Source organism: Xiphophorus couchianus, chromosome 23 (genome assembly GCF_001444195.1).
Source record: "Xiphophorus couchianus chromosome 23, X_couchianus-1.0, whole genome shotgun sequence".
Taxonomy (NCBI): Eukaryota; Metazoa; Chordata; class Actinopteri; order Cyprinodontiformes; family Poeciliidae; genus Xiphophorus; species Xiphophorus couchianus.
In genome coordinates, this window is record NC_040250.1 from 18705225 (window position 1) to 19276695 (window position 571471).

The window sequence follows — 571471 nt, forward strand, 5'->3', positions numbered from 1 at the left end:
CTAGCAAAATAGTAACGGCCTTTTAATCAAAACATTTGCCCGTGTGTGCAGAAGTAAAACACAAACAGCCCGGTATCAGCAGGTTGAGGCAGACTCCTCGGGCTAGGAAGGTGTGTGCGAGGGGAGCAGATCGTGCTGGAAGTGCATTCCTTGCCGCCGTGGTGGCAGTCAACATAAACAGGCAGCCGGAGCTGGAGAGGAGCCCGTTTGGGGAGAAGTCGAGCGTGGCGGCTGGAGAGTGCGAAAGGATCAGGGTGTACAATGAGCCGCCACGCAGGATGGGGTGGAAAGAGGCGCACAATGGTCCAGTCCAGTGTTTTATTGCTTGTTGTTAAACCTTGAAGATGAAGTGGCACCTCGAGTGTGCGTTTCATTTGTTTCCCCCCCCTCCGCCCCCTCCCCTCCATTCCCCTCCGGGGACCCTCGTGTCAGGCAGCTGTGCTGTGCAGGCACGAGTGATGCCGTGGACGATGACATGATTCATTTGGGAGCTTGTGTTTCCGTGTGTATTGTCAGGGAAGGAAGATCAACAGTGTAATTGTTTGTTTTGCCTGCCTCAGTGAGTTGATGCAGTAAGTTTGATAGGATTTCCATTTCATTCCCTGCATGCTTGTGCGTCTGGACGGGGAATTCACCCTGCGTGCATCCGTTTGAAGTTAATCTAGAGCACATATTGGAAAGTCTGTACTCATCGTGGCATATTGTCATTGGCAGGGCTGGCCCATGAAAAAAAAACAAAGCAAAAAAAAAAAAAAAAAAACAGGACTTGATAAGGGGCCCCACTAATAGGTCTTTTAATGCTCGATCATTAAATCTTTGACGTTATCAAGCAAATGTTAAGACAAGCTGAGCAAATACAAAGAAGTGATTTTGAATGATGGGTTTGTTTATTAAGGGGAAAATTATTATTGTTGAAACAGGCAAAATTAAGTAAAGTTAATTTTTTATAGCACATTTCAACAAGGCAATTCAAAGCGCTCACTATGATAAAAACATGGGTCCAAAATCATAACTTCACTTTTTTTGTTTAAGAAACAGAAGAGACAATTATTTTAAATGTGCAGTTGCTTCTCTTTTTTTGGTTTGCTTTGCTGCAAATCACAAGTTAATAATTAATTTTTTTTTTGATTATTTTCAATGTTTTTGTGGTTGCTTTATAGTGACACCTGAAATGCCTAAAGATCCTCACACCTCTACTGAATGTCAGGTTTTGTGAAGTAAAAATCTGAGACGACTATAAATTATTTCTGAATCTTTTGCCACATTTTTTGACCTGTAACCACTATAATGCAACAACAACAACAACAACAAAATAACCAGATATCCGATGCGCACTACTGATTTTGCACAAAACATGCCATTCAGAAACACAACCAAAAAGTTGAGCCTTTATTTCATCAATCCATAGTGCTTTTGACAACATGCATTTTTGGGAGAATTTTAATCTGGTCTTGCTCAAATCAAGTGGAGTAATAAGTTGAGCATGGCCTCCGTCTTTCGCCTCTGCGCCGCTGCCCAGATTTATAAGGACTATAAGAGATTGTTGTAACTTACGTCACACAGCCAGTATTTGCCTGAAATTCCTGCTGCTCCGGTACGTCTCCTGGCATCGCCCTACACCACTTCTTTCATCAAGGACATTAAGTTGTGCCATATTTTGACCCCTTGATGATGATTGTCTTCACTCTCCACTGTGCTATATTTATTACCCTAGATATTCTTTATTTTCCTTCTCCTGACTTTAAAACAGCTCTGTAAACAATCACTTTTTTTTTAGATGTGACAAAAAAAAATGGTCAGGAAAAACTTTGTAGAGCTTCTTAACTGGATTTAATTAGAGGCATGAATGTTGAACGGCGGTAGTAGACAATTGGACTCATTTTTATGGCTAATTGTGAACACAGCTACATCCTCAGCAGAAAGTTTGCACACTTTTCTGCTAGACTCAAAACGAGAACCTCCATCAATGAACATCAAGAGGAAGTCATTAGAATGAAACAAATAAATCAAAATGGGTTAAAATCAGAAACAGCAGCTCAGACCGCAACGTAAACAACAAATAGGGGGCATCAATTTGAACACAACATGGCCATTAAACTCTAAAGAGTATTCTTGCAAATTTCTCATCAAGTTTTTATATCACATAAATGTAACTTTTCAATAAAAAAAGAAAAGAGCACGTAAAAGTGGATTGCTTTTAAATACCTGCAGAAAAATATAAAGTTTTGACTATTTAGCTGTGTGAGAAGTGGGGGAGTCCTGGAGACGACCTTTAGTTTTCCTATATGCCTCAGGTTTAGATCAAAGAGCTGCTGTTTTTAGTAGCACACATTCAGACGAAAACGTGTGTGTGCAAAACTCAGACGTAAGCAATAAGGTGCAATTAGAAAAGCAGACCAGTACGAGAAAACACAGCTATGAATTCACAGATTACAGTCACACACATCATATGCAATTAACCTGAACACAGCACAGAAAAAGATTACTTCAGCTCTAAATTTACCTTAATAACACCAGTGCATTTCAGGGAAAAATGGCTTGTTTTGCCGCCTTATGCATGTATGGATATGTCAGGGAGAATAATATGCACCGCTTCTGGATTTTACGTCACACGGCCACATGTTCCGACTCTGACAGCGGCTGCGGAGCCTCAGGGGTCTGATGGACACAGTGGGCTCGGGGCGTCTGGAAAACCGCGGAGCTGCTGTGACATCAGCAAACGGCCCTCGGCGGAGCGGGGAGAAGCCCGTTAACAGGGTTAATTTCTGCAGAGCCTCTGCTCATATTCACACTCAGCAGCAGAACAAACAATGACAGGGCAGGGAGGAATTGCAGACACCTCACCCAGCATGTGTGAAAATAAATCTGCTCAAGGGTGGAGACGTGTTTGTGTCTTCGGCAATCATGGAAACTTCAATGGCCACGCCACATAGGAGGACTATATGCGTTTTAATAAAGGAATTTCATTACACTGCAGACACGTCAGGCACTCATGGGCAGTTTCTGTGTGTTCCTGAAGCCCTCTGTGGAGCTCTTTTAATGGCTTTGATGGAGACGAGATTTGAAGTGAAAATTCATTTCACCGCTATCATCGTTTGTCTTCCCTGTGCTTGTCATCAGACAGCTGAGCTATACTTTGCCTCATGATATAGCAACACAATGTATTTAGCCACTTGGTAATATTCAGAGTAGAACTTTGAAGGAGAAACGTAGGCACTCTGGTGCATTCAAGGACCTTCTTGAAAGCCGGAAAACTGCCGCTGCCTGTCTAAACTCAACTACCTCATCGGTGCTGGAAACAACTTATGGAAAAAGTGGATTAGCGATAACCCTTTTCTCCACAAACACAAGGAGAACAAAAGGCGGCCCACTTATTCAGACCTACTTTCATCACCTTCAGATGGCTTTCCATGAGTACAATTCACGGGAGCAGTATATGCTATTTGACTGAGTAAATAGGAAGTGGTTGTTAAGTGGCACCAGTGAGATACAAACAGAGCAGCACTGAACACATATAGCAGCTGGAAAATCTATCATCCCTTAGGTTTAGATGCTGTTTGCTTTGGTATTGTACATCTGCCTTGAGTCACCGTCAAGGACACAGAGTGTCTCTTTGGCAGAGGATTCTTTCCATTGAACATAGAGGCAATACACAGCCATGTTTATCCAAAAATGTCATAGCTTTTTCTAGAATTTGCCTACAAGATTCGTTTTCCATTCAGGCATTTTTCCTGCTCACACCAGGAGCCCATCCCAGCTGCACTTAGGAGAGAGGTAAGGTTCAGTCTGAAACACATCGGCTGTCAGTCTCAGGCCAAGACAGAGACACGAAACCATTCATGCACACGCTTCCTCCTTCGGTCAATTACAGATCACCAATCATGCATGTTTTTGGACTGTGAGAGGTAGCTGGAGAACCTGAAAAAAACATGCAGGTACAAGTTGAACATCCAAATAACACACGCAGTCATAACTCAGAGAAATCTTCCCTTCATGTTAATGTAACCCCAGAACTAGCACATCAAAGAGTTGAGGTGAGTTATCTTTGCACAAAATGAGAGATTACTTTCAGTTTAATACCAGCAACATCATCTTTATATGCACGTTTAGGCATATTAATGTATGCAAAAGAGATTGGCTAACCTTCCTAAAATATTTTCCATGCTCAGAAAAGAGACAGAACCTTTCCCCCAGGTGCCTATACTGCAGAGGAATATTGATTACTGAGTGATCTAGCAGTGAACAAACGGAGGTAAAGTAGGAAGGCCTCAGTAAGTTCTGCTGATCCCGTGTTGATCAACGGACAGTACATCAAGTTCACCTGAGACCAAATCAGCCTTATTGCACTACCAGTATCTGTCACTCATTCTAGTGAATAAACACTGGTCTGCCCCACATATATCAGTCAGCTGTTTTAAGGACTAATTTGACTGAATTATTGGAATATGCAAATTAACATATTATGCCGACAATACATATAATATTCACAAAACTTGAATGTTTTCATCTCTAGTCACATTTCAACTACAAAGTGCAATGTATTTCACTGAGGTGTGATGTGACACAAAGTGGTCCATAATTGTAAAGGGAAAGGAAAACGGTGTATGATTTTCAACATTTTTACAAATAAAAACCTGAAATGTTTGATGCGCGTTTGAATTCGGTCCCATTGAGTTAATCAAACAGATGATGAACAGCAGGAACCAATTACAGGGGAAAGATGACACAAATAATCAAAAATACAAACTAAAAAACCCCAAGATAACCCAGAACCATGACAGGTTTTTGTTTCACCTGTTTTCTCATGTACACCAACCAGGTTACTATTTCATTTCTTCTTGACACTAATTAAAAGGCCTGATTTGTAGCTTCCATTGACTAATAGTGTTCCTGCCATTAAATTTTCCCACCTAAGCTCTTGTTTAATAATTTTCTCCAAAAGTCTTCTGAGGAACATGGAAGAGCTTGATTTGTAATGTGAATAAATCACACACAAGCGCTGCAATTCTGCCTTGCAGGTAATTGGTTAAACTGGATCTTATTTAGGAAAATCAAAGTGAAGGGGACTGAATGCTTGACACATTGTTCAGGTTGTCCTTTGTTAAAAAAGAAAAGGAAAATATATAATTTTCCCTCCACCTAACAGCAATGCACTTCTTTATACTGGTCTATCACATAAAACCCTAATAAGATTGCAAGTTTGTGGTTGTTGTGACTAAAAATGTGGAAAAAGTTCAAAAGATATGAAAAATTAGCAAGGCACTCCAAAACAGTAAGTAATGAAAAGGTCAGATAAAGAAAAATCAAATCAAACATAATAATCTCCAACTGTTTAATCAGCATCACATGCATGTTGCAGACTCCACAGCTTTCCAAAGTTGTTCATGCTTTTGCATGAAGACAAGAAGGTTAACTCAGTCAGCAGCTGAATTTTTCCAGATGTCCATGACTCCATTATAGCTTGGTCATGCAACAAACCGAGCTCCGCCAGACCAGTAATGTACCATAAAGAAATCCAAGTGACAACAGCTCATCTGTCTTTTGCTGCAGCAGTGAACAGCTATTCATGAGTAGCTCTTTTTTAGCCACATATAAATGAATGCTGTCCAAGATTGCATGCTCATAAAAATCACAATGAGTGCTTTGAGTAAAAGGATATTTAAATTTGTAATTTTACATTTTCGATTAATTTTTTTATTTTTTATTTTTCCTTCCTCAATATAGACGACCGGCTGGAAAGCTTCCCTGCACGGAAAGTGTCTGGAGTTATCGTTGTACATGAGTTTTCAGAGCAAGTACTTGGGGGAATCAGTATCTGTTCTGCAGCTTAACAGTGCAATAGAGAAAGAGTGAAGAAAAGGACAAAGATGAATGTGGGAGGAAGGGAAAAAATGACTGAGGAGTAATGAGGGAGAGGTGTAGACAGGAGGGTAAACAAAGCACAGGTAAAGAAGATTAAGATGCAAGAATGTAGGGCTGCCGCCAAAGAAATACCCAGATAGAAATTGAAAGCATATGGGGGTTGAAAGGCATTTATTGATGTGGCGTTGCAGTCAGAGCTCCCGGCACAGAGCGAGAAGGCAGCCAGAGGTGGCACAGTTACTGAGCTGGAAATGATATTAAGTAATCCCAAACTTTGCATTTAAAGCCTTGTGATGTGAGCACTGCTGTACTTCCTGCCCCAGGTTACCAAAACAAACTGGGTGACCGTGTTTTGCTGTGTTTGGCGAAGAATGCAACAGATGCAGTCTGGAGCCGCAGGAGGGCTGGCTGGAGAATATGTTGTTGACCTCGTGTGCACCCCTGAGAAACCTGGACCGGTTTGCTGCATCTGACACACGCCTTTGAAGTGCAAAACGACAGACAGACAGGAAAGCGTACACCCAAGACGACGCTTATGCCAGCAGGAACACTTCATTAGCTGACGTTGCTTGCAAAAATAGAACCGATTCATTATCCATGTGTCGTGCAGGTCGATACTCATTCCAAAGAAATTTTATGTCATGTCAACCTCCTCGTGTCGGAGGACTTGGGCTGCGTAACCAGTTGTGAGGACAGAGACGTTTCTGACAGAAAAGAGACAGTTTCTTTCCTCCGCCCCCTTTCTTAAATATTTCAGAGTTTTACAAAAGCTTTTACATCAGACAAAGACAATCTGGGTAAATTCAAGAAGCAGCTTTAAAATGCTGGTTTCATATGTTAATAAGTGCTATCCAAATCAACCTCTCCCCATGTCAAAGAAATTTGTGATAATTGTTGATGAGTCTTTTCTATCGACATGAAAGATGTTTGGCAGACCCTTCTTTGCAGAATCATTTTAATTATGCCATATTAAAGGGGAACACCATCTGAGACATTGGCAACTCCAAAATCTTGATTTTGTGTTTTTTTAACCATTCAGAAGAGGAATTACTGGTGTGCTTCAGACCATTGTTCTGCTGCATAGCATAAGTGTACATAATGTTGAAGGCCGGACAAAATTTACCTTCAGACATCAGAATTTATACTTTCATCAATTGTGGCAAGACATCGAACTATCGGTAGGATGTTCCGTTTCTGAACATGCTGTGCTATGTATTAGCTGCTGAATTTGTGGCCACAAAAATGTTTTATTTAGTAAAAGTGAAGGAAAAAGTGTTCTTTGGTTTGTAAGGATTGCTTAATATTGCAATAAACACTGTCTAAAACTGGGGCAGATGAAAAGTGATGAACATATTTATTAGACATGACAGGACTTGGAATTTCCAGAAAATATGCTTCAATTCTAAGAGTAAAGCTCCATAAGACATATGTTTTCGCATAAGCCTAAAAGTGTGACAGCAGTTTTTGTCCAGGGCTGCATGCTGGTGAGATGGTTTGTGCTGTAATTAAGCAGAGAGACGCAGACTTTGCATGTTCCCTTGCTCCGACCACGTGTTTTAACCCGTTGCCCTGATACCGATTCGGACTGTAAGTAGAAATGTGCTTTGACTATTTATGGTTGCTTGCACTGAGATTGACGGCTGACCTTTTCCTGGTGAATGGACGTCTTACTTCAGGTCAACAGCACCTTTTATCAGTTCATGATGGAAAGTTGTTTTCACTGAGGATCTTTCCACTGATGCATTTTAATTGGCCCCATCTTTCCATTGGCAGAGCCATGCAAAGCCTGGCAGCTGACTTTGTTCCCCTTGCAGTGGTAGAGTCCCGCTACAGTCAGGAGCCACCAGCCAGACAGACCAGCAGCTGTCTGGAGAGATATTCTCATGTGTTGAAACCTATCTCAGTCAGGGTACTATTGGATCTCAGCAATGACAGCGAATCCTCGTTCCGTTTATGATGTCTGAGCAGACAAGCTCGCTCCTACTGACTACAGACTGTACCCACCGTAACCTGAACACCAGCTATGGCATGCTATTCCAAACAGTATTATAAATTTGACAACATAAGTAATTACTGTCAAAAGAGTGCAAACATAAATTTCTCTTAATGTGTGTATGATTCATTGATGGGAAACAGCAACTGAACGGGCAGAAACATGTTTCTCTTGGATGGTCTTGTAGGTTCAATATTATGAGCAAATGTTGTACATCTGGCTTGGATTGACTTCAGACCATGAACAATGCCACTGCTGCTGTTACGATTTAGTTCATGTTCGGTCAAATTTTGTGCTATATTTGGCAACTGATGCATGCGAAATGCAAGAAGTTGTGTAAAAATAAATCAGCAATAGTTTTTGTTGATTTTTTGCTTCCTCGCGGCCACAGATATGAACTGTGTACATGACGGTGTTTCCATCTCCATGACAATAAATTCAAGTTGCCCCCATGCCATCAGGTGGCTGATAATGGATTTGTATCGCAGTGATGATGTCACTGTCTCCATACAAAACAGAGCTGCAGCATTAAAGAGAGTGTGGAAGAGACTTCTCATTCGCAAAAGAGCTCTGTGTTGAGTTAGGGGATTAGAGGGCGAATTAAAGTACCGATGTCACCTCCAAACAGTTCCCCCATCTTTTAAAGTCACATAAAAACTTAAATCTATGCACACAGGCAGCAACGAGAACTTTGTTACATTGGATTTTCCATTTGGGTCCAAAAGCCAAGAAAAATATGGCAGAGCCAGCAGTACTACATCAAAGTCAGGAAATTTCAAAAAGGAAGAGAGGGAAAATGAAAGCAGCTACAAGAGAGGAGGGCACTGTTCATGCTGGTACTGTGAAATTCACTCTTCCAGACTTCTGGGAAGTGAACAGGGATGTTCTCTAAATGTACCAGTGTTGCTCCAGTAACGCGCCCCATCACATCAACACTTCTCTCCACAATCTCTTAGCATACAGCCCAACAAACACTCCACCTGTGGTCATTCTGGGATTTTCTGCTTAAAGGATTGACATTGAAAGGACAGAATCCATGAATTGGGCATTACAGGTGCAATGACACATTCAGATCACAAGCCGAGACAGCAGATGATACTGAGTTAATGAGTACAGACAAGATACTGTTTTTGTTTCACAAGTGAAGTAAGGGTTAAACAAATCAGAAAACCAGCAATTAATTTAAGCTTTGAACAGTACTTCGGCTTTTCTGCATGTGTAACTTTATGACCGCCTTTAAGCCAAAAAAAACCCCCCAAAAACATTCAAATTCAAGTTTCTTATAGCGATGTATTTTGATAAAAGTGTATAAATATTCAGTACATGCTTCAATAGGCAAAGCGCTTTTGGATTTTGAGCTAGCAAGGAACGAATACAGTCCAAATGACCAAAAGACAAACAGTAAAACTGGTGGGAAGCTGTGAAGCAGATGCTAACTTTAGCTTTTTTAGCTATTTGCAGAATTCACACAGTGTTTACACACTAGTTGCATGTTTCTCTTCCTCTGAGGAAGTTTCTTTTTTTTCTAACAGATACCCAATTACTGTCAAACAGACAAATTAAAAATTAAGATAGTGTTTAATCAGGAATGGCTGACTTTGACCAAAAAATATCACGTTGTTTCAGTATTGTGAGATCTTGTGTCAAGAAATCTCGTCTCCTTCTAAACTTGAGTAACCTCAAGATCTACCAAACACCTCAAGACTTCAATCTATCAATCAAGTTTATTTGCGTAGCACATTTCAGCAACAAGGCAGTTCAAAGTGCTTTACATCATAAAAACACAAAAATACAAAGTCATGGAACACACAGTCAACTGCAATTCATATTAAGTGACTCAGAAGAGTGGTAGATTGGCAAAACAAGTTGAACTTCAAGGAAAGATCATTCAGAAGACCAACCAGAAGACCACCCATGCTGAAGAGAAAACAGAGATGATTCAAGAAGGCCAAATGTAGTCATGTGCTTGTTCATGCTTTGATGAGATTTTTCTGCCAGTGGTGGATGTTAGAAGAACCCAAACACAGGCTTAGCAACAGGAGACAGGTTAAAGCTTTATCAACAAAGGAAAGCTAAAGGCCTTGCTCAAATTAGTGAATCCACAAACATATATCCAAAAACAAACAGTGTTAAGTGATGACACACAACGAAGGCATAGAACAGCTACCACACACAATGATCTGGCAATAAGTAAAGAAAATACGGCGACTAAGTAAGCTCTAGAAGGAAATGACTACTGGGTGTAGCTGTGGCAGTCACAAGTTGAGGCCTTCCCAAAAACAGGAAGCAAAGGTGATAAATCAGGACTAACTCAAAACAGGAGCACAACTAAACCCCAGATCAACGCGACGGCAGCAGCAACAAAAACTGTGAACAAAAAAAAAAGAAAAAAAAGACGGTCTGCACAGCCTGGCAGCAAGTCACTGAGGACCTTTGCTCAAATCTTCTAGCTTGGTCTCCCAGATTCAGATTTTAATAATACTGATGAATCACATTTTTCTTCATAATGCTGGTCATGCTGCAGTGAAACAACCCCAAACCATAACACTCCCACCACCACATTTCACAGTCTGAGGAGAGTTCTTTGTATAACATCAATTTTAAATCTTCCTAACATGAAAATGTTTCTCTGATTTAAAAAGGCTGTCAATTATCCATGTCAATGGAGTTCTTCCCAATAGAAATAGACAGTTCAAATAATCATAGTGAGTGACTCTTTAGTTTGAAGATTAGACGTATTAATGTCAGTGTTTGTTGACAAAGATGTGAAGGACACTGACTGATTTTGTGATTTTAATATCCAATAACAACCACCAAATGAAATGAAACACTATGAGAACTGGCAGAAGAAAACATCTGCTGTAGATAGGGAGAGGTTTTTGAGCAAGACTTTATCAGTACAGCTGTCAGAACAAAGACACCTTTCATGTAAGTGGACTAAGGACATCTAGCCCACAATCCTGTATTACATAGCGTGAAAAAGACACATTAGGATTTTTTTTCCCCATCACACACACAGGAACTTTTCAAATTTCTTTCTCAGAAGATCAAACTTCTGAGCCGTTAATGAACATTAACGGCTCTGTTTTTAAGTCACTGGAAATCTCTTTTGTTCGTGCCATGATGCACTTTAACAAATATGTGTTGAGCAGATTAGGGTTTGATAGATCCTTGTTCTTTAAATAAAAGTTGTTGTTCACTTGCAACAACTAATTCATGTACCGCTGATCAAAAACACCTGACTTGGTTTTACCTCCACAAAACAACTAATTTTAGAGTTTTGCATACCTCAGCGTTATTTCACCTATAAACATAAAATACACATAAGAGTAAAATATATATTTTTGCTTATTTCTTTTATTTTAAAACTTGTGGAATATTCCCAGAAATACAAAACATGTAAAAATCCAACAACTTGCAATTTAGGGTTTTGTTGATCAAATATTCATATCCATTCAACTTCTTAAAATGTTGCCACATTACAGATGCAAAATCTACTGTATTTTTATTTGGCTTGCATGTGGGGGAAACACACAAAGATGTGCACAATGGTAAAGCAGGAGGATCATGGTTTAAGGTTTAATATTTTCTTGCAAATAAAAATCTCAAAACATGTGGTGTGCGTTTGTTTCAGCCCCTTCGACAGTGATGCCCTGAAGCAAAGTCAAATGCCTTTGGAAAAAAGATCTAATTGGTAAATAGAGTCCAGCTGTGTGTGATTTAATCTCAGTGTAAATCCCGTTGTTCTGTGAAGGCCTCAGACGTTTGAGAACATAAGTGAACAAACAGCATCATGAAGACAAAGGAATACAAAAAACAGCTAAGCAAGAAAGTTATTGAGAAGTTTAAAGTGGTGTTAGGTTAATGTGTTACAGGCTTTAAAGATGTCACAAAGAACTGTTCAATTTATTATCTAAAGACAGAAAGAGCGTGACACAACCTACCAACCCAAGTTTGTCCATCTAAACCACAGGTGTCAAACTCCAGTCCTCAAGGGCCGGTGTCCTGCAGTTTTTAGATGTGCCACAGGTACAAAACACTAGAATGAAATGGCTTAAATACCTCCTTGTGTAGCTCAGTTCTCCCAGCCTTGCTAATGACCTAATTATTCTATTCAGCTGTGGTGCAGCAGAGGCACATCTAAAAGTTGCAGGACTGCGGCCCTTGAGGACTGGAGTTTGACACCCCTGATCTAAACTGACATGCAACGCAGGAAAAGCATTGATCAAAGGAAAATGGTAACTCTGGAGGAGCTGCAGAAATCCAGAGAAGAGTTGGGAAATCTACTAGTCCGAGACTCTACAAACCTGGATTTCATGATTAGTGCAGGCCACACTAATTATGACTTCAATTATAAATACAGATTTAAAAACCATGTATCTTATTCGCTTCCCACTTATGGTACTACTTTCCATCGGTCCACCACATACACTCTGAATAAAATACTTTAAGGTTTGTGACTTTAATGTGTCAAACTGTGAAATCCTTTATGTGTTATTAACACTTTTTCAAGGCACCATGCATCATCAACATGACTGATAAAATACTGAGACTGTTTGCAAATATCTTCATGCTGTTCAGTCTAAACATGTCAGTTTGGTTTTTAGTTCCCTCCAGAAGCTGACAAAAACAGTAAACGCATGTTTTCGTTGTCTTGTACAAGTTGTTGTTGTTGTTGTGACTAAGCGTGATGAATTATTTTGTCCTCACAGACAATCTACGTAAGAGTTAGGAAGAGAGACACGCAACACCCACAGCTGTCAGGACAGCCTTGCTCAGAGGATGAATGTTTTCAGTCTGAAAGACTTGTATAATAACGCTTCAAAGCCAAATCTGCTGTGTCTGTGTAAAAAGTGGAGACGACACACACACAGCTCTGCACACACATCCACACTGTACTTTTAATGTGCGTTGTCACTTCCACTCCATCCTCCACAGATAGCGATGAAGCTGCTGGTGTCTTGTATCGAGTTGAACTCGGATGCCTGGCCACGCAGAGGACAGCCGGGGTCACGGCACCGGTCAGACAATCCCCATGCCTGACGTCTGCATTCTGCTCCTGATAGAAAACAGACATCATTAATAGCAGATTCCTGTCTGTGATTGATGATATTGATTCAATTTTCCCTAGGCTGTGTTTTCTCCTTTTCTCCTCCTGAAATATTTCAGCAGCATTGCCATGGACAATTAGCCTGATTGCTCTGCTCTGGCATCAAAGCCGGCTGGAAGAATATAACTGATGGGTGTTTAACATCCAAAGAGCCTGGAAAACAAGTGCAGAGTCCCTTATCTGATGTTTTCTCACATAATCAAAGAAGCCTCAGCGAAAATGTCAGCTATTCGAGCTATGTCCTTATGTTTAACATGCATGAACCACTACACAGACTGTGCTCTTCATTAAATGGCCACCAGGGGGATGAGACAAGAGTCCTCTGTGACAAGAATCACCTTTTATTATGCAAATTCAAACGTGTTCAAGTTGAATATTATCGGTCAAGAGATTAAAGGCGAAAGCAGACATCCTTTTTATTTCAGAGATGAATCAACCACAAGGAAATGTCATTTATGTGGGGATTTCCAACTGCAGCGACCAAAGGACAAAAAGAAACAATCAGATGTGAACCAGGAAGGGAATTGACCAATGAACCATAAACACCTACAGTTTTTACATTGTGCTGAGCCACTGGACCATGCACAGCTGATACATGTTAGCCAGGGTCAAAAAGCACCCAGGGGACAAATGTCATAAAGCAATCTTTGTACAATGATAATCTAAATGCAAATGTGGTTCTAATTCTGAACATGTTTACTTGATGCCCTTGGAAATAAAAAAAAAAATACATTCAGTTGGGCAGTTGCATCAATTTTTATGTTTTTCAAATTGTCATAATTTTGCAACACCACACCAAGATGTATTAATTTAGGATTTTATATGATTAACGAGGGGTTTACTACTCCACTTCTCAAGGGCCGGTGTTATACATTTAGATGTGCCACTGATCCAACACACCTGAATCAAATGATTGACTCACCTCCTCAGTACAATCAAGTTTTCCAGAGTCCTGCTAATGACTTTATAATTTGAGTCAGGTGTGTTGAAGCAAAGACGCGTTTAAAAGTTTGCTTTGTAAGATGTTTTAAAGCTAATAAAATTGTTTTGTAACATAATTGGATTTTAAACTGCTTCGCTATTTTACCTGAGTGTTCCTTGTTCTTCATGCTGCTTGTTCACTAATGTTCTGTAACAAAGCTCTGAGGCCTTCAAACAACAGCTGGATTTATAACTCTTGAAATCCTAGAAAATTCCCATCTTAATGTAATCATCCATAAAAAGACCAGCTTACATGCTCAATAAATTTATATCAAGGTGAAATCTAATTACACAATCTAAAAATCACAGGGTTCTTTACTGCAATAAACTTCCAGGGAGTGAACACATATTACTCTGCAGGAATTGTCATTGCTTTATTTTACTAAATCTGCGCACATATCAGCAGAGGCTAATTACTGCCGACTACTGAGCTGACATGTCTTCTTTTGTCAAAACAACAAACTCGACATTTGGACTTCAAGTAAGGACACAATAAATTCTCATTACTGTCATGAGATTTTTTTTCAAATGATTTGTTTTGGTATATTTGCAAAATGTTTGGTGGAATTAGGGCAATGTAGAAAAAAAGGTAGGCATTATTAAAAAGTAAAATAATAGTTATACCTTATGGTTGCTTTTACTTTTTGTCTCGCTTGTAAATATTCCTGTTGGATGCATACTTACACATTTGTTGAAACTCTCTCTATGTCATGACAGTGTAATATGCGAAAGATAGTCTGAAAAAAAATTGACCTCCTCTCCCTTTGACCAGTTCTTCCAGTGCTGACTAACAACCAATCAGAGGCAGGAGGAGGGTCTTAGTGCTGACAATCATCCCATCCGGGTGTGGCTCACCTCCCACCTCACTGCAGCTTTAACAGATATAAACATTAATGTCACGCTGCTTTGAAAATGCACAATATGCTGAAGAGCAAGTTTGCATTGAAGAAGTGATGCGAGTTCAAATACAAATGTATGGTTATTTCTGTGTAACTTGAAAACATGTTTTAACTGGACCGGAATTCATGGCCAAAAACTTTACCAGTCATGTTGCATTTTGTGACTTCAGCATTTACAGACTGGTTTTACATGTTTTCATTATATACTGCAGAGCAAATCCAATATTTCCAAAGTGCCAAATGATTTGATTAGCCAAATGCATGGAATTTATATAAAACTTGATCTTTACTATGCTGAGCCTCTTATTCTTGGTTTCTATATTATTAATTATTATTATTATTATTAATAATAATTATTATTACAGGTAAACCTTTTATGGATGCAAACTCGACTAAAAACCCACCTGTTTAGGATAGTATTTGAAACGTAATCAATTACAAATTTATTGATGGAACCTGACTTAATGTTGTGTTTTGATTGTTGATTCTATGTTGCATTGTGTTTCTGTGTTTGATGTGATGTAAAGCACTTTGAAATGCCTTGCTGCTGAAATGTGCTATACAAATAAAATTTAATTGATTGATTGATTATTATTATTATTTATCAGATTATTGGCCAAATCCTGACGGATGGTGATCCATTCTTGCTTCATAAAAACTTGGAGTTGACCAAGTTTATTTGCCTAGTCCAACAAACTTGGGAATTTACAACAGATTCTTAATCTTGAGTTTTTAGTCTTAAATTACAGATTATCAGCAAACCATTCAATTAAACAGCAAAGAATAGAAATAACTCTTAACTCCGATGGATTCTGACATAACAAGCACCATTTTTTTGTATGTTTTATGCAAAACAATAATTTTCCATGGAAATAACCGTTGACTTTTATGTAAATAACCATTCATTTACATTTCTACTTACAGTTTCTTCCTCTAGGCTGTCTCTCAGATAAACACAATTAACTCCTTACAGTTAGAGTGTAACAAAATAAGCATATGTGCACTACCACAACCTGCCTTTCTATTTTTTTTATTGGATATACATACACATGCATGTATATACTATTACTTTTATATTTTATTTCCTGTAGAGTTTATATATTTATACTTAACATCCGCTGTGAGCGCTTGAAACCAAAGTCAAATCCCTTGTTTGTACACACAAACTTGCCAATAAAGCTGATTGTGGTTGCGGAACAGATATTTCTTACCTCCAAATAAATGGCATTTGTACACAGGAAAACCCAGCCATGTGTTGTTTCCTTTTATAAGAAACGACTTCATAGAAACTTTCATCACAGGTTTGACCTATGTAATGTGCTGTCGATTAAAAAAAAAGTTACCTCACAACACAATGTGCAGCTTGCGGCTCAGGAGAACATATGCATATGGATGGCAAGAGAAGAGTTGATGTTCATGGAGCTTATTGTGTTCAGACTCCTAGCATAAGTTATGGTGTCTTTGTCATCTTGGTTATGAAAGTGGGATGATCCAGCCCAAATGGCAACGTACAGATCTTCACTGGTGGTGAAACATGTTTCCCAAAGTAATGTCCCTAAATGAGGATCAGGTTGCAGGAGAGAAGGAGAGACATGGTTCTCTCTTAAGCCAAATGATGCATTGTCATGTTGCAGTGGCCTTACCTAAACAGAGAGAATCAATGTTTCTGAGAACTGCACATTTGTTGCAAAAAGCTTTATCGATTTGGTTATGACACTCTGATTCACTCTATCTCCAAAGGGTGCCACACCCTAACTCGATCCAGATGAGCTCCATCATGTCATAGTTGGAGGGGAACCAATCTTACATGACAGAAATGGGTGGGTATTTCTATACTTCTGATAAAAATGACTAGAGTAGGAAAGAACATTTCTTAGGGGACCCTCTATTAAAGAACAGACATGAGGCCTTTTCCACAGCTGTTTTGCACATTGGCCTGAGCTAAACAGCTCGACTGGTAATGGAGTGATAGGCTGTGTGAAGGCTTGCTCCACTGAGGGCCATTTTATGATTTTCAGGGTGTTTAAGGAGTATGCTAGCAGGACCGCACACAATCTGAGCATTCTCTGTTTGTTTCTCACGGAAATACAGCTGGATATCCAATTTATTCACATTTCAAGTCAATTTAAGTCAAATAAACAAGACAAGAAAGAGAAGATAATTTCAATCCTTCAGTGGCTGCAATTGAAAGCTGGACACGTGTCACCGCTGTTTGTGACTGCACAGACCAAAAGAAAACCCTGTGAATACAGAAGCAGCTGACAGCCAAGTCACAGCTGGGAACAACGTGATCCCAAGAAAAAGAAGAAGAAGAAAAAAAAAACTCCAGAAAATGCAACCAGCAAGTTCCAGAAAGTGTACTCATGAATTATAATTTTACATTTATTCATCTGAATGCCAGATCAAAAATGTATTTTTATGTTTCCCTTGAAAGGTGTACCAAGAAAAGAAAAGTGAACTCCTGAAACTAAAACATGGGAAAGTAGATGGACTGAAAAGTCCCCTATAATCTCGTAGGCTTTGTTGTCCATGGTATAAATTATTACATCAAAATGTATTCATCCAAGAATTATTTGATATTGTTTTACACATTAAATCTTGAATTCATCATTGTTTAGAACTCCACACTGCCTCATAAATCCTTGAACCTAATTCTTTGTGGAGTCCAATTTGCAGAATATACTGACATCTAGGGACTCAAGTTGCAAACTGCAACCAAAGGTATATCTTCTTCTAAATCCCAAAAGCATTTTTTCCCCTTGGTCTATTCCAGTTACATGACAGCACATCATACTGGACAGGGGATAAATAAAGCCTATGGCAATTTTTTTTTTAAACTTAAGCAAAAGGTCAAGTATAACCACAACAACCACATATTATTTACTCTTAACACCGGTTACCTAGAGAGCCAGCTACTGTTACTGTCATGAGTGTTTGGGGATCAGGGACACACTTTACTTTTCCATTACTGTTCTGGTTCCAGTTTAACCAGTCCACACAGCAACAGTGAGGACTGTGCAGTCACAGGCCTAAAACATCTCAGACTTTCTCTGTCCACAAATTCCCTAAATTTAACAGCCTGGCACATAAAGGAGACGTATTCTAACTGTGCACTTCAATGTTCATTTCAGTTTTTGCACACACACTGATTGCCTCACCCCTACTTTAAAGTCAAGAGCAATACTAAAACAGGCTGTAAAATTAAATTTTCACTGAAATGTTTAACACAGCCTGAGATATCTGCTGTGCACCAGCACACTTTACACATCCCCGTTTCATTGTCAAGCCTTGTATCAATGCTGGCTACAGCAAAAACTTTACATTTACACTCTGCTGCCTTTAATGTTAGGAGTTTCGCATACTAAGGATCAGCTGTGTCGCATATGATCAGGAGAAAATGGCCGACACCACCATAGGATCAAAGACCTCAGCCTTCCCTGTGCGTAGAGTCTGCTCAACCCTTCCTAGCAAGTGTTTTCAAACTTAGAATCACACATCTCATTCCTCTTGCTGTGAATGATAGAAAAAACTTCTAGACCAACAAAATAAAAATTTAATCAACAAAAAGAATATTTAATTGTGAAGCATATGTCTTTCTTTTAGCAAAGGAAATAAATGCAAACCTCTTTCTTATATTTTCAATTCACAATGATTTAGTTAACTTCTTGGAAAAAAGTCTGACAAGTTGTTGAGTAAGTCAAGATAAAGAAAAATCATTTAAAAATCTGCTTTTGGGATTTTCAACACACAAAAAAAACAACTGTTCTACAAAATATTAGAATAATAGTGCATTGCTTGCAGTACTTGTGCAGCTTTGACAAAATTCCCACATCTGACTTCCAAATCAAATCAGGATAACACTGACTGGAAATCTGTGTTACTGTGCTTTCTTTTGATCGTAACCTTTCTTTCTATGTTGGTATGTCTTGGTTTAAGTTGTGCTTTAAAATTGTTGTTTACGATCTAAGCACAGTCAAAAAGATGTGTTTCTCAAGTACAACAATCATCATAAAATTCTCAAAAGGGAATTTTATGAAATTTTCTCAGTGGAGAAAATTTCAAGAATACTAGTGATTATTACCCTGCTATTTTTCTAAGCTTTCTAATACATTATTGAAATCAGATATTTTCATACCCAACTGTTGTTGTTTTTTCCTTTACTGCTTAACATTAAATCAAAATAAACCTTTTCTGGTTTAGGTCAGCTGGGAATAACAGAAAAAAAAGAAAAACATGCCATTAAACAGTCAAGAGAGCTTTTATAGAGCTCAAAGTTCATAGAATTTCAAACAAAGAAGTTAAAGTATAAATGTACCATTGCTAATTAATTGATTAGCACAATTCTTTCAATTTCACCAGCCATGCCTGGGTCTAATTACTGCTACATACTTAAAATCCAAAAATTACCTCAAATAACCTGTTTGACGACAATAAGTAGGCTAAAAGATCTCAAAAATAACACAAAATGTCTCAATCTGAAAGAATCAAGAACAGATGAGAATCAAAGTGATGGACGTCCATCAGTCTGGGAAGAATTGCAATAATGGTTTGAAAGCTTTGGGAGTGTAGGAAACTACAGTGAGATTATCCACTAATGGAGGAAACATGGAACAGTGGTGAAACTTCCCAGGAGTGGCTGGCCTACCAACAAATTTCAAGAGCAGACTGATTACATATCCAGGAGGTCACAAGAGAACCCAGGAAAAGCATCTAATGCACTGCAGACCTCACTTGCCTCAGTTATGGTCAGAGTTCATGATTCAACAGTTAGAAAGAAATGGGGCAAAAATGGCATCCGTGCAGGAAATCCAAGAGAAAACTACTGCTGAGCAAAAAGAGCAAATATGGCCGTCTCGGGTTTGGCAAAAAAAAAGAAAAGAAAAAAAACCTTGATGATCCTGATATTCTATGGGCTGAGATAAGGGTTTAACTTTAATAAAAAATTACATCTTATGTTAAATGGACACCTACATTTCATAGAAAAAACATAATCAAAATTTGGACTTCAAATCAACTGTGATTGACCCTAATAAAACTTGTGTGATTTCAATCCAGTGAAGTTTGCATAATATGTACATTTGTTTCAGTGAGAGTAAAAAAGCACAATTTGGGTGAAAATCTCATCTTGGTTCAATACAGTAGAAAAGATCACACTGGGATTTTAGAGAACAACCTTGAGGCATCTGCATGGACCTTTTTTGAACTGTAGATATACCTAATGCCAACTTACTGCTAGACTTAAAAATAACTTAAACAATGTTAAAATGTTAAAATATCTGCAATGTTATTGCAGTTGAAAACTACAGTAACATTTAAAGGTTTAAATAGTTTCTGTGTTTTTGGTTTCGATAAAACAGCAGATTTGCTGAAACCCAAAAGGGAAGCAAACATCGGAGGTTGCCTTGTATTTCTATTTATTTTCAGATGGATGATTGATGCAAGTACAGCTGCTTATTTTAACTATATAGCTCCTGTGGGGACCCTTAAAGTCAATTAATTTACTGAGCCATAAACACCTTCACACATGTTTCCTGAAAGTGCTACTACATTCATTCATTTAGCACTACAGTGCCTAAAACAAGTCTCAGTAATCAGCAAGGTCTCTTTTATATGAAAGCCCAGTAAGAGACAGTTTTCAACTGTGGTTAAGGTCCAAGGATTCACTCTGATTTGTTCTTGCTGTCAGTCTCCAAGACTCTATTACTTCACACCTTGTAGTGCTTTGAAACATGCTTGTGTTGGTTTTACAGGTTTTGGCTACTGCTCTGTGTCCACACTGACCAGTAAAAAATCTCAGAGTGCACAGTGGAAAGTCAAGGTAGTTGGCCCATGTGTGCAATCAGACAAAGACAGTCAGGATGGGCGAGATACAGGGCCTCACAGTGCACACAATAATGTCACAGAGTGGAACAATGAATCCATGGAAAAGACACATAATCTTCATTACAAAAGGTTTGGCATCCGTCTTTATGACACATGTGACTGGCGAGCAATTATGTATTCTCTAATCCCGTCCAGCAGCCAGCCTTCTGGAGGCTTAATGTTTGCAGAGTCCACCCGAAAACAAGGACATATCAGGTTCAACGCTCCTGCTTCCACTTTCACATTTGCTGTTCTCATTATGTTGCTCGATAATTTTGCAAATGTGTGAACCAGTAAAGTCTGTATGCACTTAAGATTGTAGTTGGTAAGTGCTGTACATCTTGTACAGTAGCTTTTATTATTGGTATTTTCATGTTCATTTTCATTGTTCTGATTGTTGGACACAGCTGGCACATCCAGTGCCTTGTTAAGTAATTCATTTTGTCAGATTACATCACTTTCAAAAGACCAACACAAATTGTCTTTGGGGTGCAAATAGTAGAAAAGAGGCAAAAAGGGGGGATTGTATATGTATTCCACCCTCTTTTCCTTGTTACTTCTAACTAAAACCTAATGCAACCAACTGCCTCAAGTCACTTAATTAATAAAGAAAGTCAAACTGTGCTTAATATAATGACAATATAAATCTAGCTGTTCTACAAAGACCTGGGAGTTTTATTTGCAAAGATTAGTGAACAAACAGTTTCTCCAGATAAAGTTGTTTGGTAGTTTAAAGCAACCGTTGGCTTTAAAACAATATCCCGGGCTTTAAAAATCTCAGAGCTTTATTCAATCCATCATCTGAAAGTGGCATGAGTAAGGCACAATTACAAACCTAGGAAAGGTTAGTGAGGCTACTAGGTGGTAGATGGTAGTGACAGGGATGGGGATAGACCTGATGTACCCAAATGAGCTTAAATGTGTGGCTGGGGATCCCCTTCCTAAGATCTTCACTTTACAACTTCAGAATTTTTATCATAATCTGCAAGACATTAGGAACATGCAATTGTAATGGGCCATGTTCAGGGCCTCCATTGCAGACACTGATCATAGGAGCTGTGTGTTGAAGCTAATTGGGTCCCATTGGTGAGGCAGATGAATGATTGCATCAAGCCTTGGTTATATCTGCAGATACCATAAGGATAGCTCAAATGTTGCCTCTGTGGTTGAAGATGCAAAAATAACCTGTCATCCGAGGAGTCACGAGAAGCTTTTTGGAGTAAAATTTGGTTATGGTTGATGCATCTATTCAGTGTATCAACTGAATAGTTAATACATTGCACTATACAATACATGATGTATGATATAGATGTACCAATACATCTATACATACATGTATACATCTATACATTCTGAATAGATGTATTGACTGGTCTGCTAGTCCACTGATTTCAGTGGACTAGCAGACCAGAGTGGTAATCCCAATTTTTTAAAAAAAGGGACCAGAGATTGTTTTCCTACTATCAAGATTTCTCAGCCTTCCTAGGGAAGTTTGTTCTAGAGTGTTGGAAAGAAGACTCCAAATAATTGAAGTACCTTGTATTTAGGAGGAGCAATGAGGCTACCACCCTGGCTATAGAGCTGTGGATCAGATCATTACACCCATATAGCTAATGAGTGGTTTCATTCATTGTGAATCTTGTGGTATTTTGTGAAACTTCTGCAGAGTGTTGGGCTTTCCTCCTTATTTCCAATTCTGTGGTGTTCAAAGACAAGACCTTAAGGCTTTGATGTGAAGAGGAGGATGTCTGGTTTGGGAGCCATCATGCTCTGATCTTTACTTTTAGTACATGATGTGTTTCTATTGCTGCCTTGCTTGGTTTGCAGCCAAATGCAGAATTAGTCAGCTCCTATAAGTCTGAAGCCATATAAAATGTTCTCAGCGTCTTCCTAATGAGGAGAATTTCAAGCGTCTTGGTGTTTTGTTCATGACTGATGGTTTAATGGAGCAAAAGTGGCTAGATAGGACACTTGTTTGCAGCAATGCTGTTGCTGCTGTTGTCTGTCCGGTTATAAAAAGAACTGAGCCAAAAAGTTAAGTCCACCCATGTTGCTAACCAACTTTTAGGTGGTGATCAGTTGATAGTTCTAGTAAATACCTTGAAATACCAACGAAATAGACTAACATTTGTTATCGTAATGTGACAAAATGAGAAAAGAACTGTAGGGTTTGAACACTTTTTGCAAGTGAATTAGGTGCAGTAGAGTTGTAGGTGATGTGGTTCACTTGTTGACCCTGCATAGGGCTCCTCCAAAAGCTTGACAGGGTTGGCGACTCTGTTTCTGGGACCACTGGCTCTGTTATCCAAATTGCAGTCGAGCTTTAAAAATAAAGAGCCCCTGAGACTCATTCGCCTGAGCAGGCGAACCCTTCACCGACAATGCGTCACACTGTCCACACCGACACTTTCATGGCTGATCCTTTCTTCTCTTTGTTCATTTTTCTTTTACATATTCACACAAATGTTGAATATTTTCACAACAATTTCCTTCTTCACTGCGTTTTCTTCAATGTTCCCCCCATTGCATTTTGCCCCCTCGCCTCCACGTCTGTTGTGTTGTTTCTGTTTTTCTTTTTTGATTGCTATGGTGACAGTGCACTTCCCAGGAATAAAAGAGGCTGGGGGATTAGGAGGCGTGAAGGCGGATGGATGGCTTTCTCATAAATAGGTAGGAAACTCCAGGACCTGGGTGGATGGGATCAGCAGATGTGCGACATGAGCTCCGGCTCTAATTGGTGAATTTTTCGATCAGTTTGAGTTTCCAGGAGAACATTTGTACGGGATAAAGGCAGACACCTTCTTTATATTATCTCATAGAAACAGAGGGGCTGCTCTGTATAAAGCACAAATGCAAAAAAACCCATCACTTCCCTCCTACATGTAATGACATCATCACATGGCGATTGCAGGCTTCATCGCAGAAAGCCTCTACGCTTGACATGAACCCGTTTGGAGCAGCTCCAAATGGCATGGGAACTACGCGAGCAGTAAAAAAGCCTCAAGTCACAACACATCAAAAATCTCTAGCAGAACAGGGGGCCGAGCAGAAACAAGCCCAGCGTGTTTACAGTCTGATGTAGCTTGTTTGGAACATGAGCGTTGGCTGTACATGGGTTCACAGCCATGTTTTGCTGTCATTCTACCACAGCGTAATGAGGGAGTTGAATTTCGACAAGTGTTTATGTCGAAGGAAATGCCATCCTCTGCAGTGCAGCACTCCAGGCCTTTGGAGAGTGAGAAATTAGTTCCTGGCTGTGTGTCTGTGTGAGTCTGGGTGTGTGAGTGTTTCTTTGGGAGCTTAAAACATCCAGTGGCTGCAGTGCTCCATATTTGCCCGACCGCTGTAACCACAGGCAAACCACAGCTAGGCCTCCAAAGCAAATTAAAATGGTCTGAAGTGGAGTTTGCCTTATTTATTTATTCATCCCGCAGCCACACAGTAAATGTAACCACAGAAAACTGCCAGCAGGTGTTGAGTTGGTTCCTTTTTCTCCTTAAATGTGAGAAACGTACAATTGGTGGGCCCTCTGAGATCTGGCAGGACAAACAAATGCACAGAAACAGAACGAGTGAGAAGTATACATAGTCATTTTGGGCTACTAATGATTCATTTGAAGAGTTCTAGATTTGGGTCACAAGATAGAATTGATTGTCAAGCCAGAATAAACTGAGTTAATACAAAAGAACACTTTCCAAGTGACGGTTTATTTTTTTGAACAAAAAAGTTATCCAAGCCAACCAAGCACTATGTATAAAAGTAAAAGCACCACAACGCTGAGTTCAGTGACTGTAGCTACACCCCAGGCTTTATTACAGCCTGCCACTCAACTAGTGAGTAACTTAAATGGGACCCATCTGATAACATGAAGTAGGCTAAAATATCTCCAATAGCAACACCTCATGCCTAAAGAAATTCAAGAATAAATGGGAAACAAACATCTTTCCGTTCAGAAAGAGTTAGAGACATTTCTTAGGCTACTGGATTCCAATAAACCACAGAGAGTCATTATCCACAAATGGAGAATCATACAACAGAGGTGAACCTTCCAACAAGGTTCAATACAAAAAGCACATAAAGAACAGATTGACCACTCAAACAGGAGGTCACTAATGAGATCAGAACATCAGGAGCTCTGCAGGCGTAAAGGTCAGTGTTCATGAATGAGCAGTAAGAAAGAGATTGGACAAGCACTGTTGATCAATAAGAAGACAAAGACCTGTCTCATGTTTCCAAAAAAATCTTAATATGATGTGGACATCATTGGAGCCTTCTAGAAGGTATGTTTCACAGACATTTTGGAAAAAAGGACTTTACACTGCCTGTCACACATGAGTGTAGAAGTGGTCTGAGACTTCTGAACCTGGGCAAGTTGATGAAACCTCAGGATGTTAGCTAAAGAAGAATGTCTGGCCCTCGTGATCTGGTCAAATAAAACTCATGTGCAATGGGTTTGTCAAGCTTTACAATGATCTGAATCATACCAGAAATGTCACTTGTGAATGATTAAATCACACTTTTTGTTGCCACGAGTATCCTTCTGGCATACACAACTTGTCAAGCTGCATTTATTCAAATATTACAGAGGCATGTAAATATATTTGAGCCTATCTGAATGATTTTTGCCCTGCATGAATTGGAGAAAATATTGTTCACAAAAACAGAAAGGGCAACAGTAATAAATGCAGTGATAACAAACAGGGACAAAATGTAGAAGAAGCAACGATATGGGCTTTGAGTCCAGGAGTTGATAGTGAAGAAGAAGAGGTACACAAGCTCCCAGACATCAGACAGGGGCTACAGGAAAGGCTTGGTCCCAGCTCACTCTCTGCATACCGAACATATTGTAGTGACGCAGACTCCACTGACCACATGACCCTGCATCGTCAGACCCTGTAAACACCTGCGCATGAGTGGATTATGCAGACGGGGATCGCCTCCCTTATAAAAACATCCTGTACGTCCAGCTGAACATACACACAGCCCCCCAGCAGCTCTCAGTAAAACACACTTCTTCAAGTCTCACATACAACCCCTTCCTCATGCCCCAGCTTCCTCCGAGAGGAGAACTGCAAAGCTTGCTGTTCCCAGACTGCACTCGGAGCGTGCACCGCAGGTGTTTCGGCACTCAAACAGAGCAGAAGCTGATGCAGACGTGAGGCAACTTGCCATCACCTTGGTAACATGTTTATTTATTTGCTGTTTTAGCCTTTGCCCTGACAAATTGCCTCTCGCCGGAGATCAACCCATAAGTCCATGTACAATACCAACACCCGGCGGATGACAAGGCTACACCTGAAGCAATACCTGATGTCATCCACCTGGACTTTTTCTGCAGCAAAAACATACTTCTGTAGCTTGTGTTAGGGAGCCGAAGCTCAGTCCGATTGGATAAGAAGTGTGTGTGCATAGTTTTCAACTTTTGCTACCTATTCTCAGTTATATTCAGACCAGGACTTTGACTTGACCATTCCAACACATTAGTGTGCTATATTATCATTTTTTTGTTATATCTCTAGAGATATGCTTACTATTTCTAGTCTGCAGAAAACGGAACCGCCATTCAGTTCTAGTGCTTTGCAGCCTCTAACAGATTTTCTTACAGAATTGCATGTTATTTATCGCCATCCATCCTGCTGAAGAAAAGCATCCCCCCAGCATGATGCTGCCACCAACTTGTTTCGCAGTGAGCCTGAAGTGTTGAGGGTTATGTGAGAAGAAGTGATTGCACACAGGTGGATTCCAGAAGTTTAGGCAACTTCTAGAAGCACTGGATTTTATTCAGTAGTATCAGAGTAAAGAGGATGGAATAAGATAGATTTTCTTAGATTTTCTTTCGAGTTCACATTATGCATCACTCTATGTTGGTCTGTCACATAAAAACCCAGTAGAACCTGATGCAACACAGATTGGAGGTTTATCAAACAGCATTTGATTAAACTGCTGATTTTTTTTTTAGATTAGTTATTTAAAGTCCAATTTGCTCTTGATCCCTCTGATACGAGCCTCCATCAGCTAGCAGCTAGTCTAGATTTATGCTAAATGATGACACCAAGGGAGTCAATTTCTAAAACTCAAAACTTATGAACTATCCCTATAGAAGTTGGGGAAAAAAGAAATGTTTTACTAAACTGAATTCTGAAAAGTGTGGCACACATTTGTATTTTATGTTTTAACAATAGCATTTAATAAATCAGCTATCTTAATAGGGTGAGTTGAGTTTTTATTTATGTAAACATGCCCCCCTGAGTCAATACTTGTTAGAACCACTATTAGCTCCAATTACAGCTAATAGCAGTTAGCTGTAATTGCTAAGCACTATTAGCAATTACAGATAAGAGTAATTGCTAATAGCTGTTAAAACCTAAAACTGCAGGTGTTTTAGAGTTTATGTCTATCAGCTTTGAACATCAAGAGACTATGTTTCTTTCAAATTCTTACCAAAAAGGTTTAATCTCAGTCATATTGCCTGATACTCTCTGTTACTGTATTTCCAATCTTGCTACATATCTCTCTGTTATATTAAGTTTTGGCTTTGAGTTAAGCTCTAGTATATTAATATGTTATGATCTCAAACACTTTCTTGTGGGTCTGCGTGTACATTTGGGAGAACCTGACATATCTATATTTGTTAAAGCCCTTTTCCTTAAACTTTACAGTTATGCTCAACTCTATTTTAATGAGTCCCAGTACATCACTTTGACTTCTATGGTAGTAATTTTAAAAAATTGAGAAAAAAAAGAAAGTTTAGCATATTTTTGCAAGGCAGTTTATACATTCAAGTCTTGAAAGATAGTATTATCTAGCTCATGAACATGCAAAAAAAATCTAATGTGTTTATAATCTGTCATTGTAAACTAATCTTTGCATCCAAACTTTGAACTGCTGAACATTTATAAACAAAACACCCTTGTAAACCAGATGGAACAGTTTATATTTCTTCCTAATTATCAAAGCAGGCTCCAGACTGCAGTGTCTGGGAACAAGACTGTGACTTATTTCAAAGTAATGCATGCACACTGTCTTGTATCAAACGACCTCCTGATCTTCTTGGGTAAACAAAGAAATTTTCCTTTTTCTTTACTTGAGAAAAAACAAACATGGGCATTCTTTCCAATCAAGCCTAGTGTATGTGCAGACACGTATTTGTTTTGCTTTTCCTCGCCGTCCCAATCAGTTTCTGGTGAAATTACAGCATTATTCCATGGAAACTGCCAAGCACGAGCAGGTGTTACAGGCTCTCCAGCTGACCACCAGACAGAGCCGGCTGGGGTGCAGATGACTGTTTGAGCTGATGTGAAGCGATGGGGCCTCTGAGGCTGCCGAAGAATAGAGGGGGTCTACTTTCCAGAGCTATCAGGTTAAGCAAAACCTTCTTGGCCAAATAGGTTAAAAACTTGACATCATGTGAATCTAAAATAGATGAGTTCATTTTCTTGAAGTAAGAAGTGATATGCGTCACTTTTGAATAGTTTCTTAATCATGCTATAGTTAGTGGTGGTTATCATCCTTTCTTTGTGTCATATGTATCTCTATAATAGATTTGAATCATACCAAAAGCCATCTTTCATTTTCCGTACTTTTCTCTTATTTTTTGCTTTGGCTTGTCCTCAGCCTGAGCAATGAGAAGATGTATTTTGATTTGACATCCCTTTGCAGCAGGTGTTTTCATTCCATAAATCCAATGAAAGACATGTTCACAGGCAAACAAAATGTCATCGGCCCGACTCCGACCCACTACCAGGACTTCAATGGAAAACAGAAACCAGCAGGAAGCTTGCTCACATCTGTTTCTTGTGATGGCGATGGACAAAAGTCATGAAATCACTCGGCATGGCAAGGTGAAGAAGGGAAAAAAAGAGGGAGGGAAAGAATCAAGCGTCAATGTGGTTCCAATAAGAGGACTATAGATAAACCTTCATCCATCCCAGTCTTGGCCTTGGAGAACAAAATGTTAAATTCACACCACAAGTGGAGTCTTCTTTGATGAAAACAGATACCTCCATCAGACCTGGACACCATCATCTGCTGGCTGATTTTAGCCAGAATCCAGCCATGTTGTCAACAAGTAAACACTGAGGAGGGCGCACGCGAAGCCCCCGACCCGTAATAACTGAACTGCTGCCACGGCAGCCTGAACAGGGAACAGAGACAGGACCACATCTGCTTGTCTCATGACTGGACTGACCCATGTTGAGGACAGGCTCCGTCTCAACCATCCTCACACTTCTTCTACACCTCCATTCAGAGATATTCACAAAAACACAGCATCCCCATCCAAGAGGCTGTATTTGATTTTTAATTGGGCCACAACGTTTAATAGAGCTGTCGTCAAATCAATCAAAACATTTTATGGATATTGATAATATGTTGATATTACATTTAAAAAATGTCTAATTCCAATCACTGCACAGAGACAGCATTGCTTAAGATTGTTTATGACCTCAGGATCTAAACAAACCCTTGTCAGCCACAATATTTTACTTAGTAGACTGAAAGTGATAAACATCTTCAGAAATGTTCTTAAATGGTCCAAATCATATCTGACAGACAGTAAATTCATTGTAAGCAATGGGAGCTCCACAGCTAAACATTTAAAAGGTACATGTGGAGTTCCACCAAGCTCAGTTTTTGCTCTTACACTTTTTAACTTAACATTCTGCTGCTTGGAAAAAACACCAGGAGACACAGATATTTTCAAAGATATGACCTCTGATGTATTTTCTGATGACCCACGGTCAATTGATGCCATTTCTAAATACGTTTTAGACATTATGTCATAAATGTCAAGACAAAATATGCATTTTAATAACTGATAATGAACTCAAGACAAAGAAAGTTCAGATTATATTAAAGCTTTCAGCATTATATTTTACTCTAGTTTATGTTTTGTCACATTTAAAAACATTTTATCACCTGAAAAACCTTACTAAAGTTTGTCTGTGTCACTTTTGCTCCAGTGCAAAGGCTGTAGTACTTTCATTTAGAACTAAAAGAAACACTTTAATGCTCTTTACTAAATATAAAAACAACCTCTTAGTTTGATCAATTACTAGAAAATTTCAGCTGTACAAATGTTGAATGCTGTCAGCAAATCTGCACAAGTTAAAGTTTGTCTCAAACTTTCAATTAATTTTAGTCACTAATCATCTTAGTCTCAAATATTTATCAGATCTACTTGCCTTGCATCATATCAATCACCCAGATTCTTCAGGTCTTTCAAAAAAAAATACTGTGTTAAGACCAAATGTTAATAAAACCCCAGAGTAAATCTGACATTTCCAATCAGTCAAATTTTGCACAAATATGCAATTTATTTCTAATGTAACTTTGTCTTAGGATGAGACAAAATGTTTTTGTACCTTAAGTTAGTTTGGTTTCATAACTACTTAAAACAAATTGGTCCTATTTTGTTTATTTATTGTGATTAATAAAGTTTTACACTTGTAGTAACTTATTCCTTTTCCTGTTTCCTCCCTATCAGTGATTCAATTGCAAATTCATGTACATTTTAGTTGTTTAACATGAAAACAACAATGCATAAAGACCGAATTGAAAATTGAAAAAGAAGGCAGCTCTTTATAGTCCAATGAAGAAGACATGTGAGTGAAGCCCAAGGAGCCAGGTGCATCCGCAAAAAACATCAACGTCTGAGAGCAGCAAGAGAAGAGACAGACACAAGACAGACTTTGTAAGAACAATGATAAAGCCACATGTCTTAGAGTAGCTCCACATGCCAGGGCCAGAATGTAAAGCTTCAACAGTGCAGTGATCTCTGGACAAAACCTAAACAAGCCTGTGATTTTTTAACATCGCCACTTTCCATTTTCTCTGGAAAATGGCTCGCGTCTGGAGCTCTGGAATGTGTTTACGGACAGCTGTCCACCTGTCAAAACTATCACCAGATATATGAACTTCTGTTGCAGCTCACTTCAAAGGTCAGGCTCATTTCTTCCGAAGAAGCTGCCCCCGTGTGTTCTGCCTCCATCATCCTGATAATAAAACTGACAGAAGGAAATTAACTTATTACTACAAGAGGAAACTGACAAATCTGTTGCCACAGATCCTTTTTTCAGCCAAACCCACAGAAAGTAAGATTCAGCAATACCTTATTGTCGTCAGTGTCAATGTGCTAAAGATGATTATTGACTCTGCTCTTTAGTTCCTTACAAAGGTATTCACACTTTTTAAAGTTTTTCACATTTTGTTACTTTTTAAGCTATGATTTCAATATTTTTATTGAGCATTTCATGTGACTGGTCTTGTGAGGGACTGGTGACCTGATGCCCTTCTCTGATATGAGGCCATTCACATACTGGAAATCTTACTGAGAAAAACAAGTTCTCCTCATTCTTTAATATCCTATATTTGGAAGAAATTGGAGGTGCAATTAAGTCCGTAGGTGAACCTATTCCTTGACCTTTTCTTTCACAACCATGGGAGACATCTTCTCTGCTTGACATGATTTTGCTAGCTATGTCTGACCTGACGCTGCCCTGGGTGGTGAGCCATATTGCCCATATCAATATATCCCTGACCAATACTGTCACGGATCTGGAAACAGCAGAGTGATCAGTTTAGCTTGCTTAAACTGAGTCCTAAGTCAACAGCTTGAATATGTAGCAACATGGTCTATTTCATATGTAATTAAGTGAAGTAGAAAATGGTTCAAAACCTGTCCCTGGAGAGCAGCTTCTAAATGAAGCTGAAACATGACAGAAAGCCAAGAACTTGAAAAGCGTTAAAAAACTTTGATTGCACTGTACCTGTGCACCTGGATTTATTTGGGAGGCTTTTCATCTTAATATATCTTAACGAGAAAGGGGAATGATGCAAAACCAGTCCTTTAACATAACAACCGTTTCAGAGCTCCACTTCTCTCTGATCCACAAAGGTCTATTTCTGTCCATCTCATTAACTACAAAGCTGCCTTCGAGTCATCTATTAAATGCAGCTGTTGCCTTTACAAGAGCTTAGAGACCATGATAATTAATAACTTAATTTGTGCCTCACACGCAATACCTGATACAGGCAAGGCTAGATTCAAAATACACCTAATGCTATGATTAATTTCTCAAATTCTCATCTGTGCTGTTGCTATTTTGATCCACAAAGGTCAGCCAACTCTGATAATAGCTCAAGCTGCCTTGGTCCATTCAGTGTTTTTTTATTGCTAAGTCTTTAGAGGCATCAACCCCTTCAATAACATCATGTACATTTTAGGAGGGATCATATTAGAAATCAGAATACAAAGTTGAGATATATTAAACCGCCAGGTTTACGGGGGGAAATCTGATTTCTGTTCGCTGATATGACCAACAGATCAAAGAGCTAGATGTGTGGAAAAAAAACATCTGATTAGAAAGTCTGGTAAAATGTTTTCTCTTTTTAGTCTTAGAATGCAAAATAAAGCACACAGTATATCAATATGAGATTTCCAAGTAGGCATCCTCATTTAAAACAGACCATATTCTTGTAAAAAATGCTTGTCTTCAATCATCCTAATTTTAATTGGCAAAATCAATAAAATAACTCTGTAATATACCAAGTATACTACAGCTGTTGCCCCATTTCCCTGCTCAATTTCGCATAGTTAAGCTAGTGACAATAATTTGGCTAAACATTACAATAATATATGTTGTGCATCTTGATGATGTGTTTTTATTACTTTTGAAACAAAACCGGTCTAACCTGAGAAATGAGGAATAGGCACATGAAGGAAGAGAGCACATGTGGTCTGAGGATCAGATGGAAGAGTAGTTTTCAGTTCAGAAGTTGTAGGTTCAATTCCAGCTTACTGCCATCATGTCTAGGTGCACTTGGACCAGTTTCCGTTCTGCCTGTTGGTATCAGTGGTACTTACCATGTACTCTGATCACATTTAGTCAAACCAGTCATAAGACGAACTGCTGTTTTCTAACAGTAACTAAATTACTGAGCACACATATCAATACTGGTCATAATGTCTTTTTCAGCATTTTAGACAAAAACTGGTCTCTATCTTTTCCCAATGAAGACCAACATTCTGCTTCAGAGTAATTTCAGTTTCTGTCAAGCAGGTTTTGAGCAGGCTGTAATAGTTGCCAAGTGAGAAGCACTGGTTGAAGCATCTTGTCTATAAAACTGATTGTCATCAGCGTAGTGGTGGAGCTTGTCACTTCACTCTTTCCTCAGTTCATAAATTTCCAGTTTTGGTCTCTATATTCCAAGACTTTCAGAAGGATGAACCTCAGATGGCTGCGTTGAGGAATAATAACCTCCAGATAGGTTGTGGCCTGTCTACCCCTACACCACACATCTCCTGAGAGGTTTTACTTAATAAAAAGGTATCCCTCCCTTACAGATTTTCTTTGGTTTTGCTGTTTTGTCAGACTTAAACCTTTCTGATCGTGTAACGTTTTTTATTAGCCGGAGATAAGGTAAACTATTTTCTGCCAAAGCTGTACAAACAGAAAATAATGTGAACAGAACCCATCTAACAACTTGAAGTAGACCAAAGCTATTTCAACATCACCATCGGGCCTTGATGTGAAAAATTTAAGTACAAATGAGAGAAAGGCATTGATAACATGGAGCAGTAGAGAACCTACCAAAGATTGCATCAACTCAATTCAACTGAGAGGCTGAGTCCTACTCCACTACAATTGAGAAGATTGGGATAAATTTCTCCCACAGTGACTCATTGCTGGTCATCACAAATATTTGGTGGGAGTTGTTGCAGCTAAGGGTGAAATAAAAACAGTAGTCAGAGATAGGAGAGAGTTACTTTTTCACATAAGGTTAGGTTGACTTGAATAGCTTTTTTATTTAATATGTTAAAAATCATATCTTCAAAACTGCATCTGTTGGACTTTTAGCATGACAGTCATGGGTGACGTATTTTACAGATATATTTCAGTTTGGGGCACTCTTCAGTGCTAGATACATTTTGTACTTAATTACCTCTGTTAAAATGTTTACACTTTCTAGTTTAAATCTGTGTAATTTCCTGTTTAACTGAATTAGATGTGAGAAGCAGAGATGCTGCTCAAATTGAAATGGAAAATCAGAATAAACCAGAGTCTTTGTTCCATCACTGCGTTTGATAACTTCTTTTTATCTCTGCCCACATTTTTCCCCACTTCTAATCCCCTGCACATCCACTCAAACAAGGAAATGAAAACTTCTATTTGATTCCATAAATCCGTTTGGCACATAAACAAAGCCTCCTCTCAGTGTGTGATCCCAAGGAGAGGCAGTACCTCATCAAATTACCGCTGCTATTCATATCTGCCACCGCTCTAATGGAAGGACTTAGGTAAAAAAGCAATCCCATCTTTCCTCAACAGTCTTCAGCCTTTCTTAATTGTTCCCTGTTTGATGAGTGGATTAAATAGCCTCAAACATTTATCTCACAATGTGAGCAAGATTTAGCTCTCCTAGTCTAAACTAAACATGGCACAAATGGCAAAATTGTCTAAACAACTTAATGCTCCACCTTTGTGTCTTTGTCTTCATTTCTATGTTACTATCCACATATTATTGGAGTTATTGTATGAGACGTGTTTGCATCAGCAGTCAGAGGGAAAAACATGATGTCATCGCAGGGTTCAGCTGTGGATCACAACCTTGTAATCTTATTGCAGATACTTTGACAAACTCGTAGTTTTCATATAATTAAGGTGGTTTAACGCAAACGTTTAATGAACAAGAATTCAGTTTGCAGTGGAGAAGGATATGTCTACCTACCAAGTCCATCTAAACTGACGAGCCGGATAAGGAGCTCTGGAGGAGCTGCAGAGATCTGGAGCTCAGCTGGGAGACTCTGTCAACAGGAAAAGTATCAAACATGAGGATTAGTATAGAGGAGTGACAAAGAAGAAAGTCATTTCTAATATAACTGCAGTTACATTGTATACTATATATAAACACAATTGGAGAAAACAAACAAAAAAAGCCACATCCCCTTGATGAAACATCATGTTACGTTGCCTTTTTTCAGCAGGGACAAAAAAGCTGATCAGGCTTAATATGAATATGGATGACACTAAATACAGGGCAGTTCTGGAAGAAAACCTTTTATAGGCTGAAAAAGGTTGGAGAGGAGATTCAGCTTTCAGACTCTTAATAGACCGAACGACAACAGAATATATCAGATGCTCATTCATGTTTTTTAATGGCCTAGTAAAGAGCCAAAACTAAATCAAATCAAACATCTTAAGGATTGTTGTTGCTAGATAAATCTCCTAATGAGAATGTCCTGCAGACATTAAAAAATGATGTTCACAAATGCTCCGCATTCAAACCAACAGTTGAGCTATTTTGCAAAGAAAAATTGGAAGATCTTCCGTTTCTATATGTGCAAAGTTGGCAACATACAGAACACTTCAAGCACAACTTGGTTTCACAAAGTTTTGATTTAGGGTTATAAAGAGAAATAAAGCACTTTTTCGTTTTTTGAAGGGGACAAAATCTTAAAATATCAATGGGTGTAAATACTTTTGCAAGACACTGAAATCACTCAACATTTTTTTATAAAAAATCACAATTTCTCTGGACAAACAACCAACATAAATCATTTGAGCTGATTTTCTGTTTCTACCAACACTCGTTAATCTGAATGATAATGTTCAGTACAAATAAATAATAAATACATTTGTATCACATCAATAAAATCTCCCATAGCTTCACAGTATGTCAGATCACAAGGCCTTACAGACTGACCCAACCATCTTAAAGAGGTTTTAACAAAGTGTTTAAGCGTATTTAGACTTTTATTTCATGTACAATTTTTCATACTGAGCACAAAATGGCATTTGTATTTGTTTGGCTACAAACACCTAGATTGATTAAGCCTTTGTGTGGGAGCCGAACAACAGGTGTCTTTGTGCATACAAGGCTGCAGCGGGCAGAAAGCGGCCAGCGCTTTGGGTTTCATTCTTTGAAAGTGATACGGGTGAGCCGCTTTTCTCAGGCCTGGGCCCAGATCTGCTGTTGACGGACAGACCACCCAACTCTCAGTTCTTTTAGGCACAGAGTGGGGCCGCTCGCAGCAAAGGTCTCCCTGTCGTTGTCCTTTGGGAGGGAAATGGATGTCAGGGTCTCCCTTCAAAATCAAAATACCCCGGCCTCGCACAAATGGATAACATTGGAATACATTCAGAGCTTTACAAGCCTCCAACATTTGTCTCTCAAAACATGACAGCAGCACCAACAGGGTAAAAGTTAATCCCTGCTCTTTGTTGCAGTACAGAGAATCTTGTAGGGAAAATAGGACAGTGCGATTGAGTCACCTCCCCAAAGATAAACGACATTTTTATGGTGATGGGTCCCCCTTCGCCTCCACACCAAAGTCCAGGGTGTCTCTGTTTCATTTTATTGTGGGAAATTTTATAGCAGGTTTCTGCCCCTAACTCTGATCACAATAAAAAATCCCCCCGGAGTGTAGCTGTGCCAGAGAAGAGAATGCCAGAGACTTTGTACATAGGTGGAGGACCAGCACTTAGACTCAACCGACAGCAAGTTTTCGCCAAGAGTGGACTCTGCTCGAGACTAACGATCACACCCATCCTCTCCCTAACTAGAAAGATCTACATGTGACCATTTAGAGGGAGAACCAAGCCAGCAAACATGATCTCTCTGCATTTGCCCATTTACTTCTTTTTATTGCTCTTTTGATCACATTTGAATGTTTCGGATCAAACGCTTCTAATATTAGACAAACAGGCTGATTTTAAGATGGTGATTTCATTTATTAAAGTGGAGACATTATATAAACCAACACACCCTCATGTGAAAAACGTATTGCACAATAAGTTTTTCCCTTGATAAATCATGAATACACTGTGCTTAATCAGAATGTCTGGAAAGCCAAGTTCAATTTGACCAGCTGTACTCAGGTCTGATGTCTCCCTGAGCCAAATAAAACCAGTTTGGCAGCTTGAAGTAGGTTAAAAGACCTCAAATATAACACACTCATCTAAAGAGGATTATAGAACCTTTTGTAAAGCTTTAAGACTGCAGCAAACTACTGTAAAAAGCCAATTTCTATCAATGGAGAAAACACAGAACCATTTAAGTAATTTGTTGGAATTAACTAAAAAGGACAATCACCATCAACAAGTAGACCTTAAAACAACTTAAAAGACAACTACAAAAAAAGTTGTCTTTTGGAGAGGCATAGTCAAAGCCTGAACTTGCTGGAAAAACTTCTACTGTACCTGAATGCAATCGTGTTTGCTTTATATATTTTTATTTAACTCGGAAAAATCCATTGAAATAAAAAAAATATATATAATTTACAAGAACGTCCTGGTCAAGATGACAGCACCTCAAAGCAGAACTGTGGTGAAAATTTTACATTAATAACTATCAAAGGCCACCAACTATAAGCAAAACCAAAGTAACTCCAATGACATGCAAAACCAAATCAAACTTTGTTTAAAATGTAACCAGCTATTAGGTTAAAATAGAAACGTTTCCACAATTGGCCATCTTGGTTTGGATAGACTATTTTTCTCTTAGTGAATTGAATAATAATTTGAAAACTGTTGTAGTATGCTCGTTTCAGATTTTTAAAAAATGTTCTAACGATCTACAGTGTGGCAAAGCCAAAACAGAAGAAACCTGTTAAGGACCAAATACCTTTTCATAGCACTGTATTGGTATTTGTGCATGGGTTGGATATGTAGATTTTTCTAGAAGTGCCAAGAGCTGCTCGAACGGGTCCAATCGAGCGGCTCCACCTCTTGTCTTGGCACATTAAGCTTTCCGTCTTCTTCCAGGAAACTCCACCATCTATCTGTATCAGAGATCTTTTTCTTTCTTTTCAGATGACATTTTGATAAATCCACAGTCACACCAGCACCCAGTTAGCACAATGATACAAGTGAAGTTTGTCTGGTAGAAAGGGGTGGGGGGCAAACCCTGTAAGTCCAAATCCTAAACACATGTTCCCCCTCGATGCATGAGATATGAGATACTGATAATTACTTTCATGGCTGTTCTGAGGTGAGCTCTTATAAAACAACCCTCCCTGGGTTGAACCTGAGCCTCGTTTGTCTCTGATTGAACAGTTCAGCCAAGAAACAGCACAACTTGACCTCCACAAATTAAAACCTACCTTTGCAAAGGAGGAGAAAATGACAGTTGGCCTCCGTTTTAATGAAGTTTATGTCAGCCTAAGCATTTAATCCACGTGCCTATAAAAGCCCGAGATGTTGTCTTTGAATCGGGGTAATCCGGCTTCCTCCCACTGATGTAAATCTATAAATCCATTGCCACATACAGCATAACAACAGGGCTAAGAAAAAATCAAGGCTGTGATTAATTTTTCCTCCGAACATTTTTGTCAAAAATGCTTACTTCATACTACATTTTATTCATTACTCAAACACATCTGGCCAACAGGTGCTGCATCTGTTAAACATTGACTGATTTTGTTCCAGCAAGGAGGACCAAATGGAGAGCAGCGGAGGGTAAGGCACTCTATCTTCTATCTGTGATGACATCAAGGCTCGGAGGGCTGCGTCGGCGTTGCTTGGTTTCTATAGACACAGCTCCAGCGCGTAGCTGTCAGTGCCCTTCCAACGCACTGATTACCCCATTTCCAAGGGCCTAATCTCTGTAAACAATCTCTGTTTTCATTATCTTCTAAACTGATTACCCAGATGAATGTAACTTTCCAGCACTGGGGCTCAGACAGAAAAAAATAAAAATAAAGGCCCCCCGACATATTGATGCCAGCTGTAGCTGTGCGACCTTACAGGAGGAATGAAGCTGATAGAGGAAAGTGTACTGGGGAGGAACATGTGTGACTAAGACATGCTTGAAAAGTATGACAGAAACTGGATCAGAAAAGATGTCATGTGGGGAAACCTTTCAACCCGTTTGTGGTTTTGCACATTTTGCAGCTGCAGATTTAACTCATTTTATTACGTCATCATCACAGTGGCTTGCAAAACTCTTTACAGTTTTTACAACAAGAAAAACTGAAAGTCCTTTTTTGGAGTGTGGGAGAGGGGTTGTTATGACTAAAAAGGTAGGGCATAATTGTGAAGTGAAAGAAAATTATTCATAGTATTCTGTATTTTCTTGTTTACAAAAAAATATATAAAATGTAGCATGCATTTGCATGAATCTCTGTTTTGCCCCGATACCCCTAAATAAAATTGAGCATGTCCAATCGCCTTCCCCAGATTAGTAAATATAGTAATTTAACCTTAGTATAAACATAAATCCAACTGTTCGGTGAAGGCCTGAGAGCTTTTAGAGAACAAACGGCATCATGATGACCAAAGGACACCGCAAACAGGTCTGGGAGAATGCTATGCAGAAGTTTAAAAGCAGGGCTAGGGTAAAAAATAATTTATCAAGCTTTGACTTGAGCAATCTTCAATCCATCATCTGAAGATAGAAAGAGCATGGCACAACTGCATGTCCGTGCCATTCCTATGACAAACTGGACCAGGAGCGCATTAATCAGAAGCCCATAGTAGCTGTGGACGATCTGCAGAGGTTGGGAGAATCTATCAAAACAACATTGTCTTGCACAAGGATGGAAAGCAAGAAGAAAGTCACTGTTGGCAGAAGTCCTGTTTGGAGGTTACCTCAAGCCATCTGGACCCAAAAACATGTCTGTTCAGATGAGACCAAAACTGAACCTATTGACCTTTATATAAATTCAAGCAACAGTTTGTGTTCATACTGACTTTGAAACACTTTTTTCAGTAATGAGTAATCTAACGCGTTGCCATTTCAAATCCAGTAGTCAGACTACAGTTACTTATCGAAATCACTTTGCGTTACTGTGCGTTATTTTCTTTTGGAATTTAATTGTAATTCCTCTACGCGTCTTGTCGAGTGATCACCGTTTCTATGCGACAGCATCAGCAGCGACAGAAATGTAAACAATGGAGGGAAGAGGGAGATGCGTATTTTGTTGCTAGAAAAACAGGAACTATTTTGAGTTTCTTTCGCCAAGTCCAATTATTATAAGCAGCTTTGGGCTTGTTTTTTTCTAAAGTCGCTTGCAGATTTAATGAGTCGCGGGTTGCGGTTTTTGGCCTTGCAAATAAGCAGACATAAACCCCTGACATCCAGTTAGTTTTAGTCAGGCTCTCCCTGGCCATCATTTCCCGGATGATCCGTCCCGCTGTGTCTTTGTTATTGTCAAGTTAATATATTTGCTGTGAATGACGTCGAGCTTACTATTATAAAATAACTTACAATTAAGTTTTGGCAAAGATCAATGTAATTTTCACAGCGTTGTTGTTAGCAGCTGTTGAAAGTAACTAAAAAAAGTCACTTTTAATGTAACTTAGTTACTTTCCACATCAAGTAATCAGTAATCTAACTAAGTTACTTTTTCAAGGAGTGATCAGTAATCTGATTACAGTTACTTTGTCAAAGTAACTATGCCATCACTGGTTTTCATGCAAGAGGATTTAATCTGCTAGAAAGTAACTTGATGCAGTCAAGTCTCCTAAGATGGAAAACATTTGATCACTTTTAATAACAAAAAGAACTTCTCTGCATTGATTGAACTAGGATCAAATTGAATTGTACACACGTTTGTGTGACTGGACTGAATTCACTTTAATTTTTGTAAGATTGAATTGAAAACTGATGCCAGCTGTAAAATTTGAGGAAATCGAATATTGCGATTTCCTCCAATACCATCCACTGTGAAATATTATGCTGGCAGCATCATGCTATCTGAATGTTATTCACTGCTTATGGTTGGTTTATCACTCACAATCCTGATAACATAAATTGAAGTTTGTAGTTGTAACTTGACAAAAGATGAAAAAGTCCAGGAGGTGTTAATACTTTTGCAAGGCCCTCTAAACCCTGGACATGCACACGATAAAATTGATTGATTTATGTCTTATCTCCCTCCCTCCTCTTTCTCTGTCTGAGTCATTCGTGCCATTTGAAATTAAACGTTCCTTTCCACCCGTTCTCCTCTCCCTTCTTCCCTCGTTTTTGGCCAAAGTTAGGGAACGTTTGCCAGCACAAGTCTCCATCTGTTAACAAACGTTTCCAATATGTCGAGAAGGACATTTTGGCCCTCGGATTCCTCCATCAGGATGTGATGAACGCCGTGCACCTGTCTCTGCCTCCAGCCTCGGTTCTGGCAGCGAAGGCAGAAACTGTCTCAACCCAACAACTATTTTCCCCGACATCAAAGTTGAAGATGCTAAATTGACTTGGAGGAGGACTATGAGTTTCTTCTGCTTTGTTTCCACTTTAACCCTAAAAATGCAAATCTTCTACTATGAATCCACTGACGCTTTTGGTTCCCTTCTGTATTTTCATTTATGACAAATTGGTTTAAGCCACTGAATGTTTCTGAACTGCATAATGTCCAGGGATTTCATTTGTTTAGGTGCAGGCCTATACAAACCTACACTATTAATCTTTTCAGACAATAAATTATCTCCGTGAACATATTAAATGAGTCTCCACTTAAGTCAACAACCAACCTGGGAAAAGCAGGGAGAAAAAACCCGAAGAAGAAGAAAAAAAAACGACGTCAGATGCTGTGGCGGCCTTGATTACAGAGACGGGAAAAATAAGTCGACCAATCACGCCAGGAGAGTCAGAGCTGGACCTGGCTCTGCTTTTACATCGTGACTCTGAGGAATGTGGGGCGGGAAGAAAAATGACAACCTGCGTCACCCCGTTTTGAACTCCCCATTTTAATTAACTAATGTATCTCCATTTGTCATGGCGTGACATCGCATGATTCTGAGGCAATCTGAGATGTTGGCTGAAGCTCTATAAGGGGAAAACACATCAGCACCCTCTACTGACGAGCCGGCCAGCTTCAGGGCCCCAGTGGACTTTGATTTCATTTCCTTTCATTTGCATGAAGGTTGCTTGTCTAATTATCTTCTTATGATGATGCAGCCACTGAGCTGCGTCTTAATAAGGAACAGATCCATAGCAGAGTGAGAAGACCGTGTTCTTCTGGATCGTAAAACTCAATATGGCTGTTTTTCCAGGGCTTATAAAACTTTCATAAATCAGTTAATAAATAGCATCTATGCCTAGTATTCTTACCGTTTTCTGCCAGCATAACTCTGCTGTTCAATATGTGCTAGAGAACATATGAGACGAGGTCATAAATTGTTTACTGTGACTTTCTAGAAGCAGTTCTTTATTTTATTTGACACTTGTGAGATTGTCCTACAAATTAAGCTTTTAAAGTTCACTCCACAACCTGACAACGCTTCTGTCAACAGATTATCTACTGGCACAGATCACAGGAAGCCTGATAAATCACAGACAAATGAGGCTGAGTGTCAGCATGCTTGAGCTGTGCTCTGGTTCACAGAGTATGGCATGGTGACCACTATTTAAGGCAGGTAAAATTTTGCATTTTCCCCATTTTGGCACAGAAACTTCAGTCTATTTTCTTGGGATTTTATTTGAAGGCAGCACATTTTTGTAAGGTTGCAGGAAAACTCGGGAGTCTCATGGTATCTCAGGAGGAGCTGCAGAGATCCACGGCTCAGGTGGGAGAATCTGTAGACAGAACAACTACTAGTTGTTCACTCAACAAATATGGCCATTATGGAAGAGTGACAAGAAGAAAGAGATTGATGAAAGAAAGCCGGTTCGATGCTAGGACCTGGTAAACATGTAGAAGAAGAAACACTGTTTCTGAGATTTGGGGCAATTAGGGAAGGATCTGAGAATTGCAACCAATTTGACAAGTTATTAAATGATTGAGTTAGCTTTTTCTAAATTCTTGTACATTAATTTTACTAGAAGAAAGAAAAATCAATCCATCGAGGGCTGGCATCTATCTCCAGTGATCATTGGGCGACAGGAGGCATTCACCTTGGGCAGGTTGCTGGTCCATCACAGGGCAACAGATAATAAACAACCATGCACACACACTCACACAATCTGATGGCAATGAGGAGTAACTATTAAATCTAACAGTCATAGCTTTGGAGTATGGGAGGAACAAGGAGTACCCAGGGAGAACCCATGCATGCACAGGAAGAACATGCAAACTCCAGGAACGCAGAACCTTCTTGCTGCAAGGCAATAGTGCTGCATAAGCAGCTAGTGAAGTATTTAAATGTCATTAGTCAGTCTTTACTGCTGAGAACCCTTTACCTCTGCCGTAAACCCTTTAATACCCCTGTTCGTAAGCAAGCAAATATAAATCCTCATTCCTGGAATCGGTCTAATTATAAATCCCTCTCTCCAACATCTGTTTGAACTACATCTGACAATAAATCAAATTAGCGAGGCTAAAATATTTTGGATATATTTGTCTCTTCTGCAGAAAGAAACCAGCTAAATATAAAAAGTGTGGGGTAAAAGTTTGCGTCAGCCCCCGAGATATTCTCAGATACGGGAAGCCTGGCCTTTTTCTTCTGTGAGTAACCAAACCTGCACCAGTATGTCACTGTCTCGCCGGCTAAACAAATTACTGCCTTTGATTGATCAAAGTTTATATAAGAGCAGGTATTTGATTTCAAAAGGCGAGGTTTGGGGCAGGGGTAGGCGGTGGGGGGGTTAAAGGCACAGGCAGAGCGAGCAGAGAAGGGTGGAGGGAAGAGTAAAAAGGCTGAGCAGCTGGATTGCCATGTAAATAGCTGTGCAGATAGGTAGAGTTGGGCTCCATGCCAAAGCCTCTACAAAGGGCTCCTAACATCTGTTTGAGGGTAGATTCCTGCTCTGTGTTGTAGTAAGAAAAATAGTCTTGCTCTGCGGGCCTGTTCCCTCATCAGACGGGATCATGATCACGCATATACACTCTGAAACTTCAGACTGCAGCCCTGCAGAGCTGAGAAAGTTGAGCTGTCGTTGCACCAGTGGGCAGACAGGTGGAACGTCACTCCGACCGCTCATCTGTGACCTCTCGTTCAAAATTCACGAACCGGTGAGAGTCATACGGCAGGATCACACCCCGTACAGCCTTACAGATGTGCATTCGCCACTCGAAATGTGGCTTCCATAAAAGGAAAAGCGTCTTAAAAAAAGAGGAAAAAAAAGAAACACCGGAGGGGGAAGTTCAAGCTAAAAAATATGACTTGTAATGCTTCAGTTCAAGTCAGCTGTCTGATGAGAAGAGCAAAACTGCAAAACTGGAGTACGGATAATTAGCTGCTAAACCAAAATCTTCGAGACAGAGTTCAAATGTTCCTGCTACGGTTTTCCCTTTGAGTTAAAAAAAAGAGAACATCTCTGTTGGTGTCATGACAAGGAGTCCCCTCCACCCCCTACTCCAAAGACACATGCAAGCAATTTGTACAACAAATGTTGGTTTTAGACGCTGTTTTTTGCATACAAGTGGCTTCGCTAAACCTGGAGGGCTCCATTTGTTGGTGCTTGAAAGCAAAGCAAACAAATTAATTAACACTATCTTTACATGGGCCGGCCAAGTTAAGCAAGCGCTGAAATGTAACACCATTACCTAAATTCGCATGCATCTGTCTGTGTCTCCCCTCTCCCAGCCCCCGCCCCAACGCACACGGCGCCCTTGAACAAGGCCGGAGGACCACCTGCGTGAAAGTAGAGACCCTCTCTGTTATGTCTCTGCTTGGGAATGAAATAACACGGAATCCAGCTCTGCAAATAACTCACAGCGAAGATCATTTTCCACATGCTGCTTGACAAAAGGTAAAATAAGAACAGATGATATCCTCCCTTTCCCACTGGTCTGCAGCTAACTGTCTTAATGTAAAGTGGTGCAGCTCTGCTGGCCGGCGGATATGGAGGGTGGAGCGGAGGGGCTCTGACCCCTTTAGTAGCCTTGTTAACCTGGTGGTAGCCGCTAATACTGAGTCAGCCCTTTTTCTGCTCTCTGCCTTCTTAAGGCTGAGGTTAAGAGGGGTTCGAGGACCTGATCCCAGAATTGATGATTAGAAGAGACGGATTAGGAAACGCAGGGGTTTGTCTTCTAAACTGGGCATTCATTAAAGATTAATGGCAAACACTGACTCTTCTGTTGCTATTAAGGCAGATGTTGGAATCTGGAAATATTTCACCTGTTTGGAGCAAATCAGAAGGAAAATTGAGCGTCTAAACCATAAAGACTTTTGTAAACTCCAACAGCTGCAGTCATTCTGGATGTTTTGTTCTGTATCTTGACATGAAAAGTTGAACTTTAACCTCTCAATTTACCCCTCATAGTTACCTTATGTCATGCGCTTTGATAAAGTTTAAGAGAGCATTCACTATACATAAATTTTTCCACATTTTGTCAAGTTACAACGAACTTCATTGCATTTTACTGGGATTTTATGAAACGGATCAACACAAGGTAGTGAATATGTCATCAAGAAATTGAGAGAAAATGATATAAGATTTCTACACGTATACCAAAGAAATATCTGAACGCTGTCTGTATTTGTACCCAGCCCCATTTACACCAAGGGTTGATACACTACCACCGACTGTCCTCATAAATCACTGGGAATAGAGCACTGTGTATAATTAAGACTCAGTATTAACAAATGTCCTGTGAAAACTCTGGAGTTGTTTTTTTAGGGAATACTAGCGAATAAAAAAAATAGAGTCAAATATTTAATATTTATGGGGGGAAAAGTAAAAGAAATTAAAAAAGACTGTACCGCCATGTACAGTAGTGGAAGAAACATGATAAATGACCTGTATGTGTATAGCACTTTATATAGTCTACTCAAAAGTGCTGAAAAAGAGCAGGGGGTTGTTTACAGGTACAAATATTGTCCTATATGTTGTGGGAATAGTTTTGTATTGCAAAACTAAAAGGACACATGGTTTTTAAAATCTACTAGAGGTACACATTTGAAAAAATGGCATGCATTTTTATTCAACCCCTGTGAATAAATACTTTTGTTGAACCACCTTTAATTGCAAATTCATTCACAAGTCTTTCAGGGTGCGTCTCTTCCTGCTATGTCCTTCTAGAAACTGCATTTTTTCTTTTGCTCACTCTTGACCAAAACATTTATGAGATTAGTTGGAAAGTGAACATCTTTCACATGTTGCCACATACTTTTAGTTTGGATTTAGCTTTGCACTTTGACTGGACCAGTCATGCTTTTTGGACAAAACATTTTCCCCTGTAGTTCTGGCTGCACGTTTAGCGTAGTTGTCCTGTTGGGAAGCGAACCTTCATCCAGTTTAAAGTATTTTGTTTCCAAATCAACCCTGACCAGCTTCCTCGTCTCTGCTGAAGAAAAGCATCTCCGCAGCATCCTGCTGCCAATGTCATGTTTCAAATGAAGGTGTGGTTTAGCTTAACATGCAAAGTTAGTTAAATAAATTGTAGGTCAGAAAGTTACATTTTGACTATATCTGACAAGAGCACCTTGTTCCACGTTTGGTGCATCTCGTTAGTGACAAACTGAAAAACCAAAGATCTTGTGGTTTTGTCTCCATTCAGCCCAGAGAGTAAATTAAACACAGACGGACTCTCTTTACTCATTATGTGGCTTCTAAAGGAAGCATAAAAGGGTTAAATATAAATGCAAACAGACATTTCTCCAATTTTTGTTCTTAAAATATTTGAATGCTTGAATCCATTTTTTTTTTACCCTCCACGCTTCTAGACACTGAGTTGGAACATCCTAATAAATTACATCAAAGTTTGACAAAAGAAAAACCAAAAATGAGGAAGGGGTGTGCTAACTTTTAAAGGCACTGCCACAGCTGCTTAGGTTTTGTTCCCAACCTGCTGAGAAGTTTCTTTACCTCAGTAACCAACTCCTACCCAAGGCTTCATAATTGAGTCAACTGAATCCTGGCTCGGTTTCTCCAGGCAGACCTTGGCTCCCCTCTCTGAGGAGGACACATGTGAAGTTTGACTAATCCAAACAAACAGGTGAGGCTCCTATTAGTCCCCAGTTCCCAATGCAAGTGTAACTTCATTTTCAGTGTGAACTCACTCTCAGCGACTCATGAGAGAGCAACTTCAAAGCCGCGGCCATGCGCTTGAGGTTATTCTCTTCTTCTCAGTATCCTCTGCAGGTTCTCAGCATATGGGAACATTTTAACCCTTGGTTGCTTTTTTTTTTTTTTTTTTAATTTGCAGTTATATATCTGCCATGTCATCTATGAAATATGACTGACCCGTAACAGACGTAGTTATAATAGCCACAATGATAAAGAAATTAAAATTCAGCATGCCACTGTGAGGTGGGTTTTAAGTTTTGCATGAACTTGATGGACAGTGAGCAAAAATCAGAAGGAAGACGGGTTTCCTTCCCCCCATTTTTGTTTCACTTTGCTCTTTCTTTGCCCCTCTCATCTGCTTTCTCTAATCCTCCCAACCTACAGCTGAGACGAATCCTCCTTTCATCCTCCTCAGCAGCGAGGGCCCTGGTGTCTTTTCGCACAAAGCCTGACCATCGGTGACTCCTCGTCAACCCCTTGCCCAATTCATCAAGCGTGAGGCCCACGGGGCATCCATCACCCCCACCACCTTTCATATACTGCACCAGCTGAAAGCCACCGTCACTCCTCTGACTTCAATGCAGCCGTGACACACCCCTAAGATTTATAGTGGCATAATTAGTAGTAGTGAAAAAAGGCCTGCGTGCTTTGGAGGGTCCATCACCGTGTATTCCACTCTGAGCCACTAACATCTGCTTGAGAATAGACTGCAGCACCTCCACAAAAGTTGATAAATTAGCCCTAAACAAGAAGTCAGGAAATTCATCTAAATCCTGACGGTGACATCAAAACAATCACACACACACACACACACACACACACTTAAAGCTCGCGATTTGTCAGCCTTCTCAGGCGGCGAGGCTCCGTCATAAATCCACGTTTCTCTGCAGGGAAGCCGCAGCAGCCCGCGATGAGCAGCCCCGAGGTGGGAACTCCCCCTCAGGACGGGGGTTTCAGAAAGCAGCTCGAAGGAGGTCTGAAATAACACGCCATAGTTAAATGGTGCTGTTGATGTAATCACGCCCTCCTCCCATCAGGACCCGCTGTCACTGATATCCAAGGAGCGGCGAACTAATTAAAACACTCCTGGAGTTTGTTTTCGTTTGGATCATCACACAGAAATAAAGGCCTCGACAAAACAGCTGTGTTTTTCTTCTTCTTCTTCTTTTTTTTTTTTGAAACTTCACAAACACAAGTTGGAACTTGTTGTCCCATTGTGTACAGAAGAAGTGCAAAAATCCCCAATCAGTCATAAATTATGATTATTATATTAATCCTGTTATGGGTTTCTTAGTGCTCCCTTTCATGTGCATGAAGGCACAGATCAAACATTCTTATCCAATAACACAAACTCTCATTTTCTAAAAAAAAAAAAACCAAACTTGTGTTCTCAATTTTCACGTGTTTGACCCTTTTTCAAAGCTCATTTAAAATCTGTGCTCTAAATTCCATCTTAAAAGCATTCAAGAACATTTTGCCATGTTATAAACACACATTTGAATGTATTTCGTGAGCCAGCTTTTCTCCAATATCCCAAATAAGTGCAATAAAATTAAATAATAGTCCACCTGTTTATAGTTTAATCTCGGGATGATTACAGCTGTTTTGTTAAAGCATTGGAGTTTTGAGCATTAGTGAACCTTGGCATCCTGGAGCCCCCCCCCCCCAAAAAAAAAAAAAAAAAAAAAACAAAAACACAGCAGACAGGTCAGGGAGGAAGAAATCTAAGAGAAGCCATGTTAGTAGTTTGTCACAAACTAGGGGCCACAAGCAAACATGAGGATCAATTAGACCAAAGCTGAACTTTCTGGCAGAAAACTGACACTACATCTCACTCTGACAACACAATGTTCGCTGTGAAACATGGTGGTGGCAGTATTAGACTGTGGATATGCACTTATTTTTTGTCCAGCAGGGACAGAAAATGTGATGAAAGTTAAAGATAGATGGAGGTCAGTCTATGCCAATCATAGAAAAACATCTTTTATTATTATTATTCGAAAATTAATTAGAGAAATCTTTGTACAGTCGGACTAAATTCCGCACATCATCAGAATCTGGATTTTCCTCGCCTCCCCACACCTCCTCGCAGAAGTCAGTGGTTTAAGCTGCTGGCTTGCTGGAGCTTTACTGCAAACTGCGTGCAGAGAGGGTAAGAAAGCACCTGCTTCCAGCGAAGAGGTGGGGAAAATGCTCCCGTGAAAAGCTCCAACTTGCAGTGCTTGGTCCCTCAAAAGTGTGTGCGGGAGGTTGGATTACTGTGAGCGTGTGCACAGGTTACTTTGATAATCCTTTCATGTAAATGTTTCTTTTGCGGTTTTCCTTCCCCCCCTCCATTAAGCCAGGATTCTGACCCAAAAGCCGACATAAAGAAGGCTTGGTTTCAGTGGTTGAAGGGGCTGATGGGGTTAGCGGCTAAATAGACGCAGTCAGTTGATATGTGTGCGTTTTCATCATGATAGTTTCCACTTCTGCATCTGCGCTGCAGTTTAATGGACCGCCGCGTGTTGCCAGGTTTTTCTGCCACTGGATGAGCGCTGCGGTTTTAACAGACAGCGGAAAACCGCAAAGAGAGAAGAGGATACATTCTGGAGACATTTCTGCACATGGATTGAAGTGATCGGATCATTAAAAAAAAAAAAAGAACTTTCTATAAGAAGAGCGTTCAACTCATTTGTGTCATGAGTTGCAAAAAGTTGGTCTGAAAGTGAAGATTAAGTAAAGCAAACTGATGCGCGTAAGAAGGGATGCCAGCCAGGCGTGGCTTGAATCTGAGTGTCCAATGTGAGAATGCGTGGGGAGTATGTATATATTAGAGTCTTTCCATTTGATAAACACAGATATCAAACTCATGATTAAAGCAAAGGACTATCAATAAACTGAGAGGACTTTCCTGACTTTGGAGGAGCACGGCGCGCCGGGGACGCTCTTTTTTTCCTGCGTACATGGACCGGACTTGTGTGTAAACTTTTCTCCCTCCGCAAGTCGCTGCACATACGTCTCAAATGCCTTCGCTTAATGTGACAGCTGTGCAAACGATGGCAGAGGTCGGGAGTTTTCTGGGGACGCTCGACTTGGATTTACAGAGCTTCCCTGCGCTGGCAAGCGCGCCCTTGTCGGAGTCTCCGGCGGGGCTGAGCGAGCGGCTGGGGCAGATCGAAGGCAGGCTGCAGCAGGGGTCGCCCACAGACTTCGGCCACCTTAAGGGGATCCTGAGGCGGCGTCAGCTCTACTGCAGGACAGGCTTTCAGCTGGAGATATTCCCCAACGGCACCGTGCATGGGACACGGCAGGACCACAGCAGATTTGGTGAGTTTCTTTGGCATTTAGGGTATCTGTAGAAGTTTCATTTCATTTAATGTTTTAAATGTTCCCTCCCCCTTAGTTAAAGTCTCGCCGTTCGGAAGCTCGTTTCTGTTTTGGCGTGTTTATAGTTTTAGTTATACGTTTATTGATTTCCTTAACTTTAGGCACTTTTACTATTGCATTTTTACACACTTGAATGTGGTTCTAAACGTGTCTGAGTTTAAGCAGACACGGATTTATTAGTTTCATCTTGTAAAACAATCCCATGTTCTGGATATTAGTTTGTTTTTCCACCCGCGGCGCATCCTCCTCGGTGAACTCGCTCGTGCTGAACAGCCGCGCGGGTTTTTTTTTTTCTTTTTTCTAGAAATCTCTGCGCTCGCGGGCACCCGGGAGCAGGTGTCCCGACGCTTTAAATAAAGTGTGCGCGTGCGCGTCTCCGTGACAACCAGCTTCAACACGTGCGCGTGCCAGTCCCCACTCTCTGATAAGCCCGTTCCGTTAATAGGCAGACTATCTATCTCACATGTTTTGAGCCTCAGCTGTTGTTTTCTCGCGGGGCCAAAGCCCGGGTGTCACCTGTGAAATAAAAGTCTGTCTCGGGTGCTGGGGGGTCAGAGGGCAGAGACGCGCACATGTCCAGGCGCCGCATGTGTCACAGGTGCGGGCCGGGCGGCTCGCTCGCTGCGGGACAGAATAACTCCGAATTAAAGCGTGACCACCGCGGAATCCAAGCTACGGTTTAATGTTCATGCTTGAGCCAAAAAATAAGTCGGTGTTTTACAGGGGATGGGTGGTCCGCGTGTTTGTCTCTGTCTGGCTTCACTTAAAGTTAAAGAGAGAGAGAGAGAGAGGAAAAAAAAGGAAGAAAGAAGGGAGGAAAGAATGAAAGAAAATGCAAGGTCGTCTTCGCTGCGCCAAGCAAGAGGAGACTTTGATTAGAGGATATGAAACACACTCTCTTAAAAAAAAAAATTAGAGGGATGCTCTCTGTCATCTGATGAGGTCAGGGAGATGGAGGCCAGGTGGCTGGAAGAGCTGGCCTCTGCCAGTCACAGCAGCCAGCTGGATCCTCTCTGAGTAACCTCTGCATCACAACACCCAGTGGCTTTTAATTTTACCACTTGTCTCGCTGCCTTTGAAGTTGCCTTCACTGTAACCATCTACCAGCTTCATTAAAGTGTCTTCCTAGGCTGTGCTAGAAGTCCCTGGGGAACATTGGACTTTACAGAAAACCTCATGTCATTATGATAGACTAGAAAGAAGTTAGTCATAGCAGTTAAGGGAAAGACCCTGCAATCAATGAAAAACAAGTTACATATTTATAGTATTACTAGTTTAAATGTGACAGTCTTACTTATTCACCATAGTGTTTTTCCAGCTTATTTTTCACTTATTTACTCAATCATGACATTTAAACCTGGTGATTATCACATTATAAGCTGTTCTGCTTCTGATGAGTCTGAATTTTGAAAATAGGTTCATCATTTCCTCTGAACACTATTATTCAGTTCACACTGATGACAGGAACTGTTATTGGGGGTCAAAATTTAGTCAGTAACATGATTGTAACAATTTGAACATCTGTTTTGCTGAGGTAGATTTTTAGCAGTATTTGTGAGTGGAAAGTTTATCTTCTGAAGACACCTAACAAATTCAAACCAGTATTTAAAGTCTATTTCCCAAACAAAGTTAGTCAAATTTGATCACATTTTAATATTGTCTAATAAATTAGTTAGTTTCTAAATATTTAGTTCTAAATACATTTATGCTTTACAAATGGGCAATATTCGTCAAGTTATGCTTTACTACCTAAAATAGAACAAACAATTAATGAAACAGTAGCTCCATAGTAAGAAAGTTCAGAGACTCTTCCTTGATTTTCAAAGAGGCCGTTTGGTTTGTCTTCCAAGTTAACAGAAAACAAAAAATAAGAACTGATTTGGTATTAAAGCATGTAACATGAAATCTATTCCAATAAAGCTGAATGTAAAACATTCTTGTTTTAGTTGACAATAACTCTTCTTTGGCAAAGTCTGCCTTTAGTTTGAAAAGCCAACTTGGTAAGTTTGACTTTACCGTTAACACTGACACTAAACCACTCTAAACACAATGCCACTGAAATAGCACTCATGCTTTTTAAATGTACTTCAAAACACTGCATTTAAGCATATCCTCTGACAATGACAGCCAAGATGTGCCGTTCATCATCAATACATCTGGCTCAGAGTTAAGAGTTAGTAAGTTTGCCTGTTCATTAGCAACAGCTGCCTGAAGTTTTGACTTCAGCATTAGTGCCGTCACTAAACCTTCGAAAGCTGAATATAATCTTAAATTCTTTCAACACAGAAGCTCAACCAAAACTGTAATTGTAGTTCATAACTTTTACTAAGTTGATGTTGATATACTGCATTAACTCACACTACACCCATAAACATGTCGATATTATAGTTGTCTGGTGGAATGGTGGTTGACTGAACCAACAAATGCAGTTAAATTCTACTAAAATTGTTGCAATAGGATTAGCTTCCAAAAATATAGCTAACTTTGTAACAGTTTAGCCATTTTCTACCAAGCTAATGTCCTCAATTAAACTTAAATAACCAGTGTTATAGTGTACCAGACAGAAACAACTTGTAGTAACAGGAGGAGATTCCTAAAATTATTACATTGCTTCTGTTGGCTTCTGTTGACATCTCAGTGTGTGTTTTTGACCTCAGGTATCCTGGAGTTCATCAGCCTGGCAGTGGGGCTGGTCAGCATCAGAGGGGTGGATGCTGGACTCTACCTGGGCATGAATGAGAAAGGAGAGCTCTATGGATCGGTGAGTTTCTACTGATAAAAAACGGAATCTCACTCTACTGTATACCAGTGGTTCCCAAAGTGTGGGGCGCACCCCCTAGCGGGGGCGCAGTGTCATTGCAGGGGGGGGGGGGGGAGTATGGATGAATAATAATAAAAACAAAAACAGCTACACAAAAGTGTTTCACTGTAAAGATGGTTTGTAGTGTGTTTTGTTGCAATCTGAAGTGTGAAATAAACTTCAGTGGAGTTTGAAAACAAAATATGTGTATAGGTTTGTGTCTGGTTGAACGATGTGTGTGCCCAGTTGATTTTTTTTTTTTCTTTTTTGGGGGAGATTTTATTGTAATCCATAGGGGGGGCCAGAAAATCTTTGGGAACCACTGGGGGGGCCCAGAAGAAAATCTTTGGGAACCACTGCTCTATACAAACCAAAACCTCCAGCTGGGTTGCTGAACATTTTTCTACGACATAATTTCATACTATTCCGTACAAATTTCCATTTATTGGTACTTGTAAAGCAGTTTTAAGGCACAAATATTATGTTTTAAATTATGTAAACTGGATGGATGATACAATGGGAGATAGAAAAAAGCCTGAAAATTGTTTCCATTTTCTATTTTGTTTTTCCATTCTTTTCCAAGATACTTTCAAGGCTGTCTAGGAGCCGTGTGGTGTTAAATACACCATGTTCTTGTCATGCTTTGAAAATGTCCTTTTCTTCATTTCTTGGGCCTATTTTTCTAAACAGAACCATAGCTTATTTGTATCTTAATCAAAGCTCTCAGGTGGCTAATGGTAAAACCACAGCGAGACAAAACAAGCGTGTGTTCCTTTCTCTTCATGCTTGTTCTTTGTCTGCAAGGGTTCAAGGAGGATACAGACCGTGTCTTCCTATAGTTTTTAAATATGCCACAAAAAGGAGAGAGAATGGGCCAGAATTACTTTGGATGTAAATGTGGTCAAGCTTCCTCCTCTGGTCGGTGTACATCCTCAGTTCTCACACACCTTGAGACAGGGAGATATGGGAGGGAAGAGATAAAAGCAGTGGAAGGGGAAGTATGCTAGGGCAATCCTGTATCAGGTGTCCCGGGGCATTACCTGGGGGCCTCTCGTGGGCCGGCCCCGGCTCTCATCGTTTTTGAAAAGAGGCTACCTTTAAGTAGGCCATTATGCTGGAAGTGCAGATATTGTTACTGCACGTTATCGGAGTCTGGCATCCTGGGGGGTTGGCCCTGAGAGGAGGGTGTGGGTGGAGGTCGGAGGTGGTGGTTTGGAGGGGAAATTGCACACCTGACTGAGTCACCTGACTGACAGAAGGGGAGATGTCGACATGTCTGTCTGGATGTGAGAGTCCAGGAGGTGAGGAGGGGAAGCTGAACAGGTAAAGGGGTGCTTCCATCCCACAAGCAGCAGACCTTGACGAGCTTTTGATCCGATGAGGTGTGTGTGCATGAGGATGTGTGTCAGCATGGAGCTGGCCCAGTCATGTGCCCTTTAGGCTGTGTTTACAGACAACAGCCTTTCTGCACAAAGCAGCCAAGCACAGCCTGAAAGCCAATCATCGAGGTTGCTTCAGCAGTTTTGTAGAAGTGAAGAGTCGTAAAAGCAGCACAAGCAAACCTGAGGGGAAAGAGAGGGCCGCAAAGACAGGCAGCTCTGATGTCCGTCATGTTTCTCATGCTTTAAATTCAGCCTGCTCCCTCTCGCCTGCTGAAATCTGCAGCCATTGCTCATATTGCTCTGTCAGTGAAGACTAAAGCTTTTAGTGTGTTGGAATGCCGACTGTTCTCGTTGCATCACAGGGAGGGAAATGATTCTCCATGCACAGCAAGAGGTCAGCAGGTCTGAGGAGTGAGAGTGGAGCGTAAAGTGAAAAGCTGCATGTAATGATTTCCCCTCTTTTTTCATAATGAGCTCCAGCCCAAATGAGCTTGTACTGCTTTGTTTTAGCTTTTCAATGAGTTCATGTCAGGAGTGGAAACTGTGGGGATCTCACACACCTTGAATCTTCTCATCTTAATTTATTACTACAAACTTCACTGCATGTCAGTGATTTAGAAGAAAAACTCTACATGGATTTTGACTATTTTTATGAACAAAAATCTGTAAATGCAGCACATGTTTAGAGCAACTCTTTTTTTCCTCCAATAGCCTTTTGCAAACGACAAACAATTTAATACTCAGTATGAAACTATCTGGTCTGTGAAGGCCTCAGAAAAAACAGGGAACAAACAGCATCATGAAGACCAAGGAGCACAGCAGAGATGTTCAAGGCAGGATTAAGTTATAAATCAATATTCTGAGGTTTGACTATTTCACAGTACCCTGCTCCATCAATTGTCTGGAAATCTCAAGATAATGGTACAAATCTTGAGATAATTGTATGCTGAAGATGTGGCCATACAAAGGAAAGGAATAATCAGTAAACGGATAAGTGGCCCATGGTAACTTAAAAAGTTACTCAAGTTGAAGTGTCTGTAAACCAAACAGCCTTTAGCTTTTATAAAAGAAAGGCATAAGAAGTCTGGTTGGCAGTTATCTACAACCATAAATGAGGCTTAGTTTGAAGATTTTGGTAGAATTCATTGTGTGACTTAAAACCACATGTTAGTTTTTAGTGCCATGGGGACACCATCTCCTCGGTAACAGTTGGTGTTGGAAGCATCATGCTGTGGGGAAGCGTTTCTTCAGCTAAGACAGAGTTAATATATAGATGAATGCAGTTAAATACATTGACATTTGAGGTGAAAATCTTTTAGAGGTTGCAAAATACTTGAGACCAAGGCAAAGGTTCACCATCTAGCAGAACAATGTCTAAACATTTAGTAAGGGCTAATATTAAATGGTTTAAATCAGGGGGCTTCAAATCCAGAACTCTCTGATTTTTAATCCTTGGTTCAACTCACCTGAAGCAAATGACTGAATTACCTCCTCAGTCTTTATTTAAGCTCTCCATATCTTGCTAAAATCCTTCTAATAACTTGATTATTTGACTCGGGTGTGATGAAGCAAAGACGGGTCTATAAGTTGCAGGACATTGGCTCTCGAGACATGGATTGAAGACCCCGGTTTTATACCAAAGCATATTTATGTGTTACAATGGCCCAGTTAAAGTAAAGGAAATGCACAACTTTTTTCTCAGTTATGCTCCACTGTGCGTTGTTGCTCTGACACGTAAAATCCCAATGAAATACATTTAACCTAGTGACTGCAAGGTGAAGAAGTGAAAACTGTGAACATCATTTCTGTCTGTTCTCCTGGGCTAACATCGTGTTTCCTGTTCTGCAGAGTAAGCTTACAGCAGAGTGCGTGTTCAGGGAGCATTTTGAGGAGAACTGGTACAACACCTACGCTTCGACGCTGTACAAGCACACGGACACGGGACGCTTCTACTACGTGGCGTTAAACAAGGACGGATCGCCCAGGGAGGGTGGCAGGACTAAGAAACACCAGAAACTCACCCACTTCTTGCCACGGTCGGTGTAGATGGGGAAGATGCCTCAGGCGTACAGAGATCTGCTCCAGGACAGGTGACCAACGCTCACACTGGGAGAACTGGTTACATCTGGAGCCCCAGAGATAAACAAAGTCGAAGAGGCGGAAGACTAGAGAGTGGGGGTGTTGTGGATATTCTGGATCTTGTGGAGAACTGTTTACTCCTGAGCTCTCACGGAGGTCACATGTGACCAGGACATAAACATTCAGCTCGATCCTGGATGTCTTTCGTCTGCCTCGGCTTTGGACTTCAGCGAAGAGGAGACTGCTTCCTCTGTGGAGGACTGAGCAGCTGGGGGTGAATCAGGAAAACCAAACCAAGATGCCAGGGTTTTTGTTTTTTTTTCCTCGCATAGACACTTGAGTGACATGCAACAGCACATGGAGTGGGGGCTTCTTGTGTGTAAAAGCACAAACCTGAAAAACTAAATCTGGTGGCTAGAAAAGCTCCAGGAAGTTCCCTTTTTAGGAGTGCTACAGACATTTCTGGTATGACATGCAAGAAGGGTTTGGCTTGCCAAGTTTGGTATAATCAGGTACTTCACAATCTGTACGCAGATTAAAAACTACCACAAGGCGAACGTCTCAGATGGAAAAAAGAGGGCAACATCTTTGCAATGACTGTAGGACTGATGAAGCACTTACCTAAACATCCAAAGTCCCAGCTGTGGGTTTGGTTTGAACCTAAACATCACATTCATCACATTTAAATGAAAGCGTAAATTCAGTAGGCTCGGGACGTAAGCACTTCACCGACTGCGGTTTAAAGGAATAACAGATACGTTTGGTTAAATAGTGGCGACTTGTAATGTTCAGAGTGCGGCGAACATTATTAAAAGGAAAAAAAAAACATGCAAGCGTCTTGAGGTGTACATATGGGTGTTCCTATTTATGAGATGTACAATATATTTATTTTCTACATATAAAGTATAAATGTAAATCTATATATTTATTTATTGCAAAGAGTTTATTTTGTAATGAACGTGAAGATATTTGGACTGCAGATTCTACTGAAATGAGGCAAAAAAAAAAAAAAGGAGTGAAGAACTGCAACAGACATGACAATAAAATTGTCCTGCTATCGAGAACTTACTGTGAGAGACCATTTTTGCTTGGATTAAAGTGTGATGTACTAATTAAAATCAGATATATTATGTATGAATTAGTGTTTTTCATTGCATTTTCAAACAGTGCTAATAACCTTAGGGTTTTCATCCATTATGTTTTTTTTAAAGTCAGTTTCTCTATTTTTGGTCACTTTTCCCAACATAAGTGCAAAAATTCAATTTACACCAAATGCTTCTAATCTGCTCAGGTTTCAAATATGTAAGTGGAAATCCACAGACTACAGCTCTGTGGTTTCTTTAACACTTAAATGTTTTAGATCATGAAACAAATTATGATAACCGAACAGAATGCGAGAAAATCTGAAAAGCCGTTCTCAAATCATTTCATTTTTCGCTGACCCCCTAAGATCTGTAAAGTTATGAAATCACTTAAAAAGAACCCAACAAAATTAGTAAGGTTTAATGATATCAAAAAGTAATGCATCATGTCATCCTACTGGCCTATAAAAATTAAACATCCATCAGCCTGGAAAGCCATTTCCAAAGCCTCAATAAAGCCACAGTAAGACCCATTCTCCACAAATGGAGAAAACATGGGACAGCGGTAAACCCTCTTAGGTGCGGCCAGCATATCAAAATTCACGATTCAACAAGAAGAAGAAAAGAAAGAAAAGAGTGGGCTAAAATGGCCTCCATGGGAAAGTTTCCAGGTAAAAAATACTGCTGACTGCAAAGAACACAAAGGTCCAACCAACATTTGGTAAAAAGCATATTGATGGTCTCTAAGAACTGAGGAAATGCTTTTTCTGTTAACTGAGGAGACAAAATATGGTCTGACTGGATGTTGCAGTCTTGTTACATCTGGACATCATAAAGACTCAGGCATGGTGGTGGTGGTGTGATGGTCTGGGGCTGCTTTGCTACTTCAAGATCGGGATGATGTGCAGTCATTAACAGAACCATGAATTATGCTTTTCAACATAAAACGATGCAGGAGAATGTCTGGCCACCTTAGGACCTTAAAAGTCAGGCACACTTTGGTTATGCTGCAGGACAATGATCCAAAGTAAATCTGTGGCACAAAATAAAAGAAAACGTAAGTTTTAGAAAGGCCTACTCCAAGTCTGAACTTAAAACCAATTAATATGTTGCAGAACAAGCTTGAACAGGCCATTCATGCTGGGAAAACCTGCAATATGGCTGAATTGACAGTTTGTCAAAAGAATGGGGGCCTCTACATCACTCCATTGAGACAAATATTTACGTATTACCGGTAATCACAAATAATCAATAGCAGTGGTTGCCAGCAGCGGTAGTACAACTTAAGCTTAGAGGGAAATTACTTTGTCACTTATGGCTTAGGAAAAATGTTCACTTTAATAAATAAAATCATATTTTGAAAACTGCATTTTGCACTAACTTTTAAAAAAAAAAATTTTTACACAGCAAAAAAGTCAAATGGGAAGAAATCCCAAAACATTTGTAAAGGGGCAAATATATTTTCACAGCCCTATTTGTAAGAAACGTAAAAGAGGAATTAATACTTGTCCCTCATTTTCATCTCTCTCTGTAACATCGGTCAGTGACCATCTACAGGTCAAATGTATGGTTTCCAAGATGGCTAAGCCTCTTAAATTCAAGATTTAATTTGGTACATGAAGAACGCTGACATTAGGATAATTATGTCCAAAGTAAACGTAAACGTCTCGGACAACCAGTTTTGTTGCACCAATTCTTTCAGGGACTTATTTATCTGGGAGGAAAACCCAAATTATTTTCTGATGTGATTGAAATTTTCATTCTTATCTGGAGCATAAAAATACTGAAATGAAATGTTGCACATTTCCAAGCCTTTCAAGACTGCATATGAACCCTGTTATCTGGTGTTATGGACAACATCTGGTTGTTGTGTTCCTGTTTAAAAACATCAAACTAAGTGTTGCTAAAAGCCAAAAAACATGCACTAGTTTCCCAGGGGCGAAAACCACTGCAATGCTAGTTTGCCCTCATAAACCCCTTAAAAAGTCAGATTCTTATTGTGAAGCGATACACACAGGCTCCTTCTGTCTCCACAGGCTTTGGCCCAGATACATCCACCGTACAAAATCAGATTCCTTTTGCAACTGGATCCCAGCTTCTAATTGGCTTTACACATCAGGGTGGATTAGGCGAAGTGATTGGCTGTTCACTGCAAGGGCCTCTGCTGCAGAGATTTTCTTTTTTTTTTTTATTCTGAATGGACAGAAGCAGCTGCCCGCTGCGCCGACAGCCAGCAGGGATGTGCCACAGACCTGAGCTGGTGGTGGTGATCTGGGGCTTGCGATAGGATGGGATCAACATTTCAACATCTGCAATAGTTGTAATGTTTCTCTTTACTGGCAGATATGAGTACACTGTGAGAGCAAGCTGTCCCAGGGGGAGTTGGGGGGGGGGGTTGGAATGGAAAAGTCAAAGACATGCAGGGGGAAAACCCTGGCAGAGTCAGAAATGAAAACAATACCGGGCGAGGGGAAAAATAGATGAAAGATGGACAGGAGAGAGTGGGACAGAAAGGTTTGAGTATGAAATGTAAAATAAGTGGACAGTGTGTTAGGATGTAGGGTGTGTCTAATAAAACAGGCTTACATGATGCAGTATTTCAAAATACATGTCTCATCAATTTCCGCCTCAAACCTTATTTAATCTCTTTAAGACTCTTTGCTCTAATTGGAAGAGTACAAGAAACAGCTGGTGATTCGATCTCTGAGGCAGGGCCAGTCCAAGGCATAAGCGAACTAAACAGCTGCCCATAATGTGTCAGACAGGTGTTTCTCACTCCTGGCCTCCCTTTCATGCAGGCTTTAGATGCATCTCTGTTTCAGCACACCTGATTCCACTGACTGACTGACCTCCTCTGTATGCTGTCTAGTGTTGCTGGAGCAGGGTAATCACTCATTATTTACATCAGGTGTGCGGCAACAAGGAGACAACTTGTTGCCGCACACCTTGTTGCTAACTAATTCAAAAATTAGTTATATAACCAATTTACTTTCATGTTATGCTTGATGTGCATTTCCTACATGTTTGGTGAAGCACTTTGTGATTTTATCTGTGAAAGGTGCTTTACAAATAAAACTTTACTTCCCAAAATATGCAGGAAAGGGGACCTTGAGAACCAGGGTTGACCAACATAATTGTGCGCCACGTAGTGCATATTAAAGGATATATAGTCCAATTTTGTGTTGGGGGAGAGGGGGATTCGCACCAACTCTATTTAATCCACTTTAATCAAACTCATTTGTTTGCCTACAAAGACTGAATGTGTGAATGTGCAATAGAACTCCGAAGATAACCAAAACCATATGAACGCCAAGTGGACCAGACACCGCAGAAAGCGGGCATTCTGGATAAAAAACAACCAAAACAAACACGCTAATGGGAGAAACCGCACGTGGACAATAGAGAAATATTAGAACCGCAAAATCCACTCCATTTTTGTTTACACGAAGAAGGAAGCTGTGCTCATGTCTTCGGAGGTTTTCATGTCGTTCGCTTTGATTGTTCTTGGTGCAGGTCTTTCAAAGGGTTTGGATCGTTTGACAGTGCAGTGCGAAGTCAAACTGCACCAGCTGAAAATGTAAAACAAGTCGCAATTTTGGTCCCCAATTAAACCGAGTCTACCGGATATCAGGTGTGAAAACACCCCAGTTCATCTCAGTATGACTACACCCTGAATCAAAGCTTCTTCTTCTTGAGATTTATTGGCGGTTGCTAAAACGTTAGGTTACCATTACCGCCACCAACCGGAATTGCTCACAGGACAAAAGCTATGTCCTGTTATATAACTTGCACTCTTTCAAAACATAAAATATAGCCTGAATCAAATGGCTGAATTCACTCACCAGTAGTCAATCAGTTTTGCTTAGGCCTGGTAATTAGTTTTTCATTTGATTCAAGTGTGTTGGAGGACAGAAGGTCTTCAGAGACGGGGAACCGAGGCCAAAATAGGCTGGGCAAGGAAAATATCAATCAGAAGTCGTAACTCTGAAGGAGCTAAAGATCCATAGAAAAAACTGTTAGTGGCTTCAGAAGATGAGCTTAAAGTGGATTTAAGAAAAGGAAAAAAGGTAGCCATTTGGGTTTTTTATTTGTGTGCTCTATAAAGCTTGTTACAAGAGGATGCCAGGAATGGCTTCCGATCCAGCAGTATGGTATAATGGTACTGGTTTTTATGCTTTCTGGCACGGTAACATAACCTTTAAAATCACCAACACATTTGTCAAATATGGAATGAATAATAGCGCACTAAATTTCAATTCGGTAATGCGGACCAGACTCTGACACCGGTCATACAGGGACCTGACAGCCCGTATCAAAGGGCCCGGTACCCCATACTCCCGGAGAACCTCCCACAGGGCTCCCCGAGGGACACGGTCGAACGCCTTCTCCAAGTCCACAAAACACATGTAGACTGGCTGGGCGAACTCCCATGCACCCTCCAGGACCCTGCCGAGGGTGTAGAGCTGGTCCAGCGTTCCACGACCAGGACGAAAACCACACTGCTCTTCCTGAATCCGAGGTTCAACTATCCAACGGACCCTCCTCTCCAGGACCCCTGAATAGACCTTGCCAGGGAGGTTTAAGAGTGTGACCCCTCTATAATTGGAGCACACCCTCTGGTCCCCCGTTTTGAACCGGGGGACCACCACCCCAGTCTGCCAATCCAGGGTAACTGCCCCCGATGTCCATGCGATATTGCAGAGTAGCGTCAGTCAACACAACCCTACAACATCCAGAGCCTTAAGAAACTCCGGGCGGATCTCATCCACTCCCGGGGCCTTGCCACCGAGGAGCTTTTTAACCACCTCGGCGACCTCGTGCCCAGAGATTGGAGAGCCCAACCCAGAGTCCCCAGGCTCAGCTTCCTCGTTTCCAGTGAGAGTTGGACTCCGCCAGGGCTGCCCTTTGTCACCGATTCTGTTCATTACTTTCATGGACAGAATTTCTAGGCGCAGCCAAGGTGTTGAGGGGATCCGTTTTGGTGGCCTTAGGATCTCATCTCTGCTTTTTGCGGACGATGTGGTCCTTTTGGCTTCATCAGATCGTGATCTGCAGCTCTCGCTGGAGCGGTTTGCAGCAGAGTGTGAAGCGGCCGGGATGAGGATCAGTGCCTCCAAATCTGAGGCCATGGTCTTGAGCCGGAAAAGGGTAGAGTGCCTTCTCCGGGTCAGGGGGGGTGTCCTGCCCCAAGTGGAGGAGTTCAAGTATCTCGGGATCTTGTTCACGAATGAGGGAAGAAGGGAGCGGGAGATCGACAGACTGATTGGCGCAGCGTCTGCCGTCAAGCGGGCACTGTACCGATCCGTCGTGGTGAAGAGAGAGCTAAGCCAAAAAGCGAGGCTCTCGAATTACCGGTCGATCTACATTCCCACCCTCATCTATGGTCATGAGCTTTGGGTCATGACCAAAAGAATGAGATTGCGGATACAAGCGGCCGAAATGGGTTTTCACAGTAGGGTGGCTGGGCTCTCCCTTAGAGATAGGGTGAGAAGCTCAGTCATCCGGGAGGGACTCAGAGTAGAGCCGCTGCTCCTTCACATCGAGAGGAGCCAGTTGAGGTGGCTCGGACATCTGGTCAGGATGCCTCCTGGACGCCTCCCTGGTGAGGTGTTCCGGGTACGTCCCACTGGGAGGAGGCCCCGGGGAAGACCCAGGACACGCTGGAGGGACTATGTCTCTCGGCTGGCCTGGGAACGCCTTGGGATTCCCCCGGATGAGCTGGAAGAAGATGGATGGATGGATAAATTTCAATTCCTTAACGCAACCTTTGTGAATTTTCGATATCTTGTTCTGTTCATAAAACTACACAATCTTAGTGCTTTGTTTGAAATCTAAACCAGACCCAGTTTCAAAACCACATTTGGCTCCAAACCAAAACTCCAATCTAAGGTCAAAACGACAAAGCAAAAAATTGCATCTTTACTGTTTTAACAAATGTTTGTTTAAATGTGGCATTTCAAAGACAAAGATGTAAATTTAAGTTGTGAAAGACTGTTTAATTTTTTAAATCTTTTAGATAACAGAATCATAAGTCTCGATTTTTTTTTTCTTTCCCACATTCCATACTGATGCAGACTTTGAAAATAATGAAAGCAAAAAGTTGACATTTAAAGATTGGGAATGCACCCTTGAAGTTTCCTTATTGATTTTTTTTGCCCACCTCCACCTGAAACATTTTTTCCCCCATTTGAAATGAATGAATAAATGGAAGAGCAGAAATGACAGAGGAGTAACTCAAACTACAACTCCAACATTCCTCCAGGGGAACTGCAGACAGCTGTCTATAAGCAGGACTCCCACACTCGCTGTTCATTGTTTTGGTCACTTTATTAAATGTTATATTAAATACTTATGAAGATTATAGCAGTTCGTTAATGGCAAAACACATCGATGTATCTGCTAACGCAAGAACATTCTTCGATAATGGGCGAAGTAACTTATTCTACATTTAAAAAACACAGCTTGTGCAAACATAGAAGTCGACTCTTGGTGAGAACAGTCCACCTTCCTTTTTACTAAATGGCGACACCGGTTTAAGCTCTTAGAAGAAAGAATGTGCCAAAGTAGAATACAAGTCGTCCGGGGACCCTGCCTGGTGAAACTTCAGCGTCCAGGAGAGCATTACTCACAAAGCACCGGACGAAATCAGCCGCGTATAATAAGAATTCCAGTCGATCGCTCCTCCTGTCCAGTCCATTCTGAAAGGGATATTTCGAAATGTCAAAGACAGATTCGGAGCAAAGTTTGGGCCCTGTGACACCCAGCTGAAGAGGCCTGAGCTTCGCAACGCCCTGCAAACCCACCCAACTGGGGGAAATCAACACAAGTGAAGCAAATGAAAAGAAAAAAAAAAAAAGTAAATGAATGAGCAGGAACACGCAGTGCTATGCTAGGCAACACGCAACAATAAGAATGATGTTACAAAAAGATCGAAGCCAGCAGGCAGTTCTGGACGACACAAGCATTCCATTAACATTTTCAGCCACAACTAATGTAAACACTTAAAAGCAGAATAGAAAATATTCACAACAAATCTCAAGTTTTTACAGAGATTCTTTTTTTAGGAAATTATATAAGGCCATTTTTTCTTCTTTTTGTTGATGTTTTTAGCTTCTTCTACCTCCTGAAATAAGCAGGACTTTTGCAGCATCAACAGCTGTTCTAGTTTGTTAGATATCTGACGAGGAATCACTAATAATCAGAGCTTATCTTGTCCTGTAGTTCTGTAACCAATGGTTGTGGTCCCACTCGGATGTTGGTAGGCATTTAAAACCGTATAAAAAACTGAGTTTAAATAACAAGGAAACCCTTTTTGAAGGGGAAAACAATACAATGCTAAAAAGCATTGGGGGTAAAACAGGTTTGTTTTGTTAAATACATGAAAAGTGATTCTACAGATCTTGAATAACATAAAGGTGGTATATACAGTTTTTTTTTTCCTGTCAACCTTCTGGACAAACCTTTAACACAGTCATGTATACATTATATTTACTGTCTCTCAGTGAATCACAGCACAACACTATTCAATCAGAGGCCCCAGCAGACAGCAGTCTCTGCTTGGTTACATTTGAGCTCTGAGTGGTCTCACAGCGAGTTTGTCACAGACAGCAGGGGGGGCTGCTGGGAACCAAATTGTCCACTAGTGGGATGAAAGAGGGTCCGAGCTGACCCTACATGCCCTGTGAGGGGCCCGGGTTCTTGCCGCCGCCTTGATTGCCGCCCATGCCATGGAGGCGCTGGTAAAGCCCGAGCAAATTCATTTGGTTCATCCCGCCTGCCATCATGCCGTTCTGCAGGGCCAGCTGGTTCAGGTAGGTGGCCTGGTTGGCCATGGCCAGCTGCTGCTCCTGTACCTTCCTGTTGGTGATCAGCTTCTGAACATACACCATCAGCTGGGGAGACACAGACGGAGACATCAGTGTTTACAACAACAATATGTGAAGATGATCGTAAGTCAGACACACAAACATAAAATGTATAACAGAGAGTAAAAGTATTACAATTTGTTTGGTGGGTTTTTGTGTGCGACAACTATACAAAGTGGTGCATGATCGTAAAGTAGAAATAAAATACATCAATATTTTAGCCTATGTTATATATATATATATATATATATATATATATATATATACACTGCTCAAAAAAATAAAGGGAACACTCAAGTAACACATCCTAGATCTGAATGAAAGAAATATTCTCATTGAATACTTTGTTCTGTACAAAGTTCCATTTGCACAACAGCAGGTGAAATTGATTGTCAATCAGTGTTGCTTCCTAAGTGGACAGTTTGATTTCACAGAAGTTTGATTTACTTGGGAGTTATATTGTGTTGTTTAAGTGTTCCCTTTATTTTTTTGAGCAGTGTATATATATATATATATATATATATATATATATATATAGTCAGCACCATGAATAAATATTTTGCTGTCATTGCATCTCCAAGTCTTTTGAAGTAAGCATCTCAGCTTTACACAGCTAGAGAGGGAGCGTCCAGGCTGTTTGTTTAGGGTTGTTATAATCCAGAACAAGGTGATCCATGGACAAGGAGAATTCAGTTTCTACACACCACAAACCTGGAAAACACTTCCAGAAAACTGCAAAGATCCTGAAACACTGAGTACCTATCTGTATAGAGTCGAATTACATCAGTGTGATAATATGTTCAATATTATTTAATTTTAAGAAGTACAAATTCATTGCAGAGAAAGCTATAATATTTTAACAGTTTAATAGGTTAATAGTTTTATCTATACATTCTGCCACAACCAACATTTGTGATCTTGATGTGGCCTGAATTGAAAGAGTTTGACACACTAGATTTAAGGGAGTCTGAGTGAAGGATGCAAAATATAACAGCAAAACATTTGATTTTTTAAAAATCTTTGCTTAAAAAAATACAATTATGAAATAATTCAAATAGGTCTATCACATAAAATTCAAATAAAATGTGCTTAAGTTTCTATTTTTAATATGACAAACTACATGGTTACCACTGTGACCTTGTAATGGTTGCAGTATTGTTAAATGGTTACTACTGTAACCATGTCATTCTGAAGTGTTCTTAGCCTGTCATCTATTTTGAATGGCATTGTAATGCTGGGGAATATAATGATTACTAAACTATGTTTTAAAGAACATGTGAAAGAGCCCAACCTACAGCTTTGTTTAGATCTACACAATTGTGTACAATAATTTGTGAGAGTTAAAAAGTGTTATTATTCCAAGGTAAAATGGATTCAGATCAATCTACAAATGTAAAAATGCAAAAGTATGAGATTCAAAACTACAACACAGTATTTTCTCAGCCGTTCTCTCACCGTTTGCTGCCTGTTCAGGACCTCTCTGTAAATGCCTTCCCTGCGCTTGAGCTCCATCTCCACGGTGGCTTGGTGCCTCAGCGTGAGCGCCTGGACCTGGCTCTCTGTGAGCGTTGGGTTGTCCTTCCACTGCAGGGAGAAGGTTTATTAAAGATTAGGAGGCATGATCTGCACTGATTTAAAGCCCGGCTTGGGCAGCTTTTAAAACTCACTATTCTGGCAATGACGTCTTCCATCGACTCCCGAGCTAAGGCTTTCAAAGCGTTTGTTGCTTCAATGACTTTCTGCCGTCCCTGGTTTATGAGGTCCTGGATGAAATGTAGAAGAGAAATGAAACATTCAATTAGAAACAGGTGAGATTTTCACTGCAGCAAAGAGTGGACGTCTCAGGGGGTGAAGACAATCATGGAGTCCATAGATTTTTTTTTTTTATACAGTAAATAAAAATAGTAGAAAGGCTCCATGCAGTGACAAACTAAAAGTAAATGTCTCCCATGGAGATCTGTATTTTCATTGTGCAACACTTCCAGCAATTCCAAATAAAAAGAGCTTCTATAAACATGAAAATTGGTTGAAGTTTGAAGTATTTTTGACCCGCATTAAACACCAAGCTGCCTCTTACAGTGTGCATCTCTCCTCCCTCAGTGACTGTGTATTAATAGCAGCCCCAGACATTATGAACTGGTCAGCCGCTGCTAGACTGGTGTCACGATTACGAGTGAGAGGGGGTGGCGGAGGGGAGGGATGAGGAATGTGGGGCGCCGTGCTGTGGGGGAGGCATATGGGGCTCATTACTTACCTCCAGCTGCTGGTTGGACATGGTGGCCAAAGCTGCCATATTGAGGGAGAAGTAGTTAGATGTGCCCATGTCTGGCTGAGCGTAGTTCGAAGGGTAGTTGGTCCTCATCGACAGGCCCTGAGAAAAACAAGGCAGAGAAACAGGCGGGGGAGGGGAGTGGAGGAGGTAATTATCAATTAGACTGAGCTTTAGAGGCACCAAGAGAACAACTGTTTATCGAGCCCTGTGGTTGACGAGAGACTAGGTTTCTCACAAAATATTAAAAATCTGATCAGATTTGAGATGCCTGATTAGGGCTTTCTGGTCTCCATGGCGTCTGTTGGAGACCAGGCTTAGTGGTCAGCCTTATTAGCTGACCTCTAATAAGGCTTTGTATTAGCACTGATGATATCAATACCTGAGTCTAGGATGAAACTCCCCTCCTCATACTTGTTTTAGATCTTTGACTTTTTTTTTACATCTGCACCCTGTGTGATGCCTTTTCCAACTTCTCATTAAAGTTACAAGACGTTTCTGAATGGCTTTGATTTGCATAGTTGACAGACAAATGACATTGTGGGAGATCTAAATATTAATCTAAATGTGTTGAGAACTATGAATGTGGTTTCATCTGCCAATTCAAACCCTTCACCTGTATTCAGGCTTGAATACAGATGAAGTGGCTGTAAAAGTGGCTGAAAACCAACCTTACAGCAGTATTGAAGGTATTTAATAACCGTTTTGTTATACATTTGAATTTCCATCAGTGTAATTTAGCTGTTAACTTTATGGACCACTTCAGAGCTAACAAGCAGTCATTTTAAACATCGTTTTCTTTTTACAATCTACAATAAAAACCTGGGCACGTTTAGAAGACAATGGAAATAGTGAATGATTTTTGGGAAAAAGTTACGTTTCTGTTGCGCAGTCTACACATGGCGTGCTGCTTTGTGATCATGGGGTCAAGTGTGAGGGATTTAGAAATGGGGTTTGGCTCACAGCTGGACAAAAGTTAGGATGAAAAAAAGTTAGCGCCGGTCTCCAAATGTCTCCAGTAGCACCAAAGCAAACGTCAACAGATTTGTTGCTTTATTGAATAAGTGGCTATTAATCAAAGACATAGTGTTTTCATGGCCAATTTTTGTGTGCACAAATACTAAAATTATAAGTTTTCCCCAACAATCCAAGTGTTTTCCACCCTTCGAAATCACATTCACAGTGAAAGAGACCGTATAGGCTGCCGCAGCCTCTGGTCTCCATGTCATGTGACCTCTTCTGCCTGTGCTTAAACAGGCAGAATGCCAAGAGAAAACATTAAGGTTTGTTTACACACAATTAACTAAAACTTGTGGAATATGTTATCAATAAGTCATATCAAAACAGAGCAATAAAAACAGCAGGTTTACTCTAGAAGTTCAGCAAACTGCTTCGTATAAAAAGACATCAGCACGGCTTTGCTGAAGACTGAAGCTGTATCTGTCGAGGTACGTCTCAAAAAAGCTATTTACAACAGCCTATAAAAGCAGTGGGATAAAATCACTACTTCAACCATGTAATTCTGATTAGATGCAGAATGCTATTTATTTTATTGCTAGCAGATCAGAAAGAAAAACAAATCATGGTTAAGATAACCTTAATGACTAGGATACAGAATCTCAGGTGAGATTTAAAGGACACAGCTCTGCTCCTTGCCTTAAACTAAATATAACAAAAAGATCCGAGTTCATGTTTTTCTCACATCTTTCAAAGCTTTTCTAAAATCCATCTGGAGACAAAATATGTTACAGCATAAAATTCTGAACATTCATTTGGTGAGAGCAACAAGTTTCCCAGTATCAAGCAGCTCCTGCTGTATTAAATGTGTGTGTGTGTGTGTAATGACCTGAAGTAAACAGTCTTGTCTCAGTAAAGGCCAGCAGAATGCCGATGTTTGTATGTAATTGAGTCTCAGCTGCAGATGGTTTCCCCATGCCCTGTAATCTGGCCATCCGGTATGTAGAAGGATGCGTGTGTGTGTTTGAGTGTCTGCGTGTGTGTGTGAAGGGGGGTGGATAACGGGGGCCTTTGGACCTGGTCAGAGACAGGTGTGCAAATCTAAACAGTACAAACCCTCCAAACAACCACAATACACACTCTTCACTTTTAACACGCAGCCATACTGGAGGTTTAGGATGGAGATCACTCCAATGAAGTGAAAAATAATCCAGACTCAATTTTCAAATTGGGCTCAGGTTATTTTAAAATCATCTTTGGTGTGTGCATTAGAGGAACAAAGAACTTATAGCTTCAATTTTATTTCAAGAGCTAGATCACATTCTTGGTTTCTCCCCCTTCTGTTCATATTGTAAATCCGATCTTATACATGTGGCTTTTTCTCACCAGCACCAGTCAAACGTTACACTGAGAAGACATTATAACAGAGGTTGGGTTTCTTTACAGTTGTCGCTCTCGTAAATTCAAAACCAAAAACTGAATGAACCTCTGATGAACAGCCTGCAGTGGATGAGAAGCAAACACTTCAGGGCTTCTACACTTCCTAGTTCAAAATGTCACTCTTCCAGTTACAAATTCCTACGTTTTCGCTAAGTTTTTACAACATTCTGGAAATGCAATAAGAAAATATTTACCTAGCAGGGCTTTATTAGCTATATGTTTCACAGGTCATAAAAACAACATGATGCTTAATTTGGCATTTGATTCAGTAAAGTGGTAAAGGGCTGTTACATGGTTCCTTTTTTAAGCATCTGGACCAACTCAGATCATCTACGTTTTAATATTTATAGAACCACGACTTGGCAAACCTGGACTGAATTACCCTATACTAAAAGCAGATTCATTAAGCACAAGTTGGGATCAGAGATGGCTTTATTCCAGGATTTCTTCAAGAAACTACTCAATAATTTAAATAAATTAAATATTACAAGTTAATCTTCTTTCATCTAATGCCTTTATCCCTATGCTAAGCTTCGACACCATCCTACAATGTTACAGTGAACGACAGCAAAATAGTCAAATAAGAGTCCTGTTTTCAAATCAGCACTCATCAAGCATATTCTTTCCTATGACAGAGGAACTACTTGTGAATAGCTGTACAATTTGATTTTAGCTGCCTAAACATACAATAAGCAGGTTTCCACAGCATAAACGTGATTAGTTTTTGCAGGAACCAATATATGGATCTTTACTGTGAGAGAGATGGTAGAGGTGTGAACAGTAATGATTTGACCCCAGAATCCATGTTCTTCCAGCAGATGGGAACTCTTCAGTTTACTGACAAGCATAAAAACTCTGAGGGAAAAGCTGCTTTACACACAGGACAGGAGAGAGAGAACAGCGTGTTGGAAAAATAATCATTAGGGTGAATTAGAATCTAGGATTACGAGGAGAGGGAAGAGTTGTCCTTGTACAACATTATCCCCTTTCTGCACTTCTCCAAATATACCCCGCTAATTGCCCCACAGGAGAGGAGAAGAGAACAATGGAGACAGAGAGCGAGGAGTTTCTAACCTTCTATGAACCGACATCCTCACTTTGACAAGCTTTGGCACTGCTTAGCCAACTTTAGAGATTTAAAAAGCTGAACCCAAACCAGCAGCAGCAGTTCCTGTCGTCTGTTTGATCTAGGTGATGATAGATCTAGCAATCCAACATTCACAAACAAAAACAGGTTCTCCATGGCTCCACTTCACGCTTTGACGTCAGGGTTTTCAACAATGGAGGAGATGACGACTGTGGCTTTAAAATTACACATTTGTTTGCAGAGTTCTGTCCTTCCTAGACAATTTATCAAGTAAAAAATAAAAATCTACAGAGTTTTGGAGCATGGAAAGAGTTACTGTATATTATTTCTCCAGACCAGGAAAACACCAAACAAATTTAATTCTTGACCATGCTATGTGTGAGCTGATGTTTCTCACCTTCTTCTCTGCTTCGTACTCGGCCCAAGCCGCCTTGCGGTCCTCCTCGCTGAGGGCTTCCTCCTCCTTGTGGTCCAGCAGGGAGTCATGTTCGTGATAACACACGAGCTGGTCCTTGTTGTTCTGCAGCATCTCAGCGAGGATCGGATCCTAGAGAGGACACAGAAGCAGAATCGGCGTGTCCAATGTCAGATAATCCAAATGAGTTCATTATAAAGCAAAACAATCTGTTCAGTCAGTCAATTCCAGACACAAATTGGATTGTAGTTTTCTGGTTTCCATGCCTGCCTTGTTATTGAAAACAACAGCAGAGTGAAATTAAGACAACATGGTTTAAATTACGCTCTCTGCTGCATTCCCGTCGCTCAAGGTAGCTTTGCTTTAATCTGAAACTCCGTCAATGTCAGGTTGGCTTATTTACCAGAGCATTCAAACAGGGCTTCAGCACTCGTTCACCACCCTTCCTTGAATAGAATGCGTGTGAACTTAGTTTAAAAAACAAAAGCCATAAATGCTATTGGCATTAGGTAAAACTGAAACATCAAGCCATGAAATTAAGCAGTGATTGCAAACCTGTGGTGAATAAATTTTAAATAAACACCAGACTAGACGGAGTGAAACCGGACCCTCCGAAGCGCAGAGGGGGACGGGAGAGCTGGGCGATCGGCAGGACGACTTCACAAGAGCTATCTTTTGGGGCTCCGTGAAGAGCTTCTCACCCACACGCGCTGCGGCTACTCGTGGACTTAGATCTTGAACCCACCGGTGTTTCTTAGCGACGTGTGTTTATGTTTCCTGGCCATCGCTCTCAATCAGGACAAAACTGGGCCACCCTTAAACAACCAAACATTTGGAAGCGGCATGCAGCGAGCGACTCCACTGCAGCTTTACCCTCTAATTAGGACATAAAAGCACAGAGGGGTTTGATGGCCCGATTAGGATAAAAGGCCAGGCTTGTTTTCTCAAAGAAAGGGGAAGAAAAGGTCAAATAAAATGCAGCCAGTGCCACCAGCAGTGGGAGTGATGGAACACTGAGCAGGTAGTGGGGCCCAATTTAACCCCCTGAGAATAAGGCCAACACACTACATAATTAAGAAAATATTCACACCCTATGAACTATAGCATATTTTATCACTTTGCAACCAGCTTCAATTGATTTTAGTGAGAGTCTAGATAATTAAACCATAGATGTTCAACCTGCGGCTCCGTAACCACAAATTGGTTCTTTGGACGTTCTACAACAGCTCTTAGTAACTTTGGCTAAAAATGACAAAGAACCAACTAATGTTTTTAAATCCAGATGTAATAAATTTAGGTTTTAGCAGTAAGCAATAATTGTATTTAATTTTTGCAAAGAATCAAAAGTACCAATAATATGTTTTAAGATCAGTTTTTTTCTTGTCAGATTGGGATCTATACATTTTCTATCCAACATAAAAAAAATTCCATCCTTTTCTTGCAAAATTCAATTTTTCGTCTTTAATTTAAATCCTAATATACATAAAATGGTGGTTCTTTAAAAATGACACCAAATTTCCTGGAGTGACTAATCCATCTAAAAATTGTAAGCTGTCATGTGACTGTAGTGGCTCTAAACTAGTTATATTTAACTGGCCTGAAAGCAAAGATGGCTTTTTAGGTTTTAAAAGGTTGCAGACCTCTATGACAGACCAACAAGTCTGTGTCTAACAGTGGAGTGGAAAAAACGTACGTTATTAAGAAGAAAATTAAAAAGAAAAACTGGAAAGTGTGGCAATACTTCATAGAACCAGCTATGACTGCGACTCCAGCTGCAAATCTTTTGGGACTCCAACTCTGCAAATCTAGAGACTGAACATTTTGCCCATTCTTTGAAAATTAAGTAAATAAAACTCAAACTCAGTCAAATTGGATGGAAAATGTCCAAACAATTTACAAGTTCCGCCACAGATTTGGATCCGCTTTGGTCTCATCTGACCAGACCATCTGTTTCCACATGCATGCATGTCCATCTCCAACAAGGCTTGTAGCAAACCCCAAACAGAACATATTCTGGCTTTCTTCAACAATGGCTGTCATCATCACTCTTCCATAAAGTCCAGATTGATGTACAGAACTATTGGGTGATCTCTACAGTTAAACCAAAGTTAACCACCTTGATTAATGACCTGTCAAGTTCAGGTGGCTGCCATTACTTTCTAGGTTCGCAGTTTGGGCCGTACTCTTAACTTTCAGATTATGCCTGAACATTTCTCTATGAGATGTGCAAAGCTTGGGATGTTTTATAACCACACCTTGCTTTAAACCTCTCCATATATTTTACCCCAACCTGTCTGCTTTGCTCCTCAGGATGCTGTTTGTTCACTAATCTTTCTGAATAAACCTCCACCTTTACAGCACAACTGCATGTTTCCATAGGTAGTAACATTACACACATTTCCATTAATAAACATACAATGTCTGAAGGTAATTTGTTGCAGTAGATTTAGTTTAGGAGTATGGAGGTGAATGAGATGAAAACATAAACCTTTCAACTGGTATTTGGTGTCCAGATTTCTTTAAGTGCAGTATTTTGACCAAGGGGACATTGAAATCTACACTTAAACCAGACAGGAAACGCAACTACTTTTTAAATCGCTAAAACAAAAAACGTTTTCCTCCAAAGTCGTGAAAGAGAAGAGTTTCTGACTGTTAATGGGTCAGTGGAGCTGCAGGTCAAATGACAGTACAGACGCTCCTGCTGGTAAACAGTGCATTCTGGGATACTCAAGTAATCCCCACCGGCAATGGCTCTGGGGTGGTCCGGTCCATCTTCTCTCCTGGAGCGCTCGGTGTGTGTGTCCTGAGGCAGAACTAATGATGTAGGTAACCTGACCTGCACCATTGTCATCTTCATGAACATGCAAAGGGAAGCCTATCAATTTGCTGTGTGTGTGTGGGGTGGGGGTGCACAGACAGTGGGTGGGCAAATGCATAGAGAGGAGGCACTGAGACCTCACACTCAAGTCAACTTTCACCTGCTTTTCCATGACGTCACTTCAAAAGCCACATTTGGCAACAGAAGATATCCTGGTTCATATAAAGTGATGCAGCCCATGGATTCAGTTTATTTATTTAGTACGTTCTGTCGAATTTATACCAATTTTAGATTTTAATGCAATAAACAAACCAGGTTGTTAGGCAGCAGACCATGCAGCTTCACTTGTTTGAGCTAATTTTTGTCCATATGACTTGCTAAACACTACAGGAGTTATTTGGAAACTCCCCACACTCCCCAAAAACAGGATTTTTGAACATGAAACTGATTTCCCAATAGAAGGCATTTCTCTTGGGGGAATCCTGCAAGCCCCCCTATAAAAGATATAAACTGTTGATCTAAACACAACAGCTCTCACATCACAAAGACAAAATCTTGCAAATAAACATAAGTGAGCCTCATGTAGACTTTATAGCCTGGCACAGGCATCTGACGAGTACTTTAGCAGAACGTACGTCCCTCTTTACTGAAAAATACATGATACAGATAAAAAAAAACTGGCATTTTTTTCTCTCCATTATTAAGCATTTTGTCTAAAACATGTTGACTCCATTAATACAAAAATAACTATTTAATGTATAATAAATGAAGACATCAGGCATTATGTAGGTAACCTGACATGCATCATGTCAGGTACACCACCCATTACAACAACTATAAAGTTCAGCTTAAAATGGAGACGTTTTACAGAGGAGCTTTTAAATGAACAATCCAACATGAAGAGGGCAGTAATGGAGGCAAACCTGACGTAAAACTAACTGTGGATAGCAACGACTTCATCCGTTTTCTTTGAGTTGCTTTGAAGTTTGTATTCAACAGCCTGTCTGCACTTTTTTTTAATTTCTTAAACATTTTTCACTCTTGACTAAAGTCACTCTTGAAAGTAAGCTTAATAATAATCGTGTTTAGACCATAATGAAAGTCTTTAAATTTGTTTTATATATCAAGGAGTGAAGACTAGACAGGTTTAATAAAAATGTCCATCATCTGTAGCAACCAGTCAAATGCCGTTCAACAGCAGCAAACCAGTAATATGTGCAGTCTCTATATGGCTGCTGCTAATATTTTCTCCCTGAAAATCCTCTGATGCTTTAGGTCTGTTTGGAACTTCAGGACAACCCTCAACTCAAAGCCACAATGTTTTCACACCCTCCAGGCCCAAGGTACAAGTCCACCGGTTTATCCACCTGTCAGTCAGTTAACAAAGACACAAAATCATGCATTTCGCAATCCCTTAAAAACGACAAAACACATACCACTTTTTCATGAAACAAGCCTCGGCTAGCAGCATTATGGGGGTCTACTTCTCTAAAAGCTCATCACAACAGCCAGTCAGATGGAGTAACTGGTAGGTCAGGAGGGACTCAGAAAGGATTTAACAAGGCTGGGTGGTAATTTTTTACAAAAGCATGTTTTTTAGACACCACTAGAGGTTAACTAAATGTTATTTTATGATAATTGATGTTTATAACTTAATGCAAAGTTGTTAAATACTGAAAGCTTCATAAGCATATTCCCAGTGTTTTTCTTGCTTGTGGAAAAAAAAGGTTTTGCCACAAAAAGGATAAAGACAAAGGTGGACACGAACATTCATTTAGCACAAATCAATTTTAATCTATACAAATTAAAGACACAGGGAGAAAGGTGCTCATGTTTAGCTTTGTGCACCGATTACCTGACAATCAATCGTGATTAAAAGTGAGCCTAAGAAAATGTGATCTTTTGCTATTCTGGAATTACCCCATCTTTGTTTTAAAATACTACAACTAAATATAACTTTACCTTTGCTCCTCGGACAAACAATCAATGACCACTTGCAGCAAGAAGGCTAGATAATATTTCAAATGATTTCCTCAACTTCAGCTTGCCCACAGCATTTTATATCAAAAGTGCACACCTGTACAATCAGAAAAGATTGCCCAAATGCAAAAAAATACCAAAGAATTCTCTGAGAATACCATGAGGAAGAACTGCAGATTTGATTTAAGCCCAAACTCAGAACAAGAACCAGCATCAAATCTGTGGAGCCACACCAGTGTCTCCACAGATCTTCCCAAGAGACCAGAAAACTGAAAATGAGCCAACCCCCCCCCTAGGTTTTTCTCACCCACAACAGCTCTGGTTTTGGCTCTTGCCATCATTAGTTCGTTCTTTCCACCGGCAACCGGGCAAGATTAGGCATGTCTTTTCAGAGGTGACAAAATGCAGTTAAGAAGAAACAACGGTCGAGTAGATTTAAAAGTAATTTCTAATACTGTCATCATAAAAAAAAAAACTCCCATGAACCACTGATGAATGGTATATAATGAGATTTTTCCAACCAATGATGGCTTCCTACATACAATGAGCCAAGTACGGCGTGGTTTATTGCTCCAGTCTGCACCGCTGCTCGACTTCAGCTTGCCCACAGCATTTAAGTGTTCCTGTCACAGCCTAATGACCACTGCAGCCATTACCTGCTGAGAGCAGGACATGGGCATGCTCCGAGCGTCCTGACGGCATGCGACGCAGCAACATCTGCAGAGGCTGGGAGATCTGGATTAAAATTCTCAGAAGGCCGCCTCCTGCACCTTCTCACTGTGCATGTGGCGGCACGTCAGATGAGAAAAGACAAGTACGACGAACACGAAGAGGTGGAATATAATCTCAGAGAGGGTGGGCAGAGATTGTCAAACTCATGTCTGGGCTACGAGTACCTTCTTTGTCATTAAGGGGAAGTGCGTTTGCTTCCTCCAATTAGATTTTTTGGAGGAGCACACAGACATGTTTAAGAGGGGGTTTAAAATAATGACCCTTCATCATGCAGGGAAGGCCAGAGGCAGATAGTGTTCAAAGTGAGTGCTGTAAAGTGCAAAGTCATAACAACAGATGCTCTTGAAGATGGCGGGGAAACGATGCCGTGGGGTACTGGCAGAGCGAGAGAGGCAACATGAGTAAAGAGGAGGCGGCGTGGAGAAGTGGGATAACAGGTGCTAAAATAAGCACAGCAGCAAACGAACAGCGACAGAGAGGAAATATTAGCCTTTAGTGAGGTTTTCTGTCCGATTTAAGATGGAATAAAACCAAAAAATGTGGCAAAAAAAAGAGAAAAATAAAAATCTGGTTGTGAGAAATGTTTGCGGTCTGTGTGGTGGGATTGTTAATGAAATCTGTATTTTCTGTGGAAAGGGCAAAACTGTTGTGGCTCAAACCGTTTCTCCTTCTGAACTTTGTTGGCTCAAAGTGAAGAAGAGTGTTTGACTCATCTTCACATCATCCCAAATAGCAAATTCCTTCCATTGTACTGTAGTCCTGCTGCCACACTACACTGACAACAACAGGTCAGTCTGTTAATGGACTCTCTAGCCTGTGTCTTCAATATAACTGCACATAAAGATCAACTGGCTCATTAAGGACTACAAGCTTCCAGCATGCAGTAGTTTAATGAACTCTTAGCAACTGTGTGAACACACCTGCCTCCTACAATAATAGACATCATGTTTAAATGCAGTCAAATTGGTGACATTTTTATGGATTACATTACAATTAAACCTTTGTATCCAGGATCTTTCTGTTTCAGTAGTGATGGCAGAGGGTAAAGAATCAAGAGCTTCACTTTTTGGCTTAATTCATTGTTTACCATAACGGACCAGAGAACCAAACCCATTACTGCAGATGAAGCTACAACCCGACTATGCCTTTTATGTAACATTTGCCCTTTTTTTTGTAAAAAGCATTTCAGTATGTTCTACAGGATTTGCTTGTACTGTGCAAACAGTTCATGTTAACTTGAATGACCAATATGAAAATCTTCTTTTGCACTTTGACAGCTCCTCAGTACATGAATTTATTTGTATGAAAGAGTGCCATTTCAAGAAGTTGCTTGAAAATGAATGAAAAATTAAAATGTGAATTATGTTAAAATCATTTTTCGGAAGGTTATCTGCAGAAATACAATTTTTTTTGTAAAGCCATGTTACGTCAAAAACAAAAAAAATCAACTTTCTGAAAAGGTAAAATCTGTAATTTTACACCCCAACAATTACATGAAAACACTTTAGCATCCTGGATAGACAACAATGTACTCCTACTTCTCTTCTTGAAGAAAAGGCTGACTCTGTAGAAAGTAATTTACTTTTTCATTAGCAAGTTTAATGAACAACAAAGAGGCAAATATTTCAGGAAATTTCACAAATTGGTTCCTCTGTACTCCATGTTTCACCAGCTGTTGAAAACTGAATTGAACAGTTCAGGAAACCGTTACAGATAAATGTATAACTGAGAAGCAACGTGTAAACTGTTATGAGTGTGTTGACACCGTGATGGAGTAGCTTTGATGTGGAACCTTAAAACAACATTTAGTCCAAATATGAAACTGGCCTATTTAAAGGAATGAAATAAATGACCCTGGCTTCTATGACAGGTTCAAATATGGTCATCTGGACCTTTGAGAAGACAGTAGAACACAGGTTGGGTAACTCAGCAGATCTAGTAAAAGGCCCCAGCAAAAATCTTTTGATCATCTAAATGAAAAACAAATTTACTGTAAAGACTGACCGTTTTACAATCCATTTAAAATGCCACCAAGCCGGATATAGTGTTTCTTTTATCCGATCGGTTTACAGATTTCAGAGGTAAAACCACTTCAAAAACAGACCTGAATAAACCACAGACTGAGAAAGGTAGTGGGTGGAAATAGATGGAACCCACTCAAGGATCAACGGAAGGTAAAGACCTCAAGGAATGAATAAAAAGATTTTAAAAAAAGATTTTAAAAAATAGAGAGGACTGCAAGTTTATAGCAGGGAAGCAGCTGTGTTGCAATGAGACGACTATTTAGTAAATAACAGTAAACACACAGATCTATGCAGCTGTGCTGGCCTGGATGACCCATGTTAGATTTGTGTGTTCCTATTAAAGACCTAAGTAGTGTCACAGCACCTGCGCTACAACGAGAGGAGGCGAGTGCCGGGGTGTGAAAGGAAACAAAAAAAGGAGCAGAAATCTCTAGAAAGGTTGATTACTATACAAGCTGGCAGAGTTTAAGTAGTAGTTTAGTTTATAACTTAAATGCTCAACTTCAAAAGAGAAACCATGCCATTAGCTGCGGGTCTGAAAAAACTTCCGTCTCGTGGTAAAAAAAAATAAAATAAAATAAACTCGTTTTGTTCTTGGACAAGCTGGAAAGAAATCTTATACCTTATAAAAGCTGATCTAATTAAAAATTTGATGTTTGCCTAAAATGTGAAGTGTAAAGTTAGAGCATGCTAACCTTTGGAAGCATCGGAGTTGCTCTCTTGCTCTTCTTCTCTGAAGGACCATCCAGCATGTCCGGTTCAAAGGTGTAGAGCTCAGCCAGCTCGTTCATCGTAAAGTGTCTCTCGATCTGTTGCTGATCCACAACTCGGTACGACAGAGACTGCTTGGTCACTTGCCGCTCATAAATCTTCTCCTCCATTGTGCCCTGAAAGAGGGGAATAAAAGCAGGGAGAACAAATATATCAGACACAATATTGGTGACAGTTGTGAAAATATCTATTTTGGCAAAACTGATGGAAAATTTACTGGACAACTAAAGAAAACAATGGTAATGTCAGAAATTTATTTTTTTTTTCTACCTATTAATTTCAATTAATTTCTTTATACATCATCATTAGGCAGTCAGACTTTCTTGTACTTTTTTAGAGTGGACCATATGAGAACATCATGTGATTAGAAAATACAAATGTATTTTCCTACAGCTGATTGTCTGCTGTGTGCAAACTTTGCTGGAGGTAAATGACATTTTGTGCTAAGAATGCACAACAAGCATATCATAAACAACTTCCTGGACTGTCATGAGTGTTAGCTAATTAAGCAAAATGCATTCAGGATCTCAATGACTAATATATTTGGTGGTATACATTTTTTAAGAAGAGTTTGAGATGGCAATGTCAGGAACTACAAATAATTTGTTCTGATCAGAAAACAGTCTAAATGAAACCTTTTTATGAAGGTTAGAGGTAATACTTTATTTTTGCATTTGTCACAATCCGCTGTTATCGCAGCATTTACCAATTTTATTGCATTTTGCATGTTTTCCTTGTATTGTGCAGTTCTTTGTAATGCATTAAAAAAAATGTAACTAAAGAAATGGAAACAGTCTTTGAGAAAAACTGCTGGAAACAAAGTTTCCTCTTTCTTGGTCTACGCCATCCGTAGACACCCCCAGATTTGTCCTTTGGGTTAAGGAGTCTTTTTATGGCTGAATGACTCGTTAACCAGAAACAAGTGGCTAAAACGTTTAAAAGACCTTTCAATCAAGAGCCCTTATGGCCAAATTTTATTTCATCCTTGCAATTTCTTCCCCTTAACACTGCACTGCTAACAAGGACATAGAACAATGTTTCTCAATTCCAGTCCTTGGGCCCCCCTGCTCAGGGTATTTTAGATGCGTCTCTGTTTCAGAACACCTGATTCAAATGATGACCTCCTCCGCATGCCATCAAGTGGTGCAGAAGCTTGTTAATCACCCACTTACTCAAGTCAGGTGTGTGGCAGAAGGGAAACACCTAAAACATGCAGGGCAGTGGTCCAAGAGGATCAGAAATGAGAAACATTGACAGAAAAAAAGACATCAATAGGCGGTCAGATTTTCTTATTATTATTGGCAACTTGAAAGAGTGTCAGAAACAGGGGTGGGCATTTATCCTAATGTTTGTCATTTATCTTGATCATTTTTTCGTGAGAGTTTTGAACCATCCATTCAATTGTTTTTAAAACCCCCTAAAACTGTCCTTATCTTCACTGTTTATCAATGAAGGCATCAATAAATACCATGAATGTTTCTCCAAAGCAGTATTTATGTTTGTGGGTTTATATATACTGTGACACACAGTCATAAATCTAGATAATAAAGATCCAATAAAAAGTTCTTATTGTCACTTTTAATGATATAACAATAATGCCCGATATCGTGATAAAACGAAGTCCATATCACACACCTAGTCGGAACAGTCAGGAAAAAAAAGCTCACCTGCGCAAGGAACCTGTAGACGTAGACAGGTTTGACCTGGCCAAAGCGATACACCCTGAAGATACTCTGGATGTCGTACGAGGGATTCCAGGAGGCATCAAAAATGATGACCCTGTTGGCGGCCACCAGGTTGATGCCAAGAGAACCGGCTCGGGTGGATATAAGAAACAAACGCCCCCTGAGTGAGGCAGAGAGAATATTACAGTAACATGATATTTTGTGTTTTAGTGTTTATTAAAGATCAACAAAGCACCACACCTTACGTTACTGGTGTCATTAAAGTCCTCTGCCCACTTCTTCCTGGTGGGGGCGTTGGTGGAGCCATCGAGGCGGTAATAGTCGATGTTCCTGAACCATTTTCCTTCACCTTAACAACCAAACATATTATTAGAAATTAAGCTTTTCTTTTGCAAGCATGCACAACTTAATACTGACATCAACTTTGGCTTTTCCTTGTCCAAATAAATAAAAATCTTATGGATTGTAAGAGTGCAGAGAGATGGCTACGTTGGTTAAATGCAATGTTTTGTCTTGAAGATGGCCTACTCCGCCCACCAGCCTTAATAACCAACGTTTCGGCATGTTTTTAATTACGGCACTCTGATCTTTTCATTACAAAATTACAAACCCTTGAGCAAACATTTTTTCGTGGAATAAAAAAAAGGCGAGCTCTAATCATTTTCAAAATGAAAGCAAAAACAGCTGCTGAAGTTTAATTAGAAACATGACCTTAAAACAACAGCAGCAATGTGCATGTGTGTGTATCTGAGTGGGTTTAAGGGCAAACCACAACCAGCAAAATACATGCTGGAGAGCTTCAGCATCCTCTGACGTTTGCTTTATTTTTCTAAGTCTAATGCACTATTTTAAACCAAAGTCAGTAGCAGTTTACTATCAGGTAGCCATAGAGAAACATACAGTCAGTTATTAAAACTCAACAGGAATACAAGTGGAAGGTAACCTTTGTATGGAGAAAGTTTTTCATCCTCCTCTGTTCTGCAGGAAAGTTCTAGAAAATCTTCTATCAGGTCCAGAGAGATGAGCGACTGACTGAACACCAACCTGACGACAAAAGCGGCCTCAATGTTAATTTAAAACATCCACAAACACTGGGATTCAATAAAGCTATACTTTTTATGTTCCACATAGCATGAACATTCTTACACTTTATCTTCTACTTCCTCAGCCATGCGCAGGATCTCAAAGAGCAGCATCATCTTTCCTGAGTGCTCCAGGATTTCAGAGTCAGCTTCTGTCACAAACTCCTTGTACCAGTCGGCAGAGCAGGGACTCCCTGGCGTAGAGTTTGCTGCCCGGGCTGCTTGGGGTAGAAACACAGATTAAGGCTCGGTTACATCGCTATACATCAGACGTCTTAAAAGAATTCAGACATAAAGTACTTCTTACTGAAGTTTATGTCTTTGCTAGACGTGCAGGACATTTCCTGCAGATAAAATAATCCTATATTCAACAACTGACAGCAAAAGTATCTGGCGAGGAAGAGCATTCCTAAAAAAAACAACTCCGGCTTGTATTTGTGAAATATTTTCTGTCTTTTTTGAAGTGTGAGCGTAACATTTTGCAGCAATTAATCCCTCAATTCAACTATGCATTTGCTTGGAAACAAAATGTTTGCTTCCTTTTTGGTGAGTGCCACCTGTGCCGCACGTGGAAAGTGTTATAAATGGGAATGTGGATGACTGGCCAAAACGACAAAAACCAGGTGTAGCTTAAGTATTTTAGATGGTAAACAAGACATTATCAAAAGCAGTCCAGAATCCTTCAAACAAAAACATAAAAAACACTCTGAATTAGCCCTTTTAGTTTAGTGCCGAATCACAAACTGCAAATCAGACATTAACATCTGTGTTATTAGACAGCTGCAGTGTATAACAGTTTTTCTTTATGAAGCTCTCGTCTCATCTGCCCGAATAGTCAGCTCAGGAACACAAATGATTAAAAAATGATGGTGGACATCTTTGTTATTAGTTTCAGACAAGGCCATGCACTTTGTACCTCAATAATCGCATTATTTCATTACACTCTGGGTCTAATCTCACAGCAAGGATGAACAAAAACAAACTTACGTTCTTCAACAGGCTCGGGTTGGCTTCGACCTTCTCCATTCCTGCCACGAGAGCTGCTGTTCCACTCCTTGATGACCTCCACCTCGTCACTGTCTGAGTCGTCAGAGCCCTTCTTCCTCCCTTTTCCCTGCTTCTTTTTCCTGTTGGAAATGGAGAGCAGTGGAAGACACAAACATCAGGTTGAGTTACTGATCTAAGATATGAGAAAGTTAAGAAAGATGAGAGAGGTCAAAACGGTTTACAATCAAGAGAAAAAAAAGTACACCTTTTCTTTTTCTGTGGTTCTAAAAGCACTCAAATCTAAATCAAGTGCTTGAAAAGACACAATGGGTACCTCTATGTAAAATTGTAATAGGCAAAAAATAACTTTGTAGAAAACTCAATCAATTTTTCTCGAGTCAAATGTGAGCTACCGTGTCATAAATCTTTTTGGGAAGCAGAAAAATGATCCCAAACAGCAGGAAATCTAGAACAGAATGGCTTGGGGGAAAAAAAGAATCAAATCAAGTCTAGATATCAACCTTACTGAAATTTTATTCTGGGACCTGAAAAGTGCTGTGCAGAAACAAAAGCCCATAACCGTCAATAAACAAAGAGGGACTAATAAAGTCATACAGAAAACAGCTGGCATACAGCCATGATGGGGGGGCGGGGTATTCCAACTTTACTTTTTCGCCTTCTCATCCTCTGAGGTCAGACTCATGGAGGATTCCTCAGTTTCTGAAGCGATGAATTCATCCATACTGTCTTCATCGAAGTAACCCTGCACCAAAACAAGACTTGTGTCAAACGTTTATATGTACTGGTGTAAAAGAATACATGGGCAATTTGATCCGTCAGTAAAACATTTTCAACAACTTCCCCACTGTCCATGTGTAATTTGTACCCAGTTTTTAATATAAAATTTAATGTTTTTCTTTCCCAGCCGTACCCTGTTTTCTTTACTGATGTAGTCCAGCTGAAGGCACCAGGGATGGGTCCAGATCCTGCTGAGCATCTGGAAATCCTGGAAGAGTTTGGTTCCCGCTCGGCCCCGGCCCCCTTCCAGAGCATTCCCCACACCTGCACGCAAGGGGGGAAAAGGAAAAAAAATAAAAAGAAAAGCACAAGCAGGAAGATGAATGTGTGTTCACCTCACATGCAGCATGATCTCAATCTGCTCACAAACAAACCAAAATCATTCTTTTATTTCCAGCCTAAAACTATAAACTAATTTCTTGTTCTGATTTTTCCCATTTCTTCTACGTCACAAGATGGCCTGCAGTGCCTCCAGGAAGCAAAAGGTTACCGTTTACAGCTGAAATTGGCCTGAAGACCCCACTGTGAAGGGTCCACAGCCACAACATCAGCACTGTGGACATCTCAGCCTAACGAGCCAGGGCGCATACCACCAATCCCCCCCGCACATACCAAGCTCTCCTGTTCTTTGTTTTTGGTGTAAAACCTCTGGCCCCTACTTCAGCTAGATTTCTCTCCTTTTTATGCTTCCACATCTCCCCCCTTCCTCTGTTCCCCCTCTCTCTCCCAGAGCTCTTCATTAGGGAGAAACGTGGGAAAGTGGGCTTAAAACCTGCCTGCGGCACAGTGCCAGCTGCCACTTCAACTCTAATACATATATACACACACATACATGTGCTGGGCCACATCTGACAGGGAAGTCCACTAAACTACTTAATGCATGACAAAACAGAGAGCGTCCAGAAGGGCTTTGTATTCGTCTGAAATCCCTCTCTGTGGAACTGACATCAGGTAAAGAGAACTTTTATTGGAAACACGACGCCCTGCAGGACCCTGCTGCAAAAGATTAAAAAGATTCCCAAACATTCTCACCTGTGAAGTGCTCCAGGTAATGTCTGTAGAGTTTGCACTGGAGTGGGGTTATTCTGATCGACAGCACATACTCGTATTTGGGAGGCAGGAACTTGGTGAGCGCCGAGTAATCTTTTCTCTGAGCGGGAGAAGGAACAAAATGTTATTCTAAGAGGTGAAAAGGAGAAAGGTCAAGCAGAGGCCGAGTCCGTTGGTTGAGAGTCTCTTACCTGAACGCAGCCGGCCAGCATCTCGTAGAGGATGTGCGCCCTCTTCTTCATAATCCGGACGTCATGCAGCGTCGAGTCGGCACACTGGCCATTCTGAATGGGGTTAATGAAGCGGTTTCTGAACTCCTTGACCGACCCGAGCAAGTTTTCCTTGATAAAGTTCACCATGCAGTGGTCTGAAGAAGACACATTACATCTTAAATTAATTAAAATGCATTAGTATTGAGCAAGCATGAGGGGATAGTGGTGAAGAAATTTATAGAAACATCCGGTTCAGTCACCTGCAGCAACAGATTTGAACTTTTAATCCTCATGCAAAATGCTGAGAAAAATGTTTTTAAATCTCAATTTTGGTTTCAAAGAAACAAAAATGTCTCACATTCAATGAGGTTGTTTTGCAGAGGTGTTCCAGTCAGGACAATCCTCCTCCTCGTCCTGATGGAGTTCATTGCTTTGGAGACGGCAGAAGCCTCGTTCTTCAGAATGTGGCCTTCATCACATATCACCAAGTCTGGACCTAAAATTATGACAATTATACATCATCAGCTTCACACATGTTTAAAGAGACCTCTTTTTAAGCTACAGTAAAACAGAAAATCCTCAAATCCTGAAAGCTGACCCAGATCAAACTTATTTCTAAGCCACAAAACAAACTATGTCATTGGGCACAAAATCACTGTAAAATATGGAATCATGGGCGTGCCATAGAGGATAGCGCGACCCATGCTTGGAGGCCTTGAGTCCTCGACGCGGCCGTCGCGGGTTCGACTCCCGGACCCGGCGACATTTGCCGCATGTCTTCCCCCCTCTCCTGTCAGCCTACTTCCAAAAAAATAAGGGACACTAGAGCCCACAAAAAGACCCCCTGGCCGGGTACAAAAAAAGAATGGAATCATGCAGAATTAAGAAATTTGTTAAAAAAGACTTCTACACTTTGCAAAGAAAATTCCTACATAACCTCTGCATGCATCTAATTATCAATGGGTCATGTCAAAACAGAGAGGAAGCAAATCAATGTTAGCCACAATTGCAGATGATTTAGTAGTGATTAATATGTTCATTTTAATTATCTAAAGAGGTTTTTTTTAACTTTATACTCATAAATAAAGGAAAAAATACTAACAAGTTTATTTTACAAAAACATTCAATTATTCTCAGTAAATATCTAAAAATGTATACATTAACAAAATTTAGATTTTTCTCCTAAAACAATGTGTTAAGTACATTCTAAAAAAGTGACGTTACACCATCTTGTTGCACATTAAATTCAGCTTCTTTTGCATAAATAAATTAGTTTATTTAGCCATGAAAAGTAATTAAGTTGAATCAAATTTAGGTAAAAATTCCTTTAAAAATTCCAAGTGCTTTACTGTCAAAAGATTTTAACAGATTATGGTCCAGAGTACGGCCCATGGTCCATCAATTCTGATGGCACTTTTCATGTAATTTTAAATCAAAGGAATTTGCTTTGACCTTATTGTTAAATCCAATCTGGACCTTAGAGAACCTCAGATTTAGATGACCTCACACCTCCATCCCAACCACCAACCTTCCAGCCATAATAAAGTCACAAGGGATCTTGGGAAATTGTACCTGGATCCACAAGCGTTTTCTGAAATGTCTCTTTTAGCTTCTTGCTCTTGATGTTTCGTCCCTGCGTCAGATTTCTGTACATCTCATAACCTATGATCATAACGCCACCCGACTCCTGCCACTGCTGGAGAGCATAGGCTCGCTCCTGAGGCCTCTTAACTGTGGCTAGCTCTGTTACCTGTGGGTGAGAAATACATAATCATCAACTATAGACATGTTTTTTGCAAGGCTGACAACAAGAGCAAATAATAAATAAACGGGAGCATTTCTTACCTCGAGGCTCTCCTCATCCTTCAGTCCCACCTGCCATTTCTCAAACTCATTGAGCCAGTTAAGAACAGTGTTGAGGGGACAAACCACTAGAGCTGTGCTAAAGTCGAGCTTTTCACAAAGCAGCAGGGTGTGGAGGAACGTCACCACCTACAGGCCAAGATGGGAACAGTTAAAAACGGCCACATCACACAGCTTTGGAGATAAAAAAAAAAGCACCTAGCAGAGCTATTCTGTCTTGCGTATTTGCAATATGTAGCAGTGTTGTAAGAAAAATGCAACTCTGAGAATTACTTGGAGAAGTTTCTGTGCAGCAACTGAATCCAGTGTGACATTAACAACAAAGTCTCTAGCAATCTCATGCAGTGAAGATCGCATTTAATGTTGGAGGAACAAATTAAGACAAATGTAATTTTCTTTATGTAAACAAACATCTTAAACGATACAAATTTGAATGTGCTGTAGATGTAGCTTTTAACATCAGTGCAGTTTCGGTAAAATGTAAAATCCAGACAAATGAATCCATTTCTTACTTGTAGAGTTTTTCCTAGACCCATGCAATGAGCCAGGATGCAGCCAGAGCCTGCAGACTTCTGAATCTTTTTCACAGACTCGCAGCAGCAGTCCCATATAAACTGAACACCTGAAACCAAGCACAAAACACTGAGTGGGAATCATTTCAGACTGGCCTGAAACTCAAATTTTTATCCCAACGCCATTTACTCACCATCCACCTGATGAGGCTTGAGCTTTGTGACGAGGCTCTTGTGCACCTGAACCAGCGGCTCCTTGGTCTCTTCATCTTCATCCAGGACCAGCTTGGTGGTGATGGGGCAGGCCACCTGGGAGGCTTCTTCTACTACAACAACCTATAGGCAGATTACAGGAAGATAATCTAATAATTAGAAAAAAAGGTTTTCTAAGCCATTTTAAAAGGCAAATTAAACCATTCTGAGAAATTGACAGAACATGACTGGATTTTTTCCAAGACAGGTTCCGTGATGTTATCACTAATGGCTCCCCTACCTGCAAAAGAAAAAAAACTACAGGACTCAATCAGCTGATCGGGCAGATTGATACAGCTAGGAACATTAGCTTAGCTCGAGCGTCGAGCTGAAACTGATGACAATTGGCTAACAGCACCAAATATAACTTCCTCTTGTGAAAGTGAGAATGGTGCTTTTAAAACATTTTTCTATTAAAAGGTAAAGTGCAGAGGCCAGTAGTTCATGGGTGACAACATTAACCATGTTCCAAGTTAAAATAAAACTCCAAAGTTTATGTACCAGTTGTTGTACCCACAGATTAGGTTAATTGCTATTAAAAGTAGTCCATAGCGTCCGGTCCTACTGAATTTTACCCAGAGACAGTCTCACAAACATATGTTTTTTCATGTTGGATTTTTTGGTCATATTGGTGAGAAATTATCGTATTCACCGCCGGTGGATGTTCTTGTAAATTTTCCCCACTTGTAAACTGTTCCTTAAAGCATGTTGTGCAAATTGATGAAAATGATTAAAATAAAAAAAAGAACATGAAAAAAATCTAATTCTTACTCCGGTAGCATTTTAAAGCTGTTTTGACAGTACAGTCGTACTTTCAGGAGTTGTATTTGGTGAGGTTTTATTTATAAATGTTTAACCACTCAGTTCTCCCACTGCCGCCACCTTGTGGTAGCAGTATTGCACTATATTTACAACGATCTTCTCCCAATAATTGATGCCCACAAGAAACAGATAATTGACCTGTTAAAGTTTGAGCTTTCCTCATTAAGATTACAGCACAAATTTTATTCTGTGAAACATTTCTTTTTGTAAAAATCCTAATAAATCAGAGTTTCATTTCCCACTGGGCCCAGTTTAAAAACCTTGATCTAAATCAGGGGTGCCCAAAGTCGGTCCTCGAGGGCCGGCATCCTGCATGTTTTAGTTCTCTCCCTGGTGGCACCAACAACCTTTTCAGCTGACTGAACCTCTCTGTCAATGTTCTTCTTAGACCTCCTAACGAGCCATCATTTGATCCAGGTGCATTAAACCAGGGAGAGAACTAAAACATGCAGGATGCCTGGAGGACTGACTTTGGGCACCCCTGATCTAAAAGGATCAAGAGGCCAAAAAAAAATAAAACAGCATTTTTATTTATTTTTGCATGAGCATAAAGTTACACACAAACAAACATAAAAATGTAAAAAGCCCTTTTTTTTTTACTTTTCAAAAAATAAATAATTTTAAAACTTAAAAATTTTTCCATATTAATTTCTATGCTTCCCCCAGAGTTTTGAGTTTAGTTGTAATATTCAAAGACAGTACACCTTACCATTACAGGTTTAAGTGGGTTTTTGACCATGTTATCTTGCCATTGTAAATGCCACAGCACACACCTTATGTGTAAGGTTTGTTTTTCCCAAAACAGCAGAAATGTCCATGCTTACCTCTCTGAGTTTCTCCCTGAGCGCCTCCCTCTCAGCGATACGTTTCCTCCTCTCCTCTTCCTCCTTCAGAGCGTCTCTCGTCTCTGTCCTCAAGTTGTCGTCCTTGAGGATTTTGCGGATCTTTTTCCGGCCTTTGCGCCCCTCTCCATCTTGATCCTCACTGTCTTCCTCTCCACTCTGTGAAAAAGGACATTAAGTTCAGCTCTTTGATCTTTAGCCCTCTGGTGCAAAGAGCTAGTCCTTGTTATCAGTGAGCGAGCAACCCCCAAGATCCATTTATGGGTCCAATAACTCTCAAAACACACTGCAGGGCAAGTTTAATAACGTTTAGAAGCTCTGCATGACTTGACTAGTAAACTTTAGTTGAGTTTGCCTCCACCACAAGGTAATCCTTCCAGAAATAAGAAATTTTATGAGACTGCATCTAGAACACCTTCTCATTATTGCTGGAGGAGTCGTCCTGAACTTTGATTCTACGTCGCTTCTTTTTCTGCTGCTTGTAGCTCCTCTGATTCTCATCTTCTTTCTTTTTTGCTGATCTACAGAAATAAAAACAGGAAGCATGTTCTTTTCTTTTATGTCCACCAAGAGAAAACGGGTCTAATCAACAGAAAGTAAATGATTGCTTGGACTAGATCCCGCTTTCTCACCTGGTCTTTCGACGCTTGCTATCCACCTCTGAGTCACTGACCTCCTCACTCATTGCCGACGCAGAACCAGATGCTGACTTCTCAAAGTCTGAGTCTTCAGAGTCGTCGCTGCCAACTGATATAAAACACCACAACAAAGTCACTTACCGGTTTCTCAGTTGGGGAGTCCTGTTAATAAAAGCCAGAATGTACCTTTACGTGAAGACTTTTTCTTGCTGCCCTTGCTCTTCTTCTCCTTGCTCGAGTCTCCAGATTCACCCTCACTCAAGGAGAGCTTATGACGGAGCAATTTGTGCCGACCACCGCGCTTCTTCACATCAACATCAGACTCAGAGTCTTCTGTAAATTCATCATCTTTCAGGACAGAAACAAAGATTATTAAAGGATAGGAGGCAATTGGTCTTCTTTAATATTTCTGCACTTGTATATTTCAGTTTGGACTCTACCTCGCTCCTCTTCGTCGTCCTCTTTTCCTTTTCTAACTTTCTTGGAGGATTTCTTTTTCGTGTCTTCCTCTTCGTTGTCAGAGGAGCTTTCTGCTCCTGAAGAGTAACTGGACTTTATTTGTGCAAGAAGCATTTTCTTTGCAATCCTTTGAGAAAAGGGAAAAATAGAAACAAAAGTTCCATGAAGATGTCATGCATTTTAACAATCAAAAACAAGCACAAAGTGTTGTTTTTAGATCCACAAACTATCAAAGTCCAAAGTTGAAACATAGTTAATTGGTTGGTTTAAAGTAAGTTAGAACAACAACTAAATACACTTTTAATGAGCAAACATTTCCCTAAATGTAGAGATTACTTGTAGACAAATTAGTCTGAGCACCTAGGTGTCATTCCACTTAGTTATTTGTTGATAAAAATGTAAAATAAAAAAATAACTTCACTTACTGAAATATTAAGATTACAACATTCTGCAGCAGAGAAACTGCTTGGGTCCAACCAGTTAAAGCTGCCTAACTGAATTAGTCCAGGGAAATAAAACAACTTTATTCTTCAGCATGTGAGTGTTTAAGGTTAAATAAATCAATAAGCCATCTGAAGCAGGAGTACCCAACTAATAGGTTTAACATTTCTACTCAACAACTTGTTGCCTCAATTAGAACCAGCACTGCCTTGCTGTTTTCATTCCTCTGATTTTGTCACAGTACATCTAGAAACTTCAAAACATTTTATTTCTATTTTATACAACAGACTGACACAAACTGGTGCATAATTATGAAATGGAAAGAAAAATGATAAATTACTTTCAACACAGGTAGAAAACATCTACATGGTTTGAACATTTAGGGTATCCTAAGTGTGTAGAAAAAGACATACCCCATTACTTTGATACCCGTAAATAAAACCCAGTGCAACTAATTCCTTCCCAATTTACGCAATTAGTAAATGGAGGTCACCTGTGTGTAATTATTACATATCTTCTCTATGCATTTCCCCAGTACCTGTTTTCAGGGTCGTCGTCGTCGTCTTCAAAAACCTGAGAAACACCTTTAGGGTCTACCTCGTCTCCTAGCAACAAAACAAAAAACAGCATTATTTCCCAATGAACCCAAACACTTTTATTATGAAGTTATATAATAGTAAAATGTACTTCAGCTCACTGTCAATGAAATTTTGTAATTACATGAAATTGTGTGGGGAAAAACTAAAATCATGGCATCTCTGTAAAAAATGAAAAGTTTAAGTGTAAACCGGAGAGGCTCTATGAGACTGAAAGAAACTGTGAAAGCAGCGATAAGGAAAAGCTTCGTCTTTGCATAAAAGGAGAAACCAAATGTAAACATTTCTACACTGAACAACTTTACCTGAGGACTGATTGAAGACTCCACTGCCTCCAAGTACATTATCCTCCACAATGGGCTTGATCTTTTGCTGGTCACTATCCTCTCCAGAGTCGCCTCCAGCCTCCTCCTCCTCCTCCTCTTCCTCTTCCTCAGATGAAGACTGTAGCTTGGAGGCAGCTTTTGGGCTCTTTCCCTTCCGCTTCTTTTCATAAGATCGCTTCTGCTTCTTATCAGACAAGTCTTTTTCATTGCCCTTGGAGTTCTCCTGTTTCTTGACACGGCTAGACCTCCTTCTAGCTGTGACTGCTTTGCTCTTACTCTCCACATCTGAGTCGGAGTCTGAGTTGTCCGAGCCGGCTTGTTTCTTCTTGGATGTCTTCTTGTTTTTACTCTCTCCATCTGAATCAGAGTCTGAGTTGTCCGAACCGGCTTGCTTCTTCTTCTTGGACGTCTTCTTGTCTTTACTCTCTGCATCTGAACCTGAGCTTTCGGACTTACGTTTGCGTTTGGTTAGCTTCTCGGTGTCCTTTGAAGACATGTCTGATTTGAAGAGACGCTTTTTAGCCATTGTGCTTTCCTGTTCCTCGTCTGTGCTGCTGTTGCCTGTTGCAGCTTTCTCCAGTAGAGCAAGAGGAACTTCGTCTGAGTCAGAGTCTTCTGATGTTTTCTCTGAACTTTTGGTCTCTTTTTTAGTGTTACTGGATTTCTTTGATGGCTTGGCCTTGCCGTCTCCTTCAGACTCTGACTCAGAGGAGTCCTTCTTGCCTTTATTTTCCCCTTGCTTCCTTAAAGGAGTGGTCTTCACCCTACTGGAGCGGCGGGTTCGTGGTGGGCTGTCGGCTTCTTCTGCTCGACTAGAATCGGAGTCTTTCTTACCCTCATCTTTTTCCTTACTCTTGCTCGGCTGTTCTGCATCCTTTTCTTTGTCCTTTGACCTAGAAGACCTAGAACTGCTGCTTTTGATAACTGGTACAGGAGTCAGTTTGACTATCAGGTTCTTAACTCTGGGTTGGGGGCATTGGGTTTCTGGAGGTTGCTCATTTGACTTTGTATCCACCTCTTTCACTGAACTGGTATCGGTCTGTGAGAGCATGGAGGAATCAGCGAGGCTCTCCACCATCTGGAAAAGCTCCTCAGGGACTGAAGGAGGAACAGACATAATGTCATGATCTAGGGATGTTTCAGCAGTAGACACTGGCTCACTGTCAAAGACCTCGCTTTTAATTATCTTTTCGGGGACGCTTGTTTCTGTTTGGTGCTCTTCCATTTCAGGCTTATTGGACACTTCGTCTTCTGACTTCATGTCCTGCTGGTTATCCAACTCTTTCACCCCTTCGTCCATCGATTCTGCTTCATCTACTGGATCTGTTTCAATAGACGGCTTTTTGAGTGACTCTTTTGTTGAAACCTCTATTTCATTAGGCGGCTCTTCAACCGTCTCCCCCGTTTCCGTTTTACAAACTAAATCTGCTATACTATCCTGGTCCTTTGAAACCTTTTTGGTTTTGCCAGATTTACAAACTAAATCATTCTCATCAGGCGGCTGCTTGGTCTCCTTCATTTCTTCTGTGTCACAAATTGGCTTGACTTCATTATACCGCTCCCCATCCTCATCAGGAAGTAAATCTGCAGAACAATCCATCTCGTTTTCTGCAGGTTCCACAACACTGCCAGTCTTTCTCGCATGTTGCCCTTCAGTACCATTCTGCAGCTCCATGTTTCTGAACTCGGGCTTCAAAGCCTCCTCCAAGGCATTGTGGGCTTTCCTCAGATCTGAGAGCACAGCCTTGAAGGCTTTCAAATGTCGATACCTGATGGAGGTGTCTGCCTGGTCGTCGGTCGCCTGTTGGATGAACTGAATAAAAGTGTTATTTAACCCGGTTGTAGTTTCAACAAGCTTCTTTGTCTTCTTGATTAGATCTTTGGGTATCTGCAGATTTTTATAGGAGAAAGTCATGGTCCCCAAGCCTTCATTGTGTTCTTTTCCATTTGCAATTGCTTTCTGATCCTTGGAGGATTTCTTCTTCTCTTTCTTGCCTTCACGCTCCTCAGCTTTATCCGTTTTTCGTTGCTTAATTTCCACTTCCTCTTTCCTCTGCATGATGCTGTGGCAGTTAGAGACCAGATCCCGGAGGGGCTCGGACCGGCACACGTAGCAGTGCCACTTGGAGTCTTCATCCGTGATGCTGGACAGTTCCTTCCTGCCCAGGTTGCGCAGTATGCACTTTTTGCAGAAAGCGTTGTTGCAGTAGTCACAGCAGATTAGCTTTCCACCCTCAGCACACCATCTGAGGGCAAAGTTTAAACAATATTTCAAGGTAAATAGTGAATACTTTTCTACATGTTGCTTTTAAAACATTTTTGAAAGCTCTAGATACACTAAACCTGACATCAATCGCATGACAACCAATACAGGGAAGAGAATCGACCATGACTTCAACCTCCCATTACAGAAATTAATATTTCTAAAACTTCCCAATGTAGTATTGTGCAAAAGTTCTTATACCTCTTAAACTTTGTGACATTTCCTTGCCTGCCACTAAAACTTCAATGCATTTTATTGGGTTATAAGACAAGCCAACACAAGCAGTGTATAATAGTAGAGTTAATGAAAAGTTGTTTTTTTTAACAACAATCTGGAAGACTTGGCACACGTTGGTATTCAGTCTACTTTACTCTGATACTCCCAAAATAAATTTTCAACACTTAAAAATCATACAATTAATTCACCTCTGAGCAATTTTGCAACACTCAAATTAAGATAAATATTAATTGCCCGTTTCAATACTAGTTTTAAGGCATGGGGTTCTTTCTAATGAAAAGAAAAAACATATTTTTAAAATCCAGTATAAAAATATTTTGATCGTCTTCATTTGAGCATTATTAGGGGGCAAGTACCTAACTTAAAGGTGTTAATATTTATATACCTTTGTAATATTAAATTGTGCAATAATGTTTCGTTATTACATATTTCAGTGTGCATCAATGACTTGACTACAAATAGCACACTCACCTCCTCTCCCATTTGATTCGGAAGTAGCCGAAGGACTATTCCATTCTAAAACATTTTTTTTTTTTTTTTTTCTTTTTACACACAGACAAGGATTTGGCTCATGCAAATATGTTCAGCAGCAGTTGTGTTCAATGTTTTTGTTTCTGGTCATCTTGAATCACATTATATTGCTACAGTTGTAATATTATTAGCCAAGGCTTGTGTACTGATCATTTCTTCACTATCCAGTAGCCGATGGAGCTCTCAGCAGATGCAAATTTTTCTGAGTTAATTTGCACACTACCTTATACTATCCAGGAGGCCTATTACTTCACTGCTGCAGATACAGATATTTTCTCAAACAGAGTGTCGTTTTCAGTGCTACCAACTTTAGCATCTATATAGTGTGTCTCGCAGGCAAAACAGGTTTGCCAAAACGCTGCAGAAATATGAAGACAAAACAATTGACAGGTCAGGGACAAAGTGGTGGAAACGTTTAAAGCAGTATTGGGGAAAAAAAGACAGAAAACTTTGTATTATTTTACTTCCACTTCACAAGTAGGCACTGCTTTATGTTGGTCTATCAAATCAAACTCCCAATTAAATACACTGAAGTTTGTGGTTGAAATTAAAAGGTCAAGGGGTGCAGATTCTTTCGCAAGGCATTGTAACGCATCTGTTTAATTCTGTGTAAGAGAAATTTTAGAAAGTATATTTAATTGCTTGTACAAAGGTTATTGTATTTTTACTCTGCTGGAATTTAGGGAGCGTATAGAGATAAGGAGAAAGCTCCCGTCTATTTTCAAGGTCTTGAAGGTTGTCTAATAGTTACATTGCTGCTGATCTGAGCCAGAAATGTTGGTTATCAAAATCCTTTTAAGAAGCCTCAAGTATTAGATGGTAGTTACTGTCTAGTTAGAACAGAATGGACTGAACAAACATAGAGCTGGTCACATAATTTTTGCTGTTCTCATTCTTGCATTTACCGATCTCTGCTTGGTAACCAATAGTGACAGTTAATTAGATGAAAGTCCTTTTTATTTATTTATTCTTTCTGTTAACATTCTGATATATTTTTTACTTCAGCATATCACAAAACGGTGTTCTTTCGATTGTCTCCACCTGCATTGCTCATCCATCCCATCAGAATCCCGGCCGATGTCATCGCTTGTGTAGTACTTAAAACATGACTACAGAAATAGAAATGAATATGATCAGCAATCCGTAAACAGTACAAATATTTAAGAAGGTCATTGAGATAAAGTTAAATTTGAATACCTTGCAAATGAGTACTTTAAGCATAGGATGCTCGTACACAGAGTTACGCTGAAACTGGTTTACTTGTTTTCCGCAGGCTGTGCAGTTGACTTTCTTCTCCAGGGTATCGTCTGTGATCAACAAATTAAGTGGTTACTTATTTTTCTAATATCAATGTATCAGACTTATGCTCAAACATTTGAATAAAAGCAGAATATCACCTGTTTTTTTCTGTTTGAAATCCACTCTGAGCTTCATGGCACCTTTGCTTTCATTCCCACTCGGTTTCATCACTAAAGTGCCTGAGAAAATAAAACGGCAGAAACACAAAGATCCCACTTCATTCCAGCTACAGCACAACTTACAATGAGTCTAACTCACACTGCACAACTCTTACCTTTAGATCCGCTGCCTGTGTTACTGTCAGAAGTGGCACCTTCGTTTTCGCTGCTAGTCGAGGCGTCAGAGTCTTTCTGTTCTGTGTGCTTTGTTACATTGGTGGGCTTCCTAAATTGTATGTAGACATGCATCTTTAGTATTTTAAGCAGTATCTGCGCCATCAAAATACAACAGCAAAATAAAAGCCATATTCATAAATTAAAAGTGAGTTTCTAACCTTCTGCTTCGAGAAGAAGATGGTTTCATGCTTTCTGATGAGCTCCCAGGCTGCACAGAAACCAGGATTTATTTTAAGTTTATAAACAATGGAAAATATGTTTACAGCACGTGTTCAAACGGCACACTCACCTCCTCTCCTTTCTCTCCCATTTGATCTAGGTTTGATTCAGAAGAAGCCAGACTCATTTTACCTGGAGAGACATCAAACTTTTTTTTCTGTGTGTGCAGTGATAACACATAATGCAGTCAAGTCACCAAAAACAATGTAGCCATTTTATATTCTTCATCAGATGCAACAAATCTAAACTTTGCAGCACACTCTTCACTTTAATGACAAAATGAAAGAAAACTGGATAAAAGTTGGACAACTTCAGAATTGGTAGGTCCAGCTTTTAAGAAAACTGATATCAGTATATATTAGAAATGGCATGATCAGTGAATTCTGTTTTTTTTTGTGCTTGTTTTAGACTTTCCCTAGCCTGGTTAAAGAAAAACAAAAACTGCCCCCTTGAGCAACGCTTTGAATTGGGAGATGAGAATTGATCAGAATTCTGTAAGAAGGCAATAGCCAGACTACACTTTCCCAAATTTAGCAAAGAAACATCCATTTCCAACATGAAATCAGCAGCAAGCAAAGATATTTGTTTTATGTGACCAATTAAAGTTATTAAAAAAAACAATAAATTAAAAAATGACAATGAACTCGAAGTTACAGGGACCACGTTCGTGTCAATTCTTATAAAAACTAAAAATCAAAAACTATAATTTTTAACTATAATTTGACTATAATCAAAAAAAAAATTATTATATTCTACATATAGGTCAAGTTTCTATCCAGTGTCTTACAGTAGAAAGTACTTGAGATGGAGGCACATCACATTTTGTTTACCATCAACCTACTTTGCATGGCATTAGATGAGGGTAACTATCGCTCAGTTTCGAGATCAAAATTTTTATTGTTATGATTAAAATTTAAGTTCAGGCCTGGTTTTCTGTTCTTCCGTCGTTTGCAGCTTATTTATCTAGAACTAAAACATCTCCCAGTTTTGACAGCCCAGAAACTCATGACCATCGTGACGTCGAGTCAATTTGCGTGTTTAGCATTTGGTTAAGACTGAAAACAGAATTTCCTTGGCTCATTTGAGACTGATCCTATTGCACTGGTGGTTCTGCATGCAAAGTCCTCTGCATGGGCATGCATTCAGGCCTTAATTTCCTTTATGTGGACATAACATGGTACGAACCCGCGTCCTGCAGCCTGGAACTACCGTGTAGCATCCACACTTATTAGCTATGCTGCATTAAGCTGTCGACATTGCAACACAAAGCCAGACATTTCATTAATAATTTATGTTAAAACGTTATTTGCTGTATTGCGCTACATTTCTGGTGTATGCATGTAAGCATTCAACCCTGCATGTCTGTGGACTTCAATGTTGCCGGCTGCGCAGCTAACGGTTAGCACACAGTTAGCCTAGCGTGCTAACTAGCATCAAGGCTGCCATGGCCCGGCTTTCTGCTAACGAAGCCAACACACTAATCAATGCAAAGATGGCTCGTCTAAAACAAACAGTATAAACAACCTTCATACCTGCTTTCAGCAGTCGTCATTTCCTGACGTACGGCAGCGAGGTGTTGTTTTACTTCAGCAAACCCCGCTCCGCCCAATGTACTAAATGTCGATGGTGGTGAAGCTAAAATTTAGGGCTAAAAGCCGAAATAACTCCGCTGAGAAGAAACAAAGCAAGGGACCATCTTGCCGGATGACTGTGGACGCAGTAAAATGGCGCATCCAGTCTCAACCGCGCGAGTATTCCTATTGGCTGGCCGCGTCAGGGGCTCCGAGGATGTGATTGGCTGAGTCCAAAGGAAGCAAAAGCTTCCACTGAAAGTAGAGCAAAGATGATAGTGTTGTTTGGATAAGGAAAGTCCATTTATCACACAAACTCTGACAATAGACTAGTGAATCAAGCCGGGCTTCGCAGTAGTCCTCTTCTCAGTCATTCAGACTTAACGGGATTCTTTCATGGACATGTCGTGCCCAGTGTTTGTCTATTTTTCTATATTGTTTTTAGACTTAAACCCAGTGATCTGAGATCCTCAAAGTGCTGGAAGTCCCATTCAATCTGAGAAACCCATGGCTAAGACACCAGCTAAACTATTATTAGTAAATCATGTATTTTCACCTTGTTGATGGAGAACTGAAAAATGACTCACTTTTCCTGAAGGTCATGTTTTACGCAGATACAAGCCACATTAAATCGAATCTTTACTGTTAAAGAAAAACCTAGAGTAATTAATTGTGTGTAACTTTTAATCAGTGGCAACATACCATACCTTATCCACACACTCACTTTACATTGCAATGTTTTTTACTACTAATCAGCTACAGAAATAGATGCTGCAAAATGAATAAAATATCTTCATAGGTGAAATTCTATTCTATCCTGTTATATTACTGATTATTCATAGGCTCATAGAATCCCTCACACTCCTGTCAAAATATTCAATTTCTGGGATGTAACATGATAAACATTTCAAAACATACAATGCGACATTTATCATGTGCAATTCTACTGGAAAACAGAAATTTATTAGATTGAAAATAAATTAAAAAGTGAAATACCTTTGTAGCATGATTATAGACACACACACACACACACACACACACACACACACTGTGTCTCGCATCTCAACCTCTTTTCTTATTCACAACTCTCTTCAGAGAAAATTTGTGAACCTCCCTTGTTTTTTTGTTGTTGAATGTGGCTGGCCAGAAACTTCATTAAGCCATTTTTCAATGTATTTTTGAAGCAGGGACTCACAGACATGCTGAAAATGAGATGTTTTTTTACCTTCACATTTCAAGCTCATTCCCACAGGTATATGTCAAAACTGTTTTGCATTTTAACCTGCTCCATCTGAAGAAAAATATCCCTAAATCAATCTGTCCCCACCTATGGGTATGGTATTTTTTGGTGATGTTCAGTGTCATTTCTATGCCGAACTCAAAGTTTGGAGATGGTGCCCAGACGTTCAGCTTGTTTCCCTCTCTCAACATAAAACATTCTACATGCATGCACACAAGCTTTTGATCCTTTCTGCTAAATTTCTGCTAACTTTATGAAACGGGTTACTGCAGCTATTTTATTTTTAACATTTGTTCTTTTAACATGTTTATTAGTCAGCTTGAACAGGAAAAATGTCAAAAAAAGGTGGAAATATATTAATCATGGTCTATTTGTTTGATGGCATGTTATCAGAGGTATGTCCACCCATTTCAGCATAACTGTAACTTTCCCATTTTATTTTGTTACTTTTTATTTGTGTCAACTAAATCATGGTGGTTTTAGGTCTCGCTGAGTGACAGAAAGATCACTGATGAAGCTTGTAAACTGTAGGAGCAATTTGGAAACAAAAATGCAAGGAAGAAAAACCTTCATGTCACCCATACAAACAATCTTCTAAATATCTTTTTGGAAACGTCTGAAAAACAAAGAGAAATTCATCTCAGCTCTTCATTTTCCAACCTTTTATGGAACCAAAGACAGACATTGTTAAATTAATTAATGAATAATTATTTAACACATACCCTTTTTTCTTTGAAATAGCAAAAAAAAAAAAAAAGCTGTTTCAGGCCAAGAATTTGGGATGACCGTCTAAAAATGTTGATGGTCCCAAACATCACCTGATTTGACCAAATTTGACTGGAAATCTATGCCTACATGCAGTGTTTGGTGCCTAATTTTTAGAACGTCTCTGTCTTCTTAGAAGTTCAATAATATTGAAAGTCCTCGAAAGACCATTTAGATAAAAGATCATTTTAACCCTTTCTAAAGGGTCTAAAACAAAATCCAGAGGAATCCCACAAATAAAGTGCATTAAATCCTAAATTCATCATCTTAGAAAATTTGATTATATAACACTAAATTTTAAAATAAGCTTTTTTTTAATGTACAAAAATATGTAATTGCCATATTACAGCTTATACAATTGTAGGGACTTGATCAATGTCTAGAACAGCGTTTCCCAACCCTGGTCCTCAAGGCTCACTGCCCTGCATGTTTTAGGCATTTCCTTGCTTCAGTCCTGGTGATTTCAATTGATGACTGATTAACCGGCATTTGTTGAACTGCGATCAGTTGAATCAGGCACATTAAAGCAGCGAAACCTCTAAAACATGTAGGACAGTGTGCCTTGAGGACCAGGGTTGGGAAACACTGGTCTAGAAGATCACAACTGACATTTCAGACAAGAAAGGAAGGCCACTAGAGGACATTGCTAAAAGAAAAGCTGTTTTTTCACTCAGTGATGTATCCAAACATATTCATGTAAAGTCGATAACCACAAGAAGGAATATCAATGAACATCCACTCAAGTATTTTGTAAAGTTCTCCAGGAGTGCACTGGGATTGGGGTCAGCATATCAAGAGCTACAGCGTACAGATGATCCTACAAAAAGGCTGAAAATGTCACATTCCTTGTGTCAAGCTACTCCTAAAACAGAGACAATGCTAGCAGTGTTTTACCTGGGTTGCTGTCCAAGACAAGAGAGGGAAAATGATGGCATTCATCCAAGGAAGAAGGACTTTGAGGTATCTGAAATTCAGAGGACAACTCTTCTGGATATCCAAAACCCTCATTTTGATGAAAGAAAATTTCAGTTATGGAAATGTACAACAAAAGTTGAAGCAAAAACGACACTACCCCCAAGTTAATTCATGACTTAAAAAGGGAAGGAAGTGAACACCTGTTAAGGCCCGTGGCCTCCAGAGGCTGTGCAGTATCTTTTTGTTTTTGCAGATTCAGTTGTGGTAGCACACGGCTGCTGGAGGCTAAAGAGAAGCAACCCCATTGGACCAGCTGAAGATCACCAACCCAACCAGACGATGATGAGGCCCACCTGCACCCTATAAAATGCTCATCAAATCAGCTTTTAGAAGAGGTTTTGTGCAGCTGACTGTGACTTTGTTAGCTTTTTTGAAGACTGTTTAGGGCAGCTTTTGAGTATGTGGTAATGCACATCAGTAAGTTGCTTGCCAACCGCCATAAAAAAAAGAAGAGGAAGCTTTTGAGTATTTTGTTCTGCTGACCCACTTTTCTTTGTTTAGCAGACTGATTCTGAAACTGACTCACTCTAATTCAATCTAGAAGCTTGTTTTTGGAAAGTTTGGTGCCGCGTTAGTGTTTTCCTTTGGGTTGTTTTTAGTTTTAGAGTGATTTGTTTGGTTATTTAATTGCTGAAGCTACACTTGACCGCTCCCTTACGTCCCCCATTAGTTTTACAATCCTGTTTTTGAGTATTAATTGGGTTAAAATATACTGTTTGAAACATTTCTTTGTTTCATTTTAAATTCCACCTTTTATTTTTCTCTGTAAACATTTTTACGTTGCCAACCCCTGAAGTCCTAGACCTTCTCCCTTAATAAATGATCCTATTTACTCAGATTATACTGGTCTGGAATTAAAAATTGCTTGATCAGAAATATTTAAGTTTGAAAAAAAAAAGTACATGTACTGTATTTCACAGCCTCCGGTCACTAAATGTTTAGAGGGCTTTTTCGTCCTGTCCTGTGTCATAGTTTTAAATAACCTATAGTAGATCTTGATTCATTTAACATTCGCCTCCAGATGGAGCTCATACTGTTGTCACTTGGTGCTGCAAAAGTGCACGTACTCTTTATCACAAGTGGTGGAGTGTGGTAAGGTGAATGTTAGATTTTGCAAAGATATCAGTCTTTATAGTTTCAGGTCATAGTCTCAAGCTCCAGTCAGACCGATTGGCCCCTTTGCTTTCGATGCCAATCAGTTCAGGCTGACTTCTATTTCCAGCTTAACGAAAAAAGCAATGAAGTGTTGAAACTTCATCTGGGTAATAATCATATTAGTAGAAGACTTGTACTTGTCTTTATGTTCTCTTTGATTTCTGGATATTTTTCATCTACTAATATTGTGTGCACAGCATAAAGTAATAACGTTTCTGCACTCTAACAAAAGGCGGTTCCCCAGGTGCAGAAGTGTGCATAAACTGTCACCAACAGGAATTTTTTTCTTCTGTCACATTTTCCCTTTACTAATGTGTGGGTTAAGTTAAAAGCTCGCCTCTAATTATTTCCCATGAACCCACACAGCAGTCATTTTATCATGTCACAGGAAAAGAATCTTACTTTAGTAATAAACTAATAATATCTCTTCAATAAGGTTACTCTTGAATAATTGTCACATGATTAGTTTGCTTCATGATGTGTGTTCTGGCTTTAGTAGATTAGTGTTAAAAGCTTCAAGAGGATCTTCATTTAATTTCTCATACTAGCAGTGAGTTTTAAGTCATTTTGCACATCTAAATGAAGGCGGTCAATCGTTCCTGAGCACCAGAAATTGGAGGCGTCAATTTCTTAGTAAATATAAAAGTCTATAGTGGAAAGTAAGTAAGCCAGATAAGACTTCTTCATCATCCTGTCCCAATTTGGTGTTTCCCTTTCTGACGTTATCAACCACAGTGACGTGAACCGATATAAGCAGCAGTATTGAGAGTTTGCAGGAGAATCGAGTTCTTCTGCTGAACCTGACAGAGCTGACTCAATAGCTTCTTTAGAGGCAGACATGAACACCTCTGCGTTTCAGTGCTCTGTATTTATTAGTGTGATGATGGTCGTGGTGGTGTATTCAGCGTCAGTGCACAACTGTCCATTAAACAAAAAACAGTGTGTGCTTTATCTGCGCCACATTAAGAATGCAACTGAAGATCTGTTAAAAGAGGTAAGAATACTACAAATCATTTATTAAGAGCTTTTTTCCAGGTCTGATTGACAATAAGCAATCATGTTTTTATTTTAGAACCTACACGGAAGGGTGCCAAGGGTTTATAAAGATACATGTGCGGTATGTGGAAAATGTTAATTTTTTTAAATGGCTGTATTTGTGTCACAGTGATCTTTGACATCTTTAAACTTTTATCCATTTAGTCATGATGGAACATATAGATTAATGGTACCTAGTACCTTATTTTTACGTTTCCCAAAAAATTCTACAATCCTTTTCTTTTGATCTCAATGAGTTAAGATGTAAAGACCATGAATGATTCTCCAAGTCTGAACTCTGTTGGCTACTTTTAATTGTGATTTTTATACTTTATAGGACAAATTCTTCTGTTTGGCGGAGAAGGCTCTTTCTAACATTACTGAGGCAATGAATCACCCTCAACACGGCAAGTTTGAAAAGCTACGGAGGGCCCTGCATCAATACAACAACATGGTACAGAATAATTTGCATGCGATCTAAACAAATTCGACTTTCTAGTGTATTTAATGGATTTAATATATCTGCTGAACGAAATATTAAGGGCCTTTTCCTAAAATATTGTGCACATTAATTCTGGTTTGAGATAAATTGAATGTGTGTTTTTTTGTTGCTTTTTTTGGGAGCTAAAGTTGTCAAATTGATTTTGTTTCAGACAAACGACACCCACTGCACACTGGAATGCAAGAGTAGATATCAACTACATGAATTTCTTAAGAATGTGAGCAAGTGCACAGACCGTGTCCTACATCCTCCCAAGTATATAAGATGAAGGGACCCCATGAAGTATTATGCTCCTTGTCTAAGTTATTTATAATAATGTAATATTTATTTTTTTATATTTATTTTGCGTTTCTATTGTAGATGAAATGCCTTTAAAAAAATAAATTGAAATGTGACAATGAAGGTGTTATGCAAGCTTTTTTTTAAATCTTCAGATCAACCCACAGTAGGATCTTTAAATTAACAGGTATAATTTCGTAGGGAAGCTGGATGCAATGCATTGCTTCGTGACATCACTACACAACGAGAACCTGAGATCAGACATGAATAATTTATTAAATAAAATCCAGATGTTTGTTGGTGTAAACATTTGACATACACTATAACAACAACAAAAAAAGCTAGCTTACATCCACTAAAAACCAAAACATTAAAAAAAAGGTCATACAAGTGCATAAGGGATACAGATACATACATTTATGGTGCATCACAACAAGTGTTGAAAATAAAGTTGACTGAAGTGGAGGAAATGGTGCAGACGTAAGAGCTAAACGGCATGCATGCCCTTAATGCTTCTGACCTATTAAAGAAAACAGATTAGGAAGTTTTATGCGCTTCAGTTGAATTTAAAGCCTTTTCTTGCTTCTGCAATAGAATAATTTGACTAACTAGAATCCGATTAGAATGTATTCAGTTTTTCATTGAACAGAAATATGTTAATTTATGAGAAGCAAAACAGTCAAAGTTTGATTTCTGAGATAAATGTGTTAACAGGACACTTGTGAAGGTGTTGCTGTTTGTAGGACAGCATTGTAATTTCATTTTAAACAATCTGACTCAAGTGCCTTGCAAAAGTCCCAACTCCCCTTGTACCAGTTCTCATTTTGTCCCGATATAACAAAAACTTTCAATTATTTATAGACAATCCAAAACTGCTGAATATTAAAAATGGAAAGGAAATGATACAGTTTCTAAAAAGTGTGGCGTGCATTTGTTTTCAGCCCATTTTATTCTGATATCCCTAGATAAAATGCAACATAACTTCAGAAGTCACCACAGTATAAAACAAAGCCCATCTATACGTGACTTAATCTCAGTATAAAGGTGCTTTCTGAAGGAAGAATGTTAACAATTCAGTCTCATGTAGCTCTGCAGGAGCTGCAAAGCTCCACAGCTCAGTTGGAAGACCCTGTTGTCAGATCAACTACTATTTGCACACTTCACAGATCTGGTCTTTGAATGCCACTGCTGAAATAAAGCCCTGCTGCAGTTTGTTGCAAACCAATTAGAGGATCCAGCTAACAAAAAGATATGGAGAGAGCTATATGGCCTCCCTGGAAATTGCTAATTTATGTGAAAAACTAATACTGCACATCATCTTAAACACACCATTCACAATGTTGCACAAGGTGAGTGGTGTCTGTCCATACAAAGCCAGTAGAGACGTAACCCTGAAAGCTCTGAATACAAATGCACACCACACTTTCAGGTTTGTATTTGTGAGGAATGTTAGAAGCAATGCGTCATTTCCATTACGCTTCCCAGTTATGCACTTGTCTCTGTTGGTGTATCACATAAAATCCAAACAACATTCATTGAAGTTTGTGGTTCCAATGTGGCAAAATGTGGAAAAAGCAGAAGAGGCCTGAATAGTTGCAAGGCACTGCTTCAAGCAGATTGTCTTTCGTTGTGTCCTATTTTCAAGTGGTTGTTCTCCTAATAAAGGTGCCGCCTGATCACATTTAAAACCTTACCGTCTTATGCAGTGTGCGATCAAAATCTATTACTGTTCGACCATAAGCAGGACTAAATACTTCTTTTACGTTACATCAAAGCTGAAGTCAAGGTAAAGCTGTAGTGAAATGTTGACCACCACATCATCACTGCAGAAGGGAATCGATCACTGTGTCTGGTTTTGCGGATCTTTTCCTGTGGGGAGATAGGTGCATGATTATTGTTATCGAACATCATTGGGTAGCTTTAAGTTTCCTGATTTCTGAGAACAGCGCCGTATCAGCTATTTCGATCAGGCTTTTGCGCAATTTTAAAAACACACACAAAAAAATGTAATGATGTATAGGCCTCCGAAACAGTTGCACAAAAAATTCTTATGCAGCTTTGTTAAATAGCAAAGAAAGAAAAAGTTGAAATTTACATTAGTAAAATGCAAGTAAAAATGACATGCGAGGCATCAGCAACAATAATAATATTTAGCAGCGTTTTGTTTGAAACAGAACATAAAAATGCAAAACTCAAAACGTAAAATGGTGAAAAAACAAAACCAAAAAAAAAAAACACAGGAAGAGTTGCAACAGAGTTTGAAATGAGGTGGGTAAAATTCTGGTAACACCACTGAGGACTGATGCAACATATGCATATTATTATCTATTATCAGATATGATGGGTTGCATCACTTTAAAAAAACAACCAGTAAATCAGTTGGGCAGTTAATCACTTAATCAAGCAAGCAAGCATATAAACATCACCTCAAGCAAAGGTTTCACCCCTGTAATTAGTTTAATTTTATTACAACATAGTTTTTACTATGCAGACATGGGAGAATTTATTGAACAGTTGTTTTTTTTTTTTTTTAATGAACGTGCTTGGGTTTATAAAGGCTTGGGATTAAACTGGTTCGGTCTCCGCATGAGGTGAAAAGGTCAAACCGAATGGATTCAGCTGTTTAAGATGCTCTAAAAAGAATTTTGCACAAGATGCTCAAGTGCAAAAAAAAAGTGAAGCAGAAACTGCAATCATGTCAGGAAATGTCTTTCTGATTTGATGAGAAACGGCAGGAAAAAAAAGCTTCATATTCTAAGTCAGTGTTAAAACAGAAGGTTGATTCTTGTGGAGAGAAAAGTTTTGAACATACACGCTGGGTTATCCTTTTCTAATTTTTGTACTGTGTAAGTTATTATTTGTGTATTTTTGTCAATATCCTAAAGATTAAACATTTATTTTAAAACAACGAGCCTAGAGACATACAAATTGCAAAGGTTGCCGAAGAGTAGAGTCTAGTGGTGCATGAAACATAAGATCTGCTTTGGAGCAAATTTACCTTCGGCCGGTCTTCGGTCTGCCACTTTTACTGCCTTTAGAGGCTTTGGGCCTCTCTAGTTTCATCAGTGATTGCCGCATGCTCTCCTCTGTATATGCTAGGTACACGTGGGACAGATCCACCTCAAATGGCTAGAAGTGGTGAAGACAAACATGAAAAGGGTAAATATTGCCCCTCAATGACAACTAAACATCCAGATGATTAGTCATTGGTGACAAACTTCTGAAACTCACATCTTTTTCTTTTTTGTCTGGAACTGGGGTTTGTTTTCTCATATTATTGCCAGTGTAAGCCACACATTTCTGAAAAAAGAAATCACAAACAAAGGTTAAGTCAAAATTTTAATTTTAACGGCACAACTTTGCAATCTCAACTCACCAGCTGCCATTCTCCAATATCTTCATTCCAGTGGACATAATTTTCTATCATCGCCTACAAAAAAAAGAGAACATTTTTAGGAAGTAGAAACTAGGTCAGATTTTCACTCAAACTAAAATACCAGTCTGCCTAGCATAGTGTAGCAAACAATACATCATTTTAGTTTCTGATTTTTTAAAAATTATTATTTATTTATTTTTTTTTACATTTTCTTGAACTAACAAACTTCAAGGTTGCTCTGATTCAAGCCCACTGTGCATGAGAAGTGTCCTCTAGCTGCAGGTCGCAGCGTATTCATGTGTGTGTGCCGGCATACGTCAGTCAGGCTTGACTTCAGTCAGGGGCTGGGATTAAAACATCCCTCTCTAATCGAATTTAAAGGTGTAAAACATGCTAATATAAAAACTGTTAAAACTATAACACAAGTTTTTAAATAACATTTGTAAATATCCTTTCTTTTTGTCTGGCTCAGGATGAGATTATATATATTTCACACTTTAAATGGCAGATTATGGATTACATATTAATTTGTGGTATGCAAACTATGCAAAATTTGTGGCTGCACAGTGGCGCAGTTGGTAGCACTGTTGCCTTGCAGCAAGAAGGTCCTGGGTTCGATTCCCGGCCGGGGTCTTTCTGCATGGAGTTTGCATGTTCTCCCTGTGCATGCGTGGGTTCTCTCCGGGTACTCCGGCTTCCTCCCACAGTCCAAAAACATGACTGTTAGGTTAATTGGTCTATCTAAATTCTCCCTAGGTGTGTGTTTGTGTGTGAATGGTTGTTTGTCCTGTATGTCTTTGTGTTGCCCTGCGACAGACTGGCGACCTGTCCAGGGTGTACCCCGCCTCCCGCCTGGAACGTAGCTGGAGATGGGCACCAGCAACCCTCCCGACCCCATTAGGGACAAGGGTGCACAGAAAATGGATGGATGGATGGATGGTATGCAAACATTTTTAAGTTGAAGAACAGGAATATGTAACATTTTTGCAGTATGTATAAAACAATAACCTTATAAAAAACAACAACATAGACCTGATACTCCTGGGGAATAAAGTTATCTATGATGAGCATCTGGAGCCTCAGTTCTCGACTCAGCTGGCGGATGTTTTCCAGGAGGCCCTCAATCTCTCTGTTGTGCTCTTGTTGCAGATCTGCCATCTGATAAATACATCAGGAAAAAAAAAATATTACTGTGAGAAAATGTTCCGTTATCGCTGACAGTAAAATGAACTCGTGGTGAGACCTTGCGAAATGAATTACTGGATTTTATATTATTTATGGTTATATGCAAGTCAAGTCTTTGAAAGAAACACTCGTTCCTATCATATTTCAAGATAGCATATTTCAAATAATAAGGGTCACAATAAATAGAAATAATTAATAACTAACCAAAGATATTTCTTGAATTAACTTTAAGATCTCATAAAATATTGACACATCAATTCACAATGATGTGCTTCAAAAACAGAAGAGCTAATAGTGAATAATGAATGAATAATAAAGCAAAAAGAACAGCAAACAAGGCAGCAGCTTATTAATGCCATATCTAAGTTTCATGGGTTTCTATCAGTACATTTCCATCCTGGTTAAAATTCCCTCTTAATGAGTCTATACCAGCTCAGAGAAACTAAGTTGCAAAGTGACCAAATCAGAGGCCTGTCAATAATTTGGATCAGAATCTGTCATTTTTTAAAAAACTTAAACCATTTCAAAGATCCTAAAGAACAGTCAGCCAATGGAACAGAACTCTGTGTGCCACGGGATGAATGGTATCTTTATGAACAAAGTTCAAGTGGCAGCAGGCCTGAGATGATAGCATCTCGGTCATCATCTCTATGGAGGTATCCTGCTACTTCAGAGGCAGGGGAGATCAGTAACCAAGGTATATGTGAATAATGTCAAATGTATCAACCTCCAGATCACAGGAGGCATGAAAAGGGGAAAAACATCTGCCCTCAGCAAGCTCATTTCAAGTCACTTCAAAGATGTTTCTGCACAACGAATTTGACATTCTTGTAATCCCAAGTGGAAAAAAAAGCAACTAAAAAAAGGATCTAGTGTAAATTAACTAAGGATAGGAGCTAAAGTCTAACATTGGAAGGAAGTGTGAATAATTAATTGAAATTATTCCAACGCAGACAATTCAATTCACTCCCCGATGATTTTTATTTATTGGACTTACTTCTGATTTGGCAGCCATTAGCATGGTCCACACTTTCTTCAGCTTTTTGGTCTTTCCTTGAGCTTCCTCCTGCAGACTTGTGTACTTCTCTTCTATATCTAAACGTTCTTGCTGTTTATGGAGGGAGAAAGGTCATTTGTCATACATATAGTACAATATAGAACACATTGTAACATAGAGTGAGTATGAAAAGTATTCAGACCCCTTTAAATGTTTCACTCTGCAGCCATTTGATAAAATCAAAAAAGTTCATATTATTTATCATTAATGTACACTCAGCACTCCATCTTGACAAGATAAAAATGTGAATATAGAAATTTTTGCAAATTTATTAATGAAGTAAAACCGAAATAGCGCATGGTCATAAGTATAGAGGCCCTTTTCTCAGTATTGAGTAGAATTACCCTTTCGAGCGAGTACAGCCATGAATCTTCTTGGAGATGATGCAACAAGTTTTTCACTTCTGGATTTGGTGATCCTCTGCCATTCTTCCTGGCAGATCCTCGAAGTTCAATCTCCGTCTCATCAACCCAGAGAATCTTACTTCTAATAGTCTGGGAGACTTTCATGTGTTTTTTTGCCAAACTATGCAGGCTTTCTTATGTCTTGCACTGAGGAGAGGCTTCCATCGAGCCACTCTGCCATAAAGCCCCGACTGGTGGAGAGCGGCAGTGATAGTTGACTTTGAGGACCTTTCTACTGCATCTCTGGAGCTCATTCACAGTGATCTTTGGGTTCTTCTCCTCCTCTCTCTCACCACAATTGCTCAGTTTAGCTGGACGGCCAAGTCTAGGAAGAGTTCTGGTCGTCCCATACTTCCTCCATTTAAGGTTCTTTTGAGACCTTTTGAAATTCTTTTGTAACCTTGGCCTGATCTGTGCCTTGCCACGTTTCTGTCTCTGAGCTTCTTGGCCAGTTTCTTCATCCTCATGATTCTCATTTGTGCCGACATACACTATGTGGTCTTATATGGACAGATGTGTGCCTTTCCTAATCAAGTCCAATCTGTTTAATTAAACACAGCTGGACTCCAATGAAGGAGTAGAACCATCTCAAGGAAGATCAGAAGAAATGGACAACATGCGAATTAAATATGAGTATCACAGCAAAGGGTCCGAATATTTATCACCAAGTGATATTTTAGTTTTTCTTTATTAATAAATTTGCAAAAATTTCTACATTTCTGGGTTTTTTTCTGCCAAGATGGGACGCTGGGTGTACATTAATGAGAAATAATATGAACTTTTTGATTTCAGCAAACGCCTACAATGCAAAAAAGAGTGAAAAATCTAAAAGGATCTGAATACTTTCCGTACCCACAGTACAGCTGATGACATAATGCCAACACGGAATGCAAGTCCAATAAGGATGTGAGAATCTGAGTCTGAGAGGTAACTTTATTTACACCACAATGAGTCAGCTTTTCAGTTTGCAGTAAGCACTGTGGTCTCATATCCGGTACAGCTTCCACTTGGTGACCGACAGCAGATTTTAGGTAAAAGCTGCAAGAATTTTGTTCGGCTACTTGTCGCTCATAACATACAAAATCAGATTGTTCTTATCGCTCCATCAGGCTAGAAGCTGTATACCACCAATTATTCATAAATGCCATAATTGTATCAGATAGAGAAAAACTGAGTCACAATGAAAATTATCTATCAATCAAAGTGGTTTGGTACCAGGGACCTGATTTGCAGCAGATCATACCTCTTTCTCTTCCAGCTCCTTGCGTAGCTGTTCTGCTCGCTTGCGACGCTCCTCAAGCTCATTATTCGATTCATCCAGGAGCCTCTCCTGCTCCTCAGCCTTAGCGAGAAGATCCACTCCACCTACAATCACCTTCTTCTCTAAAGCCGACAATTTCTCTAGCAGGAGGTGATGCTCCTGTCTAAAATATATTAAAAATGGTTCACTCGAGATGTCCAATTTTGACCTTAATAACCATGTATGATTTTTAAGTTTTATGACTCACTGGGCTTTAAGAAGATCCTTCTCCCTTTTCTCCAGCTCTGCTCTTGCCTTGTTCCTCTCCTCCTCCTCCATGTCCAGCTTGGCCTCCAGGGCCTTTCTTTCCTCCTCAATCTTTGCCTGCATCTCCACCATCTTGTCTGGAGAAACCTTCTTCCTTCCTAAAATGAGAACAGAGAATATGATCAAAGTCTGTCAGATACTTCTTAGAAAGTATGAGTAGTAATTCATAGTGTGCACAGTTAATTACACCACTGTCGAGGAATGATGGTGGTGTAATGGATGCTAAAGGATCGATTTGTTGTTATTTTAAGGGAATGATAAATGATAATGCACAATAATAAATTCTTAATATGTATCCAACAAAATCTAGACAGTGTCTTTAAAATGTTGCACATTATGTCATTTTACAACCACAAACTTTCATAGATTCGGACATTGGGATTTTATGTTATAAAACAAAGGGAAGAATTGTGAAGCAGAAGGAAAATCATGCTTGATTTTCAAAATATTTTACAAAGGAATAAATCTGAGGTGTGCATTTTGCTGCTCACCTTTCATTACAGTTACAACTAAAAGTCTTTTGCATGTATAACTGAATATACACAATGAATGTATATCCATTCTTTTGTCCCAATATTCACACATGCTGACCTTTAGCATCTGCACAACTAAAAGACATACATTAACTGTGGGAATCAAGGAAAGAGAAAGTGTACACAATAGGTTCAAAATGTTATTGGGAGGCAGAATTTGCATGCATCGCACTTAAAATATAACCTCCTGCTGAATATTGCATCCATGGAGTCCTGCACAACTGCAACATTGCTCACACTAATACTTTAATGACAATTGTGAATCAACATATTGTGTAGCTCTAAACAATTCCTTCAACCTCAGAGTGCTGCACTACTTCATGTTGGTCTACCACATAAAATCTCAATAAACTACATCAAAGTTTAAGTTAATAATGTGGGAAAATTTGTAATGTCTTTTTTCCCCAAAGAACTGTATCAAATGAGAGATTCAACACCGTGATTGTCATGAAGATGAAAATGAAAACCGTCCTTGAAAGCCAGACGTAAAAATGTTACCAGTAATCGTCTCTTGTTCAGTAATTCCATCGGAGTGAGCTGCAGTATTAGCTGAATCTCCTTTAATTGTAATGTAATTGTTTGCTACATGACTTAGAACCATCTGGGGTTTAATTTTTAACACCAACCTCTTTGGCCTTGAATAAAAAGGTACAAAGCAAGTCAAACAGGCATCATTTGCAACAGGAGGACAGAGAGAGAGAGAGAAAAAAATGCATTACAAAGTGATTTAGAAAGTTGTGTACGGGGAGGGCACCAAATAAGAGGTCAAACAGTGAAACGAATACTAACGAAAACTTTCAGCAAGACCAATCATATGCCAGTCAAGAGAGATGAATTTAACTATATATAACAAAACAAGACATGGGCAAACTGCATCTTTGAGGTTAGGGGCAAACATTTCACATAATAAGGCAAGTTAGAGATGAAAGCCAACAATCTGGTTAGACAATGCTCATGCTGAAGCTCTTTATGATGTCAAAGGAGCAACCAGTTAGGTAAAATGTGAAGTATTCATTCTTAGAAAGATTTACTGCTACTGAGCAGACAAGTCAGACAGAAATCTGCAAAGTGGGTCACACCAGGAACCTGGGAGACACTTTTAATATCCGTGTAATAAAAATGAAAGAAAGGTAAGGAGCTGTGCTGTGATAATACAGGAGTGATAAAGACAGGAAGAAAAGACAAAGCCCTTTTTACACATGTTCTTAACTCTGGAAAGGATTTTGAAAATGTTCTCTGATAGACTGCCTACAAAGGACAGAAATTATTTTTATGTTCAATACTCAAAGATATTAAGTCTTAGCTGCCCAATTCTTTAATATGAGTTTTATAAACTTCTGCATTTTTAGTAACAGCAGAAATGGTCTGGCATTTATCTGGATTTGTACCGGGCCTAAGGCCGCCAATAATCATTAGTTTAGATTATTCTAGGATTAGGATAAATCCTAAAAGTTTTCCACAAAAATAATTTTAATGAACGTTTTAAATCATTAAATTAGACTTTTACATAGTCACATAGTTTTATTGTGCAGTCACAATAAAAAGTCCTTTAAAGATGGAATCCCTTACTTTTTATTATTTAAGAAATAAAGTATTTGTTCAGATACTTTATTTGATATTGTGAATATTCAGGATACTAAACACAATAAGGTTCAACTAAAACTTACAACTGACCTCTATTAATGAACTAATATTGTAATATTTATTAATTCCTGTGATTTTATCTTCTTAGTCTAGGTAAATAAATGTGATTAAAACAAGTTGTTTTACAACTAATTTGGCTGCAGAACGTCTGCACATAATCACAGGCGCAAAGTTATCAACGCATCTGACATCATAGACTGCACTAACTAGATGAAGAAAACCCTGTTGAGCTTCTTTGTCTTTACTGTTGGCACATCAGTGCCCTCTGCATGTCATCTCTGCAGCAGCTAATACTGTGCTGCTTGGGTTAAAATTGTATGCAGGAAAACCCCGAAGGGTGTCCGAGCCCCCCATTTCCTGGTGCCCATAATGTATGGACACCAAACTACTAAACCCACAACACTTTGCAAATGGCCCAAATAACCAGACAGTTGAGGTACTTGGCAAACATAAAATATAATCAGCTCATTTGTGTGCATAGTCTGTGGATTAAAAGAGACAAAAGTCAATTAAAACACAACTGTATTGAAAATATTTTATAGAAATCTAAGTCAAAGATCTCTTGGAAACATTAAAACCTGACAATCTGACGACAGTCTGATAATTAAACATTCATTTCTTATTGTAATTTAGTTATATTTTTAGATTTGATTATTTTTTGTCATTGATTTTTCTTTTTTTTAGTATTATGTTGAAGAACGGTATACTGATAAATTTTTTGCGTTTGTATTTGATATAATATCCTACATTTCAACACTTACTTTATTGAAACATATTATTGAAGAGCAGCTGCTGCATTGTTTTTCTAACCTCAAAAAACAATTATTTAATTGTGACAGTATTCGTTAACCATTATTATGATTATTACTTCCATAAGTAAGGAATACATGGAACAATGTGGAACAAGAACGCTGCTCTTTCAATAAAATACTTGGAATCAATCAAAATAAATTATTTTTAGGTCAGATTAAAATTTTCTGTCTGCATCAGAACCTAATCACATCGATTTGGTTGAAGTGTCCTTGGCAAATTCCCAGTGACTAAATATGACTAAGATCAACCGTCAGTCACTCAATTTAAAAGGTCTTTGAAGAAAACTCTGTGACACTCCAACATTTTGTACCACTGCTCACAGTTTTATATATTATCTCACATCTATGGCAAGAGAAAAAATACTTTCTCTGACTCAGCTTGTAGACTTGACATCAAGGCAACAGGAAACCCCCTAAGGAAAACCACCTCCTATACAAACCATTTCAGCTATTTACAGAGTGTTACTAAAAATCTTACAGAAAGATCTTGAAAAGCACGCATTAATAACGTAGGAGTATAGGTCACATATATGACAACTTTGACTGGATCTAAGGGATTGTTATCTACCGATTTAAAGGATTGAAGATACTAAACTTCCCCAAAAGATCTTTATGCAGCTGCCATGCTACAAAACTCAGCTTTCTAGACATTTTTACTCCAAGAATATATTAATATATTTATATTTTGTTCTCTTCTACTTGAGAATACAGCCATATAAGTCAAGAAACGTAATAGGCACCAAGAAAAAGAAATAAAGTAAAACATTCAAATGAATGCATAGTCACAGCAGCAAAAATATCACATTGGATTTAATATATTAAAAAGCTTAAAATTCCTGTGCTCATGTGTGAAAAGGGCTATAATATGTGGGCAGGCTGGTTGGTGAGCAGAGGGTTACTCCAACTCACTATCCCGCAGGTCGGCGTCAGTGGGCGGTGTCACTGAGGAAGTGTTGGTAAATTCTGAACTATTACTTCTGCTGATATCACAACTGTCTGAAAAAGAAGCAGAAGGAGTCCCAAAGCCCAAAGACAGAAACATGAAAGAAAGATAAACCATAAACAGTTGTAGGAAAATGTGATTATAAGTTTAAGAACAAAAAATAAGGCAAAAATCATTTGCAAGTGAAAAAGCTGGAGGTACAGACATGCAAACTGCTAACTCAGCAGACCAGATAAGCTCAGAGAAACAACTTAAAACTAAAATCACAAAGAAATCTAAAAAAAACAAACAAATAAACTAACTAAATGGAATTCTATTGTGATGACAAAATAATCCTTGTTCATTTTTCACACCACTCACAGTAGGTGCATCTTGAGACTACCGGGGGAACTCCTAAATGAGCAAACTACGAGGTTAATTGCAGCTTTAGTCATGCTATGCATCAAACCTCAAAACAACTTTGACTTGATTCAGATCTTAGAAACTGAATACTTGCTTAGCATTAAAACACTGTCGACGGATCAAACAAGTTACATGCAAATCATGTAGATGGTTATCTATTCTTGTGCTAAAACCGCACACTAAACTGCAAGAACAGATTTTGTTTTAGTCACACAAAAATGTGGGTCTAACTTTTTCCACAATCTGTGCTCATTAATGATCAACTCTTACCCCTCCTCCTCCGTCGGCCTTCTCCTGCTTCTCCTGCCTCATCGTCCCCTTCATCCATCTCCTCTGATCCACTGCCGTCTGAGCCAGAAATCTCTTCACCTAGTGTTGCACAAACAACATTTTAGTCTCTGAAGAAAACACGCACATTATATGTTATATTTTTTATTATTATTTAGCTCCTTACCCTCTTCCAGTTTCTTTTTGAGCTCCTCGATCTCTTTCTGAAACTGCCGTAGAAGGGCGTCCTTGGGATCTTCGTTGATTCTGGCTTTGTTTTTGATGTTTTTAGCCCTGTTAGCATAGCGCAAGGTACTGATGGTCTCGTCATAATTGTAGTCTGCAGGACCTATATTTGCACACTGGTAGGGAAAGGTATGGTGTGTAAAATTTTAAGGCAGACACAGGTATAACGACTTTCCTCAGACAACTATTGAAAACAATACATCTAAAATTAGAAGATCACATCAGACCAATAAAAAAATACAATACAGAAATGTGCCTTGAATATCTGTAAAACAACAACTTGCCTAAAGGGTTTTTTTTGTTGTTTTTTTTTTTCAAATAGGAATACCGTAACACAGCCTTACAATTAATCCATGTGAGATATGACATTTAAAAAGGGCTCCTAATATTGTGTTCAAACTGAAGCTGTACCATCATGGTCTTGGAGTTTCCCCCCAGCGAATCCTGAAGCAAACGGGTCAGTTTGGAGTTTCTGTAGGGGACGTGAGTGCTCTTGCCGTCCACCAGGGCGGAGATAACGTTACCCAGGGTGGAGAGGGACAGATTGATCTTCGTTGCTTCCTTCAAACGCTGACCTGTGGCTCCAGTTTTGCCCTGTCTTTCTGAACCCTGTGTTTGTTGAGAACAAGCGGTAGTTGGTGAAGATTATGCAGAACATGTGCAGTGAGGCATATGTAGAAGTACCGTATATAAGCCTCACTGCTTATATACTTAATAAACGTTTTAAATCATTTATTACTTCATACTTACTGCCAGATCTACGAGATGAAGCTTTCCCATGCGCACATGCTGGTTACCATCCACACCCTTCTCACTGCACTCGATGGTGATGGTGAAGATGGCATGAGAGCGGGAGCTGTGCTCATTCATGTTTGTAGCACCGACGGATCCTGCACCAAAAAAAAAGAAAAAAAAGATCAATTTAAACTTGACATTTAAAATTTAAAGTACTGCTCCTCCAATATCTCAACCTTTTTGTTTTGTGCAATTCATTAGTACCACTGGTAGCAAAGCAGAACCTCAGCATGATGCATCCACCACTATTATTGACAATGGCACAGTGTTCATAAATTTGAAAGCCTCACCTGACTTCACCAAAACATATATGTGATGACTGGTGATGTCTATTATATTCCAAGATCATGAATTCATAATTTCAATACAAAAACATATAAAGTGTGTTGGATTAAAACTGACTGCAAAGTGCTTAATAAACTACAGAGCATTGGAAGCATCACTCTACCATAAAAAAGAGACGGGTGAGAAAAATAGAGATTTATCATGAGTAGTATTGTTGCAACATCCAACAAAAATATCACATTTTATCGTTATTTTTTTCCATTTCCTGAGCAGATGTGACATATGGTTAAAAAATAGTCATCATTATGTTGCAACTGATCGTGGTGTGGAAAATGTCTTGAGAATATCCCAAAACTATCATTATAAACTGAGGTTCCTGTACAAAGTATGGCATTGATACACTATTTTCTAATTGACACAGAAAGTCTGCATTAGCATATGTGTAATTTAAAAAAATAACTGCAATACTTCCTGGATGAGCCAAATTCACATATTTTATGACAGAGGCAGTAAGTTCTCTGCAAAATGACAACAACAAAGTAATGTGTGCAAAACAGGATTTTTTTGTTACAGCGGGGGAAAATTACAAAGAATTCCACGTATTATGCACATTAACTTAACAAACAGAAGCCTGTGTCTGCAGTGCATTTCACATAATGCCGCCTTACCATTTTTCACTACAAGCAACAGACTTTCATTTTGATGACAGTCAGAAGAATAAACATACAATCCCTCCTGCACCACGACTGCTGTGTGCAAGAAGAGAAAATCATGGAGGCTATTTTCAATGAGCTTTGAAATAATTGAAGTCATAGTAACGGTTTAAAGAAAATTATGTGCCGGAGCATAGCATGAAATTCTGAACCTCATGCTCGTTTAGTATGGGTCACTCCTGTCCCCCACATGTTATAAAATTCCTAAGTTTTGCCTGAAGCAATTCAATAACTGGATGTGTCAACACAGCAAATAAAAAAATAATATTTTTAACATGATATCATACTACTATAGGTTAAACTATCACTAATACTAATTAAAAATGTTGATGGCTTCACTGTTAGTGAATTACTTTTAGTCTGTAATAATGTTTTACATATGTTTAACATATTTAAACAAAATTAAAATAATATTGATAATCTTGATGGATTTGCACAATAATCATTGTATTGGCCAGAAGAATGCCAGAATACTTCAGGCAAAAAAGTCAAGCTATTAATAAGTAAGTGAAACAGGCAAACAAACCCAAAAACCAAATAGACACTGCTAAAAGTTAACAGACTTAGCATTCGCTGCAGGGAGAGTTAGTCTGAACAAAAGTCTCTACATTCATTCGTGTCTTTGCAAAAACATGTGAAATGTTAGCCACAACAGTGTGAACAAGAAGAAAAAAAAATTCCAAATTCGACATATCATTGGTCAAATTCTGGAGCTAACGTATGAGGGTAACAGTTTGGATGTTATGGTTAAAACGTGAATACTGCTAGGTGCTAGAACACATTAATCACACCTTGAAACTGGTCTTGGCATGGATGAAGCTGCCTAACTTTACATTTTTGGAATAGCCTTACCGGAACCAGGCTTTAACTGTATAGAAAATACAAGAACTAGGCTTGAAAGCAGGGTCGGTTTCAGCAAACAAACCAATTCAATGGAACTCTATCAATTTTATCAGGAAAAATGTTCCAATATTCAGCCAGATATAATCATTGAGACTTTATGCAGTTGCATTATCCCACCCGAGAAAAATAATTCAAATAATCCATTCAAAACCCAAATGTATTATGACATCAATGCCCAGGCTGGGTGCATATGAACCTCAGACCACAGCAGAATTTCTCATAGAAAAAGAGTTGACAGTTATATGCGTTTTGTGTTTGATCTGTTACTGTCATGATTTTTTATCAATTCAGTGGTTGTGCTTACGGTTTTTGTGACCGAGTGTCATAATTCTGTCCATATCGTCAGCATTATTTACAACATAACCAGAGAGATCTTTGATGTACACGCCAACATCGGGTCTTTCTTTGACCTACAAAAAAAAAAAAAAGAAAAGATCCTTATCATTGAAAGCTGCAACAATTGCAAATCCAAATTTAGAGTTCAGCAAAGACAAATGACAACTGTGCCTTTTAAGACAAGTCATTGTGCAATACATTTCTAATCAGTCGCTAAATTTATATACCCTGTTACCTCAAGCCTTTGCAACTGGTCCTTGCCCAGCAAATCCCGCACTTCCTCGTTGTAAATCTCCAGGTATGAAACACGAACTAAAAACCTGTCAAAGACAAACAGAGAAAAAAAATTACATTTTAAAAAGGCTGATGCTGGAATATACACATTTGAAACCTTTCAAAAAGCCCTGTGTATATGAATGCTTTCACTTTGTTCCCACAATCTCGATGAGGGGGAAAAAAAGCTAGCCCATAACAAGAATATATAAAGGAAGTCGATCACCCAATTAACTTCTATGAGGACAAGTCATTGTATATTTCTTTAGTGGGATTTAATAAGTATGTGGGAAAAATCTTTACTTTTCCTGAGCTCATCCAGACAATGACATGTTTAACTATAATTAGTAAGTAGGATAAATTATGTTCAGAGCTTAGCAACAGGAGAGCTTTATGGTTATGCTCTGCTTGCACAACACGACTGTTCAGAAACAAAACCACGTCACATACTTTACAACTTTAAGTGCAGTTACGAGAAATAGATTCAATTCCACGGTATTAGTTAGAAAAACTTGCCAGCCACTTAATTGTGTCATATTTCTAAAATGACTGTCAAAGCTGTTAATCTACCAGTGAAAAATTCTGTGTTTATCAGACGCAATCTAAAAAAAGGGTAGACCACAATAAGGATATGAAATGTTCACCTAGGTAAAAAAAAAAAAGAAATCCTAGCTCAGTTCAATCATGTAGTTTGTGTGAACCAGTGTTCACAAGAAATGGCACCAATGCCTATCCTAGTTTCTGCAAGCAACATTTCCTGTTTCCTGTTCATGCTTATATTATGCTCTAAGGTTTGTTTCCCAAGAGTATCTGGCAGAAGCATTAATATGCTTTCAACATCCTTACTTTAGCATCATGTTAAGTAAAACGTCACTGTATTTTGCATGTGATAGACCATCACAAAACAGTGTATAAAAAAGTGGAAATACTTTTTTTATACACTGCACTACTACTTCTTAGTAGTGCAGCAAGTAGTGCAGCAAGTTAGGTTTATTATTTTTTATTTATTTATTTTTACAAACAAATATAAGAGTGTATTGTATATTTTGTAGACTGCAGTCATCACTCTCAGATTTACCTCATTGGTAAATAGTCAATGAGGTAAGTAGTCTCTCAATTTACATTCTGTGGGACAACAAAAACTGAAGTTAACAGATGCTCTCTGGTCAATGTGACTGAGCCTGGGCTAATTTGGAATGAGGAAAGTGTAATAAAGTTGGTCTTCATGTGAAAACCTTTCACTACTAAAACGTTTTTGAAGGTCATCCGTCCATCGTCTATACCTGCTTATTATTGCAGGGGTGCTGCTGCCTATCTCCAGCAGTCACCGGGCAGAAGGTGTGGAACAAGCTTGAAAACCCATGTTTCTTTTTTTTGAAGTTTGATAATTATGCAGAACTTTATCAGATAAAATATGAGCATGTTTGTGATTGTAATGTTATAGAATGCATAAAGGGATATAATAAAATGTTGTCTGCAGTCTGATTTCATACCTTGTGTCGCCCTCTGCCTTGGCAATGTGTCCAAAAACATGAGCAAAAGAATTTGGAATAATCCCTCGAAGTTCTGGTACCGCCCTTACCCCCTCCATGGTGAAGGTTTTTCCTGTGCCAGTTTGCCCATATGCAAAAATTGTGCCTGGATTGGGGATCAAATAATATAATTCCATCATTCCTAATAATATGGATTGTGAAAATTGAAAATGACAAAATATCAAGTACAAGTTACTTTAGAAGAACTGTTATGTGCTTGTTATAAGCCACACTACAGTAATCCCTGCAACGATTGAAAGTTAACTATTTCAATGCTTTAACAGAGCTTGTTAAACAAATCGTTTCTATAAGGACAACAACTGTACCGTTATATCCCTCTAAAACGGAGTCGATGATTGGGCGGGCTGTGAGGTTGTAGACATCTAGCTGCTTGCTGTCAGGCCCAAACACAGTGTCAAAGGTGAATGTCTTAGGAGGTTCGTGGGGGATCTCCAGTTTGTTCACCGTTATGGTGCCACGGATCTCGTCCACAATGACGGCCTGCTTGTGGGCCATCATCTTCTCCTTCTGGTTGAGGGGACGACATCTTACCACAACTTTGACATTATCACTGACTTCCTGTTTCTCAGCCTTACTGCTCTGAAATGGATAAAAATAAGAAACACATGGACTTATGGGCATAGCTGACAAATAGCATGGGATACATATATGCATACACAGGAACATTTTGGCATTCATAATGAAGATATGCAGAAAAAGTATTGTGGAAAAACAGTGGTGAGAAAAAGTGTTTGCCCATCTTGATTTCCTTTTTTTTTTCATGTTTGCCACACTTAAATGCTTCAGAACATCAAGCTAATTAAAATATTAGTCAATCCTCTCTCATGGACAAACAAAAGGGAACAGTGGAAGATTTTCAGATCCTTGATACAAAACATAAAGCTAAATTAACACAATATAGCAATATCAGTCCATATACTTAAATCCTACATAAAACCCAATGGTTTAGCTAAGTGAAAGAGAGTCAAGAGACTCAAGAGAGTCAAGGGATTCTGGACAGTCTAGACCAGGCCAGGGGTCTCCATCATCGGTCTTAGTTGCTTTCCTGCAACTTTCAGATGGCTCTGCTACCAAATACGTGAATCAAATGGAAAGGATAAACCTCAACAAATTACGCAGAGGCCTGGTAATTAATCATTCATTTGATTAATGTGTGCTAGAACAGACTCCAAGGAGAAATGATGAAAAATCCCTCTCTCTGTATGCTCCAGTCCTGTGAAGTGCTGCTCCATTGGCAAATGATTGTTGCATTGACAATAACTGTGCACTGATTTTGTTACAATTATTCTTAGCATGTGATTTTAGTCCGCAAATAAATTGTACATTTAATTTAAAGGCTGGATTACTAAAATTTCCACTGCGATATTCTGCTAAAATATATTTTTACAGCTTTTTACGCGTTTTTATCAGTGTTGCAATTGCATCTGTATGTACAGACGGAATTTACCGTCTCACAAACACCCCATAAGAGAACACGCAATCTAAAGCAGACACAATAAATGCATAAATCAATCAGAGCTGAGAGGTTTTAATTATCCCTTTATGAGTCAAAATGTTACAAGATGTTGCTAGGTAACGACGTTAAGGTCTTTGCTTTGACCGCAGCTGGTTTCCTAATCATAACCGCAATGTTCACTTACATGGAAGAAGCGAACGTAAAGTAAAAGCTATTATGACAAAAAATAAACCCAATAGTACATAAAACATTAAAAAGAAACAGACAGAGTTGTCAGAGGCCTTTGCCATATCTCTGTATCCTGCAACAGCTACGATAACTGATATGCTAATGCTAAGCGGGGTTAGCATCACATCAACGGAGGAAGGGAGGAACCCTACTTACGAACAAAACAAAACAAAAAAAAACATACAAAAAGGCGTGGCGACTTACCGGCATAGTGAGGAGGTGGAATGTGCTATATATGGAGGCTTCTAGACGCTTGGAGTGTTCTGTTCATTTGATTTTGGGGTTACTGCTCGCTGAATTTGTGCACCAGCGATGTTGTCATTCTCATCAGCAGCTCATGGCCGTTGGCTTGTCAGCTCCAGTCTGAGTCGGTGTGCGCATGCGTATCCACTGGTTTCGACTGGACAGTTTGCATACAGTAATATACTGTATATTAGCACTATTTTGCAGAAGTTAATTTGGTAACTCTGCAATTTATTAAACCATAGAACTGTTATTTTAATAACATAAACGAGGACTCTGAGCAATTAGTCAGCAAAATATCTGACTAATAGATATTTTACTATACTTTTTTTTTTAATCGTAGAAGCCAATGTAAAAAAATTATTGGCTCATTACACTGTATCCCTTAGATGACACGGTACTGGACACAGTACTGTATCCATAGCCTATATGTAAAATGCTATAAATTAATTTCTCATTATCTACCTCTCAAAAACTAAGACTAGACTTTTTTTATTTGGACTATTTGGACAGACAAAAAAAAAATCCTTTTGTTTAATATTTCAGAAAAACCCTACCTTTAATATGAATATTGATAGGTACTATTGATAACTCCATGCTAAGAACAAACAAAATAACAAGAGACGCAATTATTAGTGCTGCTGCTGTAATCTGCTTAAAGAATCGATCTTTGTTCTGACTAATGGAGCTGAAGTTAGTCTTCTCCAAAGTTGCTGCACATGGACTGTGGTGATTCGGCTCCTTGATTGTTGCTGAGCTTTGACTTCAAACATTGCAATTTTATGGTACTTAAAATAATAACTTCTGCCTTTCCTGAATTAAGCAGTGGGAAATTTAGAACAACTTTGTCATGGATGGATGCACTGTTTAAGAATCTATGGTAGGCTGATGTCATGTGCTTACAGTAATAAAAAGTTGTCATCAACAAATACGTTATTAAATATAATAGTACTTTAAAGTTTTCTCAAGATTTATAATCACAAAATGACAAATTAGTCCTTTCCTACCAGCTTAGATCGGAACTTGTTGAGCATGGTCCAACATCTATTTATTATTCACTATATTATGATTAATTGATTAAAAACTAAGATGTTTTTGATGCATCAATGTGTGTGCTGTGATTGAAATCCTGACTAAACAGCAAGGGACTGTCTTTTCTTTCTGAAAAAGGAGTAAACAGATTCACTTTTAAATTAGATTTGCAAAAATGCTTGGTTGGATTACAGAGGCTTCTGATTTCCTTAAAATATATTAATTATCTTTGAAATATGCAATATTTCAGAGGCAAATCAAATGAATAGGTAAAAAAAAAAAACGAAAAAGAACTTGTGGGCACCATGTCTAGTCAGCAAGTTGCAGTTTTTAAGCCATGATTAGTTTCTATGAAACTGAGATGAAATGCATAGTTCAATGGCTCAATTGATCTATGTGAACAAATTATTACCGAGGTCACAAAAGTCTTACTCTTAGAATTTTGTCTATGAAATAATCAGCAGGATTTATTGGTGAAGAGTCCAGGCAACAGCCTGCCAGAAACAGTCAAAAAGGTCTGGGGATTGTTACAGTTTTTCTCAATAATGTTACCCTTTGTAAATCTTGTATATAGGTATGATAACTCACTTTAAAAATGTTCTAGTTTAGGAATTTAGTTTTCTTGACCAGTGTTTGGTTCTTCTACACTTTTTTTCTTCTGACTATCATAGCTGTCTGTGCAATGTAACATTTTCCTTTCATTTTAGTCTCAATTGAGGCAAATTCAGTCATAGCTTCCCAGCCGTAATACTGCAATGAAAAACACTTACAGGTTCATTAAAGTGGCCTGAAGAAAGGTTGGGCTATAGAAGAAAGAAGCCAAACTGTTAGAGGTTCTGGAACTATACTTTATTAACACAAAAGCAGTACAGATAATTTACCTAATCTCTCTAAATATGTACAAATATAATATGTTTTCTTGGTGGGTTTTGACAAAGGCACTCACCATTGTGTAACAGATGAAGCAAGGAACCTGAAGTGGGTTTTTAGTGCAAAACTTGAATAATATCACGTGTTACAAACATGCGCACACATTATAGGACACAAAATACATCTGTGAAGACTTTACCCACGCTCTCACATCCACTCAGGTCCAAAGTAAAAACCTGTTATTTGATTGTCGTGCGGCAGGATTCGTTTTTGGACATAAACACTCGTTTTGTTCAGTTGATCTATTAAGTTATTTGGCAGTCAGGATAAAAATTAGGGGTGCACCAGTTTATCGGCCAGCCAATTTATCTGCGCCAATTTCCTTATTTTTGGGAGATTGGTGATTGGCTGGTACTTACATGTGAAACACATCTTATCCCCCAATCTTATCTACGTCAGCAAATATTTAAAAATCAGCCACTGTTCTCTTCTGCTCTGCTGTCAGAGAGGTTTGACTGATAGACCGGCCCACCAGGTTATGTCTGCACATTTGCAGTTAACAATAGTCACCCCACTGTTGCCAACTCAGCGACTTTCATGCTATATTTAGCAACATATCAGACAAAAGAAATTGGTGTCAGCCATAATTGGACTTTTTAAAGATCATAATCGGCAAGAAAACTGCAATCGGTGCATCCCTAATAGAAGTATCCATTAATTTAGCAGTAATACACAGTCAGCTGAGCCTCTCAAGGGCTTGGACAATAGTGTTGTGGAAAATGCCTGTTTGTCCGCTGCTCTCCTGCGTCAGGAGGACCCGTCCGTCAGGCCGAGGTCTGTGGACAAGGACCACCTCTCCTTGCAGCAGACTGAGCTCTGAGTCTGTCTGGGCTAAATGTGTTGTGGTCACTCTGTGCCTGGAAAACAAAACATTTCAAATAAAATAGATAAGTAATTGTTCAGGTCTGCCTCTACTTGGGTGAGTGAGGACTCCAAAGTGAAGTTTACCTGACGGGGCTGAACTGAGCGGACAAGGCTGACAGCGACGGCTGTGAGTTGAATGGTTTCTGCGGGTTAGAATTTGGATCAGAAACGGCCGTTTCAAAGCCCTTCCTAAGAACTGGACCTTTCCCGTCTTTGAGGAGGATCCCCGGTCCGTCTCTCCCCATGGTGAGAGAAGGGGCCCACACTTCTAAAGGCAGGGCCCCAGGACGACAGTTTGGGTGAACCTGAGACCCAGATGACCAAGAGGAGGTCCGATGTCTTGGAGGAGGAGACTCTTCATCCGTCAGGAACCGAACTGATTTTGGAGGCTTTGGAAATGCAAAGAAACATTTAACCTTCCCAAAAGCCTGAGAACTTGAAAACGAAGGCAAACATGAATCTGACATTACCTTGTCTATGCTGTTTTTCTGTGCGTCAGGTCTGACTAAAATCGACTGAGGTGCATTTGCAGCAGGCTGCCTGTGATGCTGAAATACTGCTTCATGTGAGGCACCACAGTCCCTGTCCTTCACAACCGCACCAGCAGAGAGCGCTGCTGGCTCAGTCATCCAGCCATAAGGTTTGGAGTTGGAGAATGGGAAGCTGCTGTTTCTCTTTCTCTGAAGAGCAGGTGAGTAGCCCGACGCTTGAACTTGTGCGAAAGGTTGCGAGTTGGACGGGATGTTATAAGAGGACACATGAGAGGGACGGTTTGAGGCTGAAATAAAATATAAAGAGTGCATTTTTGTTTAACAACTGCTTGACCAAGATAAAGCAGCCCATTATTAGAAACTGATTTCTCACTGACCTCTGGGGTTGAAAACACGTCTCACAGTGTCCCAACCTTGAGACGTCCCATAAAAGGACGGCTTAGCAGCTCCACTGGAGGACGCGGCGTGCTGTGCTCCATTTGGCACAGTTGACACCGGTCCTGTTGAGAATTTCGTTCCATCGCCACCCACCTTGTCGAGAGCAAGGACCACAGTGGGACTTTTTGCAGCGGTGGGTTTCTTCCCAGATACTGTGTTGTAATGCGATGATGCGTTAGCTGCTTTGGTCTCCAAAAGTCTGGCTGAGGTTCTGTAACAAAAACGCATGTCATTTTAAAAACAGTACTTTACCTTACAAGAGTATTCTCACATTTTTTCACACTTTAACCACAAACACAACTGTGTCTTATTGTGATTTTAAAGTGATGTGGTGGACCAGGGAACACGGGCCTTAAATAAATTGCAAAGAATGGTTTAGATCAAATCAAATCACATTCATGTTTTGAAACGGCCCAGTCAAAGTCCAGAACTAATGCCAACCAAGATGCCACAGTAAGAGTTGAAACGTGATATTCACAGAGCCTCTGCATCCAATTTGACCGAGCTGGGACACACCCTGATAGGTATGTAGCAGTAATTGCAGTGGAAGTTGGTTCTACAAAGCACTGACTCATGAGAACAAATGACCAAACAACTTATTTGAAAAATATTTTGCAAACCATGAATTCTTTTTCTCTCATGTCACAATTTGGCATTACTTTCTTAGTTCTTCAAGAGAGGTGTTTGGTTCTAATAAGCTGTGTATGAAGTTCTTCAATAATAAATTAGAGAGAGATCTTAAAATTGTTTCTTTTATTTATTTGGGTATTGAGTTCCATTGAGTTTGACCACATTTCTGAAATGTATGCATGACTGAAAGCCTCCTAGCTCGTATATAGATGCAGCCTCTCACCTGAGCACAGGGGTGATGTAGTTGCTAGGAAGAATGCCCACTTTCCCCGTTCGGAGCGACAGCCCACGCAGCCAGCCATCTTTGAACTTCCCGTACACGCCCACCATCTCTCCTTTCCTCAGCTCCAGTTCCTCCGGTCGTCGAGGTTTGTAGGAGTACAGGACAGCGCACCTGGAGGGGCACACCCATGGTTTGCTTAAGTTGTTACCACATTTTCATAGCCCATAAAATTTCACTCAAGCTTTTCTTATTATACCCTTAATACTTTCATTCTTGCACACACGATCATACATTATCATCTTAATAATGTTATGTTTTACAGATGACTCACACGCTGATCGAGAGCTGCTGCGTGGAGGAGTTTCTGCCGTCTGCAGAGGAGGAGGCCATTTGGGGGTTCATCAGAGCCATGGAGATTGTGGACGGGGTCTCACTGGTCATTTTCTTCTCACTCTGAAAGGCAATCCGATTTGAAATTATAATAAGAAACTGAAAGCATGATGCACAGCGCATTATGAAAGTACACATGTATAAGAGATGAGGGCACAGCTGCATTTCTGGGAATGTAATGTCTTTTTTTTTTTTAACAACATGAGTCAACAAGAGACCTGATGGTGGGTACGAATGGCGTCATTAAACCTCATCCTACATGCACTGTGACTTATACTGGGTGTAGCTTAATGGTAATTCATGCACCAGAACAGAAAAGAACAAAGTGGAAAATTTCTGTGCAAAACCTATTAGTACAGCTGATATTCGTTTGATCTGTCCGACGTAGACAGCTGATGTCTCATTGTGTCTCTCGGGGTATTTTAACAAATTCAGTACAGCTCTTATGATTGGGAAATTATGATTGCCAAGTTGTGAAGTTATTTTTACCCAGTAAGTCCTAGGATTTTATTTATTATGCACATAAATAAATAAAATAAATAAATACAGGAGCATGTATTTCTGTACCATGAGAAGCTGATGATATTATCTGAAAGGAAGTTCAAAAACTGACGCAAATGACTTTTGTGCTACACTGTTTTAAAGTAGGGGACTTTAAGCTTCATATTTCAAAATCGAGGTCTTAAACGGTAGCACAAAAATAAGCATTTATTCTAGATCAGAAGGGAAAATTATTCAAATATACCCAACGTTTCCAAATCACACAGCAGATTCTGAACTTTCATTACTCACCAAACAGAAATAACTACAAAATAAAAAAGCAGCATGCAAAGTACACCATGACTGCTTCCATTGGATTTAGAAAGAAAAGTAGTCGTCAGGTATTGCTACTTAAATCCATCAAACTGGGATGGGCTTTAAAAGCAAAATCACCCAAAGCCAGAAGAGGGTCATGCTTAAAAAGATGCACAAAATCTGACTCTGCAAGCCTCAGTTAGCAAGTTTATTGTTACAGTTCTTGACTGTAAAATTAAAGAGAGACAAAAGCAGTCTAGTTTGTCTGAAGAGCTGGTAACATGGTGGTGGAGAGATGAAGGTTTGGGTTTGTTTTGTAGCCACAGAATCTGGGCAACTTGCAGTCACTGAAACAACCATGAAACTCCTCTGTAGGCTTCAGCCTGAGCAAAACTGGTTGATGAAGAAGGAAAATCACAGATCTAAAGTATAAAAACTTTAGATCTCAAGCTGATTTGGTAACTGGAAGAATTTACTCTGTTTTTCTGTGAATGTAAATATGAAGCTTAGGGGAAACATTCACTCAAGAAGTTACGCATAAAACAGAAACTTTGAAAAATAATCCAATAATATTTGTCTTTCTTTTCCACCACGCAGCAACAAACTTAGCTTAATTGAACTTTAGTCAAACCAGCATTTAAGACATATAATTAAAAATTTTTTGCCATGTTGTCAACCAAAATGGTTGTAATGGTTAATCTGTTTCCTCTCTGGCACAGACTTTATAAAAAAGCTTTAACGACACAGCACAAGATATAAAAGTGTCTGGTGCAAACAAACAATATTTATTTTGCATAATAACAGAAGTACTTACTTAGCTAGAAAAAAGCTTTTGTAGAGAAAATTTGTTTATGACTTTAAACAAGAAATAAGATTGCGAGACTTCTCATAAAGTCTAAAAATGACAATAAAAAGCATAGTTTTTCTGCTATCCTAATGAGGTTTTGTTCATCATCTCTCCTCAATCTTTTACAGCTGCACAAGCCTGTGATCAGACACTTTGAAAGCAACAGCACATAACTTTTAAGTGGACAAAAATAAGCTGTGTTGCGAACAGCTAGCATCATAATCGCTCTGCTCCTTTACTTTCTCATCTGTCTGCGTAGCGTTTACGATTTGATGATTTACTCTTTGAAGTGCTTAAAGCCTTTTACTTTCAAATTGCTGATGCAACAACGATGCACATGCATAAAGCTATGTAGAATACACCATGAAATATAAATGAACGAAAGCTTGTTCAGAATAGTTAGTCTATGAACATAGTTTCTCTGTGTAAGGCTGAGAAGCTGGGAAACTTTTTCCAGGCTAGATGTCAGCCAGCTGTGAGTCAGCCATGGCGTTGTCGGTGAATGACAGGGAGTGACACGGCGGCGAGCCAGCCAACCGTTAAAGATCCAGTTCAGAGCTTAATCCCTCTTGTTAGAAGACTGATGATGGTTTTAACAAGGCTTTGACTAGACCTGTTTCTGCTTTTCCTTCCGCCACTGTCTCCTGCTCACATTATTTTAATACAGTCGCTACAAAGTGGGTGGAGAAACTTTCGTGCTGCCCTTTATCTTTTGTCATAACAGATATTTGGTACTATTTATAGCTTACCCCCACTCATCTTCTACTTAAAGCATTACTGCTGGCCTGTGGGCATTTTGTTTCCTAAATGCAGCTCGCATCAGGCTCTCAATTCACATTAAATCCTAAAAGCACAAAGTCCAAAATTATTAAGCTGTAGCGCAAGTTTCCAGGACTGGACACTTAAACAATTAAAATAATTTAATTAAATAATGTTAATTAAAATAGTAATGAGAAATGGCTGAGCTGTGAGAGAAAGTTAAGATACATAGTTTGTTCTACGTCATCCATCGTTCAGAGGAAAATGTTTTATATTTCTTCTTTCACATCCGTTACTCCATACACACAATTATACCCAAAACAATCATAACCATTATCGTATATGTAAACTCACAAGTTTGAGTTTACATATCCTTTCTAAGGCAGCAGAATCATTTCACAGTTTCTTACAATTATGCAAAACTCCTGTGCAAAAATTCTTCTGCAACATTATGCAACAACAACAACAAAAAAATACTTTTATCACCTCTTGAATTATTTAAATTCCTTCCAAATTGTTCAGTTTTTTTTCCCTCTGTGCTTAAAGTCTTACGCAAACATGAGGCGCTTTGAGTGTGAGGATATCAATATTCATCCTGTTCACACTAAAACTTTGGATAGAGTCACCATCGGCATAAATGTTTTACTGATTTGGGTCTTTAAGTGAATCATGCAAAATTATACATGCATGTTCAGATGTGTGGATATGTGGTTAAATGAACCTTAAGAAATTGTTCAGCAACCACAAGCTCACTGTAGTGGCAATTAAACCTAGGCATAAATCTGACTGTTTATTCAACCACAACTAGAACTGGTCATATTTATTCAAACTGGTTGATTCCTGAGTATTAACCAGGCTTTTAAGAGCAGCGCCCAAGTTTTCAACTGTGAGAAGGTCTGGGCTATTCCAAAATCTTACCAACTGCAGGCCTGACTCAAATGACAACTTTTCAGATGACATTTAAATGAGTCCGTAGAAACGTTTGGCCAGAACTACATGGGATTAAGGTTTGTTAAATGATATAATGTTTATTGTATGTGAAGGTAACACTTTAATAAAAACTAGACCTGAATTACATTCAACATAAAAATAGTAAATTCTGTTATTTTAATTCAGTATCAGGAGAAGGGTCAAGATGATCTGTTAGCTTATCGTATGTTACTGTTAGTTCTATTATTAACTTGGTTGGTTTAATTGGTTTAAAGTTACTTGTGGAATGAAACAGAGCATGTTTATCAAAGGTTTAATTAAATCAATGTAATCAAAATTGGCAATAATGGTTATATAATTAATTTGACAAACACAAAAAAAATGATCTGACCCAGCCCAGCAAAAAAGAAAAATATATATATATATATATGGATCAGCCCAGAGCCACCAAGTTTTAACATTGATATCTTAATTCTTTATTACATGACATATAACAAGCATTAATCAATTTATCCTTTGGAGCACCTATTTAGATTAAGTTTTAACTCAGATTAAGCTGGAAGGATGTTATGGTAAGGGCTACATGGGGTTAAGGTTATCCTTCAGGATGTTTATTTCTGAAACTCATGTCACCATCTTCTCTAAAATTGCTTCAAATCGTACTGTGTTTCACTTTGGCAGAGCAAAATCAAAGCTGTTTTGAATTTGCTGAACCCTCGGCTGCTCATGGTTGAAATAATAAATCTTTCTGAGGGTGCGTCACCAGGATAGATTTGTAATAAGGGTTTGTTCAAGATGTTCTGTGAGAACTTAAGCTGAACAGAGCGGCCTTTTGTCTTTGGCTCATCCTAACAAACTGCCATTAAGACACATGCTGTACTAATAAGTGAATAATGCTATACCAGTACTTTGTTTAAAGTCTTCAATTGTCAGAACTTTAATTTCTAATCGCCTCCAAGTTTACTGCCAGCTTGAATGTGGAAATGTATTTTATATTTTGTCAAGGGATAAATATTTTTCTTAAATGTGTCCCCTCATAAATGTAGCATGATATTTTGAACCCGACAACAAAGACATCAAAACTAGAAGCCTTAATGGTGAAAGAATCACTGCATGGCTGATCCCTATTGCTCCCATCTTGCATTTTATTTTCTGTTAATTTGTTGCAGAGTTTGTACTAACATATTGTAAACTTGTGTGGCAGTTCAAAACCGATTGCTCTTGAAAATGAGACCACATGTCTCAATGAGACGAGGGAGAAATAAAAGGCCAAAAAAAGCCTAAAAATGTTAATCTAAAAACAGGAACCAGACTGCACACTTATAAACTGAATGCAGCAAGCATTTTAAAAGAGATGTAGAAGAGAATACAACATGAACCAAGTTGTCATAAGATCCGCTTTTACAGAAACACAAATTAATAGTGAATGTTCAGCAATTATTAAGGACAAAACCAACTGTTCTCAAAACTATTTCATCCCAATTTCTATTTGAGACCCCTCAAAACAAACTGTCTCTTATCCACATATCTAAACCACACAATAAAGGTTTGACTTATCGTCTAAAAGACACGATCACCATAGTGACGCACGGTGGCAGTAGCATCATGCTGTGGGGATGCCTTTTTCCAGCAGGAACAAGGCCCATTTTTCCCCAATACTAGCTGTCACAACACAGTAACATTGTATGAATGAGCTTCCCATAATAACTAAACTAACTATAGCTCATCTGCTAATGAGCTAAAGGTGAGTACTTCAAATGCAGTATAGATAATGGGTATAATGTGCATCTATAATAAAATCACAGGAAATTGTAAAACCAATCCCAAAATAGACACACCCTGCTCAGTCTAAACAAAACTGGATTAGTGTAATCCATGGAGACAGTGTAACCCAGTCTGTGACTGAATGGAGACAGTCACAGACAGACATTTCAATAAAGAGAAAACAAATCCATAATATGATTCAGACTATAACTGCTGTCACTTGGTGCAGAGGAGGTGATGAAAAGTTGGGGGTGACATCAAATGTTGTCAGGGATGACTGAAACCTCTATGGTTTGCATGAGAGAGTAATGAGGAGTCCAGCTTTTTAGTGCTAACAAGTGGTTTGTGAGGTGTGATGCAGATACTTTCATTGAATGAGTGATAATACTCTGACTCATTTACATTAATGTGAAGGGACTCTGTGCAGAATTGTTTCAATTCAGCCACAACGTGCATGCTTAGTCTTTTACGGGTCATGACAAAACATTTCCATTGAACGTAAGTTCATCTTTAACAAAGTCCCCTCGAATCCCTCAACTCAAATAATTTTTAAGTCATTCACTTGCTGTCTTGCTGGTGAATGCAAGACAGCATTCACCAGCAATGCTGTCTTGCATTAGTTTCCATTGCTTTGGAACGGAAACTAGTGGCTGAATGACCTCCATCAGGATTTCCTGCTAGAAAGCAAAATATATGGCTTCATCAACTACAGCAAATCAAATGGGCCTTAAAAGTAACCAAGCAGTCTCATCCCATCACACTACCACCACTGACAGAGTGATGTTTTCTGAAATGTTGTCAGAATATCTAAATATTATCTGAACACAAGAACCAGTATTTGTGAAAACACGTCTGACAATAATGAAGTATTTTTAAGATGTCAGACAAAAAAACTTACAATCGTTTGACACGCTGACTGACCTGCTGTGCAGTTCGACAAAACAGTCACATATGCGATGAAAAAAACTGTCTGTGCGACAAATGTTGCATGTGTTAGACAACTCTTTGACCAAAGTCTGCATCTGCTTTGTAAGTCCAAGCATAGAGACTTTTAGTGACAGATGAGCACTAGACCATTTAGGATTTAAGCCTGTTTCCATGGTATTGCTTTCATCAACATGTCTCTGTGTTTCTATCAGCTGAGCAACTTCACGACACGGCACATTGCGCCACATCCAAGCTGACAGGATTGTGGCGATGAAGTGGGAGCAAAGCTCTGTTTGCTTAGCTGAACCAGCAATTACTGATCCGCACATAATGAAATGCAAATGAACATATTTCAGAGCTCCGTGCAGCAGAAGGTTCATAATAAGTCAAACAATATCCATATAAGACTACATTTTTAACTTTCCAAACTTACATTTGGAGAGTCATTTTAATTTGTGGGAGTTTTTGATAATGTAGGGATCCTAATTCAAAACAGAAGGTGCTGCTCCAAAAAGCAGAGACAGATTAAGATTACAGACATCATATAACATTTTGACTGATTTTTAAATATTATCTAAAACTCTAGGCTGTAATAAATAGTGTGCATCTGCATTTAAAGAGAATTAGTTGGACAAATTTAAGTAGCAAATATCTGAGGACCTACATGTTTGTTAAATATTTAGGACTGTCCCCAGTCCTAGTGCAAACTTGAATACACCCACTATTAAATAGATACAAATTGAGTACATTGTCATGCATGTTTCAGAAATGTCCTGCCTGACACACACCCACATATACCATTTTGGCAGCGGTTGTTCAAAAGTTTTTACAAACGCTGATAAGAACTGGAAAAACTGAGTTGGAGCACATGTCTCATCAGAAAATAAAAGTCCCTTCCTCAGATAATTTTGTTGTAAGAAACTGAAATTCCCCTGTTATAAATACATATGACATTAGAAACCAAAAGTCCCATTGAGAAAAGAAAATTCTAATTTGAAAAGGAATTCCATACCAGGTGAATAAGTACATCTGATATGGACTAAAATAGTTTGTGCTAAATGTAAGGCGTGATTCTGCTGTAAAACGGGAAGCCTGATCTTATATTGATTTTGTTTTACCTTTTCTATCTCCATCCTAAATTCTGCTCTTACGCAACCATGTTGATATTCACAATGATGAACGTCATTTCCCTGACAGTGGGAGGGATGCTGCCGCTCTCTCAGAAAGCAGAACCTGAGGTAAGAGGAGCCTGTCAGCTTTTCGGAGAAACCCCATCTCACCCCATCCCCAAGCTGGGCTCGGTCGCCTGGGCGGACCCAGCCTCGGCTTCAGGGACCCGGCCCTGACCGAGAGGCTAATGCCTGTCTGATGCCGACTGATGTAAAGGTGTTACCTGCTTCGTGAAGAGGAAGGAGGATAGTGTGGTCTGTTATGTAACCAACTTCACAAGTGACTCATCATCATCCTCATCATCATCAGTAGCAGCAGCATGAGCAAAATAAGCAGAGACACTGAGGGACACTCTAAGCCTCCCACTCTCCACATCATTCTCTCATTTGTCCACCTCCTTCCTTCTCCCTCTTGTGGATTGCCTTTTTGTGGGCTGCTTCTCTTCCCAGCTCAAAAACATTTTTCTTTACAAGTATTTTCTCTCACATTTTTTTCCCCTCTTCCTGCCTTACTTGTCCCATTTCCTCTATTTCTTATCACTCTTCTCAGGTATCCTCCACTTCCTTCCCCTCCTGGTTTCTTCAGCACAAATGAGATTTTTTTCCCCCTACTTTTTTTTATGCGCTGACACATGTAATTGCAGGTTAGAGCTCTGAAATCTGAGGTAATTCAAGGGAAACTATTATGTGAGGGGGTGGACCAGCAGATTATATTATCAAGGGTTTTCAGGTTTCAGTGCGACCGCTGCAGTCGGTGTAAACGCCTTGATGATCTACCATCTGGATATTCTGCTGTATTATTCCTTAAGATTGTAAAAACTTAAATGCAGCCTTTCATTTGAAATGCTAGTATTTATTTGAAATTTTGTAAACAAATAAAACTTAAACAGTAACTGTAACTTGTGTGGACGTTGTTATTTAAAGAACAAGACTCAGGATGGCAGAAGCCACTACTTAAATAGAATGGGACATATCAGCAAATAGCAGGAAACTAAAACAGTAATTTTACTCTGTTTTATTCTCTTGAAAAATTTGGTCATTAAGCAGGGTGGATTAGAAAAATACTGAAATCTCATAATTAAAGAAAGAGCCTGCTGTTAACTACACTAATCATGGCAAACATCTATATAAAGATGCTAAAGAGTCTAAATATGAACTCTGTTATGAGGTCAAGTTTTTAAGTATTATCGAAACCCTGTTTATGTGTAAACCTGTGTGACACTGAATGGTTTATAGGAGGTGATGTTGCTTCTGCTGCTACTCTGAATAATTAATGATTGATTATGACAGAAAGGCTGTTTGAAGTCGACAATGAAAATACATTTCTAACATGAACAATTAACATTCAATTAAGAGTTTTTTGTCTTCTGAAATATTAAGTTGGAAAATGTTAAATTCATTTTAAAATTTACGTCGGAGAAAAAAAATATTGTATTTCACTTTTTCCTATGCATACTCTGATTGTTAACTCATGAACTCTGACCTTAACTGAGCCAAGTGATGTCTGCAGTATTTGTTGTCTAGGTGATTCTGTGACTTCCTGGTTGAGTCACTAATGTAGTCTTTTGAGTATTTTTGGTAGGTCACAAACTTTAGAAGGTCAACAAGGTTAAGGTTTACAAATGACTTCGAAACCGTTCTCAAATTGAATCAGCTTTTTGTTTCTAATCTGGTCATAAACTCCTTCAAATCAGTTGCTTTTTGACAACTTTTAGTCAACGTCATGTTGTCAGACACATTCTGCCAAATTTAACTCAGTTATTTAGAGAAATGTAGTTTTCATTTTAAAATGAAATGAGAAGCATAACTGACTGTGGGAGATTTGGAATGTTTTTTTTTCTTTTATACAATTTTGGAAACAAAATTAAGGAAAACATATAGTTCCTTAATTGTCCTAATTTTCAGCATTGTACATTCTGAAGTATTCAAAAATAATTGTGTGAGCTTTAATATTTTCTGCAAATAACAAGCAGTAACTATTTTTAGTTAGTATGTATTTCTACAGGTACCTCAGTCAAATGTCTTTGAATACATTACTGTATTTACAGATTTTCAGTGATGCAAAAAGTCTGAACTTTTAGCTTTAAGCTACTGTTTTATTTTACTAGAAAACATTTTATTATAAAGATAGTCACATTTTCAGTTGATTCAGAAATTATTTCAAAAGCAATTGAAATTCTTAGTAAGAAATTGGTCAGAGCTTCATAAAATTGTTGACCAGAATTCAAACAAACCTCTGATCAGTCAATCTCTAACCTTTCTGTTGTATGATGCAGTTACATATTTAACACAAGACAGGTATTTTAAAAACATTTTTTCTTATCCTGTATCAAATGTCTCAATTTGTGCAAGACTCTGCTTGAGTTGATGGCAGAAAAAAGGACACAAGCTTACATATTCCCTGTTTGGCTGGAATTCAGCCTGGACTCTCCCCCTAGACTCAGATGATTAAATACCTTTTCAATGTTACAACCCACTCTCATCTTTCTTATCTTGCTCTTTTCCACATCTGTGTTCTCTTAAGAGCCTCTTAATCAAACCCTGCACGGGCAAACGCCCCTTTGTTATCCGCTCCTTGAGATCAGTGTTATTATTTCCCTCCCTGCATTCCTGAGGTCAACTTGATCTTTTTTATGACTCAAGCAAAACATCTCCATTATCCCATTGAAAATCGTCCGCACGCTTTTTGCCAACCACATGTTTTCTGTTCGGATAAATCCCTGACAAGAAAACAAAGTCAAACATGACTTAGCTCAGCAGTGATGCAAGTACAGCAGAAAGAAAAGGTGAAGAGCTTGCAGAGTTCGACTCACCTGTAACAGGTGTCTGTGGGAGTCAGAGCGCCGGCTGTTTCGCCGAGAGTTCACTCTGCGAGGGTAGGACTGGCTACGTGTTGCGGAGGGCACAGAGAAATGCTGCGGCTGACCCTGAGGGATGAAGCTGATGTTGGCGGGCGGCTGGAAGGAGCTGGCTGTGGGCTGCTTCCGCAAAGCATTGATGACGGGGGTCTTGGTTTGGACCTGAGGGACTCCGTAATGGGCAGAGCGGCTGGATGCGTCAGCGGCCTTGTCTTTGCCCCCGCTGCCGGACTGATGGTGAGGTTCTGCTGAGTCACTCCCGCTCCGGCCCTTTCCTTTAAGCAGCTTGGCAGATGCAGAGTTTGGCTGGAATAGTCAGAGAAGCGTAACTAAAAATCAGGATGAATTCATGCAACATCCTCTCCTACACGCTGCTAGTGCCTGACAACCTTCTGCTCCCACTGATCGGCAAAGCGGCTGTTTAAACACACCTACTTATCAAAAACTAGGTTCTCCCTTACAACTTGTTGTGCAGGCTGGCAGGCAGACAGGGTAAGTACGAGCCAATCAGCCAAGAAGGGCTGAGCGATGCTGAGAAAGGAGCAGACAGACAGACAGGCATAGCGGGGTTGATGCTGCTCCCTCGGCACTGTGATGTGCTGTTATGTCACCCAGGAAAGAGAAAGCATTACCGTGTCTTCATGCCTGGCTGCACGACGAGAGGAGAGACAGGCTAGGAGAGGAATAAAGTACAAGCAGAGGCTAAGATGGATGAAAGAGGAGGAGGCGAGGACGTGGGGACAAAAGCAGGTGCATGCGGAGATGTCTTAGTGACAAGAGGAGACTTTTGGAGAAAATCTAACCAGGAGCAGTGAACACACTGTAGGAGCAAATGCACTTTTCTCCAGCGTGGATGAAGTTAATTCCTTAAGACAGAAAGCACAGAGGAAAACAAATGACAGCCAGCAAGCTAAGCAAGCCCAGCAAACCCGAGTAAAGCACACAGTCACACACTAATGAGCAGCTGCAGACACAGCACAGCTTCACAGACGAGCCCTCTGCCTCAGCGCTTTGCAGCATAACAGTGACCTTTACTGATGAATCAACCATTTAACTGAAAAATAAGGCAGCATCCAGCCGCTGAGCTGTGTCCAGTCACATCTGGGACATGTTTTTTTTCACCGTCGAGGGCCGAGCATCTTAAAGCAGAACTAGTTGAAAAGTAGAGCGAGAAAAAAAAAAGAAGAAAAGAAGCTCACCTCTACAAACTGTCTGGGACAAATCCCAACTTTCTCCCCCAACTTTGCCTCGATCCAGTGTTCGTCCACTCGCCTGATGGCGGTCAGGATGTCTCCCTGCAAAGATCGGAAGTAAGTGAGAGACACATAGAGAGCAGAAGGAAAACATCAGGTGGTTGATAACAAGATGGAGCTCATCCCAGAGACTGAGCACTCTGCCCAGAAACTCTCAGAGTCCTGTGTTTCTGCTGCCGTATGTGACATCAGCTCGCTTTGTGTCTGCAGGCCTGGTGCTTTCTGTGGCCAACCACTTAAAAAAAAGGAAAAAGCCATTTGACCACCTCCATTAAAGAGAAAGGCCAGCTCAAGTGTGCTTTAGTGGAGAGCGCACAAGAAACCGAGGCCCTTATATAACAGCCTCAGAGATGCTTCAGGGTAAGTAACGACCAGTGCAGCAGAGGTCGGTGCCCTCAGCTCCATAAGTCTCAGTTTTGCCTATGTGAAAAACAGGCGAGCGAACAAAACGCAGTGACCATTATATAATGGTGCCACCGTGAACTTACTGTGCAGTACATTCATGATCGCACGTTGTTAGAGAGACTAATATGCTGAGGTCGTGAGTCAGCTATTTTCAAAACTGCTGACTCTTTATAAGTTTTCTAGAAAATCGTCATTATTACTAACATTGAGTAAAAAATTAAAGAGGCGCGAATGAATTAGTTGCTGATGTGGAGAGGACAATTTTCACCCTGATCGGCGCCGACAGCTGACCGCCCGGTTAGAAGCTCAAAGATCCGATCTGTATTTGACCAGCGGATACTCCACATCTGGCTATTTTTAGAATCAGCAATGTGTTCAAGTAAAGTCAAATGAGAAGAAGTTTTTAAAAAAAAGGGTTTACTAGGTCCATTCTGTCCTCTTTTTCTCTAATTGTGAAGACCTACTTAAAAGTAAGAAAACAAAAGCCAATCAATAATAATAATAAAGAAATGGCATCCAAATATAGATAACATCTACCAAAAAAACAAGAAAAATCAACCTCTAATAAGCTTCCTTCACAGCTCATGGCCTATTTTCATTCATCATTAGGAAAAGGATTTATTCAAGTTTCAACTCAATTAAACTTGTCTCAACACCAAGCAGCTGTGATTTACTTTAAGCATCAACCTATCAGTCCAAGTACCTAAAAAAAGATGCTTTAATACGGGATGAAGATTAATTTAAAGTCCGAACAAAGCACAAAACCTCTAAGGAAGGTGAAAACCTCCATTTCACCGCAAAGGGATTTGAAAGGTTCAGCAGGTTTTAGAGGGATCCTTCCAGACCTGCTAAACAGGTCTGCAGAACAAAAATACAGCACTAATGAAAAAACTGATATTTTCCTGCAATGAATGGGAGTGCTTGAAAATAAAGGCTACAAAATATCTTACTTCACTATGAAAGCAACGGCGTCAAAAGGGGGAAAAATGCTTAATCATAACTGTAAGATAAGCAAGAGATTAATAAAAATAAGGGACTGGAAAAATAACAAACTCTTAAAATTGTCCAAAGTTTTTTTTTTTTTTTTTTAGTGAAATCTACCGTAAGTTAGCCTAGCATCAACTTACATGACCACTGAAGCTCAGAGAACGGATGTTAAGATTTTCCTAAACGTGAACTGAAAATAAACTCCTCAAAAACTGTAAAAAGACAAATATAAAAGACTTTAAAATCTACTATTTGTGCAGTCTTTTACATTTGTGAGTGAGTGTATATTTCCCCTATTTGGTGATGCTGCACATTGGGTGACAAAAGTGTTTTGAATGCTGGTGGCAGGCTGGTCGAATGAAAACAGGAAAACTCCACTCTACGCACACTGACAACCGAAGGCGATGAACATGAGCTTTCCCTGCTGTGTTTGTGTTGCATTGAGTGGCAGACCTTAAGGAAGCTGAGATAATATTTGCTGTTTTCCACATCCATCTCTTCTGGGTTGAAGTCACAGAGCGCCCTGCAGAGAGGCTGCGGCAGGGCCTGCTGCAGGGGCTGCAGCTGAGGCGTCTGGCTGCCAGCCTGCAGCACGCTGAGAGACGCTCTGCTGCTGTCGCTGCTGTTTTCATAGTACCGCTTGTCCTCTGCTTTGTGGCTGGGAGGGACACTGCTAGCAGGTGTGAAGACCAGCTCCCCCGATACATCAGCCCGATGGTTGCTTGCTGACGATCTGAAGGCCGCCTGAGCAGTAGGAGAGAGTCAGACATCAGCGGATTCCTGTGACAACATTGCTTTTAAAGACCACGCACACTGAATTTGTCTGTAGGAAAAGTGTTCTGTCTTTTTAGGAGCTTGTTCATAAATGACATGAAACCACAAAATAAATTAGCTGTGTTGTCGTGACTCTGTCATGATCAAAGATTGCTGAATTGCGTTTCCCTTACGCAAACTTAAAGCCGTTTTTAAAATTCTACAAACCTGTAATTAATTTATTAAAATGCTTATTTAAAATTAAATGACAAAATAACCATGCATTTTACCAAATATATTATGAGATATGCAGAGCTTTAATGAAGTACATAGCTGTCTTAGAAAAACAGGTCAGGAAAAAGTTAATTAAGAAAAAAAATAGCAAGGGAGAGGGAAATAGCTCAGTTATGCTAGGTTGAAGTATTACAAGTATTAATAATTATTACTAAATCAGCAGTAATAATTAATATTTATATATTAATAATAGCTAAATATTATATATATATATAAGTCCCCAGTTGGGGACGAATGCTTCCCAGTCGGGGAAGGATTGAAAAGAAAAGTGTCAAAAAGATCGTACCCAGAAAAAGTGCTCTCGTCCTGAGAGCTACTGATGTCTGAATCGCTACCAGGAAGTAGATTGTTAAAAACTTTCTTCATACCTGTGGTAACCAAATATCCAAGGCCAAAACCCAGGGGAAAAACACGCCGACCAACATCTCTGGCATACTGAAAATGCTTGCAGGACACAGTGTTGAGGTTCGAAAAGCTGCTTGGACATGAACTGATGTTTTGAAGCACAAGCATTCATAACCTCATGAATAGAAGAGCTATGACCTCTTCTATGCATGTCATAGAAGAGGTCATAGGGTCAATGAACTACAATCCTTCACTGTAGTTCTGGGGGAATGTCTTGCTTCTGCTCGTTGCTATGGAAATGATTAGATCAGTTCTGCATGACCCAAACTATTGACCCTTTCCAACGAGTCACTTACTCATTTCGAGGCACCATGACGGACGTTGGAAGTGAGGAACAGGAGTATTGAACTGAGGGACTAAAATTGTTTTCCAAAGTTGTTTGGAGTCAGCGTGTTTTTTTTTATTTAAAAAAATATATATATTATTTTTTTTTTTTAAGAAGCAGGACTGCAAGCGTCTCTTCTGTGGTGAGCACTTTACTGGCAGGACAGAATTATTCCTGTAAGAAAGATGGTTTATAGTTTTTATAGTTGATGCACCGAACAGGGAACGCCAAAAATCAGACCGCTGGCTACAATGAGCCAGCAGTCTGTATTATAAGTGAATTATAAGCCTGGTGGCCCGCCAGGCTTATAATACACTGTGGGAAACTTTGCTGTATGTGTATACATATACATATATATATAAAAAGCCATGTAATTTTATTAAAAAATATGTTTGTATCGTGACAATATAATAAGAGACTGAAACTCTGTGAAAAAAAAAGAATGGAGTTTCTCTGCCTTCTCTCTATGTACCTGCTGTCATCTGCACAAAAAACAACCAATCAAAGCCAGGAGGAAGGTCTTAGTGCTGTCAAGCATCCCTATGTTCACGCTGCTCAGACTCTCACCCTTTCTTTCTGCTACACTACAGCTGGTTCACCACAAAGGAGTCTATCATAACTACTCAGACTAGTTAGCAGGCCACCGATGATAACGAATAAGCATTTTTTTTGAAACAGTGAGTTTTTTCTCCGCCTTTAGCACACTGAGCAGCACGCACATGAGGATGATTAACAGCGTTAAGACCTTTTTGATGAGGAGCAGTGCATTTATTAAGATGGATAAAGTAGCACTGAAAGGTCATGGAGGAGCTCAACCTTTTTACAGATTGTCTATCTCATATTATACTGTCCCGACAGGGACACTTTTAACAGATATGTAAAAAACATATTTTTGTAAATAATTACATACTGCAACTTTAAGGTCAAATATCCAGCAGGTTTAGAAATCAGTTAGTTTTTGAAATGCACTAAAAGCTACCAGTTACTGTTTATGCTATTTTTGTTTCTTTATTTAATCATGAATGTCAAGATAATAAAGATTAGTGTGTATGATTACTACTCAACCCCTTTTAGCCCGAGACTGCTATTAAAAATAAGTCACCTACTTAGTGAATAGTTTACTAGAGTGTAAGTCTTTAAGTATAAGTCCAGTGAAGGTCCCAGAGTGTGTTACAAAAACAAATCTTCTCACAATGTCATAATGTTCTGCAGATTAGACTCAGAAAAATTATGTTCACAGATGTTCTCTATCCAATGTGCTGAGCTTGAGCTAGTCTCTAAATATTTGCAGCTTTGACAAATTCTCAAATGCTCGCTACTCTTTTACACTTTTTATATACAAAAAACTTCAAATTTTCCAGTTATAAAATCTCAATAAAACACAAAGAAGTCTCTAGCTTTAACAAAGCGAAATGTGAAAAAAGCTTAGTATGTATGAATACTTCTGCACTGCACAGTAGTACTTACTTCATTCCAGAATGAAAAATTGAAGTTAAACAACTTCATGTAAAATGATACCTTCATGTCTAATCTGTAAAATGACCTGAGGTTCAATAACCTGAACTGAGCAGTGCCTTTTGAACTCTGCTTGAACTCATGATGGGGATTTTAAGTAAACCCTCAATTCCTAGGCAGAGCAAATGGAAGAAAGTAAGTCTTTTTCCCCCTTTAAGACAATACTTTTTCACAATAAGGTGGATGTCAAGCAAAAATGCATCTCAATTACCAACCTGCTTAGTATGTTCACAGAATGCCAGGTATAAATAATGTGGAAATTTGAAATGAGTTTCAAATAGATTAATAATTCTAAAATGTTTAATAATTTATTCTTTTTAAAAGCATAAAAAAAACAGAAAGTGTTGATTGTGAGAAAGTGCTCCGGCAGGAGTGAAATTTGAAACTTCATGACTGAATCACAGTTTATCTGACCCAGTCTTGCTGTTTCAATGCATTCCTTTTAGAGTTTTTCAATAACTTATGAGCACTTTGAGCCTGTGCACTGCACTGGCTTTCTCAGTGGAGACTTGTGTTTGAGAACAGGACTCAGGGGACGTGCAGGGGTTTGTGTTCGGCTCTTTGTCATGAGGGAAGTGAACCCTCAGCTCTGAGTTTACATGCACCTGAGAAACAGCAGCAGCATCCACACACAGGTCTGAGCGGACCGCCTTGCTCCAGGCCAAACGGAGCAGGGAATGCCATTTTAATGAGTTGGATTATGCTCTAGTGTGACTATTACAGAATTAATTCAACCGTTTCAGGCTGTAATGTGCATAAAAGACAAAAGACACCATAAAAATACCGTCACTGGAACCAAGTCACTGGGCAAGTAGCAACAACCGCCAGGAGATTTTTTTTGCTGTGTGCACTGAAACCTGTGTGCACTGAAACAGCATCATTGTTTCAAAATGCATCATTGTACTGTGAGAAATATTACCAATTAAACTGCAGCACTGCATTATCATTAAAAATGTGACAGTTTTTTCCCATGCTATCAGGCCAAACTCAACTTTTATGTTTTATTAAATGTCTTTTTACTGAAACTATCGAGAGCTCCGCAACCAAATGTGGATCTTTTGTGCCAAAGTAATTAGTTGGTCCTAATATCTTTGGAAGAAAAAATGTATTAAAACTAAGTGGCAATTTAAAGAGGAAAGGTAATAAAATATGTGACTTTAACAGCTTTTTTTAATCCGTTAAAAGACGTTAAAGTCACATATTTAACGCAATATTACGTTGTTCGAATTCTGTGTTCTTACAAACTACATGACTTGTTTCTCAGTTTTTCAAAAAACAAAAAAGGAAATTTCCATTGACAAATATGTTTTGCTCTGTGTCCTTAAAATAAGGATTACATTTTGGTTTTACAATAACACCAACTTATTTTACATTGTTTTATATAGTAGGAGTAATAGCACAAAGTTGTTGAGCCATGTTTTGCTTTCTTATTGTAGGCTATATGTCCGTATTTCGTTAGTTTTACCATTTTTCAAAGACATTTAATAAATAAATCTTACTTTAAATGTCCAATTCCTGTTTCAATACTGTTTTAAATTTGTCAGTATATTTACAAAACTTTGTAGTTACTAAGGTGGTACTTGTAATTAAAATGTTTGAGAACCTTTGCTCCGGACGGATCATTCCAGACATGATTTTGAAGATGATGAACGAAGGTAATGTAGTTTTTACTCACAGTAGAAAACAACCACAACAGGCACAGCCACTAATGTGTGTATCCTACCACCAAGCCACACCTAAAAATTTGCACAATGTTGTTCAAGTTTCTGCAGTTGTGAACATTATGGTCCACATACTTTCTGTAACACCTCATCTTTTAATGACATAATTGTTAAAAATAAAATAAAACCCCCAAAAGAAATGTAGAGCATATTGACTGGGGTCATGCACTGACCTCACTGTAACCTTGCCACTCTCTGCGTTGACCCTCCTGCTGCTGATCCTCAAACCTGCCCTTATCCACTGGCAATGCATAAAGGACCCTGTTTGGGCTTTTTCCAGGTCCTGACAGGCCCCGAAGCCCCTCCAGGAGCCGGACCAGCAGCAGGTTTTCCGGAAGCTCCTCCACTGTCCTGACAGGGACAGGAGCTCCACACTCCGGGCAGAACAGCTGGGACTGGGCCACCCCATGCCTCTGCAGACAGGACAAGCAGAAGGTGTGCTGGCAGGGCAACACCTTGGCAGAAGCATCCAGCCGCTCAAAACACAAGGGGCATTCCAGGAGGGATATCAGAGCCAGGTCCTCTGGTTCAAATGAGAACACGGATCCAGGTCCATTTGAAACACTGTAATCCACCATGCTGGAGAAACAGAAGTGACAGGAGACACGATAAACTACTTCAAATATTTCCATTACATAACATTAAGTTTTGAAGTTTAAATATATCACATGGTTGAGTTTAACAAGGCGGTTTCACTACATTAGGAGTTTACATCGTGTCAACACTGCGTGTGCACAGGTGTCCTATCGCCGCACCTGGCTGCACAGGTGAGACAACAACAGGAAATATACGAAAATATCCGTATTCCTCCAAACCAAAATGAAAAACAAACAACAACAAAAACAACCTTTAACTCTTACTTACACGCTCATCTACGGCCTGTCACGGTGATTTCCCCCCTGAACTCCGCTTTTAAAAAAGGCGTAAGTTTTTCCGCGGCGGTCGACATGTGTGAACCCGGACGAGGAGGAGGCGGCGACGGCGGTGGAGCGGCTCTCTGCCCCGGGGAGGGAAGGAGGAGCACCCCCGCGTCACATAAACACCGACAGCTCACCTCCTGTCTACAGTTTGGTTATACGTGTCAACACGAAACCCACCTGTGGAGCTTCTGGCCGAAACGAGCCGGCGAAGAGAGAAATGTCTCTACAGGCAGACTCATTCTTCAGGAACTGTGTCGGATTTCAGTCATGACGAGCTCAGTTAACCCTTGCACTGTAAAAAGAAATTGTACAGGGTTTAAAATATTAGCCATTTAAACGGTCTAAACTCGAACCACGAAAACTGAATGAAAACTCTAGATTATAAATTTTATTTCTCAAGCATGAACTCAAAGACTTTGAACCAGCTTACTAGAGGAAGGTATACCTGTACCTTTAAATTTAATTGAGGAACCTTCTAGAGATGAAATGCGTCTAGGATCATTTTTGTTGGCCCATACTTTTTTTTACTTTTGTGTGACTGACTTTTTTTTTTTAAAGGAAACTACTCTCACTTTTTCAGCTACTCTATTATTATGTTGACTGATGTGAGCCAAACATGCACACACCCTCACCCACATATTATGCTAAAATTATATTGGCCGTTTGAACAAAGCCTACCTGGTTGCATTTTTATTTCCTATCTGCTGAGTCTGCAGTGGCATTTGAAGGTCAAGGTCGTGGACAACATGCAGTAAATTGTCCCTGGAAGTGCAGCCAAGACCAAAAACATGATGATTTATCTTTGGTATTTAAGATTGGAAAGCATCCTTATCATCACCCTAATCTTTGGCTCCTTCCACAAATTCTCAATCAGATTGAAGTCAAAACCCTACCGTTTCTATTCAAAATAAACATGTTGGAAAAATAAAACAACCTTAATCTGGGCATCAGGCGTACGAATTATATAAAGCATAATTAGTTTGCTATGTTCAAAACTTACATATGTTACCTAAAGCAGCTATTAATTTGGACAGCTTTATGCTTCAAGTGATAAGCAGCTTTGTGCGCCTTGCGCAACAATTGTTTGTTTTATTGTTTGTTTCTTCCTTGCAAAATGTTATTTATTTTTACTCATCTTTATAAATTTATCATAATCTTTATAAATTTATAATTAATTTATAATGTAATGATGTTACAATAAATCAGGCACTCAGTACTAGATCAGCTTTTACATAAAACACTTTTCCTCTTGGTCATTTTTTTTTTTGATGACTGCTCTTGTGCAGCACCTGGACACATACTGGCAAAACAAAGGTCAGAGGTCAGAGGCTGCGGTCGCCTTGCACATTGGAAAATTAAAATTTGCGGGGCATTCAAGTGCCATTCCCATTCAGGAAAAATGATACTTAAATGTGTTCATGTTAAGAAACTGCACTGTTTGAAAACAGTAACGTTCAGCAATGGTTACATTGTAAAAACATTCTCCATTTCCTTTGGTAAGAGATACTATCAGAATATTTTTATATATTTACTGAAAACATTGGTTTTGTCAACGTTATTCTCAGTTGTCCTGAGTTGTGTCTAGAGCAGGGGTGGGCAACTCCAGGCCTCGAGGGCCGGACTCCTGCAACTTTTAGATGCATCTCTACTTCAACACACCTGAGTCAAATAATGAGGTCATTAGCAGGACTCTGGAGAACCTGACTGCACTTGGGAGGTGATTCAGCTGCTGGATTCAAGTGTGTTGGACCAGGGAGACTTGCAAGAGTTGCAGGACACCGGCCCTCGAGGACCAGGATTGCCCACCCCTGGTCTAGAGTGATTGCTGCATTTATATTTTGTGGTGTTTAGTAAAGGTTAAGAAGTGTCATAAGTCTTGAAGCTGTTAAGGTGTCTGTGGTGAGGCAAGAATTTCAATTTGTACCTCAGTTTTGCCCACACTGATCAAATAAACTGTTTCTTACCATAATTAACCAATTTAATTGGTATAACACATTCCATTTGGCTAGATTTTGAATAATATTATCAAGTAGATATGATGTAAAGCTTAACGGCTGTAAATTAGTTAAATAGCAATGACTTGCAAAAACGATGCTGGCAACTCCTAAGATGATGTTATTGGTTTAATTTATGAAACAAATTAGTTACATTCTTACTATCATGGTCTTATATTGGCTCAGACTGTAGACATTCATCAAAGTATTATTTTATTAATAAATTGGAAATGAAAACAACTGAAAAATCTGTTTTTAAGAAAGTATGCAGTCAAAATTTCTCAATGAAGAATATGTTTCCACAACATAAGCTTACATCAGTCATTACTAAACACACTTAATTGATAAAGTGTACTTTTATAACTATTATTGATTGTTTTTGTGTGGTTTGGACTTTGAGTTTATGTATCTATACAGTTTCACAGTTACAGTGACTAATGCACACAAAATGTCAGTTCTCAGACAATGACATGCAAACCTTCTCCCTGACAACAGAAGCTAAAATGGTGCTCACTGGCAACCACTGCTTCAAGTTCAGCTTGGTAGCAAGTTTGCTACCAATGACTTAAACATCAATGTTGTTGCTACGGTAGCTGAAGCATGAAATGCTGCTGAAATAGTAACAAAATGTTGAAATCAAATCAATCAAGACGGCATGGGAACTGTTTTCCTAACAACCACTGTTTCTTAGCAAAGAATCGTAGCTGCCAGGAAGTTATGTTCAAAGTTTTAGGAATCGAGGAGGGCAAAGTTTTTAATGCATACTTTTTCTGTTTTCTAACATGGATTTTGTTGTTGCAGCATAATCTTAGTAAGTTGTGGGTGTTGCTGTTGTATTATTTGATGTATAAATGAACCATTCCTGTCTAGACTGAGCAAACCATCTGGATGGAGCAGCAGAGGGGAGGATCCCTACCCTCCTCAGGGGAGGCTAACTACCAGGTTGGGAGCAGCGGGAGGCCAGCACCACAGGAGAGCTGGAGGCTCTGAAAGAGTCAGAAGGAAGAGGCAAGTGAAAGCAGAGCATGTAGCAGCAGAAGAAGAAAGGCAGCAGTAGTGATGCCAATCTTGGCTGGGAGAAATGAAAGATCTCAGGGAGCAAGCAGAGTCCAGATTCAGAAATGGCCGCCGTGTATTTTCCACCCTCCCTTGGACCAAGCGGACCTGGACTCCTTGAATGCTAAGAATGTTTAACCTAAATCATGATTTTAATTTTTTAAATAACTTTTTGTGGGTTTTAGTTTCTTTCTTTCTTACAGTGATAAATCTTTTAATTTATCACTTTGAATTTAATACAGTACCTTTTCACCCCATTCTTAAAAGAACTGGGTCACACCATTGCTAAGCTAAAGGTGGATATAAACAGAAATTTTTGCTCCAACACAGTCATGAAGCAGCTCTTAACTTGTACTAAGTTGATATATTTATTCATAATACAGCCTTTGATATTGTCTGGAGTCTGGACACAGCACACAGTAATCGAGACCAATGCTTAACCAGTGAACTAACAGCTTGGTTTAAATTATTAGAAAAATGTTCAGGCCAGACTTGTTACAAAAAAAATGTAGCTAATGTTGTTAGAATTTAATCATGACTAAAGTTACATTTAAACACTAATACATTTGAATACAATGGGTATTATTTTAATGACTAGTATTTAATACCATCCAGATACATTTATAGTAAAGAGCGAGGCTGAATTTGAGCTAGATGCAAGGATTTTAGTTTAAGTTCAGTGACACTTTCAGTGCGAATGTCAAATTGACCAAAAAGTCAAGTCAAGTTTATTTGTGCAGCACATTTCAGCAAAAAGCAGTTTGAGTGCTTTACATGATAAAAACATAATACAGTCATCAAATTTTAAACAAGCAAAAAGCATAAAATTTTGTCAAACGTCATCATCAAATATACTGATTCATGTTCAAGGCAGTATTAATCACAGACAGTTTTAAGCAGGTGGGGTTTTAGGCCTTGATTTAAAGGAATGTTCAGTGTTTCAGCTGTTTTGGAGGTTTCTGGAAGTTTGTTCCAGATTTGTAGAGCATGAAAACTGAATTCTGCTTGGTTTTGGTTCTGGGGAGGCAGAGTAGACTCTATGCCATAAAATCACTTTAAAGTCTATTTTTTGAGCTAATGGGCACCCCAGTGTAAAGACTTTAGAACTGGGGTAATGTGCTCAGTTTTTATGGATCTTTTGAGCGTTCTGGATCAGATGCAGCTGACTGACCTTAAGGAAACTCAATCAGAAATAGAGTAAATTGATTGAATTTATTTTATTGACTTTTTAGTTGTTAAATTTATACAACACCTGCTGAATACAATCTAAACCATTCAAAAGTGTAAAATGCAGTTGCACTGGTTTTGCTAGTTAAATTCCAACAGTTTGTTTTGTGAGTGCAGCAGCTCCTTGAAATGATTGCGACATGATGTTGATAAGAAAACTTTCACTGTCCAGTAACTCTGACAGTACAAGACAAATTTTTTCGTTATCCTGGAGGAATTTATCAGTTATAATTCAAAGAAGTAGAAGAGACATTCAAATTTTGTGTTTAATTTACTTAAAAAGTAAATGATGTTGCTTAGAGTAGTTTGATAGTTGTTTTATTCAAATGATCATTAAAGCCATCTTTACATCATTACAGACTTTAAAAAAATAAAAAAGATAAAAGTTACCCAATGACAGCACTCACATGTGACACATTGGCGCCCTCTACTGGGGCATTCACTGATCTGCCGCTTTCCAAACAAATCTCAAGTGGAGAGTCAGAAATCAAAGCTGACCTCTTCCAGCACTTCTTTATCCTCTAACACCGTATTTAAGTTTTAGTTTCACTTGAAGACAGTTCACAAAGACAGAGGGACGTCCACTACTTTTAGTCCTTTGTTTGAATTCAGCTGTTTTTATTGTTTTCCTTTGGATTTCCGGTTGCACACTTCAAACCCCAAAACGGCAGTCTTGAGTCCCAGGGTTAAATAATTTATCCGTGCCGGCTAGGCACCGTAGTTTCAGAACATCGGCTTGAATTTTTCAAACAAACATGAATCTTTCATGTTTTTCTTCACGTCAGCAGAACTGGGGGAATTCTAAAAATGTACATATGGCTTTTACATCAAGTCTGAGAGCAACAGAGATGACTTATTCAAATGTTCACATCAGCTCTGGAACAGGACATTCCTCCTCCTCCGTCCAGGCCTCCCTCAGCGACTGCTGATTTAAGCTTTTAAAATATTTTTCCACACTGAAACTCAGTATAATGTCTTCCTGTGGAGCGAATTGATTCTCTGTCTTCCTTTCAGCGGTAAAGAGGGGGCAGAAAATGGTCTTTCAGAGGAGGTGTGTGAATAAGTGCTTATCAGCTCCTCACAGTCCGACGGTCAGGCTGGCCTCCGCAGGGAAAGCCCTGTGTGCCGTTGGGTGAAGAAACAGGTCTGATGTCTCTGATATGATGCCTATATGGTGCAGAGGGAAGGCTGTCCCCTGGTGTACATCTAAGCAGGTTGCACAATTTCAGAATATTATGACTTGCCACAAGTTTCTTTTATATTTGGCTTATAGAAGAGAGACTCCTCCTGCTTTCATGTTTTATTTAAAGTGCTGTCTTACTTAGAGAGAGATGCCAAGTCACCGCCTTTCCCTCTTTTTCGTCAGGCAAGGAGACTCTTTCTACCCCCTCACTCTGCTGCCATATTTGATCATTAGGTGTTTTTTTTTTTCTTCAAATGCTTTGGTGTGTATGAGGAATGGCGCCTCCCGAAAGCTTTCCCATTTTGATGCTGCAAAACCACAAACCTTACTCTGCATTGTCAGAGGAAATGAATGAACGATTTTCAAGGTTTTCTTTTCAAATATGAAATCTGAAAAGTGTGGCTTGGACTTGTATTCACTGCCCCCCGAGTCAATAATTCATAGAACCTGCTTAGTTGGACTTACAGCTTCAACTGTTTGTGGGTATGCCTCGACATGGTTTGCACAGCTAGAGACCGATGTTTTTGCACAAAGTAACTCAAGCCCAGTCTAACTGGACGGAGAATGTCTGTGAACATCAATTTTCAGGAATCAGGAAAAAAAATCAGGAAAGGTCTTAAGGCTATTAGAGCTTGAATTTACTTATTGATATGTTGACTAAAGCTAATTTATCTTTCAAGTACAAAGCCTTTAAGTTCTTATCACTAGAATTAGATTATTTGCTTTGGGTTGTTTATCTTTGTTAGTTTGGTGTGTTGCAAATGTTTGTTACCATAGAATATTTTAAAATTTAGATTAGTTTGATTAGTGGTGAATTTTTTCTTTGATTTATGCAGTTGTTTCCTGGATTATCTTCGTCTTGGGTGAGATGTCCTGAACTGTGGAAGAAGTCAAATATAGTGCTAACGACTAGGCTTTTTGAAATGTAATAATGGTAAAATAATCAACTTCAGGCTGATAGTTAGGTTGTCTGCTTAATTGTAAAACACATAAACTGATTTAAATATTATATAATAATGTAATCTAAAGTAGTTCTAAGCTGTGCTACATCATTGGATGGCTCCCAAGTACCGACACCTCAGCTGCTGTTTTAAAACTGCAAAAAGTCGGGTGTGCCGTGGTGGCGTAGTGGTTAGCGCAACCCGTATTTGGAGGCTTTGAGTCCTCGATGCGGCCGTCGCGGGTTCAACTCCCGGACCCGGCGACGTTTGCCGCATGTCTTCCCCCCTCTCCTTCACCGTTTCCTGTCAGCCTACTGTCATATAAGGGACACTAGAGCCCACAAAAGACCCCCTGGAGGGGTAAAAAATAAATAAATTTTTAAAAAAAACTGCAAAAAGTCTAATCTACTCCAATTTGTTATTTCCCAGCCCAGTGGTACAGTTGGATCTCTGTCAACAACTCAGATCTCAAGATCCAATATGGCTGCTGATACCTGCAGTAAAAAGCTGTTTATTTATTCTTATTGCGGGCTTATCGCATCCGGTCACTCAAAATACATGATGGTTCACAACTTCTGATGTTGCTAATCAGACCAGTTTGCCTGAACACTGGGCACAAAATTTACCAAAAGATATTATTTACAGATGGAAATTTCTGTTACGCTGTTATCAACTTTAGTTTCAGAAAGGTCTTCCTAAATAAATCCATAAAGAGTTGTTGAAATTGAAGGAAAAAAATAATAAAAAGTTAAATGTGCTTAAATAATTAATCTTTTGGCTGTGTAAGTTGGTTGGCTTGACTTCACCGTTCATCTTTCACTGGTTAAGTGCCAAAATACATCCAGTGGTACTTGTACCTCAGAGAACTTTAAATCCCAACCTGCCTAAGAAAATACCAGAAGTAAAAATGAAATCTTAATTGATTTACAAAAATGTCAAAAAGAGAAGAAATAAACCCCTCAATGAATAAATAATTAAAACAATTTGGAACCCAAATAGTAGCTGATCAGACCACTGATGATACAAAAGTAACAAACAAACAAGAATGAAGTGGTACTATAAAAAATATACACAATTGAATCAGGATTGTCTGCCCAAAATAGAAGACAAACTGAACAAGTAAACACCAAACATCCCATCCCTTTACAATCAGAAGGTGGTTTGACTCACTTGAGTATTTATGCTATTCAAGAAGAACTGCTGCAGCTCCAAATGTGACTCCAAGAACAACAAAAAAACTCAAAATAGACTCATTAATCTGTTATCACCAGTAAATAGCAGACTGACAAAGTTCACTTAATGTGTACAATCCAATAGTAAACTAAAAAGTCATATTAATAATATAAAAACCTATTTTAAGAATGAAAAATAAACAGTAACTAAAACATAAGCATTTCCATTCAGTCATTTATGTGTTCAGCTGTCTCCATCCCAGACTCCAGTCTTGTGTGGCCTGCAATGCATTCCCAACAACTCTGACTCACTTCCATGTTCCTGCTGAAGAGAACCACGGCATGATGCTGCCACCACCATGTTTCACCCTAAGGCAGGTGTGTCCCGGGTGATTAGTTTTTGATCTCACATGGCGTTTTGCATTTTGCCGAGAGAGTTCAGTTTTAATCTGCTCTGACTGAAACCGCTTTCCTTTCACGACCTGGCTTGTCCCAAACTGGAAAGAGAACTTCTTCTTGCTTCGTTTTTTCCTCCACATCACAATTTAGAGCTACTTTATGTTGGTCTATCACATGAAATTCTTCTAAAATACCTTGAAGTTTGTGGTTGTAACATGGAAAAAAAAAGAGAAGAACTTCAAGGGATATGAACTCGGCAGCTCAATTTGAACTCATAATCCTCGCGCTGCAATGCCTTGGTGAGGATTAGTCACAATCAACTAACGTGACGACGAGTCACATTAGGTGTGTCAGAGAAACCTAATTAGCTTCTCTCTTTCAGGAGGAACTAATCCTCCACCTAAAGGTAAGAGGGTCATATGGCTGCTGCGGTTCCCAGGTGACTCATTTGCATTGTTTCTCTGCAAAAAAAAAAAGCAGCAGCATAAATAGTTTTGTTTGTTTGTTTGTTTAGAGTGAATGTCTGCGGGAAGGAGTCAGCTTGTGTTTGCAGGAGGACCGCAGTATTCCAGTCAAACCAGCTCAACTGGAGCATCTGCTGGGTTTTTTTTTTTCTTTGGCCCAACACTGTTTATACCTCACCTTGTATCCAGGTGAATTTTTCCACTCTTGCTGCATGAGAAAGTCCAGCTGACAACAGAGTGGAAGGATAATGGCCCTCAGTGTGTTGTCACTGTGGGTCCACTGACTCAGTCATGACTGCCTGTGAGTTTGAGAATGTCATTTCGGACTAAAATATACACAGAGCAGCAGGCAGTCTGCCATCAGATGTCTTTTTTCCCTTTTTTTAAGCTTCCATTTAAAGCAGCTTGACCATGTCTTGTCTCTCCCACTGTTTGCTCTCCCTGGCTCCTCTGCCTGCACATTGAATCCTGTAAATATTTTAGAGTCGATAAATAAATCAAACAACCTCTTTTCTTACTCCGAGGCAGCACGCTGAGATGCTCCCCTACCTACGTCTGCAGCAGCTTATTATCGCAGCTCTTACTTTGTTTCAGCCGGAGCCCAAATGAGGCTCCGCTCAGGGACATTTTCATTTATTTTTCAAAAAGGCATCAAATGCATCCTCTCTGCTGCCAGAAACAGAAAAAGGTTGTTTTTTCACAGAAACTGTGCTGGAAAACCTCCTTTTAGAAGGTTTTTTTTGTTTGTTTTAGATCTACCAAAGCATTTGATGTATTATATATTTTCTGACTTTAAAGGACCAGAGCATTTTTTGTTGTTGTTAAAAACAGCAGACATGCTTGTCAAGCCTTTCGAGAGAAAACCAGTGACATCTGAGCTCTCCATGTCATTAATGACCTACTTTGACTGCTCTACGGCTGTCATCTCCCTCTATACATTAAATGTACCATAGCTGCAGCAATCTGACTTATCAGGCTGCAGGCGTTGTGCATCAGCAGCGAGGGGGTCATGTGACCTGTGTTTCTGTTCATGTGCAAAAGGAACCCTCCCCGTCTGAATATGTAACCAGAGCAGGGCGAGGCGAGAGAGGCGGCTGGGGTTTGAGCTGAAGTCACCTGTGCTGGAGTAAACTTTAAGTCTCCCTCCTCCCTGGATGTCTGTCTGCAGTGACAGCGCGCTGAAGACTTTTTTTTTTAGCTTGCAAATGTTCCAGCAGCTGTTTGAGCCTGAGATGTGCATGAGGGAAACCAAAAATAGGAAGCACACACCTCAGAGCCAGCTGTCGTTCACTGCCTGCGGGACTGCCTTTTGCACCCCTCCTCCCACCGCTTCTCGCTCTCCTCCGTCTTACACCCCCCCCCTGCTCTCATACTTTTCTTAATCCCAGAATCCAGCCTGGTGCTGGGATGAACTGCGCTTTTCCTCGCAGTGGTTCATTATGCAAAGTCATGAAAAACTAAAGGATGAAATCTTTGTCTCATGAGTTCCAGATGCAAGTTTATTGGGAGGCACACAGCAGTTTCTGTCCTTTCTAAGTGAAGAGGATGAGTGGGTGGAAATAAAAATTACTTAGATTAATCCATCCATCCCAGCCCAGACATCCCCAGCCACTTGGGTCAGCTCCTCCAGGTGAATCCCAAAGTGTCTCCAGGCTTATGGCCGTCAAGGCGACTGGGGATATTGGTGTCCCAAAAGCCAGATTAAGGTGCCCTTATGGTTACCTCCCACCTGACACAGATGTCCCCCCCAGGTTGTAGGCTCATATGGTGGGGGCTCCCAAACACCAGAACCTGGCGAGCCTCAGGAGCCGAGACTGGACCCCACAGGCACCAGAGCTCACACATTTTAAAGATAAAAATTCTGTACTTTCCCAGAGTCAGCTTCTTAGATATGGTTTTCAGTCTTTATTGTATGACGTACCAGACATTTGGGTACAAAGGTTGCTGTGGAGCTGGCTTAATAAAACCTAATTATAAAAGAAACAGAAACAGTAAGAGCGATTGGAAGCAAAGGTTTAAAAATATGCTTCACAACAACTTGTTTCTGTATTTTGTGATCAAATTAAAATTCTGTCTTCAAATGAAGGCAGTGTGTAAATGACTAAAAACATCAAAAGCAAGAAAATCAATGAATAAACATTCAATGAAAGATTGAAGGAAAAACGAAAAATAAAAGTGTTCGTCTGTCAGAACTCCTTTATTTCAATGGCTCCTGGCTGTGTAGCTGTAGCTCATTCTGAAGTCCATAATGCCGGAAACATCTTCTCAGTTTTAAAACTGATTTGCATAAAGCTTTCCCCCTCAGCTCTTAAGCCCATCAACTCCATTTCAAAGCAAGACAAGAGCACCTGAAACGAGGATGGACACAGTATTCTAAGTAGCTGTTTGGTGTTATTTTGATGTTTTTATCTTTCACCGCACCTTTTAAGATGCTTTTAAGATTCAAAATGTGCATCAGTTCATAACCTGCTGCTGCTTGTATAAACAGCAGAAAGTGAAGAAGGATCGAAGTAGGTTAAGGCTGAGCACCGCTCGAAGCTCCACTTGGAGTGAGCTGAAGGCTTTTCTAGCCTCCACTGGGTTCTGCTAGAATATTGTGGTTCTGAAAGTATCAAATCTTTCACTCAAGCAACCGTTAAACTTTACAGAAATGTGTCCAATATTATGATCCCTTTGCGGACCATCCTAAGATTTATTTACCCCTCGGTTTGTACATTAATCTCCAGTATTATTGACGTTAAGCTAAGCATTCGGAGGGAAAGCAGACTCCCAGGTGCACTAGTATCAAATGCAGGTGTAATTTGTGATAATGCTGTCTCTGCTCTGATGTTTTCTGCAGTATATTGATGCAGACGTATAGTAATGTTTACTGAAAACTGCACTCCCAACGTGTTTTTACATCTTCAGCCTGAACAAATGGCCTCGGGGTAAGACAAGGTAGAGAAGACGGAAAGTACTCAGAGGAGGACGAACATGCTGAGGGTTTTTGTTGAAACAAAAGGAAAAGAAAAATGATTGAAGGTGAGTTACGAGACCCAAATTATTAATAACCCAAATTGGGTGTATTATTAATACACTCAAGGAAGCAGATTTAGATTTAAAGCAGTGCTTTAATTTTTGCCTATGGATGTTTTTCCTGACTGGAAGTAATATTAATATTTGAAGTTCAGATGTGAATCTCATAGAGAATCTCTGGAAAAAAAGTTAAAGATTTGGGCAATTGCATGGAGATCTTCTCTAACTTCAAAGTCTTGGAGCTCATCTCCACAAATAGGTTGTCAAAATACTAGTGCAACTAGTGCAAAGCTTATCAAGCAATTAGAAGCAAGATTTGATTAACCGCAATAACAAGGCAACAAAAAAAAAAAATAACTGGAAAAGACAGTCCAAATACAGAGTAGACTTTGGAGTAGTAGATCCGTCAGAATCCCTGATCACAGGGCTGGTGGATTTGTAAGATCAAACAGAGAGAGACTCACAGTCTAAAAAAAAAAAGTAAAGCATTGATCTCTGTTTGTGATCCTTGAAGACCCCACAAACACAAATGTTCCCCTTCCCAAAGTAAACGCAGTTCCATGGTTATAATGGCTCGCCATCTGTGTGCAGATGATGAAAGTCATTCACATCTCAGTTTTTCACTCATCTCATCTGGAACAAACTCCCTCAATCACATCCTTTGATGTGCTCTAGTCTGTTTCTAATTCCCATTCAGCAGGCAGATACACATGACACACAGTTTGCTTGGTCTCAGTTTCAGAGAAAGACTCAGAATAGATTATGCAAACTTCCCTCTCTTCCTTTGGCTCATCGTTATTCATGCTCATTCTCTGCAAACATCCATACAGCGTTAAAACTTGATTGTTTCATCCAGCAGGGAACAAATCAGCTGCGCATTCAAGGCAATATGACAGTTGAAGCCATCAGACAGGTGAGTTTATGGCAACACACAAAAAAAGAGAATCAAGTGGGAAACATTAGCACATTGTCTGACAAACACTTCCCAATACTTTTATCAATGCTGACCTGTTACTTCAGTCATAAAAAGTGTGTCAGCGGTGATTAACGTGACACCGAATCACATGTAGAGGCCGGATCACGACTCCTGTTAAACCATGGATACAATTTGTATGGCGCACAAAACTGAGAAATGTCACCAGTGCCCCGAAGGGGTTTAAGCATTCGCTCAAGGCTCCGTCTCACGCATACACATACACGGCACACACAGATACACCAGCTGAATGTTGTTATGTCACATTGATTTCTTCTCACAGTCAGAGTGTTTTTCGCCATGTTTCGGCAACAGCGCTGAACAAGACTGAATCAGGATTTTCTAAACTCAGCGTGTGTTTTTTTTTTTTTTCAAAAAAATACACTGAAATACATTAAAATTTGTTGCTGTAATGGGAAAATATTTTAAACAATGATTTAGATTGGAATGCAGTGTACAGCAACTCCACAATAGGTTTACAAAAGGGACAAAAAGAGATTGTTGCATTTCTTTTTACATTTGGAGATACCAAGGAACGTTTACAGAGATGGATAAAAATATCACACACAATTAAAAAAAAAAACTGCACTTTTAATTTCTCCATAGGATAAGTTAACATGTCAGAGCAGCTATTTAAAACTCCCATGAGTCCTTGCATTAAAAGTTGCAAGATAATTTATAGTGTTTCATATTTTCCCTTCAGGAACCCATGACAGCTAATCATTGTGGTGATTTCCTCAAATATGTCTAATAATGCTCAGGATGTTGCACTGGTGATCATTAGCAACAGTGTTCATCACGCAGAAGTGTTTTTTAAACACTTTAAGATTTAAAATTTGCAGTATTTCTGTTGCAGAAAACTTTATTATGGGGGTCTCTACACTGCATCATTGTTTCTATTTCCTGGAGTTGCTTCGCCTCATCTCCTCCTGTGGTCTCCTTTATCTAAAGTTAATCACAGAGTCGACCTTTCCTAACATCCAAACTGTGGATTTATCTCCCAAACATACACACTCTCACAGCTGATCAATTTGCCGTCACCCTGCCCTTAATGCATCTATCTTGTTTCTATTTTCACCTTCATTTTGCTGTCTGAAACCGGACCTCCTGTGGCCTAATAAATGACCGGCCAGATGTTGACTCTTCAGCTGGTAAAAAATGAAAACAAAGAAAGCCAGGACCGTTGAACCGATTCAATCAGAGTTATTTCTAAGGCTAATCCGTGGTTCAGCTGTGTAAGAGCTTGCAGGTTAAAACCAGAAGACAGCTTCCCCTGATTGTGGACTTTGATAGCCTGCAGAATGGGTCTCTTTATGGAGCTTAATAATTAACTGCATCTTTATTTAAATGCCAGTCATTTTTTGGAGTAGTCGCACGGCTCCCATTTAAAACTCATCATCAAAAATCAAACCCAATTACTCTCCGTCTTAGAGGCTGCTGGATTACTTTTCTGTTTGTTGCCATGGCAGTCACCCCACAGTAGCATTTCCAAAGTGTGGTGAAGGATTACAGACTGGAGTCAGACATCTGTGTCAAATCCTTCTCCAGCTCATTTCGGCTGGTTGTCATGTACTTGGATGACAGACGACAGCCCGACACTTTGCAGAGGAGATCAGAGCTGTGCAACTCCATGATGAGCTTCAGACTGATGCTTATACCCTACTTCCTCCTCCCGCCTCACGGCGTCTCCCTGCGTCCTGTGCCCTGAGGTAATATGGCCTTTGAGGTAAATACCATTTGTTTTGTGGCTTTTCTATGATGGCTGAATAATGGCCTGGAGTTTGTGGCTAAATGAGAGTCTGAGGCCAGGATGGGAGTAATCTCGCCTTTGTTTCTGAGCCCTGACACAGGGCAATAGAGATTAATGAGAGCGCAAGGGTCTAAACACTTTCAAGGGGAGAAACATCTGCTCAGCTTTGTGGTGTTTACACTCTTGCTTGCAGCAGGCGGCCATTTTATGGCCAACGGGTGAATATATACCAACAGAACAAATAAATGAGTAGGTAAGAAAGAACAAAGCATGTCACTAGTATGCATAAATTACCTTCAAGTTCTCGACCAAGTGAAATATTTAAAATATTCGATTTTCATTGTAATTATTTTTTTCTCTTTGCTACTAATTTATGAGGCCTGAGGATATGATGTATTTGGTCTACGAACAGTGGAGGTGTTTCATAAATGGTATTCTGAGTAAGAGCCTCCTTCTGCTGTTCCACAACCACTGAATTTCAGAAAAACATTTAAATTCTGTAGCAGAGATAACATGCAGTACAAGTTGACACAAAACACTTGAAAATAATCTTTCTGCTCTTAGTATCAAACAGGGGACATCGACTCTCCAATGACTGCACAAGCAAAAAGGCAATAAAAGATTTGTGAAGGCTACAGATAATTTGTAACTTTTTGTATCTGAAGCCTGTGCCCCTTTTTTAATGCTCACCCACACGGTCCACATAAAAAACCCCATTGTCTGTGAAATTCTTATTGAATGGTTAGATTATTACAACTTGAAGCTATATGCAAAACTCAGGAAATATGCCTGTTTTTTTACTCACACTATATTAACTCTTGAAAGATAAAATAATGGATGTACATACATATGTACATATTATTCGATTAGTTCTTTATCTCCTTTAACATATTTTGAGGATGTGAAACCAAATTCCAATTGTTGTGTCCACAAACTTGGTCAATATATCATGTCTGTTAAGAAAAGTACTCTTGAGCTGGCAATAATTACAGGCATAAATGTTAAATAAAGTTTGAAACAATTGGACAAGCATTTGGTTCTTCTTCTTACATGGTGGGCCTCAAGGTTTGCAACTGAGGAGGAGAGGTTTGTGGTTCAAATCTAAGGCTTCAAATTAGGAAATATGTTGAAACACTGTCTGTGAAACCTTCCTGTTCCAGGAGGCGATGGAGGTCCAATGGGAGCTGTGTACACCCACAGAGTCTGAGGCTGACAGGTGGTGCTGAAGGGCTCAGAGTTGGGAGTCTGGGGAACATTGGCAGGTGGACAGGCAGGTGAACAAGCAAGTTGTCAGGGTGATCAGGACAGCTGATATCAGGAGGGATGACCTTAGGAGCAATGAGGAGATTCAAGGAGGGAGTCCTGAGAAGGTTTTTCCAAAAATCACCAGGTGCGAGGAAGCAGAGCACTGGAACATGAGAACTGAACACGAACCTGGGAACTGGCTCAGGTAGAAACGAAGACAGCAAAGGTAAGTGTTAAGATACAGAAGAAGAAAATACACTTGATTACCTCACATTGGAGCAAAACAATAAGGCAGGTGGATTGGAAAGTCTGCTCCTCCTTATGCTCCTTTTGATTAGTCCTACAGCTGTGAGGACACACCTGCCAGTAACACCCTGCAATGAGAGGAGGAGAGACAGACACACACCAACCTGCACACAGCTCTATTGTCTTTATTGTCTGTGGACAATAAATCTGAAACTGCTAAAGCCACATATGAATGAACTCTATTGCGTAATACCCTCCTAACCCAGAAAAAAACTTGTGCTCTACCACAAGTTTTTTCTGCTTTCCCTTATTATAATTGACATCATTTAACTTAGAAATAAGCAGTAAAAATCTTACAAATTTGAAGATAGTGACATTTTCCGGGTAAAGGCTCAGCAAACAACATTTTGGGTCTAGGGTCACTTGTCCAGATCTCTTTTGCAAAGACATAAATCTGCATTCTGTGTAAGTTTAAAGCAGGCATCAGAAGATCGGGATCAAAGTGATGAAACTCGTAATAATTTACAGTCCACCAAACTACGCATTTGTATTGTATTAGTTTAAAATTTGTGGTCATGGTTGGGTTTTAAATGCGTCCTGTTACATCCACCTGCTGGCTTAGCATAGATGAGTAGTTACTAATTACATTTAGCCAGTCACATTTACTTAAGTAACTTTTTAGAAAAGTATCACTTTTAGAAGTAGTTTTACTTTTTACTTTTATTTGATTATTACTACTATAAAACATTGCTACTCCTACTTCAGTAAAATATCTGGGTATTCTGCCTAACGTAACTAAATGAAGAAAAAACACATTTTAACACATTTGTTTGCAAACAATTCAAGCAATATAAAAACGTGGAGAATGTAACTCTCAGTTTTTCTCCCTCTGCCTCTCTCTATCTTGTCGGCCAAAGAACCATTGCAGAGTATGCAGACCACTTTGATGCCCTCATAACTGTCATCTGGGTCCACCGCTTCAAGATTTGGCAATAAATAATGTGTCTTAGCTCTGTCACCTCTTCAGATTCTTGTCTATGGTTCAAATCTTGCATTGCTACTGGGCCATAAGTGCTGGTAATGGGCCAGCTGCAAGCCTCTCTTCAGGTCCCTGGTGAACATTTCACTGAAGTCTCGCTGCAACTCTGTGACACATCAGGATCGATGAGGATCTGCTTAACTGAACTCAAATAGAAAATCAACAACATAAGAAGTTATTCTAGTTTCTTAAATATGCTCAAATGCTATGAATCTATTTGTGTATCTGTGTGCTGTTTAGCATTACCATACAGAGTCAGTGGCTGCCAGCAAAAGTATCTCAAGAACTTTGGGCTCAGAGTTTCTTGAGGGTAATGTTGCTTCCTAAATAAGTTCCTTCAGCTATGTCTAAAAGGTTGTGATCTGAAGCAGGTGCAGATGACAAATAGGTATGATAGATATTTATGCATTTTGTGTCTGGTGTACCACTTCTATGTTGAATAATAATCCTGGTGAGGATGGATTTTCCAAATTCTGGCATATATTTATTTCAAATAAATTATGATGCCATGCACTTTGAATAGATGTCCAAGGTCTTTAAAGGAGAAACGGGCCCACTGCATCACAGATCCTTCATCATTCGCAACAGTGGGCTTGAAGTGCTTCAATATACAGTACAGACCAAAAGTTTGGACACACCTTCTAATTCAATGGGTTTTCTTTATTTTCATGACTATTTATAAGGCAAGAAATCCCACTTATTAACCTGACAGGGCTCACCTATGAAGTGAAAACCATTTCAGGTGACTACCTCTTGAAGCTCATCAAGAAAATGCAAAGTGTGTGCAAAGCAGTAATCACAGCAAAATTTTGCTACTTTGAAGAAACTAGAATATAAGGGGTATTTTCAGTTGTTTTACACTTTTTTGTTTAGTGCATATTTCCACATGTGTTATTCATAGTTTTGATGCCTTCAGTGTGAATCTACAATGTCAATAGTCATGAAAATAAAGGAAACTCATTGAATTAAAAGGTGTGTCCAAACATTTGGTCTGTACTGTATATCAAATCTTTGTTTCGCTTCAGACCCACCTGAAGGTTTTTGTTGACAAAAGCTCAGTGTTATTCTCATTTCAGCAAAACATTTGATTCCACTTAAAGTCTCAACAGACTGGATATGTTTGTGATGGTAGGACAGACTGGTTTTTCAAGTAGTTGCTATGGAAACTTGTTTTCTAAGAGAGAGCTGTGTAGATTTTGTGCAACCTCCCCACGTCATAAATATGACTCCCACACTCATGGAGGAATATGTGAATCACATGGTAAGATAAGCCGACTATTTTACTCCAAACCTTTACAAAAAAAAAAAAAAAAAACACTCACATATCAATTGCGCATATTATTTCTATTTTTAGTTCCGTGCTGGGTGTAATCTTGGTGGAAATATTTATTGCACTGTTCATAATCGTAGAGCAACTGATGCATATGCAGCATGCCCACCATCTGCGCGAGTTTAATCCACGGAGGGATTAAACAGGCGCGCTTCTGGTAATGTGAGTGGTTTCTAGCATGCATAATACTCTCAAATTGGTAAAACCACAGTGTAATATCACACATCCTCACCTGCCCCCCGCTGAACCTCAAAATGAGATCATAATCATAGCAGAATAAAAGATTTTTAATGAGTGGAGCACAAAAAATGAAGGCATGATAACACAGCTCCTCATAGAAAGTGCTGCAATACCTATTCTTTAAACACAACACATTTCCACTTTAAATAAACTGGATTGCCCTTAAAGAATGGTGACACACTGCAGTGGAAAATAACATTTCCCACTGTGGGTTTGTTCGCCACTTAATTGCCACCGTCCAGCTATGAATCATTTCTTTACTTATAAAACTTAAATATTTAATTGCAGAGAATCTAGACCACCAATTATCCAACATTATTTTTTAAACTCTCACATCTAATTGTTAATAAACTATTTTAATCTATAAAGATGTATGTAGGTGATCAATATCATAACAAGTCTGATATTTGATCAAACCTTTGTCTGAAGGGTGGATTCTTACTCCCCAGTGAACGATCTTATAGAAACAAGGAGATTCTTTCTGTGTCTCATATCTTCAAGATTCTGAAAAACATTGTGTCTTCATTATTAGTAATTTCTTTTCCCCTATGAAAATCAAACCTATTGATCATCATTCACATCTGTCTAGCGTTTCATTGATACATTTGCAGATAAAAGCATCAAGCATAATTTACTTCAAACAGACAGTAAAAATTTAAATTTAGAAGCAAAAAGTTATTTTTTATTTTTGACATCAGTCTCTGTGTAGCTCTTTCTCATCTTTGTTTCTACTGTGAAAATATTGTCTTTCTAGTGGACCAGCGGTTTCTCATCTTGTGTCGTTCCCTCATTTGGAACCTGTTTAGTTTTAAAGGGTACATCAAAGAGACAGTTGTCCCTTCATCACAACCTTTGCAGGTGGTAACAAAGTGCCACATGACTGGTGAAAGGACAGATCATCCTCTTTTCCCATGAACTGATCATATGCATTCAAAATCGGGCATAGATTATCCCTGTCTAGCCACCACTACCAAAATCAGTAAGGATTCCATCTTTTTCATAACTACATTGTTGTATTCTTTGTCTGGCCATCACTAAGTCCAATAGATCAAGAACCACACTCAAAATTAATCTTAAAAAGGAAGAAGTTTGAAGAAGTTTGGAATCGGAAGAATATGGTCTGTATTTAAATAAGTGTACCTAGGTCAAATGTATTGTCCCACCGGTCACTATTGTGACCGTCAACATGTTTGCACATCCTGCTCACACAGCAAAACAAGTTTTGTAAATGCAAAGGTGGATATCATAACTAGACACTTTAAAGATGATGTGCAATAAAAATCTTTGTTGTATGTTTATTTAAACATACTGTACATTGCTAGCCTCTTCTTTGGGAGGTTTGTGGCAGTCTTCCTCTCATCAAGGTGCAACCAAGATATAAACAGCTCTGGTCATGTGATAATTTACTCTAAACATGTGATGCTGCATCAGTATTATCTAAACACTCTAAACTTTCAATATTTGCTGAACATTAACTGAAAATTTAATCAGTAAGCTTTTTGGAGTCCTTGAAAGTGAAATAAATTTCTTGGTCACTATTGTGACCGATGGGTTTAAATGGGTTAAAAGGAGAAATTGCTAAAAGGTGTCATGTTTGTGGTTGTGGTGAACCCAAATGCAGAAAGGACTTGGGAAGAAGAGTGGCAGATTGTAACAAAACACAGGAACTTACAGATGCAGCATAATGAAAACAGAAGAACCCAGTAATGGCTCCTTCAGCAGCTCCACCGGGCCCAGATAGGGTAGCAGGGGAAACCATTCCCACTGCAGTAATTTGCAATCTGCTGCCACGCTTAATCGTCTCCATGGTGAACAGACTTGAGTCACGGTGTCCTTGTACACTCTCACTACTTGTTTATGTTGTTGTAGTTGTCAGTGGTGAGAGTGATGCTTCTGTCATGTATTGACAGACGCATCAATACAACACAGAGAAACCATCAGAGGAGGCGGTTTCTAATGTCAGTCCATCAAGGATATGCTGAAGAGACTTGAAGAGAGTTTCTCAAAAGGTTTGATCATAACTAGCTTCATTATGGTAACTATAAAACTGAGATTTTTTTGTATGTACAGTGAGAGCTTGGTAATGAATACAGAAAAGGATTTCCCCCCTAAGCTCTCCTTAAAAGGCATGAGAGAAATTAGCCGCCATCAGGGTCTTTATCTTGATTATACAGTAAAGCAGGGGAGAAAGAAGGAAAAGTGCTCTACAGCTATTTGAGAGTGTTTTATAAAGCAACGACACCTCAGGCTCCGGTTGGTGCGTGCAAAGATAATTGGGCAGCGTTGGTAAGAATTAAGACACTGTTCCCCTGCTGATTATTTAATAAAGCAACACAGTAGCTGAGAACAGCAAATTTTCACTGAAATTGATGCTAAATAGGCGCCTCTTGCTTCATAAAATCAGCCGAAACCTATCAAGAAGCTGTGTGTAAATACTCTTTTCTATTATTTAATGATTCCTAGCGGATTGGCTATATATTGCTGTCTCGTTTCCCATAATGTCGTTGCTGTTTACCTGTCCCGCTGCGTTCACTGTCTGATATCACTGCTACTCAGACAATCACTGTTTATTTTCCATATTTATGATGCAGTGTCCTCCAGTATTTCATCACCTGAGCTATACTCTGCACTCCTCTTTTGATTTATATTACCCCACGGCCCCGCAGTGCACACCACAGTGCTTCAGTGTAGCTGAGCAGTAGCCCTTGGAGGTGATTTATGAGCAATGGCATTTCCGGTCAGAACATCTTAATTGAGCCTGGATATTGTTCAGTGCAGTCCTTGAGAAAGGGATAAGGTAATGAGGGGGGAAAGTGACAAGAAGGAAGACAATTTGGCCCTCTTGCATCTCCCAAGAGGACACATTTTATTTTAAAAGAAAAAGCACGCCATGTACATTTTTGCCAATGCTGTGGAGCTTCAGCTGAAAACTGGCTTCTCTTCATTATTTTGTGCAGCTCATAATCCACTGGTGGGTTGTTTGCCACAGAGGGAGCTCAGGTAAGTCTGAGTAAGCAGCACTTCGATTGCTCTTGCTCTGCCCTCCAACAGCCTCTGCCTACTCTGGCTCGGTAAAAGCTCTGCAGCTGGATCTGAAAGGTTCGCTGACTGCACGCTACAAGGTATGAATGAGGTAGCTAAGCTGTATTGAACGGCGCTGGTAACACAAACAGCAGCTGTGATGCTGACAGCGGCTGTCTAAAGAGCTTAATGATGGCGCGTACGTCGTTGGACCTCGGTACTTGCGCCAGAGCAAAGAGCCGAGGGAGAAAATACAACTGGCGCCGTAGAACTGCCTAAGTAGACTCACAATGGACTCGTTGCCTGCTGCAGTCAGCATTATTGACTGGCATCTGTCATTGCAGAGAGTGCGAGAAATTGGTGCGTGCATGTGCGCCTCTAATAATGGGAACAATACAGCGTAAAGGCCAGTGGAAACATCAGGCTCTTATTGAGTCTCGCACAAACGTTTTGCTACCTTTTGCATACGGCCAAAAATCTTAATGAACTATCCACTTTAGGCCTTTAAACAACGTTAAGTATCGTTTGTAGGTTTGTTTTACTTGCAGATCATAACATGCACTGGTAGGTCATCAAGCAGAGAGACTACTGTAGGATATCTTTTTTATGTTTCTTTTCTGGGTTTCACCTCCAGAGTTTTACAGGGGTTATAAAGCTGACTTTCACCCTCGTTTTGTCACTTCTGTGCTTCGTTGCATTTAAAATATGCTCCCCTGGTAGTTTCCCACACTTGACATGGCAGAATAAGGCCAGAATGAGACCCTAAAAGTGCTCCTAAGTCGCCTATTTTTGTCACTGTAGGCTCTGCAGGCATGTGTAGCAGGAATGTGGGTTTAACTTAGCCGCAGCAGAGCGTCGCACGGAAAGAAAAGCTGGAGATGTAGCTGTTTTAGTTGGTATCAAATGTTAATTGACAGAACATCAATTGGCAAACATAGCCCAAGAGGGGTGACGATATAGAGTAAATGCTGTATTTCTTTTTTTGCAGTCAGCTCAATGAGCTGCTGAATATGTAGGGAGAACAACAGCGTTTGATCGTTGATCCTTTTTTTAGACAACACTGTGGCACAATCAGGGGAATTCCTTTTTTCTTTCTCCCCCTTTACCCCTGTGGAGAAATATGTGAATCACAAACATGCAAATGAAAGACTTTAAACATTCGAGGTGTCTTTAAATATTTTTCACTCTCTTCCTGTGAGCTTCTGAATCTTTCTGTGAGATGTCATTCATCTAAAATTAGAAGAGCGAGCAGAGAGATATGTTGGCTCCGGATATTTTTGTATACATGCAACAGGACCTGTCCCAGTAAACACTTCAGAAGAACGAGTTAAATTACATAATTTGAGTTCTTTATACCGCCCTGCGACAGACTGGCGACCTGTCCGGGGTGTACCCCGCCTCTCGCCCGGAACGTAGCTGGAGATGGGCACCAGCAACCCTCCCGACCCCATTAGGGACAAGGGTGAACAGAAAATGGATGGATGGATGGATGGAGTTCTTTATACCACATATCAGTGCTGTCAGAAACCATCGCCTGCCTACCGATGTGCGGAGTTCAGCTGTGTGAAAACAACTAGGACATTCACACATTGATCTCGGATTTCAGTTTTCATTTGTCTCAGCAAGAATGTGATCTAATTCTTCCTAAGCAACAGAAATAAACGTTATTTTAGTCATTACACGAAATATGTAACAGATATTTTTCTTGTACGTACATTTCTCACCCCTTAGCGTAACACCTTCAGTCACCCTCCAGTCCCTGACAATGGGGATAGTTTCCCTTACTGATCACTTTCAACTCTAAGATGTTGGAGGGATTTCAATTCGCCTCACAGCATATGAACCGGATTATGATCTGCACTTTAACTCAGGCCAGGACTTTCCACTTCTTTATTTTTAACACAGCATCCAAGATTTTCCTCAAAGTCTCACATGGCAGAACTCTACAGTGGAGAGCTGGATGGCTTCTGCTGCAGCAAAAACACGCCCAAACCATGACACATCCACCTCTGTGCTTCATAGTGAGGGTTATTTCATCAAATTCTCTATATATTGTGCCACATGTATCTTCTGTTCTGGTCTCCGAACAATTACTCATAGAACAAAGTTTTTTTCCTGCATACATTCGCCTTGTATTTTGACTTCAGAAATAGCCTTAACTTCAGTTACTTATATCACTTACAGCAGTGGTTCCCAAAGATTTTCTGGGCCCCCCTATGAATTACAATAAAATCCCCCGCACCCCCAAATAGAAAAAAAAAAGAATCAACTGGACACACACATCGTTCAACCAGACATAAACCTACACACATCTTTTGTTTTCAAACTTCACTGAAGTTTATTTCACACTTCAGGTTGCAACAAAACACACTACAAACCATCTTTACAGTGAAACACTTTTATGTAACTGTTTTTCTTTAGCATCCATACCGCTTCCCGCGCCGCCCCTGCAATGGCACTGCGCACCCCACCCCAACCCCCAGGGGGCGCACCCTACACTTTGGAAACCACGGACTTACAGTGACTCACAGTGTTTCTTTTAAAATACTTATAGTCTGGTCTGAAGGTTACCTTGCTTGGATGGACAAGCCTGGGCATGCTGGCAATTACTTTGACCTTCCTCCACTTTTATACTGTTTTCCATGCAGTGAAATAGCTGATATTAAACCCCCACAGATACAGAAATGCTTAAATCTTCTTTCTGAAGAACCCAGACAGCTCACCAACACTCAGCAAATTACAGCAAACCAAGATGATTCTCTGACAAAATGCAGCCAATGTGATGCAGCTTCGTTTTAAGACAGATGCCCAAGTGTGATAACCATGCTTCTTTGACAGAATTTTTTGTTTTTATTGTTGATTTATAGTACATGAATTTCTCAGTATTGTTAAAACGGATTTTAGATATTGTTCTGCATTGACATGTTAACCTCCAGTCTAGGGTGTCCTCATTTTTTTCACAACATTCTTTCAGGTTGAAGAAATGGCAGTCCCCTTTGTCTCAGATTGAGGAGTCAAAAGAATAATAAAGGATAATTTCTGCTAAGCCTTCTTTAATGCAGAGCTTAATCTCCTAATAAATCCTATTTGTTTGGGCTTACACCATACTTCTATGATATCAGGTCTGAATGACAATCCTGTTTTAATTGCCTAATATCAAATAAACAGGAATACTTTCACTTCTGTAAGGTAGGTTTCTATTAGAGGGGCTGTCATTGTCCAAACAGCTGCTGTGTGTTGCTCGGCCTTCAGTCAGAGAGTTGAGGCCAATAAACAGCGACGGTGAAGCTTTTCCATGGCAGATTTTCCGTTGCTTTGCATCCTCAAGGAGGATGTCGGTAATCGACCGCGTATAAAGACTGCAGCGCCCGTGCCAGGATCTGAGGAAATTGATCTGAAGGGAAGGCAGAGTGCCCAAATGGATAAGTAAGTTCTGGTGGTTCTGTGCTACGGGTCAGCAAGGTCGTGTGAGTCAGGCCGCACAACGCCCGGGCTGCTCCGAGATGCTGTTAAAATTTGATATGTTAATCTAAATGAATTGATTTTCAGCACTGGTCGCAGCATTGGATGTCAGCGGATACGCGTCCAGGTGCAGAGAGACTCTGAATTTGTTCCTGGACTGAGAGAAAAAGGACAAGAACTGTTTTTCAGAAACGACTCTGTAATTTAAGATTCTGCTCAAATATCTAGCCGAATTTTACTGTTTTACTTCATTGCTGCCTCACTGAACCTTACAATGGAGCCTGTTAATCACAATACTAAAGGGAACTTTTAAATTATAAAAAATAGTGACATTAATAACAGAAATAAGTTATAATCTGCATTTGTATGTTTTTTAATGCGTACAAAAAACTGTTAAACCCTTTTTGACACAGTTGGAGCCTCTGGAGGCAGTCCTTCATTAAACTCAATCTGTGTTAAAACACACTGGCTCTCAAAAGTGCACTCACCTTTTAAACAGCAGATTTCTGTGATGTGAAACCACAAACTGTTTTAAGACTTTTTCTGCACTTGATGCGACTAACATTCTGTCAAATTCAGCAGGAAAATGGAAAAATAAAGATGCTGCAACAATGGACAATGGTAACTTTGTTGCAGAACATTTTGATTCATTTTTCGGGAGGAGTCAGTCAGTGTCTTCCATCTTGCCTCGTCAATGTATGGTAGATTTCACTTGCCAAAGTTCTGCATTTCTTTCTGTGAGGACATCTGTTGTCCACAACCCTCTTCGGGCAACTTTACTAATTTCTGTCAAATTTAGTGCAGCTGTTTTCTCATGAAGCCAATTTGTTGCATGCTTGGACTCCCTGTGTTGCAAAAAATAAAAAATTAACTTTCACTTGATCTCTGTCTTTGCTTCCAACCCCTGAAATTTTAAAGATCTTCAGTTTTGATTTTTTTGCTGTTGTTAAACGTACCTTTTGGTCTCACTGGACCAAAATACTTTATCCCACAAGGTTTTTGGAAATCTTAGCCCGACCAAAATCCAAGAGGATTTCCAAAAACCTGAGAAATAGTGTTGGTTATTTCCAAGTTGGAAAACAAATGAAAGAGGACTAAAAGCTTTAATTTTTGCTTCTTTGTACAACTTTTGTTGTACATGTCTTGTTATTCTGCTCATAGTAATTAGTCTGGTTAACTACAACCTCAAACAGATTTTTTTTATTTTATTTTATTTTATTTTGTTTTATTTACAGTAGGAAACCAGAAGCTTTTCTCTCAGGTACAGACTGATTCGGTTTGCAGGTATGCCTCATAATAACAGAAATGCTGAATATGCGCTACATTTTCTCTTAAAACCAGATTATTATTTTCTGCCTTTAGAACAAAAACCATACGCCCTGACACAGCTTCTTTTTCCTTGGAACTTGTGCTGGAGGACACTTGAGCCCCCATGAGAGAAGCAGGTCTTCATCTATCATCTCAGGAGCTGTTTTTGGGGTTGCAGTGATGCAGCGCCCAATCGGAGCTTCTCACGGATGCAATGTGGGAACACTGCAGAAATCTGTTGGCTAAAAATAGTGCTCTCTGTGTGCAATGGTTTTTCTTCCTCTTTCCTTGAGGTCCTCTTGAGAGGATGGAGTGCATGTTTAAAATGTCAACAAGAGCAGATCTATTTCGCTACTTAAATGGAGTGAAGGGTTTGCTGGCGACTGGGCAGGAAGCCTGGATTAATGTTCAGACAAATTTCTTGCTTGCAGAAAACACTGAAGTCATATTGAATCAAAAATGTATTTTGACAATGTGTGCTTTCATATTTTCATTAGCACACATCTAATAATTAAGCACTTGCACTAAGCAGGCATTAAGAAATTTACATGTGAGCAGGAAAATATAAAGTACTTTGGTGAAAACTAAACCGCTGCATGGCCGAAATAAACCAGTGTGTGACAGCGACACTAAAAAAGACGACAATTTTATCCATGACAAAAAAAGAAAAAATAGTCTGGCAACCAACGGATTATCCTGCATCATCAAGTTCAGAAGCAGGCAGAAATTTCACAGCTGGCAGGTCCCTCCATGCGTGCTGTCAAAATGCTTCTGCAGAGGCACGAAGAAATAAAAGAGACGGAGTTCTGGGAACAGAGCAGTACGAGCTAGGAAAACTTCACATGCAGAAAAAGAAAGGCTGAAATGTTCAGCAGTGCTATTAGCCGGAGCAGAGATCTGAAAGGAGGCAGCAGGTGCTCCGGGCTGACGAGCACAAAAATTACAATATTTGAATCTGATAGAAGGCAATCTACGGCGGAGAGGCTGAAGGAGCTGTGAAAAAATGAAGGGAATGGAGGTGGCAGTTTCACACAGACATGTTTCTGGTTTCCAACAAATGCAGCAGGGCGCTGGGTCTTCAGATCTCAGAAGCACAAGCTGATACTTGTCTGTCAAGCTGCAAATAATAGGTCATCATTGTGCAGTGGTACAAAGAGCGAAATGTAAAGCGGGAGTGATGGAAAGCAATTTTCTGACACGCAGAACAAAAAGAAGTACATCTTGAGATGATGGAGTCAGTCTGACATTAAACACAGACACACAGGAAAATTCGATTCGTCCACATTAGTTTCATTTTTGTTTTTTCATCATTTTACTTTTCACATCCAGCACTTGTTATTTCACATTTGCTGTCATATCTAAGCAAATAAATCTCTTCTGTAGAAATACAATCACTTTAAATGCTGTAAATAAAGTATCTTCTCTTTACAGATTTATTCTAATTTAACTTTTTTGTCACACTTAAATCCTTCAGATATTCAAGCAAATACCAACTCCTCTTCTCTCTTCAAATCACTCAAATTTAACCTTTCCAGTTACACAAAGACTTTAGTGACTTCATTTGAATGCTGCTTTTGTATTTACTTGGATTATCTTGTTCTTTTACTTATGATTGTAGACATATGTGTGATAGAAAAGTGACAGATAAATAGCAAAAAAAAAAATTCTGTAAAGGAATATGTACTTTTCAAAGCATAGATTTTTTGTAGTTTTTCTCATTTCTTAACCTCTCCTATTTTATTCTTTTGAGACATGCACAGCATCTTACAACAGTACCCTTTTGCATTTGAGCGTTTCCAAATTTTGTGATGTTACAATCACAAAATGCAATATATTTTATTGGGAAATTATGTGAAACCAACACAAAGCAGCGAATAAACGTAAAGTGAAAAAAAGCGATGGATCATTTTAGAAATTTGAATCTCCCTTCATTTACTCTGATACCATCATTCATTATTTAATACGCATTTGGGTTCTTCTGAAATGTGAGAGATTACAGATAATGATCAAATCAAAATAACTCAGAGTGCTCACCTGCTCACAGACATTAGTACTAAGTTCGAAGGTTACAGTAGATGGCTACATTTCATATCCTGAAAAGTCAGGTTATGACAAAATTATTCATATCTCTGGCAAATCTGGTTGAACAACCCTTCCATTCAGTCAACATATTTATTTGAAAATGGAAGCAATTAATTTCTTTTCTTGACAGAACTAATAAGAGTTCTGACTTTAATCTAGTAGAAAATCTGTAGAGCAAGCTAAAAATTAGATTTGGAGATAATCACCAAACAATAAATCCTCAAAACATCAGTGGAAACATTCAAAAAGCCAGACAGAAATTATAAGAAGAGCTTGAGAAAGTGCAAATAAAGATTTTTGCATCTGTTGTTGAGAAGGTTGTAAATCCTTCTACCGTGCCCCATCAGAAACAAACTCCTTGGTAAATTGAAAATAAATTTAGATCAGAATCTTTCAGGGGTATAAATAATTGTGGGAATAAACAAGGCATGAAATTGCATAATTAGCACCTACTGAATGGCTGTGACAAAACAAAAATGAAGGGATCATAAACCATCCTGCAACTTGCAAGATTTAGTGGTAGAAGCAGCCGCTTTTCTGATTTCCAGTAGCCAATAGCTGTGCTGTAGATCTAACTTTTTAAACAGAAACAACATCAAAATAACTTTTGATGCCATGCTTGGTGTATAGTTACAGCAGAATTAAGTTGCTAAAACCTGCAGCCATCGCACCTCCCCTGCAGACCCTTATACCTCAAGTTTCTGTGCTGGATCAAAGCTTAATAAACCTCTTTTACAAAGACCAAGAAGGTTCACATTTTTACATAGAATTCTAACCCATTTATTTAGTCTTTTAGCACATTTACAGTCAGCGAACCCACAAATCTCATTGCCATTTGCTCTACATACATACAATCTTCTCACCAAGACAACATCAGACAAAAAGTAATACAAACAGATCAAGGCAGTGCTTCCCTCAGTACATTAGTCTCACCCACCAACACTCTTTTCACCCATCAGACAAAAACAGTGAATTGAGATTTTGTTTGATATTGCATAATTATGCTAAGGGTGAGATGACATGCAGTGTTGTTGCCGAAGCATACTTAACATGTTTGTGTGTGTGTGTGTGTGAGAGAGAGGGAGAGAGAGAGAGAGAGTGAGGGAGAGAGAGAGCTCGGTGAAGTATAGTGATAATGTGTTGCTAGCTCACAGCACCATCTGGGTACATCCGCTTTAAAAACAGCCATTGTGGGCGACTGCGCATGCAGAATGTGGTAGGTTGGTGAACTGAAACGATGTTTCCCCTGAGGTCGCTTGTTGTGAGTGATGCTATGACCTGGAGTATACCTTTCTTTCTCGTCTCTACACGGAGAGAGCGGGACGTTTTGTATAAGTCTCAGTCTGATTTACACGTGTGCATGTCATTCACAACACTGTGCAAAGGTTACAGATAAATAACTCACACTGCTTTGTATTTTTGTGTGCTTTGCAATCCATCCTGGCAGGATAGTTGTATTCTCTGGTGCAACATGTGCCTTAGAGTGTGCAGTGTATCGATAATGCATTGTAATACTCTTTAATGGCGGTGATATGACTCTATAGCACCATCTTGCTGTCTTTACTCCCCCCTGTCTTGTTCATTTTTAGAGTCTGTACTTTCTTAAGAGCTCGGATTGCCACATGTACTTCCTCTCCGGGAAGTGATCGGGAATCCTAATGCGCCGGAAGTCCTGAATGCATTTCTGCAGCTCCTGCTCCGGAGTCATCTTCTCTTTGTGTGCTTTCCTCTTGGCGGCGTCTCGCTCCCGCACGCCGAAGGTCCTCACGCGCAGCATGTCCGTCTTGCGGCGCATCTCGGCCTGCTGCTGCAGCATGAGGGCTGGCCCTTTGGGAACAGGTCGATCCAGGGTCTGGATTTTGGACTGACGGCTCACGGGCGCGTGGATCACGGTTCCCTGGGGGGTGCTGGCCTCCGACTGGGTCTCGGAGCAGGACGTGGAGAGGTCGTTGAAAGAGGTGCCACTCTCACCCTCGCGCTCACTTTTGTGGCTCTTGCAGCAGCAGTCACAGTGAGAGGACGACCACCGCGAGGGCCCACCTAGGACAAAACACGCAAAACATTTGTTCATTTGATTGCTGGCGAATAGATATATTTAAAGCCATTTCACATTTTGAGGCTATACAACCACAATTTCTAATGCATTTTATTGTTATTTTAGGTGATAAACCAACACAAAGTAAGGCAGTAGAAAAAATATAAAAGGCTGGACAGAGTATTAAACTGCAAGTCTGTCAAGATATAGTCATCTACCTAAACCTGGAGGAGCTGCAAAGAGCCACAGCTCAGGTGAATGAATCTGCTAGGCGAGCCACTGACTCCACATATCTGGCTGCTATGAATATGTAACAAGACAGAAAAGCAAGAAAAATCCTGTTTGCAATCAGCTTCATGCCAGATAGTCAGCAGTCAGCTATTTGATTCAGGTGTGTTGGAGAAACGACGCATTAACACGTTCAAGGACATCTCAAGGACTTGGCTTGGGCCTCCCTGATTTAGATCAAGGCCTATTTGGTATAAATAAATGTTTTGCAAACTCTACGCGCTGCTGCTCATCTTGGCCGGGATTCTCTTGCAAAAGAGATTTTTAATCTCAGTGGGATTTTCCTAGAGATATAAAGATTAATACTAAATTATGAGTTTGTCCCAAGGTTCAGACCTTGATCCAACTCAGAATCCCTTTGACTGCACTGAAAATCTGGCACAAAAGTCAACACATCCTTCAAGACATGCAGCTGTAATTGCAGCAAATAAATGCTCTACAGACTGCTTTTGTGTTGATTCCCTAGAATACAAATGCAGAGCAAACGTCTCCAATTTTGAAATTATGAAATTAGTATTTTCTTTCCCCTTCACAGTTATGCACTTTTCTTGTTGGTCTATGACACTGAATAGCAATACAGTTAATTTAAATGTGAGGTTTCATTGTACAAAAAGAAAATGCCAAAGGCATCGTCTGATATTTATGGAACAACAATGTCAGATGATTGTATGTGCAGATATTTAAGGGGTTCAGCAGTTTGAACATCTGATTTCTTGTGTGATATTCGGTGATTAATTCCCCCCTAAAAGCTAGTGAGCTGTGCATATTGCTCCATGTGATAAGTCGACCCCTCCAGAGCTCAAACAGCTCAGCACGACTTGCTGAAAGATCTTTCCCATTTCCCACGGCAAACCTCGCCTCAGATCCAGCGCAATCTGCTCTGCCGTCACAGTTTCTAATTAGGCCTGTAGCCGCACCGCCAAGGCAGAGGCACGTTAGTTTAGTCACCTGAACCAAAAGTAAGGTGCTTTCTACCTTTAGGGAGGCACAGGGTAAAAAAAAAACAACAAAAAAACAGGCTAACAACTTGCAGGCTCGAGAGAAAGCGAATGCATTCAGTAGCTGACCCTGAGGGTCTCCTGCTCTCTTTGAGTTTGGATAAATCGGTACAAGCAGAAGATTCCAGCTGCATTTTTTTCTCTCTTTTCTTGTACCTTCCTTTCGTCTCATCTCACTTCCTCCTACACAGCTAATTGCGGGACAGAAATACTGTACAGTACAGTGCTGCCTGCTGGCTTGAGAAGTGCTAGAGTAAAGTCACTGGCACTGTCTTTCTTTTTCCCAAAATAACCAAGATCGCTTAGATCCGCTTGCAGTTAGAGATGTGCTGTGGAAGTAGTAGATCTGCTAACTGTATGTAAACAGAAAACACAAACTCTGAAGACCTCTTAATAGCTTTTTTTTTCCTAATGGGATGACTCAAATTTGATAGCAGAGACATCTCAGGGGTGGAGGAATGATTCGTCCATTGCCTCCCTCCAGCACATGCACAAATTTAAAACGGCCAGAGTTCAAGGGGGATTTTAACCTCTTTGCGCAGACTATAATAACGACCTTATCTCTGCTGTGATGATTGCATTGAGCTGATATAGTCGGAGAGTCGCTAACAGCTTTTTAATGGCTAATCCATGAGTAAAGAGGCCAATCAGAGCACCAATTTCCCCCCACAGAAAATGAATCTGGCTGAATCCAGCAGCAGACGAGCAGCTCGAATGGGAAATGGATGCAGGCGCTTCAGTAAAGGAGGATCAGGAGCAGGAGGAAGCGGAGGCACAGCATTGTTTCTAAATGGATGGATGCTGTAGTCCAGAGGGGCAGCCCGATTAGGAAACGAGCCAACACCCAATAATAGCAACTGAAAAAATTTCCAGGCCATGCAAGAGAATGAGTAATTAGCAAGGCAGTGAGAGAAAAGTACCTGGAGGTTTTATTTTAGTGATGGAAAATCACATATTAAAACACAAAGTTTTGTGTTATGTAATTTCAACGGGGGGGAAAAAAAAGAGTCCCAAGAGCAATCACTTTGGCTGTAATCTCAGATCTTAATGAGATTTTTACGGCTATTAGAGGCTGTTTTCTGCAAGTCATTGTTAGGAAAAACCCAAATGAGGCAATTTTTATAAGATCTGACATCTCTTTTGGTCCCTGCAATCATCAGCAATCAGAGGCGCTTAGCAGCTGCCAAACTCCCTGAATATTCAAACGAGTGATTCAAAGCAAGAAATGAGAAGAGCTGATACGTAGAGAGCAAACTGCAGTTCAGTCGACACGTCCCGTATTTTTAAGGAAGACCAAGTGATTGTGACTTAAAACATTTAAGTAAAGCTTTTATTCCTGGTCCAGAAGGCAGCATGAAGAACTAAAAGAGCTTCAAATCAGAACATCAGCAGAACCAAAATAATGAAAAAAGCAAATACGGATACAAATAGATCTGGTTTTGCTTTTGAAAGCCATGCCAACAAAAATCTGACGCAATTCATTTCCAGTGAAGGGCTAAATGAAACAATTAAATATTTCTTTCTGTCAGAACAGTCATAGTAAAACCCTTAAAATAATAAAGAAATCAGTGATATTTTGACGCTTATTCCACAGATGTGAAGCAAAAATTTAAAAATGTTTTACCGACTGGAAACTTTTGCAGGTTATGACAAAATAAACCTATCAATTTACCCACATTTTTTTTATTTAGACCAACTAAATAATGAAGCAACACAAGCTTAATAAAAATATTTTTTTAGAATAACAAGGTATTTCTCTGATTTAAAGAGATACATCCAAAAAGTACAAAGTCTGAGAGCCTGCAGTTATTACAAAGCGAATACGCTTTGTTGCGGCCACTTGCAAATATTGGGTTTGACCTCCGTTTCTCTTCAGAATTGCAATAATTTTCTGTAGCATAGATATAACAATAGTATTAATATTCCTCAGATGCACATCCATGATGTTGATCCCCCTCTTACACCACATCCCAAAGGTGATCTATTGGATTAAGATCTGGTGACTGGAAGCCGCCATGGTGAAGTCACTGTCATGTTCAAGAAACCAAAGTGACATCACTCAGGATTAGTGATGTGTTGTATTTTCTTGTTAGTAGGGTTGGATAGGCACACTGTGATTAGCAATAAACATAATCAGCAATGATATAGCAACGTGTTGCTTAATTTGTACAAATAGGCCCAAAGAGTACAAAGAACAAATTCCCAACAACGTCAAACCACAACTGTGATCCTGAACCATTGATACACAACAAATTGGATTCATGCTTTCCTGTTGTTTACACCAAATTCTGACCCAACAAACTGAAGGTTGCAGTTCAAATTGAGAAGAGGCAACCACTTTCCAATTTATCATTGTTCAGTACTGGTCAGCCTGTGCGAATTCTAGCCTCAGTTTCCCATTCATAGCTGAGAGAAATTGCCCACAGAGTGGTTTTCACTGCTGTAGTTTATATACTTCAAAGTTCACAATGTTTTGCATTACAGATAATATGTTGTTGACATGCTGCTACTTTTATATCATTTTGGAAGCAGTCCTCCCATTGACACACTGTATGACCAAGGTTCAACAACACAACTGCTGCACTGTGGATATTTTCTGTTTTTATGCACCACCCCTCTTTTAATAAAAGAAATATTTATACCTGAAAATCCCAATAGATCAACAGATTCCTCTGAAATGTTGAGAACAGCCTGTCTGCTACCAATAAATATATTGATTTTGTTATTATTTATTGGTTTGAAGATGTAAAGGCAACTGTATGACCTGGAATTTTACAAATGAGCTGCACATCAGAACTAAAAATGTTGTCAGAGTTTAGTGTGATAATGCAAGGACTGAACTTTTCACATGATAACATAAGAAAGTCATTTACCCAACTCATTTTGTAAAAATAGGAAATAATATCAGGCCTACGACACTTCCTTAGTGAACACTTTTAGATATTGCAAGGCAGTGTTCTCCTTTTTAAGATAACACACCAGGTTGTGTAGGACAATTTCTAAATCGGTTCAGAACCAATTTCCTGAGTGAAAAAAATATTGTCAGTGATTTGTATTTCTAATTTACAGAATCAAAAGCTTTAGCCAAAGAATGCTGTACAGTGCTGTTTATTTTTTAATGACTTCATGATAACATTTGTAGCCACCATTGCTGATGTAAATCTAAAGCCCAAGCAAGAAGGAGAAGAATATAGGAAAGCTTATTATATCCAACTTGAGTAAATAAATCCCAAAACATCCAGAATTTGAATCCGTGGCTGAATAAAAGATGAAGAGTTGCATTCTTCTCTTTAAACAAATGGGTGTGTTCACTTTACTATCTTTTCAGGGAAGCTATTGATTGAAATGTGTTTTTCTCAGCTCCGTGCAGCCTGTCTGAGAGATCTGATTTCCTCCACATTAACAGACTGAGGCTGTGTGTCTGAACTCCTTATATATAACACAGATGGAGTTGAGCTCAGCACAGAGCATGTCTCACGGGGTGTCCCCCAAAACTATCCCCCACCCTCTCCACCCAACAATGACGGCGGCGATGTTTGTCCTCATCATGCCCGAGAGAGATCAGTTTTGTAGAGATGTGAGTGCTTGTAGATCTTAGAGGCTCTAATTGGCAGAAAAGTAGGACATGATGTGGACTGAAGGCAGAGTTCTCTGACAAATTCAGATGTAAAATGTCACTGAGTTTATTTCCCAGCATCCATTTTTCTGTATAATTTGAGCTTCTTAACTGACTCATTCGAGGCACCTCTGCACATTATTTTGATAATCTCAGAGGGAGTTTTAACACTTGAAGCTGAAACCAGATATTTACATACATAAGCTGTACAAAACATTCATAATCTGTTAATTCTCACTGTCTGACATTAAATCAGTATACAGTCTTCAGTTAGGAATACTAACATTTTATCTCTAGAATTACTAGAGATAATATTTGAGAATGCATTTATTATTTTTTCCAAATTGAGAAGTTGACATTAAATTACTGTGCCTTTCATCTATTTAGAAAAGACTAGACAGTGGCACAAAAGCTTTGTACGATTTTGACTCTGAACATTTAAGATAATTGGAGGCACACCTGCGGATACATTTCAAGGCGACGCCTCTAGCAAACTGCTTTCTCATCTTACATGGAAAATCTTAAAGAAATCAGTCGAGGCATCAAGAAGGGATTTGTGAGTCTGTAAAAGTATTTGGACACAATTTCAATCTGCTGATGGAAATTTATAATTTTGCGTGCCAAAGACAAACAAAAACAGAAGATGTTGTTTGAAACTGGTAGATGGGCGTCATTATTACTGGTTAAATGAGTCCTGTTTCCTCATGGACTGAATGTCACAAAGAGGCCATTACTCCAACATCAACATAAAAAGTGAAGACACAGTTTACAAAGGCTCTCTTTTTATGGAGACATGCACTGTGGTCTGACAAAATTAAAATTGAAGTGTAAGACAATAAAGAATACTATTATACTTGGTATAAATAGGGAGAAGCTTGTAAAGCTGTAAATAAAAAGAACAGCAAGGATATGTAATGTATTATTTTTTTTGTTTTTTTGCTACAGCATAGGCTTATACACAGAATAGACAACGAAAGATGATTATGCAGAAATATTGAAGCAGTTCCTCAAGGCATCAGCCAGGAAACTGAAACTTAGACAGTGACCCAAAGCATACTGTAAGATGAGTTAAAAAAGTGACTTGAGGGCATCAAAGTTATTGTTTTGGTTTGGCCATCACTTGTTCTCAGTCTAATAGAAATGTGGATGGCAGCACTGCAAAGCTGTGTAAGAAAGATGACCTAAAAAACGTACTCTGTCAGGAGGAATGGGCCAAAGTTTCAGTAAACTATTGTTCTGGAAGGATAATCAAAGTTTAAAGGCAATGTTACCAAATACCAAGAAAATTTATGTAAAACGTCAAAGGAAGTTTAAATATATTCATATTCTGACATTTACTAAATATGATAAACTGAATTGACCTAAAACATTAAACATGCAGTCTGACTTATTGTCTGACAGGGAGAAAGAAGAGTTATGCTTATTTTAGAAAGTGAACGTCATTATCTAGTTTCAGCTGTAAGGTTTTATTTTGTTATAGACTCAAGTGACCAAAGCTGCCTCCTTCCTAAATATGATTTTAGTCGAAGTGTGAACTGTAACCCGAGTCAAAATTCATGAGAATAACTTTTAAACTAAAAAAGAGAGCATTTTACAGCTATGCTGTCTGAGTGTAACAAAAAACAACATCTAAGCGACATGTCTTTTCATTACTGTCTGTTTGCCTGTAACTCAGCCTGACCCAGTGAGACTGAGCAGTTTGAATTATCTTGAAGTACTTCAGGTGCTGCCTGGCTCAGGTGCAATATCATTTTCTGGCCAAGACTTTGTGAAATAAACAAAACACAGGGAAAGCTCCTGACCTTATTTGGGAAGGGGGAGTAATCTACATGTGCAATACATCAAGGCTAAATGCAAGTTGATTGAAAATACATGCAGCGTGTCAGCGAGTACATTCTGATGCTGCTGACCAAATATTCCTTAATCTTCCGCCGCCTCGAGGGAAGAATAGCTTACATGCTTGTTAACTCACAAATGAGGCCAGTGTGCCCTTGCAGCACAAAAAGGGCTTGTCTTGCAAACGCAGCGACTGTCCCTACAGCGAGAGGGAAATCCATTTCACAGAGACTCGCTTCATCACCCGATGTCCAGCCTGACTGATGACTACAGCTGTTTTCTTGCCATGCAAAATAATGCGTTTTTGAATTTGCCAATAATGATTGCTTCCATGAACAGCTTCAATGTGAAGGAGCTGGGGGAAAATTAAGTTAAGTGCTGTGGTGCCCCCGCGAAAATCACGCGATCTAACTCAAGGTTACCAGTCTTGTACGCTCCAGGGTACGTCTTGCGTTGGCTGTTACCCGTGAGGAGAGTGACAGCTCCACCGGCTGAGTATTAATGACACGAGAACGTTGTCAAGAGGGTGCCGATCTGATGAGTGTCACCCTGACCGAGAGACGAACAAGCAACGCAGGCAGATTGAAGCGTCCATATCAGCTCCTCTCTCTCTCTCCTGACCCTGAGCCACACCTCTCCCCTGTACAAGGCCGGATTAAGATGGAAAGAAAGGTGTTCTTATCATCCTCTAAATTATGCCTCAAGAGGATCATCTGGAGGGAAGGAGTAATCGTTCTTAGAGCTGTCGTTATAGGGAAACTTCTATGTTACACTACCCCACAATAGTATTTACCTCAGGAAGCACAAAACTTTGGGGAACAGACAAACACAAAGTGTTTGGACAACAAATCAATAAGATAATGCAATAGACACATGTATGGATAATTCATCTGAAAGAATATTCAATAATTTCACTGAACTCAGATGCAGCATTCTGGTTGATGTAGCGAGAGGAAAGGCTTTAGCCGCCAAGAAAGGTGGGTGGCGTCACCTAACTCACTCTCTCTCCAGTCACCTAGCAACGTCTTGTTGAATAATTTTCACAGCAGTAGTTTAAGGTTTTGCCACCATTAATAAAACTTTTATTTTAAGGCCTCAGATACTTTTGTTAGAGCACATTAGAGAACAAACAGCATCATGAAGACCAGGGCGCACAGTACAAAGATCAGAGATACTGCAGTGAAGAAATTTAAATGTTCAGTCTGTCATGTGAAATGGGTAAGGGTACGGTTCAAAAGCAATACTACTAAGTTATGCCAATCCACCAAAGCTGACAGGCATGTTGTAGGACTAAATCTAGTTGAGAATTTGTGGCAAGACGTGTTCTCAGTACATTCTGGAGACATTTTAATAAGAATAATAACAATGCATTTTATTTAAAAAGAGGATGATGTTTAACAGAATCGACAGAAAAAAAATAATGTTGGTAACAATTTCAGTCTTTTGACATTAAAATCTGGTAGAGGTCATTCCTTCTGCTTGCTATTGAGAAGAATAAGTAAAACAATTATCTAGGTAGTCACTTGGAGACAACTCAGTCATTCAGAGGGAGCTCTAAACAAAGAGCGAGGTGATCTGGATTTATGACAAGACATATTCTCCATATTCTGACTGAGCTGGAGCTATTTTACAGAAAAACTACGGTACTGTAGGTACCGATTTCAATTTATTGACCTGCTAGGGGAATACCCTAAAGACTTTCCACTATAATTGATTTATTCATTTCTGCTTGTGGCTGTAATGTGACAAAATGAGACAAAGATCTGGGTATTTGAATACTTTTGCAAAGCACTATATAGATGTTCTGTTAATTACCCATTTAATGCAGTTCCCCCCCAAAAAAGCCCCAATCTACAAAAATCTCCTTCTGCAAACCAACACTTTGAATGCCGCTGTCTTCAGAAAACACTCAGCATGTAAGACGATTCTCATCCAAGCAGCCATTAAGTGCATCTGGAGTGATTACTGTGGTATTGTCCAGGAAGAATACCTGCCTCTGATTTCTTCAGGGTACAAAAGTAGCAGAAGAAGGGACAATAATACTAAGTGGGAGGCATGCTGGAGACTTTAATTGGTGGAAGGTTGAAATTAAGTGAGAATTTAACCTCTTATTCCCTTTCATATTTGAAATGTTGCTTTTTAAAAGTCTTACTTTGTTAATCTGTCAAAACTGCACTTTTAATTAAGAGTCAACTGTCTTGCAGGACGCAAAGAAGACAAGAGGCAATTAAAAATAGTTTAAAAGGATAGCTTTTTCTAAGGTGGTGGAATATTTAATCTTTAGTTCCTGTAACTGCACTTATGAATTAATCATTAAATATTTCAAGAAAAAAAAACAGCTGATTACATTTCAATTAATGTGCTAATTGTTTAGGGTTATGCAAATGTGAATATGCAACAGTAAAACCATGTGTGTATTTCATTGGATAGCTTCAAGAACTAGATTTTTAATATCAGTTTCTTTCTAATAAATTGATTTCTTTCCAGAGTTGGGCCAGATTGCCTGCTTTAGATTGATGAGGTGCAAAGACATCGACACACATTTCTCCTCCTACTGCCAACCATTCCTCTGCAAAGGTGCTATTACAGACATAAATGAGTTATTCACAGGAACATCATTCGTCTCTTGTAGGTATTGCCAATCCGCACTCCAACCAGGCTCTGTGAGAGCTCAGCAATGGGCCAATCTCTTCCTCTTTTGGACCCAAGCAGTAGATTACTCTCCCTGTCCCTCCCTGTTGTCTTGTTATCACTGTTCAGAAGCAATTATGGCCACACATCACCGGATTGTGGACCAAACTGAAGGCTCTGGATTTATTTTAACAAGCACATCCAGGAACCATTCTCTATCCAACAGTACATTTCTCCCATTCTGACTGCGACTGACTCTGTCAGAGTCTGAGATGATTTTGCCTCTGGAGTTACAGGTTTTCGGGGTCTAACAATGATTTCTGTACTTTGACAAGGAGTCTGTAAGTTCAGACGAGGTTATGGACTTATTTCATGCAAGATGACAGCTAGTTGTAAACCAATGAACCAAATTAAAGTTCTCCTTTTGTTCGAGACGGTTTTCAGTTTCAAATCATTGAGAAGAAATAGGTTCAACACTCTGCTGTGTCTCAGTGAGTGCAGGAGAAGGGGAGGGAAACTTTGGAGCTGAATATTGCCTTCATCTTTTCTCAGAAATGGCTTTCAACCACAACTAAATACCAGCTGGAATCTTTAATGCGTTAATAACAACAATAAAGATGGGCTTTTTAACTCTAAAAACATGTAAAGCATTGTTTTGGAATACATTTTTTTTGTAAGTACTGCAAATATTCATTCCTGACTGTTTCAGCTAAATACAGATGATTAAGCCACATTAATGACAAGGTCTCGACAAGAATTTAGTTTTATCTCAGTTTGGAATTTCTTTGGACAGTTAATGTTGTGTTAAAACCACAAAATGTTTTTTTGAGCCGGGCTGCAGAGCCTGGCCTGAAGAGTTTGCATGTTCCTCCTTTGCATGTGTGGATTGTCTTAGGTACCCTAGCTTCATGTCACAGTCCAAACACGTGACTTTTAAGTTACTGTAAATCACCATGAGATATGAGTGTGAGCTTGGATGGTTGTTTTTCCTGTGTGTCTCTGTGTTGCCCTGGCGACCTGTTCAAGGTATACCCTGCCTCTTCCCCATTGACAGCAGGAAATAGATAATGGTCCCCCATGGCACTGTATGGACCAGCATATATGGAAAAATTTATGTTTTTTGAGCAGATCCTTATTTCAATCTTCTCTCATATGAGCCTGAATATGGTGTTATTCAAATAGCACCTTAGTGCACTATCTGGATTTTTTCGTTTTAGTTTTGCTGCCATTGTGAAATGTGCTCTTCAATCTGTTCAATACTTTCTTTCATGTAACACAAACAGCTCAAGTCAATCATGAGCTGTTTCACTTCCATAAAGCATGTTTATTGGTAACTATGACGATGTACCATCTACTGGGTGTATTTGTTATTGATTTATCAGAAAAATGTAAAACACAAGCAGCTACCCTTATGAATTGCTCAATGTGCAGATATGTTTTACTTCTGTTTTTAGTAATAACATATAACATGGGCAAATACACATTTATGGCACTGAATGTTTAATTTATCTAACTGAAAAAAAAACCTACTTGTTGGTAAAGTATGCTGAGGAGATTATAGAAAATCACTTTAAACTTTTGCTTATCTAAAAAGTTATAAAGATCCAGCTGTTAAGTACAGGTTGAAGCATGGCCAGTTTCATATGAACCACAGACAGTCAGTTTTGAACCAACCAACAAGCAGAAAAAACAAAATGATCTTTTTATATTTACTTAGCCTCCTGTGCTGTTTTATTTTCTGGAGTGTGCTAAGAGCTCAGTTACCAGGCCTTTGTTCTCTCTTCATTCACTAATCATCTCGCCTCTGTTCCTCACTTTTTTTCTGCTCTATCAGTGCACATATCCCCTGGTTTCATTTGTCCCATGCTATGTCTGTCTTGTATTGTCACGCCTCACACTCCTGGAACATACAAGGTTTTACACAGACAGCATTGATTCCACTTACATAGTTTGATATTTTAATTACTGATGTTGTTTTAAAGTGTCTTCATTTTGATTGTACTGTATTAAATTGTAGATCTATAATGCCTCAACACCACTGAAAATGAGAGTTCTCTCTATTTGGGCTCGCTGAGTAATAAGTAATAAATAACTAAGAGAAAAAACATAAATAGACATCTTTGTGTTTGTGCATCTCTGAGTCCAGTCGATTTATTTTTCTTCTTCTTTGGTTCTGAATCTGCCCTTAGTATCCGTTGGATAGCCCTGCCTTGGTGCCCCTTGTCCACAACAAATCTCCAACCTAGATAACTACCATATTTTCTATTCATGATAGGCTGAGCTTCCGTGATACTATAATTATATATTCTTCTATTTTCTATGCCGTCTATTCAGTTCATTCTAATTTGGTCTGAGTACTTGCTTAAATTATTATAATTCATCTTGCCCATCAGTTGAAAAGGCTCCTAAATTATGATGCTCCTGTGACCCCTTGATGAGAATGCCCTTTTGTTCAAATTCTCCCTTTATTTCTCTTTGTCTGAAACAAAAGAATACTTTCAACAGGGTTTGATAAATGAACCAAAACCTTGAAAGTGAAGACCTGAAGACAGAGAACACACCAGGAAGAAAAGGACATTTGCAGTACAGCTTTATGCAAAATGTCCACGGTAATGTGGAGAATCTGTGGAGCTGTGGTAAACTACTGATGCATTTAGCAAGAAGAGCAACATGAATGATGCAAAGGAACCGGCAGGCTGGAAGAAAACTCTCTCACTTAGCTCATTTTAGAGTATCATTTTCCATCCATATGAGTTGGTGTTTGGATGTTTGCATAGGTAAGGGGGGTTAAGCAAAAAGGAGTTCAATGTTCTGCCAAAAGAAAACAACAAAACAATGATGTGGCTTGTGATCTGGTTCGTCCCCCTCCTCCTAATATTTCTGTTTGTCTGCTTGCATTTTTTCATCAGGACTACCTGCTCTAGGCCTTCCAGTGTCCCACATTCACCATGAGTTTACGGTATTAGTTCTGATGGTGGATTCAGGCCGCGGTGATGCTATGAAGCAAGGTCCTCTCACGCCTGCCTGCTTTTGATGTGTCTATCCATCATGTTGACAAGGTCTCCGTTTTCGTAAACATGCATGTTTTCTCTAACTGTAATGAAAACAATTCTCTCCTCTCTTGAGTCTGTCTTATCACCTAAAATATTCTCCTCCCACCACTTCCTTACACTCGACGAACCTTCCTGTCTCATCCTTACTTTTATCTATTTTTGTTCCCTCTCCCTCTTGCTTCTTTCTGCCTCAGTTCCCTCTCCACATGGCCAAGTCTCATGCAACTTTTACTCCCTCATCCAGCCATCCACTCCCTCTACAGCCTTTTCCCTTCTTCTCCTCGGTTCCTCACAACTTCTTTGGCTCTCGTCTCCTCTTCGTCCCGCTTTGCTTGTCGTGCTGGACTTTAGCGCTCTCTCATCCTCCCCCTGACTTCATCCCAGAGCAATGTTTGACAATAGAGAAAGAGGAGAACACCTACACTCTGTGCTCTGCTTGAGAATAATGAATGACTCAGGAAATCCCATACAGAGTGGGTTATTTCAAAAAGTCAAAGCAAAGCACTTAGTGAAAAAAACTGCACAGTTTGAAAGACAGTCCTACCCTGCGACTGTAGCCTCTACAAATTGTTCATATCAAAAAGTTATGCATTTTGTCACAAGCTTAAATGTTTTTATTAGGATTTTATGATAGACAAACACTGTAAAGCATAAAGAAGCCCACACAAGAAGAAAGTCGACTCAATCTCAAGTCTTCTTCATCCTCTTATAGGTTATCTTCCAGGAGTGCCCTGCATTTAGCTCCACCCATCCTCCCATCATCAATCTTCCGAATAAAAACAACCCCACAGCATAATATTGCCACCACCATGTTTAACCGTAGGGATAGTGTTTTCAGTGAGATGTGCGGTGTGCGGTGCACAGCTTTCTCACATTTGTTGGACTGGATTCTCTAGGAGTATCACAGCAAAGAACATATAACTATAAGTTTAATCCACACTTACTAGATTTAATTAGTCAAAAATGTCTTCCTACGCCACAGTAATACACTACTTTGTGAAATATATTTAATTGCAAAACCTCTCTGCAATTTTAATGTGTGCTACTTTACAATAGCGTAGGACATTTTTAATGCAATATTTGGCAGTAGCCTATATCATTTTTAACTAACATGCATGCAAAGATGTATGGACTGACTTCTTCTACATACTTAATGTATAATTTTAATGGCCACAATTAGGGGCAAGGGTAATGTGATAAAGGAAAAGAAAGAAAAGTGTCAGAATAAAGTGAGTTAATCATAATTGCAAGATTCAATAATGGTTTCACAAATACATGTTTGTTTGTTTGTTTTTATGTCGGCAGCAGAAAATCCCAGAACACATGAAAGTTTGTGGTGCCAATGTGACAAAATGTGAGCATACACTTTTTCAAGGCTTTTCTAAAGGGAGCCATTCAGAACAATTCAGATTGATGAACAAATTGCTTTTTAATTGCCCATATGTCTCTCTTCTCTTCAAAGGAACGGGCCAGATTTGCCTCTAATTAAGATATTAGCTGATCCACAGTCTTTGTTTCCAAGTAAAACTGACTCAGAACCATGCATGTTATATCTCTTTCTCCTCTTTTTTGCTGCCCACTAGCACTATATTATTCATAACCCAGAGGCTGTCAGGACCCGAGCAGTAAGCTGTATTTACGCATGACACATGTGTACTTAAAGTGTGGTGGCATTGTGACTCAACTTCCTTGGGGGGCCGTGAACAAGTCTGCCTCTAATCTCGGACTTTGGACAGAAGTTTGCAGGAAGCCGCTGAAAGGGATTTAAACATTTACAGGGAATGGGTTTAGGGAGGAGGAGTTTGCTTTTTTTCTTTCTTCTTTTTCCACCCCATAGTTGTGTTTTTGTATGGCTGATTTTTCAATTTATTGCAAATTGACTCACAGGTTGTCATCAACCTGTCAGGGAAGGGAAGGACAAATTAATTTATCAATTATGTCAGTAAACTTTTTACACATTGATTTTGTTTGCTAAACATAGGACAGGAAACAGGATTAATAGAAATAGTGTAACATGTTTCTATTAGATAACTTATTCTAGGCTCACATTATTAGGTCAAATTTTTTTTAAAAATATAGATTTTTAAAATTATGGACACTAAATTTGTGTGAGTTAAAAGTATGTTCCAACATATCTAATGTAAGTACTTTAAATTATGAAACTACAGACTACAAGAATATATATTTTCTAAAATCCCTTATTTTTTTCTTATCAGTGCAAAATTTCCACCTAATTAAATTACAGAAATTCTGCTATGGCTTAGCTTTTGATGTGCCATCACAAAACCTCAGGCACATTTCAGAAAATTAGAATATCATTGAAAAGTTAATTTATTTCAGTGATACTAAAAACAAAATTCATATACTTTATTGCACTCAGAGCAATATGTCACATATATTTCTATCTGATTTTACATAAATACCTGAAGGGTAACAGAAATCCACATTTCAGTTCTTTAGAAAAGTAGAAGATTAATAGAAACGGATTTTTAAAACAAAAATGATATGTTGCAGCCTACGCCATCTTTGGTAAGACTGCTGACTTGACAGTTGTGCAGCAGACACTCATTGACACCCTCCACAAGAAGGTCAGACCACAAAAAGCCATTGCAAAAGGAGCTGGTTGTTCAGAATGTGTTGTATCCCAGGCTTTTAATGGAACGCTTAGTGGAAGGAAAACATGTGGTGGGAAAGAAAATGGACAAGCAAAGCCCTCAGAAGCAGAATGAACCAATATAGATTCAAGAGTCTGGGTTGATTCACTATTTGTGAATTGCGGTTGTATTAAGAGCTTCAATATCCACCTGAAATTAGCATGATGTGAACTGAAACAATTTGATTCCTTTTATTAATTTACTCCTGAATCAGAGACATTGCCAAAAGCATCTTAACTGGGATAAAGATTTCAGTTCACTTATGAAACTGACTCCTTGTCTTGAACAAGAACAAAAAGGTCCAAAACCCAGGTTCCTTGTGCTGGTCCACTCACTTTTTTTTTCCACAAATCTAAAGTGAACGCAGTTATCTATCAGGAAGTGATAAACCAGGAAACAGTACTTCAAGCAGTGTGGGCAGGTGAGACAATTTGATGAAAAATGAAATCAGCATCTCCATAAAGCTAGTCAGAAGAGGGAAGCATGCTCTAAATTTTTCTGGTCGATGGCTGACTAATGCCTACAGAGTATCTTTTGGAGTATTGCCAAGACGTAGATGAGACACTAGAATCAAGATGAAGGCCCCTCCTTAACACCCCAGCAGAACCACAGGCTGATCACCTTCTTACCATGATGCAAAATGAACCCCAACCGAGTATCTAGTGCATTGTACAAGTACATACTTGTCAGTAGTCTTATGTAATATAAAAATGTTCAAGTGAAACTTAATTTATCAGCTAAATGGGAATAAATAAGTGCTTTACCCACATTATGTAATGTTAATAATATGTGAGTTTCATTTTTTTATTTTTAATGGATTACTGAAATAAATGCCCTGCGATGAACTGAGTGTGCCCCGCCTTGCGCTGCTGGAGTTAGGCACCAGCCCCCTGCAACCTTGCAAGGAGGTATGGACAGCGGCTGGATGGATGGACTGAAATAAATTAACCTTTTTGACAGTATTCCAATTAATTATAATGCACTTGTATAGCTCCATCTGGCCACCTCTTACAGAACCTTCTGGTCACCTCACATCACTTAAACAGAATGGAGAATCAGATATTCACTCACGGTAAAAGATGTACTGTGTATAGTTGGACCAGACCCTGTCGTCCGCGTAATGACCCGTTGAGGATGCAGTCAGCGAGGTGTTACAGGCCACAATGTGAAAGCCAGTCTCTGACAGCATGTCAAAAGCCCTCTCCAGGTGCTTGAACTTGAGGTAAAACCTGCAGGTGTATCGGTCCCGGGGTCTGTCCAGATCCCCGTTCTCATTCAGGGCGTCTCCAAACACCTCCTTGGCCAGTCCAATCCGGCTGCTGATGAAGATTCTGGGTAACCTTTTGGCCTTGGGGTCAGTGTGGTACTCTCTGCCTCTGAAGGCGACAGTAATGTAACCATACCTCCTGTCCAGGGAGTAAGACGGGTACAGCCTGTGATCGCTGCTCTGTGACTCCTCATCCCAGTCACTGTCATCCTGAAACAGCTTAGGCTCCTCACCTGACAGAAGTTTGGTCAGTTCTGGCAGCTGGAAGTACTCGGCCTCTCTTTTCAGCCTCCCTCTCTCTGGAAAGTGGTCAGGGAGGACAACCTGCTTGTCTCTGAGGTAATCCAACACATATCGGAACAAAAATCCATCTCTGTCAATAAAATACCGCCCTCTGAAATCCCGTGATAAGTCATTCGAAGACCCCTTCTTGTTAGAAAACAGCTTCCCAAGTAAGGAATTCGGGAAGCTCGTCAGGGTGGCGTGACGGGTATAATAAACCTGCCCACCCACGTTCAGCTCAACCACGTCTGACGGCGGGTTTTGCACCGAGCCCTGGTCTTTGGCGGGCTGCGTTTTGCAGTTTTCGCTCAGTGCCATTTCGCTTGCACGAAACGTCCCAGAAGTTCAGGGTGTGGGGTGCAGCTGCATGGAGCTGAGGCGCTCAAACCCAAAGCGGAGTCCCGATTCCAGACACAGTCCGGGCATCCAGCGCTTTTATGGCAGAACAATCCCAAATGTACGTCTGCGGTGCATCCTTCAAGTGCGTGCGTAAAAGTCAGGCATCGATTATCATAACCAGCATCATGTTACGGGGCAGCCACTGCGATTTGGTCGCGGAAGTGACTTCAAATGAATAAAAGCGAACTTTCAACAAAGAAAAATACAATTTTAAAAAACTTTCAGTAAACCTGGATCTTAGTGCAGCCTTCTTAAATGCAGGATTAAATGAAAGAGAAATTGTGAGAGCATCCTATCGCTCTCCTCCTAACTGCCGGGATGCTGAAACGCGCTCATTGGGAGGAGGATGGCGAGGAGGAGGAGGAGGCAAGAAGCGGGACTCCTTTGCGCACCAGTCTCTCCAAACTGCTGAGTGCGGAAGCAGCCAAACCGGCTGAAGATTTAAGATAATGTTGTTCCAAGCTGTGACATGGAGGAGGGGAAACAAATCCACCAGTGAAGCACAGTCTTACATCATCTTAAAGGAAAATGTCACTTGCAGTCCATCAACACGAAACGGGCTGATAGATGGGGGTGAGCATCTGTGCCGTTCTGCTGTGGCCACCGGCGGCGCGGTGCGCAGCTGGCGATGAGGATTCAGGGTTGTAATAACGCGGCTCCAACATCCCAGCGGCGCGGATTTTAATCCAAGCGTTTGGTTCTTCGCGGCGCATTCATATTTAAAACCTTTAGCTGACGTGCTTATCCCGAGAGAGGTTAGGTGTCACCGTCTGCGACTCCAAAACTCATCCGCTGTGACAAGTACAAGCTGCAGATCCACCGGACAGCTTTACCCTCTTCTGCGAGCAATGCAGCAGTTATAAATAGGCTAAAACGAAAAATAAATCTGACAGGTGCACTCTTGTGATGGAACCTTTGACCATAGGTGTCACTGAAAATTGACCCCGTCATTATGGATTTGATTTACAAAAAGTAGATTTTTGATTCATCACGGCGTACAGATTGGGAACATCTCTGCTTCATGATGCTCCTCTGATAACTGCAAAGAAATAAATATAGTGATATACTCGTTCCACATTTTGTCACATTATAGCCACAGACTTCAACGTATTTCGGGAGGGATTTTGCATAAAGTGAAAGCAAAATTATACAGGTCAACACATTGTCCAGCCTGAGCTGTGGATATCTGCAGCTCCTCCAGAGCCACCTTTGTCCTCTTTCCTCCAATCTTTTCATTTTTAGATTAGGAACAGAGCAGTGTTCTGAGAGATGTTCAAGACTTTTGGTATTTTTAAAAGTCTAACCTTGTTTTAAACTTCTCCACAACTTTATCTCTGACCTAACCTGTTCCTTGGTCTTCATGAGGTTGTTGTTCTCTATTAGTCCTTCACAAAACATCTGGATTTATGATGAGGGTGACTTGTTTAGCACTATTGTACAGGGGCTGATAATATCGGTATGCCAGGATTTTCATATTTTTGTTTTATTTTGTTTGGAAAATCATGTGTATTTTTCCTTTCTCCTCCAAAGTACGCACTGTTTTGAGTTGGCTTATTTATTGGTCCTAATAAAATAAATCCTTATAAAATAACACTGAAGTTTGCTGACAAAAATTCAAAGGGATAGTAAAACTTTGCAAGGCACTGTGTGAGTCCCATTCTTTCACCCATGCTGCGTATCTTTACAGGCAAAACCTCCTTAATAAGCCTCATTACTGAAACACTTTGCTCTAGAATATACCCAGTAAAGCAGGCAGAGGTGTGGGACTGATTGCACAGCAACTGTTAAACGAATATGTCACAGAGTCAGCAGTGCAAATCTGAAGCCAAGTGCCTCTGGGTGCAAAATCCACTTCGGATAAAAGTGAAACGCTGCACAGCTGAAGTAAAAGATTGACAATCATTTGCATACATTTTTATGTGGGTCACAAATGTGTGCAGGCACAAAATGAACACATTTAGGTGCATGACTCAATTTTCACAATCATCTGAATGCTGGGGACTTCTTTTTTTTTTGTTTGTTTATTCTTTTTTTGATGGATGGATGGATGTTTTGTTTTATGAATTTTTCTAAACCACCAGGGGGGGGAAAAAACTCTCAATGCTTCAACGAATTCACTGTTTGCAGCTGGTTTGATTTTTATGTGTGTGTTTGTTTGAAGTTATAATAAAATCATATTGTTGCTGTGCTAAGAGAAGGCATCAATGGTGGGAGAGCCCCTTTGACTCGTGGTTTGAGAGGAGGCAGCGGTCACGCTTTACCCTGTTAATTCACTGTATATTGTGCTGGAGAGGGGTTGCTAAGCAGCCGCAGGGGACTGAGTGGGATTTAAACAGTAGGGATTTAGAGCTACAGCAAGCTCTCTGATCTCTTTTCTCCAGTGATGTGATGTTTTGCTTCTGACATTGTCTCTCTGGTACAGTAATGTTTTGACTATTTAGTGATTGTAATATCATAGCAGACGTGATATGAAGTGTACCTCCATTACATCTGCGGCTTGTTTAAAATGCAGGACAGCTGTGACAGACGAGGATTTCATGTCCTAGATTTGGCTTCTAAATGATTCTCCTCCCAGATGTCCTATAAATCCTGTGACTTACTTATCTCACTCATCCTCCTATTAGAAACATCCTCCTGTCGTTGCTTATTTCTTTGCTCATCGCAAAGCGATGCAGGTTGGTTTCTGTATTTTGGAAGGAGTTGAATTTCATGCATGAATAATGTAAGACAATATGGCTCCCAACTGAGCGTGAAGTAAGAAATCTGTATTTGCTGGAACATTAAAATGGCAGCTTTGGACTTGCAGCCCCTTGCATAAAGTTGTCTATGGTGCAGCTTTGAAGAAACATTTAAAAGCTTGTCCTTTCGCATGTTTACAATATGCAAAATCTGCATCCTTTCTGATCAACGTCAGTACTCTAAGCTGTACTCCATTGAGAAATATATTGTCAGATGAGTGAATGTCTCGTGGAAAGCTACTGCACTACTTCAAATGCTCCAAATAATCCAAACAGGGTCCTCCTCTCTGCAGAGTTATTCTTCATATTCACACACAGCATCTCTCATCCTATTTCCTCCTCTCCCACTCACTTTTTATTCCATTCATATTTTCACACAAAAGAGACTAAGGTGCGAACTGGCATGTTTAGAGAAACACAGTGACTCTTGCCGTTTTCAGATAGACTTTAGTTTCTGATAGAAGACAAAGTTTAAACTGACTGAAAGGGACCTTTAACTACATTTTCTGCTAAGTTATGGATTATATAATGCTATGTTAGTCATAAATTTACTTATTATTGCGCTTTCAATTTTATGTGTTGCTTGGTGCCCCTAGAGGGCAGTGTGGTCAGTATGTAAACAGATGACTCAATCTTTGACGAATATTAAAGTACAAGGAAACTCATACTTTAAAAAAATTGTTTTATTTGAACAGATTTTCAGCTTGTCTTCAATAAAATGTTTTGTCTTAAGTCAACTTTAACATGCACAGGGCATTTAAGATACATTTTGTGACTTGCAGTAGTATTGACTTTGCACATTTTACTACATTACAACTACAAAGATTTTATTTATTTTAGAGTTACCAACAATTGCAAACCAGAGGAGAAATTATAATTGGCATTCAAATAAAAATCTTAAAGGTTGGTGTGCATTTATATTCAGCCCCCTTACTCTGACGCCCTAAAAATTAGATCTCGTTCAACCGATCCAATTTACAGGATAAATTAATCCGCTTGTAATACAACCTCAGTATGAATATAGCTGTTTTTCAGAAGGCCTCAGAGGTTTAGAGAACATTAGTGAACAAACATATTCATGAAGACAAAGGAACACAGTGGGCAGGACTGACATAAAGTCTTGGAGAAGCTTAAAACAGGTTTTGGTTTACAAAATAATATCACATGTTTTGCTATTTTTTATTGAACACTGTTTAAAACCATACATGTTTGGGTCATGTTTGCTCTCTGTTCCAAGCCATGCGGGGCCACAGTAATCAAGTATTTCCAATCAAAACTTTTGACTTATAAATAGAAGATTTACACTGTTCATCACCTCCAACAACCACACAAGCATATTACCCCCATGGTGAAACATGGTGGTGACAGCATCATGCTGTTGAGCTGTTTTTCTTCAGCACAGCACAGGGGTTCCAGATAGATAAATCCTTGTAGAAACATGATAGAGGCCCAACAATGCTGAGACTGAGAGTGGACATTCCCCTTTCAGGCAGACTTGCACTAGTTCAGACGAAGACATAATCATGTGTGAGAATGGACCAGTCAAGGCCTTGGCCTAATTCCAACTGGCAATCTGCTTCACAAAGAAGACCTGGCAAACGTTTTAGTCTGCAGATATGGAAAGCCAGTTAGAGACACAACTCAACAAACTTGCAGATGTAATTCTAGTATTGAAGGTTGACAATTATGCTCTACTTTGTGTAGTTATATATGTGTTATATATATGTGTAGGCTACTACAATCCTAATAACTTATGTGTAAATTTGTAATTTTAACATTATCAACTGTGCAAAAAGGTTTTTGAGATATGGATGCATTTGTGAGCTGTTCATTGGGTGTCAGTCTTTGGGTATTGCCAAACAACAAAAAGCTAGTTTAATGTTTTGAGTTCTAATTTTACTGTTGTTGTCTGCTTCTAGAGTGCTACTTGGAGATATGCTATTATTAATCGGTTCGTTTTGGCATTATTGTTCTGTCTCTGTCCATTATCGTTGTGTTTGGTGTTTTTTGCTTGGATTATTACCTCTAATTTCCATTTCTAGCTCTGACCCTGAATCGATCTTTCTCGCGCAGTTCCAGTCCCCGACCAGCAGGTGGCGGAGCTGCTCCCTGAAAGCTGGTCAGCGCTGGAGATTGCCTTGCCTTGATCTCCATTTTGTATGTTTTTCCTGGAGGTTAGCACCTACTTCCCCAACGGCTAGCAGCGCAGCTCAGGCAGTGTGACATTTTTTGCATGACTACTCACTGCAAAATCGGACCCGGGAAACTGAAAAGCAGACAGAACACACCCAGATTCACGAGTCCTGCCGTTTGGTGTAGTCATGTAGCGACGATACGACGAGTGGGGAGTAACAGAATCAGTCAGCGTGTTGTGAACTGCCACTTTCAACCAAAACAATGTTGACTGATGACCTGTGGACTCTTATTAGCAGCCTGTCATATCAAGGGTAAATATGATAGTTTTTTATTATATTTATTGCATACGGTTAAAGACACTAACATAACTCAATAATAGCTAGACGTGCACCTACAATGCCTGTGGTAGCCTTTAGCCCCTCGAAATGTAGCCAATTTAACTCTTAGCCACTCTGCAGCCTAGCATGCTAGCAGTTCGCAAAATGCTAACAGTAACTCATCTCGGATTTCGGTGACATTTAATTATCTTTGCGTTAAACTGGTAGCCGAATCCCTATTGCTTAGGTTTGTTATGAAAAGTGTGTAATGCATGGGGATGGGTGCCCGGACGTTTGTAATTATTTTTGCAAACTAACGTCAAATAGCCTAAGCTAACTGTCAAACGCCATGGGACGGGGGGGGGGGCTGTCTCCGCTGTTCACCCAGCCATTCAGCCATGCTGCTGTAAGGACCGCTGAATATGCATAGTGGGATGAGGGTCCAAAAGGATCCAGAGGCCCCGGGCCTTGCTCCAGTGTTTGGTGCGATTAACGGCTCCTGCTGGGACGTTGTTTGGAGGAAATACATTTACAAAGAGATGGGATCTGGCGCAGAGTTGATGTTTTACATAGATTACATTTTGTAGTTGAAAAAAAAAAAAATTAAAGGTTTAATAGCTGTAAAATAAATGAAACGGAGTCCAATTCCGTCTAAGAGGTGAAAGAAATCCTAAACTATGAAAGGTAAAAACGTGAACAAGAAATATCACTACACGGTAATCCACATTGTTTACTAGGAGGCTCCTGCACAGCCAGGAAATGCAAATTAACCAACGAGCTGCTAATATAGTACATCCGCAAAACTGTAGTCGACCAAACACACGTAATGAAGCAGATGATGGTTAACCATTAGGTCTCTGGCTTATAACATAATTAACAATGTTTTATGACCATGCATATGGCTCTATAAAGTGTCTAAGCAAAGCTAATAAGCCAAGGGCAAAATAACACAAACAGCTCATACGTTACTACAAGCGCTATTTTTAGTCTCTTTTTGACTCTTGTAACAAATATTTTAAATATTATTTTAAAAAATGCTGTAACAAAGTTGTAATAGAGTGAAATTGACCTATTTCCTCATTATTGGTTTTGATTAGTGATCAAGTCAGTTATGGATCCTATTGCTTTTTTCTACTGATTGATGATTGATTTATGTAACACACACATGGTCCACAAAGACATAAAAATTAATACACATTAAAAAAAAGTAATTGAATGAATCAAAATTAAGAACTCCCATATTTCTTAGTTTATCAATATGTCAACCACATCATTTTTCCAGTTTAAGAAATATCCTAATCATCTCAAGACCCCCATGACCCAGAATGGGGGGTCCTGACTTCTGCCACAGATCAAATGTACAAGATCTGATATGCATTGCTCAAAGGTTACGCCCACAGAATGGTTAACAAGATCCCTTCAAACTGCTTAAGTCGCTTGAAAACACAGCAGAGGCAGTTGTTGGGAGACCTTGCTCTGCAGCCTATCCACAGATGCTTTTGTTAGGCTTTAGTTGCTGATTATTATTTTTTTTACCCCCAAAAGCTATGGAAATATTGGGAAATCTGATAACTGGAGGGATTTTAATGTTTATAGGTCTCCTGCTACCTGGTAGGTAAAAACAAAATTGTTTTGTGGCAACCTGTCAGTGATACTAAAATTTTAAACAAAAATGTTTATTGCAATCTATTTATTGTAGCAAAGAAAAAAAACTCATGGGTTGTTATTACAGTCATATTAATGCTACCTAAACCATTTAGTTTCATGTGACTTTGTAAAGGTTTGTAAATGTTATACCTGAATGTAGAATAAACACCCATTCCATCAAAATATATTTTCAGGTGACCATTCTTATTATGCAGAATATCACCTGTTTTTTCTATTCTGCTTTTTATATAGTAGCAACAGTATAACAGACCAATATAGCTGTTCAGTCAGTCAGGCTATCTGCTCAGGTGCCCAGCCTGCAGGCAGCTGCTTATGGGACATGGCAAGTTTAGTTTCTTACCTTCTACAAAGGCGTCACCTTAATACGATCGATGTTGCTCCTTTAGTTCCCACACCATGGCTGTCCTTGTTTTAGTGATAAGAAATATTTTTAAACAGGAGCGACGTGGGAGAAATGTAGGAATGTTTTTTAATACAAGCTGACCAACAATTGGCAGCAACATGTGAGGGAGGGGAAAGCTGTATTGCTTCATGTTCTGTATAGCCGGTGAATAAATATAGTTTCTCTGGCATCTCTGTGAAAAATCCCAATATATCTTGATGCCTGGGACCAAAAGCAACTTAAAAAATATCATATTTTAAAGATAGATAAAAGGAATTATGTAGCCTGTAAAATGCTGACCTATGTAAAATCTGTGCCCTTGTAGGCTGCACAGTGGATTATAATACAGTTTGAATCATGTCCAAACCTTCAGCAAACAGCATAATCTGTCTGTAGGAACTTGTTTGTTTATTCTTGGCATGTCCACACATGTTCTTGTTACCCTTAAATTAGCTGACAGACCATACTTTTGACTCCAGCAAGGCATCTAAGCCTTCAGGTTTTGCCTTTGATTTTTTTTTCTCAGATAGCAAACAGAAGGAGCTTACAGATTCATTTCAGAAAACTTGATTTCTGAGCAGATTTTGATGTTTATAGCTTGCCTTTGTTTTGTAGAATCTCTGTGAGATTAATGTTATCATATATAGAGTTATTGTTTGTATATTTTCCAGCTATCTGGACAGTTAAATTCTCAAATTACTGTAAAGTGGGATTCTAACAATGTCTTTTCTTCCCCAAATCAAAAGATGGATCAAGGTGGAGTGAAGAAGATAGCGTACAGAAGAAATGACCATCTAAGCAAACTGGTCTACACTGAAAGCCCTGAGGAGGGAGGTCTTCTAAAGGTGGCTCCTCACAGTGCCATGTCCATCACCTCTCCTCCTTCTGTTGTTCTTCCATCCAGCCCATTAATGCAGCCTGGACAGGTGACCAACGGCCTCAGCAACAGCCCACTTCCAGAGGAGCTTGCTTCAGCCCCTGCCACGATCGGTTCCTCGGTTGACAGTTCAGAAACCAGGGGCCTGACCAAAGATCAGAGGCCTGAAGAGCTACAGTTGTTCCAAACGCAGACTTTCAATACTTTTGGGCATCAGGTCCTGCCCCAGTTGGATGCCAGCATGGCAGACATTACCCAGTCCTCCATGGACTCCCTCATCGGGGGGTCGGATCCCAACCTATTTGCTGTGAAAACGGAGGATTTCTCCATGGATAAAAGCGAGCAGGACCCCAACGATCTGGACCATGCCTTTGACCACATTGGCAAAGATGTGGACATGAACCAGAAACTGTTCAACGAAACCAGTCTGGATCTCCTTCAAGAGTTTGACCTCACCGCATCCCCCTCCGATTTTTACGTTGGGGACGATGATGCCTTTTTGTCCACGCTGGCAGACGATTCTTTGCTCGCAGACGGGGAAATGAGAGGGACGACTGAGAGGGACGTGAAACCCTCCGTGGTTGAGAGCGTCGGCACCACCAGAGTCTGCGACAGCAGCAAGGCATCAAGCCCACTTGAATCCAAGTCCAAGACTCCTTCTTTGACCCCTACAACCACTTTTCCCGCCGTGGTGAAGAAAGAAAAAGATACCGGCTTCATTCAGCTCTGCACACCAGGCGTGATTAAGAAGGAGAAGACGTCTTCGGGGTATTGTCAGATGAGCGGCTCAAGCCCCATCTCTATCTGCGGGGTGAGCACTTCAGGGGGCCAGAGCTTCCACTTTGGAATCAACGCCAGAAACAACGACGCTCTGCAGGAGAAGGACCAGAAACCCGTGTCTGGCTTGTTCCTCCCAGTAACGACCATCAGTGGAGCCTGGAACCGGAACCAGGGCGACAACTCAGCAATCCGCAGGGCCAGTGAGATTTTCTCAAGCTCTCCTTCCTTCTCCTCCAGCTTTGCCAGGTAAATAAATGTTCGATTTAATCCTCCATAACCTTTAGAAGATAAAATAGTGATAATATTAGTGTTTAACAGCAAGTCATTACAGTACATTGGAAGCCATGTTTTTTAACGGAAATTTTAGTTCTTCTAATAAAGGAACTAAAAGTCATTTTAGTCACTTTTGATGATAGTGACTAAAATGAGGCCCCGTTGTGTCAAAGCATGGGCCAGTATGAGAATGTCGTTGTATAATTACGTTGAGTAAAGAGTTTATGCAAACTCTTAAAACATCTTTCCATACAAGGTCTTAAATTGCCTTCACAGTCTTACATTTGTAAAATGATTCATTCATTGTTTCTTCTGTTGACTTTTCTGTTTTTAATTAGTTTTTGAAGAAAATATTTTGTTCTTTATGCTTTAGCTCTTGACTAGTAATATGGATTGACAACAAATTATATTTAGCCTTTTTTGTGTGTGCAAATTTCTGGAAAAAAAATAGACATAAAGGGACTTCTTGTTGTTTAAGTAATTGAAATCAAAATGTTTGTCTTAGTTCCAGCTCCTTTGTCATCAAAATGTGCATATAAGAAGAGTTTGGCCTTAATCCAGGGATTTCATATGTTGTGAGGCTTGCTGTGCTTTAAGGAGTTAAATTGAGGTAACTCATAGATATGAAATGACTGGAGTCATGCTAGAGCTGAAAAACACAAAGATAAGAGGACAAAGTGCTGCTAAAATAAGGCAACCTATTGATCATTAGACATTGATAGTGACACAAAGGCTTTAGCAAAAATTTTAAAAAATAACTTGTAAAAATTAGGGTTAGGTTTTAAGTGCCTATTAAGTAGATAATATTTGAAATTGGTTGATTGGTCCAGTTTAAGTTAGTCAGGCTGTTGTCGATAGTATATTGAGCCCTATTGGAACTATGTAACTTTTCTTTTGTGAACATGGAAAAAGTCTAGCAGCTTTCTTTCAGCCAACTGACTGGCAGTGCACAGTAGTATCCTGGGTGAAGAAGTAGTTCTGCGTCTCTCAATCTCTGGTCTCTGAAACTTTCTCAGCACAAACAGTGGGAGTGGAACGATGGAAAATTTCAACTTGAGATTTTAAAACCGGTTAGTGGTTATCAGCCCCTTCCTGAACTGGACAGTCGAGCTTATGTTGGGGTTGGTACCACTAAATATTTAAGTGGAAGTGAAATAACTTGATAAATTGTTAATAAAGCTGCAAAAAGGTGGTTTAAGAAACATTTAGCTGTCAAGTCAAACTTTATCCGCAGTAGCCCTCATCTGCGAAGTTGTACCGACTTCTTTTACTCTGTTTTCTAAACCCGCCACTACTTTTTATGAGAGAAGATTCTTGCAGTATTTCAATAATCTTTTTGTCCTGACACGCATGATACCAGCTTTTTCATTCTCCTAATTTTTATAGAAAGACGGATGACACCTGGAATGATCTGTTGCATGCTTCTAGACGGGTGTTGTCATGCTTTGCAAACGCTGGCTGCTGATTGTTTGCTTGGCTTACATAACCTCTGTGCAGTGAAATGGTTTATGTGTCATAATTGCTTGTTGCTGTTGTAGTGTTTGTGCTGCTTTGAAATGAAAAACGAAGGCAGGAAAAGTAAAATGGTTCTTCCCATTATAAGAAGCTCTTACAAAAATAGAAGTGTTTAAAACAACTGTTAGTTGTGATGGTAGTCATGCTATTTATAGTTCAGACCAGACAGAGCTGAATAACCAGACTCACAATGTGATTATCAAATGCATGTTATTTGTTTGTCCATTTTGTCTTATATTCTTTCTCTATCTTTTTTTTTTTTTTTAAACCCTTTACTATTCTTAAGTTTGAGAAACGCACAAGAATTAAAATGTGCTTATGCTATAATATATCTGGAAAATAAATTATATTCTGTTAGTGAATGGCTTAATTTCCAGTCAAATATCACTTAAAAACAGATGTTTGTTTTATCATGTTTATAGAAACATGTTTGGAATAAATTTGGTGTGGTAAACTGAAGAGGAAATGATAAAAAAAAATAAGCTCGTGACAGTAATTTATCCGACTCAGAAGAGTCCTTGTCCCAGCCAGCTAATGCACCTTGCCGAAGCACCACCATGCTGCAGCAACAACAATTTTCAGTGCTAATAGTGTCACCGAGGGAAATTTAAGTAGCCTGTCACAAATGCTAAGGCTATCTAGCGTGGCTAACCGACGACAGCGGATAAGATGTTTTCCTGGAACGGTAAGTTATTTCTCCGCCATTAGCACATTGAGTAGCAATACACAAAGTTGAAAAGACAGTGTTTAAAACTTCCTCCTTGCTCTGATTGGTTGTTTTTGATCGGGAGCGGTGCATTTTTGCAGACGACCATATTAGATCAGGGGGGAGATAGAGGAGCTGTCGCATACTATACTGTCAACCTAGTGACCATTTTAACAAATATAAAAAAATCAAAGAAAACATATTGTTGTAAAAGTTACATAACTTTAAGGGAAGTTAGCATATTTAACTAGCCAAATATAGAAATGTAAATGTATTATTCTCCCAAATATTTCATCCAAGCAATCCTTTGCAGTAATAATATTCCGCACACTGACATTGCTATGACAAATCAAACTCACTATAACTTTAAAGATTTTTTTTTTTTTTTAGGAAACCTGGAGATAGAAAATAGGCCTCTAAATTCTGTGCATTCCTACTAGAAATTGTTTATTTTGTAACATTTGTTGAATGTGATGTGAAAGCTTGCTGTATTTATGTTATGTTTTGGAGTTTCAACTTGATGCCAGATAAAGCCGTCGTCACAGAGAAAAGAACCTGCGTAAATAAGATAATGAACCGACTGAACTTGCTTAGTGAGAGGTTCCTTACAAGCAATTAGGAGAAAGATTAACTTTTTTAAAGGGGGAGTTCTACTTTGATCTGAGTGACGTTGTTAACTTTTGCAGGAGCCTAAAGGGTCGTCTGCTTGTTTATGATGTGTCTCTGTTCCACTATGCAGTCATCTGTTGTCGCAGTAATTTATTGTTAGTTGCAAGCTAAAAAAATATATCTTTTTTTTTTCTTTGTTTTTCCTGAGTTTTTCTACAGATTTGATCCCTGTGTCATCACAAAAGCATGTGCAATAGCCACACTTGGTTTAACAAGTAGAACGAACAAATTATGACCTTCAAAGATCACTCATGCATCTCCTATAAGATTAAAATTCTTTGGATGTATTGAAGGATGAAGGGGCCTCATTGTTCCTGTACTTGTTTCAAAAGCGTTGCATTGACATTTCTGCTGTAATTTTTTCATATAGCCAGTATTTAGACCCCCTCCCCCCACCCCCCCAACAATGCATCTTTCATAGCTTTATTACTTTGTTGCCCTTTAAAGTGTTAGGAAGGAGGCATCATGTGGAAACGACCAGTTCTCGTGTTTGTGTCGCTCTCACATTCACGCCTGTCTGGTTTAGTATCTGACAGGGAGCGATCAACTTAGCGTTTGCACGCCACAGTGTTGACATTGTGGTTTACTTTGCTTATTCTCGGTTCCACCTTCACTATTCGCTGACATCTGTATGATTGGAAGGTGACCAGGAACAGATGGGTGGAGACATAATATACACCTCATCTTCTCCTAACATGCAGCTCAGATCACCCTGTCTTTGTGTTCTGAGTAGGTGTGTGTTTGTGTTTAAGCTTAGGCTTACTCCTGTGTGTGGCGTGTGGCTGTTTGCCCTGTCAAACATGTCAGGGTGTAAGTTCAACATTTATGTGTGTGGAATGAGGGGAAATGTGTTTTTCTTGGGACGTTTTTGTTCATCCTGAGGCTTGAAGGCTGGAATGGTTTGAGGGTTGTCAGGGGGTTTCTATCAGGTTTTCCTCTTCAGTTTCACAAGCAGTGCTGCACCTTCTTCCTACTAAATATGTCCTTGCCTGGTACTGAATAACCGACCTGCCATAACCTCATACTCTGACATGGTTTCTCTGTGAAGGAGTGACTCAAAGTTACCCCAGTAAATAATTATTTCTCTCATAGTTATTATTTTTTTTCTTGTTTGTTTTAGCAGTATGACTTCCAGAGCTCTTATTTACCTATGATAAAGAATAATTTGCTCTGGGAAATGTCAGCTTTGTTACTATTCTGGTGGAATACACACCCTGACTGGTTTGACTATGTGAGGTGACCTGATTGAATCTGAGTTGTTGTGAAAAGAAATACCTGCAAGGAATTGCGAAAACACGCCGAAACCGAATTCCTTTGGAAGATCCCGGCTCTTTATTAGGCCTGTGTTTGCTAACCGTTGTTTGTGAGGAAGGCATTTCCTCCCTAGGCCCTGCAGACCTGTTTTGAATATTTATTAAAGAAGACAAAGCGTCGCAGGCTATTTGGTCTGTAAATTCAGGCTTGATCACTACCATGAGTCTTTAGGAAGTCTTGGGGGCTTTTTTTAATTTTTTATTAATTAAGTGTTTTATATTGGTGAGCTCTTATAAAGCTGGCTTCCTGCACGTGCAGACAAAAGCAGCATGGTGTTGCCCCAGCATCCTGTTGCACCAGCATGCAAAGCTTTACACAAACTTTACACGGCTCTGTTAAAATACCAGCTTTTTGAGCCTCAAAAAAATGTAGTCCATGAAGAATTATTTACAAACATTTACAACTTTATGTGGGTGTTACAAGGTTTAAAAAGAATACAAATAAACTCGCTGTACAAAGCTATCACTGAAGAGAAATTGCAAAAGAATTGCATAGCATGGACATTATCAATAATTGGAGAAAATTTGAGACATTAACTCGACAAGGAGGGCTGATCACAACACAGGTAGTTGTAACAGGTTAAAAATGCTAATTGTTTTGATAGGACAAAATCTGTTGTAATCTCTGCTTTTGTTTTCTTCTAAAACAAGAACCTCTACACCAGGAAGAGTTCTCCCAGAACCTTTTGGGGAAACTGGGATAGGGTTAGAGCCAGGCTCCGAAACTAGACGTTTTGTCTCGGTGGGTAGAATAATTTGCAAGTCGAAATGCCAGTAGCTTTTCACGCCAAACGTTCATATGTCTGCAAGTAACCTGAGTATAAAGAGGGATTTTTGCTTACAGAATCACTGAGAATGCAAATATGGAACCAACTCAACAACAAATTGACTTAAGAAGAAAATTAAGGTTTTGCAATGGCCAGGCTGAATCCAGAGGTAAAACTAACACAAAAATTTGAGGAATCACCTGATAAAAGCTGTGGGTAGAAATGTCTTCATTTGGTAGATTTGGAGAACCTTGCAGTAGGGAAATGTCACTAAGTCAGGCTGCGGGACACAGACAAACCCCTATCAAATGAAGCTGAAAATGAATCATAATGTGCTTCTACAATGTGTCAAAGGGTGTCACCATGCAACCAATTTCTTTCACCAAAACTTTATTTTTACATTAGACAACCACTGTATGTTTTTCATGCGCATACATGTGGACGTCCTGATTCCAGAGTTTTCCGTTCATCTTGTATTTCCAGCATCAGTTCAGTTTTAGGGCCAATACCTCTAAATATTTAAGTGGAGCTGAAACAACGTGATAAATTGTTTATGAAGCGGAGAACAGCTGGTTAAAACTTAACAAAGAACAACCTCATCTGTAAGGATGTGATGTCCTGTGGGTGGGGGTAGCAGTAGCTAAATGGCGTAGTTTTAGCCTAGCTGCTCGTGGTTTCATCGAATTTCATGAAGCAGTAGCTGTTTTATTTGTTTAGCTGTTTTTATTGGTGTAATTAGGACAACAACCTCTATGTTACTGCTACATGAATAGACAGTCTGTATAGTGCGTTAGTGTGGTAGCTCATTCAGTGCAGTTCACAAGAGTTTTCACTTCACAATGCTTGTTGCCTCAGGTTTTTTACACAACAAGATCAAGTAACTGAAGCACATCCCCTACCAACCTGTCTGCTATTGTCTAAGTTATATTATGCATTATACAAGCCTACAGCAGTCTTTAAAAGGTAAACAACACCAGCTGCATTTACTTGATAATACAAGACCCCATCTTGAATTAGTCTGGAGGACATTTTCTGCTTCAACAAGCTGTTGCTTTAAAAGTATTGGTTTGACTTTTTGTACTAATAAAACTAACAAACACATCTACAAATTTTGTCTATTGTTTACACAAAATGAAATAATGGTTGCATTTTAAAAGGGCTATAAGTACTTTAGCTGGACTTTGTCTGGTAAAATTATGAAAGCAGAGTGCATTCACACCAGTTTTTTTTATGCTACAGAGAATAATGTTGTCCAAAAGCTTCTTTAAATGCTTTAAAGCATTTAAAAAGATCAACATTTAAAGTGAGTTTAGTGATTGTATCAAACAGGGTCATGACTTTGTGCTTATATCTATTGATCTATAAACTGTAAATGTATCCTCAGCATTTTCTTAATGTCCTTCTGTAGCAGAAGGTCATGGATTGAGTCTATTCCTCCCTCTGTTGATCTTTTTATTAATTACATGGAATAACACTGTCTCTCTCCTGTATTGATGGGATGAGTGACGAAAATGAAAAATTTAATAAATGCACATAACTTCAGACTTAAATAATATTATTACCTATTATTTATTTGCAATTTAGCTTCTGCTTCTATACATAGTATTTTTTATTATGTATTTATTGGAAACAATATTGGTTTATCCCCCCCCAACTGCACCTTTTGATCACATTACTGATCAGGTATATCTAACAGGGCCTTCTATGAATTCAGATATTTCCTTTTTAACAAAACTACTGACAGAAAACAGCAGATGGTTGAGAAGTGTCTGAAAGGCGGCAATGCAGAAGCAGAGAGTCGCAGTAAGTGAGATCCTGCTGCCGTCTGGAATTAGGCTGCCTGACGAGGTGCCTGGACAAGTCAGAGATCTCACTGTGGTGGGAGAACTCCAGGGTGTTTCTCACACGGGAACTCTGAGTATGCTCTGAAAAACTGACTGACTCACTGTTTAATAAAGCTTCAAAGAGGGGAAAAAAAGCATATTCAAGTGGATTACACCCCGACCAGATGCTGAAGTATTGCGCTTTGTCTCAACTTCTGCTATTGAGTTTCTGTAATCAATAAACCCCTGCATGAACACGCAGAAGTTACATAAGTTTTTAAAACAAACACACACAAAAAAAGAAATCTTAAAAACTGTTTTTGTTGCTGTAATTTCTATGTGGGTATGCTTGTTGGCCCGGCGGCTGTTTTTCACAGCTGTAGCGTTTCCAGGACTTTGCAGTAACTTGAACTTACATGCTTCATAGCGGCTAACCGAGCCGAATACTGTAGTAGAGCTGGTAATTATCTGGTAATTATTTTTGTCTTCGAATGAAAGGTAGCGTTGTAGAAAAATTTGTGAATGAAGCAGTTAATGTGATTTAAGCAGCACTCTGATGCGATCCAGTTTGATTGAGCTGTTTCTGGACTGTAGGAGTTTCATAAATAGCTGTATGTTTTCATATAAAGCCCACATCGTGCGTGAGAGTGTTGGTCGTTCTCAGCTTTCGCTATCTGCTGATCGCTTGGTCAGAGGAGCAAATGTTGCTGCGCCACACCCCTCGTCTCCTGTCTGTCTGTCTCTCCTCTCCCTCTCTTACTGTTTTACTGCTGCTGTACTACGCTCAGAACTGGTTCAGGTCCACTCAGCTGGTTTGATTTTTCCACACTCCCAGAACTTCCCCTGAGCCACATCAATACCTCTCTTTGAACGGTTCTTCTAGTAAATATTTGAATGCTTTATACGTTACCGTCTACAAAATGCTGCTATCTGAAATGATCACATTCTACTTGTTTTTTTTTTTTAAGCAAAACTGTGTTTTTGAGCATCGGCGTCTAATATTCCAGGCCTCCTTAAACAGGATTTGTGCATGCTTTCTTTCTGGACACTTTCTTGTTGCTAAAACTCCATTTCACTTGCAGTGTTGTAACATGAAACCGCACATAAATGAATAAAGGTATGAGCTAATAGTTGCTCACTGCTGCTGATTCAACGTTGAAGTCCTGTTGAATCAACAAACAGAAACATTGCGCTGGAGCTGGATGCTTAAATGTTCTTCATGCATTTTAACCAGTTAAGTCGGACTCCATTAGCCCCCCTCCTGCCCCCTCTGACATAAGCCAACTCTTGTTAGTAAAAATTGAAAACACTGGAGCTCTGTGACGGCCTCTCTGTGTCTGTCCATCTTCCCTCCCTGCAACCAAGGGCAGAGAGCTTGTCTGTCAGCAGAAACTCTGAGCTGCTGTAAATCACCTTCATGCTTCAGCCTGCGTGTTTGTGTGTGTGTGTGTGTGTGTGTGTGTGTGAGATGCTCGCTTGTTGGCTTTGTGCATTCGTGTGTAGGTGTGCACGTGTGGGCGTGTCATTAGGGCCGCTGATGGCAGGAGCGCCCGCGCGTCTGCACGAAGCGCTCGCTCTTCTGACCTACTTTTCTTCCCGCCTCCCCACATCTGGCGCCGAGTGAATGCACCGGATCAAATGCCAGCCATTCCAGCTGCTTTCACACTAGTGCAGCATTCCGCTGCAGCCACTGCTTTCATTTTTCTGTTTACTTCTTGATCTGGTTTAGCATAAGCAAGGAAATTTGCTGTGTTGAGGTTTGGGAGAGGCAGCAAACTGTCTGTTGGTTTTGCCTCTCTTCCTTGTTTTTTTTTTCCCCATCATTGTTGAGTCAGCAGAGTGAAACTCGGGAAAGAGGGGAGCTAAAGACGATAAGTTTCCACTCAGTAGACAGCCTTCAATTAATTTCACAGACCAGGAAGCAGGTTCCCATCTACACTGTTACTAACAGCTCCCTTTAGGAAATCTAATATGGAAACTCGGATCCTTTGGGGTTGTTTTTCTTTCGCTTCATCATGTTCCGTTTACTCCTGTGGTTGTGAAGCCAAAGCTGCTGCTTTGGGAAAAAAAAATAAAAAATTTAATCGAAACAAGGTTGTAAATACAGCCGGGCTGATGTGGATAGAGCAGAATTTTTTAATATGAAGGTGATTATTTATCACATAGATATTTGTGAATAACAGTTCAATAGTCTCCGGCCCTTTTTATGTCACTTTAAAAGCAAAAAAAACTTAAAATATTGTAATATTTCACTCATTTCTTCTTTTATGGTAGGAATAGCATGGCTTTGTTAAGTTGTATTGTCATTTTTATTAGAACTGAAATAATTAATTTTGATGAATTGATTTGGCAACTAATTTAGTTTTAATCTCTCAAAAAAAAAGGAAATTTGCAGAAAGAACAACATACTCAGAACAATAATTAAGCTAAAACGGTACTAATGTGTATATATTTTGCATTAAGATTAAAGAAAACTTATGTCTGTAAATATTTTCTATTGTTTAGCTGCCGATGTATCTGTCGCTACAAATGTTCAAGCGAACACTAAAGGACTGCTATGTTATTGCATTTTGGACAATGAAATGTTTTTTTTCCTTCTTTTAAAACGGATTGAATTATTTGTTTATTTGCATATTTTAATATATTTCTTGTATTGTACAAAAAAGACTTAAGTGGTTTAGTGAAAAATCAGCAGAACATGCCAATGGTAAATTACTTAAATAGTTATTAGTTCTTTTGATATATGGACTAAATATAGAATAAACACGTGCAAAGTTCAGTGGCTATTTAATTGTTTTCACAGCAGCTTTGATCATTTCCAGTCAGTTCATCGCCTTTGTGTGCTGAGAAAACAGAAAAATGACATAATTTCATTCAGCCTCACCCAGCTCTCTTCAAACAAGTAAATGCTGACAAATATGACTTGCATGCAGCCTTGCTCTCACACAATAGAGTTGAGGAATATATTAATAGTGACAATGCATAACTACTGCATGAAGTCTCTAAACACAATGGCTCTTTGGAGTGTCAGCGTGTCGCATGCTTCCCTCCTAATGGCCCTGTGTCGTTAGCTGACGCAGCGACCATAAAACATTTGACATCTTAAGAGCCTCACAAAGGTGAACACTGTATTTACGTTTGCCATTTGGCACAACGAGGTCCTTGCATGCAAAGCATGAACCGTCGCATTTCTTTTGGCATTTGTTAGCACACGCTGCAGATGTTTCTGGAGTGGAACACAGTCAGACTGTCTCCTCTCGCCCTCCCTGCAGCTGTGTTGTTATTCTGCGTGTGAGAATGATTCAGAGCGTGCAGACCAATTCCTGCCTTACTATTTTGGTTGGTCTGACCTCGGGAAAGAAGCACTTCCTTAAGCTTGTCTCCTGCCTTCCTCCGTTTGCTCACAGAGGTTTGAGGGAGAGACGTTTGGGTCGCCTTTGCATAAAAAGCCATTGCACTTAAAACATGTACGGTTGAAAGCGTGAGCTTTGGAAAATCATTCATTAGAGTTAGGTTACAGTTTTTTCACATCTTCAATAGATTATTATGTGGTAGACCAGTATAAGGTTTTGTGTGATTGTGATGCAGAGGGAAGGATTGTACATGGTTCTCTAAGTAATTTACTAATAAAAATTCAAAATGTGTGGCATTTATTTGTGTGCATGCTTATATTTGAGCTTGAGACATTTTACAAAGAAAAAAAAATTCTCCCAAAATGGGAAAACATGTAGAGACATACCCCAAAACACGGAGGTCAAGTTTATTTGGATAGCACATTTCAGCAATACAGATCAAAGTGCTTTTTTTTTTAAAGGAATAAATATTGTATTTTGTAAAATACTATAATGAAAAATCATCTAATAAATACACCTGAAGTATTCTGAACAACGTTTCCCTTATTACTAACCAAAGGCAGCTCTAAACAGATGGGATTTTGAATTTGATTTAAAATAATTCAGTGTTTCAGCATCTTTGCAGAATTTTGCTGATGTAGCAAAAGGTGGTTCTACACATTACCTCAGAGCGGAGGGAGGCACGCCACACTTTTTAGATCTAGATTTCTTAGAAAATATGAAAAATATTAATCCTTTTGTTACCAGTTTACCACTACTTTATTTTTCTATCCTGAAAAATTCAAGCACATGTCCAAGTTTGTGGTTGTAAAAGTCTCGAGACAGCTCCAGGAATGAATGAGTGAAGGAACAAATGTGTTTTGTGTTTGCTGGTGACCCTTCGGGCTAAAAGGTGATCATGAACTGGTAAGCGGGGCACTGGGACACTGGGATTATTGTTGGTGAACCTTTCCCCCATATATACCTGTCATCGATCTCCCTGCTGTAAACTGCAGCAGTCACATTTCTGTGTGGTAATCTTGACAAATTCGACGCCCATCTCAGAGTGGCTGTAATCTTCTGGCCGATAGTAAACTCTCAGGGAATGCGAGAGCTTCCTGTTGACAGCGAGCATTAACTCATACAGATGGTTTCTGAAAGAGGAAATTCGGTCTCACCACAGAGCTCTGCAGCTTCAAGCGGTTTGTCTCCGACGGTCCACAAAGACAGATTTGTAGTTCTGTGTCTGATGGTATAGTTGGACGTAAGCTGCTTAATTTGAGGTTTGCTCGCGCGCTGGACGGCAGTGACTTCATTTAGTGCGCACTTGTTGTTGTTGTTGTTGTTGGGAGCGTATTGTGAGTGAGGTAATAGGATCTGAAAGCCCTGCAGCAAAGCCGACACCACCTCACTGACTGAGAGGACAAACTGGTTCCCCCTTTATTTCTTCCACCGTCATTATCTTCATCTCTGTGAAGCGGATCACTGGCCAGGGCAGCTAAAAGCTAAAAGGGCTTTGAATGCGCTTGCAGTTTCTCTCTTTGATTGTAAACAATTAATTAATTCAGTTCCATGCTAAGATAAAGCCGTAGATTATACCTCATTCATTTGCGTGGCTGACCCCTGGACCCCTCTCTCCCTCATGGTTTTTCTCCCACTGACCACTTTGTTCAGGCTGACCCGACAGAGGTGGGTCTGTGCCAGCCTGTGCTCACAGTTTGCCATCTATGACTCCCCCTGCACACAGATGTTGGTTTGTGTCTGATAACTGTCCTCACTGTCGGCCCAGACGATGCACCAGCTTGCTGCTCCTAACTTGTCTCTGCGCTCGCGTATCAACAATTTTGACGAGCAACAAGTCCAGAGTGAAAGTGGATCGAGAACTAACTTCTCCGACTAGAAAAACAAAAGAGGCTTACGATTAGCTCTCCAGCCTCCGTTCAGCCGTTACCTTTTGAATTACAATCCACCAAAGGAGCTGGGTTTCCCTGAATTCTTGGAGCTGCAAACCTTTTCAGTGCCTCTCTTTGTTTTGATACGCTGGATGTGTATTTGACTTTGGTTATTAGCTGCTTCTGTTGTCTGTTTTCGTTTCAGTCATGCATAGATAAACCACAGGGCAACATTTTAGGCTGTAAATGGTTTAATAAATTTAAATTCTGTTTAATATCTTTGCAGCTAATTCAGCATAGCTGATTTTATTCCACCTAGAAAGTGTCATATCTAATGATATGACTCGTGCAACATTTCAAACGTTCAGACTACATTTTACAAATATAAACAAATTGTAATTAAAAGGAAAACAGTGCTTTGAAAAAAAAATCAAGATGTTTGCGAGGTTGTGCTTAAAAATGTACCGCACAATTAAAAACAAGATTTCAAATATGTTTAATCTTTAATTTCAGCAACAGCTGGAAACTCTTGAATGTGATAGAATAACTAAACATTAGGGTGATGGCAAGGAGGCTTCCTGACCTCAAACCCTTGGAGCTCAAAGATAAAGTGAACAGTGAAGACATGCAAAGAGTTATAATGCTAGTAAAGATTTTTAGTTATTGCAAAGAGCATGAATCATTTTCAACATGTCAATTTTCTTGACTGTTTTTTCTCTTTTTAACTTACAAAAGTGCATATTATGAAGCTGAGCTCTCCTTTTGGTGTTCATGACTGAGGCCAGAACTTTGTTCTGAGCAGATAACTTCAGACCAGAAGCTGCAGTAGGCAAGACAGTCTTCCTCTATGGCTGTCCTCTCATAGTAAACGTCCTGGTAAAGGCTGGCAACCTGCTTTGTTTGGAAAAACTGTACTCGTTGTGTCACAAACACATATAGAGAAATGTAAATTTTAAGTTTTAAAGTGGTGAAGTAACTTAAATAATACAATATTTTTCCAGTTGCCTTTTTGTAAATGTTTGATAAAAGATCTTTTTAAATAAAGCTAAGATAAATAAAAGAAAAGATAACTGAATAAAAGTGAATTTTATATAACAGTGTATGGAAGGAGTGAGTTGTGAACAATGTCCTGAAATCTACTAAAAAAATTGTCTGAAGAGAGGAGGGATTGAGCGCTGAAGTTGGACCCATTTCAGTGATGACTAGAAAAAATATAGACTTTTATATATATAACTGGGGAAAAAAACACATTTACTCACAAAATAAAATGTTTGAAAGTACAACTTTTACAGCTGCACCATTTAGATTTAGATTATTCATCCAATTTATTACAGTGTGCTCTTGGCTTCATTAACTTTTAAGTGTACACAACACAGTCAGATATTGTTTGGTAAGCTGAGTAAACAATGTTTTGCACAAGTATTATGGAAGACCTATTGACCGCTGTGTGTTGTCAGCGAAGCTCAGAAAGCTTTTTATTCTTCCTGTCTTGATGTTTTCCTGCTTCATACCTTCTTTTTGCATTACAAAGTGAATATAACGTCCCTGATTCAAACCCTGCAGAAGTTTGTTGGTGTGTAGGGCCTCTACTGGGAGACATTTATCATTTAAACCCGTTCACTGAGGTAGCATGCACACCCACCCAGACATGCACAGTATTGTATGTCAGAGACTCCATATCCTTTCAGTGTGGTTGTTTTTACTGTGGCCACTGGGCTTGAAAGGGGTGTTGACATTTGGCGCATGGTTGCAGCAAAGCCTGACATCTCCTAGTGGTGGTGTGGAAGAATGCATCCCCAACCAGAGTGGACTGGAGCTGGAAATGCTTGTGGTTCAATCAAAGGAGGGCGGGCTGGTTTATAGAAACCGCTGGATTTAAATGGTACCACAAATCTTAATATATTACAGTTATATAAACAAAAAGTATCCTGGGACTTTGTCTCTGCAAGTAAAAGTTTGTCTTTTTTATTGAAGCGTTTAGTGCTGCAAGTGGAGACTAAACGAAGTTTCCTTTGAGATCTTTGCTTTCAGTCGCTAAATTTCTTCATCTTTGTTTTCCTTCTCGTGTTTCAGTTCCATCTCCAGACAGGAAGGGGGCACTCCAACATCCACGACCCAGGGAAAGAGCGGGACTCATAAAATCTGTCTGGTGTGCTCTGATGAGGCCTCGGGGTGCCATTATGGAGTCCTCACATGTGGCAGCTGCAAGGTCTTCTTCAAGAGAGCAGTGGAAGGTACAACGACATCACTGATGATTATTAGCATTTGTGATTTGCTGTATATGTTGACCGAAACGCTGTTGCTGTTGAGATACAAATATATTTAACAGGTTGATCTTATTTTGTGTGCCTCAGGCCAGCATAATTACCTGTGTGCTGGGAGGAACGACTGCATCATTGACAAAATCAGGCGAAAGAACTGCCCGGCCTGCCGCTTCCGCAAATGCCTGATGGCAGGCATGAACCTGGAAGGTACAAGCAAGCAAACAGCCTCCGAAGCAGGTTGTTCTTTTTTTTAGTGCATAACCTAATGTCTTTCTGCATCTCTCTCCCCGTTTTCTGTCCGAAAGCTCGCAAAACAAAGAAGTTGAATCGCTTAAAGGGCAACCAGAACAGCAACCCGCCAGAGATGATGCCTTCGCCGCCGGTCGAGGCTCGCTCGCTGGTGCCCAAGTGCATGCCTCAACTCGTCCCCACCATGCTGTCCCTGCTGAAGGCCATAGAGCCGGACACCATCTACGCCGGCTACGATGGCACGCTCCCCGACACGTCCACGCGCCTCATGACCACGCTGAACAGGCTGGGTGGGCGACAGGTCATCTCTGCCGTGAAGTGGGCCAAAGCTCTGCCAGGTTAGCGATGGGTGTAGCTGCTCAGGATAAAACGGCTGTCTGCTGCGGTTTGACTGAAATAGTATTCCACACGCATCAAATTTGTTGCTAGAACTTTAACATCGAGACTGAACCCGGGTTAATGGTGCGTATTTTTTTTTCCGACTCGCCAGGTTTCAGGAACCTGCACCTGGATGATCAGATGACCCTGCTGCAGTGCTCCTGGCTCTTCCTCATGTCTTTCGGCCTGGGCTGGAGGTCTTACCAGCAGTGCAACGGCAACATGCTCTGCTTCGCACCAGACCTCGTCATCAATGAGTAAGCACTGCACCCTTATTTGATATTTTAAATGCTAATAATGAGAACCGGAGGGAGGTGAGTGTATGTCCACAGGATGCTTTCTTTCTTTTCTTCCATAAACGAGCTAATCAATAACCTTGGTCTGTTATAAATGTCCAGAGTTGAGTTGTTTGTAGCAGCAAGTTGAGGACTTTGGCTTATTCTGTCGAGGTTCAGGAATCTCTGAAAAGATTATTATTTTTTTTTTATCCTTCCTGACTCCAACAGTGTTTTCTTAACATAACATTTCACTGACATAGAATCAATTTGCATGTAGGAGGTCTCCTCACAGATAACCTAACCTGGAAATGTTAAAATTTCACTTAATTTATGATGTAAAAAGTAAGTTGGTGTTGTTAAAATTTAACTAAGTTTCCTCCGGAAAATGTTTTAAATCTGAGTGTAGAGATCCTCAGAGCCACCACATGGTTCTGTCTGTGGGTGGCTCTAGTTCAGGCCGTCATGTAAAGTTGATCCAATTAACTTGTGGTTTCCAGTTTATGCACGATGATGCAGGATGATGTTGCTTCAGTAACAAACCATGATTACGTCCATGTGTAAAGCCGTTTCAAATACTAGAAACGCATCCGTATACGAAGTTAGTTCTGACGTACTCTGTTGAGCTAGTTTATTGTGACGTAGATGTGCCAAAGTCTCAGTATTAGATTCATTTTTGTTGAGGCAGAAACACAACAGTAGCAGGAATCTGGTCTGTAGACACTGTGCACTTCTCTTTTTTATTACCAATGTTTGACTTCCAACAAGTTGCCTTCTGTTTTGCTCCACCACACCAGATTTAAAGCATGTGCAAAGGCAGTGCTCAATTATATAACATAATTGAAGCATCGATTCAGTTTTTTCCTTTTTTTTTTTTTTTTTTTATGATTGAGTCATTAAAGGAACCAAATAAATGTAGCTTTTTAGTGTGGTTCTTCCAACATTTAGGCGTCATGTTTTTGTTTTGGTCCATGCAACTTTCAGCTGTCTCTCCATGTTGAAACACTCAGAAAGCACTTAGTTGTACTCAAAGGCTACATCAAGTGTCGTCCTTTATTTTTACAGTACACGAAAGTTGCAGTGCTTATTATTAATGTCTGATTTTGTTATATTCTGTTTATTCCCTGTTTCTTTTAAGTTTGAATTGGTCACCCAGATTCAGGTCCGATGGGGCCAGCAAGCCCCTGAATCAATCACGAGTGATGTTTGTGTGTTTTTACCCGTTTGTGTTTGAACTCACCAGGGAGCGGATGAAGCTGCCCTACATGGCCGAGCAGTTTGAGCAGATGCTGAAGATTTCCAGCGAGTTCGTCCGGCTGCAGGTTTCCCATGATGAGTACCTGTGCATGAAGGTCCTGCTGCTGCTCAGCACAGGTCAGACTTTTGCTGATAATAAATGCAAACAGTAATACAAAGTACATTTAGCATTTATACCCTTTTTAATACTTTGAAATCTTATGAGCACAAACTTCAGCATGTTTTATTTTTCGTTATGAAGCAAACACAACGTAATGTAAAATTGTGATGAAAAAATTGTTTTTGAATTTTTTTTTTTTTTTGATTCAACATAAATTACATCAATTTCAGTTTTCTGACTAGAAAAGGTTTCATCTTTCTTTTTAACTTGTCTTATCTAGTAAAACTGGAGCTACACCAAAAGTGGTTTGATTTGAATATTTTCCTGCGTGTTCACCTTGAGTGTCCCCTCTCCCGCAGTGCCCAAGGACGGCCTGAAGAGCCAGGCGGTGTTCGACGAGATCCGCATGTCGTACATCAAAGAGCTGGGAAAAGCCATAGTGAAGCGCGAGGAGAACTCCAGCCAGAACTGGCAGCGTTTCTACCAGCTCACCAAGTTGTTGGACTCCATGCATGAGGTACGGCATGCAACACACACACACGCCCGCGTGCGCACCCCCACACACATAGAATATTTGGATTCACATCAGCTGTAGAAAAAAGCAGCAAATGGTCATTAGCTCCTTGTTTGATGACAGAGATTTTATCCTTGAGTCAGCCATTTTTAATTATTGTTGAACAGGCTTTGTTCAAGGACGGAAAATCTTTCTAAAATAATTTTTAGTAAATAATTCCTGAGTTTAGGAAGAAATTACTGGTATCACTGGCAGATTATTTCACTAATATCGTGACATGAAATAATCTTCCAGTGGAAGTAGTACTTTTTCATTAATATTAGGGAATATTGACTTTAAACAATCTCCTTTATGTTTTAAGCTTCATTCCAAAGTGCCTGTAAAAGGGATTAAGAGGCAAACTTACAGAAATAATGACTGAACAGATTGAAGGTTTACCCAGTACAACCATTAATATTATATTATCTTTATTTTTTTATGCTACAACAACCATTTTTTATTTAAATTATCTATTTTTATTTTTAGGACTTAACAATTGGGTGACTTATGTTTGCAAATTGAGGCATTTGATTTTATTTGGGGATATCAGAGTAAAAGGCGCAGTGCACAATTTTTAAAAAATAATTTTATTTGTAAGATACAATATTGGAAACCATGTATATTTTCTTTCTCACGACAATAATGCACTACTTTGTGTTGGTCAGTTCCATAAAGTCCCAGAAAATACATTGAAGTTTGCGACTTTAGCTTGACAAAACAGTGACAACAGTTCAATACATGCGCAAAACCCTTGCGCGTGTCCAGTGTGACCCGCACTGGTTGACGGCCTTTTGTGGTGTCTCCACAGATGGGCAGCGGACTGCTCAGCTTCTGCTTCTACACCTTTGTGAATAAATTCCTGAGCGTGGAGTTCCCCGAGATGCTGGCCGAGATCATCAGCAATCAGCTACCAAAATTCAAGGCTGGAAGCGTCAAACCTCTCCTCTTCCACCAGAAGTGACTGTTTCCCGTAGCAGCAACAATGCCTTAAACTCCCACCACGTCACCTCACCAGCCCGACAAAACCTCCCCACCCCTTCGCCACCTCGGGAAAGAGCAACAACAAAAGGATTTTACACCAGTAGGGAGCGGTGTTTTCTAGCAGCAAGTGAGCATCTCTGTGCAGCAGGCTGACGGGTCTGTTGGGGTCAGGGGGGGAAAAGCAATGTTTGTGTAGGAACCAGACCGTGAGCACAAGACGTTTCGCTGTGTTGAGTAGTCTAAGATGTAGTGTCTAATAACGAATAGGAAATGTTTGTAAAGCTAATGGCAAAGAGAAATAGGCTAACATTCATGTTGTCTCAGGTGTCTTACCTTGAAATTCAGAGCGATATCTGAAATAGATAAAACAAAATATCTATGTAAAGGTTCTGATAGTATTTTCTACATTTTCAAAGTAACAGTTTATACACTTTTCCAGGTCATCGTTGCCCAACGAGGCAACAAATCGGAATAACACGCTCTTATTACGTAGGCTTTTTATGTTCCACTTTTAGTTTTTATAGGAGGTTGTAACAAAATGTTTTTCAGTCGCACAGATACAACAATGAAAAAAAACCAACAACAACAGTTTTCTAGTGATTTTCAAAAGCATATTTTATTTGCTTTGATTAACATATAAAGTTGTGTGGGCCGGTATCTAATGGAGTCCTCCCACAAGCAGACCTCTTCCAGGTTTACATGTCAACTACAAAAGGGAAAAAAATGTGCCTTTTTTGCTTCGAATATCATCTAAGCCATTTTTTTCCTGCTATACGTGAACCTCTCATCATCTACCTTCATTATAAGTTGATTGTACTTTTTTATATTACACGCAGTTGCAGCTTTTCTCTTTTCTAGTGGCTGTTTATCTTTACAAATGGCAGCTCGCTCCATCCTTTGTGTGTAGAAGTGTTGTTCTCGCTAAGAAATGATATTTAGCCTGCTTCCCTTCCCCTCGATCCGACGCGCACGTCGGTGCAACGCGAGCACTTGGCGCTCTGCGAAAGGCTTTAAAAGACTGTGAAGAGAGGCTTGGTGTTGTGTATCGGTCTTTCGAGAAAGACGTAAAGATGGAAAGTGTGGACTTTTTATCTTGCCCCAGTAGTCTAATCTTAGAAGATATGTGATGGATATGTGCGTTTCTCAATCACAAGTGAAAGGGCATGTATTGTTGTGCTTGCAAGTTTGTCGTTTTTGATAATCGGACGTACTAATATCTGTAGATTTATTACTGCTAAAAGTGATTAGAAAATAACCGTCCTGCACCCTTTCTCGTTTTTTGATTTTTAACAATCGTTTTGGTATAAATAGTCAAAACGAAGACTTTTCCTCTGAAGAGTCCTCTGAAGACTTTTCCTCTGCAGTACAAACTTTGCTCTTTGTAAGAATTGGCTATTGGTACCTTTTAATCTTGAAACTGCATTTGTTTTCTTTAAGGAATAGTTACATTTTTTGGGAAAACGGTGTTTTGCAAAGATATAGATTGGTATTACTGTCATGTCTCTGCTATAAGCCCAAGTTAAGAACGTGAAAAAGTGAACTCCGTCTGAAAGAAAGAAAGCTCTTACCTCTGTTATCGACCATCTGTTTACTGAGATGAGAGACCTGGTCTCCATCAGCTGATCGTCCTTCTCTGTCTGGCACAATAGCAGGCTAGAGAGCTACTTCATTGTAAATAAAAAAAAAAACACATTAATATTCAGAGATAGATATAATCAATTAATACTCAAGTTGTGCCTGATTTGATATAGTTATATAAATAAGTCTTTTTTTTTGTTAAGAAAATTCTAAATTAAGTATTGCACTTATAATAAAATATGAATTTGAATATGATGCAGATGTAATGGCAATTTGGAATCAAAGTAATCCATAAACCTTCACAGTCACAGTAGATTATTGTACTGCTAAACTTTGCTTTGAAATGATAAAATAGGGTTCGGTGCCATCCATTCTGGTGTTTCGTCGACCGCAGGATATAAAATACTGTAAAATCTCAAAAACTCTGAGCAGCATGTAGTGCAAAGGGCTTCCAGTACCATGCTGCTTTTGTGTCAAATATGCATCCAGAATTCCGCATTACTGTAGAGACATGATATGTATTAATCTCAGGTCTTAGCAAGAACACAACATATGATGGTTTTCCCCAGAAATCAATATAATCCTTTTCAACAGAATAAGTAATGGCTTAATAAATAAGCAGCACTTTTGTTCAGGCGTTGGTCGATCACGTAAACCTCCCACAGATGCTGATAGCTGATAAATATCTCCCTGTGTTCCCTCTGCAGCGAAACTTGACCTAAGGTTTGTGTGTATGTATGCTGCACCCTTTGCATGTGTTCTGATTGTCTGCTACGTAGCCGTGCCCCGACGCCCCGCCCCTTCCCTGCTGCGTTTTTACAGCACTTTGCATCAGTTACCACATTGCAGTGAGAAAGAGTCCCATTACTGACCGCAGAGGCAGGCAGGACTGATTCTTTTTATTCTCTGGGAACTGTTTTTGTTTTTTGTTTGCTCTCTTTTTTTTTCCAGTGCCAAACTCCTGTTTTTGTCTATTTTCAGGGATGCTAAAAGTTGGTCAGTATTTGTATTGTTTTTGGGGTTTTTTTTTAAATTTTCAGACAAATCCAAGCATTATAGCGTAAACACTTGTCTGATGAAAGGAGTAAGAAGCCCAGAGCTGCCTGACCTTCAGTCCCACGCAGTAAAGGGGGAGTGTCTGTCGGTGTTTCTGATTGATGCGTTGCAACATCTTTCTTCTAATCTGCGCAGCTTGTCGTCTGTTTGTCTCCTAACTCCCAATCTGTCTTTTACTTTAAGATTTTAATATGAATGTGATATTTAGAGAGTTATTAATAAATTAGATATGAACTGTTATTTGTAGATATGTCGTGAGCTGTCAGAAAGAAACAAAATATGTCAAGTGAACAACTTCAAAGTGCTCACTTTTATATATATACATATATATATAAATATAAAACATGGCAAAGCGAACTGTTTTTAAATGTTTATCCCAAATACATAAAAAGTACCTATATATGTTTTACTCTGCTCCAGAGCTCAGGTTTTAAAAACAGATGATCTGATTCACACTTATGTTGATATCCACCTTCTGCTCCGATGTGAAGAACCAAAAGCGTCCGACAGCTTCACACATGTGTGGCTACTTCTGTGTGTTTTGACGTTTTATTATTGTTAAAAGTCAGTCGACAGATGTGCAAAGTTGTAAGGAATCTGCCTCCGCCGCTCATACCGTCTGTAGACTCTAACAAACGTTCTGTTTTCCTCTGAGGTTTAACCAGAACAGATGAAAAACATTCTTGCTACCTACCTGTTTGAGGGTTACTTTCACATTCAGTGTATCCAAATCTCTGCTGCTGCTCTTCATCTTTACAAGTATATATATATAGAGAGAGAAAGAAAGAGATAGATATATGTATATACATATAAATATATATGTAAGAAATCGCACACTTGCCTCATCTTGCCCAAAAATGTATCCTGTTTACATTTTTGTGCACAACTGAATATGCAATAGAAAAGACAGATAATCTATCACCTTCACCTTGTTTTTGTTTTCCATCCTTTTTAACACAGTATAAGCTACTTTCATACAGGGAATCTCACTTCTAACTTGTCTCTGCAGGCCAGATTTTCTTGGGGGGAGGGGGGGAATATTCAGAAAATTGTAATCACTCACACAAACGACCTATTTAATGTTTGAGTACAAGGTGACCAAAGGCGACACATTACACATAATGTCAGTGTAAACTCCAGAGCTCTCAGATGACAAATGTACAGCTCTCTTCAGCGGGTCCCGCAAACCCATTTTTTGTTTTTTTCTTTTTTTTTTAAACAAGTCTTTGGTCAAATTGTGTGATACTGTGAATAGGATAGGACTTGGGCTTTTTCATACACAAACTGTTTGTGAAAGTAATCAACCAGCTTGAATCTAAGAAATTGCACTACCCAAATATTGTTTGAAAGTCTATTTTGTATAAAACATATGCAGACAGAAACTATGAGACTAACAAAGGGCGGATCACATTTCACTGGTGTATGTTTTCTCAGAAAAAAATGAGCTTTTTTTTTTTGTTTGTTTGTTTTGCCTAAAACAAGTTTAATATGTACATATAATCCATTGTAAAGAACATGTGGTGTATTTGTCTTCAGATGGTTTTTCAGTACCTACCCCTCTGTATTATTTCTCCTCTGTAGCGTGACTCTTGTTGATCTTTCTCCTCCACCGATTAAAGGTCAAACCGTACGTGTTTGTGTGGTACTTCTCCAGTAAAAGCGTCTGTATGCTGACGTTGGCCCCATTCTGAACATTGGACATGGTAAGCTTGTTGTAAGCCCCCTCACCCCCCCTTTTCTTTTTTGGGTAACAGCACTTGTTCAAAAAATAAATTTCTTTTTCTCCATCTGACACCTGGTTTATTGACTGTTGAGATGCCCTGAAACTGAACCTCAGCACTTTTAAAGATGCAAAGCAGAAACACTGTAAAGGTGCTCACACCTGATGAGGGAGCCAGTGGGAATCACGTCTGTTTTTAAATACATTTTAAACACATAAAATAGCAATTAATCGGTGGGATACTCAGCATACTGTTTTATCAAACATCTTTATAAAGAAGGTATCCTTGAGGTGAGAAAAGCAACACAATTTTGTCATGTTAAACCACAGAATTAAATGTACTCCTTTAGTTTTCAGACTGAAATTAAGCAGTGGACTATTGCGAAATGGAAGGAAAACAATTCATGAATTTCCAACAATTTTACAAACGAAAATTTGGAACGTTTGGCATTCCTTTGTTCATTAATCCTCTTTTAAATAAAAAATAAAGAACGGCAAATATATTTGTCCAACTGATCCCATTTTATGTAATTTAATCTCTCAAAATATAGGTGTTCTGGGAAGGCCTGAGACCATGCACCACGTCCCTGCTATGAGATGTGGTGGCAGCATCATGCTCTGGGGAGGTCACAGTTCTCTTGTGATCAAATTTCGCCTGTATTACTTTTCAGAGTCCTGTGAAAAGAAGGTTGCTTTAGGGTGGAAACATACGACTGATAAACTTGTTTTGTCATCAATTTTATTTGAATAGCACACTCGGCAAATAAACATAATTGTGAAAATAAAGAATTAACATTACACTGCAGCTGCAAAATATAGAGAAGTAATGAAAAAAACGAATGTCCTTTGAAACTCACTGATTATAATGAAAACATCTGGATTAAACATCTGCTACAGGTATATTTCACCTAACTAGGAACAATGTGAAACTAAGCTTCACGTTATCGTTATATCGAAATAAAACTGGAGCATTAAAATGCAACATGTTTGTACAGGTGTTCCAGTTATGAACCATTTTAGGGAGTTTTAATCCCAGTTGATTCATGACGGAAGGTGCAGGTTGAGGCAGGAATCGGGAGCGCGCTTCGCTCGTTCTCGACGACACAAACAGTAGACCACCGCAGGACGCAGACCATCCCCCCCCCCCGCCCCCTACCTGTGACCCACCTGCTGAGCCCCGCTGTCCCGTGAGGATGATGGCGGATGAAGACGCGTTCGCGGACGAAGAGCGAGCTTTTGACGGCGGCCCCACGCTGCGCGACTACCGGCGGTCGACGCGGCTGTACTGCATGAACGGCGGATACCACCTCCAGATCCTGGCCGATGGGACGGTGCGGGGCGAGCGGGATGAGCGGGATGATCACAGTGAGTGAGGCTGCCGCAGCACACTGCGCATTTTCCATCCAGGTCAGGCCTGCAGCATGATGCCTTTACTTCCTCTGGTGGTGCATCAAACTGCGCCCACAAACCAGTGAAGCTCGGAAATGATTGTGCTCTTCTCTAAAGTCACAAGCACACAGCTTTAAGGAGCTTTGCGGTTTTATTCAGAGGTGGGTATAGTACCCCGAAAATTGTACTCAAGTGAGAGTAGCATTACTTCAACATAGTTTTACTCAAGTAACAGTGAAAAGTAGCGAGGAATTTATGAATTTACTCAAGTAAGAGTAAAAAAAAAAAAAAAAGTATTTGGTGATTCAAGTAGTAAATCATCAAAAGATGAATCTTTTAATATTTAAAAATTATATCATCAGACAAACTAAAATATGGTGTTATTTTTTTAAGAAAAATTGGTATTTTAAAGACCAAAAATGAAAGTAATTTATATAATTGCACAAAAAAAAATTCCAAATTTTAATTCTTTCAGTATAAAACTTTAACAAAAGCTGCAGGTGTGGGTCTGTGTCTGGTGAATATTTGGTTAAAGTGAAGTTACTCTCAGTGGGACGAGTATCCAGCTATTTTACTCAAGTAATAAAAGTACTCAAAAAGTACAGCTTAGTGAAAATACTCCTAGTAGTCTTCTTTTCCCCCAAAACATGACTCATGTAAAAGCAACAGAGTAAATGTAAGACGTTACCATCTTACTCCACTTTTGTAGCTTTCAGTCCTTTTTGATGCGAAGAGACACTGGAAAAACATTCGTGTGTTGATTAGAAAGACTTAGAAAATACTTAGTGACCACCCATTTGTAGCTACATGGTAGAAAAGGATTATCTTTAAAATGTGCCATAAGGTTCCCAAGGCCTTTGGAAGAGGAACAGACCCACAGCATCATATAACCTCCATCATGCTTAACAGAAGACATGAGTCACTTTGTCATCCATTGTTTCACAACAGACCCATGTGGAGCGTTTCTCTGCGTTTAGGAAGCTCCACAAGTTTGTTGTTGATGGCTGAACATAAAAGTTGTTTTTTTTTATAACCAGCTGGCGTGTAGCTACTATAGTTTCTAAAGGTTGTTATGGAAACTTTGTGATACCATTGTGCAATTTTGTGCTGCTGATCTCACAGATTTTTTAACCGTCTTGCTCACTGCGCCCAGAGGTAAGATAAATATGGGACTTCACCAAAGAAAATGGATAAAAGAAATGTTTTGCATTGCTGTTATACCCAATAAACCATAGCTTACTCATTGATCACATGCTCTGATTAACAGAAAAAAACTCAAATGAAGGATAAACACATTTATCTTTAAAGGGCTTCTTTGGCGTACCAGTGCTGAGGAAGTTTTAGTTTAAGACAGTTTTTTTATGTTGTCACTGAATAAATGCATTCAAATTACATCTATTGGAAAGAGACATTTGAAAGTATAATGTCTCTCTCATTTATTGAGGAGGAGACCTGATCTGGCTCTTTACCGTAGTTGCTTTATTTGAAGTTCATAAGTGAAACAGTGGAAAATAAAGCAATGTTTCAAAGGACAGAAGGAATGCTTTGTAATATGAGGTGCAATGCCTGGCAAGAGCTCAGAGCTCTTAAACATTTTCACATTTTGTTACATTTCAACCACAGATGTTACTGAATTTTTGTAAGTTTTTCTTTATGGAGTAGACTGACAGAAAGTACTTCATCGTGGAGAACTGGAAGGAAAGTGGTGTGTGGGTTTGAATTTTCTTTAATCTAATAATTGGGGCTTGAAAAGGAGACTTTTGTGGATGCAGGGCAGGACAAAAGAGCAGAGAGAGAAGGACAAAGTTCAAACCATCTCTTGTGATGTGGGCAACGTTGCTGTGCCCACATCACAACAGTTCATATCACAACAGCAGCTCTGGGAAGGTTTTCTGACATCCTGCAAAGAAATTCAAGCAGAAACTCCACAAACTCACAAGTTCAATGGATGCAAGAATTGTGCTGTGATATCAAAGAAGGGCTCCTATGTTAACATGTAACTCTGTTAAGATGTTTTTGATTGAAATAGCTTTTGATTTTAGTGCATGTGACCACTTAATGCTGCACATTCAAAGAATGACCGTTTGCAGTTCTTTATAATCCATAAAATGTTTAGAAAATCTGCTGTGCATAATAATTTGGAGCAGTGCATTTTGAGTTTTTTATTTTTGAAAAAAAATACTGCTCTCATGAAGAGCTTTGTTCAGTAAAATTTGATTTATACTGTAATAGTTCAGAACTATAAAATTATACTGACCATCATTTGCATTGACCATTTAAGAAAATCTGAGAAAACATCACTTGCATAGTAATTTGGAACCCAGAGTATTAACAAAAATGCTTTAATTCTGTAAGTGTCATTCTGAGTATGTGGGAGTTTTCTTATTTTCTAGATTAAATTGCGGACAGAACCTTTCCGCTTTCTCGACATGGGGTATTGTGCGTAAGGCTTTGAGGGGAGAACTCTTGTTAAGTTATTGTGGGGTTTTGGAGGCTGTAACGCAGCGTGGAGAAAGTGAAGCGCTCGCTGTGAATTGCTCCCCAGCTGTGCTGAAGATGTTTGCATGGATCAGATCTGCAGGAAATGTTTTCCTGTTGTCAAACCAACACAACAAACAGGAATCAACACGTGTTTCCTTTCCTCTCAGAGTGTGTCGACACTTTTTTTTTTCTTTCATCAAAAGCACATTTAAACGAGCTGAAAATGAAAACACTCTCCTAAATGTTTACATAAATACGATTAACTGATCATATCCGTTTCTGAAGCTCTGCGGTGTGGGTCAAAGGTTAAATCTGTCAGATAAGTTATTTATTTGGCTTCTAAAATAACAACAGTGGCTTTCTGAATAGAACCAGCTGCAGTGGAGCTCCTGTAGGTTTGAGTGCGTCTTTAAGGGTTTGTATCTAGTTTGATTTCTCGCCTGTCTTCCTGTCAGCTGTGCTGAAGCTCAAAGCCGTGGGCAGAGGCGTCGTTGTCATCCGGGGAACGGCGGCAGAGCGATATCTGGCCATGAGCGCCGAAGGCCGTCTGTACGGCTCAGTGAGTATCCACAGCTACTTTTAACGGTCTGGAGGTCTATTCAGCTTCACGCAATCATTCCTTAAACCTTTTGTCTCCGTCAGTCCACAGTAACAGAGGAGTGCTACTTTGTGGAGAACCTGGAGGAGAACTACTACAACACGTACAAGTCTCAGAAATACCAGGACAGCAGCTGGTACGTCGGCCTGAAGAAGAACGGCAGAACTAAACTAGGTCCAAGAACCCACATCGGACAGAAGGCCATCTTCTTCATCCCCAGACAGCTGGAGGATTCCTGGGATTAGTGAGCCACTCTGATGACAGGATGTGAGGAATGTGGAGCTCTGATGCATGAGTAGTTTACCTCTAGAGTTTTATCTTCCGTATAAATGAAGCTGCATCTTTCCTATCAACTAACAACTATCTGAGCAACCTTTACTTAGCAGCAATTTTACTCAGCTAATCGAAACACAATCCTGACTGTATTGATATGCAGCACCAGTAGGTGGTGATGCAAGAAGATTAAAGAGAAGTGGACACGAAGAAGCCACAGACCGGAGCGGGTAGAAACCTGAGGGTATAATGACTGATGCTGTTAGTTAATAAACCAGATAACTTTAAAAGACTTGGTTTCCTTTATGTACTGCTGTACAAACATTACACTGACTTCACCAAAATTTGAATATCAGATAAGACCAATTATAAGTGGACTTTAAGAAGTGTTTCGTTTTATCTGAGCATACTAGAGGGAGCATACTAATCTTCCCTCTAATATGCTCAGAGGGAAGACTGCTGACTTGGCAATTATCCAGCAGAAAGTCTTAGACTCCCTCCACAAGGGCATAAACTACAAAACACTATTCCAAATTAAGCCGGCTGTTCATTTTGGTGGAAAGTTGAGTGGAAGGAAAAAGTGTGGGAGAAAAAAAAAAAAAAACAGGAATAACCAAAGCCATCAGAAGGGCTAACCACTTCCTTTTAAGAGTGTAGAGATACAAAAGATGTGAGTCAGTGCCTCAAGAGCCATCAGTACCAAGACATGAACGACAACCCCATCAGTCCTTAGCACCGCAACACATTAAAGATCTGCTGTTGTTGCATCAACCTTCCAGACCACTCAGGCCTTCTGGTTCTGGATCCCCAGAAAACATGCATCTCTAAACATGGAGCTTCTATGCACCAGAAATCTAGAACAAACTTCCTGAAAATTGTAAAACAGCCGAGTTCCTTTAAATCTAGACTAGAAACCGACCTGCTCAGACTTGCTTTTGCACCATAATAAATGAAACACTAACCAACATTTTGATGTTTAATGACACTTGAAAAAATTTACTGTTTCAATTGTTGATTTTTGTGTTTTTACGATGTAAAGCACTTTGAACTGCCTTATTGCTGAAATGTGCTATACAAATAAAATTTAATTCTGTTCAGCAACTTCTGAAGCAGAAAATGCTCTTCTGTGATATTTTGATTTACATTACATGCAAGCTGATAGTCAGAGCCAACAGAAACTAATACTTGAATTTTATCCATGTGCAATAAATCTATGAAACATATAAATGTCCCTTGTTGTATTTAACGAAATGAATCACTTGGTTCTTAGAGACGTGCCCGAATGTAGAAAGGAAGAACCAGAGAAAATGTATCTCTAACCAGGTTCCAAGCACTCTGCTGAGTTTCTCTTAACTTCCCCTGTGAATTTATGAGTAAGAACCAGAACTCTGATGTTTACAGGAACATAAAACTATTCTTGTAAATTCAAAATGTTGTAGATTCAGTGATTTAGTGACATTTAAGTTTCTGCTGATAAAAAAACTCTATAGAGTTTTATGTCTTTCTTGACTTGAAGCTTTATACTTTGAGAAAAGTTGTATTAATGGGTGGGCGAAAACTAGAAAAATAAAAACAAGACAACTCAGACGACCCATTGAAAGTGACATTTATTTAACACTACATGATTTCTGTACAGTTACATAACATAACCCCAAAGTTTAGCTCTACGTCACATAGAAACAAGCATAACTGGCGTGTAATCAAAGCCATGGCAGAAGTACGAAGTTAATGATTCAAACTGTTCAGTGTGGACTGGGAATAACATCATCTGGGTTTTACCGCTAACACTTCTACAAGTGCAGCTGAAAAGCAACGTTCTGGATTTAATTGATACCAACTTCTGACGCAGTGTGAAGAAAGTTGAGAGGGAAAAAAGAAACACATCTGTCAATTAAATCTTAAGGCAAAAATCCCACCTGGAAGAGGAATTTCAGCTATTTTTGTGCTCATTATTGTGACGCAGCTGCTCAAACTGGATCATTAACAGCTGAAATCCAGACAGCTTTTCTTTTTTTTTTTTCTTTAAATCTCTGAGCTTTTCCTCCAGCAGAGATTCTCCCTGACTCACAGCGGAGTCATCGGCAGGTCAGACTGCAACATTCAAATGAGACCTTCTCAGACAAACACCAAAATTCAGCAGCGCCACGGCAGCAGCTCAGAGATTTAGATGCTTGTCTGGGGGAAATGAAAACAAGAGGCTGGATTTCTTTCAAGAGCAATCTCAGTAAGTTGAATTCTTCTTCCAGGTTTCGATTGTTTCACCTGATTTAACCCGCAGTAATTATTAAAAGACACCTCTAACAAGCAGAGGTCGATCTGGTATGTTTGGACTGCAAATTACAAGCAGGCTCTCTTGTTTGTCTCTCACGAAAACCTCTGGAAATGTGCAGACCACGCTGCCCCCTAGTGGTTGAAGAAGGAACAGCACAGCTTAAAGCCAATGGCTGATTGAAATACAAACGTCTAATTGGATATTAGACCGATGAAGTGAATGTTACAGAGTGTGCTGCATGCTGTGGTCAATCTTCAGTGTTGCGCGAATTAGAAAACCAAACAAGAACTCGGCTCTAATTAATAACCTGGCGGCAGATGCATGCTCTTACGCGACCATCAAATCATATAAGGCAATACTCTTACATTACAACAGATGTAAATAGCACTTAACATTAGCCACTAATGAATAGCTAAAGGGACTATTACTGCTTACCATGTTCCATTAATGAAATGTCTAAACAAAAGAAAAACACATGTTTTATATATTTCCTGAATATGTTACCATCTTGAGGTTGTCTTCGTCTAGAACTTGTCTGGCTGATTTCCGGTGAAGTCTCTTCATGCGACTCTCGAACATTGTTTTGCTTCATCTCCTCTCACCGCCTTTCATCTGCTCGACGTGACAAGAGAAGGCCGGACAGAGATCAAAGGTCTGTTTCTGCACCAGATGTTGAGTTACAGATGTGGCCGTATTTAGTTTGGCTTACATATTAATGGCTACTCTGGTGAATGTGTAAAAAAAAAACCTTAAAAAAAAAAAAAAAGAAGAAGAAGAATCTCGTCACAGTAAAGGAATTTCCCACTGAAACATCCCACCTTTCATTTGACTTTGGAAAATGAAGTGGAGGGAAGACATGTGTAATAAAGTGTGTAATAAATTCTGAGATGCATTTTTTGGGGAGATGTAGAGTTTGTTTAACTCTACTGGGACTTTATCTAGAACTGTTTGGTTTAATCTGTAGACATCTTCCCACACCAAAACGTGACGACCAAAAATGGTTTTAAAACCGGTCTTTTCTTTAGGAGAATTCACGCGGAAAAAGATAAAGTCAGCCTCAGTCCAACAACATAAATCGAGGAAAAAACCTGGACTATGGACGATCTAGAGCTAATCGATAGACCTGAAAGAGTATAAGAGTGTAAAAACTACTAACAGATGGACTGATAACAATTGTGGCACCAATGATTTTATAGAGAAGAAAATAACAGAAACTTTCAGTGTTTAAAATTATGTTCCTGCCATAAAAAAGTATTTATTTTAAGTTTTTTTTTTTTAAACACATTTACCAGATGTGCCTGTAACTCTAGCAACCAGAGTAAACAATCATCTCAGCTAGGCTAAGTGCACTCACCTCTAATAGATGAAAAGCACTCTTGTTCTGGGTAGGTTGGCGTAAGCGGGATCAACCAGTTTGCGCACTCTGGAGTAGTTAACGAAGCCTCTGATGAACAGCATGAAACCTGAAATCCACAAATGATGACATAACAGACAATCTCAGAAATATAGTCGTAAAAGAAACAAATAAAGTTTGTTTTAACTAGAATAAAACGACTTTTATGAATACAAAATCCCTCTCACTCACCCAGAGCCAGAAACACCCACCACAACCAGTACTGTCCGTCAAAGTATCCGGGGAAATAAGTGGAAAACTAAGAACAGAAAGAGATGCGGTGTAAGGAGCTGCACACGTGACGCGCCCTGAACGGTAAGACTCCTTCCTGCTGAGCGCAGAGACGGAAACACGCTCTCACCCTGACGATGAGAACCCATTTGATGAGGGACAGGCCGAAGCCGGAAATGGCTCCGTACCGACCGGCCGCTGACGTGGTCAAACAGAACGACAGAAAGAAGCCGATCCAGTTGAAGAGGAATGCCACTGGGGACAGAAAAATGTTCTAAATGATGTCAAGCAGGAGAAATGTTTGTCCACATGTATGAATACAGAAAGGAACGAAGGAGGAATGTCATACGTTGTAGTGGCGAAAACAAAAAAAAGGGCATTTAAAATATGATAACTGACAAAATCTGGAATGATGCACACTTGCTAATAAAAATAACTAATTAACTTTGAGTGATTGTAAGGTTCCCACTTTATGTAGTTGGAGGTTTAGCATGTTGAACTTAGTAACAATGCAATCATACAATCTTCCAGATGTATGGTATATAAAGTGCTGTGAAAACATATTTGCCCTCTTGCAGATTTTTCTAATCAAACCAATTTTAACACACAGCATAAATAAATACAACATGCTGACTTCAAATAACGATTTCATTCATTAAGCAAATGCAGCTACCCACCCAAAAAAAACAAACTGTAAAAATCAGAGTCAGAAACATCACAAAGCTCAAAGCACAAAGACTCAATCTGCTCCTGGTCCATTTCTGTCAAAAACGCCTCACATGTCTGCCATCAAAACCGACCTGCTCTAGATGTACAATGTCTGCTCTCTCTACACCAGTTTACCAGCGAACACTTAAAATGTCTAGACCACGTCTTACTGAAGAAAGTGAGCATGAAGATGCCGTCGTTTCCTATCCGCAGCTGGTCGGAGTCTTCGAAGTCGTCTCTGGCCACAAAGTCGTCTTCCTGCAACGACAGCGGGACATGCGTTCCAATGACTCCTGCTTCCTTCTGCTGCCTCCTAACACGGCAAAGAGAAGAGGAGACGTACCGAGACCCTTCCGGTGACCAGGGGGACGGCGGCCTCGGCTTTGCTCCGCTCGGCCTCGTCGTAGGAGGGTAAAGTGGTGGCGACGTTGTACGGCGGAGGGTTGGGAAATATCCCTCCTTCTTCCTTGTATTCAAAGAACGCTGCGGATGGAACGAGTGAAGAGGGTTTTTGATCAGCCTGATGCTTGCAGGAAGAGCAGAAAAAATATTGAATTTGCAGTGTAAAATTTAGTTTTCTGCTTTCTGCTATTATTTGTGCCTGTTATGATGGATTTTTACGCAAACATAAATAAAACATCTTTAAAGGAAGAAAATGTTGTTTTTTTTGGTGAAAGTTCATAAGTAAAATTTATTTTCCCTTTTGTCACCATTACTATGTCAATATTTAAATGTTGTTTAGGGTAGACCTATTTATGCACTGTCCTAGTTCAAAGAAACAAATAACAAGTACTTCAGATGGTTTATAGAAGCACAAATTAGAAATGACTAATCCTTCAGTGTTAAACTGCTATATGTACGGTCAGAGGCTGGTGAGAAAAGACTACATTTTTAATAAGTACCAGCCAAATAAATCTTGAATCTTGAATCTCTCGCAGGCCATAAGCATGAGGGGAACTTTGAGACGTAAATGCAGGCATATCAGCGCTCAAATCCTGAAGGTTTTGGAACATCATATCTTGGATAGGAAGTTAATTTGACAAGATTTAAGGTCATGGTGGAGATATTTTCAAACTAGCGGTTAAATGTGTGTGAAAGCTCAGACCTGAGGTGCCATGCACTACATACACTAACAGTCTGGATGGCAATTTTAAATTATTTAAATCTAAATCTGGGGGGTGCTGTGGTGGCACAGGGGCAAAGCACAACCCACGTATTGAGGCCTTAGTCCTAGTGGCAGTGGTCACAGGTTTGATTCCCGGCCTGGCAACATTTGCCACATGTCTTCCCCCTCTCTCATTACCCTGTTTATTGTCAAACTACTTTCAAATAAAGGCCACTAGAGCCAACAAAACCTTTAAAAAATCTAAATCTGCTTTTGGGGACAAAAGCAGATTTTGTCCCCAAAATCAGTAGTTCTTAGCTTTCATTTGGGGACAAATGAAAGCTAAGAACTACTGATTACCCCACTATGGTTAAGGACCGACTGTTGACATGCGCAGAAGTCTTCTCTCACTTCTCTCTAAAAACGAAAGCAGCAGCTGAGAATTCCAGACCCTGGACTGGGTGGAATCAGTTACAGCAGGAAGAACAGTATTAGCGGCGGACATGTCCATTAATGCTCACGTTCTCCCCATAAAAGCCAAGACTTTTATCTGGGTCGTCTGGCTCTCCTCCAGGAGTGCTCCTTTCAAACACTGACAACACCAGTTCAGATCAATGAACTCATCCAGGAAGAGCTCCAGGCTGCGCCCACTTACGCAACACACTGGTTGACCTATAACCTCTAAAGATGCAAGATTAGAAACATGACACTCGCTCCACTCAGCCTACCCATCCTTAGGTAATACATAATCTAGGGCCAAGAAGAACATTCATTGTCATTTTCCATTCATACACATTTTAATACTCAGATCATAGTAGTAGTATTTACTAACTTTATGGAATACATTTTATTTAAACTATTGATTGCTGGTCACAGAACGACTTCAATAAAATACTCTTGACTTCCAGATGTAGTTGGGTTTTATGCACTTTGCGAGAATAATTGCTCTTAGAAAAAGATTCATTTTAAAGATTAATGCCGTTTGCTTTTAAAGACACTTTCGCTTTAGATGGCGAGTTGTCATACAGTGGTATCAATAGGACAGAGTCAATAAAAAAGGGTGTTGCCTGACAGGTGGAGGTGAAGCAGAAACTTTCTTAACCTGCATTGGCTGCAGCAACGCTGCTGTAGGGAGGTGGTGCATCCTGTCCAGAGCTCTCCTGGGAGGGCTGGGCGGGCTCCTCCTCATTCACCAGCTGTTGAAATAAAAGCACACAACAATATAGCTTTTTGTCTGAACAAAACGCACTATGATGCTGAATGACAAAGAATTATGGAGAAATTCTGAAAGAACACATCTTCACTATTGCTGTCTGTAATGTGACATTTAATGTAAATAGGATGATTCATTTTACTGAACATTGTAGCTATCCAGAGAAGATATGTTTACTTTATGCAGCAAAGGACAAATATTTATTTATAAGTCAGGATCACTTCCTGGTTCCTTCATCTTGAGAAAAATTGCAAAACAAAAAGTAATTTAAACTTGAAACACTTTCTCTTAATAAGCTATCGTTACCAAAAACAAATGCACACTTGTAACTATATTTACTTAATATACCAATTAGTGTGGAGGTATATGGACTGAGAATTTGGTAGCAATATTGTGTGGTGTTTATTGTAATTGTTAAAACTGCATTAGCAGAAATTTTCAGCAATGGGCTAGTTGTGAATGCAAAGTGCAGGGACTCAACAGACAAAAAAATAATTAAATAAATGCAAAAATAATCTCAACACTGCTTTTAAGTTTAGGTATTTGCAGATATCTTCAGGTAGAGTTCGATGTCATAATTCAGCAGATTAATGCATGACTCATGTTTTGTTTTCTCTCAATGTTTACCTAACCAGAGAAGTCTATTCTATCATAACTATTTACTTAAGCACTTACTACATAACATTAGTTCAATGCTATTGAATGACATACATTATCAATGATTTCAAAAGGATCCTAAAATAAACATATCAATATTAATTTACAGAATTGTGATGGCTCTGTCTGATGAAATTACTGGGTTTGTTATTATCTACATTATTACATTCTGAATAAAATGCAAGCGCTCTCTCCTGGCCTGAAAGCTAAGATCGCTTATGCCTCAGGCAGGCCTATTTTTAAAACATACACGCAGTACGCAACTCCACAGGATGTAATTTCTTCTTTGTATTACAGTTTAAAAAAAAAAAAAAAAAAAAAAAAAAACAAGATTCGCATTGACATGCATGTAGATCTAAAATTATTAATTTCTTATAGACTTACAACCTCTACATTTTAGCGATAACTTTTATCTTCTGATTAGCTTTATTGTCGCATTTCTACACCACAGTTACGAGGTTTTCCTGAAGTTAACGTTGCAATCAGGTCTGCACTAGTTTTCAGGCCATCTAACGGTCTAACCGATTAGCTTAAAACAAACATGCTGCCTTTATTTGGCAGCAACAATCATATCACCCGAGCCTGACTGGATGTAGTTTTGTTTAAAATACAGATAAAATTATTTTTCTTCAGATGGGGCCTCCGCCCGTAAACAAACAGCTAGCTGACAGCTAGCTGTTAGCAGCGTTTCAGCGAGCCAGCAACCTGTTACCTACCTCCTGATATCTGACATTGCTGTTTTGTTCTGTCATCATGGAAAAGGGGCTAAATGTTTTTAAACGTCCCCCTCCGGTTCCAGAATGTGAAAAATAACCGTGAACAAAACGAATCTGTCCGACGAAGAAGCAGAAATGTGATATTTTCCTTCTACTAGTCGGCCATCTCCTTCCTTCTTTCTCTGAGCCGAAATCGGTTTTGAAGCTGCGTTCAAGGGCTGTCGGTAACTGTAGTTCTTCACATATCCCTAAAATACGATTCGTGACAATTATTACAGAATAAAGCTAAATAGTATTAAAAAGATACACATATGTAAAAAAAAAAAAAAAGAAAGAAAAAAGCACTATATAACGTTCTTGTAAATAAAAACCTAACTCAACAGCGAACTTGCATTTTGAGCAAATTTAGCAAATTCCCCACACATATGGACGAAGAGCACCGAAAGGCATCATTTAGTCATGTGATCTAAGTGGAGCTGGGGAAATCAACCAAGCCACACAAGGTATATAAATCACGCATTTTATTACAAAGAACAAAAATGACACGAGGCTGACAATCATTTGAAACCTGACCGCCCGCACTGCGCCATTAAAAACAGAAGAGTAGATGTTCACCATCATCTCTAGCTGGAGTTAAAATTGTAAGAGAAATGATTGGAGTGTATTTTTGTGATATTTTGTCCCATGTAAGAGGTATCTTCACTTCTTCTGTTGGGATGGAAGTGTTTCCACTAGCCTGTTGTGCACATGCATCATCCCTGAAAAAACAAGCAAAATTCAGCAGATTTTGTGATAAAACCTTTGAAAAACATTTAGTCACATTACAACTAAAATCTGTATTTTTTGGAATGTTACATTATAGACCAACACAAAGTATCGGGATATCTAAAGTTCATCCAGTGAGTCTCTTTTTTTCCCAATGCAACCGATTTCACGATTTCTGCTAATCTAAATACAAACCGTTTATGCATGACAAGCGAAATATGCATTGTGGTTTTGGCGTACCTTTGAAGTACTTGACAGTCTTAACCCGCAGCTCCAAGGTGGCATCTTCGTCACATACGAAAACAGTCTGCGGGTGCTGCTGGAAGGCCGACACCGTCCACATGTGATTGACACCTTCTTCTATCGCTTTGTACAAAGCAAATGCTTTGTGTCCTCCAGTGATAAGGATCATGACCTGACCGGAAAGAAAATGTGACCACAGAAACCACGGCATTCAGTCACTGATCATCAGGAAGACCCCAAACAGCATGACGAATATATGTGCTGTTGAAATTAGCTCTATACCTCTTTTGCATCCATGACGGTGCCTACTCCCACTGTCAGGGCCATGGTGGGAACTTTAGAGAGATCTCCATCAAAGAATCGAGCGTTAGCCATGATTGTGTCCTTTGCTAGCGTCTTCACTCTGGTCCTGGAAACCAAACTTGACCCAGGCTCATTAAAGGCAATGTGGCCATCAGGTCCAATCCCTGCAACAAAATGTCAGGATTTATCTTAGTTTCATCTTTCTTCAACCATGACACCATTAAACAAGGGATTAAAGTGTTTTGCTATCAAGGCTGACCTCCAACAAACAACTCGATCCCTCCGGCCTCTTTTATCTTTTCCTCAAAGGACTTGCACTCTGCTTGAAGGTCAGCTGCATTTCCATCAAGAATGTGGGCGTTTTCTGCTCTTATGTCGATGTGCTTGAAGAAGTTGTTCCACATGAAGGAGTGATAGCTCTCAGGGTGATTTCTGGGAAGACCTGTGACATGGGTTCATGAAAATGTCCTCAACAAAATCACACAAAGAAGCCCTCGAAGCTGAGGTAAACGGAGATCAGCACTTACCAACGTATTCGTCCATGTTGAAGGTTTTCACAAACTCGAAGGAGATTTCTCCATTTTTGTAGTATTCGATCAGCTTCTTGTAACATCCTAAAGGAGTGCTTCCTGAGGAGAGGAGAGGAGAGGAGAGGAGAGAATTTGTTAAATTGACAATGGAAAGCAAAATAAAAGGAAGTCCATAACTGTATTTAAGTCTTTAAAAGTTGTGATGCTTTCCAACAAACAGCATTCTGTAGAAGAAGAGGTCAGGAAAACCATTGTTGATCCTTTGTCTTTGTCTTCCGGCAAAACACTAAGTGTGTGGGGGGAGCAATACTCCATATCCTAAATACACCAGTCCCATACTGAAGTATAGTGATGGCAGCATCATACTATGGGTACCACTATTTGGATCATAATTTCTTCCTTTAATTATTTTATTTCTCCTTCTACCACCAAATTCTCCCAATAAATCCCAACAAGTTTGTGGTTGATAAAAATTGGGGAAAATTAGCGCAGTATGAATATATTAGCGAGGCTGAAATGCAGAGCGCATCTAATTTACATGTAATGGCTTCAAAACTGTGTCAACAAGGAAAATCACATCTCCTTTCAATATAATAACCACCCTATTAATCTCTGAGCGTTAGTGTGTGACTATATCAAATACAAAATAGATGCTTTAATACTTTTTAAAATTATTGCTGTGACCTACATATTTTCAGTGCTGCTGAATTATCTTTGTATCATCCTATCTTACTGAAACCATTATGCAAGTGGGTGTTAACTGGATATTTTGTCCAATGGAAAATACAAATTGCAGCGGATTTCGTTTCTTCTTCCCCCCCCCTGCCATGTTCGCATTTTTATAAAGACCAACTAAATCCCTGTATCTGACTCTGAGTCAGCAGATATGTGTTGGTTAAAAAAAAAAGCAACTACAGTACTCTGGCTGATTCAGTGCTTCATATCGGGATTTTAATAAGGAAAAGAAAGAAAAAAAAAAGACCAGAACATGGACGCTTTCTGTTTCCGCGTACCTGTGGGAAGTCCTAATGTGAAGAACTTATTGGGTCCAGGTTGGAAATGTAAAATCTTGTTTCTGATGTACTTTGCAGCCCACTCGCTTGCCTGGTCGTAGTCATTTAGGATGATCAGCTTCATCGTCCTGCAGGAGAAAACAGCGACAATTTCACCATTAAGACGAAAACTTCAACAACGAGGCAGCTCTGCACACACTCCTAAATTAGACTTTAGACTCATCAAAATAACCCCATCATTCAGCAGAACTGCTTCATTTATCACTGTGTGTCTCTTTAAGGGTGGGGGGCAGGGGAGGAAGTATCGCCACGACTTTATCGCATTCGTTTGCGCAAATCTGTGTTAACGTCCAGACATAAATTAGTTATTAGAGTTAAAATAGTCCACATTACTTACAGCCTTCAGATGTCAGTCGGAACAACAGCAGAGTGCGGGTGGGTCACATGACTTCCTCGGCGTGAGCGTCGGCGCTGCCTACTCCAAAACCAACAGCCTCTTAAAGCTGAAGCGTCGTGATTTAATTTGAAAAGTGTCATTTTTTGGCACTTTTATAAAATGATTTGAATGATTGTGTAAAACGGACCAAAAGCCATTCTCTCCTCACAGCCCTTTGTTGCAAATTTGTCACACTCCACAAGTTCTGGGATTTAATGAGGTAGCTTTGCTGTACGGTCTTGATATTTCAGGCTTTCTTCTTTTTAAAATAAGCTTAACCTCAGTCAGATTGGATGGAGAGCATCTGTGAAAATCATTTTTTAAGTCTGTGCTTTGATCCAGATCCTTTTATTTTGTCTCTGCATGGATGATTGCGGTCGTTGTCCTACTGGAGAGTGAAGCTCTGCCCCGGTGTTAGAGCCTCCTAACAGGTTTTCTCCTTTCCCACCAACTTTGACCAGTTTTTAAAAATATTTCCACTGCATGATTCTCCCACCACTATGCTTCACTGTGGCGAGGATGATTCAATGGTGATGTTTCTTTAATCTGATTTTATTTTATAGTGTTATATTAATTATTTTCATTTTGTCCTTTAAAATTCAGAACATTACACATACAATTTTGGTCTGTCTGATTTTATAATTTTTAGATATGAAATTATATCAAAAACGTTACTTTTGAGTAATTTTTTGGATGGCTAGTTTTTACATTTGAGTGGAACTATGATGAGTACTAATGTTTGGGTGCAGTATCCACCTCTGGGTGCAAAGACCATTTGCAGTATATGTATTAGTTCACATTCATATTCTTTCTTCATTCAGTATCAGATTAAAGATGGGAGGTATCTTCCACCCACCTATGCCACACTGACTTGCAGTTCTCAACAGAAACAATAATTCTCTTGGCATCAACCAAAATCAGAACATTTTTCTGTCTTAAGCATGACAGGGCTAATGTTGGGAGAGATTTTCAACCACTTTATTAAAACCAGGTTGTGACACAGACCAGAACAGTTACAGAGCACACAACAGAAATAAATACCATCATGTGTACAGCGCTCATTATCAAACAGAGTAATTGCAGCTGGCTTTTGATTTAGGTCATCCAGAAGAAGAGAGGGCATGCTATGTCAGATAGATGTGCCACCATGAGCTGGGCTCGGTGTGCTCACCGCCCTGCCTGCTTTTTCACTGTCCAAGTGCAGTTCCTGAAACACGTCACCAGCTCTGATAAACGCCGCCAGGCCGCATCTCAGTCTGACTCAACCGGCCCCTGTTCAGCGTAGCTTCAGGAGGCGTTTGGGCTGTTTTAGTCGAGGTCCATGTCAGGCTTGGTCTCTGTAGGTTCTGAGGTTGGGTTGCCTGTGTTCTCAGCTGCTCCCTTGTCTGTAGTTTCCTCCTGGGCCTTCTCCTGGCCGTCGACGGGACCGTTCTGCTCTGCAGGTGTTTCCTCCTTGGGGACCTCCACCTTTGGTTTGGGCTTCGTCACAACCGGGTTACAAGCAGAGAACAGCTCCTATAAACCAAGAGAGGGGTGTTAGAGAGAGGATGGATTCTCACATGAATATAATAAAGGGCACAGCAAAGACTCACCCTTGTTTTTGCTTTAATGTCTTTCACTTTAACAATGGGATCTACAGCTAGGCTCTGCTTGCTTTGCTGGTTCATGCTGCTGTTCATCCAGATCATTGCTTCGTTGTTCAGTTTGTCCACTTTGGTGACGTCTGCCTCATCTAAATGGTCGTACTGCTCGTCCTGGAAGCACAAAACAAGAATGAAGTTACTCACTAGTGTGTAATCAATCTCCAAATAATTAGAGCTGTCACTATTCATTATAATCATTCATACTTGCTGTAATAATTTAGACACATCTGCATATTTAGATGTCATATTCATAAAATGTATCTTTTTCTATTTGTTAATCTTTTTCTAAAAGTAAAGCTTGTTTTCCTTCAGACTTTTTTGTAGCTGCTCTCATTGTGTGGACTTATTTGTTTCTGAACAAACTTGTCAGACAAATGTGCAAGTTTTTTGTGCACTACAACAACTAGAGCGGGGCATAATATGCAGAAAAGACAACATCCAGGAGCTACTGATGAGGCGACAGAAACAACAAAATCAGCAAAAGATTTTTTAAGCTCCTAAATGCTCAGAATGAAGTTAAACAAATGGTCGACAGCTGCGTTTTCCACTGAATACAGCTGTTCAGGTTAAAAGGCAAATCAGAAAGCCTAAATAAGAGTAAGATAAAATTAAATGAAGCAGACTGCTGTTTCTTAAAGAAATGGAACACCTTACAAACTGAAAGTGCAATAAGGACCTAGCACTTAAAGTAAAATAAAAACTAAATAAAAAACAAAAATGCATGTAAAACTCAATTAAAAGCTATGCTAAGGAAATATGTTTTGAGTTTTTCTTTCTGAATTGCCTCTAAAAATTCAAAGCAGAGCATTAATAGTTTTTTTGTTTTGTCTCAACTTTTAGGTAAAATAAAAAATTAAAAGCAAAAGGAACTTAGAAGGTGCATACTCATTGATCTCACACTGCAAACAGCATTCATTTGTTTAGATGGTAATGTATAAAAACCTAACTTTTTTGTATCATTTTTATTTTTAGAAAATTTGTTAAAGCCTACGGTTTAATTTAAAAGTAGTGTAAGTCTTGATAAGTAGTAATTAAATGTCCTATTTAAGTCTTTCCAAGACTAAATAGATTTATAGTGAAAAGCTGAGAAGAGAAGAGAAATAAGTCTTAAAAATCCTTCTGTCATTACCTTCATTTTGAAGGCCTCCACAAATTTCATGTACATCTGAATTTGTTTCCCCAACTCTTCAAAAGCTTTGGGTCTCTCTTCAGCCTCCATAAAGCGGTCCATGATGGGCTGCCCAAGTGTCTGCAGAAAACAAATCAGTTTAAAACAATAAGTATATATTTCAACAAGATCCTCGATGTGAACGGACGCTAACCTAATCGTAATTACCTTCAGCTCTGCGAGCTTGTCAATGTAAACTTGTTTGGGTTGGTCCTCTCCGTCTTCATAAAGCCAGTTTTCAGTGTCCTCCAGCTTTAATGACAAAGCGTCTCGATCCTAAACAAATAAAAATATAATTACTAAGAATCTTTGCAGGACAATAAGGCACATCCTGAAACAAATTGTGCTATGCTGTGGAAAAAAGTGGTGGTGATGATTTACTCACAGACTCGCTGACGAACTTCTCCAGCATGCCGTGCAGCTTGTCCCTCATGTCGTACACGTACTCCTCCACGTTATTCTTTGCATCGTTCCTCTCCTTCTCCAACTTGTCTTGCATGATCATCTTTCCCTGAAAACACAGAACCACCAGATTTAAAAGCTGAACATGGCTGCGCTCTCCCATCTAGCAGCTGAAGATGTAGTTACCTCGTTCTCCACAAACAGGTTGAGCATGTCGTTTGCTAGCTGCCACTGTGGACTGTTCTCAATGGGAAGCTCCAGCACTTTTGTTTTGACTTTGGCCTTTTTGGCTTGTGGTGGCTGGTCTGACTTTTTCTCACCTTTGTTCTCTTCTGTGCTCGTCTAAAAACAGAGAAAGAAGAAGAAAGTAGATTTAAAACATCACATATCCCTGCAGATATTTACAGGCTAATTAGGTGTTTGTAAAAATTAATATAGAAAAACTAGAAACATGATGAAACAAACTGATAGATCTTTAAATATGAGGCTCTTATGCATCATTTCATCTTCTAAAATACAAAGTAGGGGATGCAAAAGTCACCTATTTTAATAAATTTGTATTGCATAGAAAAAGAGCATCTTACCTCCATTTCTTCGCTTTCATTTGGCGTCTTGTCATCTGTTTGTTTCTGAGCATCGCCCTGGGCCGACTGTGTTTCCTGATCAGTCTGCATCTTAGTCTGAAGACACAAACATGCAACATTACTTCTCAAAAGAAGGCGGCACAGCAAAGATGAAATGAGTCAAAGTTTTCATATCAAGCTTATCGTTGGGCCCTTCGTTCAGTCAGTGCCTCGTTAATTCAAAAAGCAACCCAAACCACTTTTTAAAACACATGTTTTTAATTTGTAATCTCTTTTATAGACCTGCTGCTCAGTCTGAGAGTTAGTCATGTAAAATATGGCTAAACATTTCAAATTCCTACATGAATATCACCCAAACATTCTGAAACTCAAAAAATGTCATGGAAAATGGTTCATTTGTTGAGGATTTTGCAAGCTCAATGTTGCCCCCTGCTGATCGTAATGTTTAAGGTTTCAAATGACAATAAACTGTCCAAAATTATTTGTACCTGTGGCAGATTTAGGCTTCATTAATCAACTAAACTTACTATTAGAATTTATTCTTCTCACTGAAAAGGATATAGTCGTTTATCAAAATATGATGCAATGATAACAAAAAGAGAAACTTTTTTGTTTTAATTCAGTTAAAATTGTAAGAGTCTATGGGAAAATTCAAGCTTCCTTTCTTCAGTTGCTCTAGTCGACCCGTGGTCACGGGACGTTGGTATTCACCCGCACTTTTTATACAATGGAGCAGACCACCAGGCCACATCTCTCCCGTTTTAGAGCACATACCCACCGGGGTCTCCATTACCTCCATGGATTACATGTTTTGTTAAATTAAGCGGTCACAGAACTAGCACCACCCTTTTTTAGCATGGCCTCTTTTGTGAACAACAAGGTTGCAATTTCCATCTAGGAGTTTTAGGCATCTGACAATCTTTGAAGTTACTCAGTGAAGAATCATAAAAATGTACACAATTCCTTGCCATGTCTGATAAACGTTCCTCAAAGTATTCACGTCATCTACAAAGACAGGATAGTGGAAGCGGACTAGTTGAAGTCTAATATCAAAATTGGTTTTGTTGTGTTTTATGCATTTCTGTGTTTTATGCATTTCTGCATAAAACACAACACTTTGCCCAGAGGTTTGTCGAAATAGTAAGACTCGGGCCGGATGTTGAGAGAAGGAGAGGAAGATTCCACCCTCCGGAAACAATGGCGCAATTTTCGTCACGCGACTACATCAAGAGTACATTTCGACACTTTGGCTGAAGTACGGGAGAGCCTTAAGCCACACAAGCCTGCCTGGCCTTTGCAAAATCCCATCTGGGGAAAGAGACAACTTTTGGGCCTGTCAGATAATAACAGTGCTTTTGCCACAATGATGTAGCCTTCATCTATAATAAGACAAAAGAGGCATTAAACCCCTAGAAAGCCATCTGTTACTACCTTGGCTGCTGTTATAGCTAATAAAGGTTTTTCCATTGAATCCAGACAAGGATGTGAATTATTTTGGATATTTAGACAAGAGTAGCTTTAAGATTTAAAGAAAATTTCAACTACTTCTGAGCAACACCAGTTCTTTAATTGCAGTACCTCTCCATCTTTGTCGGACACCTGCTCAGTTTCCATGGGCTCCTCTGTCTCATCAGACTTCTGCACTTCAACCAGGGAGGCGCTGGAGACGCTGAAGATGCCGTGGATATTCACCCGGACCTTGACCTTCACCTTTGAGCTCTCACCTGTTGCCTGTGGGACAACCTTCTGGATCACAAACTGACCTGGAAGAGAAAATAAAAAAAGTTTTCACGCTTGATAAAAAAAAAAAAATGTGAGTGAAAAATAGGAAATGTAATGTTTCTACAATTTTCTTTTTTTTTTACCCCTCCAGGGGGTCTTTTTGTGGGCTCTAGTGTCCCTTATATGACAGTAGACTGACAGGAAAGGGGGAAGGAGAGGAGGGAAGACATGTGGCAAATGTCGTCGGGTCCGGGAGTCGAACCCGCGACGGCGGCGTCGAGGACTCAAGGCCTCCAAATACGGGTCGCGCTAACCACTACGCCACCACGGCACGCCCCATGTTTCTACAATATTTTATGTTTTCATGGAAAATATTACTACAACAATCAGGTTTTAAATATGGAATTTTCAGAAATACCAGACAGAAAAAAACAGAAGAATTGATTCAATGAGTGAAGAAAACACAAAGAAGAACTTAAGCAAGGAAATAAGGAATGAACAAAGAAAACTTTTAGACAATGTGATAGGGAGTTTGGGAAAACTTTCAGTCTGCATGACAGAATGTAGGACTTTATCTCAAAGTCTTTCAAAAGTCTGGGTTTCTCACCAATGGTAGGATTAGGATATGGCAGCTCATTAGGACTGCAGTAATAGGCCTCCAAGGAGAAAGGCTCCTTCCGGTAGAAGGTGAGTACTTTGGAGAACGGTGCTGCATGGTTCTTAGGAAACACCTCGCAATCACTGAAATAACAAATACAGTCTACGTTAAACAGGAAACTCAAGCAGAAGAAATCAACTTAGGCCGATACTAGTCGTTTTTATCTCACCTTAGACCTTCCTCCGCAGCCGAATGCCACTTCAGAGAGATTGGATAAGGGACGACGTCTGTGATGGAAAATTCCCTGACTTTGAAGGCAGGAGACAGTATTGCACACTGTGGGGAATAAAGATTACCTCATTAGTTTCTCTGGTGACACACTGCACTCAAACAGAAACAGGTCGAGACCAGCTGCGAATGCTGGGCGTAATGTACCTGCAGGGCACATCCTCTGGCCACTGCTTCATCAGCATTCAGGGTGGTGTTCAACTCCTTCCCAAAGAATTTGCTGATCCTTTCTTTGACGGCTGGAATTCTGGACGCTCCACCAACTATCTCTACTGCATAGATGTCTTCCTTTTTCAGCTCTTATCAAAGAAAAGGAAACAGTTTCAAAGTCATTGTCCTGAAGCTAGTCAGGCAGGTCAGCGAGGGAGTTAAAGTCAGTGAAATTTTACTCACTGGCTTGTTCCAACAGGCTATGCAGAGGAGGTTCGACTCGGGCCAAAATATCAACACACATCTCTTCGAACTGACCCCTTTGGCAAGAAAACGGGAACATTACATAAGCGGTGAAGACACAAACAATGAGCACAAGCAGGAGGAAGCGTCTGTTGTTGGTCTACCTGTTCATGCGTGCCGATACGTCGATGTCGTTCATGAAGCACTCAATGTTCAAGGGCAGGTCAGAGGAGTTGGCGCTCATCAGTTTCTTCAGTTTCTCACACTCCTGGTAGAGCCGGACCAGAGCCCTGGGCTTGGTCTTCACATCCAGTTTGTACTTCTTCCCAAATTCTTCGCAGAAATGCTTCACCAAGACTTCGTCGAAGTCCTTTCCTCCCAGCAGCTGATCGCAGGCCGTGGCGAGGACCTGAGAGGCGGTGAGATGTTTGTGAGAATAAATTAAGCAGGTAGTGAAGAACCGATCAGAATTTCACAGGCTTGGTTTTTGTAAAGCGTCAATATAAATAGTAATGTAAGATGATATCGAAACAGCATTGAAATGAGTTCTTTCTCATCTTCCAGTGGTTAGAGGTTATTAATTATTCATACTAGGAGGAGATGCAACATCTCACTCTGTATGAGAGAGCAGTTGCTGTAAAACAGGTTTTTATTAGTATATAAAAAAAGATCTTTATTACAGAGTTGGCATTAAAATATAACATTAGGAGTCATTTTGCCGAGCATTGGATATGCACCAGTTTTGTGTAATTGATGTGTATTATTGATGTGCATTATGGATCCAGCAGGGTCCATAATATAAAAGGTTTGGAAGGTCAAACAATAAATAGAGCAACTCTACTGTTCTCCATTGTGCTGAAAGTCTTGATCTCTCTCACTCTCTCTCAGCCTGACCAGTTGATATGTCTCAACAATGCAGGTTCTTTTTAAAGAGTCGCGCATCTTGGTGCAACTTTATATTAAATACCTCACAGATACTAAAAACTTTATAATTCAGCATCAGCTTCCAAACTAAAGAGTGGCATCCTCGGTGTGACCTGGGAGTGTGTGGTACATTCACTGACCAGTAAAAGAAAAGATTTCTTTAAGCAGCCAATCTTCCAGTTAAGAGTGACGGCTGATCTGATTATGGTCAACTAATTGAGAGCTAAATATAAAGAAGTCACAATGGGTGTTTTGTAGAATCCGTACCTTGAGCTTGCCCTTATTAAAAGCACACACTGATGTCTGATATCCAGAGTGGCCCAGGTCCACGAACACAACATTCCTGGCTTTCTCCTCGGGAGCAGGGAGATCCTGTTTATAAATCCCATACGCCAATGCAACTGCAGGAATAAGAAAATGGTAGGTGAATTACAGAAAATAAAGGCTGAAATTATAATAGTGGATCAACTCTACTAATACAGGAGATAACTACCTGACCTAAAGTCTTATTACAAACCTGCAGTGGTTTCATTCATAAGCCTCAGGCAGTTTAGTCCAGCAATCTGAGCTGCATCTATCACCGATCTCCTCTCAGCATCGGTGTAGTAGCAGGGAACCTAAACCCAACAAAAGAGCATTTAAAGTTGCATAATGCTGGTAAATTAACCAAATCTAACATTTGCATTATTTTGACTAAAAACAGCCTACAGACTGGCTTGTATCAACCAGTCAAGTGTGAATCACTATAATTCAACATCTGATTATAATTAGACTTAATTTCTTCCATGCAAAGCTGCCTTTATTTTTGTTGTGTTTGTTTGAACAGGTTGCTCTAAAATCATATTTCCTTCATCACACATCAGCTCCAAGAACTTTATTGTTGCTCTCTTTTTAAGTTTTAAAAAAAATAAGTTTTACTGTTGGGATTAGTTTTAAATATGAAGTTATTTTCATGACAAAAATAGATTATCATTGTAATAGAGATACTTTATTTCCCTTTGCGATTAATGAAGTATTTCAATTTATTCATTCATTCATACTACCTAGAAATCATAAGCCCTTTACCATTGACATAACCAATCTAAAAATTCTCATGAGAGCTTACCACTAAGACCCGAACAAAACAGGACAACAGACCAGACTGTGGTAAAAGTGAAAACCTCCAGACAAGTCAAATCAAGTGGAAGAGCTGAAGTGGAGTAATGGGTGTGTCAGTGGAAACTTACAGAGACAACGCAGTCTGCCACGGGCTTCTTCAGCGCACCCTCAGCCGTCTCCTTCAGCTTGGTCAGCAGCATGGCAGTGACCTGCTCAATGCTGAACACCTTCTCCTCCTCCATGTACATCACCTGTGGTAACAGAAGTACAACCGCATGACATTTCTTTATGCAACTCCGATTAAAGTAAAGAGTGAGTGATTCCAGCTGAAGATGTGCCATGAAAGAAAACTTCAATTAAAACAGTAATCAATTTGTCCAAATGCACTCCTTAGTTTTTGGTTTTTACAGCAATAATGTTTATATAATACACCACTGTGAGCTGAGCAAAGGTGAGCCTGTTGTGGCACTAATGTGTCACAACTCCACACAGTACAGGTGCCGTAAGCAATTTCCACGTCTAAGAGCCGCTGAAATCATCAGCGTTATTGCAATATTTACTGTCTACAATATCCACATCACAAAGGAATGCTTACATGTAATCTCTGGTGGGATACTGTATTTTAACTGTCAAGCTTCAAACAGCCCTTAATGTCTACACATGATGCATATTTTTAGTGGTGAGAGTGAAAAAGTGGTCAGGACAGGGTTTAATGATAAAGAAAGAAATGAGTCAGCAAACTGTGGGTTGTTCACAGTTTTCAGCACCAATATCCCATTTTCCTGATATCATGCAGCCCAACAGAACCCAAATGAATCACTTGTATAAACACATTGGTCAGAAGAAAAATCACCTTTTCATCACTTTCCTCTCTAATGCTGTAACCTGTTCTGCATGTGACAATAATCTCCTGTATTCTGTGAAAATCTTTTAAAAAGAAAAGAGAGCAAAAAGAGAAGTCTTTTCTTCCAGAGAAAACATCTAGGCCGAGCTTTTCCCAAAATTCTGTGGAAGAATGTGTTATGGTCTAATGAAAACAAACTTGAACCTTTTGTCATAATTGTGGTAATCTATGCCCAAAAATCACATCATTAAAAAAAAATATTTATATGTATATAATAACTGACCTGAAGGAAAACACTTGTGAAATGGAATAGTCAGTGTTTAGAACGTCTATAACGTCGCAGGAAGAGGACAGAAAAGCTTTTAAATGATTTACTACGGTTTCATTTTTGACTAACAGGAGTGCAAATACTTTCTATTGCCACTGCAGCTGAGGCTCAATAAATAGTCATCTGCTCACAATTATTCACGTCATGAAAGTTAACTAGATTTGGAAATGACCAGAAAGTCTCTCAATCATTCAGTGAAGTATTTGTCCCTCTATTCAAGATTTACTACTTTGAAAACAAAATGTGCCGATACTGCAGAAAACTCAGAGAGACTGCGAAGTGGAATTTGATGAAGAAATATAAATAAAAGTAGACGTGGCTGCCTCTAGGTTTTCTCTTACCTTGATGCCTGTTGTTCCTGTTGGCATTTGTGCAATGTCATAGACCAAGCTATTTTTGAGGGACTGCACATATGGGTCTGAAAAGGCTCTGCCGTGAAACCTCTTGAATCCTTGGACTGTATTCTTGCAGTTTGTGACGACCTATCACACAGAAACAGTAACCCGCCGTTAGCCCTCAGAAAATACCGAGCTAGGACATTTTTAGCTTTACTGTTATTCTTTGTCTGTGCTGGATAGCGTGTCTACTGTACCCATGTCCAGTATCGTTCTCAGTCCCCTATAGAAAAACTAACTTTTTTGTCACTTGAACAATCATGTGCCGACCGTCTCCAGAGTTTAGTAAAACATACCTGACTTTTCGCAGCTGCACCAATAGATCGATTCCGGGGTCCAAATGAAACACATGCTCTACAATGGAAAAAGAAGACATTTAATTTCCCCTAAAAACCTTTATTTTTATGTTAAAAATACTAAGCATGGGCTGGTTATTTATAAAAATTTTGAAAGTTGTGTTGGGTAAACTTGCTAAAAAAAATCTATGATGCCATTCCTATGATGTGAAGTCCTGGTAAAATGACAGAAGAAAGAGCCAGAGCGCCCCGAGTTATTTTTTCTGAACGTATTGATTAAAGAGTAACGCAGTACAGCCCCCACCCCTGTCTTGTTGCTTTACAAATTCAGCAATTTGTAAATTATTCTTGTGATACACATTGGATCAAAGAGTAAAAAATAAAGAACAGGGGAAGGAGTTTGTGTGCATCAAATACTTGAAAACAACTATCTTACTTGACATAGTCAGATCTTGATGACCCCAAAGTGTTTTTCCTCATTAAAAATTATTTTTTTTACAACTTTCTTCTGGTAATATTGTCTTTATTCTACTACTATGACTATATTCTTATTGTCACTTTGTTCTCATAATGTAATGACTATATTCTCGTAATTAAAAAAACATTCATTACATAAATTTTCTCAGTCTGGTCCTAAGCAGTTAGAGTATTTTTTTGTTCCAACGGAACAAAAAATTAATTGTTGAGACAATTCAGACTGTAGCAAAACCCAAAAAAAACAATTACCACTAAAGGAGGCAAGAGATTTTAGGCAAAACACCCAGGCTTCAAGATTACTATAAAAATTTATTGGCTTGTGTGTGTTGTGTCTTATAATTGTGCAGTAAATTTTTTTTAAACGACTCATGTTCATGATTTAATTATTTGCAGTCAAATCCTGCAAAAAAAATATTGTTCACTCGTAATTTTCCCTGTGCAAACTGGACGGGTCTGAATAAAAAACACAACGGACTGAAAGCGGGGTTTGAGAGACGGATGCAACCGGCCTCCTCTCATCATGTGCTTTATGCCTGCATCATCTGATTGGGCCTGTCAATTACATACCAATCTTTTATCAAGAACATACGCATTACTTTAAGAGTCATAGATAATATTTTAATAAAGGTAAGAAAAGAAAACCACTTCTTTATAGGCCAATACATTCGAATTAGCTAGCGTTAGCTTTAGCACTCACATGCCTCAACATTTCCTGTTGTGAAATCGGTTAGCATGCTAACTAGCCATGTAGCAACATTAGCTGCATACATTGTTATTAACTTAAAAAAATATCCAATTCATTTATGTTTAGGACGTATACACGTTTAAGCAGCACGACTAAAACCCATAAATAAATGTTCAAGTACTTGTACTTACGGTGTACACCGGTCGCTGTATTCATTAGCGACAGTTTCAATCCCTCCGGCTCTGGCTACTGCTACATAGCAGTTCATAAACCCGACGTCAAAACCCACAACGGACATATTTTCGTTAACTAGCTAAACCAGTTCAGAGAGATAAGGAGGAATTACAAACAAAATCAATAGTGCTAATAGTAAAAGTAGCAGCTCTGGTGGCTTTCAGTCAACAGATGTAGATCCACCCTTGCTCTTGTTCCATGAAACTAAGCAGCAGCAGCATGCGGTGCGCCCGGCGGATCTGAGTGAGAGCATTCAGGAATTTTCTGACAGTTCGTCGACCAATGACGTTTCACTGCAGAGCCGCACTAGAGTCCGCCAGGGTGCGCCACCTACTGGCCAGAAATGTTACTATTACTTGGGAGGCAAATTATTTATGTTGAAGTAATCCAAAAAGTGATCATATTATCTTCTGCAACTTAACGTAAGTTATTATATTGTATTCAGTTTGTGCTTACTGTGTTTTTTTAAATAACTTGCAACATTTACTTTTTATTCAAATGGACTTAATATCTTATTTAATTTGTGCAGTTTGTGGCTTTTTGCCTATTTTAAGCAATAAAATATTGAAATTGTCTGCGTTTTTATTATGTTTTATGTGAATTTCCTGTTGATTTTTTACATTTAAGGCATCATGGTCTGAATGCTCACAATTTATTTAAAACATCCGGCAATTAATAGTTATCAAATGTGTTTCTAAACATAAATATAATAAACATTTCAAAATTGGGAGTTATTTTAAATTCAAGTATTGCTTTTATTGTACAATAGTTTAAAAAAAATCTAGTTCATTTGAGTTGTCTTGCTTTTTTAGTAACATAGGTCATAACATGTGGTATTATATTCATAAGGAATCTGGTCTCTAAAGATAAAACAAAAACTCAAAAGTAGAAATCAAATGTTATATACACCACCAGACCTGAAAGTCCCACTACTTCAAGAATCAACTCCGAAAGTGGTTCTAGATATTTCAAAAAATTTAAGCCTATGCCTTTTGCCTGTTCAAACCCAATCAGATATTTTTCAAATAATTATAGATTAATTTCTAATAAGTTCAGTTTTGTGTTATAACACAAACTAATGTGAAACAGTGAAAAAACTATTCAAACAAACAGAACTGATTTCACACAAACATTTTAAATTTTTATTGGTTACACAGAGTTAAAGTTAACAGAGCAGCTTTTCAGAAGATGGAAAACGTTCATTCGTCATTGGCGTAGTCAGCAGGATTCTTTCTCTTGCTTTCCTCATAGACACTGTTGCCCCAGCTGTAGGTCAGATACATCAGGATCATGGCTGCAAAAGAAAGCAAAAATTAGCAAAGGTTAAGCCCATTTGCTGAATTTTACACAGGCAGCTAATTTCTGCTAAAACTATACATGGAGACAGCAAAGCACACCTGAGCAGACTTTACAAAATATACACAAGACATGTTTTGTCACAGAATAGTAATGACCATTGACCTGTAAAGACTTACAATTAAAGTCAACATTGAACCAAGAACGTGTAAAATGTATTTCTTCCTTCAAATTAAGGTATATTGTTTTAGGTCCACTTTGCTGTAAATTACAATATCCTTTCAAAATGTATATTCCATCAATCTTAGATTGACTATCCAGAGTAAAAAAATTCTGGCTTAAAAATCCACACACATTTACATTCTGTTTGGCAAAACTATTCACACCAACTCTTGTGGAAAATCAAATGCATACAAATTGGAAAAAAAAAGTTACTATTTTGAGTGACATTGGCATTACTAACATAGATCTGTGAGTGATCAGTCTATGAAAAACAAAAAAAAAGTAAAATATCAACAAGGCATATTCAACACACACCGTTCACCTACAGTCAGTGGCAAAACGTAAAACAAAATATACCATAATCATGTAAACTCACGGGGGGCAACTTTAAAGAAAGAACTTGTGAATCTTCTCCACACGTTGGGAATACCCTTTGAGAAGTAGTTGGCGAAAGCCCTCTGCTCAAAGGGCGACAGGCTGTACGTGATCACATGCCTGACCCTGGCTAAATCTCCAAAGTGGCGGCCCATGTTCACCAGAGAGCTGATCTGAAAACACAGATGAATGACTGTTATGAACACACAACCATTGACACACAAACTAAAATGTGTTCAGAATGTAAATAGTTGAATCAAATAAGACTAGGTTTAGGAAAAATACTTTACTGAAAAGAATTTCATTTGTATGCACAACTGTAGTTAACCAAAGCAAACCATTACTAAAATCGTGGCTCCAAAATCTCTCGGTGGAGGGCTAGTTTATAATCATCTTGTATTTTTTTCTGGTTACATATGTGGTTTGAAGAAGACTGTTTGCATTAAATTTCAGTAAATTTCAACAACATGGAAAAAAAATTGCTTAAAGCAAAGCTTGTGTAGGCCACACAGGAAAGTAAACTAAAAAAAACAAAGACTTTATGATTTCATTACATATCACACCTCCCATCCTCACGTAGGCACTGGCTACTTGGCCATCAGTGACGTTAACAGCTTTTGCTATTCTGATTTAAAACACAAACAAAATCCTGTTACTCGGTTCCAAAACACTTCATTATAAACTTTACAGATGGCCGACCATTACCTGACTCGGTGTCATGAAAACTACGTGGTAATATGGCAAACTATTTAAAGCTATTTTCTCTTTCAAACGTGAGAAATAAAGCTTTAATAGGTAAATATTCTTGACGAACATATATCCTTAAACACTTATTTAATAAGCATAATGCGAATATCAAGAAGCTACTGCTGCCAAGTTAAGTGTTAGCAACAACACTTAGCACCAACCGCTAATGTATAAACATCTTTATAACATTTGAAATCTTCACGCGGAAATAGCTGCCATATCATAGGAGAGTAAATTGGCCTAGTCAAATGAAAGCGCTCGTATTTAAAACCTAACATGGAAAGAATATAGTAAAGAAAAAAAGCGAATTTAAAACGTTGACATTGAGACGCACCGTTCGGCCTCTTCACAGACGGGACATCTAAGAACCTTCCGGGTCAGCGTCTTCTTCTTCTGCCGCTTTAAATCACTGAGGGCATTGGCGCCACCAAGTGGAGTGGAGTCTCCATAGGCAAGAGTTTCCTAAATGGATCAAATTGAGTTATTGGAGTCTTAATGAAAATACAAGCGTGGAGAAAAGAAAATATGCTATAATTTCTTAAGATGATGGTTTTCAATGTACTTATAAGTAAACAGACATGGATTTCAGTCATGAATGTGACCATATTCCACAGTTCATTCAGAAATGTTACAATATTTTTAAAATATTTCATAACATTTTTTTTTAAATCCTTACCTTTGAGTTGCAATAGTTTTGATGGAGCATAAGAAGATACAAACATATGTACATCTGCAAAAAAAAAAAAGAATGTAGAGAAAAGCTAAATATTTGTTACATTTTCAGAAAGTGAAACATTGAAAATTTCAAGCTTTCATTTCTTGTAATTTTGATGATTTGGACTCACTGTCATGCACTTGATTTGGACACAGTTTGGAATTATTACTGCATTAGTGCAACATGACATGGTGGAAATTGGACAGTGGCTCTGTTGAGGTGGAAAGTAAGCCAAGATTGCTTTTTTAATGACCTTCAGGTCATCTGCATTATTGGCTCTGGTGTCTCATCATCCTTTTGTACTCTGTAGATTCTCTATTTGGTGCAGTTCAGGCCAGTTTGCAGGCCAATCAAATATAGCAACACCAAAGTCATTGAATCAGTTTTCAATATTGGCCAAAAAATAAACATTTCATAATTAAATTATTTTAGACGGATACTTGTGAATCCTACCAATATGGACAGACCCAGGGTTCACACTCAATACAAGGCAGATGGATCACATACCTCTTGAAGCCTTCAAATGTCTTTGAATCCTTACCGGGATGAGATGGTGGCCTTTGTTGGGTTAGATGAATGTCAAGCGTTTAGCCCTTGGATCTCTGAGCACACAATTGAGTCTCAGACTGGCCAAGGACAACGGATGAGTAGCAGAATATACAGAGCAAAGACTAACAAAAAAGCAAATACTGACAAAAATTTAAAACTATTAGGCACCCGGGGGGATGCTCAACCAGCTAGAAGCATGCAATTTAATTGACATGCATTCTATAAACTAGCATTTAAAGGCTTTCAAAAAGCTTGAAAATCTAGGATTGGCACCCAGAGGAATACGTGATGCCATCACAAATAGAAAAATAGATTATCATACTGCCCTGCGACAGACTGGCGACCTGTCCAGGGCGTACCCCGCCTCCCGCCTGGAACGTAGCTGGAGATGGGCACCAGCAACCCTCCCGACCCCATTAGGGACAAAGGGTGAACAGAAAATGGATGGATGGATGGATGGATTATCATACAGTTATCAGAGCATCAGCCAGTCAAAAACGGCAACTAAAGGTCATGAAAAACACAAAGCTGTTCAAGTGAATTTGACAGTTTCATGGGGGATGTAACCTAGATCCCTAGCTTAGGGATCTACAAACTTTTCCAATCCAAAGAGTCATTTTTGCACTCATCCCAGCTAAATAAAACTTTAGAGCCACAGGTATTACATTAACGTTTAGAAAAATAAACGCATTTATGGAAAGTGTCAAAAAGCAAGACAGTTTGTTCTTTATAATTTTTGAGCCAAAGGTAATAACCATAATGCAGGGTCCAAAGAGCCACTTGCAGAACCCCTGGACTTGGTGGTAGGAGTGCAATGTCCAGCATTGGGAGCAGACAGATCTACATTTACACAAAACACGGCCTCATTTAGGCTTAAAATGCGACTCATATCACTTTTTCTAATGTTTCCATAAGAAATTCCATGCATTCTTTCATCATCATTAGCCAGACTAGATGCATGCATTTTCCAGTTCTCTGGTACCAGCAAGAATCAAGCAGATTTAAAAACATTTGATTAATGGACTCGTACAGAGAGGTCAATACATATTTTTTTATTTTCCACTTTTCAGAGTATATCAACTCATTTCACTCCTTTTGGACATCCATAAACCGAGCACAGACAGTCAATTCATCCAGATTGCATAAATAGTCATGATATATTAGTCACATTTAACCAGTATAAATACAAGCGTAGTCAGTTCGCACAGGCACTTTTTGACAAATATACACTGAAACCCTGACAACTTTCACTCTGCAAATTATGAAGACAGTGACTTGTAGTAATCACAGGAATAAAAGTATATGTAAAAAGGTTGATAAGAGTTACTGGTGGTGTGATTTTTTTCTTTTTTTCAGAAGAGGACTACTTAAAAGAAAATTACTGTATTAAATTAAATAAAGACAGACAACTCACACAAAATTAGCAAAAGAGAAAAATAAAAAAGGACACTTTTTTTGCAAGTGATCAACTCAACTATATTAACCGCATGTTGAACAGGATGCATTTGCACCACATTTTAACAAAAAGGAAAACAAAACACCACAGTCCCCTTTCAGATAATAAAATACTTTTACACCCCTGAAAATTTTTTTAAATGTTACTATTTTTTTAACAGCTTTATGAATTCATTTAGTTTTGATGTACAGTGGTCAGTTGCAGATAAATGGAGATGGTCCAGAAGAACTAGCATTGGAGCAGTCATGATGGTTCAGCGACACGTACACCTGGTAGCAACCATGTCCTTAAACTCCTTGTAGGCGTAGGAGCCATCTTCTTCAAAAATCATGACGCTGAGGGGGCTGTATTGGGACGGAACGCACGACGGTCTGGGAACAGAGAAGTCCAGCTTCTCGTAGATGATGTTTTGCACCATGGTGTGGACGGGGGAACCGTAGATGAAGCCCATGGTTCTTGGGCAGATGCCTCTGCAGTACCTAGGGTTATACTTTGGTGGGAAAACAATCCAGTGATCCAGTTTGAGCTGACTGAATCGCACCCTGAAGTCATACAAGGCACAGTCTGTGGTTGGGAATTCAGAGCTGGATTTAAGCTCAGGCAGCTGCATGTCTAAGCTTTTATCTCCACGCTTGCTCTTCGGAGATGCCCTCCTCCACCTCCTCTTCTGTCCATGCCTTTGTGCCGATTTGAAAACTTGCTTCTGAAACGTGTCTAACGCAGTGGGTGACCTTAGATCTGCACTGGAACTCACCAGGGACCTCTGGTGGACGACTTTGCTTGTGTCATTGAGATATAGAATCAGAGAAGGAGACCTCAGGGTGAACCCAAAAGGAGATCTGAAACCATTGCTCCCAGCTCTTTGCTCCTCAGGACAGGAGATGTTAACAAGAAGGTCTACACTCCTCTTTTGTACAGGTTGAAGAAACAAGGTAACATCCACTTCCACCCAGTTTCTGCGCCGCCTCTTCTGCGTGCTGTCTGTGAGGTTCAGGGTATGAGAAATCCCAGCACACAGCTGGCACTGGTTGGCCTGCTCATGCTTCTTTATGCTCAGGTAACACACAGAGCTGACAGCTGCCAGGTTGTTGAGGTTGAAACTGTACAGCAGGGATGACTTCAGGAGCTGCTCTTTTCTTCTTACTTGTTCAAGGCTGTAGGACAAATCCTGTGTAAAACTTTCTGAAAGAGAAGACAAGATCCAGGTACTGCACAAGACTAGATTCACCAACTTATTTACACACTGAAAAAGTATTCATCACATTACAGCCAGAAACTATTATTTATTTAATCGAAATAGAAGTGTCTGAAAGCAGTACATCATTTTGTTTGTTGCTATTTTGACCATTTCTCATTTTCTGCAAACAAATACTAGATTTATGTTTGGAATTTCAGAGACATATTGTCAGTAGTTCATAGAATAATAGAACAATGTTCATTTTACCTATAAAAAGTAAAATCAGACAATTTCAAATTGTCTCTTAATTTTTCCAGAGCTGTACATTTCAAAGTGAAATTGATATTTGCATGGAGCCCCTGCAGTGATAAGTCTAAAAACAGCCATTTAGGACCAGTATCTGACATTTTAGATGCTTTCCCAGTTCAAGAAACTTGAATAAATCATTACCAGGCCTCAGCAGATACTGACATGGTCCCTCCAGATTGCTTTCATCTGATCATTTCATACATTTTAGGCTTAATTTTCCATAGTTTTCAGTCAGTCACATACAGTTTCGGGAGGGAAGGAAGGAAAGACACAAGAAATGAACATGAAGGACCAAACAATGAAGGACAATAAAAGAAACCAGTAAGAACACAAGGAGGGAAAGAAGGACAAGAGAAAAAGTATGGGGAGGGAGACAAAATATGAAAATGAGAAAGGAAGCAAGAACAAAGAAATGGAGGTAGGCGAAAAACTTTGTATGCTATACTTTAACAGTTTAAACAGTACTATAGTATTAATTATAAAAATGTTAGAGAACCTCTGATCTATAGCAAAAGATCAGGGGTTCTCAAATATTTCAGACCATTTTTCTTTAAGCAATTATCTTAATGAGTTTTCACTTAAGGTCTCCAGGCCCAAACCATAACTGTAAAAATCTTATGCCCTAAGCTGAAACCTACAATCAACACTTCGCTGCTCACCTTTATTGCTTTGTGCAGGACATTCATCTTGGGGCTTGATCAGCCTGATGGTGTTGTAAACCTCACCTCCATCAACGCTCCTCTGCATCCTGGTTGACTTCTTGTAAACCTCCGTCAGATATTTCACGTATCTGTGCTCGGGTTTCACCTTTTTCCTCACGTCCAAGCTCCACCTGCTCCCTCCGTGCTCTGAAAGGGCTTTGAGCAGCGGGGAGAGGATGCTGCTGTACGGGTAGGTCAGGGCGCTCAGGTTGTGCAGCGCATCGGAGGGGCTAACCAGCGGGGGGCTGCAGCACACCAGAATCAGGAGCAACAGAGCACGGAAACAACCAACAGCCGCTGACAACAGCATTTGTTTTTCCATCATAAAAACAGAAAACCGGTCTGACGAAAGCAAGAGAGACTCTCTGCGGGGAGAGAGCTCGAGGAAAGCGGAGCAAGTGTCGCCGCAGATCAGCGCGCTCAGGTGTTGCCAATTACCTGCGTCAATCAGAAGCGTTTCCCTTTTCAAGAAAAAGAAGAAGCGAGCCCGCGGGATTTCAAATATGCATGTACAAACAAATTAATAATAACTGTAATAGGTAGGCATAAAAAAGACAATAGTTGAGTGGATATTTTATTTCCTAATACTGTTCGATGAATATGCTACTGTTTTGTCATGCTGCTCTTTCTCTTGAATATTAAACCCCTCCTTCCACCGCGTCATGTTGATCTGTTCATTCTAACACGAATTATTACTGCAGAAATGACAGAAATTTTCTTTATGGCACTAGAAAAGGGGAAATTATGGGCATTATTTCCAGCAATGCTGGATATTCCTTTCCAGCAATACTGAAAACATATTTTCAGTAAAGCTTTACGTCCACTTTAATGAACTGATGAATAATCGCAATTACATAAAATTAATACATCACCGCTTTTGTTGATTTTACTTTAACCTGGCCAATAGGGCTGAATTCTCTTTGTGGTGCAGTTACACAAGCTTCCCAGCAGGTGGCAGTGCATTGAGTGTTACATCAAAGTTCATTGAAGTGCCTTTTTTGATACTGTTTGGATTGTACATTTTATTTTGAAGGGGGAAAATAATGAATAAATAGAATCAGCTTTTAGGTTAATTTTTATATTTTCCTGTAATCAGAAGGGCTTCAGCACAGTTTCAGCATTTTTATCTGTAAAATAAGTTTAGAGCCATAATCACAAATATACACTGTTTTAATGTATCACATTAAACCCAAACAGAAGGTTTATCACTGTAATAAAATATGGAAAAGTTTAAAGGGTATGAATACCTTTTCTGATTTGCTGCACTTTCCTTTTGTAGCAGGGAAAGCAAGTCAAAATTGAACCAATTTTTGTCACAAGTACATTAAGAATAAATAAATAATTTAAGAACCTTAAAATTTCCTAAACTTTGGTTGCCTAAAACGTGTAATCTGTTGCTGAGACCAAAGGTTGTGCCACTGTCCTCCATTATATAGTCAGTCAAGATAAACTGTGATTTATTTGCTGTTGTTTCTGAACTGAGAGGATCTCCTGATAGAGACTTCGTGGTCAGCTATTCTGTTTAGACAGCTGGAGCTTTTCTCCTGATGTATGCTAAAGCATTCCTTACGTCGGGAAATATGAAGAATCTGCAGCTGTGTTGTCTCCACTGATTAGCATTACACCAGATAAGAAAATATTTGGTTCGTCATCAAGGCCGTGACATATTCAGAAACACTACAATTTTAAAGTTTTACCTTAGTCACAGAATCTTGTAACACATTTGTAAATAGTACATCTCATGAAAAGGTACTTCTAAACGTAGTCTTTTTTTGTCAGTTAGTTTTATCGTTTAGTTTTGTTAAATAATTGACCAGTTGGCTTTGGACAAGTTTTTATTATCTAATCCGTCATAGATGTTACAACCTGCAGAGAGTATTAACCCTGTTTTACAAATCCGTCAAAAGAGCATTGAGTTTTGCCTTGCTTTAGAGCTTTGATCTACGACTGAATGACCATCTTTTCTAATCATTTAGTCCTTTGACAAAGTCAAAGAAAACTTTGTTAAAACTAATCACTTAGTTCATATAATATGGTGAACAATTTATATGAGTGCAAACATCTTTTGTCCATGCAGAAAAGGCTTTGTTTCTTACTAACTACAAAGAGGACATTGTTCTGCTTCTGTTTTGATTGTGACGACATCACCCGTGTCTCTTTTCATGTCTTCTGAGACTTGTTTTCTGGGTCAGCAAAAGAGAAACATTTGACTTTTTCAGTGCACAAAACATAACACATACTCGCACAAACAAGAAGCAGAAAATCCCTGCTGTAATGGATGTTTGGTCTGACAGTAAAGGAAGGCTCGGTCATTAGAAGAGGACCAATTGTATTTATTCAAATAAAATTAGAAGAGGACCAATTGTATTTATTCAAATAAAGTGTAAAAATCTAAGAATGTTACACTTTAGACAAATTCTTAACTAGAAAATAAGAAGAAGCACTTTTTAAAGTGTATCACACTAAACTAAAAAACATATCAACAACTGTTATAAAATACATACAGAATGTGTCTATACATATTTTTAGTTTGTTAAGAAATAGATGTGAATTTCTATTTCACAATTAAAATTGGTTACTCTGTGATGTAGACTAATAATATTACCTATATTATTATATTAGTATAGAATTTAAAGCTACTTGCTAGACATTTCTGTAAAATCAACCCGTATTATTTTAGATATTCTTTGCCACCAATACATAAGTCAGTTTCTAATAGTTTTGCTGTTTTATGTAAATTGTTATTTAATATTGACAACTGGATGCTCCCAAAAGCAAGCTTGATCACACATGCCTCTGATGACATCACATAAGGCATAAGCTTAGGAATTAAAGGCTTAGGTAAAATCTCTCCATAACATCACATAGTCTGGTCGCTGCTTTGCATTAGAATGGTTTTCAAGTCCAAGTGATGATTTCTGCAGAAAAGCTGAATCACCATCAACTTGAGCCAGTTGACTTACTTATATAGAGCACAGCCCTGTTATCGCCTCCTGCCCTACACCTGCAGTACAATCCATTACTGCGTTACTAAAGTCAACGCGCCAGGGAAGAAGTTAGAAAAATATTATCTCTCCTGTGTGAGAAAGAGAGACGTTGCTGAGTCAAACTCAAACATGTGAGGTTGAACCCCTCGTCATCTCAGATGCTCCAGAAGATAAAACAGAGCAGAATCAGCAGGTTTTTAATCCACTGTGCTTTCTAAAAATGTTGTATTTTGGAAGTCCGTGTTTCATTAGCCTGCTGTGTTTTTATGGTCAGTGTTCGTTAGTCAATAAATACAACAACAACAAAAATTGCTACAAAATCAAGAATCACATCTACAAATATTTTACACATTAGGTTAAAAAACGTAATGTAATTTGTTGAAAATTAGTCATTAATACTAATAAACCAAAATTATATACTATGCATAAATAGCATGCTTATCAAACCAGTGATACACTGTACAAAGCTGTACAAGACAGTACGCAGTTGTAGTCCAGGCATAAATATGAACACTAGCTCTGAGTTGGCTGTATCAAGGTACACAAAGGTTTGAAATCCACCAAATTCTTTTAGATTGCTGAAATCTAAAAGGGTTTAAAGTCATGTAAACGATATACCAGACATATATCTGAAATAAACACAGTTTTGCAGTATAAGTCAAAGAGTAATCCAGCCCTTCGCCCCTGCACTTTTTCCAACAACATGAAAGCTGCTTGTGCCATGTCTGTCCAGCTCACTGGAGACCAGCTACAGAAGTAGACAGCCAGACAAATTAGTTTGAGTTAATCTATATAGGACATAAGAATAAATAACTTAACTTGAAAGAATGGTAACTTCAAAACCACAACTAAATAAAGAAGGAGACTATTTGACATATTTGCTGAAATCTAAATCAAAATAATGATAATTCTGGTACAGGTACATTTATAATGTAGCATGTTGATTAGAACATTTATAATCCATATATTAGTTTTCCATCAGCAGAATGAATTGTTAATTTTTGGTTAAAATAAAATCGAATCGTGTTTTTGTTTTACTAGCTGTCCATATCTGACATCCCTAGATTCACTTGTGGCCTCTCTTACCACTCATGAGCAAACCTGCAAGTCTTATGTTTCTTCCCTAAGTGAGGGTGGAACAGTTTGCTGATAGTGTTGAAGCCTCTCGTGTGCTCCTTGTATTCCTCGCCCTCCATCTTCTCTTTACTCTGCTGCTGTCCTCCCAGCAGGGCCCTGACCTCAGCCGATGCACCTTTCCCCAGGTAGTGAAGCGCCTTCTTGCCGTCATGGTCTCTTTCGTTCACACTGGCTCCATAGAGCTGCACGAGAGCAACCATGACCTCAGAGTGACCATGCATGGCTGCGATGTGCAAAGGCGTGTATCCTCCGTGTGCTTTGCTGTTGACATTCACGTAGGTGCCTCTTTGGCTGGAAACATCAATGAGTTTGTGTATGATGTCACAGCTGCCGTCCTTGGCAGCCCAGTGCAAGGCTGTGAAACCTGACATGAAATCCTTCCTCTGTGCCAAGCGTGTGTCCTGCAGCAGTAAAGCATATATTTGTCCCCACAGTCCAGCAGCACACTTAACAAGCCACACATGCGCTATTGGCTCCAAGGGCACAGACTCATCATCAGCCTGTCTGAGGGTCTTGTTTTGGGGCCTCACCAGGGGAGAACCTGGGGCCTGCTTGGCTTCTGTCTGCTTGGATTTCCAACACTGAAGCTCTTTTATTAACTCCCTCTGATGAGACGGGGAGTTAGAAGTTAGAGCTGGGAGTGATGGAACTCTGATGACTGCTTTGTCAGGGTTTCCATGCTGCTGATGCACCTGGGAGCGTGATCCGTCTCTTGCTCCCGCTGCGGAGTCTCTCTCTGGGGATCTGACTGCTATGACAGCGAACACAGCCCCAGATTTACTCGCTCCGCACGGCTGATCTCCGGCGATATTCAGGACTTTAACAGTGGCCGAATCCGCCGTGGATACAGCAGGCCCGCTTCCCTGCAAACCCTCCACGCAGCTTTTATCATCACTGTAGTAATTGCTCACGCTTGACGAGCGCCGCGCGTTACTGTTCGCGGTTTGACGGAACAAGCTCTGATCCATCTCCTCTTTCACAAAGTCCTGGTACCTCTTCCTCACCACCACAAACTTCACCTCGTCGATCTGTCTGACCACAGCGACGCTGTTCACCAGCTTCTTGAACAGCTCTCTATTGTGCTGCTTTCCCGCGGGATCGCCGCTGTTGATGAGGCTCTTGAAATGGTTCACCAGCTCAGAGTTTTTCACTTTGCCTCCGCGCTCCAGCAGAAAACACAACACGGCTTCCTGGGTCAGAGCCATGGCTCTGCTTTTCCTACGTGAAAACAAACAACAGCTACAGGTGAGAGATGAGGAGGATAACTGCGCTGCGTGTCCCGCTCCTTCCTCTCTGTTGTCCTCCACCACAACCTGCTGCTTCCGGCGCCTCGCCAAATCAGTCCAGCCCGTTTAATATGCAGACACTCCCCGTCCAAAGGCTGTCCAGGGGCTCCTGCAGGGGGTCAATGTTACTATTAAAGAAAAAGTAATAATAACTACATTGGAGTTCAAACTGTCTAGTAGAGTAATCATGCATTTTCTCTAATTATTTACATTGTTTTGTTGACTTTTTATATAACCTGTTTATGTTTTAAAATGCACGAGTAACACACTGTCCCCTCCCCCCATGTTTACATTCTATTGGACTCGCATTTTGCATTACACAATTTAAACATGCGAAAATGACTTTGAATAGATCCCGTCTTAGTTTGAATAAACCAGCAATAAAATAGTGTAACACTCTTTTGCATCCTTTTTGACTTTTGATAAAGCTAACTGACAGTAAAAGTCTAGATTAAAACCACGATGTCTTAATGTTGGAAAGGGAACTAATATCCGTATTTCAGCAACATTATTAACTGTGACCTGTAGAGTTAAGATGAAAAAACAAATAAACAAAAACACAAACTATTTGGTCCTACTGCTTTTGTTAAATGCCAAAATATTACAGAGCAAACAATTCGACGTACTAACAAACTAACAAGCTTACGGTAGTTACAAAAGCGGAAAAGAATTTTTTTTAAAAATCAAAGAATAATCATGAAAAATTTAAATAACAAATTTAAATTGAAATGAAAATAAAAAACGAGTGATTCGTCAAATATATTTTGTTTCAGGTCATTGCTGATTCACAATTAAAATAAGGTCTAAATAAACTTGAAATAAAGAAACTGTTAAAACTTAATGGACCCCTATAAAGATGGGGTGCTAAAAAAATCAAGATGTGATCAAGATGTGTGCGTGTTTTATTTTTAAGTTTATTTTAGTGCCCTCCATACAAAAGCCCACACAACACGCAGTCATCGTTTCGTGGGGATAAATTAGTGTTAGACAAGTGAATAATAGATCATTCATTTATGTGTGTTGATGTTCATTTTTGCCCTTAGCTCCCATTTTCGGTCCCATCATCTTTATTAAAGAACAGCTTTACAAAACTCCTGAAATCCTCTCTGCCTTTGGTTTTGGTGTTGTGTGTGTCCCTCCCATCTGGTCACCCTTTCGAAACGCGAAGCGCCCCCGAAGACAAATAACAACGTAATCATTTTAGAAACCCCAAAATAAAACAAAGACCCAATTCTATCACAAAGGATTAAACACATCTAAGTATTGCACATGGTGTGAGGAAGACTCTGAGAGAAGTGAAGCAGGCGGGCAGTGTGCTGTAATGCCGCCCTCCTGCACAGAGGGCGTGTTGCCTTGAATCAGCCGCACTGAGCGGGGAGCGTGAGGGGAGCAGGTCTGGATGAAGGCTGATTATTATTCCTGGACTCAGACACTTGTGATGATGGCGGCCGATGAGGTAAGATGTTTTTTTTCCCGCTCTCTTTAAGTGCGATGTCTGCAGTGACTGCTGATTAGAAATACTGAAAGGCTACGCAGTGACGGGATGCTGCTGCCTGCATGATGCTGAGAAAGCTCGGTGGTTAATGAATCAGGATGAAGACGTCATTACACGGCTGGACATGCTTCTTTTTTTGGAGCAGTCTCTCGAGTCGTTCGGGTGAGGGGGGAAAAAAAGCCTACCTAAGCACCAAAATGTGCTGCTTGCATTAAAGCAGCTCCCAGAATGAGGATCTAATACTTCTGACAGGTGCTAAATGACCAGGGCAGAGGGTTAGTTTGAATGAAACAGGACAGTGGGCTGTAAGAGGCTGAGTTAAGAGGATAAAGATAAGCATAAGCCTCTTTGCGTAGTGATGTTAACTACCTCATTGGGACTTATGGCGTTGCTTTGCAAAAACAATTCTACCAGCCAACTTTGAGCACATGCATGCAATGTTTAGGAATATAATATGCATATTGTTATCATAACATCGTGCAATTCTAATTTTGTTTTCTGTCAAAAAAAGTTGCGTTGTGAATATTGGCAGTAGTTTGGTTTTAATGTCATTTGGGGTTGTGGGTGCCAGGGTAGCCATCAGCTCGGATGCCCTCTGTGGAACAACCTCCAGATAAAGAGCTCTTTGTCTCTCTATGAGAGAGGGAGGCTGAAACGGAAGGCTGCTGTGTTTAACACATATTGCTCCTCATGTTGAGCCTTTTGCAAGATGCCAAGATCCCTGCGGGTGGATTCAGTGTTGAAGGAGAAACTTCTGAGCATAGTAAAACAACAGATATCAAGGTTTTAAAAGCAGGAATTTCTAAAGTATTTCTTCACGCCGTTTTACAGTTTAAAGTCCTTTTACAGAGATACCAGGATAAGTGCTTGACTGTTTCTGGCTGTCGAGTAACACAGTGCACCTCCCCGCCCCCACTTGTTGCTGGTCATCTGGCTGAAAGATAGCCACTCCATTCTCCTCTTACTAACAGAAAATTCTACTTAAAGGGTTTTGGAAATAGTTGCAATCACACAACAAACCCAGAACTCGGAGTAGGAACTTGGTCTGGAGAAGCCTTGGTGTTCACCACAATAAGCTGGAGAGGATGGCTTTTGTGGGTGTCTAGGTTTTCAGGAGGAACACGTAGACCTCTGTTACCCCCAAAACTCAGATAAGTGTAAGACAGTGGCCTGATTAATGAAAAATAACAATTTATTAAATATGAAGTAGATTTTAGTTGTTGATTCCTAGAAATATAATCAGATACTAACCTAGAAATTATTCTCCTTCTTGTTTTTAGCTGACAACTTTAATTTGACAGATATAACCTTGTAATTGCGTTGGTCCATTCAGTGGGTCTAGCTTTTAAAATTGTAAATCTGCATTCGGGGAGGAGATTTGGGACAAACAGTACTATACTGACTTATTTTGTTTCTCCGCATATGGTTATTAAGAATGAAGAAATGCGAAGCCTGGAGCTCAGTGGCCAAGTGGGGTTCAACAGCCTTCCTCATCAAGTGGTCAGGAAGTTAGTTTCTCAGGGATTTTGCTTCAACATCCTCTGTGTAGGTACGTCTCAACACAGCATGAGTTCACTATGAGTTCATATGAGTTCATGACGTCGACTACTTGGATGAAGTTTTCATAGTTTGCTCTTTGTGTATAAGGTGAAACAGGAATAGGCAAATCAACCCTGATCAACACGCTTTTCAACACAACATTTGAAAACGAGGAAGCTGATCACTACGAGCCAGAAGTGAAGCTGCGTTCGCAGACGTACGAGCTGCAGGAGCACACTGTCAAACTGAAGCTGACTATTGTGCACACTGTAGGCTTTGGAGACCAGATCAACAAGGATGAAAGGTGAAGAACGGCGGTGCATGCTGTGGCTTTTGTTTCCCAAAGCTGCTGTTTAGGTGATAAAATAGCAAACTAAACAAACAAAACACCTGACTTTGCACCAGATTTGGAGCTTTTTCTTATCCAGATTAATTTTGTTGACATGCACAATAACACAATAGATAAAATATTTGAATATCTTGACTTCGGTAGAAGTCACTGCCCCACACATCGGCTGTGACTCAGTAAAAAGATTGTTTTCCTTCAACATGCATCACACAGGACCTCACATGGCTACAGAAACACAATAGCAACTGTTTTATCTTTAAATCATAAAATGACTTACAGAACTTAACAAAGTAGATGCTTGTTTTATTTTACATGTGCCTTGTTGAAAGTATTATCACCAATATTATAAACCATTATTAGCTCCCTTATTTTTGCTTCTTTGTCACACCGGCACATTTTTCTTATGGCCCATGAGTTAAAGTGTCCCACAACTGCATGGTGTAATTTTTTGCAGAAAAAGAAATAAAGACTTATTCGGTTTTCTCAAGTCCTTAAAAACCCATGCTTGGAGATTCAAAAACAGTTTCCATCCAAATGCTGTCACTCTAAGAAACCTTTTAATGTACATTGTATCCTGTTTAAATTACTGACTACCACATATTTATATGTTTTCCTACAAATATTTAAGTTTATTTAAAAGGTTTTCCTGATGTCTTTTGATCCCGTATGTCATGTTTTTAATGCTTCTCAGACATCATAGTAGTACATTGAATGATGACAGTAAAATAGTTGGATAATGTTGAAGTTCTGTGAAAGAAATTACTAGAAATGCCTCATGGTGAGATCAGTGTCTGCCACTAATCCCTCCCCTTCATGCTGTCCAGTAGATCTTTAGATTAAGGAGGTTGTGTTGGCATGTAAGCTGGGGAGAAAATATGGCACAGATTCGGTCCCTGTCTGACAGATCAGACAGCAGGAGGTAGAAAAGCCTGACATTTTTGGCAGACAACAGAGTTTTTACCCTGGAAACTAATATATCAATAAGAAAACATAAGAAATCTGCTTAAAACTTACAAAATATCTAGTTGATGTTTTTATATCTGGTTTCGCAGCTGCAAACCCATTCTTGACTACATCGAAGCCCAGTTTGAGAAATATCTGGAAGAGGAGCTAAAAATAAAACGTTCCCTCTCCAACTATGATGACACCAGAATCCACATCTGCCTGTATTTCATTGCTCCCACCGGGCATACCCTTAAATCTCTTGATCTGGTTATGATGAAGAAGCTGGACAGCAAGGTGAGACGACGAAAGCCCATGTCAGAATGTTTCCTCAGCTCCTTTTTGAGGCTCTTCTTGTGGTTTCTCTGATCAGGTCAACATCATTCCCATTATTGCAAAGGCAGACATCATGTCAAAGACCGACCTGGGAAACTTAAAGAAGAAGATCATGACTGAGCTGCAGAGCTACGGCGTGCAGATATATCAGTTTCCGAACAAGGATGAGGAAGTTGGAGAGATAAACTCTTCCTTAAATGTGAGTCTTAGAAACATGGACTCACATGGTACAGTACATGTGACTTGTTTAATTTTAGGGAAATATTTGCACAATGAACAATATTTTTCACTTTTCAGTCTTATTTTGGATATTTAGTAAAATGAGTGAACACATTTTTACTAAGAACTGATTATGCAGTAGCTTTAGTTAACCTAATAATCTATTATTTTTGGATGCTGGAAAAAAAGGATGTTTCCTAAGACTTGTCCTGATTTTTGTGATGTTTAGAGCCTTGTTAAACATTGGATATGATTTGGCTAAAATATGTTGCCTCTATCTTTTGGTCCATAAATTAAAGTGCCTGTCTTCCATATATGCTTCAATTCTGATGACATTATTTTTAAGCTTTTAACAGGCACAAATGAGACTAAATAATTAAATGCACAAATGTCACGATGCTGCATTTGACTAACATTACAAACATTAAAAAACAAATTCTAAAGACAAGCTTACTCAGCAGTACAAAGCTTATGTTGCCTTGCAAAAGTACTCAACTTATTGAAGTTTAACCCAAACGTAACAACGTAACAGTGGAAACAAAAAACTTTTATACTTAAAAAAAAAGCCTGTCGTCACTGCAAGAGCTGCACAAAGTTCAGCTTTTTCTTTTCGTTAATTCAGTATACTCTGAAGGTCTCATTTTGCTGCAAATATTCTCTGAATTTAGATTTTAAATATTTGTTGCTTATTTTTATATTTTTGTAGTCCACTCCAGAGCAAATTTTTATGACCACCAGCAACAGCTTTACAATTTTGAGGAGCCCATCAAACAGACTATTCCATGTTTTCCTAACACTGTCTTCATGTGGGACCAACAGTGAATGACATACCTTTTTACAATGCACTGTGTTTGCCTTAAGAACATCTCTACAATTTATCTGGTCTGTAGCATAAATTCAGAGATTCGTTTCTTAATGTACAGCTTAGTCAATAGTAGCGTACGAGTGGAACTGTGTTAACACTTAGCCAACTACATTAGACTGTTTGTGCCTAGCGTATTTTCAGCATCACACCAACTCTACTGTGATAAATATTTACAGATTTTAAAAGTCTTCTCTTTCTCTCTGTGTGTTACAGGCTCGCCTTCCCTTTGCTGTCGTTGGAAGCACGGAGGATGTTAAAATAGGGAACAGAATGGTGAAAGCAAGGTCGTACCCCTGGGGAGCTGTTCAGGGTGATTCTGCAGTTATTATACAACAAAATCTTGTCACAATCTGTGTACCAGATAGAGGAATGTTTGCCGCTTTTAAAAATTGAGCAGCCAGCACGGTTCTTTCTTGTTTGTGCAGTGGAAAACGAAGAGCACTGTGACTTTGTTCATCTGAGAGAGATGCTTCTGCGCGTTAACATGGATGATCTCCGGGAGCAAACACACTCTCGTCACTACGAACTCTATCGCCGCTGCAAGCTACAAGAGATGGGCTTCAAGGACACTGACCCTGACAGCCAGTCGTTCAGGTGAAATGAGGGAACTTCAGAGCATTTTACTGAGGGGAATGTGTTCGAAAATAGCATCAGATTTATTCCACATCATGGAAATCCATCCGTATGCTGCATAATCTATTGAGCGCATCCCAATGAATTATCACTATAAATCTCACAAACAAAATATTAATGCCATGTTAGGCATACATGTTTTAAAGTTCGTCATTTAGATTTGTTGCCATTTTAGACAAAAAAGCATTGTGCCTCCACATCTTTGTTTTCAATCACAACTCGACGCGAGGCTGCATTGGTTGAACCCTCAGTAAATTCATGAAAGGATTCTGTGAAATAAGTATTTGCCCTTCTTCAGATTTCTTTGGTTTTTGCTTTTTATTTGTCAAATTCAAATATTTAGATCATCAAAGCAAAATGTTAATTTCAGACTAAAATAAGGCTTTATTAAAAGGCTGTGCAAACCAGCCTCCAAAAGTAGCAGTACATGAAATCACTGTCACTAACTGCATTTTGTTTTTACTCAGGTATTTGTGTGCTACTAAGATTAGTTTGATCACCTGAAAATTGCCAGGGTGGGGCATAAAAACAACAAAAGCAGAAGAAATTACTTTTTACATTACTGTAAATGACTTCTTTCATTACAATGAGCTAACTAAGCTGAGTATGAAATCAGAAACTGCTGCTACAGCTGCTTCACAGCGTCACATCTTGTTCATAGACTGTGTTTGTGTTCTCCAGCCTGCAGGAGATGTATGAGGCCAAAAGAAGGGAGTTCTTCAAAGAGCTGCAGCACAGAGAGGAATCAATGAGACAGATGTTTGTTAACAAAGTGAAGGAAACAGAAGCTGAGCTGAAAGAAAAAGAAAAAGAGGTGAGGAACGAACATGTAACAAGACACGTCACAAATAAACGAAGGAGCTGGGTGTGTCTCATATTGAGCTTTCTGTTTTTCTGTTCTTCAGCTTCACGAGAGATTCGAAGTGCTGAAGCGCATGCACCAGGAAGAAAAGAGGAATCTGGAGGAGAAAAGGCGAGAACTGGAAGAAGAGATGAATGCTTTCAACAGGAGGAAGGTGGCAGCTGAAACGCTGATGGGACAAGCGCTGCAGGGATGTTCACAACAGCCGCTCAAAAAGGAAAAGGACAAAAAGAAGTGAGTCTGTTTATATTTAGTACAAATTACAATAGGAATATCTGTTAAAAGTCCTGATTCATTACTCATCTTTATGATTTGCTTCCAATGAATCGGATACTTTGTGTGATCTTTAAAGATGATATTTTAGCTTAGTTCAGTTCTAGCTACAATCCATCCATCCATAAATCCATTTTCTGTTCACCCTTGTCCCTGAGAGGGGTCGGGAGGTGCTGGTGCCTATCTCCAGCTAACGTTCGGGGCAAAAGGCGGGGTCACCCTGGACAGGTCGCCAGTCTGTCGCAGTCTAGTTACAATAGAAAATAAAATTTTTTGCACAGTGCTGTATGTTATGACTTTTAGCGTGTCACTTGATGCCATCATACTGTGATGTTAACACAGTTCCTTAAGCTGTTTGCTGAATTTCACATAACTATTTTTGCAAGGCATACATACATTGCATACTGGCTAGGCTCGTCTACACTGACCTAATTGGATGGGGGGGGGGAATAAAGCTACCATGCTATCCTCCTGGAGGCCATTTTGACTCATAAAGTGATCCAGGGACATAATTAGACTGACACGGTATGCAGACACCATAGGAAGGGTCACAGCTTGCATGACACAGCCTGATGCTTCTGTCTCCGCAGGCCGACCTGCCAGACTGTCTCTCAGGCAAGGGCACTTGTGTTTACATTTGACTTGTCTCAGCAGTGCTCATGCCATGTGCAACACAGATGATACCCAGACATCCTACATGGAGCTGGCATCATTTTTTCAGGTGAAAACATGACGTGCCAGGGTGAATTATCAATGCACAAACCGCAGATACTAGAGACTGGAATGAGCCAAACAACAACAACAACAACAAAATATATCAAAAAGGTTTGTAAACAGAAGCAGTGGGTGGAAATGAAATGAAAACAAAATGTCCAAGATTCAGATTTTTCACAAGCCAGATTAATAAGTCAATATTTTATGAAAATTATTCATTAGCTTCTTGAAATTAATAAATTTATGTTTTCTAAGACTACCATGCCTTATTGCTCAACGATGGTGTTATGACTATAAGATTTTTCAAGGTGATAAACTTCAACAGCAAACTCTTAGCCTGAAAAAAACACACAGAAAATCCAGAATACTTCTGTTTGATGTTACATGTCTGTAATGACAGCTGAGATATTTTAAAGCTTTTCCCATATTTTTAGATGAAACATGAGTGACTATGGAAAACATTGTATATGGTAAGTATATTAATAATTCAGCAGAAAATCTGGAAATGTTTAAGCCTAAGCATTGCTGCTCTTCAGTTTGATTAATGCTGTTATAGATTTTTATTTTTAATTAGTGCTAAACATAATATTTTTCTTTTGGGATTTTTTCCTCTTTGTTCTTTTTTCCTTTTAGTTGACATAAAGGTGAGAACATTCAAGCAAAATTCAGCTACCATCAGTGTAGGGAAAACAGACTTTTTTCTATCTGCAATAATAATAATAATAATAATAATAATAATAATATAAAATGTGAGCTAGAAGCTGTAGTATTGTTGTTTATCAAAATGTTGCTCAGTGTAACTGACTGGTACCTAATGTTTACTCTAATACAACAAGCATGGATGATTTTTATAACATATAACATATTTTTTTATATTCTTACTATGACTGTGTGTTTACCTCCAGCTCTGTTATTAATCTCTTGTTCTCAGTGAGAAACCTGCAGAACTTTGAAAGAAGACTTAATTCCTGCTTCTGTCACTTTTCTAAAAATATTTAGAGCCACTTTATGCTCCCTTTCTGACTCCTGTTTTCACTGAACGTAATAACAAAGAACTGTTTTTTTTTATCTGTTACTAAAAACTCAGAAAGAATGTTGTTTTCTAATTTAAAATAAATAATGTTGTTTTTGTCTTCCCATTTGTAGCTTCTTCAGTCTCCCCTCTGCGTGCTCCTTAAGCTCAGGAAGGAACCTGAATTAGAAGACTTTTTAGCGCATGAGAACATCAGACTAACAATCAAGTGTTTTTATTTTTACAATGTTTAATAAAGATTTTATAGAACTAAAACAAGCTTCAAGGTGAGTCAACCTGATGTCTTCAACGTCATCTACAACTTTATCTGCACACTTTTAAACAACGTGCTGTGGCATTGTCTCTGCATGGCTCCTGAACTTGATTCCTGCAAGTACTAAGATGTCCGCTTCGCCAAAATGTGTTTTGTACTACAGTGCCTTGCAAAAGTGTTCATACTTCTTGAAGTTTTCCAAAAATTGTTTATGTTACAGCCACTAACTTCTGTATCTTTATCATGCTATTATATTATATAAGAGCAATGCAAAGTAGAACATGTTGTGATGTGGAACGGAAATTAGACATGGTTTTCAAATTTTGTTTCTTTTGCAAATAAATATCTGTGGTGTGCATCTGTATTTAGCCCTTTTAAGGTCAATATGTTCTAAAGTAGCTTTGTGTTGCTGGTATGGCTTCTTTGCAGATCTAAAATTCAAAAATTTAAACCTGTTCAAACTCAATCAGATTGGATGTGCCTGCTGTGTTCCTTTGTCTGCAAAAGGATCTTTGTTATTAACTAATGTTTTCTAAAAAACTAAGCATCGGAGCACCATGCTTGAGACGGTGTTAGCCATGGGTCGGACTCTTTGGATAATCAGGACTTCTGAAGGAACTGGCTGCAGTGAATTTTATTAAGAAATTCTAGAGTAAAGAAACACATGCAACACTTTTTATTTTTTATGAAACGCTGAAACCATGCATCATTTTCCTTAAACTTTAGAATCATGTGATATTTTGTGTTGATCTATCACATAAAATCCCATTTAAGTTTGTGGTTGTAACATAACATATTGAAAACTGAATACTTTTGCAAGACAAATTTAATGTGTAATCATCCTGTTCTTGCCTTGTATTGCTTGTAAATGGAATGTTAAAAAATTCACTGTGAGATATATAATACCCTCATGTGCTAATGCTGTCAAATGACTTCTTGTTTGTAGTCATGTTATGATTTAGAAGCACTTTAAATGAACTGTAGTTCAGAAACTATATTGATATATATTTAAAACAATGAATGGTGTCTTGCTATTCAAACATTTATATTCTTATATAATTTCTTAAAGATGTATATGTAATATGTAAGACTTTAAACTAGAAATGTTGAGTATGCTGTTATAACATAAAAAGACTGGATTTGAATAAATGCAGGATTAAAATCTCCTAAATCCTGATGCCAGATTTGTGTTGACTTGATCACTTCCAGATTAGAAGTGTGATTTAATAAAAATTTTTCTTTTGAAATGCATTCGCTTCTTCAAATAGTTGTGATTTCTGATTAAAAAGAGAAGTGAAAAGAACAAAATCTGGTTTCTCCTGGCTCCTTCCAGTTTGTTCTGGAAACCGCAGTAGCCTATATATTTCCGGGTAAATGGGAAAAATAAATAAATCAATAAATAATCGTTCTTTTAAGGTTGGCCAATTATGAATGTTTTATACAATATACTTCCAGGCGCTTCCAGAAATAAATTCTCCTTAATTTGTGTTTTTGAATACTTTTTAATCTTTAAAAAAAATTTTGTTTACGTATGTGCAGGAACTTCAGAAACTTTGATAGTCTTAATAAATTAAAATACAAAAAAAGACCAATTCATACTATAAATGTTTTGTCGCTTCTTTATTGATAAAGTTCGCATTAATCTCGTAAATATTAGTCCTTAGCCTAATAAGTACAAAATAGAGCTCGGTTCTTTCCGTCAGGCTTCATCCAACTGTGATTGGTAATGAAGTCAATAAGGGGCGGGGCTTGGTTTCGAGTGACTGGTAACCTGTCCAATCAAAACAAATGACATTAGTAACCAGCCAATGAAACCTCAAGATGTCTGGGCATGGTGTGGATTTATTCCTCCTTATTTACCTAAACTGTCCTTTTCCCCGTCGCCTTACGCCAAGGGTAGGGGGTGTGCATAGGCAGAAATTTACCTATGCTTAAAACTTTCTTTCTTGAAAGTTCATACTTACACTTTTTTGCGTTTTGTAACTTTTTTAGACTCGCTTTCTAAGAGCGTGTGAAGATTTTTTTTTTGTTTTAGTTCAAGATAATAAAAACAACTACTCAAGGTAAGTAAACTAACATTTTCTTTTTTATGTATATTATTGAAATTATACCTGCTAAGCTTTAGTCACAAACCGTTAAAACCCTTTTCTTATTTTAGAAGTCCGAATAATAAACAACGCAACCAAACATGATTCGTAGCTAGCTTAGCTGTGGTAGCCAACAATCGGTTCCGTATGATTTCTAGTTCACCATTTTCCCTGCTTTAAAGTTTGTAATATCCACCTCAGTAATGTTGTTGGTGCTTTATATTTAAGTTTGGACTTGTATTTAGTGTTTTGAGCTGTGTTGCCTTGAACTGGATCTGTAACGGCATTCAGTCTCCGTTGATGTGTGCGGCAGGGACATGTCCTGACATGACGCAGGAGCTGCCCGGACAAGGCCCGATCCCTGTCCAAATAATCAAAATGTGTGAAAACTATGGGGGTAATGCAGGTTTAGATACTTATAAGGACGTGGGTTCAACTAAAGCCTTATTGAAAAATCTGTTTTCACACATCACAGATATTTATCCGTGTAATATTACCTATATTCTAGTCCTGTTAAGTCCAGTTCAGGTGGAGACTTGCTACTGGATTACTTACAAATATGGAAGCTGTCCCCCTTTAGGTGTCCTGTGTCAGACCAAATCTCTAATTTGGTTTATTTGTATTCATTAACGTTATTTGGTAGGGGTTTCTTTTAACGGTAATTGTTGTAATTACTGCTATTTTTAAAAAAAATCAATTCTCTTGAAAAAGTTAAATCTGTCTGAATTGTTTATATATTTTAATATATGAGCCTAAGTTCCTAAACTGTCTGTAAAAGTGGAACCTTATCTGGATGCAATCTGCAGGGTTTAAAAACTTTTTTTAAAATCAGTATTAATAATAAACAGAAGTTGAATGCATTGTTTAAGTAAGATCAATTGGATTTTATGTATCATTGAATTGACTTTAGTTGTAAAGTGCCAATAAATAAACTGAATCTTGTCATTACATTATCTAAAGGACATAAGAGAATCAACAGACTGTCACATTGATGTATATTTTACCTTTTGACACAGAAAAAAGGTATCTGAAATTGTTTGGTCCATTTTAAAATAAAAACTTTTAGTAGTGTTTAGTGTCAGGATTCAGAGTTAATTTTTGTCTTCATCATTCAGTTTTGTTTTACTTTTTTTTTTTTTTGTCTAGATGATTGACACAGTAACTGGAGCACAGGCCTTTGCAGTAAAAGTAAAAGGCCTGATGGATCTGGAGGGCCGATGCCAACCCAAGATCACTGGCTTGAGGCTCATAGAGACTGCCCAGGACAACGGCCTCAGGATGACCACCCGGCTGAGAGAGCTGGAGGTGAAGGACCTGCTTTATCTCTGCAGGTTCTTTGGCTTCAGCTCAGAGACGTTCTCGCTGGCGGTCAGCTTGCTCGATCGATTCCTCTCTGTAATGAAGGTTTGTGAATACATCAACACTGTTGTGGCACGTCATGTTACTAGTAGAGATACACCTATTGGAATTTTGTAGTAAGTATTGTTTTCGTAAGGTAAAAATGGTCAGATTCTGCTTTCAAGACAATTTCTTGAGGCATTTCTAATTATTAGTCCAATTAAATCCACTAAGTAGTTTTGTACTAAAGAGGTCTCTGCTTGTTACCTACAGATTCAACCAAAGCACCTGTCATGTGTTGGCCTGTGCTGCTTCTACATAGCTGTGAAGTCCTCAGAAGACGAGAAGACCGTGCCCCTGGCCAGCGATCTAATCCGCATTAGTCAGAATCGCTTTACGGTGTCTGACATGATGAGGATGGAGAAGATCATCATGGAAAAGCTCTACTGGAAAGTGAAGGCCCCCACGGCGCTGCACTTCCTCCGTCTGTTTCACAGCCACATCCAGGAGCAGCTCGACGCCGAGAGGTTAGAACAAATACTCGTGTTATCCTTAATAGCTTGTTGTGTAATGAAAGAGCATTAAATTTGACAGTGATTGAAATTGAACCTTTTTAAAAATTTTTGTTCACTCAAATACTTGAAAGTCAGATTTTCATTTCATTAAATGCATCAAAACTTATAAGTGACTATTCAAAGTATAGATGGCATCAAAGCAATTTGTCTGAGTTTAGTAAAAATCATCTGAAGGCTTTGAACATATGCTTTGCATAAATCTGGGTAAAAATCTTGTAATGCTTTAAATTTCTGTTGGACTCAAAACTACTTTTATGGCGACTGTTTGTAACATATAGATCTAAATTTAAACCAGTTTTCACCATAAGTTTGCATGTGTTATAGCTCGAACAAAGGGAACCAGAAAGAAGCTTTTAAAACATTTTATTTATGTAAATTTGTTTTGGTAAATCCTTGTCACTGGTAATTATGTATTTGAATCATAATATTCACATTTGGCAGCTTACATAATTTAGGTAACCCAGATTCACTCTTGGCAAGCACTTTGTTTTATTGCCATATTTATTTTTAATCCCCTCATTCAATTGACAAAGTTTGTTCTTGCATGTGGGTTTTTAATGTGTTTTAATGCTGATTTATTTTCTCAGCAGGGAGATACTGAGCATTGAGACACTGGAGGCGCAGCTCAAAGCTTGTCACTGCTCCTTCATCTTCTCCAAAATCAAGGTTGGCTCAAAATGGATGTCCACATTTCCTGGTCTCAATTATTTACAGCATTATAAAGGAAGTTCTATTGTTAGCAAGTAGCTTCCTATAGTAATATCTTTATGTGGCTTGTTTGTAGAATTAACAAAAAAAAAATCTACAATTGCTGCCGTTGACAAACGGATTACACATTAATCATGTTTCACTCTTTAAGTTTTTAGGTTTGAGAGTTGGTTAAATGTTGGCTTTGGTTCTGTTTGAACAGACTGAATAGTCGCTGCTATTTTTATCCAACTTTGTTTTTTTTATTATTAGCAGTTCTTTGAACATTAGGTCCTGTCTGAAAAAATCTAGAATTTGATTTCTGTGTTTTTCACATCTGTTTAAGTATGAATGTAAATAAGAGTAGGGAAAATATTTGCATTTTCCAGACTTTGTTGGATAATCAAGTGTCTAAACAATGTACCCATCGCTCCATCGTGATTTTCTTTCATTTATTTTTGTCCATCCAGTCTCCAGTTTTTCTCTGGTACCAAATGCAAACCCTGCCCTCTGAACAGACATCTCTAATAAATACACATAATGTTTATATTTTAAAACAGATGTAAAGGACTAAGAAGTCTTAATTCTTGGAATTAGAACTTCGGGGTAGGGGTGGAAGCGTGTAGCAACCCTGTGAAAACATCTCCATTTATTTATATTTTTTCTCCACAGCCGTCTCTTCTTGCTCTGGCTCTGCTGTGCTTTGAGGCCCAGGAAGAACACGACCCTGAGCACATGAACCAAATATCTGAGGCCCTGAAAAATCTGCAGCACCTGCTGAATGTGAGTTCTACTGGAAACGATAAATCCAGTGTTGCTCAGTAATACAGTATGCCCTCATGTGTACCGATTTCTGGTGTGTGTAGGTGAGAGACGGAGACCTGGTGTGTGTTAGAGAGCTGGTCGGGAAATGCCTGGCTGAATACGCCAACACCAAATGCTCCAGACCGAACAGCCAGAGACTCCGCTGGACCATCTCGGGAAGAACCGCGCGCCAGCTGAAGCACAGCTACTACAAGATCACTCATCTTCCCACCATACCTGAGTCAGCCTGTTGAAAAGCAGGTGCATGGATGGCCTTGCATGCAGGGAGAAATTCCTGCTGTGTGGTCGTCCACTTAATTTTCCTTGCAGATCTTCATTATTGATAATGAATTTCTTTAAGGAAAATATGAAACCTTTAGGAAATCTTTTTTTTTCTTTCCCAATAACAAGGAGTACTACTTTTGTCAGAACAGCCAATCCACCCCCCATCCTGTTAAGTTATACTTTCCTGGTTGAGTTGCCTGCATGGGTGTACAGTATGTTCTTGTTTTAATCCATACCTCAATGATTGTTGGTATGGGTTGCTGGTTTTAAGCTAAAAGTATTGAACCACCTAGGTCCTCAGTCCACCATGTGGAAGAGGAGGGAGAAGGATTTTGTGATCAGCAAAAATGGAACCAAGAAATCGGGCCCAAAATCCTTAACTCTCATCCTAGGTTGCTAAGCTGTCCTGAATGCACACTCCTACCCAAGGTGATGACTTTTTTGTTTTGTTTTTTTTGGCACGGGAAGTCTGGTTTTTAACCAGCAAAGTGAAGCTGGCGGCAATCCTGTCAGTTATGTGGACACACTAAGCTTCCACAGTATCACTCGATTGGTATTAGTTGAAGAAAAGTGGGCGCTGCCGTGGAAATGTAGGTCGGAACTCGTTTTGCATTTTCTTTACCAATTTCCCAGTGTAGTACATTTTATTAGTGAGGAGAAATAAAATGTGTTCTGGAGTTCAAAACGGTCAAAGAGACACACAATCTGATCTTATGTTTGTGCACCTTTCAATAAAGATTTATTGAAAAGCTACACTTGAGTGCATTCTCCTTATTAAAAGGCAACAACACAGTTTTTACAAGTAGCCTCGATTCTTCATCTTGCATAATGAGCAGCACAACTTGTCAAACAAGGTCTACAAAAAGTTCCCTGTGACGGAGGCAATCCAGAAGGAGACGCTGCTGTGAAGAGACTAAACTTTTCCACATTATGGTCAATCTGTCTGGCTGGAACCAATTTCCTGTTCTCAAAGGAAAAAAAAAGTACATCCACTGCTGGAAGTCAGGAGAGAGGAGACTGTCATTGTTGTAAGCTGGAAAAATCTGGACCTCCGCCAGCAAAGTTTCCAGAAATCTCTGCCCCGCTGAAGTCAAATCCAGGATTCTAGACAAATTAAAATAAGCAAATCACATACAGTTGATGCCTTAAGGGAATACATTTTAAACCATTAACAATTTATATAGTGTATATAGAGAGTTTCAATGTTGATGTCGGACTTAAAATTCAAAAAGTAAAAGTGATTTTGCTCTTTCCTAAAAAAATATCTCAGAATCATACGATTGTTGGCAACAACTTAGCTTTTTCAATAAACAAACCCGGTGTCAATTAAAATTTACAATGGGTTGCAATATAAAATGCTGTAACCCATTGAACCTGTGAAAATCTTCGTCCATCTAGCCTTTTCGTTATTAAAGCATTGTGGTTAACATGGATGTACAGTACAGACCAAAAGGTTTGGACACACCTTTTAATTCAATGAGTTTCCTTTATTTTCATGACTATTGACATTGTAGATTCACACTGAAGGCATCAAAACTATGAATAACACATGTGGAAATATGCACTAAACAAAAAAGTGTAAAACAACTGAAAATACCCCTTATATTCTAGTTTCTTCAAAGTAGCAACCTTTTGCTGTGATTACTGCTTTGCACACACTCTGCATTTTCTTGATGAGCTTCAAGAGGTCGTCACCTGAAATGGTTTTCACTTCATAGGTCAACCTGCCCTGTCAGGTTAATAAGTGGGATTTCTTGCCTTATAGTCATGAAAATAAAGAAAACCCATTGAATTAGAAGGTGTGTCCAAACTTTTGGTCTGTACTGTATATACAGCATGGTTATTTTTGGCAACTTTTTTTTGCTTGAATTTAAACAAAAAATGCATGATCCTAAAATCTTTTTTTACTTTAAGGTTATTTCTGACGGGCTGCACAGTGGCGCAGTTGGTAGCACTGTTGCCTTGCAGCAAGAAGGTCCTGGGTTCGATTCCCGGCCGGGGTCTTTCTGCATGGAGTTTGCATGTTCTCCCTGTGCATGCGTGGGTTCTCTCCGGGTACTCCGGCTTCCTCCCACAGTCCAAAAACATGGTTTCTCTAAATTCTCCCTAGGTGTGAGTGTGTGTGTGCATGGTTGTTTGTCCTGTATGTCTCTGTGTTGCCCTGCGACAGACTGGCGACCTGTCCAGGGTGTACCCCGCCTCTCGCCCGGAACGTAGCTGGAGATGGGCACCAGCAACCCTCCCGACCCCTTAGGGACAAGGGTGAACAGAAAATGGATGGATGGATGGTTATTTCTGACGACAATTTTTCCAGTTATATGCTTTTCTTAAGATACAGTCTTAAAAAAAATATTGTGTGTAATCTGTAACTTACAAATCTAAAAATTGTTTCACCATGTTTATTCCACATATTGTCACTTTAGAACCACAAAATCCAACATATTTCTATTGGATTTCTTGTGATAGACCAGGTTAAAGTTAGAATCTATGAATTGGAAAGAAACTTTTAGAGGATTATTAAAGTTTTTACAGATGCACTGATACCACATAAGATCTCAGTGAGACTTGAGGAAAAAAGTACAAATACCTTTGCAAGACACTGTTATTCATTGCAATAATCTTGTATAATAACTGTGTAGTTAATCTTTAGTATTATGTTACGATTCAAGTGTTTTCTTTCTTTCATTTATGAAAAAAAAAGCTTTACTAAAAGATGCGTCTCCCCTTTACACTGTCCTGGAAGCACCCTGTGTGTGTGTCTCAGCCGTTCTGGGTCTAACTGACCTCTCGCTGGAACCGCTCCAGCGTGAGTTTCCTCTGCATCTGGTCCTGGACCCAGGCATTTGCACAGTACTCGCCCTCCAGCAGCGAGGTCCAGCAGTTACCTGCTTCTCTGTTCGTCTTCATCAGGACAATCCGAATTAGACATTTGTCCTCTGAAAAGAAAAGAAAAAAAAAAAAATCAGGATGGACAGGTGTTTTTAAACATTAACTTCAGGTGGAGTTGGTGAATATTTTAAGGCGCTTGCAGCTCACCCAGCGTCCAGGTGGCCTCGTCAGACACGGTCATGTCAAACAACCTTCCCTGGTAGGAGGCAGAAAAACATACATTATGTTTTCATGCAGCAATCAAAGCTAATATGACACTAACGGATGGTTGTAGCAAGTTACCACAAGAATACATAGAAAAGTGTAAACTGTTTATATAAATCATGTGAAACATGTAGATAAAGGGATAACAAAAAATAGAAAACTATTTGCCTATCCTTATTTCTGAAAGTCAAACTCATATTGATACAATGCTCATAAAATGATTTTTTTTTATTTGCTGTAATTTTGACAGCCATAGGCTTAGAGATAATACAAATTTAAAGTCGGTATTTCAGAAAATTTGAATATTTTAAAAAGTTCAATAAAGGGTGTTTTAAACAGAAATGTCAGACATCTTAAAAGTAATTCCCCTTCTTGTGAAACTCCCAGAAATCCTTGAATGGATTTTACTTGACAAGCTTTTCAAGGTTACGGCCATCGCTGTTGCTGGTCCACCTTTCACTACCACACTTTTTCCTCCCACTCAACTTTCTATTAGTATGCTATAACCTTTTCACGACATTAAAATTTTCTGAGAGGGTACAATGGATCTTCATCATCTGTAGGCAATAATCATCAAAATTAAAAGTAACAAAGACTTGAAATAATTCACTCTATGCGAAATGAATCTACGAATTTCAGTTTCTGAAATGAGTGATAAAAAACATTTAACTTTTTCCACACCGTTCAGATTTTTTATTTTTGCTGTACTTGAAGTCACTGGGGTCAGTTTGATCACTCTGCTCCCCTTACTGGCATGTGTCTAAGGATTTCTTTTTGCTTGAACTTAAACTAGAAATGCAGGGCCCTGAAAGTTTAATTCATTTTAAAGTTATTTTTTGACATTTGTTTTAAGTTACATTGTTTTCTTTTTGTATTATTGCCATTTTTTTAACACTTATTTATGGTTCATTTTTTGTACTTCTGTATCTTCAGTCCCAAATGTGTATTAGGATGGTTCTAAACTTGTCTGTATGATGCAATTGAAGAAGATAATTACTCTCTGAGACAAATACCTCGCTTCTTACCTTGAATATTTCCTTCCCTCTGACCTGCAGCTCGATGTCTCTGCTTCCTAAGCGGCACTTCACCTCTTTAGCAGAAGTCCCTGCAGGCACATGGACTTCGATGAAGACCTCCTCCATGGTCTGGTACCAGGACCCCCACGGTGTCTTACACGGTACAACCCCGCTCCTCTCCTCAAAGTGGACTGACATACTGCCGCTTCACAGCGCCTGACAACGCTTACTGGTTATACTGGTCACCAGTGCGGGTTTTTTTTATTTATTTATCCGGAATCACAACAAACTTCAACTTCTTCCTCTCCATCTGTTTCCGGTTGAGTGTATTTATGTATTTATTTATGTTACCTGCAGTGCCACCTGCTGTCCGACCTCACGAACTGCAAGTACGTTTGTGTTTCCCGATGCATCATACACACAACCTTTGAACTTTGTTAGTTAGACTTGAATTGAGGTGTTTATTTCTTATTTTAATGATGCTGTAATTTACTCTCAGCAGTTATAAAGCGAATCCACAGTTTGTCTAAAAATGGAGTGGATTTACTAATCTGTTAATTAGATTACTGTTCTCGCCTCACTGCTTACTATTCTTAAGAAGACGCTGTAGCAACACAGAAAAGAAAACCTCTCTTACACTTATTTTATTGTTGGTTAGAAAATTACAGAAAAAAACTGGTAACTGTTACTGAAGATGGCTGCTGACCCTTTATCTGTGGCTGCTCTAATCTGCTTGATTAGGTGAGTCTTGAATATAAAATTGTTACAAGGGAATTTAAGTCTTAATGTGTAACTATCTCTATGTCTATGCAGTGTAGCTAATGCACAAGGAGGTGAAAAAGTATACTCAGACAACATCACTCTCATTTTGGATAGACTTTTGGATGGTTATGACAACAGACTGCGACCCGGTTCAGGAGGTAATTACAAAACTTGTTTTTGTAATCTGAACAATATAACATATACCCCAGCTACTGTGTTGTGCCTTTTATGCATAATACATTGGTGGTTTGTCTGTCTTTGTTGTAGGTGGTATTACAGAGGTGAAAACAGACATCTTTGTCACCAGTTTTGGGCCTGTTTCAGATGTTGAGATGGTAAGATATGCCTCGCAAAAATATTCTTTTTGAATACTACATGTTGTATTTTTCTAGTACGACTTATAATACAAAGCGGATCACTCAAAGATATTTCCTGTAGCTACAGCAATTATGAACAAATTCAAAGTTTGTCTAAGGAATTTATTCAGTGGTGATGGGGGTGGTTAGAGTATATTTTCCAAAATAACTATACTATTATAAATAACTATGTTTAATTAAAACTCTACAGTGATTATGTGAGTTAGACTTTGTATGTAGTATTTTTTTTTAAAGCTGTAAAGATAGAAAGGTCCAATTGATTCTTACTTTTGTGGAATTTGTACACACAACATGAGTTTCACAGATGAAAACATTCCTGTAACAATGTTCAGGTTTAAATAAAATGGTCAAAGTCCCAAGCAAACCCTAAAAAGACCTTCAGAACGTCTGGATAGATACCCATCCACACAACTTTATTAGATCACAAGACGTGTTGTTTTCTCTGAAGCAAAATCTAAATAAATGAATGATGACTCAAGACGTCTGCTCAGTACTGAATATGTGCAGACTGTTAGGGAGCTTCAGTGACCATCTGCCATGTGACCATCTAATAAGCTTTAATTTGTCTGACTAGCCCCATAACTCCATTATTGATGGCCTTGAAATCAATATGACAACATGTCAGACAGCGAGAATGGCCGAATGGATTGATTCATGATTATGTGGGATGAGTGGCATCCATCATCGCTCATTATCTCCCCTCACCTTTCACTGCATATTGAAAGCTCTCTCTGGCGTTAAATATGCACATTATAGAATAAAGCCATGGTTTAGGGGTCATTAAAAAATATCTATTTTTTGTCCACTAATGTGTTTTTGTTCAGGAATTCACCATGGACATGTTCTTCCGTCAGATGTGGGTCGATGAGCGGCTGAAGTTTGAGGGCCCCATTGAAATCTTACGTCTTAACAACCGCATGGTGGACAAGATTTGGACACCAGACGCCTTTTTTAGAAATTCAAAGAAGTCCATTTCCCATAATATGACCACACCCAACAAGCTCTTCCGTATAATGCAGAATGGGACTGTCCTCTACACCATGAGGTGTTATTTTGTTTTCAAGATAGCTGTACTTGAGGTTGAATTAAATATATTGCAACAAAGTAGCAGCATATTTCAGTAGAAAACAATAGGAATTGAATCCGCGTTTGTATTCTGCTTGTAGACTAACAATCAGTGCAGAGTGTCCAATGAACCTCATGGATTTCCCCATGGATGGCCACGCCTGTCCTCTCAGGTTTGGGAGCTGTGAGTACAGCAGATGTTCTCAACAGAGCAAACATCATTTAGTTGCCACAGTTTTAGACATTGCACTTGATTGAATGAACATGTTTTTCTTTTAGATGCGTACACCAACAGTGAAATTATTTTCACCTGGAGGAAAGGATTAGCAGGCTCTGTCGAATGTCCCAAAGAGTCAATAAGTCTTCTGCAGTACGATCTGGTTGGACAGATCTTGTCCAGTGAGATAATGAGGTTAAACACAGGTAACACGTCCTGTCAGTGAGGAGATTACTCTTCTTCTTTCACACTTCATACAAGATGCAAGACCTTTGAATAAGAGACCAAATGAGTCTTCAAGTTTTATTAAATATAACAAGGATTTAAGGTTCAGAAGATTCATTTTTACAAGAGAACAGAGTTGAGTGCTTTCAGTCTGCATCCATACTGTGTGAATGAACATTTAACATGTACTACTCTGCTCTTTATTGAGCACTTCTAACTTCACTTGTCCCGTTTATTTTCCAGGTCAGTATTCTGTGCAGGTGGTCCATTTCCTTCTCCAGAGAAAGCTCGGCTACTACCTCATACAGACCTACATCCCCCTAATCATGGTAGTCGTGCTGTCACAGGTTTCCTTTTGGATCAACAAAGAGTCTGTTCCAGCACGTACAGTCGCTGGTATGCACCCTTCCTGTCAGCATCATTATGCAATTAATGTCTGCTAATCACTGTGGCCAATAAAGTTTCATGCATGCTTGATTAACAAATATCTGCCTCTCCTTTAGGCATCACCACGGTGCTGACCATGACCACCTTGAGCATCAGTGCTCGGCAGTCTTTGCCCAAAGTGGCTTATGCTACAGCCATGGACTGGTTCATCGCTGTGTGTTTCGCCTTCGTGGCCTCTGCCCTCGTTGAGTTTGCAGCAGTGAACTACTTTGCCACCTTGCAGGCAAACCGCCTGAAGAAGCAGAGAGCCAGACAAGACAGGCTGGAGGTGCTGGCCACTGGCAGTGACGATGACGACACAATATCTGTTAGTAGTTGAATTTCATGACATTAAAAGATGGATGACTTTGTTTAGTTTTCAGTGAGGCTTAAAAGCGACATATATCTTAAAGATGAATCCAAAAACACAGAAGACAATGACGGCAGGAACCCGTAGCTCCTTCTGTCACTAATTGAAGCATTCATCCTTCAAAAATACACAATTTATTTACATACGGTGTATTAAAAGAGAGAAAACTGTTTTTCTTACTGTCCGATACTAAATACAATCTTTTCCTGTTTTAAGTAATTTAGAATGGCCAACATTATTTATGTTTACTAGTAATTACTGGATTTGGGATTACTAATAATTCTATTAAGATTTAAACTTATTAATGTCTTTAAATTCAGAAGTTAGCATACACCAACATTTTGTTGTTGGGAAAGCCAATGTGATGTCAATGATTATTATTTCACAGCATTTAAGTTAACTGGAGGTTCAAACCTTGGATGTATTTTTTTTTTGTTTGTTTTATGATTTGGATTGGATAGCCGTATGTTATTCCTTAATAAATTGTTTTAAAGTTCCTTTTTACATTTCCTCAAGTTATATTTAATAGTCAAAAATCCTTAAGTTTGTCAAGAAAGAAAAATAGTATAAATTTGTAAGATTGCAGACTGAACTTTCTGTAAATTCATTTAAAATATTTGTGTTATACTTATTCTTGGTATATATCTGCAGAGTAACAAAAGGTGGAAAGTGTGCAGTTTTTTTTTTTTTTTTTTATTCCACAAGCGGTTAAAAACAAGGCATAGAATACAAATCAGAACACAAATAAGTACTTTTGGGCATTTCCAAATCACACCAATTCCGCTATTGCACAACATAAATTTGCTGTTTTGTGCTTTCATGTGGAGCTATAGGTTTCATGCTAATACAGTAAGCAACCACAGCGTCCTCCTGGGATCTGTCTCACATGTAAAGCTCATGGTTGGATGTCTTAAAAATAGCTTTAGTGTGAGAACAGAGTACAAATCCAAATACTCCTTGTATTGTTTTGAAACCAGCCAATGAATTTCTAGAAAACTACCTGCTGTGCTCTATAGAGATGCTTGAATATTATTAACACACATGAATTTAACTAGCAGAATTCAACTCATGTTGAGTGCATTTTTTTCTACTTTTTTTCTCTTATTGCTATCCAAAAATGTAACTTTTCACCAATTTAATCTTCCTGTCTCCTTCCTCTCAGACGGACAGCAGCCACCAAGAAGGCCTGAAGAGGAGAAACCACTCAGTGAGCTGCAGCGAGGTTGGATATACCCCCCCAGTGCCCATTTTCCTCCAGCAAGGCTCGGCTTTTCCTCAAATCCCTCAGCTTGCTGGAACAAGTCCGATTGACCTCTACGCCCGCATCCTCTTTCCCCTGACCTTTGCCCTTTTCAACTTAGGGTATTGGTACATATATCTGACCAAAGAAACCATTGAGTCGGCTACGTGAGTCATTCTTTTCTTTATGATACTGTTTGGATAATTTAGATTTTCACAGTTGGATTGTGTGTTTATTTGATTTAGCCAAAGAAGTTATGATCAAGAAGATTATTTACAAGAGGCAAGGCGGATAATGGAAATTAGCTTTAATATTTTAAATAAGAAGACATTCTCAATTCTTTCTCTCACATTTCATAACATTGTAGTGTGTTGTTACCCCTTACATTTTGTCACATTACATTCCCAAGTTTCAGTGTTTTTTTATGTATTTTGCATGACAGACCATCAAAAAATCACATTGCTGGAAAGTGAAAAGGAATGGAAAGTTTAAATATGTGAATTTAAACTTTTTACAAATGAAAATTTAAAAAGTGTGGAATGCAGATATACTGAGACTCTGTATTTTGTTATGGTTATTGATATCTATAAGGCTTAGGTTTAGTGGTGGAAAAATCTTCTTGGGATTTTAAGTCAGTCTTAAATTGGTTATTCAATTTGACCTTATTTCTAACACTGAAACACCAACACTAGTCGGAGCTATATAAAGGAGAATGATGTTAGGTTGCACCGACACTGCAAATGCGTTTTTTTATTATTATTATTATTATTATCTAAGGGGGATGGAGCTTGCAGCTAATTTAAGAAGGAAGCAATGCATCATATTTGCAGGCTGGCAAACCCCCTTTTTAATAACACTGTTTCTCTGTGGGGAATAAGACCAACCAGAGCTCACTTTGTAGTTTATTACACAATGAACCAACTTTTTGTGCTCATAAGTGAGCCACTTCCGAAGCATAAAGCTCCATGGCCAAGAAGGAAAATGGGAGCTAGAGTGTAAAAAAGACCGCAAGAAAAAGAGAGAGAGAGAAAAAAGAGACAGGGTGGTGGGGGAGAGATCTGTTATGTAACGCAGAGGAGTGCAGATCTGCTCATCATGCTTCTCATGTTGCTGTCAGAGAATATTTATGGCTGTTTTGTTTGTTTAATGTGAGAGAGAGACAACATGGAGAGCCTGGCAGCAGCTGTGGCACGTCCATTCCCTGGTATGCTCTGTTTCTACGCTGCTACTTTTGAAGGGTGTGAGGATGAAGAGTGCAGAAGCAGGGCTGGCTGTGCAGCACACTGCAGAGAGAGCTTCTCTGAATGTGGAATAACGTGAGCTCATGTTTCTGATGTGCCTTGTTCTGGTCTTGCAGGGCCATGGATCTGAAAAACTGAGAAGACTTTAAGGGAGGGGGAAGCACACATGCAGCTTGAGAGACCTTCTGGATCCATCCATCCCTCCATCCATCCATCCATCCATCCCTCCATCCATCCATCCATCCACCCATCCATCCATCCAGGCTCACTTCATCCTCCCCTCACTTGTCCTCTCATCTGACTGAGGAAATGAATCAGAAACTCATTTATCCTTGTGCTGCACATCTCTACACTACACCACCTGTGAGCCCTGACCACTTGTCTGTTTGATCTGCACCTGATGAGATGCCCTTTAACAAAGGCTCCCAGTCACTTTCAACCCCACCATGCACGGCAACCCCTCAATCCAAGACAGATGCTCCTCGCGCAAGCAGGACGCACGATGCGCACAGAACGAGGAACGCATCAAAAAGGCTGGCATGATATAATCTGCGGTGGCTGTAACTGGTGGTGATGCAACAGTGAACCAATGCCTTCAGAGGCCTGCCCTGTACAGAAGCACAGCTCTGTCTCTGCAAGAAGATCAAAGGCAGTTTAGAAGAGGCTCACATCCCCCTCCCTCACTGCTTCAAAAAAAAAAAAAAAAAACTCAAATCTGGAAAAATGAATTGTGGGACCATGTTTTCCACCCCACCTTTCCTCCCTGGAGCTTCGCCGCTCCCCTCACACTTTGTGATGTGCTGCATTGTCTCACTAAATGTTACGGAAACGAGTTGGAAACATTGGTGGATTTTGGTATGGAGGGCATGGCACACTGCCCAGGGTGGCATTTCGTGGAGGGCAGCATGAGTGTAAAGGCTGTAATAAGATTTTTCTATACATCATACCACTGTAGTTGGTTCATACTGATGCTGATCAAACCAGAACTGGCTGTTCTACAGTGAACACAGTCTTTTATGTCCCAGACTGCACAGACCTTCATATTTTTTCAAAACCCTTTTCTGTTTGTTTCTAATATTCAGGTGCAAATATTTGTTGGTCGTAAAAGTAGAAATATTTTAAAAGAACATCAATAAGTGGAAATTTTCTAAAACCCTTTTTGTGTTGTATATGTCTGTTCTGGATTTCCAGGGATTATTAAAATCAGTGGCCTGATTTTAAAATACCAAATTTGTTGTACTTTATCATTAAATTTCAAATATAAGCTGAGAAGGTTGAAGACTGAGATCAGAGTGTGTACAAGAAAACACGAGCTGGAACTCTTTTGGGAGAATCGTTAGCCTAGTGCTGCTTTAGCCATGCAAATTATTTTCTTTTGATTTTTTTATGCGGAATTTGTCTCAGAACTTAGAGGTGGCAGTGATGTCTGACCCATTTGGAAACAATTTACAGTAAAGTCATGAAGCAGTGAGATTTGCTAATTATTATGGTTACTTGGTGGTACAAACTGATAATAGTGCATTTGTCCTAATTTTTTTTTTGTTAAAAACAGAAGACAAATATGTTCAGGAACTGTCCAAACTCCTTGTAATGACTTAGAAATATTTTATACCTGCCATCTTCAGTACATTTTATATGCAAACAGTCATATTAGATACCAGGCTGCTTCACAAACTTTCCCAGTTGGAATGCTGATTTCCTGTTGTTTTTCTGACTGGGAATCCTGAAAACCCAACTTTCAAAGACAAATGGATCACACCATGCCGTTATCACCACAAGCTGCCAGAACAAATGTACTACAGCGCTTTTGGTTGGAATCCAGCAGACATAATAATGGAGGACAGAATGTAATTTCAGCAGGAAACTAAAATACTGCCACTTATGAAAGCGACAATCTGCTCGTGATACTCGGAAGATGAACATTTTATTTATTTGGCATTTGTACCATCTCAGGTGTCTGGTATGAAAAGTTGAATATATAGACTGGTACAGACAGGACTAGTCACTAGGGGTTTCCCAGTGGCGCTATTCTTGTAAGAAGATCGACTGAATGGATAAGATCCCCTTGAGTCTTAGTTGGATTCATTTTCTGTTTTTGTTGTTACATGAAAAAATTGTTGGAACTGGTGTCTGTAAATATCCTTTTTAACAAATTTTGTCAAATGAATCAGAAGGAACAAACTTATTCTAGTTGATCCCTGAAATGCTTCACCTTGTCAGTGGACAAAACCATCTCCTTTGTAATAAACAAGCAGAGTACAACACAGATATACGTGCGTTCTTGTTCTTTCTAAACATTAATGCCCGCGTCTTCATTACGCACATCCAGTAGTCCCTTTAATATTTTCCTCTGCAATGGAAACGGCTCATCCACCATCATCTCTCTCCACTCTTTGATCTTGGACTCGCTGCACGCATGCGCCCCTCATTGGCTCCTCTGCACCGTCTGGAGTAAGTTGGATGTGCGCTCTCCTCACTCGCATCCAGAAGCCATCAGAAAAACTGTTGCGATGGGGAGGATCAGGGAAAACCACTTTGGGATTTTGACTTTTTCCTTATTGTTGACCTTCATCTGGGCTCAAAGGTAAATCCCGATGAAGCTTCGTTTTTACGTTTGATTTTGCATGAGTCGTTTTGCATGTCCTGTTTGATATTTATCAGCTCGTGTTTTTTTTTCTTCTTCACCTTTTTCGTTTCTCCTCCTCAGCGTCAAGGATATTAAGGATCCGAGCAATATGCCTCTTGTGAAGGAAACAGTGGACCGGCTGATGAAAGGATACGACATTCGGTTGAGGCCGGATTTTGGAGGTAACGAAATTTTTTTTTTCTTTTCGCGCCCCTCCCGACGTGCGATACATGCTTAATGAATCGCAAAATCCGCTTTAATCATCCCTTCACAGTCAAATGGGCCTTGCCAATTAGGCGAAGAGAAATGATGAGCGTATTCCGCTTTGATGAGAGGCTTTTTAACGTGATCGATCCCGCTCATCAATGTTTGATTACCCCGCTAAATAAATGAAATTAACAGCATTTCAATTAAAGTGGGTGTCAGACGTGACGGCTGCTGCCCGGCCCGATGATGCACAGCTCTCCTGCAGCGTCACGGAGCTGTTAAATTTACATGATGGCAGAATTATTCATATCTCGTCCTGTATTAACGCCTTCTCTCCTCCGCAGGTGCTCCTGTGGCGGTGGGGATGAATATTGACATTGCAAGCATAGATATGGTATCTGAAGTAAATATGGTAGGTGGATTTTTTCTGCAATCATTCCGCTATTTTGTTTTTCTTCTTCTCCCTTTTTCTTTCTTTCTCTTTAATCTGGCACGGATCGCCTTTTATCACCTTTTTGAAGTGGGCTACTTATCACGGCTCAGTTGGAGCCAACCTGAGGACATTCTTCCCATTTTCCTCAAACACATCACCTCCTTCCCTCTTCCCAGATTCCGCATTTGCTGCTCTGGTGTGCTGCTGCATTTGAATTCAAAACACACACTCACTGGCGCACTCGGACGCACAGCGCAGCCGTGTGTATTTGGTGTGTGTTTGATACGCGCGCGCGTGTGTGTGTGCGTGTGTGGGTGTGTGCGAGAGTGTCCCAGCTTCGGTGGTGTAGGATAGACCTTGGTTGGTTGTGTCACTTTGCACTCTTGCATGAATTGTTCATTATTGAAACGTCATTTATTAGCTATTCCCTCATTAAAACAAAAGATATTATTTGCAGTGAAATAATTTGGCAACAATGACACTCTGACACTTTGTTCCGGTTAACGCCCAGGGTGGCATACAGTTGCGGGCGGCAGGACCGCAAGTGCTAAAAAAATATATAGCTGTGTTTCATATTTGGCTAAAGATGCTGTAACTGATATCAGATGTGAATCTTATAATCTGACATTAAAGAAAAGAGCAATTTCAAAGTGTCTTCTTTAAATAATCTGTACTTCATTTGATCATGTGTCTAAAATATTTAGCCTGGTCAAAATTACATTATTCTACATGTCTTCAAAACACTGTTTGAGAATTATCAAGCTGTTATATAGATCTACCCCCGACCCATTTTTTATTTTTTTTTGCTGTTTGTACAACCTGAGATTTTAATTAGGGTTTGCAAAATTTCCAATTTTAAAAGTTGGAAATTTTCAATGGAATAAACAGGAGTAAAACTGGGATGGCATTGGTGCTGTGGACTTTGGGCGGGAGTAGAGCTGCCAGGGCGGCACAGAGGTCCACAAACCAAATGATCACACACAGTCACAACGAAGGGAAATTTAGAGAGACCAATTAACCTAGCAGTCATGTTTTTAGATTACGTGAGGAAGACAGAGTACCTGTAGGGAACATGCAGGTTACATGCAGAAAGGCCCCAGGATGGGGGCTCAAACCTTGGATCTTTGCAAAATGCTAATATTATTATTATTATTTTTATTATAACTGTGAATAAATTCAGGCAACAACAGATCAAAATATGTTTTAAAAGATTTTGTGTTTGCATATATTGACTAAACAAGATTTCACACTGGAGCATATCTATAGTATTAATCAATCACATGCATGTTGCATTGCTGATTACAGGTGCATAAGCCCCCCCTTCCCCTCTCCTACATGCATGTTGCATTCCTCCATCTGCAAATGATTCCTAGAATGCTGAGGCTGCATTTCTGGGAGATGATCTTGTTGATGTTCAGGATGTGGACATTACCTAAATGGGTTCGAAGCTGTAGGCTTCCTAAATTTGAGAAAATATAGTTTTTGGTCTACATGCTGAATGGCTCTGTTTCAGATTGAAAAGAGGCTCTGTTCATGTTAACATTTGAAGCTGCCTTTTTTTAAGTTATGGAGTTGGGATGACATTTTACAATTTTTGTTAAGTGGTTGGGTCAGGAATGAGAAATGTTTTATTCAACACTCATGTTTTGTTATTTGATGGAAAGGTTGGTTGTTGTAGCCTCGCAGTGTTTATGCTAAAGTGAAGCTAGTTATCAATAGGGTACCATCTATTGGACTCGCATTTTAAAAATAATTTTAATTTGATATTAATTTGATCAGTTACTGTGAAATGTATGATTAAATCAGGGGAATACTTATAATCCACAAGACTTCAATAATGGATTTTTTTTAAAGTAAAGCCACAAAAAACACAGTGAAGATATTCCTAATTTGACGACATTAAGCTAATTTTCTTGTGGCCACTGTAAAATGCAGACTCTTAGGTGTAATGTGTAATGTCAAGAAAAATCCACAGCTCAGTATCGAGCAATGTGACAACCATTCGCAGTCCAGCCTGAGTAAAAACAAAATACACTGATAGAACAAGCTGTTAGAAATGAACCAGCAAAATTGTTCTAGATCAGTTAATTCAGTCCAATTTTAGCTAAATATCAAGGCAATTTTCCTTGAGTGGCTTTATCTTACATGTTAAAAGTAATAAAGAAATATAAACTGATGTGTTAGTGACATATAAAATGAGGACCACAGTTAATGTGACAATCACTGTCTGGTGTCTTTCAGACCAGGAGAAAAAAAATCAACATTCTATGAATGCAAGAGCACCGTCTATTGACTGGTGTCATAGTCAGGCCAGTCCACCACTGCCTGCAATACGTCTAAACAGCTGCAACTTTACTTGGGCCAGAATACACCTAATCCACCCTGCTGCAGGTGTAACATTTAGATTTTTTTTAACGACTAAAAACACTTAAAAACATGTTTTTTGTCTAAAGAAGTAAGGGGAAACATCAAGTAACATAATTGAAATGTAAGATGTTATTTCTAAATAGTCTATTCCAACAATTTATTTGAAATCAGTCTACAGATAAAATAAAATAAAAAAAACCCTTCAGAATATAATTTTTTCTCCTTGTCAAACATTTTCTAAACCTTGTGTATCATTTTCTAAAATCCATTCCATGGTTAATATGTTTTTATCTGTGAAAATGTGATGTTATCATTTAAGTCCATCTTTTTAAAGAATTCAGAGAAAACATTGTGAGCAATCCCCTAACTGGAACAGAATGATAAAAGCATATTATAAGACTTAAAGTAATTGAAAATCAAAAAATGCCTCCTACATTGTTTATTTGAAAATTTTACTGAAGTTTTCTTTTAATTTTTATTGTTTTGTATTGTCTTCTTGTCAGTTTGTATTGTAGCATTCAGCCATATGGGTTTGATGAGATGATAGACATCAAAACCAAAGGGAACAGAGATTAGTGTAGTCTGCAATTTCTCCACTTGATGACCAATTTTTTTTATGGTCCTCATATTATCTCAACCTAAAATAAATAGTATAGCACTCTTTGATAGTCTTTTACAGTCAAGCATTAAAGTTATTCAACCCTTGAGATGTGCATTTTTTTAAAAACAAGATTTTTTCCCCGCATTTTTTCAACATTAGATAATTTAAATATATGCTTCATACATATTTGTTAATGATTCAGCTTATTTCATATTTCAAAAATATTTATACATAATTCATGGGAAAATTCTCAGCAATCTTAACATAAACCTAAAATAATAGAAATGTAATATCTGACTTCTATCTCCTCTTATCTACATGTGTCAAACTCAAGGCTCTGGGGCCAAATCTGGCCCATCATATCTTTTTCTGTGGCCTTCTAGACACATGAGTAGAACATTGAAGATAACAGTTGTATGAATAAATAATACTTTATCAATAAGATAAAGGTAGTTTTCATTTGTATGGTGCCAAATTACATCAATGTGAAAAGATGTTCAATATTATAAACCATTAAAAAGTACTTATCAAGTGCAGAGAAAGCTATTTATTCATATTTTAATAGTTTCTCAATGGGTTTTATCAATGCATTCTCAATTAGCCATTTTACAACATTGAAAATCTTGACATGAGCCAAAATGAAAATTAGTTTTACACCACTATTTGCCTTCAACCTCTTCAGGAGCCAAAATGCCAATAATGCTTTTTTACACATAGAATCATGTTTTACATCTTCCTTTGCTGTCATGTTGCTGTCAGAATTATGCGAAATTATTCCTAACTTCACAAATTTATTTTATATACTATATTGCCACTTGGGGTCAAAGATGAACCTATTTATCTTTATGTTTTATTTGGATTTTGCATCATGTCAACTCTTCACAATGGTCATTTTTAGTTCTTATGTTCAATTATTAAATCTAATATCTCATACAGCTAAATGGACTGTGCTACTTTTTATGTAGAGGCCCAGAAATTGCAAAGGTACTCTTGGTCAATTAGCATTTTAAAAGCCTGGAATGTACTTCCTATAGTTAGATGATAGGAATTAAAGGGAAATGTTCATGTTTTTATGTAATTGTAGTCTGTGACTATGCCAATAGATGGCACTATGTCAGCTGATGCTTCAAACTTTGATAAAAAATTGTCCCAGGCTGTGTGACCAGATTCAATATGTTTTACATCTTTTAAAAAAAACATGGCAATGTCATTATTTTTGAATAATTCAGAGGCAACAGTCACAGCCTGAACATATAGAAAAGCACAAAAAAGAAGTTATTTAATTTTCCAAGCTTTCAAAATGGAGTGCCTGTCAGCCATTTATCGCTTTTAGCAGGAAAACATGGCGGCTTATTTAGGTGAGTACGGAGTAATCAGAGCGTCTCCTTCGATGGAAGTGATTTATTATTAGTGGAGGAGGCTGCCAGAACGGAAGTGACTTGGTGGGAGAAGAGGGGGTGTCCATGGAGAGTTGAAATCTTCTCCTCCCGTCTCCAACCGTCTCTCCCGCTCTTCTGACTGGATCCCTGGCTGTAACGCTGAGCTCAACAGCCATGTAATCCACCCCTGCCTTGCTCCAAAGGGTTATCTCACTCAAGAACTAGGCATCTAGGCGGGCATTCATCTGGAAAAAACAAAACAAAACAAAAAAAAAACACTGCTTCATACATCCGCTTGTGTCTGCAGCAAAACACAAAACTGTGCACACAGAGTGAAAGGCAGCTGACGTCACAGCTCCCAGTGGCTATGCAAGAACCTTCATCCCTCTCATTTCTCAGGAAAGCTCTTTCTGCCAGATCCACTTCGACAGATTTAGACAGAAAGTGAAAGATAAAACACTGTAACCACAAACCTCTAGCTCCTAGTGGACTCCTGCTCCACATGTTGTTACCTTGTGAAGAATCCCTGTAAATTGCATAACAGGTTGGAATCTCCTCCCCTCTTCTTCTGCTCTTCATGTCTAGCTCCTTTCAGCTGGAATAAAGGGTAAGCAGTTGACGAGATTGATCCCGGAGAAATCAATAATATCACCGTGATCACGAGGACGCAGCCGGTGACCTGTGCTCGGTGCGGCGCTGCTTTGATCCTCCTCATCACGGCCAGCTGCTTTTAAGATTAAAGTGCTGATGGGAAAACAAGCAGGAGAGGAGAGACTGAAACAGGCAAAGACAGAGAAGAGGAAGGTTTTAATAGAGATGAAGCTGGCTGTGATTGCACCTTGATTATCGGCACAACGGTGGGAAATGTTGCTGTTGTTTTTGTCTTACCATGCAACATCTGGAGAAGCCATGTGTTGTACTGAGATGAGAGAAAAGCATAAAAGCATTTTTATTTAGCGAGCTAACTAGCAGTGCAGCAACAAGTGGGGAATAGGGCAGAATTGTACTACTATTCTTCATATAGACAGATAAAAACACAGATTCTTTCTCTCTTGCATTCTAGTGGCAGGATTTTAGGTATAGGTGTAATCTGGAGTTTGTACTTCCCACTGTCAGGGTTGGGGTGCTTGCTTATAGAAAAAAAAGGTTTTAGTCAAATTGATAAATAAATACAGATAGACACATGTCCTAATGTCTGATGAAATAAGAAGGGCTTTGGTGAAATGACTTGGAAGTTACAGAGAAAACACCGTTATGTACATGGGGTACATCACGGGGTGGCAGCATCATTTTCTATTTTGCAGTGGAAAGGACTGGTGCGCTTCACAAAAAGAAGCATAATGACAAAATATTAAATTAACAATCCCAGACATCAACAATGATTCTGATGCGTGCAGCTTCGACACAAATCTTTCAAAAGAGTGAAGCCAAATTAGTCGCAATGTGGCATAAGGACAACAAAGTCGAAGGTCTGGAGTGATCATCACAAAACTCCGATCAGAAAATTTGTATGAATTGTCAAGTCCAGTTTATTTGTAAAGCGCATTTTAGCGACAACACAGTTTAAAGTGCTTCAAATGATAAAAACATAACACAATAACCAAAAATTATTACACTGCAGAGGCAAAAAAACAGAGAAATAATGAAAAGTGGCAATTCAGACTAGGATTAATCTATGTTCCACTTATTATTAATCAAAGGTAACTCTAACAGATAGAGTTGCAAGAGGATGTGAGCAATGTTGCCTACAAAGCTGACTCAGTTCTACCTGTTTGGTCAGGAGGAACAGGCCAAAGTTTCTGCTACTTTTCTGAGAAGCTTGTAGAAAAATTCCCAAAACGTTTTGACTCCAGTTCTGCAGCTTAAAGAAAATGCAACCAAATTTGTTGGATATCTGTGTACTGCTGAGTTTCTAAGTATTATCCTGGCAATTTGCAAACATACATTATTTTGGTGATTTTCTGAAAAACAAAGACTTACAGTTTTTATACAGTTTATTTAAAAACATCTGGATTCAAATGAATCTGGTTGGGACCACGTAAACAACAGACAATGTAAATGTAATGTAAATGATGTTGCAGATTTGATCATTTTGGAGGCTTATACAATTTGACATTTAATTCTAATTCATGCCTCTGCGGGCTCTAAATTCAACCCAGGAAATGTAGCTAGATGGCTCCAGTAAATAATATCTATGAGCAAGGGGTAATATGATTATCAGCATACTTTATGAAAATATTTAACTGTAATGAAAAATAAAGTGAGATACGACAGCCAAAATAAAACTAGAAGATGACAAAATGCTACCAATTAGGGGTACAAAGTGTCACGGTGGAGATCTAACCTAGAGCTATATTCTGCAGTCAAAAAAAATGCAGATGTTTATTGTTGTGATCACCAGTCAGATATGAGCAGTAACATTGGTGAAATCCAACTTTATTTCTACTTCTAATCCTACAAGGACCTGCTTATAAGTCATAAAGATTTGAACCAAATGTTGTTCGCTGATGATCACTTGAAGACTGCTAAATGTGAAAACATAAGGTGATAGTGAGAGTCACATACTGTAGCCTCACCCCATCCCAAAATCAAGACTTCTGCTTTTGCTGTGATAAAACTCTAAATGTTTGTTTTTGTTGCCATAACTGGCAATGGTGATTTACTCGCCATTTTATTAAAATAATATGTCTGCTTTGTACGAAAGAATCACTAAAGAAATTATTACCCATGTAAATACAAACAGTAGCAAAGAGAAAAACAGTCTCTTCCTTTAGGATCACAATTAATTAGAATAAGTAAGTTGAGTGGGGAAATCCTAAGTTGAAAAGCAGATTGGTTTTGATCGTGTCAGGTTGAAACATGCAAATCTAACCATGTGAGTATGAAGGAAGATGGAGGACTGAATGAAGTGGAAAGAATAATAGTGGATCTGAAATCTGTGTGTGTTGGTCTGCCATGGTGAAGTTAGCAGGACTTTGTTGTCGACAGCTGCTCGCTGCTCTAATTAAAGACAAAACAGCCTTTGGTGAGGAATGAACTCTCCGTTTTGGTTGAAGCTTGACATCTGTATTCTCTGATAACATGAAGGGCGCCACCGTCGCTGCAGCTGAGGATTTTTGTTGCCTCTCCTTCTTTTGTCAGGCTCACGTAACAAGCCTTTTTTTTCCTTTTTTTTTTTTTGGTGCTTTATTGTGTGACCCAGCACGCTGGCCTGCTGAGGCTGAAAGGTCAGCCATGTTGTCGGGCAATAAAAGCATGCAGCCCAGTCAACACCGTGGTCGCAGCTTCGCCTGCGTGACATTACAAATGTGCTATTCTGAGAGGGAAGTGTCCTCCGAGTCCGAGGTGTGACCACACATTCTGGGTGAACGGGCTCTGCTGACTCACCGGGGTTAGTGGAAAACATGAAACAGATAACATCGCGGCCGAGACCCTCACTCCACTGCTGATCCCTGTCTTTCTGATCAGTGCTGGCATCTCGCTCCATCGCTCATCTCCGCTCAGCTGAGGTTTCATTTGCATAATGCTGTTTGTTTTCGCCGAAATCACACACCCAGGAAGCAGACCCCGGTTACGGTGCATTATAAAAGTGTTTCTGCACCCAGCCGGTGCAGCTGATTAAATACAAGTCGAGTCTGTTTTCTCAGCAATGCATCAGTGCTACATAATAATGCCTTCTCCGTGCAATCCGTACGTGGAGTGTGGCTGCAGTGTGCACTGCGAGGCAGGAATAAGTGGGAAGCTAAATGAGTGTTTTCAGTCCTCGCCTCTACTTCCTCCCGCTCGTTAATTACATGTAAAATACCTGAGGTTGGTGGTTGTTAAGAGGAGCTGTCTGTTCCATAATACCATTCTCTGAATGTTAATTAGCTGCTAGTGAATTATAAGATTTAAACAAACCAGCTGTGGTGGCTTCTGGGACAGAGGAATTAGTGGGGCGTTGTTGTATTAAGATCATTATCCTGACAAGTGCTGGTTTCTCTCCATGAGTAAGAGGATCCGGCCGCAGGATAACAGCCGCCGATGACCAGAGGGAGCGGCAACAGGGGCCTCCACGCTACGGTGCGACCGTGTGAGGGATGCGGCATCTCTGAATTAGCAACCATTTTTATCTCGTTTGTCCAAACGGATCCTGTTCCATTTTATTTTCAGCTTGTGGAAAATAAGCTTGTGTTATTTTTACTCGGCGTTGCCATGACAGCGCTGCCCCCCCCCCTCTTCTCTCCTTTTCATCCGGGAAAGTCAAGGAAAAGCAAACAAAGCCTTGTTTTTCAGGTTTTAAACGATGCTAATCCAGGTTAAGAATGCTTTGTTTTTTTGTAACAGCACTTACGGTTTTATTAGCATTTTGTTTTGCTGCTTTTTATGCAGAATTGTTTGTGTTTAGAATTTTTTCTAATATAAAACTGCAAGCTTTGATCTTGATTTAGATGACATATATGCAGTGTCTAGCAAAAGTATTCATGCCTTTCTTTATTTTTTCACCTTTTGACACATAACCAAAGACATCAATGTGTTATTTTAAATTAATCTGATACACCAACACAAAACAGTGCACAGCTATGAAGTGAAACATCTAGAAACATTCTTTTTTTCTGAAAATGCTCACGTTTGGTCAGATATGATAGAGAGCGTCTGTGAATATCAATTTCAAGTCTTGCTGAAGGCTCTCATCAGTCTAAGCCATTTAAAGATGTAAGTTTGAGCAAATCAGTTCCATTGTAGTTCAACTTGTCTGGATAGGGTTGTTGCTCTGCTAGATGGTGAATCTTCACTCCAGTTCTAAGTCTTTTGCAGCTTCTTAAGGGAGTCCTTCCATTATTTCCCTGTTGTTAGCTCCATCCTTCTGCCACCACCATGATTCACAGTGGGATTGCTGTTTTCAGGGTGTCAGTGTTTTGGCCACACTGTGTATTACTTTTACACATGTGCTATGTCTGGATTGAATGGTGTTCTTTAAAATGTTTAAAGCTTGTCGATGCTGTATTAATAACCTACTGTTAACTTCTCCACAACTTTGTCTCTGACTTGTCTGCTGAGCTCCTCGGTCTTTTTGATGCTGTTTGTTGATCTCTAATGTTCTTTAACACACTCCCAAGGTTTATGCATTTTTGTCTAAAATGGAATTGCATACAATTGTGATCTACTTACTATTTAGACAACGTTTAAAGGCAGCTGGTTGCACTGGATTTTATGTAGATGTATCACAGCAAATAACCATCTAATAAATTCCCTGATTCATCCTGTGAAACTCTTGCATGCATTAGTATCCTGCAGTCCTAAATAATGCATTGCAGTCTTACCTGGATGTCCTGTTACTTCCCCTGCAGTCTTTCAGCTGATAAAAAATGCTGCAGCATTCTTCTTACTTCTTACTGGGACCGGTAAAGGAGATCCCATTTATTGGTTAATGTATTCAATAATACAGTGCAAAATCCTTCTTATCACTTGTACAGCCCTCAGTGACCTCAACCTCCATAACGCTTTCCACCTCACAAGAACAGTATGCTTTCAAGATGCAGGTTTAAAAAAAAAGTGATGCAGGTTGACTCGTCATTCCAGGAATTTCCATAGTAACAGCTGGAAGCAGAGATATTATTTTCCAAGCCACTCTGCTTGTTTTTTTTTATGGCCTTTTTAACCTTCTCTCAAATTTTTACTTCAGCTTTATTTATTTAACATAATATTTTAATCTATTTCTTTCCCTTAAATTTAAACTTGCTTCATTACAATGTCATTTTGCTTTCATACCTTTGGTCAACCGTTTATGTGCAACTTATGTGTGAAAAGTGCTATGCAAACTGATATGAATTTAAATCATTTCCTGCAAACTTTACAGTGCATGCACAATTCTTTTTAATAATTTAAAGACATAAGAAAGATTAGTGTCCTGTTCCTCTGTTGCAGCTCTGACTCTGTTCTCCTCTGTTTGCTCTGTGGAGTTTTCCAAAAAGCTTAAAACAAGAACACAGACTGTCTGGAACAGCATTATTAGTTATGCTGAGTGAACCTGCACAGTAGAAGATTTATATGGTTTGTAATATAATAAGAACATAAGAACAGCTGTTAATCCTTCAGCTTTTCTATGCATCCCTGGTCCTTCACTGAATATTTGTTAAATAAACACAGTGGAGTACTGACGTTAAGGCTTAGAAAATACTTATTTACACTACAGTTGTGAGAGAAATCTTGGTTAAAAAAAGTCCAGTGTCAATAGCGTATGGTGCCAAAACTGCCTTGGCCTCCCCGCCTTATGTCCTCCCTGGGTTATGGTATAATGCCATTGCCATATCAAAGTATTTTGGAAAAGGAGGGAGGTAGTTCTTAAGTAATATATATTTTTTGGTTTTGTTTACAAAATAGCAACAATTATTGGTTTGTGTTAAAAAGACTACAAGTCAAACTATGACTAACAATGGAGATTGTTGTTGTACATTTATTTTGCCACAAACCTTGAGCAACAAGGTTAGGAAACTCAAAAAATCTCTACGGTTAGACACTCGAAGGGAAAGTCATGGTTTACAATTTTCTACATCTAGAGACCATGAGACATGCCAACTGATTGATTGGGAATTATTCCATAAAAGTGTATTTTTTTAAAACCTCAGACCTAGCTCTTATTGAAAACCTGTAGGATAATCTGAAGAGGGGAGAACATAGGTCAGAACACTGGAGTCTGGAAGATCTAGTGAGATTTTTCCAAAGAGATGTGATGTAAAATACCATTCTCTATACGCTCCAATATTGTGGCAATATAATAAAAGACTAAGAGTTGTCCTTCTGGCAGAAGATTGCTGCATCAAGTGTTAACAGAAAGTATGCTAATAATTGTGGTACACATGATCTCATTAGAAATCTCTTCCTCAGGTGTTGGATTTTTTAAAAATGTTTTCAGTGTCAGATTATACTATTACAACAAAAGAAGCTCAGTGAAACCAAGTAGACAAAAAAAGGGACAATTTGTGAAGAGCATTATAAAGTTAATGGTGTCACTTAATTCCCAGGTTCTCCCTCAACCGCACTGTTAAATATGAAACCAGTAGATCACTCGAAGCTTGAAGGGGCACAAATATTGAACATTTAATCAGTTTATGCACTGTGTAGAATATAATCCTCAGGATTGTAAATTAAATTAGCTCAAATTAAGGCCAGTAAAAGGTAACAAATAGAATTTGACTTGGTAGTAAATTCTTTAAAAAAACAAAATTTCATGACCTCTTCAGTATATTTAGAATTTTACATTGATGCTGAGTTTTTGTTTTAAGTTCGATTAACTATAAAATCTGTATTAAACATTATATCTACTCCCAGGACCCGAGTTGACGTTGATAGACTGGATTGGTTCCGCTGTCCGATCTGATGTGCGCATGCGTAGTGTTACAAGGCGTTGAGACTAGCGAGTCATTTTGCGCCTCACCATGAGAAAGTATGATTTCACGACTTTGGCTCATTGACCAGGTGACAGAGACGCGCTTTGTAAAGTATGCAGAAAAAATATATAAATACTTAGTGAATGTGATCAAACCAAACCGAGCCTAGTCTATCGTAAGTTAAATAACATCACCAACTACAACACAAACAGATGGCAGAGTGTACATGAGCCAAAATAAAAATTCTACTGCAGTTTTAGGAAAAGTAGTAAAACTTTTACATGTACAGCATTCACCAGCTGATACCATACATGTTTTTGTTTACAAGCGGACATTTCGCGAATGTGCTGGATGAGAAAAACCGATTCTTTTACTTGCTACAAGCAGCCGCGCTGCCGCGGCAGAACGATCCCGTTAACAAAATGAAACCTGGACATGGAGATGTTGTTCATTCTGTGCTATGCGCAACAGCATAGGAAAAATAACGCTGGAAACCCGTTAAAGGACAACTCAAAACCACTATTTTCTCGCTCTGTGTGTCAGCTATGCTACACACAGACTCGTTGCCGTAGCAACTGACAACAGAGCCACTGGATTCCACGCCAACAAACACGAAAAACGATTCCCACTCAAAAGCAGAACATTCAGTCCGTTTATGTTTTCAGACGTGGTGTTTATTTCGAGGTTATTAATAAGTGATCGTCTGAACACAGCGGTGGTTAAACTTTATTAGCTGATTTATACATCTGCTCCACTGGTGATCTGTCAGAGTTGGTGTGTGGGTTGCCTTTGTTTAAGTTTACGGAAACACCCAATTCCGCTGCACATCAACATATTGCATTTTTAAAAAAAAACTTTTGTTGACAGTTAGTAGCAAACCAATATTATTGCTTTATTGAGAATAAAACGTCGGCTTGTGAAATTTGTATGTCATAGCATTTTTTAAATATTCTTTAAAAAATATGCTTTTGGAATATTTACATGTGAGATCTTTATCAAGACAAAGTCACAGTTACACCTTTATCCCCCAGTAAGTGGGATAAAGTTTTGTCTTATCTGGGCCATCATGTTACATGGGTCAGAGGACTCGTTGTGCACCGATCGCCGATTACCGACCTTTAGAAACCCGGACCTGCCGATTCCGATTTTGCTCTGCACCATTTTTTTGTCTGAAATGTCACTAAAAATTGCTTTTGGCTACAGTGGGTGACTATTAACTGCAACCGTGCAGACATGACCTGGCAGGCCAGACTGTCAATCAAACCTCTCTCACAGCAGAGCAGGAGAGGACAGTGTATGATTTTCAAACCTTTGTACAGGTAGATAAGATTGGGGGATAAGTTTGGCTTCACATGTAAATATCGGCCGATCACTGATCTCCCAAAATTGAGGAAATCGGTGCTGATAAATCAAATGTCCGATAAATCGGTGCACCTTAGAATTCACCGCTCCCCCAAAAGAGACTTCTGCTCGATTTTGTGTTAGTAGTAAAAATATTGTAGAGGTAGTAAAAATAGGTAGTAAAAGGTAGTAAATTCAAGTCTAGGATTCCTATATAAACCCCAAATCCTGCTCTGAGTCTTATAAGGATTTACGATTTTAACCACGTTCTTCTGTTTATATTGATGTTAGTAATCTACTCATTAACATTCCAGGTTAAAATATTTTATGTTTCTTTAACTATATCTTCCAGCAGAGAAAGTTTCCATACCTGAATAAATTGTTTGCTAAAGTTTCCTCTCTTAATTTGGAGAGCTCCAGGTAGCAGATCCAGCCTTCTCAAAATTAGTTTGGGTGCAGTAACAGGAGCTGCTGATGCAGCATAAGATGCTGACTCCTGCAGTTTGTAGTGGAAATACGCAAAATGAATGGAAAAAAAGTCAGTTCTAACTAAGATAGTTGAAGTGCATGTAAACACAGTCATTAATCATGATCAGCACATTTCTCTTTGGTGCTCCTGGAGAGCTCAACATGAATGTGATGGATGTTTGAGAAGCTGCAGAGGTGAAGTGAAAGCACCCATGACTCATTTTTTTTTATTCCACTTGCAGTTTTTTCTCTGCTTTATTAAAATTATTTCTGGGGTAGTATTTTTCATTTAATGACCAAGCATCAATGTGTAAAAAAAGAAATGGAGACATCTGCACAAATTTAATGGGCTCTCCATTTGCTTGTTCAGTAACTTTCCACCAAGTTTCACAAAAGTCAGCAGAAGAAATGTTGCTCTCTTTGCTTACCTATCTTTGCAAACACAATATTCAGTAATGAGATGATAAAAGTTCAAAATGTGAACATTTTTATGGCTATTGTTCCTGTTAGAATTTTTACAAATGTAAAACTGACCTAACACAGGATCCTAAAGGACGTCTAGGATTTTTGCCATTACTTGTACCAGACCCAATCTGTTCACTCAAGTTAGAAAAAATGCAACACCACTGGTAATGGATGGTTTTAATGGTTTTCTATTACAGATTCACATGCAACATTGATGCCTAGAGTAAAATTTTCCTGTTGTATTTTTATAAACCCTATTTTGTTCATCCCATGTTGCTTGTGACAGCCGATGTAGCTGTAATGGAGGTTTTTCGCCAACCCTGTTCTGACAGATCTCACTGGGAAACATAAATGAACTCCTTGTCACTCTGTCAGGTTCTTAATGGGGGATTTTTAAGCCCAGAAACACTTGAGCAATGACTCACTGTCACTGAGCACCCGACCCTGATGTTTTTTACATTAGCTTGACCTGGTATGAATTTGTACTTCCATCCTCAGCTCAGTCACGAGTTTCTCTTTTTAATGTTGAGGTTCTCCATAAGATGTCTTTCTCATTGAAGCTCAAAAACCACATCTATGTGACCTTAATGGAAGTTTCCTCTTCACCCAAAGAATCAACATGTGACAAACCAGTTTGGCACTTTTTGGACTTTTATACAGTCCTGTAATATCCTCATGACTTGATACTTTATTTTGTTTAAATTGTTCTTGTAATTAAGAGAAGATATAAATTTTTTAGTTCTATGTTTTTTTCCTTCCGAGTTCCAAGATGTTTGATCTGCTGATTTTACCGCTGTATTCACGGTACAATGGCTGCTGAAAATACAAGTGTTTTGTTGTTAACATACCGTCCAGAAACCACTTGCTGCATTCTTGTTGGTTGTGCAGGAGGCTCTAGTTCTGCTTTTCAAAGATGTTTGGTTGTGTAATTGCTTATCTGTTTGTAGCCATTTTCACATGCGAGTGTAAGCGCTGAGTTTGAGGGTCGTGGCTGGCAACTTTATAACAAATCATCCTGAAAGGAGCTCAAAATATTCAGACCTCAGTAACCTAAAATGTGATTATCTAAGAATGATTCCGTGCAAAAAAAATATATAAAGGACATGTTTTCTATACTCCATAGACCTATCCTAACCTGTTCAATAAAGTATGCAACATGCTTCGAGTGCATGTGACTGGAATCCTTTAGTAATAATTTGTTTATGTCTATATTATATTTTATATTATACTTTCCAGCTGAAGCCCAAGCCTTATTTTTCCTATATTTGTGTAATAATTCCTCCTGAATCCATTTTAAAGGTGGTACCTTTAAAACTTGAAATTTTGCAACCTTAATTTTATGTTTCTAAGGCTGCTTCCACACTGGTGCAGAACTGCAAGATAATAAAAACAACAACGAAAAAACCCTCCAGCCTGAATATGTCTCATTCCATCAAAAATGCCTTGCACTATGCATTATATATAATGGAGCCTGACTATTTTAAGACTCCACTAAATCAGCATGATAAAAACCAACAGATTTTGAATTTTGTGTGAATGATGTTGTCTGATTTGTTGAGTTGTGCACTGAGCCAAACATATTGTGCACTGATGGCACAGTTGAAAGTGCACAAGGTAAAGAAAGTGCTGAGGGTGTTTTCTTCTCTTCAGTGGCGCACAAATGGATAGTAGATGTGCAGGAACAGGAGGGAAATTCTTCATCCTCTTTTAGACGTGATACCTATAGTAGTAGTGATATGATGGGCAGGAAATGAGCAGGGGAGAACCCGTTACTGGTAAGAGTGCAATATCATTATCACTGCCTTTGTAAAGAAGCTACGGTAGGAGTCCTGAGGGTAGTGGAGACTGCAAGGTTTTTTGAACAAAAAAATAAAATAAAAACAGCACCAGCTGTGAAATGGTTAAACATGTTGCCAGTTTATCCTACAGACAGAGGGCAGTGTTTACTCTAGGTTCTCTGTACAAATTTGTACCCTTAAAGAGATTTAACAGAAATAAAAAGCTGATCTCTCTGACTCCCTGTGCTGTAGTCACTGCACAGTTGATCAAAGCTCACTAAAAGTATTAATAGCACCTGGGCTACTGAGCCTGCTGTGAATTAGACTAAAGCAAAAGTCAACCAATTAGTTAACCAATTACTAAGGAGAAGAACAAATAATTACCAAACTCTGAGGTAATTAGTCAGTCTTACAAGCACAATATAAAGATAAAAAATATGGCAATTTGCTTCTGAGATCTGAAAATGAATTATTTTCTTCTGGATCACACAGGAACTGTTTTCCAGTGACTTTGTGATTTATTTATTTTTGTTAGATTTTCTTTGACATCTTAAAAGAGCATTTGTGTGTGAGAAGTAGATGTATATCCATGACTACTCACAGTAGCTCACTGTCAGGATCCCTCAGTAAAAGCAGGTAAGAGAATCAGCGCTGAGGCTAATCGGTCTCCTGCTACAGACAGAATTGGATTTTTGTGAACTGAAACTGCTCCCTTCAAAGCATCAGGTCTTCTCTGACAAAGCAGAAATTTTACCCCAAGGTTGGCAGGAATATACTGGCCTGCTGCTGAACTAGTCGGTTTACAAACTAGTCCTATCAAGCTTGATGTATTAACCTGGTACTGCTAACATTGTCTTAGTTCATCCACAGAATAAAATTATTAGCATCAATGTGTTGCGTCCATACTGCGAAGTTTCTCTCATAATTTGACCAAATTAAAACAGAGAATATATGATAGATAAACCTTTGCACTTGATACACTGGTGCACCTAACACTTTCATTTATGTGCATATTTGTTGCACATTTATATCATTTCCCAAGCAGACTGAAAGTAAAATAAAGAATCTTATTATACTTTTAAAAAATCTATTGGAAATATTCTGTCATAAAAACGTAAGTGAAGTTAATGTACAGAGACTTTTTTTATTTGTTGCTTTTATTAGTGGTAGTAGTTATTTTTTTCCATTTTCTACTCATTTCAGTTCACTCACTGTCATAACACACCAACAAACACAGAATTTCTTCTGATTTGCAATGTATTTGTTTTGTGGTAAAAGAGAGAATAAGGTCTAAAGTAGAAGTTAAAAAGTTTATTAACTTTTATATTTGCAAATCTTTGAAGAGAGGCATTACTTTCACCGTGATACAGAAGAAAGTCTGTGCAGAGTTCCATCCTCTATGCTACTCTATTAAACCTCACAAGGAAGGTTTAAATGGGGAGCCGGTGCCTATCTCAAGCAGTCAATGGGGGAGTGGCAGTGTACATCCTGGATGACTTTCCAGTTAATTACAGGGAAACGCTGTGAGATATACTGGACAGAAAAACATAGAAACACAGGAATTCATACATAAAAACTGTGTTCATTGTTGGTAAAGCAACCTACAACTGCTTCATGTTAAAGAAGTAAATATAATATTCTGCTCTCTGTCTGTTGTGCATCCTTAGTTATGCATCCAACATGTTGTTTTTAGCTTATTTGACAAGCAGCAACAAACTTCCTTCTAATTCTGTCTATAAAAATGAACAAATGTTTTAGGAGTTGATGAGTCTGGAGCACAAACACACAACCTCCCAGCATCAAGACTGCTGTGTTTAACAAGCAGAAAAATGCTGAGGGCTATTCTAATTAGATGAATCTGCTCATTAAAGACTTTTATTTTGAAGGCTTGAAGGAAGTTGTGTCTCAGTTCTTACGCTTTATTCAAACGTATGAAAAATTACAAATTGTTACAAATCTGGGTCTTTATGGCCACAAGCCCTCATTATTAATATTTTAATATCTATGTGCATGCACATGTTAGGAGTATCAGTGGACCCTTGTTTACAGACAAACCAGTTCTTTCTGAATACCAAATACATCTGGCTAAATGGTACCTTGCATAGCCTTAGCAGCTGCAGACAGAGAAAGAGGAGACATCTGTCTTTCTGCATGCTATAATGACAATACTTTGTTCACAAACATTGAAGATAAATTAGATTTCTAATTGCATGTGTGACCCAAATACTTGTGGAGCTATTTATTATGTGTGATTAAATTGATACAAAAGAAACCTTTTGAGAGAGCTAAAATGTTGCTGCTAAAGGTTTCTTTAAAGTTTATCAATTATACTAGTACGTAAATATTTTCTCTGCGAAAATTACATCCTGCAGTTTTATTACAATGAATTGTTTTTATGTTTGCACTGAAGGCCTTTTATTTCCCTATAAATATTTTTATTATTTCAATATATGCCAAATTGGCTGGTAAACAGACATCTGTCCACAATGACCTGCTTATTATGCTCAGTGGTTGAAATGAGCCTTGAAGAGATTCTCACTGTATAGTTTAAATGGGTGTGTGATGTAAAATCAACTTTTTTCAGCTTTATCATTTTTTTTATGTTATTTCCCTCATCAAAAAACATACCTGGAGTGTAGCTTTGTTTCTTTCATGCTTGTTTGAGGAAATCCTTGAATCTCCCATGGCAACCAATCAGTCATATCTTAACACTAGTTTTCACAAAAACCCAGCATCCCAAATCAGTTTGAGATTCTGCAAACATAGATCTGCTCATGCAGACATAAAATATTCTTCATATATATTACTTACCAATATGTAGTGCCATGAATTCATGTTCAAACCTCTTGAATGTACCATGAATTAAAGTCTTTGGTCCCTTTAATTTTGATATTCATCCCTTTAATTTTGATATTTATGTGATGTACCATTTGTAGTTTGTATATTCCCAAATTTCTAATCTCTAATAAATAGTAAACAAAGTTCAACTGTGTTTAATTTAATCTCAGTTTGAATCCAGATGTTCAGTGAAGGCATTAGAGGTTTGGTGAAGAACATTAGTGAACAAACAGCATCATAAAGACCAAGGAACACATCAGACAGATCAGGGTGTGGAAGATCCGGAGAGGTTAAAACCAGGGTAAAGTTATAAAACTAAATCTCATAGAGCACTGTTTAATCCACCATCTAAACATGGAAAAGGTATTGTGCAGCTGAAAAGAGATGAAGGCATAGCTACAGAGAACATAAATGAGAGAAACATTTTACAGGCTTTCGATAACTCTGGAGGAACTGCAGAAAGCCACATGTGCTAGTCATGGACTCTATAAATCTGGACTTTATGAAACAGGGGCAAGAAGGATATGACTGATGAAAGAAAGCCAGGAAAAGTTCTATTTGTCATATGCCATCAAGGGAGATAGAAAAATAGTACTTGCTGTTACCCTGTCTGTGACAATGTTATTTTGTAGTCATGCTTTTCTGCAAACAGGGAAAGTGGTCAGAGTTGGTGCTAAATACAGGGCAGTCCAGGAAGAAAACCTGTTAGAGACCGAGGTTACTTGAGATAAGGGTAAAGGTACAACTTCTATCAGGAAGTTGTACTGTAGCTCATACAACCTTGAGCTACAGTTGTACAAAGAAGAGTTTAAATCAAAGCTTAATCATGTGTAAATGTGGCCCAGTCTAAGTTCTGTAGGTCCAATGAAAGATGCTGTGACTCAGGACTGCTGAAACTAGAAAACATGTATCCTTTACTTGCTCCTTACTTTGTGTTTCTCTGTCACATCATCCCCATAAAATACTCTGGAGTTTCTGGTTATAATGTGACAAACTTAGAAAAAGTTCAGGAGTTATGAATAATTTTGCAAAGCAAAATCTGAGAAACTACTAAAACAGTCACTGACGAGCAATGTGCAACAATCTACTGTATAGTCCATACCATAACACAGCCTACTTTGTGGCAATTTTGTCAGTGAGTTTTACTGTATTTCATCAAAATGGAACAGATGACGCTAAAGGCGAGTTTGTACTGCAGGAGAAGCTGTCTCAGTGGATGATACATCAAGAGTATGGCCAACAGCTAACGATCCCAAAGGTGATAGAGATATCCAATCGACGGAGCGATAATGGGACAGAGAGGGAGCCACTGTGAGAGGATGGCTCAGTGGTAACTCTCCAAAAAAAAAAAAAGAAAAAAAGGATGCATCCAACCTTGCTTGACTTTTCATCCCTGTACAAAAAAATTGACATGGCAGCAACTCGTGTATTTTTAGATGGCCTTTTTACGCAGTGTTTCGACTGTGCATGCTGCATGCAATCAAAGATGAGTTTAAGAGTGAAAGTGGCAATTGCCTTGCAGAGTCACGCTAGTGCGTTTCGGACAGACATAAAATCCCTGGAAACATAGAAACATAGTGATAAGTAACGATCCATCCATCCATCCATATTCTGTTCACCCTTGTCCCTAACGGGGTCGGGAGGGTTGCTGGTGCCCAACTCCAGCTACGTTCCAGGCGAGAGGCGGGGTACACCCTGGACAGGTCGCCAGTCTGTCGCAGATAAGTAACGATGATGGAGTTAAAGCTCAAAGGGCCTTGTTTTACGGACTGTATTTTTTAATGTGTTTTCCCACTCAGTGATTGCACTGCAACACTGCGTAACCAAACAGATCCGACTGCAGTGCTTTGTTTTACTGTGACTGTGTGGGTGTGAGTCTGTTTTAAAGACTGAGGAGAGGAGGAGGTATAGTTTAATAGCACACCTCAGAGCACGTGTGAAAACGAGCTGCACGATATGAAAGCTGCTTGTCCATCACTAAGGTTGAGTCCGGGAAACTCTCTCTGGATCTCAGCAGTTTGGGTAGCCTGGTAAAAAACATTCCCTTGTTTTATGCATTGCTTCGTGCAGAAGGTCTGGACCCTCAGCTATTGAGAAATGATTGCTTGCTGGAGGCGAGAACTCTGTGGAAACATTAAACGATTGAATCTGATTTTACGCAACTGCAAATGTTCGGCCAATATCTCTGCAAAACAGTTCAGTGAAGCTTCCCAGAAATTAGGTGAGCTGTAAACAACCACGTGAGGAGTAAGACCACAACACTTTTGCCAGTTGTAAAATGTCATTCCTCTTGCTCTGAGTTTAATTGCTGAAAAGTTGGAAGCGTGGCCAACATGGAGCGTTCATTTCCTCTGTTGCAATTGCTAAAGCTACAGGCAGACTAAAGCAGCACAGAAAACTTTTCCTTCAGTTCGCCCAACTGGCCTGGTTGAAACGCAACTAGAGAAATTGAGCTCAGTGGGAGAAATCTCAGACAGAAAGGAGATGTGAATTGAATGGAATTGCATAGGAAGACAATGGCTGGTCTAATGTTTTACATGGGTTATGTAAAAACAGACAGCAGGGGGACACAGCTGCAGTTATGTGTTTAGCAGGAGCATTGTCTTTGTGGACAACAGAAATTTGGTTCATTCATTTAAGACAAAACTAATATGCTGAACCTTTGAGAGCTGTCAGCCTGTTCATCAAGTTCACCTCTGGGCAGGGACTGAAAATCAAGAGTCTTTTACTAGCTGATTTCCAGGCACAAACCCGACTTTCAAACATAGTCCACAGATAACTTTTCACCAAATATAAGACACTTTAAACTGCTGTTTTGAGTTAGAGTGGAAAACATTTTGGTAGTCCTTTGGGCTTCAAAATCTCTTCCACTGCTTGTGATGCACCATTAGCACTGACAGTGTGATAGACCCTTAGCATTATGCTACCATTATTGTGGTATGGTAGTAGTAACTTATGACAAGAAATGATTTAATAATGCATGTATAATCACCAGTAAGTATTATGTGTGGATTTATAGACTTTCTCTTATTTCTCTAACTCCTGCCTTCTCTCTTGTGTTCATCAGGACTACACTTTGACCATGTACTTCCAACAAGCGTGGCGGGACAAGCGCCTCTCATACTCAGAGATCGCCTACAACCTGACGCTGGACAACCGGGTGGCTGACCAGCTCTGGGTCCCTGACACCTACTTCCTCAATGACAAGAAGTCCTTTGTTCACGGCGTCACGGTCAAGAACAGGATGATCCGTCTCCACCCCGATGGGACGGTGCTTTACGGGCTCCGGTGAGTCAGCTGCACCTGTTTTATTTGAACTTTTTAGATTAAATCTCTCCTAATTTATTTCTTCACCAATAATAATGGTGGTGGTCAGAAGGCTCGGTGGCATCTGTGCGTGGCATCCTCACTTCTGTCAGACTGCTCCATAGCTGCTGTGGCTACAGTGTAGCTAACCACTATCAGTGTGTGAATGTGTGCCTGAATGACTGAATGTAGTGTAAAGATCTTTGGAGTCCACTGACTTGAAAAGGTAGTATGTACAGTAATTGTAGGGCATTTAACATCATTTATTTTTGCTAATTGTTTTTTTCTATATTAGTAACTGAACAAACTGAAACTAATAAATTATGTGTATCACAGAGCAAATAAATTTGCTTAAGTAAACAGTGTTTATGGAGTTGTTGACTGTGTGTATGAGAGAAGAGGTCAAAGGGAGATTTTTGCTGCATTCTCTTTGTATTTAGAAATCAGTCAAAAATAAGAACATTTTCTTTTGATAGCATTCACAATACAGTAAGCTATCTATGGGATGCCATGTTCCTTAATTAATTTTTCCAAGTCTGCTCTCTCAGCCTGCCTGCTCTCCTTGATAAATTTTTATTTTTTACGATGACAATATTTAAAGGTGTAGGGGCCAAACCGTAAACAATTTTAAACACTGCTGTAATATATGATTATTTAATCCTGTTTTTGTTCAGTTAAAAAATGGTGGTATAATTTATTTAGTGTTTATTTTTTTTAATCATTTTTCCAGTGATTATAATGTAATTATCTTTCCTGTCTGTGTCCATCTGCTCAGAAATTGGTTCACATGTAACTTAGTGTGCATATAGTGTACATTTGTAAAGCCTCACTAGTTGAATTTTTTTCTTGTCTCATATTTGTAAAATTGAACATAATGCTGTTTGAAACTTTCAGCACTTTATTTGACTTGGTGCGCATAAGACTGACATGACACGGTCATAAACATGACATAACATCTGTCATAGACATGAAGGAGTCTTTATGAATGTCTATGACTGTTGTCATGATGTGTCGTCCGGTAAATAATGACATTTATTGCAAAGTTGCTTTAAAAGTTGTATTAAAAGTCCATTAAAAGTGCCAACTTTGCTTTACAGTGTCATTATTTACAAAATAATGCAAAGTTGGCACTTTTAATGGACTTTTAATGCAACTTTTAAAGCAACTTTGCAATAAATGTCATTATCCAAAGACACTTCATGACAACAGTCATAGACATTCATAAAGACTCCTTCATGTTCATAACAGATGTTATGTCATGTTTATGACAGTGTCATGTCAGTCTTATGCACACCCCGTCAAATAAAGTGTTACCAAAACTTTTACAGTGGTCTTAAGTACATTAACATGATTGTACAAGTTCTCAAATGAATCTCAAATTAACACCTGGTTCATAAGTAACAACTTGAAGCAATGACTTGAAAATGAATCAAAAGGTTATCTCCTCCACAAATTCAAAATGTTTTTTTAATCTTCCCAATAACAAGTTAGCTATTAGTAGTGTTGTGTTCACCACCTCTTGGTTGTGAAAACATCCATATTGTGAACCTTTTCCTATATTTTGTGTTGTACATGGAGGTTCTAGAAGGCACCTGGTAACAAATAAATGTAACCATTTTATTGCAGTTTTCTTCTTTATTAAATCTCTTTTTTAATGACCAAGAGCTGACCCCTAAAAGCAGTGTTGGTTAAAGACAACAAGCATCCACTGATTGGGATGTTTAAGATGTGATATTGCTTGAACAGACCTAAGTTAAATGGCAAAATGTTCACCTCAGTTTTGCTTCAATTTATGCTGAATCTTGTCAGTGGCCTATTTGTTTAAGTCAGATGTGTGGAAACAGGGAAAGATGTAAACGAGGCAGAACAGAAGGTCCTAGAGTCACAGTTGAGGTCCTCCTGAGGACCAGTGAGACCTGCAGTGGCGACTCTGCTATAACTTATCCATATTTGTCAAGTAAAGCAATGGTCAAGTTGCAAGTTGCTTCTTTACTTTGCAGACTTTCATATCCCTGAAGCTCATCAATTTCAATAATTGATCACTTGTGATCAATAATAAATACTGCCAGTGCAAGCAGCAGCAATGAGCGTGATCGTGAACAGTAGTTCAGCCCATCTACACAATATCTCTTTATTGGTGCTGGACTCTGATGCCTGTGAGGAGGCTGTAATTTATAATTCATCACTTATAATCAATAATGTAGCATTTGAATACAAGCACAGTGTTTATATGTAGCAAATGCATGCACAGCTCAACACAACCCGTCCATCAGTGTGCTGCCGTCTTCTCTGATCTGTCACTAGCTTCATTCGAGTCTGTGTCTTAGAAGTTATTGTTGTTAATTCAAAATAGCACTTTTCACTCATTCTCTTTTAGACTCCGACTTTTAGACTTCTTGTGTCTTCTGCACAAGAAGTCTTTTTAGACTTCTTGTGCAGAAGACTGCTTAAAAAATTTAAGTATCTGCACTGCAGCAGATCTTTCATTGCTAAATTTGTTTTAGCAATTGAAACATGCAATTTATAACAGTTTCTCTTAGTTATGTAACCCTAGCACGTAGTTCTGCATGTCTGTCAAAATGCGGTGCAAACTACCTCAATCGCAAATGCTTTGTGAAACAGGAGGGCATCTGTGCAGCAGGGAGATATATTCGCTACATTTGATTTGCAACCCTTGTCAGTGCTATCCTTCATTATTTGGTTTGTGGTTTTGGTCGAAGTTTTATTTGATGACTGCAAGTCCAGACAGCGAGTCAGCCTGCACGCTCTGAACTCCACAACACAAACTCTCTATTTGTAGCCACCAAACCCTACTATGGCCTAGTCTATAAAAGCATACTTTCATAAAATGTTCTAGTTGTGCATAGTTAAACATAATGTTCATAACTTGCACCTCACTCAACTTGAGTTTAGTGTGACAGACAAAAAAAAAGACAGACTGATCTATCTGTTCTAAGCAGCGATTGGGGATGCCTGCTCAAGCATAAAAGGCAATATAAAACTTACTTAGCTTGCAAATAATAAATACAATGCTTTTAAAATATATTGTTTGTACGTGCCCCTACTCTATTGATGCCCGGAGCAACCGCCCATGAAGTTGTGAAGTTAATGAAAGAACATACAGAGTTTTTAAATTATTTTACACGTCAGAGTCTGTGATCTGCCTTCTTAATCTAGTCTCACTTTGACAAACAGATTTCAAAGAAAGCTTGATTGTGAAACTACTACATTTATATGCATTTTTGTTCAACAGTTGTACGAACAAAAAATGCAATCAGGTATTAGAATTTAAAATTCCCTTTTCTCAAAGCTGCATACCTTTTAAAAAGGTGCACAGAAAGCATATTTTCTCTTTGACAGTCAAAATGTGGAAATTGTTTCATTATGGGTGGATTTCATATGATTAAATACCAAAACAAATGGGAAAACTGCAACATGTTTTATCTGTGATTAAAATGTCACTTTAATTTGTTTTACAGCAAAGTCTTGATTTTACATTTTGGAGAGCGATAAAGAAACCTCCATAATGTCATTGTGATCTCATTCTGGTTTCTCCGGGTTCAGCTTGGCAACTGTGCAACGTTATCAAGGGAAATCATGCAGGGTAAAATGATGACTATGTAGGAGCCCCTGTTGCAGTTATGAGAATTCTATTTCCTTTATTAAGTTCATAAAACTTATGGAAATGCAACAGTGTATTCTAGTAAAAGACTTACACTAAAGCAGGCGTTCTTTGCAGAACATTTAGCTGTTAGATGGCATCTATTAGACCTTTAATAAATGAGGTAATGAGTGAACACAGCAATGGTTCCTCATCTTCCCTCCCTGCAGTGTTATACAAGCACTTTGTGCATAACTAATTAAACCCCAATAAAAACCATTATAGAGATGTAATGTTATTCAAAGGTATACATTACAGCTGGTGTAAAATCCATTCTCCCTAATTTGTAAATCTCTGGTAAAGATGTCATGCTGAGAATGCTCTCTAAGCCCCTGCATAATAAGAGTCAAAAGTATTGTTATTGCCCTCAAAGGTGAGTGTGGATTTGTGCTGAACCAACTGAACTAATTGTTACACTCCACCTGGGGAACACAAGTAGATTAGTCGGTTGTTAGTTAGCCAGAGGCATTGGATATTGGATGTGTGCATGTCGGTTTGTGCGTGTGTGTGTGTGCAGGATCTACGCATGTCTGCGGGTGGGTGTTTGCGAGTGGGCGAGTGTTATTTTTGGGGATCTTGCGGAGGAGGGAGGGCGAAGGTGTTGTTTACTTCATATTCTCTGGAAATATAGTGCATCCCAATCCTGCCAAATCCCAGTCTTCAATTACCGGGAGGAGCAGAAAATTACAACCGCGCTCCCAACTGTCACTTTAGAGCTCGGTTCGAGTCTCAGGGAGAGGCAGTCTGATCTAATTACCCAGACCCTGAAAAGGCTAAGCCAATAACACAGATACCGCCCAGGCTGCGAGAAGAAACATTCACACTCACATGCATGCATAACAACGAAGAACACAAACTCCTCTTAGCATTTTTATTCAATGCCTGAAGGGAGAGGAAAGAAATTCACATGCACAAACCTTCAGATTTACACAGACAAGAGGGATGAGTGGAGAGAGAGAGGAGGGCTGAAGAGAAAGACAGAGACATGAAGGTCAGACTACATTCAAGATGGAGAAATTTATTAGGATTCTCCTTCTTCCCTGCCCTCTCCTCTTGTGAATAATATTGCTCTTTTTGTGAGAGGACGTGTTCTTGCAGGTTTGCAGCTGATATATCCCATTCAATGGGAATAGAGCTGACTTCTTTCTTATTCTCTGTTGTTAGGTTCACCTGTAAAATGATCTCTCATATATATTTTTTAATTTACCTACTAGAATGTCCTAGAACAAAAAAAAACAATTTTTTTTTAACACTTTTACTTCCAAATCTTGCAAAAAAATACCCCAGCAGGGCAACATAATCCAGCATGAATTTCTTCTGCTTCAACTTGAGCTCCTGACCCAAAATGGAGGAAGCATCTTTGTCCCAATTCAACCTCTCTACACATACAGTTTTATTCCACTTCCCTGGTTGCAAAAGGTCAGTTAAGTTAAGACTGCACAGGTTTGCACCCTGCAAATTTCGCTCCCTCGAAATGAGATTCTGTCTGGGAATTTGTGGTGGTTGTGTTGTGTCCGTAAACAAGGTCATTTGGAATATAGGTGCACAGGCTGCCTTAGGCGGGGTCCACACACAATCACACACACGCGTACACACGCATCCACGCTGAGAAAGGGAGCTTGGACTGAACCGTTAGAGGACATGCACAAAGAAAAAACAAAACAGCCATTTTTAGAACTCTGTGTCCTATGAGCTCCGACGCAGAGCAAATGTAGCGTGTTTGAACTGCGTGATCCACGAGAACACGGCCTCTCCTCTCCGCCGGCAGGTCGGGTTGAGAGGGAGAGGCACCGGCCCTGATGTTGACGAAGAGCAAATGAACCTGCGCTTCATGATCATCGTAGACTTTTTTTTTGCTGCAGTGGAGATGACAAACAGGAGGAGGAGGAGAGGCGAAGGCAGGAAGGGAATCCTGCAGAGAAACCCTCTCCTGCTTCTCCTCCTTGCTCATTATCAGTCTTTCATTACTGGTTAGCATGTGTTTGGACGTGCTAGTGCAGCCATTAGAGGCAGAAGTAACCTCAGATGGAAAGACTTCGAGACCAGCGCTGATGATGTAGGTGGGCTATAAATAGGACGTTATTTTTACCCCTGCCACTTTGGCCTCATTTCTGTTTCTCCCCAGTGTTTTTACTGTGAAGATCTTAGTAGTGGTGGTGATGGTGAGTGATCAATACTTACCTGGGTTGCACCACGGTAGGTTTGAGCCCATAAAAAGGGGTAAACTAGGACAGAAAAGAGAGTCCTGTGTTAATCCTCCAATGCACCACATAGCCCTGTTAAACTGGCTCTTATGTAAGAGCGCAGAGAGAAGGAAAAAAGGAGGAATGACAGAGAGCCTAAGAATATGAGAGAAAGACTGGGAGTCTCGACTTCTCAGAGAATAAAACCAAACTCACAAGGCTGGCCCCTTTGCAGCTTTACAATTTACATATTAAGATAGCCGTAATAACTTGATTGTATAAGTGTGCACACTCCTACACTAAAACTTTGTTTTTTGATTGACTGCATCACCCAACTGGGTACACACCTAACACCTGGAACAATGAATCTGATTAACCTAAAATAAAGTCAATCTGACCTACTAAAGTCTCTGCTCATTTGCATCCTTTTGTTAAAGCCACAATTTGCAGAGAGGTTGCAATGCATTAGAATTATCTATATATAAATAAATGAACACCCAGTTATTATCACTTTGGTCCCATATTTTCTCTACTACAACACAAGAAAAATGTGTTCAGGGAGGCGTCACTGTGAAAAGAATCCTGTGTGTTCTTCATAAGGTTTAGGATTGAAGCGTTTTCCTTCCAGGGACGGCATTTGTGCTAGACTACAATTTACCAAAATCCTATGGGAAAAAGTGCAAAGTTCTGAAGGAACCACATTATAAATTTTGACCACAGCTCCAAATCACAAGAGAGGCTTTTATTTACAGTGAAACTAAGTCAAGCCATACTGTACATCCAAATCGGCAAAGAAAAGACTTCACTTGGAAGGTTTTAGTACGCTTTGTTCCAAAGTCCAGAACTAAATCTGATAGGAAATCTGTTTGTCCACCTGAAGAAGGATGTTCACCTAATCTGAATGGGGAAGCTGAAGAGGAATAAAAAGGTTCTTTAAAAAAGTATCAGTTTAACATTGGCCATACTTGTGCAACCAGATCATTGAAGTTTTAACAATAATATTCCAATATATGTTAATTTTTTTAGTTGAATTTGAACGGACATAAGTGGAAATGTTTTGAAGCTATTTACCATAGATTTATGTTTTTACTCCAAGACAATTTAGGATTTAAACCAGGATTACCAGGACAATGATTGGAGCCACTGCGAGTGAAAGAAGCTTTAGGTTTCTAGACCATTGTTGTTGTTTTTGTTCTTTTAGGACAACCTTCTTATGGCACCCTAGTTACAGTAACTGTTTATGGACAAAACATAACCCATGCTTTATCACAAAGGCAGACTGGAAGCTTCATCAGCCACTACAGTCTTTTACTGTGATTGTCATGGTGCAAAAGACTTAATGTGGCTTTCGAATCTCACAGTAACAAGACTTTGAGTTCTCAGCATAACAAGATGAGAATTTGTGTCTACAATATGCGACGCTGCAGAGCTATTGTCTGTGATGATGCTAACTCCGTAAATCTATTATCGAGACAGAAACAATAATAGTATGGTTGGACTTAGTGGGGAAAGACGTGTGAGGAGACGCTTTAGTAATTACTTTGGGTCTATTGGCTGCAGAAAAATGCATCACAACACTAGGTGGTCAGACTTCAACTTTGACCAGAGCACAGTGTAGACTTGTTTACTGCATGTATCTCCACACAAAGCCTGAGGACTGAACTCCTCTTGGGCTTTGCTCAGTGCAGCTTAAAACAATCAGCATGACACATGCAATACTAGCAGTACCATTAGTGATGTTTTTAGTCTGAAAGATAAGCTTGTTAGTGAAAATAAGATGTTATAGATCAATAAAATTGTGTTTTTAAAAACTATTTAATATAAACTACAAAATCTTACTAAAAATCTCACAAAGTCAGATAGTAAACCAGCTGCAGGTAATCAGGAGTCATACACTGATCATTTAAAAACGCTGTAACTGCAGTAATTGCAAATATTTGACAAGAATTTTTGTTTTATAATCAATAATGTGTGTACTTTGCTATTTTAGTTAAACATATCTTTTCAATCGTGGAAAGCACCTGATAAGTTCTTCAGTAAGTCTTTTCTTCTTCTCTTCTACATTTGCAACCCTTTATTGAGCAATACTGGCAACATCTTACCTGGTAAAAACATGTTCAGGGTTTTATTCAAACACTCTTACATACAGCCACCCTAAGGGAGAAACTTTTAGATTCAACTTAAACTTTCTGCATCTGAAAGCTTTTGACATATATTTGACATATAAAAAACAAACAAAAAAAATACACAAAGCATAGTTCATGCTGAAAAATGTATTTTATTTGTATTCTTAATTCATGCTTTGTTGCGCAGACGGAGCTGAATCAACTTATATTGTAAGTAAACATGGGGTTGTATCATAGTCCTTCAACCATCTTTTTAAAGAGCGGTACAAATGTGATTCTACAAAGTCTGTTTTAAACTGCCTTAAAAGTCAACACAATCTTCCTTAATGGAAACCTTTTTTAATAACAGACCTTTTATGAAATGAAAACGAACCATTAAAGAATTTCTTAAGTCAAACCTTATCAAATCCTAAAAGGTTTTCCAGTCAGTTTCTCTGGGAATGGACAAGGCAACATCATGACATCATAGTTTTGCTGAAGAAAAATAACTGTTAACATCACAGAATATTTTATCTATGTCTTTCCTATATTAAATAGGTTTTTACTTCCCTTTTTCTTATCTTTTGTAATTTGCATAAATTATATTCAACTGCATGAATGATTCTTTTCTGGACTGGTTTGTGTCTCCATTAAAAGGGGATATACAGTATATCAAAATCAAGGAATATTTGTAACATTACTTTCTAAAATAGATTTTAATTCAGATAATAGTTTTACGTTTTATAATATATAAAGCATGAATTCCCTGCTGGGCGCCAGTGGGAAAGCAGGTTCACTGTATATAAAGACTGTAGACCTCAACTCAGCAGTTAGACATTCGATTCTCGACCCTAAATATCTAATCTTAAAAAAAAAACACAGTAAGTAAATAAATTCTAAATTGTGCAAATTTTTGGGGGGAAATATTCACTTGCCTTATCCATTTTCCCAGTCTGCCATTTTGGCTGCCGTACATGATGCAAAGACCCAATGGCGAAGAGATAGCAAACCTGTTTTTAGGATGCTCAGTTCAATTCATCAGCATGGAGTGAAAACTGCTCCTCCAGGCTGGAAGCATTACTGCTGGTTGAGCGATGCTATCATGTTTTATATCCATCTGTTTGAGGGTGACGTTGTGTGTTCAAGTGTGTTGGTTTGACTTACGAGTCTTGGTGGGCTGTGCTATATTTACTTCCTGTAGTTAAACTGTGTGTCCGGTCTCTCAGACATCCTCCGGGGCTTGGCACAGCCAGATGCCAGCCCATCTCGGCTCTGGCCATCTTGTCATGTGTTACAGGAAGTCCGTCGCTCCGAGCAAACCTGTCGGATGTGGCGGCTATTAAGTTTGGAGCTGCATGACCACAGGGTGAACCTCGCTTTGTTTTTATTTTTTATGAGGTGTAGTAAAGCCCATATGGTTGCCTCTTTTAGAACTATATGCATATTTTATGGAGTACTTACTTAAACAAGAGCAGCCCTTAGAGAATAGAACCAAAGGAGAATTTTACCGTTTAGTAAATTGTGAAAGATAATCTATATACTACACAAGAAATTTCCAGTCAACCAGTTTTACTAATGTCTTCCCAATAATTTCTGAATACTTTTTCACTCAGCCTTTTGTGAGATAATGCTTGACCACGTTGTTTTCTTTTTTCCAGAGTTGACAAAATACATAGAGTCTCTAAAACAAGATTATTATCATGTGCAATCGGTGACTGATCCTCTGGGAAGAATTTCAATACAGAGGACTGAATTATTGTGGCTATGGATTTTGAAAAACCATACAGCTATGACATTCAATTTCTCAAAAAATCTTCAGTTCTAGGAAAAGAGTGTTTCAAGTGGAAAAAAACACTTTCCAAGCTAGACTGTATATTATTTAAAAGTATAAATAAGGAAGTTTGATTTATGAAACAAAAAAAAATTAGTCACAAAGGAGAAAAAAGTTTTACATGGAGATAAAGGGCATAAAATTTGTCAAAGGTCTGCATAATAAAACTTCTAATTGTATTTACCAACAGAACGAAAAGCCCAATTTCGAAACTAAAATTCATTCAATAGTTAAAGGTGGGTTTTAAATATTTTTTTATCCTGCAACTAACAGACAAGCTAACAATTAAAAACATCTGCTAACACATTCCTCCTGCCTTATGTCTTCACATATTACTATTATCCTGGCTAATGAAAAAGCCTCTGTTAGATTTCTTTCTTAGGTGATTTAGGTGAGAACAAACCATCAAAACAAAGGCCCTTACCATGACGTTTAAATGTGGCAGTGCAGATGCAACTTTGGGACGATAATTTCTGATGTGAGTTATCCAGTCAGGACCAGTTGACTCTGCCTGTCACTCCACTGAATAATACATGTTCAGTACATAAGGTTTTTTATCACAAAAGACTAAGCACCTGTCCTAAAACAGCCTGTATTGTTTCATGCTCTGGTAAGCTTGTTCACACTGCTGTTTCTTCACTCCATGCACAAATAGCATTACAGCAACTGTTTTCTGCAGAAACAGGCACAGTTAGCAGGACAAGTAAAACTGTACAGAAATTTGCACTGCAGATATAAATACAAGGGATTGTATGGTGTTTGTTAAGTACCACCAACTTTAATGAATCATTCCAGTGGCAAAATCTCTACCTGAAACAAAAAGGAGACTCTGAATGTAAAGAACAGCAAGTCATAAGTTTATGAATGACAGGGATTTTTTGTACTACAGTATTTAACTTTTAACTTATATGTAAAGGAGATAAAAATTAAAAGTATTCAGTCTGCTCACTTTTGAGAACATGATGCTATACATTTGTCAGTCACATAATTGGATGTACCTCTTCAATTAACACACAGTAAACCAGTCGGTCATATGGCAGAAACTCAGTGCATTTTGGTAACTAGATTTAGTGAAGACAGCTTGCTGAAGTTCAAACCAAGCATCAGAATAGAGAAAAACGGGGATCTCAGTGACTATGAACAGTGCGTGGTTGTTGCTGCTAGACAGGTTGGTCTGTATGTTAAGGAATCTGCTGATCTACTGGGACTTTCACGCTCCACCATCTCTCAAGTTTACAGAGAATGGTTTGAAAAAGTATCCAGTGAGTGGCAGTTCTGGACAAAAATACATTGGTGATATCTAGGGTCAGAGAAGAATGTGCAGGTTGAGCATTGTTTAAATGCCACAGCCTACCTGCATATTGCTACTGACCATGTCCATTCGTTTATGACCACAGAGTAAATATCTCCATAGTAGACAAATAATAATAACAATCTCAAACTGGTATCTTGAAAAATGACAACAAATTCGCTATACTTCAATGTCCTTTGTATGGTTGGATTAGAGACATTTATCATGATGTGAGCCGACAGACATCATATGTGCACCAAGATCTTATTTAAGGTGGCTTCTACATATGAGGGTATAGTTTTCCAAACAAAAAGCAAGAGTATTAAGCGACTAAAAATCCTAAATAAAGGAGGGAACTGTTTATTTGCACCAGTTAGAAACAGAGCAGTGGCACTTTGAAACAGTTGTGTGTATGCTTTTAGAAAGAATAGGCTTTATTATTGAGAAAACACTGGAGAAAGCAGGAATAGACCAGAGTTCATTTGACCATCAAGTTTAAACAAGGAGCCACTTTCACCACTCAATTTCACGTTGTTGTTTTTCTTTTTAAAAAGTAAGGGAAGATCAATACATACAGTTCTTGCAAATGCTAATGTCAAACTTTTTGTGCCATCCAGCTTCTTATCTTTTGTCATCACTCATGGATAAACCTGGCAGTTGTCTGCATAAAGGTTGATATGTACAAATATAACACAAAATCAGTAGGAAGAGATTGGAAACCATAATTATAATTAGTAAATCTGAGTAAATTAAAAAGCTGTAGAAATTATTTATAATATGCATATATGCTTATATGTGATTGTGTGTTCCTCAGTAAAATTCTGTTAGTCCAATAAATAAAATCAAAATAAACAAATGCATTCAATACTATGAAAGAAATCTTTAAAGAAACAGTTCTCTCAGAGGTGTAATTTTTGTTCTAACTAGAAAAAATGTGCATATAAAAGAGTTATCCATGTCGCACAATTAATGACATTTCCCTCTGAACCCTGAGAATTGTCTCCTACGTTGCACAACCTCAAGTGGGGATGCAGATGTCTTCGCTTTGTGGCGGTGAAAGTAAAATCTGGATCAGGTCTTTGATGAATCTCAAAATTTTGTCTTCCCTCATTGTCCATAGCATCACTACGACTGCTGCCTGCATGATGGACCTGCGCCGCTACCCTCTGGATGAGCAAAACTGCACTCTGGAGATAGAAAGCTGTAAGTACTGCTCTCCCTGACAACCAGCTCTCACACCCACATGCAGATGGAGAATTAAACAGATCCCACACACACACACACAGACACCGGCAGCCTCCCAGCAGCACCAAGGTAGAATGGCATGTTGATAAAACGCTACGTTAAATGCTGAGGAAGGCTGATGAGATAGCCAGAGATATGCATCAAGAAGAAGAACATCACTAATGGCTCAGTGACTGATAACATCCAGCCTAATTAATTCATCTTCAGCTGCAGTGGCTTCCCAAGGCGCAGAGAAGCCTGATTAGGTCCAGTGTTTCGGGGATGTGCTGATAGTCGATGTTATGTGCAGCTTTCTCCCCAAACTGCCTCTCCGTGTTTGTACAACACAAAGAGCTCATTTCACATGGAGTTTGTAATTGTATGTGATCCAGCGCTCTCGAGTGGAGTGAGTGCGGGGAAGGGCATGAGAGAGAAAGACGAGGTCCTCTGCGTGTTTTATCTGGGTCCCCGGAGAGAAGGATTATGGTGCTGGGATGTGGTCTATGGGGCTCAGTCTTTCCGGGTTTGATCACACTGTTGCCAACAGCTCCAGGCGGCACAAAAACGGCACGGGTCAGATCCGCCCCTCTCCGCTCCTCTCCCGTTATGTTCGCCATCGCGCTCATCGTTAACTCTTTTCCGTTTCTCATCTCTTTTCTTTGCAAAGACTCATCCCGTTCTCTTTTTTTCTCCTCGCAGCCTTTTTGTCTCTCTCCTCATCACTCATATGCTGTTTTCCCCCCTCTCCTCCTCTCCCCAGCAGCCCTACAAAACACACACACTCATATGCGTGCACACGAACACTCGCAGCTCTAGTTTTGATCACCAGGCAGGATCTGCTCTCATATGGATTAACTGGCAACGGGTTTAACGCTGGAATCTCTTCATGCCAGAGCATGCTATTTTATTCAGACTAATGAGCCCAGAGAACTCTAACTTCTCTTGATAAACTTGATGCATTTTTTAACAGACATTCCTAAAGAAAAGCTACAGATCCTTCAATTCACCAGCAGCTCACTGCTGCGGTTCAGGCCACTTGGTCTAACATGATGAGCTCAAGCTGCAATTCATCTCCTTCACTTTATTAGTTAATGTAGATAAACTCTGACTTCTGCATTCACCTCTTTGCTCACACCAGACTGCCCTTGTGTTGTGGGGTTATAAATGCCTTTCAAAAGTTTTCAAACACCTAGAATCTTTTCAGATTTTCAAAACGTGCATTTAATTAAACACTTTTTACATCTACAACTAAACATTTTTCAAACCTCAAAGCAAATGAGGTTTACTGGTAAGATTTATTCGGTAATAAACTATTTAGATGAGAAAAGCTTAATTAGATAAAAAACACTAACATTACAATAATTTTATTTAAAAATGATTGAATAATTGATTACTATAGTCTCACAATTTTTAAGACCCTCAGCTATTCATAATAGCACACTTTGTCTATTATGAAGACCCAGTTCTGGTACAAGCAATCAGTGGTTTCAATGGTGGCATCAGGTTTGCTTGAAATAAAAACAGGCCAGAAAGCGATTGTTCATCGAAGTGTTGTATTGCCTTTTGGATATAGTCTAATGAATTGTCCAGAGACTTCAGAGAAGATAGAATAACTTACTCAAAAAAGGAAAAGGATACAAAATTATAGCAAAATGCGTGAATGAACTTGAGCCTGCATTTGAAAGCATAGTTAGCAGAGACGTTATCAGTGGTTGGATTTGTGAAGAGGCAGGTGACCAAACACCTTCCTCAGACTGGAAAGTCCTGCAGGCAAGCTTGGTGGCAGCAGCAGCAATGAAGCAAACATATACAGTATATCTGTGCATCAAGAAATGTCTGGAATAGGAAGAAGGAAGCATAATGCTGGAAATCACACCATGCCTAAGTGGAAGCATGGTGGTGGGTCAGTAATGCTCTGGGGCTCTATTGGTTCCTCTGACACCAGAAACCTGCAACATATGGAGGGCAAGTTAAATTCAATCAGTTATCAGTAACTAGTTTCATGATGTCTGGACGTTAAATAGGATAACAACCTTAATAAGTCAAAGTCTCACAACTGCAGAGATCCTTGCTCAGTTTATCCGGTTAGGACATTTAGTGAACATCTCCTTTTCAGACCACTCAGGTCTTCTTGGCTCAAGTCTACTCTGCATACCCAGAATCACAACCAAACATGGTGAAACATAAAATTTTTATGCTCCGCTAATGTGGAACAAACTTCTAGAATGCTGCTGAAAACTGCAAAAATGCTGAAACATTGAGTTCCTTTAAAATCAAGGCTAAAACCCCATTTTTGTTGAGTTGCCTTTGATTGATAAAAAGTGAAACAGATTTTTTATTTATTTTTTTGCTTGCATTACAACATTTTATTACTTCTCTATTTTTGCCACTGTAATGTGCGTTATTTGTTCAATGTGTTGTTTTTACCATGTAAAGCCGTTTGAACTGCCGTGATGCTAAAACGAAAGATTAGCACCCTGTTTGTGTAGTTAATGTCCTCACCTCTGTAAGCTAAAGCAATAACACTGATAAGCACATTTAAACAAATGAAAATATCCAAAGCCAACAAATTTGCCAAGAAAAGCTCCTCTGACATCTGAAAGCAACACACTTCAGTTAGCCACACCGTTGCACTGGTTAATGCATTCCTGTATTACTCTGAACACATTCACACACACACGCACACACACACCGAGGTTTATTTTGATTGGATCCCACATATGCTGCCCGGCTGCTGTGAAGTACTCACCAGAGCGCCAAATGCGCTCTGCAGCTGCAAATCTCAACAGATGCATAATTTACTCCTGTTTGAGTAATACTGGCCACGAGCTACAGGACCCAGCTGTTTGGAAGAATAATTTAGCTCCCTTTGAATAACAGAAACTGTATATTTGTGCCTCGTTGCGTTGACAAGCAATGTGACGGAAAGTCAGACTAACATGAGGGACAGGCACCCTTTTATTTCCCCGCACTTGGACACATCCTTGCTGGTAAAGGACAGGTATAAATAATAAAATGAACGGCCAATGTTGTGTGCGTGCAAGTTTCTGCAGATGAAGGCCATTGCTGATACTATTAGCAACACCTGAGCCTGTCCTGCTATGACAAATCAAAATGTCTGCTGTAATAAAAAGGCCTGTGGCTGAAGCAGGCCGCCTGCCTAAACAACAACAGCCCAACATGACTAACTTCGCCTTGAATGTCAGCGCCTTCGCGACAAAGAAATTTGTGTTAATTTTAAAAATCAGAGACTCAGAGTTTAATTATTCATTACATGTGAATAGGTCACCCCCTGTATTTTAAGCACGTGGAAGACAAAAGTGGAACACTTGTGGAGTGTGGAGATTTCTGTGACTTTGTTTATGTTGGACGACGACAACCTGCGACGCAGCGATCCCCTTGATTGTTTCTTATTTTCTTTCAATTCAGAAGTTTTACACTTAAAATTACTGTACATGCCTTTACAATATATAGTGAAAGTCCAGATGGGGGGAGTTTTGAAAATTGTTGAAAAGGAAGAAGCATAACATTTGCTGTTCTTGACTCATAACATTTTTAGCTCCTTAATTGAAGGTGATAATTCTTCTGCCTCTCTCGTCCACAGACGGATACACCACAGATGACATCGAGTTTTACTGGCGAGGTGGGGACGGCGCTGTGTCTGGGGTCGACAGGATAGAGCTGCCGCAGTTCTCCATTGTTGACTACAAGCTCATCTCCAAGAATGTTGTCTTCTCGACAGGCAAGTCACGGAGAACAGATATTTATTTTTATGCGTTTAGATTTGTGCTCATTTTGAGCGGACAAATTCAGTGCTACCCACAATATTTGGCACTCCTGATAGAGATATATTAAAAAGCCTTAACAAAATCAATATTTTATAAATATGTATTTTCTGCATAATTTGACACTGATATATTTTTATGCAAGGAATTTTTTCAGTAGGGGAAGAAATTGGGAATAGGTTTTTGAAATCAACCAGGCTAATTGTTCGTTCTGCTGTTGTTAGTACTTTATACAATCCTTAACAACATTACAACACTAAGGGAGCACAGAGAGTGAGGTTTTTGACCTTTCCTCTTTGCAGTAGCCAAAGTCTTTAGGTCTATGTTATGCTCTCTTCAGCTCACCAACACATTTTCTAAGGGATTTAAGTTTGGGAACTTGTATGCCAATGGAAGATGGGAAAGATTTTATATGTGTTGAATCTGGCCATACTTTACAGATTACTATCCAACTCAAAGACCCAATGATGACCCATTTTCACTTTCCTGGCAGAGGCCACCAGAAATTTATAAAAAATCTCACAGTATTTTCCAGAGCTCAGGGAACAGGCTCTTAGCATCACAGATCCTCCACCATACTACATGGGGTGCTTTTCCACACACTGATTATTTGTTTTACGTCACACCCACCTGGAGCATTTGCTGCTCCAGTCGAAGCAACAATCTCTTGTCTGACTACTAAAAATGGGCGTCTGAATTATGGTGTAATTATACCACTGGGGAAAAAAAAGTGATGGGACATTTAAAGTGTCCATTTTTGACATGGGTCTGTCCCCAGGATGGTATTAGAAAGGTGGTGCAAGGAGTTGATTTAAAATAATATTTCTCAGAGAATAAGAAAACTATTTTGTGTGCTTTGTTTGGGATTACAATGCATTTATGCTGCTTCAGATATGAAAAATATTTTGCATTTTGAATGATTTGGGGTTGACGGTACTCTCCCAGGGCACCATTCGAATCCAGACCCTGTGGTTAACTTAAAAAAAATAAATAAAAGTGTCACCAGAAAGATTCTTTAGTTGGATTAATTTAATCCAACTAAAGATCTAACCTTGTTAGATTAGAATCTAACAAGGTTGTAATCATATGTGACTGAAAAAAAATCTAAATTATTTTTCAGTGTTTTTTTGCTGTTGTTTTTTTACATATTTTCCCCAGGGTTACCGTGTGAGAATAATTTTGCATGGAGATATTTGTGTAAGGCGCCACAATGTTGGAAGGACAAAGTTGGCACCATGAAGAAGATTCTGTTTCTCTCCCTGTGCCTCTTTCAGGTTCTTACCCCCGCCTGTCTCTCAGCTTCAAACTGAAGAGGAACATCGGTTACTTCATCCTGCAGACATACATGCCTTCCATCCTGATTACCATCCTCTCCTGGGTCTCCTTCTGGATCAACTATGATGCATCTGCTGCCAGAGTGGCCCTGGGTAGGACTGTCTTCCCTCTGCACAGCAGTGACCCAAAGCCAAATGATAACTGTGCATGAAAGGATCCATTTATCCTATTATGTTTCAACATGTTGAATTTAGACGTTATTGTGTCCTTAATAAGGGAAATTCTTTATTTTCTGCGCATTTGCTTTCTTTGTTTGTTTTATTGGTAAATTGTCTCAAAGTATGTGAATGATAGCAGTGTGTAATAAGCTGTCTGGCTAAATGTCTGTTGTTCAGAGATGACTATGTACATGACTCATGCACCGCGAGAAGCTCTGCAGCCTGACCTTGAAGCTCGCTGTCTTTCTCTCTGCTCGTCTGTCTGTCGAAGCCCCTCAGCGCCCAAAAATACCTGCTCATCCTCCAGATTACATTAAAAAAAAATCCAAACGAAGGATGCAAGTGAAAGCAGTCACCCAAAAATGCACCTGGATGTTTTCACACACAAAGTCAAACCGACACAAGCAGGCTAACGCAGCACTGCTGGGAAGGCGATTTAAAGATGTGCCCACATGCTCTCAGCACCCTGAGATTGTGCAGAGAGCGAGCTCAGCCAATGAAAGCCCGGGCTCCGTGCTACAGCGCCGCTGCAGGCTGCTGGGTTATTTATAATGCGTGTGAATCTGACCAAATGCAAATTGTGCAGGCAGATGACTAATGTATCAAACACAATGTGTGTGTGTGTGTGTGTGTCATAAAAGCAGGTGTATTGTGCTGTGACTAAACACAGATGTTTGCAGCAGCAGTGGGTTGCTTTTGATGTGGTATGCTCAGAGTATGTATGAACGCATGAATATCACCTGAAATTATCTGATGAAGCACACGTGCTCTCAGTCTCAGGGGATTCAGATGGAGGCTGTAAACCTTATGTGGTCTAATTTAGCGAGTCTTGTCTCTTCGTCGCAGTTAAATACTTTATAATGTACAAGACAGACATGAATGCTCAAATGTTCCTGTCCGTTCCAGACTGGCACCTGATCTTACTGTTTGCAGGGAAGCAATGCAACAATTTAATGACTCTGGTACAATAATGGTTACAATTTGTAACATATGAATATGAGAGCATGATTTCAGGAAATCTCCCTGGTACAATTTATCTTGAAACAAACTCATTTAGCCAGAAGGGTAAAGAGGAGAAGAGAAAAACTGCAATGACCTGGGTGCAGAAGTGTGCACACACCATTTTTGATGAAGAAACTTTTAATTTTATTTCAAGATTCAGTCTTTGGTAGGAGTCTGTCATTGTACCACGTTTGCCAATATCTCCCATTGCGTCTTTCAAATGTCCTCCAAATCTTCCATATTGGGAGGACATCTATTGTCTTCAGATTGTTCGAGTTAGATCTGGACTCTTGCATTCCAAAACTGCTCTCTTCAGATGAAGTTATGATTTTTTTTTATTTTTAAATTCGGCATCATCATGATGCAGCAAACTAAAAATCTCTGTCCGTCTGCTGCACTTTAGAAGAAGGTTTCAGGTCAGAACTGCCTGGTGTTTAGAATTGTTCATGATTTCATCCCCCATGACAAACGATTTAGTTCAATCTGAAGAAAAGTGATCCCAGGGCATAATGCTGCCACCACCATGTTTCTCTGTAGGTATCTTTTTTTTTGGTATGTTTGTGATTTTTGTGCTATTTTTGTGTCCAATGTACTTTTTAGAATTGTAGCCTAAAGTTCTAATTAGAGTCTATAAGACCAAATCTGTGTTTTCAAAAAGTTTTTAGCTTTACGTTTAGTGCAGACATATTGGCATTGCTCATATTTATTTGTTAAAACAGACCAGTCCATATCAAACATTCGTACACCTCTTTCAATGTTACATGCAGCCTCTTTGACCAGTTCCCATCTTGTTTTTTTATTAATTAGGGACAAAATGTAAAGATGAATTTTGACTTAGTCTGCACTAATGTGAGTTCTGCTCTGATCTGTTGCAGTGAAGTAGAGTTGGACCGAAGCTTCCAATTTACGTCTCTGTCTATGTTCCAACCCTCACCTGTAGTGAGGAGTTATTGGTGTGTAGAATTTTTGAGGAAAGAAATTAATTTAATACAATTTAGAATAAAGCTGTAACATAATAAAATAAAAGTTTAGCGATGCTGTGAATACTTTCCGAATGCACTGTATCCAGGCATACTGGAGGTATGCCTGCATGTCTAGAAGTCCTGATCCATTTATCTACAATATCTATCGCCTCCTCCATCTTTCCAGCTCTATTTAAAATGAAAAAAATTCTTGAACTCCTCTGCTTGAGGCAGAAGATGTGAAGCTATCACAGAAACATCCCAAATGTGCTCTTCAACACCACAGAATATGAATATTTAATAGATATTTGTCCACTTAGCTATAGATGATCACTTTCGTGTTGTGCCCAGTTGCCCAAATATGGTCATTTGAGGCTGCAAGCAAGATGATTACATCTGAATGCTTGTGTTAATGGAGCATTTGTAGCAGTCTATGGCCGATACTATTAGAAACTAATAATACATTCACCAACTCATCCTGTGGACATTTCTTTACCCCTTTTTCAGTTTTTTTTTTTCCAAAACCCAATGCAATGTATTGTTGTGGGGATGAGGCAGAAAAAGACTCGTCTAAAGACTTTCTTTAAGTGTGACTCCACTGACCTGCAGGAATCACTACGGTGCTGACCATGACAACCATCAACACTCACCTGCGAGAGACGCTCCCCAAGATCCCCTATGTGAAGGCCATCGACATGTACCTGATGGGCTGCTTTGTGTTCGTCTTCCTGGCTCTGCTGGAGTACGCTTTCGTCAACTACATCTTCTTCGGCCAGGGTCCCCAGAGACAGAAGAAGGCGGCTGAGAAAGCGGCCACGGCCAACAACGAGAAGCTGAGACCCGACCCCAATAAGGTTTGTGCGAAGGGAGTTGTTTTTAAAATGTTTTTTGTTTTTGTGCTGTCTTTTGATATGTATGTTTGTTTCTGTGTGAGCAAAGGACTTCTTCTTCTTGTTCTTCTCTTAAGGCCAATGTGATGCTGTAATCAATGTTTCATGTCCTTTACCAGCACTATTTACTTATACTCTCACTATTTACTTACACAACCCTCTGTTGCTTGCTGCTTTAACGTTCTTACACAGACTTGGATCTGGAAGAGCGAATGCAGGAGCAATGACTGCTTTTTAAATACTTTATCTCCACGTTTTTGTGTTTCCCAAAGGACGAGGCGCATGAAAAATCCCTGGCTGCAGCGCCAGAGCTTTCTCTTTAAATATTGCTCAGCACCATTAAGAACAACAGCATTTTAAATTTTAAATTTGAAAAAAAAAAGAGACACATCCTTTCCTTCTGAGTGTGGCAAGCTCCGATTTACCTCAAGTAACAGTGCTGATTTTGTATGCTTGCAGTGGCTGGTGGGAAATGTAGTTCAAAGAGATGATGCTCTGTATGCCAGAATGAAACAGAGGGAAATTGACGCATATGACTCGATGTGGGATCCCATCTTTGTGGACGATGCCGCTTTAGGACTAGGCGATCAAAGAAATAAGGTACTGGAGGTTTTGAAAGTCAAAACTTAACAATGTCATCAATCTGAATCAGTTCAGATCAGAGGAAAATACTGTAGTCTTTTGTTTATTTCTTTGATTTTGTTTTTGTAGAGTTTTAAGGCAACCTTGACCATCACTCCCACCATTGTGTTTTTTTCCCTCTTTCGGTTTGCTCTTCATGCATTTTCCTGACAAACATGGCTCAGCAGCTTCATTTCTGCAGGAACTGATTTAATCTGAACTCTAGCTGATGGAAAATGACAAAGACAATTTCATTAAAATCCAAAAGAAAAAAAAATTCTGTGACGAAAAATAATACATTCATTACTTGGACCCAAGTGAAGAAATTGTGAAGAAGACTGGGCAGGTACTAGAAACACATTGCATTTGATGAGTAGCACCGCTTCAAAGTGAGTTACCCTGAAACAGCAAAACACATCAAGGACAGGATTGGATTATAGGGATGATGCTTTTCCTCAGAAGTCAGGCTGTGGATGAAGAAATGTTGATCCGATTTCACCTCCCACAACGCCTCTCCCGACCTGCCCTGAACCTGTAGCCTCCTCCATCCTTGCAAAGTCCTTACTATTTCTCTCAACCTTCTCCTGTCACTTTTCTTTTGTATATCTTTGCTTTTCTCTTCTTTTTCTTTTTCTTTTTTAAGCTTTTTGTTTAGTTTGTCTTGTGAATCGGCAGAATTTTAACCATATTCTGGTTGAAATTCTGAGATGACAACAAAGGTTTCTCCATGAGAATTAATTTACAAACTGCTTCTTCAAGAATGTTATCACTTTGTAGCCTTCTGCTTGTATTATTATTTATGGTTTGACAAATGATAAGAGAATTTACCTTTTTTTTTTTTAACTTGGCTGTAAGTAGCAGTTTTCGGCTCATTTGCATCACCCATTTTTAGCACCTCATCAGTATTTTGACACGCTAAATTGCTTAAAGTTCACTGCAGCATTTCTTAACTTTAGTTTAAAACAGTTAGTGCCTTGAAAAGTGTTCATTTCCCTTGACCTTTGCCACATACGTTGTAACAACTGCAAACATCAATGCATTTCTGGGGGAACGTGGATCAGTGTGCGTGTGAAAGACCAACACAAGGCAGAACATAATTGTAGTGCTGAAGTAAAACGGTTAATTGCTTTCAGTATTTTTGCAGAGAAAATAAAATGATAAGTAAAATCTTTCCCAGTTTTTTACAAAATAACTCAAAGCTCGGTTTCAAGTTTCAAGACTAGACATGCATCTAAACTGGACCTATGTTTTGAGTTTTGCTAGAACTATAACCTTTGTACCCCAAGCTGTATGTTTAAAGGGAACCTATCATGCAAATTTTGCTTTTTGCACATTTTTGTACTTCCATGTGGGTCTCTACCACTTCTAAAACAAGCCCAACTGCTAAAAGCTGTTTTCTGGTAATAAGTTAATTTTTTTTAGTGTTTAGAAAACGAGGCATTTCAAAAACCTCCCGATTATTAGGTCACACTCAGCGGGCACTACGCCGTTTCGTAACAACCCCAGACAAGCCTTCTGTTGTAGCGCTCTGTTATTGTTGACTTACCAGAAACAACTTGCTGCATTCTTCATGATTGTGCAGGAGGTGCTACTTCTTCTGTTTCTGGGTCTGACTCAGACTCAAAGATGTATAGGGTGTAGATGTTGAGCTGGGTGGTGTGGCCAGCAGCAGTTTATTTGGATTTAAAGTGACAGAGCCCTAAAACAGCTCATTCTGAAATGAGCTAACCTTAGGTAGAACTGAGACAGAAATTAGTTTTAATTTCATGCAAAAAAAGTAAACATGTTTTGTATAGCCCATAGACCTATTCCAACTTGTTTAAAAGGGACCATGATACGTCCCCTTTAAGACCAGTTTTTATGCCAGGAAGTAAAGTCTTTAGCAGCGTTTTACAGATTTCTTTTTCAGGTTTCCCCAGTAGTTAGATCCATCAGTCTAGCATGTCCAGCTTTCCTGTTTGCTGAAGAAAAGTGTCAGCATGATTCTGGTGCTACCACGATTCACCTGGGGGATTTTGTTTTTAGGATAATTTTAAGTGTTTGGTCCTCAGTTTCAGACTGAACTATAACTAAAAGAGAGATCAAAAGAAATAATTTTGGTGTCATCTAACAGGAGTGGCTTCTTCCACATTTTTGCTGTTTCCTATGACTTGGGCTAAACTGCAGTCAGGACTTTGAGGTTTTCTTTTTCCAAACCCTATGTACTTGTTACTCTTTCAGAAAGACCAGGTTTCTGAAATGTCCCTCTAATTGACACCTGAAATACAGTACAAACATGAAATACAATAAAACTACAGTAACATGACATAAACACATAAGACTAAGAAATGTCAAAATTACACATTTAACCAAATGAGAAGCTAAGAAGATAAAATGTTGAAGCGGTCTTCGGCTTTCATGGGTAAGCTGCAGCAAGCACTCTTGTTTCAGTCCTGATTTAAAACAGAAATCAGTTTTTGTGTATCTCAGGTTTCAGGCAGACTCCCCTTGTTCAGTTCTGGTTCTAGAAACACAAACTGAATAGGTTTCTGATGACCTGAGAGGTCTACACACTTTAGGACTAAGACTCGTCAGTGCTTTATAGAATAAAAATAAATAAAGTAAAATTTTTAAAGTCTATATTTTTGCAAACAGCCATTGTGATGATTTACAGACAGGTGTAAAATGATCCATTTTGTCGTTTTGGTCAGGACTGTGGCAGCAGCATTTTGGACCTAAAACAACCTGATTGATTTTTTCCAAACACCTCTGCAGACAGTGTCCTAATAACGTATGCTGCAGTTTTCCATGTCCTGTTTTAACAGAAAACCCTTTGTCCCAGCTGTGTATTACATGATAGAAGTAAAATATATTGACAGACCTTATCTGAATGCACTCTTTTTATATATTTATTTGTAAGTAATATTCAAATTCATCCTTCCTGTTCCTTCTACTCTTAAATAATGCGCTAGTTTGTGTTGGTCTATCACCTAAAATCCCAATAAATAATTTCTCGTTTGTCACAAAATGTGGAAAAGTTCAAGGGGTGTAAATACCTTTGCAAGGCTCCATAGTTTAATAACACACTCTTGCTCTTTCAGTAACTTCTCATGGCTTCATCTGTTATTTGTGCACCTTCACACAGATGACCCCCGATGACAACATCCTGTTCAGCGCCATGGAGATGAAGAATGAGATGGGCGGTGCCGGGGATCTGTCCCGGGGTCTGGGAGCTCCCACGGATCCCCGCAACACCATGCTGGCCTACGACAGCTCCACGCTGCAGTACCGCAGGGCGGCCATGGCCCGGCAAAACTATGGCCACAGTGCCTTGGAGCGCCACGCCCAGAAGAAGTCCCGCCTACGGAGACGGGCCTCGCAGCTCAAGGTGAACATCCCAGACCTGTCCGACGTGAACTCTATCGATAAGTGGTCCAGGATGATCTTCCCCACCGTCTTCTCCTTCTTCAACGTGATCTACTGGCTCTACTACGTCCATTAAACCCCGGAGAGCCAGGAGGCCGGCTTCCCGCCAGACGACTGACGAAGACGAATTAGCGTGAAAAAATCAAGAAAGATAAATAATTTGCGTGAGAGAGAGAATGCGAGATGAAAACCGTGTGCTGACTTTTTTAGAGCTGGTTTGTTTCAGACGACGTGAGGAGAACACAGAGACCTTTTTGCAGCGGCACCCACTTCAGTCAGCAGTGACTCTTTTAGGATTTGGAAAACACCTTCAAGTGACTGACGAGCACTCGAATAAAAGAAGAGTGAATAAACAAAAAAAGAGAGACAGAAAAGGTGCCTGTTCCAGAATTTCAATATATCACTAATATTTGTCATTCGTAGCTTACTATCGCTCTGTGGATCAAAATATTTATGCTTGTGTTTGCATATACTTTGAGGATTTCTTTTGTTTAGTATCTATTTACTTCGTAGCCGAGCTGTCTGCATCCAGGAAAAGCTTTATAAATGATTTAAAAGGAGGTCATCCTTGATAGTCTATTTTCCTATATTTACTGTATATCAGAAACATCCTTTTAAAAAAAAAAGCATGCTTATTTTTGGTTTTGTTTTCATCTCAGCGATGATGATAAATGACAGTATTTTGGTTGTCCTAGTTGAAGGTTTCTTGCAGTTAACTTAGCACAGGCCACCAGAATTGCAACAGGTGAACAGCAGGGGGCAGTCTTATCTCTGGAGCTTTAATGATCAAAGAAAGAGCAGATCTGGGGAAGCTGATGCTTTTGATAAGGTTTATTTTACTTTATCTGTGCTGACAGATTCCCTTCCATTTATCTGCGAGGTTTCATTTTCCTTTCCAAATACGTTTAACTGAGTGATTTATTTTTTTTCCTCTACCGTGCAGAGAATGGCTTTAATTTAACGCGAGCTGGCGTAAAGAACTTTCCCGATGGCGCGAGCTTCATCGCTGCATAAATATGGCAATCCACAACCATCGTTACGAGTAGGAACTGAATGATAGGAGTAAGATGCATTTCATTGTGATTAGGTTTCTGTTTCCAGAAAAAGAAAAATAATTATTAAAAAATACTGTAGATAACATATTTAATGAAAAAAATTATTCATTTTTATAAATCAATACTCACTTTATTGTGTAAATATTATGAATTTATTCTATTTAAATGGGTCTTTGTTGTTGTTTTCTGCAGTTGAATTACAGCTCAAATGTTCCATTTAGTCAAAAAGAAAAAGAAAGGAAAAAAAAATCTCAGCTTAAGAAGAAATAAAACACAATTTACAACTTTGCTGACTATACTTTTGGGACTTTTCTCTCTTTCTCTCTCTCTGTCTCTTGTTTTTTTTTTTTTTTCCTTTTCTTTTTAATGGACTCTGAAAGCATCTACTTGCTGAAACTAAAGCACTTCCAGACACCACTGACTTTTGGGTCAATGTCTCACGCTCCTGAAACAACATAACCAGGATCCCTCCCCTTACTATCCAGGCATTGAAGTCAGGCATATTTTGTACAAAGTTTCTGTAAATTCTAATTGTAATATTTCATAATGACTGTAAATATCTTGTGTAATAACTGTCAGCAATTATGAAGATGTATCTAAATTGAATTAAAACTCAGTTAAGTCTATCACTTCAACAGAGGAGCGCCACTGGTGGTGGTTTTATGTCCTTCCTGTGTGAATGTGAGGCTGATCGCTGGCGGGCTTGTGGCTGATTGAGCGTCTGAATGAGCGAGCGAACAACTGCACCCGACACGGGGATGGAGTAGGCAAGCGGTGGAGGCAAGGGTTGGGACGAGCTGAGGAGTAAAGCTCTGCAGCTGGGTGCTACTGGCTGCATAATGGATGGAGGGGCGGAGGAGCTCGAGCGAGAGGCTGCAGTAGTGGTCCGGCGCAGTGCTGGGGTCTGAGCAGGCCCGAGCTCAACGCCTGGCCTCAGGGGACATCAACGCAGAGAGCCGTGGCTGTGGAGGCACACTTTGGACTCAACTGAGGGCCTCTGGCTGCGAGGGACCACAGTGCCTGTGACAGAAAAAAAAAAGAGAAGGAAAATAAAGCACAAGAAAGAAAGAAAACGCATCCGTCCGAGGAGTGTGCTCTCTGCGCCAAAGACTGAACACATAAATGGAGGCTGGTGAATATTTGATGGTGCAAAACACAGAATATTTAATATTTAAAAAGAGATTTTGTCCTAGCAGGAAATAATGTGCAGCTGCTGTTTGATTTCAAAAAGAAAAGAACACTATGAGATTCAAAAGAAGAGCCTTTTACAAAAAAAAAACAAAACAGGCTACACAGAAGTAACAGCTGAAGATTTAGAGATGGTCATGATAGTGTTCAGAAGAGTTAGATGCAAGAAAATGAAGCTAAATATACAGAAAATTGTGATGGAGGGTTGCTCATGTTGGCTGTATGTGTGCAAGACGCCTCTGGGAATAAGTAGACTAAGTGCAACGGACCTTTGGAAGCAAACTGATGTATCAAGATGTGTAACCTTGTTCCTTCATGCACCAGTAAAACATTTTCCAAAAACGCTCTGCACAGCCACATAACAGATGTATGACCTCAGCAGACAGATGGTTTGTACTAAATTGGTCTTTTCTTTCCTTTTTCCTCCTTTCAAAAGGGGCTTTAGTGTTCACATGAGAATAGGAGGGGAGGCAGATGCTTCCTGCTTTGTAGTCTTTCCATGTCACTGGCGTAATTAGCCATGCACAGACCTCTGCTCTGTGGAGCCACGTGTGTGAGGGGGTGTGTGTGCCTGTGTGTGGAGTCGCAGCTGAGCTCTGTGAAGTTGGCTAGCCGACTAAGCCAAAGGCAGCCAGCGCTGACTGGGATGGGTGAGAGGGTGAGTCTGACACAGTCACGTCACGCCGCTCCCCGGCCACGCACATATGTGATGGAAAAACACGTTAGGCTGGCTGAGAGGGAGGGAACCTATTGTGTCATGTGCTCACAGACAGGAAAATATGATGTGTCTTTTACAATAAATACAAGATCATATTGTGCTCAGGATTTCTAAATTTTGAGACCCTATATGTCCGTCCGTGTCTGTTTGCTTCAAACTACATCTGGATTTGACTTCTTCACTGCAGGTTTACTGAGATTTTAGCAATAAACAAGTGGTCTGGAATAAATCAGGCATTTATCAGAGAGACTTGGCAGGCAGGTTTGGAAAAGACAACTTGCGTCAACATGAGGAAATGGAAAGCTTCCTACATGCATGCCATCTGCGCAAGAAGCAGCTTTGTTGGTGCCCTTCAGAGTCCCTAACAAATGCAATAAATGTTGTAGTTAGTCCAGTTTTTCATTCAGTTTAAACAATGTGCTCCTGCTCACATTCTTCTCCATTCAAATGACTTTAAGGCTCTATAAGAGCAAATTAGACCAGTTAACGTTCACACTGAAATGCAGGAGTTTCAAAGAATTCACTGATTTCATGAGACAAACCAACACAAAGTTGTGCAAATTTGTGAAGCTGAATTAATGTCTTTCAAGCTTTTTTCTTTACACCAAAAATCTGGAAAGAGTGGTGTGTATTTTTGTTAACTACACCTGGAAGGTGATACTTTCTAGAATCACCTTTCGCTGAAACATTTAGGGTTTGTCTCTACCATCTAGAAACTACAATTTTTCTTCACTTTTCTTAGCAAGATAGTTAAAACTCAATTAGATTTAAGAATAAAGAGGATTTTACAGCAAATTCTCAATTGGATTGAACCCAACTTTAAACTGGGTCTCTGATCTGTTTGCTGTGTTTATTAGTTTTCCTAGAATCTCCATACAATATGTCACGGTTTGTGATTGTATCATAGCAAAATGTGAATATTTTTGCAATACTGTGAGACCCATGTTTTCCACTCTCTGTAACTGATGTATAGAGATCGTTATGTAATCCTTGAGCTGTTTGCTCACTGTTAAACTTGTCAATTCAAATCTCCTGATGTCCAGCAGTTCAAGTTTCATGATCTGACCTGATCTAGCAGAGCATTTTGGGGAAATTCTCCTCGATCAGATGGATTTTCTTGTCAAAGGATCAGTTTTATTTGTTTAAAGTTTCATGGTTTTCTTTATATTTAATTTTTTTATTTTAATAGTCACTATTATGCTGAAGGAAACACATAGCTGAAGTACTGACTCAACTTTCTACAATGTAAAGAATTTTGGTGAAAATCAGCTGAGTCTCTTCAGCACGTTTTTTTTTTTCTCAGTTCATTTATCTTGCCTCTCTCCTTTAATAGCTCCAGAGTAAGGAATGCAAACACACCTGTCACTGCAAAGGGGCGGTCCTAGGAAAGGTATGTTGTCACTTGTTTCAACTCAGGCCTCACTCACTGACAGAGAACCACAGAGAGAGATGATGGTTCTGAAGTGAAGCCCTTCAACTTCTGTGGAAATGGAACTTTGGTGAGGAAAGGAAACAAAAGCAACGTCCAATCATGACGTGGAGGAGTCCTCTGGCCCTGGTGAGGGATGCTCTGCAAGGTCAGAGAGCACGGGAGCGGGAACTCCGCAGCTTGGTGTCCAATCTGCTGTACGAGGGACTGGAGAAGACGAAGCAACCCAATCGCTTCTTCCTTTCTAACGCCATCAAAACCACAAAGTACTCGCTGCTGCTATTCCTTCCCATGAACCTTTATGAGCAGTTTCACCGTTTTGCGAACCTCTACTTTGTGGGCATAGCCATCCTGAACTTCATCCCCGTGGTGAACGCGTTCCAGCCTGAGGTGGCCCTGATCCCCATCTGTGTCATCTTGTTGCTGACGGCCCTGAAGGATGGCTGGGAGGACTTTAGGAGGTACCAGTCGGACAGGAAGGTCAACAACACGCCATGTTTTATCTATAGCAGGTACGTTCAGGGGGTTCTTGTGCTCTGAATGCTCATGCATGATGTGGCAGGTGTAAACCACATCAGCACATCTGTTTCTGATTGTCTGCATTGCCTGCATCTGTGTATTTCATCGACTCTGTGTCTCAGCACACCTTTGGGAATTTTCGACTTAAAAATAGAGTAAGCGTGGGAGATTATACAACGTTTCGCGCCATCACAGTGAGCATGTTTGATGAAATCCTCATCTGAGTGTTACGTAAGCAGAGACAGTAAGGTTAGCTGTTTTCTATTTTTGAATGACTGGTGAAAAGGAAAAATTCACAAAGGATGACAGACATTCTCACACCCTTTTTTATGCTGTGAACTGGAGAGCAGAGAAGGGTTGATCCACTGAATGGTTATAAACTAAGCCTGGAAATATGTTTCGGTTGATATTTTGTCTTGCAACATTGCTTCCTGGCAATAAATCTTTTACTGTGCCTGGTTACACAATGTTGTTGACATCTCACTGTTGTACTAGCATTTGTTTCAAGTCAGTATGATTGTGTTGGTAATGAGTAAACAGCCCTCCTAAGATGTTTTCAGTGGGGAAATCCACGACAAAATTCTGGAGATAGTCTCCAATAAACACTCACATTATGGAGGATAAAGCATGGTCCTAAAAAGTGTGGTTACAGGATTCTCACTGGCTCTAAAATCTAATCTCAACATGGAAATTCCCACACATACATTTTCCTTACAAATGTGTCACCATCTGGGGTGAAATAAAACGTCTTTCTTACATTAAAAAAGTTTTACTATCAAGAAAAATTTATACAACAACGATCAAAATGAACCACAACTACATTTTCTTATGTTTTATGCTGGGTGCAGAAAGCTAACAAATAGTTTTAAAAGCTTTAGACAAGAGAAAACACTGCAGATGTTACCCAGTTCATGCAGAAAAGACTGCAGATTCCATGCAGAGTTGACTCAGTGTCAACTCTGCTGAGTTTCTGACACTTGTGCAATCAAATAATTAGCTTGATCAGGTCCACCTGGTTCCTTTGAGTTTACTGGAACTCCTAAACTTTCATTGTTGGATTGTAAAGAGCTGTACAGTATGTTTTCTGAAGCAACTCAGGATTTTCACATTTTTTCATGTATAGCAAATAGAAACTAGATTAGAAGTCGTTCGTTTAGCCTAGTCATCTTTGACTGTGGATCCCCACGTGGAATGCAGTCAGACGATAGAAACTTGGCCCTAATTCCCATCTGTTTCCCATCAAGTCTATTTTTCCTCATTGTTGTTTGAATAGTTTTAGGTGAAGCATGAAAATGTCTTATCCTGTGTGCCATCAAATACTATTTTTTCGCATCTGAAACACAAGTGGTGCTTAGGCACAGCAGCTCTTAATAGTGCTGCTAAATGCTATAGCATAAAAACAGTATATTGTTTTTGTGCTAGTGCTTAACTGCCTGCACATTTATAACCATCACCACCACCACCACCTTACAAGCATTTTGTTGTATTCAATGTTGTTTGAAAGAGTACATTTTCACATAGGCTGAAAGTAGCACCTATTATTTGTTATACAGGATTTCACTAAACTTTCTTTGTTAAAAGGTTTATTTTCTTCCACCAGGCCCCCCCAGAAAAACAGATACATAAGTTCCTTTAGTTTTAAAACAATTTCTCAAGTTAAAGTTCATTCTGAAACTTTCACTGTTTTGATATATTAACTCACTTTGCAGAGAAACATTTCTCAAAATGTTTTTTTTTTTTTCCTTACACAAAATCATCCCATTGTCATCTGCTGACTCACCCAGATGTTGTCTTGTCTGCAGTCTGTGCGGAGTTAAGCTAATTTTACCTCAGGCAAAGGCTTTAGACTTTGTGTTCAGATCGCAAAGCAGCCTTGATGTGTTTGTTTCTTAAGTAAGCAGACAAGCACAATGTCCCAAAATGCTGAGTTATTCATATGAAACGCGATTCATTATTCTCTAAATCTGGTACTTGGATTACCTTTAGAGAAATCATGGTTTAAATTATTCACGAGATAAACAGAATAACTGATTAACTGTGATGAGCAAGCCAAAGTTGAACAGATAAATTGTTCAAGCAAAAATAATTTTGCTTTAAACATTTCATACTTCTAGTGGTCATTTATTTACTCTGAAGCTGAACCCTGGATCTGGAAATCACATCAAACCTACTTAACCATGTTCCAGTTGGAAAACCAGCGGGACCTGCTATCTGCTGTGTGCTCTGATGAGCTAATTATGTTAGCTCTACAAGCTAACTGCAAATTATCTTTTGTATTTTATTTATAGCAGCACAATATCAGAAAAAGAAATCAGTTCTGAATGTCAAAATGGTGATGTGATAAACCAACAATTACTTCACTTTTTATTTATTTTCCTTCATTACAATGTCCTAATCGCTGTTGGTAAGTTTTAGAAACAGTGGTATCAAATATGACAAAAGTCCACCCAATAGATCTGTGTATTACTGCCATGCAGAATTTTCACGGTATTTGAAATATAACCTCAGCACTAATTTAATTTATTTAAACACCAAAACGTCTGTGAAAGAGATTGTGAAAAGATTTTATGTGATACAAATCATTTATCACCTCAACTAACACTGTGTGGAAGACATGGCAGTCATGTTGGATATTTATGGCGGGAGTAAGTGAAAACATCCACTTTCCCTGTTGGCATCCTTCACAATGGATTTTGCGTGTGCTGAGATAATGAGAAAAAGGTAAAGAAATAATTGTGTTGGCTTCTGTTGATTTTCTCCTGCTAGCATTTAACATTTGTTCTTTGCTCAGTTTCCTGAACTCTTGAGTTTAGTAGCTTTTTGGCTTGTCTGCATCATAGGATGGAGTTAAGAGTGTTGGAGAAAAAAAATCTTCTAAAAAAAAACAAACATGAAAAGCGTATTAGAAAGAACTTCAGACATTTTCAAAGCACTAAAAACAAAGTGGGAGCACATCTAATTCACATCTAAACTCTGACTGTCTGACGCACAAAATACATTTTTGAAAGTACAATAACGTATGCAAGGTGATGAATGCAACATCCTAAAAATACAGCTGGCTCCCCTCCTGTCTTTGTTGGGAGTGAGGTGTGGTATTGAGTAGTAACTAACCCATCAGGTTCTACATGCAGGGCAGCATACTTTCAATGTTCTGTTACCAGTCAGCTTGATATGCTGGTTTTAACCATAATGCAAAACACTCCTTGAAATCTGGAAACTGTCACAGTTCACAAAGTTCAGAACAGTTCATTCACAAAACATCTTTTCTTTCTGTTCTCTCCTCTCCTTCAAAAACACAGCAGATTTATTGGATTATCCAAAATGATCATTTCCTTTTTACATAGAGGTTAATGTTGCTTCAAGTTAATGTTTGTTTATGTTGCTTCAAGCAAACATTAACCTAAAAAAATTGCTCATTTTTAAATTGTTTTAAAGCAAATCAGGTTAGGAAATAATTTTAGCAAACTATACAGTCCCTCATGTTTTTGACTATACAAGTAGTACCATTGAACTTTCCTACAATTATTTAATATCTACATGATTTTGCTAAATCATCTTATAAGAAGTAGCCTGATATGATTAGTCACCATCACTGTGCAGGTAATAACAATGTCACCAGGTGAGTATGGACCCATTTAAACACTGAGCAGATGCACAAATCAGTGCGTGGATGAGCCTTAACTTTCTCCAGCTGAACAGAAACAAAACTGAAGTTATTATCTTTGGGTAATAACAATCAAGGTATAAGCAGTTTCAGTTATTACAGCTGGAAATTACTGATCAAGACCAATTTCTGAGTATAGTGAGAGACTAATACCCAAACCTTCAAAGACACATAAAGACGGTTAAAAAGTCAGCCTTCTATCACCTGAAGGACTTTTCTAGGATTGAAGGACTAATATCCTTATGAAATATTGAGGAAAAAATCATCCATGCATTCTCACTACAACTAGGAAAATAGACCTCACTACCCCACTATTAAAATCTCTACATTGGCTCTGTTTTACTCAGAGAACGGACTTTAAAATACTTCAAAGTCTTTATGAGTATGAAAGCCCACTCACGTTTAAATGACCTGGTCAAAGTACAGACATAAATGAAATTGAGAACCTGTGGCAAGATGCATCTTCATATACACCCAGTCAGTCTGACTGAGTTTGAGCTTTCTCACAAAGAAGAAATGCAAAATGTTCTGGAGCTGGATGTGCTGCAAAACAATTGTGTCCAATTGCAGCAACACTGCGTTCTAAATAGTTTTCACTCAAATGGCACAAACTCAGTCATGTTTTTCACTTTTTAATTTGTAAAAGACTTTGAAAACCATGTGATACTTTCATTCCACTTCACAATTATCTATGTTGGGCGTTCCCATAAAATGTCAATAAACTCTCATGTCGTCTTGTGGGGCACGATACGTGAAAGCCAATCTGAGGTTTGATAGTTACAGACCCATTCAATAAATTAGTATATTCCTGAAAAGTAAATTAATTTCAGGAAATTTGTTGCTAACTGAGACACATTAGATAGATTAATTAAATAACATCCTTTATTTCCATTAATTATGAGGATTTTTCATTTATAGTTATTGAAAACATGAAGAATATTACATTAGTCCAATACGAAAACAATTTTTAGAAACCAAAATGTGGGCTTAATGCCCAAATTTTAAAGGTTATTTTTGTCTGAAGGTTATTTTCTTCAAAATGCACTTTTAATTTGACAAACAAGAGTCATCGGGTCGCATACTCTAATTTATTAAATATGACTGTGACTTCTCTGACTACAGGAGGGAGAAGCAATATATGGAGAGACGCTGGAAGGATGTGCGAGTGGGAGATTTTGTGCGGGTAGTTTCCAATGAGATCGTCCCAGCAGACCTGCTCCTCCTCTATTCGTCCAACCCTAATGGCGTTTGCCACATAGAGACGGCCAACCTGGATGGGGAAACCAACCTGAAGCAGAGGACAGTTGTTTCTGGACTTTGGGCAGCGGTGAGAAATATTGCTGACTCGTTCTGACATTACTTACAGTTCCTGCTTCTCTTGTTAAATGTCAAAGAGGGAAATAAAAGTCAAAAAACATACCTGTCAGTCCACATACATTAGAGCTTATATTTGGATTGCAGGCAGAAGGACTCAGATATAATTGTGCTGTTGTTCAAGTTTAGCTGAAGCTGAAAATAAAAGGTATATATTCATACATAAATGGGTTTGCTTTGTGTTTTATTCTCCAGAATCTTGGATTTGAACCGGAGAGCTTCAATTCGGTTGTGGTGTGTGAAAGGCCCAACAACAATCTGAATCATTTCAAGTGTTTTGTGTGAGTGTAAAAATGCACATTTGGCGTAGATTTTAAAAAGAAGCTATTCTTCAGAACCTTACCAAGAAGCCCGAAAACTAATTCCGACCCACTCACTGGACTTCTCAATAATAGCCGACACATCATTGGGGCTGTAATAGTCCATAATCGATTTTCCCGGGCACCACAGCTCCTACAGGCGGTCAGCTCTGGCTGTTCATTTACAGACATAAAGCAGGAGAGCTCTAATGGGGACTATGTCAGCAATAATGAATATCTAACAAGGTCTGACAGTAAAAACGATTGTCACTTTCCCTCGCTGCAGAGAGAAACCTGATAAAGACAAGGTGGGCGCCAGCATTGAGAGTTTGCTGCTGCGAGGCTGCACAGTGAGAAACACGAATCATGCTGTTGGCTTTGTGGTGTATGCAGGTAATTTCACAACTTGCTGGTTGCTTTAGCCTTCAGCTTTTCAACAGGACAAATGATGCATGTTTGATTTGCACCTTGACTTCACTGAGATTCAGTTTGTTTAATCAGTTTGCTAAATGTGCTGATATAAGTTTGATGCTTGTTGCTAATACGAGGACGAGGCCTAAATTGCCAAAACAAATACAAAATTATGTAAATGTTTTGATTCAAATTCTAAACAGAAAGGCAAAATTATCAGGATAATATATTTAATGAAAGCTGTTAATGCAAGGTTTCTTTTTAGGAAAATTGCATCCTTATTATTATTTTTTATCTAAAAAGCTTGCTTATTTTTACCTGTGTACTAATATCAGTCTGAAGATATGATGAGGATTTTCAGCAGTGTTTGAATAATTGCCTTCTTCTGAAATTTTCAAGGCCATGAAACCAAGTCCATGCTCAACAGCAATGGGTCGAGATACAAGCGAAGCAAACTGGAGCGGAAGCTAAATGTAGACGTCTTCTTCTGCCTCCTTCTCCTCTTCACCATGTGCCTCATCGGAGCCTTTGGTAATAAATCACATCACTTAAATGCAAAGTTGCTGTGTGACATTAGATTCTTGATTTAAACCATGCTAAATTTGATCATATACCTAAACTCATCCTTCACAAAGAGAGAGAAAGCAGGAGGGATGAGATGAGGAATCCAGGTTTTCTGTTTGTATGATGATCAGAGCAAGTAATTGGAGCTGTCTTTATCCATACAGGTCACTACCTATGGCTGGAGTCACTGCCAGGTGTGCCCTCTTTCCTGGTTCCTGACAGCAACGGCCACCTGGATGTTCCCAGTCTTGAGAGTTTCTACATGTTCATCACCATGATCATCCTTCTTCAGGTGTCAGACAGACATCACTCAAACACGTTGTTCCAACTCAGTTTAAACTCCATAAGCTAACTCTTTAGTTCTTGTCCACTTTGTTGTTTTTTTTCCCCTTTTTCCTCTTTGCATTATTTTCCACCACCTCCGCTGGACTCATCGTTCCTCCCAGATCCTGATTCCCATTTCTCTCTACGTGTCTGTTGAATTGGTAAAAGTGGGTCAGATCTTTTTCATTACTAATGACATCGATCTGTACGATGAGGAGACGGACAATCGGGTCCAGTGTAGGGCTCTGAACATCACGGAGGACCTCGGACAGATTGAATACATCTTCTCAGACAAGACGGGCACCCTCACTGAGAACAAGATGGTGTTCCGACGATGCTCCGTCATGGGAACTGAGTATCCACACAAAGAAAACGGTAAGGAGATATGTAAGGATCCAAGATGATGCTCCTTGCTCAGCTTTTTATGGACAATTCTTCTGGAAGACAATTTTAAAGGTTATTAGAGTTCTAAATGGTCGCATGATGAAGGAGAATTTCAGTAAAGAATTTCGCAAAGCACATCAAAAGGTTATTTTCCAGGTAGATATTACCATTTTAAAGCACAATTCAGTAGCTATGTTACCTTCAGTTGTTATAAAATGTTGTTTACATCAAACATAACTTTACCCCTTCACTGTCATGCTCAAAATGCTTACATGTTATCCAATGGGTGTCTTCATGACAGTCAGTGGGTTATAAAAATAAACTTTGTAATTTCACCTTGAATTTGGCCTATGCCTCTTTAAGATGCTCCTACTGTTTCTGACACTCTGCCTTTCCCACATCACCAAAACAATACTCCTCCATTATGCCATTTACAATCAGTCTTAAGAGTATTGGAGTGAGAAGTAGCTTGTATAATAAGCTCAGCAGATGTGCAGTTCTATCAGGTGTTAGCTCATCACTGCTGCCACTAGTCTGAAGGTGCTGAGTTAGAAAGGCACGGAGGGGAAGGCACAGACTATATATGTGTTTATGTATGTACGTTTTATGTCTCTATTATGACTAAACGCAGTTCAAAGCTAATTTGACAAAATCTCTGATGCCTTCCAGCCATCCGACTTGATGTCATGGATGAGCCTGAGTCTGAGGAGGAGGTTATCTTCAACCAGCATCAACAACTCCCACGAACCAGGTGGTCCTTGGAATCTGAGGGCATTAGCCCGGCAGACACACAACAGCATGGCAGAAGGCGCAAAAGCAAGGTGGCAGCGAATGCACACAGCGATGTGGCATTCAGCAGTCCACTGGTATGAAGACCACATGCTCATTCTGAACTTGTAGGACGTGTGACTCGGGATCACAAAGACACAACATTACATCAAACGTCACATTGGGCTATGACATCTCATCAACTTTTCAACCTTTTTTCAACCATTTTTAGGATTTAAAATTCACAAATTTTTAATCAGCAAGAATATATATCAAACTTTCACAGCATATAAATCTGCCCAAAGAAAACCTCATAGTGTCAATCTGTTTACCCAAATCTGACTCATCCCTGAGTCAAAGGCCTCGTGGTCCCTGTCCCTGCCGCAGATGGTCAAGCTTCTCGGTGTCAGCGATTGCTCAGCTTTGCCCCTGTGTCTTTGACAGGACATATGGTCACACTGAGTACCATTTGGCACAGACTACCAATGTTACATCAACTGTAAATGTGCACGATAGATTAGTCATTGCTGTTTAAACATACAGTATAGTTTCTCTGAATCTATTTTTGTCTACAGAGCAAAGGGGAGGAGATACAGAGACAGAAAAACACAGCATGGATCCCATTTTTACTCCTCCTCATGCTGCGTCTCCAGCAGAGTAGAATGCCTCTATGAATAAAAATATAATAATGCTGCTTTCCTCCTCTCAGCCTTCTCAGCCTTTTAAGCATGCCTTATCCTTGGTCAAACACAACTGAGTGGAAAGTTTCAATGAGAAAAACTTTCTCTGAGTCTATTACGTCAGCTTTGGGAGAATTTAATGTAACTGAGACATGGTTTATCAACACCCAGGCAGTATTTAATTAACAAACTGATTAACTTTTGTTCCTCCAGGAAACTGAGGTGATTCCAGACCAGAAGCTGCTTCAGCAGATTAGCAGAGCAGAGAGCAGCGGTGGCCGCAGAGACGGCAACAGAAATTTTGATCCTCACCTGGACTTCTTCCTGGCTCTTGCCATTTGCAACACCGTTGTTGTTTCAATGGAAAATGCTCACAGACAGAGGGTGAGTTTACTGCAACTAACCCCAAAAAACATGAATTTATCTCTGTTTTAAACAATCAGTATCCTGCAATTTCAAGAAAAGAATGAATACCCGCAATTCGACTGTGCTGTCTTTTTGTGTCATACAAAAAGCAGAAGTAACAGCCCTTTGTAAAAGCATTACAGTTTTCTCAGTCACTTTGGTTCATTTCTCAGAATAAAATTTTAATTCTTAAAACTACTTATTCAGGTCATTCTGTCACTTCTGCACATCAAAAAAGCTGTTTCATATTTCTGTGACGCAAGTGATTATGTACAGTGCTTTACTTTTTACTACAATTTCATTTGCTTTAGTCACAATGATTTAAATGTATTATACACATCTTTGTTGAATTGTCTCGACCACCACAACATTTAAGCATAAGTTCGTCATATACGTTTTAACATTCAAAATATTGTCATATTATGTCAAACATATCAATATACATACTGCCCTATGTTCCCATTTCTATTAAGAAATAGAAATGGGAACATAGAAATTAAGAAATATCCCACAAATACAAATTACAATAGTTGTCATCAAAGTTTTAACATTAATTCACAGCAGAACATCCATAAACACTGTTATATTAACAACACGACTAAACAGTTTGACTGTCTTATCCATAAACAATGAAATGAGGACTTGAAATTCTGATGGACCTGACATGTTCATTGACACAAAATATTTACTTTTCAGAGACGAACAAAGGATTTTAAGAAAGTGAGGGATTCTGCATTCACTTAGTATTTGCAAATGTCGAGGATGATTCCAGAAATGCACCAAAGTGACTGAGAAAAACTATAATAGCTCTTAAACCTTTCCACTTTGTGTCATATTACAACCACAAACTTCAATGTATTTTATTGATTATTTATGTAATGGATCATAAAAATGAATATTTATGTGCAGAGAAAATAGTAGGCCTACATGGGTTTTAATTTGTTTGTGTTTTTTGACAATGGAAGTGTGCTGTGCATTTATATGCAGTTCACCTATCACTGATATACCTAAATTATGTCCAGTGAAGCTAATTTCCCTCAAAAGTCAACCAAATAATAAATAAAGTCCACTGTTGTATAATGTAATCTTGGTACAAATATAGCAGGCAATAAAGATATCAGGGGTTAATTAGAGAAAATTAGTGAACAAATACTATCGTGGAGATCAAGTAACCCAGCAGACAGGTCAGGAATAATGCTGTAGAGATGTTCAAGGCAGAGCTACAGTAGTTATACAATTATATCTGAACATTTGAATATATCTCTGAGCACAGCTTAATCCATTATAGTTGTGGAGGAAATTCATTACTCAGGTCAAATAATCTGCTAACATGACAAGCACTAGAAGTGCACTCCACAAATATGCCTCTTATAGAAGAGTGGCAAAGAGAAAGCCATTCTAGGAGAAAAGCCATATAAGACCCATTTCCACTTTACCACAAGCCATAGGGGGAGAGAGCAAAGATGAGGAGGGAGTTTCTCTGGTCGGATGAGAACAAAACTCAGGTTTCTGGCAAACCCTGAAATGTTCACAGGCATTCTTCATCCATTCTGAGTCAGCATGAGCTATTTACAAGATAAGATTGGGTAAAAATTAAATGTGAATTCTGGTAGAGGGAACGCCAAATGACTTACATGTGTGACTGTTATGGAAGGTGATTCTACTGTGACTCGACTGTCAGAGATTGGATACAAATGCACAACATGCTTTTAATTTTTTTAAATTTGGAAACAGTTTTGAAAATCATATTTGTTACTTTGTGTCAGCAATAAAATACAAATGTCAAAGTACATTAGAAAGGTAGTGAGTTTTTCAACCCCTACATTGGAAATTGTCATGTGCTGTGGTGGTGGGTGGTGAGGCGATGGAACCAGGTTGTAGTGAAAAATGATGATATTTAATCATGAAAATCCAACAAAAAGTCCAAAAACCAGGCAGCACTGCTGAGCGGAAAACCAGTGTAGCAACTGGCTACACGAATGGACATGAATACAATAGACAAGCACGTAAACAAACGACTGCTTAGACAAGGACCTGATGAGGAACAAAGAACACAGGTGGGGTTTAATACACTGGGGGTAATCAAGGAACGAGACACACCTACAATCAAGGGGAGACAGTACAACACGGAGACTCAGAAACACAGAAACTCAAAATAAATAGAGAAGAAAAACACAGATCCTGACAGAAATATATATGTTTTAGAAATGTGCATCATTTGTTTGGCTCATAATAAAATATCTCTTTTACTATAGCATTATAACTTTTTGCTATACTGTTACATTGATTCAGGAGTGCACGTCTCCACATTCCAGCCAGACGAACAACCCTCTGGAAACCTTTTCAAATTTGGTGAAAAAAGCTGGGGCTTTCTTCCAGCGCAACAAGTGGAACCGTACTCGCTCAGAAGATCCAGTCATAGACTCTGCAAAAACGGAGAACGAAGCAGACACAAACGAACTCCAGACTTGTTCTCTCCATCCTCCGTCTCAAAATGGCAGCACTATAGCAGAGGCAGAGGAACTGTGCTATGAGGCGGAGAGCCCCGATGAGGCCGCCTTGGTGTACGCAGCCAGAGCATATGGCTTCATCCTGCTGGCACGGACCCCTGACAGTGTGACTGTGAGGCTCCCATCTGGGGAGGACCTGGTGTTTGAGGTGCTGGACACCTTGACCTTTGACTCCAACAGAAAGAGGATGTCTGTTTTGGTGAGACACCCAGTCACCAAAGACTATGTGCTGTACACTAAAGGTGCAGACTACTCCATTATGGAGCTACTTGGAACACCTTATGCAGGTACATGCTGACCAAATAAAATACATTTCTAGATGCATTTTGTTCATGCTTAATAAATCGAGCTTATTGTGAGTAAACATTTCTGATTCTGCTTCTAGAAAACGTCAGTGGTATTGAAAAAAATATAGCAGCTGACACTCAATACCACCTTGACTGCTATGCAAAGGACGGCCTCCGTACCCTCTGCATTACAAAAAAAGTATGAAATCCTCAGCAATTCACACCGGCATCATTTATCACACAGTGCAGGAACTTGTTTTCATAATTTCTCTTCTTCTGTGACAGGTTGTGAGTGAGAGCACGTATCAAAGCTGGTTAGGTGAGAGAAAAAGGGCGCAGGCTGCTATGGAGTGCAGAGAGGAGCTCATCATGAGAACCGCTGTGCAGCTGGAGACAAACCTCACCCTGCTAGGTAACACCCATCAACCCCACCATTCCCAGCACCAGAGAGGCACATCCTCATGATGAGATCATTGTGTGAATGATGCCTGTCTCGGGATATTTGTCCTCCTACAGGGGCGACTGGCATTGAGGACCGTCTGCAGGAGAACGTCCCAGACAGCATCGTGGCTCTGCGGGAGGCAGGGATCCATGTGTGGGTGCTGACAGGTGACAAGCCAGAGACGGCTGTCAACATCGGCTATGCCTGCAGGCTACTGGAGGAGGAAGACCTGGTGATTAACATGAGCTGTAAAAACAAGGTGAGGAGGAAGCAGGCTGCTTCACTGAATGTTGCTTGCTTCAGCGTGGCACTGTAATTTATTTTAAAAAATCATAACTTTATAGTAAAGGTATAAAAATACTTAACACAGCCTTTTGATGACAGTTGAATAGATAGATAGATAGATAGATAGATAGATAGATAGATAGATAGATAGATAGATAGATAGATAGATAGATAGATAGATAGATAGATAGATAGATAGATAGATAGATAGATAGATAGATAGATAGATAGATAGATAGATAGATAGATAGATAGATAGATAGATAGATAGATAGATAGATACTACTGACAGGTGCTTTTATGAACAAGTGAAAGTCTAGCTCTCTGTCAAAAAAGTCAGAATAAACAGCTGACAAAAAACTTGTAAAAAACTTAGTCTCGTGCGCAGATGCTGAAAACCGCTGTCTTTGCGTCTTTCCTCAGGACCAGTTTCCACACTGAAAAGTGTTTTACTCATGGTTTATTCCCTGAAAAAGAGTTTTCAGCTGGTCGGTCAAATAGAAAGTCCTATAATTTGGTTACAGGATGATTTCTTGGTCCATCCCTGCTAATTAATAAACAAAAGTTTATATTGCGATTTTTTTTTTCTTTTTGCCCAAATCTGCATTCGCTGTAGAACAGTAGGAGATTTTATCGGTTTGTGTATTTTAGGTTGTGAATAAAAGGTCAAACATGTAAATCAGTAAATCAGAAATGTGGTGAGATTTTCTTATACTACTCACACTGTTTGCAACGCAAAGGGTGCATACCCCCTACTGCCTGGATATACATGTAAGTCATGAAATAGTCAGACGTGACTGACAGGTAAGTTTGATGATTGTTTGCCATCAGGAGCTCCCTGAGTGCAGAGTCACAATTGCTCATATCAAAAAACCCAGACTTACTGGTCTGGTATGATGTGTTTCTATTCCTAATACAATCATGTTGTTTTTCATTTAAAGTGTTTGTCGCATATTGATAAAAAAAGGAGCTCAATTCATATTTTTTATTTTACATCAAAACTCACTCAGTTCATGTGTTTTTTTTCACTTAATTAACATACAATAATCATTAAATACCAAACAGAACAGGTTTTTGAATTTGCATTTCAGGTTTAACATTTGTGCTAAAGATTTGTCCACGATGTCATTTCCTGCTTCCTGTATTGCGTTACTGTTGAGTGCAGTTGCTGTGTTCAGCTACTGTGAGAGTGGGACTCCAGCCTCGGCTGCATCTCGCCTTCCACATTAATGCATAGAAAATTGACTTTAGGACCTTAATTAGGTGTGGACTTTTCTCAATTATGCCCAACAAATTCAATCATTCACAGACGAAACCTCTCAACAAGCATTTCTCATGCCAGGTAGAATTAGATCCCATTTTGTATCAAGAAGCTTTCCAGATTTGTGACAAGAATATTTCAACATTAATTTCCACAAGGCTAACTCTATGTTAGTGTGTAAATGGTCAAAAAGTAAGACAAAATGTGAAAACTTGCTGATTATTTTTATCACATTTAATGGTGACTGTCAAAAAAGTGAGTCATGCTTATGTTTCACATTATATCTTATGCTCACATAATGTCATAATGAATGAAGTCATTCATGTAAAGATGAATTCCAGCAGCACAATAAAATATTTGACCAACACAATGATTTTTTAAATAGTTTCAGTTATCCAAATCTAAAAATATTTAAAAACGTGTAACACTTTTGTGTGTATTCATATTCACATACTGTATATCTTGTTTGTAATAATGTTTTAGATGTTTCTTATAAGGATTTTACGAGGTGCTAATTCAAGACGTTTCCTGCCTCCGACTTAAACGTCTCTATTCATTTGACCCCTTCTACATTTAAACTAAAATTAAAACCCTTACTTTCCACTTGAGCGTGATAAGGTGTACGGTGTGGGGGCCTGCCTCACTCAGGTCATTAAAATGTGGTTGCACAGGAACAAGCCTTTCATAATGACTTGACCATGTCTTCTCCTTCTGGCCCTGGATGGATAAAAAATTACTTGGCAGCTCTAAGGGATACACGTGGATCTGTCTGAAATATGTGGGGCTGCGGTGTGTCCCTCGGAGGCACCAGTGACTGATGATGACTGGGGTGAGATACCCCCAACACCGTAACTAATGCTTTCATATCTAATTACCAGTCTAATATTCAACCCTCTCAGGAAATACACTTTAATGAACATTTTTTTTTTCTAATAACCATAACTCAGTGACCACTGGAGAGACGACCTCCCACATCCACCTTCCCACCAACACTAATGAACTTCACTGAGAACTATAATCTGTTTTTAGAAAAACTAAAGAGTGGAGTAGTCATCATGACAACCTTCTTTTGGCTACGTCTGGAGCTATTCAGACACAATAATGATGAAGCTAATGGGACCAGAGCCTGACTCAGCACATACAGTAATCTGTGTCCTGTTAAAGAGCAGATTTCTACTTTGTCATCTCTATTTATTTTCTGGGCATTTTTGAAAAAACATCACTTGGTTCCTTAGCCAAACAAATGCTTGTTTTATTGTAAAATATGCATCTTGTCTTTAGCTAAATTTCAAGACATTAGCAGCTTCTGTATTTTCCAGGTTACGTGCACGTCCAACCTGGACTGCACTCTGGAGGAGGTGAGGAGGTACGGAGACGACCTTCACAACATTGGCACCACCCAGAACATTTCTCTGGTGATTGATGGAAACACTCTAGATATTGCTATGTCGCCTGACCTGCAGCAGCGGTTCATAGAACTGACGAAACACTGCCGCTCGGTTCTCTGCTGCAGAGTCACGCCCCTGCAAAAGAGCGCAGTGGTGAAACTGGTCAGGGACAAGCTCAAAGTCATGACACTAGCTGTAGGTAAGTTAAAGTAGAATTTATATGGTGTTTGTTTTTATTCAACTAGTTTCAGAATTATGCTGAATCATTTAGTGGTTTGTCTTCAATGGTCTGATGTCAAATCTAGCTGAACCACTTCTATTTCCAAAACTGGTTGATAAATATATTAAAGGAAAACTTGACTTACAAATGTTGTGGAGTACATGTGCCACTGATTAAATTGACAGGAAATAATCTTCTACTATGGCAGCTGTCTCTACCTTTTATACGCTTCTTAATCATGTTGAATTTTAAGGTTTGTTTGGTTAAGAAACTACACATCAATTATACTTAATTTTTTACAATAATGTTGCTTGCAAAATGACTTTTCTCTCTGGATTTACAAACGTGTGTGTGGAACCAGACGCAACTGGTAGACCAGCAGAGTTAACCTGATACACTAATTTATTAAATGTTCTCATAAAACACCCAATCTTGAGTGAACTGTGTTTAGTACGCGGTGCAAAGTGACCACCCTTAGGGTCAATTAAAAAAAAATTAAAAATTGACAAAAAATTTAAAAAGTGACCACACAGGTAATAATACTTCAAACTGTTTTCACAGGTGACGGTGCAAATGATGTCAACATGATCCAAGCAGCTGACATTGGCATTGGGATATCCGGTCAGGAGGGCATGCAGGTGGGAATTGACTTCACTATCAGTAAAGACATTTACATCCATCCTACTCCCAGACTGAATCACAGTGTGATGTGTGTTGGGTGTATTGGTCTTTTCAGGCGGTCATGGCGAGCGACTTTGCCATATCACGCTTCAAGCACCTGAAAAAGCTTATCCTCGTCCATGGACACTGGTGCTACACTCGGCTGGCCAACATGATCATTTATTTCTTCTATAAGAATGTGGTGAGTGTTGTATCTGAATCAGAGTGCTCTGCTGTATGAATAATCTGTGTATTCTGTTATTAAAAAAAATAATGGTGCCTTTTAACGCGCTCCACAGGCCTATGTGAACTTGCTGTTCTGGTATCAGTTCTTCTGTGGATTCACTGCCACAACAATGTTTGACTACTGGCAGATGATCTTCTTCAACCTGTTCTTCACCTCTACTCCACCCATCATGTTTGGCATCTTTGACAAAGATGTTTCAGTAGAGGTGCTGCAAGGGGTTCCTGAACTGTACAGGACCGGTCAGAGAAAAGGGGTTAGTGAAGGAAATAAATTCAAAGTAACAATTTTATTAAATATGACTTTTAATTATTGATTTTACTACTGTATGTAAATATGTGTCCTTTTTCAATTTAGGAATACAATTTTTTAACTTTCTGGATTTCCATATTGGATGCCTTCTATCAAAGTCTGGTCTGCTTCTTCATTCCATATTTGGTAGGAAACACATCTATAAGTCTGTCATTATAAGTTACAGTAATTCATCTATTAGTCATTCTGCCAAACATTTGACAACATGTTTTATTCTCCCTTTAGGCTTACCAGGATTCAGACGTTGATCTTTTCACCTTTGGAATGCCACTCAACACAGCTGCTTTATTTACTATCCTGCTGCATCTTGCCATCGAAATCAAATCATGGGTGAGTGCTGAACTGATATTTATATGTCGCTCCATTGGACCAATCAGTCAATGTTTTAACTAAAAATGACCAAAGTGAATTTTCTCCTAAACTTCAGTAAAAACCTGCTACCATATGTTTGATGTAACTGACATCAAACCAATACTATCATATTTGGAATAGATTTAGGTTTGTTCAGATTGTTTGTTCATGTAATTAGATTGTGTGTGGTTTTTTTTTAGATTGAAGTTAAATTTGCCAATTATATCTACAATTGTTTTATTCAAACAGCAGTAAAGAACGCTAGTTTTTTAGCTGATTGGTAATGATGTCTTCCTGGTTACTTGCCAGCTAGAATATGAACTGCAGCACAACTGGCTTCTTCAGGAAGTTAGAAAAGCAGCTCTTTAAACCTTGATGCGTGATTGCTTCAAAAAGTTCAGACATTGTTTATTTTTTTCAAAATGTTATTTTCAACTACAGTGTCCATATAAGCACATAAATATTTTTAACTCTGTTTTCTTAATGTTAATCATTATGGTGTTTTATGTCAGAATTACAGTCTTCATTCAAAAAACCAGTAGGAATGTTAGCTTAAGTCAGTATTTGGACTGCGATTGTTGAATGGCTGACACACATTTACAACACAGTGAATGTTGAAGGTATTAACTACTAACTAGCACCGCTGACAGTTGTTTCTCATCAAACCAGAGAAATATTTTGTAAAACTTCTAGTTCTGCTACCAAACAGCTCATTTTATCTTATTGCGATGCTTATTTTCACTTTAACACACAGCTCTGTCAAAATATGTCAGAAAATCTCCTTCCTGTGGTTGTGTGTAACTGAGTTTTATGTACTGCTCCAGTGCTGATCTTCATTACAGCCCCCAACCATGGAAATGTATTCCCTTCTGGCTGATCTAAACCATTTCATAAAACCACTTTTAACTCAATAACTATCTGAAGTTCCATAAAATTATTTACATAAAAATTGCACTAACCACACAATGCTAATGTCAGTATGTGTATTCGATTTGCTTTTGGTAGACGTTGGTCCATTGGGCTATCATGCTGGGCAGTGTGGCGCTGTACTTCGTTGTGACGCTGGCCTACACCGCCGGCTGCGTTACCTGTAATCCTCCATCCAATCCTTACTGGATCCTCCAGAGCCAGATGGCCGACCCCATGTTCTACCTTATCGTCACCCTCTGCACCGTGGTGGCTCTGCTGCCCAGGTACAGTCCTCCTCTCTGCATCTGCCACTCTGTGATTTATTGCACTAATTTATTTTTACAACACTTTCTGTTGAAAATAATACACTTATTCGTACACTGATAAAGCACTAAAAAAATTTTTTTTAATGATTTTTCAAATCTGTCTTTCATCCTTAAACAAAATGACAATAGAAACAGTCTGATAATGTATAAAAATTAGGGGGAAAAAGGAATTAAAAATGTATATAAACGTATTTTTTTTCTAGTTTTCTATTTTTGCTTCCAAATGTAACAAAAAAATTCTTACAGAATAAAAAACTGAACAATCCTCAAAGAATATCCTACAGAGATTACCAATTACACAGTGAAAATGTCAGAATTTGTCATCTTAAATTTAGAATCAGTTACAAATTAGTTGGAGACTGATAAATTGTAGTGAATGCCATGAAGGCGTTGTTCTTATTTTCCCAAGTTTCCGTTCTTTTTGCCTTACAGATATAAAACTTGGAGCATTTGCATAGCTGCAACCTGTATATTAGTATGTTTTCAACATGTAAATCAGATCATACCTATTTTATTACTCTGCATTTCTTTTTGACTTATTCAGCTCAATAACCGCGATAAAGATCCTTTTCCTTTTACTGAAACTACATTTGCAGATTTGCAAACGCATCATGTTAATATTAACGGTGAGGATCAGCTGCTGCTTCAATCGTCTTCCTCCCTGCTTCCTCTGAAAGTGCTGACTTTTTAGAGAGAGCGCTCTGATTTACATCAAAAGCCAATATGTTTTTCACTGGCCTACTTTCTCATCACCGCGTTCTTTCCCTCAGGTACACGTTTCATGTGCTGAAGAACTCTGTCGCCCCCTCCCCGCTCCTGCAAGGCAGGCAGCTGGACCGGATGGACCCTTCTACGAGGGACCAGTGGATCAAGGAGTGGAGGGGCTTCAGGGGTGGAGCACCGGCCAAACGCTATGAGCTTCCTGACCCACCCTCTCCTACCCTGGAGACCCCTGTGGACTTCTTCCCCGACTTTCTCCCTGACTCTGATTTCATGGGGGATGATCTTAGCCTGAACGTCATCGCGGAGAGCCGTCAGAGGGCTGTGCACACGTGAGAAACGGAGGCAACTGGATGGGAGGCGAGAATCGCTGCGATGATAATTTATTCAGGAAACTGTAAATATCTTAACTGGCACATGTGTGACTCTCTGACTGTAGTTAATTTTGCAATAAACTGCTTAATTAAAGCATGCACAGACCTGTCTTCCTCTTCTCATCATAACAAAGCAATACATAAGCCTGTTACAATCCCGGTGGGTTTTCAGGAGGCGGTGCTAACCCAGTTAGTGGCCACCCACCCTTAAAAAGAAGCACCTTTCTCTAATGTCTCCAATATTATCTTCTCACCTGTTTCAGGCCAAACAAATAAAGCGATTGTGAACATTTGTGCGTATGATGATGGAGCATCTTCATTAAAACAAGCAAAATCCAAATGAAAATGAGTCAGGTGGAAAATTGGTTTCTATGCTGCAAATCCTGGAGCTTTTTATGGAAATGGAGTGTGCACAAGCACATCCACTTGTAAAAAGGGCTGAGTTATCATGGGCATACTTCATTATACAGCAGCGGCTCAGCTTATATAACACGCTGCCGCCCGCAGTTAGATCCCTGCTGCCCTCTAGCGTTAAAAATGAAGGGCTGTGAGAAGGTCACACGGGACATAGAGAAGCAAGGATTCAAACTGCTTAGATTTGGATTCACCACACGAAACAACAATAAGAAACACAATTACCTGCTTATTAACACCATACAGGGCATGTTGATGTCATATCCGATTACAGGTAGAGTGAGTAAATTAACCTTTGGCTAGATGGCTTATAGACAGAACCAGAGTTTTGTAACATTGTTATTTCTTATGTTGCATTCCTCTGTTTAGGTCTCTGCTTAAAAAAAATTGAAATAGATAAAGAATGATGATATTTCTAGAAATTATTTGGTGTTTTAAAGAAACTTTTCAAAAAGTCAAATAGCAACATAGCTTTGGAAAAACAATTTTTGTTTGAATAAGGCCTAACAGTTCCCTTATTCGATGTCCAGATAGGTTATGCTGTCATTGGCTGTTGTCCATTTACTATCACTTTACCAGGTGGGCATCATATCAGGGAACCACAGGCGGCCCAGGTGCTTCGACACCTCACTGTGGATCTGCTCCATGTTGTATCTGTTATCTGGAATCAACACCTCCTCCATGATCGACAGCTGCGTCAGTCTGCCCCCGCACGTCTTCACAAACTCCACAAAGCCACTGCAGGTCACCTCGCACTCACCCAGCCCGATGGCTGTCAGGCTTTTACAGCGCTTTGCGATGCGGATCAGCTCCTCGTCCAGCGGATTGAGGCCGTTGGCGCACACCACCAGCTCCACCAGCCGGGGGCAGTTCAGCCCGATGCGGCCCAGCATTTCTTTACTCACTGCCCGGCCAAAGTACAGGTGGGTGACCGGGGTCTCCTCGCAGAAGAAGGGCCCAAACTCCTCTTCGTAGAGGAAAAAGTACATGACGATGTTGACCTTGGGGGAGTGACGGACCAGAGCCTCCCAGCTGTTTCTCTTGATGGTGTGAAAGTGAGTCTGGCCAGGGTTTTCGCTTACCACGTCGATGCGGAGATGCTCCAAGTGGACGTGCTTTTCAGAGGACAAAGCAAGCAGGAGCTCATCACTGAGGAGATGGTAGTTTAGCGCCAGTTCTCGGAGGCCATGGCACTGATCTGCCACACACAAAATGCCTGAAGAGAAAAAAGAGATTTATAGACGTTCCCTGTTCAATTTAGTTCAAGCTAGTGTTCAGTCTATAGACTGGAAAAGTAACATGTTTTTTTTATATAAAATATTGACTCCCAAGGGTTTAATATAAATCCATGCCCTATTTCTTAGATTTTCATTTGTAAAAACTTTGGAAATATTTACTACATTCCTTCAAGTTCACAATTATGCCTCACCTTACGTGGGTCTATCACATTAAATCTCATTAAAACTAATTAATATTTGTGTTTTCCAGGTGACAAAATGGGCTAAAAGGCATTGTACACTACATCATTACTGCAGTCCTATAATCATATAACAACCTGCTGGGGAGACATGAGGACAGCTGCTCATCTTCAGAAGCTTCAAGGTGTCGCTGTTGTTGGCCACCAACACCTTCAGAGATGGATCATCCACTGGGGTGTCATCGATCTTGATGGACGACAGAGACTTGGAGTTCACAAACACGACTGTCAGAGCAGAGACAAAGTGGGCCTGCGGAGGAGAAGCTAGCAGTTAGAACAGAACCTTTTCCTTGCAGGAACCCTTTTTACCAAGACTGTTGCATAAAAAGAGCAAGACGGGCAGAGGACTTACCTGAGACACATCCATGAAGCTGGACCGCGCTGTGGAAATCAACCCTAAGGTTTTGATGGTGCAGTTCACCAGCTGAGAGAGAATGTCGCAGGCTGCCTCTGCAGACTCTGTACTACTGTCAACCTGATTCAAACAGAAACAGGAATTCATAACTTATTAAAAACAATAAATGTATAAAAAAGTATATCTGTAAAGCAAAAAAAAAAAAGCCAAATCAATGTGACAGTGCATTTGGTTTGGATTAGAAAAGGCACATAATGTTTTTAAAGCAGCTGATCTGGGATCATTGTGGACAGGAAGGGGGTGGAAGGCTCTTACTTTGAAGCTAACATACTGCAGGTGTTGGGCGTGCTTCTTGATGATCTGCTGAATGAGGTCAGGGTGAGTGGAGCGCAAGTAAGACGTGGCTGGCTGATTGAGCTCAAACTCGAACCGTCGCCACAGGTCAGGCATGTGAAACACGTCGTTCCAACACCGGCACACGGATGAGGATCGAGCCCGGTCCACCAGGGACAAGTGCTGGAAGATCTGCAGAACAATGCAGTAAGGCAGGTTGCCCCAGTCCGTTGGTGGAGACAGCGCAAAGCTGGGCTTGTGTCTTTTTCCTGGTTTCTCATGGTAGGGGAAGATGGGGCATTTGGAGTTGAGAACAGACCTTCCACGTTTCATTTTGATGCTAGTGAGGTTCCTGTGAGATAGAAGGATTGGAACGGGTTAAATAGACATTACAGCAACATAAAGTAGTAAATGTTCAAACGATGGTGAGACATGTTTCCAATCCCAGTTATGGTTTTTCATGGCTTCTCATCCCAGCCTCTCTGTCTATGTTTAATTTTTATATATATAAAAGTAGTGCAAGGAAAAACAAAAATATACAGTGGCCTAAAAATTATCTTTCTATATTTTGTAATATCACAAATTAAACTTTCAATCAATTTGTGGGAATTTCATGTCATAAACCAAAACAGCCTGAGCATAATTTGGAAATGAAAATGAATAATAGATTACTTTAAACATGTAAACATGACTCTGCAAATTATTAATTCAACGAAATGCATTCAAATAAACCAGTTTTCCTTTTTTTTAATAAAGGTTTTAATTTTATTTTTCTTCCTTTCGACTTTACAATTGTTTTCTACTTCATGATCTTTCACAGAAAATCTTGATAAAACACAAATAAAAGTTTGTGGTTGTCACAAAATGTTATTTCTGTTTACCACTGAAGAGTGATCTTGTACAAACATTATGAAAGAGATAATTTCTCTGGGGGGTTTCTACAACTAAAGAAAAGTTGACTAATTGAAGAAAAACACGATCCTTGCATGTTCGTAAGAGTAGGCTATCTGTGTTCCTACATTTCATGCAAAACGCTCCCCCTGATGTCAAATATTAAAACCTGTAAACATAATCTCATTCTCTACATGAAACACAATCCATGAACTGCAAGCTTATTCTCTGCATCCTCAAAACAGGTTTATTACTTACTGAAACCGCATATAAAATAATTCATTAATTCGTTGTTTTTTCTTCATCACTTTACAAACTCAATTTTCTAGACTGGCCAAACTTGCAAGCTCTTTTAACCAAACACACACACATTTTAACAGAGCAGAAACAATGAAACTTTTTTTTTCAATCGTAGCTAACAAAAAATAACACAGGAACGCGCCATTACTTACACTGAGTCATTAAAAGCATGGTTTCCGTCTGAGTTTGGTTCTCTGGAGGTTGCGAAGGCGCCGTTCACCTGGAGCCCTGACCGACAGTGACTGGGGGAAGCCTGGCTGCTGCTGCTGCTGCTGCTGATGATGATGATGATGATGACGATGATGATGATATGGGACAGCAGGAGCTGCTCCTTTAATGAGCTCTCCTCTCTTCAGCGACAGCTTGACGCGGAGCGGCGGGTACACGTGAGTGCGGGAAAACATGGACCCGCATCTCTGCTCTGCTGTGTGCACAGGAGCTGAATATTGAATCTGCATCTGTGGGAAATGAACAAGTTTGGGTTTGTTTCCACAGAAGACAGTCAGCCCAGTCCCTTGTTTGGTTGATTAGTTCGTGTCAGTCGGCATGGTCGCTCTGTTTGAATGAGTGCACGTAGATCCCTAAACTGTGTGAACGCAGGATGAGAAAGTGGGTCAGTGTGTCAGAGTGTGGACACCTGTGTGTGTGTGATCTTGTAAACAAGTATCAGACTGTGCGTAAGAAGGACATCTGTGGCTTTTCTGACACCTTCAGGATTTCCCAGGGGTGAATCTTGGCTAACTTTTGCTCGCAGAGCACCAACGTTTCCCAGAAGGACATGAGGGGAAGCAAAAGTCTGGTCTTTGCAATGACTCATTTTGTGTTTTCTATTTGTCGTTATTTTGTGGAAATCATTTTTCACTTTAACATCAAAGAGTTTCTTGTAATTATTTTAGTCTTAAAATCAAACATTGTTGACCATGATTGATCTGTCAAAGCAATTAAAAGGATAAAAAAATCCAAAGGTCGAATACTTTTTTAGGCACTGTATGTGGGGGGAAAAACCCTCCAACATCTCACAGCTGAAATCTATTAAGCGAGCTTTCCTTAGGTCAATGTCAGAGATTGGCAGATAACTACGAGAAGCAGCTTACTAAAGTTAGAAGAATGGTATGGAAGGATGTTCTACTTTTTTCCCGAGCATTTCTTGTATTAATATTATGTTCAATGAGCAAACCAATGTTAGTTTTGACTGTTTGACTGTTCAGTATGTAATTTATTTTCCAGGGATGTATAAAATCAACGAATGAAGATTAAAAACTTCAGTATAATTCTTTTTCTCACAAATGTACTTCAGTTGTGACATTTGGTGAAATTGCTGGACCTAAAAGCAGACCGGATACCTGGAAGGTCATGGTGATTGAAATGTTCAATCAGAAAGATTTCAGTAGATGTATAATGTTGGACGAGCCATGAAGTCAGTGCATTGGTGTGGCTGTCCTACAAACCTAATCTCAGCCCCATTGGTAATTTCTGGCCAGAGCTGAAAACCAGTTCTGTTGGGAAGACTGGGCCAAATTTGATGTGATGATCTTGTGTTAGGATAACAAAAGCAACTGAACAAAGCCATTCTGTAAAAGGAAATTCCATCAAATGCCAGGGAAATGTGTGTCAACGTTTGAATTTGAAAAACCTAATAAAAAGTAGTTTTTATTCTTTACTCTGCACTTTGGCAAAGTGAGATAGAAAGTTTGTGTCTTTTTAGTATGTATATCAATATCCTGTTTCAACTGTATGTTCAAGCAGGACCAGCTTTGCATTGATATTGTGCAACAAAGCAAGCATGCACATTCACCAGGATGGTCATTTTCATCACAGTGTTTGCTCAGTTTTGCTGAGGTTGTTGGGAGGTCGAGAGGTACAGGTTAAACTGGAATCTACCCAGCTCTTTACATGTTTTACATTAATGTGTTATTATAGCTGCTGTTTTAATCGATCTGCTGATATAGAAGTTGCAACAAAGGCATTGTTGAAACTCTCATTTTGCTAATATCTAGCATAGCACATATTATAATTCTTTCAATATCAAATAACGTAAAATTCGATGTAGAATATCAGATTATTCTTTGTTAAGCTTTGTTATACCCCAAATAATTTGGGGTTCTAATAATGCCTCTACGAATAGCAGCCTTAAGAACGAACTGAGGGCAAACTTAACCCGTAACGCCTGAACGTCTGATTCGGAGCTCCGCCCCTCGGTGATGACGCAGTAAAGCCCAGCGATCGGTCACGTCTGCTTGAGTTGAAGGAACCAAAAACAGCAGAGTTTTTATGAAAGCAAGGAAAAGGAAACGCTCAGTTTATCAGTATCAGTAGTTCCTCGCTTCCGACAACATGTCCAGACGGGTCTACTTGGTTCACTGTCACCAGAGCTGGGAAGAGGCTGTTAGCTTGTTAGCTTGTTAGCAACCTGACAGTCAACACTGTGTAGCCTGTAGCTAACCTTTCTTTTTCCCTACTGAAGGTAAGAGTCCATCACTTTATAAAATCGCTCGTGTTAGCGGCGTATTTGTCTATACATAGATGCGGATCTCTTGCTAAAGCTCAAGTTGACTTAATATACTTTGTGTTGTGTTCCTGCTGGTGAAACGACAAAATAATCGGTTTGGTAACTATTGCTGGAAATGCAGCTCCTGGTGTGCTTAACCAGGCATGGTTAGTATTATTTTAAATTGAGATAAATTAGGCTTATACGCTGGATCTAGAAAAGAGCATGTGTTTTCATTGTAGAAGCGACCTGTTGACGAAAGCAAAACATCAACACAGGTCATAAATGATTTGTTTGTCCTTGTTGGTTGAAGTGAAAATCCAAGTCTTTCCAGTTTTGTGTCTCAGATCTTAGAAGTGGTTCTATAAATTACACTTTATTTCCACATGATTGGCTTTAAGAAGTCTCAGTAGCTCTGTAATGTAGAAAAAAACAGTTATAAACGCATGTAAACACAATATTTTAGATAAACTCATAATAAAGAGACTGGTGCTCTGACAGCAAGCTTGGACCTTTAGAGAGAGAGAGCAACGCTTGCTTTTATAGAGATCATTTGCAATGAAAAGATCGGAAAAGCAGATTCATTATATGTGTTTCTTTCTGAATGTATTTTTTCCGACAAATTAATTTACGAATTAGATAGGGTGAGTAACTAATAAAATGGAGCACAGAAAATAAATAGAAAAAACAACAAATACCTTAAAATAGTGTAAAAGATTCAAAATGTTTGTATTGAAATCTGAAATAATGGCAAGTACAAATTAATATAATGGGTAAGATTGTAATGTTTGTTAAAGTTGCATAATAACAAATAAAATATACAACAGAAATTAAAATGAAACTATATAATTCATTAGTAATGAACAATTGGTAAAGTTCAGCACACATCATCAGTATCCAGATTGGTTTATGTTTTTTTATGGAGGTTTTCTGCATATACTTTTTTTTATTTTTATATGCAGGGGCTTATTGTTATTGACGTTTTAATAGAACTCAAACAAGACCGTCATAGTGTTGCAATGTCCTGGTTTTATTTCTCAACTAGAGAAAAACAATCTCCTCTGCTCTGTGTTTTTGTTTTTTTTGTCTGGTGTATTGTTGTTTTGACATTTAAATCTTTTCTCTCCTTCTGTGGTTTTAGGTAAAGCAGTCATGACACAAAAGATAAACCTGTGCTCAGTTTCCCTCAGAGTTGAGGGAATGACCTGTGGCTCTTGTGTTCAGTCCATAGAGCAGCGGATTGGGTCTCTACATGGAGTGATACATATAAAGGTAATGGCTGATTTTGTACTTTCTGTTGTACTGCATTTTTTGCTCTGTCTTGACTCACTGACCTTTAAATTTGATGACTTCTGCTGCATTTATTTCCACTGCAAAAACAAGATCTGATAGTGTTTTAATGTTTTAACTATTTAACTCTTGAGCAGAGAATCCTCTTGTTAGCTTAGATATACATTTATATAGGTTTTATTCTCTTCATGGTAGAACTGGATTGTTTGGTACAGTTCTGCTTCTTAGGGAGCAGCTTGTCTGATTTCCATCAGTGCAGCCATGTTAGACAGCTTAATTGAAGTAGTGGTGGTCTGCTGTTTTGTTTATTGTATGTTTACCCCTCAGGCTAAGGCTGAATGAGAAGATAATGTAATACTGTGTTCCCAATAATCCCCTGCCCTTTGCAGGACTGCGACATCAGGTCGCTATATCCTCTGCCCCCACAGGAAATTATTGTGGGTAACAGAATTTAGTGCTGGGATTATCTGTTCATAAGTGATCTGAGCAAAGTGGATTGTTTTTCATTTTTCTCTTGGAAGAACAATGTGTATTTTTCTTTGTTCTCTAATTTTAAGAAAAAGTTACTACTAAAGCAGCTAGAAACTGCTTCCTTTTTTAAAACTTATGGTTGAATCAGGTGACGCCTTCTGAGCATCACATGTTTCCTTCTTGCTTAAGAAGGCGACCTGAGGGTCATCATGCTGACTGAACATGCCAAACGCTTACCAAAGGCCATGAACAAAAGCTGTAAAATGCCATTAAATTAGAGCTGCAGTGACTTAATATGGCCATATAACAATAGTATGTAAACGATCATTGAACTAACTTCAGTGTAAGTTGCTTTAATAAGCGTATACAGAGCCACTGTTTCCTGTGTCGGAAACGCAAAGGTCTAGATGCTTTAATTGGTATTTTATGTAGTATGCCAACACAAAGTGGTGACGACATAATTAAGTGGAAAGAGTTATGGTTTTCATACTGTTTTGTAAACATAAATCTTAAAAGTGTGGCAGACATCTCTATTGAGCCCCCTGTGAGTCAAATCATTGTTGAATAAGTTGCCACCGCAGTTACAGCTGCAGATTTTTGGGGGAATTTTTTCTTACTGCTCCGGAAATCTAGAAACTGCAATTTTTCCCTAGTAACCATTGCAAAACAGTTCTGTTCAGTTTATTTATACAGCGCCAATTCACAATCAAAATGCACTTTACAAGACAAAGTAATCCAGTTTACATACAGAAATATATGTAACTGAACATTCATATTCATTTATTTACACGTCATATCAGAGCTAATTATAACACAGTGCAGTATATATCAATCGGTAAAATAATAATAAAAAAAAGACATAATTGATAAATGAAGTCATGGAACATCAGTGGCCATCAGGTTGTGTGAAATCTTAGTAAAAAGAGGCTCTTCTGTGTAACAGTGGTTGCATGACTTATGGTGTTTCTTGCTTCCATCTTTGTAGACCTAATTCTTTCTTCATTGATAAATTGCTCCAACTCAGTCAAATTGGATGGAGAGTGTGTCTGTACAGCAATTTTCAAATCCTGCTGCAGATTCTGTATCGGATCTAGAACTAGACCTTGTTTGAGCTGTTCTAGCTCATGAATATGCTCCAAGTCACTTGATTGCAGTTGTGGTGTGGGGTGTGGGGCTGCTGCGCTGCATGAAGAGGAACCTCCACCCCCCATCTCCAGTCTTTTGAAGCCTCAACAGGGTTTCCTCTCTTTATGAAAATAGGTGAACAAAGTCAGTCAAAACCACTAAAACCCTAGAATATTAAGGCGTTAATCTTAATATTTTATTGTAAAATAAACTAATTGCAGCTAGAATTAGAATTATATCTCTGCCTGTATGGGAAAACATTGATATCTGATATCCAGTTTTAATAAATGAATCAGCCCTGATATTTAAAAAAATTCCAGATCAGGTATGGCGACAACGTGGTCCATCCATAAGAGCAGATCTATTTAGTCTATGTCTGTTCTCTGTGCTCTGAGTGATGTCCTGCTATTATGTTATTTATTTTACATTATATTTAGAATTGCTAATCGCATCCTCTGAACCATTTGAAAGAACCAGCTTATTTAGTTTAGTCAACCTGTTGTTTTAGTCAGTTTACCTTTCTGATGACACTTTATTTGAAGTGGTGTGCATAAGACTGACAGGACACAACACCTGTCAGGAACATGAAGGAGTTTTCATGACTGTTTACGACTGTTGCCATGAAGTGTCATTTGGTAAATAATGACATTTATAATGCGAAGTTAACACTTTTAATGGACTTTCAATTCAACCTTTAGTGCAACTTTGCATTAAAAGTGTCATTAGTTACCGATTGACACTTTATGACAACAGTCGTAAACATTTATGAAGACTCCTTCATGTTCATGACAAGTGTTATGTCATGTTTATGGCAGTGTCATGCCACTCTTATGCACACCCTTTCAAACAAAGTGTTACCCAGTATTTTTTATTGTTTATTAGACAATGACTGTTATACTAATTGTACTGACTGAAAAAAAAACTAACTATGTTGTGTTGTTTTTACATGTTTGACCAAGCTTGTGAAGCTATTGTTGTATTTACGTGTGCTGTACTGCTGTAGAGCCGATACCAAACCTCAGATATCTGTATCGGAAGGGGAAAAAAAGCGGAGCAGTGCATCCTTAATCGGAACAATAATTCTCCACAACATCATCCTTGTTTAACATATGTGTTTTTTTTATTTTTTATATTTTTAGGTGTCTTTAGAGAAGAAGAGTGCCACGGTTATTTTTGACTCCAGTCAACAGAGCCCTGAGTCCCTGTCAGAGGCCGTCGAGGACATGGGCTTCGAGTCCAGTGTACCAGAGAGCAGCACTGCCACTCCGGTGTTTACAGACACTCAGCTGATCCCCATGTCAGGACTGACGACTGCAACCCAGCAGGAGGCTTTGGAGAAGCTGTCACAAATTCAAGGGGTGCTTGATGTCCAGGAGAGCGCACCCAGCATGGGCCTGACCGTCACTTATGTTCCTTCCCTGACCTCCATCCAGCAGCTCATAGAGGTGGTGGAAGATGTCTCACCTCAGGAGAAACAAACCCCTGGCAGCCCAGTGCAGAAAGGCCTGAGCGTGTCCCAGCTGGACACCGCAGCCAGTGAAGTTGCGGTTCTGAAACTCAGCATTGAAGGAATGACCTGCCACTCTTGCACCACCACCATTGAAGGGAAGATTGGAAAACTGAAAGGGATTAAAAAGATCAAAGGTGAAGTTCTCGACAGGCTCTGAGACCTGCAGTCACGTACGACTTCGCTATCTGAGGTGCTGCGCTGCACGTCTCACAGGGCCAGGGCGTTATGAACCTGAGAGATTGTCTTTATGGATTTGAGAATGACTCGTGAAATCCTCTCACAGGTGTTGCAGGGAAGGAAATGCAACAGATGGGATTATATTTACTGACATGTCTCTGTGTTTACGGTGACAGTAAACAGCTGATGTAGAAGCATGAAACACATTCAACACTGTGCTGCATCTATTGTAAGAATAGCTGCAGCATTCTTACAGTAGCTGCAGCTATTGTAAGAATGCTGCAATAGCATTCTTAAATCTGTCTGCAAACATACTGTCACTGTAAACACAGAGACATGTCAGTAAATATAATCACATCTGTTTACATTTCCTTCCCTGCAACACTTGTGAAAGGATTTCACAAGTCCTCTCACAAGGACTTGTGAAATCTTATAGCTGCAGCTGTAAGATTAGCTGCAGCACAGTGGGACAAAAACTTTAGTTTATTTTATCTGTGGCAGAACGTTATGTTTTATAACAGATTGTTCAATTTAATTCTTTCAAATAAGTTTATATTTAAAAACATTTCAATTTAAAATTAATAGTAGCTGTCTGCTAAATGCAGGATTTTTTTGTTGTTTTTTTTTACCAATGATGGGGCTGTTGCACTAAAAGCTTTTCTTCCACTGAATGTAAGCTTTTAGATAATCTTACACAGAGCAATAATTAAATAACCACTGTATAATAACAATGGAAAATGGTTTATGACCCATCTCACCAATTTGCCGCCCTGGTTTAAGTGTTTCTAGTTGTTCTTTCCAGAATAGGTTATCTGCTGTCATTGTACAAGCACAATAAAATGGGTTGCAGTCCCATTTCTTGCAAAATAACTCACAAAACTGACAAAAAATAAAATAAGACAATCCTTAAATTTAGATGATTTAGCAAGACTAAACCAGTATAAAACAAAAATAAAATAAAAAAATAATATTCGCATAATGTTTTAGCTGTGAAATGGTCAGAAAAAGTTTAAACTAGTATTTAAAAGACGTCACAAGATAAATTACATTTAGGCATTTTGAGGCTCTTCATATTAATATTCCTTATTAAGCTGATATGAACAAAAATATTCATATACAGAAACACTGAAAACAAGTTAGATCCGGTTGGATTGCACTGCCCCCTGGTGGACAAAACATGAAAATATAACATCTGAAATCCTGTAGAATTATTACTTTATCTGTTAGAGGGAAAATTTAGGCAACTATTCGGAAGAACAGTAATTCTTGATATTTTACTTGAATATAGTTATTAAAAATAGCTATTCTAAAAAAAATGGCTATTGGTTCTTGCTGATAAAGCCAGACACTTTTTGTGTTCCACTCCTGTTTGATTTTTTGTTTTAAGGCAAAGAATTAAACTCCATGAAAGACTTCAAAAATGATTTAAGCTAACCAGTTTTTAAGAAATAGCCTTTGGTAAATTAAGTCTTTAATTATTTAGATTTAAGCTTCAAAATATATTGAATTGCAGTCATTATTCCATTATCAGAATGTGTATTGCTTGATTGCATCATTTAGAAGGTTATTTTATTTGAATATGCATTAAATTGGAAGGATGCTTACCGCCCACACCTGATATCCTTCAGATTTTAGTGACTGAGGTGTTTAAATTCATTGGAAGCGTTGGGATATGGCCATGTCGGAGAAAATTTGGATAAAAATATAATTAACAACATCATTGCAATAATCAAGAATAATATTGCAGTCAATTTTACTAATATTGTGCAGGCCTTATGTATATATTTCCTTTATCCAAACATCTGTATCTTTGCTCATCTTGTGTTTTACTCTGCATATTAATTCACTCCTTTCCTCTCTGCAGTTGTTCTGGACTCTCAGGAAGCTACGGTCGTCTACCTGCCTTACCTCACCACCATCCAGACCATCATCGAACAGATTAGTGTGGCTGGCTTCAAAGCCTCTGTCAAATCCAAGCCCCGCCCCCTGCAGCTCTCCAACAGAGACATCGAACGTTTAATTGATTCTCAACAAGCGACGGCTTCTTCTTCTCCGCCCGAGACATCCGACGAGACAGAGATCTTCATAGACACGGCGTGCGCTAGGCTCAGGGTGAAAGGCATGCACTGCCATTCTTGTGTGGTCAACATTCAGGACAACGTCTCCACGTTGCCTGGTGTTTCCTCCGTGGAGGTCTCTCTGGAGAAGGAGCAGGCCTCCATCTGCTACGACCCTCTGAAGGTCACAGTGACTCAACTGCAGCAGGCCATCGAAACTCTTCCTCCTGGAAACTTTAAGACCAAACCGCTGGACTTCTCCCACACTCTCAGTCCCGTATCCACATCACCAGCGCTCACCGTCTCAGCACTACAGCCCAGACCTGCTGCTTCACAGCCGTGTTTCACCCAGCCGCTGGTGTCTGCTGTTCATATTCACATTGAAGGCATGACCTGCAACTCCTGTGTGCAGTCTATCGAAGGAATGATCTCCCAGAGGAAGGGGGTGAGGTCGGCTCAGGTGTCTCTGACTGACCATCAGGGAGTCTTTGAGTATGACCCTCTTCTCACCACGCCAGAGGAGCTGAAGGAGGCCATAGAAGACATGGGCTTTGATGCATTTTTACCTGGTAAGAGTGTGTGGCATGTATTATATCCAGGTGGCTTTTTCTTCCTCTTGACTAATTTTCTGCTGCTGCTTTTTGTTCACCTTGAACAAAATATATCAATGGTCATTCTGACCATTGATATATTATCAACATCGCATTCATCCTCATAACAGTTGCTGAGTAGATATTTTCTCTTTTTCTGATCATTCTGTGTAAACCTGAGAGATCACGGTGAATGAAAATTCCAATAGACCGGCTCATAAATAATATATGATTTTTTTTTTACCCCTAAAGTTGTATATTTTGCTGACATTTCACTGACAGTGTTGGTCATGTACATGACTGACAACCTAACCTGGATCTAGTTGGAGTGTTTTGGGTTTTTTGTAACCAGCTACTTCAAGTGGAAGATCTTTCCTTCCTTTTGTGTCTGAAGGTTGTCCCGTTCTTGAAAGACTTTACTTTTATATACCATATATTTCCTGTAGAAAAACACTGAAAGAGTTTCAAAAGGCCTGAAGAACTACTGATGAAGACGCTGTGAAAAGAATTGCAAGAATGTCTGACTACATTGATGCACAGCGTATAAAAAGGAGGGGTTTTGTTTGCACAGTGTGGTGACTTTTGTGAAGTTTGTTATTTATTCTTGGAAGTAATCTGTAAGCTCTTTATCTCAACAACAGAAACCAATTCTCTGCTGCCTGCATCAGATCCCATATTACCAAGGTCTCCACGTGTCCAGAAGAAGAACTTAGACAGTGAGCTCCTCAATGAAACCCTACTGGGATCCACTGGAGACATGCCCTCCAAATGCTACATCCAGATCGGAGGAATGACATGCGCCTCGTGTGTATCAAACATCGAGCGCAACCTCAAAAACGAAGCTGGTGCGTAAAACAACAACGGGATTTGTCTGTGTGAACCTTCTGGTGATGAATGCTACAGAGGAAATCTCAAATGTCTTTTAGGGATCTACTCGGTTTTGGTGGCTCTCATGGCAAGTAAAGCAGAGGTCCGTTACAACCCAGAGGTCACAGATCCGCTGACGATAGCGGAGTGTGTGAAGGAGCTGGGCTTCACTGCCTTTGTGATGGAGAACTACGAAGGATCCGACGGAAACCTAGAGCTGGTGGTGAGTCGGTCACAAGCGTCAGCTTTTTGTTTCCATGTTTGGGTTTTATGCAAATGCACATTGCAGGCTGAATGTGATGCTCATGTGCTCATCTCTGTTTGGTTCTCCCACCATCCACCAGGTCAGGGGGATGACATGTGCCTCTTGTGTTCATAAAATCGAATCAACCCTCGTCAGAGAAAAGGGGATTATATATGCCTCCGTTGCTTTGGCGACCAACAAAGCACATGTGAAGTATGACGCAGAAGTGATTGGACCACGAGACATTATCAAGCTGATTGAGGTACAGATATAGAAAATATGTCCATTGTTCTTGGATGTTCAAGACTGTTAATGACTGTGAAACAATGACTCAATTTGTTCTATCTAAGTTTTGCTCGACATTATCAATAGTAAACAATACTTTGTTGGCAGAATATGGGATTTGAGGCATCTTTAGTGAAGAGGGACCGTACAGCCAGCCACCTGGACCACAGCAAAGAGATACAACAGTAAGCATCCTTTTTCTTTTCTTTAGTGGTTTCAGTTTTATAGCTACACTTTTTTCTCCCTCTAGTAAAATGTGTTCATGAAGTAAAATTCTTACAAGATCAAACTACGATGTGTTCACTCGTTCAGGTGGAGGAAGTCCTTCCTGGTGAGCTTGGTTTTCTGCGTGCCTGTGATGGGCATGATGATCTACATGATTTATATGGACCACAAGATGAACGCTACGCACCATCACAACGCTACCATAGAGGACCGCAACCATTACCACTCCACCATGTTCTTGGAGAAGCAGCTGCTCCCCGGCCTCTCCATCATGAACCTCCTCTCCTTTCTGTTCTGTGTACCTGTACAGGTGAGTAGCACAGATTTTAGGTATCCAGCTGCTTAATCTGGCAGATTAAATGTAGGGCAGTGAGTATTCTCTGTTTTTGTCTTTTTGTTAATGGTCAGTTTATTGGAGGTCGTTACTTCTACATCCAAGCCTACAAAGCAGTGAAGCACAAGTCTGCCAACATGGACGTGCTCATCGTTCTGGCCACCACCATCGCGTTCAGCTACTCTCTGGTCATCCTAATTGTTGCCATGGTGGAGAAAGCAAAAGTCAACCCCATCACATTTTTCGACACGCCTCCCATGCTCTTTGTCTTCATCTCGCTGGGACGCTGGCTGGAGCAGATTGCGAAGGTCTAGTTCCCTTGTGATTGTTGATTGTTTGAATTTGGAGAAAACCTTTTAAATTCGGCAGCTTTTTTTTTTTTTAAAGGCGAGTAAACATTTTTTTGTGCGTCCCTTCCAGAGCAAAACCTCTGAGGCTTTGTCCAAGCTGATGTCATTACAAGCAACAGAAGCCACCGTGGTGAACCTCAGCAGTGATAACTGCATTCTCAGGTTCTCGTTGTTTTCTTCATCTATTTGTTTACATCTTGGGATATTTATAGATTACAATCATATGTAAACACTGGAACAGAAAAAAATGCAGATATTTGATCAAATGAATATATTAACTTGAATAAGTGTCAGATTATTTGATTTTTGTTTTAGTGAGGAACAAGTGGATGTTGAGCTGGTGCAGAGAGGTGACGTGGTCAAAGTCGTCCCTGGAGGGAAGTTTCCGGTCGATGGGAGAGTCATCGACGGACATTCGATGGCAGACGAGTCTCTTATCACAGGTTGGTTGCATTTGTGTCTGTTTGGAGTTAAGGAAGGGCTTCGTAATTCCTGAGTACAGTTAAAAGCAATCATCAAGAGGTGATTGCCCTTGTTTTTAGGAAAACAATTTTTACAATGCTTTCCCAATTCCCGTTATTACATAACATTTCAGTACAACACTTTGTATGTTGAAAGAAAGGCCAAAGGAAGTCCCTCTTCCAGTTTTGTCAATGTCAAATTTATTTATATAGCACTTTAAAAACAGGTGTAAAATTGCACCAAAGTGCTGTAGAAGAACGACAATAACACAAATTGATCAAAACAGAGTATCAAAACACTACTTCAAATACATGCCAAAAAATAAAAATGAGTTTTGAGAAGCGATTTAAAATGATCTAGGATGTGGGCAGATCTAATTTGGAAAGGTAAATTGTTCCAACAGAACTTGCAATTTGCACAAATATGTGGAAGCAACTTTTTAGCTCTGTGTATGACTGGACACTTCACATCACCCTGAACTGTGAAACATGGTATATGGAGTAAGATCTGCAGAAGAACGTTTGATTCCAGTGTTTTAAACCAGAGAAACATCTAAAACATGCAGAGTGCACTTAAAAAACTGAAAACAGGATAACAACTTTACACACCTACAACAGTTTGATCGTAGAATAGCTGGTCTAGTCAAAGTCTTGTCCAGAATCCAACCAAGAATCCTGATGTTGAGTGATGCTCTCTCCTTTATCTGAATGAGCTTGAGCTATTTTTCAAAGAAGAATAAGCAAGCCTTTAGTTTATAAATAAAGCTGCTAAAAACATATCCCAAAGTGACTTGCAGTGACTCAGCGGGATGCATACAAATCCACGGCATACTTTTTTCAAACTTTTGTCTGTATAAAATGTTGAAAATTTTTATTCCATGTTACTATATAGTGCACTACTTTGTGTTGTTCTGTAAAATAAAATCTTCCCACAAAATGTGTTAAAGTTTGTGGTTATAAAAAGTTAAAAAAAACAACTTAAAAAACAGAAACATGCACATATTCTTAACTTGTGCTGTATTTCTGATCAATAGTTGCAATGTGATTGCAGGTGAGGCCATGCCGGTGACCAAAAGGCCCGGGAGCTCAGTGATCGCCGGCTCCATAAACCAGAACGGCTCTCTGCTGGTCAGTGCTACTCATGTCGGGATGGACACCACCCTGTCTCAGATAGTTAAGCTGGTGGAGGAGGCACAGACTTCAAAGGTGAGTTCAAATCTCTGCTAAATCTACAATATTTAGGAAAAACCTCCTGTAATTCTATTAATTATTTTAATGATGTTTTGCAGGCTCCTATCCAGCAGTATGCAGATAAGATCAGTGGCTATTTTGTTCCTTTCATTGTTGTAATATCGGTACTCACATTGATTGCCTGGATCATCATCGGATTTTTGGACTTTTCTCTGGTGGAGCATTTCTTTCCTGTGAGTTTATTGCTTGTTCACCTTAGAGTGACAGCTTCCTCGTTATGGCAGAAAAATGTTTAACTTTTATTTTAATAATTAAATGTAGAGAAGAGCCTTCCCCCTATCTGTAATATTTTTATTTTTGTAACCAAGTACTTGTCCCTTCTTTCCACTGCAGGGTTATGACCGAAGCATTTCCAGGACCGAGGCAGTGATACGGTTTGCCTTCCAGGCCTCCATAACTGTGCTGTGCATCGCCTGCCCCTGTTCTCTTGGCCTGGCAACCCCGACAGCTGTCATGGTGGGAACCGGGGTTGGAGCCCAAAATGGCATCCTGATAAAGGGAGGCGAGCCCCTAGAGATGGCTCATAAGGTGCGTTTGTAATTATTCTCTGACGGTAATCTATTTACAGATTTCCTACAGTGAGGAAAAGTCTCAAATTTCTTTGAAATACTTTCAATGACTGTATAAGTATACAAAAAGAGATCAAAAGGACAGAGAAATTGTTCAAATATTTGACTTTCCATTCATCCATTTTTTGTTTACAGATGTCTTAGTCTGAATAAAAGTTATCAAAAGATTTATTGTAAAGTCATCTAAATGTCTCTGTCTTACTTTTTACCCACCTGGTTATTTCAGGTCCAGTCTGTCGTATTCGACAAGACCGGGACGATCACGTATGGCGCTCCGAAGGTGGTCCAAGTCAAGATAGTTGTGGAAGGGAACAGGATGCCTCGCTCCCGCCTGCTGGCCATTGTGGGCACAGCAGAAAACAACAGTGAACACCCACTGGGAGCTGCTATTACCAAATACTGCAAGCAGGTTGGTTTTCTCTCTCAGATGTAATCCATCAGCCCACACTTCCCTTTGCTGAAATAGTTAGAAAACACCAAATGTTTGTGTTTTCCTGTTTTGTGACGCAAAGGAGCTCGGTACCGAATCTCTCGGCACCTGCACCGACTTTCAGGCCGTGCCGGGCTGCGGCATCCGATGTCAGGTCAGCAACACGGAGTCTCTGCTAAAGCAGGCGGACAGCGACAGCGAGGACAACAACCAGCGCAGCAGCATCCTCGTCCAGATCAGTGACACTCGGACGCCGGCCAGCTCCCACCCGCTCACAATGAATCCACAGCCTCTAAGTACGTGGAGAAGCCAAATTGTAATGATTAATTTTTTAAGCCTGAGTTTAACAGAATTTGAATAATATTTCCTGCAGGCTTGGTTCAGACAGCCGCCTATGTTGTCCTGATCGGCAACAGGGAATGGATGAGAAGAAACTGCCTTCAGGTCAGACCAGACATCGATGAAGCCATGATAGAGCATGAGCGCAGAGGACGCACTGCTGTGCTGGTCGCTGTGGACAGTGAGTGATTGTTCAGCTAAAAATACACTCTCTTTAACACAAAACAAAACAGTAACTTGTAAAAATGTATTTTTGTTTGTAGACGAGCTGTGTGCAATGGTAGCCATAGCCGACACTGTGAAACCTGAGGCGGAGCTGGCCGTTCACACGCTGACAAACATGGGTCTGGAGGTGGTGCTGATGACCGGAGACAACAGTAAGACAGCGCGCGCTATCGCCGCCCAGGTAAGGAAGGAAGAAGAACAGGAAAACATTTGTATCTCTTGAACTTTTCTCAATTTTCTCACATTATCACCAAAAACTTTAATGTACTTGAAACATAATTGTGAAATGGAAGGAAAGGAATACGGGATACAATTAGACTTGCAAGTCTCTCTGTCAGCCTTCGACGTCTGGGCCCTGATATTTTTGGCCTTTTCTTTGGAGTCTAGCTCAGGCTGAGTCAGATTGAATGGAGAAAAACTACCACTCTTCTTTAAAGACCAGATTTATGGAGTGCAGCCCTCATAGTTATCCTGTCAGCTGTGGATCTCTGCAGCTCCTCAGGAATTATGCTGGGCCTCTTGGCTGCTGCTCTGATTAATGCTCTCCTTGCTTGCTCTTTCTGTTTAGATGGATGACCGGGTCTTAGTTGGTTTCTATTTAGTTTGTTGTTGCTGTAATATGGCAAAATTTGAAAAAATTAAACGGGTATGAATACTTTTGCGAGCCACACCTGATTGCACCTCTTTATTTTTGTATTTCTTTATTTTTACTATTTCCCAAAAGGTGGGCATCAGGAAAGTGTTTGCCGAGGTGCTGCCCTCCCACAAGGTGGCCAAAGTGGAGCAGCTGCAGCAGGCCGGAAAGAGAGTTGCTATGGTGGGCGACGGGGTCAACGACTCGCCCGCTCTGGCGATGGCTGACGTCGGCATCGCCATAGGAACTGGAACAGATGTTGCCATTGAGGCAGCAGATGTGGTGTTGATCAGGGTAAAAATTAGAAATTGTCAAGTTGTTGAATCACATAGGAATACAAAACATTATTGGTCAAGTTATTAAATGTTTTTAAATGTTCTTAAATTCAAGAGCATCTTAACATTTTGAGCAGTGATTAATAAAACCTAAGTGAAGCTTTTTTTCTATTATCACAAGGGTTTTTCAACTTTTTGTAAAGAGTGAACATTTATTGTTGACATTTTCAGTTTCAGATTTACTCTCTGCTTGCAGAATGACCTGCTGGACGTTGTCGGCAGTATCGACCTCTCCAAGAAGACAGTCAAGAGGATCAGGATCAACTTCATCTTTGCTCTGATCTACAATCTGGTTGGCATTCCTATCGCTGCTGGTAGGCACTGTGAAAATACCCGAAAGGTTTATCTGGATTCCTGTTCGGAAAACTGTGGGATTTTCCAGGTCGGACAAAGTGTGAAAAATAATGGAAAGGTGTTTGAATTTCAAGGCTCATACATTTCCTATTGGAACTGTCTGTCCACCCAAAAAATGATTTAAGAACCATTTCCTTGTGAAAAAGAAATCTTTCTCAAACTTTTCTGGAAAAGTTTGGAATTTTGACATGAAAGTTGCATAATTTTCAATCTGAAAATAAAACAGGAACCCTGCTTTGTTTATTTTTCTATCATGACGCATGTCATTTAAATAATTTTCAAGCCTATTGGTACTGAGACTCGGTACTGTTTTTCCTCCAGGTGTGTTCCTACCCATTGGTCTGGTGCTACAGCCGTGGATGGGTTCTGCTGCCATGGCGCTGTCTTCTGTGTCTGTGGTTTTGTCCTCCCTTCTGCTTAAATGGTAATGAGATATTTTTGGCTTGTGTTCTCCAGTTTGTTTGTTTTTTTGTCCCTCACTGCTCTCTTTGTGTCGTCGTCGCTCAGTTACACGAAGCCCAGCGCCGAAAAGCTGGAAGCCAAACTCGGCAGCAGCAGGCAGCAGGGCAGCCTGTCTGACGTCAGCGTTCACATCGGCATGGGCGAGCTGCGCCGTCCCTCCCCCAAACTCAGCCTGCTGGACCGCATCGTGAACTACAGCCGAGCCTCCATCAACTCGCTGCGCTCCGACAAGCACTCGCTCAACAGCTTGGTGCTGAGCGAGCCCGATAAACACTCGCTGCTGGTGGGGGGGCCGCTGTGCGAGGAGGAGATCTGCTGAGCGCATGCATCCCAGGCGGCCTGCTTAGACAAAAACTGCAGTTATTAAAGGCTGAACTACGCTGAGATCAAAAGGTTTCTTTGAAGACCAGTCCATCCATACTTGAAGTTAGCTCATAAGACTTTTTGTTCTTCTTAGCTCAACCAGCTGATCCCATATTCTCTTAGAGACACCGTCTGTGGTGGGCCAGAAAGATGATCTTCCTTTGCCTTTACAATCTTCAAGATCGACCCAAAGACATTTAAACTTTGGTGCCCCTTGTTGTTGAGTGGACACTACAGAAGAGGAAAATTTGAACTCTGTTGTGTGATTATTCTTCTATTTATATTATTATTTATCTACTTTTTGTCATTGTATCCTCTTATGTGAAGAATGAAGTTGTTGAATCCAAATGCCAAGTTTGATTTTTAATAATCACATGTGTAATGATAACTCTAACTAAGCAGCCTTGAAACAAGCAGAAAGTTGATTGTAGTGGAGTGAGCTGTAAACGTTACCCAAGTGCCACCTGAAACGCTACCTTTGCAAAGTCCAACACATTCCAAAGATGGCAACCTTCACCCGTTTTCTTGGACTTTAGGTCCACGATGTGTGAGCAAAGGTTACATGTTCATAGTCGGCATGCGCTGAAGGATCTGGGATTTTGCACCTTTTCGTCAATGTGAAAGTGAATGTGTTTATACTCATTTATAACTGAGCAGAAGTTGTTACACGAGTCACTTTGTGCTTGGATTGCTTCAGTTGCCTGCTGCAGACATGCCTGGCCTCACAAAGGCCGAACACTAAATGTGTTCACTTCCTGCTTCTGGTTACAACTCATAAAATACAGTGTTACTGTTTTCTACGGACTTATGTAATACCAATCTGTCACTTTGCATTTATTATGGATTCATGTTAGTGCACTTGATGAACGAATCAACGTTCGTCCTGCAGCATCAGTGGTTTCCAATCGAGTCGACCAAACAGGTGCTGGTAAATTCACTAAGTAGTTTGTGTTACTGAACCACTTTGTACAATCAAATGAGATTAGAAGGGTCCCATTTTGCAGACCATAAAACTGGCATTGTTTGTTTTTACAGTATTTTATTTGCAGTTATCTGATAAAATCTGTAGAGAGTTGCTCAGCTATACTTTATTTTGTATTGCTTTCTTCCTTCCTAAGCTAAAGATCCACCAGGTTCATCCAGTAATGCTGTTTTCTTCTGCAGACCATTCTTGAATTTATTTGTGGGTCCATTTATGCCAATCTGTTGTATTTGTGCAATCTTTTTGTGAAAATGTTCATGAAGTTTGAGGTTTGTTTGCAGTCTGCCCATTATCCTCTGTGGTTCTTCCAAACATTGTGCCTTTAAATAAAACGCTTTTGTAACGCAGCCCTGTTGTGTATCTCAGTAAAATAATCATAGGAAAGTTAAACTATGAAAGTAATTAAAAATAATAGTTTAAATTTATGTTGTATAGATTCATTGTACACAGAAGTATATTTCAGTTAATTTTGACAAAAACAAGGCAAAATCTAGTTTTTAAACATTGTAAAATATTACTTAAGACTAATAAAAACAGTTTGTATGAAAGAGTAAATGTACAGGATGTATATAAATCAAGTGCTTGGTCTAGGTTTTTTTTCCCCATCCATTGACTTTCCCTTAGTAAGCAGGAATTACTGATTGACCAACCAGCTTCTTTACTATCCACCTTTCATGGCTAATCTTGTCAGCTGGACATCAGCTTGACAGTCCAGGACAACACATGGTCATAATGTAACATTTCTATAATTAAAACATAACATCTTAACTGGTTTCAAGAAAGATGCATCTTCCAGGAAATAAATTTAGTTTTCAGTAGCTGCAAGAAATAATCATTAAAAGCAACAGAAATAAAATATATGTTTCACTGTGAGTGTAAAGTGGAATTTTCTTCTTTTTTTAAAGCATTTCTGAAATAAATCAACTTTTTCAGAATATTCCTGCATTTTTATTATGCTCCTGTGCCTGTGACCAAAAGGTGGAGCCATCTGCTTAAAATGAACAGACAACACAAAACAGATTAAATTACCTTTATTTCACCCAGATACTGTTAACATCACATCACCCCATGTTACTGCAGAACAATCACGGTTTTTGTCACATGAAACAGTGAATGACTTTTTACCCTCATGTCCATTTGAATCACTTTGGTTGTGATGCTTCTTTTGGCTGAAACTTAAGGGTTACACTTCCAACACTTAAAAAGAGCCATCTGATGAAATGCAGCTTTAATCCATTTCAAATAAAGGAGAAAGTTTTTTTGTGTGTGTGTTTTTTTTAAACTGTCATTCACCAATCAAAGATGAACAAGTCTTAAAAATGTGCTGCATTTTGTTGCTCGTTTGTGCTTTTCTAAACCAACACATCTTTTAACACCTGGGACTACATTCAGTTACCTTGAAGACAAGAATAACCTTCACTTCAAATCAGCCAGGAACAGCTCCTAAAAACACCCACAGTCTAAAGTGAAGTTACTCACACCACAACTTATGTGAGGAGATCACAGAAAACATTAAAACACCAGGAAGGGGAAGGACTGCACAAGGATTGAATCGATGGTCATTTAGGAATGTAAACATCTGTAGTAAATGGAGAACAATCTCACTGCATGCCTGGTCCTCAGAAATATAGTTAAAGGTTTATTTTAAAGTCCAAAAGTTGGATTTGTATGGATAAATATTGCATGTAAGTTTTCTGGCGTCAAGTTAATCTTTTATTTGTCTCTTATCCCTGATTTCAATAATTCTTAACGATGGATATTGTACAAGAATAGCTCACTGATGACAATAGCATTTTTTGGGGAAGAAAAAAAGAGAGGTCAAACACCCGACAGCGCCCAAACACAGCTGTCATCTGAATACAGGAGAAAAGTAAGTTACAAGACCAGAGAAAAACTGCTTGATCTGATTGAGGTTTGAACTCAGATATACTATGAGCTCAAGTAACTGTAGAGTTGGCGTTTAATCTGTCAGTCTGGACAAAAGACAAAACACTGAGCTGGAGACTGCTGCTGCAAAGTTTTCACATTCCTCAGACTCAGCAGGATAAAATGACGAGTTAAAATGTCAACAAAGTTTTAACTTGAAAAGAATTCTCAGATTTCATTAATGCTTCTCTTGTGCATCTTTTCTCCAGTTTTATACCTGAAAGCGGTAGATATAAACTCCCAAATGCATGTGCGAAAAGTCACACTAGTTTTCAATCAGCTACAATGGTTTTTATTGAGATTCTGATAGAGCAGCACTAAGAACATAAACGTGAAGTGGAAGGAAAACGATGCATGGCCTTGAACATTTTTAATGAACAAAGACCCCAAAAACAGAGCCGCGTGTTTGCATTTAGCCCTCTTTATTCCGATACCCTTGAATAAAATCTGAAGGAGCCACTTAATTACAAAATACAGTCCCGATGTTTACCAAAAGCATCAGAAAGAACAAAATCACAGCAGACAAGCCACGTTTTGGAGATGTTGAAATAAACTTTAAGTTAGAAATCATCTCCTAAAGCACTGTCCAACCCACCATCTGAAAATGAAAATAACATGGCACAACTTCAAAACGACCTGACCTGACTGTCCAGCTAAACTAACAGATCGAGCAGGGACAGCATTAATCACAGAAGAAATTTAATAGGCCAGTATTTGGAGGAGCTGCAGATCCACAGCTGTTGTTAAGGCAACTGTTGCTAGTTCACTTCACCAATCTGGCCTTTAAGAAAAAAGAGGTAAGAAGAAAGACATAAGAAGTTCTCTGTTGCTTCTTCAATAACACTAAGTGAGACAGGAAACTAGCACCTCTCTCAAAGTTGAAGCATAGTGGTGGCAGCATCATGCAGTGGGTAAGCCTTTCTTCAGCTGTGACAGGAAATCTGCTGCAAGTTGATGGGAAGGTGGACAGAGCTACAAGTCTAGAAAAAGCCTGGTAGCTGATGTGTGACTGGGCCCTAAACACTCAACCTGAGTGACAGAGAAACGATTTGGATCAAAGCCCATTCATTAGTCAGAATGGTCCAGTCAAAGTCCAGACCGGTAGCCAACTGAGAATATATGGCAAGACTTGAAAATTGACGCTTAGAAATGTCTCCACCTAATCTGAGTGAGCTTGAGCTTTTCAGATTTTTATTTGAAAAATAATTTTAAAAAGCATGCATCATTTCTTTTCTTCCACTTCTCAATTATGTGCTACTTAGAATGAAACACAAATACGTTTGTGAGAAGAAACGTTTATGTAACCATCTGCTCCTCTATGCAATTGTTTTGTGTGGTCAAACGTCCCCAGGTTTGCAAAAGTTCACCAGAAATTAAGCAACTCTCAATAAATGTTAGGATGTGGCTGGGTAGAACCAAAAGATCTTCTCCGGGATTTCCACATGAGCAGTGGTTTGTTCGTGTGTGTCTGGCGAGCAGAATAACTAATATAATAAACATTAATTATTAAGACAGCAAATAGCACCATGTTGGCCCATCATTGGCACCAACTGTCGCTACATCACATTTTTACAGGGCAGATCCCTTGAGAATCAGCTTAAGATACACAATTAGATGTCGAGAGGCTCGTTTTAACGTAATCACTTTCCTAAAGGAACTCGGGTCAAGAGGTTCCAATTGTAGATGGATTTTTAAAAAGCATCAGTATCAATTTGGCAAAAACAAAGAGGAAAAACCCTGCGTGTTTTGTACCAGTTACAATGTAGTTGGGTTAAAAACTGTCTGCCAACCTGAAATACAGTGATTCATGGGATCAAACGAGCAACGAGTCACCAAACTAAACACTGCACAGAAGAAATGTTCACTTCAAACAAGTTCACACAGGTCACAACAAACCCGCTGGGGGGGAACATTAAAGGGGCAGTGCTAAGTAAAGTCGGCATGTTCTAGTGTCATTCCCTTCTCAACAACATACTTTTGAGTGTTGCCTTGATTCTTTCATGCATGTTTGAGAAATCCTTTAATCTCACAAACAGCGTACAAAACACTTGCTCTCACAGAGTTATGTCTTTTCTGCAAAGCTCCTCCAGCTGCAGTCTGCAAGCCGAGCTTCTGCATTACAGAGCATCCCTTCTCCACGACTCCCACACTCATGCCTTCAGACTAGCAGCAGCAATTAGAAAACACCTGGTGGAACTGTGCATCTACTAAGCTCAACATAAGACCTACTTATTCAGTGCAATTCTGGTAAGAAATGTTGTTAAAGGCTTAATGGAAAAATGTTGTAATGACTACCTGAAGGCGGAGCAAGAGCAGGAGCTTCTTAAAGAGACACAGGCATTAAGTTGTAATGTCAAATTTCTTTTAAGTCATGTTGGATATAAGCAGCATTTCTATAACAACTTATGGTAACAGTTGCTTGATTATGCTTTGAAATGGCATAATACTGCCCCTTTAAATCATTTAATCAAGCCCTGTGCAAGAATCGATTTGCAAAAAAAAAAATAATAATTGATCAAAGCAAATATTTGGCCCTGATTTATTTATTTTTTAACAGAGACTGACTGTGACAGGGAGACCCAATATCTGGACGTGAATGTTGGAAATAAGACAAGAAAACCTAACTTTGGCACACTGAATGAGGAGAGTAGTCAGAGCGGTGAGGGCCGAGTCTGCAGCTGACCTACGGCAGTGTTTGATGCGCGCTCATAGCCCTTTGTTGAAGTAGACCCGCTCCACTCCTGGGTGGCTGGCCCGGATTTTCTCCTGCAGCTCTGGCTCCAAGCGGCTGACGGACATGGAGCTGGATTGGACGGGGAGGGAAGAGTTAACGCGGCTCAGATTGAGTTTTGTCGGCGGCGACTCTTATCGGAGCAGAGTTATAAACTCACTCACCTCTTCTGAGGGAACAATGCGCAGCACAAAGGAGTGGCAAACACCAGGCTGAACAAGGAACAACAAAGACAATAAATGTGGTTGTGCTATCAGAGTGAGCTGTTACACAAATGGACCATACAGGGCACAAAGATTTGCGCGTGCAGTCCTGAGAAAAAGAAAGTACACCTTCTTTCAGTTTAAAAGATTTACATATCAGGACTTATAGTGATGATTTGGTCCAAAACATTCAACTGATTCTACTAAAAATGAAAAACATTGTGTGAAAAAGTAAGAACGCCCTTATGGGATTTATGAGGAAAAGTAGTTGCAGTAGAGAGTAAACATAGATTACTCTCAAGAGGAAAAACAGGTGCGAGTGTTCCCAGGAGTAGGCATCTTAGCACATTCTCCTTAGTTTCTTGTTTCATAGTTTCAACATGGCGACACAACTTACGATTGCAAAGCTGCATCTGAATGAACCGCAGGACTTCTAGGAACAAGGTCCATTGAACAGCTATTTTTGTTATGGTAAATATGCTTGACATAACAATCCTAAACAAAAACACGTTCATGCTAACTGTCAAGCACAGTGGTAGAGGTGTGATGATTCAAACACCACGTTTGTTTTGTGGAGTCCAACGTGAGGTCTTCCGTCTCACAGCTGATGCTTAGATGAAAGCTCAATTATGTACTTAGTTATTGATACACATGTTTTCCAGTTTTGTTCTGCGGTTTTATCATTTTTATGTCTTATACTTAAACCCTTATACTCGTACTTAAGATGGGGAGTGCTTTCTTTTTCAATGGTTTGTTATACTGCAGTGAGCGCTGCTAACGATCATCATCGTATCAGAAAAAATGCTGGCCGTAGTTTTAACTTGAACCTCTGAAGAGATGTGCAGATGAATCATTTTTCAAAAGAGGAAACAAAGCATTTTATCTAAACCCCTTCGCTGTGATCTGAAGGTCTCAGTTTACTGCTTCAATCCTGGGATTATGGTGATCAAATGTCTCTGCTGTGAGAAGTTAGGCTGATATTTGAGAGGACTCTCATGAGAGCTTATCAGGTGGGCCATCTCTGACCACTCACCAGAATCCCACCAGGCTGACTTGAATGGGTGCACTCATCCATGGAAACCTCTGAAAAGACAAGGCAGAAAAATGACCGAGGCACACAAAGGCAGAGGGGAACTCCCATACAAGAGCGGTCTCAGCGCCTTTCATTCCTCTGTCGGGTCGAGGCTGAAAGGGGGCCAACGTCAACCGACTGTTTAGCTTCATGGGAGCGCCGCGTTTTGTCTTGAAGAGTGCAGCTCTTGCTTACCTTCAGGAAAGCCTTCTTTTCCAGGTGATTCATTAAAAATGGAGGGATGGCTGGGAAGAGACCAATGAAGCATGACTTTCGCAGAGCGTGCAACTCAAATTGTTAATATAAAATCTGACCAAACAGAGAAATTCATACCCATTCCTGGAGAAGCCATGAGGATCCTGGAGACCACGACCTGAGAGATAGCCTGCTGAGCAGCTTTTGTTGACTCTCCTAATCTGTTGTCATTTTCGTCTGTTATGGGAATCCCATGTTGAAGTTCTCTGAAGACAAATCAAACCAATCAAGCTTCGTTTATGCAGCACCTTTCATTAAATGTTGTGATAGAAAATGATTCTCAAGTTGATTAGAGTTTCTAGACACTTTGATTTCATATCTGTCTGGTCAGAAATAAATCTGACCAAACACTCACAGTGAGGAGGATGGCAACGAAGGCAGTAAAATTATCTTAATCTTAGAGATTTCAAACAAAAAGTAGTATTTTGTGGTCACCATGCCTCCATTAGTAGTATCTGGCTCTATCTTTAGTCATATTCAGTAAATTGGAGTATTACTGAAAATTCACTCATCTAATTCGCTAAGTTGAACACTGTATACAGATGAATACCACAGAGGCTGAGGCTTCCAAGCATTAATTTCTGTAATTTGTAGTGATTTTCAGCTTCCAGCTCATGAAAACATGATATGTAAGATTAGAAAGTTACATCAGACCAATACAAACATCTTACTTCAGAAATTAGAGCTTATGTTGTACCTGCTGAGACATTGTTAGTTTCAAAAGCTATTTTAGAACTATTTTAAATTTTCAAAAGCCTTATCAGGATACATGCTTCTTTATTGAATATATCCCAACCAGGCGCTTGGAAGTGATGCTGTTCTACAACAACAAGGCTAAGTGAGCATATTCCCTCCTTACCTTTGTCTCATCAGGGGGATGTTGATACAGTTAGCAGCCGCTACAGCAGCAAACGGAACGAACCGTCCAATCAGCGGAGACACGTGCTGCAGGAGAGCAAAAGACAGGAGATGGATTCATCTGACTGCTTCGTCTCTGAGGCTGGACTTGAAGCTTTCCCCATCAAACAGCAGCATGTCCATCAAAGAGTCCACACAAGAGCTGCCATTATAATGGGATGCGTTACGGGGTTAGATGAAGTGGTACCTTTGTTAGTGCATTTAGTCCTAGAGCGGTGGCGACTGCCCCTGTGGTAGCAGAGACATAAGCGGTGCCAAGCTGACTGCAAACAGAAAAGTCGCATTAAACCAAAGCAGTCCGCACAGGAGCGGTTAAATGAAAGGGTTAATCCGTGCGTGGAAGAGTCCGTGCTGCAGCTGCTGTCTCCTACCTGACTGTGATTGGAGCGTCACCGCTCCTGTTGGTGTAGTTCACTATTGCATTGAAGGACTGATTGATCCACTGCCAGAACAGCACAGCAGGAGTTGTCCTGTGAGAAGAACACAAGTCGTCTGTGTTTGACTACAAAATAAAATCAGCACTCACTGATGTTCTTGTTGCAAACAGGATTCAAAGTTTTATAATATGATCCATAAGGTGATTTATAGTGCCTTGCAAAGTATTCATTTTTAATCTCTATACATATTATAGTCACAAATTTCAATGTATAGTATCAGGACTTTATGTGATGAATCGGTAGAAAAAAAACACAGTTATAAGGTTTTAGGATTTTATCAATTAGAACTAGAAAATTGCAGGATCTTTTTATCTAGCCTCTGAGTTAATATTTTTTGGATATGAACTACCCTTCTTAATATATACACTTGCAAGTGTTTTGGGGTATGTTTCTACCAGCTTAAAAAACTTTTTTTTAATTTTATTTGCAAATATACCTCATTTTCAATCTGACTGAATGGACGGAATCTGGTCAAGTTTTGTAGCAGAATCTCAAATGGATTTTGGTCTACACTTTGACTGGGCCATTCTTAAACAATTAATATGCTTTGATCTAAGGCATGTTATTGTATCCCTGGATGTACGTTGAGGGTCGTTACCTGGTCTGAGGGTCAACCTCCACCCTGGCTAGTGGCAAACTCCAAAACCACCATTTCTGTCCTCCTTTCAAGAATTGCTTTCTTCATGCCACTCTTCCATGAAAGCCAGATTTGTGGAGTGCATAGAGGATGTTTCTCTTGATTGTCCTACCTGAGTTGTGGATCCATGCTGCACCTTCAGTCGGTGGACCACTGGTCTACTGCCTGGTTTTCTAATCAGTGATCTCCTTAGGGTAGATTTTAAGTGTTGCCATAATCTTCTCATATTTAGAAAGTATTCAGAACAGTCCTTTCCTAGGTGTTTTATAACTTCTCTATCTCTGATCTGTCTGCTGTATTCCTTTGTCTTTATGATGCTGTTTGTTCACTAACAGCTTGCTACATGTTTTGTAATGTAGCAAAATGTGGAAAAAAAGTTACAGTGGTATGAATAGGCTCTGCAAGGCACCGAATAAGCAACAGATCAGAAAGCGTCCCAACAATGTTCACCAAGTCATGAGGTGTGTGCAGATCTTACTTATAAAACGTCATCATACAGCCAGTGATCGTCATGTTCATGGGAACCTGAGCCGACATGCGGCCGATCAGAATCATCTTCTCCTCGGTGTCGGGATGAAAGGCCGAGTCGAAAACATATTTGGCCCTCCACAGTTCATCTTCCGTCAGACCCGGCGAGACGATGCCTTTTCTGCGAGATCGAGAACATGTGAGCAAACCTCTTCCCAAAGTCACTCCTTGTTCCTGCTGAACTGCTTTACCTGTAGTCAGTGATGATTGAATGTGCATGTGAGAGTTGTTCGTTGGTCAGGAGGATGTTCCTCGGGTCTGTGACGGTGAAGAAATGTTTGGCTCGACCAATAAATGTGCTCTGGTCCCACCGGGGCTCCTTGATGTTTATGGAGGTTGATAGCTCGGCTGCCATATTTATCTACAGAGAGAAATGGTAAAAAGATGAAAGGTGTCCGTGAGTGCCGGGCGTCCCTCCAGTACAAATGACTTCTATTTGGGGGAAAGAAGTCAGAGGAGTAGTACTAGAGAGATACAATGCTCCTTTCAGTTCAGTATAATGTTGCCATGGCAATGGCCAGACTTGGCACAAGGATTGTTAGGCACCCAGCCATGAGTGCAGCAAAAGGGTAAATCTCAAACTGTAACTCAACAGCAGTTTGCAGAAAGTCTTAAAGGGATTGGAGGATTTACATCAGTAAATCAGACCCTGCTGAGTGTAGAAAGTGTGCTTTTAGTCACGTAACTTTGCATTTTATGAAAGAAAAAGTTCTTTAACAATATAACAGCAATGGGGCGTGCTGTGGTGGCGTAGGGGATAGCGCGACCCACATTTGGAGGCCTTGAGTCCGCGACGCGGCCGTCACTGGTTCGATTCCCGGTTCAATTCCCGGACCCAACATTTGCCGCATGTCTTTCCCCCTTTCCTCTCAGCCTACTTTCATATAAGGGACACTAGAGCCCACAAAAGACCCCCTGGAGGGGAGGAAAAAAAACAATATGACTGCAAAGTCAAACAGAGAAGAGAATTATTATAGATGTGCAAAGCAGGACGCTCATTATTCCGAGTAAAGGTCGTTATAATCATTAGCGTGGTGATTGGGGCCAAAGCGACGAGGAAAAACTTTCAAACTCTTCGTAAGCATAGATACTAAGTAATTCTGATGATGTTACTGCACTGCAAACAAGCTGGTATTAGCATCGCAACACAGCTAGTTGCTACAGGAAGTAAGAAAAGTAGCAGTTTAAAACACCATAGAAGTTATTTGATTGAGTTTTGCTGTAGATTTGGCAACCAACTAGGCAGACAGAGTTGCAGGAAAACAAAATGCATATTTGCTGCTTCCAAGGGATTTAAAGCCAAAATAAGCAGGCAGATGTTGACCCATCTGAGTAATATGGATCTATTTCTGATCTATAAAAGAAGGAGGTTGTCCTTTTGCTGCCCTGAACATATGTGTTAATACATTCAGGGGGAAACATATCAGCAATGATTTCAGGAAATTATTGCTTCTCATCAATCTGAGGAGGGTTATCAGTCTCGTTAAAGGCTATTTGAAGTTTTTTATTTTACAGGAAGAAAGGTTCATTTCAAGTAGAAAACTCCAAAAGAGCTTCTGACCGTCCAGGTAGAATACAAATTCACCCCAAAGTGAAACCATCTAGTCCTCCAAGAAATGTGGTTCTGATGTTAAATGTTAAAGTCCATTGCAGGTCAGCTAGATAAATACTGAACAAGCATTTTTAGTTTCATATGGCATAATGTTAATAGGCTTAGCTTTCCAGAGTTGCTCATGAGTTTACCAGAGTACCACTGAAACAATTTCCTTAGCACAGAAGAGACTAGAGTGCAAATGACCAGGCATAATGCACAGCACCATGTTGGGTAAAAGGCAAACACCACATCGTGATTCTCAAACTATTGTTGATATTTGAATTGTCCTTACTTGTACTTGAATTAAATTAGGTTCTAATTATTTTGAAAGGGAAAGCTTGCCCAAATTAAATGTAATGTGTAGCTAAATAGCACCAACAGCAAGGGGGGGAAAAAACAAAACACTACAACAAATCTACATCAGAATGGCTGCAAAGCAACAGAACAAAGTGTTACAATGACCAAGTCAAAGCCCAGTGTTGATTGGTGGGACCTTAAGAGAGTTTTGGACAAAACAACATGACAATCTCATTAAATGGACATGATGTTCTAAAGCTACTTGAAGTTCCTGCTGCTGAAGATGGTGGTACAAGGTGTGAATGACGAGGTGCATTTAGGCATTTCATTACTACCGCTAGAGCAGTGTCAGCAGTTTTTAGTTTTTTATTTGTTGTTAGGTTTCTCAGTGACATGTAGTGCCAGTGTTAAAATAGCAAAGTTCAAATGATTTGGTATATTTCCCTACCATTTCTGAGTATTAGTGGGAGTTTTTTCTAAATTCTGTGCACCAGCATGAAACCCCGGTGAGGTATTGCATCATTTGGACCACACTTGATGAAAGAGAGGAGGAATCCAGCATCATGACAATCAGCTGCAAAAATTTAAGTTTTTAACTGCTTCATAAAGTTGCTTCTGTGCGCCAGATTGGTCAATATATCGATAGCATTAATCTGATGCTGAGACAGACATATTGATGTGACATGAGAGGACTGAACTTTGTTCACTGCCGGTCTTTAATCTGCAGACCCTGAGCTGCTTCTGCCCTCACTCTCAGCCAATCACAGGGAGCCTTCGTGGCTACACATTAACCTGAAATTCACAGCAACTCGAGATACATTAATCACATAATGAACACAAGCAGCATCACAGGGGATAGTATAAGTGTGACTTTCTGCTGTTATACGCTGCAGCTTTCTGTCAGTGATCGCAGGGTAAACACGTTGGACACACTCATTGCTCAACGACGCTGAAGTTGGCACCTGATTAGAAGTGTCGGATTCTGCTCTTCAGTAAAGGGATATTCCGCTACATATAACCTGACCAGACTGCATTAAACTCCGTATAGTTAGAAATATTACATATTGGTGACTTTATTGTGTGTTTATGATGCGTTTGTGTTTTTCTGATTTAAAGCACTTTGAACTGCACTGTTGCTGAAGTGATATATAAATACACTTGATTGATTGATCGATTGATCGAAACTAGAATTGCATGGGTCTATAAAATCTATTTCATATTTTATGAAAACCTACTATTGTTTTTGCAAGTCTTTTTTTATTATCAAGAACTGTTATATAGAATCTGTTATGTGTAAAACCATTTTTGTCATTTTCTGGTCTGAGGTGGAGTTCTTTTCAAACTTTGCAAAGTGGTCTCAGGACCAAAATATGAACTCACAATTTTCTAGAGGGATATAAAGGTTTTCAAAAGCATTTGATAGAATCCAACAATATAGAACAACTGAAAAGTTGTATTTTGTAAGCTGGACTCAAGATGATGTGAAACCAAAACATGTCTTAAAAAACTAAAACTACAAATATTGCTTCATTGAATCAGTCATCAGTCAAATAACTTTGTCTGGATTTGACCTGGTAAGATTCTGTCAAACTGGACCAATCGTGACATGATCTTAAGATAAATGAGTCATTTTCTCAAATTGAAAAGTTTTTCAAACATCAAACTACATGCTACTAAATCTGCAATCAACACAAAAGTAATTCTGTAAAAGGTTTGATCTAAGGTAGTACTTTTAAAATGGCACACCTCAAAATGTGATTAAGAAACAAGAAAATAAAATCACACTTCTTTGACTCGTTACAATTTGAATAGAGGTTTCACAAATTTGAATAGAGGTTTCACAAACTGTTCTTTATAGAATTTGTCATTAGTGTAGAAGAAGTATGTCGGTGGTGTAACTTTCAAGCTAAACCTTATCTAAGATAAACTTTCATAGGCACAAAAAGCCGTAACATTTCTCTTTGGAGTTTTCATAAATCAAATAATGATTTCTGAAATCAGAAACTATTTTACAAACTCTGCATAGTTTTGATCTCCGTATTTTGTAACTTGTATGGTAGAAGACAAACTCCATAAAAATCCATGAAGACCAAAAAAGCATGAAACTGATCCTTCTTGAGTTTTCACAAATTGAATAAAGATTCCAAAAATAACAAATGTTTTATAGAATATTTAAAGAGTGCAAAATAACATTAATAAACCAAAATCCAAATTAATTCAGGTTAAATTTGACCATTCTAAATAATCCAGATTTAGAACTAGAGCGGATTACATTCAGACCAGAGAGGTTAAATTAGCAGAATCGCCCTTCAGTCAAAGTGCCGTAGCGACAGCTTCGAATCGGATGCCAACTTCAGCGTCTTAACCAACCAGACATGGACCAGTCAGATCTTGAATGCAGCTGGAGCTGAAAGAACATCTGGAAGAACAACTAGCACAAAGCCTCTTCTAATCAATCAGACCCAGAGCTTCCCTCATTTCTAGCAGCATAATAAGGAACCACATCTGTCAGAGGCCAGCTATTATCCAGCTGTGAGACGCTCAGGATTCAACTAGTATCAGCAGGCATTTTGAGGAGCCACGACATCTGATTTGAGTCCCCTCCGATCGGAGGAAGCGGGGTTCCTCTCTGCGGATCCAAATCAGATAAATGCACAGGTTACTTACTGCACTGTGGGCTCCGGGAGTCTGTGTGTGTGTGTGTGTGTGTGAGAGAGAGGGTGGCCCTAACTGGCTGCAGCCAGCTAATTTTACATGCAGAAGAGTGTACCAGCAAACAACACGGAGCGTTCCCCACAGCCCGGAAACACTCCCCGGGAAAATAAAAGTCCTGCCTCCGTCCACACGGCAAAACACACTTATATATGCTCCAAAAGCAGGCGTTTTGAAGAAAAGGAATGAACGCCCCCTCCTTTTAAATGAAATGCGATATTTAAAGAAAATATTATGTGACCAAGAATCACTCAGTTCACTCAGTTTTTGACACCAAGCTTTTTATTTTGTAGACATCAACTTCAGCTAAAATCTGTAGCTTTGCTGCGAAATTTATTTTCAAGGCAGTAAGTCATTAATGCGTTAAAACTTTATACAATCTGCACACTTGTGCGAGAAAATTGCAGAAGTATGCGAACACCAATGCTAAGGTGATAAGTCCTAAAATAAAAGCCATTTTAGTTCAGAACATAAATAATAGTTCAATTAAAATATATAATGGAAACAATAAAAGTAATGACAATAAAAAAGATTCATGTGATTTTATGCAAAGTACAAAAGATAGACAAAATATGTTGTAAAAATCAATAAAATCAACTAGTTTGTCTTACAATCCGGCTATCACCGCGATGATCTCATGGTTTTCAGCGAAATACAATAAGAACTCTGTCTCCATCTAGTGGTGACTCTGAGGTGGTGACTCTAATTTTGACCGAGATTTATCTGGGCATACGTCGAGAACAACGAGTAGAAGCAGCAGAACCACTTACAAATGTAAATATTTTCTCATTTAACATATGTTTGATTGCAAATAAACAATTGTAAAATTTGTTTTGGGATATTTTGATGTATTATCTTTGATGTGAATGTAAATTAGGATAAGAATGCCTCAGTTGAATACATTCAATTGGACAGGAAGGGAAGGAACCCAACAATTTTTCTCTAAGTTCACATTTGGGTGTCATAAAGTTATATGTCTGTTTTGTCTAATGACAAAAAAAATGTTTGAAGTGTTCATAAATAATTACATGTGCGACTTTTATTACATTTTTTACTGTATGTCCAGCAGCTATACTTGATACTGAGACCTCTGTTGTTGAGTTTCCCAACTGTGAACTTGAAACATCTGACCTCTGAACAGAAAGCGAATGCACCATAACTGTTGAGGGAGAGAGGGAATGCCAAACTCTTTATTTTAGATAGTTCTGGCTGAAAAACATTAAGTTATACTACACAAGTAAGATCGTTTGCACCAGTAATGCAGGTTTAAATAAATACATTGTGATAACAGAAGCAGAACTACTTAAAACAGTATAAAAAGAACATTCTTCCAATGCAATGCAGCAAAAAGAAAAAAAGGAAGCAAATACAAAAGTGTTAGTAGATCATACACAATTCTGGCTTTTAGCCTTATTATTCTACTTCCAGAATATGCTGTTGTACTTTGGCTACAAAATAATACCTATAATGCTTTCACTTGGATATGAGGTCATGCCAAATACAGGATGCAGTTTAAAGACCTTATTTGGTCAAACAGTCTAACTCGTCATCAGTAATATTTTTTATTTCCTGACATACCAGCAGGTAGTGTAACAGTACAGTAAAGAGTGGCAATCATTCCAAGCACTTAATTCATGCACAGACAGGTAAAAATTAAGAAAACGTTGTGTGTGAAAGTCAATATCATGGCACAAAGCCTGTGTACCACCACAGTCTCCTTTTCTTCAGCCTCTGTGCAACCTCTCATAGTGTTGTTTACAGGAAGTAGTCCGGTGTGCGCCTCGTCACATGGGGCTCTCCTCTGCGAGGCGCAGGGTCAAACTGGAGGCTAAAGGATACATCAGACCTAATCATCATTTATGAATGTATTTTGCATTTACAAAACAGCAGAGTTCCACTAGAATATTTGGATTTAGAGAAGAGAAACTGCACTTACAAGGAGTACTTCAGGGTATCATCGAGCTCCATGATTGCTGCCTGGTTCCCACAACGATAACAGTAATTTGGTGCACTGAAAATTGTCACTACGTTGCGGTCGTGGCACCAATTAAAACCCTGGATCAAGAGATAAGCTAAGTGTTACTAACTGTTGGGGCCATAAATGGTGTTTAAGATGCAATCCTGTTTCCATGGTTGTTTAGATATGTGCATGATTATCTGTAAGCATCTGGAACATGACTAGGAGCTAAAAACTATTCAAACATATTTATGTTTCCCAATAAACCGAATGCAAAGGCCTCCTTAACCAGTTGGGGTTGAATTTCAGATTAATGCACGTGTTGTAGGAAGAGAATGTTGTGGTATTTATGTCTAAAGAACAGCATCAGTCATTTAGAATCCGTTTCTTATTATTCAGTGAGCAGTGAAAGTCACAGTACCTCCATCACCAGCTGGTGGGCTCTTGAAACTAAAGTTAAGCCGTTTGCATGGTTGAAAGTCTCAGATATATCCTGGCCAAATGTATAGCCGGCACCACGAGGTGAGATTCCCCAGCCACCACGGTCATCTGGGTCAGACCATAACAGGTCACACATAGGACCCTAAGACATGGAGCAAAGTGTCAGTGTTGGTGAAACATCCCTGACTTTATACGTACATATACATCACTCTCTACTCTATAACATTAGTTTTGAACCTACAGAAACACTACTCCTCTCTACATACTCTCCCCAGAGCAATGGTGTCCAATGTTGGACATCTGGGGACGGTGCCCAGCCTCTTTTTTTATGTTTCACTACTTGAATATATTTGAATCAAATGAATTGTTCTTTTATGAAACCTTTGTAGACGTTGATGACATGCTGACAATGTAATTCATCCATTTCAATTTGCAAGACAATGACTATTAACAATTAGAAGTGGATTTTAGAGCTTGAGATGGACCAGCATGCTGGGCTCTCTCTTTTGGTTTTTCTCCTTCAACTCCTCAGGATTTCTTCGGGATTTAAGTCCGAGGACTGAAATAGCCAAGGAAGATTGATTAGTGGTTGGCAAACTTTTCCTCTGAGATAACTCAGAGGTAATATGTGTCCAATGCGCACTCCAAAACAAAGTCTAGGATAATTCTGGATCAGCAGAGACGGCCGTATCAACACATCCCCTAGCCAAGTGCCAATGCTACATGCACAACTGAATTTGTTTATTTCCTGCCATTTGTCTTTACAAATACAGGTGATATAGAAATTACATTATGCCAGCCGATGGTTTAAATTGCTATGGGGTGAGTGTACCTCATGAGGAACCTCCTGTAACCGATCCAGCGCTCTGATGTGCTCCAGTGTGTCTATAGAGGGGGACAATCCTCCATGAAGGCAGAAAATCTTAAAAGACAGGAAAGTAAATACATGAGTCTTTATTTTTGGTTGTTACATAACTCTAAGTACTCTCCTCTACAGTACTCCACGTTCACATGTTACCTGGTTATCTACTAGTGCGGTGAGGGGCAGATAGTCAAAAAGGTCTGTGAAGTACTTCCAGACATTAGCGTTTCCATACTTCCTCAGGCACTCATCATAGAAACCATACACTTGCGTGATCTGTCTACTCTCATGGTTCCCTCTGAGAATTGTGATTCTTTCAGGAAATCGTACCTATTCAAACAGAAAATAATGCACTTTCAAAGGGTTCATAGACATTTTTTTATGACAAGATTAATTTGCAGACTCATATTCCCAGCGTTCAGAACCAGTTTCTCCAATAACATTAAAATATTGAACACAAAGGCTCACACTTGAAGAAAAAAAAATAAATTTATAGCAACTAGGCTTTAAATATGCATTAATGTTAGAAGTTTAACCTTTAAAGAAACCAGCAGTGTTACTGTCTCCACAGAGTAGTAGCCTCTGTCAACATAGTCTCCCATGAAGAGGTAGTTGGTGTCTGGAGACTTCCCTCCAATCTTGAACAGCTCCATGAGGTCATGAAACTGCCCGTGGACATCTCCACAGACGGTCACCGGACATCTCACCTCCTGTACATTGGACTCCTTTGTAAGAATTTCTTTGGCCTGGAACAAAGAGCCGAGAGAAACTCAAGATCATACTGGTACCTCCACAGAAACCAGTGATATACTTTACATGTGGATAGCAGGTAGTGACAAAGAACTTGTAACCTTACTTGAGACATAAGATGAAAGAGAAAGAGAAAATTGGCAGTTTCTAAATATTTTAATTGAGAAAGAGAAATGGACAGGAATGACATGGAAGCTAAAGGAGAGCCATCAATGACTCTAAATCTGTTTTAAGTCACAATAAACAAGTGCAACATTCTTTAAATCAAAGACGTTTATGTGAAAACTCCAACAAAACTATGCTGGTAATTATTTTATATTCTTAGTGACATTATTATAATTATAATTATCCAGGTGACAGGTCTCCTGTTTAGCAAGATTCTCTAATTTGCACCTTGGACAAGCCCCTCCTTCTGCTGCCTTCCAGGCACTTAAAATGTAGGAAATTATCTAAGAATCTGGAGCATGATAAAATGCATTACAGCCTGGCAAAAAGAATTTTCCTAGCTTCCCAAAACACCAAGCAGTACCATCTCCCCACTGCATGTATATAAAAGCAATAGAAAACTTGTTCAAGGTGCAACTGATTTTTTAAAAATTATTATTTATTTCGTGCTCATGCTTCCCCATCTAATGCTGCCCTGGCCAATTGTCTATGGCCCACATCAAAATTCACCAATGGTGGAATTATAGGTATTATGAACAAGATCTGGAGAAACCAATAATAGCTGTTGTCATCTTTCGGATCGTGCAGCAGGTTATTCCCCGAGTCTGCCAGAGCGTTTTGTGAAGGAACCAGTATGCAAAACAAATTGAAGGCATTTCTTCATATTCGAGTAGCATCTCTCGAACATGGAGGCTGCAGTCAAATGGTTTCTGCTGTTGCGGAAAATATCCCCTTCTAAGTCGGATATTCAGAAGACGTGCCAGCTAGCTGTCCGCTAGCCATTAAACATGAGCAGTGTTTACCTTCTCACACAGGAGTTTAACCTGGTTCTCTGTTAGCTGTTTGCATTCATTCAGCTGTTCGATCCAGCCATCCACCTCCTTGGTGAAGGATTTGTCATCCATGCTTGTCAGCCTGCAAGCCGACCAGCTTTAAGCCCGCAGGAAACCCGGTAGGTAGGTATGTTGTGACTGCTCTGCGTCTCCCAGCAGGTGGTGGTGGTGATGGAGGAGGACTGGGATGGGAGTGGTTCCTCAGTTCCTGCAGCTGGTTAATACAGATGGGGTTTTTTTATATTTACATGCACTAACAGTGCTGTCCGTTATCACAAAAAATAACCAAGAAGCTCACCTTTGCTTACCTTGATCGGAAAGCGACACTGCAGATCAACGCGTATTATTTTTTTTAATGATGTCACCGCGCCCAGCGTGGATCAAAGCAGTGTCTTAGTTTAATAATAATTTTAAAAATGTTAAAGGTGTGAATAGTTATATTAAATTACACACTGAACTATATTCTCTGTTTGGATTATAAAAAATAACACTATTTTATCATGTAAATATCAACAGACATTACAAGTCTCTCAGTACATGTGGGTCCGCACCATTTACACGCCGGCGAGGGAAAAGCGGTCAAATATTGTGAAGTTGAAACATTGGACGGTATTTATATTTTTCTGTAAAGATTTTTCTTTCGTCGCTCTACAGAGGCTTCTGTAACTTGGGGGTCATTAAGATGTTTTTTTTTTTTTCCTGTCTTTCTTTTGGGGGTGGGCGGGTGGAAGAAGTGGCCTTTGTGGGATGATTCTGTGTTCGTTTTTTGTCATCAGTGAAATTGGAGCTTTCCTAAGAATGTCATTTTTGCCCAGTCTCTGTCTTATTGTTGAGGCATGAACCTTGCCCTTAACTGAGGCCTGTGAGGCACAGTGCCTTTAGATCTTGTCCTAGGTTTACTTGTTGCCACCCGGATGAGTCGTTGATGTGCTCCTGGAGTCAATTCGGTAGGTCTCTCCAGTAGAAAATGTTGGCTCTCATTGTAATTCAGTGGAGTCTCAAAACTTTAGAAATTACTGTAATAGCTTATACACTGAAATATTTCAGTGACTTAAGTTTCTGGACTTTCTTTAGGTTGGATCATGATATATACTTTTTAGCCAATGTCATATTGCCAGACTGGTCTTACTTTTTTTTAATGTTAGCACCACCTGCATCTGTGGTTTGACAGAGATGTAGAGCTTTCACTGCAAATTCCCCCTTTGAGACTGAGAAATGTGATGTTTGGGGAGTGGTATTTCCAAAATGATATGATTTAGAACACTTTTGCTCGACTTTGAGCATCTCAATCTGTCAAAAACTATTTCCCATTGAAACACTGCCCCTAAATATACTTTCCCTGAAACGATTCAGTATATATATTTTAATAAAATTATTGCTTATAAATCAGAAAGAAGATAGTTCCAAAAATGAATATTAAATTTATAATTGATAAAATTTCTGATCGTGATATCAATAAAGTAATAAAGACTTAATAATTAGACCTTTCGTACAGTGATGAAAGGTCTAATTACGGTAAGTTATTTTTTTAAATACAAACTTAATAGAGGTTATTTAGTTTATTAATATGAAGTTGAATTATTAAGCTGATTTCATCATTAGTTTTTCTTCCTGTTTATCGCTTGTCCACATTCCAGTTCAGTTGGTGGCGGTAATGCACCATGACAGTTGGTCTGCCAGCCGCCATAAAACAAAACAAGAAGAAGAAGACGGCTCCTTGAAAAAAATGATAAGCTTTCAGAATTTGATAAATTATAAAAGAAAACAGGCAGAAGTTAGAAGAGTTATTAAAAGTGCTAAAAGAAATTATTGGAGAAAGTATTGCGAATCTTTGGGGAAGAATTCAACATTAGATAAAGTCTGGAATACTATTAAAAAAATGTCAGGGAATTCAAAAGAATTTTTTTTCCCAATAATTAAAGAGAATGGAAATAATATTATAGATAATAAAAGTAAGGCTGAGGTATTAGGAAAGATGTTTGCTAAGATACATAGTACAGAGAATCTAAATAATAGGGAAAAATTAGGACGTGAAAATACCAAACAGCGGAATATAGAATTAATTCAAAATGATGAGAATTATGATAATTATAGTAACAAGGAATTTTCCTTAGCTGAATTAGATACAGTGTTGAGGAATTCTAGAAAATCGACACCTGGTAATGATCAAATCACTTATAATATGATGAGTAATCTTAGTGCTGTGAGTAAAGAAAAAATTTTAAAACTGTTTAATAAAAGTTGGGAGGACGGAGTTTTGCCTGATAACTGGAAGGAAGCTATTATTATTCCTATATGCAAACCTGGGAAAGATCCATGTTTAACTGAAAGTTATAGACCAATAGCCCTAACGTCGTGTTTATGTAAAATTATGGAGAAAATGGTAAATAATAGGTTAGTATATTTCTTAGAATCCAAGGGGAAGTTAAAGGAATACCAGTTTGGATTTAGAAAAGGAAGAAGTACGATTGATCCAGCAATATGTTTGGAACATGACGTTAGACGAGCTCAAGTTAATAAAGAGAGTGTGATAGCAGTGTTCTTGGATGTGGAAAAGGCTTATGATATGTTGTGGAAAGAAGGGTTGCTGATTAAATTAAAGCTAACAGGTATAAAGGGTAAAATGTATAGATGGATTAAAAATTTCTTAACTGACAGAAAGTTAAGAGTGAAAATAGAAGGGGAAATTAGTTCAGAGTATCAAGTGGAAAATGGAACTCCCCAAGGGAGTATTATAAGTCCTATGTTGTTTAATATAATGATTAATGATATTTTTAGTAATATAGATAAATCCTTAGGTGTTTCACTATTTGCAGATGATGGTGTCATTTGGAAAAGGGGAAGGAACATTGAATATATAACACAGAAAGTGCAGGAAGCATTAAATAATGTAGAAGCATGGGCGTTAGAATGGGGATTTAGGTTCTCAACATCTAAATCTAAATTTGTTGTTTTTTCAAATAAGAGAGTGAGTAGTAATGTGGAACTTAAATTTTATGGGAGTATAATAGAAAGGAGAGATGAATTTAAATATTTAGGGATATGGTTTGATAAAAAACTCACATGGAAAACACACATAGATAAGATAGTGGTAAAGAGTAAAAGAATTTTAAATATTTTAAGATGTCTAGTAGGCAGAGAATGGGGAGCTGATAGGAAAGCATTAAGAACGTTTTATATTGGTCTAATTCGATCTATTTTTGATTATGGATGTATTTTATATAATTCAGCTTCCAATAAGTTATTGGAAAAGATAGACAAAATACAATATCAAGCGTTAAGGTTATGCTGCGGAGCGATGAAAACAACTCCAGTCTCGGCTCTACAGGTTGAGATGGGTGAGATGCCAATGAAGATTAGAAGAGAACAAATAGCAGTAACATATTGGGCGAATATTAAAGGTCATAGCAAAAATTATCCTCCATATTTAACACTAAAACCATGTCAGGAAAAAGAAAAGAAGAATACAAATAGTTTTGGATGGGTAATTTTAAGTAAAATAGAAGAAATTGGGATTGATAAAGTTCAAGTTAGTTCAGTAGTTGTCTCTCCTGACATCCCACCGTGGGTTTTAGAACAGGCTGAAGTTGACTTAAAATTATTGGAAAAGGGAAGAGAAATGGAAAAGAATGAAGTGGAAAATTATATAAATAAAGAATATTCAAAGTATATCCAAGTTTATACAGACGCTTCAAAAAAGTCAAATAATCAAGTAGGGATAGCATTTATTGCTCCAGATTTAAATGTTATGGAAAATAAAAGAATTAGTGATAAACTAACAGTGTATACAGGTGAATTAATGGCAATTTTAATAGCCTTAGAATGGATAGAGGGAATAGGAAAAGGAAAGTTTGTAATTTGTTCAGATTCTAGTAGTGCATTAATTAGTATAGAAGGAATGAAATCGGAAGTTAGACAAGATATTATAGAGGATATACTTCAGGTAATTTTCAGGATTAAGAAGAATGGATCTCAGATTAAATTAATTTGGATTCCTGCTCATATTGGTATTGTAGGAAATGAATTGGCAGATAATTTTGCTAAGAGAGCTTCTAATAAAGACATTGTTGAATTAAATATTAAAATGAGTAGAATTGAGATAAAGAGTGTTGTAAAGGAGTATATGACGGGAAAATGGCAAGAACAGTGGGATAGAGGAGAAAAAGGGAGATTTTATTATAAACTTCAAAAAAGAGTTGGGGGGTATAGAAAAGGTAATAGGGATAGAAGGGATGAAGATATTATTTCTAGAATCAGATTTGGGCACACAAGGTTAAATAGTACTCTTAAGTTAATTAATAAACACAGTACAGGTTGTTGTGAGTATTGTGGAGAGATGGAAACAATACAGCATGTATTTTTAGAATGCAATAAGTATGTAAGGGAGAGAGAGATGTTGGTTAATGAGATGAATAATTGTAAATTAGATTTAGAAGAAATATTTCAGAAATCGTCAGGAGATATAATATTTGAGAGTGTTTTTAGATTTCTAAGAAGGACGGGTATTATGGGGAGGTTATAAGCGTGTGATCCATACTCCAACCTGGAAGGTGGCGGTAATGCACCTGTAAGTTGTTTGCCAACCGCCATAAAACAAGAAGAAGAAGAAGAAGAAGAAGAAGAAGAAGAAGAAGAAGAAGACGGCTCCTTCTCAGCTACACATGCGCAGTCGCTCGTTCTACTCTGGACAGCTGTAGGAGAAAATGGCAGCACACATGCTAGGACAGCAGGTAAGACATTGACACTTTTTTCGTCATCTGCAGGATTTTACCTTAGTCCCAAGCGATATTAACCAAGCTTAACTGTATGCCCTGTACATTATATATATATTTTTTGTTAGTGGTTGTCGCTAAATACTCACAAAATGTTTACAAGTTAGTGCACTTGAATGACTGCTAATGTGTTAGCTTTGCAGCTAGCTGTCCGTAACGTAAACGGCGTAGAAGGCTTCAAAATCAGATTTAGCTTGCTCTGTAGTCATTTCATTTTGTTTACGGCTCAGTGATTATTTTTTCCCCACCAGGCTCGCCGGTTCAGCACGTCTGTTATTAGACCAGCAGCTAAACTGGTTAAGGTAAATGAGTTAGACTTGCGCCCGTCGATCATTAACAAAATTGCCATCATTATTATCATCGACGGACAGCTGCATATTGGAATTGTTTATTGTATGCTATGTCTTTATTTCTAGCCTCCCATCCAAGTCTATGGAGTGGAGGGCCGCTATGCCACAGCTCTGTTCTCTGCGGCCAGTAAGCAGAACAAACTGGACCAAGTGGAGCAGGAGCTGGGCAAAGTTTCTGTAAGTTGTGCAGTGCTCATTTCATTCTTTGCAAGAATTAATTCTAAGCTCAGTTCAAATAGATACATGATATTTAAATCATATTATTAGTCCACCACCTAAAATATCCTGATTTAAATTCACTGTTCCAACTGGAACCCCTATATTTTTCATAATTTCTAGCCCATAAATGACAAAAACTAGAAAGTGTGCATTTCCTTTGAAAATGCAAGTGTGAATGCTGAATGCTCAATGCTTTTGTTGAAAATGCCAAAACGTTTGAAGTCAACTGCTGAACACTTGCAGAAACGCAAGAAATAGACAGAAGCACCAGAACAACTTATATTCCTGCAAAGTGCCTAAATGGGATTATTATAACAGGAAAACTGTTGAAGAGGAGTAAAAAGCTTTTGAACAATGCAAAAAGTCCACTGAAACAGTATTAGAAGTAATATAGCCTATGCAATGTAAAAAAAATAAACTCAGGTAAAGCCTAAAATTGCAAAAGGACAGAAACATCCCACTATTCATTCTGATAAAAACGGTGGGTGAATGAAATCCGTATCTTTTATCGTTCCTGAGATATCAACATTTGTTTGCAGACATTGTTTAGCACAGTGACTACAAAAAACATGCTACATGCAGTACGAAAAAAGGCAATGTCAAAAGCTCAAATTATTCCCAGGTGTTAAACAGCATAAAAGCTGTTAAACTGCACAACTTCAAAATGACCACTGCCTTGTGTCCTCATGACAGCCCTGAAACTGGATGATTCATTGAAATTAATAGGCAGGACCTGAAACATCCTGCCTATTAATATAACATTTTATATTATAATTCTCAAATGTGCCACAGCTGTTTCCCCCATGGGGTGAAAAATTCATAAAAAGCTGAATATCATCAAAAGTATGAAGGTTATGAATACCAAAAGATATAGCCGGCATTAGGAGAGCAAGCTCAATAGTGTAAAAGTTGAATGGTAGAAATAGCACAAAGTATGCAGGAGAAGAAGCGTGGTGACAAAATGTGCAACCAGAATAAAAATAATAAAGAGAAACAGGAAAACAAGAGTTGCATTACATCAAAGTGAGACAAGTTCTCCCTGTGTTCCTGCTTTATAAGGATGTTGAAAATCCTTATGAAGCAGGATTCTTAAAATCACAGCTCTTGTAAATGATGCATTTGCTGGTGAGTACATCTTAATTTATTCATGCCCAAAACCAGAGTTTAGTAGTTTTTTTCTTTTTCTGTATGTAAGCAGCAGTAAGTAAAGGTAGCACTACTTTTTAACAATTTCTTTTTAAAATCTGATGCAGTTTTTCTTTTCTTTAAATAGGACCAAAATTACAAAGTTTTTGCATAATACCAATGACTTGGTGTGAAATTACAAAATATAGTACTGCCGTAACTTAATTTAATTCAACATTATTGTTTTTTCTGCCTTGTTTTCTTAGGACCTGATCAAGGACCCTAAGATGTCTGGTATTGTAATGAATCCTCATGTCAAGCGCAGCATCAAGCAGAAGACTTTCCACGATGCCCTGGCAAAGGCCAATGTTTCCCCAATCACTGTCAACCTCATCAGTGAGTGCAGAGCTCTTGTTTTAACCACCATGTTGTCACTGCATTAGTTTAAGTTTGCTCATTAGACCACGGTGATCATTAAAACTTTTAACTGAGCTGCAAGAGAGTAAATTTGACAATTGACAAGAATGTTAGATGTGCAAGTGCAGACTTTAGGCCCAGATTAGGGCTGCTACTAAACACTGTTTTTTTGTATTAAAAAAAAAACATCTGTAATTTTATGTAAATAAATACACACTTGTGCACGGCAACTTGGTGAAGAACAGTTGTACCCTATTTTAAAAAGTTTAATCAATTTAAATTGAATTGAAAAAATGCGTGCAAACAAAAAATATTGTCAATTATAATTACTGTTACTGATTCAATATGCTCATGAAAATCATTTACAAATACATTTGTATCCTCCTCTGTAGTTGATCAGAGGATGAATGTGTTCATTTCGGACCCAGATAGTGACACCAGTTATTTCTATTGGTACTTATTATTGCCTTGCCTGTATTTTTGTCTTGTGAGTTGAAACATGTTAGTGGAATACATGATAGATTTCTTCTGTTAGTCTCCGCAACATATTTTCCTCTGCATTTATAACTCAACCTTGTCTGTTATTAACATAAGAGAAGTATAACCGGCTCTTGAGCTAAAATACAGAGATAGTTATAAAACACATGAGCTTAAACTACATATGATAATGTATGAATTATGTGCATTTTGTTTCTGAGTAAACTTTGTTCTTGCATGTTTGGTTCATTTCTTTTAGATGTCTTGGCTGATAATGGTCGTCTCACTCTAACTGGTGACGTTATCTCTGCGTTTGGGAAAATGATGAGTGCACACCGTGGAGAGGTCATCTGCTCCGTCACCACTGCTCAGGTAGGAAATGTGTTTTTCCACAGAGACCTAGTGACTTTATTAATCACTGGTATTGTTAGTGTTGTACATGTGGTCTTTGATAAATGATACTGTAACTAATTTTTGTTTCAGCCTTTGGATAAATCTAGTCTTGCTGAACTGAAAGTGGCCCTCAATGGCTTTCTTCAGAATGGGGAAACTATCAAGCTGGAAACCAAGGTACAGTTTTTTTTGTTAAACATACATTAAAGCAATTAGCCGGGGTAGAAAAACATATCGGGCTGCATCAATATATTTGTGTTGTCTGTAATTTTTAACTCATTTTCTATTTACAGTCAGATCCTTCGATCCTGGGAGGCATGATTGTCAGCATTGGAGACAAATATGTGGACATGTCCACTAAAACAAAGATCCAGAAACTGACCCAGCTCATCAGGGAGACTTAAGTCCTGTGGACTTAATTTTGCAAACCCAAACATAAATATTGCTATTTGTCCTAGCACTGCGGTTACTCCTTAAATCCGGTGTTTGTGCTTAAATTCTTATAGATGTTAATAAAAACTACAAAAAACTGACTTTTGTCTTTGCCCTACATGGATGGACAGTACCTTGTAAAAGTATTCACTTCGGCTCGGACTTGAAATTTGTTAGAACCACAAACATTAATGTATTCTGATTTTATGTGACAGAAAAATACAAAACAATACTTGAATATGAGAGTTTGCTAATGGAAATCTGAAAATTGTCTGGCATATTTAATCAATGTCTCTTTAGTCTGAAACACAAATGTAACAGATCAGTAGATACATCCATGTGTATCGGTAGATACACATGGATGTATCGTGATGTATAACATCTAGATAAAAATCTAGATGTGAAGCCAACGTTTCCGTGAACAGGTAAGGGGTAAAGTGGCGTTTAAATCACAGTTGAGTAAAACCGTTTCTCCAAGGTTTTAATATGGCACTGTTCAACCCAAAGACGGCGGCCTATCTAAACTGTCATCTAATCAGAGAGGCAAACTAGGGCCCTTTGTAACTCTGGAGGAGCACTCTTTAGTGAGAGTTTGAACACAAACAATTATTAGTTGTGCATTCCACAAATCTGGCTTTTGTGGAGGAATATCAAGGAGGGGAAAAAGGTCTTGCTTGGGCAAGGGGCACATCTCCCTGAACACGTCCCCATTGTAAAGCGTGGTGGCAACAACATGCTGTGGGGTTGCTGGAGCAACAATAGAAAAGCTGATCAGACTAAAACGAAAGATGGATTGAGCTGTAAGTAGGATAATCTTGAAATATAGTCGATTAGAGTTTTCAAAAGCCTAAATGACTCGGAAGAGGTTCACCATCCAGCGCAAAACAAGAAACCAGAGCTATCAGAGTCGGGACCTATATAAAATTTTTGTTCACAGATGCTTGTCATATAATTGAAGTAGTTTGAAAGAAGCATGGCCCAAAATTTATGTCTTTACATGTTCAAATCTAGTTAACAGAACACCAATTTATTTAAATATAAATATTTTATGATTTCTTAAATATAACATGTTGGAAACTGTTTAAAATTGCAATAAAATACGCCTAACTTTTTGTTAATACGATGAAATATGAAAATGGTCATGAGGTTAATATCAATCTAGTTGCTCTGCAACAGTTAGAAAGGTGTTAGTTATATTTGTGCTGAGCCTCACTACGTCACTCTGATCCCCTCTACGTCTCGTAGACCCGCCTTTGCGCATGCGTGCTCGGTTAATGCTGTTTTATTAATTTTTTTTTTTCGGGTCAAAAATGGCTGCCGGTCCCATCTAACCCTCCTCAGCAAGGATTAACCAGGCCATAAATAAACTGCAAAGAGCGGGGTGGTTTCCGGACGGAGCTCTGGTCAGAGCACCGGGGGCGTAGGGTGCGCAGCGCCCGCACAAAGATGATGCTGCTGCTTCCAGAGGGGACAAACCTTTACGAGACAGAATTAACCCGTTCCAACACAACACCCAACAATAAATGAGGTACGAGCTCATCCGTTTATGTGTTACCAGTGACTAAGGTTTGATTGCAACGATGATCTGATTTGGAACAAGTTACAGTTTTAGAAACTCTGGCTTTGCTTTTTGTTTTTCATCCTTAATGTTTTGTGTTGCAACCTGAAAAGAAGGCCTGTGTGCTTCATCAAAGTAAGCTGCTTCAGTTTGTACTTGCCACATGTTCTCCTCCTTATTTCCACTTCTCTCCACCCCGACAGAAAAATGATGCACCGATTGAGCAGCAGCACCAGTGACTTCTGTATTGGTGGGCTGGCAGAGGACTGCCACCCAGCCAGCCACTTTGATTTATGCAGCACCCACTCCAACAAGTTTTATGCCTCTCCGACAAACCCTGGTTTGCAGCTGTCCCTCGCCAGTCTTACCCCATTGCCGCAGGGAATACACAAAGCCATGACATGCCAGCTGCAGGAGACCCAAGGTGACTTCCAACCACAGGCAGTGAGAATCGGGGCCGGCGAGGCCCTGGCGCCTGATTGCCCCAAGAAAAAGAAAGGTACTGTTAAATCAGGGCGGAGAGGGAGGCCTTCGGGGACTACAAAGTTGGCTGGGTACCGCACAAGTACTGGACGCCCACTTGGGACGACCAGAGCGGCCGGATTCAAAACCAGCCCAGGGAGACCCCTGGGGACCACCAAGGCAGCGGGATATAAAGTCAGCCCAGGCAGGCCGCCCGGCAGCATCAAGAGTCTAGCTCGTCTCAAAAAGCTGGAGTTTGGCTGTGATGCTGCAAAAACCCTTGACTTGAGCAACTGCAGCATTCCCAAGAAACTGGACTTCCCTGGCAGTGATGTTCCGCCTTTTCCGTACGCCATCATGGAAAGTAGAGATCTCTGTGACGCCAGCAGCAAAGTGGATGAACCCGGCGAATAGCTCAACAGACGCCTCTGTTATTTGGTTGCATGAGCATGCGTCAGAAAACTTTTTTTTTTAAAGAAACTGTATCACCTTTCACTCACATCTAATAAGTGAATCAAAGTGTAATTACCGATGCACTAATTCATGCATGCATGCATGCAAAAAAATAAATAAATAAATAAATCATCAGAAAAAGCAAAAAAAGTCATAAGTAGCAATTCAAACTTTATGTCAGAGTTGTTTGTTCCCTCAGTCTGGGCCAGCTCAAGGTATAAGTCAAAATTGAATCTTCTTAGGAACCCAAATTAAATTTACACATGGTGACCATGTTAAATTAAAAAATATATATAAATTAAAAGGTTTTTTTTTAAATGAGCACTCTGTATTACTATTTATTTAATAATGTAAAAGTGACTTTTGAAAATACATTATGTTACAGTCAAATGAATTAATGTTCGTTCGCTAGTCGACTGAAATACAAGCTAGTTGAAGGCAGAAGGTAAAACTGTCCAAGCAGCCAAGCATGGACATTATGATGAATTGAAGGTGGGCCCCCAAATGAAACTCTGCTTCAGGCCTCACGAGTCCTTGAGCCGGCCCTGGCTCCAGAACATTTTTTTATGGCTTTGTGTTTTTGTTCTAGTTTTACTTTCTGAAACAGATCAACCAGCTCACTTCCTTGACAGAAAATGTTTTCAAACTAATCTACTTGTACAGTATGTGTTTTATTTTGTTTTACAACCCAGCACCAAAGCTAAGCAGATGGGTTTGACCTACCAGTTTCAGTTTTGACTGATTCAGATTTTCTTGCTGAAGACACATTAATGGGGACAAAAATGGCTCCAGATTATTTTATAAACAGAGTGTAACCATGTAAGTATCAAAGCATTTGTCCTATAAATTTGTGTGATTTCTGTTGAGGCTCAATCGTGCATACATACAGTTGTCTACTACATTTCGAGGCTGAAAATGGTGGGAGTTATTAGTTTTGGTTCTACAACAACAGAAAAGAAAATTACCATCTGTGGCGAATTGATTGGTGCATCTCTTCAAACAATTTGTGTTTAAATTTTTAATTAGCTTCAACTGCTATAACTTACTACTTTTTAAGCACAGTGTTTATTCTTTCTGCACTTTGTAAATATAGATGTCTTTCCTCTTTATTATTGAACTTATCATAAGCACTTCCATTTTTATGTAGTTATACTTGTCACTATTGAAAATCAGAAATATGCATTGTGGATTATATAATAAATCCTAATGTGCTGTATGTGAAACCATAATAAAAATCTTTTCAAGTACGTGGCTCCAGCTCAGTTCACCCCTTTGCTAATTTGCAGTGCCTTTTTGAACCTATTTATTAGAATTTCGACCACTCTGACTACCATATAGTGCTCATCAGTAGTTAGCTCTGTATCCTTGCAGCTTTGCAGGGTGTCCATGTGTATGTATAGCCTTTCTCTCCATGTACTTCAGCCTCCTTCTACAGCCCAAAAACATGCAAGTTAGGTTTATTGTGCTATTCAAACAATCTCATACACAGTTGGGTTTTTTGTTTAAATCCTTACGGGAATGAAGATTTATTTTCTGACCTAAATTTAAAGTTCTGCTACAGCAATACACTTCAACTCATAAAATTCTAGTATGGCTTTCATTTATTTTGGTCTGCAACTCCAAGGACATAAATAAAAAAGCCCCTTCTAACCACCCATTACAAAATATTCAATGCTCATATGTAGCCACTAGGGGGCTTTCGCCTTTCTGACAATAGTTATTACTTTGTAATAAATCCTCATATTTACAGTTAGTCAAGTTAAATCACGGATGTCATTATGACTCTATTAGAGTGCGTTTTACAGGGATGTATAAAGGAGGAGCTGGTTCATAATAAATCTGGGCCATGTTGTTATGTAAATCGTGTTTAAATTGATAGATATCACCCCCTGTAATCTACCGGATATTTCCAGAAACATTTCGGACTTTTAAATAGGGTAAGATATAAAAATGGGTGGATAGGCTGTATGAAGCAATCACGGAGTCTTTGTGTGATCCTTAAAGAGGACTCGAGCCTACTGTGCGCTTTTTTTTAAATTTTTTTTTTTACATATACTTGCGCTTTTGAATCTGAATAATTGCAGTGTGCGTTAACAGGACATGCCTGTGTAATCTCGTTGAGAGATAAATCGCTGTTTAAAAGCAAACAGAAAACAATAACTTTTCACGGCGCAGCGGCTCTCGCCGCTTGTCTTTATCTTTTATTTTCCTCTGCGCCTGCCTGGCGGCCTGCTTCCTCCTGCCAGTCCTCTGTGCGGGAAGACAACATGGCGCACAGAGTGAGGTCTGACCGGGGAGGCCGTGTGTGCGGCTCTGAAAGTGGCGTGGAAACCGTTCTGCTCGGTCACAAAACAACACACCCAGAGTCTGCTTTCAAAGACGCCCTGGCACCTCATGCTTTTGTGGACTCCTTAGAGTTTGTTATTACTGCTCTTTTATAGTTTTAGTAACTTCACCTGGATGTCCTGACGCGCTTGCGCTTTCGCCCGTATTTACATGAGTGTGTGCGGTAGTGAGCGAGTGTCACGGCCCTCTGCGGAGACGGGGGGTTGGGTAGCTGGGTAGCCGATTGGCTGCTGCTCACCAACACAGTCAGCCTGGGCTTGTTTTAACATAACCAGGGGCACTTCGACTAGCACGAAGATAAAACATGTAGTAAATAATCTGCTGTGGCAGAGGGAGACACAGACACCGGTTGTGGCTCTCAAGGGGCAACAGCAGATTGGATCTTGTTCTTCACTGTAAAGCTGACAGTTTCTAAGCGGAGGGCCGTCGCCGCTGCCGTCGCCGCTGCTGCTGATGAGGCGATGAAGTGCCGAGAATGAGAGCTGTGCCTGGGCCTACTACTACTATCAGAGCTGCTGCAGCTGGGATTGTGCAGGCAAAGCCGAGGAAAGCAGTCGCTTTGTGTCACTCCAACTAAGATCCGCTGTTGGTTTGACGGTGACCGACCTCCAAATGGTGGGTTTTTCGCCCTTTTTTCCACGTGTTGACAATGTGTGAGTTAATAGTAGCTTCCTATGATCGGTCGTAGCTTGTTTGTGTGAACCGCTCTTGTGTGTGTTTTTTTTTTTTTCCTGTGATGGCTCAGTGTCACCATCTTCACTACAGCCTCGGTGATCGCCATGACCCACAATTAGCAGACAAAGCGGCGCTATTTTTCTAATAACTCGCAAAACAGAAACGTGTGGACGGAGCTCACCGGTGGACGTGTTTAGGGTTTTGTCTTGAGCTGGCCTTTTACAATGGAGGCCATGCTATCATGGTGTGTGTGCGCGCTAAAGTCTCCGCTTTCTAAGTTTCTTTGCAGACTGGATAGGCTGTTGTTTTGCTCGGATTTATGTTTGTTGTGGTAGTATTAAGCGTCACACCTCCCTTATCTAACAGTGTCTGTTTCTGTTTACCAGGATATAAGGATGACAACATGAATCAGTCGTACAGACCGGGTCCTAGGGTCGAATCAGCGTTTGGCCCCAGCCAGCCAGATCTAAGGGCCCGAAACGGCCCTCTGAACACTTCTTATAGGAACCAATGTGGCACTGTGACTCGTGGACCGGGCCAGATGCCACAGCCTGCTTTCCTGGGATACAATCAGCTGGAGCGGTTTCGCTGCTACAGTCCACAGAGGAGACCACAGCGCCTGAATGCTGACCCCCAGGACAGGAGCAGCCTACGCTGTGCAAGTCCAATCACTGATGACGACGATGATGATGATGAGTTTCAGCCACCAGCAGTCCAACTGCCTCCATCTCCTGGCACTGACAACATGGAGCCATTCGAGACTCTGCATGCAGGTTACAGCCCACAGAGGAGACCACAGCGCATGAACGCCTCACTCAACAGCAAAGACTTTCACCCCAGGAGCAACTTGCACTGTGCAAGTTCGATCACTGATGAAGATGAGGGGTTTGAGCCACCGCCCATCCAGCTACCTTCGTCCCCTGGCACAGACGACATGGACCCCTTTGAAAGTCTGCAGAATGGGAGCAGGAACGGCTTCTCCCCTCGCAGTCCAGACAGCTTTGAGCGCATCCCCGATGCTCCCATCGCCTTTTGGGAGCATCGGGGCTTGCATTTTGGGTCCATGCTGTTTGACAGCAGTGACATCAAGGAAGAGGAGGAGGGCCATGGAGGCGTTCAGGACCTCAAACCTTTTCAGCTCCCCTCAAACGCGACCCAGGATAGAAATGTCACTGGGAGCAAAAGCACATGTAACTCAGTGGTAGAGAGAAGAGCATACAAACCCACAGTCTTTAATCTGATGTCCAAAACTATTTCTGAACTTAACCCCACACTAAGCCCCAGTGCACTGCCAGAAATCACTATGAGAGACGGGTGGAATGTGGGCGAGGAGTCGGACAGCGAAGTCGAACTCACCTCTCCTGTTGACCCTGGGTTTGTCTCACCAGCTGGCACCAACTCTAATGTGAGTTGGACACACGTGGGGAATTTGATTTGCATTGTTTGTGCAGCCAAATGAACATTTGTTTGTCTTGGCTATGTATTGGAGTGGAGAAATCTAATCCACGAGGGGAAGATTCTGATAAAAGTAGCACTTGAAATATATCTTATAGTGATGCACCAATCAGTCAGCCAAAGATAAGAATCTGCTCTGATTAGGTAATAGATACAGATAAAATATGAAGTATTTACCCTGTTCCTCAAATAAGGCAAAACCAGTTTTAACTTAGTAAAACTCAGATATAGTTTAGTGACATATGCTTTAATGTAAAAATGAGAATAGTGTTATTATTTCCTTGTTTTCTGTTTGAGTCAGAAGCTACCTACGAGCCGGCACTGCAGTTCTTTCTCTTTTGTAGTGTCTAGAAACTTAATCTTAATCGCTCAAAAGTCTTCAAAGAAAAGCAGAAGTTGTTTATGACCAGAAAGAAACTGAATATTTTTTTCAAATTGGTAAAAATATATGCTGAAATATACACTTATAGACGAAACATATCTTGATTAAATCTAACACTGAAAGAGTAGCTGCACGTGTTTTCCTATAGCGCTCTATCACGATTTTGATTTCATTTGAAATCAGATGACCTGTCATTTTAGCCTTTGTCTCACATTAAATTGTTTTCCTTGTGCTGATTTAGTCCAACAGCCCAAAGAAAAAACTGCTCCCTGTTGTGAAGTACTTAGACGGAGACCTGGTGTGGGCAAAATTCAACAGACGACCTTGGTGGCCCTGCCAGGTCCTCTGTGACCCAAACCAAGGGGTCCACACAAAAATGAAAGGTGAGTTCTGATGAAGCTTTGATTACTTTTTGTATTTTTATGTGCTGTGGACAGATATGACGTTAAAATAAAATGTAACCACATAGTAGCAGTTAAAATCCACCAATTCTTATACAGTAATATAATATAGGATCTAAAGATTAAATCTGAAAAGCATCACAAAGTTAACTCATTTTAAGCAAAATTGTTCATAGTTGTGATTGTACTCCCTTTTAGCACATTTATCCTTCTAGTTTACTTTCTATTAATATGTTTGTATACAGAAATAACCTTTTGAAAAACAGTCTTCTTTGTGATTGTGTTGGCCACACATGATCATATTTCTGCAAATATGATCAGAAATATATTTGCAGAAGTTAAAACTATATTCTTTGGTTTTTATTCAAACTCACTTTTATTCAAATCTGCTTTTGGACTCTGACAGTTTAATATTTGTCTTATTATTTTTAATAAGACAAATAATACTACACCATTTTTTACTGGTGTAGTATTATATATATATTTTTTTGAGAAACTGAATAAGGAGTTTTCATTAGCTGCAAATCTTTATTATAAAGATTAAAAGGAACTCCACAAATTTAACACTGTTGGTAGTAATCAATATAATGAAGAAATGTAACTTTTTTCACAAAAGTAAAATTTGATATTCAGATTTAATGATATGCAGCTTTAGCCATCTCTATGAAACATTTGATCTCACTCGCTAATTGGCACTAAATCTAATTTATTGTCTGTGTGTAACGCAACTAATAACTAATCTGCCGTTCATTTCTCTCTCTCTCTCTCTCCTTTTTTTACCCCTTCAGTACCAAGTAATCGTCCTTGTCGGATGTATTTCCTGGAGACGGTCGGCGAGGTCTCTGAACGCACCTGGGTCCCAGGGAGCGTCATTCTACCATTTGAAGGGGGACATCAGTTCGACGAGCTGCCTGTTCTTAGACGGAGGGGAAAGCAGAAAGAGAAGGACTACAAGTATACGGTAAATAAGTACATTTACAGTCACGGTCAAAAGAAAGTACAGCATCTTTGAATTCTAGAATTTTACCCATCAGGACCTCTAAAAAAAAGAATCTGATCTTTACATGGTTGTAGAAGTATTTACATTTTTAAACGGCTGTGTGCACAAACCCATAACAGATTCCACAGAGTTATGATGTATTGAACAAATCTGAAGCCAACATGGAATAGCTGTGTGTGAAAGGCCCACAGTGACTAAATCTGTCTCTGCTACGGACCCACGTGGGGAGAAACACAAACTTTAGAGCCTGTCTACCAGGACACAAAGGAGAACGTACGGAGCTTTTCAAAAGTGTTAATAGCTCTTTTTCACATTTGTTAGGTTACAGCCACAAATTCCAACGTATATGATTTGAATATTAAGTGAGCAGCATAGTAACTCATGGCTGCGAAGTGGAAGGAGAAGGATCCATGGTTTCAAAAAGTCTCTACAAAGCAAAATTTAAAAAGTGTGCCATGCATTTGTGTTCAGTACATCTGAGTCAGTACCTTCTAGAATCATATTTCACAGCAGCTACAACTGCAAGTCTTCTGTGATCGACCTCTACCAGCTTTGCACATCTAAAGACAAAATGTTTTGACTGTTTTCTGCAAAATCGATCAATTTTAGTCCGATCAAAAAGAGAGCATCTGTGAAAGTCTTTTTTTTTTTTTTTAAATCTCACCAAAGAATCTCAATTAAGCTGGACTTTGGGTCATTCTAACACCTGAATATGCTTTTATCTGACTATTGCAACATTGCTCTTGTTCAGGTTTGTCGTCCTGCTGGTAGTTGAACCCACTCTCTAGTCTTTTGCAATCTCCAATAGGTTCTTATCCAGGTTTCCCCTGTTTCTAGCTTCATCCATCTACCATCAGTTCTGACCAGTTTGTTTGTACCTACTGAAAAAAAATACATAATTACAGTATGATCGCCATGTTTCACATTGGGGAGGGCATATTCAAAGTGATGTGCAGTGTTTCAGCCACTGTCTGTTATATGACTTCCAAAAAGATAAGAAAATGACACTTTTAGACCAGCTACTTAATAGTAGTGGCCCAAATTGTTGCACTGGTTTCAGCAGCAGCGACTCCTCCCTCCTCTCACTAGTGATGTTCGATACCATCGATTTTCTTTTCGATCCAATACTTAGTAAAATTCAAGCTGGTACCGAACCGATACCGAACAGATACCGATACTTTGTGCAAAAACACTTAATCTGTCTGGTAAATCTAGAAAAAAGTGTATCAATTCTAATCCTTGCTTCATAAGGAACACCAGGCATCACTCTGATTTATTTATTTTAAATTCCGAACTACAGTGAGGTAGGAGCCTTGTTTATTATAGCCAAGCTATTTTAATCATACAACATATGTGAAAATAAAAAAAAGACAAGTAGAAAAATAAAAACCCTACTGAAATAAGTCCATTGTTTATGTTTCTGTCGCTGATGATACTGTCACAGAAACGGCGGTCACGACCCGTAAAGGAAATGGAATGAAATTACAAAAGAAAATAGTAACGCACAGTAACGCTAAGTGATTTCGATAAGTAACTGTAGTCTGACTACTGGATTTGAAATAAAACGCGTTAGATTACTTGTTACTGAAAAAAGTGGTCCAACGTCAGTAATGCGTTACTGACATCACTGTCTATACGTTTAGCAAAGTATTAACACAACTAATGCTGATGGTAATACCATTTCTTTAGAGAAAAAACTTTCTCCTGGCAACCCTTCCAAACAAGCCACACTTGTTCAGTCTTTTTAGAATTTTACTTTTATTATCATTCTCATGCCTGAATAAAGCTTGAGATGCAATTTCTCTGAGCCCTCTTTGGTCTGAAATTGATGGAATATCCTCTTCTGAAAAGACTGGAAAATGTCAGAAATTTTCCACTACTTGCTTGACTTGCTTGGAATTGACATAATAACTCTTCCAGGATTGATTACCAACAACAGTTGATTCTTTCATGTCATTGCTGAGGTGTTTTCGTCTTGGCTTTGTGTAACCTACACCTGTATGCTCCAGGTGAGCAAATTTGTAGACTTGTGGTTGATAAGTAAATCAAGTTCATTTAACTATCAAAACCTGGTTGCTACTTTCCCTCTTAAATCTGTTTTTAAGCTGGAGGGGTTGCACTTAGTTTCTCCGACAGAGCTTTTCCAGTTTTCGTTCACATTTGTTTAATAACTACAAATGTGCAATCTATCCTATGTTTTAGCACATAAACAGTAAATTTAAATAATATTAAAAGCTGTTAAACCTCCTCCCCCTAATAAAATCTTTTCTGACTCCTGATATGTGAAACTTTAGAATTCAAAGAACTGTGTTTATGTTTCTCCATGACTGTACCTTTTATTCTCTTATTGTGTAAACTTATCTAAGCATAAATTCTGATCTGGGCAGATTCCAAAAAGTTTGCTGACTGCGTGGAAGGTCAGTGTGGCCGAAGCTGAGTATCTGCTCCCTGGTCGACAGAGGAACAGTGAGAGTGCACTTTCACTACCTGTCAATGGAGAAGAACATCTGTCCAGCCTCCCTCCACCTGAAGAGCCGCTGGAGGCCCCCTCCGTCTCCATTGTCCCAAATCGGCCCGACTCGCCTGGTCCGACGACCAACGGAAATGGTCACCATCTCTTCAAAAACTCCACAGCACACGGCAATAAGAGCAAAGCTTTGAAAAAGAAGAAGAAATGTTTGTCGGACATATTTGGTCATATTGTTGGTGGAAAGGAAACTGCCAACAAGGCTGGTCAGCTTCATGCAACAACACGCGCACTGAAAGAGGAGCCGAAGGACTCGCCTTATGCTGATTTAGATTCAGTTCCGATGCTGAATCGACCTAAACGCACAGCTCTTTCTCCAAAATATGACACCGATACCACGGACAGAAAAGAGCATGCTTCAGTAAAAGTGAAAAAGACATCTAAAAAACTAAACCTTTGTTCAGATCCGTCTGATTTGTCCTGTATATTTCAAAACAAAGCGACTTCTAAAGACCCTGAGCAGAGGCCAGGCAAATTGTCTCAGGGTTCAAGTGAAAAGCACTCTGGGACTCTTTCTGCCAGCAGCCGTCTGATAACAAAGGCTCTGAAAGCAGCAGAAGAGACCAATCACAAAGATGGACCAGCCACAAGCCGAGTCCCCCCAGAAGCTCCTCGTGAAGACTGCTTCGGCAAAACTCCTACTGACACTGCCATCACAGCTGAACTATCTCCAAATCGGAAATACCCCAGCAAAACATGTTCCTTTGTTAACCACAGCTCTCCGAAACGTCGCGCAAGGAAGCTGAATAAGAAACCAGTTCACAACGGCTCGGTGGTCAGGTCAAAGTGCGAGGGGATAACTCGGCCTGCGCAGCAGCCGGTTAGAATCAAGGCAGAAAACAGTCCATCAGATCTATCTACCTCCTCCTCTTTGTCTCTGTCTCCAATGGACACCTTTCAGGATAGTAAAGAATTAAGGTTCAAATCACTAGCGATGGAGGAGTGCAGTGAGTCTGAGCTGAGTGTCTTTCGACCTGACTCCAATTACAAATTTAGCACTATTCTGATGCTGTTAAAGGACATGCATGACACTCGAGAAAAAGAAGGCAAACCGCTGGTGCTGCCGCCGTCGGCTACCTTAATAAAGGAGGAACCCCTGGTGATCCCCACCGCAGCAGAAGGCGGTCCACTGAGAGGCTCCTGCGAAGGTCTACCTCTTCAGATCAAATTAGAAAACGGGCAGTCGGAGAAACCCATGCTGAGCCAAAGCACGCCGGTGAAAACCAAGCTCTGCACTAAAGATGGCGCCTCAGCCGACACCTATCACTGTGAAGGCTTTCCTCCTCACGCTGAGGTCGGGAGTTCGGAGAAGCAGCGCAGAAAACAAAGACTTCCGTCTAAACTGAAGCTCACAACGCCTGACCTGCGTTTGGACGTACCTGAGAGAGACTTCATCAGCTTCCAGTCTGGCTTGACGGAGCCTGTAACAGACTCATTTGGCCCCGATTCCTCCGCCAGCTACCTGGAGAAGTCCTCAGAAATAGCTGTGGCTCCAAAGAAGCGCTGGCAGCTGGTTGAGGAAGCTGCTGAGACTGAGGCAGCTGGGAGCGAGAGGTCCGCTGAGACTGAGGCACCTGCCGAGATGAAGGGTTCTCCGACAATGAGAGCATCTCCAGATCTCGAGGCGCACACAGAGAATGACTCGCGCTCTTCAGATGCAAGCAGCACAACCGGTAAGACTCGAGCAAAGTGCTTTATAGGTTTTTTTCTTACTGGACATATGAAAGTGTTTGTTTTTTGCACACAGGACAATCTGAGAACAAACGACTCCGGAAACCAACCAAGAGGCTCTTGGAGTCCACCGAGGAGTATGAACAAATATTTTCCACAAAAAAGAGGTCAAAGAAACACACGGCAGATTGTTCCAAAATGGTGAGGAAAGTTTTGGGGGTTGTGGTTTCCTACAGTACAGATTAAAAACAAGAAACAAAAGATTGGGGATTTTTCAATAAATAAATAGTTACAGCTATCAAAGAAAAGCCCAAAACCATAAGAATAATTATAAAACTGTACAAGACTTGTACAAATATGTGGACGTTTTTTACAATTTGTTCCGTTATGATCACAAACTTCAGTGTATTTTATACACAGGTAATTGTGAAGTAGAATGAAAATATTACATGGTTTTTAACTTTGTTTTTTTAACAAATGAAAACTAAAATGTGAGTAGTGTATTTTATTTAGTCACTCTGGGTTTTGCTCAGACTAATTAGGGGCTTAATTCAGATTTTTAAAGTAAGGCTCCTTATCTGTGAGCCTTCATTTCAGAATTTGAGACGACTTTGTTTTGGTCTGTCACATAAAATCACAGCAAGTTTGCTGTTGTAAGGTGACTAAATGTGCCAAAGGTGTGAATACCTCTACTATCCACTTGTGCATTGTGTCTTATGTTTCTGTGTGTAGGAGACTTCAGGGATTACGGCACTCCATGATCTCAGTGCTACAGAAGCCATGGATACCTCAACGTTGTCTTTAGCGGAGCCAGGAGAGGCTCGGGTAAAGATGGATCCGAGTCCGTCTCAGGAAGAGTTTTCTCCTCCAGCACCACCTTTATCTCCTGTCACAGCACCACCCCGCTTTGACACAGACGCAGCAGAGGAAACGTGTCTGTCTTTTGAGTGTGGTGAGTCTTACTCTCCATCTGTTCTCATCAGGTTTTCACCGCTCATCCACATGCAACTCAAGTTTTCTTATCTTTTTATCAGATCTGCTTGTGGCGTTCCCATTTGAACTGGTTATCAGGAGATTAGTAGAATGGTGATAGAGATGAGCCCTCCCATATTATCACTATTGCTTTTTGAACTCAAAGCCACAACAATGGAGCCATTTTTGTGTTTTTTTCCCCCCACTTTTTTCAATTAACCTTTCAATTTAGAGGAAAACGTAAACAGTTAAAAATTAAAGTGATTATGGAGGAGATTTGATGTTATTGCCACCTACTGGCTTGATATAGGTATTGCAGTGTTTTTCACTAAATTGATAGAATATATAGAAACAAATTTTCTGAAATGTCCAAACAACATAAAGTGAGTATAAAAAACATCTGCAAAACTCCTTTTTAAAATGCCGTGATTTTTTTAATGTAAAACAAATTATCTAAAAATTGTTTTACAAGTTTTTAAACCTTTAATGTGACGTAGATCCTGTAATGTCCAACTAAAAAACAACCAAAGCTGTTACATGAAAATGAAAAACAATAAGTGCAAATCTGCAATGATCTGGTTGCACACCATTAAACTGATGTATTTGCTGAATCGGCATTTGATTAATTTCCACCATTCAGTCTTCTTTGGTTCAGATCTGCAGTCAGTCACAGATAGTCTGATTACCACAAGTAATGTTAATCTTTCTAACCAGTTTTTTTTTCTTGTGCTGCTCACTCACATAGTTTAAATAAAGTCGTACAAATAACGACCCAGCTTTTAAAATGTACGTCGTGACACAGCGTCATCAACAATTTGAGAAAAAATATAAGCAACAATATTGAGATTTCTAAATGTAGATGTTTGATGAAAAGACAGAACAAAAGCCAGGCATGGAGGCTTCCAAGAACCTGATTGGAAGAGCTGGAGGAATTTCTAGTTACGACTGGTTGTCTTCTGCATGTTGCAGTAATCTTCTGTAATCTCCAGATATCTAGACTAAAGAGTTTGACTGGAGGACAGAAGCATTTCGTTTCAAAGAAAACTTCCAAATCTGGGAACAATCTGCTAAAATGTTTTAGAGAGCATGTTGTGGTCGAATGAGATGCGATTCCAAAAGTAAAGTTTGGCACTAAAATGAAACTGCACATGCAAAGAACACCATACCAATAGGGAAACATGGTGGTGGCAGCGTCATGATCTGGGATTACATTTTTTTTCTGATGGATCTAGACTTAACGAATGAGATCATGACCAGTTATAAATGTAAGTCAGTTTTTACCCAAAACCTTCAGCTGTACTTTTTCATCATATACGACAGTTAGAAAAAAATTCTGAACTTATTTATATACTGGTCTGATGTTTTTACATCTCAAAAGCCCGTTATTTTAACTGTATTTGCCATGTTGTCTGTCTTTGAATGTCAATTTCTGCATGTGAATACTTGAGACTTACCTTAATTGTTTTTAATGTCAGACTCGGGAACATCTCTTCAAGAAAGAAAGAGGCCCAGAAAGCTCTCACACAAGGCAATGGAGTGTACCATAGAAGAAGTGTCAGCAGGTTCCTCAAAGAAAAAGGTATGTTTACGAAATCTAAAACTACATTGCCTTGCAAAGGTATTCACACTAAACTTCTTCTCTTGTCTCTTTAACAACCGTAAACCTCAATGTCTTTTACTGGGTTTTTACAGGTGTGCTCGAAATTATTCTTATTACTAGCAGATTTAGGTTTGAAGTGGAGAAAGTTAAAGATTAGGGTGATGGCAAGGAGCCCTTAGTAGGCTTGGAGCTCATTGCAAATGATTGTCAAAATACCAGTGGAAACACAAGAAGGGTTTGATTGCTTTAATGCCGATATATTGTTTTTTGGTCATATGGAACATTACACATTTTGATTAGCAGTTTTTATTATGACTTTTTTTCCCAAATTTGATCCTCCTTTTAAAGTTTTTTAGTATCTTTTCAGGGATTTATGTTTTGTTTCCAATCAGACAAAAGCTTCTCATTTGAAGAAAAATGATTTGCTAGGGGTATGAATAATTTTAGGCCTAACTGGAGCTGTAATTAGGGAAAGATGGTTCTACAAATTACTGAATCATGGGAGCTGAATACAAATGCAAAAATTTTTTTCATGTTAATTTTTAAAAAACCTTTTGATACTTGTCTCATTTCTTTCAATTTAAAAATTTTGCACAGTTATATGGTGTTTTTTTATTCATAAAATCTTAATAAGAGATTTACTGTAACTTCACATAATTGTAATGAGTACGACTGTGTACTCCAGGACTCTGAATATTTATATTTTGTTATAGGAATCTAAGCGGCAACTCTGCATTTCACCAGACGTAAAAGTGTTAGTCAAGAAAACACAGGTATTCATCAAGTTACCAACCATTTACTATAACATGCTGAAGTTCTGTTTAGTTATTCTAATCCCTGTTTTGCGGGATAGGTTGCAGCCGTGACGAAAGAGAAATCTGCCCCCTGTGCATCATCAGTCCCTGCTGAAGCCGCCAGGCGTCCAGAGAGCAGGTCACCCAGCCCTCAGCGGTGTAAGACCCCGAAGCAGGAGGCTGAGACGGAGCCCTGCAGCGCTGAGGAGAAACAGGAGGAACACACTGGAACACTAACTCCTAAACCTGAGGTGCCCCTGCTGTGCTTTCTCCAAGCAAAACGTAGAATAATATTTTAAGTTTCTATCTGTTCTGACTGCTTCAGTAACATTAGATGATATTCATCTCCTTTAGGTTATGCCAGTGGGTTTGAATGACAGTCTCTCGTCCCCGGGTGATGTTAAGGGAAAAATAGGAGCGGCATCTTTTAAGGAGAGCGTCTGCCAGGTGAAATGACCTTCACACTGACTGTGATGTGATTATTTTCACCTTCTGTGTTAGTGACAGGTATATTATCAGTGTGCCTCTTGCTGCGTGTGTGTTTTTACAGGTGTGTGAGAAGACAGGAGACCTGTTGGTGTGCGACGGTCCGTGTTTTGGCGCCTTTCACCTGCAGTGCATCGGCCTGTCTGCGGCCCCCAAAGGAAAATTCCTCTGTCAGGAATGTAAAACCGGTGGGTCTCGCTTTGTGACTCACAAAGGACCTAAAACCTTGCGACTGACCGTGAGCCGTTTGCCCTGAAACACTACAAATCTTGCGATTCTCATTGACTTCATTTTGTTTCAGGTGTTCATAACTGCTTTGTGTGTAAGAAGTCTGATAATGGAGTGAAGCGCTGTATCATCCCCCTTTGTGGGAAGTTTTACCACTCGGACTGCATCATGGCGTATTCGCCCACCCAGCCGCATAACAAGGGCTTCCGCTGCCCTCTGCATGTCTGCCTGTCATGCCACATCACCAATCCTCTCAACGCCTGCAGCACCAAAGGTAGACCCTTCATCATTTCAGTCAAGCTGCATCTGTAGAGGTACTTTTATAACAGGTGCAACATGTATGGCACGCTGAACACTGAAGCACATGGTTGGTTGGCTGCCTTCACTCAGGCAAGACAGAAGCTCTTATTTTTGGCATCACATTTGATAAATGATCAGGTTTTATGGTTAAAATAATAAATTAGTTGTATTTTAGATAAGCTTCTTAACAGTAAAGAGTTGGCTCTAGACACCCGAACTAGAATAAATCGAAAGATTTAAGTTCCTGGCTTGGAAAGTGTTGAAACTGCACAACTTGTGAAAAGGCCCTTTGACTCTGCTGCCACCTTCTGGTAAACCAATCAATTGCAGGTTTTACATACTAATTATAGACATCTCTAAATAAAGTTGTCATCCAAATCAGAAAATAATTGTTTTAACCAATTTGAGTAATAAACTGGACTTGACCAGATTGTTTAATAAATAATATCAATCAATGACTTTGAATCTTTCTACATGACTGGATTGAATTGTTGTATGTTGTGAATCGGCACTTTAAAATAAGGTTGAGTTAAATTCAATAATGAACAAGATTGCATAATCTTCAAGGTCTTAATTGCACAGTTTTAAAATTCTGCCGATTTTCAAATAAAGTCCTAAAGTATTTGATAACTTTTCTTACTTTTCTGTCCCAATAATCACCTTGAGGAAGTTCTAGTATTTTTTCTTTCTTCTTACAAATTCAAAACCCTTTGGGGGAAAATAAGTGCATAAATAGAGTTCTACAGAGTTTTCAGCATTTTTAGATAATTTTGATTTGTTAAAAAAAAAAATTGTTTCTGTGTCTAAATGCCTATGATTCTTTTTCAGTTGCTTACTCAGTATTTGGGGCTGTTATGTCTCTCAGTGTCCCCACAATTTAATGTTTCTGTGAAATAGTAAATTCATTTAAAGTAGTTAATCCCATTCAATAGTGTCAGCTGTATTAAACTTGAACTTGGGTTACGGGTAAATTTCTGCACGTGGATGAAGCTGTTCTGTGTGTTTTGTTTCTCAGGTCGGCTGGCTAGATGCGTCCGCTGCCCCGTAGCTTATCACCCCAATGACAACTGCATGGCAGCAGGCAGCCTGGTGTTGTCCAACAACAGCTTCCTGTGTCCCAACCACTTCGCTCCTCGCAAAGGCTGCAAGAACCACGAACACATAAATGTTAGCTGGTGCTTTGTCTGCTCCGAAGGTCAGTATGGGCTCGGGTCTCCCTTTTAGCTTTCAGTCATGGTGAACAGGAACTATAAAGTCAGTTGTAGGGTTTCATGTGTAACCAGGTCCTAAATTTAAACTAAATCTCATCTCAAGTCTGCAAAAAGCCAACAGATTTCTCACTTTAAAATACAAATGAAGTCAAATGGAAAATAAACCCTTGTTGTTTCTGCAGCCTTTAAGAGATGCTAAATGCTACAGAAACAAAGTAGCTGTACTTTTTAGGGGATTTCATACTGATCATTCAACAAATCTTATTGGCTAGGGAAATATTTTAGAACTACTTCGATAAGTGATTATTTAAAGTGATTTTCTATTTTATACTTACAGTCTCCTATAAGAAAAATGCTATATGCCCAGCAGGATGTCAATTGCAGTTACTGTGGTGTGATTATGTACCATAGTCTGTTTTATTTCATAAAAATAAGTTGACCAGAACAGGCATCACAACCAGAATTAACAGATCATCAACAAGCAGAGGTTTTGACAGTTTTCTGCTCTGGATAGTGTAATGCTTTGTTGTTTTGTAATTTTGGACATTTTCATCTAAGTCAACTGCAGACTTGTAAAGATAAAGTAAATATGATTAGGCGTATATACTTTAGCATATCAGAACAAACAGCTGTTAAGTTCGGGGGCGGAGGGGCGATGATTGATGTTGCATCCACAGGACTTGGACAACATCTCCTGTTTATACTGAAGAGCTTGTATTTTCCTGACGGTACAGGGGGCAGTCTGCTGTGCTGTGAATCCTGTCCTGCTGCTTTCCATCGGGAATGTTTGAATATAGAGATGCCTCAGGGTAGCTGGTTCTGCAACGACTGCAAAGCCGGAAAGAAACCTCGCATGAAGGACATCCTTTGGGTCAAATGGGGGCGATACAGGTAAGGGTGCAACATTTCTTCACCACACAACAGCTCAATGCAACAGGAAAGGTACCCTATCTGAAACCTGGCCTGATGCTTCAGGTGGTGGCCCGCTGAAGTGTGTCTGACCAAAGACGTCCCAAACAACATCTTGAGGATGAAACATGAAGTGGGAGAGTTCCCTGTGCAATTCTTTGGCTCCAAAGATTTTGTGTGGACGTACCAAGCCAGAGTCTTCCCCTACATGGAGGGGGACACTCACAACATCGAAAAAATGGGGAAAGGATCTGACGCAGTGTACAAGAAAGGTATGTGTTTTCGCTAGTGTTTTAATTCTGCAAATAAATTACATCAGCTGAGATTGTATTTGTGTCCTTAAAGCCTTGTCTGAGGCTGCAGAGCGTTTCAAAGAGCTACAGACCGAGAGAGAAATGAAGCAGCTTCAGGAGGACAGAAAGAACGACAAGAAACCACCTCCGTACAAGCACATCAAGGTACGCTGAACTGACCCAACTGGACGTAAAACCAGCTGACTGCGATAAACTGAAAACCTGGTGAACGGTACTTTGTTTCCTAGGTGAACCGACCCATTGGGAAGGTGCAGATAATCACTGCCGACCTGTCTGAAATCCCCCGCTGCAACTGCAAGGCGTACGATGAAAACCCGTGCAGCATGGATTCGGAGTGCATAAATCGCATGCTGATGTATGAGTGCCACCCGCAAGTGTGTGCAGCCGGGGAGCGATGTCAGAACCAGACTTTTACAAAGCGACAGTACACCACTGTGGAGATTTTCAGGACGCTATCCTGTGGATGGGGTTTACGCGCAATTTCTGATATCAAGAAGGTAAATTGGGAAAAATACACACAGAAACATTTTGAGAGATTTTGACACATTTTACTTATTTCTCATTTTGTTCTTTGATTTTTACCTCTAGGGTGCTTTTGTGAGTGAATATGTTGGGGAGGTGATCGACGAGGAAGAATGTCGCGCCAGAATCAGACACGCTCAGGAGAACGACATCTGCAACTTCTACATGCTGACCCTGGACAAGGTGATTCTGGAACGAATAGCTGTCAATGGAGCATGGAGATGGGATAAATGATCAAACACACTGAAACAGATCAGAGGACTGAACTTGTTATTTTTGTTCATTTAGGATCGGGTCATTGATGCTGGACCCAAAGGGAACCAGGCACGCTTCATGAACCATAGCTGCCAACCAAACTGTGAGACTCAGAAGTGGACTGTGAACGGGGACACCAGGGTTGGGCTGTTCGCTCTGCAGGACATCCCAAAAGGTTTCACTGATCGAATGGATTGTATTATTTAAATTTTTTTTGCCTTCTTAAAGTTAATAGTTTTTACAACCTTTCAATTATGGTTTGATTTGCTGCACTAAATAATTAAATTTATTTAATGCTAAAGATTTATAGATTTAAAGATTTATATGATGATTTATATGATATTTGATGATTTGTTCAGTTAAGAGGAAAGTCATAAGAAATGTTTCTCTGAAAGTTTTAGCTTGTAGACTCAACAGATTGGCACCTTAGCCATGGATTTTAATAATGCTCCATGTTGAACTCAGCCTGCCTGTAAAATGAACAATTGTGACAAAAATGTTAGTCCTGCGAACTAAAATAAAGTCAATTTGATGTAATTTGTTCTCCATCAGTGAAAGGAAGCAGCTGAAAATCTCAATGTTCTACACATTTTTAGACAGGGGCTTTAGCTGCACTATTAAAGCGTTTTGAAAACAGCATTTTCTTAAACCACATGCCCTTTTTCTCTAGAATCAGAGTTACCAAACTCCGGTCTTCCATGGCCATCGTCCTTATGTGTTCGCATCTGAATCAAATGTATAAATTGACTCGTCAGAGTGTAGTCAGGTTCTAATACTGGCCTGGATATTTTATTTAGCTGTGCTGAAGCAGAGGTCTAAAAGTTGCAGGACCCCCGTTAGGCAAGGTGAAGCCCTTGTGTGACTTATTCATGTTTCATTCTTAGAAGATTTCTAAGTTTTCTGACTTTGATATGTGATTTTTGCTCTTTATGTGTAGAAATTGTTTTTGACAATTAAAGCATCAGTATGATTTTCACTTTAGGGGTTGAGCTGACCTTCAACTACAACCTGGAGTGTCGTGGTAATGGGAAGACTGCTTGTAAATGTGGAGCTCCCAACTGTAGCGGTTTCCTGGGGGTTCGACCAAAGGTAAAACTGTATATTCAATCCGTGGTGCCTCTGATCACAATATTAGTCAAAAATAACGCTCACCACTGATTAACCTTCACTTGGTTCCTGCTTTGCCAACCGCCCCATCCCCCATCTTTACTTAGAATCAGCCACCAGCTGAGAAAATGAAACTGAAGGAAGGGAAAAGGAAGGGCAGCATGAAGAAGAAGACCAAGCAACAAGTTACGAAGGAGAGGGAAGACGAATGCTTCAGCTGCGGCGACGGAGGCCAGATAGTGTCCTGTAAAAAGCCAGGATGTCCCAAAGTCTATCACGCTGACTGCCTCAACTTGGCAAAGCGGCCTGCAGGTTAGTAGATCTACAAATGATAACCATTTCAAACTAAAATTTATACTCAAAGTAACGATGTGTTTCAAACTGAATGTTTGTAAAGGTAAACATGAGAAGAAGACAAAGGTTAAGAAAAGGTACTAACTGAAGAGGGAAGATTGAAAGGGCTGCCAGAAGATAAAAATTAAAGTTTTGTAAACTTAATGTGGTTGAAGATGAGTTTCATTTTATATTTCACTTATTTTTGTATTATGATTTAAGAAATAATCTGTTAGTGAAGATGTAACAGAAAAACCCTGATTTGTTTTGCTGTCTGAAGCACACATGTTAAGTTGGCTATTTAATGAAGAGACTGTTGTTATAGCAACATTTATTGTCTTTGTTGTTTGGCAACAAAGACACCTGGCTTGGTATCCACTTTAATACATTTTTTTGTTTTGGAATTTAATTTGAGTTCATGTTTCATAATGTTTGGGAAGCTTGTTTGGTGGCCATCTTGACATCCTTCTAGACTAATTTGATGTGTTGCGTCTTGTAAGTCAATGCAGGCTTAACACTCAAATCAAATCATATAAGGAATTCAACATTTTTGGAAAATCATGTAGAATTGTCGTTCTATTTCATAATTCTGCACTACGTTGTGTTTGTCCATGACATAAAATCCCAAAACAAAACACTGAAGTTTGTGGTTGTAGCATAACAAAATGTAGAAAAGTTTAATATTTTAGTAAATTTAAATATTTAAAACACTAATTGTTTCAATATTTTTCCACATTTCAACATGGCTGAAGTAATGAATGATCTTGTCTCCAGGGCGATGGGAGTGTCCATGGCATCAGTGTGACGTTTGCGGTAAGGAGGCAGCTTCGTTCTGCGTGATGTGCCCCAACTCGTACTGTAAAGAGCACCGAGAAGGCAAGCTCTTCATTTCCAAACTGGACGGAAAGTTGTCCTGCAGTGACCACGACCCGTGTGGCCCCGAGCCACTGGAACCTGGGGAGGTACGGGAATACATGCCCAACATGGCCTCCATGAGGCCTGGGAACATGGCCGTGCCCGTCCCTCCCGACACGCTTCCAGCCGCCACAGGAGCGACTCCTCCTTCGTCTTCTTCTGCTGCTTCCCTCTCCTCCACTGACTCCCAGGCTGCTCCATCCGGCCGAGAGCCTCCTCCTCGACTCTACATCAACACAAAGACCGCTACTTCCAGCTTCGTCCCCTCCAGCACCTCCTACCTCACTGACAGAACTGAACTGACAACCGGCGCCGCCCGCGAAGGAGAGGACGGAGAAGTGGAAGACGGTGATGTGTACGGCTTAGACTTGGAGGAGGACGACGAGGAGGAGGACGAAGACGACGAAGAGGACAATGAGACCGAGGAAATGGAGGTTGTGGAGGACGAGGAGGAGGAAGAAGAGGAGCCTCCTTATGGAAGCGACGCACTAGAAGACGAAGAGGAGGAGGAGGACGAAGAAGGCGGGGACATGTGCGGGACGTGGGGTGGCTACGTGGATGACGATGCTGATGATGAAGAGGTGGAGGAATGGGGGAGGCTGGAGGACGATGAGAAGTGACTCCCTCTGTAACGCTGAGCAGGAGCTCCCTCCACACGCTGACAGGACTGAAGGAGTTCCACATTTGGGTACCTACTTGAACGCAGCACTGCCTTCACTGTGGTACAGCATTGCCTTCTCATCTCCAGACTGACAGCGGGGATGTGTCCTGGTGCTAAGGCTGAACTGTTGTCTCACTCAGTCTCTTTATATTCCTGTCCAGACTTTTATTTGTGTTTGGTGCTCTCTTGATTTGTTCTGTCTTTTCACACTGTTTACATAGTTCAACCTTTTTTTTTTTTTTTTTTAAATGTTTGTAATATAAGAAATGAGTGAGAAGTTTGACCAAACCGTCATCAGGAGGCCGTCTTGTCTCGTCGTCCCTGTCTTTACGTCCTCTTTCTGTTTCCAGGAGTTGTTGAATCCCTGTTACAGTTAAGCAGAAACAGTACCTACTCTGTTTGTGAGGAGTGAAAAATAAACCCACTGGAGTCATTCATTTCGGATAAACATTCTGGGTTTCTCTGTATGACAATAGTCTGAACAAATTAGGAAGATAGCTATTGGGCAGATGGAGTTACAGAAAGCTCATGGTGTAATGGCTCATCAGACAGGCAGCCTTCTTAATTATTGAAACATCTAGAAGTCATGAAAAAGGGTTTTTGATTAAAAAATAAGAACAAATTCTATGGTGAGAAACAGTGCTGACCAAAAAGATGATAACAAAAATATGATGAGATTAAATCTCCCTTATCCTTGCATTTTGTCTGATATTAAGTGTAGCTTTTGAAACCTCTGGAAATTTTTAACTTGACATAAAAACATGCAGGGCTGCACGGTGGCGCAGTTGGTAGCACTGTTGCCTTGCAGCAAGAAGGTCCTGGGTTCGATTCCCGGCCGGGGTCTTTCTGCATGGAGTTTGCATGTTCTCCCTGTGCATGCGTGGGTTCTCTCCGGGTACTCCGGCTTCCTCCCACAGTCCAAAAACATGACTGTCAGGTCAATTGGTTTCTCTAAATTCTCCCTAGGTGTGAGTGTGTGTGTGCATGGTTGTTTGTCCTGTATGTCTCTGTGTTGCCCTGCGACAGACTGGCGACCTGTCCAGGGTGTACCCCGCCTCTCGCCCGGAACGTAGCTGGAGATGGGCACCAGCAACCCTCCCGACCCCATTAGGGACAAGGGTGAACAGAAAATGGATGGATGGATGGATGGATAAAAACATGCATTTCTGAGCACATGAGAGCTCAAGGGAGGAATTGATCCACAATACCAAAAAGGCATTTTGGGCATTTTTCTGCTCCCAACTTTGTGGGAACAGTTTAGGAATGGCTCCTTCCTGTCACAATGTGAGTGTGCAGCAGTGTACAAAGCAACCAACAGTTATTTTAGTAATTGATTATTTTATCTGATAATCTGAAAGAATATTGGCACATCCTACGAATTCGTCATTTAGCCACTCGTTTTTATATCACATTAGACATACATTAAAAGATGAATATTGGCAAGCTATTCCTTTTTAAAATAATAAAATAAAAATGTTATTGCGTAAAATGCGATAACACAGCAATTCTTTAGTAAATTTGAGCCTGGTGATGCTGAAACTGTCACTTGAGTTTTGGATAGTACATATTTATAACAAAGGTCTTCTTATTTTAAGTGCAAAATTTTTGTTTGGTTGTGGCTTAATTATTGCTCTAAATATGTTGTTTTTTCAGCAAATGGCCTTTTTTTGAGTCTTTATGCTCCAGTTAACGATTAATCGATTACTAAATTAGTTGACAATTATTTCAATAATCAATTTGTCACTATTAATCATGTGAGCCCTACAAGCTTGGTGTAGAAGATCTTCAGTGGTCTAGGCTTCTCTCAACCTGTGAGCCACGCTCTACACACAGAAGGACACAGTCACAGCCAGTTTTGGACAGTTCATCAGTGAAATCAAGCCCCAGCATTTGCCCCCTGTTGTCCTCCAGCGCAGTAAAAGGATGGTGCTGGACAGCACTGGGGTCGGCCTCATTGGAAGCACAACAGGTGTCTTTAATCTGGCCCTGCAGCACTGCCAGGTAAATCAAAGTCTCTACTAACAATGTGCAAATCAGTGACCCTGTAGAAATGCTGAGTCAGGGGAGATTCAGTGTGGGGACAAATGACCAAAGGAGTCAAAGATATCTGGTTATTAAAAGTGTTTTGGTCAAGAATAGATCATTTACTAAAGTCTTTTCATTTCAACACATGTATGTACCTGATTTCATCAGCACTGTGTACGGCCGCAGCAACGTCCGGCTTTCCCCAACCCTGGCTGCTTTCGTCAACGGAGTGGCAGTGAGTATGAGGAACTGGACCAAGTTTAGTCTCTGGTACAGGAACTGCTTTAACTCAGCTGTTCCTGCAGTCTGGCTCCTCAAACAACACAGTTGGTTTACAAAAATCAAAACAAGCCACCTGGCCCTAAATATTTCCATGAGTGCATTTGCTACCAGAGAAGCTACCTGACACATCAAGCTTGTTTCTTCAGGAAGTACTTTAAGTAATTTTCCTTTTCGTCTTAAACACACCAGACAAAGATGCACTTTATTAAGACTGTAAACAGGTGATCTGAGTCAACTGAGCTATAAACTGCTTTCTGATTTATCAGCATCCAATGAATAAAGTCTTTTTGCTTCCAGTCTCAGTCCTTGGACTTTGATGAACCCTGGCATCCAGCAACTCATCCATCAGGACCCGTTCCTCCTCTATTAGCGCTCAGTGACATGATGCCATATTCCTGAACTGCCAGTTCCTCAGAGTTGGAGTCAAGTCACATCAAGATTAAACATTTTTAACAGAACTCTTCTTGTATGCAGCTTATTTTGGTTGTAACCTCATGAGTTTATAGACTTCCTGTCCTGATGTCAGTACTTTTTAAAGTTTTATCATTATGCTTTCATGCTCAGAACGGAACATAATGATGTTAGTGTGAGGGACAACATTAGCACAATAAGCCATGTGTAGCTGAACGTCTCAGAGACCTCCAGAAGGGTGTGTGTTTTGTGAACAAACTGTGCTTGTTTTATATAAAATCAGCTGTACATTTTGTTCTGTTGGTTGTTCTGTTATAACCATGAGCATAACACACCAGATATAAAAATATCAATTTCATCACCAGGACGAACAGATATTGTCTAAAGTGTCTGTTTCTCTGTGTGTGTGTCTGTGTAAGTTTCACTTTCTTGTCCACTTTTCTATAGAGGCCAGATTTGTGAAGTTTGCTGCCTGTAGATGTTCTGTAAACAGACTCATCCACCTGAGCTGTGGATCCCTGCAGCTCTTCTGTACAGCAATAGTTTTAGTGTCTTGCCACACACACCACAAGTTTCTGTAATCACTGTGGACAGATGAGGGACATTTTTAATTTAACGTGTCAGTAACATGGACAAACAATACATTTACCATATGTCATTCTAACTGACAAAATGCAAACTTAACATATCATCCTAAACATCAGAAGTACTTGACTGGAAAGCTGAAGTTGTATGCTCTCTGTTCTGCATTTCATTAACCAAACTATCACTTTAATGTGAGAAACCTATAAGTGCCAGAAATGTCAGTTGAACCTGAAGGTTACGCCACTCAGGTATTTGTGAGTGAAACGTGTCTTGATGTTTTCAGTTGTTTTACTTTAGTCAGCTGAAAAAAACTAACTTTTAAATTGTTAATATTTACTACAAAATAACTCCCTATGGTAAATTATTGTTAGATTTTTATTACACTTTTTTTCTAGGTATGCTCAGTAGACTCGAAGCAGGGAAATCATCCACTAGAGGGCAGGCTTGGATTCTCATTCAACTCACAGCTTCTTTTCGTATCCTGAGGTGTTTTTGGCTCCTGCATGTGAGATGTAATGTAGAGTCTGGACCAACGTTTAAGGCTTATTTAGCAGAGCCAAGCTTATTTAATCTCTCTTAAGCAGGTTAGGGTGGCTGAAATTAAAGAGGAACCAGCCAGACTGCTAACTGTCTTGGTATGTCATCAAGAAAAGAGAAATACCAAGATAAATGTCAGACATATAAAAAATGTACATTTCATAAACATTATTAATAGAAATATTGTTTACATCAGGATCTGTAGACGATCTGTAAAACATCCACTAGAATGCAGGTTTGAATTTCCACTTAGAAAAAACACAGCTTTGAAGGAAATCTCATAAAATGATTGAAATGCTGATATTTAAATGTCTACACACTGATCAACAGACTTACATTCCTCCCATGCTTTGAGTGAATTTGCTTGTTCACTTACCAATTTATGACAGTATTTTCTATTATCAGGTGTCTTGATGCATATTTTCTTAAAGACAAATCTTTTTAAGGTGATGCTATAGTTTTACAGGAATATCTTCCATCAATAAAACATGATACTTCCTTGATCTGACCCACTGTGTAACACACTCGGAAACTTGTGAGTGACATGGTGTGTGTTGTTCTAAAGTTTTCAGGCTTTAGACAGACAATAAAAACAAAACAAAGATCTGTTGTTGTTTTGTGGAAACTTCAGTGGTGCCACAGCTATAGATGCAGAGAGGCTAATATCTGCTTCTCTTTGACAACAAGTCATTTAGTTAAGGAGGAAATTAAGCCATTCATGTCTCTCTTGGTTATTGTTTAGCGAAATAATAGCGGCATCAGGTTCTACTGGGTTTTTTCTTTTCATCAGAAAATGGACTTCCTTGTTATAAAACACCAACGTTAAAGGAATAGTCGACAGAAAAGTTGTTTAAAATGCATCCTTGTGTTGATCTTTATGCTGATCTGTGGATAAAATCAATTTCCTTAGCTCTGTGTGAACTTTATTTTATTGTTTTCCATCTATAGACATTCTAAGGTTGGTTTTCTCTTGAAGATCATAAAGTAAAACTAGGTACTACAATATCAGTCTTTACAAAGTTAGATTGAGTCTCACATTCTCATTAAGTGTTTTATTACTAGATACAAAACCACTGGCAGTAACCCAAAAGCATCATTCAGATAAGGATAGGTTTGTTTTCCCTTATTCAGGACTTTTTTCAAGATGCTGCAAGAAAAGAAACTAATGAAACTTCCCTCTCATTGTTTTCTAGGAGTTTTCACCCACTCGGAGCATGTTGTCTTGTTTGTGTTTCGTTCACCTGTCAGAATCGAGTCACTGCTGATCCTGTTACTTATTCCACCCACTCAGATGCCAAAAGATAATTTTCTTGTGTAGAAATACTTGGGCTCAGGTTTCTGTCTCTCAAAAAGGGAAACCTGTTTCCTGTGATAAGGCAAACCTGTGCAGGTATTGAGACATAAAAACTCCATCTGTGTGTCAGAGCGTTGGCTACAAGGAGACCGGGTGATGTTGCGTCACTGCTGTATTGTCTTGACTGTGTTAAAGAAACATTTGTTGTGTTAAATGCTTCCTGGTTTTGCTGTAATGGGAAATAACACAGATTCACTGCTACTGTTTTATTGATTGTATTGGTGAATTATTAGCTCAGCATTATTCCATTCTGATGAAGGAAAATCCAACTTTAAATGTGTCTCAACCCTCACGCCCAACAGGATGACATTTGATCTGTCTTTGTTTTATGTATAAGAGTTGATATCTAAAGGAGTTGCTCTGTTTTCTAAAGGAGGAATTTATTGTGCCGTTTCACTGTGCCACTATTTCCTTATCAAATATTTTCTTGAGACTAGACTCTCCTTTTTACTTGGTAATTCAAAAGATAAAAGTGTCTTTATCTCATATTCCATTTCCCTTTGTGTCTTTGTGGTGTTATAGTTTCCTCTGCATCTCATACAAACTTTTAACGGTTTATGGAGAAATGTATTAAAATACCATTGGCAATTGTTTAACTGTTTTTTTTGTTGTTGTTTATAATAGTATTAATAGTTAAGATTAAATTTTTATTATTATTATTATTTACAAATTTTGTGAATCTGATCAAGTTATGCAAATTCAAACACATCAACAAACATTTAGGATTCAGAGGATGGTGCTACAACATTAGACATTTCACTGTTGCTAAATTTGAATGTTCTGTGATTAACCAAAACTTACAGATCTGTTTATTTTAATTTTAATTTTATTAGTTTTCAATTTTCTTCTTGTTGCCATCATCCGAAAATGTTACCACCACCAAACTTAAAAAAAAAAAAATCAAATACAAACAATGAATACAGCTAAATCCAACTAAATACAGCATAACAAAAGACTTTCCCACTCAATTGTTGTTGAGCAAGTCTATGTTAAATTAAACATGTTGCTTAAAATGTTCTAATTGCTTTTAGCTTTGACATTTAAAGTTGAAAAACTGAATAAAGTAAAGCTGAGTGAATAAAATGTGATACTTCCTTGATCTAACTTATTGTTTACCCCACTCTGAAACATGTGAGTCACATAATGTTGTTCATCAGTTTTCTGGCTTCAGAAACAAAATGAAGACAACTTGATATGCCATTGTTTTGTGGAAACTCCACTGCTGTGGAGATACATAGATACTCATGTAGGTTTTCTCAGCATGTTAGGGGGTTAAGGAGAAAATGAGATCATTCATGTCTTTGTTATTGTTTAACAAAATAATAGTGGCTTCAGGTTCTGCTATCATCATCATTTCCCCTCCATTGATGCATTTTTCTGATTTATTCATTTAATGTTTTCCATCTGTTAGACATCAAAGACAAATTACTTAAAGGCTTTGCCTTGTTATCTCCTGGAAGTATTTTATGGAATACATTGTTCCACTTTGCCAGTCTTTTCTTTACTTTATGTTCTTTAGATAAAACACTCAACTTGTTTGACACATTAATATTCAGGGTACATTGTAACAAATCCCTTGTAAAACGGACAGTGAACTACTGGCAACAGGAGTGCCAGACAGTTATTGTAATACTTGCAGTAACCTTATTGCTGCTCTATGTTATCGGCAAAGCTCAAGTTGTTAAGGACTTACCAGTGATTATTGATACGTAAAACTGGATGATGTCAGTTACCAGTTTCTTGATAACTAACACACCCTGTGTGACGGTGGTACATACGTAAAAGACACATTTCTTTCCTGCCTTTGCCTACCAATAAACAAGTCTGCCGCCATGAGAAGAAAACTGAGTAGGAGCAATATGTCTACCTTATCTCAGATTTGTATCTGAGATCAACATTATTTGATTCCCTACAAGTTTAGCACACTTTTGTCTTTATTGTCACAATAACGTGCTTCAGATAAATTTTTACCCTCAGACAAAGATGACCTACATATGAAACTCATTTCTTTAAATGGTGATTGTTTTCCCTACAAAAGCTTTGCAAAGCGATCTGAGAATGTGTGAAAAAAATGAAACCCCTTTTTAAATGAATAATTGCATGTTATCAACCATTTCTTGTTAAATTTTAGCAGCCTTAAGCAGGCCTGATTAATGCTTTGAATAGAATGGAAACATTATAGAAAAAGAAGATCTAATAAAATGTAGACATTAAGAACCAATGTTAAACAAAAAAGTAAAAATTGTTGACATTTATCAGTCTGGAAAGGGTTGCAAAGCCATTCCTTAAGTCTGGGACTCCAATGGACCCCAATAAGAACCATTATCAGTAAATGTAGAAAACATGGGACTGCGGTGAACCTTTGCAGGAGTGGTCAATATACCAAACATATTTCAAGAGTGCACCAGTGACTTCTCCATAATATCCCAAAAGAGCCCAGAACCACATCGAAAGCATTGCATTGTGTATTATTCATGAAGGGTTAAAGGTCACCACCTCTTACCCAAAGACACCTGCCCGGGTATCGTTAGATGGAAACGATCTGTGTCACAGCTTCAGGTACATGGTATATCTAATGTGCTGAATAGAGACTCAGATGTTTGGAAATCTGATGTTGCAACACTGCTGTATTATGTTGAGTGGGAGAAACATTTGCATTAACTATGTCACAGTCAATAACATAGTTAATGTCATTAACTATGTCTATGTCTGGACTCCCCCTGGGCGAGCCCCCTCCTTTTGTGTCCAAGAATGTGACAAGATATTTATTTATGTTTTTTTTTTTTCTTGTTTGTCTGAAATAAAAGTTCCCTTTAAGGCAAAAAATAACAATTTTTTGGGAATGTTTAATGACCCTCAAAATGTGCATTAAAGAATCTTTAATCAGTGACACAGAAGAAACTGTTAATGATCAAATTCATTCCAAGTCTACAAAAAAGCAAACAAATCTCCACTTTCCCGTTGTTTCCGAAAAAAATGTCTCCAGATTCTGTTGAAGATAAACATTAAGAAGCTTCTCAGTTACAAAGGCTTTTACTGAGTCAATAAAATACTTCCTTATGATACAAAAATCCATTGAAGTGAAGCCTTGTGCAGTCAATAGACCACTTAGTCAACACACCAATCCTTAGACCAACAGCATTAGCCCGGCAATTTGTGGATTTATTTGATCAATTAAATCTTTTTTTCTTTTTCTACAATTTCTCACCATTAGTCATTTTGTAGCTAGTTTTTTTCAAAGACAAGTAACTGATTTCCCTGTGGATTCTGGAATTGTTTTATAAGGTCCTTGGTTTTGGTTAATATAACTTGTCTCAACGTAAAATAGGCTGAAAGATCTCAAAAAGCAGCACATTGTGCTCTAAAGTAAAGATATTCAATGGCAAATGAGAAGCAAAGTCTGGAAAGGGTTAGAAACCTACTACAAAGATGTTGGGACTTGCAAAAAATCATTAGTCACAATTCTCCATCTGTCTTGAAACTAACACAGCATTTCAGAAAAAAACCTGCTAATCAAACATGGTGGTGGCAGAATGATGATCTGGGCCTGCTTTTCTGCTTCAGGACCTGCAGGACCTGCAGATTCTGGTCTCTACCAGAAACGCCATCAGTTTGTCAAGCATACTTTGGTAAAGCAGCAGAGCATTTATCAAAAGTACAACTGAAAGTCCACTTTTACAGGATTCTCAAACAAAAATGAATATTTCAGTGTCCTATTCAAAATCTGGACTTCAATCTGACTCAGATGCTGTGACATTATCGTTTATGCCCGGAAACAATTCAATGTGACCGAGTTACACAATTCAGCAAATGCGATTGGACTGAAATTCTTCCACAGCCTTTTAAAAATATCTAGGCTAGTTGTTGGAGATACTTAAAGGAAGTTGTGGCTCTCAGGTTTCTGGTCCATGCACATTTTCTTCCAGGGCCGGGCTGATAGTTTAATTTGATTTATAAAGAAAAATCATCATTTACAAACAGATTCTTGTGCTCACTGAGGTGATCGTCTTTGTTTTATATCACAATAAAAGATTTGATTGCAGTTCTTAGATGTTTAAATGTGGCATCAAAAAAAAAACAAACTCAGGAAATCTGTAAGAGGGCTATACTTCTTCTTAGTAGTTTTTTTTTAAAGCAGTGACCCTAATCAAGAAAGGTTTATGGTTGAGTATGACGGTGTAAATTGTGCTGATTCATTGTGTATTAAAAATGTTGGTGATCCATCAATAGTCGTATTTTTAAAATGCCTTCCTTTTTGTCATTTGACGTCTTAATGAGTAGGTTAAGCTGACTGTAAGGGTGAGTTCATTTCCCTTATTCTTATTTTAAACATTACTCTAATTATTATGTAAGAGTTATCACCCATGTAGAGTGGATCCTCTTTCTTCTTTGATAATTTTGTTGTTAGTATTGAGTCATGTTTCAATAATAGACCTGACAAAATCAATCTAATCAGGTCGCAACACAGACACTTTTCCCACAGCACTTTATCTCATAGAGAACAGTGCATTGTTCTGACTGTGTGGGAGAGATCTTGTTATACACTACCTGTGTCAAAGTGTAAATGTTTCCCTGTTTATTCTGTAGTGTGAAATGATACTTATTGACCAGCACAGGTTTGTTATCCATGCTGGTCCTTTTACAGCTATTCTGTGCTAATATCATGAATGTGCTTTATATATTACAGAACCTATATCTAAAGAGGTGCAAAGATATGCCAAGTGAAACCTCTTAATGATAAACCCACTCAGAAACTCCATCTCCAACAAACAAATGCAACTTTTTCAGCCTTTGTTGAAAGCTCCATTTACATCTGAGATTTAGCTGCACGGGCGCCCACGCTTTTGGTATATAATTTCACTTTTTTTCAATTCATTTTCCATGTTGCATGTGGGTGAAAAAACCCAAAACAAAACAAAAAACAAAAAAACCCCAACAAGAACCATTCACGTGCGACTATCAGATAACCAATATCTCTCCTTTCCTTTTGTCCCAACAAAAATGACTCCAGGTTCTGTTACATTAGAACACAGCATATTGCTTGTTGGGTTTTCTTTTCATCAAGTATAAATACACCCTCATGTTAAAACACAACAGTTGAGAACATGGGCACCTCCTGACTAGTGTTTCCATGTTATTGTGTGTGTGCTCATTTTCCTCCGTACCCTCTGCCTGTCGTCACGTGATTACTCACACCCAGCCTGATTCTGCCGGAGGTTTCTTCCTGTTAGAAGAAGATGATTTCTTCTTTCAATTGGTAAAATGAATCATTGGGTCATTTTTTAAATTGTTGTAATAAACTAAACTTGATCACTTTGTATGATGATGCGATTGAATAGAGCTAAACAAGGAAATCCTGGAAGAAACCCTGTTGGAGGTTAGAGAGGTATTTCATTTTCCTCAATTAAATGTTCTGGAAAAAAAAAGAAATGAACATAACCTCACTCTTAGCACATTTTGTTGAGCAGAATGGGAACACAGTGGCCATTGTCCTTCTAGACTACGTTTCACTTGTCTTTGTCTGCATTTATGTTATTTTACATATTGTATCACATTTGCAGATACATACTACTGCTGACTTTGATTTCTCCTGCAGTTAATTGTTAGACCCACATTTAAATGTGAAAAACACAGTCAGCTCTTCATTCACATGCATTTAGAGTATTATGATGTTTCTCTTCTTTCCTGTCCCCCTGTAAGTTTTTTGCAGGTATTTCTGGTTCTGGAAACAGGTGTCTCTGATCTGTGGTTGCTTCTGTCATTTTAGAAATTCTCCTCATGAAATTGTTCAAGAGTTATGGACGTGCCCCTTAAGTCTTTATTTTTAATGTCACTATTTTGCTCTCTCTTCTCTTCCTCTATTAGCTCAACGCAACAGAAATCTTCTGTTTTTGTTTTGACACAAGTTTACTGTGTAAATATCTTCTATAGAAAAAACTTAACATGAAGTGAATCATAGTTTCAATTGTATAATTTTCAAAGAAGTGTATCATTAGCAACACTTAAGGTTTACCTCAACGATGTAATAAATAATGAATATAAGAAGTAGCTAAATGTTTTGCTCACGTTAGAGTCTTTTTCTTTAATCAGTAACACCCAAAAGTTAATAAGTGCATTTTTCTTTTCTTCTGAAAACCATGGAGAGGCTTACGTATGTTTGTTCAATAGCGGCCTGTTGTAAGGAATTGGGAAGTTCTTTGATTTCTCAGAAACACACTTGAAGCCCTTTTTGGGCATTCAAATTGTACACATGTGAACAAGTCGGTCAATTCTTCCGGCGGCCTGGTGATAAAACCCTGACCTGAGACTTTTTTTAATGATTTACAATAAGCCATTAACCTGCTTGACAGATCAAAGTGGTGCAATTACAAATGTCAGAGGAAAAATTCCCGGTCTTTGACTTCAACAGGGAAGCTTTTTATACCTTTTTCTGTATTTACTCAGGTTAAGGCTGACATTAAAATGTGTTTGAAGATCTGAAACATTTATGTGACAAAAGAGCAGTGAAGAAAGAAAACTGTAAGGAGGACATACTTTTCCCACAGCACTTTATCTCATAGAGAACAGACATCACTGATATATTTTGGGTCAAATAAATCCATTTTTTATATTTTTGGGAAATAGATCATTAATATTTTTAAAGGTTTTAGAGGGCACACAACATCAAAACTTATTTATTCAGTCATGGTCTATTGACTGAAACTTTATTAGTCATTGAGTCATCACTTGTCATTTTTCTTTTGCAGACTAAATTTAGTAGCTGAAAGTCATAGAGGAAAATTATTTTTAGGTAGTACATCTTTCTGGAAAACTACTTCCTTACCCTTAGGTGAAATAATGGAGTTAAATTAATGCAGAAATTGCAAACAAATTAAGCTGATTACTTCCAGTTTAGTCCGACGCTGCTTACTTCCTTGGAACTGGTGTGGGTTTCTGCTCTGGGTCCAGTCAGCTCTTCTCGCTAGAAGAAATATCAATAGCCTCAGCTCAATGCTGTTTACTCAGAAAATGAAAGGGCTGTTAGATGTTTCCATGGGCAATCTCCTCTTTGGGATTAAACTGAAAGAGGGTGAATCAAGACGGTGTTGTTGAATTTTAAGCAAGCCGATCAAAAATGTTGACTTTACTGGACACATATTTTGGTTCTGAATGTCGACTGGAAGGTCATTACTTTCAATCTTATTTCAGACTCAAAAGTCTCACACAGAAGTTAACACTAGGAGTACTAGGTTTTCGATTTGAAGAAAGCATTTTAGGAACTTATCATACAAAGGGAAATTGTTATACTGTCAATAAAATTTTTGTTATTTTTCTGGGTGGGACAATATTTTAATGTCATATTACCAAAAAGCTATTTCAAAATTCCAGGTCATAGATGAACATCTGTTTAGGCATTGGTATGTTACAGGTGAGAATTTTGGTATCACTTAATTTGACGGGGTGTGCATAAGACTGACATGACGCTGTCATAAAAAAAGGCTGACCCAAGGCATAAGCAAACTAAGCAGCCGCTTATGGCCCCAGGGCCACTAAGGGGCCCCCTCAGTGGAGCTGATGTTTTTTTTTAGTAATAATTTCTGTCATTATAATATCAAAAACACACAATTTCACTATGAAGTGATTTGTTTTTACAGTAATATATATTTGATAATGTATGTAGAAATCATTATTTTATGGATAAAAAGAAAAAAAACGTTGCTCTTGGGGGCCCCTGGTGGCCGCGGTAGGTACCGCACCCTTCGCCGGTAACATGAGCTGCTGTGTAATTAGCATCCAAACGTCCAAAGCTCCGGTCAGAAGTTAAGTAAGCAAAACAATGTCTCAAAAAAGGACTTATCCTTCAGGGAGGAAGAAAAGAAAGAGGAATAATAGAAAAAAGCCAAGATAAAGGTTTGTTTTAATGTGCCTTGGTAATGTAATGTAAAAGATTTGTAAAGCTGCTAATAGATAATTAGCTTGATAGCGACCTGGAACGGTCCAGTTCTACAGCCAAACATTTATGCTACACCATTTGTATTTATGTGAAACTGAGTTTGAACTTTAAATGAGTTGATTCTCGTGGTTGGCTCTGTATAGCTCTGAGGTATTTTGGCTTCAAAACACCGTGTTTGATAACGTTTGATAACAATAATTAAAACTTCTCAATGTTTGACATCAGGCTACATGGCTGCTACATCGATGAGCTACTCTATGCTGTAGTTGCAGACATGTTGTTTGCTGCTGAGCTTAATCATTTTGTGGCTAAAACAAACATTATTTTTACATAAACTTCTAAGTTTATGTAAAAATAATGATTTTAACATAAGTCTAAGAAACTTCTGTTAAAATCATTTGAAGGCTCAGAATCAGTCCAGCACCAATACACATTCTCAGGGGAGAAAGACTCACCCAGTATAAATTACATTTTCAGCAATTGGAGTTATGCTTAAGATAAATTTATTTAATCAAAGAATGTCAAGAATATGTGTGTATGTATTCCATCTTAAGTTGGGCTGCAACGATTGCAGTTTTCTGGCCGATCTCTGTTTACCGATGTTTAAAAAGCCTGACATGCCGATTTTGACTTTGGCTGAGAGAAAAACAGTTCAGTGTTTTGCCGAGAAATATTTCACTTTGATGAAAACTATGGCATACGGCAAGATCCCACGCCGCTCTTCGGCTGTTCATTACACAGCGTCTAGTGACAAAGTCGATGCACAGCTGTTAAATTCTGCATGGAGAAGCATGAGAGGAAGATGAAGTTCCTCACACTCCTCTTATCGTCTGCATCCATCCATTCGTTGATCTGATCATTTTAATCAGATGATCTGTCTGGGATCAAGAGGCTTAACATTTTTGAAGCAGCCTTCTACTCTTATTATTGATGAGCTGATGAACGAAAGATGTAACAAAGTGATAGCAGGAAAATGCATGAAAAATATGCATGGAAAAAAGGTGAAGTTCATTTTTTACTGGAAAATTACACACGCAAACAGCAATTTAGGAATTCAGCATGTTTATTAGAATGAATACCCAGATAAATGTGCTACATTCGCCAAGTACAATATGTGAGGCATTGCCTTAAACAAATATTTCAATAAACAACTGATTCAGCCATACAACATATATAAATATTAAATATAACACTAACTAAACACACCCTCTTCAGACCCATGTTGTTGTTGTCTGATGTTTTAATTACATTCTTTTTTCATTCACATTATAGATTTTCTTTTTAGACTAAATATTTTTTCTGTGTAGATTCAAGAAACTCAACCTTACACACCAGCAAGCATTTTAATGTTCTTCTTCTTTGGTAAATTAAACTCTTTGTGATAATAAAATATTTTTAGTATAAATATAAAGTTCAGCATATTTTTTGTTGCATTTTGAGGTTACTTTGCACTAAATAGTCAGACTCTGTTATTTTGTAGTGTAGATTTGCAAATCTTCATTGCAGCTGTGAGAGTAAGTCCTGGCAGTCGTCAAGTCTGTCCAGCTCGTCCACCGCCTCAATCAGCCGCTCAACCTTCGCTGATGGAAGCACTACCTCTGCGTTGTTCCTGAACTTCTTCCTCAGGCTCTCGTTGGTCAGCGGGTTGCGCCAGTGACCGTAGAAGGTATCACAGCGTCCCTTCAGAATGTCTCCTCCCACAAGCGTCACCTGGACCTCCCCGTACATCAGGTTGAAGTTTGCGGGGTTGTCGTGGGGATGCTCCAGTCGAACGCGGCTCAACAGAGCGTGGAGCTCGGGTCGTCTAATGGCGCCAGGGGTGAAGGACTGGACAGTCACCTCACCGTCCAGGAGAGCGCTGCAGGCGTTAAACTGGAAGGAGTGGCGAGCCTCATGCTCTGACTCAGGAAAAGGCCTGTTGATGTATTTAGAGAGGGGGACTCTGAGCAAGATGTCCTGGACTTGATCTGGAGAGATCTTTCCAGGACCAACGCCCACTAGAAGCTTATGGACAGAAGCTGCAGCATCTGCCACCCAGTGCATCCCCAGATGGGCGGGGAAGCGCTTGAAGCCCATGTCCTGCTCCTCTAACAGGAATGCATGGCCATCATGGGGTGAATCTAACGGCTGTGGCTTGTAATCTTCATAAAAAGCACTGAAGCCTGCCACTCCTGCAACAGCATCCAACACCAGAGGACTGGCCTCTAGGCCTCTGGATGCCAGAAGGGCAGCTTCAAGCCCAAGGCGTGAGGCGTTGCCAATGTGGAGGGGTTTAGACTGAGTGGCAGCGTTAGCCATGGGAGCTCCAGCCAAGGAAGCAGCTATCGCCAAGGCATGACTACACTGAGAGGAATCCAGAGACAGGAGGCGAGCACAGGCTGCTGCACTTCCCATGGGACCGACCACAGTGGGAGGATGAAACCTGGCAAAGGACACACAGAGACCTTTTTGTAAATAAACATTCTTGTGACTAAATGAATATTTTTAGATTACATGTGTTAAAAACATATTAACAGAACAATCACACCTCTAGCAAATGGACAAGGTGTTTTGTTTATTTGACTTTTTGGTATTTTATGAAGAAAACAAGTATAGGGAGTGAAGCCGTATGAGTGTGCAAATCACACAGTATTTTTCCTACACTTGGCTTACTGTGCAAATGCTTCAGAGCCCACGTTGTTCCTGAGATTAAGATCATTACGTTTCGTTCTGAGCATAACGGCAACTGCATATAGCACCTCAGTGACCAATAGTACTCTTTTTGTACTGAGATCAGCACAGGGAGTCTATAAACTCATATGGATAAAAGTAGAATAAGCTACATACAAGGAGGTCTGTGCTGAGTAAGTTTTATCTTGATGTAACTTGACTGCACGTCTGAGGAACTGACCTTTTAGGAATATTGCAGGCCTCATTGGAGAACCTCATCAGGCGGCCCTGGATCTCAATGCCCACGTTAAACGCGAGTAAGAAGTCCAGACCGCTGGGTTTCCTGCTGGCTGGCATCATGTCACTAAGCGCTAACACAGCAGGAAGGACGGCCCCTGATGGGTGCGTTGCTGGATGCCAGGTGTCGTCAAAGTCCATGGAGTGAGTCTGGAAGCAAAAAGACTATTCATTAGATGCTGAATAAGTATATCTGAAAGCAGTTTATAGCTCAGTTGACTCAGATCACCTGTTTACAGTCTTAATAAAGTGCATCTTTGTCTGGTGTGTTTAAGACGAAAAGGAAAATTACTTGAAGTACTTCCTGAAGAAACAAGCTTGATGTTCAGGTAGCTTCTCTGGTAGCAAATGCACTCATGGAAATATTTAGGGGCAGGTGGCTTGTTTTGATTTTTGTAAACCAACTGTGTTGTTTGAGGAGCCAGACTGCAGTAACAGCTGAGTTAAAGCAGTTCCTGTACCAGAGACTAAACTTGGTCCAGTTCCTCATACTCACTGCCACTCCGTTGACGAAAGCAGCCAGGGTTGGGGAAAGCCGGACGTTGCTGCGGCCGTACACAGAGCTGATGAAATCAGGTGCATACATGTGCTGAAATGAAAAGACTTTAGTAAATGATCTATTCTTGACCAAAATATTTTTAATAACCAGAGATCTTTGACTCCTTTGGTCATTTGTCCCCACACTGAATCTCCCCTGACTCAGCATTTCTACAGGGTCACTGATTTGCACATTGTTAGTAGAGACTTTGATTTACCTGGCAGTGCTGCAGGGCCAGATCAAAGACATCTGTTGTGCTTCCAATGAGGCCGACCCCAATGCTGTCCAGCACCATCCTTTTACTGCGCTGGAGGACAACAGGGGACAAATGCTGGGGCTTGATTTCACTGATGAACTGTCCAAAACTGGCTGTGACTGTGTCCTCCGGAGCTGGATGCTTCAGGACTGCAGCGAAGAGGAGGAAAAACAAATGTTAGTTTGTGAGAGCTCATAAATGTGGTGGAACACCCGTCAGCTTATTTTAAATTTTTTTGCAACAGAAAATTAGAGAACAAGCAGAAACTTTTACTCTTCACTGCAGATTGATGCACTCCTCTGGCAGCCTGAACTGGCCGGATGGTTTTCTGCAAGTGAAAGACAAAACATTTGCTTAGTTACACCTCAGACACCTTAAGAACAGTCTATTTTTGTCTTTTTTTATTTCTAACATTTAAAGTCTTAAAGAAACCGAGACCACTGCTGTTTTTTTTCTTTGACTGTATGTGTCTCAGAGTGGACTTCACTCAGGTTGTAACTGTAATGAACAACAATCAGGACCTGTTCCTTCTCAAAGAGCTGCTGTCTCAGAGCTGTAACAAGTGTGGCTTAACAAGAACTCCTTAAAATATCGACTTTACCATTAACTCTCACTAAAAAGACTTAAAATAATATCATGGCTAAACATGAAAAAATGTAGTCATTTAGTAGATTCATGATCTCAACTAGAAGGTAAAGTTTAATCCTTCTACTTCACAAATGTAGAAACAGCTTAATTCTTACCTGTAGCACTGAGAACATGGCTTCAACTTGCTTCTGTCACAGAGATTTTCCTTTCTTTTTTCTTCCAGCAGCTTTCTTCCAAAGGATGCTGATGCTTCTCTAGTGGTAGGTAAACCTGCCTGCCTTATATAGTCCAGGACACACAATGACCACAAAAAAAATGGACAGCAGGGCAGGGCAGGTGTATCTGTGACAAGCATCCGTCGAATCAAAATGCAGAGTTTCCATGGTAGTCATTGTCCCCTTTGTCTCAGAAGGCATGATCAACTAGGAGGAGGAAGCAAGAGTCAAAACTTTGTGCAAGGTGCAAACAGTGATGTCACCCTTCTCAGCCTGAAGACTGCGTGGTTGAGTGGGGGAATTTTCATGAACTCCTCCTACAGACTTCTGAGTCTTATTTAAAACAAACTCAGCTGCACAAATCAACACCTCATCTGGCTGAGACACATCACCAGGTAAGACTTCACTTACTTGTTTTGATACTAACAAGAGCTAAACCTTTTGTCAGAGCATGTACCCTGAAGAAAACTATTAATACCACTGGCAGATTTAAATTTTAAATTATTTTTATTCAACCAAGAACTTTGTTTTTGTTAGGAAATCTCCTTTCAAAATATAATAAAGCAACACATAAGAGAATAATTTTAAAAAAGTGTAGGTTTTTATTTAGATTATAATTATTTATCTTTCTTCAAGTCTTTCTTTCTTCAGGACTTTGGTTTGATTATTCCAAAGGGCTATACTACTTAAAGTAAGAGAAAACTTGTTGGCAAAATGAAAGAAAAATACTTTAAGCCTACTTTTGCCAGGGAAAGGAATATTTTGTTTTTCACAGCAGTTTTTAACTTGCTACAAGAAGAAAATGAAAGCATTCACAGTTGTAGGGGTAAATATGTTTGAAAGTAATGTTTTACTTTGGAGTAAATAGTTTCTTTCATTTATCACTCTTCGACAATGGCTCTGCTCACTCAGAACTGGGCAGGACAAGCAGGTCTCAGATCTGTGTGATCATACAGATAAGACAGGAAAGGCTCCAGGACAATAGACTGTTTTATTTAGAGAGGATTCCTAGAGGACATAACAGAATGTGTAAAACGGTTCTGTGCTCTAAATAGTGAAACATTTGGATTTCATTTGATGTTTTTTGTGCTCTGGAAGACAGTGGTTTTATGATATTTATTGTCTGGTATGTGTTGTTTTTTATGTTTTATTTGACTGTAGATAAAGGACAAAAAATGGCTGCATCTGATGGGTTTCCTGCCAGTTTCTATGGGGAACCAGGAGTTTTAGGCATGTTGTCAAATGGGATCAGTGCATTCCTTGTACTTCTACAGAACTTCAACACAGCTCACAATGGCAACGCTCCAGTTGGAGTAGAGAACATTCTCGCAGGTAAAACTGGATGTAAATAACTAAAATATTTCCAAAACAAAAATGTTCTTTAAGAGAGCTTATCCCCAATTTGCAACTTTTTTCCAGGTGTACATCTCATCCTGATTGGCGGTGTATGCCAGCTGGTGGCTGGGCTGCTCTCCTTCCGTAAATACGACCATCTGAGTGGCACCGCCTTCATTGGCTACTCTGCTCTTTGGGCTAGTTATGGTGCAACTAGAATCTACTATGGTGCCCTGCCTGAAAATCCAAATATGACATTAATAATAGATCCGATGATGAGCAACGTGTCTCTTAATAACTCCACACAGTGCTATTTATGTTTGTCCATGAAGGAGTCAGCAATTGCTGGTCTGGTCCCCTACATCATCCTGTCCTTTCTTCTTGCATTTTGCTCTGCCACAGTCAACTACATCATGCCTTTTGTCTTTGGAGCCATCACAGCCACCTTGATCTTTGAAGCAGTAGCTTTAGTTGCATATTCCTGGGCTCTGATTGTCTCTGGGGTTCTGGAGTTGCTCATTTTGATCTTTGCTATCTATGGTTCAGCGGCTCTTCTCATCAAAGGCCTGACTCAACGTCTAGCCCTGAAAGGTTTTGGTACCCCACTCTTTAATGTTCTCTTACTAGGGACCCCCAACTCAGGAAAAGGTCAGAATGGAGGCCAGGAAAAGAAGAAGAACACAAAATATGCAGAGCCAATGGCTTTGGGTTTCTTCTGCGACTCCATTGCTCCATTCATCTTTGCTTTCTACAGCTTTGGGTACATGAAATCATTTGGTCTAGGTGTTGCCTGGGTATCAATCATCTCAGTTGCCCAGTTGTTCTCCAGCTATTACGCCCACCTGCGTCAAGATTGCTACCACACCACAAAGTTTGGGTTACACGCCACATATTGGCTGATCAAAGCTTGGGAGGAGTTTGTTGTGTCTGTTTTAATAGTGGAGGACAGTAAAGTTGTCTCTGGAAGGGATGCAATGGTAGGAGACTGGTTCTTTGTGGTGGCAGCCTTGGTGCTCTGTATAGGGAGCCTGAACATGGATGTCCTGGAATTGATCCATAACTTGTTCTTTGTCCTAGTCACAATCTCCACAGTCTCTCAGATCCCCCTGCAGGGTTACTACATCTTCTTTGGAGTAGCTTGTTCTCTCTTCACTGCAGTCTCAATCTATGGCACCTTCACCCGTCTCATCAACACCATTGCAGAAAAGTCTCTCATACCTGTAGGACCACAACCAGTCTCTTCTGAGCAGCTGATTAGGGCTTTGAGATGTAGAAGGTCTAAACATGGAGATCAGGATGTGCTTCCCCTGGGCGATCAGACCTCAGATGCTCTGTTCTATCTTTCAAATGGGGTTGCAGCTTTGTCAGCTCTTCATTCAAGAAGGATGAGTATGAACCCTTCTCTCCTGCACCTGACCATCCCCTGGGTCCTGATCTCTGGAGCTATCTTCCAGGCCTACGTCAGCAGGTTGCAAGTCACAGGAGGCGGCCGCTTCGGGTCAGTCATCTCTTCCATCTATGTTGTTGTCTGGGCAACATGGACATGGTTTAGATTTGCAGGTATGTTAATGCTAATAGATGAACATAATGACAATACCTGTTGCGATTTAGATGGGAGTCTAATCTTGAATCTCTTTAATTCAGGTAACCAGCTTCAGCTCTCAACCGAGGCAGATTATGGTTTTACTGCAGGAGCCATTGCCTTCCTTGTCATCAACGCTTTCCTTATGCTGATTGGTAAGTTTTATCTATGCGTTTTCTGTGGTCAATATTTCTGTCTGTTTGTTTTGATTATCATGGTAATCTTCTGTTAACTGGTCCAGCTGCTTATAGAAACCTGGTTCTTCTGTTCCTGACAACACTGATGGAGGTGGTTCTTGTTTGCTTCCTTCTCTCCACCCTGAACAAGCTGCCATATAAACTTGAAAGTAAGTTATCATGAGCCACATATGATAACAAGCATTAGTTAATTAAATTTAGATGGATCTTTTCACCTCAATTTATGAACCTTTGACATTATTTTTTCCCACAGTTGCTATGCTTGCATTGGTGTCTCTCATTTGCATATATGGCACTTTTGCGTCACTGATAAACTTCATGTTCTCACAAAGAGTGTTGCCAATGGGCCCTCCTCTCTTTAAGGTAATTACCCTAATGACAAAATGTTTCATTCACTAAGAATTTCCAGCTGCACATGAATTATTTTTAACATTTCCTGTATCATCTGTGACTTCAGGAAAAAATGAAGTCAGAAATATCTGAGGAGCTTCCCTGTCCGGTGGCAAGCTCTCACCTCACAAGTGGCCTCTTAAAAATTGCTCAGCTTCTGGAAGAGGGAGGCGTGTGTGGTATTCCCACAGACACTGTGTACGCTCTGGCGGCTTCCTGCAAGAATCCCCAGGCTATAGAGAAAATCTACAACATTAAGGTAAGATACGAATATCTTTCAAGCGCAATGTGGCATTTAATTTCCACTGTGTTTAATTTATGGAAAATCCATCAACATAATGTTGAATATGACTCTCTTCCAGGACCGGCCAGCAGAGAAGCCTATATGCATTTGCATTTCTAGTGTAGAGCAGCTGGTGGCAGCCAAGCCTCCATTCAGCCCTCTGCTGTGGGAGTTCATGAGGAACGTTTATCCAGGAGGCATCAGCTGCATTGTCAGCAAAGGAGACTGGCTACTCAAGCTAGGTAGACATTGTGAAGTTGTTTTGTTATTGCTTGTGGACTGATATTTGCCTGGTTTTAATGACAGTTTGATCTCAGATAAATAAAATAAAATCCTCACCTCAAATGTTAACTTCTCTTCTGCAGGAGTTGGAGCAGCTTACGTCCGCGTTGGCACCAGGGACAGCATCATGATCCGTGTTCCTGACCACACGGTGACGTGCCACTTGTGTGACATGACTGGACCCCTCGCTATTACATCTGCCAATCCCAGTGGAGAACCAGACAGCACCCACCACAGTATGGTCATCAAGTAAGATACTTTAATAAATGCTGGTCACACACCATGGTACTAAAACCATTGCTTTCTAAACATGTGCAATATTTTTATTTTTTCTACTTTCTTTGAATCGCAGTCGACTGGGGCACAAGATACAAGGGGTCCTCTGTGACGGGGACTCCAATGAAGTTGTTGCTTCAACTGTGGTCAACTGTCTGAGGATTGATGAAGGTGAGTGTAAACAATCAACGTCTCTCCCACTCTCATGTTAGTTTTACCCAGCACACTCCAACGGATGTTGCTCTCACTTTTCATTTAGGTTTCATCACCATTGTAAGAGAAGGCTGTGTCCCTGCGGTTAAAGTTCATCAGATCTTCGAGAGGCTGAAAAACACCATGTTGTGAGCGTCTCCTTCCAGAGGACTTCTTCGTAGCTGCATGCGTCGGTCAGCACCAGAGCAAATATTTAATACCACAGCTTTGTTTATATAAGATATACTGTAACTGTAGCTGCCATTGCAGGCGTTGAAACTCAAGTGACTCTTGAGCCTAGAAATGTGATGTTCATTTTGACTTGAAGAATTTCCCCTAAGATATCCTAACTTATTAAAAATAATGTTTCTCTGTCATGTTATTCTGAAACTGCATTTTTTATTATTATTATTGTTTGCAATAATATTAAAATATATTTAAAAATATTTTGTAAATATTTATTCATGTAGTTAAAATATTCCATCTGCGCACATGGTGGCTTTTTGGGCTGTGAAGAACAAATGTATGTAATAAGATCCATTGTGCATTGTTGCATTACATTACTCTGTTCAAATAAAGTATTTAACTGCTGCAGTAACATAGTTGTGTCATGATTGATCTTGAATATTTGAGGATGAGGATATTTTGGACATATGTCAAAAATAAAGAAAGAAAAATGGTGGAAATGTTGCGGAACACATAAAATGAAATCATAAAGCCATTTTTTTCTTCAGTCATTCCACTCTTATATGAGTGACAAGAGTGTTCTTGGCTTGTACATATTGCTACATGCATTTACTCTCATTTCAGTCTCTGGTAAACATTTGCCCTACTTACAAAGAACACCACTTTGGTTGTTTGAAATTATTTCCAGTGATAAAAAACAGAGACATATTGTAGAAACTAAAGGAGTGAACCACTGTCACTATTATTAAGGTCAAACTATTTCTAAACTACCATTTGCAAAGCATGAGCAGCATGTCACTGCAGCATGGCATTTCGGTTATCAGGGCAGATGTCATGACTACTTAATCAAGTAATATCAACCTGTCACATTCCCAGAGTTAGTCTGTGTGAAGCACAACAGTAAAATAGGGGAGACAATATATATAATTATATCCACACCAGGAGTTTGAATGTTTACATTTATCGTCTTTGGTAATGAACCAAAAACGTGAACATCAGTTTCATTGGTGACTTCGAACTGCTCCTGAATACGAGCGTGAGTTGTTAATTTTGTGACTGACTGGCATCCAGGATGTACAAGCAGATATTGGAAATATTCTAATGAGCAAAATATTTTGAATGGTGAACATTATCACCAGTATGTTTGTAACATTTTCTTTACACTTCAAGTTTTAAGCAACCTGTTAAACTGAATAATATCAGATTTAAAAAAATTATCTGTTTTAATTATTTCTTTATTAAGTGAACTTTTGTTTTCAAGATTTAGATACAGTTTTTTTGAAAAATGTTGTTTGTACATATTTCTTCATGTGTTATAATAATAGTGTTACAATCAGACACTTCCAAACGACATACAAACAGGATTGTGTAATAAAAAGAGGAAAATAGCAGGCGGAATATATTTCGCAGGTCGGCCTTCATGGATATGCAAAACATATGCTGCTGATCAGAAAGCGCAAAATAATAGGGGGAAGATATACAAAGTTTATGACGTAACTTTGAAAATATAAGGTAAGGACTTACCTTTGCAATCTGGTACTGCTAACAGAACCAGATTGCTGTTTTTGCGTCTATATTTAGTTCATATGAAAAGTAGTTGTAAACTGGCAATCAAAAATGTCTGCAGTGACTTTGGTGAGCAGGAGGCATAGGTACAATGACAGAAGACATTGCTCGTCAAATATTTGGAACATTTCAAAATATAAAATCAAAATAATAAAAATCTGATTAGAACTATCCTCCAGAAATGCAGATTTTGAGCTGTAGGATAACCGAAAAATTCCAGAGCACCAGCACATTTCTATATCTTGATGCTCTGCAGAAGCATGTCTGTTTTGCCCAGAAAAGGTGACAGAAATATTACATTGATCTGCTGCATGTTCCACAAATGGAATGGATCAGTGTTGTCAGACTGCTGAAAGTATTTATGCAATTAAACCAAAACAACCACGGGTTTATTTGGATTAATCCTGAAATATTCTTACTGTTATGACATACAACGTTGCATATTTAAATTACATGGCAAATGTAAAGTCATCATTTAAATAGGGTAGTCCGCATCACTGCTGCACATGTCATCACTTGCGTAGCAAATCTTTGTAGTTCACATGCAACACTCCCACTCACTCCTCATGCATTTTTTCCCCCTCACACAACTTCCTGCTCCTTATTTGGAATAATTGTGGAGCAGGTCCTTTGTGTATTAAATTGTCACTATCCAGTGACACATATCAAATGTCACTTTTCTCAATGAATGACCCAAACTTCCAGTGTGGGTGGCTCGTCACATCTTTTTTTGTTCCTTGAATAGTGTTTTCCTCATCCTAAAAAAAGCAAGGTCTAAAAAAAAAAACTAAAAAAAAAGACAAAACAAACATACATTAAAAAAGATATGTGAATCATTAGATCACATCCCAAAAGATGTCTCATACATTAGAAGGTGTCATGTAGGAATGTAATATATTCATGATGTCTGAAATTAGCTGTGAGGACTGATGAGAACACATGATCACTGCTTTGATTTTAGCTTCAAAGTCTTGAAATCATACAAATTTTATATTTGATCAAAAAATCATTATTAGATCAAAATTTCATTATTTTAACAGTCTGTTTCTTTTAAGATCAACCGCATTGTTATTATTTGGATCACCACTGCATGTGTTTGTCAAATGCTTAAGATTTTGTAAGCGTGTTTTAAAGCATTGAAATTATTCAACAATTATTCAACAGGTATGACATAGCAAAAAATAAATAAAAACCCCAGATATGTCTCTGTTGAATACTTGCAGAAGTATTAACTTTTTTACATTTACAACCACAAACTTCAATATGTATTATGAAAGATACCAACAAGTAGTGCATAAGTGTGAAGTGGAAGAAAAAGAATACATGGTGGTATATTTTCTGTAACACATTACAATTTGAAAAGTCTGTAGTGTATTTGTAATCAATCCTTTTCACTCTGATACCCCTAAGTAAATTACATACGTACATCTTTATTAAGTCCGCCTGTGTGTGATTTCATCTCAGTGTAAATCCACTTTTTCTATTTAGGCCTCATATATTGCACATGTATTAATAAAGTACATAGTTCTTATTGATGCCAGAATAAATGGACTGAGCTTAAAGATGATGGTATTAGCTTTCGGTAACAGTTTTTGTATACAAAAGTTATCATTTCTTGTTACCAAACAAGAAATAAGACTTCTTTTTATACTGTAGTATAGTATCATTTCTATCTTTTTCCTAAGGCACCTTCTACTCCCAAATAGACAAATAAGTCCCTTTAAATCACAGCAGTTTTTTTTCTTTAAATATTGCATTAAGATCTCAAGTATCAGACACACTAGTTCCTTCTCGTCCATCTTTAGCTTTGTTAACAAGTACTGGGTTGTCTCTCATTTGAGGAGGTTAGATGACGCCACATCAATATTCTTTGTTTCCTTAAGCGTTTGATTTGTATGTTCAAAAGATCAATAGTTAAACAGAAGATAAAAGAAAGATAGTAGAGTTAGAGAATAAACGTGATTGTCTGATTGGTTAATGAAAGATGGTCTCACACATACCTCACGGAAGACTGTGATGTTATAATGTCAAATTTTCACATGTGAACACGTTTTTCACATTAATTTATTTGCTTTTTATGTTCAATCTGTTTAGTCGAATAATGATTGAATGAAAACTTTTCTCAAGTATATTTTTGACTGACTTCCTGAAAGAAATTAAAGCTAGGAGAAGAAAGAAAAATAAATTCTGTAAAAAGTGGAACAGGAACAAATAAACCCATTGTCCTCAGATTTTCCAGAACTTATTTCATTGGGTGTGGATCTCTTCATCCTTCTTTCCCATAAGTAATAAGGAACCACTTGGGTCAGTTTACAAAGCACACCTTTCAGTCTAACAGACACCGACAGTTTTTTCACAGCCCTGGGAGGAAGAGGAACATTTTCTGAAAGTAAACAGCAAAGCTGACCGTAAAGGTGCCTGATTTTTCAGTGTCCTTCCTCGTAATTAGTCACTTATATGTTAAGTGGGACCGCTCCACTAAAAATGAAACTTTAACACTCAGGGAGTGTTTTTCAGACTGATATTTACATAATCCTGAAACATGTTTTTAAGGTGTTGCCTGAGTAAAAGTTTAGGTTTCGGTTTGATTAATGCCACCTAAAGCTCGAACTCTGTGAAATTTTACTGCAGCTGAAAAAACACTGTGTTTCCAATTGATTCTTTAAAGTTCAAAAGGTGCCTCCTCCACCCTGTGTAAGATCACTCATCTATTAAGAATAATCCGCAGGTTTCTCAAGTGATGAAGCATTCCAGCAATGTGAAGTAATTCAAAAAGAAACATTTCAGCCGAAACTGATTGGATGGGTTCAACAATCCTAAAACAACCTGGCCAGACAGTACCATAAATTTATAATATTTTATTGTATTTTATCTATTTCATATCACACGTAAGCCAACAAAAACCTCTGCCACCCACATTGAAACTGAGTTGTTTATCGAATCATTTAGTTAGTACAGACATGCTGGTGAATGATTGTGCACATTAAGAATAATAATGATTAATAAAGCAAAAAAAAAAAAAGATTGGATCTGGCTGAGTTTCACTTAATTGTGTGTCGTGTAGTAAAACCTCAGAGCCATCTCGCCATGAGCCAAATTGACCTGAACCTCTAACATGTGGGCTGTCAATTAAGTGAGTTTGTTTTTGTGGAGCATTCTTTCATTCTAAGAAAACATTACGCTTGTTGGGTTATCAGTCAGAAAAGAATAATGTGTCAAAGTGATTGTTCTGTTACAAAGTTTTAATCATAAGTATTTATGTATTTTTCTATTGAAGCCAAATCAGCTCTTCCATTCTGCTTCGCTGTGTTACCTTTCTGGTAGGTGGCTTCAGTTGATGTAATGCTGCCAACAAGTCAATGTTCTCTTTGTTTTGCTATTAACTTTTTAGTTTTCATTAACAAGTACTCAGTATGAGGGATTACTGTGAAGTTACTGACTCAATGCAATCTGCTGGGATTCCTTGGACAGAAAAAGTTTGTTAAACTAATTTGAAAAATCAACTGAACTTGATGCACTAATTCATAACTAGAATGAATTGGAATCTATGTATGAGGATTGAAATTAATTTCTTGAAGAGTGCCTTGAAATGTCATTTGTTGTGAATTGGCAATATAAACATAAAACTGAGTTGAATTGAATGTAAGATGTAAATACAGGGTTGTGAAAAACTGTTTCCCATCTTTCAGATTTCTTTTGTTTTTGTAGCATTCATATGTTTCAGATTATTAAACAAATTTGACTTTAGATAAAAATGACCCAACTAAACACAAAAGCAGTTTTTAAATGAAAACTTTATTCTGTAAGGTATCCAAACTGACCTGGCCCTGAAAATAAAATAATTCCCCTCCTTGTTAAATCATAAATTAACTGTGATTAAAAATTTTGTTTTTGGAAAGCTGAGCTCAGTTTTACAAAATGTGCTGCAGTGATGAGCCTTCCAGAGGGGTCAACCAAATTTATTCCTAAAGCACAATGACAATTCAACCAGGAAACATCCAAGAACAGAGACCTCATTGGCACAGTTTTGGTCAGAGTTTAAGATTTAACAATAAGACGAAGTGACCTGAACTCACCAATTGTGATGTTAAAGTCCCATTATCAGTTATTGCTCAAAGGTTTGAATGAGATTATCATTTGAAAACTGCTCAGATTGTCTTTATCCCATCTTTGTCTGTATATCACCAGATTGGACTTCTACCAGGGAATTCCCTGGTGGGTCGGTGAGTTAATGGGCTGGCACTATCGGTAGGAGCTGTTGTGTGCATTGTCATTATCAATTAATTAATGTTAAAATTCTAGATTCTAGCATGGGCTAAAACTCAAGCATTTATAGTTCTGGGGGCCTTAAGCAGCTAATAAGTTTAGCTTTGATTTGGGCCAGCTTTGTTGTCATCTCATTCCTTCTTGGAACATTACCTGTCAATCACTGACATTATAAGCAACATTATTACTTGCTTATTTGCAAATAATAGTAAACATTACTATTTGCAAAAGTAAACTACAAAACCAAAAGTTGCTGCTAAAATATTGAGAGATAAAAATGAAAGCCCTCCAGAAAAATGTAGCAACAACTGTAAAAATTTCTGTTTATTGGTCCTAGGCCTGCTCTCTCCACCAAACATGGATGATATTGCTCATTGCAGCTTTGGCGAGGTTAGCATTGTTTTATTCTTCTAACTTCAAAATGTTTCTGTTGTTATGGGTCTTGCATATTATTTACACCGCAATAATATGCTGTGAGGAGGTGAGAATGCTGACGTGAACCCTGCTTAGAATAAAAAAGAATTATTGTTCTTCCATGTTTTATGGAAGAACAATAATTCCATAGAATACTGAATTATTCTTCCATATTCTATTCAAGGACAATTGGGAATTCTTGCATAGAATATGGGAAACAATGACCCAGGCCAGACAATAGACAGCCAGAGGGCCAAAAGCTCAGATATTAGTTTTACAGTTAGATACTTAAATTATACTGGCCACATGATACACACACACAGACCGACTACCCAGTCTGCCCCTGATATATAATACAACCTTCTCATATTACATGACATTGCAGCTGTTTTTTTGTCTAAGGGTTTGAACTAAATGCTATTTTTACAGGAATAAAACTTTTTTGCTTATCCCAAAAATTTTATCTCTTTCTGTCTTTTCTCATGTAATATTGTATGGTGATGGAAATTAGACAACAGATTTAATTTACGGTCCTGGTTATGTCCTCAAGCACCTGATAATCTGAAGCTGGGTGAAGGTTTTCTGTAATAATCTGATATATTGTGGCTCAAAGCTATAATCATGAAGAATGTGATATTTTGTCTACATTTATGCAAATGTAGACAATGTAGTTGGTATATCTAGTTTAGATATACCAACTGCTAACTATTGGCTTTTAAATGTTTTAAATGGAAATATGGTACAAAATGAATTCTTAAAAATGAGTTACAGTAAATGATCACTCAAACATTACATGATCATTTACTGAAACATTAAATGATCACTCCCTCAAACATAAAAAGTGTTATTACATGCATTTACAGTGTTACTACTGTGCTTATTGGGGAGCACCAGTGTTTTTTCTTTTTTTGCTTAATTTCTTTGCAGTTATTTTAGCAGCTATGAATTCAATGAGGCATATTTCATAGCATACAAAAATGTTTGGACAATGAACAATGGACAACAACTAAATAAAGCACATGATATGTATACTTTGAAGCTATAAAACCTGAATTATATAAATATATGTATATATATATAATATAACACAGACATTTTATCTATACATCACAACACACAAACAGAGATAAAAAAGTCATAAAAAGCATAAAAACTTACATTCAGTACAAAAAAAAATTGCTTATGTTGCCTGTTAATATTATACATCATTAGACACTGTACAACATTTCTTTAGGTAATTTAGCAGCTATTTCTATTTATCAGACTCTTGATCACTAGCCACCATTATAAGCAGCACTAATAGGGGCTATTATGAGGCATTTCCTGACTTCTTGACTCTGTGGTTGTATAACTATGCTTTTAAGTTTCCTGGTCCTCTTTTTGACACTGTTGTGTAGGTTAGACTTTGATCTCTTTGCATGTCTTAAAGGGGTACATCATATTCAAATCCTGGATTGGTATGCCCTTGTCTGTGCCGATTTCGAACCTCTTCAAATATTTGGAGAACCTTAGGGTTAGAGGAAAATGAAAGACATCAGCATTAGTAAACATACTAAAATAAAACAGTTTCATCTACATAAAGAGGACAGGAGCAATGGTATATTTATTACCTTTGATTTTGGAATGAGGCCCACTCTGAAGAAACCAATTTGTCCAGTTTCAATCTTGGTGCAGTCAACCACAGTAGATGCAATGTTCTCTGGGGAGGGGCCATCACACAACACTCCTTCAACCTTAACAAAAAAATCCAATATTTATTAGATAAACACAAACAATGTTTTTTTTTTTTAAACTAAAGTTCTTCTTAAAACTAAATTATAGCTATTACCTTTTTTCCCAGTTTGGCATAAACTTGGTTATGGTGAGTTGTATCTGCCTCGCCTGTTGGATTGGCTGAGGTTACTGCAATTGGGCCCACCTTTTAGAAATAGAAGATGGTCAATCAATAAGGAGTATGTGATAGGTTTATTTTGTCATAACCTGCAAAGAATCAGCCAGAGAAACAGTATGCAACATTATTTTTAATCACAGTAAAATGGAAATTACCAAATTAATCAGATGTGTAGCTACTGCACAGTCTGGGCTCCTGATGGCAATGCTTTGTGGAGTCCCGATGTGTTTGGCAGCATCTCCCAAACCAAATATGTCCAACCATGGTCCTATCAAAGTTAGCCAACAAAACCCATTAGGTATTCCCATGAGCACATCATGAACTCAGTTTTCACACAGTTGTCCCTGAAAATAAGAAATCACTCACCTCTGGGGATGACCATGCTGATAGAGGAAGGCCATGCAGACTCCATGAAGTCCAGGAGCAGGGGACTCAGCAGGTGTCTAACAGGCTCCAGCTGCTTGACAGAAGAGATCCACATGGACATGGGTCGGTCCTCAGCCTGCTTCTTAACTCTGAAGCCAAACAAAAATGATCATCAGTGACAGAAAAACAAATAAAAAAGTTGCTAAGAGAAAGTTTTACAACTATGAAGCCTACTTGTAAGCTTTGATAACTGCATCTGGTCTGTTGCAGGCAGCCACCAGCACATAGACAGTGTCAGTTGGCATTCCACATATGCCTCCATTTTTCATGATTTCTACATCATATAAATACAGAGCAGAAGAAAAATATGGATATCAGGTCATACATGTAAACAGAGTACACTAAAAACTATCGACATGATCTTCTCACCTGCAATCTGCTGAACTGATGCTGCTTTGCGAGCTGGTACATGCGGACAGACCCCTTCCCCTCCTCCGACCCCACCCAGATTGACTAAAGGTCTTCCTAAGGGGATTTGAGGAGACTGGAAGGTGCTGTTGAAAATGTGCGCCAAGAAACAGTAAAAACTGACAAGACCAAAGATGATTGTGACGCCAATATCATAACCATAGGGCAGTGCACCAATTGCATCCAGCAGGAAGCTGATAAGGATGAGCTGGAAGGTGAATGCATAGACAAACCAGGCAACATTAAGAAATATTGCTGCAATTGTCAACAGGAGGTTAAACATCATGAAACCAATAATCCCAACAGCGACACTGAAGCCTCTGGTCTCACTGTAAAGACCACCAAATCGTGTCAACCCCCACACCGTCCACATCAACCCGTAGAGAATAAAAGCAGTGCTCTCCAGAGTTTTACCCCGAGCAAACGCCACTGAACCACACAGGAGCTGCAACACTCCACCAGCCATCACTGCCCAGGGCAAAACCAGTACAGTCAGAGGATTCCTGTCCCCAATGGTGGCTGTGATGGCAAAAGCTGCCAGAACATTGCAGGCGTGGCCCAGCACTTCTGCATCTGCATATTTGGAGTATCCAAGGTGAGGTGTATGCAGGTCTTTATCCAGAGCCCTGAGAGTGAGACTGCGGATTCTGGTTACTAAAGCTTTGAAGTGTCCCTGCCCAGTAGGAATTTTGGTGCTGGAGACCATGTTGACTGTTGTAACAAAAAGCACTCCAGCAGAAGCTACAAAGATAGCTCCTTGTACACCCTGAGTGCCACCTTGGAAGAAGCCTTGAGGTTGGGCTGCGATGGAAATACAGTAGGCTACAAAGAATAACTGGTAGAGGCCATCCAACAAGCTCTTCTGACAGCTGAACAGCGCGAGGACAAAGAAAAGAACGGCAAAGACAACAGGGAAGGGAACCGGGGAGAATGGCTGAATGGAGTACAAAGATAACAGAGCGCTGTAACCCTCAGCAAATTTGAGCAAAGATGTAAAACCATAGAAAGTCGCAGCTAATGTGTCCATTGCTCGGTAAAAGAGGACACACATGCCAAGCTGGAAGACTCCAGCTGTCCAGAGCCAGGGGACATGGCCAACAGAGAGTTGGGGGACCACGCCTACCAGGGGACAGGCTAATACAGAGGCAGATAACAAGTTCATCACCAAACCTACACTAATTACAGCACTGCAGCTCTGGTTCTGCTCTGTTTTCAGTTCATTTTTCTGTTTCATGATTGTTCCTGGAGGTTTCACTTTGCCCTGTGTGATGGTGTACAGCAAACGCCCAAAGCCAAAATAGGCACACACAAGACAAACAAGGAGGTAGTTTGCAGCTGTGGCAGACTGACCGAAGTCTGAATCTGACAGACCAGCGATTTGATGGGCACAGGCTAAGGAAATGCTGATAGCTATGACCAGGAGAACTGGTTTCTTCACAAAGAGGGCTGCGATGCCAATGATGAACAGGGCTAAGGTAAATGCTGCCAGGCCAGGAATCAGAGAGGATTTTAGCTCTGTGAGTGGCAACACTCTCTGTCCTATCAGGATGTAGACCAGACCCGACCCACACCACAGCGCAGAGATGGTCAGACACAGAGTGGAAAACAGTCGGGAGTGGGACAGACTGTGACGGACACCTAGAAAGGTACAGGACAGGGTCAGGAGGCTGGAAAAGGCAGAAAATTCAACTCTGTGCGGTGAAATATGCTGAAAGCAAACCTGTGTAAGCTATCAGGGCAGCAATGATGAGGAGTAAAATCCCCAGCGCAGTGTGGGGGATGAAGTCTTTCTCAGGAGTGCTGGCATAGCTGTTCACCAGCAGCAGGAGAGAGCCTGAAAATGAGACCCACAGCTATTATTTGGAACTAATTCAATCAAAGCAATGCTCCTAATTAAAAAACGTTGTTCTTTCCTGGAAGAAAGAAGACAGAGGCGTGGCCACCATAACAGCAAAAGTATTGATGTCCACAAACCAAGCACCAACAGAACAACATTTTATCATAAAGTTGAAGTGACACATTTGTCTAAGTGTTTTGAATTTTCAGCATTTGTGGTGATAAAAATACTAAAAGCAAGAATATTTTTGATTTTCCAGATCACATTTGAACACACTTTTACAATAAGTAAAGTAATAAAGTCACTTTTATGATTTAATTCGTTTATTTCTGGTGGATTGACAATGCTGCGACGGACTGGGAACCTTTCCTGTCGCCCAACGACTGCTGTGCACCAACCCCCCGCCCGCAAACCTGCAATAAGCAGGTAGACGATGTATGGATGGATTTATGAGATATGCTTTCTTGTCATACAAAATTTTAAAACAACTCCGTAGAGTTATTGAGATATTAAAAATCTATTTTTAATCGCAATGCAATGTCACTTTTGCATTTAAATTATATAATTATTTGTGTAATTATTTAATAAGTAACTTTGAAGAATCAGATCTTCAAAGATGATTTGAGAAGTGAGACATCTCACGCCAAAATATAAAGAAAGAAACAACATCCCCGCAATCACCCAGTCAAAGCGTTTTCTTTTTTCCCTCCTCCTGGGTCCTGAAAATACTAAAAAGAAGTTCTATTGAAAACAACCAAAAATATAGAAATATAAAAATTTTTATATAAATAATATCATCAGTATTATAAGTTTTTACATAATGAATATAAACTTTTGTACCGTTAAAACACCAGTTTCAGCTTTTGAAATTTCTTTTTTCTCGGAAAACCAATTAATATGTATATACCTATATGGCAGACATTCATTCCGATCGTCTTATTTTCATCAAAAGCTCTCGTCATCGAGTTGAAAATGAATTTGATCCCCAAGGAGTGTAAAATTAAAATAACTGAAACGGGAGAAACTGAAAATTCATTTTGCATGGAGAGCAACGAGATATCAACTTCCGAATGGAGGGTTTGCTGGGCGTAAATATAAAATACCTAAAATATCTAAAAAATAAATAAATACAAAAAAGTAGAGAGAAAAAATACGCACAGTGCTAACTTGGAGAACGGACGTGAAATAAACTTGAAGGCTTACCTCCTAAAATACCCAGGATGCCGACGGACACATAAGTTGAGTTGAACTGAGCCATAGCAGCAGTAGTGCTGCTCTGACGATGTGAGGAGGACTTTTATACTGGTGAGTCAGGTAAGACTCCCGGGGACGGGAAATAGTGGAGCTGCGCCTACCTGGGAAAAACCACAGCCGCACTGAAAGCTGTGGGAGGACGAGAGGACAAGAGGCTGTTCTCCGGTGTCAGGTAGCCCGTTCTCCCGTCAAATAAGCCGACTGAAGAATGTAAAACTATACTACTACTACTACTACTACTACTACTAATAATAATAATATTATGAAATCTTTTGTTGATTTCCTCTTGAATGGCAGAACACACGCTCCTAAAATTAGAATGTTTTGTAATTTTGTGACTCTTGATTCATTTCCTCTTTACTAAACCCTTTACACATTACTAACCCCGTGCGTCCAGATGGATGAGATTAATGTCTTTTAATAGCATCACCACAACTGGGAGCTCATAGTAGTCAATGATTCGGCATTTTAAGGTAGAGGATTAACTATTAAACAGATTTTGGTAACTTGATGCCAGTGACGTCAGCGTCTTGAGCAGCGTATTGATTGGTCGGGAAAATCCAGCGAGCAGCAGCGGATTATAAAAGCGCTCGCTCGGAGCCCAACCTTCAAATCAACACCGAGGAGCTGCGCTGCACTCCGTGTTCAACAGGAGAAATACTATAAAAACTAAATAAGGTGAGTAATACATTCTCTTGATCCCTTTGCCTTCAATGTATGTTAAAAAGTAAGCGCAACACATTACAGGTTTAAGCCAATTAGTTTGTTTTTTTAAACAGCAAACTGAATTAAAAACGATTAATGTCTAACTATGTGGCTTAATAATAGTAGCTTAAAAATATCCCATAAACTGTCAGAGAATTAATATTTGTGCTAAAACTACTTATTTAGTTTAATCAGTGATCAGATAAAAAAAATACATTAGTGTTTCTATACATTTATCAACAACCCGATTACAGGAATATTGTTTTTCTAAGTCCAATAAGTCCCGTTTCTATTGACTGAATACTGCCTGCCTACCTGTGACTGCTTGTTCAGGTTAGCATTTGAAAATGCAACCTAATTCTGTTAACGCCCTCTACTGATATGTACTATAAAGGAACAGTAGAAATATATTTAAATTCAACCTCCTTCACCTATGCCCTGCTTGTATTTTATTGGTCGCTCTTTCATGATCTGTTGGAGTTTATCTTAGATGCACTTATAAAGAGACAGAGTTATGTGTTCCTTTGATGTGACTGGGTTATCTAGGCACTGTGAAGCTGACGGTGTGACGGAGTGGCTGGAAGAATTGCATAAGAGTACAGTAATTAAAAGTAACTTCCCCATTAGATGGTGAATGGATTACAAAACCTAAAAGCAGGAAGGGCATCCTGTATGGTTCTCCTCTGCATTTTGGATGAAGCAAGTCTGTTACTAAACCTGCTCCTAAGATGATCTGTTGTATGTTTTTTTTTTCCTCGATACCTGCACACCACAATGCTACAGCAAAAAAAATATGGTGCATCTCACAGGCAGATTGTAATATACATCAAATAACCTGAGTCGGCCCACTCAGATCCTTCTTGTACATGGCCTCCACCTTGGTTGACCAGTATAGCTGATTCTTCAATTATACTCCTAAATATTTATAAGATTGATGAACATTGCAGAGGGTGGGTAGTTGTTCCTTCTGAAATCTATCACCAGAGATTCCCAGATGACCCTCCTCATACCATCTCACAAAGTAGACTCATCAGATTCGTCCTCTCTTCCATTCGCCACATAGAATGTGACTTCTAGTCGGTGAATCTGAATCATGCCTTGTACCTTTAGAGCCAGACTCTAAGCCAAGTTAAAAATTTTTGATTTTTGAAGTCCTCATCCCCGAATAAAGACAGGAAAATGTCTTCTCAGTATATACAGTAACATTAGAGAAAATATATCATATTTTTGTTCTCCTCAGAGCATCTTTGGTGTAAACTGCAACAGTGAAAAAAGTGTTGAATCAATATAGCTAAGAAATATTAATTTGGACAAAAACCACATTTATTGCTGCCAGGTTTTGCTGCACTACTGAGACTTGTTTCTCACCTGCCTTTGTAAATGTTTTATGTGAACATGCAACAGGTGCTAAGTGTCTATCACCAGTCTGAATATACTTCCAATTGGGAAACAGAAATTCAAACCTCACCATGAATGATTAAGAACCAACTTGGCACCTTTAAGAGTCTCCTTTTGACTAGATGAACATGTGTTTGTGCATTTCTTAGCAATCATGGTGAAGCATGTTGCAGTTATTCTTTCTGGCTGCGGAGTCTATGACGGCACAGAGATCCACGAGGCCTCGGCCGTCCTGGTCCATCTGAGTCGTGCTGGAGCAAAAGTAAGGACAAAAAAGTGTCTGTCAGAAACATTGTGTTGATATAAAACTAGCAGGGGTTCATGTTTTTTCATTTACCATATTGGTTGTTTGATCTCAGGTGAAGATGTTTGCCCCCGACGGAGATCAGATGCACGTTGTAAATCACTGCGAGGGGAAACCTACTGAGGAGAAGAGGAACATCCTGCAGGAAAGCGCTCGTATCGCTAGGGGCGACGTGACTGATCTGGCCAAGCTGGATGTCTCAGCGTTTGATGCTGCCATCATTCCAGGTGAGATAATCTTCTATAAACTCAGATGAAACTGTGTGAAGCTCCTCTGTTTAATGTTTTAATGTAGGTTTCTGAACAAACCCCTACGTTCTCTATCAGGAGGGTTTGGTGTGGCTAAGAACCTGAGCGACTGGGCTTTAAAAAACAAGAGCTGCACCGTCCAGCCACATCTGGAGAAGATCATCAAGGATTTCCACAAAGCAGGAAAGCCTCTGGGCATGTGCTGCATTTCCCCTGTCCTGGCTGCAAAGCTGCTGCCTGGCTGTGAGCTGACCGTGGGGCAGGACAAAGAGTGTGAAAAGTGTGTAAATCTCTGTCCACATTAGGTGAAAATGTTAGTTTAGTGGATTTTGTGTGATCATTCACTTGGTTTTTATCTTCAGGTGGCCGTTTGCTCAGACGGCTGGAGCTCTGAAGGACATGGGCTGCAAACATGTGAACAAAGACGTGGATGAAGCTCACGTTGATGTCAAGAACAAGCTGGTCACCACCTCTGCCTTTATGTGCAACGCTCCCGTTCACAAAGTGTTTGATGGAATCGGCGTCATGGTTCAAGAAACACTGAAACTTGCCTGAGAAGATTGTTATATGTAATCAGTTCTATTTATTTCACCAGCAAATCATGAGAGATACTGCAACATTTAATCAGAAACTCTGAGTAAACAAATAGAGTGAATTCTAAATAAAGCGTTTTCTGAAACTTACAGTTTTGGGCATATTTTTCTTCCTACATACATACAATGACAACACATTTTGTATGAGACACCAACCTCTCATTGCTCTACAATGTGTGAAGTGAGTGATTATTCAGATAATTTAGCTTTTTATGATCAATTTAGTTTTTTTCAAGCTTAGTTAGATGGCTTTGTTAATAGATGTTTGAGTGTCACTGCAAAGCTTAGAGGTTTGTTAAATCCTCCACAAATGTTTCTTAAACTTAATGACTTGTGTTTAAAGAAGATGAAGTTAATGTTTTTAAATTTTTTTTTGCAAGCTCATTGGTGCTAGACCTGTTGAGACCCCTATAAATGAATAGTTCTGGAAACGTTTCTTTACATTGCGGATCTTTAAATGGTAATTCATGACGTCCTGTTCTAGTCAGGTAGATATCTTCCACCTAGACTTGCAGTCATTGGATTAGCACCAAATGAAAACTTAAAAAAAAGCTGAAAATATGACACAAGATTGGAGACATTGATGGTTGCTATCACATGCAACGTGAGGAAAGTTGTAATGATTCACTAGAGGGACCCAGAAATTCAGCCACGACACAGCAGTGAGCAGAAACTCAGATTTTTATTAAAAGGCAGCTCAAACTGGGCACACAGGACAGTCAGCTGCAGCTCTGCGAGGGGGGAGAGGAGAGGAGAGATCGGTGACTATAGAAATAGTAACGAAGGGATTTGTGAGTGTGTAGGAAAGGAACACTAACCTGACTTGGCGGAAAGGTACTGGAGTGAACAGCTGAGGGATGAGGAGGAGAGCAGATGCTGCACAGATGCAGGGCTCAGGAGGAAGAGCCTGAGGAGGGTAAGCGCTGATGCAGGGCAGCGCACCAACTCCGTGGAGCAGCAGAAGTAACCGATCCAGATCCAAATTCTTAGTCAGACGGGCCGAGGTCATGCACGAAGGGGCAGAGAGCAGAGTCCATGGGAGTGGGGGTGAGCTGTGTAACCGAGACAGGCGTGGGTCGAGATCCAGATGGGCAAACAACAAAAAGTCCGACAAAGGCAAATCCGAGGAACAAGAGCGTGGTTGAAACAACGAGGGCGTGATGGGAGTGCTGGAAAACTACTAGCTGAAAGCTTTGGATAATCTGGCAGCATGGTTGTGACTGAGAGGGGCTTAAGAAGAAAACAATCAGGGAGCGACACAGGTGTGGGGAATAACAGAAATGAGAAACGTGACGTGGATTGGCTCAAACAAAAAAAAACCACAGAGCACAATGTGAACATCACAGAAAGTAACAAGTTGTAGAGTGCTCTTTTAGATTCATCAGGTTTCCAAAAAACAATTAGATGACGTCTATATGGGTGGGACAGTCATAAAATAAAGGATGAATCTGGAAAACATCACGCCCAAAATAAGCCCTTCTCAAAAAAAACCCCAACCAAACAAAAAAAGACTTGAGACTCAACAACAACAGCTATTCAAAGCAAATGGTCAAATTGACCAAGAATTGAGTCAACTAACGCACTTTCCCAAGTTGTAGCATGAAAAATCTTTGAAAATCTGCATTGTTGTAAACATTTCCTAATTTTACTATGGATACTTTTACATATTGGTGGTAAAAGTACACACCAAACATGCACAGTTAACTGTACATGTCTAACTGGGACATGCACAGGTGACTCTAGAGCACCGTCTCTTTTCAATCTGTGGGAAAAAAAATATTCTCACAGTGTGTCGAATGCGTTCCAAAGCATTTCTGAATTTTAAAGCCTATATATGCTACTAAAATATCTTTAATACAGTACTGTTCAGTGAAAGTGGAGCATGTAAATGAAATTATATTTATATGTGTAGAAACTTGATACTATGATCAGATTATTTTAACATGTAAATAATATAATATATCACAATAGCAACATGCAGAGATGATTCCTCTTCTGTCTGGCCATATTCTGTGCTGTTGGTTTCATTTTGAAGCAACCTGGAGGTTTGTACTCAAATATGTATTTTTTCCAACTGCCCTTGTCTTCAAGGCTAGAGTTCTGTAAATTTACAGATTTTTAAACCACATGCACATGTGAAGGAACAAAAATGTGATTTAAGAAAAGAAAATGAGATTTTCAACATTCTTTTTGTTCTTTTAATAATATTTAAACATGCATTAGCAGCTTGAAAGAATAAGTTAATCAGACAATGGTTTAATTTAGAGTCAATGATGTATTATAGTCCATATACATAATTCCATATAAACACTAAATAGACATTTGATTTATCAAACAAGAAGTTAAAGCAGTTGTTGTGAAGTCTTCACTAATTCTTCATGTGCTTTTGTTGGAGAAATGGTGGAACTGGTCCACCCCACAGATCAACTCTGTTGCATGAAATTTCCTGGGACGATCAGGATCCTAAAATTAAAACAGAGGGAAAAAGTGATTAGAAATGAAAGGTAAGTTCTCTAAAAGAACCACTGGCTAAGAAAATATGATTGTCTCTCACCTCAGTGGGGTAGGCATAGGTGGGAACATAACGGATCACGAAGCCACAGCGCCTCCTTTGGGAAGTGTTGGCATCACTTGCATGGACAAGAAGTCCATCATGAATCTGGAAAAAAAGATAAATTTGATTGAGATAAACTTGTTTTTAGAGCATTTTATAGCTGCAAAGTTTTATCACAAAAGGCAAATAAACCTACCGACATCTGTCCGGCTTTCAGAGGACAAAGCACAGCTTCGTCCACCTGCACCAGCTCCTCTGGGATCTCCTGGTTGACTGACAGTAGGTTTCCAGGGCGGGTTGCTTGGCGATGAAGCAACATGCCCGAGCAGTGACTTCCTATAAGCGACTAACGTCAAATACGTGGAGCATACAGCTGGCCTGGACTGCCAGTGATAACTTAAAAAATGCAAATAACTAACAAATTTAACTTACCTGGGATGACCTGAAGGACTCCATTTTCTTTTTGTGAATCATCAAAAGCAAGCCACACAGACAGAACAGGTCCACCAGCAATACCCCAGTACCTGTGAACGCCACATTCTTAATCATGCAACACAAAAAACTAATCACTTTATACGCTTTATTTTCCATTGGTAAGTTATATTCACCTCATATCCTGGTGCCAGGCCACATAAGGAAGCTCATCGTCTCCATCAGGTTTGCTTTGATCTGTTTTGCTCTCCTGGAGTTTGGCGGGTTTGACTGTCGGGTATTTACAGATAAATCGAGAGTCCAGCAGAATGACGTCGGGTCCCAGGATGGCTTGGATCACTTGCAGGATGCGGGGATGTTTAGTCAGGTTCATCACCCAGGGGTACTGAAGATGGACATTGTGGAGGCTGTACTGTGTGTACTCTGTACCTGTTTGATACATGAAAATACATGGTTAGAAAAAAAAAAAGAAAATCAGATTCATTTGCTGAAACAAAGTATTGGATATGTCAACAGTTTTCTCAGAGAAATATTTTATCATGACAAAGAGTTTCTTTCATCGAAGAAGAAGAGCATTAAAATTATTGCTGGTGTGCAAAGTTAAGTTTATTAAATCTACACAGAAAGTATTTATTTTTTAAGAAAATGTAATGTGAATGAACAGACGACATGATTAAACTAACAGAGGAGAACAGACTGTGTCTGAACTGGGTGTGTTCAAAAGTATTACTGTAGTCATTTAATATTTGTATATGGATAGATCAGCTGTTTATTGAAACATTTGTTTCATTTAATCACTCGCACGTCATACTTGATGAATGTAGCATGCAGTATTTGCTGGTGTTTTTATCTTGATATTATTACATTTCCTTACTGTGTCATTTTCCAGTAAAAAAAATAATTTTGTCTTTTGTAGCACGAAGGAAACAGACACATTTTGCAAGCATCAACAGCGCAAGCATCAATCGTTGTTGATGCTTGCGTTCAACAACCCAAGCATCTGAAATAATAGAATAGAAGGCTGTTGCAAAATGGTTAGCTCCTTTATCCAAGATCATCTGGTTCGATGGATGAATCATTCTTCAGATGAAAAGAGGAGTGATTTTCAAACAGAGTAAACTCTGATGTGTCAGAGAAATAATATGAAGCTGACAGGAGAAACGGCCCCCTAAACCTCCAAGATTTAAAAAGTGTTGTGTGAAGAACGGGTTAAAGTCGCATGTATGCAATATACAGTATACATTTATTTTCTCCATGCAGGAGATGTCTTGAAATCACCATTGCCAGTAATGGCTTTTCTACTAAATAATAAATAAATGTTATGTTCTCTATGCTATTACAGTTATTTCCATATTTAATTTATGAACTTATTATTTTAGTTTCTTTGTATGTGTGAATTACTTGGCACCTGTTTGCGAAAGTCATATCTGTACATCCCATTACAGCTACGTTTACCGAGAAAAGCATTGCCGTGCTTCTATAAAAATAAACCAGTGAAGCAGTAGCACAACTAAACAAAAGAGTCAAACGAAACTCAAATTTCTTTGCGCTCTATGCATCTTGCACAATCTGATTATTTCACTTCCCTTTGCATCCTGTCTACTAGATCTTATCTCAGTTCTCTATATCTTGCTCAATCTCTGAATTTTTCCTCTAATTCTCCCTCCCTCTGTATGTCACATACCAAATTCCTCCTCCAGCTTAGCGAAAGCCTCCCTGGCCTCCCTCAGCTCGGTCTCGTCCAGCACAGGCAGCGGTGAGAGGAAGCCCTCCTTGTTGTAGCGCTCCTGTAGTTCAGCTGGAGAGGTATTCATCTTTGGGTTTCCCTGCTGATGTCTCTGGCTTTCTGCTTCCAAGGTTGGTGAGATGTAGACTGAAGGTGAAGTTTAAAAGTTGAAAAGAGTTTAAGTTTAGTAAACACCATTAAAGGTGTGCCTTCAAATTGACCTGGCTTTAGTTATTTGCTGATTATAAAGAACATACGCTTCAAAATAATCACACAGCAGCACTTGTGCTGAGTTTATAACTCATTACCTGCTTGAATCAAGTTAATTGGACTTGTAAATATAGGAAACTCTATTTCCGTGTGCACTAAAAACAACTCTGAGACTGCAGAGACATAAAACTCCTAAAATCTTTTTGTTGTCCAATTCCTGCAAAAAACCTGAACAAAATACTACTGATTTACAAATAATGATGGAACATGGTCAAATGGGGCAATATTTTTCTTTTTGTTTAGGTAGAATATTATTCTGCAAAGTCTAAACATTAACTACAGCAGAAAGTGTCTCTCCATACCTGTTGTCTGCTCAGTCTCCCAGTTAAGTCTGGATTCTGTCTGGCTCTTGTCAGTCAGTCCTTATATATGCTACAGCTCTGGAAACTCCTACCACTGTGATATCGTTTTACAATTCATAAACTGTGCTCAAATACCCTATGTCGTCATATTCCAGGAAAAAACACACCACACCTGGAAAGTACAAGACAATGACATTATTCAGGTGTGTGTTGGCTATTTAGAAACATTTCTTTAACCTACATGCCTTTTGTGTTATGTTATCTCTAACTGTTTACATTCTATTAATAGAGAACACATTGTGATTCATACAGTTTCTGTTGAAATCTGAAACAATAGATGCTAAAGCTGTTAAATCCTGCTAGATCCAGATTCAACTTCTTTATCGCTTCCCTCACCATACCCTCATATCAGATTATCATTTATTTTCATGTAGAGTGAAAAAAACAATTAGTGACAAATGAACCCCACCAGTATAAAAACGTTTCACTATGAAACTCTGAAGAAAGAACCATCACAAAATGAAAGCAGAAGTGATTAAAAGACTGCGGTCTGGTGACTGCTGGAAATCTGGTGACATTTCAATGATAAAAACTATATTTACCGATTAACTCTGTTCTATGATGACATTTATCATCCTTATATATGCAAATTTTAATATATCCATTAATTAAATATACATCAAGTTTATGTATTTTTTATAATTAAGTTTTTTAACATTTACTAAGGGGGAATTGGAATAATAATTCCCTTACTTTTCCTACTTTAAGACTGCAGTGAAGAAATCAGTGTCTTCATGAAACCATTGTCTGACAATATGTACGACCTGCAGTTTCTGACATCTAATTGGATGCTTTTTCGTATTTGGATGTAGTTGGCCACACATTCAGGACCACTTTCTAATTAAGACAGGTTTTGATTATTTAGATCAATCAATCAATCAAATTTTATTTGTATAGCACATTTCAGCAGCAAGGCATTTCAAAGTGCTTTACATCACTACAAACACAGAAACACAAAGCAATATAGAATCAATCATTAAGTCAAGTTCCATCAATAAATTTGTAATTGATTACATTTCAAATACAATTCTAAACAGGTGGGTTTTCAGTTGAGATTTAAAAGAAGTCAGTGTTTCAGCTGTTTTATGCTGAAAGCTGCTTCTCCTCGTTTGGTTCTGGTTCTGGGGATGCAGAGCAGACCAGAACCGGAAGACCTGAGAGGTCTGGAAGGTTGATACAATAAAAGCAGATCTTTAATGTATTGTGGTGCTAAGCCGTTCAGTGATTTATAAACTAACAACAGTATTTTAAAGTCTATTCTTTGAGCTACAGGGAGCCAGTGGAGGGACTTTAAAACTGGTGTTATGTGCTCTATCTTCCTGGTTTTAGTGAGAACGCGAGCAGCAGCATTCTGGATCAGCTGCAGCTGTTTGATTGATTTGTTGGACAGACCTGTGAAGACGCTGTTGCAATAATCAATACGACTGAAGATGAATGCATGGATGAGTTTCTCTAGATCTGGCTGAGACATTAGTCCTTTAATCCTGGAAATGTTCTTCAGGTGATAGAAGGCCGACTTTGTAACTGTCTTTATGTGGCTCTGGAGGTTCAGGTCAGAGTCCATCACTATTCCCAGGTTTCGGGCTGATCACTGGTTTTCAAAATGTGCTTAAATGATGAAGGCTGGACATTTTCCTCTTTGCTGGACATTCTTTTGTCAAACAAAAGAAATGTAAAACATCAGGTTCACACCAATAACAGGTTTTTATTTACAGATTAATGATGGATCACTTCTCTCAACAAATAAATGATGAACAACAAATTGCTAATGTTTTAGTTTATTTTTGCTTGTTTTATTTGTTCAAATACTAAATAAATTGTGAGTGACAAACTAAAATAAAATCACACACAGAAGCCAGAAATGTAAGAAAATCTGAGAAAACTGTAGACCGATCTTCATTGTGCACACCGGTTTCATACAATATATGTATGTTTGCCCAGCAAAAGTGTTTCACATGAGAAGTTGAAGGGTGATATCCAGTTTCCAGTTTATTCCAGTGTTTTTCTCACACACAGTAAGGTACAAATAATCAATATGCTGAACTGGTTCTACATAATATAATGTTAGCCTTGTTATTGTGAAAATTAAAAAAATCAGAGCCATCAATCTCCAGATGTCAAAGAGATACTCAGTGAGATGCTGGACAGAGCATAGATCATTTTGTTTCTGTGAGAAACAAACATTGTAGTGGAAATAAACATAAAGTTCTTGACATAGAACAAGAAATAAAAAATAAATGGCTTTAATATAAAAACTAAATTCAAAAGGCAACCAGTGACTACCTTTGTACAAAAAAGTAATTCAAGAAACAAACCAAACAAATTACTGGTATTTTCACGAGGAAATACTATTGAGGATAAATGCTTGGTCAAAAGGAAAAGCTATGACATCTTTTACTGTCAGAACCAGGAACCTTATAAATATTCTGAGATAATAGTTTAAAGAAAAAGTCCCCCTGACGTCATACTGTTCACCTTGATTCTTTAGCTCATTGTTTTACATTTTCATGACCTGCTACCAGGAAACAATTGCAGAAATATTTACAGCAACAAAGCAAACATTAACAGCCCCTTTCAAAACCAATTACTCACCCTTTCCTCTCTGACTTGATGACATTATTCCAAACATATTTCATGAAAAAGGAAATGCAAGATCCTTTCCGAGCAATGCTCGCACAAACAGTAATTCTCAACAGAATTATAATTGACTCAAATGCAACAATAGGCTTAGTTTGGCTATGAATAATTATTAATGGGTGTCAAAGGAGCATATTAACAGAGTTAGTAATTGTGATCATAATGACCAAGTCGAGGTAACACCTAATTATCAGGAATTGATAGCCAAAAGGCTCTCAGTTTCAGTAAGTTTCTGAATATTTTACTGGTGACGTTTGGTATGAAATAACAATTGATGACAGATTAAGTTCTGGACTGACATTCTCAAACAGCAAGCTATGCACACACATACAGAATAAACACACAAATAAATTATTTCTAAGATATCAGAATTTATTAACAAAACACTTCAACTTCCAGTTTTTGTTTGTTTCAACTAACCGAAACAAACAAAAACCACCCTGGATTTAAGAGCCTCAAAAGGAGCACAAGAAACAAAAATGAAGCAATACTGCCTTCTTTCTGCAGCAGAGTCTCATATTATACTGTCATGACATAGAGATAGTTTTAACAAATATATTTCTATAGAAGTCACATTAGGCATCTTGAAGAGGTACAAAAGTGAATAAAATAACTTTAAAACTGATTGTGAAACAGGAAACCAGTGAAGTAAAGTCATGAGGGTTAATGTGCTCATACATTCTTTTTCCAACACCAACACAGCATTTGCACAATGTGCAGGCTCCTGATGAACACGTCACTAATCCCAAAATAGAGCAAGTTACAGTAATCCAGCCATAATGTAACAGTTTCACAAAACGTCCTTGATATAATTGGCTTTATTTTGGCTAACTATGTCAAATGAAAAAAAAAAAAAATGGATGTAATTAAAAGTTTCAAGATCCATCTTATCTCCCAGATTTGCGATGATCGGTCTAACATACTGTGCCAGAGAACCAAGATCTATGTTTGAGGTGTCAAATGTGCCACCAGAACATCACGTCTGTTTTTTGCTTGTTCAAGTGTAAAAAATTCAAAGCCATCCAGTACTTTACGTCATCGAGACAGATGAACGATGAATCCAATGAGAAGCCCGTGGCTTTTTAAAGATGGAGGTAAATCTGACCTATCCATTATTCCCCAAAACATCCTTTTTAAAATGGGCTCTTTGCTACATTTACTTTTGTCATGACTGGTTTACTTTTTGTCATAAAAAATTATATGTCAGAGTTCAGTGATTTAACAAACAAAATTAAATAAAATCAGACACAACCTTTATTTTAAAAGTGGTCAAAGGCTGGTCTGAAAACAAAGAAAAAAAACAGTTTAAGTTTAAAGGCAAACTTTTATAGACCTTCAGAAATTAATACCAAAAGCTCTTGAATTTAATGTTGATTTTTTTTTTAAATAGATGAATTTTCTTTATTGTTACTTTTACTTTTTATTGTTTATTGTGTACCAACCATGAAAATAAATTTAGAGCTGGAAGGTTTCATAGTGTGTTAAACCTGATTTTCCACATTTTCTGAGAACAAAGAGGTTTGTGTTGCTCTTTCCTGCTGACTTTTCATTCTCTTGTCTCCCCCTAGATGTTATTGGTCATTACTGCATACCTACTGCATAAACATAATAAATATTTTTAAAAGTTAGTTGTATTTCAATATAAAATATCTGTCTGATTGCTCCTCTCACTGAAGACTTCTGTCTACTGTAAAAAATAACCATTGAATAATGATAAATTCTTGTTTTCTGAAAATAGCCTTTGTTTTAATATTCTTTTGCTTACATTACTTTTGCAATTATCAACACAATCCTAAACACTAAATACTAATTTAAAAATGAAAACACATTTAAGGACAACTAATAAAATTGGTTAAATGCATGAAGACTCACTAGTTTGAGCTAGTGAGTCTTCTGAATGCAAGCTTCATTCAGCAGATTTGCAAAATGTTTTCATTTTGTGATTCCATTGATCTCAGTTTGAGTTGTTCCACATTGTCCTTAAGATTTGCTGCTGTGTGTATTTGTGGTTTTTGCATAATGTTACTGTCTGATTTGCAGCAGTGTAACAAATTGTAATCATATTGAAACTACATTTTGGGAAGCGCAGATCCTTCACCTGATGGTGCAGTTTTCCATCTTGTTGAGATTTGTTTTTAGGTAATTAATATTAATATACCGTAAGACGAAAAATATCCATCCATTCAGGGTCTTTAATCATTTACACTTTAGAGAATCGCTAAGATCTAATATTTCATTTAAACAGAACAAACTGAACCTAGTTCAAGGTGTTAGAAAAGATAATTTATGTCAACTAATCTATAATGGCTTGTAAATAAATGCAATATTTGCCACTTTTTCAAACACAGAGAATGATTCTCTTTCAAGACGTATTGTAGTGGGGTATTTATTTTTACTGCTGATCCAGCCATTAATTCATCCTCTTTATCCCCTATCCTTGAAAAGTTTCAAGAGACCAGTGGCTTCATCAAGCTAAGGAGGTAGATCCAGGAAAGCACACCAGGCCAGTTTTATGTTTACGACATATAATTTATATGATAATATTCAGAGGAGAGTGATGAACTAAGGCAAAACGAAAGAGACAGTTCCACATACTGCAAAGAATGCAGAAGAAAATATAAATACTATAACAAAGAATTATGGCAGCAGTTGTTTGTATACAACTCTATGGTTTATTGATAGATTTTTGCGATACATTTAACTTTCTAATATTTGCAAACATATTATTACACAGCAGTATGATGTACATAAATAGATTACATGAAAAAGAACATTTATGTGAATGTAACTCTCAAACAGAATAATTTGAAGTATAGAATATATACAATTTAAAGAAGCATGAAGATGATAAAATGTACAAATAAGTGTTTATTGGTGACAATGAAACTCATCATATAATGATATATATTAAATATATTTGCAATATATCTTCATTGCAGCTGTGAGAGTAAGTCCTGGCAGTCGTCAAGTCTGTCCAGCTCGTCCACCGCCTCAATCAGCCGCTCAACCTTCGCTGATGGAAGCACTACCTCTGCGTTGTTCCTGAACTTCTTCCTCAGGCTCTCGTTGGTCAGCGGGTTGCGCCAGTGACCGTAGAAGGTATCACAGCGTCCCTTCAGAATGTCTCCTCCCACAAGCGTCACCTGGACCTCCCCGTACATCAGGTTGAAGTTTGCGGGGTTGTCGTGGGGATGCTCCAGTCGAACGCGGCTCAACAGAGCGTGGAGCTCGGGTCGTCTAATGGCGCCAGGGGTGAAGGACTGGACAGTCACCTCACCGTCCAGGAGAGCGCTGCAGGCGTTAAACTGGAAGGAGTGGCGAGCCTCATGCTCTGACTCAGGAAAAGGCCTGTTGATGTATTTAGAGAGGGGGACTCTGAGCAAGATGTCCTGGACTTGATCTGGAGAGATCTTTCCAGGACCAACGCCCACTAGAAGCTTATGGACAGAAGCTGCAGCATCTGCCACCCAGTGCATCCCCAGATGGGCGGGGAAGCGCTTGAAGCCCATGTCTTGCTCCTCTAACAGGAATGCATGGCCATCATGGGGTGAATCTAACGGCTGTGGCTTGTAATCTTCATAAAAAGCACTGAAGCCTGCCACTCCTGCAACAGCATCCAACACCAGAGGACTGGCCTCTAGGCCTCTGGATGCCAGAAGGGCAGCTTCAAGCCCAAGGCGTGAGGCGTTGCCAATGTGGAGGGGTTTAGACTGAGTGGCAGCGTTAGCCATGGGAGCTCCAGCCAAGGAAGCAGCTATCGCCAAGGCATGACTGCACTGAGAGGAATCCAGAGACAAGAGGCGAGCACAGGCTGCTGCACTTCCCATGGGACCGACCACAGTGGGAGGATGAAACCTGGCAAAGGACACACAGAGACCTGAATATCTACTGCATAAACATAATAACTTTTTTAAAAGTTAGGTTGTATTTCAATTCCTAGTGTGTCAAGCATTTCTAGTTGCACCTAAAAATGAGATGATGCAAAGGAAACTTATGCATCTAATTATCCAAAAAAAGCCTCCAAGCTAAATGTGAAGAGTTGTTTTCTCTGCTAGTTCAGTGTTTTTGTGTACCCAAACTGAAAGTATTGAAACTCTGTGCATCATCATAATTTTTGCTGATGAAAACCACATTTCTGTCCTGACTGAACCTGGGATGAGCTTTACCTATTTCAGGAATGAGCAGTGTCAACAGAAAAAGCTCCACTTAGCCAAAGAGAGCCAAAGGTACCACAGTTCAGAGACAAGCCCAAGCACAAAAGTAAGCAAAACATCTCTTAGTTTCTGTGCTGAGGAGGAGAAAAACACTATGAAGCTATGAAAGGCCTCACACATTTAAAGTGTGTGAGGCCTTTGTTGGGTTCACTTTGCACAACTACTTAGTAAAACCTTCCAAAACAGTTATTTTCAGCATATACATTTTTAACTTTAAAAGGAAATATCATCTGCAAAGACATAAAAAAGTATATGATTCAAACCATTAACAAAAATACATACTGTATGTATTTCAGTTACAAATAATCTGGAAGTTCCAGTGTGAATGCAATCCGACTCTGAGGAACTGACCTTTTAGGAATATTGCGGGCCTCGTTGGAGAACCTCATCAGGCGGCCCTGGATCTCGATGCCCACGTTAAACGCGAGTAAGAAGTCCAGACCGCTGGGTTTCCTGCTGGCTGGCATCATGTCACTGAGCGCTAACACACCAGGAAGGACGGCCCCTGATGGGTGAGTTGCTGGATGCCAGGTGTCGTCAAAGTCCATGGAATGAGTCTGCGGTGTGATTAAAAAAAAAAAAGTTTTTTAATTATTTAGTAATACCAAAAGTCATCTCTCTTAGTGGAAAAAAAACATGTCTAAAAAGGTTATGAACTATAGTTTTTTTCTTTTGGATTTGGTGATACACTTTAAATAAACAATGATTTATCCTTAAACAAAGTTACTGTACATAAAGGATCACTTTCAAAATTTTATCCTGATTGTGGTGGTTGGAATTTTCTTTTTTATTACTGATGTAAAATACTAGCAGTCTATTTGTAATAGTAATATAACTACACTTACCGCCACTCCATTGACAAAAGCTGCCAATGTTGGGGAGAGCTTGATGCCTCTTTTTCCATACACTGAGCAGATGTTATCATGGCCGTACATGTGCTGATGTTTAAAAGAAGACAGTTAGTTTTGGTTACAGTAAAAATTAACATGAAATATTAATTTACAGTTGAAAAACAAATATTTAGCTTTCAGTAAGATTGGAATTTGAATATTTGAATACATGTAAAATGCAGTTTTGAATTTGTCCAGTTCTACAGGTTTGCTACAAGCTGAATAATTAAATAAGAGTCAAATAGTGGGACTGTATAAAAATATTCTTCTCACAGCCAAATATAAAATAGAAGTTAATTTATTGAAACTAAAATTACTATCGTAAGTTTACTCAAAAATATAGATATATATTTTCACTTTTTCTATTTCCTACCTTGCAGTGTTGTAGTACCATTTCAAAAACCTCAGTTGTGCTACCAATGAGACCAACTCCAATGCTGTCCAGTACCATTCTTTTACTGCGGTGGAGAACCACCGAGGACAGGTGCTGGGGCTTGACCTTACTGATAAACTTCCCAAAACTAGCAGTGACTGTTTCTTCAGGAGTCGGGCTTCTCAACACTGTTGGAAGGAGAAAAAAATTATTTCTCTTTTACCTGAGGGTTAATGAAGATGTGATGAGTATAGTTTAGAAGGTTTATATAAAGTAAAATATTAACCTAAAATGGTGAAATGAGTTATACATTTACAATGTGCAAATATACATAGAAAATGCTGATTTTAGAATCATTAAGTTTAAAAAGAAGTTTAGGATCTGAATATGTCCAAAACACTAAGCTACACTAATAATCAAAAGTATTCAAATACCACACACTGGAAAGAAAGAAAAAGAAAATTATATGATTATGAGATATGTAAAAGAAACCCTTTCACAATTCAACCACAAAAAGTCTAAAAAAATTAACAAAACAAACAAAAAAACACTATAATGAGCCAGAAATTCTCACCTGCCACAGCAGAGTTGTGGATTCTTCTGGCAGCCCAGATTGGTCTGACGGTTTTCTACAAGTGAGTAAAATGTACAAATGATTTCATGCAATCTTAGTTATGTAAGTACAAGGCTTATCTGATCAGTTTCTGTCTTTGTCAGGCACAGGTGATGTGAAGCAAGTGTCTTAGAAGACAATGGTTTAATAGTAACAACATGCTCTGTTGACAGCTGTAGTTTCTGTATTAGCTTCTGTAACAGTTTTTGCCTCAGAAATGAAAATTATGTTTTAAATGTCATTAAAATGTTTCAAATGCAGTTATGATAGAAAGCATGTTCATGGATTCTTAAATTACATTAATGTTATTTTACCTGCAGCTTGAACATGATGCCTTCTGTATTTTTTCTCGTTGAAAACCTGTTTTCCCCTCAGTGCTTCTCGGGTTTTCTGTGCTGTTAGCTCAGAGTGTCTGAATGATGCTGCTCTAATATTGGGAAGGGTGTCACCTTATATAGCCCAGGTACTAAAACTTGCCTCACAGGAACAAGGAACGAGGTAGGGAATTCCAGGTTCCTGTCTTATTCATTGTTAAAAAATTTTAAGACATGCTACTATGTAATCGCCAAAGTAAAGGAAACTAGTTGATGACATAAGCTTGAAACTCCGCCTACAATCCAAGAGTCTTATACTGGATAAAACTTCATCTGTGCACCAGGAGCACTGAGCATTTCATCTTTGAAGCGTCTTGACCAGGTAATGCTTCAGTTTTATTACTTATTGTTTTCAGAACAAACTTATCTCTTATTGTCTAAAAACATAAAAAGATACATTAGTCAAAAGATTCATAGGTTTACAACACTATATTAGACATTTAGATATCATATCTGGTAATGTGACTAATTAAATTTTTCTGGGCAGGATATAAGCAATTTTGATTAGGAGTGGTAAACTTAAGTTTGTCTAAAACATAACACTATAAGGAACAGGCAAGAAAAGTTGTTGTAAACTGTGTTTTAACTGGATAAACTATCTTAACTATTAAGTTCTTTCTCTTTTTAAGGACTGAAATTACTCAAGAAAAATTGAATGGCATGGGTTGTGATGAATCACTGCTTTGGATCTAAATGCAATTGCTTGTTTTAGATTATACATTACATATTAAAATGTGTGAAAATATTGAAAATATTTGCTCTTTATTGTAGGACATTTTTGTAATTTATAAAAATGATAGAATGCAGACAGATAAACACTTTAAAATCTGCTCTACCTTCTACTCTGGTACTGAGGAACCAAACCTTCGCATAATGTATCTAAAATGAATTCAATAAATGTATGTAAAATAGCTGTGCTAGATATTTGGGTATTTTAAGAAATACAAGGTATGAATCTTAATGGAATGGTACAAACTTAATCAATGAAACATCATCTTAAACAGCTGGTCAGTGTGTGGATTTATAGACTTGGTGAGGTATATTCTCTGTGATATTCTTCATCAGAACAAGAGTCTGTCACTGAAACCATCATGGCTGCATCTGATGGGTTTCCTGCCAGTTTCTATGGGGAACCAGGAGTTTTAGGCATGTTGTCAAATGGGATCAGTGCATTCCTTGTACTTCTACAGAACTTCAACACAGCTCACAATGGCAATGCTCCAGTTGGAGTAGAGAACATTCTCGCAGGTAAAACTGGATGTAAAACAACAAAATTAACCACAGTTTATAGTTCTAAGAAGAGAGCTTATCCCCAATTTGCAACTTTTTTTCCAGGTGTACATCTCATCCTGATTGGTGGTGTATGCCAGCTGGTGGCTGGGCTGCTCTCCTTCCGTAAATACGACCATCTGAGCGGCACCGCCTTCATTGGCTACTCTGCTCTTTGGGCTAGTTATGGTGCAACTAGAATTTACTATGGTGCCCTGCCTGAAAATCCAAATATGACATTAATAATAGATCCGATGATGAGCAATTCATCCATCAACATGATGAGCAACGTGTCTCTTAATAACTCCACGCAGTGCTATTTATGTTTGTCCATGAAAGAGTCAGCAATCGCTGGTCTGGTCCCCTACATCATTCTGTCCTTTCTTCTTGCATTTTGCTCTGCCACAGTCAACTACATCATGCCTTTTGTCTTTGGAGCCATCACAGCCACCTTGATCTTTGAAGCAGTAGCTTTAGCTGCATATTCCTGGGCTCTGATTGTCTCTGGGGTTCTGGAGTTGCTCATTTTGATCTTTGCTATCTATGGTTCAGCGGCTCTTCTCATCAAAGGCCTGACTCAACGTCTAGCCCTGAAAGGTTTTGGTACCCCACTCTTTAATGTTCTCTTACTAGGGACCCCCAACTCAGGAAAAGCTCAGAGTGGAGGCCAGGAGAAGAAGAAGAACACAAAATATGCAGAGCCAATGGCTTTGGGTTTCTTCTGCGACTCCATTGCTCCATCCATCTTTGCTTTCTACAGCTTTGGCTACATGAAATCATTCGGTCTAGGTGTTGCCTGGGTATCAATCATCTCAGTTGCCCAGTTGTTCTCCAGCTATTACGCCCACCTGCGTCAAGATTGCTACCACACCACAAAGTTTGGGTTACACGCCACATATTGGCTGATCAAAGCTTGGGAGGAGTTTGTTGTGTCTGTTTTAATAGTGGAGGACAGTAAAGTTGTCTCTGGAAGGGATGCAATGGTAGGAGACTGGTTCTTTGTGGTGGCAGCCTTGGTGCTCTGTATAGGGAGCCTGAACATGGACGTCCTGGAATTGATCCATAACTTGTTCTTTGTCCTAGTCACAATCTCCACAGTCTCTCAGATCCCCCTGCAGGGTTACTACATCTTCTTTGGAGTAGCTTGTTCTCTCTTCACTGCAGTCTCAATCTATGGCACCTTCACCCGTCTCATCAACACCATTGCAGAAAAGTCTCTCATACCTGTAGGACCACAACCAGTGTCTTCTGAGCAGCTGATTAGGGTTTTGAGATGTAGAAGGTCTAAACAGGGAGATCAGGATGTGCTTCCCCTGGGCGATCAGACCTCAGATGCTCTGTTCTATCTTTCAAATGGGGTTGCAGCTTTGTCAGCTCTTCATTCAAGAAGGATGAGTATGAACCCTTCTCTCCTGCACCTGACCATCCCCTGGGTCCTGATCTCTGGAGCTATCTTCCAGGCCTACGTCAGCAGGTTGCAAGTCACAGGAAGCAGCCGCTTCGGGTCAGTCATCTCTTCCATCTATGTTGTTGTCTGGGCAACATGGACATGGTTTAGATTTGCAGGTATGTTAATGCTAATAGATGAACATAATGACAATATCTGTTGCGATTTAGATGGGAGTCTAATCTTGAATCTCTTTAATTCAGGTAACCAGCTTCATCTCTCAACTGAGGCAGATTATGGTTTTACTGCAGGAGCCATTGCCTTCCTTGTCATCAACGCTTTCCTTATGCTGATTGGTAAGTTTTATCTTTGTGTTTTCTGTGGTCAATATTTCTGTCTGTTTGTTTTGATTATCATGGTAATGTTCTGTTAACCGGTCCAGCTGCTTATAGAAACCTGGTTCTTCTGTTCCTGACAACACTGATGGAGGTGGTTCTTGTTTGCTTCCTTCTCTCCACCCTGAACAAGCTGCCATATAAACTTGAAAGTAAGTTATCATGAGCCACATATGATAACAAGCATTAGTTAATTAAATTTAGATGGATCTTTTCACCTCAATTTATGAACCTTTGACATTATTTTTTCCCACAGTTGCTATGCTTGCATTGGTGTCTCTCATTTGCATATATGGCACTTTTGCGTCACTGATAAACTTCATGTTCTCACAAAGAGTGTTGCCAATGGGCCCTCCTCTCTTTAAGGTAATTACCCTAATGACAAAATGTTTGATCCACTAAGAATTTTCCACTGCACATGAAATATTTTTAACATTTCCTGTATCATCTGTGACTTTAGGAAAAAATGAAGTCAGAAATATCTGAGGAGCTTCCCTGTCCGGTGGCAAGCTCTCACCTCACAAGTGGCCTCTTAAAAATTGCTCAGCTTCTGGAAGAGGGAGGCGTGTGTGGTATTCCCACAGACACTGTGTACGCTCTGGCGGCTTCCTGCAAGAATCCCCAGGCTATAGAGAAAATCTACAACATTAAGGTAAGATACGAATATCTTTCAAGCGCAATGTGGCATTTAATTTCCACTGTGTTTAATTTATGGAAAATCCATCAACATAATGTTGAATATGACTCTCTTCCAGGACCGGCCAGCAGAGAAGCCTATATGCATTTGCATTTCTAGTGTAGAGCAGCTGGTGGCAGCCAAGCCTCCATTCAGCCCTCTGCTGTGGGAGTTCATGAGGAACGTTTATCCAGGAGGCATCAGCTGCATCGTGAGCAAAGGAGACTGGCTACTTCAACTTGGTAAAATTTGCCCCCAAGCTTGTAATCAATCTCTAATGTTTGTCCACTACTGTTAGTCAGAAGATATTGAAGTGACTTGGAACTAAGCTAAAATAAAATGTCACAATGTTATTATTAATATATATATAAAAAAGCAATTTCTTCTTCTGCAGGAGTTGGAGCAGCTTACGACCGCGTTGGCACCAGGGACAGCATCATGATCCGTGTTCCTGACCACACGGTGACTTGCCACTTGTGTGACATGACTGGACCCCTCGCTATTACATCTGCCAATCCCAGTGGAGAACCAGACAGCACCCACCACAGTATGATCATCAAGTAAGATACTCCTTTTTATATAGCCAGTGTGATTTGCATTTCTAAACAAAATTGTCACATTTGACAAGTTTTATTTGTCTTCTTCCAGTACACTTTAGGTGTTTGGTATTAATACAGAACTCTACTAACTCTTATGTTAATATTCAAAATTTTTTCCTGACTTATGGGACATTTCAGGCAGCTTTACATGCCAGTTTTGTCACAATGACTTGACAATTTGTAGATTATGTGTCCGCATTTTAATGACACAGAGCTTATCTTCACTGTTATTCAGTTATTAGATAATTCATTTTCTCTGTGAATCATATATGTTTGTATGCAACTGAAAGTGCCAATCCATCCGACCTTTAATTGTGTGAAATACTTTTTGATGTACTGCAGTCGACTGGGGCACAAGATCCAGGGGGTTCTCTGTGATGGTGACTCAAATGAAGTTATTGGTTCCACTGTGGTCAACTGTCTGAGGATTGATGAAGGTGAAACTCAGAGCAGTTCCTAATTTATTTGTTTCAGATTAACTTCTGACATTTTTTCATGACTAACTCAAACTGTTTCCACAGGAACCATCAACATTGTCAGGGAGGGCTGCGTTCCTGCAGCAAAGGTTCAGCAGATCTTTGACAGAGTGAAAGGCACTATGTTGTGATTATCAACTTCTGAAATGTTTTATTTTACTTTGACAAGTTTAGCTACTTCATTAGTTATGTGTTTTTTCAGTTTCTATGTAAACTTATGTGAGTTTAAAGCATATTACAATGAAATATTGGACAGCTGTTCTGCACTGTTGCTCCAAAAGATTTTATGCTATGTATAAAATATCCATCCATCTATTTTCTGTTCACCCTTGTCCCTAATGGGGTCGGGAGGGTTGCTGGTGCCTATCTCCAGCTACGTTCCGGGCGAGAGGCGGGGTTCACCCTGGACAGGTCGCCAGTCTGTCGCAGGGCAACACAGAGACATACAGGACAAACAACCATGCACACACACACTCACACCTAGGGAGAATTTAGAGAAACCAATTGACCTGACAGTCATGTTTTTGGACTGTGGGAGGAAGCCGGAGTACCCGGAGAGAACCCACGCATGCACAGGGAGAACATGCAAACTCCATGCAGAAAGACCCCGGCCGGGAATCGAACCCAGGACCTTCTTGCTGCAAGGCAACAGTGCTACCAACTGCGCCACTGTGCAGCCTATAAAATAAAATATATCCAAAATAAATAACTAAATAAAAGATGTTTGGCATTTTTCTTTTTTATTCTTTGAAAAAAACCTAATACAGTTAAAATGTATGCAAACAAGTACTTAAAAACTCCAAAAAACAAATATATTAGGGTTGCCACCTTTCATAAATGAAAATAAGGGACCACCAACACAGGTTCTGTGTGCCATAATGACCCGAGTTGCCCGACTCTTGTAGTGTGTTGTGCCCGCAGTAGTAGTATGCTTTATTCTATCCTGGTGATTTTTTTGTAAAGGCATGATCAAGAAAGCAATAATTTATTCATACACATCGAAGGGTGATAGTATCCAAAAATGTAATCCAGTAAGAGCAGCACTACATCAACACATCTTTACTAAAGTAGAAGTGAAAAATATTAGTCCAAGAATTTACTTATGTAAAAGTAAAAAAAATGTGTTCCCTGTGTTTCAACAATGTGAAACACAGAAACAGCCACCTCCAGACCATAGAAGCAAAGTAAGAAATGCAGGATACAGCCTCCTACTAATTCTCCAGCCTAAAAAGTTACTCCAGGTCAGATGTAGTAGTCAGGTATAGCAGTATACACACGCTGGACAGGTGTCAGCAATCCACAGAAACACCAAAGAGGAAGTTCACAGAAGTGAAGTCCTTATGGTTTCCCTACATCTCTATGAGAGAATTGGTGTGAGCTAATATGACCACTCACACCAATAAATCAGTCACACTGTCTCCCCTCACTATCCTAAACAACATGACCCACCTTTTCTCTCAACTTGAGAAGGTCATCACACATGAACACTATTCAGAAAAAAGCCCAGCAAAGAATGGACTTCCTGTGGCTTCTGGACAACTTCTACATTATTGTGTGTTGTGTTTTGGCTCATCAACAAAACAGAACAGGTCCAGAACTGCAACAAACAATTAGATCTGAAGAGAGGATCTTCAGGACTGACATTCCATCCATCCAGGACTGAAACAGCTTTAGGGTCAGGAAAAGGGCAACAAAAATCTATGGTGACCCCACACATCCTGGACACACACAATTTAGACTTTCATCATCAGGTCGCTGCCACAGAGCACTATTTACAAAAACCTGTCACCACAAAGAGTTTCTTTCCACAGGCTGCCTCTCTGAAGAATAGTTAACACTCAGAGTGCCAAGAACAATATTCAGATTAAGCTCATAATTGGCATTTTGGATAAATTTTTCTAAACTCAAATCCAGTAAAGTTGGATACCCTGGTCTGGGGACCAAATACATGTTACAAAAAAACGTTTTTTTGTTGTTGTTTTTTTGTGATACAAAATATGCTTCTATGAGTCCTCAAGGTAGTTTTTAAGAACTGCCTTGAAAATAGTTTGTGTTATCTACAGTAACATTTTATCTTCACTGGTTCATAAGTAGACTTCTACCCATACAATTCTTTTTAAGAAAATCAATCCTAATTAGAAAATAAGTGTACTTATTTTAGGGGGGATATGTAGAGGAATATAATTATATTAATAGTTAAAAATTATGTTGTTTGGTTGGTTCGCACTAAGATATGTTTTAACCTAAAAGAAATATATTGTGTCAAATGGACTGGGTCAATCTGACCTAGAAGTCAGGAAGGAATTCAGATTTGGAGAAATGTCAAATAACAATCATTAAAGAGAGGAAAGTTGTTACTTTAAGCTGTTGTGCAAGAAAGTTCTGGCGCCAGACATTTCTCCTGCTCACTAGCAAAGGAACTGGGCCAGAGCTCAAGACGTGGGAAGGAACCTCTGTTTGGACAGATAAGGAACAAACAATTTGACTAATAGCACTTTTGAAATGGAGCAGATGTGAAGTTAAGAGGTCTGAATATTCCAAAGGAACTTCCAATACAGATCCAGTGTAAGACAGAGCCAAATGAACAACGTAAATGGAGGAAAGCAACGCCGTTGGTCGAGGCTTCCCAATACACACCAGTAGAGCTGGAACTCTATAAAAAACTGATATCAGAAGTAGAAGTCAAGAGATTTTGGATTACTGTAACGATGTGTATGTGATGTTTTGTGGTTCAGCAGATGTGCATTAAATCTCTTCTCATTTGTATATTCTACGAGTTTAGACACCTATAGATTCTACAATAAGTTCTTAAAAGAACTATTACATATCTGTATTTTGTCATCTCTAATCTTTTGACCTTTTCTGTATAAAATCAAATCAATTGAAAGAAGGAAATCTATGATGGAAAATTGTTATAATGTTTTTCAATGTGTTCAGTTTTGTGTGTCTTTAGCTTGTGTCAGTGTTAAAAAGAGTTCCACAGGGCTTGTTGTTTTCATGGTGCTTCACCCAGGCAAAACCTAAAAATAGGACACACATTGCTGAAGTAATGCAGAAATCTTTTGTGAAACCTTTAAAACAACTGATCAGCTAGTGGGGTTGCAAATGTTAATGCATGGCTGACCTCTAACTTTTAGATTTAAGTAAGACTACAATTTTAAAAAGCACATGAATTTTCTGACAAATCACACAGCGTGAAATAATCAAATGACTGCAAGAAAACTTGAAATCAGATTTTGCCTTTTAGTTCTTATCCTAAGTAAAATGAAGACTATCTTTCTCTTCTTTATTTAAAAAAAAAAAAAGAAATTCGTGAACATTTCCAACATGGCTTTTCATGGCACTAAGTGAGTAATTGACATGCCTGATTTCAGTCACTTGTAGCTGATTTCAGTCACTTGTATTTAGATTTAAATTAATTTTTAATTTGGTAATGATCAGATCACTTGCACATCATAATTGTCAGAAAGTGTACGTTCTTAAAAGTAATTTAAAAGTAAGATAACTGCTCACAAAAGGCAAATTATGTAACATACTTAAAAAAAACGCTGGGCATTTGTTTGTTGTCCCGTTGAACCATCATTTCCCCGAAATGCTCTTAAGTGCTAGACCTTTTCTTCCTGATCACAGGTCATGACAAAAGAACAAGTTGCCTCTTTGTTATGTTTTACCATTATTTCCCTTTGAATCACTTACCATCTGAATTCCAGAAATACTTTTTTGATGTGTCTTTCAGCTGATACACTTCAGACAGCACTCAAGTCAGCAGGAACCGGGAGTTTAACTTAGTCACTGTTTTAATTTTTTGTTCTTTGTAATGTCTTGTGATCGTAAAAATATCATCTATACATTATCCAATTACTGTCATGATCAGATGTCTGTATTTCAAGTATCTAAAAACAAACACACTAAACTGCAAATGATATTTAATAATTTGTATGTGTGCTATATACACGTTTTTGGGTTTTGTTTGTCTATCAATAACTTACACTTAAAAATGTTGATTGGATGTTAAAAAGGTGCATCAAACAGTTTTAAAACAACTAGAAATGTTACTAATTTACTCAAACCGTATTCAACAAGCAGACGAAAGAAAATATGTCAAAATGTTATTTTTGGCTGTACTATGTGTCATGTCAGTGATTAAATGTAACTTAGATTAGCTTTTCAAACACAAAAAGAGTATGACAAACATAAAAGAAACCAAAACCAGAGGTTTAGGATTACTCACTTGGAAGAAGTGATTCAACAAAAGCACTATTGTTCTGTTCTTGATGTATGGCTCAACATCACTTCCTTACTTTTCACTCCATCTTTTATCTTTTATCATTAGAAGTTGTTCTTCACTTTTTGCTCTTCTAATTGTGTTAGTTTATTTTAGTACTTAGCATTTATAGTCAGTAAATGCTTGTACTTTATCAATCCATTTTGATTAATAAAGTTACACTTTGACTGAATTTCTAGGTTATTTTTTTATCCCAAGTCTTTTTGAATGTGTAATTACTATTCAATAATAAAGAAAATATATTCACATTAGATTTTTAAGTAGATTATTTAATTATTCATAAACCATATAATGAAACTTGATGGTGTCATATTTGAAAGGTTCTGAAAATATTTAGAAACGTTTACATGTCTATTAAGTCTGTACAAAACGTTGAACTCACCTGCTAGACATTGCTGCTGGTCAAACCTCCCTGGTATCCATTTTCTACTGTGTAGATGGTTGTTTTCCAGCCAGCTCGATCTGATCATCTGCTTGTCTTGTAAGATCAATGAGAAGCATGAATTTTGATTTGATGGACCATTTCTCTGTGTCAGGGCAGAGGGACGGAGCAGCTTTCACCATTCCTCAGTCCTGCACCACAGCTGAAGGTTCATTTGACAAGAAAGCTTGTCGCATGTAAAGCAGATGAAGAAGCTGAGTGTTGTCTGCAGGATGTTCTAAAAGTCTGTCCAACCAGTGTTCCAGTTAACAAGTCCTTCTCAGATTTGGTTACTTGTCCGTCCTGCCACATGACCTTGAACTTGTATCACTTTTCCTCCCTCCTCATCACCACATCATTCTGTTCTTTGGACCTGAAGCGAGGTGCTTGTCCTCATCCTAGACCAGCTCTTCCTGTTTGAAGTTTTATAGATGTTCCAGATGATGGATGGCTTGGCTGACCTTAGATTGTGCACTCCACCTGTTGAAGGCCAAAAGGATGGATTGAAGTGGCAGCTGCAGGGTGTATCCAAAGAGGCCTGTTTCAGAAAGGCACAGTGAAATACCCAGTTGTTTTTTTCATCCATTTTACTAGTAGTAGATGAGGGCATATCACTCATTATCATTGGCCCCATCAGCCTTCTTGTAAAGTGTAAATTGACAGCACTAGACTTTGAATTTCCCTAAAAGTTGGCTTTGGTCAATCTTTACCAAGCTTTCTGACAGTTCTTTTACTGTAGTTCTTCACATCTATTTGTCCAAAAGCTTTACTATGTACTGACTTGCCAGGCTTGGTGGTTGCTAAGAAAATTGTGGGATTTTCTTTCCCCCATAATGAAGATAGTGCTATTGTTTCTGATTCCTCTTCTGAGACTCCATAATTTTGATGGCCTGATCATAATTCAAGGCCACTGAGTCAGCTCATCCTGCATTTTCAATTGTCTTGATGGTGCCTGAAAGAAGCTGATAATGTTGTCCATAAAAGCTTTCAGCAGGGATAGTCTCTACCCATCAGCAGCTTGATTGGATCAAATTCACTGTCTACCATCAATATGGTCCATTATGTCAGACCTTGGAGAGTGACAAAAGGAGCTGTTTTAAACTTTTGGACTTTGCTTTTCAGTAGGTACTGGTGTTCACATTCACAATGGGAAATTAGAGTCTAACAGAGTTAGTGTTGAGGTTTCCCAGGGCTCTGGGTGTGGGCCAGATCTATTTTTACTATGCTTCACCTCGGAAGTATCACAAGGAAATATTTATATCTTTTCCCTTGTTAGAAAAAACAACATGAATCTTTTCTGTCAATGATTCTGTCAAGCTTTTTTATAAGCTATGAATGAAACTCACTGTTCATTTATCATCCTGACTGTGACTCACACACTGGAAAGATTACTACAAAATGTCATGTCAGAAAGAACCCTGATACCAACAGGTGTTTACTGTCAAGAACTAATGCACAGGTATTTAGCAGAAATTAAATTGTTTAATTCAGTTCAATCAAATTAAGACATATTTTATTGATCTCAATTAAATGTAGTAACTCCAAGGTTCTTCAAATAGCTCCTGTAAATGCTGATGGCTGATTATAAATCACTAAATAACTTAGAACCAAAATACTTTACAGATCTGTTATTGTTGTATTAAACTTTCAGACTGCCCAGGTCTTCTTGTTCAAGTCTATGCTTCATCTCCAGAACCAAAACTAAACAAACTTCCTGAAAACAGCAAAACAGCCAAAACACTCAGTTCCTTTAAATCAACGCTAAAGATTGCTTAGATTGCTATTCTCCATAGCCTTTGATTAATACTGTACTACAGCAAATCTGAAGAACCCTCTGACTGAAGACAATTTTTGTGTATGACAAATTACAAATTATTATTATGAAGAGGATGCTGAGTTTTTTACAATTTTCTTGATTTTATGAAGAATCGTTCTTTCTCATCCTTTCCACTTTCATTTCTCCTCCTATGATGGAAATAAGGTTTGCCCTAACCCTAATTCAGTAGAAATCTACAATTATCTCATTTTCTTTTACATTCGAGATGAGATGATTGTTTCCACGCCATGACATAAAGCGGTCCACCAGCTCTCTATACTCAACTTCTTGTTTGAAGATTAGAAAGCAATCTGAGTATTTCTGCAGATGAAGGAACTCAGACCTGTGCTGGAAGTAAGAGGTGTACAGAGTGAAAAGTAAAGGCAAGACTACAGTCCCCTGTGATGCTCATGTGTTGTGTTGACCACCTGGTTAGAAACATGACTCTTCAGACTAACTTGTCTTTTTGTCATGTAATTATTGATCTAGGTGACTGCTGAGGTCTCCATCAGTGTCTTCTGGAGTTTCAGACAAATCAGGTTGAAATGTGATAAATGCAATTCAGCCTCATTTTCTTATGCCGGTTTTGCTGATTTTAATGGATCTATAATGGATCTAAAAGGAGTACATGCAAAATAAGGTAGATCTATAAGGAATAGATACCAAACATAATGAAAATAGACAATTGATAATTTCATCTCCAATTTATCTTTCTTCATGGATACAATTTGGATGTTCATTTTTCATTCAGGTACCACAATTAAGAACTTTGAGATCCTTACCTTGGTTTTATTCTGAATTACTTCTATTCTGTTTTAAGAACTGAATTAACTCACATTTCTAGAAACATAAGTTTCTAGAAAACTGATGCCAATAGAGTGAATGTGGAAAATGACTCTATTGTACTAAGATAATCCAACTTCATTGTTCGACGTCAACCCACCCAACCAGTCAGGGAAAATAAATGACTACATTAAGGAAATTACCAAATCAAAATGTTATGTACTTGTTATGTCAGTGTGGATGACACATTGAACAAATATCCTTGGAACTTTGCTCCGTAAATGATGGACAAAGACACAAAACGTAAAGAATCACATAAGCAGTGTAACCAGTTACCGTACCCTGTGTTAACAAGGTTCATCACCAGGAAGAAGAGATTTAATCAGCACAGGGGATTTCAGAGAAACAGTGTTAAAACGTGAGGGTATGACAAAGGTTATTACATCAGTAGGGTTTAAAGAAGACCGACATTGACCTGACTAGTTCATTCATTCAGTTTTATTATTATTTGTGTAATTTTAACAAACCTATAAAATAACTAAATGCAAACTTTGAATAAATTACCTGCACAGTTGGCATGTATTTTATAGCTCTATTTAAAGATCTTTATGTATATAAATTTATGGGTAATATATATGTAAAAACTGAAAAACTACTGATTCAGAATTCACTCATTTTACAATCAACTTCAGTATAAAAACATTTAATTAGCATAATGAGTTCACATTTCTTTAACATACTTAGATATACTACTGATTTACTATTTACTCTTTTTGTGTTTTTTTTTCTAACCATGCCCAAATATTTCTGGATCAAAATTTTATGTATGAGGCAACAAAGCCCAGCGTTTGAGAAGCCACGGTTCAATGGAAACAATGTGACAGAAACTTCTGCTCAGAGGTTTCATCACAATGGACAAAATAAAATATTTGAACATCACATCATTGTATAGACAGTTTCCAAGAAGGAGTATTAAACAACAGGTGTGAATGGATTTCTACACCCGCAGGGTTTAAAAAAACATGAGAACATGATTTGTGACTTTACCAGTTTGTTTCTTTAACTTGACATTATTTGTGTCTTCCTCAGCACGGCTCAAAATAACAAATTTTCCTGCATGCACATTTTGCAGATATTCTATAACTCTATTACAGGTTTCCCTGTATAATAATTTACAGCCAGTATAAAGTATAAGAAGTAAATGTACTGACCCAACTTGACTCAGCATCATGGAACTGATATATAACTGCTAATAAATGAATCAGTTGCAGTCCCTGATACATTTCTCTCAAGCAAATTTAAATATCAAAGATAACACGTGTATGTCTTGGGTGCTTGGGTTTTGACTTTGTTTCTGTTTGCACTTTTCACAAGGCAAATTACTATTTTACATCAGTGTAGAATAAATTTGACACATTCTTATAATTATTTTAATTCTATCACCCTGAAGTTTTTTTTTTGTGTAAACCTAAATAAGAGGTCCCTTATTTAAGTTTATGCCATGACATTGTAATTAGATTTTATCTGGACTTTGACTATGCCGCTCCAGAATCTTAAGTTTGAAGAGGACGGTTTTCTGTGGAACCATTCAGTGTTATATATCTGGTGTGCCTCAGCTCACAATTATAAAGTTATGACAGTGATGGTGACAACCTAGTGGATCCCAGTTCCTTTGAGCAGGTCAAAACAACTGAAAATTATTTCTGATTCTGGACCCAATATTTTGAGAGATGGAAAATTTGGCACAGTCTATGGGACTGGCATGAAAGCAATCTAATAGGCTACAATGATAAGCAATGGTACACTGAGTGCTGTCTTTTGTTGTCCATTATGTAATAACTGATGGGAACAGTTTATACACTTGGTTGCAAGTTGTGTTGTTTGAGGGCAATATTTGCTTTTTTCCCCCCATATTTTTAATGTTTTTGCACCATTAGTGTTTTGCAAACAAAATGTGTCATTTTCACTACGAGTGCTGTTGCTTACGCCTGTGTGTTTGAGCTGACAGCTGCATGAAAGCAATCTAGAAACACTGTAATGCATTTTCAGGAATATTTGGTGTTTGAACTACTAAAATAGGCAATTACATGTTTTTATTAGAGGCCTCATGTATTCATGGATTTTAGCATTTTAGCATTTATGTGGACTATATATATTAATATATATATATATATATATATATATATATATATATATATATATATATATATATACACTGAATATGCACTATTCATAGTGCATATATGCAGATATATACCTGTTATAAGAGACTGATGCGATTCTAAACTCAGATCTGAATGACAAAATTGCATTTTCCCTTCCTATCAGAGACAAAAGTATACTCTGAAAGTATCTTCCACTGTTCTATTTGTTACGCAACCTGCTTATGTTTTACAGCATCTACTTTTATGGAACAACAGGCACTGTGGTTTGAAACATTTTAATGCAAACAATCTACTTCATAGATCAGATTGTGCTTATGTAAAGGTGCTATCTTTTGTAATATTCTTTAAATACACATAGTGCACATATGTCATTTCGAATATTGTTATTCTTATCCAGCCACAAAGAAGAATATAAAAAGATGACACAGCAGAAAAAGTAAATATTGACATTCAAAGTTTTGTTTTCTAATACAATTTATGATATACATGAAATGTTGCTCTCTAATAAAACATGTAAATTTACTACATGAATGTAAGTTCTGATATTTATTGCATCTGATATTTATTGCATATCTATATATTCTATATTTATTTATGTATTAGACATGAGTACATATTTTAGAAAGCAACACAAATCTCCAAAAATAGATACTAGGAGTCGCTATTGAGGTCTGTGCTTTGCTCATGCGTTGTGGAGAGAGCCGAGTTTTCAGTTTCTCTTCCTGATTCTGAGGTTTCATCCCGTCCTAAACTTTCCTCAGTTTGGGTGTCTGGAGGAGCCAGATCATGTTCAAAAGCAGGATTTATTTGCCCTTGACTATGCCGGTTCTTAACTTTCTCAAAAATCTGGAAGACCTAAAAACAACAAAAACAAAATTCAGAAACCACAAATCAAATAGTCAAAAACTTTTATAGACAAGTGGGCAAAATTTGGTCTTGCTTGTTTTACCTTGGATTTTGGAATGAGGCCCACTCTGAAGAAACCAATTTGTCCAGTTTCAATCTTGGTGCAGTCAACCACAGTAGATGCAATATTCTCAGGGGAGGGGCCATCACACAACACTCCTTCAACCTTAACAAAACAAATCATATTCAGAACATGAACAACATTTTTATTTGTTTCATCTGAACTTCTCCATGCTATCTCATGATTATCACCTTTTTTCCCAGTTTAGCATAAACTTGGTTATGGTGAGTTGTATCTGCCTCGCCTGTTGGGTTGGCTGAGGTTACTGCAATTGGACCCACCTTTTAGAAATAGAAGGTGGTCAGTCAGCAATGTAAGATTATTTCTAATTAAACTGAGATGGGCTTTGATCCATAATCTTGGACTTTACCAAATTAATCAGATGTGTAGCTACTGCACAGTCTGGGCTCCTGATGGCAATGCTTTGTGGAGTCCCGATGTGTTTGGCAGCATCTCCCAAACCAAATATGTCCAACCATGGTCCTATCAAAGTTAGCCAACAAAACCCATTAGGTATTCCCATGAGCACATCATGAACTCAGTTTTCACACAGTTGTCCCTGAAAATAAGAAATCACTCACCTCTGGGGATGACCATGCTGATAGAGGAAGGCCATGCAGACTCCATGAAGTCCAGGAGCAGGGGACTCAGCAGGTGTCTAACAGGCTCCAGCTGCTTGACAGAAGAGATCCACATGGACATGGGTCGGTCCTCAGCCTGCTTCTTAACTCTGAAGCCAAACAAAAATGATCATCAGTGACAGAAAAACAAATAAAAAAGTTGCTAAGAGAAAGTTTTACAACTATGAAGCCTACTTGTAAGCTTTGATAACTGCATCTGGTCTGTTGCAGGCAGCCACCAGCACATAGACAGTGTCAGTTGGCATTCCACATATGCCTCCATTTTTCATGATTTCTACATCATATAAATACAGAGCAGAAGAAAAATATGGATATCAGGTCATACATGTAAACAGAGTACACTAAAAACTATCGACATGATCTTCTCACCTGCAATCTGCTGAACTGATGCTGCTTTGCGAGCTGGTACATGCGGACAGACCCCTTCCCCTCCTCCGACCCCACCCAGATTGACTAAAGGTCTTCCTAAGGGGATTTGAGGAGACTGGAAGGTGCTGTTGAAAATGTGCGCCAAGAAACAGTAAAAACTGACAAGACCAAAGATGATTGTGACGCCAATATCATAACCATAGGGCAGTGCACCAATTGCATCCAGCAGGAAGCTGATAAGGATGAGCTGGAAGGTGAATGCATAGACAAACCAGGCAACATTAAGAAATATTGCTGCAATTGTCAACAGGAGGTTAAACATCATGAAACCAATAATCCCAACAGCGACACTGAAGCCTCTGGTCTCACTGTAAAGACCACCAAATCGTGTCAACCCCCACACCGTCCACATCAACCCGTAGAGAATAAAAGCAGTGCTCTCGAGAGTTTTACCCCGAGCAAACGCCACTGAACCACACAGGAGCTGCAACACTCCACCAGCCATCACTGCCCAGGGCAAAACCAGTACAGTCAGAGGATTCCTGTCCCCAATGGTGGCTGTGATGGCAAAAGCTGCCAGAACATTGCAGGCGTGGCCCAGCACTTCTGCATCTGCATATTTGGAGTATCCAAGGTGAGGTGTATGCAGGTCTTTATCCAGAGCCCTGAGAGTGAGACTGCGGATTCTGGTTACTAAAGCTTTGAAGTGTCCCTGCCCAGTAGGAATTTTGGTGCTGGAGACCATGTTGACTGTTGTAACAAAAAGCACTCCAGCAGAAGCTACAAAGATAGCTCCTTGTACACCCTGAGTGCCACCTTGGAAGAAGCCTTGAGGTTGGGCTGCGATGGAAATACAGTAGGCTACAAAGAATAACTGGTAGAGGCCATCCAACAAGCTCTTCTGACAGCTGAACAGCGCGAGGACAAAGAAAAGAACGGCAAAGACAACAGGGAAGGGAACCGGGGAGAACGGCTGAATGGAGTACAACGATAACAGAGCGCTGTAACCCTCAGCAAATTTGAGCAAAGATGTAAAACCATAGAAAGTCGCAGCTAATGTGTCCATTGCTCGGTAAAAGAGGACACACATGCCAAGCTGGAAGACTCCAGCTGTCCAGAGCCAGGGGACATGGCCAACAGAGAGATGGGGGACCACGCCTACCAGGGGACAGGCTAATACAGAGGCAGATAACAAGTTCATCACCAAACCTACACTAATTACAGCACTGCAGCTCTGGTTCTGCTCTGTTTTCAGTTCATTTTTCTGTTTCATGATTGTTCCTGGAGGTTTCACTTTGCCCTGTGTGATGGTGTACAGCAAACGCCCAAAGCCAAAATAGGCACACACAAGACAAACAAGGAGGTAGTTTGCAGCTGTGGCAGACTGACCGAAGTCTGAATCTGACAGACCAGCGATTTGATGGGCACAGGCTAAGGAAATGCTGATAGCTATGACCAGGAGAACTGGTTTCTTCACAAAGAGGGCTGCGATGCCAATGATGAACAGGGCTAAGGTAAATGCTGCCAGGCCAGGAATCAGAGAGGATTTTAGCTCTGTCAGTGGCAACACTCTCTGTCCTGTCAGGATGTAGACCAGACCCGACCCACACCACAGCGCAGAGATAGTCAGACACAGAGTGGAAAACAGTCGGGAGTGGGACAGACTGTGACGGACACCTAGAAAGGTACAGGACAGGGTCAGGAGGCTGGAAAAGGCAGAAAATTCAAATCTGTGCGGTGAAATATACTGAAAACAAACCTGTGTAAGCTATCAGGGCAGCAATGATGAGGAGTAAAATCCCCAGCGCAGTGTGGGGGATGAAGTCTTTCTCATGAGTGCTGGCATAGCTGTTCACCAGCAGCAGGAGAGAGCCTGAAAGTCAAAAACTTGTTATCCAGAGCTGCCAGTAAAAACTAGCCCTTTCTCACTTTTTCCACAAAAAAACATAATCAACTCTAATAGCAAGTTAAGGTCATTGCTCTGAAATATTATTACCTTTTTAAGACCACTGCTTTGTAAACACTTAACTATTTAACTATTCATATTTAGCTACTATGAAAAATTAAGAAGAAAATGTAAGTATTTTTTTCTTTTTGGATTGTACTCCAACTTTAATTATATTATGAAAAGGTTGGTAACAGTAGAAAGTTCTACTGATTGTGTACCAGCTCAGCCTGAGATTACAATAATCTACTTTATCCACTCTACTTTGAGTAGAGTAAATACAACTCATATCTGTAAAACCAGTTGAGCTTTCAGGATAAATAGCATGCCCTCCAAACGGTTCTATGACTACATGGGTCCTAATTTTAACCTGTATCAAACCTTTAAATATTACTAATGTTGGGCTGGTATTTAACCTGTAGACACACCCATTAGGGGTCCATTTTTTTGCCCCATTTCATATCTCATTGAGCTCAATATACAAATGTGGATGGGTTTTATTTCACAATCTTGTGGAGACTTTGCTTATCATCATTGCTAAAGCATTTCTTTATTGACTTTTTGCTTCCATATAACTGTCCAATAATCTTGTTTACAGCATTTGTTGAACTGACAGAAGTAACCGTCCATGGTTTGCACTCATTGAGCAGGAACTCACAGATTGTTTCCTGGAAAACTGTCAATTCAGCCCATAAAATGTTCCATTTTATGGACCAAAGTGTAACATTTCTGTATTAATAATCATTTGTCATTAAAAAAATGCCATGTAACATTATATTTTTCTGGGACAGAATTTGGGGTTTTCATTTGCTGTTTAAGTAGCTGCACACTATAAATATAAGCACTTGTAAGAATGTTAAATATAGACAATAAATCATTCTTAGAACTGCTCTCCTGTCTAATATCTATAGTTTACTCTTTCCAGATTCAACCTTTGCATAATTTAACAAAGAAGGAAAAACTGTAAAGTAGATCCTTTGCAAACATTCAGATTAAATCCTTTAGGATATCCTTGACACTATTTAGAATAAATTAGCTGATGATTACTCCAAAAAGCAATTACATATGTGGGGGGAAAAACATGAAATGCATTCTTTACCTGCAGAGATGCTGAGAATGCCAACAGACTCATCCAGTGAGCTGCGCTGAGCCATGACAGCAGTGAGAGTTTGTCAGCTGTGTGATGGCTTTATATAGCAGAGTAGGGAGGGTGTCACCCCGGGGGAAAAAAAACACCTTACAGGAAACTTACAGGTTAAACTGCAGCTGAATTGGACAAAGATGCTTATTCTATTTGATATCAAGTTCTATTTGGAAGCTAAAGCTGATATTTCTATAGAATATATTTTGGTGAACATAGTTTAAAAAAAGAAGAGTGTTCATTTTTACTTATTTTATTGCATATTGAATTCAAATAAAAATAATTTTCTTCCTTTTTCTTAAACTGTTCTGTAATCAGGGTAATTACAATAAATCTTTTCTATAATCAAGCCGTTTTACTGTCACATTACTTTTCCGTTGAGACATGAGTCAGCAGTTTCACCTCCAATGCAACAGGTCTTCCTGGTTACCTGGATGTGGATGATGTCACTGACTTAAACAAAGGACAATGGGAGGAGAAAGGACTATAAAAGGTGTTGCTCTGCAACAATCCTGTCACACCTGCAGTAGCTCCGTTGGTCACTGTGCATACTGTCACCTACTACACCTACTTAAGGTAAGACATCTGGTTCAATGCATCAGCTGCCGAGGTTAAGGTTGTTTTAATTCCATAGATTAAACCTAAGCTGGTTGGTTTTAGGTACTAAAATGAGACATAGTAATAAAGAAGTTTAAAATAAAGCATTACAAATTTTTGAATCAACTTTAGGTGCTTTGTTTATTTAGTACAACAACAGACTCTCTGTTAGGTAGATTATCTAAGATTAGCAATGTTGGCAGCAGCAACGCTCCAGTGACTCATTTTTCGACTGGATGTGTAAATGATTATCTAAACTGTTGCTCTCTCAGGCTCAGGCTCTTAGCCACTTATCCTGGTTACTCTGCATATATTGATGGAATAAAGGTAAACCTTTAAAAAAGATAAAAGTTTCTGTGCATCTTTAAAAACCATCATGTGTGTTTTTCAGTAATCATGGAAAAGCGTGTTGCAGTTATTCTTTCTGGCTGCGGAGTCTATGACGGCACAGAGATCCACGAGGCCTCTGCCGTCCTGGTCCATCTGAGTCGTGCTGGAGCAAAAGTAAGGACAAGAATGGGCTAAAAAATATTTCTAAACTGTTAATTTTCTGAAAACAACGACTTTATTAAAAATAATAGCATTTTGGAGAGGTTAAACTGTTCAATGCTGTTTGATCTCAGGTGCAGATGTTTGCCCCCGACGGAGATCAGATGCACGTTGTAAATCACTGCGAGGGGAAACCTACTGAGGAGAAGAGGAACATCCTGCAGGAAAGCGCTCGTATTGCTAGGGGCGACGTGACTGATCTGGCCAAGCTGGATGTCTCAGCGTTTGATGCTGCCATCATTCCAGGTGAGATAATCTTCTATAAACTCAGATGAAACTGTGTGAAGCTCCTCTGTTTAATGTTTTAATGTAGGTTTCTGAACAAACCCCTACGTTCTCTATCAGGAGGGTTTGGTGTGGCTAAGAACCTGAGCGACTGGGCTTTAAAAAACAAGAGCTGCACCGTCCAGCCACATCTGGAGAAGATCATCAAGGATTTCCACAAAGCAGGAAAGCCTCTGGGCATGTGCTGCATTTCCCCTGTCCTGGCTGCAAAGCTGCTGCCCGGCTGTGAGCTGACCGTGGGGCAGGACAAAGAGTGTGAAAAGTGTGTAAATCTCTGTCCACATTAGGTGAAAATGTTAGTTTAGTGGATTTTGTGTGATCATTCACTTGGTTTTTATCTTCAGGTGGCCGTTTGCTCAGACGGCTGGAGCTCTGAAGGACATGGGCTGCAAACATGTGAACAAAGACGTGGATGAAGCTCACGTTGATGTCAAGAACAAGCTGGTCACCACCTCTGCCTTTATGTGCAACGCTCCCGTTCACAAAGTGTTTGATGGAATCGGCGTCATGGTTCAAGAAACACTGAAACTTGTCTAAAGAGTGTTATTACATATCTGGTTGTACATACCTGTTTAAAACATGCATCAAATGTGTTCATGAGCATTTTGGCTATTGTTAAAATGCAGCAATTTGCTTTAATGTAATTGTAACAGTGTGGATTGTTTTAAATTTTCAATAAAATGCTTTCTCAATATTATATTTTTTTATTATTTACATTTATGAAATCTTTCAGTGTATACACATTGAAAAGAATCCACACCCTTTTTTTTAAGTGAAGAAGTTTTCTAAAACAGATTTTCTTTTCTTCGGTAGTTATAAATCACACAAACATTTGAAATAAGATATGTGTTTATGCTTGACATTTTAGTCGCTCTACAGTATGGAAAGCAATTGTAAACGTCTATGTAGTAAAATACTTGTTTCATGTCATACTTCACATGGACTGACTTCGCTAAACGAAATACATACATGAATATCAAAACAAAAGTGTTTGCATAACAATTTATTAGAAATTCAGCAATTTTAAATTTAGTGATTAACCGGCTTCTTGTGGCTTTACTAACCATGTCAAGTCGCTAACTTACCATTTGTCATTGGATGACAATGCCAGGATCCACCTGGACACATCACCACTGATTCCTGAATCCTTATTTTTGGGTGAACTGCACATCAACCCCACTGCCAGTATGGAATTACTATTGTAAGAAAAAAATATATAAATATATTAAAAATATTTCATTTTAATTTCACTTTATATAGCACCAGTTCATACCAAGTCTACTCTTAGGGGACATTAAAATAAACAAAAAAAATATATATATACATACAGAAATGCACAATAAAATCATGTCCTATTTGACTTTTTTGAAGATACATTAGCTGTTCTTTCTATTTGTAAAATGTGTGGATATTTTGTCTGTTTTAAATAAACATATTCAATTGGAGAACAAAATAAAAAAGGTGGATCAAAATGAGCTTTTGTTCCCCCGTAAATAACTGAGGTTAAGCATTACTTTTAATACAGAAACCGGAGCATTCAAGTGTTGACACAATGCTTCCTAATTATTCATGCTGCCCCCTACTGTCAATGACTTCTACCTGCATTTACATGTTGACATTACAACGCTTTTTAAATGGTTCTTCTGCCCCCTGCTGTCCACGGCTTGCACCTGCACTCAGATCACGTCTCAGTATTTTGTAAAAGTATTTTTATACATTAACCTGGAACGTTTTAAAATTTGTTCACATTACAACCACACACTGCTGTATATATTGTCTGGATTTTATGTGGCAGACCAACATACAGGTATAATGAAGTTTCCAATGAAGTGGAAAGAAATTATATATGATGCAACTCTGTAGCATCAATTTATCTTCAGCCTGATTAACTTTGAAATCCCTCAATAAAATCTAATTTCACAAATTGACTTTAGAAGTCATGTAACAACATCTGTGTAATTTATTCTCAAAATAAATAAATCAGTTCTGTGTTACGAATTTGTTATTTCTCGCTGCTCAAACAGCTGCATGACAATGAAGGGAAATTGAAAGAATAATACAGCACAATGTAAAGTGAAAGACCAGGAGAGAGAAAAGAGAGAAGAGAAGCAGCCAAGAGGGCCATGGTGAGTTTGGAGGAGCTACAGAGATTCACAGCTTAGGTGGAAAAGTCAGTTAACAGAACAATTATAAGTTGTAAACTCCAGAAATCTTCCATTCATGGAACTAGCATTCCACATGGTGGCAGCCTAATCCTGCGGGAATGATCTTTCTCACCAGAGACACAGAAGATGCAGATTTAATAGATGGAGCTAAACACAGAACAGTTTTTGAAGAAAATACTTTATAAAGGTCAAATGGATATTTTAGATCGAATGATATTTGTGTGTTAAATGGCCCATTCAAAGTCTAGACCTAAATCCACTTGAGTACCTGTGACAAGACTTCTCAAATGCTCTCTATTCAATCTCACTACATTTCAGCAATTTGGAAAGTAGAATGAGTATTGATCCAGGGGAGCAAAATATAAATGCACAGATTGCAAAAAAATTGTGAAACATATGCATCATTTCTTTCAACTTTCCAATCATGCACCACTTTGTAGTGGGCCATCATATAAATTCTAAAAAATAAAAATCTGAAGTTTGTGGTTGTCTCAATTAGGGATGCACCGATTTATCGGTGCCGATTTTCCTAATTTTGAAAAATCGGTGATCGACTGATTTTTACATGTGAAGCCGATCTTATCTCATGATTTTATCTACGTCTGCAAAGGTATTTAAATCAACTGCTATCTTCTTCTGCTCTGATGTGAGAGAGATTTGACTAGCAGACCGGCCCACCAGAGCATGTCTATATGTTAGCAATAGTCATCTCACTGTTGGCAACTCATGAACTTTCTTGCTATATTTTGCAACAGTTTAGACAAAAAAAATTGGCATCTGCCAAAATCGGAATCAGCATGTCAGGATATTTAATAGATTGGTAATCGGTGATTGGCCAGAAAACTGCAATCGGTGTACCCCTGGTCTTAATGCTTTTGCAAGGTATTGTAGTATTTCCTTCTGTTACAGGAACCATGTGCGGAAAAATTTGCAAAGTGGTCACTTCAGCTGAAGAAAAACAAGCAGGAAACAACTGGATTAAATCGTTCAAAAATAGAGCATCATTGAACAGATTTAATTTACCACGACAATAATGCCATTACAAAGTATAGTGCCCTCCCACTGTACCATGAAAATACTTTGTGGAGGTTTGAAGAAAACTTTAATCACAATGTAAGTAAACAATTTAAACTAAATTTACAGACATTGTTTGGTAGAATATTCTTTCAAAGAGCTATTCTGATAATTAACTAAGAACATCAAAATTGTTACTAGAGACTTGTTAAAGTACTTCAAAAATATATAAGAAAATAGATGGATGCATTAAATAAGGTACAAAAATACATTATTTTTCAAAGAAAGTCAATACAAATTCAGATTTTTGTTTTCTACATTTGTCAGGATTCTTGTCTTATTAGCCTAAAACGAAGGCTGGTTATGAAACCAATCAACAGTTTTCATTGATAAGCCCATAGTTGTATCCTTTGCTGGTCCAGTCTTTTAGCTGGACTCTTTGTCCCTGTTGGGATGCTTGGGGCAGAGTGGGTGGTGCTGCTTTTTTTTCTCCCCGCTTTGTGCTCTCTTCTCTCCCTCCACGAGCTGCTGCTCATTATTGCAGCGGTGGACAAGCACAGTGTCCTTGTTTTGGGAGGTTTTCTGCGACAGCAGTCGCTGCAGCATCTGTTTATCGGACCGCTCTCGCCTGAAGTCATCCTCGTAGATCTTGAGCTAAAAGGATTTCATAAAAATGAACGAGATTATTATTTTAAACCAATTTCAAAAAGCAGTTGAAAAAAAATCTATTCCTGTTACTCATTTCTCATCAGTCCGACATACATTAGAACATACATGTTTGTTAGTAGTTAGAAGTTAGAGTATTTAGGTAACCTTTCACTGTGTCTGCATGTCTATGCATGTGTTACTGCATACATGTAAATAGGCAATGAATACACTACCTGTTCCTGCAGTAGTGCAACCTGTTGGCGCATCTCCTCCCTCTTCTTCCTGAGCCTTCGGTTCTCCTGCAGTGTGTGCTTGTGGTCGTTGTGCTCTGTCTGATATTCTGCTTCATAAATTTCAGTCTGCAAATACAAGACAGCAACATGGCAGTGAGCCAGTGTTGGACCTACAACTTGTGACACCACTGGGTGGTGCAGTTGACCCTCTTATTGAAGACTCTGCTTGAACATTAAGTAATGGTTTACCCAGCAACAGAGATTTGACATCAGCTATGTTTTTCTGCTTTTTTCCCCCCTTTTTGAAGTTGTTCTGAAGAGAGAGACCCACCTGACATCTAAGTGCGCCCAGCTGCTCTTTTAAATCTTTTACTTCTTGCTGTGAGTTTCCCAGAGTTCCCAGTGATGTAATTGTTGGTCCCTTTGCCTTGTATCCTGCCTCTGAGGAGGGAGAAGCTAGGAAAGAGATGGCTGATGGGATGTATCTGGAAATTTGACCACTGGAGGGACATGGCGCAGCACTAAAGGCTCCCTTCAGTGGAAATAGAAGGAGAGGTGACGGGCAACAGATTAGTCACAAATAAAATCAAATGCAGGGCCTTGCAAAAGTATTTCTGCCCTTTCAGCTTTTCCTGATAATATCACATTACAGCCACAAACCTCAATATATTTTATTGGGATTCTGGCTAAAAGTGTTTGACACTCTTTTTAAAGTTTCACTCATAAAAAAGAAAACCCGGAAAAACTATGCACAATTTTTTATTGCCTTGACAACTATGCACATCTTTGTGCTGGTCCATTACATAAAATCAAAATGAAATGCATTGACATTTATGGTTGCAACATGACTAAATCTAAAAGCTCGGGGAGCATGAATACATTTGCAAGACAGTGAAGAATAAATAAGATTGATAAAACAAAAACCTGCTTGACAGATGAAATGTCTTTCTCTGGGCGGTGAATTTTGTTCTCCAACAACCTGACATATTCTTGCAACTCCTGGTTTTTCTTCAGCTCTGTCATAAGTGATTGTTCATAATAGTCCTTCGCACTCTGCAATCGAAAAGGCAGCTTTAGACATCACACGGGTAAACCACATCTACTGCCATCATTATAAATTCCCTGGTGTACACCCTTCCACACCCGCTCTCACTGGAGTGTAAGAGCCAGTGTGGTGAGCTCATGGTTGTGTGGGTGCTTGAAGTTTTGCTGTGTTTACTTGTTGTTGTTCAACTTTGAGGAGCAGTTGGCTGTTCAGCTGTTTAATGGCGCCATTTTCCTGCTCCAAAGCTTCCAGTCTCCGCTGCAGACCCAGTGTGGCGCTCCGGTAAACCTGGTCCCAGTCCTCGTTAAGCTTCATCAGCTGTGGGATATTACCGACATCATCATCATCAGCATCCTCATATAACCACAGCAAAAACCTTCACTGCAGTAATCAATAACATCATTCATTTCATCATCACTGCTCTCGTTTCCAGTATGTCACCACGACAACACAGGGAGCAGGAAGTACGGCAAGTCATATTTTAAATCTCAAAGGAGTTTGGTATTAAAATTAGGAGGCAAAGGTGGCACCACTTTCACTACAACACTTTCCACATAGCGCCTACATTCCTCCTCCAGCTTTCAGTGGGAACTAGATATAATTGCCAACATCAGTAGTAATTTGTTGACCTGCAAAGTTTCCAATCGGCTGCTGTTTTGGGGGAGATGCTTTACCTCTTTATTCACTCTGCGGAGCTCGGTGTTTTTGTTGAGCAGCAGTAATTTCTCCTGGTCAGTGGAGGTGACTGTCAGACTCTCAGTGATCAAAGTGACCTGTTCATCTGTGGACAACAGTCTGTCACCCATCGGGCTTGCATTTTCTGACCTGTATATGGGGGAAAAAAACAAAACAAAACACAGAATGAGGATATCATAATGTGCCATAAAAAAAGCACCAGGATGAACATCAGGAAAGGATTTCTATTATTAAGCAAAGGCATGTATGCACAAAAGAACGTCAGGTACTTTTAAACACCCACTCACACAGAGTGCACTTCCAGAGAATCAAATAGCAGCTATTATGCATACCCACGTAGACACACACATATGCATATACATAGTCACATTCTGCACGCAAGACACTCACAACTATGCAAATTGTGATGTATTCCTCTGCATCTGACAATTAAAAGTGTCTGTTTACAGTCACAGATAAAGAATTTGCACATTCATAACATGAGGAAGCAGTGCCTCTTATAATCCCTGGAAAAAATGTGATTTCTAGAGAACCTCTTAGAGAAATAGGGAGAAAAAAATTGCATTCATTAATTAATCCAACAAGCTTCCCTCCCATGCCAGATCTGTTGTGTGGTCTGCTTTAACAGTCAAATGCTGACAGGGAGGCAGAGGAGATGTACGCCCAGAGGGAATCTGTTCATGGAGGAGCTTGAAACACTGCATAAAACTCCCCTCCGGGCTTCTTTACGCAAGCATACAGTTAGGCTACTGTAACCATCCAGGGCAGAGCACTACAAAGAGTCTTTATCTGAAATCCCCTCTCATCGGCTTTAGGGCAAAACACCTCCACAAATACATGCTTTCATCCACTTATGTACAGTGTCCCGCTGCGCAGAAAACTAAAGTTATGCAATTTCACGGAGCTGCTTTGTAAAGCAAAATAAATGGAGGTAGCAACATGTAGGCTAAGTCTGATTAATGTCAAAATAACACAAAATGCGTTCAGCTAAGCCAATCTCAACGTTTTTTTGTACACTGAGCAATCCAAATCTAAATGCCAAGTGATCGATCATAATATGATACTTTGTCATTTTTGTAGACAAAGTTTGACTTTCTGAAAAAAAATCTTCAGTGGCCTATTCAAGCTGCTGAAGACATTTGGGTAAGATGAACTGAAGCCAAGATACGAAGGACAAGGCCCCAAAAAACCAAGGTTGAGAACTATGTGGGGTATTGTTTGTAAAGCTACATGGTGAAAAATTAACAGCAATAATTTAGCTTATGTAAACTTTCATGAAAGACACAAATGGGGGTTTATTTTCAAAACATAATACTTTCACCTTGTTCATTTATATAAACGTCAGTGTTTCAAACTAAATATTTAGTTGACAAAATAATCTTAAGGTAGCAAAGCAAAAGTCAAGACAAATTGCAAAATGATTGCGGTACACAAACTCAAATTGTCCATTTAATTTCAGTACGATGACAACAAATGGTATGTACATTGTTCTGTGAGGGGAACTTTTAATAAGACTGAGCTATTCACATCATGTTCACTGGTTCATCAACAGATAGCTAGTTTTTCTTTTTTGTTTTTTTAGACCTAGCTTTAAAAGTGGCAAGCACAGAAACAAATACTACAGCTGTCATTTCCTTCTTATTATATATATAGTTGGTGTCAGCCTAGAAGGCTGATATGTTCTCAAAACTGAAGAATGAATAGAGAATGCTCATCCCATTGAAACCTCTCACTAATTTGCATAAGCTGCTGAAATAATGCTGTGTTTGGTCTATTTACTAAAACACTAAGCAACAGTTGGAAGGAAACTTTCCAAAACTGACAGAAACATTAAAGCCCTGCTGTAAATAATAGCACTTCCCCTTTTATATCAAAACCACATTTTCTAATACGTGTGATGCTTTTTTAAAGTTGATATAACGTGGTTTGTGTGAAAAACCGTATTAGTGAAGTGACATATCTGAAAGGAAAATCCAGAAAAATATTTCTGTAAGTATACAATCTAGTTTCACTGTCATTCTACTGTATTCAACAAGACAGGTCATGTCAATCATTCAAATCACCAATTATACAATGTGGGAAATTTAGGGAGAAAGGAGAAGTTCAAATTCAATAGTAAGAAAATGTAGCGAGGATGTCCTAAAATGATAACCGATCCATATCCAACAATCTGTTCTGGCAACTCAGTATAGCTTATTCAGATGTACTGTTGGTACTGCAGTTAATGCAAGTATCTGTGATGACAGTGTGAGAATTATTTTTTGTTTCTCTGATTTCCTGACATCCTGTGAGCACTGTGAACCAGTTTTATAAAGTTGTTAAGCATGGGGATAGAGGAGACAATGCCACTGTTCTGCAGCCATGTTAATTAAGTTACATATTACAGAAGTAGAGGGAGTGACGGCTTCAGCTGAAACTCCAAAAAGGGAACTGAGTTTTGGCATTTCACTATTTATATGGTTATTTTTAAACAATCTCAGCACTTCAAGTAGTGAAGCTACTTCTTTTACCCAGTGTGATTCCATAAAGACTCATTTTTATGATGTTTAAGACAAATCATTTCAGATTTAAGGGTACAATATTTTCAAAACTTATTCTTATTTTTACAGCACTGTCAAGTGGGATTTGTGAAACAGTGAACTGAAGCCTACATTGTTGTGACCTCATGGGGAACTCCAAAGTCCCCGAACATCCCCGCCTCTCACAGAGGTGAACTTTTACACTCAACTGTCTGAGCATCTATCTTGTTTTGTTTCAACATTCTGTTTGTAAAATAATGTCGATAACAGAAAAGTCTGAAAATGACAGTCATTCTATAATATTAGACTATTTTGCTATTGGAGTTAAAAAATAATAATAATAATAATAATAAAAGAAAACAACAGCTTCTACAAAATGTTTTTAAAAAACAGCCAAACAGCTTGAAAGGGGAGATTTTATCTCGTTCTTTAGAATAAGTCAGACCGTTTGTAAGAAATTAAGTTTTCCTGTGTTCCTTTTAATGTGTAGGAATACACCTGTTGTATACAAACCATAGTTCTTTAGTAGATATGTGTTCTTCTGGGCTCTGAGGAAGACTGCCTTCATCCTTAGCTGAATCATCTTGCTGCGTTCCTGCCACTGCTGCTGCTGATGAGCTTGGAAATGATGAAGAAGATGACAATGACAACACGTCCGCGTCCATGACCGACGACATTTCTAAAATCCTTGCGCAAGTCTTCGTTGAAGCCTTTCTTTCATCAACTCCTGGCTTGGCATGTGGTGGAAAAGCATAAACACTGCTGTCAGTATTGATGTAAAGCAAAAGAGGAAGCTGCCGCGACCATGAGCCACATGACGCAAGGAAAAGGAAGTGACACGGACTTGCTGTTTCAGCTCGATGTGAATGAGGGCCTGTCCCTCTCTGGGTACTTTATTCACGTGTTGTACCTCTTGCTCACTATGTGAGCTGACAGTCCTCAAAATGTTTATACAATTGACTGTACATCATTTGGAGAGCATGGGGAAGTCCATTCAGGGTGATTTTTTTAATTACTTGTCCTAGCTAAGCTCTTGTGTACTGTTTTCTACTGAGTAATTTAAAACGCCACAAATGGGTTGGAAACATAATTAAATATGTAGAGTTTCTGCAAAAGATGATGATAACAATAACAATAATCATAATGCACACATTTATTCATGTCACTTAATGATAGGGTCAGGACTACATTCATTCGTCTGCTCATTACTGTGAGGCGGAGAGGATGGCAAACTGCAGCAGGTTAATTACTGAAGCAGAGCTCCCTTCCGAGGGACAAACAAATGAATTAAAAGATTTTTGTTAATTATGTTCCTCTTAGCCTGGCTAAGCAGTCTTTTACTTACACGAAGGAAATTAAAATGCCAACTTTGCTTGGAGGACACTCTAACCTTCTTAGTCTTGCAACTTAAATCTAAAGAGATTCAAGGCCTCTTAGGGTAAGGAAGAGTGTTAAAGAACCACTCAGCCTACTAAACAGTAAAGGTACAGTAGATGCAGCGTGGTGTCTAACATAAAAATAGGCCCCTTTGAAGCTGACAAAGCTCTCTCTAAAACTCCTGTTGCATAAACATGAGATGGATTCCACTTAGGTTCACACACTGATTTATGAAAAATTTTGAATTTGTTTGTTTTTTTACAATTAGTAAAATTTAACTTGATGAACACACAGTGAGACATATTATTCCTGGTCAAGGACCAAGCTGATTGTGTAATTAAAGTAATTATTTCTATTTAAAACTAATGGAGATGATGGCTCTTTAGGCAAAGACCATGCAAGCAGATCCAAACAAAACCCTAGAATTGAAAAAGGGTGAGCTTTTGTATTATTTTACAAATATCTGTTTGTATGAACTACATTCCAAGTTTCAGATTTTACATATTACTACATATGCAAATAACTAATGCAAAGGGACCGTCTGCTAGAATGAAAGGTATACATTTCACAATATTCTGTGAAGTCAGGAGAGGATGCATTGGGTGACGATATCACCCTCTTGTTCTGTTGTAATTTCTATACCTAATGATTGCCTTTCTTGTCTTATTTGACCAACAGGCAAAAAAAAAAAAAGAATTTAATTGATAAATTAGTACAGAATTTGGACTGATGTCATGTGGAGTTTTAGGCATACAGCAGGCCAAAGTGAGTCAATTTTCATTAGTGAAAACTGAACATCTATATAGTATAGATCACATTAAATAACACTATAGTCATTAAGTACTATTCTAGTTTTGTTGTAGGGCTGAATATCTGTGGTATATATACAGCATATTAAAATTGCAACACTATTTTACAACAAGTCCAAATATTTGTGGCTGTCTAACTAAGCTGGTGATCCAATTGTGTATGCAAATGATTTCTAAATAGAAATCTTTTATTTTCTCCTATGCTAGAGAAAAGTAAGATGTATATATGACATCGTGATGGTGGAATAAGGTTAGAAAATAAAAAATAATCTATATTATTCCTCACAAGCATCCTCTATGTGACATAGAAACAAATATATTTTAGCTAAAAATGTAAGCATGAAACATTGTAGTTTAAAATATTGGATGATGTTGTGCCTTTCCTGGTGAATAAGGATAGTAAGGCTAGCATATAGAGCTTAATTCACACAAAACCTTGACTCCGTAATTAAGTTGACAAGAAATTAATGTTAACTAGGATAGACTAGAAAGTGACAAATGATAGAAAACATTACTCAATCAAAGTTGCAGTCGTGTTACCATTTGGTGAAATGCCATAATATAAAAGCAGAAGAGGCAACAAAAATATTTCAGTGCTGCCCAGTCTAACTCTGACTTGCTTCAGTGATCCCATTCACATGTCTATGCCATCTATCATGCACGCCCGTCGCAGAATTGCTTTGCCAAGCACAGGCTTTGGTGGGAGGGAGTAGCAATGCACTGCCTTTATTGACCCAAGCCTCTGTCAAAGCCAAGAACAAATGGGCCGCTACTCAATGGAGGGATTGATTTTTGGTCTAACAAGAGATCGTAGAGAGGAATCGTGAGTGTCCCATGGAGTGAGGACGACAGAGTGGCGGACGATTTGCCTTCTTTACGACTTCTCCCATGTGTCTGAGTGAAATTCTTCATTAGCTGAAAGGGGAAAGGGACTGGGTTTTCAAATGGTCATGGGAATAACAGCAATCAGTGTCTTAGCTTTTTATTTCCAGGTAATGTTACCTTGACAGAGTCATGTTGGGTCAATGACTCAGTACTCAGCATTTACTAACCACATCTCTTTCTGTTGGAAAATAACACAGACCTATTGCGCTTTGTACAGGCATTACTATGGTTGAGAAGAATCTGTTTAGATGCTATGATCTTTTTGCATAACTCAGTGTGTAAGCATGCTCAGTCCTGCAAATGACAAAGAGAAGTCAAGCATGGGGCAGAAAACAGGTCAACCTGCACCCCCACCCACATGCAGACTAACACACTCACTCCCTCTCTTTTGAGCACAAAGCAGGTGCTACTGGTGATTTGGGAACAGCACAGGAGAACTACTGAATACCAAATAAAGGAAGTACTGAGATTAAATCCCATAGAGCAACAATAAGCAGCTCTGAAGAACAAAAAAGGTATTTCATATGCATATAACAGTGTAAATGTGAAATACAGTTTGAACACTTGAAGTTGATTAGCATACAGACATAAAGACAACAGAGATCGTTATTAGACATAAACCTTGTGTGTCCCTTAAAAATAATGTAAATATGTAGGACAAAAACAATTTCAGGTAACAGGTTGTTCACAAAATTTTTAATTGTAATGAAAGCATCATCATCATCAAGCACACAGCTGGAAAATGTAACGCACAAGTAAAAGTTAATTTGTTTATATTTTAGCAGATTTATATTTAGATTTTATATACCCTTCGACAAGCACAAGGTATTCCTTGTATTATTTGACACAAGTCAACATAGAGGGCACAAAAACATGCATGCAATTAATTACTGATATGTAATGCACATTACATTACATCTGAGTAATGTAATATGCATGTTTCTAGATTGTGAGATGAAGCCATAATATCCAGAGATACCCCACACTTGAATAAGATATTGCATTCTGGCTCGGGCCAGAATTCAAACCTTTTTGATTCAAGGCAAGAACACTAACAACTCCAAAACATTGCCTATTTGAAATTGTACAAATGTGCTCAAATAATTTGGTTCTAATTAGAATTAAGAGCATAGAGACAATCAAGTAGCAGTCTGTGAATGTCCTTGTGTACAAGCAACAATCTGGAATCTAAAAGTCATGTTTGTAGCAATCGTAGAGTTATCTTAAGAACTAGAGGAGGGAACCCTGTTTCTTCTTAGGGTTCTTGGAGGGTTAAAAATATTTTTTTCCTCACTAGACAGAAAACTATGTGTTTGTGAACAAGAGGTGGAAAGGAAGCAGAGAATCTAAATTTTGCAAAGTATCCGTATCACTGTGGATTTTACCTTAGAAGTTTGCCTGTTCCAGCTGACATGATTCCACTGACTGCATTTGCTTCTCAGCATCCCAACAAGTTCTGCTGAAACCTCTTAGTAATCCTTTTATTTAAATCAATTGTTTGATCGCAGCCACATCTCTAGAGCTTACAGGATGATAGACCCCAGGAAACAAGATTGGAGACCTCTGCTATGCACCATTCAGTGTCTGTTTTGTAATGGACTTTAGGGAGTAGCAGTAGAAGAATACAAGATAGAAACTAAAGCATAATCATTTGCTGGGGTGCCTGGAGGGAGTATATCTATCTATTTTAGGTGTTTGCATATCCTAATTCTTTTTTGCTCTAATTAAATCTGAAAATAGGTAGATTGTTATCAGTTCTGGTATAATGTGTACATGTGGGTGTCTTGTTGACCGTTTAAAGACAATAAAATGTAAGATGATGAATACGACCAATTCCTGGTTGACTGTATCAATTATAACTTGTTTTTATGACTTGTTAAAGGATGAAGGTTGGGTAAATGAAAAGCTTTGCAGTCAGTAAATGTCATCAAAAGAACATTATTCAGGCCTTCCCATGAAGTTCTGTCAATACATTCTAAAACAATTTCTTTTTGTGCTGCAATCTTCCATTTTTTGTTGTTGTATGCAATTAAATGTATCACTGAACCGTGCCATGGTATTTGCTAATGGGCATCTTTAGTCTGTTTTAGGTAATTTGCAACTGTTGAAAATCCACTGCTGTGCAATTTCAGTTAAGCGCCGACTTTGTAACAACCCCCAGTGAGAAAACAGAAATACTTGAGTTTGTGTTGCAGTCTGTGAAAATTGGCTGAATGAAACACACCTCTTGAGATAACAAGAGGAATCTAAGAATTGTGGGAATAGACTTTTGCTTTTGGTCCTTTCATTGATAAAACCCCCCAAAAAACTCCTTACCTATTCTGTTAGATGTTGGAACCTTGTATTTGTTTTTCTACATAACTTGTGTTTTAATTGAATTTCAGTTGCTCAGACCTCCAGAGAGATAGAGACAGAGTTCAGCAACGGTTTAACCTGACACTTATTATTAATTTACCCAGTTAATCACAAATCCTTAGTCTATTCCATGAGCTTTTCATACTCCCATTGAAAATTAAATACCACCCCACTTCACACTTTACCTTGGGTGAGCTAATTACAGACACGAAGACAGTTCATTCCTGGCCAGCCATTGCACAATATATCAAAGGTCTTGTTCACTGTCTACATGAGGTTGTTGCAGGCAGTAAACTTAATCTGATTCATTTAATAAAGTTCATCAGTATCCCTCTGGTGGTTTTAATTATACCCATTCCTTGCTACTCCTCTTTTTTTCTCCATTTTTGGGTGTTCATTCTGTTTTTTCTTCAGAGTCAGAAAGACAACACCGATGTCATCTAGTCATCTGGACAACACCCTAATGTGGATTTGTTGACAATAGTATGTAGTAAACAGAAGCAACGGAAAGAAAGAACTGTAATGCGGCTCTGCTTTTTAAACTTTGAATCAAAATCACAGTGTGATGAAATATTGTGTTGAAATGCTGCTTGGATCCTTTCCAATTAATTAGAAATGGTGCTGAGATGAAGTAGCTCTGCCTATATCACTGCCTTGCACAGGAACATAAAAGGGAGAGAGCGTCTAGTTATGCAAACGTCTATCAGCACAAAAATCTGTAAGGCAAGTTTCTGTAAATAATGAAAATATCCCTTGCAAAAGAGGGTGTGCAGGCACTGAGGCTGTAAGAGCTTGAAATATCACAGAAGGCTGCATACAGAAGATTTCATTTTTAACCGCTTTTTGCAACAATGTCTATGGTCACATGGGGCTGGAGATTTGAATTTAATGAGATAGGGTGAGATTGAAAGGAACATGAAGGGCAGCCCAGTTCCTGGAAGGATGTCAGGAGAAAGAATCAACTAAAAATAACATTTAGCAGCTCAGGCTTTTTTAGACCCTGGAGTATATTTTTTTTTCTGTACTTTACCATTCAATTACTGAGGTACTGTTTTTCTTTCTGACACAATGCAATTTGGCAGATTAGAATATCTGAAAAGGGTAATTTATCATGAATTATTTAATTAAACTTCAACAGATTCATTACAATCAGAGTGACATGTTTCAAGTATTTATTTCTGTCCTTTTTTAAGATTATGGCTCGCAGTCAGTGAGCAGACTATTTAGAGTCAGAGCTCTAAATAAAAGGGATGTTTTAATACAGAAGTGTAATCTTAATACAAAATATACTTAATATGCAGTGTATGTTCTGTGCAACCAACCTGAGCTCCTTTTGAATGAATCACTGCATAAATGCAGCATGGCATAGATGTGTTTTTTGCTGAGGTGTCAGAAAAGCCCAGGTTGGTATAATAGCAGCCTTCATCTTGTTTGCACTGTGGGTTTGTCTTGATCATAATCCATGTATTAGCTGGGGCTTTTAGGTAAACAGAGCTTGCCTGCCAATGAAGCACTCTGATACCATTGCAATTAGGTATTGGTACTATTGGTATTGTGGTAGGCGCAGACAAAAAGATGACCAATGAATCTCCTTCAGTATTGTCAGCCTTTATCAACCAATATCAGCCTTTTTTACGAGTTTATCAGGTGTTGCACCTTCATTGTAGCACCCCAGCACACCAATGTGCCACTCAGGACTGGGATTGGGAGCATCCTGCTGCAAATATTGAAGGACCTAAAGCTTGCATAGAAAAAGAAAAAAAAAAGAGTCTGCTCATGCCCTTTTTTTTTAAAGTACCTGTTTGTGGTCTGCACCAAGTCAGGTAATTAGGTCATTAGCAGGACTAGGCAGAACATAATTGGATACTGAGGAAGTTCACCCATTTGACTAAGCTGTATTGAACCAGGAACACATCTAAAAGTTGCAGGACATCAGACCTCAACGCCTGGATTTGAGGAACTCTACAACAGATATTACCTTCTGCAACTTTCACCACAGTTTCCACAGTGCGTGTTAATGCGGAATAAGATATATTTGACTGCATGTGGGCGCCGTGGCCCCCCAACTCTCCTGGATACCGTGAGGGCCACTGTATATAAACATATAATGAATATGCGTTTCACTTTTTTTATTGATTAACCCCAACATTGACAGTCTAACTTAATCAGATACATCTCTATGTAAGGCTATCAAGAAAGGTCAACTCATCCCAAGCAGTTTGACATGAAGCCATCAGAGGTGATCAAAAATAGTCAAATTACATGTTTGATTTCCAGCTGCCTCTGAACAACAGAGCCAATTGTCTACCCTCACCTGAAGACTTCAAATTCACTGTGGTAATAAATAAGTCCCTGCTGGTTCACTGCAAATTTCTAAAGCAGCTCTCTAACATGCCACACTTCCAGGCCACACCATTATTGCCTGACAATAGCTCACCCATGTGAATGAATAGAGAGAGCTGAAGAGTCTTGCTGATACAACGAGAAATTTCCATTTCAGTAATTTGGGAGCAGCATGCAGTCATTACAGGACAGAAGTAATGTGAATAGGAATTTCCTGATGTGTGAAATATGTTTGTACACTCAGTCTTGGCTTTACAAAACGGTGTGTGTGTGTGTATGTGTACATGGGTGGCCTTGCATTTGATACAGTGTAAGTACCATTTTCCCAACAAATACTATGTTGTGAGGACTGACTGCTCCTTATGGGGGCCAAAGCCTGAGCCCCATAACAAGAGGTGCTGATTTTGGGTTATTGGTTAGGGTTAGGACTAAGGTGTGAATTGAGTTTAGTTTAGACTTAGGGTTAGGGATGTACAGGTGATGTTTAGGTTTAGAGTAAGGGTCAGGTTTAGGCTGTAAAAATGAATGGAAGTCATTGATAAGTCCCTGTGAAGATAGACAGATACATTGTGTGTGTACTGACTGAAGGGTATTAACTGAGATATGTGGTGGTATGGGGCTGGAGCCAATAAAGGATGTCAGGGGGGCAAGTGTGGTACACTGTGACTGCTCAAAGGCAAACATAAAATTTATATTCTGTTTTTAAAACCATACATCCTCTTCCTAGTCTGATGACATTCACAGCAAGGCTCCAAGTTACACTGCTTTATTGATGTCTAGCAGGCTATCTTTGCTCTATTTTACCTCGTGACTTTCTATTATATGGGGAAAAAAAAGAAAGTCAAAAATTAAATGTTTTAGTACAGGACTTTCTTTTCCAAAGATATGTCCACTAGTTCTACATAGCAATGCAAAAACCTTAAAAAAGATAAAGTCATTTTGCAGAATATTACTAAACTTTAATTAAATAATTTCATAAGATGTATTTATCTTGAGTTTTAGTACTCAGATTTTCTACCGCAGTTATCAGTTTTTTATGTAAAAGAGATGCGTGTCTCTCTTACCTTACTTCATTGCAGGGTGTGATCACAGGTGTGTTATCCAGCTGGAACTCATCAGGTGGATCTTGAAGAAGAGCAGGGTTAGGGTTAGACACCATATTTTTTTTCTTTGTTTTTTGTTTTTCATCTGCCAGACATACACTCAGCATTTTTCTCTTAGTATGAACCTGAACCTTTATCTCACTTCCAGCAATTTCAACCTCTGTTCCTCAAATAAATCTTTGAATCTCTTCATTGGTGTTCATATGTGTTGCCAGGATTCAAGTCTCAATTACTAACCACTAGATTTCATCAAATGTTCAAGTGATCGCCTATCACAATCATTCCAGATTCTTTTTTGTTTTTCCAAGCACATTTCTTCCTCACTATCCTTCCAGATTTTAGGAATGTGTTTAATAATTCTTAAACTACTTTTGGTGTTTTCAGTTGTGATCATAAATGTTTTCCTAGCTTGATGCATGTCATAGATGTGACTCCTCTGAGACAGAGCGATGTGTCTTCCCACATGGTCATTTAAGAAATGAGAAGCTGCTCTGTGTTAATTAGGGTCAAATAACTTGTTGCCAGATGAAATATGATCATCCATGGAATGATTATCTAAATATGGACTCTTAGCTATTTGCCTGTTAAATCCATTTGACTATTTTTTAAATAAAATAAACTCAATTCAAAAAACTTTTCTCTGTAATTTTCAGGAGTTCCCATTTTGAAAGTATAAAGTTTTACATATTCTTTAAAGCAAAGGGTTTTATGCTGATCTGAACCTCATAATGTTAAGGTTCAGGTCAGCCTTAACATTATAAATTGTCGTCAATTTTAAACGACTCACCAGATTTTGTTACAGTATTGTGACCCAGAAGAGAATAAAACTGATAAGTAATGTGCTTTTTCTTCTGGCTTTGGTATGCTAGCTTAAAAATAATTTACTCCTTCAAAAATGCCTGCAAAGTAATGGCTTTTAGATGGAAGTTAGAGTTAAGTATCTTGTGCAGGAACACATTGACCTATAAGCCACAAAAACAACTAAATTATTTCTTGTAGGAGCAAAAATATACCTGTTAGTGAATAAAGAAGGATGTATAACTTTCACTGAAATAATTATTTGGGGGTGGTGGGGAACTCTTCTTTTTAGCAGAGATTCAGGCTAATGACTCAGAGACAGATGCCTACTGTGGGTTAAATATATGCAGTTGTTATTTTTACCAACTTCCTGAAAGAGAGCCCCACCTTTTATTTGTTCAGAGCCAATATTCCCGTTTATGACGAGTCAAGAAATGATAAATGATGCTACGCTCCCTAATAAACATGAAATCCCCGGATCATTAACTGGATTAGACTGGAGAGAAAATTGCATAATCAGCCAAAAGAATCACTGGAGTCGGGTACTCATCAATAAGATCACATAAGCTTACCAGCAATAGTTAAAGAAATGAGGGGAACATTGGATAGTCTCAAAGGATTAAATCGGTGAGAGACAAATAGTCTGAAGCAATCAAGGAAAATGACCTGCTATTTAGCATTTAAATAGGATTGTTATTGCTTTGGATAGTCGTCTTGTTTAGTCTATAACCTTCAAACAGCAAGACTCAAAGGTAAAAAGATGACATTTTACTTCCAGCAGGGTGGAAAAGGGGGACTAAGGATATGTGGAGATTAAGATATGGTTGGTGTCCTTGTCTTAGTTTGTCAAATAGTACCGATCGCACCCATCACAAGGATTGCTTTTACCTTTTAGCCTCCAGCAAAGATCACTTGTGAGCTTAAGGAGAAGAGGTGGAACAGACTGCTGTGAAGAGTCATCCCTCCAGCTTGCTGACAGGGCTAGTCAATGTGTCTAGACCAACCGAAGACATGCTGTAAAGATACTGGGTCTGAATCAAGGAAGTGCTGATACTGTGATTCACCTCGTCTTCAGCCAAACTACCCATGTGTTTCACCTGACCCCAGCTTGAGAAATTTGCTTCTCTTCAAATATAATATTATAACATCTTCTCACAAGACAAACACTTTTTCATCTGGTTTAAGTGAATCACAATAGATACCCAATTCACTACAAATGTCTTTTTTAAGATATACCTTCCAGTTACATCATTCTTATCCTTCTGTTCCTTATCCCTCTACACCCAGAAAAAAGAGTTGATGGAAGCACTTTCTAGGCCCTCTTGCTTTTCTTACTCATGTGACAGACCCTTCCTCAGCATCGTTAGTTCGCTGCAGGTTCACTGCAGGCTTAATTGGGCTGTGTCTAATAACAGCAGTCCCAAGGGTGTGTGCTAATGAAGAGAGAATATAATTAATGCCAGAGTGACGGATTTTGGCTTGCGGCCTTCAGGCAGGACCTGAACACCATTCAGCTTCTACACCAACTTTTCTTCCTCTGTGTCTTCATCCAGTCCGCTGAGTCTGGTCACTCAGTCCAGCACTGAATATTCACTCATGCTTCACCCAGTGGCTTCTCTGGGTGAAGCCACTGTTGCACAGAGAAAGCTTTAGATGCATACACTTCCTTTTCAGGTAGCTGCCAGGGTGAAACCCTAAAACAGTCCAGTGTGACAACAGCATCAATCCTGTTTTAAACAATGTTGTGGTCGTCTGCACTGCTACCTGGTCCTCCCATTATCCTCCCATTCATGGAACATGCTGTGAATTTTAAACAAGATTTTTCACGGATGTGATTAGCCAAGGGTGGCTGAGGGTGATCGAAAGTGTGTGGGGCGTCCACGTGAATCCAACAAAAGATGGCGGCGTCAACAGCCAGCTGCTCTGCCACTCAGCAGGCACACCTAAAGGCATCCATCTATCTGTCCTGCGCTCTGTCACGCCTCACAGGAAGGGGCTGATGGATTCACCCCCGATCCTGCCCTTTCTCCTCTCTTGCAACGTTTTTCTTCTCTTCCCTCCCTTCTCCATCTGTTCACCATCTGTTTCATCCTTTGCTCCCTCGTTACATAAAGTGAAGTTGGATTTTACACCTCACAGCTTCCTCCTTTACTTTATCTCACATATGTAAACGGCCCCTAATGTTTCTACGTGGACATATTTTCTGCTCCCAGTTTAAGAAATAATAGGTCTATAAGCGCAATGCTTTGTGGCACACCATTGCCCCTTGGTGGTAGTGCCACTTAACTACAATCCACCTGTCCACATTGTTTGGCAGCATCTGAAGCCAGGCATTTGTCCAGGGTAAGCCCTTAATGAGTCTCCAGCAAGGAACAAAATGAGATGGGGTGGTGTTGGGGAGCTGAGAGAGTCAGAGAGGTTGATAGGCTATAGAACTGTATAAGCTGAGCGTGAAAACCAAAAGCAACACTGAAGTGCTGCTGTGTTACTTTATTGTTCCATTTATAAAGCTGGTGTGGTGTATCAGGCTTTGGCAAGATTAGATAAACAACATCTGCCGCCGAAAGGCTCTGTGTATGAGATGCCTTGATGTTCAACCAAAGAATTACTGCACATGCCCTTGTGTTTTTTTTAGACTGTATGTCTTCATGATGAGGACTGGGTGTCATTGAACAGTCAGAACAGACAGAAGTTTTAAAACAATCATTGTAATAATGTGTGTCATATTAATTTGAATCATTGAGTGACTTATTTGAGCTGTTAACAGATGGTACAGCTAAAATATACTATACTATGCTATTCCTGGGTTGCAGACACATGACCTGGATGATGCGCCTAATTCAGATGGAGGTCCGGAAGTGGATTTCTTCGATTAAAAAGAAAGCAAAATTTATCACGAGTACACTAATGCTCTTAATAGGCTAAAACAGACGAGGCATCTTGAAAAAAATACGCACATATTTAGGATATGATCGGTATTATCTTGGTAAAAAAGACTTATCTTATAATCTTCAGGATTTACCCGGCATCGAGGCGATCGACATAACTATCTGAAACTGCAGAATTCATGATACGATGAGCCAGAAGAAAGTTTTCAAAAGCCTGGAGAATAATACAACCATTTAGTTTCACGTTGGGTTGATCATTTAGGCTCAAAAGAAGCATTAAATGGCTGTCAACTTGTTTCTGCCGAATATGGCTATTTTAAGTAATTAGTCTATGATGACAATGCTATCGCCAACAACAAACCAACCCATGTTATTTCTATGAGCTCAGCTCTCCTGGTAAATAATTTATTTAGCGTCTGTAAACCCAAATTCATGCAGAAGTTGTACATTAATGTTGAGTCATTATAAGACGCTGGATTCAGGTCCAATGTAGGTCAACCATTCACACTGATCTACAGAAACCCCCATGTTTGTGTCTGGCCAGAATAGTCACAGCTCACTATGACTGCATGGCTGGATATTTTACATTTAATTTATTTAGCTCTTTTTAGCATGAAAGTCCCACTGAATAAACATTTTATTTTCTGTCTGTGACTCGGCACCGAATTAGCTGCTAACAACATTAGCACTCTGAGGACAACCAAACTAGGCCGTAAAAATAATATATCTTACCTTACATATGAATGCTTGTCTTTCTACAAAACTGTCCAATAAAATCTTAAATTACAATTTAAACGATGCAATCGTTGTCTGCTAGAAAGTGGTTGCTGCAAACTCTAGCATTGTTAGTTTTCACACCACCTGTTTTTAGCCGTTGGTTGTTGATCCACTTTTCTCGGCAAGCTTTTTAAAATTAACACCCTTGTGACCAAGTACCTTCGAAACACGTAAATAACGTTTATCTTTCTCTCTATTAGAACGGTTGGAACAACCGTACAGGACACAGACTTTAGGCATTTTGATGGAGGATCAACAGAAATAAATGGGCTGCCTTTACATCCGGCCCTCCATCTGCATTGGGTGACGTCAGTGCTACGACATCTGAAACCCAGCAATACTATACTATGCTATTTACTTTATGTGTTTGTTGCATTATTGCAAGAAAAAGATGGGATAAAAAAAGGAAATATTACGTATTATAAGTTTATGCAAATGTATGATTAAAAGTACATTTTTTCCAAGGTCGGTGTGGTTCCACTACTCCTTGATAGTCCAGGAGTTATTGCACTTCTAGACTCAAATATTCATCTGTTGAAAATAGTAAAAGCAAATAATTATGTTAAAGCCATTAGGAAGAGGCTCCCATGGGAGCTGACTGATACAGCTATAAAAGGATTAAATTAAACGTGCGCACATCCTGACTGACAGGGACAAATCGCTGCGTTACAGCTGTGATTTCAAAGAGGCTTTTTGGCCTCAGCGGTGCAGTTCTTTGGAATAATTTCTTTGTTTTAAAGAAATGAAGATTGTACTTTCCTTTTTCCTGTGTGTGCAAATAGAACATCAAAGAGCCGTGTTCAACATCCTAACATCACAGCACTCGCCACTGCACTGACCTTGGCTGTAATTGCAACTGGACCTTTCTTTTACACATTGGTCACAAGAATAAAGAAATTAAATGTCAGCCAAACCTGTAGGGAAAAGAAAGGCACTGAAGACTCAAAACTATCCAAATGTCCGACATTAAAGAGGTGGTATTATGTATTTTCTAGGTACATAGTGCCATTTTATAGCACAATCAAGTAACTATGTTACCATCAGTTATGTTCTAAATCAAACATGACTTACAACAAATGTGACTTTTCAATTTCACTCCTTGAAATTTACCATTTTCTCTTTAAGAAGCTCCTACTGTGTCTGACACTGTAAAAATAAAAGAAAACATGTTTTTTTTTAATAAGTTACATACTGCAGCTTTTAGTTAAGTCTCTTCAAACTAAATCTCCTGCCGTGCTGTGTACAAACACAGGCACAGACAAATGCTCTACTAGGAGGGATCTCAGATGGAGTAAAATATTTGCTAAAACATAGGCTATTGCATTTCTGAGAAAGCCTATTTAATTTTACAGCACACAGACTCGCATCCACTCATTCATGCAGAACAGCAGAGATCAGGTAAACAAGTACATAAACCCGCTGCACACTCAGACAGAACATAACCTGTCACTAAATGATACAGAGGGGGATACAGAGGGATAGAGTGTATTCACATTTGTAAGCGAAATAGAGCGTGGGGGGACAACAGAGTGGCGAGTGTCCAGTGGGAGTCTGTGATGTGCAGCAGAGAGGAACTGTTCTGAGTCAAGGTTGCCCCGAGTCACAGAAAGAGTGGCACGCTTTCTGAAGTTTCTATCTCCTCACAGTTAAATCTTTGAACTTTTTTAAATGCAACAGGAAACAAAAACGAAAAAATAAATATAAAAATGTGATCATACTTACTACACATGATGACGTTTCATAATATAATATATTTAATGACTGTGTGGGACATATTTTGTCTTCCTGATTGGCCACACACGTGTGGTGAAACAGGAAGTACCGTAATATACTGATAGTGAGCTGTGCTTAGCCCCATAGCAACAACATCTGCGTGTGGCTGGATGGTCTTCCTCAGTCAGTCAGAAAAGAACCAATCCAGGACAACTGCTCCTTGGTGATTATCTCCGCTGAAGCAGCCACACATTAAAAAATGAAGACCGACAATGATTTTTACACCAAAGTAGAGGAGACATACACAAAGGAGGACAGGAGAAGAGTATAGAGTTCAAATAGAAATAAAGATAACATCGTAGACAATTTGCCGTTTTAATAAAAGAAGAGAGAAAATCAGTCAAAAAATATTTTAAATTAAAGTTTTACTTGCATGAAATATTCCTTTTTTTGTATTGTATTGTTAAGCCCCTTTAAAAGCCATTAAAACAACAGCATGTTTCAACTAAAGTCAAAACTGAAATATAACTTTAACTACAGATTTTGCATATTTGTACATCCAACTCCAGAGGAGTTAGTTCTTTACTGGCATGAACCTCACTGCACATTGATGATACAACCTGTACCCATGCATTACGGATACTTCCCACAACTTTTCAATATTCTGTTGAGGAAAAAGCAGACGAGTTTTGGGATCAGGGTGAAGGAGATGAGTCAAAGTGGAATGGTGTGCAGGAGATAAGGCATAAACAGAGACTGCCATATAGCTCTATAAATCAACTCTGTGCAGAGGTGGTGAGAAAATCTAGACTTCAGAGTCAGCATTAACACAAAATTAGCACATATTATCATAATTCTCTCTTCTGTTTAATGTTATGTACTTTCTGCCTGGGTCTTGTTCTTTTGGTATTTAATTCTCTTATTGCAATCCTGTGTTTATAATAAAATATCTGCTTCCATAATTCTATATTAGCTGAAAGGATTTTGCTGCACAAGCAAAGACCTGCTGTATCTGTGATTAAAATAGTAAAACAGCACACATAATTTGTGCTGAAACTTGATAATCATTACAGAGATAACACTATTAAGGAAGGGAAGGTTTATGGGAAAAAGACTCATGCTACTTAGTAAAAGATGACTCACAAACACTTGAGTAACTGATGGTTTAGCTCATCCAGAAACTCCGAGTCATTGAAAATAATGTCTGAATTACTGATGAGGAAAGTAAGGCTATGTTTAACCATGTGCATCCAGGTGGCAACAAAAGCTGTAAACACCTGTCTTCCTGTGTGCAGCTGAAAATCTTTGAGAGCAGGTGCAAACATCAAGCATTTGGAGAAACATTTTTAATCATGTTTGGGTGTCTTTGAATTATCTACTATATACTACAAAATCACTAAATTAATTATTTTTGTTAATTAATCTATTTTATGGGTCAAAAATTGATCACAAATGAGACATTTAGAAAAAGCAGAGAGGTAACCTGAAAATAAGACTTTCAGATCAGGTATTTGAAAAACACACCTAATATATATTAGCATATAACATATATATTATTTAAATCTTGCGATCTGCTCTGTTATGTGGCAAGCTTATATCTAAGAGTTTGTATCCAACAGGTACTGTTGTCTTAATCTTCACTTTTTTTTCTTTGTGCAGAGCTCACAATGCCCTGTCGAAATGGTACGTGTTTTTATTTAAATCTATGGCACCAGGAGAAATTAATTAAAAACCTTTTCCACATATAATTTAACATTTATCCTACACAATAACAAATGAAAAATGTAAGAACATTTAATGTTTTAAAATGGCCAAGCCTGGGCTCTGCAGCCTGCAGCTCTTAGCTGCAAGTGTTCCTTTGGACCTTACACAACGACTCTTATTAACATTGTTGTTGCGCAACACCCCCCCCCTCCTTTCTGTCTCTACTCTCTCACTCTCGTACTTCCTCTTCTGAGAGGGGAGATGTGCTACCAGCTCTCCGTCTAACGGGTCCGTTGAGTTTCCTAAATCTGCTGGGATTTACCCTGTCCAGAACTGAAGTAAACTCTGTTTAAGCTGGTTTCGAGAAACGATTCGCCTGGTTATCTGACGGCCTACATCCAGGTGTCCCACCCTTCTTCCCCCTGTGAATTAGCCAGACTGAGCAGCCTACAGCCAACTAGTTTCACAGAGCACACCTGTTAACGGTCGCTCGTTCTCTATTTTGCAACTTGCATTTGTTATTGAACCAGGTAGGTTTTAGTGACTCGGGCGAGTCCCAAGGATGAGGTTTTAAATATGGGCTACCAGCAACCTAAAAACATTTTCCACCTCTTCCTCTCCAGAATCAAACATCACAGCTATTTTACAACCATCAAAGAACTTTAAGGTGACTCGTTAACTGAATGTCCACAACATCTTTAGATTTTCTTTATGCTAAATATTTTATTAGTAAGGCATTTTTGCAAGGGTCAGTACAGCTTAATTCAGTAGCAGAAATAATCAAATAAGTAAAATCAATCATCTAGTCTATCTTTCCCTACTGCTGATACTGAGAACTAAAAAAGGGAACCTTTGAGAGAGACGGACGGAGTTTGGCGCCTCGAACCCCAGACCTGGCACGACGACGAAGAAGGTGTGGCAGCAGGAGGAAGATGTTGATCGGCGAAGGCCAGGATCTCCGCAGGTCTGATGAGCCTCCTCTCCGCATGGATGCTGAGGTCACACAGGACTTGGTGCTGGCAGGAAAAAAGGCACCAGTTCTTCTTCCTTGTCTTTGTCTTCATCTTTGTCTTTGGGGTCTGAACCCAGCTGATGAGAGAAGTGCGATTCGAAGCCACAGATTGTGGGCCAGACGGGTTGGTCTCCATGTGCAGGACAGTCTCCGGCTCCGTGGCCCCGGCTCTTCTTCAGCTGCAGAGTTCTTTGTCCATCTCGATCTTGGCTCGAAGCTGCCCGGAGGATCCAACAAAAGGTTCCTCTTTTGCACCCACCTTATATAGGGTTTATCCGTCTGCTTAGACAGATGATCTCATATCCGTCACTGTCTTAAGAGACATCATGTCATGATGTCTGTGCCAATGTCTCAGGGCTGCTCAACCTCCTGTTTCCATATAAGGTGCTGATCATCTCTGCTCTCCTGTTAGTTCCCCTTTTTCCCTTCCTGTCACCTTTCACCTACCATCTACCTCCAACATATCAGTGATGTTTAATTGCAGTTTTACAACCTTTTACACCATTTCAAGTTCAATGTCAAAATCACATTTATATCACATTTATTTTCTTTAGCTTCTCTGATTTAGCATTCATTTATAATTTTATAACTATAACTTATTAATTATATTTATTATAATCTTAATGTGAGTTATTACAGATGTTTTTCTGAAAAGAAACCAAGAATAATCCATGATTCTAATTATATAATACCAAAGTTACAGTTACTTGTTTTTCTTGTAAGTGTTCTCACAAATGTAAGTGTAAGTATTATTACAATTAAACCAATATTAATATAAGTATTTTACTTTGAATCTTATCCAATTACTAATAATGTTTAGATTTCATTCTTTAAAACTTTCATGCTTTAAACTAAGAAATAGTCTCAGCTATTTTTATAAATCTGCAGGCTGGAAACTTCCTCTTTTTCCAGGAAACCTGCTTTTCCTGTTTAATGACTCTCTGACTGACTATGATTTCTTATGATTAGATAGAAAAAAGTAGAATTAAAGCAAAGTTTGCATGAGACAAAACAACACACACAACTAGATTTATTTTATTGACACTTAAGTCTACTGTTGGGCCCTGATGTCACTTGAGTGATTCATTTTAAAGATAACTTTATTATTACTGTTAAACTAAAATCTCCAGCATGGGGAAGTGGGATGAGCTCGGATTTTCTTGACAACATTTTATAAAAATGATAAAAAAAACAACTAATATTTTTTAATATAGATATGAAGACAAATGCAGGATTAGGTAGTTCATCTAATGTTTTGTGAAATAATTGCATTGAATAGTAACAACAGCATGACACTAAAATGGTTTTTAGATCACATTTTTAAATTATTATATTGGAAACTTTGTGCCTCCCCAAACCCCACAAGTATCAACATCCTATAGAGGAAAGTGTATCTTTTTTTTTTTTTTTTACAAATCTTTGTTATTTTAAAAGTTATAAATAGAAATGAAATTTGTTTCTATTTAAAAATTACAACCTCTTACCCTAATTCAGGGTCTCCCCTACCCCGAAATGGGACAAAAGTTTATAGAACCAGTAAAAGAGTTTCACATTGGTCACATTTTCTGACATAAATGCGTCAATACCTTCATGATCGAGTGAAAACTTGCATAGTGGGCAAATGTTTTAGAAAGTCTACTTTCTGCTGATGGTGCAGGTGCACATGGGTATGCGTGACCGTATTTGGCAACAATTTGAACAGATTTGTTTTACCCTCACTGCTGCAAGCTGTCATTGTCTAATCTCTAGAAGCCTCCAGGATAAAATGTGGAACCCAGAGACATGTTAAAGACAGCAAAAAAAAAAAGAGAAAGAAAATCACCTCTGGAGGGTATGTCTCTGAAGGGAAAGAGAATTTCATTTTAGGGGATATTAAAGGGAACCACGACTAGTTATAAAAATAGACCTTATTTAGGAAATATTTATCTTAGCTGTAAAAACAATCCAGTAATAATACTGTTGGTTATTTAGTTCCTGCGACAGGCTGGAGTCCTGTCCAGGGTGTACTCCACCTCTCGCCTGGAGATAGGCACCAGCACCTCCCGACCCCACTGGGGACAAGGGTGAACAGAAAATGGATGGATGGATGGTTATTTAGTTTTTATAAATTTTGATAAAATATTTTCACAGGAAAGTCGCCATGTTGTTCGCACTGCAATGCATACTGGGTAAATGACATGTAATGGTCCAACTGCCTGTCTCCTCCAGCCAAAACAGTGATGAGTAACGTTATTAAGCCTTTTTAATTTGAACCGGAGCGCATTGAAATCGATCATAACATAGAAATCAGAAGAGGTGAGGAGGAGGACCAAACAGCAGCACAGCATTTATTTTTAACTCGTTAAGGTAACGATCACCTGTTAGAGCCTTCGTTAGTTCTGCTGGTACTAATGAGGATTCTGGAGAAATGTCCAGGGTCCAGATTAGGTCCTTTGGATGTTGTATTCCTCTCCGGCTCTTGCACTGCGCTCTCCTCTTTCACATGGGAAATTATCCAGATTTGCCTAAATTTTTATTTTATTTTATTTTTTTATCACAGCCGATAGTGACACAGTGTGGCATTTACTAAAATTACACCAGTCAAACGCAATGTGATAAACAACTACTCGGGAAAACTTAGCCTTCCTGTGTTTACTCTGTAGACTCCTGTACAGAATGGACCAAAACTAGTCATCAACCCATCGGTGAAAAAATGGCGACCTCCATGGGTGAACAAAATAACAAAAGATGTACATTTTTGAAGTAATTATGAGTTTTGTTATATCACAAACAGCAATTTTTTAGGTTATAGGAAAATTGCAACGTACTTAGGCCAACATGTTCAGTCCTGGATCATTTTAAGAGATGATTGAAATGTCTTCAGTATTATTTATTTGTGTCATGTTACTGAACAGTCATAATACAGCTCTCACAGTTTGGTGCCTGCAGTCAGATAAAAATAATATCCTGCTTACAAATGATGACCATTCTCATGTTTAAAGGCCAAGCACACAGTGTTTTTGCTATGGATCAAGGGCCTTATAGAAATGAGCAGAAGAAAAGCACTGCCAAAATGCCTGGTAATGATGACCCACAGGAGCTTGAAGACCTGCCTGCTTGTTTTTAATTAGTAATAAGAAAGATTCTGGGCTCTTATTGATCTACAGCAGTAATAGAGAAACCACCGGCTGGAGACAGTCATAGTAAAAAGGCAGTGCACTCTGTCCATTCATAGCTTGGGTGGATGCAGTACAAACATTGTACCCACACTTGAGAAGTGATTCTCAAAGTCTAAATGGGACAGTTTTTATAGTAACCTCAGCTGAGGCTCAACCAAAAGTACTGTGGAAGACCTGAGCACCATCTTACTATTTTCTACGTTCCCTCAGTTCCTCTTTTTGTTGAGACTTGGTGCCAAATTTCAGCGTTCAGTGAAAAATAAAAACACTTGTTGGAGTTCACCAGCCAATCACAGAGCAGAACAAATAACCACCTATGAGCAAATTAGAGTAGCCTCAGCTGGGATTGAAATTCAGCCAAACTGCACATTTTGATTATTATGGGGGAATAGTCTTTGACTGGTAAATGTTCACCTTCTGTGAATCAAAAAAAGAAAGGGTGATGTAAGACAAATAGTAAACAGTTTCTCCAAGTATTTGCTAAAAGATTGACTCCTAAAAGTTTTTGCAACAAGATTCAGATATACATTCACACATTCAATCACTAATATTCACACGATCTCACAAAATCCTTCTTCCAAAACCACATTCAATCTTCTCCACCGTGAAGCAAGGTAGAATGGAAAAGGTAACGACGTCATGCCACTGCTGCCTGGCAACGCCACTTCACTGGAGGATGGAAAGTGCTTCATTGTTTTTCTGCCATTCACCGCAGCCGTCTCAAGGTCCCTGCCTCTGAGGAGGAAGAATACATTTTTTCCCTGTGTACATCTGTGCTTCTGTGAATCGGGGTGTGCATGCGAGATCAGGCAGCATCGGCGGAATGAAACAAACACCGGAGGCTCTCAGGAAAAGGAGCGTCCAAGGTCTCAGTGAAAGGGCATAATGGCTCCCCTCATCAATTTTATCTCTTGCTTCACTGGAGACTTATAGACAAATATTTCAACTACAGTGGGAGGGAGAGGCAGAGAAAGAAGAAGAGATGCAAACAGCTGAAGAAATTAAAACAATAAGAAGATATACTTTTCAAATAAATTCAGTTTCTGGTCATGCAATGCTGCATCATTCACAAACAAACCTGTTACCTAACATAGAAATGGATCAATGAAATGTCACCCATCACCAGAGGCATAGACTTGAATAGCAAATCCGATGACAGAATCTTCTGACTATATACTGGGACATTTTGTAAAGTATAAAAGCAGTTTATATGATTCTCTTACACTCCAGTGAAATGTGAAATGATCCATTTTGACCCATTTTACTGTCCTCACTGTCCAATCACAAGCCATTGTTTCATATAGCTGTGTAAGAATGCTCAGTAATAAACATTAACTAGGGAGTGAAGATGGATCAAGGAGTGCATGCACACACACATATTATCTGATGAAAGTAAAGCAATGAAGTGAGGGGCACAGACACCTGAGTACTTGGAGCAAATTGCACCATGAGGATCAAAGCAGATAAAAGGAGGTCAAAGGAAAAGAAACGAAAGCACCATTCCATTTTTAAGCCCTTTAAAATAAGAACCAAGGCCTCCTTTTGATTGTCAAGGTCTGTAAATTGGAGAGGTGGTAAGAATATCCCTTATCTTCACTTGGCACCCAGTCACTCTTTTGTGCTTGTTTTAGTTATCTTCCAAACGAAACCAATGCTTTGGTCCTCTGTGGCTAAATCTTGATGCCTTTTAAAATAGCAGTGCTAAAAATGTATTTACAAAGAATCTCAGAAAATACAATGTGTCAATAATAAAAACAGAGTTTGTGAAATTTTATTTTATGTTCATTTTGAGTTTGAAGTCCCTAAAAATGATCTAATCTTTGGAAGAAACATTTCTAAGTTCAACCATGATTTTAAAGCAATATAATGTTTTAGATTTTTATTTTTCAACAAAGAAAGCTATTGGGTAAGTTGGGATAAAAAACTATCCAAAGTTATTCAGACCTATTACATCATGAAACCTCACCAACAGAAAGAAACCATCATAACTTTCTTTTACATGACAAGAAATTGATGATGGCATTTTAACCTCTTAAAACTAGAGGAATTTAGTTAAAACCTTGGCAGGTGAAAACATTAGAAACATATACATTTTCCCTTAAACATACTTGTGGCATGACATATCTTAAAAATGACCTTTATCCAGAGTGAGTCGTCATGGGTGTATCCTGGTGTATCCTGGTTGATGGACATAGACACAAGCCCCCCTGGAGAAAAAGTATAAAGGTACAGATTTCAAGAAAATTCTGGCTTGAAAATTGCTACAATTGCAAGGGCTGAGAAACCTATGACTTTTTGAGGTAATTTTCTCAGGTTGTTGGCTTTATCTCAATTTGTAAAGAGCAGAACAGATTAGATTTGTGTCCCAGAATCAAAATAACAATAACATATTTATAACTGTGATGAAAGGTAACATTATTCCAGCATATGGGTGCTTAGATACTTAGATTCTTGTGTAAATAAGGCAATAGTGTGGTATTTTTATTCAATGTTATTACATGGTGAGACTCACCTTTTAGAGGTCTGCCCTTGCTGACATCGATGTTTTTCTTCCTTTCCATTTCTGCCACTATTTTTCCAGCAGAAAAGCAGGTAGTGGTGGAGGAAGTGCTTGCTTCCAGAACCATCAAAGCGGTGGGTGGATGTGTGAGCTGTTGTTCGACACTGCATAACTGTGCAATGAGAATGTTGTGGTGCATTTCTTGGCACTTTTGAATCACATGTGGGGAAAAGAGCTAATTGACTTATTTCTGCATAAATTGAATGCCTTGAGACAATGGTAAATGTACTAACAGTGCTTCTGGAGACCAATTGCCACTAAAATGTGTGAGAGTTATGATAGGTGATGAGTCCAGAACAAAATGCACTAAAGCTGGGAGTGGATCAGGAAGGGGCTTCTTCCTTCAAAAACAGGTGAGTTTGTGTTTAATATTCATATAGTCTTTCAGTAATATTTCACTAAGCAATGGTTTAGCAATGTTATTAAATATGAGTAAAAGCTCCATTGTGCGAATAATGTCTGTGACTTTTAAGTGTTATGCACATTTTACATGCATGTGGACATGAAGTTGGAGTAAATTCGTTTGACTTGCTTTATTTTTAAGGAAGGCGGTGAGGGTGATGCTTACATACTTAGACTTTGAAGATGCAAATAGTCAGCATGAACAAATTAAATTTGTATTCATAGATTCCTCTTACACAATCAGTGGAGCTGGTGTTTTCAAAATTTAAAAAACAAAATCAGATATCTTCATCCTTAATATAGGTCTCTTAGTATTCCAAAGTCATCTCCAGGAGCTGTAAATAGTTTTAGCACATTGTTTAATGATCAAAGGTCACAGTCTTTGCTCATGTTGTCTGGGTTAATTGGCCGAAGCTTTTAACCACAGCATGAATTTCTACTGAGATACCCAATTATAACGATGCATAGCAAAGACAAAACAGTCCAAAATGGGTTAGAAATTTGCTCCATTATCTTTGCTAATGATTACAATATGATATGTCGAGAGGTTTAAAGCCTGGTAGTAATTTGTTTTCAGTGAATGGCACTGAATAATGTCAGAATTATTTTTAGATCAATGTTATAATCATAGTGGAGTATTATTTTTCGGCACAGATCAACGATTGAATGATTATCGATACAAAGAGAAAGTCATAAATTCAACTGTAGTATTTAAAAACAAACACAACGTTGAAGAAAGCATGAGCAGGAATCCTAAACTCAATGTTTGGGAGTGGGGAGGTAAAAATCAAGACTAAATAAAACCTCTGGCAGAGAATCTGAAGATTATAGTTAAAGTTTAATCTCAGAATGAATTAAATGCTTTTTTGGCCTGATTCTCAAGCTTGTTTTTGAATTTGAGATAAATGAAACAACAACTGAGTCATGTTAAACCCCACAGACAAGATTTAGCTGACATCTTTGCACAGTGGAGGCTTGTCTTTTATGATGATTTGACATGTTTTAGTAATCTATTATTAAACTGTACATTGGGAGAGAACAGAACGCCTTTTATTTATTGGCTGACTGTAAGCCACAAACATCTTATTTGTTGAAGGCAGAAAAAGTTATCTAAAATAAACTGCAAATAAAAATGCAATCAACATGTGAATAAGCTATAACATATTGATCTAATATGAGGGGTTGCCTTTGAAATGTCAGTCTTTTACCCATTTCTGTTCATTGCCACTGGCAAAGAAAGTCCTTAAAGGATAGCAACTTTTTGAAAAAAAAAAAAAAAAAAGACCCTATGCACCCTGAATATTTATTTTTGGTAGGAGTGCCAAGTTGACAATAAAACTGAACTCCAGTGATGAATAACACCTCCACCCCACAATGAAATACAAAAAGCTTTTCACTGATTTATAGGAGCAGTTAAAAGCATCCTTTTAGCTTTCCATCGCAGAGCATCGTTCTGAATTATAATAAATGTGGTTTTTATCCATTCTGCTACATCAGAATCAGGTAAATAGTAAAGTAAATAACAAAACGACACTTACAGTGTACATTAATTTGTTTCAGGCTTTTAAGGTCACTGTTTTGTTTATTTATAAAACAATGCAGGGTTTGGTGGACTGCCATAGTTGCCAAAAGTCAGAAGAAATGTCAAAATTGATTTAAAAACCTCTAGTGGCTGTTCTGTTGACCTGGTCTGTTCACTTTCTTTCAATTACATTTGTATAAAAACTTCATGATTGGAATTTTGAAGCGATGTAATTAAAATAAAGTGTTTAGGGAGGCGTTTAGCAGCTATTTACAACATCAGTTAGTGATCGGTAGATGGAGGGAAAAGTAAACATAACTTAATCTCCATCTCTTAAGACACTTCAATTACTCTGCAGTTTCTCTTCAAGTAGGTGGTTCAACAATGAGAATCACTACACTAAGCATCAATAAGTTGACTAGAAATCTCCATAAACTGTCAGTAATTAAAACAGCATAGTTAAAGTTCAATCTCAGGATGTCTGTAGATCAGATCAAAACACTTAAAAGTAACCAGAATAGAATGAGCTATGTGCTCAGGAAAAACATTTTTGTGTTTTTCCAAAGATGAATGTTAATTTTGGGCCCTGAGATTCTCAGAGCAACAGAAGTATATTAATATGTTCTCCGTGGTAAGATCAGTAAAGCTTAAAAGTCCGACACTGTTTTTAAAAGCTTTAAAAAAGCTTGGAGAGATACTCGCTACAAGGCATTTGGCATCTGTGTTACTATTTTGCAACAGACCACTTATCTGGCCAATCAAGTGCAGCAGGTGATTTATGATAGACAGTTTCTGAATAAACAATTATAAATTATAAATCACTCATTCTTCTTCAGAACTCAAACCAGTTTGATGAGAGAAAACCTTTTCCGGGGTCCTTTTGGTTACATCAAACTGAATATACACTTGACCTTTTTTACGGATTGTTAAAATTTTCAGCTCAGTGTTTTGTATGCCACGGAGGTTTTTACTAATCTAATACCACCTTCAAAGTATTTTTCATCTGTGTTGTACCGCAAAGAAATATGTTCAAGTTAAAAATGCTTTGGTGTTTCCCTTCTACAGACATCTAACATTCATAATTTGAGCTCCAGGGCTGCCACAGACACAGCAGTTACCTAATAAAAACATATTTAATCTCATGCTGTGCTATGCAGGAGCTCTGTCTGCACTGATGAAGCTTCACTCATTTTAAAAATAATTGCTCTGTAATTTGGAGACATTCAGTCCCTTTGCAAAGTGGACTCGGCCATCTTTATATAATAAGGCACGGTCAATGCGCAGGAAGTCACTTGTAAATTACATTTTGAGGGTTTTGATAAAAATAAAAACCTACAGGTCTTGTAACTAAGACAAAGAGCATGGACATAAAAACAGGCAAAAGGACAAAAGAATCCAGCTGTGAACAACAAAAAACCAGGAGGGTAAATACTGATGCAGTTTTGGAAAGTGTCAAAAGTACCTAATGAACTAATCAATATGGAGCAGGGAGAAAACGTTGAAACTGAAGGAGGAGATTAATTAACACAGAGGATGATGAACTAAAACTCAAGGATCTATGTTCCCAAAGAGGAAAACACATAAGAATCTAAAAGAAATAAATTAAACTGAATTTATTTCAGTTTAAAACACAAAAACTATTACGGCAAATAATAATGAATACAGACAAATGAACTTAGTATAGTAAGACCTATTGAATATAAATAAACAAGGAAGTTATAAAAAAAAACAAAAAACGGAATAGAAAGTCAAAAACTCAAACACCTAAGGACCATGACAATTAAAATACTTTTATTTTATTTCAAAAGCAACATTTAGTTTCCCTGGGCAGGAGTCCATTTTACATCTCGGTTGATGATTTAACATTGTTGTCTAGGTGTTGCCACATTGACTTCATCCCTATATGTTGCCAGTCTTAGTTTTTTGTTTGTTTGCTTGTTTTGTTCTCCGTGTATTTTAGTATTTTCTTTTAAGAAAACTTTGTTCCCATTCTTGCTTGATAAGTTGCAAAATATAAAATGTTCCAGCAGTCCTTTCTTGCCCTTTTGAAATGTTCTTGTCTTTTGGATTTCTTTTTGTGTGTAGATGACAGGCATTTACAGCAGAAAGGTCAATTTGCCATTTTTATTTTCTGTTTGGACAGAAAAAGTGAAAGTGGTGCAGGGGCTGCAAAACCAACACTGTTCCACAAATACAGTAAACTAAAAAAAGAAGGGCAGAGGGAGGAAAAAACTGAGAAATGATAAAACACCAGTAAACAAAAGGACTTTATGAAAAGACAACCAACTAACAAGCCAAACAGGAAACAACTCATTTCATCCCTTCACCTTTTTGCACCTTTATAGTTTAGGTAATTTTGGAATACTTTTATTTGGGGGTGTAAATAAAATGTACAATGGGATGTTTCATGCAAATCAGCATTTAATTTTTACCCTCCTAAACCCATTTTATACATGAGTATGAATATATCACATGATTCCCTTTTGCCTGATAAAATCTTCGCATTTACCCTACTGCCTCCAAGAGAAATACTTTTAATTCAAAAATTAAAAGCTGCCACCAACTGTTTTGGAGGGGAACTGCTTATTTGTTCTACTAGTGTGTTACCGCAATTATGTTTTTTACCAGAAAGAGGTCACTCATTGTAAATCTGGGTTTGGTCAGAGGCCAAATTCTGTTCTATTTACAACTCTTAAAACTTTAGTACAAAGTTTTCAAATAGTGCTAATAATAAATAAACTAGATGTGAGATTCAGACATTATGTCTATTTTCTGTGGTTGTGGTGATGTCAGCTTAAAATAAACAAGGCCTACATGAAAACAACATGCTGCATGACTGGCAATATATGTAGCTCCAACATGGCTGTAATTCAAACATTTCATGTGATTTTTGTCAAGTTATGAGATACTGTTTTTTGCAGGGCATCCTAATTAAGAGAAGGATGATTCCACTGTGATCACTCCCAAGAAATTAAATTTCCATAATTTCAAGGAATAAAACATTCATTATTATAAGAGCAGAAGACCATTGCTTCACCTCTGTCTTCAACTTTTAAGCTAGAGCTCAGAGAAAATGTCAGTTTATCTCTAAACGTGAATAAAAGTCATAGAACCTCCCTTCAAAGTTTGACATCAAATATCTTCACTCTAATTTCTGTATTTACTATTTACTTCTACTACTATTTAGTCCGGACCCTTTTCTGTTTTCTCACAGCTCAGCTGAATATTTTTTTCAGGACTAAAATTGGTTTATTTCTAACTGACAGCAAAGAAGAGTCTCCAAACTGCACAAGTTGTCAAAGGTGAGCTGATGAGAGCCTCAGGTGACTGTTCATCTTGGAAACAATCTTACTGTGGCAGCTGTTGTGTGTTTCAACAACTGATGGAAAGTCACTCTTCTTTGAGGCCTTTCTCTTGAAGTACTGCACAATCACAATCCTCCACAGTGGGTGAAAAAAAAAAATGTCCCGACTCTGCTTTGGAGTTTTCAGCTCCAGGTAAAAATGGAGAAACAAAAGCCATTTTCACAATGGCCAGTGAATTTAAAGCATATTTGTCTTACTCTAAGTTGTTTTGGCATAATGCAGTGTAATTTTTAATACCAGGGAGATGGTTTTTCTGCCTTCTGTTAGTGTAACAAGCTTTGTAAAGAAAAGCTTTGTAGATTAAATGTTAAATTTATCTCATTTTCTTATTATCTTTGTTTTATTCACATAGTATGAAAGAGTAATTCATTTTCAATGTCTATTGAGACAGAAAACAAAGATATATGTGACCATTAAATGCAAACAATCTGGAGATGGATCTCCCTCTGAGCTGTTATCTTTGCTCCCCATGAAATCTAAGAAAATCTAACCAGCGTTTACATTTCATGTCGTAAAGCATCAAAGAACAAATATCCAAATTTGTACTGCTTTGTATTATGCATGCATTCAACAACAAGACCACCATTTTCACATTTTACTTAGCTTTAAAGGTTAAATAAATGACATTTTAAAAGCCAATGCAGCAGCAAACCACTGTTTGTATGGTGCATACAAATTTATTTAATGCCATTGTTTTAGAAATGTAATATTAGTGTCCCATGGGATGAGCTGCTTTACCGTTCAATGTGACTGCATGTTTGAGTGGGAGAAAATGCTTCTTCTTTAGCAAATACCCTTTTATCTGACAAGCTAACAAAATGGAAGATAAAGAGGAAGATAACAGCTTTTTTTTTCCAGTTGGAAAGGGATGAACACACACCAACACACCTGAAGCAAATGGCTGAATTAAACTCTCAGCATGTCATCGCGTTCTGCAGAGGCTCGGTAATGAGCTATTTATTTCATTCATGTGTTCTTACATGCAGGTTGACTACGTTTTTTTTTCAGAGACACAATAAGGCGTTCCATCGTCTACTGAGGAGAACGAACGAGACTCACTGCTCATCCACATTCAAAGGGAGGCAAGCCTTTACATCATGTTATGAGATTATGGTGGTAACCTGGGTGGAGCAGGCATGTCTGGTTTGTTTTTGGAACAGAGGGTGATGAAGCAAGGAAAGCATAATTACTTTAGCAACTAGGACAAAACACTCAAAAGGTTTGTTTAGGATTGACTGTTATAAATGGTTGATCATCAGTCTGTGAATGGTTGGTTGTCAAAAAAAAACTTCATCAAAGGCACAACAAAGGGATGATTGCTGTCAGCATATGAAGACTGCACCAGGTGGACCACAGCCTTAAGCAAAGATCCTCTGTTCAGGAAAGAATTCACACAACCACATGAAGCCCCAAAGAAAAAGAGTATTTAAATACCCACATATGTATAAAAAAGCAAAAATATATAGCTGTCTATGAAACTCAGTGCTTTGACCTCATCCCGTAAATGAAAGACACTTATTATCAAGCTTATTCTGCTCAGCTTCCTGTGTGACATTTACAAGCGATCCAGTTTTATAGTGTTTAGTTAGGCATATGAAACACCAATTGAGTCAGCAAATTTGCACAGTGGCTTTGCATTTTTAGTTTAATTTAAAATCCAAACATTTATTTTGGACCACAAGCCCAGAGAATATTGATCATAAAATCTTATTGTAACAATGTGTGCACAAATCACATCGCTTGTGTGCCCTGATTTAAATATGTTTAAATATTCAGTAGCAAAATATGCTTTAACATTTTGAAACATAATGTTTCTAACTCTTGCTGTAAATTTACACAGTTTAAATCAATGTGTCCTAACAATGTGGAACATTTTAGGAAAGTATCCAATTTGTGGCATTCGTTTGATAGCTCCTAATAGTTCAAGAGGCATGTGGGAGCACGTGCTCTCTTTTCTTCACATGTGGTATCAGAGGAATACAGTGTAAATTACTTCTCTGCATAGTAATGTAATGCAATTAGTCTGCTGGAGTGAGTTGCTCCTCTTGGGGGATAAAGCAGGACAAGCTCATTTTGGCCGCCAGTTTGCTTGGTTAAATATTGATGCCCTCAGAGCTTTCTCAGACCATTGTTTTGACTGAATGTAATGTTGCCGTCGTTGGGTTACATGTAGCATCTAGAGCTTTGTAAACAGTCAGTCCCTGGTGTTCTGTGATTGGTGTCAGTCAGTCTAATCAGATATTATAGCCTTTTTGTTCACCATAATGCAGAGCCAACCGATGGTGTCTGTTTGATTGATAAAGGTTCAGTGCACTTGTCAGTCAAAGAGCCTGAGCCTCTGTCAAATCATTTGGTTCCCCTTCTCAGTTTCAAGACCTTTTCATGTGTTTTTCCAAACTTCTCAGTCTCCTTCAGGAGCGAAGCAAGGGCTAAAATGCACATTTATTGTAACAAATCAGATACCTCGTGTAAAGAATTTTCTATAGTTAACATGAATAACATCATTTTGAGACGATGACATGGAAATCTGCACAATCTTTTCCATTTTTAAATTCCAATTACCCTGGTTAAAGGTTTCCTTGGAGAATATTTAGTCTCAAAAGCGTTCAACCCACAATGGCTCATTTCAACCGATGAAACATTTCTACTCCATCATTTCATGTGACACAGAAAAGAAGAAACAAATCCCATTACATCTGTTGGGTGGATGCATCCTTCTTTCTGCTGAGGATTTCCATATCTTCTTTTAGTTTCACTGCCATACAAAAAGTGCCTATTCACTATTCCATTTGACACTGTAGCATAAAAAGAATTATATGCCTGTTGGCTCACATATGCACCTCATCACACACATGTCTTGTGTACTTAAGATATCATATTGACCCTGTAAAAAAAAAAGAAAAGTTTGCTCTGGATGGCTAATGACTGACTCATTACCTCAGCTTGCTTGATGCTTGAAATGAAACTGACAGCTTGGCCTACTTTCTAACCATGACACTCACTTCACATTGAGAAAAATATGAACATTTATTTTAAAAATGTCGAGGAAAAACTAGCAATTCACTTCCTGATGTAGCAGAGTACAGAATGTGACACATGTACAATTACAATATCCCCTTCATTTACTTTATATATAGATATACAGTATATAATGCAAGATATTTAAGATGTGTAACATATGTCTCAGGCTTTTCAATATTCTAAAATGGAAATGAGTGTGACAGGAATGTTAAGAAAGAAAAACTTGCACGGCTCTTTTTGTTCTGCAAATCTTTACCATAGTGAATAAAGCTTGCTGACATTAAAGGATAACATCATTAGCTGAATAATAGGTCTCTGCTCTTATCTTAAAGTTTGACACATTTCAAGAAGATGATCTGCAAAAACCATTAGTCTGAAACTTAATTTTTCCCCTCAGATCGCAGTCATCATAATTACACTTTTTATACAGGAACTAAAATTATCTCCACCATTACAGCATACATCTGAATTCCACATGTAGATGGAAACAGGATGAATGATGAAACATCTGACACTCCGATTATTTCTGCGTTGGGATAATGGCAAGGTGGGTCATGCATTCTGCAAGCTGTGAAGTAGCTATGAAAATTAGGTTTTACTTTCTCAGTTTGTCATAGTGTGTGTGGCGTTGGGGGGGGGGATCTGCTTAAGGAACAGCGTAGTAGCTTCTCTGTGTGCTAATGTGAAAGGTGTGATTGCATAAAATGTCAAAAAATGAGACAAATATAAAAAAGACAAGGTCACTTTTTGAGGACGACACAGCTTAGCTGAATAAATAAAAAGCTGAGAAAGCTGTTCAGTCAAACATGAAGGTGTGTGCTGACAGGCTACATGTCTTCATATGTCCGAAAGCTGAGCACCTATTTCCCCCGGAATGACTTCTTCCTGTTTTTTGCACTCACAAACACAAAGTTTCCATAGTTGTAAATGCAATCCTGCATCTAATTATTTTCTAACATGGCAAAAGGGGTGGTGTGAATACTTTTAAGAGCAATGATTATGTGAATGCATCTATGCACACACTTTAAATACATCAAAAAGTGTTTTTTTATTAAAAATGTCTTGTCATTATTTAAAGCTAGGAATCATATGAATCTTAAAAGTATGAAACAAGTAAATCAAACTCAACTTTCTGTTTTTGAAGCTGATAATTAATCCGAATAGTTTTTTGTGTCATTCCTCTGAAACAAAATGAGGCTGCAAGTGACACCTAAAAATTTGAATAACAAAGTAGCATCTTTTACTGTTCACGTTCATGGGGCGACACAAGCTCAGCAGGTAGGGGTTCAAACCCCACTCCATCTGTCTCAGCCTCTTTGCTGTTGTGTCCTGGGGCAAGAAACGTCACCTGCCTTGCCTGCCGGTGGTGGTCATAGGGCCCAAATGGCAGCCTCGCCTCTGTCAGTCTGCTCCAGGGCTTACCACCATCAGTGTGTGAATGTGTCTATGACTGATTGTAGTATAAAGAGTTTCTAGAGTCTTTTGTCTTGATTAAGTGGAAATACAGGCCATTTACTGCACCATCTGACAATCTCCAAACTCAATCAGGGATTCTTTTCTTGACTAAGAAGGGCTTTTTGTGGGAAAAGTGTTGATTAAGCATGTGGCAACACAAACATGCAAGGAGGATAGATAAATAGACTGAACTTACGAAATTCTGATTGCAAGATAACTACTCTTCCCATTGAGCCACATTCTTTTAATGCAGGTATTACTGTCTTTATGTATGTCATTAAAGTTGTGTCTGTCTATATTATTAGATGTATGTGATATATGTTTTAATATAAATAAATTCTGGAAAGACATAATGCCGATCCAATCCCGCACATAGTACTTGGCACATTTTTTAAAGTGATTCCTGGGTTTCCTCTCCTGTTTCTCTTTCACTTCCTCTATCGCTTCCACCTTCTACTGTCCCTCTGCATCCATCTCTTCCTCCTCCCCCTCACTCCTGCTCTGACTGGTATTATCCTGTCACTGTCTTACAACTCCCTCACCACAGCTCACACTGTTGTTTGATACTTAACAGCAACAGTAATACTAAACCTATACAACACTTTTGCAAAGAATTTATGATGTTGGATCACAAATACAATATAAAACGACCTTAAAAGTGCATGAATAAAGTACTGGTTTATTTTTTATTTTTCCTGAGTCGGTTTAAAATAAAGCTATATATTGAAAAAAAACAAACAAACAAAAAAAAAACGTAACAGGACAAGTAGATGTTTAGCTTGTATATTCCGACAGTATTTTTTCACTTCGCACTAAAGAAACGTGTCCCTTTTTCTGGTCAGCAAGTATGGATTGATTTTAATCGCTCAAGCAGATTAATTATTTCTGCACTAACATTATTGATAGGGTGCTTTTAATTTTCCATATTCTCCAAATTGAAGAATGTCAATTATTGTGAGTTATTTAATCCATTCCCCTTTGGGATCAATAAAGAATTTTTTAATTGGAATCAATGAGCACAAACACATTATAAGTCTGCGATGGGGTGATAACTTGCTTTAGTCGTGCTGCTTGGTCTTGTTTTGTCTCCGACCTTGGCTCCTCAAATACAAAAAATATCTGTTAAACAATTCATGAGTGATGTATCTGTGAATAATTACATTAATTTCATACGTACTTATTGTTTAATTTACGCAAGCTTAAGCAACAAGTAACAGAAGATCACAATGAGACCAAATGATAGTACGACTGTGTTTCTGAGTTACTTGAGGGTATTTCTTTTAAATTCATGATAAAAACAGAAGTTTGGGCAGGGACTTTTTTCAAGCATATAACAAGGCTCTTCTACAAATTACCCTTTTGGTGATTTATGAGAAATATAGGTAGCTGTCATGGTATTTATTGTATTCCACTCATAAATCCCAGTCTGTCTATGGTTATGCCTGAGAGAATGACCTTCTTAAAAATGTTCCCATTTACAGCCTCTTGCAATGTCCAGGGTGTTTAATAATACATTATTTTTCAGTTCAGAAATAATCAATCAACGTCAAACAGTGAAAAAGTTACATCCTTTTGCCTCATGATAAAAAATGAGAAATAAAGCAGACTTAAAAGCGATAAGAGAATATTTTCTCTCATACATTGCACCAGGACGTCTGGCCACCTCTGCGTGATTTCTGAGGCCTAATGCCGCACACGTTAAAGTCAACCTGCTGCGGTTATGCTTTGTGCCGCCAAGTAAAATAGTGACCGCCCAAAGCACCAAGGGTAAGTCGACTTCGCAGCTCCACAGTCTGAATTAGCAGTGACCGGCAGTCAATGCGGCCATCCACCCACAGGATGTGGGCTGAAACCACCCTGAGACTGTGCTCTTCTGATGCACATCATTTCATATCGTTAGCAAACATTGGATGGGTCATAATGAAGATTGCTGAGACAGAACAGATGACTGGACTTGCCCTGAGAATGGGTTTTACAGCAGGAGTGACAATGAAAAATGTCCAACAAATTTTATAGCACTGTATTTCAACAGTGATGAGTTCTACTCCACACCTATTGAGGTTCTCTACTGCTGCTGTCTTCATCTATCTTAAAGGTGAGCTTTGTTGTTACAGGCTTGTTGTTGTTTCTCATTTTTAGCAAACGGTTGTGGCCATTTCAACAATGGAGACATGAAAGTAAAAGATTAGCAAGGAAGTAATAACCTCTGAAGATGTCTCCTTTGTAGCAAAATTGTAAGTTTTCAGATAAATAAGGAAGTAAAAGGACTTAAGCTCTCCTTTGAAACTAAACCAAATGAACCAGTTGTGTATTATTTCAATCAAATGTTCAACAACTTAATGCTTTTAGACAGTTGAATAAAATATACAAACAGTAGGATATAAAAACGGCTAAAGAATAGCAACGAATCAATACATCTTTCCCCTAGGGAGAGAAACTGAAAACAAAATAAAAGCACCTAAAATATGGTGTACATCACCTTAACTGAAAATGGATTTAACAAAAGCATCTGTAAACAAGTAAACTGTATCTCCTTAAGCAAACATTTGATCAAAGCAGTGCTAAAATTGGGATCAAATGTCAATGCACAGGCTCAACCAATAAATGCAAAGACACAGCAGTAACTCCTCAAGGAAATGACAGGCTGCCTTGACTAATACATTATTTGCACTTCTATGACATGACTGCAACTCCCTCTACAGTTTGATTGGTGCATGTGGCAGAGGCACCAGACAATCAATCATATTAGTAATGGGGATGAAAGAGCATTAATCCTTGATGAGTTGGCAACTGGGAGAGACAGCTTTTAGGGAAAAAAATGTCTGACATAAAAGCAGAAGAATGCAAGAAGTCTGTCAAAATAATTTTGATCAAATTACTTGCCGTAGACAACAATGCCATTTAGCTTCAATGAAGAATAGCAGGAAACAATCCAAGGTAATTGCAAGTTTGTAAGAAAACTGTCATCGGTAAACTTTGAATCTTCCTTGTAAAGTGTTGTGCGGTAAAAGGAAAGCAGAAATAATATTGTCCATCTACGGACAAGTGCTGAGAATTAGCTGTTGCTATTGCACTATGACGCAAACATGGGACTGCTCTTTTGTTCAGTTTGTCTATGTCGTTGTGTGTCTGTCCCTATCAAATAAACTTAAAAATAAACTTAAAAATAAATAAAATTTGTTGAGAATGCAGTACACTAGTTAAGTGAAGTCAAATTTATTTGGATAATACATTTTTGCAATAAGGCAGAGGCAGAACATTCTGTACTATAGCCACTGTAGATATTGAAGGTAATAAATTACACAGTGATTATAGAGTTTGCAAGATGCGTCAGAGCAAGTCAATTTCAGAAAGAAAGGCCTAAAGAGAAAGAATTAGACATTGGATAGCCACATCAAATGTTTCAAAAGACTGATTAAATTAATCAATTTGAGTGTCTGTTTGAAGGTCTTTTAAAAGAAACTAAAATCTGGGATTGCATACTCTGAATTTTTATCAAAGAAAACAAATCACAGGAAGCAAATGCTAGAAACCTCTCTTAATGGGTGAAGATTTCTTTTCAATATCCAAGTTTTCAACAACCACTGCCTGTGACTGTCATAGTCAGGATTTTTGAGAGGATTCTTTCCCAATTGTCAAAGAGTGAGAGGCAGAAAACATGACAGATTTCTTGTCCATCACAGGGTGTAAGACAGAGACAGACACATACAGAAAGCCAAACCAAGGTCCAATTTAGAATCAACACACAACCAAAATTTTGAAGTGTTAAAATTGTAGGAGGGAACTCAGGCACGTGAAAATACAGCATGAAATTGATTTACTTGTTTTAATTGCTAAAGATTTTCTAAATTATGTACCAGAAATGACCACTAATAATTCTGGCTCCAATACGTCTGTGATGACATTCTTTGTTTCACACCATGTGCATCTAAACACCGGTCATATCTGGAGTGCTTCAGTGACTCTGTGAAGCATTTATTTCCTTTAGCTCACTTCATACTGACAGGTGAGGACAATGCTATTTGAACTTAGTCATGGAGTAAACAAGCCACCTGCCTGAAAATATGGCACTTGTTCTTTGTTGAAAGAAGAGGTAGACAGCTAAATGAGAGGGAATGAAGTCTATTGCAGACATTTAGAAATGTATTTGTCTTGAACATTTGCTGTATCTTTTTTTTTGTCATCTAAATAATAAGACAAAATACACTATGGGCTGGAAAATAGAAATACTTTTTATCCTGAGTGACAAAAAATGTGATTTTGGTTTGATATCAGAGATGTTGACCCTGACCCAAAACCCAGAATCAGATCTGAATCCTGATCACCTCATTTTAAGTAACTTTGATGAGACTAACCCTAATCCCTAAATGAATTGTTCCATGCCAAAAACACAAAATTTGTTTTGGGACATTTTAAGTTATTAAAATGAAGGTCTTGCTTGCTAATTTTATTATGCAAAACCGCATATCGATGTGGTAAAGCTCACTTGCTGCTGTTTAAGCTGAGCATTAGAATAGGAAAGAAATTGAATTTAAGTACATTTGAAAGCTGTTTTTTTGATAACCGGCTGGTCTGAGCATTTCCTTATCTGATGTGCGGGATTTTTACACACAACCATTTCTCAAGTTCACAGAGAACGGTCCGTAGAAGAGAAAATATCCAGTTGAGTTGCACTTGTGTTTACAAAAAATACCTCTTCAGGGGTCACAAAAGAAGGGGCAGACTGAGATAATAGAAAAATAACAGCACTCAAATAACCTCTCAGTACAAGAGAGGTATGAGAAATGTCATCTCTGGACACACAACTTGTCAAAACATAAGGATATGTAGTGTACAGGGTGCCACTCTTGTCAGCAGGAAACTCAAGAACACCAATAACTGCAACTACAATCCACACAGGCTCACCAAAATTGAACAATAATAAATAATAGTGCACAACAAAACTTACACTAACCATTTATCACCAGACTGGTATTTATACTTCACTGGAGGCATGAACAGAGAAACCAAACAGGGAAGGATAGATGTGAATTATGTAACAAGAGAATTTCTAAATGTCATTTAGTTTTTAGATCTGGCTGTGATGCACATGTTGATGAATGCTAATTTGTAATCATTAAATACTGCACCAGACCGGGTAGAAAACCTGTTGTACTCCTTAAAAGACACAATCAAACACACAATCCATCTGGTTGCGATGCACAAAGAGACCAGAGCGATGGGGAAATAAATACTGGACACAAGTGTCTCTTCATAAGGAGAATTAACATGGCAGCTTCTTGGGGCTCTCAAAGTTGCCACATCATTCTAAACACACTCAACATAAATAAGAGTTATTATTGACACGTATGGCTTTTAAATTCCCAGACACCTCGTCTGGTTTATTATGTTTTGTGGTTTTAGCCAATGACATCACGTCTGGTTTATTATGTTTTGTGGTTTTAGCCAATGACATCACGTCTGCATGTTGTAACAATTTACTTTGCCACCTAAATGGCAGCTGTCACGTTGAGTTTTTTTATTGGCTTCAAATACTCCCTAGAACCCTCAAGCTAAATACATTTACATGCTGCTGAATAAATGTCAGAGGGTATCTCTTTCTGCATAACATTTACACATGTTTATCTATGCATTTGCTACACAGCTATGTAGGTGTCCAGACATGCATCATTTAGTACCAACAGGGAGGTGTCTGATTCCAAATGTTATTCTCCAGCATGACAGCGGCATGACAGCAGACAGACTTGAAAGCATCTGCAGGACTCCTATAGAGCCTTGATCTCAAGTGTTATGGGTTACACGCAGAGACGCCAAGAAAAGTTAAACAGGAAAAACTGTTTTTTTCACTTTATATGCCAGCTCATTTGATAAGCTGTTCAGAAATGTAAAAATTAGACCAGGAGAAAATATTCAATGTAACCTTCCAGATGCAATTATTTGAGCTGACTGTGCTAATTTTAAACAAATATATCTGTCTGAGGACATTTGAACAATATGAGTTTTACACTGTAATTTCGGTCGTTGCACCCCTTTCTTGTTGTATAACTTCAAATGCCATCTCTTGAATCATCTTGAGACTGAATTTCTAGCACAGTTGTTGCACAACAAGGCCGTCTAAGCTCTGAAACTCAGACTGGTACCTTTACTTTTTCACCAAATGAAACTCATTATATAGATTAATTACTCAGAAGGACTTCTTCCCCTTTCTGCATCGCAATGACCCGGTCTGTCAACAAATTGTTGTACAAACAGTAGAAGCGTAAATGTGAATCTTGCCATTGATTTTGCACAATTACAACTTACAATAATTGTCATCAAAACTTTATCCATAGTTTACAACAGAACATCCCGCCAGAGTTACATTGACAGCATAATTAAGAAACGTGCTCGTCTTATCCACACACAATGACACAATGCCCTTTGTCACCCATTATTAAGATGCTGTAGCATGTTTTTCAGATCATTCTTTAAATGCAATGTCTTCAGCGGACCCATAACATCGGCCTTACATCTGTGGGCAAGAGAGGAAAGATATGTTGCTGCTTATATTAAAATGCTAACAAAAATTTGTTTAAAAATCGAAATGTGAGGTGCTACATAGCTCAGTGGTAGAGCAGACGCACCACATGCTGAGGGTACAGACTAAAACACAGTTGACCCTGGTGTGATTCCCAGCTGCTGGCCATTCACTTTAAGTCTTCTCTTTCTCTCTCTTTCCTTGTTCCTGTCCAGCTACTAATGAATAAAAAACACCAGAGGAAAAATAAGATCCTAATGTTGGTCTACAAAGAACATAAAGACGCGAAAAGAAAAATCAATAAAATACTTTCCAATGCACTTGCGTTAATAATGACCTGCCATTTTAAATAACTATTTTGACTGATAGCTGTGTTTTTCTGTTGCTCAGTTTCATGATTTTACAGTTGAACAAATATCTGGATAATAAATGCAAAGATTATACAGCTATAACAATTTATGCTCATAAATCAATGTGGATGATGTTGTCTACATGAGCCTCAGATATAATTAGTTGGAAACACAAGTTTGAAAAACATTTGTGCAAACATGTTAATGTATGAGATTTGGTATCAATGGAGAACTAAATTCACCATAAAAAATAGCTTATGAGACTTGAAGTACCCCGTGTCTGAATCAGTCATTAACTAATTTAGTTGTTGATGGTTCAGTGGTGTTAATGAAAGTTCGATAACATTTTCTACATTTGCTATGTTAGCTTAAGCTGTCCTTCACTTATTTTAATCTACCCCCTGCATCATGTTTTTCTGAACCTGCTTGTTCCCTCTAGCCAGGTTTAGCTGCTGTTTTGTCTGCCCATTACACATCACTACCTCCCTGCTGGTTTCAGCAGACCTCTAAACAATTTACCTTCTCTTCCAGCAGCAACTCCAATAACAGGTGAACTGGATGAACTTTTATACTGAGCTGTAACACGTCGTTTAGCCTTCGTTCGCAATGCTCAAGGAATATCAATTTGCATTTGTGTGCCTTACTTAAGTTAAAACCACTACATTTATGACTTTGTTTAATACAGAGAACTGAATTATTCTACACATTAGGTGTGAAACCCCCCCCCAAAAAAAACATGGCCCAATGTCACTGAACAACGCAAGCTCAGGCACACATTGCATCAGCTCCGCATGCAATGTCACACTTGTCTGCAAGAATTAAAATCAAAAGTTAAACCAGAGGCTAAAGCTTCACCACACAAACTCACAAACGAGCATACAGTCCACCCACCACACCAGGGGTTCCCCATTACATTTCCATGAGCTCGGCTGAAGCAGAGGCCCACAATAAATAAACAAGTTGTATTTCTCAGTTAGACTACATACAGTCATTAGAGTCTCAGTTTTATTTCAGTTTCCTTAGGAGGTGATGTCTTTGTTGGGCCAATTTCACTGTGTTCTTCATTCTGCGTCTAAAGCCTTTGGACCCATTGTAACCTTTCCAACACTGCCTGTGTCACACCATCACTTACTCAGTCACTGTCATAACAGACCCTGTGTCTTTGGTTAGCACCAAAGACACAGGGTCACATCTAGAGTGTTGGCACCCAAAGCCACACTGTGCTGCGTTCCAAAGTCTTCTGACAAATCTGGCAGCATGTTTAACGACAGCCATGAAGCAAGTTAGTCCCCAATATCCCCACAACATTTCAATTACTGATGAGAGACAGCAACTTTATTGGCCCTCGCAGTCTGTCCTTTCATGTTTGCCTTCAATTGTCTCCTCAAGCTCTTTGTCACTCTACTTTTTACTCTCTAGAACTCTTTTTTTCTGTCTATTTTTCCAAAGAACAATCAATATTTTCTAATAGATTGAAGACATGACTGAGTAGAGATGTCAGTTTTCCACAGGCTGGAAGAAAAGCTTATTAATCACTGAAAATGTATTTTTATTATTTTGCACCTCACAGCCTTAGCATGAGCCTGCATCACTAGATGACTGCAATGCGTATTATTGTTTAATGTCCTAAATGAGAATAGTGATAGCAAACTTTCATTTCTGCTAATCAATAATAATAAGTATAAAAACTTTTTATATCATTCTTTAAAGCTGTATTGTTATATCAATTCAGTTGAATAAAATTATTTATCTGTCATCCCCAGCCTGTTTAATCCTAATTTATTTCCTTAATTTACTTCCAGCGGAACAGATTTGTAATCCCAAAAATTTGCGATTAAATGGGTTCATGCAACATTACATCTGTCTGTTGTGCACTGAATATATGTACAATACCAGGCATGTGCATAGATAGATGTGGTGTCCTTTTACCTCTGGAGACAAAAGTGCCCTTCTGAAATATTTTTCTTTACTTCTACAGTGTACTGTGTGTGAACACACACATGATGTGCCCCATCATGTGTAGCTTTCTGAGAAGACATGCTGGACACAGTGCAGAATGTCTTCTTTCTTCAGCCTTCAGATAGGGTCCTGCCCAAGTAACAGTCCAGCTAGACATCCACATAACAAGTAAAATGCCTCATAAACGTCTGCTCCTATTTTTTAGGAAAAAGTCTTTTGCATCAGCCCTAAAAGACAGGAGACACTGGTAGGAGAATATTTAAAATGTAGCTCTTAGATTAAATAAAAAAAAAAAATGTAGTTCATAGATGTAATAATTACTGCTGGCATAGAAATCCCAGATGACTTCTATTTGACTCGAGTCTTTTATTGCAAATTCACTAGATAAGTCACCACTGTAAAATGTTTCATAAAGGCCAAATGAGCTTTGTATCATTGAAATTTATAATCTACTAAAATACTTTAAAAAAAAAAAAAAGTTATGCTCAGTTAAAGTGGGGCAAGTTGATTAAGTTGTATTTTCAGTTCCTGTGTGTGTAAAAATTGTGTGATGATCATTTTGAGTGGTTTAATATGTAAATAATATGTATAGGATGATTCTGCATGCTTTTCTCATTTCTCAGGACTTAAAGATAATCTCATTAATCTTAGCTATCTAAGATTAATGCAAAACTGTAGATGATGATGATCTTACTCTGTTGTATTGGTTATGTTTTGAAGCTACATGGAAGTTTGTACACATGTATGATAAAGGACGACTTCACTACTTTGTTGTAAGAAAGAATATTTAGTAGTAAAAGTAGCTTCATAAGTTTCCTAGGCGTTTTTTATTAATTTTGATGAGCACCCATCCACTTGTGTTGCACTCAACAAGTACATTGTATAATAAAGATGATATAACTGTCTGGCTAAAGTATGTTTAAGCTATACAAGAGTCACTGGTTACTCTTCAGGTTTATGAAAATTTATCAGATGTACAACATAAGCTTATATGGTGCAGACTATATTTTGTGATGAATATTAACTATTTCTGCTAAAACATCAAAACATGGCTTTTTTTTTTTTTTTGGCATTTTCTGGTACAAAATTTCACAATGTCAAAGTATCAGTTTTTGTTTCGGGTTAATTTCAGTCACTTTATCTTGCATCCGCTTCAAAAGTCCAATATTTTTTTCTGTCCGATTTGGACAGCCATCAGTTGTAATGCTGACCAGTTTGTCCCATTTTAGTCCCAGTGTGTCCATGGATGTATTTATCTCTGTGAACAAATCCCTCACTGTTGTGGCACATTTCATCTGCTGCACAGCTGCCAGCTCTTCCATCACCTCAAAGTCTTCTTTAATCCATGTACAAAGATAAGTGACTGAGCTGCATCGCGGACATCAAAACTCTCATCCAGAGATAAGAAAACAAGTCAAAATCGTTTCTTTTCTTTCACAAATGAAGCATAAAATTCCCCAAGATGTTCTTGATTTGTCTCAATAAGAGACAAATTAGCAAATGTGTCTTTTTTCCTAAGAATAGCCAAATAGTTTTCTCACTAGAAGTAGTAAACAGGACAACTGTAAAATGCTGTTTATATCTGAGTACTGCCCCTCCATGCAGTCTGTTCCTCCTCAGAAGATTCGTTCATGGAGTTTTGGATCAAACCCACATTGCCTCCCTCTGGTTTCTAAACTTCATCTAGATCCTCATCACAAGCCTCCCTGCTGATCCTCAGGCTGCTCCTGCATGACCACCTACCAGGTACCTCCACCAGTCACCACCTGCCTTCCCAGCCTCCAGCATTCTCCATCATCTAGTCAACCCAGAAACAAAGACACAATTCACTCACTGGACCACTCACCCTCTCCCTACCAATTCAATTCAACTTATATATATATAGTAACAATACACAATAAATTTTATATTGATGCAATTAGAGAACATTTTTTTTCAATTAAATCATGCATTTTACTTTGCATTGAGTTCAGTTGATCATTCAAATTAATTTTCAAAACTTTTCAGTCAAAGGAAACCCAGCAGATTGCATCAAGTTATGGACTTTCAGGATTCATTCCTCTTGGACAAGCAGGTGGTGACAACAATTGCTTGCGTTGTGTCGCAATCGACTGCAATCCCTTATACTGAACATGCATTGAACAACAGTGGAGAGGAAAAACTCCTCTTTCATAGGATTCAAATGCAATGGCCAAATTAGCAAACTAGGTAAATGACCCAATATACAGCTAGTTTTACTACATTAAACAGCTACACACTGCTAGAGCAATTTTGAGTCACAAAAGTTGTGATTTATGCATTGTGTAAAAGTGAACAGAGGGAAACAAATGAAAGACTAAACCTATGTCTTATCTAATATGCTGCTGAAAATTATCCACAAACCTGCTCAAGCTTTATTAAATTGGGAGTAAAATTATATTTTTAGTTTCCATTTATTATGTTTCCAGGTGTTGCATTCCATCTTTCTTCACAAGCTATTTCACTTTCAGGACAAATACTTCAGTCCTTCATGTTACCCACAGCACAGGTCAAGACCAGACTATTGGATTTTTAGAGTTATTTTGTCCACCGTGATACTGTTGACCTCATTTTCCAACCATTCAGCTGCAGAAATCAAAAAGTCGACCAAACACTTTCACCACAGGGATTAGGGAATTTGTGTTGCACTAAAGTAAATCAAACTAACTTTGAACCCTGCCCCTTTGATTAACTGTTATTTTGTTATTGAAGATAGGAAATGTGAAATTTATCCTGAACAAGTTGCAGCAAGGACAAAGTGAACAAAATCAAGGCAATGTGATTAAATATGGCAATGCTGACTAAAAAAATGTGTGAATACACAGCGGTGGAAGTGTGAATTAAATCAGTCAAACATGTCAGAGGGGGCCTTTGCTTGCGTAGCGAGAAATCGGCATCCTGCTTTGCCAGATCACAAGAGAGCTGCAGTGTCAGGTGATACTAACTGGCTCCTGCTAGCAGCACTTATTATCTGCTGGGTGTGCATGCAGGGCACAAGGTTAAACTAACTGGATTTCTTGTCTTTGAGCAAGTCTTGCTGACCCAAACACAAAAGCAAAAACAGCCGATGCCTTGTACTGAAGATGCTCGTGAATAAATCTTTGATGGACTTGATAGATCATTTATATCAAAAATAATGACAGAAACATCAGTGAAATGCATGTAGACAGAAAACTGGTGAAAGAGAAATATACTGAAAATGAGAAAAGTGTTTTTATAGTGTGAACAGAGATGTACATAGGGAGCCTTTCTTCTGTATTCTGCCAAACCACCTTCCGTCTTACTTTGCCTCATCAATTTGGCACCTTGAGGCATCAACCTTTCACTGCACAATGCTGACAGGATTTCTAGCCGGTGCAGTTAACTCACACTACCCTTCTGTTCAGATTTCCATTTGACATTTTGCATTTCCCATTTTATTTAATATCCAATCATCACCTTCCTAATCATCACATAATTTTATTACTGTCAAGTGCCCTCTTTGTGTCCCTCATTGTCTCATGATCCCATTTTTCTTTGTGACAATAAACTGGGAGTAACTCTAGCCTGAAGGAAACAGCAAAACATGACAAAAAGGGCCCTCTCAGAGTCAGGGGTTTGCTTTCAACAGGATGGGTGAAACAAACATTAGAAACAAGCAGCTTGAGAGCTTTAAGAGAAAGAAGGGATGGGGTGCTCAGCTTTTTTAGTGATTCAGTGGAGGACAGTGCTTTACAAATACATTTACACCTCTTGAACCTTTCATGTTTTGGTATTACAACCACAGACTTTAGTGTGTTTACAGAAAATATATATGACACCAATAGAATACATGGCTTATAAAAGTTATATTTAAAAAATCCAAAAGATGTGGCAGTCAAAACTTTGTGAAACTATGTCACAACAGATAAAGCTGCAAGACAGCTAATCCATTTTGACCAACTTTTTGTGCAAAGTCGTTCAGTTTAAGTCAGATTGAATGAAAAGTTTAAGAACTCAAATTTCAAGTCTCTGCAAAGATTATTGGCTGGACTACAGCATTGGCTTCGTCTTGGCCAGTCTAACAGATAATATGACCTAAACCATCCCGCTCTAGCTTTAGTCCGTTTAGTATGTTTGTCCTGCAGGAACTCTTTTGCAGCCACTGTCAGTTTTTCTTCCACACATTCTTAAAAGAAATAACATGTTCTATCTGCCAGGATTGACATTATATACAACATATCTGTGCCTATTTTTTTTGTCTTAAATTGTGTCCAACAAATATTGTGTAATAGGTCAAACATGTAAATTGGGCAAAATCATAATGGAAAAGCAGAAATGTTGTCAGTTTAGCAACATTTTGTCCATCACATGCCAAGAGTTCTCCACTTGAGTTTTTCGTCAAGTATGTCTTAACCAGAAAAAAGTTTGCTTTTGCCATTGACAACAAATGCATTTCTTCATTGTTGCACAGTTTGTACAGGCCCTTAACATCGACCCTGTAAGGTTTTCACACCTGTGTTGTGGTTCTCTGCACCTCTCAAAGTTACCTTGGTTGATGAATGTTCTTCTTGCAGTTAGTTTAGGTGGATAATATTGTTGTGGTAGGTTTGATGTTATGTTATAGTCTTTTCATTTTTAGATGATAGATTGCACAGTGCTCCATGTAATGTTCATGTTTTATGGATCATGATCTTGGTTCATGGTTTGGATTTCAGCATAGTTTTTATGGTTTGCTCCTTGGTTTCCATGTTGTTTGCCCTTAAACAACAGTTTTATTTCTACAGTGTTGAGATTAGACATTCTAACTAATAAGCAGCAATTTCCCAATCACTGAATCTTATTGCAAGATATCAAAATAAATATGACTAAATACATTTGCTACAAAAAAACCCCAAAAGAAAATCATGTATTGTTTTCCTTCTTTTTCACAATTGTGTTCTACTTTGTGCTGAATTATGAAATAAAACATTTTTAAAAACATGATAAAATGCTAAATTCTTCAAAACGTATGAATCTTTTGGCCAACCACTTCATAGTTGTGCTTCTTCAGTGAATAAAGCCATTTCCTTTCCCTAAACCCTTTTAAAAGTTTTATGGGCTTGTTTTTGTGCCAATGCCCTTTACCACGCAGAGCATTTTGTCTGATCCCAGCTCTCCCTTTAGGTATGTTGCAGTCAATTAATTCACATAAGGCATCTTCTAATCTCCTACTACCCTGCAGCTTGCACATGTTCAGCAGTACATCATCATCATCCAAAGAGTCAGGCAAAGTAGGGAAGGTATGAAAGAAATCTGCTTTTTTATCAACGTACGGAGAACAGACAGGAAAACAAATATTTAACCTTGGAGTCATCTTTGTTTGGTATGCAGCACCATTGCCTCCTCATACCAAAGTACAGTAAAAGAAAAAACATTACTCAACTTAATGCAAGTCTTTCTATATTCATGTGCCACTTTAAGTTTCCAACTACTCATAGTTGACACTAATGGCACTGTCTGCTGTTTGCTAAGAAAAATATTGAACAGAGAAAATCTCTTATACACACACAAGCTGCTATCTCTTGTATTGCCACTACAGAGACATCGCCGCCTATTACAGCACATGCAAACACCCCCCCCCCACACACACATCTGTTCACCCGCACAGCCCAGGGCAGAGGCAGGGAAGCGTGCTCTCATGAGAAATGAGCAACGTTATCTGTGTTATCTCCCTCCCCAGCTGGGTGGTGCACAACGCAATAATGTTGTCACAACAATCGATGCAATTTCGCAATTCACAGTGCTGATAGAGCAGGTGCCAAACCCTCTAACTTTCTTTTTACATCTGGTCCCCCAACGCATGGACACACAAACCTGACCCCCCACTCAGGGAGCTACTCAATCTAAAGTCATCATCTGAGTTATATGTTAGGCTTCTTAACCTTCCAAAGGTCACAGCGGAAAGAAAATACAGTGGCTGTATTGGGGAGGGAAACTTTATTATGTCATTATGTTGCTTGGCAGCTTTTATTTGTGGGTGATGAAACTTGTATGCCACAAAAACCAATCACACTCACAGAGAAAGAGTGATGGCAGTGGCCTCGAAAGTGCGTTGTGCATACTGAGCATCTCAGACGCTGAAAGTTTGAGAAGTTTCTCCATAATTTTAAACCTTACCAGTAAGTGTGTTTATTTTTCTCCGAGGTTTTCAGTTAAGGGGACGTACATTTTATTCGTCTCAGTTACTTGCATGTGACTGCAGATTATGTTGTTTTCAAGGGGCAGTATTATGTACTTTACTGGGACATAGTGACATTTTATAGCACTAGGTTACTATAACTATGTTACTTTCAGTTATAAAATTGCTATATATATCAAATGTAATATGACTTCACAATTCGACGCATTGAAATTGGGCTCCGTCTCTTTAAGAAGCTCCTGCTCTTTCCGACACTCCCTCTTCAACACATAATGTTTATACTCCTGGCATCTACAAGGTAATGCAATGTGCAGTGTTGCTTAATTGTTCAGAACAATGCATTCATGAGTAACATTAATTGTAGAAGTATTATTAATTTATTCATTTATCTATAAATATTAAGTAAATATGGTCAAAGATACATGGTACACAACAAACCTATTATTAACCTTAATGTTTATGTTTTTTTCACATGATGACTGTAGACTTAGTGTATCATTCACAGATGCTCTATTTATGGATGAATGATGACTGAAAGTAAGGGTTTCTTTTAAACTTTAGTTATAAAGAAGAATTGGGTAATTTCCCCTTTGAAGACAACAGATTGACTGCTTTTACTGTGTTTCCCCTATTCACAAAACCTCGAATAAAAGCGGTTTTATTATTTTTGCTACTAGGCACAATTTCCAAATAATTAATGCATTTAATAACCAACAGCACCTAGATGTACTTATGCTGTATCATGATATTTTTAAAAAATAATTTTATTTTATCTGTCTTCAGTCTATGACCGTGGTTTGTACCTGGACTTGCACTCACACAATCTCTTGTGTGATGTTATTTCTTACAACCAAGCCAAAGTCAAACAACATTTTGTAATAAAAGAGACTAAACCTCAGGGCTTCTTCTTGACAGGTAGTGTCGGATTTGGTTTGATGGTGTCACTCTGCATGTGCCCAAACACACCTTATTTGTGGAGACATGGCATTTTATGCTTCCAGCATGCATTTTTTATATGCGAGTGTGTGTGTTTGGGTGAAAGTGCATCAAATTGCCACATGTGCCGTTTCCCGAATGCCACGATTAAAAGCATGTTGTAGAAAATACGACATGCTCAGTGCTTTCCCCAACAGCTTCATGTGTTCCTTGTCTAACACGACCTGAAACAAAAGCTAAAAGACCAGATTTGGATTCTTACTGCAGTCTAAATATCAAGATTTGTTTTTTTAACTCACAGCAATAAGCAACCATTTATGAAAAAGAAAATGACTTTTTATACAGTAAATATTATACAGGCGATATACCACAGAAATGTGAGGGGAAAGAGGAAGAGAGATTCCCCCATGCAGAAGAAAGGAGGAATAAAAGGAAAGGTACTGTGTAGTCAGAGACTGGTGGCTATCTTCCTCTTAGATAATTGAATTTCCCAGAAACTCCTTTTATCCCCAGTGGACAGCCAAAGAAAATCTGTGATTAAGTTCAAGGTGAGTGTGGAGAAATGTTAAAAAAAAAAATTAAAAAACAGCAATTATCAGGCACATTAGATTAAATTAAGTGTGTTGCACTGTTTTCCCATGTTTCCTGCAAAGAAGCTGTGAGTTAACCTTGACAAATATGCAAAATCATTGTCATTAAAACATCTGTCTACCGAAAAAAAAAAAAAAACAGTCTGCACTTAATGAAAAGGTCTGTCTTTCCACTGATTGTATAAGGTCTAAACTTTTTTGTAATTAGAAAGCACAGATAAAGAACACAGTTGTTAAAGGTGAGGACCATGTCGTGAAAGTAAATGTGTTCACAAACCACCAGGCAGCACAAGCATTCTTTCTGAGAACTCAATCACTAAATCTGTTTTTGAGGGACCAGAGTACTGAGAGCTATTCAATAAAACAATATCAGTGGAAGTAGACGACCGAGGAGGTTGCAAGGCTGTATAAAGTAATTAACTGTAGCATGACACAAACTTTTTTTGTAGCAACATCAAGAAATCTTTACATGTAAATTTTTCAACTATTGTTTTGTTGTTTTTGGAATAACATTTTATGGCTCTTACTGGCCCATCTGACTTTAACGTAATCCTACTTTGTTAAAGCAACAGTTGTGCTTTGTGTTTTTTGATTCAGTAAGTACAACAGTACTTACTGTACAAGCCATTTACCATTTTACTTTCCATATCCAAGAACTGCCGCCATTCCAGTTCCTGTAAAATGTCAGCTGTGTTTTTAGACCTGGTTATAACTTCTTGTTACCACTTCTCTAAGAAGTGAATGCCTTTAACCCTCCCTGTAGTCTTAGCGCAATGCTCATGACATTGAAATTTACCTGTGTTGGCTGATCAGCACTTTATGCCATCTCCTGATCTGGAAGCTCAGTCTGCTGATTTCTGCCTCAGGTAAATGATGGGACAAAACAGGAAGACCAGCCAACTCTTGGCAAACTGGTTCAGAATCAGAACAGATTTTAGTTTTTTCTTTGCTCTTTTGCTTAGCATTCTTTAGTAACTGCTCTTATGAATGTTTTTCTTACTTATAAAACCCAGTTCTGAATACAAAACTGGGAACCAACAAACCACTTGAACCAGAACTGACAGCTGCCACATTCTAGATATTTTGTGGCCGACTAAACAGCTCTCCAGCCAAGGGGGAAAAGAGTTGTGAATCCGTCTGGGCAGAAACATGAGAATCTCTGAGACAGTAAACAGCTGCGTCTGACCCACACAGGGCACTTCTTCCTCCTGTTCGATCGGGTAAATCAGCTAGTTAGCAAAGGGTACATTTTTTTTCATCCCTTTATTTTCCTTATTTTTTCTTTATCTTACTTAAATTACAACTTGAAATTCTTGGCTGCAAAACCACTCTTATTAAAGCCCTGAGCGATCACTAAATTCTCCATTGAAGTTGTGTTTTTAATGAGCTTGGATTTTATTTGAAGTAAAGCTCTCAAATTTGTTCCCTTTAGCCTGCAACATGGAGTTTGTAGTGTTAGAATCTTTGCTCTTTTTACCATAATTTATGACTCACCTTATCAAGAGGAGTCGTAGACCCACCTTGATAAGATTAACAATTAAATTGATACTTGAGCAAGTTAATTATCAGGTTAGTCCTGTCAAA

At 39.0% G+C, this 571471-nt stretch overlaps 37 protein-coding genes and 3 long non-coding RNA genes across 55 annotated transcripts; 19 read left to right on the forward strand and 21 right to left on the reverse strand.

The window, feature by feature from the left end:
• Nucleotides 1-48751: 48751 nt before the first annotated feature.
• Nucleotides 48752-57359, forward strand: fgf16 (fibroblast growth factor 16). The gene is made up of 3 exons (XM_028008061.1): nt 48752-49900; nt 52618-52721; nt 55991-57359. The coding sequence occupies exons 1-3, from the start codon at nt 49597-49599 to the stop codon at nt 56186-56188; spliced, it is 606 nt and encodes a 201-aa protein (XP_027863862.1). The 5' UTR covers nt 48752-49596; the 3' UTR covers nt 56189-57359.
• Nucleotides 57360-63611: 6252 nt separating this feature from the next.
• Nucleotides 63612-98839, reverse strand: atrx (ATRX chromatin remodeler). Of its 3 annotated transcripts, none has more exons than XM_028008431.1 (34): nt 98643-98839; nt 97181-97242; nt 97050-97099; nt 96831-96940; nt 96655-96735; nt 96455-96564; nt 96299-96366; nt 92206-94472; nt 91843-91909; nt 90845-90990; nt 90591-90752; nt 90399-90513; nt 90182-90287; nt 89749-89925; nt 88045-88186; nt 87851-87960; nt 87321-87467; nt 87048-87225; nt 85834-85971; nt 85455-85630; nt 85246-85363; nt 84347-84477; nt 84084-84178; nt 83416-83555; nt 82493-82646; nt 82290-82390; nt 81587-81695; nt 81329-81506; nt 79586-79777; nt 71319-71468; nt 67423-67539; nt 66836-66931; nt 66624-66752; nt 63612-65195 (listed from the first exon to the last, which is right to left on the reverse strand). In XM_028008431.1, the coding sequence occupies exons 2-34, from the start codon at nt 97235-97237 to the stop codon at nt 64974-64976; spliced, it is 6339 nt and encodes a 2112-aa protein (XP_027864232.1). In that variant the 5' UTR covers nt 97238-97242; nt 98643-98839; the 3' UTR covers nt 63612-64973. The 3 variants fall into 3 exon arrangements, with proteins under 3 accessions (XP_027864232.1, XP_027864231.1, XP_027864233.1); XM_028008430.1 differs by having other exon boundaries at nt 82493-82649; XM_028008432.1 differs by lacking the exons at nt 96831-96940; nt 97050-97099; nt 97181-97242; nt 98643-98839 and having other exon boundaries at nt 82493-82649; nt 96455-96568; nt 96658-96735.
• Nucleotides 98840-103583: 4744 nt separating this feature from the next.
• Nucleotides 103584-105003, forward strand: LOC114139221 (uncharacterized). Its single transcript, XR_003594399.1, has 4 exons — nt 103584-103810; nt 103889-103933; nt 104189-104305; nt 104505-105003. It is a non-coding gene; the product is annotated as an uncharacterized LOC114139221 (long non-coding RNA).
• On the reverse strand, nt 104890-123986 carry kif3a (kinesin family member 3A). 2 transcript variants are annotated; one of them, XM_028009004.1, is made up of 18 exons: nt 123815-123986; nt 122232-122505; nt 121867-122011; nt 120336-120420; nt 120069-120174; nt 117819-117958; nt 117480-117677; nt 117010-117184; nt 116826-116924; nt 116120-116206; nt 112163-112319; nt 111898-112078; nt 110191-110301; nt 109041-109166; nt 108009-108062; nt 107864-107932; nt 107631-107761; nt 104890-106501 (listed from the first exon to the last, which is right to left on the reverse strand). In XM_028009004.1, the coding sequence occupies exons 1-18, from the start codon at nt 123818-123820 to the stop codon at nt 106453-106455; spliced, it is 2193 nt and encodes a 730-aa protein (XP_027864805.1). In that variant the 5' UTR covers nt 123821-123986; the 3' UTR covers nt 104890-106452. The 2 variants fall into 2 exon arrangements, with proteins under 2 accessions (XP_027864805.1, XP_027864804.1); XM_028009003.1 differs by lacking the exon at nt 116120-116206 and having other exon boundaries at nt 123815-123985.
• Nucleotides 123987-125712: 1726 nt separating this feature from the next.
• Nucleotides 125713-147736, reverse strand: sh3rf2 (SH3 domain containing ring finger 2). 2 transcript variants are annotated; one of them, XM_028009320.1, is made up of 11 exons: nt 147656-147736; nt 146732-147137; nt 141999-142289; nt 140100-140195; nt 138856-139206; nt 128793-128914; nt 128462-128632; nt 127548-127819; nt 127150-127457; nt 126764-127068; nt 125713-126672 (listed from the first exon to the last, which is right to left on the reverse strand). In XM_028009320.1, exons 1-11 carry the CDS (start codon nt 147715-147717, stop codon nt 126492-126494), a joined length of 2565 nt encoding a protein of 854 aa, XP_027865121.1. In that variant the 5' UTR covers nt 147718-147736; the 3' UTR covers nt 125713-126491. The 2 variants fall into 2 exon arrangements, with proteins under 2 accessions (XP_027865121.1, XP_027865122.1); XM_028009321.1 differs by lacking the exon at nt 147656-147736 and adding an exon at nt 147423-147649.
• A 28653-nt stretch (nt 147737-176389) lies between these two features.
• Nucleotides 176390-195484, reverse strand: LOC114138692 (BTB/POZ domain-containing protein KCTD16-like). The gene is made up of 2 exons (XM_028008079.1): nt 193808-195484; nt 176390-177665 (listed from the first exon to the last, which is right to left on the reverse strand). The coding sequence occupies exons 1-2, from the start codon at nt 194601-194603 to the stop codon at nt 177211-177213; spliced, it is 1251 nt and encodes a 416-aa protein (XP_027863880.1). The 5' UTR covers nt 194604-195484; the 3' UTR covers nt 176390-177210.
• A 4085-nt stretch (nt 195485-199569) lies between these two features.
• nr3c1 (nuclear receptor subfamily 3, group C, member 1 (glucocorticoid receptor)) lies at nt 199570-226350 on the forward strand. Its single transcript, XM_028008789.1, has 9 exons — nt 199570-199869; nt 202672-203828; nt 217946-218106; nt 218227-218343; nt 218442-218723; nt 218876-219020; nt 220282-220412; nt 220755-220912; nt 221757-226350. Exons 2-9 carry the CDS (start codon nt 202672-202674, stop codon nt 221907-221909), a joined length of 2304 nt encoding a protein of 767 aa, XP_027864590.1. The 5' UTR covers nt 199570-199869; the 3' UTR covers nt 221910-226350.
• A 683-nt stretch (nt 226351-227033) lies between these two features.
• fgf1a (fibroblast growth factor 1a) lies at nt 227034-232247 on the forward strand. The gene is made up of 3 exons (XM_028008938.1): nt 227034-227648; nt 230609-230712; nt 230796-232247. The coding sequence occupies exons 1-3, from the start codon at nt 227477-227479 to the stop codon at nt 230994-230996; spliced, it is 477 nt and encodes a 158-aa protein (XP_027864739.1). The 5' UTR covers nt 227034-227476; the 3' UTR covers nt 230997-232247.
• A 366-nt stretch (nt 232248-232613) lies between these two features.
• On the reverse strand, nt 232614-239529 carry LOC114139184 (NEDD4 family-interacting protein 1-like). Of its 2 annotated transcripts, none has more exons than XM_028008936.1 (8): nt 239320-239529; nt 237836-237929; nt 235972-236111; nt 235799-235886; nt 235051-235175; nt 234882-234948; nt 234651-234759; nt 232614-233956 (listed from the first exon to the last, which is right to left on the reverse strand). In XM_028008936.1, exons 1-7 carry the CDS (start codon nt 239356-239358, stop codon nt 234653-234655), a joined length of 660 nt encoding a protein of 219 aa, XP_027864737.1. In that variant the 5' UTR covers nt 239359-239529; the 3' UTR covers nt 232614-233956; nt 234651-234652. The 2 variants fall into 2 exon arrangements, with proteins under 2 accessions (XP_027864737.1, XP_027864736.1); XM_028008935.1 differs by having other exon boundaries at nt 232614-233908; nt 239320-239528.
• A 296-nt stretch (nt 239530-239825) lies between these two features.
• Nucleotides 239826-242687, reverse strand: gnpda1 (glucosamine-6-phosphate deaminase 1). Its single transcript, XM_028008032.1, has 7 exons — nt 242571-242687; nt 242174-242301; nt 241158-241259; nt 240890-241072; nt 240610-240794; nt 240325-240499; nt 239826-240077 (listed from the first exon to the last, which is right to left on the reverse strand). The coding sequence occupies exons 2-7, from the start codon at nt 242295-242297 to the stop codon at nt 240019-240021; spliced, it is 828 nt and encodes a 275-aa protein (XP_027863833.1). The 5' UTR covers nt 242298-242301; nt 242571-242687; the 3' UTR covers nt 239826-240018.
• Nucleotides 242688-243565: 878 nt separating this feature from the next.
• Nucleotides 243566-254948, reverse strand: hspa4b (heat shock protein 4b). The gene is made up of 19 exons (XM_028008987.1): nt 254646-254948; nt 253293-253350; nt 252943-253083; nt 251558-251680; nt 250849-250948; nt 250599-250732; nt 249572-249816; nt 249408-249484; nt 249162-249313; nt 248956-249062; nt 248736-248869; nt 247985-248169; nt 246407-246502; nt 246009-246164; nt 245806-245931; nt 245589-245696; nt 245382-245501; nt 244202-244363; nt 243566-244124 (listed from the first exon to the last, which is right to left on the reverse strand). The coding sequence occupies exons 1-19, from the start codon at nt 254750-254752 to the stop codon at nt 243918-243920; spliced, it is 2538 nt and encodes an 845-aa protein (XP_027864788.1). The 5' UTR covers nt 254753-254948; the 3' UTR covers nt 243566-243917.
• Nucleotides 254949-255804: 856 nt separating this feature from the next.
• Nucleotides 255805-257792, reverse strand: uqcrq (ubiquinol-cytochrome c reductase, complex III subunit VII). Its single transcript, XM_028008989.1, has 3 exons — nt 257663-257792; nt 256583-256754; nt 255805-255982 (listed from the first exon to the last, which is right to left on the reverse strand). The coding sequence occupies exons 2-3, from the start codon at nt 256734-256736 to the stop codon at nt 255888-255890; spliced, it is 249 nt and encodes an 82-aa protein (XP_027864790.1). The 5' UTR covers nt 256737-256754; nt 257663-257792; the 3' UTR covers nt 255805-255887.
• Nucleotides 257793-260204: 2412 nt separating this feature from the next.
• Nucleotides 260205-262735, reverse strand: gdf9 (growth differentiation factor 9). The gene is made up of 2 exons (XM_028008988.1): nt 262194-262735; nt 260205-261230 (listed from the first exon to the last, which is right to left on the reverse strand). Exons 1-2 carry the CDS (start codon nt 262558-262560, stop codon nt 260302-260304), a joined length of 1296 nt encoding a protein of 431 aa, XP_027864789.1. The 5' UTR covers nt 262561-262735; the 3' UTR covers nt 260205-260301.
• A 3569-nt stretch (nt 262736-266304) lies between these two features.
• On the reverse strand, nt 266305-267564 carry sowahab (sosondowah ankyrin repeat domain family member Ab). The gene has a single exon (XM_028009692.1). It carries the CDS (start codon nt 267562-267564, stop codon nt 266305-266307), a length of 1260 nt encoding a protein of 419 aa, XP_027865493.1.
• Nucleotides 267565-268987: 1423 nt separating this feature from the next.
• On the forward strand, nt 268988-278409 carry LOC114139664 (septin-8-A-like). Of its 5 annotated transcripts, none has more exons than XR_003594483.1 (12): nt 268988-269101; nt 270575-270689; nt 270788-270983; nt 272081-272267; nt 272344-272505; nt 273604-273700; nt 273816-273984; nt 274705-274837; nt 274929-275119; nt 275749-276342; nt 276506-276552; nt 277019-278409. XR_003594483.1 is itself a non-coding variant. In XM_028009706.1 (11 exons), the coding sequence occupies exons 1-10, from the start codon at nt 269045-269047 to the stop codon at nt 276507-276509; spliced, it is 1311 nt and encodes a 436-aa protein (XP_027865507.1). In that variant the 5' UTR covers nt 268988-269044; the 3' UTR covers nt 276510-276552; nt 277019-278409. The 5 variants fall into 5 exon arrangements, 3 of the variants coding, with proteins under 3 accessions (XP_027865507.1, XP_027865506.1, XP_027865505.1); XR_003594482.1 differs by having other exon boundaries at nt 276506-276516; XM_028009706.1 differs by lacking the exon at nt 275749-276342.
• A 604-nt stretch (nt 278410-279013) lies between these two features.
• On the forward strand, nt 279014-283687 carry ccng1 (cyclin G1). The gene is made up of 6 exons (XM_028009612.1): nt 279014-279221; nt 280392-280649; nt 280857-281110; nt 281746-281824; nt 282518-282628; nt 282712-283687. Exons 2-6 carry the CDS (start codon nt 280392-280394, stop codon nt 282901-282903), a joined length of 894 nt encoding a protein of 297 aa, XP_027865413.1. The 5' UTR covers nt 279014-279221; the 3' UTR covers nt 282904-283687.
• On the reverse strand, nt 283384-287359 carry nudcd2 (NudC domain containing 2). The gene is made up of 4 exons (XM_028009614.1): nt 287053-287359; nt 285971-286019; nt 285719-285870; nt 283384-284038 (listed from the first exon to the last, which is right to left on the reverse strand). Exons 1-4 carry the CDS (start codon nt 287239-287241, stop codon nt 283955-283957), a joined length of 474 nt encoding a protein of 157 aa, XP_027865415.1. The 5' UTR covers nt 287242-287359; the 3' UTR covers nt 283384-283954.
• A 308-nt stretch (nt 287360-287667) lies between these two features.
• On the forward strand, nt 287668-294864 carry gabra6a (gamma-aminobutyric acid type A receptor subunit alpha6a). Its single transcript, XM_028009619.1, has 10 exons — nt 287668-287784; nt 287857-287963; nt 288073-288140; nt 289007-289227; nt 289349-289431; nt 289527-289670; nt 289933-290085; nt 290193-290443; nt 291648-291892; nt 293083-294864. Exons 1-10 carry the CDS (start codon nt 287738-287740, stop codon nt 293102-293104), a joined length of 1341 nt encoding a protein of 446 aa, XP_027865420.1. The 5' UTR covers nt 287668-287737; the 3' UTR covers nt 293105-294864.
• Nucleotides 294865-295476: 612 nt separating this feature from the next.
• gabrb2a (gamma-aminobutyric acid type A receptor subunit beta2a) lies at nt 295477-344279 on the forward strand. Of its 2 annotated transcripts, XM_028009616.1 has the most exons (10): nt 295477-295550; nt 295674-295774; nt 296144-296211; nt 317907-318127; nt 330337-330419; nt 334045-334182; nt 335500-335652; nt 338292-338536; nt 339032-339172; nt 342318-344279. In XM_028009616.1, exons 1-10 carry the CDS (start codon nt 295477-295479, stop codon nt 342672-342674), a joined length of 1581 nt encoding a protein of 526 aa, XP_027865417.1. In that variant the 3' UTR covers nt 342675-344279. The 2 variants fall into 2 exon arrangements, with proteins under 2 accessions (XP_027865417.1, XP_027865418.1); XM_028009617.1 differs by lacking the exon at nt 339032-339172 and having other exon boundaries at nt 342318-342674.
• LOC114139596 (uncharacterized) lies at nt 343883-349505 on the reverse strand. Its single transcript, XR_003594476.1, has 2 exons — nt 349288-349505; nt 343883-344673 (listed from the first exon to the last, which is right to left on the reverse strand). It is a non-coding gene; the product is annotated as an uncharacterized LOC114139596 (long non-coding RNA).
• On the forward strand, nt 346969-366766 carry atp10b (ATPase phospholipid transporting 10B). Its single transcript, XM_028009615.1, has 21 exons — nt 346969-347500; nt 352294-352498; nt 352741-352826; nt 353131-353237; nt 353655-353786; nt 353984-354111; nt 354266-354518; nt 355197-355393; nt 356189-356359; nt 358673-359177; nt 359276-359376; nt 359463-359589; nt 359694-359878; nt 362485-362752; nt 363335-363411; nt 363510-363635; nt 363733-363933; nt 364035-364115; nt 364215-364319; nt 365346-365533; nt 366346-366766. The coding sequence occupies exons 1-21, from the start codon at nt 347091-347093 to the stop codon at nt 366629-366631; spliced, it is 3939 nt and encodes a 1312-aa protein (XP_027865416.1). The 5' UTR covers nt 346969-347090; the 3' UTR covers nt 366632-366766.
• Nucleotides 366767-366899: 133 nt separating this feature from the next.
• Nucleotides 366900-371065, reverse strand: fbxl3l (F-box and leucine-rich repeat protein 3, like). The gene is made up of 5 exons (XM_028009618.1): nt 370592-371065; nt 369231-369600; nt 368913-369035; nt 368639-368810; nt 366900-368299 (listed from the first exon to the last, which is right to left on the reverse strand). Exons 2-5 carry the CDS (start codon nt 369579-369581, stop codon nt 367656-367658), a joined length of 1290 nt encoding a protein of 429 aa, XP_027865419.1. The 5' UTR covers nt 369582-369600; nt 370592-371065; the 3' UTR covers nt 366900-367655.
• Nucleotides 371066-372625: 1560 nt separating this feature from the next.
• On the forward strand, nt 372626-389204 carry atp7a (ATPase copper transporting alpha). Of its 2 annotated transcripts, XM_028008210.1 has the most exons (23): nt 372626-372903; nt 374069-374199; nt 376953-377457; nt 379365-380126; nt 380789-380992; nt 381074-381237; nt 381359-381520; nt 381652-381728; nt 381856-382078; nt 382177-382410; nt 382523-382614; nt 382768-382895; nt 383965-384119; nt 384203-384337; nt 384498-384692; nt 384960-385142; nt 385246-385459; nt 385537-385683; nt 385766-385908; nt 386452-386655; nt 386893-387010; nt 387372-387474; nt 387558-387831. In XM_028008210.1, the coding sequence occupies exons 2-23, from the start codon at nt 374080-374082 to the stop codon at nt 387829-387831; spliced, it is 4542 nt and encodes a 1513-aa protein (XP_027864011.1). In that variant the 5' UTR covers nt 372626-372903; nt 374069-374079. The 2 variants fall into 2 exon arrangements, with proteins under 2 accessions (XP_027864011.1, XP_027864012.1); XM_028008211.1 differs by lacking the exon at nt 372626-372903 and having other exon boundaries at nt 374080-374199; nt 387558-389204.
• A 667-nt stretch (nt 389205-389871) lies between these two features.
• sfxn1 (sideroflexin 1) lies at nt 389872-402260 on the reverse strand. Its single transcript, XM_028008212.1, has 11 exons — nt 402123-402260; nt 397756-397925; nt 397515-397685; nt 396334-396432; nt 396150-396225; nt 395904-395989; nt 395123-395250; nt 394985-395034; nt 394751-394800; nt 393679-393726; nt 389872-393586 (listed from the first exon to the last, which is right to left on the reverse strand). The coding sequence occupies exons 2-11, from the start codon at nt 397917-397919 to the stop codon at nt 393490-393492; spliced, it is 969 nt and encodes a 322-aa protein (XP_027864013.1). The 5' UTR covers nt 397920-397925; nt 402123-402260; the 3' UTR covers nt 389872-393489.
• A 1067-nt stretch (nt 402261-403327) lies between these two features.
• Nucleotides 403328-407575, reverse strand: LOC114138792 (serine/threonine-protein phosphatase 2A catalytic subunit beta isoform-like). 2 transcript variants are annotated; one of them, XM_028008213.1, is made up of 8 exons: nt 407484-407575; nt 407146-407389; nt 405964-406173; nt 405584-405757; nt 405398-405487; nt 404546-404707; nt 404104-404222; nt 403328-403995 (listed from the first exon to the last, which is right to left on the reverse strand). In XM_028008213.1, exons 2-8 carry the CDS (start codon nt 407245-407247, stop codon nt 403923-403925), a joined length of 930 nt encoding a protein of 309 aa, XP_027864014.1. In that variant the 5' UTR covers nt 407248-407389; nt 407484-407575; the 3' UTR covers nt 403328-403922. The 2 variants fall into 2 exon arrangements, with proteins under 2 accessions (XP_027864014.1, XP_027864015.1); XM_028008214.1 differs by having other exon boundaries at nt 407474-407571.
• A 4196-nt stretch (nt 407576-411771) lies between these two features.
• On the forward strand, nt 411772-415461 carry atp5po (ATP synthase peripheral stalk subunit OSCP). Its single transcript, XM_028009266.1, has 7 exons — nt 411772-411905; nt 412199-412249; nt 412364-412474; nt 413908-414037; nt 414795-414907; nt 415019-415105; nt 415222-415461. Exons 1-7 carry the CDS (start codon nt 411879-411881, stop codon nt 415330-415332), a joined length of 630 nt encoding a protein of 209 aa, XP_027865067.1. The 5' UTR covers nt 411772-411878; the 3' UTR covers nt 415333-415461.
• A 292-nt stretch (nt 415462-415753) lies between these two features.
• LOC114139361 (UPF0461 protein C5orf24 homolog) lies at nt 415754-419080 on the forward strand. The gene is made up of 2 exons (XM_028009265.1): nt 415754-416888; nt 417122-419080. Exons 1-2 carry the CDS (start codon nt 416884-416886, stop codon nt 417792-417794), a joined length of 678 nt encoding a protein of 225 aa, XP_027865066.1. The 5' UTR covers nt 415754-416883; the 3' UTR covers nt 417795-419080.
• A 1001-nt stretch (nt 419081-420081) lies between these two features.
• LOC114139208 (histone-lysine N-methyltransferase, H3 lysine-36 and H4 lysine-20 specific-like) lies at nt 420082-439345 on the forward strand. The gene is made up of 23 exons (XM_028008982.1): nt 420082-420794; nt 421241-422259; nt 422933-423074; nt 423881-424053; nt 426480-428292; nt 428367-428491; nt 429023-429242; nt 430738-430841; nt 431576-431635; nt 431716-431907; nt 432011-432103; nt 432207-432330; nt 432444-432644; nt 433686-433865; nt 434616-434772; nt 434857-435062; nt 435136-435248; nt 435332-435601; nt 435693-435809; nt 435915-436056; nt 436864-436970; nt 437096-437300; nt 438096-439345. The coding sequence occupies exons 2-23, from the start codon at nt 421258-421260 to the stop codon at nt 438854-438856; spliced, it is 6507 nt and encodes a 2168-aa protein (XP_027864783.1). The 5' UTR covers nt 420082-420794; nt 421241-421257; the 3' UTR covers nt 438857-439345.
• Nucleotides 439346-440053: 708 nt separating this feature from the next.
• Nucleotides 440054-441990, forward strand: LOC114138776 (uncharacterized). Its single transcript, XR_003594295.1, has 2 exons — nt 440054-441157; nt 441502-441990. It is a non-coding gene; the product is annotated as an uncharacterized LOC114138776 (long non-coding RNA).
• Nucleotides 441991-451951: 9961 nt separating this feature from the next.
• On the forward strand, nt 451952-461702 carry LOC114139412 (uncharacterized). 4 transcript variants are annotated; one of them, XM_028009345.1, is made up of 13 exons: nt 451952-451981; nt 456576-456612; nt 456762-456962; nt 457729-457899; nt 457987-459462; nt 459547-459639; nt 459726-459830; nt 459935-460044; nt 460139-460330; nt 460434-460596; nt 460720-460885; nt 460989-461083; nt 461172-461702. In XM_028009345.1, exons 4-13 carry the CDS (start codon nt 457743-457745, stop codon nt 461255-461257), a joined length of 2643 nt encoding a protein of 880 aa, XP_027865146.1. In that variant the 5' UTR covers nt 451952-451981; nt 456576-456612; nt 456762-456962; nt 457729-457742; the 3' UTR covers nt 461258-461702. The 4 variants fall into 4 exon arrangements, with proteins under 4 accessions (XP_027865146.1, XP_027865148.1, XP_027865149.1 ...); XM_028009347.1 differs by having other exon boundaries at nt 456765-456962; XM_028009348.1 differs by having other exon boundaries at nt 451956-451981; nt 456579-456612; nt 456765-456962.
• LOC114139414 (cis-aconitate decarboxylase-like) lies at nt 452511-456768 on the reverse strand. Its single transcript, XM_028009351.1, has 6 exons — nt 456508-456768; nt 456038-456092; nt 455726-455913; nt 455467-455559; nt 454915-455120; nt 452511-454446 (listed from the first exon to the last, which is right to left on the reverse strand). Exons 1-6 carry the CDS (start codon nt 456523-456525, stop codon nt 453522-453524), a joined length of 1485 nt encoding a protein of 494 aa, XP_027865152.1. The 5' UTR covers nt 456526-456768; the 3' UTR covers nt 452511-453521.
• A 4989-nt stretch (nt 461703-466691) lies between the features above and the next one.
• On the reverse strand, nt 466692-473403 carry LOC114139413 (uncharacterized). The gene is made up of 9 exons (XM_028009350.1): nt 473302-473403; nt 471982-472095; nt 470223-471899; nt 470028-470127; nt 469794-469942; nt 469583-469695; nt 469365-469454; nt 469147-469269; nt 466692-469043 (listed from the first exon to the last, which is right to left on the reverse strand). Exons 1-9 carry the CDS (start codon nt 473354-473356, stop codon nt 468960-468962), a joined length of 2505 nt encoding a protein of 834 aa, XP_027865151.1. The 5' UTR covers nt 473357-473403; the 3' UTR covers nt 466692-468959.
• Nucleotides 473404-473909: 506 nt separating this feature from the next.
• On the forward strand, nt 473910-476692 carry LOC114139418 (glutamine amidotransferase-like class 1 domain-containing protein 3A, mitochondrial). The gene is made up of 5 exons (XM_028009356.1): nt 473910-474030; nt 475605-475717; nt 475815-475986; nt 476086-476287; nt 476370-476692. The coding sequence occupies exons 2-5, from the start codon at nt 475610-475612 to the stop codon at nt 476560-476562; spliced, it is 675 nt and encodes a 224-aa protein (XP_027865157.1). The 5' UTR covers nt 473910-474030; nt 475605-475609; the 3' UTR covers nt 476563-476692.
• Nucleotides 476693-478775: 2083 nt separating this feature from the next.
• LOC114139417 (probable alpha-ketoglutarate-dependent hypophosphite dioxygenase) lies at nt 478776-481970 on the reverse strand. Its single transcript, XM_028009355.1, has 7 exons — nt 481885-481970; nt 481271-481459; nt 479763-480015; nt 479587-479678; nt 479351-479490; nt 479155-479259; nt 478776-479063 (listed from the first exon to the last, which is right to left on the reverse strand). The coding sequence occupies exons 2-7, from the start codon at nt 481398-481400 to the stop codon at nt 478977-478979; spliced, it is 807 nt and encodes a 268-aa protein (XP_027865156.1). The 5' UTR covers nt 481401-481459; nt 481885-481970; the 3' UTR covers nt 478776-478976.
• Nucleotides 481971-487301: 5331 nt separating this feature from the next.
• LOC114139415 (cis-aconitate decarboxylase-like) lies at nt 487302-491152 on the reverse strand. Its single transcript, XM_028009352.1, has 6 exons — nt 490986-491152; nt 490633-490687; nt 490059-490246; nt 489641-489733; nt 489147-489352; nt 487302-488436 (listed from the first exon to the last, which is right to left on the reverse strand). Exons 1-6 carry the CDS (start codon nt 490998-491000, stop codon nt 487512-487514), a joined length of 1482 nt encoding a protein of 493 aa, XP_027865153.1. The 5' UTR covers nt 491001-491152; the 3' UTR covers nt 487302-487511.
• A 954-nt stretch (nt 491153-492106) lies between these two features.
• Nucleotides 492107-493968, forward strand: LOC114139651 (uncharacterized). Its single transcript, XM_028009693.1, has 3 exons — nt 492107-492293; nt 492381-493818; nt 493965-493968. The coding sequence occupies exons 1-3, from the start codon at nt 492137-492139 to the stop codon at nt 493966-493968; spliced, it is 1599 nt and encodes a 532-aa protein (XP_027865494.1). The 5' UTR covers nt 492107-492136.
• An 11-nt stretch (nt 493969-493979) lies between these two features.
• LOC114139416 (putative threonylcarbamoyl-AMP synthase) lies at nt 493980-496132 on the forward strand. Its single transcript, XM_028009353.1, has 8 exons — nt 493980-494057; nt 494144-494248; nt 494353-494462; nt 494557-494748; nt 494852-495014; nt 495167-495332; nt 495714-495808; nt 495893-496132. Exons 1-8 carry the CDS (start codon nt 494048-494050, stop codon nt 495976-495978), a joined length of 927 nt encoding a protein of 308 aa, XP_027865154.1. The 5' UTR covers nt 493980-494047; the 3' UTR covers nt 495979-496132.
• A 9444-nt stretch (nt 496133-505576) lies between these two features.
• Nucleotides 505577-510399, reverse strand: LOC114138702 (uncharacterized). The gene is made up of 9 exons (XM_028008090.1): nt 510339-510399; nt 509054-509167; nt 507295-508971; nt 507100-507199; nt 506866-507014; nt 506655-506767; nt 506476-506565; nt 506267-506389; nt 505577-506172 (listed from the first exon to the last, which is right to left on the reverse strand). Exons 1-9 carry the CDS (start codon nt 510391-510393, stop codon nt 505969-505971), a joined length of 2625 nt encoding a protein of 874 aa, XP_027863891.1. The 5' UTR covers nt 510394-510399; the 3' UTR covers nt 505577-505968.
• Nucleotides 510400-510884: 485 nt separating this feature from the next.
• LOC114138753 (glutamine amidotransferase-like class 1 domain-containing protein 3A, mitochondrial) lies at nt 510885-512508 on the forward strand. Its single transcript, XM_028008153.1, has 5 exons — nt 510885-510956; nt 511369-511481; nt 511601-511772; nt 511872-512073; nt 512156-512508. The coding sequence occupies exons 2-5, from the start codon at nt 511374-511376 to the stop codon at nt 512346-512348; spliced, it is 675 nt and encodes a 224-aa protein (XP_027863954.1). The 5' UTR covers nt 510885-510956; nt 511369-511373; the 3' UTR covers nt 512349-512508.
• A 2462-nt stretch (nt 512509-514970) lies between these two features.
• Nucleotides 514971-520921, reverse strand: LOC114138703 (TNFAIP3-interacting protein 3). Its single transcript, XM_028008091.1, has 7 exons — nt 520645-520921; nt 517591-517741; nt 517091-517234; nt 516796-516924; nt 516203-516403; nt 515872-515997; nt 514971-515644 (listed from the first exon to the last, which is right to left on the reverse strand). Exons 1-7 carry the CDS (start codon nt 520806-520808, stop codon nt 515417-515419), a joined length of 1143 nt encoding a protein of 380 aa, XP_027863892.1. The 5' UTR covers nt 520809-520921; the 3' UTR covers nt 514971-515416.
• Nucleotides 520922-571471: the final 50550 nt, after the last annotated feature.

Excerpts from the sequence above, each read along its gene's own strand:
- LOC114138702 (XM_028008090.1), bottom strand. The coding sequence starts at position 510,393 with ATGGCTCAGCGCAGCTCACTGGATGAGTCTGTTGGCATTCTCAGCATC. Across the intron at positions 507,015-507,099 it reads GCAGTTATCAAAGCTTACAA|AGTTAAGAAGCAGGCTGAGG; the intron begins GTAGGCTTCATA and ends GTTTGGCTTCAG. Across the intron at positions 506,566-506,654 it reads CTACACATCTGATTAATTTG|GTGGGTCCAATTGCAGTAAC; the intron begins GTAAAGTCCAAG and ends TATTTCTAAAAG.
- kif3a (XM_028009004.1), bottom strand. Across the intron at positions 112,079-112,162 it reads AAGGATCTTCTTAAAGCCCA|ACAGGAGCATCACCTCCTGC; the intron begins GTGAGTCATAAA and ends AATATATTTTAG. Across the intron at positions 106,502-107,630 it reads AGACCGAAGACCGGCCGAAG|GAAAAGATCCGCAAAACCAG; the intron begins GTAAATTTGCTC and ends ATCTCCCCACAG.
- hspa4b (XM_028008987.1), bottom strand. The coding sequence starts at position 254,752 with ATGTCCGTTGTGGGTTTTGACGTCGGGTTTATGAACTGCTATGTAGCA. Across the intron at positions 248,170-248,735 it reads ATATCCTAATCCTACCATTG|GTCAGTTTGTGATCCAGAAG; the intron begins GTGAGAAACCCA and ends TTTCTCTTCCAG. Across the intron at positions 246,503-247,984 it reads TGTCCGACAAAGATGGAGAG|ACTAAGATGCAGACTGATCA; the intron begins GTACTGCAATTA and ends TTGTGTCTTCAG.
- LOC114139415 (XM_028009352.1), bottom strand. Across the intron at positions 489,734-490,058 it reads TGGTACTACAACACTGCAAG|CACATGTACGGCCATGATAA; the intron begins GTAGGAAATAGA and ends TTTAAACATCAG. Across the intron at positions 489,353-489,640 it reads CTTTTGTCAATGGAGTGGCG|ACTCATTCCATGGACTTTGA; the intron begins GTAAGTGTAGTT and ends ATCACACCGCAG.
- LOC114139414 (XM_028009351.1), bottom strand. Across the intron at positions 455,914-456,037 it reads GCATCAATCTGCAGTGAAGA|TCCTGAAGCATCCAGCTCCG; the intron begins GTAAAAGTTTCT and ends TCTTCGCTGCAG. Across the intron at positions 455,121-455,466 it reads CTTTCGTCAACGGAGTGGCA|ACTCACTCCATGGACTTTGA; the intron begins GTGAGTATGAGG and ends TTTTGCTTCCAG.
- LOC114139418 (XM_028009356.1), top strand. The coding sequence starts at position 475,610 with ATGGTGAAGCATGTTGCAGTTATTCTTTCTGGCTGCGGAGTCTATGAC. Across the intron at positions 475,987-476,085 it reads TGATGCTGCCATCATTCCAG|GAGGGTTTGGTGTGGCTAAG; the intron begins GTGAGATAATCT and ends GTTCTCTATCAG. Across the intron at positions 476,288-476,369 it reads CAGGACAAAGAGTGTGAAAA|GTGGCCGTTTGCTCAGACGG; the intron begins GTGTGTAAATCT and ends TTTTATCTTCAG.
- gabra6a (XM_028009619.1), top strand. The coding sequence starts at position 287,738 with ATGGCTGCTGACCCTTTATCTGTGGCTGCTCTAATCTGCTTGATTAG. Across the intron at positions 290,086-290,192 it reads TCCAGCACGTACAGTCGCTG|GCATCACCACGGTGCTGACC; the intron begins GTATGCACCCTT and ends CCTCTCCTTTAG. Across the intron at positions 291,893-293,082 it reads GAAACCATTGAGTCGGCTAC|GGCCATGGATCTGAAAAACT; the intron begins GTGAGTCATTCT and ends CTGGTCTTGCAG.
- LOC114138703 (XM_028008091.1), bottom strand. The coding sequence starts at position 520,808 with ATGTCGTCGGTCATGGACGCGGACGTGTTGTCATTGTCATCTTCTTCA. Across the intron at positions 517,742-520,644 it reads ATATCTACTAAAGAACTATG|GTCAGAAAATGCAAGCCCGA; the intron begins GTTTGTATACAA and ends CCCCATATACAG. Across the intron at positions 515,645-515,871 it reads TTGCACTACTGCAGGAACAG|CTCAAGATCTACGAGGATGA; the intron begins GTAGTGTATTCA and ends AAATCCTTTTAG.
- sowahab (XM_028009692.1), bottom strand. The coding sequence starts at position 267,564 with ATGGCTCTGACCCAGGAAGCCGTGTTGTGTTTTCTGCTGGAGCGCGGA.
- gabrb2a (XM_028009616.1), top strand. The coding sequence starts at position 295,477 with ATGGGGAGGATCAGGGAAAACCACTTTGGGATTTTGACTTTTTCCTTA. Across the intron at positions 296,212-317,906 it reads TGGTATCTGAAGTAAATATG|GACTACACTTTGACCATGTA; the intron begins GTAGGTGGATTT and ends TGTGTTCATCAG. Across the intron at positions 335,653-338,291 it reads TGCTGCCAGAGTGGCCCTGG|GAATCACTACGGTGCTGACC; the intron begins GTAGGACTGTCT and ends ACTGACCTGCAG.
- nudcd2 (XM_028009614.1), bottom strand. The coding sequence starts at position 287,241 with ATGTCAGTCCACTTTGAGGAGAGGAGCGGGGTTGTACCGTGTAAGACA. Across the intron at positions 286,020-287,052 it reads GAGGGAAGGAAATATTCAAG|GGAAGGTTGTTTGACATGAC; the intron begins GTAAGAAGCGAG and ends GCCTCCTACCAG. Across the intron at positions 285,871-285,970 it reads CGAGGCCACCTGGACGCTGG|AGGACAAATGTCTAATTCGG; the intron begins GTGAGCTGCAAG and ends TTTTCTTTTCAG.
- gdf9 (XM_028008988.1), bottom strand. The coding sequence starts at position 262,560 with ATGATGGAAAAACAAATGCTGTTGTCAGCGGCTGTTGGTTGTTTCCGT. Across the intron at positions 261,231-262,193 it reads TCCTGCACAAAGCAATAAAG|AAAGTTTTACACAGGATTTG; the intron begins GTGAGCAGCGAA and ends CTTCTCTTTCAG.
- atp7a (XM_028008210.1), top strand. The coding sequence starts at position 374,080 with ATGACACAAAAGATAAACCTGTGCTCAGTTTCCCTCAGAGTTGAGGGA. Across the intron at positions 385,143-385,245 it reads TTACCAAATACTGCAAGCAG|GAGCTCGGTACCGAATCTCT; the intron begins GTTGGTTTTCTC and ends TGTGACGCAAAG. Across the intron at positions 385,909-386,451 it reads CGCGCGCTATCGCCGCCCAG|GTGGGCATCAGGAAAGTGTT; the intron begins GTAAGGAAGGAA and ends ATTTCCCAAAAG.
- LOC114138753 (XM_028008153.1), top strand. The coding sequence starts at position 511,374 with ATGGAAAAGCGTGTTGCAGTTATTCTTTCTGGCTGCGGAGTCTATGAC. Across the intron at positions 511,482-511,600 it reads TGAGTCGTGCTGGAGCAAAA|GTGCAGATGTTTGCCCCCGA; the intron begins GTAAGGACAAGA and ends GTTTGATCTCAG. Across the intron at positions 511,773-511,871 it reads TGATGCTGCCATCATTCCAG|GAGGGTTTGGTGTGGCTAAG; the intron begins GTGAGATAATCT and ends GTTCTCTATCAG.
- sfxn1 (XM_028008212.1), bottom strand. The coding sequence starts at position 397,919 with ATGGCAGCCGAGCTATCAACCTCCATAAACATCAAGGAGCCCCGGTGG. Across the intron at positions 394,801-394,984 it reads AAAAGAAGGCTTTCCTGAAG|AGGTTTCCATGGATGAGTGC; the intron begins GTAAGCAAGAGC and ends TTGTCTTTTCAG. Across the intron at positions 393,727-394,750 it reads GTCAGCCTGGTGGGATTCTG|CCTGGTGTTTGCCACTCCTT; the intron begins GTGAGTGGTCAG and ends TTCCTTGTTCAG.
- gnpda1 (XM_028008032.1), bottom strand. The coding sequence starts at position 242,297 with ATGAAGCTGATCATCCTAAATGACTACGACCAGGCAAGCGAGTGGGCT. Across the intron at positions 241,260-242,173 it reads CACATTAGGACTTCCCACAG|GAAGCACTCCTTTAGGATGT; the intron begins GTACGCGGAAAC and ends TCCTCTCCTCAG. Across the intron at positions 240,795-240,889 it reads GATCGAGTTGTTTGTTGGAG|GGATTGGACCTGATGGCCAC; the intron begins GTCAGCCTTGAT and ends ATTTTGTTGCAG.
- LOC114139651 (XM_028009693.1), top strand. The coding sequence starts at position 492,137 with ATGGCTGCATCTGATGGGTTTCCTGCCAGTTTCTATGGGGAACCAGGA. Across the intron at positions 492,294-492,380 it reads AGTAGAGAACATTCTCGCAG|GTGTACATCTCATCCTGATT; the intron begins GTAAAACTGGAT and ends CTTTTTTTCCAG.
- atrx (XM_028008430.1), bottom strand. The coding sequence starts at position 97,237 with ATGAGTCTGGCTTCTTCTGAATCAAACCTAGATCAAATGGGAGAGAAA. Across the intron at positions 84,478-85,245 it reads TTACCTGGAGCACTTCACAG|GTGTGGGGAATGCTCTGGAA; the intron begins GTGAGAATGTTT and ends CCTTGCGTGCAG. Across the intron at positions 66,932-67,422 it reads TGTCCAACCAGCAGCTGGAG|GACCTCATAAACCAGGGACG; the intron begins GTAAGTAATGAG and ends CATTTCATCCAG.
- ccng1 (XM_028009612.1), top strand. The coding sequence starts at position 280,392 with ATGATTGACACAGTAACTGGAGCACAGGCCTTTGCAGTAAAAGTAAAA. Across the intron at positions 280,650-280,856 it reads GATTCCTCTCTGTAATGAAG|ATTCAACCAAAGCACCTGTC; the intron begins GTTTGTGAATAC and ends TGTTACCTACAG. Across the intron at positions 281,111-281,745 it reads GAGCAGCTCGACGCCGAGAG|CAGGGAGATACTGAGCATTG; the intron begins GTTAGAACAAAT and ends TTATTTTCTCAG.
- atp5po (XM_028009266.1), top strand. The coding sequence starts at position 411,879 with ATGGCAGCACACATGCTAGGACAGCAG. Across the intron at positions 412,475-413,907 it reads AGGAGCTGGGCAAAGTTTCT|GACCTGATCAAGGACCCTAA; the intron begins GTAAGTTGTGCA and ends TTGTTTTCTTAG. Across the intron at positions 414,908-415,018 it reads GCTCCGTCACCACTGCTCAG|CCTTTGGATAAATCTAGTCT; the intron begins GTAGGAAATGTG and ends TTTTTGTTTCAG.
- fgf1a (XM_028008938.1), top strand. The coding sequence starts at position 227,477 with ATGATGGCGGATGAAGACGCGTTCGCGGACGAAGAGCGAGCTTTTGAC. Across the intron at positions 227,649-230,608 it reads GGATGAGCGGGATGATCACA|CTGTGCTGAAGCTCAAAGCC; the intron begins GTGAGTGAGGCT and ends TCTTCCTGTCAG. Across the intron at positions 230,713-230,795 it reads AAGGCCGTCTGTACGGCTCA|TCCACAGTAACAGAGGAGTG; the intron begins GTGAGTATCCAC and ends TGTCTCCGTCAG.
- fbxl3l (XM_028009618.1), bottom strand. The coding sequence starts at position 369,581 with ATGAAACGTGGAAGGTCTGTTCTCAACTCCAAATGCCCCATCTTCCCC. Across the intron at positions 368,811-368,912 it reads GCTTCATGGATGTGTCTCAG|GCCCACTTTGTCTCTGCTCT; the intron begins GTAAGTCCTCTG and ends TCTCCTCCGCAG. Across the intron at positions 368,300-368,638 it reads TCCTCATGTCTCCCCAGCAG|GCATTTTGTGTGTGGCAGAT; the intron begins GTTGTTATATGA and ends TTTTCTCTTCAG.
- LOC114139184 (XM_028008936.1), bottom strand. The coding sequence starts at position 239,358 with ATGATGACAGAACAAAACAGCAATGTCAGATATCAGGAG. Across the intron at positions 237,930-239,319 it reads GCAATGTCAGATATCAGGAG|CTGGTGAATGAGGAGGAGCC; the intron begins GTAGGTAACAGG and ends TTATTTCAACAG. Across the intron at positions 234,949-235,050 it reads AATGGGTTCTCATCGTCAGG|TTTTCCACTTATTTCCCCGG; the intron begins GTGAGAGCGTGT and ends TTCTGTTCTTAG.
- LOC114139412 (XM_028009345.1), top strand. The coding sequence starts at position 457,743 with ATGGCTGCATCTGATGGGTTTCCTGCCAGTTTCTATGGGGAACCAGGA. Across the intron at positions 459,463-459,546 it reads GACATGGTTTAGATTTGCAG|GTAACCAGCTTCAGCTCTCA; the intron begins GTATGTTAATGC and ends TCTTTAATTCAG. Across the intron at positions 461,084-461,171 it reads CTGTCTGAGGATTGATGAAG|GTTTCATCACCATTGTAAGA; the intron begins GTGAGTGTAAAC and ends CTTTTCATTTAG.
- LOC114139208 (XM_028008982.1), top strand. The coding sequence starts at position 421,258 with ATGAATCAGTCGTACAGACCGGGTCCTAGGGTCGAATCAGCGTTTGGC. Across the intron at positions 430,842-431,575 it reads CAGGTTCCTCAAAGAAAAAG|GAATCTAAGCGGCAACTCTG; the intron begins GTATGTTTACGA and ends ATTTTGTTATAG. Across the intron at positions 435,063-435,135 it reads TGACGCAGTGTACAAGAAAG|CCTTGTCTGAGGCTGCAGAG; the intron begins GTATGTGTTTTC and ends GTGTCCTTAAAG.
- LOC114139416 (XM_028009353.1), top strand. Across the intron at positions 494,463-494,556 it reads TGGGCCCTCCTCTCTTTAAG|GAAAAAATGAAGTCAGAAAT; the intron begins GTAATTACCCTA and ends CTGTGACTTTAG. Across the intron at positions 494,749-494,851 it reads AGAAAATCTACAACATTAAG|GACCGGCCAGCAGAGAAGCC; the intron begins GTAAGATACGAA and ends ACTCTCTTCCAG.
- uqcrq (XM_028008989.1), bottom strand. The coding sequence starts at position 256,736 with ATGGGCCGCCACTTTGGAGATTTAGCCAGGGTCAGGCATGTGATCACG. Across the intron at positions 255,983-256,582 it reads TTTCTTTAAAGTTGCCCCCC|CCATGATCCTGATGTATCTG; the intron begins GTGAGTTTACAT and ends TTTCTTTTGCAG.
- sh3rf2 (XM_028009320.1), bottom strand. The coding sequence starts at position 147,717 with ATGAGTCTGCCTGTAGAGACATTTCTCTCTTCGCCGGCTCGTTTCGGC. Across the intron at positions 128,915-138,855 it reads CCCACAGACACCTGTTACAG|AGTGAGAAGAAAATGACCAG; the intron begins GTGAGTCGAACT and ends ATTGCCTTTCAG. Across the intron at positions 127,820-128,461 it reads TACATCACCCCTGTGCTCAG|AACCTCAGCCAGACTTTTGG; the intron begins GTGAGAGGCTGC and ends TTTTTGTTACAG.
- atp10b (XM_028009615.1), top strand. The coding sequence starts at position 347,091 with ATGACGTGGAGGAGTCCTCTGGCCCTGGTGAGGGATGCTCTGCAAGGT. Across the intron at positions 352,499-352,740 it reads TTTCTGGACTTTGGGCAGCG|AATCTTGGATTTGAACCGGA; the intron begins GTGAGAAATATT and ends TTTATTCTCCAG. Across the intron at positions 363,636-363,732 it reads ATTTCTTCTATAAGAATGTG|GCCTATGTGAACTTGCTGTT; the intron begins GTGAGTGTTGTA and ends CGCGCTCCACAG.
- nr3c1 (XM_028008789.1), top strand. The coding sequence starts at position 202,672 with ATGGATCAAGGTGGAGTGAAGAAGATAGCGTACAGAAGAAATGACCAT. Across the intron at positions 218,344-218,441 it reads GGCAGGCATGAACCTGGAAG|CTCGCAAAACAAAGAAGTTG; the intron begins GTACAAGCAAGC and ends TCTGTCCGAAAG. Across the intron at positions 220,413-220,754 it reads CCTGCTGCTGCTCAGCACAG|TGCCCAAGGACGGCCTGAAG; the intron begins GTCAGACTTTTG and ends CCTCTCCCGCAG.
- LOC114138692 (XM_028008079.1), bottom strand. The coding sequence starts at position 194,603 with ATGGCACTGAGCGAAAACTGCAAAACGCAGCCCGCCAAAGACCAGGGC. Across the intron at positions 177,666-193,807 it reads TACACAGTACATCTTTTACC|GTGGGCCCTCGCGGTGGTCG; the intron begins GTGAGTGAATAT and ends GTTTTGTCCTAG.
- LOC114138792 (XM_028008213.1), bottom strand. The coding sequence starts at position 407,247 with ATGGATGACAAATCCTTCACCAAGGAGGTGGATGGCTGGATCGAACAG. Across the intron at positions 406,174-407,145 it reads TTAAACTCCTGTGTGAGAAG|GCCAAAGAAATTCTTACAAA; the intron begins GTAAACACTGCT and ends TCTTTGTTCCAG. Across the intron at positions 405,488-405,583 it reads CCGCACTAGTAGATAACCAG|ATTTTCTGCCTTCATGGAGG; the intron begins GTAACATGTGAA and ends CTGTCTTTTAAG.
- LOC114139417 (XM_028009355.1), bottom strand. The coding sequence starts at position 481,400 with ATGAATACCTCTCCAGCTGAACTACAGGAGCGCTACAACAAGGAGGGC. Across the intron at positions 480,016-481,270 it reads TAAGCTGGAGGAGGAATTTG|GTACAGAGTACACACAGTAC; the intron begins GTATGTGACATA and ends TGTATCAAACAG. Across the intron at positions 479,679-479,762 it reads GCCTGGCACCAGGATATGAG|GTACTGGGGTATTGCTGGTG; the intron begins GTGAATATAACT and ends TGGCGTTCACAG.
- LOC114139413 (XM_028009350.1), bottom strand. The coding sequence starts at position 473,356 with ATGGCTCAGTTCAACTCAACTTATGTGTCCGTCGGCATCCTGGGTATT. Across the intron at positions 471,900-471,981 it reads TGCCCTGATAGCTTACACAG|GTGTCCGTCACAGTCTGTCC; the intron begins GTTTGCTTTCAG and ends GTACCTTTCTAG. Across the intron at positions 469,270-469,364 it reads ATGCCAAACTGGGAAAAAAG|GTTGAAGGAGTGTTGTGTGA; the intron begins GTAATAGCTATA and ends TTTTTTGTTAAG.
- LOC114139664 (XM_028009704.1), top strand. The coding sequence starts at position 269,045 with ATGAAGGCTGATTATTATTCCTGGACTCAGACACTTGTGATGATGGCG. Across the intron at positions 270,690-270,787 it reads CTTCAACATCCTCTGTGTAG|GTGAAACAGGAATAGGCAAA; the intron begins GTACGTCTCAAC and ends TTTGTGTATAAG. Across the intron at positions 272,506-273,603 it reads AGATAAACTCTTCCTTAAAT|GCTCGCCTTCCCTTTGCTGT; the intron begins GTGAGTCTTAGA and ends TGTGTGTTACAG.
- fgf16 (XM_028008061.1), top strand. The coding sequence starts at position 49,597 with ATGCCTTCGCTTAATGTGACAGCTGTGCAAACGATGGCAGAGGTCGGG. Across the intron at positions 49,901-52,617 it reads GCAGGACCACAGCAGATTTG|GTATCCTGGAGTTCATCAGC; the intron begins GTGAGTTTCTTT and ends TTTTGACCTCAG. Across the intron at positions 52,722-55,990 it reads AAGGAGAGCTCTATGGATCG|AGTAAGCTTACAGCAGAGTG; the intron begins GTGAGTTTCTAC and ends CCTGTTCTGCAG.